The sequence below is a fragment of the Antennarius striatus genome, chromosome 2 (assembly GCF_040054535.1).
Source record: "Antennarius striatus isolate MH-2024 chromosome 2, ASM4005453v1, whole genome shotgun sequence".
NCBI lineage: Eukaryota > Metazoa > Chordata > Actinopteri > Lophiiformes > Antennariidae > Antennarius > Antennarius striatus.
Window position 1 is genome coordinate 20,511,850 of NC_090777.1, and position 571,921 is coordinate 21,083,770.

General features: G+C 41.2%; 31 protein-coding genes and 3 long non-coding RNA genes across 54 annotated transcripts; 21 read left to right on the plus strand and 13 right to left on the minus strand.

Annotated features, from left to right (window-relative positions):
• The first annotated feature begins 6,226 nt into the window (after positions 1-6,226).
• On the plus strand, positions 6,227-7,931 carry sp5l (Sp5 transcription factor-like). Its single transcript, XM_068342759.1, has 2 exons — positions 6,227-6,540; positions 6,882-7,931. The coding sequence occupies exons 1-2, from the start codon at positions 6,487-6,489 to the stop codon at positions 7,929-7,931; spliced, it is 1,104 nt and encodes a 367-aa protein (XP_068198860.1). The 5' UTR covers positions 6,227-6,486.
• Positions 7,932-9,500: 1,569 nt separating this feature from the next.
• arhgef25a (Rho guanine nucleotide exchange factor (GEF) 25a) lies at positions 9,501-53,474 on the minus strand. 3 transcript variants are annotated; one of them, XM_068331783.1, is made up of 17 exons: positions 52,883-53,474; positions 52,075-52,213; positions 22,962-23,269; positions 22,366-22,476; positions 18,782-18,906; positions 17,771-17,837; positions 17,323-17,426; positions 16,895-16,964; positions 15,452-15,541; positions 14,919-15,011; positions 14,360-14,410; positions 14,137-14,214; positions 13,815-14,006; positions 13,370-13,550; positions 12,445-12,674; positions 12,209-12,328; positions 9,501-11,370 (listed from the first exon to the last, which is right to left on the minus strand). In XM_068331783.1, the coding sequence occupies exons 1-17, from the start codon at positions 52,976-52,978 to the stop codon at positions 11,248-11,250; spliced, it is 2,178 nt and encodes a 725-aa protein (XP_068187884.1). In that variant the 5' UTR covers positions 52,979-53,474; the 3' UTR covers positions 9,501-11,247. The 3 variants fall into 3 exon arrangements, with proteins under 3 accessions (XP_068187884.1, XP_068187877.1, XP_068187893.1); XM_068331776.1 differs by having other exon boundaries at positions 9,501-11,373; XM_068331792.1 differs by lacking the exons at positions 52,075-52,213; positions 52,883-53,474 and adding an exon at positions 40,803-40,954 and having other exon boundaries at positions 9,501-11,373.
• A 256-nt stretch (positions 53,475-53,730) lies between these two features.
• ankrd33aa (ankyrin repeat domain 33Aa) lies at positions 53,731-63,019 on the plus strand. Of its 2 annotated transcripts, XM_068340352.1 has the most exons (6): positions 53,731-53,821; positions 54,051-54,235; positions 59,835-60,119; positions 60,207-60,336; positions 60,430-60,570; positions 61,051-63,019. In XM_068340352.1, the coding sequence occupies exons 3-6, from the start codon at positions 59,862-59,864 to the stop codon at positions 61,875-61,877; spliced, it is 1,356 nt and encodes a 451-aa protein (XP_068196453.1). In that variant the 5' UTR covers positions 53,731-53,821; positions 54,051-54,235; positions 59,835-59,861; the 3' UTR covers positions 61,878-63,019. The 2 variants fall into 2 exon arrangements, with proteins under 2 accessions (XP_068196453.1, XP_068196462.1); XM_068340361.1 differs by lacking the exons at positions 53,731-53,821; positions 54,051-54,235 and adding an exon at positions 58,617-58,712.
• Positions 63,020-65,051: 2,032 nt separating this feature from the next.
• acvrl1 (activin A receptor like type 1) lies at positions 65,052-76,413 on the plus strand. 5 transcript variants are annotated; one of them, XM_068328085.1, is made up of 11 exons: positions 65,052-65,286; positions 65,385-65,629; positions 71,039-71,110; positions 72,385-72,621; positions 72,996-73,201; positions 73,295-73,394; positions 73,474-73,620; positions 73,728-74,003; positions 74,108-74,305; positions 75,096-75,226; positions 76,149-76,413. In XM_068328085.1, exons 3-11 carry the CDS (start codon positions 71,041-71,043, stop codon positions 76,293-76,295), a joined length of 1,512 nt encoding a protein of 503 aa, XP_068184186.1. In that variant the 5' UTR covers positions 65,052-65,286; positions 65,385-65,629; positions 71,039-71,040; the 3' UTR covers positions 76,296-76,413. The 5 variants fall into 5 exon arrangements, with proteins under 5 accessions (XP_068184186.1, XP_068184194.1, XP_068184176.1 ...); XM_068328093.1 differs by having other exon boundaries at positions 65,401-65,629; XM_068328075.1 differs by having other exon boundaries at positions 65,052-65,629.
• Positions 66,687-70,616, minus strand: LOC137604158 (uncharacterized). Its single transcript, XR_011037388.1, has 2 exons — positions 70,435-70,616; positions 66,687-66,861 (listed from the first exon to the last, which is right to left on the minus strand). It is a non-coding gene; the product is annotated as an uncharacterized lncRNA (long non-coding RNA).
• Positions 76,414-86,807: 10,394 nt separating the features above from the next.
• On the plus strand, positions 86,808-92,831 carry acvr1ba (activin A receptor type 1Ba). The gene is made up of 9 exons (XM_068338898.1): positions 86,808-87,178; positions 88,211-88,447; positions 88,560-88,820; positions 89,439-89,669; positions 89,901-90,068; positions 90,214-90,370; positions 91,000-91,124; positions 91,217-91,347; positions 91,725-92,831. The coding sequence occupies exons 1-9, from the start codon at positions 87,010-87,012 to the stop codon at positions 91,848-91,850; spliced, it is 1,605 nt and encodes a 534-aa protein (XP_068194999.1). The 5' UTR covers positions 86,808-87,009; the 3' UTR covers positions 91,851-92,831.
• A 1,862-nt stretch (positions 92,832-94,693) lies between these two features.
• kmt2d (lysine (K)-specific methyltransferase 2D) lies at positions 94,694-124,344 on the minus strand. The gene is made up of 55 exons (XM_068326804.1): positions 124,227-124,344; positions 121,904-121,986; positions 121,526-121,637; positions 121,204-121,403; positions 120,972-121,081; positions 120,700-120,862; positions 120,370-120,541; positions 120,094-120,208; positions 119,712-119,890; positions 119,330-119,616; positions 119,118-119,207; positions 118,173-118,966; positions 117,926-118,039; positions 117,701-117,814; positions 117,470-117,574; positions 117,202-117,383; positions 116,801-116,965; positions 116,544-116,653; positions 116,388-116,429; positions 116,089-116,277; positions 115,829-115,990; positions 115,625-115,747; positions 115,347-115,468; positions 115,117-115,252; positions 114,928-115,014; positions 114,766-114,843; positions 114,503-114,661; positions 113,975-114,044; positions 113,568-113,806; positions 113,383-113,456; positions 112,908-112,958; positions 111,213-112,805; positions 110,951-111,121; positions 110,551-110,672; positions 107,768-109,545; positions 107,562-107,685; positions 107,139-107,220; positions 106,984-107,050; positions 106,658-106,890; positions 103,626-106,571; positions 103,385-103,534; positions 102,699-102,863; positions 102,440-102,587; positions 102,286-102,355; positions 102,030-102,202; positions 101,812-101,936; positions 101,591-101,726; positions 101,275-101,396; positions 99,835-101,200; positions 99,598-99,734; positions 98,875-99,005; positions 98,144-98,429; positions 97,893-97,966; positions 97,680-97,788; positions 94,694-97,582 (listed from the first exon to the last, which is right to left on the minus strand). The coding sequence occupies exons 2-55, from the start codon at positions 121,950-121,952 to the stop codon at positions 97,490-97,492; spliced, it is 14,994 nt and encodes a 4,997-aa protein (XP_068182905.1). The 5' UTR covers positions 121,953-121,986; positions 124,227-124,344; the 3' UTR covers positions 94,694-97,489.
• Positions 124,345-128,237: 3,893 nt separating this feature from the next.
• dhh (desert hedgehog signaling molecule) lies at positions 128,238-133,369 on the minus strand. Its single transcript, XM_068331865.1, has 3 exons — positions 132,353-133,369; positions 129,483-129,744; positions 128,238-129,377 (listed from the first exon to the last, which is right to left on the minus strand). Exons 1-3 carry the CDS (start codon positions 132,659-132,661, stop codon positions 128,569-128,571), a joined length of 1,380 nt encoding a protein of 459 aa, XP_068187966.1. The 5' UTR covers positions 132,662-133,369; the 3' UTR covers positions 128,238-128,568.
• Positions 133,370-137,121: 3,752 nt separating this feature from the next.
• Positions 137,122-151,034, minus strand: lmbr1l (limb development membrane protein 1-like). Of its 3 annotated transcripts, none has more exons than XM_068331837.1 (17): positions 150,816-151,034; positions 146,475-146,559; positions 145,116-145,149; positions 144,653-144,792; positions 144,013-144,116; positions 143,763-143,886; positions 142,531-142,599; positions 142,382-142,446; positions 142,198-142,270; positions 141,649-141,735; positions 141,462-141,538; positions 141,200-141,277; positions 141,030-141,103; positions 140,755-140,845; positions 140,587-140,653; positions 139,398-139,559; positions 137,122-138,880 (listed from the first exon to the last, which is right to left on the minus strand). In XM_068331837.1, exons 1-17 carry the CDS (start codon positions 150,876-150,878, stop codon positions 138,795-138,797), a joined length of 1,479 nt encoding a protein of 492 aa, XP_068187938.1. In that variant the 5' UTR covers positions 150,879-151,034; the 3' UTR covers positions 137,122-138,794. The 3 variants fall into 3 exon arrangements, with proteins under 3 accessions (XP_068187938.1, XP_068187943.1, XP_068187952.1); XM_068331842.1 differs by lacking the exon at positions 150,816-151,034 and adding an exon at positions 149,742-149,780; XM_068331851.1 differs by lacking the exon at positions 140,587-140,653.
• Positions 151,035-152,589: 1,555 nt separating this feature from the next.
• On the plus strand, positions 152,590-154,917 carry dnajc22 (DnaJ (Hsp40) homolog, subfamily C, member 22). The gene is made up of 4 exons (XM_068304220.1): positions 152,590-152,647; positions 153,368-153,975; positions 154,066-154,358; positions 154,502-154,917. Exons 2-4 carry the CDS (start codon positions 153,426-153,428, stop codon positions 154,676-154,678), a joined length of 1,020 nt encoding a protein of 339 aa, XP_068160321.1. The 5' UTR covers positions 152,590-152,647; positions 153,368-153,425; the 3' UTR covers positions 154,679-154,917.
• A 664-nt stretch (positions 154,918-155,581) lies between these two features.
• ikzf4 (IKAROS family zinc finger 4) lies at positions 155,582-163,488 on the plus strand. Its single transcript, XM_068340628.1, is given in 9 exon segments — positions 155,582-155,934; positions 155,937-156,053; positions 158,438-158,492; positions 158,574-158,681; positions 160,525-160,827; positions 160,935-161,102; positions 161,764-161,907; positions 161,990-162,121; positions 162,390-163,488. Coding segments are annotated over 9 exon segments (1,881 nt in total). The 5' UTR covers positions 155,582-155,901; the 3' UTR covers positions 163,211-163,488.
• An 11,717-nt stretch (positions 163,489-175,205) lies between these two features.
• Positions 175,206-180,890, minus strand: wnt1 (wingless-type MMTV integration site family, member 1). 2 transcript variants are annotated; one of them, XM_068331486.1, is made up of 5 exons: positions 180,254-180,890; positions 179,871-179,976; positions 177,891-178,144; positions 177,441-177,706; positions 175,206-177,347 (listed from the first exon to the last, which is right to left on the minus strand). In XM_068331486.1, exons 2-5 carry the CDS (start codon positions 179,969-179,971, stop codon positions 176,856-176,858), a joined length of 1,113 nt encoding a protein of 370 aa, XP_068187587.1. In that variant the 5' UTR covers positions 179,972-179,976; positions 180,254-180,890; the 3' UTR covers positions 175,206-176,855. The 2 variants fall into 2 exon arrangements, with proteins under 2 accessions (XP_068187587.1, XP_068187590.1); XM_068331489.1 differs by lacking the exon at positions 180,254-180,890 and having other exon boundaries at positions 179,871-180,103.
• A 2,212-nt stretch (positions 180,891-183,102) lies between these two features.
• Positions 183,103-186,291, plus strand: wnt10b (wingless-type MMTV integration site family, member 10b). The gene is made up of 4 exons (XM_068306840.1): positions 183,103-183,276; positions 183,884-184,146; positions 184,311-184,762; positions 184,869-186,291. The coding sequence occupies exons 1-4, from the start codon at positions 183,203-183,205 to the stop codon at positions 185,367-185,369; spliced, it is 1,290 nt and encodes a 429-aa protein (XP_068162941.1). The 5' UTR covers positions 183,103-183,202; the 3' UTR covers positions 185,370-186,291.
• Positions 186,292-188,937: 2,646 nt separating this feature from the next.
• arf3a (ADP-ribosylation factor 3a) lies at positions 188,938-194,653 on the plus strand. Its single transcript, XM_068306849.1, has 5 exons — positions 188,938-188,999; positions 191,379-191,561; positions 191,638-191,748; positions 192,294-192,418; positions 192,516-194,653. Exons 2-5 carry the CDS (start codon positions 191,414-191,416, stop codon positions 192,675-192,677), a joined length of 546 nt encoding a protein of 181 aa, XP_068162950.1. The 5' UTR covers positions 188,938-188,999; positions 191,379-191,413; the 3' UTR covers positions 192,678-194,653.
• Positions 194,654-197,821: 3,168 nt separating this feature from the next.
• Positions 197,822-210,656, plus strand: erbb3b (erb-b2 receptor tyrosine kinase 3b). Of its 3 annotated transcripts, none has more exons than XM_068306817.1 (28): positions 197,822-198,136; positions 199,070-199,727; positions 199,823-200,009; positions 200,400-200,525; positions 200,620-200,682; positions 200,894-201,012; positions 201,889-202,030; positions 202,893-203,006; positions 203,084-203,201; positions 203,283-203,356; positions 203,511-203,601; positions 203,898-204,100; positions 204,241-204,373; positions 204,477-204,570; positions 204,938-205,095; positions 205,198-205,254; positions 206,038-206,179; positions 206,282-206,401; positions 206,547-206,645; positions 206,882-207,067; positions 207,176-207,331; positions 207,449-207,524; positions 207,615-207,761; positions 207,834-207,931; positions 208,017-208,181; positions 208,262-208,333; positions 208,613-208,904; positions 209,017-210,656. In XM_068306817.1, exons 2-28 carry the CDS (start codon positions 199,671-199,673, stop codon positions 209,907-209,909), a joined length of 4,182 nt encoding a protein of 1,393 aa, XP_068162918.1. In that variant the 5' UTR covers positions 197,822-198,136; positions 199,070-199,670; the 3' UTR covers positions 209,910-210,656. The 3 variants fall into 3 exon arrangements, with proteins under 3 accessions (XP_068162918.1, XP_068162910.1, XP_068162926.1); XM_068306809.1 differs by having other exon boundaries at positions 199,573-199,727; XM_068306825.1 differs by lacking the exon at positions 204,241-204,373 and having other exon boundaries at positions 199,573-199,727; positions 204,477-204,505.
• Positions 210,657-211,687: 1,031 nt separating this feature from the next.
• On the plus strand, positions 211,688-218,389 carry LOC137605871 (proliferation-associated protein 2G4-like). Its single transcript, XM_068330747.1, has 13 exons — positions 211,688-211,898; positions 212,964-213,092; positions 213,174-213,279; positions 213,385-213,454; positions 213,618-213,710; positions 213,792-213,855; positions 213,947-214,025; positions 214,111-214,189; positions 214,305-214,438; positions 214,535-214,629; positions 217,028-217,155; positions 217,331-217,384; positions 217,476-218,389. The coding sequence occupies exons 1-13, from the start codon at positions 211,811-211,813 to the stop codon at positions 217,611-217,613; spliced, it is 1,257 nt and encodes a 418-aa protein (XP_068186848.1). The 5' UTR covers positions 211,688-211,810; the 3' UTR covers positions 217,614-218,389.
• Positions 218,390-219,724: 1,335 nt separating this feature from the next.
• On the plus strand, positions 219,725-220,612 carry LOC137612117 (uncharacterized). The gene is made up of 4 exons (XR_011038822.1): positions 219,725-219,811; positions 219,912-219,938; positions 220,163-220,185; positions 220,284-220,612. It is a non-coding gene; the product is annotated as an uncharacterized lncRNA (long non-coding RNA).
• A 1,996-nt stretch (positions 220,613-222,608) lies between these two features.
• Positions 222,609-237,401, plus strand: esyt1a (extended synaptotagmin-like protein 1a). Its single transcript, XM_068337174.1, has 31 exons — positions 222,609-223,754; positions 224,846-224,887; positions 226,336-226,470; positions 226,695-226,768; positions 227,021-227,093; positions 227,173-227,262; positions 227,376-227,431; positions 228,013-228,133; positions 228,254-228,430; positions 229,606-229,688; positions 229,860-229,908; positions 230,174-230,263; positions 230,906-231,001; positions 231,085-231,156; positions 231,236-231,322; positions 231,584-231,733; positions 232,214-232,396; positions 232,478-232,654; positions 232,743-232,825; positions 232,950-232,998; positions 233,082-233,171; positions 234,124-234,219; positions 234,497-234,568; positions 234,665-234,751; positions 234,933-235,079; positions 235,244-235,365; positions 235,465-235,560; positions 235,661-235,792; positions 235,870-235,975; positions 236,094-236,143; positions 236,225-237,401. The coding sequence occupies exons 1-31, from the start codon at positions 223,437-223,439 to the stop codon at positions 236,250-236,252; spliced, it is 3,231 nt and encodes a 1,076-aa protein (XP_068193275.1). The 5' UTR covers positions 222,609-223,436; the 3' UTR covers positions 236,253-237,401.
• Positions 237,402-237,912: 511 nt separating this feature from the next.
• On the plus strand, positions 237,913-269,059 carry fmnl3 (formin-like 3). 3 transcript variants are annotated; one of them, XM_068325940.1, is made up of 26 exons: positions 237,913-238,462; positions 250,237-250,320; positions 250,463-250,543; positions 250,789-250,865; positions 253,199-253,282; positions 253,755-253,901; positions 254,606-254,714; positions 254,870-254,946; positions 255,367-255,460; positions 257,316-257,390; positions 257,482-257,592; positions 257,685-257,834; positions 258,822-258,923; positions 259,182-259,563; positions 260,011-260,103; positions 260,203-260,327; positions 260,722-260,924; positions 261,006-261,309; positions 261,388-261,468; positions 261,587-261,716; positions 261,805-261,965; positions 262,108-262,209; positions 263,031-263,123; positions 263,247-263,370; positions 264,711-264,824; positions 266,508-269,059. In XM_068325940.1, exons 1-25 carry the CDS (start codon positions 238,349-238,351, stop codon positions 264,800-264,802), a joined length of 3,195 nt encoding a protein of 1,064 aa, XP_068182041.1. In that variant the 5' UTR covers positions 237,913-238,348; the 3' UTR covers positions 264,803-264,824; positions 266,508-269,059. The 3 variants fall into 3 exon arrangements, with proteins under 3 accessions (XP_068182041.1, XP_068182050.1, XP_068182059.1); XM_068325949.1 differs by lacking the exon at positions 264,711-264,824; XM_068325958.1 differs by lacking the exon at positions 253,755-253,901.
• Positions 268,179-354,197, minus strand: lrp1ab (low density lipoprotein receptor-related protein 1Ab). 2 transcript variants are annotated; one of them, XM_068325929.1, is made up of 89 exons: positions 353,657-354,197; positions 342,821-342,961; positions 330,178-330,315; positions 323,114-323,233; positions 322,549-322,677; positions 321,987-322,247; positions 313,595-313,757; positions 313,025-313,247; positions 312,004-312,193; positions 310,845-310,988; positions 310,441-310,677; positions 310,069-310,249; positions 309,592-309,814; positions 309,266-309,455; positions 309,048-309,170; positions 308,653-308,793; positions 308,195-308,320; positions 307,002-307,118; positions 306,830-306,910; positions 306,590-306,757; positions 304,682-304,864; positions 302,857-303,054; positions 301,525-301,770; positions 301,021-301,218; positions 299,800-300,004; positions 299,446-299,610; positions 298,998-299,242; positions 298,221-298,352; positions 297,225-297,452; positions 296,906-297,080; positions 296,658-296,752; positions 296,375-296,524; positions 296,136-296,276; positions 295,871-295,999; positions 295,658-295,789; positions 295,402-295,536; positions 295,164-295,293; positions 294,934-295,060; positions 294,437-294,588; positions 293,993-294,117; positions 293,387-293,761; positions 288,991-289,180; positions 288,613-288,817; positions 288,342-288,534; positions 287,906-288,031; positions 287,687-287,815; positions 287,247-287,366; positions 286,401-286,514; positions 286,142-286,291; positions 285,911-286,033; positions 285,634-285,750; positions 285,376-285,504; positions 285,133-285,261; positions 284,848-284,988; positions 284,556-284,743; positions 283,549-283,732; positions 283,358-283,443; positions 283,151-283,270; positions 282,171-282,358; positions 281,800-282,005; positions 281,103-281,291; positions 279,169-279,317; positions 278,849-278,942; positions 278,608-278,724; positions 278,367-278,486; positions 278,160-278,282; positions 277,936-278,061; positions 277,729-277,845; positions 276,921-277,027; positions 276,677-276,809; positions 276,396-276,518; positions 276,168-276,290; positions 275,944-276,081; positions 275,669-275,806; positions 275,458-275,577; positions 275,070-275,353; positions 274,810-274,988; positions 274,619-274,725; positions 274,324-274,443; positions 274,049-274,225; positions 273,793-273,933; positions 273,520-273,693; positions 272,606-272,767; positions 272,332-272,503; positions 272,036-272,137; positions 271,782-271,855; positions 271,606-271,699; positions 270,669-270,813; positions 268,179-270,007 (listed from the first exon to the last, which is right to left on the minus strand). In XM_068325929.1, exons 1-89 carry the CDS (start codon positions 353,727-353,729, stop codon positions 269,870-269,872), a joined length of 13,659 nt encoding a protein of 4,552 aa, XP_068182030.1. In that variant the 5' UTR covers positions 353,730-354,197; the 3' UTR covers positions 268,179-269,869. The 2 variants fall into 2 exon arrangements, with proteins under 2 accessions (XP_068182030.1, XP_068182022.1); XM_068325921.1 differs by having other exon boundaries at positions 306,590-306,910.
• Positions 291,158-292,279, plus strand: LOC137602879 (galanin receptor type 1). The gene has a single exon (XM_068325970.1). It carries the CDS (start codon positions 291,242-291,244, stop codon positions 292,277-292,279), a length of 1,038 nt encoding a protein of 345 aa, XP_068182071.1. The 5' UTR covers positions 291,158-291,241.
• Positions 354,198-364,760: 10,563 nt separating the features above from the next.
• On the plus strand, positions 364,761-383,655 carry LOC137605773 (RNA-binding motif, single-stranded-interacting protein 2-like). 3 transcript variants are annotated; one of them, XM_068330505.1, is made up of 14 exons: positions 364,761-365,037; positions 371,072-371,265; positions 374,894-374,952; positions 375,770-375,861; positions 378,536-378,693; positions 378,981-379,060; positions 379,187-379,296; positions 379,425-379,471; positions 379,558-379,651; positions 379,854-379,904; positions 380,948-381,058; positions 381,266-381,346; positions 381,437-381,518; positions 381,681-383,655. In XM_068330505.1, exons 1-13 carry the CDS (start codon positions 364,966-364,968, stop codon positions 381,512-381,514), a joined length of 1,227 nt encoding a protein of 408 aa, XP_068186606.1. In that variant the 5' UTR covers positions 364,761-364,965; the 3' UTR covers positions 381,515-381,518; positions 381,681-383,655. The 3 variants fall into 3 exon arrangements, with proteins under 3 accessions (XP_068186606.1, XP_068186597.1, XP_068186614.1); XM_068330496.1 differs by having other exon boundaries at positions 364,762-365,037; positions 371,069-371,265; XM_068330513.1 differs by lacking the exon at positions 364,761-365,037 and adding an exon at positions 366,163-366,747.
• A 150-nt stretch (positions 383,656-383,805) lies between these two features.
• Positions 383,806-391,731, minus strand: senp1 (SUMO specific peptidase 1). Its single transcript, XM_068330483.1, has 18 exons — positions 391,130-391,731; positions 390,919-390,977; positions 390,614-390,795; positions 390,435-390,510; positions 390,126-390,318; positions 389,865-390,003; positions 389,650-389,768; positions 388,567-388,850; positions 388,399-388,462; positions 388,126-388,164; positions 387,948-388,032; positions 387,694-387,834; positions 387,370-387,501; positions 386,994-387,197; positions 386,831-386,910; positions 386,657-386,741; positions 385,585-385,680; positions 383,806-385,491 (listed from the first exon to the last, which is right to left on the minus strand). The coding sequence occupies exons 1-18, from the start codon at positions 391,264-391,266 to the stop codon at positions 385,429-385,431; spliced, it is 2,178 nt and encodes a 725-aa protein (XP_068186584.1). The 5' UTR covers positions 391,267-391,731; the 3' UTR covers positions 383,806-385,428.
• A 2,016-nt stretch (positions 391,732-393,747) lies between these two features.
• LOC137601749 (protein lifeguard 2-like) lies at positions 393,748-403,323 on the minus strand. Its single transcript, XM_068324128.1, is given in 12 exon segments — positions 393,748-394,102; positions 394,211-394,264; positions 397,177-397,272; positions 397,413-397,497; positions 399,342-399,382; positions 401,709-401,748; positions 401,847-401,909; positions 402,003-402,056; positions 402,133-402,197; positions 402,352-402,440; positions 402,587-402,682; positions 403,299-403,323. Coding segments are annotated over 12 exon segments (852 nt in total). The 3' UTR covers positions 393,748-393,958.
• A 690-nt stretch (positions 403,324-404,013) lies between these two features.
• On the minus strand, positions 404,014-406,454 carry mfsd5 (major facilitator superfamily domain containing 5). The gene is made up of 2 exons (XM_068339423.1): positions 406,355-406,454; positions 404,014-406,098 (listed from the first exon to the last, which is right to left on the minus strand). Exon 2 carries the CDS (start codon positions 406,016-406,018, stop codon positions 404,573-404,575), a length of 1,446 nt encoding a protein of 481 aa, XP_068195524.1. The 5' UTR covers positions 406,019-406,098; positions 406,355-406,454; the 3' UTR covers positions 404,014-404,572.
• A 631-nt stretch (positions 406,455-407,085) lies between these two features.
• Positions 407,086-420,733, minus strand: nr1d4a (nuclear receptor subfamily 1, group D, member 4a). The gene is made up of 8 exons (XM_068305357.1): positions 420,178-420,733; positions 412,418-412,723; positions 412,245-412,333; positions 412,002-412,146; positions 409,279-409,847; positions 409,005-409,190; positions 408,667-408,877; positions 407,086-408,554 (listed from the first exon to the last, which is right to left on the minus strand). The coding sequence occupies exons 1-8, from the start codon at positions 420,191-420,193 to the stop codon at positions 408,358-408,360; spliced, it is 1,719 nt and encodes a 572-aa protein (XP_068161458.1). The 5' UTR covers positions 420,194-420,733; the 3' UTR covers positions 407,086-408,357.
• A 3,074-nt stretch (positions 420,734-423,807) lies between these two features.
• Positions 423,808-466,404, plus strand: rarga (retinoic acid receptor gamma a). Of its 3 annotated transcripts, none has more exons than XM_068305371.1 (9): positions 423,808-424,511; positions 438,413-438,785; positions 460,570-460,718; positions 461,031-461,172; positions 462,203-462,366; positions 462,711-462,887; positions 463,182-463,386; positions 463,506-463,664; positions 463,834-466,404. In XM_068305371.1, exons 2-9 carry the CDS (start codon positions 438,617-438,619, stop codon positions 464,196-464,198), a joined length of 1,530 nt encoding a protein of 509 aa, XP_068161472.1. In that variant the 5' UTR covers positions 423,808-424,511; positions 438,413-438,616; the 3' UTR covers positions 464,199-466,404. The 3 variants fall into 3 exon arrangements, with proteins under 3 accessions (XP_068161472.1, XP_068161480.1, XP_068161487.1); XM_068305379.1 differs by lacking the exon at positions 423,808-424,511 and adding an exon at positions 431,298-431,424; XM_068305386.1 differs by lacking the exons at positions 423,808-424,511; positions 438,413-438,785 and adding an exon at positions 447,874-448,371.
• Positions 466,405-468,973: 2,569 nt separating this feature from the next.
• calcoco1a (calcium binding and coiled-coil domain 1a) lies at positions 468,974-481,079 on the minus strand. 2 transcript variants are annotated; one of them, XM_068340327.1, is made up of 16 exons: positions 480,916-481,079; positions 480,417-480,531; positions 479,763-479,903; positions 479,572-479,674; positions 477,153-477,355; positions 476,807-477,019; positions 476,402-476,550; positions 476,238-476,307; positions 475,964-476,119; positions 475,531-475,785; positions 475,001-475,126; positions 474,305-474,400; positions 473,415-473,502; positions 472,990-473,237; positions 472,645-472,736; positions 468,974-471,023 (listed from the first exon to the last, which is right to left on the minus strand). In XM_068340327.1, exons 3-16 carry the CDS (start codon positions 479,892-479,894, stop codon positions 470,996-470,998), a joined length of 1,959 nt encoding a protein of 652 aa, XP_068196428.1. In that variant the 5' UTR covers positions 479,895-479,903; positions 480,417-480,531; positions 480,916-481,079; the 3' UTR covers positions 468,974-470,995. The 2 variants fall into 2 exon arrangements, with proteins under 2 accessions (XP_068196428.1, XP_068196419.1); XM_068340318.1 differs by lacking the exon at positions 480,417-480,531.
• Positions 481,080-521,839: 40,760 nt separating this feature from the next.
• hoxc13a (homeobox C13a) lies at positions 521,840-525,052 on the plus strand. Its single transcript, XM_068340173.1, has 2 exons — positions 521,840-522,503; positions 524,796-525,052. Exons 1-2 carry the CDS (start codon positions 521,840-521,842, stop codon positions 525,050-525,052), a joined length of 921 nt encoding a protein of 306 aa, XP_068196274.1.
• Positions 525,053-532,958: 7,906 nt separating this feature from the next.
• hoxc12a (homeobox C12a) lies at positions 532,959-534,871 on the plus strand. The gene is made up of 2 exons (XM_068341589.1): positions 532,959-533,544; positions 534,633-534,871. Exons 1-2 carry the CDS (start codon positions 532,959-532,961, stop codon positions 534,869-534,871), a joined length of 825 nt encoding a protein of 274 aa, XP_068197690.1.
• A 10,739-nt stretch (positions 534,872-545,610) lies between these two features.
• hoxc11a (homeobox C11a) lies at positions 545,611-548,808 on the plus strand. The gene is made up of 2 exons (XM_068335100.1): positions 545,611-546,500; positions 547,831-548,808. Exons 1-2 carry the CDS (start codon positions 545,627-545,629, stop codon positions 548,061-548,063), a joined length of 1,107 nt encoding a protein of 368 aa, XP_068191201.1. The 5' UTR covers positions 545,611-545,626; the 3' UTR covers positions 548,064-548,808.
• Positions 548,809-552,225: 3,417 nt separating this feature from the next.
• LOC137608610 (uncharacterized) lies at positions 552,226-555,987 on the minus strand. Its single transcript, XR_011038209.1, has 3 exons — positions 555,325-555,987; positions 554,397-554,457; positions 552,226-552,506 (listed from the first exon to the last, which is right to left on the minus strand). It is a non-coding gene; the product is annotated as an uncharacterized lncRNA (long non-coding RNA).
• hoxc10a (homeobox C10a) lies at positions 555,848-558,834 on the plus strand. Its single transcript, XM_068335089.1, has 2 exons — positions 555,848-556,591; positions 558,547-558,834. Exons 1-2 carry the CDS (start codon positions 555,862-555,864, stop codon positions 558,822-558,824), a joined length of 1,008 nt encoding a protein of 335 aa, XP_068191190.1. The 5' UTR covers positions 555,848-555,861; the 3' UTR covers positions 558,825-558,834.
• A 7,755-nt stretch (positions 558,835-566,589) lies between these two features.
• hoxc9a (homeobox C9a) lies at positions 566,590-569,181 on the plus strand. The gene is made up of 2 exons (XM_068335211.1): positions 566,590-567,276; positions 568,401-569,181. Exons 1-2 carry the CDS (start codon positions 566,745-566,747, stop codon positions 568,643-568,645), a joined length of 777 nt encoding a protein of 258 aa, XP_068191312.1. The 5' UTR covers positions 566,590-566,744; the 3' UTR covers positions 568,646-569,181.
• Positions 569,182-571,921: the final 2,740 nt, after the last annotated feature.

Below are 571,921 nucleotides of genomic sequence, written 5' to 3' on the forward strand. Positions count from 1 at the left end.
TTGCTGCACAGATATGCGTCAGAATGGTTACAGTAAAAGGCCACATGTACCTCTACCACACAACACAATGACACAGGTGTGGCAAATTGTAAAGGAGGTTGTGTTCCCACAACCGCTAAACACAAAGAGACGTCCGTGATCCTCTCGACAGGTGTGACTCATCGAGGAGCCGATGAAACAGTCTTGGCCGGCAGACATCTTTCACCTCATCTCAAAATAAAAGTCTTACATTTATATTGTTTTCTTGAATATAATTTCAAATGTCCAAAATGCATATCTGATTTCTTAGAAAAATTAAAATAACCATAAATAGTACTCCACAGGTGTGTCTTAGGTCATGTAGCTTAATTTCAATTCTTCCTTATTGTATTCTTGAAAGTTCAATTTGCAGAACAAAAATAAATAAATACAATTCTTAAAATTTCCAAATTAGAAGAAGACAGTTCCTCAACATGGAAGGTATGCAGATGAAAAACAAAAACACTGAACAGTCTGAGTTATGACCCAGAAACCTTCATCTGGGCTGAATCCCAATTACAGAATGAGCCAAACTTCATATTGTAACCATAGAGACAAAACAAATAGAAACCACAATAGTTCCATAAAATGTGGCCTCACTTCAGTACTTGGCTGTTGTGTGTGGAAATTCTAGTGAAAAACAACAAAAACATCCATGTATTCCAAGCTTCACGATGGGGAGGGGGGGGAAATAAACAGAATGTTTATCATGTGTTGACACATATGAGAGTGGACCCATTAGCTATTTAGCTTAGCTGATCGTCACGACTACAAACAGGAAACAGCTATCCTGCCTCTGTCTAAAGGTGAAGGTTAAAAAAAAAAAAATCACCTCATGTCATTTCTCCATCTGAATAATTAACATATAAGTTGCTCCTGTTTTTTTTTTCATCTTATTTCAATTCTTCGTGCTATGCTAAGCAAAGTTCTTAGTTATCTCCTGTGAATGAGTGAATGAGCAAATTTCCTGTTCTAACTCCCAGCATGTCAGACACAAATGTGTGTTCAGCGGTGCTCCTCTTCAACAACGATACGGTAATTAGCTTTCCCCTGTAGCACCATTTCTGCAGGCAATAAATGTTGAAGGTGCTCCATTTAAATTATATAATCTGCAATTGTCCTCATTTCTACCCCGAGGGTGACCTTTTCCTGAACCTAAATAAGTAGCTTTTGCTGCTAAACCTCACCAAACTGCGAAAGTTCAGCACTTTACAAGTATCATATGGTCAACTACATATCATGTTTTAGAAAGCTTTCTTTTAAATTATTACTAACTTGAAGACAGAGTAAATGTCTTCAAGTTAGATGGAGTAAATAGGGAATAATATCAAGTTTTCTGCCATTGAAAAAAGGAAACTGAGTTTTATGAATGTGTTGTAAAAAATTATTCTTTAATTGACTGCCAATAAAATCATTTTAAATATTTTAATTTGCAAAACCAAGATTTTGGCTCCTCTCTCTAGCGGTGTCACTTTTATTACCTCTTGACTGATTACACATTTTCACGCTACTTCACCACAAACCTCGTTTCAGATCAAGCACATTTCATAGGTCGACACCTTCAAAGTACATCCTGTCAAGCTGATGAAATGATTATGAAGCAGCATGAAAGTGACGTTTGGCAGATAGACTGTACAGTATTCGTCTGTATCACTCCAGACTTCCTGTATTACTTTCCTTTGATAAAACATGAAACGCAGCCTCTGCTCACACTTCTCATTCTGTGACAAGTGTTTTAGCTTGTGAGCTGAAACATAAGTTAACTGAATCTATCAAGAAAGAAGTTTGTTGGATTGATGGATTGTAGCATAGTCAGCCAAGGCAACAGAACATTTAGGATCTTTGTTGACTAAACTCTATTGTACAGTAAAACCGACTCAGCTTAGGTTGCTGTTTATGATTTTAGTAGATTACATTTGCAATATGATGAGACTCTTGGATTATTTCATGTAACATCTCCATACAAAGGATGAAGGCAGTGATTTTTAAAAAAAAATTTGATTAATTTATATTGATTTTCCCAAAACCCATCCTGTGTTAGTGTTCTCTCTCTCTCTCTCTCTCTCTCTCTCTCTCTCTCTCTCTCTCTCTCTCTCTCTCTCTCTCTCTCTCTCTCTCTCTCTCTCTCTCTCTCTCTCTCTCTCTCTCTCTTTCTCTCTCTCTCTCTCTCCCTCTCTCGCTCTCTCTCTCTCTCTCTCTCTTTCTCTCTCTCTCTCTCCCTCTCTCGCTCTCTCTCTCTCTCTCTCTCTCTTTCTCTCTCTCTCTCTCTCTCTCGCTCTCTCTCTCTCTCTCGTCTTTCGTCTCTGAGAGTATGGGTGCATGTCAAGTGATTGTTCAATTGAAATATTGATGTGGAGTATCAAAGCGTGGCATAGCACTCCTGTGTTTCCAGAACTAACCACGAAGCGCTTTGATCAGGTACTCCTGTGATCTGACTTCTGAAGTTGTTAAGAGAGCTGGAAAACAAAATGCAAACAAACTTCAAGTGCTCTTGGTATTGATAAAAGTTTTCTTTGACAAGTGGAGATGTGTGCTCTCTGCCTGTGTCTGCCCAAGACTGGAGATTTTGGGGTTTTCTAACATGCTAATGGACAAGAGATGAGGGAATTGTGATTTTCTACTCCTCACACACCACAGCAACGTACACTGTATATAGCACCGGTGTGGGAATCATCACTCCATGCCTTTGTGATATCAAGGAATAATGGTAAAATACTCCAAGTCTGTGAATTATGCTTGTTTTTCATTTTTCCAATTATGTTCTGCAAGATCTATCATTTATTTGCTGACAAGGAAACTAAAATTTTGAATGAAACATATTTTAGCAGTTATTGCCCGACAATAACTGAAGCAAGACAGCTATTAAATGACAGTTAAATTATAAAATCTGAGACATATATAAAGGAATTCATCACAGATTAAATGGATAAGACAGGATAAGATAGCATGATAATTCATTCCACGCGGGGGGGGGGGGGGATTCCTTGGCAGCATAGAACACAAGTCAATATACAAAAATAAACAGTAATAATTATATGAAAAGATAAATGTGAACTCTTCTGATACTTAAAAGATCATTCTGACATGAAGTTAGAGACCAGATTAGCAGACTTTCATTTTGAAATGGCACATAAAAATTGTGCTCCTCAATGTATCCTCGCCGCAGCTTTCCCTGATGGAAGAAGGCATGCATCTGCACGGATGGAGATGACTGGAGTTTGAACATCACACCATGATTGAGGGGATTTTTGCGTATTTCCAAGTGCCCTTCCAAGCAAGGCACATCATAAGCTGCAAACATGAGTCATTTCAGTATTTGTGTGAATATCGATTTGTTTGTCGATGGGCCCTCTCCACATCCCCCTCTCAAATACTCACAGACTGGCATAAACATTTCCTTAGGAACCAGGGGGATTGATTGGGGGAATCTAATTGGTGCGCTGTAAAGTCCAGCTGTTGGCGACGCTCCTCATCCTAAAGCAACTGTGTGTCATGGTTATTATGGCCCAGATTGTCCTGCATGGATAGCTGAATGGTTTAAGAGTGAAGCCCTACAGTTAGCAGCAGGCTTTTACATGCTGTCTGTCTCAGCCATTAGGCCACATTTGTCAAATGAGGGCCATTGAGTCAATACAGTGCTGTAAAATTGGCTTTTTGACATGGCCACCAGTACAAAGGCTGCTCCTCCATTGCTGCCCCTTTTGAGTGCAGATGGTCAAGACAGCTGGGACAATTTAGTGATCTGAGACTTTTAAACTGCCCCCCACCCCACCCCCACCCCCCCAGGCATGATAATAACAGCTTGAACAGCCCTCTTCCATATTTTGTGCTCTATGAGGAACAAAAGCAAAAAAACAAAACAAAAAAAATCATACATGATTTGGAAATTTTCAGGATATTTACCATCACAAAAAGCTGGTTGAGTTTTAGCGCCTGTTATATCGGCGTTGATATCCCTGCTGTTTGTTGCTTATGACAGGTTTGAAGTTAAATTTGTTGGTAGGAACCCATTCAGAGCAGTCGGCAGTGAATGACAGAGCGGGCCTGATTACCAGCAATCTCACCAGCTGTTTAATGAACACAGGGACCTCTTTCTCTGGAAATGAGTTTTCCCTTGAAAACTGTGGAAGCCATATCCAGGTCTATTTAAATGAGGTAACATGGGGAAGGTAAGCACCACCACATGAGCATTGTTTTCACAGTTCAAAGTGAGGAGAGGGTACTTTGCACTTCAAAGCCACTCATCTGGGAGGCAGTACAGTGGGGGTGGGGTGGCGTGGGGGAGAGGGGACAGGAAATAAGAATCAGGGTAATTAACAAGTTCTGCTCTGTAATAAACCAGAGACGTAGTATACCTCAAGATGCGCTCTTATTTTCACATCCTCTGCGCTCCTTTTCTTTACTACTGTTTTATTTAATCCTAAATGATCACAATTTAAAATTACACTATTTGTCTCACTGCTTTTAGAATTATATCTTATTTTTTAGCATGTGGGATGTTTATCACAACACCATCTACTTATTTTATTTAGTTCTTTTTATAACTGCATCGATCTGCCGGGTTTTTCTTTTATCCTTTGGGGATTTTTGTATTTTGAGGTAGATGATAATCAACCAGGTTTTATATCATGTCAGCATTATTTATTGAGCAATATTAACATTGAAATTATTCTTAAACCAAATTAAAAATGAAATCAGGATCTGCACCTGCAGCTGCCATCTGTGTGTCATTAGAAGCCTGGGGATATTTCTCCATTTTGGTATCGTAACCTAAACTGTGAGCTTTACTTTTACACCTATAATTTAGTATAACAAAATATAAAAATGTTTTCTATTATTTCCATATATCACAATGTAAATGGGATATTAGAAATGGAATTGTTTAAATACTTTGGAAGGTTTAGAAATTTCGAATCTTAGCTGGCTCCTCCTTGGGGTGTTTATTTAAGGATCACAGTGTGTGAAACAATGGGAAGAATGTAAGTGAGGAACTAGGTATTTACATGAGAAACAGGTTCCCAGCCTGGATTTAAACTCTTAACATTGTAATGGTGAACAGATTTACAGAATGAGATTAAGCCCCAATCTGCATTTAATAGAGCAGATCTGAAGTGGCCTCTACTTGAACTCTGAAATGTGAGAATGTCACACAGGGTAGTCTATTTGGCATGTCACCTACTGGTGAGAACTCTGAGGCTTTGATTGAGCTTTATCAATTAGCTTTGTCAGGGAAATATTTTGATTGGTTTCATGAAGGGCGAGAAGGCTGTAGAGCTGCTGCTGCAGCTTCATGAAATAACCACAGAAAAGTGTTGAAAAAATGAATTAAATTTTACATCGAGTGCTGTATGTATTCATCTCTGCACAAAAATGTTTCATGTTCATCATCTGCAGGATCAAAATTATCAATATTAAATAAATGGAGCTATGAAACTGAATTCAGTAGTGAATATCTTAATCACTTCTTTAACATCTTTAACAAAAAATAAAATTATATTTAATCCAACTTTGTTACATAAAATGATGCCCAAATGTGTGATGCCGCAGAAATATTAACTTTTCAGATTTCCTTGAAGTGAGACTCAGTTATTCTTGGAAATCATGTTTTTGTCTGCATATTTGTTGACTAGAAACAAAAAGTTTGTCCATCTTTTCCTTTCACAGAGCATCCCTCATTGCTGCCAAAAATAAAAACCCATGTATTCACTTTATTTACTTATATTCCCACCGTGGCGGTGAAGCAGTATGCAAATGCTCCCAGAGTGAAACACATTTTGATAAGATGGCTTTTTATTTTAACAGACTAAGCATTTTGTTCTTTGATGGGATGCAGACCTAAATGTAGATGATGTAATTTGCTGAGACAATAAATGTCAACTTTCAGATGTTCCTAACCTCAAAGTCGTGGAAACACTTTAATCTCGTATACAATGCATGACTCTTATCGTTGATTTTTTTTTTTAATTAAATTTTTTTTCAGAACAATCAGAGGAGGAGTCAATTCTTGTGGTCAGCATTTGGTTGAAATTGAGTGAAATTATGAGTAGCCCACCCATTCACCTAACAACGCCTCCCCTTCTCCCGCCCTCACTCACTTCACCTCTCTATTGACTGGCTGCTGTGCATCATACTGGAGACCCCGTTGAGAGGATCTTTTCTCTCTATAAAGAGAAGATTCAGCCCAGGCGCATTTGAGATGATCGCAAGGATTACCGGCGCGCCTCCTTGCCTCTAACAGACTGACATTCTTCAGCACCAAATCACCTGGACTTGTTAGTGTACAAGTATCATATGCCTATAGTGGACTGAAACACATTTGAATGACACCGGATTCCCACAGTACCTGAGTCATCCGACACCCGATGTGAGCGTGCGTTTCGCTCTCCGAGCTGCGGGACAGACTTTGCGCGTCGACGCATCAAACGCAGATTGGTCACAAGTGCGTGGAGAGAAGGAGCGTGAGGACAGATGGCTGCTCTGGCTATTCAGAGGACTGACAACTTTTTGCACACCTTTCTACAGGTTGGTTGCTTTATTTTCTTTTTTAATTGATTTTTTTTTTTTTTTTTGGGACTTAGCGCGCGGAGTAATTTGTGATCGTTCAGCCAAACTTCGTGTGGAATTCTTCACGTGGAAGATTAGTGAATGTAATTTAACTTTTTGCAGTTGTTGATATGATATGCAAACTAACGGTAAATTTTAAAGTATATTTAAACAAATCGGGTAATTTAATGCTAAGAAACAAGTAATTATTTTCAGACTTTTTTGCGTTTCATTAAATTCTCTTTTTTTCTATTACTCTTGAGGTAATGAACTAAAACCAAGAACATTTAGTCATCAAATGTGTTTGTGTATCGCCTCAGGACCGGACCCCCAGCTCCTCTCCAGAGGGAGCCCCCAACGCCCTCTCTTTCCTGGCCACCACCTGTAGTCAGGCCTGGCAGGTTGGAGGAACTATGGGCTCAGAAGGCTCCCAGTTCCCCTATGAGGGCACCGTCAGCTCCACGTCAGGAATGTTTCAGCTCTGGAGCAATGATATGGCACCGAGCACAGCCCTCAGCACGCATCAGATGACCTTCACCGTGCCTAAGGTGCAGTTCCCTGGACACATGCAGTCTGGCTTGGGTCACCATCATCATCATCACCCCCATCACCACCATCACCACCACCACCACGAGCTGCCTCTCACTCCGCCTGCCGAAACTCCTTCATCCTACTCTTTTGAACTCTCTCCGGTCAAGGTGCTGTCCTCACAGCCTCAGGCCAACGGTTCCTACTATTCTCAGCACAATAATGTGGGACAAAACTTTCCCAGCTTCCTTCAGAGCTCCACGGCCAGGCATCACCTACCTACAGGCCACGTGGAGGACGGGCAGCAATGGTGGAGCCTACCCCAAACCAACGCCACCCCTTCCAACCACCCGTTCTCCCTAAGCAGGCAGCTTGTTCTGGGGCACCAACCACAGATAGCTGCTCTTCTCCAGGGCACCTCCAAGGGCCTGCTGAGCTCCACACGCCGCTGTCGACGCTGCAAATGCCCTAACTGTCAGGCGAACGGTGGAGGGTTGGAGTTGGGAAAGAAGAGATTGCATATATGCCACATCCCAGAATGTGGCAAAGTTTACAAGAAGACCTCTCACCTCAAGGCACATTTGCGGTGGCATGCAGGGGAGAGGCCCTTCATCTGTAACTGGCTCTTCTGCGGTAAAAGTTTCACTCGTTCAGATGAGCTGCAGCGGCACCTCCGTACGCACACCGGAGAGAAGCGCTTTGGGTGCCAGCAGTGTGGGAAGAGGTTCATGAGGAGTGACCACCTCTCCAAACACGTGAAGACTCATCAGACCAGAAAGAGCCGATCTGGGCAGCCATCACAAAGCATGGATTCACTGCTGACCAGCATCAAAAGAGAGTAACGTCTGTGATCCGCTACTGAAAAGCAATCAATGGACAGACTGCGTTACGTACACAAGCAACCGAAGGTTTGCACTAAAGGATATGAAGCTCCCACAGATATGTTGTCAAAGCCCTACTTTTAAGGTTAAAGTTTACTTTATATTTAGAATATATTTACTATCTGTGTTCAAATTGTGTGTTATTTGAGACAAGGCACCTTTAAGAATACTTGAAAGTTTTTTTGGTGACGTTGTGGGAGATTCAATTTAAGGACTTGTTTAAATTTCAACTGATCAATTAATCAAGTTTTCCTACTTTTGTTTTTTGTAAATATTTCGTCCATGTCAAGGAATCGGCTGAAAGGTTTCCATTTGAATGTGTTGTTCATGCTTTCACGTTCAAGAGAAATATTTGCCTTAAACAGCCAAAATTAGTTCTTGTTTTTGTGATTTTTATTCATATATATATATATATACACACACAGTGTATATGCTGATATGTCAACATGAAGAAAGATCTTTTTGAAATGTGAGCATTTGACTAACAAATATCTCATCTGCTTTAAAGAAGCAGTGTTAAGCATCTCTGCGGCAGAATAGCAAACGCTGTAATTGTTTTTTGTAAATAATGTATAAATATGGTGAAGTCATGGCCGCATGTTAATTTGAATAAACATTGCCATTGCTGAAACAATTGGAACTGTTTCTGTTAATGTTATTTCTTGCATTGTGACATCTGTCAGTGATCCTCAGTGGCTGAAAAAAATCTTAACTCATTCTGTGTATTAATGAATATCTGACACCCCGCTGCTCTGAAAGATCTAACATATTTAAATGATGATTTAACCACATTTAGAATACAAAGGCTGCTCGTTGTGCTGCTGGTCTAGGAGGAAGAAGACCCTAAAGAGAATCTGACATGGTGGGCTGTTGAAAGATTTTCACACCTCAAAGTAAATAGTCCGTCCATTGATGGGGCAGTTTGTCTCGCCTACTACAATCAAGTTCACAGTCATGTGGTTTTTAATGACTGTTTTCTTTCGGTGGAGAGAACTGAGTCAACAGATGCAACAGAAGGTACTGGAGAGGAATTCTGTGTGAATGGGACCCCTGTTGTTGAGACCCCCTCAGTGGTGACAGGAACTCCCTTTGATTTTGCAACCTTGTGAAAGTTAATACTCCCCCCCCCCCTCAGTCCTGGTCTCCATATATCACAGCCGTGTTACAATCAGCCCAGCTTTCCTGCCCAGAATAGGGCTTTATTCAGAGGCCGGCCAAACAGATGTCTGCTCATCCAGGGGTTTCTTCTTTGTTTTTGTCCCGTTTGAACTTTGTCCGAGGGACGTACCGAGGCAAGTAAAATGCATCTGATGCCCTCTGAAGGGTCCACAGTAAAATAATACGGGGGCTGGATTAATTAAATTAACAAGGAATGAACAAATCATGAGAAGAATAAAGATAACTAATATTGTGACAGGTTACAAACGACTTCCATCACATTAAATGCAGTACAGATTAGAAGACATTTATGATGAAAAGTTGCTTGAATCAAGCTGCAGAAAAGAGAAAAGAAAATGAAACAAAATCCGCTTCAGTTTTAAAAAGTCTCCTTTATTTGATATTATACATCAGTTTCTAATCAGGCAAACATGGCATTAACTAACCATCTCTTGGTTCGATGTCTTTGCTTTTGGTTCCCTGCAGTGGTTATTTTGTGTTAATAATTCCCATGAAAACATGCCAGTTCAAATTAAGTGCATTTGCATTCTGTGTGATGGTTCCACTCACTCAATGTCTCGCCTCTCAGTTTACTTTATTTAATTTATTATGTTACTTGGAATGATTGCTGAGCTCACTGCAAACAGAAATTTGAGGCCTATTGATCTTTGGTGCAGCTGGAAGTGAGTCTTGTGGCGACCTCTAGTGGTCACAAGAAAGACCTCACTGGACATTGACAGGTCGGCCTCTGGTAGCTCTTCTGTTTTGTCACTTATTGTTGGTGCTGCAGCAGACAGTAGTACAGATACCTACCATTGTTTTCTTGAAGTAGTACCGCCTATGTGGATGTTTAAATAGTGAGGTGCTGATTTTGGCACTGATGATTGATCAAGAGGGAGCATGCAGGTTCCTAACCATCACCCTGTTTATCCAGCAACATATCCTTCATTTTACCCAATTGGAACACTTTATCAACATACACAAGTCATTCTTCATCTTACAGTGGAAATGTATGACATGACATTTATGGTATAGTCTGTACAGTATTCGATCCATGAGGGCAAAAGCTAACAGAGATTATAGAGATGGTGCACAGCCTCGACATGACAATAGTGGACTAATAAAACAGTTCTTATTATAACCAACGCACTTTTAAGGGCTTGTGCCCCTAAGCTCCCAAACTCAGCTTGGAAAGAAAAATCTTTGCAAATTAGCAATTTGACAATCAGTCACTAATGTTTCATGCAACACTTTGGGTCAGCACAGCAGTCCCTTTGAATGCACCCACTATATCGAGCAACTCCTATGGAGCTACCAAAAGAGCAAAATGTATTCTGAAGTGACGTCAGTACCCACGGAGACCCTCCAGGGGGTTTCATCAAACATTTTTTTTGTCTAGATCAAACAGAGGGGCCAGTCAAACAGCATAGGAGAGCACACAAGAACTCCCAACACTGTGGCAAGGAAGAAAGTTTTCACTTTCATTTGAAATTCAAGTGAGCAAAGTCTTTGTGGCATGTTCACATCAAGTGCTTTTTTTTTCCATTCTCGTTGACAAAAACAGTAAACTCAGACGACAGCAGGGGAATGACAAAATGTTGCTGACTGTCAGGATGGGGCATCAGAGTTACCAGAGAGTACGAGGGGAGCTTCTGCCAATCCTTGTACACACTCACACGCTCAAATGCATCCACGCAAACGGACATTCATGCACACACACGTAACTCCAGTGGCCGCCCCAATTAGGAATGGATATTTCTTCATCACACAAATTCCTGTTGCCCTTTGAAAGGGAGGTACACGGCAGACAAACTCTCAATAATGCAAGAAGTAGACACTGTAACACCGAGTGTCCACTGAGTGTTTATGCACACTCAAAGTAGCAAAGGCTTGTCACCCCCCACTGAAAGACTCTCTAAAGACAGGAGCAAAGTCAGTTGTAGCTGCAGCCCATAATTCCTTCATATGTTCCTTCGGGTTCCTTTATTATCCTCCAAAAAGACAAAACCAACCCAGGTGAGACTCCTGCCTTGAATAAAGAGACAGCAGACAAGTCTTCTGGTCTCCACAGCTGTAGCATTAGCTGCTGTCCTCTAGACTCCGGAAACAGTATCAGAGTTCATAGGTCATCCTCAGCGAGCTGAGCCAGGTTACTGGGGCGGCGTCCAGCTAAAGGGCCCGATAATAGAGCCGGGACCCCAGCGTCTGCAGCTTGACCCCTTCGACAGCCCTCTCCTGTCCTCTGCTGGGGAGAAAGGGAACATTTGTTTCATAGGTAGATTAAATAGTCTCAATGTGCTACTGTCATAAAACAGTTATATATTTGAAAAGAACACATTTTTAAAAAAAACTGAAAATCATGATTTCTTTAAATTCATAGAATCAGTCTTAAAGTGAGTCAGCTTAAGTTACACCCATTTATCCAAGAGTAGGAAACAATTTTCAGCCCTGACAGGCATCCCTTGCTCTGATTTCCTCAGCCTTCTTCCTGTTTGTTTTGTGCCAACTTATCCAACCTGAACAAACACAGAATGAGGTAAAGAGCAACAGACATTGGGCTGTCTGACGTCAGAGAGAGGATTACTAATGGTAATTTTAAGCTCAACAATGGGACGCTCTTACTGCAGATTGGTCATGGACAAACTTCAAAGTAAGAATACACAGGCCTGAATAAAAGATAACTTGTGTAACTTGTACATTTTTTCCCTCCTTGTATTCAGCTGAGAGAAACAAAGAGAGCTTTAGAAATTCTGTCAGAAATATTTTGATTTCTGTTGGTTCCCTTTTAATCCAACAGGGGGAGAAATAACTCTTCCTATGACAAAACAATCCCTTCACTGTTCTCTAGACAAATGACTGCAGCTTATTAAAGGCTTACTTTTACATCATCATTAAGGAGAACTGTGGAATTATTATCAGGCAATGTACAAAGGCCTGTTATTGTACCTGTGTTTTCCTTCCTACTGTTTGTTATTTTATTAATGTTCCTGGTGTTGGCATTGAATAATAGCAGACTACCAGACTACACAGAAGCAAAGCTCAATCAGGGCTTTGTGTCTAAATGTGTTCACAGGCACTACCTGCGCAATTTGCTTGGTGGGTGTGTAGAGCCCATTTGACACAGCTTGACAGTTCGGCTGATCGCTGAAGCCCAGTTGGACGTGCGATGGAGACGCGGTGTGGGAGTCAGGGGGGTATGGCTGGACCACATGCAAACGACATGAGGGGCATCTATAAACACTTTAGGTGATGCACACAGAAGCACTATTTGACATGTTTCGGATTCATTGGAAGTTTGTCAACAAATCAAACCTACATCCTGCAGAGAGTATCCTTCCCCGGGTCCGTGCCCCTGGACTTGGCTGGACAGGTAGAGCGTGGGTAGGGATGTGTTGTGAGAGTGTAGGGAGGGCAGTTTATGCCTGTCGATAGAGGCAGACGAGTGGGGCCGAAGGGCAGTGGCAGCAGACAGGGGGGGCCTCATGCTGCGGCCCAGGCTATTAGACTTGCTCTCTCTCCGTTGGTATTCAATCGGCGACTGCAAGGCTAAAAGCCAAAGTAGAACACAGACAGTTCTCACACTGCTCCACACCTGATTTCAGGTGTATTACAAGATGTCACATCACTGAGTTTCAAGTAACTTTCTATTTAACATTTAACTGTTTATATTTAAGAAATTTAATGAATGACAATTTATCACAACCTGAAATACCTTTGAATGCAAAGAAGACATATACTAAATGGATTATTTATATACAGTATTCATATTCAATTTTGTCAAATTTCAGTGAGTTGTACACGCGTAAATTAAGTGTTACTCTAGCATTTTTGCTATACAAAAATCTACTATAAAATTTTTTTTAAAACTACAAAATAGAGCAAGATGGAAATCTAAGAATGACCATAATTCATCTATTCATGTAAACTGTGTATTTTTAAGATTACAAATCCAAAATCAAAATGGTAGTTGTTTTTATCGTTGATTTTAAGTAGTTTTTTAAACTTCTTTTTCCTACTGTAACTGTATTTGAAGTGAATGGACTTCACTAACAAACTTAACAAAACTATATTGTCAAAAAAAAAAAAATTCAACTCAATACATTGAATCAGCTGTTTAAAATGCATATGTACTTACACCATCAAATAACTTTAAAAAATGGCAGGCTGACATTTGATCTATATATAGAGTAAATCAAGGGTACATTATATGGGATCATCCTCAGAGCATGGCTGGGGCTCACCGTTGAGGAAGTTACGTTGGGATTCCAAGATCTGAACAACATCGTTGAACCAAGCCCTGCAGATCTCGGGGGAGGAAGCCTGCAACTGGTATCGCACCACATTCCCATCAGGGTTACGTGATGTCAGCACGAAGCGAGCATCATCTCCATCCACGCTGGGCTCCACCCCGAGGCAGCTCACCTGGAACATATCACATCTGACTCGCATCTGTGAGGAGTCCAGCCTGCTGAGCTGCTTGTTAAAGTCTTCACTGACATATGCAAACCCTCTAAAAACAAAATCCCTGCCGTGGGATTATGTAATACTATCTGATTTAGGCAGGAATTAGAGCAAATGACTCATAGCCTGAGATTAAAATGTACTTTCTCATTTTTTTGATGTTTTTATTTTGTAAAACATTATGTGTAAATGATCTGAGATCACTGAGGCTCAGCTGTCACCCACCTTGATGCTGGTCTTAAAGATATACCCAGGGAGTGAAAAGCCTTTCTTCCTGTCAATTGGCTCACTGAAGATGACAAGCTGCTCAAAAAGAAAGACCCGTCTCTCCTTCGCTCGTGACAGGAAGCTGCTCTCCTGCTCGGTGACAATGAAAGTGTCTTGCTGGAGCAGTTTGCCCTGGGCTGTGATCTTCCCCTGGTACCACAGTGAGGATAGACACAACAAACAGGAGGACGTTGGTACAGCGTAGCTTTCATGGGCTGACTATTTGGCATGAGAAATGTTTTGAAGGCTGTGAAGGATGGTCTAAATTCCTGAGACATACCTCAAAGCCTTGTAGTCTGCCCACATTCATCATGTCATTGCAACATTTTGGCACAAAGCACATCACTTCTACTGCTTTCTGTGAAAAAGAAAAAAAGTTGGCTTGTTCAAGAACTCTATTAAAACCCAAGGCCAGCACACACAAAACAAAGAAACAAAGAAACAAACAAAAACATGCATGAACCTGTGAACCACGTTCTGTGCATATGTATTATTGCACCAACCTCTAACTCATCTGTGTCCATCCCAGCTTTGGTGTAATACTTCAAGAAGTCCTGCTCAAATAAACACAGCATGGTCACCAAAGGAGTCCAGGTTTACTGCTCAGAGTAAGGTAAGGACATCTGGAGGAGTATTTATGAGTGCTGAACCCACCTTTCATTTCAATGCCAAAGGGCAAAGCTTTATTTTTAGCTAAAGTTTTATACCAGGGATGTCATTTTATGATTATCTTCAAAGACTTGATTGTTTCGTCCACTTGGTTAGCTGTCATTATGTAGTGTGCCTCATGCTCTCTGGCTTGAAAGTAGCCAGGGTACACGATACAGCCGGCGTGTCAGCAGTGTGTGTGTGTGTGTCTGTTTGTTTACAACCCTGTGACTGACCCTACTGTGCATCACACAGCTGCACAGTAAACACTGGCATGTGCATGAGTGTATGCGTGTGTGTGTGTGTGTGTGTGTGTGTGTGTGTGTGTGTGTGTGTGTGTGTGTGTGTGTGTGTGTGTGTGTGCGTGTAGGTGTTTATGTGTGATCAACAGCAGAGAGGAAATCTATGTCTCACCTTGAGCAGCAGCTGGTACTTCATGATCCTCTGGACAGGTTTGATGAGCAGGTCGTTGAGCTGCAACCTGTGGCCCAGCTGCTGCCGCAACTCCTGAACACAAACGCAGCAACACAACATCCCATCAACATGACATCAAACAGCTCCTAATGTAATTACTGCCTGATAAGGAAAAGGAATCGATAACCATGGGAATAATATATGGCAGTGGAAAAGACACAAACATGGTCTTGTATCACATAGATGTAGGGCGACAGTTCGTCATGCTATCTGGCTTATTAGCTACAGGCTAATAAGCCAGCAAACAGTGTGTCATGGCTTTAAAGTGTTTGTCCTGAGTCAAAAAGTAAATACAATCTAAAGAACCTTCAGAATTTGTTATTTACTAAATTTAAGCCTTAATTTTAAAGAAATTGTTCTCATTTGTGGGTAATTTTCCATATTTTCTGGGATTTTATGGGCTAAAGATAAAATGCATTAACTGATTGATTAGTTAAGAAAAAAACAACAACAAATGTCAATGAATTACTCACCTCAAAATAAGTCTCGATATATTCTGATACGATATGCTCCGACTTGGGCTTGTTCTGACAGTATACAACGTACATATGCAGACGCCTCTCCTGCATCACAAGTCAAACAGTCATCTCATTATAAAATAAACCTGAACCTTATAAATTAGCCACAACTTGAAAAGGCATTCATGTCTTAGAAAATTAGATTTTTATTACGCTGCATGTAAATTTAAATGCTTTGAAAATAACCTAAATCAATGCAGAGTTAACAAAATGAAACAATAATTTGTCTTGTCCTGTCTGTCCTTTGAAGACGCTCCTGTCTGGTTAGTGCCTATTCTTCTGTGACTAATTGGTACAGGAGTGCAGATGCGGTGATCCTTAGGGCCCTAATGGAGTTTCATGAGCATCAGGTAATGTATAATTTACCCAGTGTGTAACTAGAGCCTTTTAGAGCCTGCTGCTAGAAGTGTGCACCTAGCAACAGGCTGCAGCTTTGTAACCTGGAGACCAGTGTGCTGCTCCACCTGAATACGGACGTCATGTTACATCACTGAAGAAAGCTGCATCCATCTGTCTGCCAGCATTCAGTATTGTCAGTGTGCACTTACTGTGTTTACACTGTATGTTTCATGTGTGTAAGTGAGCACACATGTCACTGACACACCCCTTGTTGAAAAACTGACTGGGCCTTCTGCTTTTCATTAAGGCCATATTCCCAGTCTACTTGTTTTCACAGTTTGACACCAATGTTTAGATTAAGTTATGAATTTCTTTATTCCCCCACAGGCTTTTTAAGTTGATTATCCAATGGGCTGAGCCTTATTGAATTGTTTAAAGAGCTACAGACTGAGTATGTCTAAGTGAACAAGGCAAAAGAGAAACATAATCATCTTCAGACAAGAAGTAAATTGGAGGGGGTCGAATTACCCAGCCAATGTCTGCCCCGTCTGCATGTGACACCACTTTTCCAAATTACATAAATCTAATTTCAGCATAAGCACTGCGATCCTGTACCTATTATTTTCTATAATAATATACTAAACAGTGATTCTGTCTCTCATGTTTCACTTTGGTTTAATTCTTCAGCCAAGATGTGTAGGAAAGAAGTAGGTCAGAGTCTTCTTATACCCTGTTCAATTCTTATTGTCTTCTGTGAGTGTTGTTTCCCTGGTGTTTCCTCGCCCGTCCAGCTCAGTCTGGAAATTAGCCAACAGGTTGTTTGCATGCAGTGAGCGTTAGTATTGTTTGAACACAGCATGGACTGAGGCGTATCAGTAACAGGGAGGTGGAAGGAGGAACACTAGCACTTGAAAAAGACACACACACACACACACACACACACACACGGTGTGTGTGTGTGTGTGTGTGTGTGTGTGTGTGTGTGTGTGTGTGTGTGTGTGTGCGTGTGTGTGCGTGTGCGTGTGTCTGTGTGTTTGTCTATATGGTTGCCATACTCACATGTTTGATGAAGAGCTGAGCCAGCTTCTCTGGTTCCACCAAACACTTCTCTAGCTCTCCCAGGAAGTACCTACATACAGAGACCCCCCCCCCCAAACACACACACACATACATCCCCCCAAAATAAACACACACACATACACACACGCACACACACACACACACACACACACACACACACACACACACACACACACACACACACACACACACACACACACACACACACACACACACACACACACACACACACACCCATAACGCAAGGTCAGATTTATCTGGTGACCTTTTGTTCATTTGTCGTTTTCTCATCTGTGCACACAGGAGTCCACCAATCACTGCTCAACTTTTACTTGGAAGACAACAGGAGCAAACAAACAACTATCCACAAGCGGAAATCAAACACATTTGCAAAATAACAGTCTTACTCCTTATGCCAGTCAAATATTTGGTGAATGTTCCCAAAAACAATCTTGTCTTTTCCCTTCATGTCCTCCGGTATACCTCTGAAGTTCATCGTGCTCATGTAGCCCTGAAAGGAAATGACAGAGCTGCTCATCACACGTCGAAAAAGTACAGCACAGTACCGCAATCTCACCCCTGACAAGACTTTATTAACTGCCAGTTGGCAAGTATTCTTCTCAAGACCAAAATGTTGCCAGCTATTTAAGGCACAGGAAGATGGATTACCTCGCAACATTATACTCTTGAGGATAATAATTCACAAAGTCTGCTTAAGGCTTCAGACAGGGGGGCGGACCCTGACAAATGCATGGTGAGAGCAGATGGACCCTACAACTAAGGATTCAGAGCTCTCTGGGTGGATGAATGAGCTACCAGATCGAGTGTTGCTCCCCGCTAATCTGTGTATTTTACCTCTACTATGAGCCCCAGGTCTGCCACATAGTGCTTCTCCGTCTCAATAAGTTCCTTCAGTACATACCTGCAAAACATACCAATGAGGAAAATAAGCACCAATATGAGCAATCTTGGTAACATTTTTAAAAGTCCCATTTTCCTCACAGTCCCAGAATGATTCCAAATCGTAATTTTACTGAATGTTTCCAGGAAATTATCATCTGATTTAGCACAGGGAAAGTGGAGTCAGAGTATGACTGGTAGACTTTAAATTAAATCAATATAATTAATTAGCATAGCCCACTGAATCCAGTCAGCAGACAACAAGATTAGCTGAAATGCAACATGTGAGTGTAAAATACAAACAAACATAAAATTGTGCAAATTTGCAGACAAATGAATTCCTATAAAAATTGATTTCCATGAATGTGTTTAATCCCTATAAAGATAAGGATGATTAAACCTAGAAAAACACCAGGAAGAAATGCTCTCCATTCTAAATCAACATCCCAGTAAGATCATGCTCAGTCCCAGGACTGAAAGAGAAGCAGCAAAATTAAAATAATCAAACTTTAATCTTGTTATCCATTTGTGTGGATTTACCAAGAAAAGTAAAAATGACTTATGTTTCTGGGTAATTGTTGAATAGCTGATATCCACTGGAATGTGATAAAATACTGGCAGATATCCGAACGTCTTCAAAATTACATGAAAAATTCAGACATTTGTGCTTTGCAAATGATGAACTGAGGTGACTTTACTGATTGATCCTGTAACTTTTCATCTAACGTCACAATATAGATAATAATAGAAAGAAACCAACAGGATGCTAAACCAGGTGTGTTCATGTTAAAATAGTTAACATCAGCACAATAAAATATAGATTATTGTGTAAATATTCAAGGTTAAATGCCCTCATTTTTAGCTACGCTCTACTACAATGTTCTTTGGAAATTAAATGTAGGTATGTATTGACAGAATATTGGTAGCGTTATGCTGCAGTGAGACTGGATCTGTTCAAACACATACATGCTTTTCTCTAAGGCACTTCCCCTCTCCTCCTCTGAATCTGCCACAGTTGACCACTGGCTGGAGGTATCATCCATCAAGACAGATCCGCTATCATCTGGCACAATACTGGTGGACTGGGTGTCCTAACGGTACCGAAGCAGATGGAGAGACAGACAGACAGACAGACAAACCGTTTGTCAGAGGTCCATTTCCAGTAACGTGAATGATTCCAGGAATAAATGAGGGGTAAATAAAAAGCTGTGGAGGGATAAAAATGATGGAGGCTGTCAACAAGACCGGGGAGAGATTCAAGGAAAAAAGATAGAATGATAAGAGCAGATTCAGATAATGATCGTTAATGATCCATGCTGTATGCATGAGCCACAGATGGATGGAGAGAGAGAGACACTATAAGATGGAAAAAAAAGTGAAAGGGAGCAACAGGCAAAATAGGAAATGAAAAATAATGATCTGGATGTTCCAGAAGTTACAGAAAGAGGAACACAGCAATTGCAAAGAAGCTGGAAATGGCATAGCATTACTGATTCATATGTGAATAAAAGACATTTTTTTGTTTCACCACCTGCAGTTTGAAACAAACATGTAAAAACATCACATAACATCGTCTTCATATCTGCAGTGCCATCACAGCAATGTCGTGCAGCGTTGCCTACTGAAAAAAGAGCTACATTCAGGATCCAAGGTTAAACTCTTGTAATCGATTGTGTTCATGTGTTATATATATGACCTCCTTTTCATGCTTGTTCCTGGAATTGATATCATTTCCTGTGGGGGTCCTCGTGCAAATATGGAGACATTGTGCAAACTGCAACAAAGCCTGCAAATAACCAAATCCTCACCTCGCTAAGCCTTGTATCTGCACAAGACTTTCGTGATTGGACAATCTAGTTCTCGCCCACATTAAGTACTTTTATTACCTTTGTATGGTCGTAAAATGAGTCAGTGTAATCTCTTTGTCTGACTCTGTCTACTTTTCTCTATTTTTAGCCATCTTTTCATCCATTTCATTTAAAGACATTCAATCTTTTTTGCCTACTGTGTACACAAATAGGGCAGCTGTCTGTCCTCACTTAAGTCCCTGTGTTCCATTGTCTTAGTCAAGCAGAACATGTCCACCTTAAACATACACAAACCTGCACGCTCACCACAGACATATGCTAAACCTCCCAGACTCCCCTGGCAGGCAGCTGCCCAATAGGGAAATAAATAGATAGATCAGTTAGGTAGATAGGTATATAAATAAAGGGAAAGAGACATTATATTCTCATTTATTACTTCAACTTCTTCTCCTCCTATCCGCATGATTGTCACAGTGTTGTACGAAAGGGAGAGAAAAAGAACAAGAGACAAAGCTAAAGAGAGAGATGTGGATGCATGGAGAGACAGAGAGGCTCCACAAATACCCTCGCTCCCCCAACTCATCTACCCCACTAGGAGTCCTCAACCAGGCTGACAGGTCTCCCTAGCTCCCTGATCACTTCCAGATGTGCTGTGGCAAAGCCCACAGGAAAAATTCCCCATGTCTCCCCCTGTTGCAAGTTTTGTTTTTCCACTCAGAAGCTAAGAAAAAAAACTGACAACAGTTTGAGAAAAGCCTGGGATCGTACTGTTGTGCAGTGTACTTAAAAAGTTATATTGATCCCAACATCTGAGAAACTGTAGGGCTCAAAAATAGTCCTCAACATCCAGTTTGAAGCAAAAAGTTCTCAAACTTTAAAAAATCTTGGCTTTGAAATAAAAATGTGAACAAAACACTACAAGTGTTTACAAATAGGTTATCTACATTATTTTATTTAATAAAGGAGGAGCTGAATGCTCATCTGTGATTTAATTGGCACCTGTTTATTTTTTCTAACCAAGACACAGGTTTTGTCCTTATCATTTTGGGTGTTTGAACACATAACCACTGCACAGAATTTAAATGACTCTAATGAGCTTAAAACTCAAAAGTTAATGCTTCTTTGTATGGATGTAATATAATGCATTCAACATTGATTTTCAGACATGATAACTGTAACTGACAGTCCTTGGTGTTCCCGTACAACAAATGCTGACAGATGCAATTTAAAAGCATTGCTGCAAGTAAAGAGGAGACTTCAAAGCTCTAAAAAAAAAAAAAAAAAAAAAAAAAAAACAGCACAAAATTCTATTCCCGTATCATTTAGCTGCTCCTGGAACATTTGATTTTGTTTGATCTGAGTCAAAGTGACAGTCTGTGCAAACTGTTCCACAAGAAAAGCCATTTATGAACAACAATCTGTGTGGCGTTCTTCCTTGAGTCTGCTTGCTTGTTCAAAGGCTGAAACACAATCAAAAGAACTACACACTGACTGGGAAACAATAATTGTTGTGATAAATGTTTTATTGTGCTTCATTGTGAGTTTAGAGATGTCACTTTGAAGGGATGTGGGAATCATTAATGTATATGTGGGAGTGTGGCTACTGAAACAATGACAGCTTGGAGATGACTGACCTACATACTTTAATCTCTCTGCTTCTACCTCCATCAATCTCTCTCTCTCTCTGTCCAAAACACTGGCAGTGAAAACACCACAGCACTGACCTCATCCACATGATGTAATCATATTAATGGCTTTTGATCTGTTGTTGAGAATCAAATTCAGACTTAAGTGCTCTAACGGAATGCACTCTACTTTGTGCAAATGCTGAACTTATCATTATTGTTTTACTGTATGTTGATAGATCACTGTGCCCGTAATGCGTATCACATTTCTGTTGCTCCAGTGGATCACGTTTCCCGTCATGCTTCCCTCTCACAGGGAGCACGTACCCTCTGGACAGCTGACTTTAGACTATCTTTGCCATCAACATATGACTCAGAATGCGTGATGGAGAAACAAATGAGTACGTGAGAACATAGTTGTCTCTGTCACTTCGCAACGGTGGTGTCATCTTTCTCACATCTGGATCATTTCCTATATTTCTCGAGGCATGTTCTTTTGAAACCCACTAAATGTGAATCTTGAATCACAAATGTCATTATTATATACTGCCCTGTGGTTCTCTGGTGCATTGATCTGCTCTGAGAGGGCCTTGTATCCATTTACACTACTTATAATCCTACATAAAGAAGGGCCATATTTCTGGTGCTGCATATCTTTTCATCAAATGTCATGTCTGTGTAAACATGGTTGCACAACACAGTGCTCCTGTTTTCACTTTTGTGTTTATTTGCATGAATGTTGAGCTCCAGCAGCACCAGTACAGCTAGCCATTTCCAGATCTGGCTCGAGGGCCTTGGGGATAAACAGTACTGGTTACAGTTCCCTGGCAGTCCATGAATAATCCTGGGAGTCCTCTCACTGTCTTCAGTAAACTGTCTGCTGAAATTAACCATAAGTAGATTTACTACTGATTGTTTCTCATCATGGCAAATTTTTGGGGGGGCAAAAGTAGTAGGTACATTAAGTTGTATTCTGCATCCTGTTAAAAAAAAAAAAAGTAAATAAATACTATCTGTTTTCCAAACAACATCTGCTCTATCTCATTTCTATGTGAAAAAGCAATATATTCTGACAGATACAATAGGTTAGACTGATTGTTTGATCGTGCAAACTGACCTGAATGTTTGGCATTGACGTGCAGCCAATCAGCGAGTTAGTTATGTAGCTGGGGGACTGCAGCGTAGCTGGCGACAGGTCCTCGGGGCTGGCTAGACCATCTTTCCACTCCTATCACACAGAGACACATCCACAGATTCAGTATAACACAATAAATGCATGATACAAAATGTCTCCAGCCTGCCCTTGCATTCAAGTGCACAGCAGCAGCAAACAAGGACACAGATGACACGAGTTCCTGCATCCAGAGCCTGCAGTGCTGCTGTCATAACACTCTGTGCCCCATGGATCAAACCTGTGTTGTTTATGATACTCTTGATAGACCTAGTATAAATAAGCCACGGGCAGGATGTTGCCTTTAGTTTTTATTTTTATGATGATGAAGCCTTGAATGTTTAATTTAGAACCAGTTTATATGATGGCTGGTTAGCACCAATTCCATTTAATAAGTTTACTTAAGAGGTGGTTTCATCTCTTTTGTGTAAAGACAGAATTACAGTACAAAGAATCATGCAAGGTTTTGTTCAATTAGTTCATGTGATAAAAAACCCCATTAACCCATTAACAAACTTTAACTGCATTACTTTATATCTCACCAGTTCTCCGTGAGTGATAGGTAAAATAGTAAGACTCTCCTCAGGCCTGGGGGGGCTGCCCACATCCTGGCTATAGCTATAGGATGAAGGAGGTGCAGGCTTCCCCTCGAGTTTGCAGACCTGGCGCTCCCCTTTGGCCGTGCCCCCGGCGCTGAGTTTGCGGACAGGGTTTGTGAGCCACTTCTTTAAGGTGCTCACAGAGCGCCTGGAGCCGGGGGAGCTGGGAGCTGAACTGCCTGATGCCTGTGGGGGCAACGACACCACAGAGGTGGAGATGCTGCCCTCACTGCCGGCTGCCGAGTATGAATCTGAAGAGAGGAAACAGAGATGAATAGAGGGCGAAAGGTTAATGGTCAATAGTCTGAGGGTACAATATAATGGAGGGAGACAACTTATAAATAACAGTTCACAAGGATAAGTAAACTGACGATCCACATTCACATCTCTGTGGTCAACGAAGCCTTAATCTTGGGATAGAACAGAGCAAAAGGAACTTTTCTTTCTGAGGAAAAAGAACCCTTGATTGACAAGTGAATGAGGGCAATGAGTGGCGATGGAGTATTTGAGGTTAGGAGATATGTCAACACCAAGAGAGAAGTAAAGAGGGAAATAAAACAAAGACTGGATATATAAATAGCCTCCTTTTTCAAACACAGCTGTGCAGCTGTGGGTGGCACCATAAAGGACACACTGTTCTTTTTCTGTCAAGCAGACCACGATTTTCATATTAGAGCTGAGTATCCAATCACATGACCAACAGGTTGACCAACGGTCAATGTGAAAGAAAATACTCCAGACCACTTGCAGACTGACTACTGAACAGTGATGTCAGGAGGACATGGGAAGTAGGCTCTGAGGGGGGAGGGTAATTCTGACCTCGGACCGGACATCCACTTTAATCCTTTGTATAGAGTAAGATTGTTGCTTGGGACTGTTTGTTTTTTCTGTCTTGTCCTCTATTCACATCCTGCCTCATCCAGCAAATACTGCCACCCTTCCTTCTGCCCTTTCCAGTCCAGAGATAGCTCTTCCTCTAGATGTGTGTCTGGAGTGTTTTATCTGGTGTGTGCAAATGCAGTTAAGTCATGCTTCAAATCCAACCTTTGCCCAAGAACTCACCTCTGACCCTTGAGCACCACTCTGTTACAGATGGGAAACATTCTCTCGTGCTTCCAGCCTGTTTATGCTCTACGTTAAAGAAAGATATATGGAATGAATGCAGAAGACATCTGAAAGGTTCTGCATGTTTTCTGCATTTATTCCACATGTAAACGGATAAGTTTTTGTCCGACACAGTTTGCATACAGCTTTGAAGAAAAATTAGTTGGTGATTGAGATTTGCATCTGTTTACCATAGGACAATACACTATCCTCAGTTTGATGTTCTTAATGTGGACCGCAGAGGAAGCTATTAACACAGCAATCAGCAGTCGCTGACACAGCCTGGCTAATTTTGTGGGTGTACCTTCTTCAAAGGCAGAGCCAGAATAGATTCACAATCCCTTCCATTCGTCTTTAAAGCAATCCAACACACTACTCATTGAGATACTTTTACAATATTAACCACTGTGCTGCTCAGTGAAAATGACATTTGTAAAGTGTTGTCTTCTCTTTAGTCCACAAACCTGACCCTGTGGCAAACATCAAACCAAGGCAACATCATATTGCTACCAGTGCAAGCTTGGGTGAACAACTTTGTGGATATTAGTGCATGTTATCCCGTGACGACTGATGTCCTGACCCTCTCTTCTATCAATCTCACCTCTGCACTTGAAAGTATGGAAAGTGACCGAGAAGATGGGCGACACAGGGAGGGGACGAGAAGCAAAAAAAGAGGACATTTCTAAAAGATATCACGAAAACCTGAATGGTTCCATAGACATTTGTTGGAGGGTGCTGTTAAAATAGCACAGGCAGATCATGAGCCATTTATACAGGTCCCCAACGACAGAGAAGAGGGGAGATGTGAATATGATGCTGAGTTCATGTGATAATGCCAACCACTGTTTCTCTGACCTCTATCAAGGGCCAGGCCTGGGGGTTAGTGTTTCCCATTCTCTGGTCAGGTTCTGGTCAGACCAGGCTTTAGGGGTCACAGCACAGAGACACAGCCAGACACATCAGCTGAGGTAGCTAATAAAATAATGGGACAGAGAGACTGACATGTTCTCTGTGCCTGGTGGGAAATAAAAGTGGGCTGAGACAGCAGCAGAGCAGCATCAAAATGAACATATACTGTACTGAGTGTGCCTACTGGTTTCATAATGAGGATTATTGTTTCTGCCTCGGACCAGTCTCAGGAGTTCTCCAACTTCTTGTTGTGTAAATCAAAAGAATCAGTTTGACCCTGGAAGCGTTATGGACCCTACCTAACATTCATCACAGAGACTTGTTTTTCAAAATAACAGCAAGGAAACTACTTAATAACAAAGGAGTTTAAGAGCAACACACCTCCACTCTCCCCACGCAATATAAAATGCATGTTTTCGCATCATTATTTCCACAGAGGAAATCTGATTGAAACCAATGTTTCCCACTCTTCCTCTGTCTTGATGGATTCTAAGGGTGCCTGGTGATATTAAAGAAAAGGGTGTAGAGGTTGTCCATTCATTCATTTATTCATTGTCAAATACCCGCTTCATCCACTGTTGCGTAGTGCTGGAGCCTATCCCAGCCGACTAGTGGGCGTAAGGCAGGGTAAACTCCAGGCACGATGCCAGTGCACCATAGACTCACACATAAACAGACAAGCACACACATACACTCACACGTACTGGCAATTTGGTATCATCAATTCACCTAAGCTGCATGAGCTGCTGGAGAACCCGGAGAGAACTCACACAGACACGGGGAGAACATGCAAACTCTTCACAGAACGAGACCTGAACCAGGAACTGCCTTGCTGTGCGACAGGGCTACCCACTGCGCCAACGTGCCGCCCCTTGTGTAGAGGTCGAAAACAAGAAAAATATTAAAGCAACTTGACTATTCTTTTCTGTGCTTGTGATAAGTAACAATACAAGGCACAGGGAAACAGGCTTGAATTAGCTTTGAAAAGAGCCAATAAAAAACAGAAATAATGATCTAAAACATAGAAATACTCTCTGTCATGCAGTCTAAAATGGGGAAATACCTGGCCTCTTTGCTGAAGGTGGAGACGGAGGAGAAGTAGAAGAAAAAGAAGAATCAACCAAAATTGATCCCCTTGGAGGGAATTTTTCCCCCCACTCTTGTAGGTATGTTGTTGTTTATCACACGTGTGTATACATGTGTGTGTATAGGCCTGCAACACATACACACACACACACACACGCTTACGCACACACTCACACACACACACACACACACACACACACACACACACACACACACACACACACACACACACACACACACACACACAAGGGCCTGGAAGCATGCAAAATAATGAGTGGTAGAGTAGCGGGCAACTCCTTCATGGTGCTTCTAATCAGCAGTTGGTAGGGGGATTTTGCTTTGCTCAACGGCACCTCAGCAGTACTCAGGAGGTCAACTGGTACCTCTCACTGCCAATTCACACTCCAAACGTTTTGGTCCATGTGGGCCTTGAACCATTGTAAAGTGTATTGTACAATGAGCCATCTCTGCTCATGTTTGAAATTCTGTTACAGCGACAGTACATCAATTAATTCTAAAAACCATTTTGCATTTGACACAGGCTTTTCAATCATGTAAAACAGAAAAAGATTTCATGAAATATTGTTATTTTACAAAGATTTGGATAGATATGAGGTTGAATATGAATAAGTAATCAGTACATTTCTGAGCATTCAATGTTTGGAACTGAAAACCACAGAGCAAATACAGGTATGTTACATAAGAAAAGCACCTTCAACCTTTGAGATAGTGTCTTGATCCGCTGAAAAACTTCTGTCAAACTCCCCATTATTGATTTGTTAAGTGAGCGCTGCTGAGCCAACAAATCAGGCTGAAAGTGCTTGCTGTAATGGAGTGAACTTGTTCACAGCCGCTCTCTGGAGCTCCTTTTAAATCTTTCTGCCTCATGGGACCATATAGACGATTTGGGAATCGCTGAACTCCATACCAACAGACATCCAGATGCCAAGATGTTGTGGTAAAAACAAATGGCACAAACATATTATTTCCAGGTGTTTTCCCAGATGGGCGGATTTATGGCTGCTGGTCTGTAAGAGGCCTCCCAGTGTCATCTGTCAGAACAACTAACACAAAGTACATCAGAGGAAGGCAACCTGCTATGTAACCAGTGTCAAACATGTTAAATGTATGTGTGAGACTTGCCAATGCCAGCACCTCACAGATGACCACTCCAGGGCTTTGAGACATTGGTGGTCAACACACAGGCACCAGGTGCCTGGATGAATCATTGGAAACAACACCAAGCAAACCCTCCCTGAACTTCTTCTGCTTTTTATTGCAACCTCCACTGTACAATCTGCAGCCCAGGCTATGCATGTATATTGCATTTCACCTACTCAGAGGAAATGGACACTTCACATCAACTATCAGGACCTTGTCTGCACTCTGGCGTTCAGACATGCAGACTGAGAGACCTGAGATAATGAGGCACTTAGTACCTGAAGCCTATGACCGGAAAGCCGTTAATGTCCTCTGAAGGACCTCCGCAGGAATACTGTACAAAGCTGTGTGACATTAAATAGCTCACGATATATTTGTATGGCTCTCAATAAAAAGACAGTTGTCAGACCATTCGAAATACATTTACACATTATGTCTCATTTCTTCTGATAGTTTCTGACAAATCATATTATGTCTAATTTCTTGTGACAATTTCTGACAAATCCTTGCACTTTTCTGCTCTCTCCTTCTTCTGCCCTCCCTTGCCTCCTCCTCTTCAGCTTTACTCTTTCCCCACTGACAACATGCCAGCATCGCCACCCCACTCTGATTTTTGCTCTCTAATAAACTCTCCCTCTCTCTGAACTGCAGTGCTCCAAAAACTTTGGCTTGGTCCTGCTCTGGGATCAGGTCAAACAGCTCCCTACTCTGATGCAATGTCTTGTTCTGCCCCAAAGCTGCTGAGGCCAGCAAAGCTCAACATGAAAAACAAGAGGCAGAGAAGACAGTCAGAGAATGACTTATGCAACTTAACCAGCAACCTCAGAAATCCTCTAACACAAAGATTATTCATGGTTTAAAAAGCCGTAAACAAAGATTAAGCACAAATTCCATAAAGATTGAGGTGAAGAGATGAAGAACATGAAAAAGAAAAGGAACATGGGAAGGAAGAAGATTAGGTGTCAGTATTCTTAAATATCCTTGAGAGCACGTTAGGAGGATGTTATGCGTAGAGACCTTGACATGCTGTCCTTGTATCATATAAGAGTATACCTAAATGCAGTTCTTTGATGGGGATGCATTGCAATCTGATCTACAGTTGCAGAGTTAATGTCCTCCTAGTGACCTGGTTTTTGCAGACACACAGTCTTTTTGACTCCATGTGCAGAGAAAAAACATCCTTGGGATCCCACACAAACAAGTCATCACTATCACCTTCCCACCACCTACACTCTCATGCATACTGTTAGAGAGGTGACATACTTTTCTTCAATGTAAAGCATCAAATCAATGTCTGTCACAGAAAAACAGTCACGAGTAGATGACACTGGCGTTGATCTCATTGTTTGTGGAACAGTGAGGAAGAGTGATTCACACACTTCTGCTGATTAAAAGCTTATGAATTCTCCCTAAGTGATAGATGGATCTCAACAAATATTAGAGTAATTGTCAAAAATCAGGTCAACTTGAGTATCATGGTGTATTAGTAAAGTACAATAGTAAAGTAAAGTTGTGCCTTTATGTCAAGGTTCATGCCATCTGAGATATTGCAGCCCCAATCTTATCTGAGGTTTCAATCAACAGAAATCTCTTCTTTGCATTTGATTTGCATCCCAGTCCATCAAAAGTGTCAGCATGAGAAGGCAAGGGCAATCTGACTAAAGCTGCTGCTGTGGTATTCTGGCAGTCTCAGACTGGAACCATGTTTGTGGTTAGTTGGTCAGAAAACTCCAGACATTCCTTCAGAACCATTCAAAGAGAGATTTAGAAAGTTCCTGCACCATCTGCCTTTAATTTTGTTAATGTTGGAACCTGAAAATATAGATTGAGTCTAATTCAGGTTGTTAATGTTCCAGTGCAGTCGATGAACAAGCGGAAATACAAGTACATGTACTCCTCAACATATAAACATTCGACTTCCAAACATTGGGAAATACAATCAAATGCGTGCTGCCATATCAGACTGTTGTACTGCAGTTCCCCTTTCTGAATCAACCCCAACCGAGCAGGACCGCTGCGTTCAAGCATCTCGTCTCCCCCTCTTGTTGTTGTTTGTTGTCATCTCTGTGAGCCTCTCAGAGATCCAGGCTTTGTGCCTTGGATATTTCACTGTTTATCGTGGATTATAAAGCAAAGGGTAGTGCCGATAGTAGTAATGGTAATGACGTTACTGATGACAACTCCCCCCTTCTCCTGCTTTTCCTTTGGTAAGTTACATGCTACACGCTACAAGCTACATGCTACACTTCTATACAAGCTGATTCTGGCTGTTGTTGTTGGATGCGCTTAAAAAAACTGGTCATTAGTTCCATGAAGTGTCTTCTTCTTCTCCTCAAGGATTCAGTTATAAGGAGCAAGCTGGGGATGGAGCTCATTGTAGCTCAGCACACACTTTGCAGGTATGCTGCCCTGGGTTAAATCCCCATCATTTGCAGTCCTATGAGGGTGCAAGCCTGTGTCAACAGTAGGTCAGTTCCGAGCCTGAATGTGCAGAGGTTGCATCAGGAATAGCATCCAGTTTTAAAAAATTAAAAAAAATAAAAATTTGCCAAACAAATATGAGCATTAAGTAAAAGGAGCAAAAGCTTATCATAAACTAATCTGAATAATAAAACAATCATGTGAATTACAAGAGACACCTAACGGTAAATATTAGAACTATTTGTATGGGTTATTGTTTTTACTTGTATATGATTTTATTCTTATTTGTTATACAGTAACATGATATGTGTTTTCTAGTGATTTTAAGAGTCCAATTTGTGGTGGACAAACTTGCACTATATCTTAATTAATTATGTGTTGCTGTTATGTCTTGTTTTTGCTTCCAGTAAGTCTAAGGGAATAGTCCTTCCGTATTAGTAGTGATGGCATTTAAATGACCTCAAATGGTGATTTAAAATTGAAATTTAATAAATAATGACATACAAACAATTGTATTCGTATGCTGAGGACTGCCTGTATTGATTGACATTTAAGTAATTTACCTAATATTTTTCATTTTAATTAAGGAGCATTCCAACAGTATGGCATTGCAGTGAAAGGGAACAACAACTATAAAATTCACAGAAGCAGAAATATTTTTTACTCCTGACTCATCGAAAACCACAGGTGGGTTCGTTGTTGATGTTGTATTAATAATTGAAAAGTTAATGTTACATTAGGTTGACGCACAAAAACTACTTTATCTGATATGCTAAGATTTTTTTAAAATTTAAATTAAGAAAAGGCTAGCAGAGACCAGGACAATCTGACTTTTTAGAGTTTTGGATAAACAAGGCTGAGCCAAGCTTACAATAGCTGATCTATTATGTACCTCGATGTATCTTTCATTAGAAAGTCCTGCTTGCCTGGTAAATGCCCACAAGCCAAATAAATAACAGAGGTTTTCATTTAAATGCAATTATCAAGCCTTTTGAAAGCTCCATTCATACTGAAGAGGCAATAGATGAATATTTAATGCAGGAGATTATTGGTACAATTTAGTGGTATTTGGAGTTCAGCAGGAAGCATTTTATTTAGTTTAAAAGACTAATTTATTTAATGCCATTATTTACTTCATCATAGTCTACATGCAGACACACAGGGGACATTATTTCATGATAATGTTATGTTCTGCATCCTTCATGGTTAAGGCAACTGGGCTGAGCGGGAGGTCATGGAGCTTTGAAAACCCACAAAATTCGTACATCTTGATCAGAATTTAGTGTTGTCACTTCTTTCTTTAAAAAATCCTGGGGTAATAAGCAAGTGATGAAGGTAGCAAGAGCAACATAGCTCTTGCTACTTGAGCCACTAGCCACATATGTGCACTCAGACGGTCAGGATTGAAGCAACACCCCTGTTCAGGGACAGCACTGTTCCCCCCTTACAGGGAAAGGTCTAGAAAAAGTGACCTGAAGAAAGATTGCCCCACTTATCCAGCCAGTATACCGCAACTGACTGAACAACTAGATATGTGGTTGAGTTTGCAGAAAGTCTTCAGAGAAGAATGCAACACACTTCCACAAAAAGCATACCGTCTGTGTTGCAGCCTGGAATATCAGAACCTTAATGGACGAAACAATTGTGATAGTCCTGAATGTCAAATAGCCCATGTGGGACATGAACTACAGCAGTACTACAATGATATTGAGAAAAACGCCTGGCAGATACAAGGAAACTACTGAGGGTGGAGCTGGGTATACTTTTTTCTGGTCTGGAAAGGTACCGCAAAAGCCAAGGGAAGTAGGAGGGAAGTAGGAGCTGTAGGGAAGCAGGAGCTGGTTTTGCCATTAGCACCTCAATTTTCAACACATAACACTCTCTCCCAAGAGGTACTGATGGCCAACTGATGTTGCAGAACCTACCTCTGAAAGAGAAGATGCAATTATCTCTCATGAGTGCATCTGACCCCCACCATGACCTACACACAACAGCAAAAAGAACTTTTCTACTTGAACCTTACATATGTGCTACCATGAGGTCCAAAGACACTCAGCCATAACTGGGTGTCCCTACCCACAAATCTCCAATAGAAGTTGTTGTTGTTGTTGTTGTTGTTGTTGTTGTTGTTTTTTGGAACACGTGTGCTGCGTTATATTCCAAGAAGCAACAACTGCAATTGGAGATTTGTGGGCAGGGACACACAGTCATGGCCAAGTGTCATTGGACCCTCATGGTATTGGACAGGAGAACTCAGACGCTGCAAATGCTGCATTCAAGGGTCCATTTTTATAGCAAGACGCAGATGCCAAAAATGGGACTTTAAGAAGAAGCTGGATGTACAGAACTTCTCATCCTGAATCTAAACAGGTCCTCATGACAAACCAAACAGAAAAGACAGAGGTTGCCTACTGAAGCTGATCCAGTGATAGCATGGGACAGCTTTTGCAATGCTGTCTTTAACTCAGCCAAATTCACACCTGGGCACCCATAAAGCATACACCAGGATAGGTTTGACATCCATAACTTGGAGATTGCCAAGCTTCTGAAACAGAAACACCACCAGGCTAAGTGACAATGACTCATCCACCAAACAGGACCATCTGAAGTTCCTCAGGGGCAAAGTGCACAAATAAACCTAGGCTAAATGGTGGTAACCAACATCAGTATGCCCCTCTTCCAGTGCTATGGCACCTGTCAGATATGTTGATCGTAACTTGCTCACGGGGGGGTGACATAGCACAATATTGGAGAGAGAACTTCGGCCGCATTGACCAGCAGGCTATCCTGAACATGGCAGAACACTTTTTTTACAGCATTTGGTAGCAGTGGGTCAATGGTAGAGCGGGTGTCCCATGATCAGAAATCGGCGTTTCGATTCCCGCTCCAGCCCAGCCATCCTCGGAGTGTGAGCTGACAGAGGGAGGGACAGACGGTGCCTTGAGCAAGGCGCCATCCCCTTACAAGCTACTCAATTTGGGTGCACCATGAAGTCGCTGCCTGTCACTCTGCCTCCCCTATACTAATCGCGTCCTTACAGACCCCTAGTGTGTTGTGTGTTTGTTTCAGGAGCCTGAGTGTAAAAATAATTTCCCCATAGGGGATTTGTAAAGTTTAGTTTAATCCTTAATCTTTAGAAGAGTGTGGAATGTCAAAGAGTTTTTATAACCTTGCTGTGTCTACAGTATACAAAAGTTATTGTCAAGATAATCACTGAAGAACGCCATTCAGTCTCTTTCATAGCATCCAGCAAACACACACGAAGTATAGCTTATCATCACCATGATTAGCCACTCACTCACTCACACATTATAAGTAATTGAGATTCCATATGTCAGCTGTGGCAGTCAGGAGGCTGGTGAGGGACTCTGGGATGGAGCTGTGGTTCCTGTTGGGCTGAGGGGATGTGGAGGATCTCCTCCTGGACCCAGTCTGCCTGGCAGCTCCAGAGCTCTCAGCTCTGCCCTCTGGTTGGTTTTTCATGCTATATAGATGGTTGTTTCTGGAACCGTAAGTTGCCAAGGTTATTGTATATACCAAAGTGAGTCAGATGTGAATTGTCAGTAGGAATTTAACTACAGCAGACGCAGTCACAAAGAGAATCAGAATTCTACTCATTCTGATATGTTTCTCTGTTTTGATGAAGCATGAATGGTGCAATAAAACAGAATGAAGTAAAACAGAATCTGACACACGGTGATGATTAGAGATGTAAAGCTCTGCTGGTACATTTATTGTCAAAGAGACTTGATTGGCCTTTCAGACACATACTTTCATTCCTTTTCAATGCTCTCACCCCCCTCCCCTCCCCAGTCCAACTCCCCCGCACACTCCAATCACCATGGCAACTAAAGCCAGAATGAGAGACAGTAAAGGACACAAAAGATAAGGAAAACACAAATATAGCATACACACAGACAGACAGACAGACAGACAGTATATGTATAAAAGAGGTTTTTGAACAGCTGATTTCAAATTCAAGAAACCAACCGCACCTACTAGCTTTTTTTTCCCCCCCGATCAAATTGTACATTTGGAGCAAGAGTTCTCCGCCTGGCCATTGAGAGCCTGCTGTATAAATCCTCAAGATCCACCTGTGTTGTGTGAAGGCCTGGAGCTCTGCTCTACCTGCGAATCATTGGTCTATACTGTCAGAATAGGGTGTAAATACCCACTCCAGGCAAAGCTATAAAGAATAAAAATAAAAGTTACAGTATTTCCAAAATATAAAAAAAAACACTGACATCTCCAAAAACCATATCTTCATTGCCCACTGAAGTGCTTTGTTTTGTTCATGATTGTCATTTGAGTGTAAAAACATAATTCTGATGCAATACAAACACATTCATCACCTGGGTAATAGAGATCTATATTACAGAGAGTTGTCTCCAAAACTGGACCAATCAGAGCAGAGCTGATCACCACTGTCTGATGATATATCATGAGAGACAACAAGCTGCTATGCAAGGGTCAGGAACAGTCGAAACATATGACTACTGCGTATGGAGAAGGCCAGTGTGAGTAAGACCATAGATCAAAGCTAGTGCATAGATAGATCACAGCACTAGCTTTGATCTATGGTCTTGCTCACACTGGTCTTCTCCCTTGTCTTTCTATCTTATCCGGTTCCTGAGTGTACAAAGGTTGAAATTTGACCTTGATCTAGTTGTCTCAAGTTCAAGGTCAGCATCTCATTTTCATTTTGTTTCAACTTTCTATCTGCAACAGTTGCGTTGCGGACTTACGGACAAACACACGAACACTGACAATTTCAATACATCACCACTTTGAAGCGGGATGTAACAATACAGCTTCATGTATGTTCATTGCTCATCACTATTAGGTTAGACATCACCACTCCAACACTCTCAATGGTGAAAGACTGCCTTGAACATATGAATGGTTCTGAATGCAACCATTGCTTGAACTGTACATTTGATAAAGGAAGCATTTGTCAGACACAGGAGGTGCAGAATTGCCGTGTTCTGTTCATCTGAAATGAAATCACGTCTGCAGCGCTAAACCATGCTGCTTTCATTATTGTCACTTCCCATTGTTTGCTTTGCTTTGTCACTGTTTTGGAAACTTTCTCAGTGAGTTTTCTATCGTGTCCTCTGGGGAGAACTGGTAAGGAGAAGAGTAAAAATCAGACTTCTCTACTCTGTCAGCCTGAGGGGAAATTAAAGTCACTAATATTATATAATATAATATTATACTCAACCTCTTGCTACAGTTACCATTTCATACCCGGTTGAAATATGTAGAAAAAAGAAAGCTTTTACTTTTATTTTTGGATGAGGATGATTAAAACAATTATAAGAGTATAAACTAAGTTTAATGTATGGTAAGGACATATATCACTGAAACTCCATAAGAAGGCTGACAAAAGGTTCACATGGGCTAAAAGTGGACGTAGAATCACAATGGGAAGTGGTTCCTCTCCCCCTCTGCGCTGTAGGAAAATTCTTTCTAAACAAGGTATGGAATGCCTCCTGTGTTTCATAATTTGTTCCCTCATTCTTCTCCTTTGCACATTTACAAACAGGATGCTGAGGAAGAGGAAAAAGCAGGAAAAGACTGGGAGATAGAGGAAGAGAAATGTCATGAAAATATGTTGGGGCAGACCAGTTGGGTACAGGAAAAAAATATCTTTCTTTGTTTCTTTAACAAATGATTGTGACGTGAATGAAGTGGGGAAAAAGACATGGTTAAAATAGTAGAGTGGGAAAGGACATTAATAACTCTCTGACTGGCTGCATGGCCCAATCTCACAAAGAAAGAAGGAAGAGGAGGAAAAGAAGGAGGAGGAGGAGGAGGAGGAGGAGGAGGAGGAAGCAAATTGAGAATACCCCAGGAATTATATTAAGTCACATTCCAAACTTGAAAATCATGTAACATTTAGCCCAAGATTCCAATTATTTCTTTCTCCAGAGGGGGAAAGTGGGAGCACTGTAGGAACCTACATGTTTCTTCGTTCTTTCTTTCACTTCTCATCTGTCACTACTCTCTTTTCTCCCTGTCATTTTCCCAACATATGTGAAAGGGAAGCAATATGGAGGAAATCACTGGCACAGCAGAGGGGAGACAGAGGCTTGAGTGGGAGGGCCAGTGGAGAAGATGAGGTGGAGGGTGGGCTGGGGTGCAAAGTTTAAAAATATCTCAGACAGCCGAATGCAAGGCTGGGCCATAGCAGTCCAGCAGCATACCTTAAATTTAAGCTATTTTTGTTGCTTTTTCCATAATGTCTGAAGTCTGCCTTATAAGCTGATGCTAAAGAAGGTTCTGCAGCTGCAACATAAAAAGCCCAACTGTTTCTGTCACAGAAATTTTCCCATATGTGTGCCAGAGGGTTTTCTTTCTGTTAAAGCCACACTCGACTCGTCAGATTTATTCATAGGGCCTTAGGGTCATAGGCTAGTGAACCTTGTGCATGAGTGTGTGTGTGTGTGTGTGTGTGTGTGTGTGTGTGTGTGTGTGTGTGTGTGTGTGTGTGTGTGTGTGTGTGTGTGTGTGTGTGTGTGTGTGTGTGTGTGTGTGTGTGTGTGTGTGTGTGTGTGTGTGTGTGTGTGTGTGTGTGTGTGTGTGTGTGTGTGTGAATGGACCACTTTCACTAGTTAATGACAAAAACTGAAATAAAAGAAAATATTGGTTAGCACGAATTTATCAGCAACTTCAGAGCAGCTGTCTAAAATCCATCAACCAAAGTGTTAATGAGATACAAATTTTATGTGTGGTTTCATACAGGATTTAAAATGTATTACTGCCTCCACCAAAGACATAATGAAATGTTTGGTGTATGTTAATGTTAAAAGTAGAAAAAGGCCCATGTAACATTTCCTCAGGTTTGATGGTGATAGAGATTGCAGATTCATACTAGTGATTACAAAAGATTTGCATCTTCTGGATTTTTGATTCAGATTGTTTAAATGTGTCAGACTTGGAGAAAATTCATTACTATGAGATAACAAAAAATAATGCTGAGTCAGAGAGATATCAAATATTATACATGTATTCAAAATTCACTGAAGTACATCGTGAAGAAAGCAAGGTATTCGCGAAAAATCTTTGTTTTTGAATAACTATCAAGCTAATAATAAAACCAATGCATTCTAATTTCAAGATGAGAGATTTATGGTCAAAAGTCACGTTATGAGTGTTAAGCTGTCATGGGATCATGTAAACATGATCATTTAAGCATGTAAGCTTATTTAGATAAAAGCAAGAGTTTCTCTATTTGGTGGACACACTGAAAAACAGTGTAGAGTGAGGACGTCATAATACCACTAAAGTATTTTGCTCTGTGTTATCTGTGTGTGTTTGTTTGTGTGTGTGCGTGCGTGCGTGTGTGTGAGTGTGTGTGTATGTGTGTGTGAGAGTGTGTGTGCGCACACGTGCGTGTGTGCATGCAAGGTTGTGAGTGTGTGTGTGTGTTATTGCTGGTGGGAATCTTTGTCCTAACTCTGCATGGATGAGTTAACATTCACATTAAATAAACACACAGAAATACAACAGGGAAAACGTTTGCACAATGCATGCAAAAAGCAGCGTGTCATCGTTTCCCACTATAACTGGAGCATAAAGAACAGAATGCCAATAATAACACATTTAAGACAGTGAAGTAACATTATAGTTCATATCTGCAAATGCATAAAAATTGCGTGAAACGTTAATTATTTTGACCAGTATGATTTATTCTTATAATGTGTTTCCATTTTTCGACTGTAAAGCTGTTGAAAAACTCCTTTTGCAGCAGTTTGAAAAATCAAATGGAAATATATCGAATTCTAATAACTGTTATTTTGCATTTAAGCTGCTGAAATAGATATTTGAAACAGATTTTCATTCAGTTTCGGTGTTTTAGGTCACGGTTAGCCGTAGAAATACTGTACATACCTTATGTATTCTGATGAGTCAATTCAATGGAAGTCTGAAGCAAGCTGTACATCCAAAACATATTCATTTTCTTATGACCTGACTCTGCCTTGTGTGAATATGATCTCACCTCCATCCCACACTTTTATTACTTATGTCTCTCTGACGGTTTTAAATGCATGTCAGATTTACCTCCGGGTGAATCCCAAATACCACTACAGTATGTGTGTGGGAGGCACTGCTGCAGGAAAGATATGTGGAAATGTGGAAATGATTGTGTGTGCTGCAGTGCCATACATTATCATTTATATTTAGGAAAACACTGTTTATCATCATTATACAATTATATGAATTCCTTACTAATATTTGATGTTTAAAAATAGATGCTATCACGCACATTTTTAACATTTACACCTTTCTCTTACATTTCCCAAAATACAACCCTCCACTTACTGTAGATGTGACACAGTGAATCCACAGGTTATATTTCTACCCTCTGGCACTATAAGAGCAATTGACGGAGGACCATATAGTAGCACACTCTATTATTAAATGATTTGTCAGGAGCATGTGCCAGAAGCATCCCCCACTAATGACTCTCTGGACATCAAGCTGATAATTTGCCATGCAGAACAGTGAAGACATCAAAGCTAAAATGCTACATGCTACTGTCTTTCCATAATATTCACATGTCCATTTTTCCAAGCCTCTCCATCATGCTGAGGACAGCTGAATCAGTGATCCCACCAGTCCCCATTATACCACAGACGACAACAACACCTTACACACATTGACACATTATCATGCTTATGGATACTGCTTTTTATCTGCCTGCTTCATTACACATTGATTAAAGGGTGGAGAAAATGTGTGACAGGATATACAGTACATGTAGAAATCCATAAAAAAAACAATTGTTTGCTTCTGCAGGAAGGTTGTGTAACTATCATTTCGTAATCTAGTGTACAGGAGCATTACTTTCGATTTACTCATTTATTCACTCTGGTTCACGCGACTGGTCAGAGCGAGCATGTGAATGAGGGCATAAAGTGGGCACGCTTATGGTGTGACATAATGGCATACTGTAGTGTGTGACATCATCCAGCAAACAAGTTAGTGTTATTATGCCTAAGTAGGAAATGAATCATGCAGCACACTGTAATTTATTCTTGTGTCAGTGGAGTGGCTCTTTACAATCAATGAACACTGTGGATGCAGGCAGCCTGCAGCTGAGACCGACTGAAAAGAGGAAATTCTTTTCCTGCCGATGTCAAACCGCTACATCCAGTTCATCTCTCTGTTTGACCTTGATCACGTCAGTTTAGCAAAGGCAATCACAGTCCCTACATCTTTTATTGTCCAACATCAACATACAGTATTGGATTCTTTTCCATTCTGTTGCAAGAATATTGTCTCTGGGCCACCAAAAGTCTAAAACCAGCTGACACTTCCTTGTAGAAAAAAGGCAGAGGACTTCATAGTTATACTTTTTATGTTCTCCTTAATGTTCTAAAGGGACCAAACCAGTGGTAGCAATATGGAAATGTGCTTTTCATGTTGTATGAGAATGTTTAATAGAGCGCACTCCTTCAAATGAATAGTTAAGGCAGTCTAAGAGACTACTGCAGCTTTATAATATGGTATCCCCTGAGGGGCTAGAGTGCTTATATTTCCCTGCTCATATTGCAAACTGAGATCAAGAGGTTTTCCTCCTCTAACAGTACAGCATCAAGCATCTCATCTCACCATCTTGAACCTAAAGCATCCTACTGAAACAGATTGTTTAAAGAATTCCAGAAATTTTCAGTCTTTGGAATGATTGTCTTGTTTTTTAGCCTGAAATGTTTTATTCTCCAAATCCCCCCATATGTTTACACATTATGATCTAAGTGTGTGTGTATTTTGGTATGATAACATGGTAGAGGAGCAGAAGGGAGCTGCAGGCTACAGAAAGGGAGAATATCCATTACATAAGAGATTAAACTTGAGGAATCTGAGGTATGTATCCAACGACGCTGGTCAGGAATATGAAAGCCTACTTCATGGGCCCCCCTGTGAATGGAGCCTCAGTAGGTCGGTCCACTGTTTTTCCCTTTGATGTTGGCTTGCAAAACAGGCGCCCAGCTTGGCATTGTAGTACAAACTCATATTTTGCTGTTAGACACTTGTTATTTTGGCTCCACAGCGACGGAGTCGTGTGCACAGGACATAAACGGACAGAGAAGAAAGCAACTGGCCGACGACATGACGTACGACGTCTCAGGATCTCGTCTAGACTTGCGATGACACCTAGTTTTGATTACATTTCTAAAAAGCCAGAGCAACTGCCTGCTCACCAGGCACACGCTCTTACTCAACCACACTATTCGAATGTACCAATGCTATTCCTGCTGCACTTCATTACGCCAAGCTGGGTAGTTTGGGGAGGTGGGTGGGGGGGGGGGCAGATAGAAAGACAGAAGGGGGAGATTACTGTGTTGCTCATCTCTTCAGTTTGGGGTAGAGGAATTTTTCACAACTCTCCCTGTGAGGTTTATCCATCCACGTGGTGACGCACACTTATCATGATGATGAACACTTTTTCAAACACACTTTTTACACTAGTTACTTCTGGATCCTAATGGAGGAACATACGGTACATGTCCTTCTCTCCTCACTGTGGAGCCATGTCTAGGAATTATTTTTTTGTTCGCCCGCTCTGATGTGTGTGTGCGTGTGTGTGTGTGTGTGTGTGTGTGTGTGTGTGTGTGTGTGTGTGTGTGTGTGTTGTGTGTGTGTGTGTGTGTGTGTGTGTGTGTGTGTGTGTGTGTGTGTGTGTGTGTGTGTGTGTGTTTGTGTGTGTGTGCGTGGGACACACATCTGTTGCTTTAGCTGGAGACGGAGAAAGCAAAGAAGAGGATTCTGACACTAAAACCATCAGCATACGCTCACAGAGATAGAAAGGAAGATAGGGAAGAGGAAGGTGGCATGGAGATAAGGATTCAGTGAAGGTGGAGGTTTAAATAAGATGAAAAAAGTCGTTGTTTCATGTCCATGTACTGATCAAAAAACATGAAGCCAACAAACAGGGATTTCAGAAAGTACACTATCAACCTCAGGGAAAAGGTGAAAAATCGTGTGTGTTGTGTGTGTGTGTGTGTGTGTGTGTGTGTGTGTGTGTGTGTGTGTGTGTGTGTGTGTGTGTGTGTGTGTGTGTGTGTGTGTGTGTGTGTTTGTGTGTGTGTCACTGACCTCTGACTCGGGCATAGCAGCAGCCACACTTAGCCAGGACTTTGCGGAACAAGTGTTGGCAGCCACAGCCTCGGTGATGGCGATGATGGTGATGGTGGCCCCCTTTCATGCTGTTGAACCATGAGCAGAGGTGGGCATGGCCCGGCACTCGCCCTTCCTCCCCCCCTCCCGCCCCCCCACCCCCCCACCCCTGTCCCTTTCTGCTCCCCTCAAGTCACCCTCTTCCACCCTCACTAGTAGAGGTACTTGTCAACATATAAATCCTCAAGGAGTCAGATGATTCCCCCTCCTCGGTTGATTAGACACAGAGTTAAAGCCCATACATCCACACTGGGAAGAAGGGAAAGTGTCCACAAAAGCAGCTGCAGCAGCAAATAAAGAAATCCACTCGAGCCTGAGGGTTTTTTTTCATCCAGGATAACATCCCAGCAAGCTTATTGTGATACTGAATGTGTTGTCATCCCTGTCGCTCAGCTTTTCCTCTGTTTCCTTTCTGGTGCTAAGCGCTCTACCTTTGTGGACCGCCTGGTCAAATGACACACTATGGGAGACAGCTTAGAGGAGAGAGAGACAGAGTCAGGGAGAGAGAGAAAGAGAAGGAGAGAGAGCATAAGGGGAGGGGTGAGAAGGGTGGAGTTTGCAGCTCTCGTCGCTGGCTGTTCCAGGACAACATTCCCACTCCCCTAACGTTCTCTCTTCCTGTCTCTATTTCTTTCCTCTCAGCTGTTTTTCCTCTCGTTTGTTTTCTCATCCGTCTGCTCTCTCTCCAGCCCAGAGACCAGATGAAATGGCACGCTGGAAATAACACCCAGATCTGTAATGATACATGATGCTATTTAGAGAGGGGAGTCCATGTTGGGTTGAAGGTGTCGTGTTTTCCACAAACAGTGTCATCACCTCTGTCTGTAAGTGTGTTTCACTTTAAAGAGCACGTGTTCACTTTATAGATCACAGACCTTTTTCCAGGCAAGGCAGCTTCAGCTTTGACTTCTGTGCTCGTAATCATGAGGCCAACATCATGAGTGCATTTGTTCCCCCCTTGTGTTTCCATGGAGCACGCGTGTGGTCTCAAATTTCACAATGATGGCACAGTGGCATTCTTGTCGTGTGTGTGTGTGTGTGTAGCACCGGTCATCCAGCCAAATTATTTCTTGTAGCATGTCATGGCTCAGTCGAACTACTTTGGAATAAGTTGGACCAAACTCCTAAGAGAATAAATAAAGGGCAACTTAAGTTCTTATTCTTAGAATTATAGTTGTTGTTTTTTTATCTAACCTCTATATTATCATGACCCGAAGAGAATGATGAAACCATTTGATCCATTGAGTGATGGACAGATAACAGATAAAATTGTCAGTCTGTGTCTGTCTTTTCTGATATGGTTGTATGGTTGTGACTTATTACATTTGATCTTTTTTTTTCATTCTTGAAACTTTGAGAGATAAATGAATTACAGAAATAGCTAACAAAAAAATACACACATTCATCTGCACATTACACTAGATCACAACACTGAGGAAAATAATCTGCAATAAACTCAATAAAAAACGTTTGTGACGATGCTTTAAGTGTTCTATATATCATCTAATTGTCTGAGTGTAAAACAGAAAAACATACATGAAATAATGCAGTTGTGTTTGCTTGTTCAGATTATCAGATAGGTCATACATGAAAATGTATTAACGGAGACATGAGAGAACGTATCTCGAGGGTTTTTTTGTGCCACGGTGAAAACATAGTACCACATCCATGCTTGCAGATGTACAAAACCAGCTTCACGAAGCTTATGATCCTCACGGACATAACGGATATTTTTTTAAGTTTATGTTCTGCAGTTTAATGAACCTGTAAGATGCAGAGCTTGTGTAATCGGCAGTTCTGCAATTCAAACCAGGTTTGCATTTATTTAGAAGTGCATTTTTCACCAGAGCTGATTAAACTCAATCAATACATAATTATGACTCATCAGCCTTCATTTTAGATGCAATCAAATTCAGCATGTGATCCAGACATATTTCAGCAACACATGGGGTAAGCGACAGTTGCATGATATTTGGAAGGAAGGAGCGCAATTGTGAAATTCTGCACGTTTTTAGCCGTAAACAATAATTTTCTGACTAACAAGCAGCATTTCTCAGGCCTGACGCTGCTTAACCTATGACTCAGTACGTGATCTCATTTCACTTTTGCAGCACACATAGCACCATGTTCCATTTGCACAATCTTTGACTTTGACACACTGGAAATTACAAACTGATTACTGCAACAAAGACAAGGAGCTTGTCAGCACACTCAGGTTTTTCTTTGGGGACGTCTGTGAAAATGAGAGAAGGCAGAGTATCGTCTGGCGCTGAACCGATATCTGTGTGCATCTTCGAGCGCTGCATCCCTGAGGTGCGTTGTCAGGTGCTTCAATGGTTGTCAGGCCTGTCTCCAGCATCCACATCTGTGCAATGACAGGGCAGTGGCAAGCTGCTTTCAGGATGGAGGCAAAAGTCTGGATGTGAAGTTGCATTAGACTTTACTCTCTTATCGTCCCTGTTTCTTTTCCCTCTCTTACATACAGCAAAAACTGAAGAAGCCATGATATGAAAAGGTTTTTCAACCGAGGCAGAAAATCCTTCGTGACAGATACACTCTATTCTATAGGTTCAGACACCACACTGGTTTGCCACATACAATACTCACACTCACTGATACAGATAACAATCCTCCCATCTTTACAGTCACTTGCCATTTCCTCATCTTTTGTTCATAAAGGATGCCTTAAACGACTGATTGAATGGGCAATTCACCAGAGGAATATTAATCGGGGCTTCTGAATATCTCTACTTCTGATGTTGATATGCCTGCCAAAAAAGCTCCAAGTTTAAGAGCCAGAAGGATTTATAAGGAATAAGATAAAATACAGATGCCAAGACAAGAAACTGAAGACAAAGAACTGCTTGCAAGCACATGAAACACAAAAGAGATAATCGAGAAGACTCTGCTCTTTTGATACATTTAAAATTCAGAAAATCTTTTCATGAACTCTTAATAATTAGAGGATGCCAGAATGTGTTCTTCCAGTAGGGGGCATTTGTACTTGTTGCGTAAGGCTGATAGGTGCATTGAAGGTTGGCAACGCTGGTTGAAAGTAGAACAATTTTGTTTCATTGTGCTTTTATTGGTCAATACTTTATGCATTAACTAGAGTTTATGTTCAGAATATGAATATTTCATGTATTTTAAACATACATGTATGTTCTTGAACATACAGTATATGTTCAAGTTGATGATAGAGACTCATCACACTGACAGGTATTTGGTGCATATTCAAACCTTTAAGGGTTTGAATATACAGAATAAGTAAATAGTTTATCCCTGTTAGTAGTATCAGAGAGGAATTAAACACCTGAGTAACTAAACACTAAAACTAGCACAGGAGATATGTGCACAGTCCTGTCAACAGAAATATGAAAAAAATGTTCCTCCCCTGGCTTAAAGGGGAAAGCGGTCGATGTGAGGTGAGGCGTGTATTAACATCCATTTATCTTCTCCTCCTTTTCTCCACTCCCTCGCTCCTTCCCTCCTACCACGTCTCCCACACGAGACAGACACACACAAAGATGATTCATAGACACACATATGCTTGTGCAGATGTTAAAGAACAGGATCTCGGTGGTGAAAACGATGAGATGAATAGAAATCGATAGACGTATGCTCACACTGGCCTGGATTCAAATGTTTGTGTGAGGGTTAACGCAATATCAGACGGATTGTGTCTTTTGTCTAAGCCGAGCCAACCAAAGCAGCGACTTGTCTTTTTGCTCTGCACAGGAGACAGTCACACTGAAGAGTCATGCTGAGGGGGTCTAGTTTTGACTGGTTTTCATCAGAGTGGAGCCATCAAACAGGCACAATTCATCATGTTTTCTGTCGCAGACAGTCAGTTACACCAAAGAGGTGTATTCAAACAGTGCTTGGATTCATGAATGCACATCAGCTGATCCAAAAACAGAGACATTTCCACACAAAATACAGTCTTCATAATATACATCCCCTTAAACAATCCATGATACTGTATATACATATATACACTATATATATATGTGTGTGTGTGTGTGTGTGTGTGTGTGTGTATGTGTATGTATATATGTATGTATGTATGTATGTATATGCGCATAGCTAGAACCAGACAAGATGGACTCAGTTCAGTAGATATGCAGTTGGTTATTTGCAGTACATTGCCCAACCCCCTACTGATAGCCTCTCCTCACCCCATCAGCCAGCTGAAATCCTGCCAAAATATGTTCACTTAGATTCAATTTGTCTTCCTTCCTCTCCCTTGCTATTTCTCCCTTAGTTCCTCTCTTTCTCTTTTTCTTCCTCCCATCATCTCTGAGCTGAGCACCAATTAAGGAAAACCAGGATTCTGGACAAGGAGGTGTAAGGGGGAGGTTCTCGGTTTTGGCTGAGGTCCCATCATGGAGCAGAAGTCACAGAATTAATGTCTTGTTCTCTCCTATCCTGCTGGTCTGCAGAGAATGGCTGTTTTCATCCAATTAGACTAAACTACACTGCCGCCATATATCAGGAAGATAGACAGGTGTGTTGCTCTGTGTATGTCTATACAAGTGTGTGCACTTTTTGAGTACCACTCAGTGCCCCCCCACTGTTATTCCTCTTCACGCAGCACAGCTTTGAGGCATGAGGCGCTCTACCCTACAAACGAGGCCACGCGGCTCTAACAAAGAAGTGAAAATCCACAACTTGGTATGCAACACCTAAAGTTATGATCACACTTTTACTCTTTCCCCATCTATTTCCGACAAACTACAACAACTGTACAACGAAAGCTCCTCTATCCGTCCAGCAGGTTCTGTCCCTCTTCTTGTGTTCATTGAATCTTGCATAAAAAGCCACATATGAGCACAGAAACAGAGGGACTGTGTAAAACTTTAACTCCATCCTATTCAGAGCAGTAAATGTTAATTAACAAAACGGAATTCCCTGAAGCCACACAGTGAGTGACACTGCTTCTTTATCCTTATGAAATAATTACATCTCCTACTGGTTTTACTGTTTAAGGGGAAATTCTCTGCTGAATCATGCCATAAATTCTAAAATATGAGCTAATAAAAATGCAAATCAGTATCTCATTTTTTGATAGTTTCATGTTTCCGACTGTATGAGTACATTAACCATGAATCCATGTATGTGGTAAAATGTGTGACTGTAAGACTGTTTATGTGGCTCCATTTCGCTTCCTTCCTTCCAGGTCAGTGTGGATTCAATGCCATCTGTGTCATGGAGCATCGGCCTCTGAGCTGCCTGACCTAAGCCTTCCAGCTAGCTGTGACTTTGTTCAAATGCAACAAAAAATGCCTACAGTTTGACAAAAATCCAGAGCAAATCCTTCCGAGTTAAATTATTCATGCGAGAGGACTTCATTCACTCTTTCCAGATTTTATGGAGAGATTGTGAAGAGATTATCTGTGATAATGACAACCTACAAGGACACTGAATCTACACATTTGGTTAGAGGTATGGTCCTTAATTTCACAAAGATCATAAGAGTATTTTTGCAGTGAAAAACCTAGTTTTGTCTATACTGCCACCGCTCCAGCATGGAGGAAGATGGCGGTGGAGGAAGTGCGGCGTCGGGAAGAGGCGGCAAGATGGGCCAGAGCAGTCGCCCTCAGCAAACAGGGTCTGTGGACACGGTGGGATAGTGTTGAAAGGAGGAGGTTGAGCTGGAGGGATGTATGGGCCATGGAAGTGAGGAGCTTGAGTTTCGTGATTAGAGCCACCTATGACTTCCTCCCAACCCCGACTAATCTCCACCAGTGGTTTGGCGATGATCCTGGGTGCGTCCTGTGCGCCAAGCCAGCCTCCCTTCGGCACATACTCACCGGGTGTAAAACCAGCCTCACCCAAGGATGGTATACTTGGCGCCACAACCAAGTCTTGAAGAGCCTTGCTTCCACTCTGGAGGGAAAACAATCCAGCATCAATGCCCTACCACTACCAACATCTAACACCTCATGGGCAACTGACTTTGTCCGTGAAGGGGACACAGCTACTAGGAGCAATCCTACACCATCAGAGAGAAGCCAGCTATGCCCAGCTCGTGACTGGAAGATGCTGGCAGATATTGGCAAACAGCTGGTGTTCCCCTCAGAGATCGTCACCACCACCTTGAGGCCTGATTTAGTGCTCTGGTCCCCTTCCTTAAAAAAGGTATACATAGTCGAACTCACTGTACCCTGGGAGGATTCCATGGAGGAGCCATATGAGTGGAAACACCTGAGGTATTCCGAGCTAGCTGCTGAAGCTCGACACCGTGGCTGGAACGTGGAAGTCCGCCCAGTGGAAGTTGGGTGCAGAGGGTTTGTGGGAACATCTACCACAGGACTACTGAGGGACTTGGGAGTTAGTGGCAAGAACCAGCGCACAGCAATCAAAGCAGCTTCAGAGGCAGCAGGAAGAAGCAGCCAGTGGCTCTGGCTGAAGAGGAACGACCCAAGTTGGGCCCCCAAGTAGCGTGATCAGGAGGTATGCGGTCATTCTAGGCCTGAGTCAGGGAACAGGATGCCCCTGCCCTGCATAGTCACCTGAGATGTCCGCCACTTGACAACAAGGTGACTCTCATGGCTAATTGAGCTTGGGATGCAAGCTCAGGTCTGATCATCCTGTAGCTGGCCGCCTCTGGGGAGGGTGTATAGTGTAAAAGACCAAAACACCCCATGACCCAGAGGAACACTACTGATGATGCATTCCACAAATTCAATTCCTCAGGTCTCCCATCCACCATTCACCGACAAGTTAATTGTATGTGCTCACACAAGGATAGCAACATCTCATCCTGTGTTTTCTGGAATACTAAAAAGGTTATAGAGAATCAACAAGATTTGCTGCCTGCTTCGGTTGTACAAAGCTTTTAAGAGAGTCTCAGCTTCTTGTTGCTGTTGCATCAACTTCATCATTCAGTCATTGTTTTCAGTCACATCAGGTGGTAAAAAAAAACCTCTAAGCCCATTGTCCAGTAGCCTCTAAAAAAACTGAACAACTGGTGAACAATGTGGAATTTTTAATAGCTGAAGAGACCCAATGTCAGGCCATGGTGTCAATGAAACACAGGCAAAAGTGTTTTGGGCTGCAGTAAATCAGACTCTGAATTTCATCACAAGACAAAAAGCCAACACATACACAAAGCTATAAATCAGAGAAAGAGAAAGCTTCCATTAAAAAAAAATATACCAGACAGCCTTCATTCAAGAAGTGAAACATTGGAGCATAAGAGAAGGACCACACACACTATATACACTCAGGAAATAATGAGCTACAGGTGGAATCTAATCAGACAATCAACACTCAGAGGAGGTCTGAAAGCAGAAGACAAGTGGGTAAAAAAAGAAAAAGAAACTGGACCCACAGGTTCAGAAGGAGAGTGAAAGTGTACAAACCATGAGGACACAAAAACAGAGAAAGCAACTTAAAACAGAAAAGAACAAGCCCAGCAATATGACTGCATCAGTATAAAGAATGACATATTCATGTACACAACTTCCATCCTCTGCAAGATCCAAATAAAATTCATGTGAAATAATGTCCTCATGAGGTCAAGAATATGATGTCCTTCTTATCAGGGACTGATCACAATACAATAGAGCTCTCTAATATAAGTATCTGACACCATAAACCTCTTCAGTTTTCTGAAGGGTGATGCATAAGATGCTATAACTGCATAAATAAACACCTGTGAGTAGTAGTATCAGTTCTGGCTCTCGAAGCGCCACTTCATGTCTCAGGTTGAGCTCTGCCCATTTAAGGTCACACATACACATTTCAGTCCCAGGGTCCTCTGGGATCACCACTTGTCCTTGGATGGCACACTCTCACAGCCTCTCACAAACCCAATATGGGCTGAAGCATGCATTGTATTCATTCACCTCTCATCAACTCAAAAATATGGAGAGTGATTGTTTCATTTGTTTCATTTCATTGACATGAGGACCGACTTTCCATACATCAATGTTTTGATTTATGGTTTCCAAAAACAAGGATAAAGATTGTTCTTACTTCTATTTCTTCTTTTGGTCTTGAGTGTTTCATTTTCTGAGAAAATCAGAAAATCTGTTTTTCATAATGCAGTATTGGTAGTGGATACAATCAAAGGTAAAAACATGTGTCTTTAATATAATGTTGTGTAAGAAGTGTTCTTCCTCATCTTATGCTCCTGTACTTATTCATCTTTACTTTTGTCTTTCTAACCGGATATCATGTTTCCCACGAGCATAAACCTTCATTGACATGGCTTTCTCCACATTAAACACAAACATGTGTATTCATTTGCTACAGGTTTACAGATTTAAATACAGTAAAGACATGTATGGTGTGTTCAGACATGAGGAGCAAGTCTACTGTATGTATGCAGTGGTGGGTCAAATACAATTTTTTGACAGGGTCAGTGCAGCTTCCTGACATAGCTGCATGCATTTTACCTTGAAAAACGAGTGTGTAGCCATCAACCACTAATTAGTGAGGGGAGAGAGAGAGTATGAACTAGATGACTGGGAGTCTGAGGGGCCAAGAGGCAAAGAGAAAAAAAAACTGATAAGATTTGAGAGAAATACGATCAGCAGCTCTACATGCTTAGAGGAGAAGCCAGGTTTAAAATACCTCGGCTGGAGACATCGCTTTGAAGAATGTCAAAGGAAGAAATATGTTGAGGTTGTATGTAAAGATTGAAAAAGTCAACAGGGGAGACAAGAAGGAAAATGAGGTGAAGAAATCCAAGAAAAAGATGTCAAACAAGCATCAGTAAATGGGTCTGTAAAATGATGAGAGCTGGAATTGAAAAATGGGAATAACGGGGGGAAAAATGGGGTCTGAATTCCAGGAGGCTGGCACTGTCCTGTGATTCCTGGGAAGCCACTACAAGGCATCTTGTTTCTAACGTATAACAGATGGCTGTGTGCACCACATCTTTAAAGAAAGCAGGGGCCTCTCCTATTTCCCATCTCGTCCACTGACACAGCAAGAGATGGAAACAACACTATGACCTCTGCCAGTCATACCATGACAAAACACAATCACGTGTCTCCTGCTGGATGAACCTGAAATGAGATTCATCACAGACAAAAAAAAAACCTCTCAAAACTATTTAAATCATGAAAATTTTGGAAGAATCAGCATGAACTTATTCTGTGCTTTTAGTATATATAGTTGTACTCTTTGAACTACAAGCAGAACACGGGTAGCCCTCAACCCACAAACACAATTGGTTCAGAGAGGCTGGTCATAAGCTGAATGGTTTGTAAATCGTTATTTATTACCGTAAATGTTGAACTATAATCGCCATTTCAGGTCATTTAAATGCCATATTACTACTTTACAGTTTTATTCCCTAAGACTTACCAGAAACAATTACCGTATATAAAAACAACACACAATGAAATAAAATGCTGTTGTACTGTAATGTAACTTTTACATCTCTACCTCTGCATAGTCATTTTCACCTTGGGGTGTAGAGGCTAAGCCACGGTTTAAGCCACTGAGATATTCCACCACACTTACATGAATGAATGACGCGCTGATGCGCTTCCTTGTAGTCAAAAGTCTGACACTTCACTTTATGCTTTGTAATTGTTTTATTTCCAGTAAGTTTTTCCATTAACTCGACCAATATTTAACATCAAATAGCAAAACATTCGGTGGAATTTAATGGTCAAAAAACTGTTAATGCTTCTGGGCAGAAACCTAACCTGGCAAACTTTGGTTCCTAGATCATTTAGCTCCTATTGGGGAACACAAACGTTGCTCACAAAAGTCCCCATGCACATAAATACATTGTGCGTTCACTTCCTCTTCAGAAGTTCACAAAAATGTGGATAAAAGAAGGACAAAATAGTGAGGAAACTGTTCACTTGGTCTTTGCTGAGTTATGTGAAATCTTCATCTATGGAGTGTTAATGTTACGCTGCTCAACGGGGGTCTACAGCAGTCCGATATAGCGGCGCAAAGTTGTTTGTATCTACAAATGTTCATAAGTCAGATGTGTGTATTATGAGTACTTCCTGTATTTAATCAAAGTAACTCTAAAAAAATATCAATAGTTAATATTACTACTTGATATTTTGTAGTTCCTAATATTCTTAAGCGTTGATAAAAAAAAAAAAATTCATTTATATAATAAAATTATTTCTTATGATATTTTCTAAAGGGTGATTTCAATATAGTTGCGTCATACGGAGACAAGCTAAATTAAAATACTTCTCTTTCTTTTGTGCTCTGACCTACTACTGTACCTTGTTGATGTTGTGATTTACTTTTTTGGTCTTGTGTTTCAATGATTTTCCTTCCAATTTTACGTCCAGAGGAAATTAAGCTACACAAAAACAGGTGAGCAAAGAACCTCGCCTGGAAACAGAAAAAACAATGTTCCTTTTGATCATCACCTTCCTGGATATGCATTTCTCTGCCCTGATAAGCATCGCTAACTGCTTCCTCTGGCTTCACTCACATTTCTTATGTAGACCATGAAGAGTTGTACATGTCAGATAGCCTAGTGGTCCAGACACATAGTACATACTATCAAATCCCCATGTATACGCACACACTCTCTCTGTAACCCAAACCCAGATCCAACGACAAAGCTGCTTTTGTTTCATTCCACTCAAGTAAAATGTCCATGCACGCAATCCTTTCAAAGCAAAATCAGAATAAGTGTAACCAAACAGTGTTGGGGCAGGAAGGGAGGGAGGTATCCAAATATGTTTTCTAGGCCCATCTGGAAAGTGTTGTATGTGTATACACAAAACAGTCCACACAAGAACTCTTTCCCTCACACACATGCTTATGTATGGTACATTACAGTAAAGGAATTTTCTGCTATCAGTGCTAACAGAGGATACAGATGATGGAGTCTTATATGACAAAATTGCCATCATTTATTTCCAATCTGATGCTTTGAGGTTATTACCGCAAAATGACCATTATCAGATACGACACATGGGACTACAGCCTGCAGATGAGAAATCATCTCTGTAGATCAACAGTAGCACAGATTGGAGCAGAGAATTTCTCATAGACTTGAGCAGTGGGTGGCTGATTTAAACGCTGCTGGTTTGAAATGTGAGACAAGAGTAAAAACTGCGTCTGGAAGTTTGCGTTTCGGTGAGTCTTTAAGCTTTGACTGGTTTGGCGAGGACCGGTGTTTGGACTTGCATTGTAGATACGGGGTCATGAAATGGTCTGTCACGCTCAGTGCAGCCCTTTCAGGTTTTACCTGTTCTTTCTTTCCACTCTGGATTTTCTGTCACTGTGGCCTGCTGCTCCCAATCCAGACCCTCTGGCTCCCACTGGCTTTGCATTGGCCCCTTGTCCTCCTCGCTTGATAGGAGGTCCACATCATCCCCCTCCGAGACCTACACAAACAGATGCATTTGTCAGCAGCAGACCTGTGTTCTTGGAGGAAGTTTTGGTCAGATTGTACAGAATTAATCATAGTGCCATGGACTGACTCTTTTCTAGTCTCTACATTGGTTTTAGCTTTTTCCCCCACAATAAATGAAGTAAAAATGCAAAATAAATAATTTGCCACAAAGCTTTTGATAAGCATATCTGAGATTGCATATTTTAAAGTTTAAACTCAGCAACTCCAGTGTATAGGATAATAGAAGCAAGCGAAGTTACTAGTATAAAGGAAAAACGCAGGGGAGGAAAAAAAAACAGGAAAAGGGAGAAGGAAAAAAGTAAAGAAAATTGCCTGGTTGCGGTACATTGCATTAGAACTGCATGAGTTGTGATCTAATCACCACTAATCTGTTTCCTGTTTCTCTGACATATCCAACATTCTTTCCAAGCACTGTATAGACCGATTCCTCCATTCTGCTCGTCTGGCTTGGCTATTTTAGGTTAATAACTATAGAGATAACATAAAACAAACTTGGTATGTAACAGTGTCATAAGGTGGACATCGAGCCCTTCAACCACAGAAAACATTTCCATTTGTTTCCATGGCTTTCAATTCGAGTTTGTCCTCTTATGCTTTTAAATAAACTGCCAGTAAATACACAGACCAATCCACAACTTACCCACTGCTGATTGGGCATGGCCACAGAGGTAAGCACGTCAGCCATGGCCCCCAACATCTGGTCAGTACGTCCCTGATTCTTCTGCAGTGCCTTCATTCTTCCCCAGTGCCCAACAACTGTCTCAAAATGATTTTCTGTTGCGGTTGTGACCTTTGATCTCCAGCTCTGAAAGTCTTTCCCTCTGTGTCTTCAGCGTGTCCTGTCCGTCTGTTTTCTGCTCCTCCAGCTCCTCTTTCAGTCTGCACCGTGCCACCGTTTGGAGCTGAGCCACCACAGCTCGTCTTGGTCTACCCAGACACACAGGAAACCTCATGCATATGAATAATTAATCCCAGGGGGGAGGGGTGTCTCTGTTTGGACCTGGGAACATAATCTTGGACAGTAGCATGGGGTCTCTTCCCTTTTTGTCCCTCTGTTGGTTACCTCGATTCAGACACAGGTGAGCCGACTTGAGGCGTCTCCATCACTGGCTCTCCTCGGAATTTTTTGGGCCCTCCTGTTCAAAGTTATCGTCATCTTCTCTGTCATCCTCCTTCGTAAGGAGTCTCTTGTGGATGTTTATCTCTGTGTTGATCCTCTCCTGTCCTTCTGTCTGAGTATGGGACTGGTGAGACATGACTGAAGGACTGAACACATTGTTGAAATCCTCCTTTCTTGTTGCTCATTGGCTATGAAGGAGCCACCCCCTTGTCAAACCTCTCCTCCTTGGATTATTCTGTCTCCTCTGTCATTTTTTCCTTTTGTCTTTACTAGTTGGATTATAGTCCCATCTCAAACAATCCCCATCTCTTCTATCGCTCTCTCTCTCTCTCTTGCTCTCTCTCTTATGTGTTTTATTTTAATAAGGCAGCTGAAACAGTCTATTCATCTTTGCCCAAGTCTCAGGCAGTGACACATGGATTGTGTGAACTCGAGAGCGGCGGGGCAGCCCCAAATAAGGTATGAACACACAGCCCATGAGGCTCAACGGTTCCAAAAACTGTCATTGATGGCACACACATCTCACACTACTTCCAGCTGCGAATTAACTGAACAAGTATCCTTTGTTTTTGACTGTTTGAAAGATTATTAGCTAATAGTTGGACTGTTAATAACTCTGAGCCTCTCCCAAAATAACAGCAGTTTTGTGTACATGTGTGCTTCTTTTCCTTTCATCTTTTCCCTTCAGGGGTCGCCACAGCGAATCAATTGCCTCCATCTAACCCTGTCTTCTGCATCCCCTTCTCTCACACCAACTACCTTCATGTCCTCTTTCACAACATCTTCGACCAACAGTAGTCCAATTTCCACCGGCACCCTGTAGGTCAACAGCACCGATGGCAGTCATTGGTAACCCGGGCCTCAACAGATCCGGTATGGAAGTCATAGGTTTGATTCGGCAAAAGTTTTACGCTGGATGCCCTCATGATGCAACCCTCTGTATTTATCCGGGCTTGGGACCGGCACAATAATACACTGGCTCGTGTCCTCTTGCGGCTACATTTTTGTGTACATGTGTGCGTTATGCAAAAAATAGTTTTGACGCCAAATTTTAGTACTCATTTTAACAGCCAAAGTGAACATTCAGGCTTTAAGTCTGTGTGATCAGGTGCTTTTCAGTATAAATGTCAATACCATCCCATAAAGAAAATTAAGCAACTACTTTGTGACTATTTTTTATTTTTATGTAAATAAATTGTATGAATACTTTTTTAAACACAAGACAAACCTGATTCTGCAACATGATGATGAAGATGGAGAAGAAACAATAGGCATTTACAGTCGCCATACAAGAACAAATACAATAAACACATTTTAAAAAAAGCATTGGCCAACATGAATGCAAAATGTCCTCATCGGTGAGTTTGTGTTTAAGTCAAACTAACAATTGCACCTTTAACTATTTTACACAGGTATAGTTGGGAAGTCATTAGTTCCACTGTTATTTGGTCAAAAATCCAACAATTATGAGTGTATGACACATTACCCCATAATAAAAATCATCAAAATCATTGCAATTCATCCCAAGAGGAAGTTGAATTTCTGTACCAAATTCAATAATCATTTATGCAGTGGGAATCACAGTCTCTTAGGAATTCAAGACAACAAAGTCCAAAAATACAAATTTTAACCCATTTTTTATATTTAAACGTGATTAAAGGCAAACCTATTATCATCAGCTGGAATAGCATTACTGTACTATTGTTTTTATGAATGTGTGACTGCTTAAGATTTCTAATAGCAGAGACAATGAGAAACCTATTTTCATTAGAGTGCTTTTGGATGTGAAAAACTTAAGGTCCTCACTGTTTCTCTGTTCACAGACATAATTTTGAATGACTAAACATGTACGTTCGGTAGTGATAGAAAACCACTTTGTGTTCATTAAATCAAGAAGGAGTTTCTAATAAATGAAAACACAAATACTGTAGTGAGCTGGCATCTCGTCCGGGGTATACCCCGGCTCTCGTCTGTAGCAATCTCCAGATATGCTCCAGCAGACCCATGACCCACAAGGTGGATAAGCTGCTGAAGATGAGAACATGAATGGATTGATGGATGGATGGATGGATGGATGGGTGGATGGATGGATGGATGGATGGATGGAAAATACTGCTTTAGTAAAATACAGATCTTACAACACAAATTGTTGAATTAACAAAACACAATTTACTGAGAAAATGAACAATAAAATTGTTTCATTAAAAATAAGAAAGTAAGATCATACTTTTAAAGTGTATTAGATTACTTGCATGATTCAACATATTGTGTAGCAACTGTTCCATATGATTGTGACTGTTAATCTCCCTCTTTCAAATCCAGCATGCAGGATTTACACTTATTTACATTCCTCTCTGCAGCTTTCTCTTTTCCTAGATTATGTACTGTATTCGTAAGAAGCTCTTACAGTGAGGGAGTTCACAGGTACAGCTTTATATCAGGGCTTCATTCATGAAGCCATTGTTACCAGACAGAACAGATGCTGCAAATGCTAAATGTGGAGCTGAATATGCTGCTACTACTGTCAATAACCACAATGTTCAATCTCATCACTCACGCTGTGGACACATCAGAATGATTTCTGCTATACCAACACATCAGAAGGTGAAGAATATTAGCCTGTGAACACCCTCAATTGATTATAATGCACACAGCTGACCTGTAGTCACTTTTGCATTTTTAGATTTTAGCATTGTGGACACATTTACTGTCAGTAAAGTTCATTCGTTCATTCATCTTCTTCTTTCATCTTCTTCCGCTTTTGCTGGTCACGGTTTGCTGGATCATATCCCAGCGGACATACAGGTGAGAGGTGGGGTATACTTCGGGCGGTACGCTGGTGCACCGTAAAGCCACATGAAAGATGATATATTTGGTCTGTTTCACTGCTGGGACACCTGTCACATCTCTCTCTCTCCGTCTCATTCTCAGGCATCTCGCAGTTATAGATTTGTTTTGGTCCTTGTCCTCACCCAGCACTAACTGAAACCATAGGGATTTCCCTCTTGACACTCTGTAGAAAAGGTTGCACTATTTTACTGTTTACAATTTCTTCAAAGTGCACAATTTGAGTCAAAGTAAAAACACTATCCCATCGTAAAATTCTTTGCAAATCCTCTTCTTGCCTTTCATATACAGATCTAACAGTTTGGTTATTGCTTCCTTCCATTCACCTGCTTTCCTTGAGGTTTTCTGATGCTTTCCATTGACCGGCAGAGCAGGGTGGATTCTAACGTGTAGCCAAATAGCTGGAAATAATAAAACAGATGCTCTTAGAGTCTGGGCAAAGTGCTGGTAAGACCAGCCCTGGTGAGACGGCCAACAATCTAATATTAGTTGAGCACATGGCTGTCTTTAGAATCAGTCACTTAAGTGCTACGCTGAGTTCATTGCTTCCCAAGCTCCTTTCCAAGTCCTTTAGCTCTACCACTGACCTCTGCTGGGTACACTGGTGTCTGGGGAGAAGCTGGGCTGCCTTTTGCAGCGAAGAGCAAATGTCTGTGTGGAATTTGTAGGATAGGAGGAAAATAACCCTGACCCTAAAAGGACAGTTTAAGTACCATCAGGAGGTGGGAATCAGGGGAGAATTTACTTCAGCTCATACATCAGATTAGTAACCGTTTTTAAAATCTATTGGATTTACTTGGACATTGCAGCTAAGGCTTCACAGAAAAACACAGGCATGCTGTTAAGGGATGCTGTGCTGCCCTCATCTGGTAAAGCTATTAGACCATTCTTACATTTCTAAAAAGGATAGAGGAAAACACTCACACCACCACCCCACCCTGTTCAGCCAGACTAACTTCCCTTTCCTCTGTACTTCTTCCGATCAACCTCTTTTTGTTTTGACCTTTCACAGACTGTAAATATCTGGCCCTATCATTCCTTTTTACCCCCCACCTCTTCCTGTGCTTCATATCGGGACAGAGTCGAGGTCTACCCCAGGTTTTTGTGTCTAAACATAACGTTTTTTTCAAATAATGACTCAATGTGCTCTTATGGTTCTGTTCAGACGGCTAACATCCTAAGTGGCCGTTTCTGATAGGGAAGTGGGTTTAGTGTGACTGTTCTGTTGGAAACGTGTTTGTTTTAGTTGGGTGTGCCACCAACGCGTGTCTACAGGTTAACTCTTCAGGTTAACAGATATAATTCTCATAGTCTTTTTCAGTCAAGACAGGGCTCTACAATAATAAACATCTGAGATTTAAAAAAGAATTAACTGTTCTGATATAATGCATTAAATTAAAATTTAAGGTGTAGCTTATTGTAACTTGCAGGGGATGTGTCCTGATGAAGATGTAATGGCTATTTTAAACTTGAGCTGTCTGGATATATTCTTGAAATCTGCCACATGGGGCTTGTTTAGAAGCAGTGCATTACGCAGTCTCTCCCGAGGGGGGCAGTCTATACCCCTTAAAAAAAGGAAAAATGAAAACAGACCAACTGTTGCACAACAAAGGCTGCATTCAAACACACAACGTCACAGGTTGGTCCACCTGGATCGATTAATCCAGGTCTATTCATAGGCACCTTGAGACTGATACTGTTAATAAACCTGTCGTCATGTTATTTTTTTATCCCCATTTAAGCATCTGTATAGGTGTACAATAAGTTGTGTATGTGTGTGTGTGTGCTCGGGTCTTGAATTTGTGTGCACAAATTGTTCTTATGTTTTCATGTGTGCTAACGCTGTCATGGGAATAATAACCATCTTTTCCCTAGACAGACACCATGGTTATTTGGTGTCCCAGAAAACTGCATTTACATGGAAAAGCACACTCATTCTCCAGGGCACTCTGGAATTATTCAGACAAGGAGTAATACATCAGTAAATCAGATTTGAGAGACTTAGTCTTCATGATTATTTTGCAGTGTTGGTGTGGACAGCTCGAGAGGTTTGCTCTGACACAACACACAGACAGCAAAGAGCTGTGGATGGTCAGATACCAAGAAAGCTGTGGTTTACAAGTGATTGAGAAAGGAGAAAGAGAATAGGCTATTTTAGCAGACTGTAAGGAGAGACAGAATGGATATACATCCATTCTCCTAATCCTTAAATCTTCTTTAATCAGGATGAGAGGGAGACAGAGCATGTTGCCTGACTTAGAACAGGAGAGTCTATGTTGGAACCTTGATGGATGGGCATCTGATGAAGCAACCTAACTGGACAGCAGGAGAGATGGAGGCATGAAAGGCACTTAGCTGCCATCGGTTTGGGAAATTTAAAGTTACATATCCACCGACGGCCATCAGGAGGACTGGTATTCCAGTATATGAGAATGTAATAACCACTAAAGGCAAGACACTGAAAAAAAGGAGAGGTGTTAACCTATGGCTGGATTGTTTTAGGGTGAGACTTTGATCGTTATTATTTGCTATAGCAAAAATATACACACTTATCCTATTTAGTGTGTGTTATATATGAGTTCCCTTAAGGTCTACAGATCTATTTTATGCTAACTTGAAATGGTAGCAGCATTAGTATTTAAATTTGAATTGATGTAAAATTCAACATATGAGGACATCTAGGTGCCAAAAACAACATTCACTTTTAATATACCTACTGTAAACCAGGGCTTTGAACCGGTGCATGGAACGAAAACAAAAACCAGAAACTTTTTTGTATTTTGCCAGGAACGAAAACAAAACCAAAAACTTAATGTTTTCTAAAGTTATGGAACAAAAGCGGTTATTAAAAATAATGGTAACCTGTTAATAACGGTCTCTTTCATTATTTGAAGAAAATATCTGACCTCATGTTTCACTTCCTATCAGTCACTCAATGCTGAGTTCCCTGGACTCTGCTCTGAAACTTTGATACTTAAAAGCTTTGAAACTTTGTTGGCATTATAAGCTGCCGCAACTTCTCTGTCTCCCTCTGATTCTTCATCCTCTGAACTGTAACTGGATCAGTGCTGTTGTTCTGTTTACTGTAGGGACAAAGCTACATTATGTAAACTAATTGCCTTATTTGCCAATTTAAAGTCCTAAAGCTACAGTACCTACCTATTTATAGTTACAAGGAACGTTATTAACCAATTTGGGAAATATATCTTTTGTTCTGACCGGTGCAGGAACATCAATTGTTGGTTGTAACATAAAACCGGAAACGTTATAATACTGTTACTGTTCGGGAAGGAACCACGTGGCAAGAAATTCTGGTTCAAAGCCCTGCTGTAAACGCATATGTCCGCAAATTTCTTACATGTAACAAATACTTTTCACAAGCCGAACAATCTTCTGTTCTTTATTTTCTGGCTGAATGTCGGAGTTCATTGGGGACGTGTTTGGAAATATTGGTATTCAAATTAGAGGAACTGTCTGTTGTTTGTTTAATTTAAATAACCAGTAATGCAGGATTTGCCTCACTTCGTGTCCACAAGGTTTCATTATACTAAGCCAAGCCTTCAACTGCACTGTTTTTTGGTAAACAGCAACGCTTAACTTTTCCTTATTCCTGCTCAACTCTCAGGTTTGATCCCAGGCAGAAGGAGTTGCAATGGCCACTGCAGATTATGACCCCAACCTCGGCAGTGGCCCATCTGAGGACTCAGATATCCTCCTGGATGATTCCGACTGTGATAGTTTACATTCCGATGACTCAATGCTTCCTGAATATGAAAAACCTGAAAATAATTTGGAACCACCCAAAACGCTGTATGAGGCCTGTGCAAAGAATGACCCCACGTCCCTGAGGAAGATGCTGGAAAGAGGAGTCGATAAAGATGAGGCCATGGAGCTGGACATCAATGGCAGAGTGAGAAGGATTTATTGTTTCTTTTAACAGTCTCTGAAATACAAAAAACAACTTTTAAAAGACTTTTTTTAAACTTCTTTCTGTCAGAACGGGCTGATGGTGGCTGTGGGCAAGGGATTCATAGACATTGTCACAGTTTTGCATGTTTGTCCATTAATTGACATCAATCATCAAGATTTGGATGGCAACACTGCCCTGATGATCGCTGCTCAGGCAGGTAGGGCCAATAAATTTACAGCACTTTAAATCAGGGTCTGTGGTCTCATGTCAGTCTTGCCATATTAACATATTGTTGCTCTTTTCTAATCAGGCTTCATCACCATTCTTAACTACATAATCAACTACTACTCTGGTGTGGACACCGAGGTCAGGGATCCTCGTGGCTTCACAGCTCTCATCAAAGCAGGCCTGCAGGGCCGAGAAGAGTGTGTGTCTGCCTTGATTATGCATGGTATGTTGACTACATGAGACCATATGAACTCCTTACATCACCACAGACTCTCAACCATGGCACATTTTTTAGGATTTGTGAGGAAACCAAAATTTGCAGTTACAATCATTTGCTATAATGTTATCAGCTGAAAATTTACCAAAAACTATAAGTGTTGAAGGGACACCATTATAAGAATGTTACTAAAATCAACCACATGCTTTTCAACATTCAGTTATGTCAGAGGCAGATTCAAAAAGGCTGTTATCAAGAAATATCTACAGGTAATCATGTCATGAGTAGAAAACAAATACATCTCCAGGGTTTTTGAATTTCTTGGGAGTACCTACTTTGGCTGCTCGTCTACTTCTTAAGTGACCACATGATGGTGTTGTTTCATTATGTTGAAGGACCAAGGGATATCTTATACATCCCTCATCACCACATGATTATTAAGTTGTTCCCTTGACTTCAGAGTTTTCTCACATTTTCATGTTGCAGGTGCAGATATTAATGCAACAGATCTCGTCCAAAAGAGAGGTCTAAAGGATTGGATCCTCAGAACTGGAGGTTTTGAGACTCTCAAAAGACTACACCGCCTGCAGGCTCATGCAGTTCCTGAGCAGTTCTGTGAAAGCTACATTCCAGAGTGGCCTGAACTGAAACACTTGGTAGCAAAGGCCACCACCTCCAAAACAACCAGCCAGAAGTTGAGGGAGCGCTTAAGAGACAGTCTTTCATTCAGTTTCCCTCAAGACCCTCAAGACAATGGGGTTATGGACCATATGGTAAGGATGACCACAAGCATCCATAGCCCCCTAATAGCTACTGGTTGCCATCCTCTCTGTCCCAGCAGCCCACCAAAGATTGGAAAGCGAAGATTTGCTGTCCCTGAACTGATTGAAAAGTACGGCAACAAAATCTTGGAGGACAGCACAGTGTCCCACAGCAAAGACTCCACCGCCTCAGCTTCTCCCGCTTCTGCCTCAGTAGCCTCTGTTTTGCTGACCTCCCGCCGCCAGGATCCAGACCACAGAGAAAGCATGGCACCAGGTGGCACCAGGAGTGTTTTTCCTCGCGACTTCGCACATAGAAACAGCATTTTCCCCTCAGGCGGTATTCCTAAAATTGAAGTGACAAAATCTACAGAACCCACTCCAAAGAAGGAAAAGAAGAAGAAAAGGCAACAAGGCTACCTGGAGCCTCCGGTCTGGAAGTACAAGGAGGCAAGGGAAGAAAAAAAGAGAGAGAGGATAGAACAGCAGAAAAAAGAAAAACAGCGCCAGAAAAAATTTAAAGGGTCCAAACTTTCACTAAGCAAAAAATGAAACTATTATTCTCAGGACATTTCACTGTGACAGCATCATGCACGCAGAATAAGCTTTTTATTACCCTCCTAGGACCTGGCAGTATAATGTCCTTGTATTTGGTCACCAGGCCCCTGTAGAGAAAAATTTAGTATTGTGGTCTAGACTACCCAAAATGTGATGTCCACATATGTGGACGCCAGGTCTATAGTGATTCTGAAGCCAGCATTAATAGAATGAGTAGGAACACACATTTGGAAATGACAAAGTTGGAAGATTTTACCAGCCTGCAGAATATGAACAGCAATGGACCTGTGTGCCACTGTGGTATTCAACTTCCAGATAGCCAAAGAAAAAGCAAAGTGGAGTCAGCAACCTAACTCTTGTGGGATTAAATGTATTATTCTTTTTTTATTATAAATTTGTAATATTAAGCCTCAAGATTATAATTCTGAAAGTCAAAGGGAATTAATTGAACCAATCAAATTAGTTTCCTTGTAAAGCTTTAGACTTTTCTGAACACAACATGCAGCAGTTACCAGATACCACATAGAACTCCCTATTGTACACAATGTTATTCAGGAAGACTTTTGGGTGATAATAATTTGGATGATTTATTTTGTACATCTATCAGAAGAATTTAAATATGCTCTGTGTAGATTAAAATAATTGCTAAAACATCAACACAAACGTACTGATTCAAGATCTATAAATGTCGTGCTACACAACTAAATATAATGTGCAATATATGTATGTGTTGTATTATTTGTCTGAAATACCAGTTCATGTAATAATTGAGGGATCATTACATGCCGCTTCAAAGCGGTAATGTATTGTAATTGTCAGCGTTTGTGTATTTGTCCGTTCGTTCGTTTTTCTTTCGTCCGTTCGTATGTCCACCAAATGTCTTCGCAACCGTTGCAGATAGAAAGATGAAACAAAAACGCATTACTCGGGCAGCAAAGGGGATGATCTTACTCACACTGGCCTCCATTATGCACTAGTCTATGCACGAGTCAGGTACTACTTTCAGGGTACCCTGACCTACTTTCAGGGTAGGTCAGGGTAAGTCGCGGGATGTTGCAGTTTCTGACTGCCTTGTTTTTTGTTTGTTTTTCTGTCCTCACATTAAGGAAAGAGACTCAGGTTTTTTTATAGGTTGACAAAGTGTATGTTTGCATGCAAGTTTGGAATAAATTGAATTCATTCATTGATTCATTCATCTTCCAAACCACTTTACCCACTGTAGCGGTTCACGGGGAGCTGGAGCCTATCCCAACTGTCTTAGGGCATGAGGCGGGGCAAATTCCGGGCGCGACGCCAGTGCACCGCGGAGCCACACAAAGACAGACAACCATGCTTGCTCACACTCACACACTATGGTCAATTTGGAACCGGCCAATTAAGCTGAAGTGCATGTTTTTAGAGATGGGAGGAGCCTTATTGAAGTTAAGTTTTTCTTCACTGTACTGAAGATTTGAAGACTTTTAACCAATGTTAATATAACATTTCATTAGCTGGGATGCCTGTGACAGAAGAGTCTCTTGTTTGGCACGTTGCCTTGGTTAGTCCACAGTACATTTGCTTTGAGCTTCTTGGCTAAACCTATTATTTTCTGTCTGGAGTCGCTGGGGATGAATTTAGAACTCTGAATGTTATGTACGACATTGTGGCTATTAGCTTTTAATGACAGTAACATTACAGTGGCTGTTTTGATGCGTTTAAGAAAGTTCCTTTGACTGAAAACATGCTGCAGCTGGTCATTTCAGGACTGACATGTTGTTATTTTATATTTTCAGGATTGTGGTTCATTTCCTCCACAGAAAAAAATTTAAACCCTTCAGACGTCATTCAAACTGCAGACACATATTCTTATATGGTTGAAATGCTCTGAAACAACGAGAACAGCTTTTTAAAAAGGCCCCGCCACATGACCTTATGTGCCTTGCTTCATGTTGTACACCGCTAAAATATTCACAATTTAAGTACTGTCTGAGTGGGAGTAAAACAAGTCTCTTTATCACTGTTTTTCTTTTTGGAGAAACTGACATTATGGCAAAAAATCTGATGAAGCAATATCACATTTCCCACTCCTGCAGATTACACAATAAATGGCGGCTTCTAAGTAAATCCCTTAAGGGAGTAGAACTAAATGTATCTTTGAATCACCAGTAAAAAAAAAACCTAATTTATTTAAAAACAAAGAACAGTTTACTGTCTTCTGCATGACAGCTGATGTGAGCGATTCCAGCTGTTTACTCAGCCAAAGGCCAAAAAATTTGAGATTATAGAGCCTGAGAATGACAAGAGGAATTTATATTAGAGACATGAAGACATCCCTCTCTCTGGGCATGCTGAATGAACTCTTTTCACAGAGCAGAATCTGTTCAGCATCCAAGGGACAACTGGATTTTCCACCATTTCGACAACACATGGATTAGCATTTAGGCTTTTTCTTATTTATTGTCGCTTTCCGTGGATAAATCACCTTTTTTTGTTCACAATCCACCCAATAAGGAGAATTTATTTGTGTTTACTTCAAATTAAGATTTTATATTAATTTGAAGCCTGATTTTATGGCATTTAAATGGTTCATTATGCAACTTACACATGCAAAATCCATCAGTGTACACCAGTGCTGTAAGAAAGTAGGACACGTCCTCTATCTGTCAGGTAGAGGAGCTATAATTGATATATTAACAACAGTAGTTTATTAAATTATTTTGTCAGCTCATTTTTTAAACTTATTTGAATCCAACTTTTCTTTTTTGTTGACGGTCACTACTCTGTTTCCACAAATGGAAACTTATGGTATTCATCATGTTTAACTTTTGAAACAACATTATTCCATAGAGCAGATTTATTGTTACATTCAAAGGCACTTTTATATTGTACTTCTTAAAATGTCCAGAGAGAATGTTCAAGTTAATCATGGCTGATAATATTCAGCAAAAAGGAATCATTGGCCTCTGAAATGATGGAAGATAGAACTAAAGAATAAATTAGACATGCTTTTTTTCCCCTCGTTACTCAGTAGTGTTGTGGTATCATGGAGTCTTTGAAGTACATTCCTGTCAGTGCAGTGCAGACATCAGTCCACAAGGGAAAGGGGAAAATGAGAGATTTAGTGGGCAACAGGAAAACCGCTATGAGAGCACATTCCAGGCAGAGCGCAGTCTGTACGGGACATTTGGGCGTGGGACAAAACTGTAAACTTTTTTTAAAGTATGTAATCTCGTCTTTGGATCGGGAAAATTGACCACAAAAAAAAAAAAAGCATGCTCTTACTCAGATTAATGGGAGTGGACTAACACGGAGCATTGAGCTGGGAAGGAAGCGTCCTGCTGGATGGATCGTGTCGGTTTATCAGCGCTGATTTGGGCCAAGATGAGATAGAGAACAGCCCGCGGTTAGTTACTCGTTTTTGGAGGTGCTTTTTTTTTTTTATCTACTTGTTTTCACACTCACAGACATTCCCTCGTCATTCCAAGGAGGGAGTAGTTCATTTATTTTATTAACTTTTTTTAGTTTCTTTTTGGATCAGAGACAGCGAACGTTTCCAAAAAAAAAGGGACGGACGGTTGTCACCGCGGCAGGAGAGGATGTGAACTCCTTGGGTGACACATGAGCCTACGGTCAGTGACGACCTCCAGCCTTCAAATGGACCCACTGGTGTTTTAAACCCACGTCTATCCTACACGATAACATTTCACGCTACTTCTGATATGGGAGACAAGCGGCGACTGTTAAGTTAAGCGGCGATCAGAATACAGGTAAGAGAAACACAACTTTTTTATGCAACTCTTTGTGTTTTCATTGTAATCTAATATGTGATTGGAATTGACTCAGTTTAAACCGTGAGTGTCACGTGACCTTTGACCGCACATCACCACGTGTTTCCAGGTGTGAGGCAACAAGTGCAAGGAAGTCCTCTACCTGAGCCAGCTGGCAGAGCGGTAGTCCAAATTGAAAAGCATTTAGAAAAGGACATTGTGCAACTTTGTCGTCAAGGTGATGGTGATCATCTTCTGGGTCTGATCACCATGAATTAATGCCACATTTATTGAATCCTATATAATGAAAAAAAGAGGGATGTAAATAAATTTAAAGCATACTCATCAGGTACTTTACTATGTTTGAAGTGTTTAACTTGTGTGTGAATCTTCTCATTTCTGTTCCACTACATTCTCCAGGCAAATAGTGAGGGAGCTGGTTTTCAATTCCTCTCTGTTTTTATTTGGTACAAGTATAGATAGAAATGAATGGATGAAGCTAGGAAATAATGGTTAACAAGCAAAGAGCAATTTGAATGTGCTTGAAGTCATTAAGAAGCTCTGTTACTATTACAGACAGTACTGTAATCAGGTAACAAGGGAGCATTCACTTGTTTGCTTATTAACTCTAAAATTAATAAATATTCCCGTGAGAATTCTTAAATAGGAAGTAAAACATTCTTTTGGTTTATGTATCTAAGTAAAGTTTAAAAAGTTAAGAAATAATGCAGTGATGGAATACTTTAATGTTGTGGTAATAAATATTATTAATAATGACAACAGTTCTCTGTAAAGCACTTATTAAAGTCTATGCTGCAAAGTTCAAAAATAGACACAAGGTTTAAGTATACACAAATGTATAACTAAAAGGTTAGCATAAAGAATAATAGAGAAATAAAAAGTAAGAACCATGAACCATTAAAATACACTAAAAGACAAAGATAAAATCTTAAAACAACAGCTGCAAGAATTTAGACAATACAGTCCAATAAAAGTACAGGATAATCTAATAAAGGAAAGGAAAAGACCTGCAAACATGACATACAAACAAGTGAGCAAGTCTTTAAAGACATCTTTATTAGTGTTTTAAAAAATAACTGCTTCAAAATGCTGGAGATCTTCTGACAGCTGGTTCCACAGCTTCTAGGTTCCGCAGAATATCTTAACTCTAAAGACTCCATCCCTTTCAGTCTGCAAACATCAAATGGGAGCAGCCAGGTTCCTACCTGAAACTGCATAATTAAAACATTCAAATAAATATAAACATATAAATAGGCAGCAAGCTAGAGTCCTTGCAACTGGAGCATTATATTATCTTTCAAAGACGTGAATAATAGCTTGAGGGCCATTAGAAAATGAACATAGATAATAATAATAATCTGGTACCATCAATTTCTTTGCACCTGCTTCACTTTAACTGATAATTGTCCAGGTGAGAATTGATGTTTTGATAAATATGATCAGAAAAATTATTTAAAAAATCTCTGTTTTGTGTGAATGTAGTTTGGGAAAGCTTTAAGTCATCGATATTTTGATATCATTCCTCATCGAGGCACCTTGAGGATATAACTGTGTATCATTTTCATGGCAATGGAATATTAAGTCTCTATCATGTCTGGCCAAGAATATACTTATATATATATACCCAGCATTGATCCGTGGGATACTAATGAGAAAAGGAAGGCACGGTCACTAATAGACTTAATCATTCAGTGGTCTGAGCTGTGACTGATATCAAATATTTATTATCCAATTATTCAATATCTTATACAACAAACCCAATATTTAATGACCTTTGTCTCTTTTAAGGATTCATAAAGATATTTAGAAATGAGTCTTCAAATGGTTCCAACATTAACCTGCGGCGTAAACATCAAAGCATCAGTATAATAATTAATAATTTAACTATTCTGAAATAGTATCACTGATCTGGGGTAATCGGCTAAATAGGAGTAATGCTTCACACTTTAAGCAGTACATGTAGTACATGCTGTGTGTTTTTATGAAATATTTAAAATGCGGGGCTCTTAAGAGAAGGGAGTAAAGGATCTGAATGCCTCCTGCACTTTTGACCTGCACTGTGTGGCAAGATCTTTCATCACAATGAGGGGAAAAGTTCATTTCTCATAAAATTTTCCAGAAGTCGGACATTTCTGCTTGTTTCTGCTTTATGCGTCTACTGTAGTTCATGATGAAGTCACATGGGCTCATTCCTGATGGGTGTTGTTGGTCCATGATTGTGTGTCACTCATACATTCCCAAACCTTTTCCACTTTGATACATTTGTTCCTTAACTTGCATGTACGCAAAGACGAGAATACATGCACAAACCTGAGGTATATTTGTCCTTTTCTTTCATGCAGTCATCATTAGTTTGCATGTGAGAGCATGCTGACAGCAGCAGAGCTGTAAAGCCTACCAAACCAAGGTTTGCTTATGAAAAGATAGATCAGTCTGTCACAGCGACCAGCAGACTGTCGCAATCTGTGAGTCACGGATTTAGAGTTTTCCCACTTAAAACATACACAGAACAAAAGGCCTAAATGAGCAAGTCAGTTATTATAAGAGTTGAGTGGATTGTAGTTTTGCCATTTCAACTAAACGACAACTGCTTTCATTGTTAAACACTTAATGTTACTTTGCAAGAGACATAGTAATAGGGCTGTTCTGCACAGTGAGGCCCCAGTGGGGTGGCTGTAGGAGGTCTGTGTTTTGCTATGTCTCCGCCATCTACCACTGCAACCACACAGTCATCCAGATGGAATGAGAGATCTGCCTCCCTTAGTCAAAGCTCTGTAGATCAGAGGAAGAGATGACGATGGATCTTTTCCCCTTGGGTCACACGGGTGTAGTTTTGGACAAAATGGAAACGAACAGGAGAGGAAATGTTTGGAGTCTAAAGTCAGGATGCCCATGATGAAGGGTGTGATTACGGCTCTCTCCTGTGTTGGGACAAGTGGATGATAAAAAATAACTGAAGAATTTTGAAAAACTCCTTCAGAAGTTTATTCAGTTGGGGATATTTATTTTGGATATTCTTCCTCAGGACCCAAAGATTAGCAAACGCTGACTTGTAGGCTGCACGACACAGGAAGTTTTCTTTTCTTTTATGTGAAAAAGCACATTTGTGGTTTTTAGTGAATTATCGTTGTTAAGCTGGGGCATGGCAGCTAACCTACATGAGAGGAAGGTAGATATCTTATCAGACATCACTTTTTTCATGTAAACACAAAAACATAACATATCAGAGGTTTCATATTTGAAGTTTTAATCGACATGGAATATTCCACTAAAAACATGCTGTCATTTCTCATTTTCAAGACAAACAGCTATATTCTCGACATAGATGAAACTTTCGTTCCTGTGGTTTTTCTTCTGACATGTAGCATGAGTAATAAAATACATCTAGCCATGTGCATCATAACTGAAGGAGGATATCCGTAGTTTTGTGACGACAAGTTCAAGTTTTGCTGGCAGATGTGTGCTACTATTCTCACAAGGTTGACATAAGGTAGGTTAACCATTGCTGTTATTATAAGAAAATATTATGATGATATGACATTATTATACCCATTTTATAAAGCACCTTTCGATTTTATTTTGCTTGTGGATTGGTCTACATATACATAGAATTTCCATCTCATATTATTGTGGTATATAAATATTTGTTAAGTGTAAATTTGTAGAAATATCTGACTGGTGTGCTCCAGTTATTGGAATCCATTCATTTACATTACGATCCACATCAAGAACTACAAGAACTTGTAACAGGCAAGTAAATCATATTTTCAGATCCAGATTCCTTCAAGTCAGAGCCATTTATAATACACACAATCCAGCAGCCACTGGATTGGGGTGAAAGGGTTACATGCCAGACACCAGACTAACTGTCGGGTATGGGTATCATCCCAACATTGGCTAAAGAACAGCTACCACTGAGGATATTTTTCAAAATGATGAATACAAACTCACATTTTGACAATGATTTAAATGTACTGTATGCCAAAGTAAAAGTTGGACAGTCTGATTCTGTATTTTTCTTTGTCGTTCCAGCCATAGTAGGCTTAGTGCAGTTAGTTTACACTTTCAAAAAAGCTTGATTATGACAGGACAGCAAGCCAGTCAGAAGACTCTCAGTAAATCTCATTTGGTTGCATTTGGTTCACTTCCTGTGTCTTCCCCACCATGAATGACGACAGATGGATGTAAATAACATCATCTGTGTGTGTCCATCCATCCATCTGTCTTTACATCGCGTGTTACTAATTTTAAACCTTGTACAACCAAGGACTGAAGAATTGCCTTTTGCTTTTTGTTGAGTTTTAAAAAATGTATGATTTCATTACCGTGGTTACATTTTTATGATGATTTGTTCAAATAATAGTACATATTTTTCCACAAAGCACTCAATGTAGCAACCAAGTATGGAAGTGTTTTTACATTAATTAATTTGGGGGGGTTTTTTTCATTCTGTGTATGAGATTTTTTATAGATTAGAGACCTGCTCAATGCTTTTTTTCATGAAGATTTATGTGCATACCTCCCTACTGCCTTTTGCTTTTTGAAAAATATAATCAAATCTTTTATTACTGTCTTTGTTAAATAGTTTTTTAGAATATTTTTGATTGTATTATACTGTGTTGAGATGACTAATGGCAAAAAATTGTTTGGAATCTAAATCCTGCAGACAACGTAAGAAAATCAGGACTTAATGCTTATTTAAGGTTAAACAGCTGCATCTGTTTAGGATTCTTTAGTCATCTTTCAATAGTATTTTACCCTAAGTATAGCAACTTTACACTCACCTCAGTGCAGTTAACTTGCAGAATGTGCTTCAGTAATGAGAAAGACTGAATTGTGCATGACAGGCCTCCTGCTTGCGTGACCCTCAGCAATGTAGCTCCAAACAATGGGCAGACCTAAGTTCCGCCGGTCAGCCGGGTGGGGCCACTCAATAGCAGGAAGCGTAGCCATCAATATTTACTCTGTGAGCGGGGCAGTCGAGGAGTCGACAGGCTTGGAGCCAGGGTAACTCTAAAAGTCTCGGCACACATACACAAACACTCTGGAGTGCTGTTACAGCCTCCTTCCCCTCAGCCCCCATATTCCCACCCAATGCAATTATAACACAGCCAGACAGGCTGGGCCCTGGGACTGTTGTTTTTGACCTCATTGCTTCCTTTGCTAAAGAGCTTAGTCTTTAATCGCCGCTCAAATCCTTACAGACACCACTGTTATGTTAATGTCTGTACATGACAATCAATTCGTAGATAAAATGTCAGGAAAGTGGCTAATTTTTCCATAATGTCCCAAGGTAAGCATCATATTCCTCATTATGACAGCTCCTAATGAAGAGACAACACTAATCCTATCAGCATCATTTGGTGATCATTTCTTTCTATTTCACAGAGATGGGAAGCTCTGCTCTGATCACAGTGTTACTAGCCGGGGCGCTTCTGTCAGTCTCTGCTATCCAGGCAGGTGAGTTCATGATCAGATGAGGAAATATGTAAGGAGTACACTTTGATTGACATAATGAAAAGTCCATTAAAGGAATGTTGATGCTCACACTAAATCAGAAGACTTTGGTACAATGCAGTGACGAGTTTTCACCTTAGCACCTTTTTTCATTCTTCACCACCCCATAGACAGTGTGGATCAGTCTCACGGTTCTTACCAACCCTCCGGTGTAAAACAGTAGGCAGCTCTTACCGACAAGCTCAGACAGGCAGAGTGAATGCCACCTTGGAATGAAATGCACAGTCAAAGTAAATGTGTGAGTGGGGAAGTATCCATGGACCAAACCTCAGGTAGAAAAGACTCAACAAATAGTAGATTTTCATTTGATCAAAAACGTTTCTGTCTTCTGTCTGGGTCCTCCTGCCTTCCAGTGGTCAAAAATTACGTAATGCAATGTGATTTTGAATCTGTTGTGAATTTGTGATTTTCTTTCTGCAGAGTCTTGTTTCATATAGAAAGTGAATATTTAACACAGAACTTACATAACTCAGTCAAACACTCAGTAGTTTATAATTACAAATCAAAAATGTCTCCCCTGGTAAAACATTTAGCTTCTCTCATCAAAGTGATGCCTAGTGGCTGCCAGGAAATGCTGCTCACATGCAGTATGTCTCTGTATTACCACTAGAACTTCCTTTTTAGGAAAATAGGGTTTTACAGGCTGATAAACTATCATGAACGGTTTGTCTGTGGTTCATGGTTTTAACAATTATTTATAGTGTGATGTATTTAACATTCCCCAAACGAATCACACTTGATAGGTTCTTATGGGCAATTATATGAAAATGCGTTTATCTAATTTTGTCTCATTGTATGGGCGGCACGGTGGCGCAGTGGGTAGCGCTGTCGCTTCACAACACGGCGGACCCGGGTTCGAGTCCTGCTCTGTGTGGAGTTCGCATGCTCTCCCCGTGTCTGCGTGGGTTCTCTCCGGGTTCTCCAGCTTCCCCCCACCTCCAAAAGCATGCGCTTCAGGTTGATTGGCCGTTCCAAATTGCCCGTAGGAATGAGTGTGTGTGTGTGTGTGCATGATTGTATGTCTTTGTGTGTGGCTCTGCGGTGCACTGGTGTCATGCCCGGAGTGTCCCCCGCCTCACGCCCTATGCCGCCGAGATAGGCTCCGGCTCCCCGTGACCTGCTGCTGCGGATATAGCGGTGGTAATCTGAAGATGACTGACTGACTGTCTGATTGTATGCTCACACGTGTTACATTTGTGTCCTTCCTTGTACTTCAGACTCCAAAGATGATGAGAAGTTGCTGTGTACATGTGAGAATGACAAAGGCACATGTGTGAATCGAACTTGCAGAGGCGACATCTGTTTCTACACCTGGGTGCACGGCAGAGAGGAAAGGGGCTGTTTCTCCGCATCCTATTACAGGGAGCAGTGCTTCACCTCCTTTGAACGCTTCTTTGTCTCCTGCTGCAAAGAGAATTATTGCAATACCTTCACCACACCACCTACAAATATCAGTCAGTACCCAAAGCCTTTGTTTTATCTGTAGTTCTTTACATCACATCTGTCATTTTTAAGATTCACTCTGGTACAGAGTCTCTCTATTGCTATTTGGTCCTCTTAGGCCCAGCCGTCAGCGCAGATCCTACAAGATTTTGTGCTTTGTTCAGGTAGTAACTGCTTCCCCCCTGTGGTCACACAGAGTTAATACATGCTGTGTGGCTTCCCATTTTTGGATCTCATGATTCCACAGACAGTTGGGTTACTGAGAGTTTGCCTTAAACTAAAGGAAAGTAGAGTATAAATCTCTCCACCTCAGTGTATTGTAATGTTCTCAGGTGGTTTCACAAACATTAACATGTGTTGTGCCTCAATGTTTCTGTGTGTCCAGATGGAGAAACAACAACAACACCCCCAGAACCCAGCAGTCCAGAGCTGTGGATCACAGTTTCTCTGCTGCTGCTAATCACGACTGCCAGTGTGATTGGCTTGGGGCTGTTCCTACGCTTTCGACACACACAATGCAGACTGAGAAATGCTGAAGACCATGATGTCACCATGCTCAAGGTCCCTAATGAAGACGACCCCACATATGGTGTAAGATGCAATTGATATGTGACTCAGCGCTGTCATAATATGCCTGATATTTGCTTTTATAAAGGGTTTTCTTCATTTCCATCTCTTTTTCAGGATATCTTTGATGAGTTTTGTACATCAGGGAGTGGAACAGGGCTGCCATATCTTGTCCAAAGGACTATGGCAAGACAGATATCGCTTGTCGAATGTGTTGGTTAGTCTCCTTCCTCGCTTGAGCAGCTCTTCCTCCACAAGAGTAATTTTCTGGTGTGTAATTATGTTGCTATTTGCAGGTAAAGGCAGGTATGGGGAGGTGTGGAGGGGGACGTGGATGGGGGAGAGCGTAGCTGTCAAAATCTTCTCCTCTAGGGATGAGCAGTCCTGGTTCAGAGAAACAGAGATTTACAACACAGTGCAGCTGCGGCATGACAACATACTGGGTACGGCATCAGATTTTTCTTTATAAACCATTCAGCCAATGCAACTGGTGAAAGTGTAGCATCACTTCAAACAACAATGAAATAACATTCTTCTAATCTGATTTTAGGTTTCATAGCCTCGGATATGACATCAAAGAATTCCAGTACTCAGCTGTGGCTCGTCACCCACTTCCATGAGCTGGGCTCACTTTACGACTTCCTGCAGTACAACAGCTTGGAGCCTGAGGCGTGCTTGAGAATGTGCCTGTCTGTAGCCTGTGGCTTGGTTCATCTCCACACTGAGATAGTCAGCTCCCAGGAAAAGCCAGCTATTGCCCACCGAGATCTGAAGAGTCGAAACATTCTGGTTAAGCGGAACAGACAGTGCTGCATCGCTGACCTCGGTGAGGGCTTTCCGCTTCACTAGATGTTTCCACCCTCTGCTCACAGTTACAGTAATTGATATACTGAGACATTTTTGTATCTGTGCTCTATGTCTGATTTCAAGGTTTGGCTGTCATTCACTCCCAGTCCCACGACTATCTCGATGTGGGCAACAACCCTCGTGTGGGGACAAAACGCTACATGGCCCCTGAGGTGCTGGATGAGACTATTCGCATGGACATCTTTGAATCCTACAAGCAAACTGATATCTGGGCACTGGGTCTGGTCTTCTGGGAAATTACCCGTAGGACTATAGTCAATGGTAATATGACCACGTCCCATTTAAATGCAGTACCTTCACAGTCATTTGCAGAGATATTTTAGTTTTTAGCTCTTCAAATGAATCTGTGGATCTTTTATGAGTTGCTCTGGAACTCATCCACTCGAACACATCATGTTGAAATTAACTTTCTTTGTCCTGCATGCCTTGGCTCTGGTTGCGTATACAGTTGATCCCATGTCTCTCAGCACTCCAGTGTTTTTGCAGTCTGTGTCTGTCTCTCCTATCCTCTCTCATGATTAGCACCACAGTAATTATAAACAGTCTTATCTGGTGTCAGCACTCGCTCATGCATAGTCCAGATGCCTGTGTGCACACTCTGTAGCTGCAAGCACAGGCATCGAACTGCGCTCACACTCGTGCACAAACACATTTAGCTCAGATGGATAGACTTTCATAACTATGCCTTTGCATGTGTTCACACACCACGTACACATTCAGCAGGCCTTACAGAGCTCCATCCTCACACTGTCTTCTGGGAATTTTTATCTTTTTCTTGATTCATTGTTTAGTCATACATGCCTTACAAATCCTCAACTATAGTCTATCTCTCCATGGAGAAAAATGTGTTTTAAAATGTTTTCTGCCCATGAGGCTTAAAATAAGTTTGCTCATGATAATTAAATTAAACATTACAGATTTTCACTTGATCATAACACAGTTAACGTCAGGTGCTGGTTGGGGTTCTTCTGCTCAACTGGTGATGAACCGTCAGGTGGAAACTTGCTTGCTTTGTTTTGTTTTGTTTTACTTTGGGATTTCTTTTTTTTAGGAATCGTGGAAGAGTACCGTCCTCCCTTCTTTGACCTGGTGCCTTTAGATCCCAGCTTTGAGGAGATGAAGAAGGTGGTGTGTGTGGACCATCAGAGGCCTATTCTTCACAACAGGCTCCATTCCCATCCAGTAAGCCATTTGACAACACTGACCCACACAAAACACACAAAAACAAAAACACCAACACACACAAGCAGACACAATGTAATTATATTTCCCAGGGCTGCAAAAAAGATTTTCACAACTTCTGAAGATGAGTCCTACAGACGAGCTGAGACACATCATCTGTGACTTCTTCTGTTGTCATTGACTGTTGTTGTTCTTGCAACATATGATATTGTTTCTTGATCTAGTCAGACCCCAGTGTGTTTCCCAGTATCATTCTTCTTCTCGGTAGAGTGAACACCTTTGAGCAGTTACTTCCCTGTGAATGGTCAACATCCCATTTCCGAAGGCTCACTGTCAGTTTTGCCTGCCTTGCCCTTTGGACTCTCCCATGAACTCCTACTACTCACTTCCTTTTGGACTTTGGAGCAGTAATCATGTTTGGCCAAAGCAGAATAGATGTCATCCTGTCCGGAATGTGAAGCTCCTTGCCCAGTTCTTCTTCACGTTGCCAGCTGCTGGCAGTGGTGAGGATCCTGGATTGCTCAGGGTTGTAGGTGGGGCCTCTCTCCAAGAAAGTGAATTTCTATGGATTATGATAACCCTTACTGGAGTTAATGGACAAGGTTACACGCAACATCTGCCGTAAGAAATCAGTTATGGCTCCAGCAATGGGAACCATTCCAAAGCACTTTTATCCAGCTTCTTCCAGAGAAAGGAAAAAGGATATCTTACTTTATCTCCAAATGTACGGGTTAAATCTTTGGCCCCCCACCAAAATTCTTAAATTCACATCTTTTCATGATAACACATAAGCAATCAGATTTTATTGTGCCTATAAGGCACACTAAAACAAATGAATAAGTTCAGGGTCTATTGTTCATATTAAAAACTACAGCGATGTGTTGCCCATGTGGTGCTTGACATTGGTCCCCATCTGTTGTAGATCCTGTCAGCCATTGTGAAGATCATGAGAGAGTGTTGGTACCAGAGCCCACAAGCCCGCCTCACTGCCCTGCGGGTGAGGAAGACGCTTTCCAAACTGGACCATGACAGCGACATCAGCATTGAAAAACTCAAACAAGATGTCTAGGATGAGCACCACAATGAAACGTGGACAGAAGATTGAAAATACCAAAAGGGCTTTTATACCACTTTCCTGAGCGATGCAAATGATTAGTACATGTTTATTAACTCACACAGTCACTGCTTTATATTAAAATCATACATTTTTTTAGCAGTGGCTTCCCGCTCACATCCAAGACATTACCTGTTTATTGTAGCCTGATTTTCAACTGGTTCAGTCATAAACTGGTGTTTAAAACCACAAGTCCCCAAAAAGAAAGCTGTTAAGATTAAGGCTTGTTTGTTTGTTTGTTTGTTTTTTCTACAACCGATGAAGGCTTTCAGATGTTTCTACAGCAGGATAATGCACTGAACAATGAATTCATTGTTGTCTTTGTCTTCATCGCCACACAGAAAGAAAACACCTATAGCAAAATAGCTCATCCTATTGAGGATATCTTCATTCCTTTTCTGTGATATACATCACAGTTCGTGACCAAAGTTATAAAGAATACATTGGCTTTGATTTTACGATTAATACAAGAAATATGTATGTCCAAGCATGCTCTCACCAGTATTATATTTGTTTTGTAAACATATTTAACTTATATAGAATGATCATTTAGTATTTTGCACACAGATACATGGAGATATGTACTTGTAAATACTATTTTCTTAGTTCAGTATTGGGTTTATTGTAAATATATATTTTTCATTATTCAATGATGAAACACGTTATATAATTTTTTTAAAATGTTTTTTATGTAGCAACCTTTTCAAATTATTTTTTCACTTTTCTGTAGGTATAAATCTATTTCCATCAATAGTATGGTCAATAAATGAAACAGGCATGTACGTGTTATTGTATGTGTTGAATAAAGGATCGTACACTATTTTTCAACCTTGTGCCCTGCAATTCTCTCAAAGACCAGTAGATGGCAACAAATCCCCTGAAACGGTAGCTTGTTTATTGTAGCGTCGCTTTGGACGTGCTATTATTTGGATGGAACCATCTTAAAATTAATCAAATAAAAGTTGATGACGAATTTCCCAAAAACTTATTCCCACTCGCCTGCATGTGTTTTGGAGGGAGGGGTGGTCGTTTGTATGATAAGGCTTGTGTGTCATTAAAATAATGTATTAATATCAGATATTCACATGTTCAGAAGTCAGATGTTGAGAAAGGAATGTAAGAAATAGGAATAATGAAAGACAGGCCTGAGTGAAAGTTAGGTATGTACTGAGTACTTACCATGTAAAAGATTCTTTTATGTTATTTTCTTGACAATGTTCTTCTCAATTATTGTTGTGATCATCTCTTTGAAATTCAAACAACTTTCTATCTGATGTTTTATTTTGTACATACAGTGACATAAACATGCAGATCCATCCAAAGTCAAGAGTTCTATTTCTAAATCCAACATACAGCTGTTTCAAAAAAGTTCTCAATATCAAAACAGTATTTAAACATTTTTGTTTACTGTTATAATAACTTTAACCAAAACTAACTTGTTTTACCTTTAGTCCTAGTAGCGTTAGCTTAGGTTTAGGTGTCACGCATACTTTGCTTTATGAACATTATCAATTTACCAGTGTGTGTATGTTTTCTGTCTGCCCAGTTGTTGAACCAACTCCAGATAGATAATACTCCCTCAAAGCCCCAGTCTGTCTGGTCAGTCAGATGATGGTTATTTTTAACACTGCAAGGGGGTTGTTCAAGTATCAGAGAGGCCAAACTCCCTGTGTATGGGTACAGAAGCCCATCTTACTTCTCCCTCTGTTTCCTTCCTCTGCGTATTCTTTGTCACAGTGGGATCAGTCCAAATGGCTCTGTGAAGACAGATGGATTTGTACAACAGACAATGTGCAGTAAAGCCATGTGGAGATAAATTGGGTAGGGTCGCTAATGGACAGATACAAAGCCACAGAGGAGACTGTGCAGACACAATTAGGCTCGAGGGGAGATCAGTGAGAGTCCTAGAAAGAGGACAGGTGATAAAAGGAAGCACAGATCAAGTCCCCTGGTTCAAGTCCCAAATGCGCCAAGCTAAAATCTGACATGTCTCTTCCTGGTCTGCATTCTGAGGCGCTGGCAGCTGGATGCATTCATGGAGACACACTGCATCTGCAAACTGAACGAAAAACCTGAAACCCTCAAAATGATCTGTATCAAAATTTATTTGTGATCTTTAGGTCCATAAATGTTTTACATTCTGGCTGTATCCTCCTCATATGTGATTTGACACAAAATGTAACAAGATGTTCTTTGTTTGTTTTTGCAAAGAGCCCAGCGATAAACTAACAATTTATCAAGTGAGTACCTGTATAGGTTCCAGTTTAAACCTGCATCCCAGACCTAGATAAGCTGCTGTAGATGACAAGATTACTGAACGTCTCCTTCTTGAAGAAAAGGAAGGAATGAATGAATTAATGTTTTTCTAAAGACTCGAAGAAAATTGATCCCTGTTTTTAATGGAGGAACTACTGACAAATTTAGAGATCAGATAGCTGTGGTGCCCCAAAATGGATTTGTTTGGTAACTGATCAGTCACTGATTATACCACAGAAAACAGAAACCTCTGTCTCTTGGTCGAGACATTGACTCCCAAATGCACACACTCAATGCACTCAAAACAGCGTGAAGCAAAAACTCTTAACTACTGTTCCGCCATGACTCAGAAAAATGAAAGCAATAATAATAATCCTATAGAAGAATACCTGTAAAGTAAAATGTTCACTTTTGAAAATAACAAGGTGGAGCAGTTCTAATCTACGTTCCAACAGCAGTGACAAAGAACAGGTCCTGCAACAAAAAGACACAATGTACTGTTTATCTGCTGTTCGCAGATAAAATAGCTCAATGCAAGAGATTTTTATTTCACCACATATTGGTTTCAAAAACTGCATTTGGCTATACAGTATACACAAAGACAGACAGAAAGAAGTCAGAAGATTTGGGATGCTATTCTGTGGAGCTGTATCACCAATCTATCCTTTTGAGCCTCCCCCAGGAATGCTGCTAGAAGCTGGTTTTCAGATATGCATTGCTTTTACAGAGTAAGAAGTAAGAGTAAGAACATGCTCAACAAAACAATGTAGATTGACCTGAATTGTACTGAATCATTTAAACTGTTCATATCAATGACAATGAGCTGCAATGAGAGAGATGTTGTTGATCTAGGGGGCGAGAACCTTACAAGCCAATGGCTTCTGCCTGTCAACCCTTTTTTTTTTCTTTTCGGATGATGTTGCTGATGTCTCAACACTGATGAAAGTAAAATCTCTTGTAATAACATGTCTGGAAGGAAGAAAATTAACTGAATAAATAAATAAATAAATCTCTCTTTTTTTTTTTGCAAACAGCTGAAAAAAAAGCATAATATTGTTTGACTATCTTAAATAATGACCTCAGCGAGGTTAAAGGTTCTTATTGCTCCATAAAATGCAATACTGATTAAATAGCTCGTAAAAACTAACTGCAGATTAAAAACAGCCTAAAATGCGCCTTCAGCGTGCACGTCGCCAAATAATAAAAATAATAATAATTCTACAAACATAGAACGAAATGTTGTTGGTTTTTTTTCTGAAGTTAAATTTTTCATTATCAATATTTCATAGTAATAATAAAAGCCTCTCGGTGCCAACCGCTTCATTTCCAACAGACCTGACCTCAGTGGTCGGACAGGCCATCAGTCGCGGACCTCTCCCTTCGACGTGCACGCGCACACCCCTTTGAACACGTCACGCGCCAGGCTGGATGGTATCTGGCAGTGTGGCGCGTGCGGTCGGACTGTGGTTGTGTTCCAGGTCTGGTCACGTTGATAACGACACACTTCGGACGAAATTTCATCGCCGAGACATGGGAATTCAGGAAAAATGGCTCTAAAACAAATTGCCCCAGCGCTGTTGGCCCTGTTGGGGCTGGTAGCTGTCGGTAATGGTAAGTTTCAGCCCAGCACCTCTCCGGCTTTTGTTTCGGTATGTTTTCTTGGACAGGACATCGCCTGTTGTCGCTTATCGTCATGGCGCTCTGTATCGGGGATTTGGCTAACCGTACCTAGCTAGCGCTGACCTCAAAACGACGACTACTGTTTGCATGAACAATTGCTCATCTTGTTCATTTGTTTGTGGTCGACTGCGATTTTTACCGACCGACATAACCTGACATCTATATTGCTTATCGAGCTCTTGGAAAGTCGCTAAACCACAACAGCAACATGGTGGGACTGTTTGGATTCGAGGCGCCAGCTAACGTTGGCTAGCCAGGTGGATAATGAGACGCTTAAAGTTGAATATGATTGATATATGGGGAAGTTTAAGACTTTATTGATAATGTTAAATTGTGGCATGATGTTGTGGGCTGGGTGAGTGTTGGAATAATCTGCAATCTGCTGTTGACGCTGAAGTTATCTGTCGCTGTTCTGCTAACATATTTACAAAACATTCCTCTGTCGGCTTGTGACTGCTTATCGCTGTAGTGATAGCAGACTGGTTAAACGCGTACAGTGGTGTCAGTTACATTCTGTATGGACTGCTTTCGTGCTTAATAGAGAAGAAAGGACTCCCAACCCAGCCACAATGTCGGCCTAACCTACTTCGAGCACCAAATGTGTTTTTGAGTGTAAACACAGGCAGCTTCTCCATTGGTTTGCATTTGTAAAGATTGAAAAGGCTGCTCCGATGCCTCCAGCGGAAAGTGAATGCTGCCAACTGCCGTGAATGCAAACGTCCCAGACTGAAGTCAAAGTTTAAGTCTGGGTTCATTGTGATGGAAATGTGGCAAGTGGGGTCCATTGAGACACCGGTTGTGTCGCTGCGCCCGCCCGAGTCCCCAACCCCCCCCCCCTATTGCTGGGTCGGTTGATACCACAACACACGGTCAAAACATCTTAGTGCTTTCCCTGCAACATGCATGCACTTCTTTTACTGTGCTCCACCAAACCCACTTTTACATTTGGAGTACATAGACATTAATTTGAGCGACAAATGTTTTGCATTACGCTCATCCAAATGCATTGCCCTCGTGTGATGTCTGCATTTTAATGCTGTTTGACTTGTTATGTTTTGCCTTTCGGCAGATGTGCATTGAGACAAATTCAATTCCTTGCCAAACCAAATAACCTGTTTGTATTCTATTGCCATCATAACACAAAGTTACTCTTGCATATGTGTATTATATACTCTTAATGAATGTTTCCCACTCCCCCACAGGGGAGCAAACTCACACCTTATTGGTTGACAGAGTTACTCCAACATTCACAGCGAGGTTGGACAGGAGCATAGGGTTTATGTGTGACTCAAACAGACTGGGGATGTGGTTGTCCAGCTGGCAGGGTCTGTCGTGAAAGGGGCCCACAAGTCTGCCAGGAACCATGGTTTCACACCATGTAATGGATTACACCGTACAAGGAATGGAACCATACAAATCTCAAAGTAGCTTGGCGGGACTAGTTTCTAGGCCTGTGGCCAGTGTAGTTTGTTTTTGTGACGCTAGTGTTTTCTCTCAAGTTTGATGCCTTTCACGTTTTCCAACTTCATAAGGAATTGGAGTCACTGGTATTATAGTCATTCCAGGCCTGAGTGACGCAGTCTTCCTTCGTGCATTAAAAACAATTGCAATGTGATATGGGCTTGGGCACTGTCAACCACACAGCCGGGAGGTAGGGCGCGTCCCTCTCTTTCTGTCTTCTTCCCACCCCCTCCATTCTCTATCTCGATCATAAATGTCCTGGTACTTTATCAGAAATTAATCTGTACTTTGTTATTTGTGGTCACACTTCTGGGTTCTCCTACTCACTGACACGAGAAGCTCTAGAATGTGTTGTTTTCACCCTACTTTAAAACAAGGCCTTTCATTAAATGAAGTCCTTCCAGTACTGAATCTCTTGAATCCTGTACTCCCTTTTAGTAGCCAGTCTGCATACAATCAAGATTGTATCAGTCTCATCATTCCATGAGGCGCCTCCTGTGCAGAATCAAAGACAGGGCAGTCAACACTTTCAGGGAGATATCAAATGTGTCAAATGTCAAATGTGATATAAAGAACTCCAGGTAGAGGAAGCATGAGCGACTCAGATTCAAACATGTGTACGCTTGCCCATTAGATCGCAGACAAAGGGAATGCACAGATAAAGGTAAAAACTTATTGGGTTCAAAGGTGTGTATCTGTTAAGAGACAAGCATTAGGACATGGGTGGTAATATTTACAGCTGGCTTAAGGGAGGACATTTTGTTTTTCATCCCCTAAATTAAATGTTAAGACCTGGTTTTGATGTTTTAACTACTGGACTTCTGTAGATGAATTGTGGTGAAATGAACCTGCATGTAGGTTGTACACATTTTCTCCCTTATCCAGGCAATTCCTTACTATAGACATTTATTGTTTGTTTCCTAACATTTTCTACAATATGGCACTGAGCCAGTCAAGGTCAGGTCAAATCATGTCTGGGGTGGTCAAGTCCCCCCATAATAACCAGTGCTGTTAATGACCTCAGTTGGCCCAGAGGCACAGAGCCTTAATTGCTGCTGCAGACAGCGTAGCCTCTGAATGACCCAGCTCCACCATTACTGATGTTGGATCACAAGGGATTACAACCGCTTTAGAGCCAGCAATTTCACCTTTACTTTTCTACTTTATGTTGTGAAATTACTCTAAACACTTTTGTTTTTGTCTGTAGGGAATTTTTTCGTCTGTTACTATGTCCTGTACTGTTAGAGAAAAAATGATCCTATTCTGTATTGTACGTTTGGTTCGTTTATAAAATATTTTGCTGTATTAGCATCTTTTTGTAATAATCACAAATAGCTAAAATGATTCAGAACAACAGAAATTACAAGTGTTTGTCTTGATATAACTATAAAGGCCATATCTGCGGACTGCTGCAGTTCCCCCATAGAATAACAAGCATCTGTAGTTTCAAGGCACCATTTTGCTGCTATGAGCTGCTGTAAACATGATATATAAACAGAATGCCGTCTTCTGGCATTATTCCTGGGGAATATTTGTGCGTTCCTCATGGGCAAAGTCTACCAGTTTTACAATATCCCTGATTTAGCTTCCTTCTTTAAATTTTATACAGGATTTAAGTCTAGCAACTGCTGCTTGTCTAGAATATTCCAGGACTTCATCTGAATCGAATCTTTGGTGGATTGAGATATGCTTGGCGTCAGTGTCCTTTTGGAATGTCCAGTAATGCCCAAGCTTCAGCTTCCACACAAATGCAAAGATGTTTTTTCTTAAAGGATTTCCTGACACATTGGAAAACATTTGATCCTCTAGGTAGGTTCTCAGTGCAAGAGGAAGAAAATGAGCCCGGAGCATCACTGATACACCGCCACTTTTAAGTGTATGTGGGGTGCACTGCCTGTTTTATTTTCCTCCTACAGAAAATGCCCCATATTCAGAGCTGAAATCTTAATTTTGTTTCATAGATTCACAGAACGGCACCACTGAATGCATCAGTGTCATAAGTGTTCCTCCAGTAAGTGATGCTTGTTTCCATTATGGATTTATCCAGCATGGTGATCAGAGCTGGGTATTGGTCACAATTTTTTATATACTTATGCAGATAAAACCACAATTCAGTAATCATATATTTTTACCTTCTCATAGTACGTATGTATTGGAACAAATTAAAAAAGATCTGGTACTTTTGCCACAACTGTTGCCAGAATATAACCTTTTGAATGGCTGCAGACAGAAGGGGAGTACCTGTTAAGTGTGTGGTGGCTAATGATTGTTAGTGTATTGAAACTGTAGTTACATGCCAGATGGTGAGGCTCGTAGTACTCCAACCTACTTTTCCATAATGGAGGTGATGTGGCTAGTTTGGGAATTTGATCAGCAGTCTAAAGCGAACCTGTGCTCACATTTGTGTGCATTTGGACACATCCGTGGTGGTAGACGACCAGACAGACCGGATGAGATGTAGCCAAGAGGCTGGTGGTTGATACAGACAGAAGCAGCCTCAGCCCAAGAGACTTCACTTTAGAATCAGATCAGTAATCTGACCCTGAGATGCAGACAAAGGTAATGACTTTCCTCCTTCCCTGAGCATTGATTAGGACACAGTTGTGGTGTGTGTGTGTGTGTGTGTGTGTGTGTGTGTGTGTGTGTGTGTGTGTGTGTGTGTGTGTGTGTGTGTGTGTGTGTGTGTGTGTGTGTGTGTGTGTGTGTGTGTGTGTGTGTGTGTGTGTGTGTGTGTGTGTGTGTGTGTGTGTGTGTGTGTGTGTTTGCTTTCACTCTTTCTGTTGGCGTCTGTTTGTCTTGATCAGCCCTCAGCCGGGTATCTGTATGGATCTAATTTAAGCCAGTACATTTTGGTAATGGTGTTCTGCTACCCATGCACACACACAAATCGAGTGACTGTCTGCTTCATGTAGCCTTGTAGTTTGTGTAACCTTTCCCCCATTCTTCAAGTACACTTTATTTTATGTCTCCAACAGACTTCATTATTCTTGCAGGCCAAGAAAAGCCCACCCTGTTTTTACATGGCTCCACCATGAGTCTGTCAGGACAACAAATACTTGTGCTGTTATGCACAGAAAACATGGTCATCAATGTTAATGTGTGAAGGTGTTTGGAATAAGACTAGCAACAATGTTTTATTAAACCCTTTCTTACTGGCTGCCGTTTCCTGTCTCAACACGAACGGAATGGTAGGAACTTCACACACTAGATTCTCAAAGGAATCCGTGTGCACCTTTTATTCCCTGCTTTCTTCTGCAGTTCTCTTTTTCATGTTATTTACCCCCCTCCCCTAAGTCAAAGTCTAGACTGGGCTTTAATGATGGCTGCAGCTGGTCACTTAGGCAGAGCTTGTCACCCCCGATGCGTTGTCACCTTCTGTCCACCCCCTACGCGGCATATTGTCCTGCCCAGTTTGGGACAGGCCCCCATCCTGTCTGGTTGAGTGCAGCCCCCGGATTTTGAGGTTGTCTCACTGTGGGGTTGTCCCCTATGCCACCATCCCCCTCCACTCCATGCAGAAGTGCGCTCCCCCACTCCCCTCTGCTCTTTGTTCCTGCTGGGCCAGTCCAATCTGCCCTCATGTTGTCTTAATCTCCACACAAAGGACCAGTGTAAAGACCACCAATTATATGGATACAAGAGCACAGTTAACTGAAAACTACACAAGTTTTCTCAAGCGTCTGAGCAGTCTTTGCTCAGATGTTTGTGTATTTAGGCTTGATATTATTAAGTTTGGTTTTGTAACACTTGTACACTGATCACAATAAGATAAAGAGATGCAGACAAATTCTGGCAGGTCAAAAGTTCTTTCTTGGACATTATTTTTACTCAGTTATATAACAGCGCGCTGCCCCCTGTGACATGGATTTTACCATGGTGTGCCATCTCTAGAGAAACATTGTTGGAGTAGTTTTTGTCAAATAATATATTTTGATGTTGGAGACATTTGTGAGCTTGTAGAAATCTTTCCATTTTAATCCAGAGACTCCCTATTTGGATTCTACCCAAACTGGCATTGTTTTAAAATGTTTAAGTTCTAAAAAAATTGACCTCCAAATATATATACATGTATATATATATATATAAAACATGACATATTGTGTCAAGAGTTACTTTGAAAATGACCACTTGTAGTAATGATGTCTGTCAGTGTGGAAGAACGCTGCTTATGGTATCGTCACAAGGCGGTCTGTAATCAGAGGACTGACTTGCCACTGACCAAACTCTTGGTTGACCACAAAACCGTCCATGACAGACTTGAGAGGGAAATGCATGTGTTTTCAGCCATGTTTGCTTTCTTTCCTGAGTTTTTGTCGGTATGTCTGTGGACCATCTGTCTTGCCACACGCAGAGTCTCTGTGGGGGATGCGCCTGTTCATGTCAGGTCATGGTGTTCCTGTCAGATCACTGTTAATTTATGCTGTATATATTTTGTATGTGGGAAGATTCACAAAGAAGAAATAAATGTCCGCTATGGCATTTAACATTTGGCTGCGATGTGAGGAAGGTGTGAACTCACCATCTAGCGCATTTTTTTAAAGTCACTCTTCTGTTCAAAAGGCTTCTATCTGGACTGGATTTACTTGCTAAAAATTGACGTTTTCATTTTACTAAAAAATCAGCCACGTCTACTAAAGTGGAGCTGAATGAAAGCAGGATTGTCCAAATGTGATGACGTATTCCAAGTATTGTCCAGCTTTCTAACTTACAGCTGTTACTTCTATCATCTGTTTGTAATTTAGCTGAACTATTTTGCACCATTATGTTGCAGATTAGAATGCTCTTGCACAAAGCTTATTTTTCTCTCTTCATTTGGTCCAGCTGCTTCACCTCTGTGTAATCGGCAGGAAATTCCATCTACATGCAAAGTTAAAGGAATTGGGAGCACTCCACCAAGAGTTCCTGCCACTTTCCCGCTCACCTCCTGCAGAGTGACACATGCAAACACAAAACGGATAAGAAATGTTACTGAAAGTGCTTCACATTTCCAGTAACAGTCAGCAAACAAGCATAGCTATATTAGCATTCACGCTACGTGTGAAAAACATTTTCCCCACTCAACACTATGTCCGAGAATTTGTCTTTATCACTCCTGTGACACAGCTGCTTGCGGTTTTAACCATTCGGATGTTAAACGCTGATTAATTAACCCATCTGTAAGTGACAAGTTTATTCCTTCTTCTTTTATTAACTGTGCTGTTATGCACTAGAGTCTTATCTTATGATGACTTTGTTCAGGAATGGGCTAAAATATGCTGACACCTTATGATAGATGGTACACAAACAGGAAATATTAGTGAGCTCAACTTGTGAAAGAACCCCCCCCCCTCCCCGAGGTAAGACACAGAAAATTAGTGGAAGCTTGCCACCCTGGAATCTTCTTTCCTTTGGACCAGGCATTGTCAGTGGTCCAGCTGATCCTGAGCTGCTTCTATTTGAAGGTGAATTGAGATTTGAAATTCTTCTCTGCGGTGTGGCTGGTGGTATTGTGATGTTTTACTTTGTAAGTAAAGGATTAGCCTGTAGTGTCTAAGCCTTTGTTGTCCATTAAAGGTCGAGCTCTGGGCCACCACGACTCACTCTCAGTCCTGTTGTTAGTCAGTTTTGTCTTTTACCCGCAGGGGCTCGTTCAAATTTAGCTACTCTCGTCTTTTGGGGTTTTTTATTGTTGCTTTTTTTTTCAGTGTTAAATTTTATTTCACAGTTCCAGAATTATCAAGCCATGCCTAGCTCTGCTGTGCACTCTGGTCATAGAAAACCTTGGGAGAAGACTTGTGTGTTGACCTTCCTCTCAATGAGAAACATGTCTTATGACCCAAAATTACATTTCCCTCCAAATCTAATCAGGCTGCAGTTACTTTTTCTTGGTTGCTCAACCAACTGTGTTTCTCGTTCGGAATTGTTTGATTCCTGCACACTATTCGACTCTGGCCTCATTTTTGTGTATATAGATGGACCAGCATAGTTTTATTATGTAAGTGGCATTTGTTCCATTGTGTCGATAGACCTTTAATAGGTCCCCAAGCAGGATTGTGCTGCATTCAATGAAACTCTTGTCTCTTCAGGTTGAACAGTGACAGTTCTCTGTATCAGGGTGAGGTGTACAAAGGAAAGGAATGGAGCAAAATGCTGTGTTGGGCATTTATCAGGAGCCCTCTCCCCCCAATGGGTTTCACTTTGTCTCTCCCACTATGCAGGTCTGTCTCCACCCTGCATGTTTGGGTTCATCTGCAATGAGGGATCTGATTTCAGGGCCGCTGGGGCCGTCTGGCTGCTGCTGCTGCTCAACGCTGAGCTCTTTGTCTGCTTGTCACAAAATGCCCTCAACTGAAAGGGAAACGGTGCTCATTTCAGCTCATTGAAGCTGTTGTTAGGGTGCCACCTGCTGGGCAAAAGACAGAACTACAGTCAATAAGTTTAACCTTGTGTGTATCTGTTAAATTGTTATTTATTCACTCTCTTTTCTCCCCCAGCCCTACGTTGTAACTGCACAAACTGTGAGAAGACAGGCTATGAGTGCGAAACAGACGGTGCCTGCATGGCCTCCACATATTACGTCCAGGGGAAGGAGCAACATGTACGCATCTGTATAGACCAAGACAACTTGGTCCCTCCTGGACAACCCTTCTACTGCCTGAGTGCTGAAGGATTTCTCAACACTCACTGCTGCTATGAAGATTACTGCAACAGTATTGACCTGAAAGTTCCTGGTGAGGCTCAAGATTCAAATTCAACATGGATTCAAAGATTCTTTGATGTGTCTTTGTGTTAATTTCAAGATTCTAAATTGTATTTTCTACCTTTTTCCTTTTGCATTTGTAGTTCCTACAAAGGAGGGGGACTGGTCAGGCTCAGGCAGCTCTTGGGGACCAGTGGAGCTGGTGGCAGTCATCGCAGGCCCGGTCTTCCTTCTGTGTGTGCTGCTGATGGTCGGCGTGTTTCTATTCCAGTATCACCAGAGGTCATATGGCCACAGGCAGAGGCTGGAGGTCGAAGACCCCTCCTGCGACCATCTGTATCTGGCAAAGGACAAAACCCTGCAGGACCTCATCTACGACATGTCCACTTCTGGATCCGGCTCTGGTCAGTATGAGCTGCTAAACTGTGTGATGTGGTGTAACAAGAATATATGGTTTTGGAAAACACACTTTGTTAAATACCTCTATGAACTTATTTTTGTCAGCAAGACAAATTAACAGGACCTACTTTTATATGTTATTCTATAAATATGCAAAGAATTAATTATTCATCTAAAGCACTGACCTAGAATCTGCTGAGGATACTTACATCTTTCCACACCTGCACATGGGAGTTAGCCTTCAGGGTTTTCTGCCACAACGCTCCTCATATCGAGCTCAATGCTGTGAAAGGATTTCTTTTAGCCCAGACCATGATTTATGGTTCTTCTTTATAATCAAGGAGTTTTGGTGATTAAATTTATCCAAAATGTGACCAAAAAAACTTGTCTATATAGAAATGCAGACTTCAATCTCCTTGTTAAAGGGTTTAGCTTCAGACAGCCACTTACAATAGGGTGTGTGCATTGAAAATGTTGCCTCTTTATACGACCTGAGCTGACTTCATAAAGCGTCTTTTCCAGAAGGCTGCAGGATTTATATTAAGATGTTAATAGGACCTCTGCCACACACACACAAGTCTGTGGAAGATTCTTTTAAATTTTCTGTCAACTGGCCCCTGCAGGTTTGCCCTTGTTCGTGCAGCGGACGGTGGCTCGGACCATTGTGCTGCAGGAGATAATAGGAAAGGGCCGCTTTGGCGAGGTGTGGAGAGGAAAATGGAGGGGAGGAGACGTGGCAGTGAAAATCTTTTCGTCTAGAGAAGAGCGCTCCTGGTTCAGGGAAGCTGAAATCTACCAGACGATAATGCTGCGCCATGAAAATATCCTGGGATTCATTGCTGCAGACAATAAAGGTAAAAACATTTGAGAGGATCTGTTCACATAACATAAAAATTAGACGTTTGTCCAAAAGTTGCAACTGAAAAGAAAAGAAAGTCAAAGTAGTACTTTGAAAATGGAAGGAAAAATAAGTGCAGAAGTGGAAAAGGATCTATATGTTCCTAATTGACGTTAAGAAATTATTTCAGCTAATTGTCATTCAAATCCAATTGTCCATTGTGCAAAACGTGCTCCGTCTCTTTCAGACAATGGGACATGGACTCAGCTGTGGCTGGTGTCAGACTACCATGAGCACGGTTCTCTGTTCGACTACCTGAACAGATACTCTGTCACCATCGAGGGCATGATTAAACTGGCCCTGTCGGCTGCCAGTGGCCTGGCGCATCTACACATGGAGATCCTTGGCACTCAGGGTGAGAAATGTTTCGCCCAATTAAACGAACAAAGAAGCGCCGCAGTAACATACCAGGTCACATTCTGGTTGTTTACTTCTATCGGCAGCTGCTCCTGCTGAGTTCTCGGTGTTTTGTTGATGACGTGTTGTCCGTCCTCCTCCAGGTAAACCAGGCATCGCTCACCGTGACCTCAAGTCGAAAAATATCCTGGTTAAGAAAAATGGCATGTGTGCCATAGCCGACCTCGGCCTGGCAGTCCGCCACGAGTCCATCACAGACACGATCGACATTGCCCCGAACCAACGCGTGGGCACAAAGAGGTAAGAGTCCCCACACTCGTTCATACATTTTCACACAAGTGGGGCAGAGATCCAACAGGTCTTTGAAGGATGAAGCTGGATTTATGGTGAAGTGCTCTGCAGTGCTTCCTTCTGTGCACCTGGAGACATTGTGATATTCTGGGGATATTGGGTCATATTGCGTTGGGCAGTCTGATTCTGTAGTGCGCTAACTTCACTGCTGAAGAGACTAGGTTTCAATCCTCACCAAGTCCCACCTGGATACAGCCTGTGTGTGCAGCGATAGGCCTCAGATGTGTTGAGAGACTGGTCGTAAATCATCCACATGGCAAGCCGAGTGCTGTATTTTTCTTGTTAACTAACACCATGAACAAATCAAAGGTAGCAGAGTTTGTGTGCCATTAAAGGTTCAAACCATTGTAGTCATCAGATTTCAAACTAGACTGTGCCTTGAAACTTGTTATTGCTGCAGCCCTGGTGCGAACAGCATAAACGTGGTAGAACTCCAAGAATCGGCTCCATTTGACTGATGGCGTGTACTTTCCAAAAAACATCAGTCTTGAGTTTCCTTTATTCAATCGAAAAGCAAACAAATTGATTTTGAGCTCTTTTTATGTCACTGCAACTTTTTGTTGTGTCTCCCCCTCTAGGTATATGGCTCCAGAGGTCCTGGACGAAACCATCAACATGAAACATTTTGATTCCTTCAAGTGTGCTGATATTTACGCATTGGGCCTTGTGTACTGGGAGATCGCACGACGCTGCAACGCAGGAGGTGAGACCACAGATGGCGCCTGATTTTAATGACTCATTCTAAGGTGGGGGGTAGCATGAAACAAGACTTAGAGGGCTTCCTGTTGGCTGCAGGTATCCATGAGGAGTATCAGCTGCCCTACTACGACCTTGTGCCCTCTGACCCTTCCATAGAGGAGATGAGGAAGGTGGTGTGTGACCAGAAGCTGAGGCCCAATGTGCCCAACTGGTGGCAGAGCTACGAGGTATTTCTAAATATATACTCCGACTGGTGTTTTTCTAAAAATATTTTTTGCAGGGGAGCATTTTTAACATGTCTGGTGCAGGATGACCCACTTTGAGCAGTGGAGTACTGATATCACATTCATTTTGTTACCGTATTTTCTGCACTGTAAGTCACATCTAATAGCCTTTAATTTAAAAAAAAAAAAAATTGATTGTGCGCCTTATATATGAAAACAGTTTGGAAATAAGCCATTCATTGAAGGTGCGCCTTATAATCCAGTGCGCCGTGTAGTGCGAAAAACACTGTAATTGCGTTGCTTTAATTTATCCTATTAAATGTCCAAAGCGTTTGTTCCTCGGGTGCTTTGATTTTGACCTGCGTTTGTGTCCCATGCAGTCCCTGCGAGTGATGGGGAAGATCATGAGGGAGTGTTGGTATGCGAACGGCGCCGCCAGGCTGACAGCCCTGCGTATCAAGAAGACCTTGTCTCAACTCAGCGTGGAGGAGGACATCAAGATGTGAGCAGTCAAGCGGCATTTAAAAAAGCGCTGGAGACGCACAAAGAGACCACACTCGTATAGGAAACAAACTGTAACAGACTGCAACTGAAAACCCTGCCAGTTTTAACGCCACACTCCAAGTTGTGACGAGGCCTACCTCACCTTTTTAGCCAAAACTACTGAGTCTCCCTTTCCTTTCCAGACTTTTCTCTTCACCCAACTTCCCTTCGGTCCCCGTGTCTCTTCCCTGTTTTCTTCGACCCCATTTCTCCATGGGCCACAACACTACACTACTACCACTGTTAATATCACATTCAACCTTTTTTTCATGACCCATGGCAGGAATTATTACTGTTGTACAGTGACAGGATTTTTGTGTTTGATCTTTATTACCTCTCTCTCTAGCCAAGTCTACGAAAGGCGTCTGAATACTAGCATGTTTCTAAAAGCTGAAGATGTCGTCTGGTATAAGGCTGTAGTTTATTAGACAAAACCAGTAATGAGACATTTTAAGCATGAACTGACAGTTTCTGTTATTTAACCCCTAACTTGAATACCCTACGAACAGAAATTAGTTGCACTCAACTGTAGCTTCCTCATAATGTGTGAGACCTTCAGCTGTCACACAATAGATGTGCTCAAGTCCTCGTGTTAGTTGAAATGTGGCAGGGATAATGTCTGGAATGGTTTTACTTTTATTTATTTGTTGATAGTTTTTATTTCATGTTGTTGAACACTGTGGGATGAGATGTGACAATAAGCCAGAGTCTTGACAAAAAACAAAACCTCAACAGTAGTTCAGTTCAAGTCTTTTGTCATCTGAAGCTGTAAAAGGTGCATCCCAATATTTAACAATTACGATTCATCACCGCTTCCCGGGATGTAATGGGATGGTTGCAAATATAGATGTAGCCATAAACCTTTGGGCTGCAGGTGATAAGATCATGCTTACTGAGCAAATAAAAGGCTTATGGCAATGATTTCTTTTTAATTTATACACACACACACACTCTATATATATATATATATATATATATGTGTGTATATATATATATATATATATATATATATATATATATATATATATATATATATATATATATATATATATATATAATGTGTGTCTGTGTTTTGTTTTGTGTGTAGACATCATGATGGGTGTTTTCTTCTGACTGGCATTAGACACTACTGATGATGGGTACATGTGATTTGTACATAAAACATGAATTTTTTTTTCTTTTATGCCTCAAGTACCAGTGTAACATTAAAACTGATGTTTTTTGTTCTTTGTTTTTTGCTTGAATGGTACTTTTGAAGTCTGTTTTGTTTTATTTTTAATCTGTCTGCATGGATTCTAACTGTGCCAGGAAATAGACTGTGTCATCTGCTGGAATTTTTTTTTAACTCGCTCCTGTTATGACAGTTTGGTGGTACTACTGATCCCAAATAATGTTGCTGCAAATTCTTCTTTTTTTATGGATAATTATTGGATGATTTTGAGTTGTTTTCACAGATGTGTAATGCAAGTCTGTTTCTACATTTCCACTGGGGTAACAGACAAGTCTCTCTCTTTGACACTGGAATATTTAGGAGCGTCCTGCATCCTGGTTAAAAACTGCCAACAGCTATTTATTCAGATGTAATGGCAACTGCTGAGGGTTGGCACACAGGTATCATTCAGGTCGATGTTAAGCGGAGAGTTGAGGCATTTTACCTTCAAAGACTGACATGCTGTAACTGCATGTTTTCTTTTTACTGTCATCTGCAGGTTCAAGTCTGAAGACTAAACTCAGACAGTATTATATCTAGATATATCTACTTTTGTCACCATTTGGCTCTACACTGTTAACACTTGATCCCAAATCCATGGGTCTTGTCGGTGTGTGTTTTGCATGCTGTCACAAACACTGGGTCCTCGGCACTGAGGTAGATGAACTTATGGTGTGTCTTTCCCTTTTTCCTATTTGTTGCTTTTTCATTCTTCGTTTTTGTTTGAGTCTTGGTTATGTTCCCCAAAAACATTGCTGCTACTGATAACCTGGATAGAAGTAGAGCAGGCAGATTGGAGAAGATGGGGGGGGGGGGTTATGCTGTCAGTTGAACCAAAATTGTCAAAACACTCCTGTCCGTGTTTGGTTGTTGCCATGGGGATATGACCATCAGACATCCTGTTCATAAGTAATACTTCAAATCATGTTGTGGAAATCTTTTCAAAATGAATTGAAAAATGTATATAGGTGATATACAATAAAGACCTCTTTTTCTTATTGCTCCTTTTAATATTTTTTTGTCAACTTTCACTCATTCCAAATGTCAGCTCATTCAGAGGAAAATAAGACCAGTTATTAGGATTCAACAGTATATTCAAACCTGTCTGAAATCAAGTTTCTTCATTTGATCCTTCTGTGCAAACAAACCATTAAAACCACTTCAGCTTAGCTTCAGTCATGTTTTCAGCCTGAATTACGACTAGTCTAAAGAATACAACAGGATCGTTGTAGCCAACAGCGTTAAGCTTGTCGTCTACTACAATTATCCACTGACATCTTTTTGGGAAATTTCTACAACTTCGTGGAACAAAGTTCCACCAATTGCTTTGGTCCTTTTAATTAATTTCACGTCCTGTCTATCACCGGAAGGTAATCAGGATAAAAATCGGTCCTGTTTAACTTAGAAAAAAAAGTCAATGCTTCAATTAAATCTATTATTTATGGTCCACTCACGAGATGTTTTTATCTGATGCTCGTGATTCCATCCTTCTGTCCATGACCACCTATTATCACACATTTTAAAAATATTTCTAAGGGCAAGACTGAACCTTGGAGCTCTAGTTGAGGTGTATTAAAAAAACAACAACAAATGGTCTCATATTTAAAACGCATTTTATTTTCCTTTACAAGAAACAAAAGCTGACAAAGGAAAAAAGATGATGGGGAGAGGGAGCAGGAAAGCTGTATATAAAGAGATGCAATCTCTGGCGTACTGAAAAAAATATGTACAATTCAAAATAATATCCATACAAAACATGCCACATACAATAAAAATGATTATATTTATTCTTATTCCCTAAAGTATCTCTGCTGTACAGTTGCGACATCTTTTTAAAAAGGTGAGGTCCAAAAAAACCCTTCAATTTGAGCAAATTTTATTAAATTATAGGATATGCAGAGAGCTTAAATTAAGATTCAGAGGTTAAAAATTATTCAGGTTAAAATCCAGTGAGCGGCACAATGTCTTGTCATGATCTCCCTGTGACGTAGGAACAGATAATAGATCACTGCTTCAAATACTTGATCAATATCAACCACTTTAGAGACATTCTCTGTTATACAATGAGAGTGCAATTCAATACCAGGTTAAGTATGGGATTAAGTTTGAGTATTACATCATAACATACATTAGGCCAAGTAACCATTTCACAAGGTTTACCAACACATTCACTTCTATAGGGAAGATTTAAAAAAGCAAAACACTAACAATATTCTAGAAAATTCAAGATTTTCCATTCAGGAGTATATTAATCCAATTGCGACTGATAAAGGGATAAGTTTTGGTAATTAACAAGCAGTAGCATAAATAAAAATAAACACAAACAAAAATACATAAATACAAATGCTATGCACCATTGTACTGCTTTACGCAAGTGATTTCCATGTCTAATTAATGACCTCCACATGAATCCAAACGGGTTCAGAATCACGTCGGCTTCTCGTCGCCACTGATTGGAGAAAACCCAACATTTCCTTAAACCTATTTTAACAAACTCGTCTGAGAGCTTATAGCAAAAAACACTAATAGAAAAAACAGATAAATGCAAAACACTCTGGTTCATATACATTAAGATATTAGTTTGCCATTTTACATATATTTATATTTATATACAGCTTTATCTTTGTTAAAATGATATCCAGTGGTTGATTTTTTTTTCAATTTTATTTCTCTACACTTTTGACTTTGATTACAAAGGAGCTTGATAAAGAGTCGCTGTCCCCTAATGCATATACTATATATACATTTTGTACAACTTTGCATTTTTAAATCATGTGAGGTCTTAGGTTAGGGAGGAAACAAAATAGTATGGGAAGGTGGAGTTTTTATAAAGCTCCCTTTAAAGAGTTTTTCATTCATCTTACATAGAAAAGAAAACAAATGCCCTTTTATTCCCCCGTTAAGTCTTTCCCTGCCATCAGTTCAGCCTCGAGGACAGTACCAGCACTAGAAAAGCACACTACAGGGGAAGTAGAAACACTGCAGGCTGTACTCAGGCAGAGGAAGACTTAGTACAGTAAAAGTATCAACAGTCCACAAAATAATACAAAGAGGAAGAGGCATGATTCAAAGTTGTAAAATTGAGTTTGGAAAGATTGAGTTGTTGGGGGATTAAAAAACATTTAATGGGACAGTAGTCATGCATCCACCGGCTGCTTCTCAACAAGTGGAACTTTATTATGTCTGAAGCAGCGAGCATCGTGTACTGATTTTATCGTCTCCTCCGTCCTGGGATCCTAGAGCCATTCTTTACAACTGTCTCTCAGCAACTTATAGAGGTGGATGTTCTTGTGCTTTCACACAGCTGATAAAATGGTTCTGAGATACATAAATTAAGAAAAAAAAAAAAAAAAGCTACATTAATATTCCAAGATGATTTGGTGTCATACAGGACACCCGCTAAGCTTCTGATTGTGATTTTAATACAATATCTTATCAAAAAACTGTCATATATTTCCTCTGTATAAACAATTCATGAATAATAATTATGTTGGCTCATTATTGTAAATCATCACCAGCATAGAGTAGATAGAGCAAACCTGCTGCTTAAGGTTCCCTGCTTGTCCGAGAAGGCTAAGCCCATAAAAACACCCCCCCCCCTCCCCTTCCCTCCCCAATTCCACAGTAGCAGTTAACAGTTTTTATACAAAGCAGTCACTTCCCGTTAAATCAATGAGGTAGACTGGGTCCAACTAACCCACCTGGGGACTCCACACAGTCGCCACATCTGGTGCCTCTGGAGCCAGAGATCTTTTAGCTCTATGCTAAATTGCATCTTTTTCTTTCCATCAATCATAAGCAGTTCTTACTCAAAGCCACATCAGGATTGTCTAGCGAGCCAATAACCGTGTTGTCTTCATTGATGACTTGATGGGAAAGTGCCCTTCTTCTGAGAGGTGAGGGGGTCGGGGGGGGGGAGGTATGGTCAACATGGGACAGGAAATAGGTCCAAACGTAAAAATGCATCATTAGTTCATTCTTAGTATTTTAAAATGGCTTTTTTGTCAACGCTCCAGGTGAGCTCTGATATCAGAGGGTCAGAATCATTTGGTAGTTTTTGAGGATTGTTTTTCCAGCCACTTTAAGCTTGTTGAGAACAGTCTAAGGGGGGGGGGGGGGTTTGGCTGAGGAAAAGGAGACTTACTAGTCCAAACATGAAAGTTACTCCCATCACACTGCTGCTGACGGAGGTGCTTGGTTGCTTAAATTGATTAATGCTCTTCAAACCTTTGGCTACAGGTATCAACGGTTTTGTCTTTCAATGATGGAGGCCTGCCTTCCTCCACAACTTTCAGGACAGCTTATGCACTGGCTATGTAGGATTCAAAGGCTTTGGCGCAAGAGTGTTCTGGCACCAATGAGAGGGGAATTCTCCATTTTGCTTTCCTCTGGTTAGTTCATCCACTTTCGGCAATTCCAGGCTCCACAATGGCAAGGGATCTTGTGCTGATCGTCCTCGAAATCAAACTGGTAGTCATAAGTTAACTGTGTGAAAAATGAAGGCCGTTAATGGCTACTCAGGTTAAAACAGATGTAAACCTCTCATATTCTGAGCTCTGAACTGGGTTCTAAAGCACTGTACCTCTTCTCCTTTGGGGATTCTGCGGCTGGAAATGATGATAATCTTGTCTTCTTTGTCAAACGTCACAACTTCAGCAACACAGTTGGGGGCACAGGAATGGTTGACGTAGCTGGAGAGGAGACAAAAAGAAAGGTTACGTTAGAAACGTGACGAAGACAAAGATATCTAATGGGAGAAAAATTTTTTTTAAAAACTTTCTATGTCAAGACTCACCGAGCTGGGCCACCGGTCAGAGTGGCATCGATCACCTGCTCATTGTTGATCCGGAACATGTAGATACCGCGGTTCTAATTTAAAGAAACAAAACAGGACAAAGTAATAAGCGTCTTGGTTCTCAAGCGCTGTCCATCTGTAAAATGAAATGTTTTAAACTGGAAAACACAAACTTCAAATTTAAACCCAGACTTTTTTGCGCAATTATTATTATTATTATTATCCTCCAAGTCCCAGTGTTTAATGCATACCTGCAACTCATAGATCTTCTCACGGCGATTGGCCACTTCGTTGCGTATGACCGTACCGATGTACTCGATGACCATGGTGTGCTTCTCCAGATCCTTAGCAGCATAGAGACCCAGGCCCTGAATGCGAGATCTTGCCAGGTAGACATTATTCTTCCACTCAGTCTTCAAACGCCGATACTGGGATGACTTGGAGTGGACGAACTGCTTGCTGTACGGCGTGTTGAGTTCTCCGGTGAAAGTGCTCTGGTAGGCCTTTGACACGCTGGTGCTATTCAGAGTGTGAGGCCTTGAGATGGGAAAAAAAAAACAACAGCATAAATGAAGGAGTTTAAAAACGTAAACTATATAGATTGCATTTAGGGTGTTGAGAAAAAGCTACGTTGTGTCTGTTAGAGGCAGAAACTGTACATTTGTGCTGAAAATTGACCACACACATGACAACTGGATGACTTTTTTATTTCAGATTTTTAACAGTGTTAATTGATAGCAGAATTTGATTGCCTCCACACAATTTCAATCTATTTTGTATTTAGTGCGGCTAGAATTTTATGAACTTCCTGAAAATCAACCATAATCATTATTTAATACAATAAAAATAGATTCTCTTTTTTTAAAAACATCTATATCGTAAAATGAAAATAGAGACTCTCCAAACAGACATTGCACTTCAAATGATTTTAACTTGATCACTCTGGTTTTGCCGTTTAATAATGTGCCTAGCGCTGCTTTACCTCTTGCACTGTGTGGGAACCTTTGGCTCTGATCGAGCGGAGCCGGTGGGATTGATCATCAGAGGGAGCTCCATCAGAGGATGACGGCCGTATCTGAACTGGTAGTTCTGACAGTTTTCCACTCCAGGCAACTAAAACACAACAAAGTGGAATCAATTTTGATTAATCGTTGGAACCATTCTATTCGACTAGCTTTCAACTACTAGGATCAAATCCGAGTCAGACTTTCTCTACAGTGTCACGTCTGCTCTAACATTTCATCTTCATTTTTTTCCCCCATTTAATTAAAATTTTTCTTATCTTGTACAGAAACGTATTCTCATATGTACATGTACAGTGCGCCCTTGCACATCAACGCTCGCGACTCCATCTCATCGGTAGGCAGTCACATGAGACCGTGCGCATATTCTATTGGCTGACGGAATCCGGAAATGTGCTCGGTTCCGTGAGTCTCAGACTTAAGTGAGACACAAAAGTGCTTTGAACAGTCGATCAGAGTGTGGGAAAAGGTCATGCAGATAGAAGGTGGTTTAATATCAGTATGGGGAGGGTTCATAAACGTTTAAATTAGATAGTTTGACGCCCGATTGCGGATTCATCAATCGCGTGTGGTTCCTAGAACGCATTAACCGCAAAGATCGAAGGCGCACTGTATTCTCAAGTTCACACAGGAACATAGATAAACATACGTAGGAAACAACCTCGTACTTTTTGATTTCTTACCGACTCAGTGATTCTCATGACGGCGTGAACCGTGAGGCCATACATCTCCTCTCCCTTGAGATGCTCTGTGAACAGCTTCAACATGCAGGATTCATCTCTGAGTTTAGCAACCTGCTGGACGACTCGGTCCCAGATACCTAAAGAAAGATGGTGAAATATGTACAGTTCAAGGATTGTAACCGGCAGTAAAAACCCAGCCATGCTGTGTGACATGTAGTGGGTGTGATTCATTCTTACCATCTGGAGTCGTGTCAGAAAACTGCAAGTCCTCCATGCCGTGCTCCAAAACCCGCACCTCAAACAGGGGTCGTCCGTCCTCCTCGCTGATGCGGCAGCGGTAGCGACAACGTTTGTTGGGGAGACGAGTGCTCCAGTAGATGCGTGTGGCCTCGTATCCGACGGGGAAGATGGACGTGGGTGAATGGAAATTCGCCATCTGGGACGGGAGTAACTGACCGACGGCGTGAAAGATGAGACCGCCGACACGGAACAGGTGGACACGATCGCCTCGCTGCAAGATGCTGGCGATCTGTTTCACCTCATCGCGCTCGATGTAGACCCGCCGTAAGACGGCGAAGGCGCTGAGTTCGTCTTCGCTGGGGCCCTTCAGCTTGTGCTGCGTGCACAGCATGGTCTTGTCCTTGAAGAACATGCAACGGGCTCGGATGGCGCAGGCAAAGTGGTAGACGTTGGGACAGCGGAGTCTGTTGCAGCTGTTGGTGGCACCAGTTTTCTGACAGTACGCACACAGAGTCCGTAATCCGCGCCGCAGGGCTACCTCCACGTTGATGAGAGCGCCCCCTTGTGTCTCGTACACCTCGGTGGACCACAGGGCACAGTTCAAGTGTACCCACAGGTCCACGTCGATGTTAAGCAACCGCGCAGGACCGTCTGTGGCGCCGTCACCTTCCTCGTGGCAGAAGCAGCATTTACGTTTATCGCGAGGGAGCCTGTCCGGTCGGAGAGTGATTCGTAGCCGTTCCATTAATTCAGACACTTCACGGCTGTTCTCCTTTTTAGAGCCGCCCTTACGTATCGAGATGACGATCTGAAGACGTTTCCAGCGAATCCCTTTCCATTTTTTCATTTTAGGATGCACCACCTCATCAGGAGAGAGGGGTCTGCGTTGCTTGATAGTCTTAGGGGACTCCACATTGGTAGAAGCATCTTCGGGATGTTGAGCTAAATCCGCAACCATGTCCTCCTCCTTAGCAGGAGGACTCAGGTGAGCTTCAGTAACCGCAGCAGAATCTGGAACAGCAGCGGCCGAGGCTTGATCCACGACTGAATCTGGAGCAGCAACATCTGACTCTGTGACGTCCGTCAGGGGAGCAGCATCAGTCGGGTGACTAACATCTGGATCAGCCTCCACCTTGATCTGGACGCAGGCGGGGCTGGCCGGAGATGGAGATGGAGGAGAGGATTTTTTAGAAGGTTCGGCATCGCCAGATGACACCGGGGCGGAGATCTCAGGATGCGGAGGCGATGGAGACGGGGGTGGAGATTCCTCCACGGGTATACTGGGTAGGTGACGCACGTCCAAGTCGCTTACGTTGGTGGTGTAACAGTGCAGGACCGCCTTCTCCTCAGTTTCTGGGAATTCCTTGGAGACAAACACACACAGGTCAGACTGACGGCTTTAAGAAGTTCAGTTCTGGTGAGACAGTAAAGACTTACCTGTTTAATAAGTGCAAGAATGTCCACTTGTTTCTTCAAAGTACAGCCTGGTAGAGTCACATCAAATTGTTTTAGCCACTCGTCTTGACTGAGGGAAGCACCATCCTTTGCACACAGCGCCCCTGGAATACAAGACAACAACAGTCTGAATATACAGAGGAATAAACTTCAAATATCTGTTCCCTTCCATGGATATTCATTAAAAAGAAAATGCTTCAGCACAAATGTCACATTCTTTGATCTGACAAAGTGATTAAGTGAACATCCTAACCCATTACAACTGGTTTATAGACTGCACGAGTCTCTAACTGAATACCTGACTGGCCGGGTCCTTTCCCAGGAACATCAACTCCAGGCATCTCTGGGTTTTGGGGCGGGAAAGTGACTTCATAAGAACCTGGCATCCTGATGTTGAGCAGCTGGGCCATGGCCATCATCACGTGGTTTAGTTTCTGGACAAAATGTCAGTCCAACTTGTAATTAATTTTGCAGGAAGATCAGGAACGTTTAAACCGAGTGAGGCAGGATCATGGGTACCTTGGCTGCAGCAGAGGACAGCGTGAACGTAACGGACACCTCGTTGCTTCTGGTCTTGTCCCAATGGTTAGACGTGGACACTGCCTTCCCATCGTTGGCATCAAGTGGTTTGTTTTCTGGGAATGCTATGGGGGAAAAAAAGGTGTAAATTTTAATCTTGTGGGCGGTATTTCAAGACACAAAAATAGATGCAATTGTTAAAACTAAATGAAAACTACCTGGGATGGCAGTTCGAGGTATTAGAGGGATGATGGGGGATATTGCTCTCTCTGTCTCCTCCTCTTTAGGCTCCCGTAGGTGAGGGAAACGTGGCGTCTCCTCTCCCACATTACTCTCGGGGGACGAAGCTGGGATGATACTTTCTGGGGCATCTTCATCGTCACTCTCCATCCTGTTAAAAATACATTTCCGACAATTATAACCACTCAGTCACATATTCTGGTTGACAAACAACTCAGGAGGATTCTCTCATACCGAATGTCCTCATTCTGGTTATGTGGTGGGGTGGGGAGGGCTGCTAGAATGTCAACACTCTTCACCTCCTCTGTAACAGCATGTAAACCCAATGAATACACAGCTGCAGATTTAATACGACATTTTTCTTTGTGCCAAAGTCCAAAGGCTTTACCTATTGGCTCTTTTGCCGTTTCTGCATCTTTCTGACCCTCAGAGAGCTCCTCCCCAGGAGTCACTCCATTGAGCAACTTGTGCTGCACAGAAGGTGGAGGAGTGGGTGGCAGAGAGGATGGAGGTGTGGGCGGGTTGCTGAGGTTACTCTGTAAAGACACAAAATCATAAAACAATTTGTTGTAGAAACAGCCTTCTGTCACAGCTTGTTAAGCTAGCCAAAAAAAAAAAAAAAGAAACAGATTGCAATTTAGTAATACCTTGGTTAGCAATTGAGTGTAATAGTCTGGGATATTGTCCAGCACAGCGTTTCCAAAGGAGCCTTGGAGCTGGGCTTTGCCGTTGGCAGGGCTGCTTCCAAAAGGAGCAAACAGATCCAGACTGGCAGTGATTGACGGCTCCATCAGGGGAAGCAGAGAGAGGCCCTGGGGGGGGGGGGGGCAAATCTCCATTAGTCACAATTACAAAACAAGAACCAGAGACTGCAACATCCCGCGACACCCCTAAACTCACCATTTACCCTGACCTACTTGCATAAGTCAAATATCAAAGCTAGTGCTCTCATGCACTCACCTACTTTCATAGATCAAAGCTGGTGCTTTGATCTATGGTTTTACTCACACTGGCCTTTTCCCTCGTCTTTCTATCTTATCTGGTTCCTGAGTGTACAAAAGATTAAATTTGACCTTGACCTAGTTTTCTCGGGGTCAAGGACATCATCTCATTTTTATCCCATTTGCTGCCTGAGTAATGTGTTTTTGTTTCATCTTTCTATGTGCAACGGTTGCAAAGATATTTGGTGGACATATGAACGGACATACGGACATACGAACACTAACAATTACAATACATCATCGCTTTGGATGTGAAAATGGACTCCTCAGAACATCAATGGTAAAAAAAATAATGAAATTTTTTTTAAAATTACATTTTGCAATCCTCGTACCTGTTTGAGTTGCTTTATCAAGGCCTCTGCACCTTTCCCTACTTCTTCTTTCTTATTCTTCTTCCGTGCGTTTGGCCCCCGGTCTCCAGTGGCCTTGTTGGTACGCTTTGGCTTTTGTACAGGAGCCCTTTTTGTTATCGATTGCAAATCCTGTGAAAGTATTTGCAGGATGAATTAGAACGCACACACACACACAAAAAAATGAGGGTAAAAGAAGTAACAGCACTGAGGAACAGCCTACCTCCATATTGCGGGGAGTCCCTTGGAGCTTTTGTTCCAGCATTGCCAGTTTGGTGTTGATGTGACCGTTGATCTCACTGTGAATGCCTTCAGAAGGCCTCTGCGCGCCGAGCTGAAGGTTCTTGGTTCTGAGGAGTTTCTGAAGTAGCTGCTGTCCGGTCTCAGTCCGGGGGCTTTGAGTCTCAGGGTCTCCGGACACAATCCCAGCATTAATCCCGCCGGTGTTGTTTCCAGATGTAACCATGACTCCTGTCGCTTCGCGCTTTATGGAACCCTGATGAGCTGCTGTCGCACCGTCACACTGAACCTCTCCTGGTTCCTGTTTAATGTTCTGGAGGTTAATCTTACACAGCTCCCCGACTCTAGAACTATGCTGTGCGTGAGCAGCCTGGCTCCCAGCGCCTGCCTGTGACTGTTGTAGAATATTCGTGCTTTTCTGTGGACCGTTAGGGATAACTGACCCAGACTGAGATTTTTCAGTGCCCAATGTCTGAGTTTCTGTTTTCAGTCCCGGAGAATCAAGTGGGCTCTTGGCTCCAGGTGACCTGAGTGGAGATGCCTTTATTTGGCTGTATGGACTCTCCCCTCCAGCCCTACTATCAGCTATGGACGGTGAGGAGACGTGGGATGAATGGGGTGAGGCTGGGTGAGCAGGGTTAACGCCAAAGGGACCTCTTGGAGAGTATGCATGAGATGGAGAGCCCTGCATGCGACCTGCAGAGGCTACCATTAAAGCCTGCTGGTTTTGGTTGGGAGTGGGTGGACACATGACCATAGCTTGATTAAACGTGTGACGCTGCAGATCCCCAGGAGTGTTGCCAGAAGGTTGGCACGGAGATATCGGCTTCGCCAGGCGGCTGCTGTCCACGGGAGAGGGTGGCACTGCTGCCTGATCTCTTGTCATATGTTGAATCATCTCCCCTCCTTGTGTCTGTTGTTGGACCATCATTCCTTGCTGCATCTGAGGAGCCACATTGGGTTGCTGTCCCACAATCCCTGGCTGTTGCTGCACACCTACTGCCCCTTGCTTCCTCATCACCCCACATGGCATCTGCTGGCCTTCCATCCCTGGCATCTGCTGCCCGGCTTGTGGCGCCTGCCCTCCCGGCATGTGAGATCTTAGCTGACCTTGTTGACCTTGAGCCATCGACATCCGCAGCATCTGCCCCTGCTGGAGCTGCCTCTGGGTGATCATGGCCTGGATGTGCTGTATCTGCTGATTTGGCGGAAGGTTACGGAGTTGAGGGTGTTGAGCAATGATAGCCTGAATGTTGATGGGAGTGCGGATCGGTCCAGAGGGAAGTGCTGGCCTCTGTGCGATCATCCCTTGCTGGGCTCTAATCATACCCATCATGCTGTGCTGTTTTTGCTGCTGGGCCAGCAGAGCTTGCTGTTGGCTCATCAAAACGGGCTGTGGCTGGCCGGGATGGTTCTGGCCCAGAATCTGCTGCTGCATGTTGGGATCCTGCGGCTGCTGCATGGCGTTTTGAACCGTTTGCTGATGTTGGGGTTGAGCTAAGAAATCCACTGATTTCCCTTCTTCTTCTACCGTCATCAAACTGGGCTTGTCGACCCTGAGGGAACCTTGCCTCTGGAGTGGGACCTGCTGCTGCTGCTGAAACACAGCAGGTTGTTTGTTTCCGATCAAACCCGTTTGTTGCTCGGGTACAGACTGCGGATTTGACTGCTGCTGCTGGGAAAGATAACCCTGGTTTTGATGCTGTTGCTGCTGCTGTAATTGCTGCCTCCCCAAGTCAGCCTGATGATCATTTGTGGGACCTATTTGGGTCACCTGATTGGGAGTGGATGGTCCACTCTGTTGGGGTGGTGTTCTTGAATCAGGGCTGAGAATCCCACTCTCTTTGGGGCCCGAGATCTGACCTTCTGCAGGGCCCTGCGGCTGCGGCGTGACACTTCCGGTGGACGGTGAGGACCTCATCTGCGGGGTGGAGGGCTGGGAGAGCCCTCCTTGCTCTTGACAGGACTGACTGATCACCTGCGTTGGTTGTCTTTGTTGTGCCATCTGCTGCTGCTGCTGAAGGTGGACCAAATTCTTTGCGACGCTCTGCTGCTGCTGCTGCGATGCCAGCATCCGTTGGGCCAGAATGTTCTGTTGCTGTGGAGTCAATTGGATCTGGGAACCCCTGAGGCCAGGATGACCTGGAGATCCAACCATTCCCTGCTGACCCATCATCACCTGAGGCCTCTGTTGCTGCGATAGCGCAACTTGCTGGTTTCCCATAATCCCCGGCTGGGCTGCCATAATGGCTTGGGCGTGGTTAACGGGCTGTCCACCTGCTACGTTCTGAGGCAGTGAAGCTACGGTCTGAACTCCGACCATTCCTTGTGGAACTTGCACCATGCTGTGCTGATTGGTCTGGTTAGTGGGTATTGCCTGTTGGGTGTTGGCTTGTTGTTGGGCCAGAAGTGGATTCCCCATCATAGCGGGCTGCGGCTGAGCGATTAAGGCAGACTGTTGATTATTTGGGTGTGGCATCGGCTGCTGGCCCATCATCACCTGCTGCTGCTGCTGCTGTTGGAGCTTTGTCATTTGGATCCTATGCTGAAGCTGTCTCTCTTGGAGAATTCTGGGATCTGCACCTTGCATTCCAGGCCCCTGTGGGAAGAATCCTGCTGCAGCCCCAGGAGGCCCCGGGGCCCTCACACCACTGGCACCAAGCTGGGGTTGAGCTCCCCCGATAAAAGGCTGACCCTGGGGCATCCGGACGGGCATCCTGCTTTGGCGGATCATTCCTTGATGCTGTCCTATTCCCGGTGTTCCTTGTTGGCCCATCACGATTTGGCCGGGCATCTTGGGAAACATGTGTGGGCCGCCCCCCTGGGAAGAATGGCCCGGAGTAAGAAGACCCGAACCTTGCTGATGCTGCTGCTGTTTGCTTCTGTACTCTGCAATGAGATTGGTGTGTTCCTTCTGCTGCTTGCGCACCTATAAACAGAATGATTGTGAAGAAATGTGAATTACATCAGATGGAAAAGTTAGAAAAATAAAACGAAACAGGAAAACACACAGACCTGGTCAAGCTGCTTCTGAATTTTGCTCTGCTCTTCTGTAACCAGCTTCAGCTTCTCTGCGTCCGCCTCAGCGAACTCCCTGCCAGCTTTCTTAGCCGTGCGTTGCTTCGCACATAAAGCCTTGCGTGATTTGCGGTGAACTCCAATCTGTTCCTCCAAAAATTTCAACTGCATTTGAAGTAACTGCTGCGTGTGCAGAAGCCATTCCTCGTACTGATGCTGTTCTGCATCATCTGTAACAAAAAAAAAAAGGATGATTTAATACATCCTTTAAAGAGTATGGAGACAGAAATATACCTCCAAAAGACAGCATTTGTAGAACATACTGATGATTCCTTGCACAAACTGAGGAGGGTTGGGCCTTGACTGGGTTGGATCACTTGCTTCTCCCTCCTAAAGACAAAAAATATAGCATTCCAAACAAGTCTAGATATACAAAACACAAGTAAATCAGTTACTTTAGAAAAGCAGTGTTCACTACCTTCGGAGGTCCAGACGCAAGCTGACTGGAATCTGATCCTGGGGCAGAGGCCAGCCTCTGAGCAAGCAGAGAAACCTGTTGCCTGAAGAGAAAGTAAAACATAAAACATTGAACTATAATATAACTGCACTGAACTGAAAATGGTCCTAAAAGCTATGCTGTTTCCAAAGCATTGCGCCATTTCCACACTTGACTTCCCAGATAGTTTAATCAGCTCCTCAAAATGCTACCCCTTTCGAAAAATATAGTTAAATCTTTTAAGAACAGACAGAAAGCTGCAACCAAACAGACAAATAGGGATAAAAACATAACCTCCTTAGAAGCAGTAAAAATAGTTCCAATATTTGTTTAGAATTTCTCTTACTCATACATAAACTGATTGTGACAATCTATTTTGAATTTATTCACCCCCCACAATAGTACCTGTTAATGCCAGAAGGAGCAACCATTGGGTCCTGTGTCAACACTCTTTTGATACCCTTTAGTGCCATTATCTTTGCCTTAGCGATAGGATCCATGATGTCATCTGTTGCAAATTTGTCTAAATCTAAAACAAACAAACAAAACCTGATATTAGTCCATTAAAAGGACACAATTACATACCAATATTGAAAAGCCAACGCACTGACCTTTATCTGGAAAGAAATTGTTTGCCAGTGGTGACTGTTTAACCCCCGGCTGCGGCTGCTGTTGATGACTGAGACTTGTGTGGATTCCAGGCTGTCCCATCCTCATCATAGCTTGCTGCTGGGCCATGTTCATGTGAGGAGGAGGTGGCATTCCAGTTCCCATAAGTCTTTGCTGCTGCTGCTGTTGCAATATGTGTGGAGCACGAGGCACAATCCCCGGCTGAGCCATCATGGCTTGGGCTGGTGGACGATGGTGATGTGGAAGCATCAGCTGTCCAGACGCTTGTGGGTTTGGTTGTTGACTTGAGAGACCAGGAAAGTGTGACACCATCCCTCCCTGGTGGAGGGAACCCAGCTGTAACTGCTGCTGCTGCTGCTGTTGTTGCTTCTGTTGCTCTTTCTTCTCATGCTCCAACAGGTCTTGTATCAGAAGAGGCAGTTCACCGTCTAAAGAACTCTCTACCTTTGCTAAATCTACAGCGGGGGAGTGTTGTCCGCCTACATCAGGCAGCTCCAGTGAATCATCAACAATATTTGCATCTGGGGCAGCTGGGGGAAAAGAAAGTGGATCCGTTTGGCCTGGCAGGGGGTATTGGTGTCCCCCCAAACGAACAGAACTGAGTGAAGCTGCCTTGTTTTCTGGCTGCGCCGGCTTGGTTGATGCCGTGGTCCCACCGAGGAGCATCGATACAGCCTCTCCTATTTCATCCTTCACCACAGTCTGTCCACACTGCAGCTGAGACGTCTCCTCTGTTTTGATCTTGAAAGAATCAGCAGTCTTTACGGTAGGTTTGGCAGAAGATCCCCCAGGTGTGGAGGGGGCTATTGTGGCCGACTTGTACCCCGGTTCCACCTTGAGTTTCTCTTCCACTTTAACGAGCACAGATCCAGATGAAGATGACGGTGCTTCGCTTTCCGCCTCAACCAACCGCAGCTGGTCTGAGAAGACGTCTTTAGGGTCTCCTTGGTCCAGCTCAGGGTCGGTGTAAGCCAACAGGTCAAACTCATCGCTGTTAAGCAGGTCATCTAGATGTGGATCGTTGGTTTCAAGGTTGTCCAAGTTGCCCAAGTCATCATCTCCTTTGTCAGGATCCAAGTCTAGAGCCAAATCATCCTCATCGACACCTCCATCACCTGGGGCATCCCCAAGAGCCTCCAGGTCAGACTCTGGCAGATCCTCACTGTTTTCTACTGCTGCAGGCTGTGGCGGCATGACATTTTGTTGTGAAACGTGATGCTGCTCACCGCCAGCGAGGTTTGGAGTGGAACTGGTCGCCTCAGGTCGAATATGGGGCTGTTGTGACAAAGGCCCTGTGGACTGCTGAGGGATCCCAACCGCGAGTCCGCTCTGCTGTAACCCCAGCTGTGAGGCATCTGCTTGAAGACCACCAGGTTGAGCTATGGGATGCTGGACATCACAGGCTGCTGCCATCTCCTGCTGTGGGACAAAGAGACGTGGTCGAGGCTGGGGTCCACGAGGCATGAACTGGGGGCGTAGAGGTAGTCTCTGTGAGTTGTGTCTCAACTCAATGAATTGTGGTGGGGGTCCTTGGCCCATTGCCTGCATGGTCTCTCCTCCATGTCCTGGTGTCATGGAGTTAGGGCTAACCATGCCTTCTGTACCCTGGATGTTCACCGCAGGGTTAAGGTTGTGCCTTAGTCCCATCGCTTCCATGGCGGGCTGGGGGAACCTCCTTGAGCCTTGTGCTTGACTCTGCCACTGAGGTGGGAATGGTGGACGTGCAAACATGCCCTGAGGTCTGGGAGGCCCTGGTGGCCTAAAAATAAAAACAAAAGAGAACACATGCTTCCATTTTAACATTTTATAGTACTACAGATTTAAAGATGTACAGTATTTCCCACACTATAAGGCATACCTAAATGCCTATAATTTTCTCATAAACGTACAGTGCCTTATAATCCAATGCACCTTATATAATGAAATAAATTATAAAATAAACAGTTCATTAAAGGTGCACCTTATAGTGTAGAAAACACTAATGAATGCGACTCATGAGGGGAGATGAACAATTTTTGATCTTTATATTAAACTCAATATTATATAACAATATTAATATGCAATCAGTTTCAGTGACATTACTTGTTAACAACATATGCGTCTACAGACACAGCATCACTGTAACTAAACAAATGTCAAAATAATACCAATAGAGCTTATTTATATAGCACTTTTCCTAAATATCATCTTCAAAATACTTTATATTGTAAATACAGAATAAAACTGCAGTAAATTTAGGCAGTCAGAAGAATAAAAACTTAAGTAAAACGGATTAAAATGGAATAGCTCCCCTCTCAACAACAACTGTAAATAGATTTGTAAAGAAAAATAATAAAAGGACATGAATAAAATAAAATGGAGTACAGGAGTGAATAAAAGGCATTTTAAACAGGTAGATTTTTAGAAGTGCATTGAAAGAATTTACTCATCCAATCAGCCTCATTCCCTCAGGCTGGACATTCTAGAATTGAGGAGTCATATAGCCGTTTATTCTGAGCCTGAACTCAGGGATAGTCAGAAGAGCTCTGTCCAGTGATGAGAGGCCATACAGGAGCAACAACTCAAGTCTATAACTCATAGATAAACCATGGAGTGCTTTAAACGTGGGGGAAAAAAAAGAGTCTTAATTAAATAGTAAACACCGAAGAAAACCTAAAACAGGGCTGATGTGATCTTACATTTATGTTACGATTATTAAAATAGAAGGGGACCAACATCTTATTATCTAACAGCAAACATGAATATACTTTGATGAGGAACTTACCTTAGTGCACTGGGATCCATGACAGCAGGAGTTCCCATTGATGGTGGGCGAACGAGCTTGGTCTCCATGTCTCCAGCGGCTACAGAAGCTGGAGTTCCAGCAGCAGTAACAGCTACACGATCCTAAAGTACGTTAACACAAAAAAAAAGGGTAAGTGAATTCTTCCTTTTCTCTTTGATAAAGACTTTATTTTGCATCTGAGGTTGTGGCTGAGGGGCGCTACTCAGAACATCAGTGGTTGAAGCAAGATTATGAGCCTCACATTGCTCAATGGCTGTTGTGTTGATGTGTGAGTGATTGCATGAATGTGTTTAACACTCAACACAGAGGGCATTCTTTATTCATTTATTCATTCTCAGGTCTGGTATTTTACGTCAGCAGCATCGGGCTCAGCGTGTACCTGTGGGTATGGCGGTGGTGCTCTGTGGGCCTTGTCATGTTGAAAGGCCCCCATCTCTCCTGCAGACCAGCCAGGGGACGCACCTCCAGCAGCAGCAGCAGCCTCCTTCTCTTGCCGAATGGAATTTCTCTGCATCTGTTGTCTGATCAGGAATTCCCTCAGTCTCTGACGCTAAAATAAACAAAAAAAGAAAAAAGAAACGCTGATTAACAAAAGCCAAGGAGACGCACAGAATGATCTTTATTGACGAACAGTTAAGTACCTGTCGGTGCTTCTCCAGCTCAGGGGGACTGAGGCCTACTAATGCAGGATCCTGTACTGCTGAAATGTCAGGAATTTCTTGAGTGCCTGGCAAGGCTGCTTGAGGATTCGAATCCGGAGGACGGATAACTGCTTGTTCTTGAGCTCCAGAACGAGGTGGAACTCTGGAGGTGAAATTTTCAGCCGCAATGCTCTGCTGAGTTTGTGGCTGACCCTGCTGTTGGTTCAGCTGGAAGCCTCCTGCGGTGGGGCTGCGGTTAAAACTGGAAGGTGCTGACAGATTCCCAGAGAGCGGATCCACGACTGAACTGTTGTTGGGATGGGGTGGGGGTGGTTGGTTAGGTTGCGGTGAGCCTTTGTAGCTCGCAGTTCCCTCTGATGTTGGACGAGGGGGTTTGTGAATTGTAGCAAACGGGTCTCTAGATTGTGGCCTTGAGGGTGGCTGAGAACAAGGATCTGGGGATTGGAAACGAGGAGTAGCAGGAGAAAGAACAGAGTAAGCATCGTTGGACAGGCCACCAGGAGTGTGGGGCGACTGGGAGCTGCCCTGTGACTGTGGGCTGGAGGGAACTCTTGGACAAAGTTCCTGTTGGCCTACAGGGTGTCTCTGGGACCCGTGAGAACAGTTGTCCCCAGACTGCGTTCTAGGAGTCAGCTGTGGCTGACAGTGAGGGTCAGAGAAAGGGTGGGAGGGAGAATGCCTGTAGCCTTCAGACGGGTGGTTCGGGGATGCTCCAGGATGAAGGGCAACACCCTCCCCTTGGTGCATCCTTGGAGTCAAAGGTGCCTTGAATAAACCATCTCCAGACTCCAGCATTCCAGTGGGGGAGCCGGTGGATAGGTCGGGCCTTCCGACTGTGGAAGAGCGTGGAGACGCGACACTCCTATCAGTCCGGTACTGCCCTGCGCTCACTGGTGAGGAAGCCACCGCCGAGGGCGACGGAGAGCCGTATTCTGAACGTCCCATCCCTTGCTGGTTTCTGAAAGGGTCTCCATAATGGGTATTATGGGGTGGTGTGAAGATGGGCGACTCCCCGAGTCCAGCACCTCTGGAGTGAGGACTTTCTGGAGGTCCTAAGGACTCCTGAGAGCCTTGCTGTGAATGTGGGAGATGAGCTTGCTGTTGCTGCAGCTGTGATCTGAAGTATGGATCGACCTGCTGTGCCCGTCTGGGGGTTCCAGGAGTTCCTGGTTGCATGTCAAAGGGGCCAAGACTGGCTGGCCGTCCCTGAGGAGGACCCTGTGGGCCGGAAGCAGAATAACCTGAGGAAGAGACCTGTATGTGGCTGGCCCCGCCATGAGAAAAAGGTGTGTTTGGGTGGGAGTAAGACTGAGGTGACTGAGGAGGAAACTTGGCCAAAGGGTCAGTGCGGATTTCAGCTGACCCTGGAGTCTTTACAGGTCCGTCTGAGAAAAAGACGGAGGATGATCCTGAATCTGGAGGGAAGGGGAAGGGGCTTCCTGCAGAGCTAGGCTGGGAAGAGACTGATGTGGCTCCTGAAGGCGGAGGGATCTGGAGATGTAAACTTGGCCGTTCTGTCTTCACACGACCCGGCTCCGTCTTGACCGGCCTGCACACCTGACTCTCTGCCTGCTGTGGGAAAAAAAAAGAATGGAAAACTTAAACAATTTGAACTCCAAATGATGAGAGCCTTTCATTAACCTTTACAAAAAGAACACTAATGAGTTAACAAACCCTCTGTGCCTTGTTGATCCTCTGAGCTGCTCGGTTATCTTTGGCCTTTTGCTAAAAAAAAATAAAAAATGAAATGTTTAGACGTGGATATTAAAGAATTTAAAACTATACTTTATGGTATGCACACTTCACAATATGGATTCTTCTGAGCCAGAACAGACAACCGATTTGCAATATGAAAATGACAAACGTCCTATTTCACTGAAATAGGACAATCCCAGTGTCGGATTTCTCAATGAGGTTTTAATGACCAATAATCACTGGACATTTAAATCTGAACGACAACTTCCTGTATTCACGTTTTTACTTATTTTTCCCTTGAAATTCTCTGCATGGAAGTGAGGGTACCATTTGGTAGAAGAGAGTATATAATCAAATACAGAAAAACTAAAAAAACAACAACATGGCACTACTGACTAAATTTCAACTGTGGGGGCAAAATGTTAAATATAAATCAACTGAAAAAAAAACCTACCAGATATGGAACCTTGTCAGCAGCTGACACCTTCCTCCAGATTTTCATGATTTGCTTACAGCGACTAGCCCAATCTGTGACCAAGAAAATGTTAAACATCTGCTCAATATCTAATAATAACTTCATTTAATAACCTTTATTTAAAAAAACAAGATGTATATGTTCGTGTTGCTTTTCCCACTAACCTGGGTAGTCCTTCTTGAGAGTAGGAAAGTTTGTGTTGGCATAGAGAACAGGGGAAATGGTGGACAATTCTCCCAGCTCCTCATCTTTCTCCCAGCGTTGGAGGCTGCGCTGGTTGTAGGAGAGCCCATCACCCTCTGCCTCAGTGGGAGTCGGTGGGGAGGAAGGGGTTGCTGGCGTTGAGGGAGTTGCCCAAGGGCTCTCCTCGCCCCCGTCTGGACTGAACAATCCTCCTCGGTCCCTGTACATTAAATCAAGAGCGCTTCAATGCAAAAATTCATTTTAAAGTGGGAAAAACTAGCTTCGTTTCAGCATTAAAACTGTCAGCTACAATATAAATTGGTGCACAAATATGCAACAAAAATTTTTGGATAAGAAAATGCAGAAGAAAATCTGGTATAGGTCCTACCGCATTTCAAAAAAAGGCGACTGAGAAAGCCCAGGAAAGGGGTCCATCATTCCAGCAGAGGGCAGAGACCCTGAAAGACATTTTCCATGACTAAATAGAACTAAATTTGAAACATCTGAACTTGAGAATGTCACAGTTGGTTGTGGAAGTGCTGGTGTGTGGCAGGGAAAGGGGCCAAGCTTGTGGGTGGAGCCACGGCTCCACACCTGTTACTGATCGTCACACCTGAACTTGTTTTGGGCCAATGACCCTGAGGCTTTTTAAGCCTCGCTCAATGAGAGCTAGGTGCTGGTGCATTGCTCATGTTTGGTTCTGGTAGTCTTTCCTGATTTTGAGTTTCTTGTCTGTCTGGAGAATTTCTGAGTTTGTTAATAAATCATGGATGACAGTTTTGCCTTTGGTGTCCTGCATTTGGGTTCATACCCCGACATACGTGACAGAGAATTTCTTTTGTGAGACAAAACAAACATGGTTTTGACTTCTGAGAGGTAATGATATGATCATCTGCAAGTATCCAACTGTACACACCTGAAAGGAGAGCTCTCTGTGGCACAGTGCTATGACTGAGTTCTCCCTTACTGCCCTCTAAGATGGGCTTCATGCCACCCAAAGGGGAACCGTCTGACACCCCCAAAACCTTCCTGAAGAACTGCTCTGAGTCCTGACTCTCCAACCCCTGTGGAAGACCTGTGACACAGACATCATCATGTGAGACATGATGCTAATCTCACACACTGAATGTTTAAATGAAAAAAAAAGAGTGAGTGGTCTATATTAAAAACAGCATCCACCTTCACTTTTTTCTGCTTTAGGGTCATTAGGATCAGTTGAAGTCTGGTCTTTGAGTGATGAGGACGGTGCAGGAGTCCCTAAAAATTTGGAATTTTGAACAAAATTGCAATTACCTTCAGACCATAGCAATACACCAATACCATGACCGCAGAGACACCTACCTGCACCTTCTCCCTGAGCCTGAGGTTCCTCACCCCGTTCTTGTTTGAGAGGAAAATTTTCTTTCAACATATGATCCTTGGCATCAGCTATTAAGAGAAATATGAATGTAACACACCATGTGCTCGCACCCTTTGTCCCAAAATAACTTGTGAGCTTTCATGCGTCATTGATAAAGTCATTGTTCTTACTCTCTGGGGCAGCAGGTTTAGGTCCCGATGATGCTGGAAATGAAGGTCGTGAAAGGCATGTGCCTGGCTTCTGTCCTGGTGATATCATCACAGCTTTCTTGCTCAAGTCTATTAGAGTCTTCCCAAAAAAAGCCTCCTGCAGTGAATCACAAAAATATGAGATATTGACATAGACCGGATAACACACATTCATAAATGTTTAAAAAGTGAGACGTAGAGAGGAAACAAACCTGGAGATAAGCTGGAAACATGTCCTCAAGTTTACTCTTCTTACGGCCCCGACGTTTCTTAGCCTGCTCCTCACCCTCTACTGGTTTAGGGTCCATGATGTTATCCGTGTCAGGGTGGGGTCCTATGTATACACACACACAAACACAATTAAGGTTCACATACTTACAATATCCACAAAAAATTGCCACTGCTTTGGTGGCCTCTCCAATGATTCTACCTTTTCAGTCCCATTGCATCAAAATAAAAGACAGCTCAAATGGAAAAAAAATGGCCTTACCTTCATCAATAGTTCTTTCTATTGGCTGTCCATCTAATGTAGTCTCTCCAGCCAATTGGGCAAAAAACTCTTTCTTCAGTCGTGTATGACACTTTCTTTGTCGAACCATGAAGCCTCCGATTCCTAGTAAGATTAAAACATTTGTAGATATCACATCTATGTGTTAATGTTAAAAACCGGTTTGTAAAATTCAAGCAGACTTACCAGGTCTGTAAGGTTTACGCTTTCTTTTTTTGGAATCTTCTGTCTCCTCGGCGCTACCTTTGAGACCTTCACAGTCAGCCATGCCTTCAGTTCCCTCTGCGCCTGCATCCCTCTCAGGGCTCCCTGTGTTATCCATCTTAGGTTCACAATCCATGGGCTCCCCTAAAGATTCACAAAAATATGTACAAAATGCATTAAATGGAACCAAATACACCTAAAATTGGCTCATATTGTATTGGATAAGCCAAAGGTGTATCAACCTTTTCCCTCCTCTCCATCAACATCGCCCTCCCTAAGATCCATTCCGTCAGGACCTCCTTCACAACACAGAGTTCCAAGACGTGAGCGGCGTTGCCGTCTCTTGTGCAGAGGAGACATGGAGATGCTGCGAAGTAGGGTCATGCCCGACTCGGTCAACCACACACCCTCCAACCGGTAGAACTGGGGTTCTGTTAAATGACATTTGCAAATCTATTTAACTTCATGCAACACAATTTTAAGATGATTATACACAAAATATGTTCATGCTAACAAATGTTGATAAATAAACTCCACTAACCTGGCTCTTTGATCTTTATTGAAGCCATAATGGCCGACTCTACTACGTTGACCAATGAGAAAGATCAGATAAAGAAAACAAAAGACATCAGTTCAAAAAAAATATCAAATGAATCACAGAAATCATTCTATGCCTTTAGTGAGCTCAATGACTTACCCACAGGTTTTGGAACAAATGGAGTGCAAGATGTGCAGGCAAAGCCTTCGTCAGATGCTTGTTCCACCTCATCCTCTGTGTATAGGCTCTCACAGACAGCATGAACCCATCTGCACATGGAAATTTATAGTTAGACAAACTATTTTTTATCACAAATCACTTTGCAATCAAATTTATTATGCTATTATTAATGACACAAAGTATTTAAATAATCCATTCCCTGGTGTCTGCAAGTAGTTCTAAAGCGCTGCACCCACCGATCACAGTACTGACACTGCAGCAGCAGCTCCTCCTCCATGAAGTTCTCTTTGCACACTGGACAAGTGACGAGACTGGCACAGGGGCCACAGTGAGTGTAGTTATTTTGCCACTCACAGTGGAAACCTGGTGAGCCGGAGCCACACTGCACACAGCACACACACCTGCAAAAAGTGTAATATAAAACATTAGGAAAAAATACAGAGAAATATGAGAGCAATAAAACAATTCTTCATTTGCTGCATAACCAGGAAACGTTGAAGTGGGCCTCTCATTTGTGATTACAGGACTATGACATGAGTGTTTTCCATAGCATGCAAATCCACACGTGTTCATTTACATATGACCCCATTCAAACCGACAAGGCTGAACAAACCATTACACTCTTCATTTTCATTACCATTTGCACTTCCAGCCCCCCTTTGGAACATTGTGCAGGGGTGGGTCCAAGCAGTAAGTGTGATAGCTGACATCACAGTCGTCACACAGCAGCAAACGAGACGGGTCCGAGGCCTTTCCGCACACCTCGCATACAATACATTCCAGACAGCGCCAACCCTTACGGAGCATCGTCTTGGTGATCTGAAGATGATATTAGGTTTATTCGATCTGGATAAACACAATTTTGCGACAGTAAAAAAAGATCTAAAACAAAATTGTATCCTTACTTTGCTGTTGACACAGTAAGGATGGTAACACTGGGCACATTGAGCACAAGCCAACAACTGCCCTTCTGCACCCTTTCCAAAACTGCCACACACTACGCACATATCCTAAAACCAATGAGAGAAGGTGAGAAAGTAAAATATGAGAGGAAACGTCTGCTTGAATTGCGTTTGAATAGTCTGACTGTATTTCTTGAGAAACCAAATACTTCACGGTAAATACAATAGCTGTACCTGGAGCAGGACAAATTTATCCGTGTTTGAGAAAAGAACTACTGTGTTCTGCATAGTGTCGTCTTCCTCATCTTCTTCCTCCTTAGTTATTCCAGTGTCTGAGGTCATACTAAGCTGTGGAAAAAGGGAATTTATTAAATGGTTATTAAAACATGTCATTAAAGGACAAATAGTGATTGTGACCACATTAGAAATATCTTAATGGTATGTAAAATCAGAGCTTACCAAGAAGGCATCAATGCAGGAAGCCATGGCTTTTAGGCGTGACCTCCCACCTCGCCCTCTTCCTCCCCCTCCCCCACGAGGTCGACGCTTCCCAGGAAAACTATTGCTTCGCCCCTACAATCAGAAAAAAGCCTTACAATTACAATCATTTCACGTTATGAGAACATGACAACGGCACATTAAGATACATCTCAAGCAGTTGAAAATAAATTGCTTCCTTGGATCGACTTATTCGTGGTGACGTCACCTGTTTGATCCGTGAGCGACCTGGGGACCCTCTGCGTTTTACTTTCTCTCTGTCACTTCTGAGGGGTTCGAAGGGAAGCGAGTCATCTGTCTCTGTGAGCAGGTTGTCTGTGAGAGAGCGGCCAGCGGCTACTAAGTCCAGTTCCATGGAGAGCTGAGGATCGGCTTCTCCTGGAGAGCCCATAAAGCCGCTGCTGCTCTCGTCACCATGGCTCATATTGGACATCTCATCCAGGAGCAATTCCGGTTTAATTTCCTGCTCCTGCATTTCCTGCTTTATGTCGACTATGTGCTCTTCTTCTTTCAATGGCTCTTCATCCTCTTCCTCCTCATCTTCTTCAGAGTGAGGCAATAACCTCCCCTCCATGTCCTCGGCGGAGGGGGCCTCTTGTGTGTCTATTGATAAAGAATGAGGAAGGGGAGAATGACAGTCCTGGCATGGACTTTTCTGTTCATTATCCATGGATAAATGCTCCGTTGTGTCAACACAGGGAGGAGGCGATGATAACTTTGGTGGAACTTTATTGAATGGTTTGGTGATTGGCATGCCATAAGAGTCACTGGTTAATAACTTTGCCGACACTTCTTGTTCCAGTGAAGAAGTGATCTCCTTCTCGTCTTTGTCCACGTTGTTATTTTCAGGACACTGCGGTGACATTGGTGGTTCTAGTTTGGAGTTGTTAGACTTTTTGTCCGCCACGGGGTCCTGGGAGAGGGTGGCATGGTTCACCTGGCTGGCAGCTTTCTCTTCATGAGCCGGCAGACAAGAAGGCCCCTGTTCTGTTGTTGTACCATCTAAGTTTGAAATTAAGGAATGCGTGATTATTAGGGTGAAGGTTCACAAATAATTACCATCATTGTTAGTTATTGCAGACCATTATACAAATAATAAAGCACAACTTTGTGTTCCGCCTCAAATATGTATGTAAACATCTTCTGTGTTTACCTGTCGACTCAAGTGGAGCAGCAGGCACCTCGAAAGTATATATTAACCTCTCTCCAATGTCTGTTGTCTCAACAGCAGCAGACTCCTCCCCTGTATACAAAATAAATTAACTTAGAATTATCTTGGAAAAAAACAAGTTACATTCTTTTTCTACTCAAAACTCATGTGGTATATTTTGTCAGCTTGCGTCAGGCTATCTAAATAAGGCTCACCCAATTCCATGGGGGTTTCTTTGTCAGACGTGCCATCAACCTGACCTGCACACCTCTGTCCTGGTGTCACCACTGACAGGTCTGTGCACTCTTCAGTCACCATGTCGGCATCAGTTTGGATTGTCATCTCCACCAAATCCGTATGTCCTTCAGTCTCTTCTGATACCTCTCTGGTTTCTATACCTGCTGTGTAAGGTTGAGTGACAGGTTGCTGCTCCTTACAAAGCAAGCAAACGCACTTAGGTTCAGGAAGCTCCCCAGGTAAAGCACACTCACTGTGAACCCATCTGAGACAAGACAGAGATGATCAAGAATACCATTACAATATGAACTAGGACAGCTCATTCCAAACGCCAATATTGTGTTCATGTATGAAACTTGCCTTTGGCACAAACTGCAGCACTGCAGAGTGACAGATGGGTTGGCAGCCTCGTTGCAAACACCACACGTAGAGCTGCGATGGCGCTGACAGGCCTCACACACAGCATAGTTGTCAAACCACTGGGCCGAACCTGGCGTTACCAGTCCACGGACACCACACTCCGTACATATACGACACCTCTGATATAACATAGATTATGGGAAGAAATTATTAAAATGTATGGTCACTGAAGAAAATAGAAAAAAAATAGGCTATCTTTAAAATACATGAAAACAAGTTTTGACATGAAGATTTGGCCAAAATGTACATGACTTTGCTTTCACAACAGGTTACTAAAATAAAGGCATCAATCATAAATGGGAAAATGAGAAATGTGACTTACTCTACATTTCCATGGGTCGGAGGGAAGAGAATCCATGGCAGGCTGGAGACAAAAGGTATGGTAGCCCTTATCACAGGCATCACACACCAACATTTTTGAGTCTTCTCCAGGTTGTCTTAGAAAATTAAAAATAAAGACATAAATCTTTGGAAACAGGGAATTACAATCAATTACAACAGGAATATTGTCTTAATATTCTCTCATACACATTTTACTTTTTAATTGGAAGTACATAGTAACACATAGGCATATGTAGACTAACAACTTTGCACATACCTGCATGTCTGGCACACTTTACACTCTGGGCACTGCCATCCTGCCCGCTGGATGGGCGTGGCACCAATCTCCAGACAAGCCGCATGATAATGTTGGCCACAACCCGTACAGAATAGCAAATCTGTGAGCTCCCCTGCTGAGTCACACACTGCACACCAAGCTTCTTCACCTGCTGTGAAGAAAAAAACACAACACAATGACTATTAACCGGAAATAGAAAAAAAAACACACGAGCATTGTTACCTTAGTTCTTCCAAAAACAACATGATGGGAAAAAGTACAAGGCAAGAAGCAAGTAAGTTTTATTTTCCTTCATCAGGATTCTCTTACCCAACTCCTCTGCCTTGTCTATGTGCTCTGGACAGAGGAGGAACAACTGCTTCATGGACTGGAAGGATCCACTTGCTGCAGAGCAGGGGAAGTGGTAAAACCGTGAACAGCCCTCAGCATGGCATCGAATGGTTGCACCCAGCCTTTTGCAGTATTCGCAAAGCTGAAACAAATCATCGATAATAGGTAAGATTTTGTTTTCAAAAAATTATTTTGATCTCTTTATTTCCACTCAGTAGCTCCAAATCTAAATTTACAAGCACTGCACTTACCCGCTGTGTCCCTGAGATAACGGCCTTATCCACATTCTCCAGCTCCTCATTCTCCAATCGCTTCACTCCCTCCGACCAAACCGCACACCAGTGATGAACCCAACAACCCCCTATAAATTATAAAACGTATTTCAAACCAAAAATGTATTTCTACTGTATTTCTAGAAGGTGAAAGCAACGATTAATTTACTGAACATTAATGATATCTAATAATAGAGCATTTTAGTTCAACCTGAGTCGTCAAAGAGCGCTGCCAAACACGGAGAGTCAGAAAATCCAATGGAAGACAAGTCATCATTCCCAGGCTGAGGCAGTGAAGCTGATGGCTTGAGGATCTGCAGCTCAGAAGTTGGCCCTAAATGTCTCAGCTCCCTCTGCCCATGCAGACTCCGCTCCACACAGTTACAAAGCGCACAAGCTCTCTCTCTCTCTCTGTAGAGTAAGAAACAAACTTGATCAAACATAGAAATTCAGTTTTTGTATGAGCAGCTACTAAGGACGAGGACCACTAAAGTGAGCATAATATCATTCATGAATTACATGGGAAAACTTACACAGGTGTGCTGGAAGAGGCTGCAGTAGTACCAGACACATCCTCAGCAGCAGGAAGGGCCTTGGACTCCTCCTTGGAGGAGACAAGCTGCTTTGAAGGGGAATTGTCATCAGCTATGGAAGGAAGAATGAAAAGATGATAAGGTCAATTAACATAATATAGGCCATAAATATTTTGATTAGTTCCACGTCAATTTATTTGCTATGGCAAAACAAACAAAATTCTAGTAAGTACGCCTCTATCATTATCTTGAATAAATTGTGCTATACGCTATTCTCTTAAGCACGTGTTTTTTGATTCTAAGTAACAGAACATTGTGGTATTATTTTAAATGCTGTGACACCAGGTCATGGGGATATTTCTAATGAGAATGCAATACCTGTTGGTTCAGATTCATTCTCTTCGCAGTTTGATTTCTGCTCGTCCATCCCCTGTACTGATCTTGACCTCCTTGACAGAGATCTGAAAATAAAAACATGATCAGACACTTTTTTTTTAAATATTCCACATAAAATCTTTGAGCCTCATATCTGAAAACTATGCTTTTTAACATCACATACATTGTTATTACCACATAACAACAGAGCGGACATCTAACATAACAAATATAATAACTTTGTGTTATAATGCCCCCAACATACTAATTATCCATGAGGTAACATATGTTTGTCATCATAAAAATAATTTAAAAATCCCCATCCAAACGCATTTCTCCCAATACTAAATTTTTAACCACTTCATTATAACTATTCCGTCCTTGCTTTCTATGGTTTATTTAATCTGACAAATGTTCGCACTGACGTGATCGACCTTCTCGTAAACTCATAAAAACAGCGCGAGTGTAGCAGGAGACAGATACCTGGAAAATGCTTTCACAACTAAAGTTTATAATTACCAAGCAATACATAGTCAGAATCGATGAACCAGCTGCCCGAAAAACAACAAAATCATAAAACTAAAACGATGTTTCCTAAATAAAACAACCATAAATCGGGGTACACAAAGAAAACACAACTTCCGTATGTAGAACTTCCTGTTGCAGCAGGAAGGCTTTCGTGCAGAACCGTCGTCGCTCGCATCACAGTTCCGCTATAGGATACACTCTACTAGCAATCATAATGTAAATCAAACAACACAGGGATGGACGACTTCAGTTTTTGATCGACATGACAAACAACAGGAAGTAATACCGTTTAATGCTGAAAGGCCATTGAAAGCCAATTCATTAACACGAGCGGATAAGATTAGTTCCATACGGAATGCAATTAGAATTGTCTCGCCAATATTTATTCTCCTGATTGTTAAAAATAAACAGGATCGCACGTGATGAAATAATATATGTGGGCACTAAATAGGAAACAAGACACTGACGTTGAGATATGATTTATCCATAAGCCTCGATGTGATTTCATCAGTTCCAAAAGAGAAAAAATATATCATCGCCCCATCGAATGCTTTTCCAATTCTAACAGCATTTCTCACACTCACATACAGTATTCGGAAATGGTCATTATTTATTCTAACTGAGGCATTTGAAGGAGAAGACGCCAATGAGGAGGGCGCTTTCTGCTGTTCATAATTCACTGAGACGAAATTCATCATTACTTATTATGAGAAGTAATAATCATTGCATTTGACAGATTCCACTGTATAACGTTATGATCATTTGTCAAAACTATTACTAAGTGTTCTGTCTGCCTGATGAATTAATGTAATAACATTAGCATAATGCCACAACCAATACCGCAGATATTAAATTCAAAATACCCCCACTGTTAATCAAAAGTTACACCGTAAACAGCATTGCATTAAAACGCTGTCGATCAAATCGCATCAAAAGCTGTCAGCGGTAGAAAGTGACAGAGTTGACAAACGCATTTCTCTGACGCTACATCTTCCTAACAAGCCTATTTGGTGGCATCAACACTGGCAGCGAAGTCTCGTCTCGACAACAAAGTAGCGTCAAATCCAAATCATACCAAACCTGATATATTGAAACAAATAAAACTGCCGATTAGATTTGCTTTGTCTGTAAAATCAAGTTGGAAATGTTCAGAACAAAAGTGATGACATGAAGGTTTTAAGTGATCGTATTCACATTCTGGCTAGCTGAGTTATCATGAAAAGTGTTAACGTAACACATTAAACCCCCACAGTGAATATGTTTTCTCATAATTTGTAATTTTAGTCGGCATCGATATTGTTTGTGGCAGAGATAAAGTTAAAGCTATTTTATGGTTAGATAAATGCGGCGCTAAGCACTATTCCTCAATGTAAACACCGACTTCAAAGGGTTCGTTTACGTCCAGCAAATAGCCTCTTACATTCACTAACGAAAGGCTGATACGGAAAAGCTACTAAATACCAATGGTGGCGTAGCATCAAAGTGTCCAGGGGAGGAATATCAACGCGAGGTTTTCACAATCTTATTCACAGGCACTTGCAGTTCTACAATTCTCAAGTAGCTATTCTGCGAATCACACCTTAGACGCCGCCAACTTAGAGCATATTTCAATCTAAAGTTGGCACCCAGGTTACACAGCTTGTTCTCCAGCAAATAGACATCCCCATCTGGTTGAAGCTAGCAGCTAAATGTTACCGATAGCAGAGCTATCATTAACCGGTCTAAGGTCAGGGTTGGTGTGTCTTTCGGCATGCCTATTGCAAGAAGTTGAAAAAAGCAACAAAGAAAATCAGCTCACCTCACGAAAACAATATCTTCTCCTCATACATTAGCAAAATCCAAAAAGCCACACAGCTTCCCAAAATGCTGATGGTCGCTTCATTTTATGTACCGGACTAACGCTGCAGCTAGCCGGCTGGAGGGAGAGTGGGGGAAGTGCACGTCGGCGGAAGGCAGGCTGTGCGGTATTGCTAGCTAGCTGCTAGGCTAGGGTGGATCGTGCTATGGGTAGCTAGCTAACAGCGAGTTTAGCTTTGTGAGGAGTGGTCGTATGCTATCAGGGGTCTATTTAAGCACCGTGACAAGCCTCCAACAAACTCAAAGATTCCACAGTTTCATACAGTAAATGAAAAAAAAATTGCGGAACTGCCTATTCAGCCATGATTTATCTTGAAGACTAATAGTCTGATAGTTGCAAGCCTCTGCTCTGTTCTGGAATCTAGCTCTCGACGTGGTTAAGGCAAGTTTGGACGAAATAGTGCATCCGAAAGTTACAATCTCTAACTTTGTTGATACGATATTTAATACATTTTTCTTTCAGTTATACCCGGCTGCACACATTCATCTATCTATATTTGCAGCTCAGCTATGCATGAGTACCCTCACAAGCGCTCATTTGCTTCTAAGCTTGTTCGCTAAGTGGCTAACCAATTGCTAACCGTGTTAGCTGATAACTACGTCAAAAACTAATTTATGCAAAATAATGAACAAAATCATTCTTTATTGGCAGAGATAAGTAAAACAGGTTTATTACAACGATTAACAAATCATTCTAAGCTGATTATTAGAACAGAGAACACGATTTAAATGGGAGACGAGGATCGCGGTAACGTTAGATCCACATAAACGCTACAACATTAGATTTTCGCAACCCGGGAAGCCATTTTTCATTTTCATTATGTTATGATTATAAGATCAAAGCGTCTTTCTAATGCATGTGGATGAACACGTTTTTGTTTTTTTTTTAAAAGGGACGGCCATCACATCCAGAATTGTCTTTGCAAATTAATTATGCAATTAACGTGACCGATTATTAAGCACGTTACAATAGTTAAAGTGCTTTTCTCAGCTATGTTTGTGCACATTTTGAATAGAGATGCCGATCAGTTTGCAAGCCTGACGCTGTTATCTGCCATGATCTGACATACAGCGGACTTGAAGCCAGTTCATTGGAGATAAGCGCAATAAATTATCTCATTGAGCTGAGTGAGAAATGTTGATTTCTGGCTTTGTTTTGCTTCTACATTTTGGCCAGTGTCAGCACCTGAGGCGTGGTGAGCATTCGTTCGTTTTTTTCAAAATAATTATTACAAATAAATATTGATTTAAATATTAATATGATATTTTAAAAAGGTTAACAAGACTTGCAGCTGGGACTCGATATGCTTCAGTAATCCTTGGATCAGTTGATAATTGGGTTGCATGTGTTGATTTTTAAAACTATTAATAATTATATGTGTAACATGATGCTTATTTTCTCATTTCATGAATGATATTGTGGATGAGCATAAAATGGGCCTTATTGAGGGTAGGGTTTGAGAGATGGAATATTTTAATCTGCAAAGTCATGAGAATCACATTGATGACCCAGGCGTGATAAAATCTTTGTCACTTTTGAGTTTCACTATATTTTATATCTCTTTCAGATATTATACAAAGAAAGAAAAAGTATTCCAAAAGATGCATATTTTAAAAAGGTAGACCAGTCCAAAAGTAACTGTAATGGAAAACGTATTGTTCCATCGAAAAGTGTGCTTTGTTAGTAAGTAGAAGAAGTTTTGTACATATAACCACCACAACAATCCCATGCTAGGCATCGACAAGAGTCAATGTGAATGTGAATCCCTTGGAATGAACCTGCTAATGTAGAAGAATTGACTGAAACTTTCTATCCAATTAAGAAAAGTTCACCTGTTTAATCCACCCATATTAGCTATTGTAAATTTTCTGTCGTGCCTTGGAGTGTAACACTGAACTCTTATGGTAAGTTTTAATGTACTGTAGCTCAACACATATAACTGTGGAAACAAGCATCTGCTAAGTGTCTCATAATTAAAGGTGATGTTAGTGAATACGCACTTACCTAACCCTAACCCACTTATATACATTTTATCTGCTTTACATTATTTGCCACAAAATCAGTGACCAACCACCTGCTGTAATGGGGTGACTTAAGTTGTCCCTCTACTGTGAAGCATCAATGGTAGTCTGTGTGTCAGGCCTCAGATTAAATCTTGAGCTTTTATGGTAATTCATATGAACAATGCATGCTGCATGATGGCATATGACACTGCTGCCTCGCAGCAAGTGGATGGATTCTGGATTCAACTCCACCTTAAGCATGTCTGTGTGGAGTTCGCATGTTCTCCTCACATCTGTGAGGGTTCTCTCCAGATGCTCTGTTTCCTCCCACAGTCCAAAAACACTCTTAGGTGTTAGTCTTCCTGTGTCATCCTGTGATGAACTGGTATCTCGTCCAGAGTGTACACAGCCTCTCACCCAATGTCAGCTGGAATAGGCTCCAGCGCCCATGCAACCTTGCACGGGATAAGCGGATACACAAAAAAGAGGGGTGGAAGGTCAATGATGTTTGTTCCGTAGCGTAACTTAACAGAATTATCTATACATGTTCAGAAATTGTAAATGTTTTGGTGGATAAATAGTTGACAGCATTTTGTCATGATGGATTTGAACCATGCTTTTGAGAAGGTTATGCTTTTAAAGTCTTTTCGTTTAATTCATCTAATGACTTTGATCTGTATTTCATCTCATTGCCCGGATGTGTGCAGGTTCACATTGTGAAAATAGGTTATTTCTCGTTCCTCTTACAGGATTACTTAACTCCCCATTCAGCTTTAGCAAGATTGGATTAGAATTTTTTTTTGGAGGGGGGAGGGAGACAATGACTGATTGGCCAACAGGTGTAAATAGAGGGTGGTATTAAGAAACCAGGCTTTTCCTATTGGCCAGTCAACAGAGAGGGTGCTTTCCCATCTGCCTCTTGTATCTCAAGGATAATCCCCTAGAAATACCTCTATAGATGCTGACAACAGACAAAAAACACAGAGAAAGAGTACAGTGTTGGTGCAGAATTTTTTGTGTGTGTTTTTTTTACAGTTATGGCCTGTAAAGAGTACCAAATGGACTTTTGGTTTTCTTCGTTTCACACCAGTTGTGAGTCACAATTTTGATCTGATATGTATTATCAGTGCTATAAGATTGTAATAAAAGAAATAAAACAAAATTTAAGCTACAAATGATCATTTGCCTTTCACTGCATGCATTTGGCTACCGATAAACAAGTATGAAAAGACAACTCAAGGTTTGCAAAATATCATTTATTCTCCGGTGTGGTTACAGTATAAGTACAAGGACATTTACTCCACAAGGGGGTGTATAACCTTGCACTGTAAATTTCCTGAATACTACCTTACACTTACTTAACATTTGAAAACTAGTTAACCTTAAAAAGAAAATCTTACATGTTGCCACTTAAGTGCTCTTGTCAGATAATTGTATAGACTGGTGGAGGTGTGGTACACATGGGATACAGCAAAATACATTTTTGAAACAAATTTAATTGAAACTAACTGCAAATATCTAAAAATAAATTATTTGTGAGCTAAAAGAATCAATACTTACTGTAAAATTGTCTCCTCTCTGATCCTAAGAAGCATGACAACTCCCTCGAATTATCCATGTGATAAAGTCTGTGACTGATACAGTTAAGTGGTGGCACAGTGTAAGGAATATTAAGTACATCTGGGATTTTCATTAACTTCTCTGCCTGTTAGAATAGATTTCCAAAGCGGTCTTGAGTGCTGTTATACACATAATATACAACTACGACTCTGGAAATGATCTCTTGCATACATCTCAGGTATTTTGGCATGAAGCTGTTCAGTTATGCCATTCAAGCAAAATACAAATAAGCTTAACAGATATTAACTTCATAGGAATGGGTAAAGCAGCACTTGACTTAATAAAAATACATTTTAATATTTGTAGACATGACAAAGTGATGACATAGTATAGTAGAATAATAACATTTAATTATCATAGGACTAAGTAAAAAAATAAAGAATCTGTAGTGGAAAAAATAATTCCCATCCAATTAGAATAAAAAGGAAATAGCATCATTTTTAGAATATGACAGTCATTTTAGCTTCACCTGTTTTTTGCATTAGACTGCTCAGTATATTTATCCCGTCAAACTCACTGTCATTTTTATCACATCGGATTATAATGAAAACAATGGTGAAAAAAGCAAACCTTTGTTCCAGTGTTTTAATTTATTGAAGAACAGGAAATGTTAGTGTAGCAATGTGAAGTGAAATATGTAGGAAGTCTTCAGTTTTACATTAAGGGTGAAATGAGTTGGCATCTAAAAAGATAGATCCAAATCTGTAAAGTAGTCTAGCATACCAGTGTACAACTGATGTCTGTCTTTGCAGGGAGTACGTTTTCATTTCCCTCATCAGAGGTTCAACGTCTGTTTTGTCCAGAAGGTCATTTTTCATATATACACATGCTTTGTCCTTTGGGGCTGAAATGCTCCAGAACAATGGCTTCTTAGTACAAGAAGTTTCACTTTCATTTGACTGCTGTGCTTTTGTCAACCCCCAAAGTACCTGGTTGAATGAGGACAGGAGTCTCAAAGGTCCAAACGCCCAGTGCGCAAGTTTGTGGTCCTCGACAAGTGCGTAGCTGGATGCTAGCACTCCATCAACAAACACAGTTCCAGCTTCCGTCAAGGGTGCATACACTCCCACACTCTCCTCTACTGAAACTGAGATGATTCGAGATGGAAGGACTTGACCTTCTGTGGTATGGATAAAAACACAGTCTCCCGTTTTGGCTCTGCTAGCAAACCGAGCCTGGTAGTCACTGCCATTGAGTCTGCACCGGGGAGCTAAAAAGACCAAGTGATGTGGTGTAACAGCCAATTTTTGGCCATCTTCTGTCTCCAGAGACAGAAAAGTAGACCGACTTTCTTGGTCCCAATGGAGAAACGATATAACTTGGCTAAATACAACTTGGCCTGTCCCAGACAGGGCCATAACTCTTTCCCCAGGAGCTAGTGTCGACAAGCTCTTCTGCGCTCCTCCAGCAACAGTCACCTGGGACCAGCCAGGGAAACAGCCACCTTTTTCCACTGCAACAGAGTGATCTGCAGGAAGATCAACAGAATCAGATGACCAAGTGATTACACACCATCTCCTGCAGTGACTTGACAGTAACGGTACCTTTCAAAGAAAGCTCACTTTAAACTTACCAGCCTTTACTGAGCAGTGGATGTGATATTTGGATTCATAGTGGACCCAGTCAAAGCCAGCTTCCACTGCCAGCTGGGCTAGAAGTCCATACTTGTCTGTTTCTCTGTCATCGGTGGTTATATCCACGGCCCGGCCTTCATAGTGCAGAGAGCCAGCAGGATGGTGACCATCCTCATCCCAGGCCTCTGTCACACGTAAGTGCACCCCTGGCCATTGATTCATCACTGCGATAGCCAGTCTGTTCAAACAGTCCTTGCATCTCTAGAAATGAACAAGACAGAGGGAAAGTGTTCACTTAGGAAAAGTGACAATTAATACATCTTAAAATGCCTCACAAAATTTACTTTCAATTTATAATTTTAGACAGTTGATCACAGTACTCAACCTATTCAACCTGTTTTGTGGGATCTTGAGCAAAAATATTTATCTTAAATGTATTTGAATAATCAATATTGGATAATGTATCATTTTAAGATATTTAAACTAGTAAATGTAGTCACTTCGAAATCCAATTTGCTTCCAGTACATTTAAAAAAAAAAGAATCTCAACTCTTTAGTGACTCATTTACCCTTCTTTTTCAATGAAAAATCCATTAAGGTAGCCATACCTCTATACACTCTACCTCTCGTACAGTACATAAAATCTAATATATAACAGCAACTAAAAAAGAGAATCGGTGTTAAAAAAGATCAAAACTTGATCATTATCATTAGCAAACTGGAGTGATGATTGCATCTTTATGCATATGACTACAGTATAAGGTAATTGGAATAATATTTATACAAGCAACACACATTCCCATGTGTAATCTTGAATACATCTACTTTTATTGTCGTCTTACTTTTAGGAGAGATGGGTTGTTGGGTTTTGTGTATGATACTGGGAATTTCTCCATTGTTGTATTTCAATGCTAGAAAACTTCAATTGTGAAAGAGTACAATAAGGATCGCCACTTTATTTGTAAGACAAAAATTCTATCTTTAACCCCTCCATCTGCAGTGTGTGCCATGTACCGTCAGCCTGACTCAAGTGACACTATGTAATCATTGACAAGGGTACAGTTTAAGTGTGCAAAAAGCTTGGTGTATATAGTGTAGTATGGGTGCTGACCGTACACAATGGTGTAGAAACTGATTTTGCAGGAACTCACCTAAAAGAAATGAAAGTATTGAAACACTGTTGTCTGGCTCCCAGGATGTGTTTATCTGCTGGCATCAAAACACCATTCTGCCTCTACTCTGCAAAAGGCCATCTTAACTTTGCTCAAACAATCACTGTACAAAGCTCCAAAGCTACTGTAGCCAGTTTGGCACATTCCTTTGACTGTTTGACAGGGAGACAGAATAATCAAAGCCATTCTCTGCTTTTCCCGATTGTTCCATGCATACAAGTTTCTCACCTCAAAGACATTTGATAAAAAATGTGGACGGTGACTTTTACACCCCCACAGGCTGTGATGTTACAGACTGTGTCAGCATTGTCACAAAATATCAAGTCGAAATATGTTGACGTCAGCAACTGAGGTGATATACTCCTTGTCCTGGAAATGTATCCTCTTGTGACTTCTGGTGTGAGAGATATTAAGTCCTATAATTTTCTGAAAAAAAAAAGCTATTTTGCAACCGAATGAAAAGGGGGTTTGGAAAGCAAGTGAAGAAAAATAAGGTGGGTATGAGCGAGAAAGAAAAAGTTGAGTGAGATGGAAGTGTAGTGTAGGAGAGGAGAGGGCCAAGGTTGGTACTAAAGAGAGAGGGCAGAGGGCAAGAATGTATGGGCATGAACTTGGGAATGTGACAGCAAGAGTGAGAAAGCGAGATGAACTGAAAACAAACTGGGTACATTTTTCTCACAATGCCATTGAAGAGAGGCGTTATATTGTCAGAACTACAATAGTCGCTTTTCCTACGGTGCCATTACTTCAGCAGGCGGGAATTTTGTATAGGCGACCCCTCCAAGTCTCCAAATGACACACAAAGAGTGTCTTTCACATCTGGGCAAAAGGGGCACATGCACGCAATACACACACTCATACTGGGCATCAGCAGGGGCACACACACATCCAAGCACACATTTCCATCAAATACAATCACTCTGGGAAAGCAAGAAACAAAGATTCATATCCTGAATAAAAATGATAACCTCATTTGTACCCTATCCGAAGCCACCATTTCAAAACAGGGCGGCATCTGAATGTCAAAGAATGCTTGTGGTTATGTTCAGCAATATGACATTCAAAATGTTTGGTGGCTCGGATATTCATCTCCCTGCCTGAAGTCTAACATCCTCCTGGCCAATAATGTTCTCTTCTAGGTGTAAGATCTGAATTTGGATACATATCCTAAATAACCATTAAGGAATTCAAGTTCAAGTGCCATGCCTGGTTATTTCCCCTAGAAAGCACACAAGGGCCTGTCACAGGAATAGTTTTATTTCCAATAGCAAAGACTTTAGTTAAAGATTAAAAGAAAGTGTTCACGAAATGGAAAGTAGTCTCTAAAAGGGTAGTGTTGAATTACATCCTGATCTTCTTATCTTGAGAGAAGGGAGGGTAAGTTTGGTTAAAATGTACACACTCTAGAGGGGAACATTTGTTTGTGTGTTAAGAACCTGGCAAGAGCAGGTAGTGCAGAGTAAAACAAACAATGATTTAGGTTATATGATGGATTGGAAAGTGAAATGTTGCATTGCAGGATGTGAGCTATGAACTTGCTATCTACCCCCAGTTAATCAATTATCCAACCAGGGGAAAAAGTCCAAGAAACACCAGTGGAGGTATCATGTAGTAAAACATTTCATTGTCACCAGTAGATAGAAACAAGTGATTCAGCGCATCACCAGTAGTATAACCTAAAAACATACTTCTCTCACCTTAGTCATGAAGCGGTCTGCGTTGGTGTTCTCCTCATCCTTGAAGACAATGTCCGGGTTGTAGTTGCACACAAGTTCATTGAAGCGCTCAGAGTTGCGTGTGATCTTGCCCTCTGCTCTGCCACTGGCACCAAGGTTGTTTTCTGAGAAGTTGGGGAAGAACTGCTTGTAGTGCATGGCTGTGAGTTTCCTGTGCCTGGGACGGATGCCGTACCCCGGGCCTGGTCCGCATCCCTGGACCGGCCATAAGCAGGTCCACACAACAAGAAGGCTGAGCTGTGCCAGGCGGGCCCACCAGGACTGCTTCATTGGGGAGGGTTGGGGCTCCCAGTAGTCAATTGCTCAGAGTGTGTACTGTAATACCCAAGGTCCAGGTGTGTGACAGCATGTGATTGGATCAAATCGTGGCCCATTCCAAATCATGTGGTATTAAAGGTGATATTGATGAGAAAAACCTCTGAAATGTTAGAATATGTGGGAACTTGGTTTTTTTTTACCTCATGCACTGTAATCAAGAAAACTGACATTAGTGGTAAAAAGTCAATTATTCTGAGTCTTGGTTCGCAGCGTTTTTCTGGATAACTGGATCTGTCCAAAATATATGATCAAAATTGGATTAAATATGGTTCTGAAGTTTGGCAACAGCTTTTAAAAAATAAGTTGGCATAATAAATGAGTTTCCAAATATTTCACCGACAGTCAGCAGCTTGCGGTCCTCATTTGGAACGACAGTCATCCTCCTGCGTCCGTCGCAGGTACCCCCTTGACGCAGGTGTTTTTCATGGATCGCCGCTCACTTACCGCTTCTCTTTCCACGCAGACGCACACACAGACTCGCGTGCGCACACACACACACACACACACACACACACACACGCACAAAAGCCCCACTAATTCCCTGCAATTCCCACGGACGATCCCGGGGCGCTCTCGTCTCTTTGCTCATGCAGAAGTGTCACTCTGGAGATTTTTTTTTCCTTTTCTCCTTCGTCCACTGTCTTCTGTCCCGCTGCGGAGCTCCTGGCCACCTTACACCAGCCATTGGGTCTTATTAGCGTCCGGACAAGATTGCCCTCCCTTCCTCTGCGCGCTCCCTGCGCGCCAGCACACGCCTCCAATTCAACATTACAAGGAACATATGATTACCCTACTTATGTTAACACAAGGACCCCCACCTACTTCCATCCCCTTAAATATGACGTCTAAATAAAACCCTGATACTCTGGGCAACTTTTTTCCCCCCCCACTTTTAAAGTTAAATCACATGATCAGCACTCACTCTAAATGTTCTTTTAACAATCTAAATATGAACTGCAACTTTTATCAGACATATTTAGAGCATATGGAGTAGAATTATACGGGCTTGATGAAAAATAAATGTGTGTAAATGCTCAGATATTCAGTAACTGAGCAGTTGAATAACTTGAAACCATCTGCTCATCCCGCCCATCACCGAGGGTTAACTGACATGTTCAGAACTATTATTAGAGTTGAAAGTGATGGTTTGACAAGGAATACATGAGTCCAGCCTTGACACCCCTCTCTGTGACTGAGAGTGCTACCTTCCTGTGTTTGGGGAGCCAGCCTGACCCCCTTGACCTCAGTGCACCCAAGACCTCTCCGCTGGGAACACCCTCTGGCCACATCACAACACATTATTTTTATCCATTTCAGAACAATAGCTGGGAGAGTCATAAAATGTGTCAGATAATGCCACAGTGGGAGCAGAAAAGAGAGGAATCGTTGTGTCTCAGGGGTTTGACATCTGTAATCACATGCGGAAGCTTAAATAAATGGCGAGTTAAAGGCCAGAGTGTGTCACCATCCTATCTGTAGCTTCCTGGAACTCTTGAGGACTCGGTGTATCATGGCTTGTTTCTTAAAGTCCACTCATAACAAAGAAGCTCGGTAACATTCAGACAATTTGTTACATGGAAATTTAACATATTTAATTTGTTAAATAAATGAATTTGTTAAATGAAAATGTTAATTTTAAATTCTTTGCCTGAACAGAGCACCGCTTAACATTTGCTTTTGCATAGTGATTAGGCATTGAGCTCCACACTGACCATGGAAAGGCATCCTTGTTTGGGAAGTTTCTAGAAGATCCCAGGATGTTGTAGGGAGGGGTGGCAAGGCGAAGCCGCATCTTCCTGTCCTTATGATAAACATGGACAAAAGGCTCATGTCTGGCCCAAGCAACACAGATGAGAGATATCAGCCTTCATGACAAATGCAAAGAATGACTCAATCATAAAAAAGCAACAAACACTTTCATATCTACGATTACCCACACCAGTGTTTCTCTTCAAAGTCTCACATGAGCAGTGATTTACATCTTACATCAAAGGGTAAGGAAGGAAGCAAACATCTGCTGGCTGGAGATGGAAATAAAGTCATTATTATTAGTAAGTTTTTATTTTGGTGCCCCCGTCCTCCTGCCTCCTCCTGGCTCTTAGGATTTTACTCCCCCACTTCAGGATGGGAGTACATGAGTGGGTGAATGGTTGGGTTTCCTGCAAAGCCACAGCACCAAAAACGAGATCTTTCCTGCCCGAGGTCGTTTACTCTTCTTTGATCTTTCCAAATGGACTCTTGAGCTTGCACCTGGTGTCACGCTCCAACACAAGGGCATACTTGTATACAACGTTTCTCTTCTACCGTGGAGTTATCGCCAATTTAGAATATCACTAATAAAACATGCAATTAAAAAAAGAGGACAGAAATTAAGCTTTGGAACTATAGTGGCCTCTACATCTCAAGTGTGTCTTGTTTCTTGGAGCTGAATAGACACTCCGCAGGATCCACTTCCTCAGATGGAGGACACTAGAGGGTCAAGGAACTGACACCTAACAACCTCCCTCCCTTCTCCCAAAGACACACTCATAGACGCCACTGTCTTTCTGCTGGCTATCAGTGCAGGAAGAGGCAGGGGTGTGTATTCTGATGTGACTTCACACACTGGATGATTCTTGGCTTATGTATTAAGTGTGCACAAGCTCTTACTCGTCATGATTCTCATTTAAGAGTATGTCCATCTGTGCATGTCTGTTGAGATGACTTCAAGTAGTTTCACCCCCAAATTAGAAAACCGTCACCAGGCGGGCTTAGGTTCAGGCGATGCTGCTGTAATGTGGACAATAGGCCAAGAAGGGTGGGATTTCCTGGAACCATTCAAACAGGTCAAAAGGTCACATATAATGCTTGATCTTATGTGAGCCAGACTAAAAAATTTTAAATTCACACCGTTTTGTTTACATGCTGTATTCCCAAAGCATTAGAATTGAATTAAGTTGTAATATTACAGGTCTATCCCTAAGATTTAAGGTCACTCCATTCACCCAATAAAACAAAGGCTTGCGCCAGTCAACTGTGTGAAGCAAGTGTGCCGTGAGTGTGCATGCAGGATGGCGGGCGGCTATGGCAAATGGACAGTGTGTGACCCATTATCAGTTGATTAGCAAGCAAGTCTCGCCTTTTCCTGAGTGGTGCTGTATTTGAAAGTGCACAAAATGAGGGAATAACACCCCTAATGCTCTTTGGCAAGAACTTCAAACAAACGACTGTCAGGAAAGCTAATCTGTGTCTTTTTCCCCTCTTCATTCTTATGTTTTGACAATAAAGATAGCCTATCTCATCCCATTACAAGTCGCCCGTCTCCCGCCTTGTCCCCGATCTGCCCGACAGCCAGTCTAATAGTGTGTTCCTCAACGAGACTGCTGGGACACCTTGACTGCGCTATCAACCTTTATTTTTACTGTAAGGAGAGGCGATACCATAGTGTTTCTTCAACTAAACTGAAGGTTAAGTGACACGCAGGGTTGTTTCATAGTCTCTCTCTCTCTCTGTGGGTAATGTAACTTTAAAAAAATGTAAAAACAGGTTGTATAATAGGGCAGTGTTCAGACAAACCTCAATAAAAGTTTTGGAATTTCTTTACACTACTGTCTAACTGTGAAAGTCATGCCACAAGGAATACAGTTAAATAATGAGTACAAATAGTACTTCTTGAAACTTCTTTCCCCATCCAAATCACAGCAGCATCAGCTTTTTTCAAACATTATCACATTCAACATTGGCTGCAGTCTTTCCCCCAAAAAAACCAAAAAAACAACTGTGCTAACCTCTCCCTCACAGAACTTATATCTGGTGTTTATGTCACTTCCTCAGAGGGTAACCAGTTTCCAGATGTGCAAATAATATTACATCGACATTTCCTTTTAGCAAAGGAAATGTAGCTCAAAACAAAACCTAAAGCAAATAAGCTTAATTATAACATGCAACGAAACAAAACAAGAAATGCAAACAAAAATCAAGAAGGCAAAATTAATCAGGACTGGGGTTTTCTTAAACTGAGGAACTTAAGGAAAAGGGATGGAAGAGGTGGGTGGGTAGTGGGGATGTGAAGGAGTGAATGCAAGTGAACGTTGCTTCTCTTGATTTGCAGGGATTTTATCTGGCAGTTGCATCAAAGTAGGGAAAGCGTGGGCTAGGGCTGTAATGGCGTCGTGGCTGGACACTGCTGACAGATAGGACAAAATATGGCTTTCTTCTGCGTCTGATTAAAGAAGTGAAATGAGAGTGTGGGGGAACATAAAGGACACACGCCTCCGGCACTCACACACATCCACCCAAGGCGAGATCTGATCAGTCACATGTAGTTACATTTCATAAAGTGTAACAAGAATGTTAGCAGCATCAAAGTTTAGAATTAAAGTTACCTTGAAGTGTGTCCAGAAGGAGAGAACTGACTTAAAAACACAGGATGCTTTATTATTATTATTATTATTATTGGTTTCTTCTCATGAAACAATGATGGTTAAAAACTCACTTTAAAGGTGAACATACCTCATCAGGAGATTTCAAAGATAAACAATAACCACATTTTTTTTTAAACTTTGAGAATGACTCTAAAGATTTTATGTCTGAATAGGATCACATTCAACATTTTTAACAATTGTTAAAATCTTAAGAATATTTACATGAAGCGTAGATAACAAAATGCACATAAATAATGTAGAAAATATGACATCATATTACAAAAATGTGCTCCCAAAAAATAAAAGCAAACTCCCTAGTAAAGTGAATGGAGAAAGCCTCAGAGTGCTCAGATTTATAGTACAATATAATAACTAACTGACCAGCGTGAGGGTAGAACAGCTTTAAGACAGATGGTGTTGGCTCGACACTGCCCCCTGCTGCTCAAACAGATGATCTATAACCTGCTGACAACAGCGAAGTCAAACGGTAGAATAAGATCACCAGCATGTTGACGATGAGATACAGAGGGTACATTTTCAGGGATTTTATGTGCAAACAAATAGGAATGCACGGATTAATAGTCACATTTGGCTTCTGAAAACATTCAAGCTACATTCAGCATTCACTTAATGTCTAAGAAATAGGTCCTGGGAGAACAAAATACTTCATAGAAAATTACATGAAAGAATACAGTATATTTGGAAAGTATTTTTGGCAATATTTCAAGGTGCCTATTTGCTTACAAAAGTATTGCACTTCCCCACACAAACTCTTAATAATTCACAGTTTTGTCAAAGGCTGAAGTTCCTCATCCAAGACTTTGTCATGTGGAATTTAAAAATCTTGCATAAGACAAAGTGTAAAGGTTCATTTTTAACCCTACTACTCATTTTCAGTTTCAATAAGCTTACTGTCAGGTACTCAAATATAAACCCTGCTCAATGACATCACCAAAGAAAATGTCTTAATGCTCGTAAACTGAGTTTATAGGAGATCTCATATAAAGAGACTTGTACTTGACTGAAATATCCCGTGTGTATTCTGTAGATCTGTAGAGGTTATCTGTGCCCTCTTTGTTCAAAACACAGAAGTCCTCTCATTAGTTAACGCTAGTATGGTTTGAACCATCAAACATAACACATGGAAGCAAGATTCACAATCTTAAGATGATGATAAAACTTTGGAGAGTAAAGTGTGAGGAATCCACAGAGAAAGTTAGCACTCAATCAACCTGCAGCAGGAAGAGGAAGTTATGTCACAGTTGCAATTTGACATTTCAAAATAACTGCTGAATTTCACATGTGTCGAAAGAGTAATGGTTACTCTTGATCCTCCTTTATTGGGCTATCACTATCCACTATGGTAGGACTGCCCATATGGTTTAAATCCCTTTTTCCTTGATCCCGTTGTAGCCATGACTCGGCTCACCACTTGTAGCAGTGCTTGTCCTTGCGGTTAAATAACGTAACAAATTTGGACCCTGTTACGTAGGTCATTAAATGGCTTTACACAAAGTTTCAGGGACAGCAGACAGACTGTCACCTTTTCCACTCAATGCACATACTGCAACCCAACCCATGCGCTGACTAGCAAATGGAGTTAATTGCAAATGCTTTCAATCCAAGGAGCACACTTGAAGTAGTCAAGTTATAAAATAGGTAAGGCAGTGCCAAGGTGAAAGTCACTGGATTTTAGACAGTCCGCTGGCCAGCAGGAGTCTAAAGGGGACTGCAGAGCGTGACACGGTTAAAGGCAGCTTGTGGAGACCTGCAGAAAAAGAAAGAGAAAGAATCATAACATGATGCATAATTGCAAGGTGGAGCACTAAACTTAAAAAAGCTAAGCAAAATAATGATTTATGTGAGATCCAAGTCTATTAATAACAGAACAAAAGTGAGTTGGGAGGCAATGGAAAGTGCAGGAGAGCTGCCATGGTGCAGAGATGCTATCTGTACTGCAAGGAAGGGAACTGCGTGTATGTGTGTGTTATGCTCTTGTTTGTGTTGGGTGGAGGGCGGTGTGCTGCGAGGGGTCCAGGGCGGTGTGCATGAAGGTCCCCAAGGAGACTGAATCTCCTCTTGTCCCTATACACTTTCCTGAAAGAATTGTGTTCTTTCTATCTGAGGAAGAGAGACTAGCCCAGAGGGAAATGGGGCCAAATGTGGGAAACCTTAAGACACAGCTGACCAGAGTGAGATAAATCTCAGTACTACACTATCCCATTGACACACAATAACTGCACAGAGAAAGTTGTCCAATAAAACACAAACGAAGGTTGACTGACCAAAGGCACGAATGAGCTCTCTCTGTACTGCCCAGGTGACTGTCTTGATCAGGGAGGCAGAGGTGAGGCCAGCAAACAGCATGTTATACAGGAAGACAATGTAGAAATTTCCAAGCCAGTTATACCGTCCAAAATCTCCCAGCAGATCGAAGCGGGTGATTCCTGAATGATGGAGGAGAAGAGTTCGTTTTACTTAACACATAAGCTTCACCTGTTCGTGACATACAAACGCCACCTTGTGGACTTTACTCAAACTACATGTAAAAATGTTCATTACATACTGTGTTAAATACTGAAATATTTTAGATATCAACTTCCAATTTTATTGCAATAGTGCACATTTTAAATTACAATTGTCAAAATATACTCTTTTTGACATTCCTGTATAATAGATCTGTGTAGCTGCAGTGAGAAATAACTGTTGCTTTACAGATTTGGGGCAGCAGTAACTCAGTCCACAAGAATTGGCTTCAGGACCTGAAGGAGGCTGGTTCAAGAAAAGCGTGGACCAAAGTATGGAGAGTGAACTGGTAGCTGGAGAGGTGCCGGCTCACCTCCTGAGGGCAGCCGAGGTGCGTGTGTATGCGTGTGTGCTACTGTGAGATAATTCATGCCATAGACCTTTGAATAACAACAAGTTGGAGCTAAAACTAACCTGACAGGTGACAAATTTGGGAAATCCACAAAAGTTATTAAACTACATCCTGAAAAAAACAACAGTGAATTTACTTTTTCTTGAATTACAATCAAACTAATGACGCTATAATGACTCTATATTCTTATTCACTATTTTAACAACCAAATACATGAAAAACCATTCATGGAAAGTTGTGATGGTGGCTGTTTCATTTTATATTTAGACTATTGAATTATCAGGCGTAATTGACTTACATCAGATTGATTTTCTTCATGTTAACTCTAAAAGTGGCCCAGTCTTTTGTAGATATTTCTGTACGTTCCCCTCAGTGGAAAAGGTTTGGGAACTCTGCTGCAATGGCTACAATGGGACTATTGCTTTTAGGTGGAATTACAGGAAAAATAGTGGGACTGAGCTGCCTTAGTAGATGTTTGCACTCTGAATAGTGTCTAGCATTATAATCACAACACTAGTCATTGTCCCACTGTACACACACTGCAAACTGGGATCAGAAAATAGCATTAGTATTCAACATGTATGTGAGATTCTTACCAAGCGTGCGTGAAAATACTGGCAGTGCTGAGCTCAGGATAAGCAGTGACATGCAGTTTGCAATAATCTGCATTAACAAAAAAATTTAAAAAAGAAGGGTTATCATGAGGATGAGCACAGAACATGAGTTGTTCACTAGTAAACATGTAAAGGTTAGCTGTTAAATACTTGTGTGACGTTGGTGTCCTTTGCACGAGGGAGGAGGCCAGTGAAGACGGGGGAACTGTAAAAGCCCACCAATGAGGACACCATCAGGTAGCTGAAAGTCATCTTAAGGACAACACAGGAAGAAGAACAATGTACACACTAATCATGAATGACTAAATGAATGAATCAACGTCACACACACACAACAACTAGCTAGTAAGTGGATGTGCTACATTTGACTGGACGTGACAACTCTGTGTACACACAAACAGATAAATAGGATAAAACAAGGATACAGAATGAGGACGACTTGAACTGCAGCCCCCAGTGAGCCAAACATGGAAAAGGAAGCCATTCCCAGGTGAGGGTCCTGAAGTACATGAAAGGAGTTGTTATTAGTTGAGACCAATGACAGGGAAGCAACAGACATGAAATGTTCACAAGTTGGTTCTGGTTACATCCTCACCTCCATTCCCCTGGGCAAAGCAGCCTCATCCAGGAGAAGCTCCAACACATTGAAACAGACCATCAGGACACACATCACCTGAACAGGTTACCAAAATGATTACACAACCGTGTTAGTCAATGACAGTTGTACCAATTTGTAGGGGAATTTTTTTTACACACACACACACACACACACACACACACACACACACACACACACACACACACACACACACACACACACACACACACACACACACACTGTTAAACACATTGCGTACCGTCAGTGCAAGGAGCACGAGCATGACCAGTGGATATCCCAAGTTTCTCTGCCAGGCAGAGGCTTTCCTACGTGTTTCTGGAAGGAAATCCCAAGTAAAACAAATTTGAAAATGTAGCAGCAATAAATAAAAACATAAAGAACTCCGGCAAAAAAAAAGAAAAGCCCAGCAATGAACAACATCTCACCGAGAGCGATTCGCTTGCTCTGAACTGTTTGGTAATCTTTTTTCATCGCCTCCACATTCAGCTTGACCCAGCATGATGTCCTGCCAGCTACAATCAGACAACACAGGATAGAGATAAAAGGTCAGTCAGCTTCCAACTGAACAAGAACCAAGGTAGCCAGAGACTGCAACATCCTGCGACACCCCTGAATTAAAATTTTTACCCTGACCTACTTTCATTGATCCAAGCTTGTGCTTTGATCTATGGTATTACTCACACTGGCCTTCACCTTCGTTTTTCTATTTTATCCGATTCCTGAGTGTAAATAAAGCTGAAATTTGACCTTGACCTAGTTTTCTCAAGGTTAAGGTCATCATCTCATTTTCATCCCCTTTGCTGCCCGAGTAATGCGCTTTTTCTTACATCTTTCTTTCTACAACGGTTGTGATATTTGGTGGACGAATGGACGGACGGACGGACACACAAGCACTGACAATTACAATGCATCCCCTTTGCGGGATGTAATCATCAGAAAATAGCAAAAGAGGGTGTTTATGGTGTCACACTCACTGTTCAGTTTCCTGTAAAGTGAGTCTTCCTCAAATGAGGTGCAGCTTAAAATATCTTCTACATCTTCCAACAGCTGAAAAGGGATAAGAGGCATGAATCAGTTGAAAAAACATATTTCGCAGCCATTCCTGTTCATGTAAAGTCTAGTCTGTGTGTTATTCCAACCCCTGGGTCCATTACTCACCCGTGGTTTGACCAATAAACTGCCGGTTACACTAAACATTCGGGATAACCCAAAGGGAGTGCACACTGGAAGAAACACACAAATATGATATGCAAGTCATACGCTACACTTCAGAGCTGCTCAAGTCATTGTGACTACTTTAAACTTACATAAAAGCAGCACCGTTCCAAAGAGAGAAATGCCAGAGTACAAGTATGGAAGGTAATACTCCCACAGGTCTGAAATCCACAAGAGGGGAGTATAAGCAACTATTTTAAACAATCACAATCTGAAAATGATATTTCACCCTACCCTGACATAAAAAAATACAAAAAATGCATCAGTATGTGACATATCCTCCCTTCCTTGGTGAACCCAGACTACCGTTTATTGCTTCTGATATATGTTGAAAGACCAAATTTAAGGAACTTTTAAAAAACATGCTTTGATGAAAAACTCATGTAAGAACATTTGTACAAAAATCTACATATTAAAAGAAGTTAGTACTTGTGTTTATGAATAAAGGTCAGTAAAGCAAGAATATAAATATGATTTTATCCAGACCTAATCAACAACCTTCAGAGAAAGACTGGGTGATCATGATCTTTTTAAACTCTTACGGGACTAATGATAAATGAATTATTTGTCCCACTGCCTGTATAGTTCTCTGACAAGGTCCGTACTGTAAGCATGCCAAATGTGAGATGCTGTCATATAACCTTACTTTAAATTTCCTTACTTTTTGGTGTCATGCCTCACACATGTTGTACACCACAGTTTACAGTTAAAGGAAATAATCTTTTCTGAACTATTTTGATAAGCTATATGCCATTTCCCATGTAGTATGGGAAACCGTATTCTTTGTAATGTTGTATATTTGGCTTCTATTTCATTCCATCGTCTTGAATCCCTTGCATATTGTGTGACACTTATATACTGTGCGACAGCTGCATTTTTAAAGCACTTGGGTGCCTGTCAGTCTCTTTTTTTAAAGAAACACGCTTTCCATTCTCAATTACTTACTGCAAACAAACAAGCTGGTGAATTTGGGCATTCAAATTGTTTTTCCTGAAGTGTTTACATTTGACTTTCCGTTCTGCTCATCGTCACACGCACTGCGCAAAGTGTGCCAAATCGCCTTGAGCAAGATTACAGTTAGACCAGAGTGACGATTTTCAGAATAACGCATTTAGAAGAAACAAAAATAAAATTACTATAACTCCACAAAAATCAGAAGGCCCAACTACACATGATTATTAATATATGTGTGAAGCTTGGTGATATTAGTATGTATAGTTTGTGAAATGCTCCGGAGAAAGCATTATTTTGGATGTATGGACACACTGATGACTACAAATTAAAAACGGGCATAGCTGACAACTCTATAATTCAACTGACTCACCGTAGAGGCTCTTTCTGGCTACATTGTCGTGGAGGATAGCTGACGCCACCCACACAATGCCCAGAACAAGAAGCGCCAGCAGTAACAGCAGCACTACTGCTTCATATACTCGTGCCATAACCCCCTTCAAAAAAACAACACAGATCAACAGATCTAGTTCACCCACTGATGTTATGAATTTATATGCAAGTTTCTGTTGACTGGGTACCTAAAGCAATCATTCAGTAAGGGGTTAAAAAAAATCTGTTACCTTTTTTGACCCTGCAAAACCCTCTGACTCTGTGAAGAAGTAGGTGAACGGCATGAGGAAGACCAAGGACAGATTGGAGAAAAGGAAAACAAGATTCCACAGGCCTGATGAGAGTGAAAGAAAAATGTTTCAAAAAGAAGTTGACCTTGAAAATACACACACACACGTATGCACGCACACTCACACATACACACACACACACACACACACACACACACACACACACACACACACACACACACACACACACACACACACACGCAGTGAATGATTTGGCATTACCACTGTCTGCCACTAGGGGGTACAGTTATGACAAGCTGTGTAGAACGCAGAGACCAACAAACAAAAATGTGCAACAACTGGAATGAATTCAAGCCTTTGGTTTTTCTTTGGGGCTTCAAAAACTTTTGACTTCAAATTACATACTCAGCAGCACCATTAGAAAAAAAAAAATCAGAAACCATTGATGCACACAGCAACATCACAGTTAGCTATCCACAATAATGATGTGTTTGGACACAGGCCTGAATCATATTGATCAGGAGGTTATTACCAGTGACCCAAAACAGATTTAAATTGTTGTTCGACAGGTTCCTACAGCTGTTAGCTATTTGTTGTTGGAACTAATTAAAAGACATACCATGGATAAGAGATCCATTGAGCCACTGCATGTAGTAGCTCTGTGGGAAGGTGAGCAACACCTCATTGGACAGAATAGAGATTGGGAGAAGGAGCACAGCACACACTGCAACAGACAGGGTGAATGTACACAACCAGAGCCTGGAGGAAGAGAAAGAGAAGCAGTCAGTGAAGTCAGTTTTGTTTGTGTTTAGTCAGACAACAGTCTAGGTGAAAGGCTAGGATAAGGTAATGCAGTGCCAGCGTGTAGGGGCAAAGGGCACAGTGACACCAACCTGCCTCCATTCCTCCATGACATACTGCTAAGTAACAACAAACTTGTATAAAAAAAGGCCATAAAACGATAGCTTCTGGCCTGCTGACACTACAGGGTATATGGTAGACTAGCCACAAGAGTACTAATCAGACATCAGGACTGAGGAAGAAAGCTGCGGGTCAGTCAATCATTAAAGGCTATCACTTACGCAATTTTGTTGACTGTGGCATCTTCAATATCATCTGAAAGAGAGAAGAGAAAAAAGTATGATTATATGTTAAGTTGTGGAGAGTGTGGAGGAAGTTCATTTCAGGAGAACAGTTCAAACAAAGAAAAAGTGAAATCTTCTAGCTGTTATAACAACATAAACTGTGTGGAGTAAAAACCAGTTCTGAGTTTTAATGACAAAAATAACTGCTGTGAGTGTCATTGTGTAATCGTCTTTGTGCTATAGGGCACAACTGTTCCTCTGCTGTCGCTACACTGATGTTTATGAGAGTGAGATAATGCTTAACAGTCCCTCTCAAAAAAAAGGAGAAAAAAAAGAAAAAATAGACATCTGGTTTCAATAGTGACCGGTTATTGGATAGATTATGTAACTGCCAGACCAGCCCAGTCCTGCAGAAGGGTCTGCAGCACAAACACACTTTAGTCCACAGTTCATTTTGTTCTTGTTCTGTCCACATGTGGACATTAATCTGAAATGGTAAAAACCATCAGCACAGGAGGACCGCTTCCTCACAGTTTTCACTGTGTTTATCCAGTGTGTAACGGTAGAAACCGTGGTAATTTCTACAAAATCACATTCCTCTTTAAAATGTTTCCATTTTCAGGCCCACAACCACAACATAAGGTGTTGATCCATGTAATTTTACTTTATTTTGTTCCTCGTGTCAAAAACAAAAGGCAGTAACAAGAAAGAGTTCACCACAAATGAATCAACTTTCATGCACATAGTTTGGATTTGAGCACTGAAAAACGGATCTGATCAAAATGTTTTTGTCTGAACCGATGAGCTGTAAGCTACAACTCAAACACACAACTGTTTTTACAGCAGCAGTAACATTCCTCAATCCTTCTCCACCTCCCAATCCATAAGGACAGTGTTGAAGGAAATGGTTACATGTTACATAACACATTCCTCACCTATGGAATGCTTCACCGTAAATCGACAACTTCGGGTGACAATTTGCATGTAACCAGAGATAATATCTGCAATTCAGCAGACTAATGTCCTTTTATGTTATAAAAACAATAAATGGGTTGTTAAAAAAAATCTATTAAGTCTTTGAAAAGTTTCCTGTTAAGATCGGATGGTCTGTGTCGGATCTATCTAACCCTTTCTGACTCAAAATCAAATGATACTTTTAAAATAAACCCTGTGGTAAAAATGTGTCTGACATATTGTGTGGGAAGAAGTGAAAATTCTGATGTGATCATTGCCTGTCAGCACTACCGATTCTCCTCTTGGCATTTCTCCACAAATCTTTAATGGGATCCTTTCTCACAGAGCAGCCTTTGTGTGTGTGCTTATTAAAATGTAGGAAGGGGGTATTTTAAAACTCACCTGTGACAAACTCTGCTGCTTTCTTAAAATGGGTAAGTATGAGGTAGGACACGATGTAAAGGCATGTAAACAGGAGCACGCAAATCTGCAGTACAAAACAGAGTGAGAGGGCAATTATCACCTTGCACTACTAATGAAAGTATCTAAAATACACTTTGTATTATTTCTTTTACTTTTTTAGCAGCTAATCAGAAATAGATAGTACACACTTCTAAGCAAGACGTTCTGTCCACTTTAACTGATAAGCAACCCATTATTCCTCACAAAGCAATGCATTTTTTTCCCAGGGAAGATTTACTAGGAGAGAAGTCAAATTTGGTATGTTAAAATAAATGAGCACACTTTCAACTAAAATCTGATTGTAACTTCAAATCTTAACCACTGAAATGAATTCTCTGCAAGTAGTGAGCTTTGCACAACCCTTATAAATTTAAAACAGGGAGACAGATGGACAAACAAACCAATGAGTGCCAACATAAATCCTTGAATTAAACAGACAACAATGCTACAACGCAAAGAAGCAAAATCATTCACTGAGACAGATGGAGTTAAAAAATTATTTACTTTTCAAATATGGAGCGAAATTGGGGACAGTGATGACCTCAGAAGGATTAGGGTCATAGAAGAAAGAAGGGTTAATACCAGTGACAGACACCCCCATTTGCTTGAAAAGATTACTGCCTGGCATTAAACAAGTCTAGCAACAGCTTTAGGCTAAACCTGTGTTTGTCAAGGAATATATAGTCCTCAGTGTAGTCCCCCAAAGTAAATTACAAGTAAGATTATTTTATACAACAAGACGCTTGTATGAATCTTCAAAAGAAACCTAGTGACAATGTATGGACCCCCAGTCCAAAATGAACAGCCTGCAAACACATAATTACTTATTAGAAACACACTGAAAAGTCCTGTGTCTCATCACCGGAAAGAAACTGGTGGACACATCTGTTTACAATGCCAACTTTAAGCTTGAACAATGAAAAAAAGTTATAAAAAGTAAACATGTGAGTGAAAAGTACCACAAAAATGTTGATGACTCAACAGTAGAGATTTGATGCGCTCCTCTCTGCATGTCATACTGGGCGTTAAGGAACATTCCTTGGCAAGGTGGAAATTAAGACATCAAAAAAGGAACAGTGTTGAAGTCTAACGTCTGCTCTATCTCCAGTTACGTGTGCCAATATTAACTGAACAATCTCCTTACTAACTTTTTACATTCTGGACAGAAAATTAAACAAAAATTAGCTTTCTGGAGTCAGACATCAACTGCATGTGTTGGTATACTGGTCGTGGTTGTTTGAACGACATGTTATGGCACCACCAATATCGTGACTCATCATCTATGGGACAATGCTGCCGTCAATTTAAAATGATTCTCAAACAACAGAAGAGTGTACCTAACTGCTTGAGTGACAGGATGCAAGAATAGCCAACAGGTCGCAAGCTTTGAACATAGAAATTTCTGCACGGCAGCTCGGAGATCAGGAAAGTAGAAGCATGCAGGAGTTTCGCCCTGAGCTAGCAACCGCAATATTGAGCTCTTTAGAAAACAACAACATACTAAAGCAATGCAAAACCAAATAAGAAAGATACAGACATTGCTAGGCCCATAAATCTCAAAAAAAACTGAACATTCTAGTTTAACGTTCAGTCATAATATGCTTTCCCATACAAAGAGCTACATTATGACTACGATTATAAACAACTATAAAATATTTCAAATTAATATTCCAATTAAACTTTGAGAACCTGGAGTTTACTATCAAAGTTTGAATGATCATAGATAAGAACACCATCACATAAATGACAATGAAGTGTACATACAAACCTAATCAGCTCAGTCTGCAGAATTGTTCCATAATGCGCAAATTAGCAAGAAGATTTTTATGGTTAATCCAGCAAAATGAAAAGCAGGCAACAAGGGTGGATATGAGTCGTCCTACAGGATATGAGTTACGAGGACAGACTGGTTCAAGTTTTACTCAACAGCCAGAAAGACCTTCAAAAATATTACAAAGCCATATTTTTCTACAATAAACTAGATATTTTGGGTCCAGTTTATACCAGTTTGCTGGTTGAGTCATGAGGGAGGGGGAAATGAATGAATGAAAACATGAATGACTTTAAAAAACTAAATCAAGTGAGAAAAGTGTCACCGTCACCCTGTAACATATCCACGTGGCAGAACACACAGTGTTATGTAAGGACAATTAACAGTAACACAACATGTTGACATTTCGTGCTACTTGATACAAATGGAAAACTGACACATTTCTCATTTTCCAAGGTTGAAAAATGTATTATGCATGTAAAAAAAACTGCAACAAAAAGGTCATTTTGTTCAAGTTAAAAGAGAAATATGATTAATTCCCAGACACTTCTCTACCCTTTTCCAGTAGGGAGACACACTTCTCAGTTAGAAGGTGGAAAGGTGGTATAAGGTTGACCCAGCTGTGGTCATGAGGAAGGGGGACGGGGTCTTTCTGTTAACAGGGAGCAGACACTCAAAGGACCCAAAAGGATGAACATTACGCTTGAATGCAATGATCTACTGAAATGTCTTTTATTTCTTTTATGTAATAATGTATTGCAATAAGTTGTGTTGTATTCTCAGTTTGTAGCAATATATTACAACCCAGCTGTTTCCACAGTCACAAGCCATTTAATGTCTACCAGCAATATTCTAGTACCCTCACAACAAACCATAAACAAAGGAATTCCTACAATATATCCTCTTTTCATTTTCAGTTCTTAACTGTGTATTTGTCAGATAGTAGGATGTTAAAAACTATTTGTCCAACCATAACAAGATGATGTCATAATGCAATTTCCTCCGGGATTATTAAAGTATCTATCTATCTATCTACTCAACTTTTATGTAACAGAGAAATGCTCTTTGTCACTCTAACCTATGGGATATACAGTAGGTGTGTGCTCCGGGCTCTCATGTTAACACATCGCCTGTCAGTTTCTTTTGTATTCATTCTGAGATGATTTATGACGCCAGATCCGCTCAAGTGAAGTTATTTTGCTACAGTTAAATGTTTCCAGCTAGACCTGCTTATTGTGATTAGTCACTCATGTAAAAACACTCTGAGGGCAATATTTAGCCAAATTTATGAATTTTGAACTGCATGTAAGCTTGGTATCACTTCTGCCAAATTATTGCTATTATCTATTGCTGAAAGTTAATTAAAAACACTTGCATGGTGCTAACACCAGCTAGTACTGCTGTAACTTGAAACATGATGGATGATGTACACTTACCAAAAAAAGCATCTGTGTTTGACTAGTTCAGGTAGATCAGTATCCTGATATGTTTCCTTGGCAAGCGATCGCTTTAACTCTGTACAAATTTAGAACAGTTTGACTTTGATAAAGTGGTTGCTTTATTTTCTTAGACAGAATCTAATATAGAATCAGAAAACAGAATCTACTCATTTTAAAAAAACGTTTTACATTGAGAAAGCTCAAGAAGGAAATTACACATTATGCTAGTCGTTCAAAACTACCCATCCGCTCTGCTGTATGAAATAACACACCTATGTCACATATTTTTCTATTCACAATAAACTGATTGGCCATTTATGTCTAGATAAGGACATGTCAGTTAGTCAGTGGCTTAATTAAGAAAAAAATTTCAAGTAATTGCATTAGGTTTGCTGGTGAAAGGAAGAATGATGGAACAAGGGGTTATGACAAGTATAGGCTCTTCTTTAGTTGCTTGAGTTAAATCAATCAATATATTAATACTATACACTAAGCACCCATACACTTGCCTGATCTTCAGCTGCTGGGTTTTTGATCATCCTCTTATAACACTTGTACAACCTGAGTTAAAAGTTGTTTTCTGTCTTGTCTGTCTAAACTAGATCAAACCAATAGCAGTCGAGAATTCTGAGATATACTGCACCAAGAAATGTTATCAGTGATACTGTATATCCAATTAGGGAAAATGAACTACCCATGACATCTGATTGCACTTTTTAGGGGTTAAAGGTCAGTATAATGTGCCTTGCTGTACCTAATCTGCTCTTTATGGCCAGTCTGAAGTTCAACAGACTGAGTTACATAAAACTGTCAATTCCAGCGGCAGCGGAATATGTCACGTATAAGGCTAGTAGGAGTTGGAATGTCCTGATGTGTTCTCAAAAAAGTCGCAGACTATGGTGACTCTGGTGACTTTACACGAGGGTTAAACTATCCCTAAGTTACGCAAAAAAACCAAAAACATGGAACTAGCTAAACCAACGTATGCAAATCGGGCAACATAACGAACCGAGCCATCGTTACATCGATCTTCATTTGCATATTAAATGTCTGTTGCTCAACTCTACTCACGATTGTCTCCCTGACGCGGTTGTGGAAAAGTTGCTCTCTAACCGACACGTCGTCCGTTTCCATCCTCCGAAAGCATAGCAGGGTCCTCAGGCTTCGGGGCACCGGGGGGTCGGGGAGTTTAAACGTAAAACGCGCTTCATTTTTTCGTGCGTACGGCCGCTCTGCGCTGCTAAACCGGGCTGCAGGGAGACAGCTGAGACGGTCCGTCTGTTCACGCAGTTCTGACAAACCCACAGGGAGTGGTCGGCAGGGGGCGGGGCTACCGCTGCGTGACACGCAGGAGGCTGCACAGGTACATGACGGGCAAAGTAACATACACTGGACTGTATTCATCAAACCAATCAACCATGAACAATTTATATGTCTCAGTACAACAGATACTATATTTTAACCGTAATAAGAATGGTAATATAATAATAATGCTGCCGTAATAATAATAATAATAATACTGTAATAATAATAATAATAATAATAATAATAATAATAACAAGAACCAATGCAGTCACAGACTGCAACATCCCACGACATCCCTGAATTGAAAATTTTACCCTGACTTACTTGTATTGATCAAAGCTAGTGCTTGATTTTACCCTGACCTACTTACATAGGTCGAAGATCAAAGCTAGTGCTTTTCTTAGATCAAAGCCACTGCGGCTTTGATCTACGGTCTCCCTCACATTGGCTTTCTCCCTCATCTTTCTATGTTATCCGGTTCCTGAGTGTACAAAAGTTGAAATTTTACCTTAAACTACTTTTCTCAAGGTCAAGGTCATCATCTCATTTTCATCCCCTTTCCTGCCCGAGCAATGTGCTTTGCGTGTCATCTTTCTAGCTGCAACGGTTGCGAAGATATTTGGTGGACTAACTAACGGACGGACGCACAAACAGGCGGATGGATGAACGGATGAACACATGAACACTGACAATCACAATTACATCACCGCTTTGAAACGGGATGTAATATGCCTGGCACCTCTAAAGAAAAACAGCTTCACAAGTGCTTTAGATTAACGAATCTGTAAGAATAAAATATTAACAAAAAGGGCAGAAAACAAAAAAAACAACTGAAAAAGCACAATAATAATTGAGTTTTAGTTCAGAATAAAATACGCAGAAGTTGTGCAGAAGTTCAGATGTGAATGACAAAGTACAGGTCAATTTCATGTGTCCATAAGGAAATATAGTTAAACACATAAATGATGAGATATGTTCTAAGCTTTCATTTAAATATGTTCATTAAGCTGCCTTCTAGCTCAATGAACATATTTCATTATTGCATCAGTAACAGTAATTCAAAGGAAGACTTCCTTGTATATTGATGTCAGCAGCAGTAGCAGCTGCCTACATTTTGTCTGCATAATCTTGTGTGCTTTCAGACTTAATCCACAACTTCCTCGTAATGTTTACATTTTAAGTCAAATATGAAAGTGAATGTTCATTTGAAAAAGAACCTCTTTAAAATCTGAATTCTTGTTCTTCACCTTTTCTTTTTACAGGTAATTTGTTTGACGTCAATAGGTTTCCGTTATCGTGGCACACAGGAAATAAAGGGATTGGAGGATATTATTATTTGCTTACAGGTTACTGTGTTTTTACATTGGCCTCTAAACACAAGACAAAACAAATTAAGCCACTTTTTGAAAAATGTATGTCCTACAACTTCAAAACATCCTTTGGCATCATTTCCTCACTGTCTCAGTTCAGATGATCAAGGCAACTAAAAGTTGCTTTGCAGCCACAGCGTGATTTCACTGACATGATCCAAAGTCCAACTGTTGCAATAATATGCAGCAACTTCTTGTACGGAAAGGACTGGAAAGGATTGAAATAGCGTAAGTAGCAGTTATTATTTTACAAACTCAGACCGAAGCATAAAATAAATTTGATTAAGTGAATCTGTTGAAGTGTCAGTATCATACAGACTTTGGATTACATTTGGATTTGCCTAGTATATAACGAAAGATTAGCGTCTACCATTTCAATGTCTGACATTCTGTAGGACGACATGTTTCATGTTGTTTTATAGAACATCAGGCAAGTACAGGTTGACACAGCTCATTGTATTGCCTGTCATGATTTAAGTGACAATGTCCATTATGGGCTAAGACAAATCCTTTTTATGCAATATATTGCTTAACTCGTGGATTGGATGACAGAGATTAAAAATCACTCTGTGTGCTGACCAATAAACCAGCTGCATGTGGATTATACTGTCAGCTAGTGTAATGTGTGGCACAGGTATGCACTTAAATAGATAAAAAATGATAAAAGTTATAAAAATGGATTAACAAAATTAACAAAATAGCTGTACTAAATCATATGGCAAAGTACAAAGTTGTTTGGAAATATACGTCAATTTCAACCATTACAAACAGCAAAGATTGGTGTGGTAGAAAATTTATCCTAGAATTTAAACAGAATAAACTCTTTGAGAAGTAATGATGCCTATAAATTATTAGGATATTTTCAGAACATAGCACTGCCAAGAACTAATAATTTCTCATAATTCTGACTTGGGTATAATGCTAGACTCTTCTGTTCCCCCATTGTAGGTTCTCATCATAGGCAAACACTCATCTGTCAGAGGAAATGAACCACTGAGGCCAAAGGATGGCTAAAAGATTAATGGTAACATATGTCCTGTGGGCAGTAGGTGGGCCTTTGGGCCTTCATCATTTGTATTTAGGGAGAGACAGTCATGCTCTGTTGTGGATGGTAACCTTGGGTGGATTTGGGTTTGGCTGGGCCAGAGAGGTCTTACGTATTCCTGCATATGTTCGTGAGGCCAATCAAGATACAGAGAAAAGGAGAAAAAGATCTCCCTCGATGGTCCCACCACCTGTGAGTCCTGTCAGGTTCGCTGGACAGGTGTGTGTTGGAATCTACTTTGGCACCATTGCTCTGATTGGACTGAACTCTCTTAAGTTCTTCTATTTGATTGTTCTGCCTTTATCTGTGGGTGCAGGGGTACATCTGGTATCTATTGCTGGCCACCAGACATCAAATCTCCAAAAAACATTGACTACTTGTCTCTTAATTTCCCCATTATTTTACGGCAGTACATTATCTCCTCTGCCTATAAGCCTGGCTGCCAGCGTCACTGCTGCACAGTACCGTGGTTTCAAAACTCTAGAAACATTTGGTCACACGCAGGAACTAGGTGAGACTATCTGCACAAATTTGACAACTTACCTGGATAGCACCAATTTTAATTTTATTACAGTGACATTTATTTCTGTCTTTTGTCTAGGTCCACGGCTTTACAGGCTTGGTCTAGCCTGGCTAGCTTTCTCTGCTCCAGTGGGTTACTGTGTTTTCCATAACACAACAGCCACACTCTACTACCTGTCTGACTGTGTAGCAGCACTGCTGGATGTTTTCTGGTTTCTTCCTTGGCTCAGAAATGTGCTGGAGTACATTCTTTTAATACCATATCGGTTCTTCTGTTTTCTCACTGGAGGGGGTTATTATGAAGAGACTTGGAGAAGGGTGCTACAAATATTACTCCATGAGTACACTGAAAGAGAAATTGAGGCACTGCAGGTGAGCACACATGAATTAAAGACCACATTAATTGAAGACCATATTAGTAGCACATTGAGTTATAGTTCTGGGAGTCCTGTTTGTATTTATTCAGTACAGTAATAATTTATATGCTGAATCTGGATATTCCAAATGTGTTGTAGTTATTGTCACTGGAAGCAGAGGCCTCTCCTGAAGATATAACTCGCAGCTATAGGGAGCTGGCTAAGACATGGCATCCAGACCACAACCCCAGCAAGGATGCTGAGGCAATGTTCATGAAGATCCATGAGGCGTATGAGATCCTTCTCCAACGACACAGACCCAAGAGATTCAAATAGTTGCCCTTCACTTCTTAATGATTGGCCTGTGAAGTGCATCTGTGATACTTTTGATGGTGTTGTTTTATAGTCTAAATGTTGTACTAATGTTGGCTTATAAATCAAGAGCATCTCTGTCCATGTATCGTGTGGACGTCATGGTGCGTTAGTTGCCAGTGACAAACAGCAGCCTGCTGCCACCTTGTGGTGTGTTATCTGTTTTAGGCTATTACCATACATTAAAATCAACATCTATTTTACGTGTTTGGTTGTCATTCAGCGCTATTATACCATTCACATTTCCCTTTATTTTGATTTCTATATGAATAGTAAAATTAATTATTATTCATTATTCAGTTTATGCATGTATTTACTGTATATACAAGCACCAGTCCCGTGGTAATATGACTAAAGCCGAAGAAAACTTACCCCAATGATGTAGAATCACATACCTATCATTATTAGTCCGAAAGTTAATCAGGAAAAATGTAATTTCTTCATGTCACTCAGTAACCTTTGAAAACGAATCAACACACTTCCAGCTTCAGCTTGATTTTCACTGGAGGTCTGCAGCATTTTTATTTATCTCAGAGGAGAGAATTTTCCGTGCAATTTCATAAATTAAAAAACAAATTCCAAAATAGCACTTTGATACAGATATTTATGTGTGGAAGATCTTAATTCTGCCCATGTATTGTAGTCTCAATCCATAAAATCAAATTTAAGAAAAAAGCTTACTTATAAAAATATAAATGGGCGACATCAATATCTAATGGATTTGCCCCTTGTGTCATGAGCTCCATGAAAATAACTAAATAAAAGTAATCAAAATTAGATAATCTTTTTACAAATCCTACAAGTAATCAGACAAACTAACTGATAAAAACACAAGCTCTTTGGAGCAGGTAATGACTGTATAATAAATATACAGTATGTGCAACCTAGTCGCTAAACATAATTTAAAAATTATAATAATAAAAAATATAAATTTCTAATTAGCATGGGGGGAGGCTTTAATGACAAACTCTTCCTGAATTAAAACAATAATAATTTCAATAAGCTGACTCATCAACAAAAAAAAGGATAACCACCAGTCTGAAGTCTTCGTTCAGTCTGTGCGCGCTTATAAAGGCAGATAAGTGACATTATAACGCCACCTGTACTCGGAGCTAAAGCGCATCGATGCTTTCGACAATCACTGAATCAGGCGCTCTGTTGTACAATTATTCGGTCTGTATCCCAGCATGGGCCCGGAAGTTGTTTGGGATTCCCAGGTAAAAAAAAAAAAAAAAAAAAAAAAAATCCCGGAGATGCTGTCGTCGCTCGGGAAAACAAACAGCTATCCGTACAATTAGGGAGGAAAACAACAATCGGTCGCCAGGAAGGGAAGAGCTCCGTGGACTTCACCGCGACGTTTGGTGAGACCTTCGATCGGGTTTGAATCTGGAAGTACGGCGTGTTTTTGAATAGTTGGTGAGGTGAATGCCATTTGTCGTGTGGTCGGGTGCCATAGCAACGGCTCATGAGAAACATTGCATGGCTCAGGTCAGTCTGACGTGCTCGATGCTCGATGACAGCTGCGTTCATGTAGACAATTTGGACTGTGGCAACTCCTGCAACAAATTGCCGTTGTGTCTCGCCGCTGTCGCGACCGTCCACCAGCCCGTTGGTGCCGTAATGAACCAAAAATCCACCGAGCAGATAAAACAAATAGTCACGTATGGATGGAGATGCCATGACAGTAATTTGCAAATGTGTTTTTTAACATACAATCGTTCATATCGGACGGAAAGCGTTGTCAGACGGGGAATCTGCGCTTTTTTTTTTTTTTTGCGCGTCCCTTTTCATCCTAATCGCCGTGCCCTGGTGTGACTGGCGCGTCTCACGGCTGCATCACCGCCTGTTGCTCCCCATGCGCGTCCAATCCTCTATTCATTTTGCCCTGCTATGTGTTCTCTCCGCCCCCTCTATTACTCCACAGTCTCCCGACTGAAGTCATCCATTTGAGCTAAAAAGATGCGACGTTCTAGATGTAAGCGTTCATCTTTTTCCCCACCCACAGCATAAAATTCAATATAGCAATACCTGAAGTGTGATCATTTAAAATCGACATGTTGCAAACGTCGGAAAATGTTAACTCAGCAGCACCAGCATGGTAGTCTGCACGGTTCACTTCAACCTCTACTATTTATATGAGCAGTGAATGTGTAATATTAATATGCCGGGAAAATGTCAAGAAAAAACATAGATAATAAAAATGGGAAAATTACAATACATAAAAATAAAACACCACCTCGATTTTTTTGGGGTTTTTTTTTATGTTTTGAAGAAAATGAACTAATTTCCTGATGCGACTGTGCTGACATACGTACAGTTCACTAATATTCAGACTATGATGGCTCGTATAGTTCATACCTCCAACAAGAATCCCCCCTTTATTTCATCCAAGCCTCATCCAAAAATCAGTACAGTATTTCCCGCACTATGAGGCGCACCTAAAAGACTAATTTTCTCAAAAACCGACAGTGCACCTTATAATTCAGTGCGCCTTATATATGAAAACAGTTTTAAAATAGGCCATTTATTGAGTTCTCAGATGAGTTCTCAACTCTCAGCTGTAACTTCAATCCAGTGTGCCTTTCATGTGAATTTTTAAAAAATGTGTCATTCATTGAAGGTGCACTTTATAATCCAGTGCAATTTATAGTGCGGAACTACTGTAATCTTAATTCAGATTTTTCATTGACATTTACACCAAAATGCACACATTCAAGCCCCTACTTTTGTAACGCTATTTACATTCAGTATTCCCTGAGAAATGAAAATAAACACACCTTATTTCACTGTATTAAAGACAACCATAAATAAATAAGACAAAGTCCTGGATTCTTCCCTTTGTCAAGATCTGGAACACAATTTGATTGTTCTGTTCTGGCCCAAGACCATCATTTCCAATCCATTGTGTAGCTTTTGAGTAAACTTGCTGACAAACTATCTAACACAGGACATGGATGGAAAACCTAACCTCCTTGGCAGAGGTAATGAAATCATTTTTTATTAATGGCTTCCCCTATCATTATTAATGATTGATAAGAATTGTTGGGTGAACTTTTATGGCTTCTGAATGTAGGAAGAGAGCCTGACAGAAAAAAGTTTGAGAACTTCTGATATATTGTAACGTTCGAAATGGAGATTTTGATTTTGTTTTTACTCACATAATATTCCGTCCATCTCTACTTCTCTTCATTTTCTCCAGACTATGCATTTTCCTCCCGATTTTTTTTTTTTTTTATCTTGATGTTGAATTTTGTTGATATTATGTCAGATATTCCAATCAAGGGCAGTTTGTGGGAGTGTAGCACTCGATTGCAGCATAGTGCAAGGTCTTCTAGCTATTTTGTCCACCCACGGTAGTTTCAACTCCTCCTCCACACCCCATTAGCTTTCTATAAATGTGGAGCTGTTCATATTCATTTTCTGGCCACAGTACAGAAGAATCCTTATGATACAGAAATAGCAAGGCAGAACTCAAATTTACCAAATAAAGTTTATAAGATTGAACTTATCAGGAGACACTTGGAAGTGAAAACATAAAACTATTGATTACTTATTTACCCATCTTTACTTATTATTGTTCTAACAAACAGCTGGTAAGTAGGTTTTCTATAGTCAGAATTAAAAGATTGTATTAACGTTTTTTTGTGCTTGAGATTTGTTACATTCGGTCTCATTTGGATTCATATGAGGCGGGGAAATAATATATATAATCTGTTTTTTAAGGAATCTGGTGAGAGAATGAATTCTGATGACTGCAATGGTTCCTCATGTGCACAAGGTAAACTTAAATACAAAGGAAGAACTGGTGTACTTGTGTGTACAATGTCTTCACTGAATAAAGAGGGTCTACTTGTTTCAGGTAATGGAGGAGAGTCATCAGCAGAACAGGATTTTTATGGCGGGATGCAGGGCCCTTCAGTGAGATCACCAAACAGTCAGCAGTCTTCACCACATCGCTCCCTGAGTGGTCAGTTATCAAACTACTTTTGTATTTCATTGTGGCCATATGGTCTATATTGGAGGCTTCATTAAAGTTTTGCAATAATAGTAACATCAATCAATAAATAAATAAATAAATAAATAATAACAAGAACCAAGGCAATCAGAGACCCACTTACCCTGACCTACTTCCAGTGTAGGTCAGGGTACCCTGAAAGTGGTACCTGACAAGTGCATAGGTTTGACCTTTCAGGGCAGGTCAAAGCTATGCACTAGCTTTGACCATTGATCAAAGTTAGTACATAGGTAGATCAAAGCACTAGCTTTGATTTGTGGTCTTACTCACACTGGCCTTCTCCCTCGTCCTTCTATCTTATTCGGTTCCTGAGTGTACAAAAGTTGAAATTTTACCTTGACCTAGTTTTGTCAAGGTCAAGGTCATCATCTCAAGATGTGGATTTTCATCCGAGTAATGTGTTTTTTGTTTCATCTTTCTATCTGCAATGGTTGCATTACAATAAATCACCGCTTTCAAGAGGGATGTAATAATAGTAATAATAATAATAATACTAATAATAATACTACTACTACTACTACTACTACTACTACTAATAATAATAATAATAATAATAATAATAATAGTTATCATTACCTTCAGCTGTTATAGGTACTGGCACTGTTCCACAGTCTTGGAATGTGTATACATTTGTATATTAAAGCTTTCAAGTATATATTTAAGCTACTGAAGTGTTATAAAATGATTGAGAATCTGCTGGCTGGTGCCAAAACAGCAAGATAAACAATAAGAACCTTAAATTGTATTCTTAAATTTACTGAGAACCAACGGAATGCAAATAATCAAGATACAATTTTGTTTAGAGGGATGCACGGAATCATCTCCCCCCTCTGGTTTTTACATTTCTACCTCGGCTGAATGAATTTCATCCTCAGCAGGACAACCCCATCAAAATATGAAAGAACAGGCAGGTTGTGACAGAGTTTTCTTACAGGAAGCCTATAGTCTTCATTGCTGGCACTAACTTTCAACCTGACCCGGACTGTCAGAGGTCTTGATGCTCGTGAATGTCATCATGCACATAAATCCATTGTTAATGTTACGTTTTAGAGACTGTTCGCATCAGACTAAATCCTCTTGTTGACTGCTTATTTTCAATGATTACTCCTCTCCCTTTTTTTTTTTTTTTCAATTGACTGCTTTGGGAGAATGGTTAAATTTGACATGAAAGCTGGAAGAAATTCAATTGCATCTTGTTGGAAAAGGATTGGCCTATTTTGACATTATATTTTAGGTAATAAAAAAATCTGTTTTTAGTCATCTGCTTTATGTGTGGATTCCAGAAAGGTTTCGAGTTTACTGTTACTTCATATTTAAGCTCAAGAAGCAGATGTCCCATTATTTTAAGAGCATGGCTTTTTTAGCTGTCAAACAAACCAATATTTTTTCAGTTTTGTTATCATTTGGTTTCAAAACCAATTTTTTTCATTCCAGTTTTTTATTACTGTGGTAATAAAAAGTTTTTTTCACATTTCAACTTGAACATGTTGGAATAATAATAACTTTCCTTCCCAATCAGAACCATTCTAAATCAGAACTAGAGAGCCTGACCCTGTTCTCAAGGCAACCTAGGCAGGAACTTAGTGGTCAGTTGTGTCAGATGCAGACTAGATACCTTTGTATGAAGGAATCAGAGCTGATTCCCTCTTATATTCCTCTCTGTGTTAACTTGAGTCATTTCCACACAGCTTTTAGCCTTGAAAAGTAACTGAAACATTTCCAAAATGTAGTTTTCATTAATTTAATTAAAAACAGGTTATATATGAAAGGTTCCAATCCTTCCCTCTCTATACAGCAAACTCCATTAAGGTTGAGCTTTGCAGTGATGATGAGTCACCAGGTGCTCCGCAGCCAAACAACAGAGCGGCTGTGACGGACGAAAGCAGGAAGGATGATAGAGGGGAACCCGCGGAAGAAATCAGCACAGACTTCATTACCACTGGAACAGATGGAATGAGCATTTACAATGAGATGGCCAGTTCGAAAGCTGCTTCACCAGGACCTATCCGGCTGCCCAATGGGAAGCTCCAGTGTGAAGTGTGTGGGATGATCTGCATTGGACCTAATGTGCTGATGGTGCACAAGCGTAGCCACACAGGTAAAATACATTTAGGTTGTACTAAAAGCTAAATTTATGGACCACATGTATTACTGCAATAAATACTAAGATATAAAGGCAATGCAATGCTGTTCATGTATTTATAGGTGAAAGGCCATTCCAGTGTAACCAGTGTGGGGCTTCCTTTACCCAGAAGGGCAACTTATTGCGCCATATCAAGTTGCACTCAGGAGAGAAGCCTTTCAAATGCCCCATTTGTAATTACGCCTGTCGCCGGAGAGATGCCCTCGCTGGACATCTACGAACACATGCAGGTAAATTCTTAAGACTATGTGTGTATCAACATTGTCTCACACACCAAAGACATCATGAAGACATTTCACATTGTTAAAGCTGATGGATGAATCTGTTCCAAAACAATATTAATCCATACTGTGAAGGGGAATAGTGTACACCACTAAAGCAAGTGTGAAGAAGTGGTGCTACATTAGAGTGGCCCTCTTTTGAGGCACTTAAAGGAAATAGGCCTGAAGACAAAATATGACATTTAACAGTTTCTGAAAACAGGAAATCCTGTGAATGCTTTCAGTTTAACTGGGTTCACATAAATACTTTGTACAGCAGGTATGGTCATCTCAATGGGTGCCACAGGTTTTCACGAAGAAGCGATTCTCGTAAAATGGATTTCAGCATGTTGACGTCAGTTTTTTCCGACGGTCTTCTCAAATGAAATGTTGCGGTGAACGGTTAGACGTTCTGTCAAGATTGGCAAGCTTCACAGAGTAATTACCAATAAATGGGGGAATCCACTCTCTCAAACCTTTCTAACAAGAAATAAGTTTGTTTTTTTAAAATCCCCTCCCACAATGCCATATTACGTGTCATTTTTGTGTTCATTCAACAGTGTCTATTGTCTACATTTGACAATTTTTTCCGTGTCTTAAGAAAACAAATACTTGTTTCTCATAATTACAGTTTCCTCTCCAACTGTTGGGAAACCTTTCAAGTGCAGCTACTGCAGTCGCAGCTACAAACAGCAGAACACACTGGAGGAACATCTAGATCGCTGCCATGGTTGTCTGGACCGTCAGACTGCAGTCAGCACACAGACAGCACAAAGTAATATGTCACACAAAAAAAGCCTGTTGAACTCTACTGGAATGTTTATAAAGGTAATGACTTAGCCATTCTCTATTTACAGATGAAGAATCAGTAAATATGGAGATGATTACTAAACCCATGCTCCAGCCATCCTGTAAAAAAATCCAGTTTGTGGATAGGCTGACAAACAGCATCACCAAACGCAAGAGGTCAACGCCGCAGAAGTTTTTGGGTGAGTTGTCATTCATCCAGACTGCCTTTACTCAACTATTTTTAACTTAACATATACAATAATCATGATTCATCTTCAACTCAGTAAAGTGACTGATGAAGAGCAGCAATGTGATCTCCATTTGGCATCATAAAGACAAATCAGCCAAATATCAACTTGACGTTGTCAGTCATGTTGTTTGAGAAAATGGACCAGATGGAGAAATTCAATCAGTCAAGGAAAAATGACATTCTAATTGTTATTTATTGGTGATATGTCTGTTACATAGGTGAAAAGCACATGCATCTTGACCTGCCTGAAGCACCTTATGAATTGTCCTCTGGCTCTGAGAAAGAAGGGGACCTCATGATCTCTCAGCCTGCTGGGGACGCCATTGGGATGGCGGGATCGAACCTCAAAAGTGACCAAGGAAAAAAGGAGAACCACAAGCTACCTGCATTGTCTCAGCTTCATCCTGCCTTCCTGTCGGAGCTACGAATAGTTATGGGCTCCATCAACAGCCGCATGACTCCTCAGGGTCCCCAAGCCCATAGTGGAGGTTGGCCCAAAGCAATGCCACTAGGCTTGGGAGGACGGGAGGCAGGTGAAAGCCGCGACGACCAGCCTTCTGCTCATAGCCACACCACCTCACCCAACGGCTGCCCTGACTCTACAGACACAGAAAGCACAGCAGAAGAGCAGAGCACAAGGGTTACAGCCCCGACAAGTACCTCCAACAACCACCACCTCCACTTCCAACCCCTGGCAATGCCCCGCAGCCATCCCACTTCCAGCCCCAGCCAGGCCAAAGACTTGGACCCAGAGTGGGAGAGAGCATGTCCTGTTCCCCCTGTCATAGTAAAGAGGAGTCATGGCTCACTCCTCTCCACCGGGGAGACTATGCAGGTGTTAGACAGGGATGGTCGGCCTGTGCATTCCTTCCAATGCCGGCACTGTCGCATTCTCTTCCTGGACCACGTCATGTTCACCATCCATATGGGTTGTCACGGCTTCCACCAACCTTTCGAGTGCAACATCTGCGGCCACCACAGCCACGACCGGTACGAGTTCTTGTCTCACCTCAGCCGTGGAGAGCATCAGGTGGCCTGAGGATAGGGGGACTGGTGGATCGACGAGAAAAAGGGGTCTGCTGCTCTCTTAAGTTGTGGGCTCATGTTTGTTCTGCACCAGATGAGTTACTTTAAATCCCAAGTGCACGTAAAAAGATTTGTGTTTTTATTGTGAGATTATTTATTCAACTAAAGCAGACATACTTTAAGTATAGAGGAGGAAAATTACATTCTAAGATTGACTTCACTCCCATATCAATTCATCTGGCAAAACTACTGGTTTTGCTTCAAAAGTGCCTTCTTTAGGAATTTCCTCTTTAAAAAAAAAAAAAAAAAAACTAGAAGGGAACTGGTGCTCAAAAATCTTGACTAGCCATCTTTTGCTAAGTGATTTAGCTAGCACTTTTGAGAGATTTAGAAAAGCACGAGCATTTCAAATGTATTGTAGTATATAGTATGATTAGTGTGTGCTAAGAGCATTGTTTTTGTGGTCGCAAAGGTTGTTTTATGTAATGTGTCAGGTCAGCTTAATATGCATTGAGAGCTTTATGCCTCTGAGTTTGGGAGTTTTCATCACAGATGAAGCACAGAAAAGGATTGCCTTAACTCCTACAGTAGTGCACTGCTGTAGGAATACATTGTTTACAGCGTGGTTCAACAGTGTGTGAGGTCACCTCAGACAAGGGAATGTTTGCAGCTACACAGTGAGACTATCAGGGCAAAGCAAAATCATGAAGGAAGTGAACCTGAGCTTAAAAACTATCTTTTGGATTTTAAAGTAAGCCTTAGAACGCTGGTGCAGATCAGACCATGAGCTATGTGGTGTACAGTAAGAGCCTGACTGAGTTGCCCTGACGTGCCACGCCTATACAGGATCGCACTTTTAGGTTTCCTGCTTATATATAAACATCTTTGCCTAAGCAACCGATAAGCTTTCCACATTTTTTTTTTCTGCAATTGTACGACTGCACTGATAAATTGCATAATGCTAACAATAACCGATCATCTCAGTTGTGACACCGGTGCATTTTGAACGGAGCTGGCCTTCTATAGAATCCCACAGCTTTGCACTGGTTCTATGGTCTACACTGTAGTGTGCTGCAATTCTTTTTGTGGTTTTACATTCAGCAGTTGTGGCTGAGATTTTACACAATTTGCATAATGTAAGTAAATTAAAAAACAAATTATTTAAGAATGAATTGACAAATCAGTTTTGATCTGCTGAGTTATTGATCGTGATTATCTATTTATTGTTGTTTGTTTCAGCCTTGGTGTATTTAATCAGCTATATCCCAAATCTTATCCAGCATACTCCTCAAGTCCATGAAATGTTACCTCCTGCTTCTTTATAGCACCCAAAAACCTTATTGCTACAGTATGGTGTTATCTGATAATGTTAACGTTGGGAACATGAATGAGACCAAACTCAGTATTCTAATTTGTTGTTGTGGGTTTGCTGCTTCATAGTTTAACTGAATTTTCTGTTATCAAAGGCAAAAATATACTTGAAACTGTTGGAAAATGTAAATCTAAAAATGCACTTGGTTTGATAAGTAGAGAGATGTGTGTGAATGGACTATAGCATGTGTGCTTGTCATTTTCTGCTTTTCCCTAAATTGTGAATTATTTTGGAAATGTGAAGTAATTTCAAAATGTAAAAATGAGACATGGGTTTTGTCTCCTGTGTGGACTTTTCAATGTTATACGATATTTTGTGAGTGACATAACATGAAAAACACTTTACCTCAAAGTTCAAGATGTACAACTGCCTCATCACCGTATATAAAAAAAGAGACGTCACATTGCTTTCCGAGATGTTCTTGCATTTACAAATGCCTGCCCCTCAATATTCTCAAAATTTTTACTGTCAATAAAGTAAAGTTTATTGTAAAAGTGATCCTGCTAGTTTGACTATAATGGCATTTGCATTCATGTTCTTATGTACTTTATTTTAACTTTGCATAGATACATTTATACATTCTCAAAAAGTTTATCCCTGTAAAAAATAAGGCACATATTTTGGTCATTACAGTTCAAAATTATAGTAAATTATTCAAAAATTATCTATCTCAAAAATAACAAATATATTTGGATATTTCAATTGTAAGATAGGAATATGTTGAACGAAAAAAGGAACATAGACATCACGTTCTATTCACATTTTCAGGATGATGTCAAATTTATACAAATTTATATACAGTATATATTTGTGTGTGTGTGTGTGTGTGTGTGTGTGTGTGCGTGGTTATTGTGTGTGTTCGTATGTATATATATATATATATATATATATATATATATATATATATATATATATATACACACATACATATACATTTACATATACATATACACACACACACACACACACACACACACACAGATATAATTAACTTTTAATATGATAAATATTTCACAGTCCTCTCAGTTTATTACATTTCCATTTTCCTTGTTTTAAATAGTTCTATTTTTAATAAATAATGACAAATTGAAAATAAGATTAATATCAAAGTAGGCATTGTGCGGTGGAAGCCTCAGTTAGAAGACTAGAACTGACAGCAACAGTTTATTCAGTGTGACTACAATAAATCTGAAACAGAGTATAAGATTCTTGCTTGTATTATGTCTGCATTATGTTAAGACGTCAGTGTTACACAAAAGTGTCTTCATTCTGAGAAACACATCTGTAGTCAAATTGGAAACTTGGACACTACATTTCCTTGTGACCTTTTGGCCAATGGAATTGACCTTTACTGTATCTGTTTCACATTTTTACCTTGTAATGTTTTTCCTCTGTGGGGAAATCTGTCTTGCCTGCTCCCATATACAAATTTTAGGTACAGTTTCAAAACTACTTAAAGATGAATAGACAGAGTATTATTTCTGGTTTTGAATTTGCACAGATCAGTGTGACCTTCATCCATTCTGAGGAAGTGTCTCACGCTGTTATCAAACCGAGTGTTTTGACAGTTTTTAACTGATGTGATCTGCTATTCAAAACCGCGTCAACAACAGAATTTTTTTTTTTTAATTTTGCAGCCTTGATATAAACAATTCACAAGAATACCACATTTATGTCCCCACCCAAAGCACTGCTTGTATTTACCAGCTGTTAATGTGGCTGTCAAGGCCTTTAATATGCTAATAGGATGAAGTATTGTGCTGCAAGTCAATGCTCACAAAATTGACTGAATGAATTGGCACAATTTAAGAATGTGCATGTGTAATTGCAATTTATAAAGCTTCAACGATTCTAAACAGATCATCATTTCTATGTGTGAATATGCAGTTTTTGTTTTAATATACTGTCTACCATCTGTCTTCAACAGGAAACGTAGGTACAGTATAAACCTCTGCTTGGCTCAGCTCTCACATTTCTTTGCTTTTGCATGTTTTGAATGTCTCATACATCACCAACGCAATACAAGTGGCAGCTTTCAAATCACATTGTTTTTATTTTCAATGAGGCATACAGCAGCATGGTGGGACAGCACACAATCAAAACCAAGTGACTGGGACAAGTCACAAGGACAGCCATGGTGTCTATGTATAACTGTAAAAGTCTCCAAGTCCTGATAGACAGTGTTTGACAAAAGAGCAAAAAAAAAACAAAAAACTACAGGGTGTTTCAGAGTGAAATTACAATGCACAGAATGATAAATATTCAATTGAATTTTCAACATTTAAACAGGATAAGAATTTGCAGTAAAGGAAAAACAAGAGGAATTAATTCCTCCCACTTACTTTCAATGCAGTGTTTATTTTCTCTGTTTTCCTCTTCCTGCCACTTATTTTTCACTTTCTGATTTAATTAGGCTAAATTTTGGTCTTGCTATATTTTTAAAGCCATCCATATTCCCCATGCTCTCTTAAGATATCCAGATATTATATCCATCCAGATATTATTTCCAGCCTTTTATCTTATTGCATGTGTTTAATGCTTGTAATGATACACATAGAATCAACCCCTATCAGACCTATCGTTATGATAAAACTGATTTGTTCTCATTTCAAACAGCCATTTCCACCTGCCAGGTTTGTATTTTAACAAACGTTATGGCCCCACAGGACAACTTCATTCTGAACTTCATTCAATTCTTTTGATGATGCCTTTGAGTTCAATTCACCCATTTTTAAAAAATCCTTCACTGCTTTTCCTAAATCATCTTTTTCTTTTTGCTTTTAGTTTTGGAACATTTTTTTTCCACCCTCTTTAATCTTTTTTAATCATTATTTCATAGACTGTTTAGTCCTTGGGGTCTGCTCTAAAGTTTCCTGAACATTGTTGTACAGATCAATTTAGCTATTTTACCTTTATTTTGAATTCCTGTCGTGTAGCTGCATTGAGTGTTTATGTTGTACTAAAACCAGAAAAGAATACAGAAATATACGGCTACATCTAATATTACAACTACAGATCATTTATCAGGGGATTTTGAGCCATTGCTTTTAAGCCATTGTTTTTTGTCTCCTTTACCTGACCTCCTGTGTTGTAGTCAATCATCCATCTTCTGTCCTGTCATGCTCTGTCCTCTGTGGCACCATGAATTCAGTGGATGGTATCAACAGAACAAGAGGTAAAATGATGCTTAATGTGTGAGCAGAGAAAATCCTGAAAAGTAATATAACTTGCCCTATTATTGTCCCTTTTATTTTATTTTCCGGATTGTAGGTCGACTCTCAGTTGCTGTGTCTCGAGCAACTTACTGAATATTTTCTCTGTTTGGATATTTGGCTCTCTGCTCTTTCACAGGTCAACACTGTCTATTGAACACAAATGTATGAATCAGTTGACACATTTTTCATGCTAATTTAATTCACACTTTCTCATGATGAATTCAGTTGAAACTGATTGGAAAATAAATCACCAATGTCCAGAAAAACACACCTGGATCATTATTTGGAATGCAATGCTGGGTTTGTACAAATAATTACTGTACTTTTTTTTCTCGTTTCCACAGACCGGATGTTATTATCTGGTTACAAAACAAGATCTAATGTAATGTAGGACTGTCGGTGTAGAATATAACAGAATGTTCAGGGTTCCCATAGTGATCTGTGCCCCAGGTGTTCTACCACACCATGTTTGGTTCTCTTTCTTTGAAGTCAAGTGACAACATCCGGTCTCAGAAAAAAAAAAAGTATTCTTTTTTCATTTATTATTTCTCGTTATTTATTTTGTCTTGTTGAAAACAGAAATTGAAAGTCAAATCGTTTTTAAATGAAATTACAATTTCTCATTAACCCCTTCGTTTTTGACAAAAAGGAACACACGTTGTTGTTGTTGTTTTTGTTGTTGTTGTTGTTGTCGTTGTATTCTATACAAAAAAAACCCATTCTTTTTTTATACCCCTTTCTGAAACGAATATTAAATTACAATTACATGGTACACGGAACAGATTGCTTCGCATAGACATTTTTGACCCTAACTAAATGCTTGCAGTTCTAACTTTCTGTCAGTAGATGGCAGTCGTCACCAACATCAGTAAGACCCACAACGTGATTACCATTGAAGGCCACGTTTATAGTTGATCTGTACTTCACACACGTCTTTCACTCCACACAAGCCTTAATTTGGGAAATTGAAATGTGTTATTATTTTCAAAAAGAGGCCCATGTGACATTGTTTATATTATTGTTTCAAGATGGGTCATGATTAAAATCGAGTACAGCTCACGTTTAGATGTGCCAAAGTGGAGCATCCTTTCCTCAGAACTCATTCATAAAGTGTTGGAATATCTTCAGACCACCAGTGAAATTTTTCTACCAGAAATTTCTTATCTTTTTTTCTTATTAGTTCTCCATGGGTTTGAGGAGAAGTACCAGCTGCTGCACAACTTTAAAGTTGAAGACAAACAAAGAATGGCTGCAGGGAAAGAAATCCGCTATGATCCAGGCATAAGACCTAAGAAACCATCAGACCCTCGCAGTTCAAATACGGGTGAACATTGCCACACATTTACACCTGGACATTTTCCATTGTCATATAGCTTCCAAAAGCTGAATCAAGCTGTAATAAAAATGTCTATATCCCAGAGGATTTTTTAAGAAATCTGTCTGGATGGTTGACAAATGTGAAGCTGGTAGTATGTCAAAAAATCAGACCAAAATGCTGACACACCTACTTCTCTTTTAGATGAATCCAGATGTCTGAAAACTTAATGACTGGCAGGTAATCAAAAGAGGGATGTGTCTCAACAAGCTGACTGTTGGGATAATCTGTTCTCTGCAGCTGTAACTGAATGAAATACAACACGCACATGATATTAATCAAAGTATATTCACTTATGCAAAGGACATGTTGTTTTTTTTTGTGGCTATGTCAACCTCGGATAGATTCAGGTGGGCTTATTCCTCCAATAGTATCTTAAACAGGGGTGTGTTGAGGGTTCAGTGCCCTTGGAGAATCTGTTGACAACTGCTGCATCCTTACTGATGACACTCACACACCAGGTTTCATGATTTAAACATGATGCTGGACATCGTCCATTTCAAAAACCAGGCAGCATTTAATGTCCAAATTAAAAACATTTGTACATATAATCACAGCACTTAACAGCTTCTCCTGTGAAGTTCTCTGAGCTCATGTGTTATATTCACACAATATTCAATTGGGGGCCAGAAGGAAGCTTTTAGTGTGCAAACTGTACTGAAAGTCTACTGGCACAGTTTGTAGGACAGCTCTGGCTCTGGAAGTGATTAGCCCTCAAAGCTTGGTTAAGTATATTGCAGAGAGACAAGGGCGGGTGGGTGCATTATCGTGTGTGTGCAAGTGTGAGTGGGACATGGGGAAGAGACCGAGATTGGGGCGGTTCTGTTATGCGAGCAGTTCTCAGTATGCATGTAGATTGGAAGATGTGTGGCTCCTGTGGTTGGCTGTCCCCTGTGTCACTGCCTTTAAAAACAGTTGCCAAGAGAAATGTCTTCTTTACAGGCTTTGGCTGCCAGATGCAGGGGATAATGGACAGGACTGCAAAAGGAAATATGTTGAGGGAGAGGTGTGTGCCATGCAACTGAGCACACACACCTACTGACATGCATAGATATACACTTTGTGGTCATGGACCACCAGAACATTGAAGTAAGGTTTGAAAAATCTTTGAATCATCATTGTACAGCAGCCTCTTGCAGACGTTGACACACAAGGGAAGTATGTTGTGTCACTCTAAGTCGTCATGCATGAACATACAGATGCCAGAAGTGACAACATTTTGAGGATGTGTGCATAATGTGTTTTGGGGGAATCATATACAGTATGTCTGTGAACCGACACACGGGGCGCCAGTGTGTGAATGTGAAAGTATGTCTGAGCTGGAGAGCCAGTGACACAAGAATGTGTCATAGTTCCTGCAAGCCACTCAGCTCCTAAAATGCAGCAAATAAACATTCCTTCACTGCTGTGTCATTGCTGTGTCCTCGCCCACCGTAGCTGTAAAACACAGCTAGTAATTAAAACCAAAAACTGAGCATTTCTCCCTTTGTCTCCAGAAGAATTACAAGATTTAAGATGAAGACCTTGAGCCTGAAGCCATTTCTCAGTGCTATTTATTGACTCAAAGATGCCATGTAGAGGTTGAGATGATGTCTGACCGCTTAGTAAAATCAGAATCCTTTTTATCACTGTCATTTTATCTTGCTAAATATAAATATGAAGCCATATTTCACTGTATAGTACAAATGATCTCAGTAAAAGTAAAACAGTATGTAATACAATACATAAATATCATATATTTAACCTTAGACATACTTGGATAACGAGAAGCGTTCAATCTAACCAGGCACATATTGCTTCAATCTATCACTGAGTAGTCTGCTTGATGTGAAGAAACACAGACTTCATCCCCGCTGACAGGTGAAATAGTGCATTGACTCATTTTTTGTCGCATACATTCCACCACAGTTTGCACTCGTTTGATGACGACGTCGGAGCTGAAGCCTGTCTTTGCCGTACACATACACCGTCAGGGGTCCGCACACAAATTCTCCCTGTTATTACAGTCCAGCTCATCAGTCTAGCATATGATCTCCACTAGAATATCCAGTGGTTTTAACACATTGATGTACAGTTTTCCAATGAACACGCTCAATCCCAGGGGATCTGATAGTAACATGTCCTTTATCAGTTTGTTGTCTCTTGTCTGCTCCTGTCAGGTTAAATATTCACAGATGTGTAATTAGAGAGTTAGGTTTTTTATTTAGGATGGATTTTAGTCGTTCTCTTCCAACGTTGTCTGTAAAATTCTACTACAAGTTGAGCATTTGGGGTCTACGATGGATTCAAGATCACTTTAAATTATTTAGCAAGGTGATAATTCATGATGATTGGGTGCAGCAGATGATGAAAAAAGGATTTAATATCAACAGTCAATGGATAAAAGGGACATGACACCAAGACAATCAAGAGGTCAGTGTGTGTTTGTGCAGATGGGTGGCTGGAGAGGGGGGGGGTGTTGATACATCAAAATATATTACCACCTCATGCAGATTCACTTTTTCAAGTGTTCATATGCACAAGACTCAGCGATTAACATCGTTGTCAAGCTGGACTATCACAAACATGCACAAATACACACACACACACACACACACACACACATACACACACACATGCACACATACGCAAATGTATGTACCTCTCATAACTGTGAGGCTTTTTCTCCATCTCACTCCACAGAGGCGCAGAGCCTGACCACAGACATAATGCTGATTGCTCACCATGATCAAGTGGTCTGTCCACATTCCCACCCTGATTCAGTGTGTGCAGAAAACCCAACAGTGGAAAACAGAGTTTTGTAGAGAGCAGTGACTGTTTGTTCTGTTTCTGCAGCTCCATCCTCTTCACATCCCTTCCCACCATCCTGTTTCTCACCCCAGGAACATGGGAACAGTCAGACAGACCCAAAGTAGTGTGTGCGTGTGTGTGTGTGTGTGTGTTTGTGTGTGTGCGTGTGTGCGTGCGTGCGTGTGTGATGTGTTGGTCTTAACGTTCATGCAGATTAATTCAAACTTCCCTCTTTCCTGTGTGACAGGTTGTTGCAGGTCGGTAGATGATGAAGTGATGGAGATATTAGGAGGCCGTGGCCATTGTGATGCTGGCTGGTTGTTGCTGTGGAACTGCCATCTGCCGAAAAGGTCAGTTGCTAGGGGATGATTCTCCTGGACCGTGTCTGCCTCCCAGCTGCCATCCACACACCCACACACATACACTCAAACACACCGGCTTCAGTACGCACACACGTATGCAACACACTCTTTTCATTGTTTCCTTGAAATCTGAATACATTTCACCCAGTGTTTTGACAGCCATTAGTCCACTGGGTCATTTTTTTGTAACTTTATATTTCTTTATGTACTTGGTGTGTGTGTGTGTGTGTGTGTGTGTGTGTGTGTGTGTGTGTGTGTGTGTGTGTGTGTGTGTGTGTGTGTGTGTGTGTGTGTGTGTGTGTGTGTGTGTGTGTGTGTGTGTGTGTGTGTGTGTGTGTGTGTGTGTGTGTGTGTGTGTGTGTGTGTGTGATGAAATTGTAAATGCATATTTTGTTATGTAATAGTCTTGTGGTCAACTTAAAGGCACAAAATCAATGCTTCTTATGTTACAGCAGTGTAAGGGTGTACCTGTCATAACAGTGCCCCTAATTATTTGGAACTTCTCTTCACCCACAGGCGAGTGTTAGGATCAATAGAACGTTGGGGGAGACATGCTACATTATGAAACACACAACCTGTGGGTAGCCTATCATTCTGAATTATCATCCAAACCCCACTGCGTTTATTTGACTCACACATCCTTTAAATTCAAGTCAGGTCCACCCAGCAGTTAAAACATTTTTCCATTTTTCCTTTAGCAAGAATTCTCATTTGCAGCCACTTTATCTTTTTTTGCCATCTCATCTTCTCTGCATTCATAATAATGACTAATATTGTTAAATCATTTGTAAGGATCAGAAGTTGGAGGAAACTTCTAGTGTTAAATCATGGACAACCGTCAGTGTGGTTATGTTTCATATTGTCTGTATAATACATTTTAAAAACGGTTCCATTAACTTTGACCCTAGTAACCCTGTTCTATTGTTCATGAAGTTAAGCATCAGTTTACTGTATAGTTAATCTCAATCCAAATTAACCATTTAATGGTGAGTGATACCCAGAACTAAATCTTTGTTTGACATCGGATTAGAATTAGTAAAGCGTTGCTGCATGTAATGTAAATGCTGTCATGTGATCACAACTGGATGCCCACCTGTTATTATCTCCTGACACTGGATATTCAGGACCTGATGGGTTGTGATCCAGCTGTGCACATATTTTTTTTCTGTTTGTTTCTCTCTTTTACTTCCACGTCATACTTTCCTGCTCTCCTTCCGTTTTTTTTTTCTCACCTCCAACCTTTATCGTTTCCCCACCGGTCTTCCAAGAGACGGTGACTTCTGTGGAGTGGAGCAGTTGTTTTTGTTTGTGCCCTCCTCATCATGGCTGCCTGCTCGCCGCCTGGCAGCCCCGTGTGTCAAAGGTGGCTTCAGCAGAACAGACTGTGGGAACAGCCGGTTAGCCTCCCCTGGTCCCCTGCTCCCCAACCAGAGGGGCAGCCATCAATCCAGCACTCCCCCTGCTACTACACACACAAATGCCCAACCAAACACACACTCACAGCACTCACACCCACTCCCAATAATCCTCGGAAGCAATTTCATCTCGACTCGGGTGGCAGCCCATTGTCGCCAGCCCCTTCAATCTTTCCTTATTAACTCTCGCTTTGTCCCGCATCCGAGCTTCTGGACTCATCTCTCCTACATTCCGATCGATGCTGCTCCCAGCACTCCCAGGCAACCTCCATTCCCTAATCCCACTGCCTCCCCCACCAGCCACCCCACCCCAAGGAACTCTTACTGCTTTTTTTTCTCCAACCTGCCGATCACCTACTTACAGAGTAAGGTAGGGGCATTAACTCCATGGGTTTTCTGAAGGCAGAGCGTGAAGACAGGGTGGGTGAAGGAGGAGGCGGCCACAAAGTGACTCCAGCCCAGACAATTAGAACAATGAGCAGGGCCTGTAGGGGGCTAACTCGCTGCGTCACGCCTGGACGGTGGGGTATTTTGTCAGTTTAATGAATTGTCCGTCAGGCCAGGGCCACATCGCAGGCTGCGCAGGGAGAGGCCAGCAGGGACCCAGACACTAAGTCGGTATTTATTACACTGCCTTTGTCACTAATTGAGCTAATTATCACTGACTCCTCAGCACTCCCACAGGCAGTACCCCCTCCTCTCACTCTCACTACCGACACTCCGACTCTTACGCCTGGGATTTGAACTCTGCCTTCCCTCCTCTTTTCTTAAATCCGTCTGCCACTTCATCTTTTCACCTGCGGATGTAGGTGTTTGCTCTTCCTGATTTTTAAAAAAAATATGTTCATCAAATTCTTTCAACCAAATCATGCAGTCAGCTCATTGTCCAGTAATATATGATATATGATTCATGTTTTGAGCACATAGACATGTATGTAAATTTCAAGTTCTAATCTTTTAGTTTTTTATAGATTACCCACCCTCCTGTTTGCTCAGACATGCTCTATGTATCCTCTTATCTCCTTTTCATCTGCTAGGTGAGATGCCAATGAACCTTCACTCAATTTATTGATTTATTATTTAGCTGCTTGATCTCTGTTCATACCACGAGCAACGCAGCCCCAATTTAAGATATCTCATCTTTTCCCTCATCCCTGTGTCAGCCCATCTTTCCTTACAGGTATAACTCTGTTTCTCTGCTGCTTGAACCACTGGATGTTTGAATATACTGTATATCAGTGTCTTGATGCGTCTGCCTCCACTTCACTCTGTTAGGATGCCCCTGGCTGCTCCGATGCTGCGATTATAGTAAGTGTTAAGTTTATTAAACTACCATGGTTAATCAGGTTGCTATGGGTTGTAGGTGGTTTTCATTATTTTCACATTGATTCTTTATTGCTGCCCAACATTATGCCAATCAAGTAAAACATCCAATGCAGAAAAATCCGATACTGCATGAAAATAATTCATGTGGCTGGATAAGCTGAGGTTTTCTCTGTTGTTGGGACCACAAACATAAGGATGTTTTGTGAGCTGGAGAGAGAGGCTGCTTTGGTGGTGGTAATAGGATTAAGCAAAGAACACCCAGGGAAAGGCTTATATGGTCACTTGGATGATTGTCCAAACTTTTTCAAACACAGAAACTACAACAGACACATTAGCAGCTTTTGACACATTCAACTTAATTGAAAATATAGACTTTATTGTTCTATCTTACAACACAAACCCAACTGGAACCTAATATTTGGATCAAAATCTAAAGAATGTCTTTCCTGACAATTCTATAACAGTATAAAAATCCTCAGAAATAAATATTTTGTATTTACAGTTTTAAAAAAAGGTAAATATTCAGTGCATGAACACAACTATTTTACAGAAAACAAGGTAAACAACCAAAGAAGTGATAATATTCTGTTTCTAATAAGAGCCCGTTTGTGTCAGCTACATTACATCAAAGTAAAAAGTCATACGATCGATACATCTTCTCACTTGACACCACTGATAGCATTTTCTCCAGTCACTGACAGGTGCATAAATCATTTAGAAAAACAAATGATGTCATTATAAATATATTCATATATTTTAATATTTACACCATTTTGGTTCTCTTAGCTGATATACTGTACGATCTCGTCAGCAGAGGCAATTTGCTTCAAATAATAATGTTTATCCGTCACTTGGTTACTTTTCACAGCCAAGATTGAAGTTAGAGAGCATGGTGAGATCGTGATTATATTTCATCATTTTTCTCTAATACTGACCCTTCATGTTACATCAAGACATGCTATGATATTCAGTGTATAGATAATACATTCAATTTACATTGCCCAAGTAGAATTTGTTCAGTCAGTTTTTACTTTCTTTGGTGAGCACTGGTCCCTGTTATATAATATCTGAACCATCATATGTAAGTAAGGAAGTAAATTGAGGTTGAGGTGTATTCACCTCCAGAGAAAGTTAAGTACAGGGCCAGATTTGGTGAGAAAACTGTAAGCTGTTTGACTTCTTTCCGTGGCCTGAGTACTCGGGTTGGGGACACACAACCCATCCCTGGACATAATTTCACAGAATTTGTAGAGAAGCCAAAACGTTTTCAAATTATTTCCTTCTTGAAGTAAAGGTCTTCACCAGTTTATGAGAACATGTTTGTGGCTTTCTGGCCACAGAAACATCTGTGAAGCATTGTGTCCAGTTTCTGCCCTCAGTGGGAGGGAGACAAAGGGTCTTATAGTACCTACTTACAACAATCAGTTCTCCTCCATATCATTGTGTCACATCAGTTTTAATTCTACTTATCCGCAGCATAAACACTTGAGGGATGTGGACGATCCATTCTACATGGATGCCTGTTTCATTTAAATCCCCCTTGTGATACCGTAAAGCAAAGCAATGAGCAACAACTTTACCCTGTTCTCATATTTATGCTTTTCTGTTTGTCCCTATTAAAAAAACCCCCACTGATTAAAGGTTTTTGCGCTAAAGTTCCCTGTATCATTTTACCCGCCTTGAAGTTTCCTATAGATTCTACTTTCTTCTAATACCACCTGTGTGCTAGTGACATTCTTTGATAAGACGTTCTTCTTTGTCTTTCATTCAAGAAAAAATATTCATCTGGGCATCAAACTGTGATCATAGACACTGGTGTAGCGTTCGTGTACTGGTGCAGTTCAAGCAGCTGACATGACAGCACCAGTGGAACGTGCAGTGGCAACGTTCAGTCACGCTCTCTGTCCGTGTCGCGTACCCACGTCCACAGCACAGCAGCTCGCATCCATCCAGGCCTGGAGAGGAGCTGTTGCACGTTCTCCCGGAAGTTCCTAAAGTGCCAGTCTTGCCATTGTATGAGCAGAAGTTTGGTGATTTCTCATAATAAACCAGGTCCATGGCAGAGGGGGGTTTGTGAGCTGGGTTCTCAGGCTCCAAATGTCGGGGGTCGGCTCGGTGGGATGCACGGTTGCTGCCCTTGTTGGCGTAAATAACTCTGGATGCACCATCAAACCGGTCCTTTAGGAAGTCTCCTACTGCACGGAAGCTGGGAAGGCGCATCCAACAGGTTCGCACAGTGCAGGAGCCTGACATACCATGACACTTACACTCCTGACGCATCTCTGATGACACTGTCTACAAGAAAAGAGACGAAAGCCTGCTAGTTAAACTGCTACGTGGAAATTACAACTATATTGGAAATATGTTGGAACTGTGCAAAACACTTACCATTCTGCCAGCCTCATTGTTGTGTAGATTTGTGAGGTAGCGCAGATCTCTGCCCCTCTCACTCGAGTCCACAAACTCACGGCTGAACATCCGCCCAAAATCTACATTGTCACTGCAGCCACCCCAGTGCCAATCTGGACCACCAGGACCTCGACGACGATAGTCACATGTGCACGACTCGATGGACCCTTCTGAGCAGGATCGAGCCACAGCGTGGGTCACACCTGCGCTGGTAATGGCAAATACAAACGCCGACTCTCGGCATCCTGAAGAAACAACAAGGAAACTTCATTATCACATTTAACCTGTTAAACACGGCTGCGCCAGCTTTTTTTACTCCAAAGGTGGAACTATTTAGAAACAGCTTTTTCAATGCACACTTTAGATTCCACTACATCCTGCCCTAGAATGTCAAAGCTCGGCTGAGTTAGACGGACAAGAGAGACTCACCACGGTTGACAATTTTGCCAAAAACTGCTGGGCTGTGGGTGGTCGGGCAGTTCCAGCGGCGGTTGCGGAACTGCCACTTACACTCCTTTATGGCAGTGTGCAGCCCAGCGGTGATAGCATGCAAGATGCCAGGATTCTGCCTAATCAGCCGACGCTGGCGACGACTCAGCAGTGCGAGACTTGGATCCAGGACCAACTGCACGTTCTTGGAATTGGTGAGAAGGTTGGATGAAGAGGGCACATTGACAATACCCCTGACAAAACACAAAGACGCTGGAAATCAGGGTCAAGCAGCTGGTTCTCCCTTCTAGGACGCTCTAAATTCTTGAACTCATCTGTCCTGTCACTTTGTGGGTTTTTGTACCTGCAACAGTGATTTATGCTGTTCCAACATCATGAAGAAACAGTAAGTGTCCATCTTTGCCAACTATATTTTTACATCTTTATTATTAACTTGGATCTAAACCAGGTGCATGATTTTCATTACTGAACCGTTACCATCTAAGTTAAGTACTCAGCATCTGTCACACTGATCAGGATAGAGATGCTATCACATTTTGAGGTGCAAAAACCTGAAGGGGCTCACATCAGATCTCTCTTCATCTCTTCACCAGTGTCTTGTCCTTTAAATATATTTCTCTGCCCCATGTGATAAACCAGAAACTGACCAGGAGTGAACCACACCCTTTGGGTTTCCAAATATACCCATCCTGTCAAAATGTTCCAGATCATCAAAAAGAATACATTTATAAATTGGGTTAGTGTTTTCTAAAATATTCTGTTCTTTAACTCAGTAGAGTTGACTTTATCATGAGTAGGATAAAAAACATTTTAACAACCATATCTATACTTCAAGCAACTTTCTGCGTCTGCTGCATGATTTCAGGGAAGGTTCTGGCCATCAGGTCTGTCCATATTTATCGTACCATGTCATACCATGCCACCTACACTTGTTCTGTTTGATACACATTTTTTATTTCATTTTTCGTTCGGGTTTCAGTACAGTTTGAGTTCGTCAGTACAGCCTGTATAATTTTCAAACTCTACATGCTGGAGATTTCTGTGAGCTGTCTGTCAACACGTTTTTATTCACATGGACTGTAATGACTGTGTCTGCTGAGCAGTATCATCCGGAAAAGTGGGAGCTACTCTTGGCCTGTTGGAGGGCTGCCCCAGACGGTTGTGTGGTGAAACTTGGAATCATTAATAATCCAGTCATCATTTCACAACTCAGTGGTGCTTTTTTTTTTTCTTCAAAAAAAATGTAATTTGATATTGTAAATATTTGCATAATGCCTGGCCTCATGGGAAAATATTCTCCACCAAAAGCATTAAAAAATAATCTTCCATTAAATCTTTATCTCTGCAATGCCAGTCAACAGTTCATACATTTTTAATACGCATTTCATTATGTTCGCTGGCACAAAACGATACTGATCCAATTATGTATTTGTTTTCTTTGTGAAACTGTCAACTTGAGTTTAACTACGCCGTGGAGACAAGAATGTACAAATAAATCCATATTTAATTAATCCCACATTGGACTGAAAAATATTCTCTCGTGTTCAAACCACAAAGTCTAAATGACAGGGGATGGGGAGAGGAGAGAATAAATCAAATACACCCAGGCAAAAATGTCATTATTACAAATGTAATTCGTATATTGTTAAATAAATACACTGTTACGGCCGTTTTTACTGAAAAGAAAATAAACTTTAAAAGGTGTAATAGTTTACACCAGAACTCACGCTCAGCAATTTGAAATCGAAAGTTCCAAAACCCCCACGGGTTTATCATGCGGTTGCGCTTTTTTTTTTTCTTTTTTTTTTTCTATGACTGCACAGAAGTTGAGAACTGTGCCAAAACTAACACATTATTTCGGGCACGCAGCGTGGAATGTGGTGTCCCAGTCAAAAACGCTGTTCGTCCGAGTTTTCAGTGGCGGGATGCTGATAACGCACTGAACGCATCATCACTCACCACCACCGGCCGCTGTTGTTGACGGCCCCTGTGCCCGAGAGGGACGACACCAGCAGGATGCAGGCGGCTTTCACCCCCAACAGCAGCGCCAGGCTCCTCATCGCGTCTTCCGAGTCAAATAAAGAAGTAGCAGATTATCAATTTCGATTAAGGTTGTAGATTATTTCCACTTTCCAAACGTCACTGACAGGTATCACAAATATGCCATCAACTTTTTTTTTTTTTTGGGGAAAAAGTAGGAAGAAAATCATAGTAAAAAATTAATTGCAAATTTTCTTACATTGTGTTATGATAAAAGGAGACAAGGTGATGACATGTTTTAGAATCCATAATGTATTGAATAACGAACAAAATAAGCAATGGTGCAAGGTGGATATACTCACCACGCCACAGTCCGGAGAGTGGACTTTGAAAGGTGAGAGAAGCAGGCAATCCTAATTGACCTAAATTGATCTCGAACGGAGACAGGTTAAATGATATGAAGCATTAGGCAGGATGCTGCTGCTTCCACAGTCCTCTTCACTCTGTCTCTCTCAGTGATGCTCTGCACGGCGCATTGAACGCGTGGGACAGTCCCGAAGACTTGATCCCCTCGGTGACTGATAGGCAACACATTCTTCTCTTATTGAGCGCTACGAGGGGAATAAAAAAGGGATTTGCTGCTCTCATCTCCCTCTGTTTTTTTTTCAGAGCCTTTTCAATGGGATTGGAGGGAGGGATAGTTAATGCTCTTCATAGGGCGCACAATGAATGAGGAAACACAACTGGGCAGAAAAGAGAAAGGAAGAGAGAAAAAAAAGGGCAATCCACAAAGTTGCGCATATTACTTGTGGAATCTCACGGTCATCACAGAATCGATTCTCTGTGAAAAGCGTGCGTCTGAGTATTTCCCCCCTGGCTGTGTTTCCAATCCAGTCTTTGCAGACAGTAGAAGCGCTTCTGAAGATGTGCTGGTGCCGATGCTATGGGTGCGTCCGGTTTTGTGCTCCTCCGCTGCTCAAAGCTGGTGTCACGGTGCGATGCAGTTAGGCTACAGCAGAATATGAGCAATCTAAAATTGCCCTTTTTACCCGCTGGTTGGATTAGCCTACTCCCTAACCACATCTCCTCCTCCTTTCTCCAAATGTGCTCCGAAAATGAGCTGTAACTTTAAGGACATTTCTGTCCTTTTCCTTAACCTTTTACTCAAATCTATTTAAAAGCATGCTCTTGTTTTAATATTTATGTATTACTAAACAATCACCAACTAATTAAAAAGCTCTTACGGGGATATCCTAATATAATTAGATAGGGCCTGCTAAGTCAGATTTGGTCCATTATTCAAAAACTCGGCCTATTCTATTTTGCCCGCGACGCGCACACAGCGAAAAGTCGCATGTTTAAAAAAGTAAAAAATTCAATAATAAGATCTAAGTGGTCATATAACTCATGCTGCCTTACGGACTTAAATGTTTTTTTCTACAATCAGACGTTTGACGTATGATGAACCAGGAAAAGAGGGGGAAGAGGAATAAAAATCATTCCCAACATCTGGCCTGCAGACCTCCCTCGACGCACTGCAGCCCAGCATAATCACATCTTGGGCCACTTTGCGGCATCTCCATCGGACTGCGCGCATGGTTCAGTGTCCCCAAACTTCTCCACGTTTGTTCATGAGTGAATATTGCGTTATGTGACATTTATCTTCTAATTTGCATGTTCCACATTAGTCACTGTAGCTCCGTGAGTAATCTCTCTACCTCTCTCTCCTCACCCTCTCTTTCTCCCTCCCTCAGATGACAGTAAAAGGAAGTGGGCTTTTGTAAAACGGCTTTAATGACAGCCACCCTACGTTTATACTCCGTCTTATATGACGGTGCTCAAACGGGTTTCCTGGAGCAGTCATGCGACACCGAGCAGATTAGACCTTCAATCCGGATAAAGGGGACCTTTTATATACAAATCAACTTCAAATCACTTTTTAAGCCACTTAGATATACACGCCAAGGCAGAATGCTAATGCACTTTTCATTGCTGCAGCTTAGGGAATGGAAGGAGATTAGATGAATTGGTGTCACTATGCGAACCGTGTTCGAGGGGGGTTTTAACTTAATTTTATGAAAGTAGCCCACATGCACCTTCAGGGATCCAACAGCAGCCTGTGATTGCTTCAAATGTGGTAATTTTATAATTTTACGAGTTGATTAAATGTTTGGGTGTAAAATGTAAATAATAACAATAAATACGTATAGAAGATGCGTTTATTGTGCTAAATTTAGACCAACACGCTGATTGGAAACAGAACTGGCGAACGGTAATCCTAACAGAGGCCCATGCATCTGGTTTCCCACAGGCCCGGGTTTAACATGTATGCACAGAACATTTATTTAAATAGAAGATAGATGATTGTTATACTCTTTGGTAGTTTTCCAGAAGTACAATAATGTCTTAAAAAGACAGTCTGGTGACTGTAACGCATCCCATACTCATTTAAAGTGTGTCATTTGCCGTTAGATTTTTGTTTAAGTGTGACTTATGTGATAAATAATAACAGAATAATTCCCGGCAATTGCGTAATTTATCAAAAAAATTATCTTACAATATGAAATAAAGCCTTTGGAGTGATGAAGTGAAGTTGTTTCAGACGCAACAATGAGAAGCAGTCTCTGTGATTGAGGCTGGAGGAAGGGGGCATTGAACAGTATTGTTGAGGGGTCTGTCCGCGGAGCCGCCTGCCTGCTGCTGCCTCCCTGTCGTACAGTGCAACCAGCACCGCTCCCCTCCCCCAGACATCATTTAATTCACCCCTTTATGAACAAAAACCTATCCGACTCTCCATATTATTTTCAGTTTTTTGGGTTTCGGCTTTTTTTTTTTTTTAAAGATAATTTATGCTACACATTCTGCGACCCACTAACAAAACACAATACTAAATAAGTTAATTATTTCTGCGAAATATATTTCAGGATTCATTTTTTTCTTTCCTATTTTCCTATCTTTTCCTATCATGGAGCAAAAGTTGCACTGCTTCGAAGGTGGTTCTTGTGCGTAAACTTTTTGGGGAGCGTCATTTTACGCATGGAAGAACATGACTTCTCAAATGACAAAATGATCAACTGGTGATCTAACTACTATATTGGCCAACATTTTGCACACAGTCGCCTGTGGAGGCATCTCCCCCCCCCCTCTATTCCCCTCCCCTCCCGTGTACTGTCGCCCCCGAGCTCCTCTGTTCTCCTCTTCACTCTTCGGTTGTTTGGCGGTGCATCGATTATACTCCACTCTTCTTTCAAACATTCTTCCTCAACACGGGACTTCATTACCGGTGTTTTAATGTCACGCCAATTAACAACATGGAGCCACCAAACAGACTCCGTTGGGACCAATTCCTGATTTTGGCAGCGGCACTTCTGTCACCTGCGTTAACGTGAGTGCGCTTGGAGCGCCAGAGGAGTTGATGTTACATGCGGAGCTCTGGCTGCATGGGATTCGGCATGAGTTGAGGGAAGTTGTTACTGCGTGTTACTGCATGATTTAAACGAATATCCAACGTATGTAGTTAAAAAAAGAAACATCTGCATCTGATTTCACAGGCTGATTTAGTGGAATATTTAAACAATGGAATAATGTGTACTGATTTTTGCAGTCTTGGATATGTCTGACCAATTCCGGAAAGAATTCAATTTAAAGCGCAAAAGATGTATATATGGGAATTTATTGTTTGCTTGTATCACTTTTCAGCTAGGTGATCTGTTTAGAATTATAATTTTTCTCTGCCTTAAGCAATATCTATGGAAACACTATAGTGAGGGCCGGAGCGATGATCAATACAGTTTATAAGTCACTTAGAGATGAGATATATTTAATAGAATACAACCAATAAATCTGTCTTGGTTTTATATCTTTGTGAGCTGCTTTAACTATCAATAACATCTTTCCGTTGCCACATACTTCTCTGGAGTTGACTAATGAACTACTCACCAGCGCTGATGACCTCCTTGCCCCCCCAACTAACTCTCTTTCTGTCTCTGCAGGGTGCTGTGTAACGATATTCTAAGCCTGAAGGTGGCAGGAGACCCAGTGCTAACCCCTAACTCTGTGTGCCTGAGGCTGGCCGGCCTCAGCAAACGTCAAATGCGGATGTGTGTTCGGAGTCCCGATGTAACGGCCTCTGCTCTGCAGGGCATCCAGGTGGCCATCCATGAATGCCAGCACCAGCTCCGGGACCAGCGCTGGAACTGCTCTTCGCTGGAGGGTCTTGGCAAACTTCCTCAGCACAACACCATCCTCAATAGGGGTGAGAGAATGATGCAAGCTAATGACAGTCAAAAACAATTGGTTTTTTTTGGGAAGTGGAGGTGCAAGCAAGTATAGAAATTGCTCCGTTCACACATGCAGGACTACTTCAGAGCTACCAGTGGTCAATGTTTTCAACTGTCCAATTGTATCTCCTGTTACAAGGTTTTCGTGAGAGTGCCTTCTCCCTGGCCTTGTTGGCAGCGGGTGTGGCCCACTCTGTGGCCTCAGCCTGCAGTATGGGCAAGCTGCGGGGGTGTGGCTGTGAGGCCAAGCGTCGCCAGGACGATGACAAGATCCGGCTGAAACTCACACAGCTGCAGCTGCAGACCCTGCAGAAGGGCGGGGTAGGCCTCAGCATGACACGGTCATTACCCTCAGAGCTAAACGGTCATCATGGCAACCTGCCCACTAACCTGCGCTCGACCCACCCTTCTACCCTGCTCAAGCCTTTGCCTGATGAGCTGAGCTCCATGCAGGAGACTTGGGAGTGGGGGGGTTGTAGTCACGATGTCCGTTTTGGGGAGCGCTTTTCCAGGGATTGGCTGGACTCCCGGGGGTCTCCAAGAGACATCCATGCTCGCATGAGAATCCATAACAACCGAGTGGGAAGACAGGTAAATAACAGTCCCATCCACAGTGTGACTGTGTCTTAGAGAGTGCTCTTGAACCACTGTGACATAAATCATATTTTGCTTACATCATTTTCCTATCTCTCCATAGATAGTTACAGAGAACACAAAGAGGAAGTGCAAATGTCACGGCACCTCAGGGAGCTGTCAGTTTAAGACCTGCTGGCATGTGTCTCCAGAGTTTCGGATGGTGGGTTCTCTACTCAAGGAAAAGTTCCTTTCAGCTATCTTTGTCAACTCCCAGAACAAGAACAACGGGGTTTTTAACTCTCGAACTGGAAACGGCGCCAGCAGGAGCAAAGGGGCTCTTAACGGAGGTCACCGTCGAAGCATGTCCAAAGAGCTGGTGTACTTTGAGAAGTCTCCTGATTTCTGCGAGCATGACATATCCGTAGACTCTTTGGGTACACAAGGACGCGTATGCAACAAAACAAGTTACAGCACAGACAGCTGCGGCTCGCTGTGTTGCGGCCGTGGACACAATATCCTGAAACAGACACACAGCGAGCGCTGCAATTGTAGATTCCACTGGTGTTGCTATGTGTTGTGCGAGGAGTGTCGTCTCACAGAGTGGGTCAATGTGTGCAAGTAGATTGCATTTCTTCCAATCCCAGCAGCCTCTATCCACCCGCAAGTCAAACCAGGGGACCCTGCGCCTTCGCCCACTACTGTGGTTTTGTTTTGCTTCTTGTGTTGTACTCCCAGAGAATCTATTATCCCCTCTTTCTCTTTTGTTGGTCCATCATCTGGGATCTATTTTCTCTTTGTAGCTGCTGTTATTCTCAAAATGCCAAGTCAGAGATTGAAGAGGTGACTCATGTCATTTGTCTTGCTGCGGCCTGTTTAGACGCTGTCTTCTCAGCCATGAAAATGGCCTATACCCCATCTTTCTTATGCCACAAAACAAAGAGAGCAACCGCAGAATCCCATTCCTATTTTATTGTCTGCATGCTGATTCATCTCATCGTACAGTGGCTGTGTAGTTTATGTACATATTTGTAAATGTATTGTTATTAATATTATTATCATTCTGGAACCTGCTTATTTGGTTTGAGTTAAGGACAGATTTGTGCTGGTGGAACAGGCCAGTGATGTTTCACAATGTGTTTTTCTCAAGTTTTACCCAATGAAGAAACTCCAAGTTATCTACTACAATTGTATATTTTGCACAAGTGACACAGAGACCAGTCATAGTTATTCATGATTCAGACTTGAATCTTTTCTATAAATAGAAAATGAAACTTTTCCTTGCGGTGTTTTTAAAGGATTTATATCTGATGGAGAACATTTTCATAGAAGAAACACGATACAATGCAAATGGACTTATCAAAGCCTGCATACTTGTAAAAATCAAGAAGGAGAAGTTTTTTGGGGAGGAAGAAATCTCTACACTAAACTAATCAGTCATATTTATTTATGTCATTATGAAAATAGCAATAACATCCTGATGTTGGCCTCTAGTGGTCATGTTTTTCATTAATTCATCATTATTATACAATATAATGTCAAAAATACACTTCCTCTTGATATAACTGTGTCATTTTCCTATGAAATCACAACTGAGCTCTTGTTATTCCGTGCTTTCTTTTGTCTATTTCATCGCTGTGAGTGCTCCCTAGATTCTTCCCACATGCAGTACATGTCAGAGTGAGAGATGGTCCTGCTTTAGTACTGATGCTGAAGGGTGTGTGTGTGTGTGGGTGCGTGTGTGTGTGTGTGTGTGTGTGTGTGTGTGTGTGTGTGTGTGTGTGTGTCTTGCCGTGCAAATGAGGAAAAAGTTCTACACACTACAGATCTGGGAGGTGAGAGGCTTTTTTTACGGCCACGTCATGTTGAGAGAAGAACTTTTTATGGCTGCAAGATATTGTTTCCTTCAAGTATGAGTTTTATTACTGGAAAGAAGCATCAAGTGAGCAGAGAGTGGAGGTAATTATACCAACCTTGCTGCTTGAGCATCTGAGGGGATCATCTGTTGAGGGTTCATAGCCAAAGGAGGGACTCACTGAACCACGTGGAACGTGATGTCCCTGTTACCTGGGAGACAGAGGACACAAATATAAACAAAGGCACATATACACATGCATGCATTTATGTGCAAAGACACTTACATGTAAAAAAACAAAACTTGGCACTGAGGCACAATAAAAAACACGCATGCTGCTGCACACATATGAACTGACAGACAGCACTTGTGGTGACCCGAGTGACTTACATTTGGCTTCTATTTACGCCGCATATTTGTAAAAACGCTCACATCAACACCTAACTGAATACACCATAGCAGTATTCCTTGATAGCCTAGATGATTCAAAATATCTCCTCTTATTCTGTCGGGAAAACCTCCTTTCCACATAGGATTTAGTGTCCATTAAGTCTTGTTTGTTGGACTTTGGTAAAAAATCCCTTGACGCCGGTAGGATTGGCGGTGGCAGTGACTGAATTGTCCGTTCTGTCTGTTTAGTATTTAGTGAGGAAGACAGTGACTGGTAAGGAATGATAAGGGGAATGGATCTCTGGTTTGCATTTCTTCATTCCTTCAACATTTCACCCTGGAGCGGCTGCAAAAGGGAATTTCCTGTCACTGTTTCCCCCATGTGTGAGACAGAGGCTGGTGGACAGCCTGGGATTGCTTTCTCTGCTTCTCAGCACTCCTTTTTCTCTCTATTCCATTCTCCCCCTCATCGCTACAAACGTAGACACATGCACAGAAACACATTGACTGCCCCCTGAGTAATGACAACCAGACTGGGCTGAAATTAAAGAGAGGCAGGCAGAGAGAGGAAGTTAGGAGAGATAAAAGTTACCCGCTTTGATTGACAGGATGATTATATGTATAAAGTAAGGCGATTTGGAGTGTTTAGTTGGATATAAAGATAGGGAGATAGATCCTGTGTACGTACAGGAGAGTTGTAGAAGCAAAGGACAAATGGGGTATGAGATGGGGGTGAATAAAGTGTACTCTGTATAAATACATGCCTGGAAACATCTGCTTCTCAATTCCCCTTTCATTTTTGATGTGGGACAGGCCGAGAAGGAGAGCAGGAGAGAAAACTCAAGGAGCCAGCTACCCAGAACATCAAAGCCCCTGCCCTCAATGCGCAGGCCCTCATTAGTTCAGCTAGCAGAACCAACAAGACTTGTGATTGTGTTTGCTGGGGTGCACGCTGGCAGACACTTCAGAGGAAAGGTTCCTTTAAGTCATAACTCCCCACCCCACCTCTCTTGCCGCCACATGAGCCTGCTGTAACCCCCATGTAACCCTCTCCAAAACTCCCAGTGCACACAACTCAACAGGCTCCACTCCACCCCATAATCTGGTCTGCAGCTGCAAACATCTGCTGCGCTCTGCCTTCACCACTGGATTGATAAACACATCTATCACTGGACCGCTGACTGACACACAACACAGAGGAAGAAGGAGGCAAAAGTCGGATTCACCTGTGGCTGTTGGACTAGTTTTGGGCGTGACATTTTATGGCTCTGGTTTATTAGTCTGTTTTGTTTTGTTTTTTTATTCACGGGTTTAAAGTTTAAACCCAAATCTTGGAGTTCCTTCCCCATTCCTATAAGTGGAGCTATTGTCTTCCTTTAAAACCATATACAGTAAATATAAGTTCACCTTTTGAAACACGTAATACCTTTAAAAAAATCCCTATTGAGTGTTAGTAAGCTTCTTCAATATTGATCAGTCAGGTTTTTTATTTCCTCCTGTCACCTCATTATCTGTGTCACACAGTCATTGCCAGGAAGTATCACTTGGCATCCTATTACAGTCAGTCATTTACTTATTCATTAAGATGATTCCTGTTTTAATTATTTAAGCATGCATGTTTGCCTGCAGATTCTGTGCTGTGTTTTACATTATATCCCACCGCAGAAGCACGGGGAAAACATTTCAAAGCAAGCCGTTTCGATTTATTACAAAGAATATCGTGCAGAAATGATGTCTTGAAAGCTGTATTTGATCGATCAAAAATCAATTTCAGATTTTTATGCCTTTCGATAACCGACTTACAAAAAAAAAAAGTATTTATGATAACTTACAAATAAACAATTCAATTTCATGCCCTACCGCGGTTCTCCAGACTTTTTACGGTAATAGATGAGAATCGTGAGAGGCGCTCTGAGGACCCAACTATCGCGATATCTCATCCTGTCATCGCGAGACTATCATCCAGAACCTTTTGCCTGACTCCAGCTGGTAACCTGCCTGCTGTTGACGGTAAGTGTGACTGAGAAACCAATCGTGAAAAATTGTCCAGGATGAGTAGAAGTGACAAAACGCGTCTGTCTCCGTCCCGCCGCCTCCTGACTGTTCGCGCTTCATGTCAGGTTTTAACCGCGGACGTCAGGCCGATTGGCGCGCTGGTCGTGACCGCACGAACGGATTACAGCACATTATTTATTTTTTTTAAATTTATTATTATTATATATGTACATATATACTGATGACATTATTAAATGTAGTTGCCAGCAAACTCCACTCCAATGACTTTGGTTCCAGGCGGTGAACACCTCATTGGGCTCCTTCACACTGATCGTCTGCTCGGATTGCAGCATCAGCCGTCTTCCCCCAGCGCGTTATGACAGCTGATGTGCCGCCGCTGCAGCCGTGTGAACGGGCAATGCAGCTACATAGTGCTTCATATGACGGACGATTGTCCAAAAACACTCCACACAGAGGTGTCATTAGTTTATTCCTGTTAACGCGGTAACAGGCCTAGCTGGCCTTTTAAAGGAGCCACAGCCAGAATGTACAGGAAAGTAAGAGGCTCTGCTCCACACCCCCCCCCAGCCCCAGTTTATGTTTTCATGTATAGGATGATAGCTGTATTATTAAACCTGCTTTTTATATTAGCTTTAGTAGCATAATATACAATTTGTCAGATTGCAAATCCAACTCAATAATAATTTATATAGCTTTACATATTCAATACATATTCATTTATATAGCTATACATACTCAATACATATTAATTTATATAGCTATACATAATCAATACATATTGAAAGTATTTCCACCAGTTACAACACACGCTGCTTTAGTCGACTACTGTGGTTTCACACTTGTTAAAAGCGTAATTTGCAGGTACCTCTAGTACTACTTAGTGATGATTTTTGCTGCTATGAACTGCTGCACATGTGATGCATATCCGTAAATCAGCCTCTGGCAGTGCTGAGGAATCCTCACAGGCAAAAACCTTCCACTTCTGGTGTAATCCAAGATTTACATGCATCTTCCAATCCCACCTGAGGTTTTCTACAGGATGTCTCTGTTGAATAAAGTCAGTTGTTGACTTTATTCAACAGATAGCTCTGCTATGACCTGGATGATTGAGAATCTTCACAGACCTCTATGGGATCCTAGTGAGCTGCTGTGATGACTGCCCTAGAATCATCCAGGATGTCCTCTGAAATCAGTCCTTGGTGGACTTTGAGGCCTGCTTGGGATCATTGCGCTTTTGGAATGTCCAATATCACTCAAGCTTTGGTTTCCTCAGAGATGGAGAGATGTTTTCTTGGGGATGTCCTGTTACTGGAAGGAATCAGTTTTACCCTCTCTATGCTGCAGGGTTCCAATATATGAGGAAGCAAAGTCGCCCCAGAGGATTACTGACCACCATCATGCCTCGGTGTAGGTTGGGTGTTCTTTTAGGCATATGCTTCATTTTTCCCACAGACAAACCACTGGTAGGCCCATAAAGCTCTAGTTGTATTCAATCACTCCAAAGAACAGCTTCCAACAGATTTTTAATGAAATAAATAAAGTTTAATAATGTTTGTGACCATATAGCTGACTTTTCTTGTGTTTTTGGGTCAGCTGTGGCGTACATCTGTCAGCTCCAGCATGGATTCGGTTTGTAAATGTAAGAGTTAACAGCTGAAGGAGGTCTATGAGGGCTGGAACAGTTCAAAAACATCTGATTTGCAAATGTGTTCTCATGAGGGATACTATCCGGGGGGTCAATGATTTTGACTTTATAGTGGTAATGAAAACTAGCATTTTGTGTTGATTGTGGAATAGTAATTATATTAAAAGTCTTTATTTTGCTAACTGTAAATAGTAGGTAAAATGTATGTCGTTCCAATAAACCTCATGTGCAATGGTTTAATTATTTTACTTCTAATTGTACGTTCGTACCAGCTGACTGAGTCATCGCAAACAAGACTACAGGAAGTCTTTCTACAGGCTGGGTTCACCACACAGTTGCCCAATCTCAGGTTGTGTGTCATTTAATGTGGATTCAATTGACCGTTACACCGCAAAACAAGATGAATTGGTTTGATTTGTTTGCTGAAAGCTGATCCTCAAATTATAACAGAGGTCCAGTTTGGTGACGTTTCTGTCAAGCACCGCCTTTAGGTCAGGTCAGCGGCCTGCCGAAGTGTGAAGTGTGTTTTTACTGACTTTCCTCTAAGGCGACTTCCAGCTTTAATGAGGTGATAATGTTAAGAGCTCATTTTGAAGAGCTACTACGTCTCACCGCATGACTTGTGTGTGTGTATGTGTGTGTTTGTGGGGTTTTGGACTTTCTGTATGGGGTTTATGTTTTGTTTCTGTGTATGGAAAGTGTTTCTTTTTACTGCCCCTGTGTAACAGTTGCGTTGCAGTTGAGGTGAGCGCTGCCAGTCATCATGGGCAACATCTTTGGCAACCTGTTGAAGAGCCTGATAGGGAAGAAGGAGATGAGGATCCTCATGGTGGGGCTGGATGCTGCTGGAAAAACCACAATCCTCTACAAGCTGAAGCTGGGAGAGATAGTTACCACCATCCCCACCATTGGTTTGTGAGGAAAGAAGTAATCGATGACGCAAATTGCTCAGCTTGTTTAACTTACTTTAATTCACTCCTTATTCAGGATTCAATGTGGAGACAGTGGAGTACAAGAACATCAGCTTTACCGTGTGGGACGTCGGTGGCCAGGACAAGATCCGTCCCTTATGGAGGCACTATTTTCAGAACACCCAGGGTGGGTGCGCCAGACCACAAACCTGTTCAGGGTTCATTTATGCTCAGCATTAAATCAGTTCAATTCAATTCAAAAAACTTTATTTGTCTCCATGGGGCAATTGAAGGGCGTATAGTAAAGACGTGTACTGATACAAATGTGGACATCTGTTGGTAACCCGTATTAATTATGTCCGTATAATGCAGATGAAATGATTGGGGGAGGAGGGGGGTAGTGCAAACCGTGATTCAAGCAAGTGTAGAAACAAATGTGTAAAAAGTAAAGCTAATACAGCAAAAATGGACAAAAATAGTTTTAAAAAAAAAGACATGGAATTACATGGTCACTGGGGGGGCACTGTTTGAAACAGACATATGTATTTTATTATACAAATGGAGTATTAATGAGCCGAAACAACTGGTAAGGCCTTTAAATATGTCATGACAACATCCAAACTATTGTCTTAGTTATCCCTGAAGCCTCTAGATCCAACTTGAATTGAACATGGGATGGACTTGACAGTGGCATACTTGTTTTTAACTCATAACGGCCGTTCTATCCCTCAGGACTGATCTTTGTGGTGGACAGCAACGACCGTGAGCGGGTGAATGAAGCACGTGAGGAGCTGATGAGGATGCTGGCTGAAGATGAGCTGCGGGATGCTGTTCTCCTTGTGTTTGCCAATAAGCAGGTATAGGACGCTTATCCCTTTCTATTCGCTTCCGTACCTTTTTCTGTTTATTAACTGGAGCGTCCACATTGACACACTAATTGTGGTTTGTTTTCAGGACTTGCCTAACGCCATGAACGCCGCAGAGATAACAGACAAGCTGGGCCTGCACTCCCTACGCCACCGTAACTGGTACATTCAGGCCACCTGTGCCACCAGCGGAGACGGTCTCTACGAGGGTCTGGACTGGCTCGCCAATCAGCTGAAGAACAAAAAGTGAGGGTTATAGTCAGTAGAATGGGGAAGGGCCTGGGTTCCAGCTCCAGGTAGTGGAACCCATTGGGTTTACATGGAGAGGCTGTGATGAAAAGCTCCCAGGGGATGACTCTCGATGGCTACCTCCCCTGAAATACTTTCATTTCATCTCTTCTTTATCTTGATTGATTTTATGTTTGGATCTGCGGTGAGCATTTTAAAATATTTACAAAAGAAGTGTGTTGAAGTATACCAAAATGATTTCCATTCTCTCATGCTGAATAAATAAATAAATAAATACATATTGGGATGTTATAGCGTAACGTTACTGTAAAGGCATTCAACCCCTCTCCACCCCCACTTTTTAACTTATAAGTGATGATGTCAGAGCAACCTCTCCTCAGATACTTTAACAGTCATGTAAATTGTAAAGAATGTCATAATCTTAAAGAGCAGCTGTTCCTCAGATACGTTTGAGTTCGTGTAAATTGTAAAGAATGGCGTAATAGAATAGTGGAAGTACTAATACTGTCAGACTAGTGTCACATTGTTTAAATACAGTATACTCATACAGGCTTAGATAAACATAAAGATTTGTTTTATCCCTGCAAAATTCTTACTGTACATTTTATTTAAATGTATTTATTTACCTATTTTGCATAATTTAATATTTGCTTAATGAGATACAAATCCTGTTGATGCACTGGATGACATAAATAATTATTTTGTCAACATTTATTTATTGGTTTTTCATGGTTGTAATTTTAGTGTGTCTTACATTTTTCTTTGCCTTTATTGCACATTCACTATTATTGCCATTGTGGCAACCAGAAGCCTGTACATTACTGCCTCCTGATATGCATGGAGATCCACCGGAACTGGCTCACGGGCTTATAGGAGCTGTGAGCTGCTGCAGGCCTCTGCTGTAAGTAAAAGTTTGCTCATCAGCCCACTTGCCTGCCTCCGTTGTGCGGTGTGAGGGAGGTGTGGTAGCTGAACTCATTCAGAAGCACATTGTACCAGCTCCACAGCTGAGAAAACCTGCTGCTATTGGCCTCCCTGCATAATGAAGCTGTAGAGCAACTGATTTATATCAGAGATCTTACAGGATTTATTTTAAATTGTATTCAAGTCCTTTCATGTAAGAAGCTGCATATTGCTCTTAAGTCTAATTTATCCATACCTATTTAGCCTGACATTACATGTGTTTCTTCTGTTAACCGTATCTCTGTGTATTCTGTTGCACAAATAAATCAAGATGCATTATTGTAGAAAAGGTAAAGTCTGTTTTGGGTTTTTTTTGTATTTGTAAGTAGAGGGATTATTTTGGATCAAACGGACTGTTTTAATTTGAGTGATTTTAAATATTTGATGACTTTATTAGCTGGTTGGCTTTTGAGCATTCGTGCAAATCACATAATTTGAAAAGAAAATGTTGAGGATGCGCATCGTAAGGCGTGTTAATACTGGTCGAGATCTGCAATAAAAGTTGATAAAGGTTAGGGATTTAGTGGAAAGTTTACCAAATAACCTTCTAATATGCAAAAGTGTGCTTTTTGTGACTGTGTTTATGTGACATTAACAGTGTACCATGATGCTTGTGGTCAAGTTGAAATTGTTTTTGACTGATTGTAAATACTGGGGTGACTGTGTTGGCAGAAATGTATATACGACAGGAGGTTGTGTCTGTGTTCTGTTACCTTTAGTCTGGTGGGAAAATGGATTCAGTGATCTTAGATTGCCAGTTCTGAAGTTTAACAATAGATTTGTTTGAGCGAATGTGTGACATGCCAGTAACTCATTAAGATCTATAACACTCACAGCTCTGTTGTCACCACCTTTCACCGTCCGTGGGTTGAGGTAAAAATTTGCAAATATAGAAAAGTGAGAATACAGAGCGTTGCCAATGATTGTCAAAATAGAAACAACCTGAAATTAATTAGACAAATATGATTGAGAAGAGGAAATAAAACAATCTCCTGCTCAAGTCTTGAGGGATTTTAGGATTCCTGGCATTGCATCAGACAATAAAAATAAATAAATATTGATTTCTCCTTTTTTTACTCACACTTTCTCCTCTTGCATGGATGGCAGCAACTTGAAAGATTACTGAACCTACAAAATTATTAAGGCAAAGAAATCTTTCTATAAATAATGTGTTGCTGTTTGTAATTTAAAATAATTGTGAATATGTATGTGTGCAAAATATGCATTTTCAGCATGCTGGAACATCTTACTTATAGTCATATTTTGAACCAAGATTGACTTTCAAACTTTCCCTGATTTAATTAACTCCTAATATATATACACATTTAAACTATAATATAAGGTCAGAACATCCTGTAAATTAGCAACCATGTATAAAAAAAACAAATTAAGCTTGATTACTGAACATGTACTTCTGGATGTGGGTGGAGAAGGTGCTGGTCAAATACTGTAGGTGTTGAGGACATCATTGTGTCATCTTTCTCTTTTTTCTACCATCAAGAGATGTTTGGCACAATCAGGTAGTTTCCCTGCGGAATTGCAGCACTCAATAGAGAGTCATTTTGTCTGAGCCAATCATAAGTCAATGTAGACCAGAGTGCCGCTGTGTCTCCAGGGGTGTGACAGCAGTATGTGGGTCAGCACTGCGCCCAGGGCCACCAGCCCCCAGGGCCCCCTGCTGGATGGCCACAATAGTAGCCCCAGGGTGGATGCCATAGCTGGGATTCCCACCCGTAACCGGGATGCCTTCGTCCAGGGCACAGACACACTGGCAGCAGCCTCACAATCAATTCATCATTCTCTGAAGGGAGTGGCAATTGCAAAAGGCCACGGCAGTCACCCCCACAGCTTGCCTTTGGAAGGGACAGGGCCACCAGGGCTGACACTGAGGCTGACACCGCAGTGGTGTTGTGAAACCGCCAGACTACAGAAACCATGGAATCATTGGGCCTTTGTTGGAGTCCCTCTTCTCCACCTCACAGCAGAGACGCCCCCCTGAGAATATAAAAAATAATTACTGAGATATTTTGTCATTTGATACCGTTTTAGTTATTTGCTTTATTCTGTTTTATCAAGTAAGAACGAAAGAAAACCAACTTATTGCTGTTTATGTATTCAAGTAAACAAATATCAGTCGAGATGGGTCATGTATTTTCTAACTGAGGAATGGTGCTCTGTAACGTTTTCAGTAAATGGACAAATCTCAGCACATTGTTTCACTTAGACGGGCTCAGAGATTGCGTTAAAATTTATGAGTCAATAAATAGTATTGTAAAAACAGCCATTGGGGTGCAGATATTGCAGAGGGTCCACCTCCCACACTGCCCTGCAGCAGGTCGGCAGTGATGGAACCGGTTCTTGAGACTCTGGCTCCCCCTGCTGGTTAGAAAACTGCTGCTGGTTAGAAAACTGCTGCTGGTTGGTTGTAACGAACTCAAATTCAGCCACTATCTGGAACGACCCTGCAATCTGCAGAAATCCCGTTGACAAGAAAACAGGACATTGTTGAAAGCATCACTTCTTTGTCAGGGATGATAAACATGAGGGGGAATTCTGAAGAAATTCATCATAATCACATAGCACAGAATCAGACTTGTCTAATCTCCAGTCACCCAACATTTTACCATGCCCTATAAAAACAGGTTTGATCTAGATTCACCCCTGTTTACAAATGGGATACTTTTCCTTTTATTTTGTGGAAATTAATTTGATGTTTTTTGAGCAGATTATGCTTAATCTTGCTCTGAAATAAACAGATTAGAATGGCACCTGGTAGAATTTACATCTTTACCAACAAATAGCTCCGTGTAGCCCGTGTGGACCATGTACCATCCATGCAGACTGTAGTGTAGATCTATTCTCATCTCATAATATTATAGAAACATGGGGAAAAAACAACTTGTGGACCCCTCTTTCCGGATCTCAGTGGGAAAGTCTTCTTTCTCGATCAATGCTGCTAGCCTACACATTTGATGGAGTTTAAGCACTTTGGGTGACACTGGGAAACATTATGAACAATCTCAAAGAAAGTGGAAGAATACCCAAATCAACCCTTTTATTCCCATCTGTACCATCCCCAAGTAAAGGATGAGCATGACAAGAAAACATGACCTTGTCCTGACACCATATTAAATTGATAAGGCTTTATTTATAAGGCTTTGGATTAAGTATTATGCTTTTATTAGCAAATATATCAAATTGATTGAGACAAGAATATAATTTTTTTTATTTGATGATAGTGATTTCTCAGTTCAAAGTCCACACACCAATGCCACACCGAAGCAAACAGCAGGACTTCTCCCATCTTTTGGTGGGTTACTGCTGATGATGCGTTAGTGAACCATCCCATTTTCCAGGAATCTTGTTCAGGAATCTTGTCTGATTAAACGTCATTTTATCAAATTAAGCATGAACTTGTTTTGGGTTCAGGAGTCACTTGATGATGTGACAATGTGCCCATTGTGACGGGCTGCTCCATACGCATCAAAGAGGTGATTAACCAGTTGACAGGGCTGTAGGGACAATACATCCCTTCACAGGAGGAACAGTACAGCCACACACACACACACACACACACACACACACACACACACACACACACACACACACACACACACACACACACACACACACACACACACACACACACACATACACACACACACACACAGCTGTGCATTGAGAGTGGGAGCCCACAGCGCTGCTGCTGCACATGTAGCAGCTGACAGCATGAAACCAGAGTAACCTCACATAAAGGGACATACAGGGAACTTGGTGTTCACACTGGTGTAAAAAGATTAAATTGAGACTTAGATTGTGTTTAGCCTGTTTAAAGTAAGTTGTAGTTCTGATCTGTAAAAAAAAAAAAAAGTACCTGGTACCAGTATGTGTCATGACTGATTGATTTCTTTAGCTTTTCCACATAGGCCTAATTTAGATTTTATTTGTGTGCCAGTAGAAATAAGGAAAATTTACTAATGTTTCCTATATGACGTACAAGTATTTCTTTTTGGCCATTTGGATGCTCAGTGAATAAATAGGCGGCAGCTAATGAAAAAAATGACGGACCATCCTCTGATTGGTGGATAAATCCGGCTCCTGGCCAATCACTTGTCCATCTGGTTGGGAAAACCCAGCAAAAATAAACCGCCATTTGTTCTCCTTTATCAGAATTACAATTAATGTGTCTACACAAAGTTAAAAAGAAGAAGAAGCATTTCTCCATCACCCTGACCACCTGACATTGGAGTCTTTCTCTCATCTTCCAGATTGTGGAGCCTGAATTTTATTTTATTTTTTTGGTCTATAACATTTGTTTACATTTTTTCCCACACTTTCTGACACAACATTGACTGCTCGGATATCTACCCAAACCTGGAAGATATGATAAAGCCTAAGTGAAGAAATTCAACATCAACATGATCCAGTGGCGAGTCTTACTACTATGTGCAACTTTCATGTGGAAGCTACAAACAGCATCCTCCCAAACCCATGAAGGTAGGGGACTTTGTGATTCTATGTTTTAATTTTTATTGTTGCGTTCACAAGCTGGTAGATTGTCTTCAGCATCTGTCCACTTTGAAAGGTCATAGCTTATGGTATGCAACAGAATAGAATAGAATAGAATAAAATAAAATAGAATAAAATAAATATAAAATAGAACAGAATAGAATAGTTACCTTGCAAAGGGTTAAGTTTAACCTGCCCTCATTTTTCCTCTGTCTCAGATCACACAGTACTCACTGTGCTCTCTTCCTTGAGAGCTTTTTTACTGTTATAACTGGCCTCTTATCTGAGCCCTTAATGCATCATTATATGACCGGTGTATACTGTATACTGCAAGGGATGAATGGAAGGAGCACTATTGCCATAGTGGAGACAAATTGGCTCTATGGCATTTAGCCATGCTGTAAAATTTTACTTTGGACAGTTGGTCTTATCCATAGCATGTGCACTCTGCAGACTTTTGCTACTAGTCAGAATTATCATGCAACTCTGTCAGATGTAAGATCATGTTCCATCAAGTCCATACTTTTTAGTGCACTGAAGCTGTTGGTTATGCTGCAGCCATCTGTCCAATGTTTTCAAACACATGCTAAAAAAGCTGTGCAAAGTAATTTTAGTGCAGCTGAAAGATACATGTTGCCAAGAAAGCAGGCAGCAGGATGCAAGCTGACTGCTGAAAAGTGGCGGATTTTAGAACACAAATAGGAGGTGCCATCCTTGTTTGTCGGTATGAGCTGGTGTGTCTCCTTCATTCATGATATGTTCCCTCCTTGTACCACAATAGTCATCGTACACATGTCCTATTGTCTGCTGGTATGATCTCAGCATCACAGACCTCTCTGACACACACAAACACATGCACACACAGACGCACTGTCACTGCATTGCTCTTCACTCACTGAGACACACTGTCCACATTTATAGTTTCATCACAACGAAGTACTTTGTCTGGAAAGAAGCCCTGCTCTCCATGACCCTTGGCCTCCCCTCCTTCAGCCCCGGGCCTGGACCCCTCTGTGCACCAGTGTCATCGTCTGCCTCTTTCTCTCTGCTTCACATCAAAATGTCCAGCCAGAATAGCAGCAGACACAGCAACAGGAAGAGCCAGGAAACCCATAAATACTGAGGAAACAATTAAAGCTTACAGCACAAATATACACCCTGTTAATAATTGAAGGACCACATTAGTTGTTTATTGCCTTTTTAAGTACGAGTGATAAATAATTAGTGCATTTCATGTTTTTTAATACTGTATATTATTTCTTCTATCATCCTAACATAACTTTTGGTTTTTGCTTTCAGTACTGATTCTTAAAACAAATTAATCCTTGTCAGAATTATAGAAGAAGAAGTAGAAGAATTATACTGTATCTGTGAGCAAAAGTATTCCTTGTTTTGACCAGTGAATGGTGTCTTTCCTACATCAGTGGTGTGTCCCGGCACACAGAATGGACTGAGCTCCACCGGCTCCCAAGAAAATCAATACAACTTAACCAAGGACCGATACGATGGCTGTGAGATCATTATGGGAAACCTCGAGATCACTCAGATTGAGAGTGACTGGGATTTCTCATTTCTCAAGGTAAAACACAAAGACTCTTTCTCTTGCTCACTTATCTTTCAAATAAATTCATCACGTACAAAGATAGAAAGTGTTCTCTCATGTTTTCCATCCAGACAATCCGAGAGGTCACAGGGTACGTCCTCATTGCAATGAATCACTTTCAGAAGATACCTCTGGAGCAGCTGAGGGTCATCAGAGGAAACAGTCTTTATGAGAGACGCTTTGCTCTCTCTGTCTTATTTAACTACCCTAAGGACGGCACCAACGGCCTGCAGCAGCTGGGGCTCGCAAACCTGACAGGTAAAGAAGGTGAACAGGAGAACTCAAATCAATCAAAAATAGACAAAAGACTGCTTCTCATTAGAGGAGAAGATGCTTGACATGATACATTTTAAGGAGAATCAGTATTTTATGTCATTATGCAAATTGCACAATGAAATTGTAAGGTTGGAGTGGAGAGTTAGCACACCCCCACAGTGGTCCCACATACTCTGATGATGCATGTTTTTTCCAATGGTTGGGGATGAAACCGGAGTACCCACAGAAAGCCCATTCAGACATGGAATGAACATGCAAACTCTACACAGGAAGGCCTTGTTGGAAATGCTGGTATTTGAATCCATGACCTTCTAGCCGTGAGGCTACAGTGTTAACCACTACACCACTGTGTCCCCAATTACTATTACATAGAAATTCTGCAGGGAGGAGTTCAGATAATCAACAATAAGTACCTGAGATACGGTCCTTGGATCTTCTGGCAAGATATCATCAGGGACAACAATGCTCCAATTGACATCCAGTATAATGGAGAGAGAGGTGGGTGTTGGGACAGGTCTGTTGTACAGATCTCCACATTATCTCTGGATGGTCTCCTTCTTATAAGCGCCTTCTGTCTCTGTTTCTCTCTCAGGCCCATGCCACAAATCTTGTGGAGATTACTGCTGGGGGGCAGACAAGAGCCAGTGTCAGATCTGTGAGTGCCCAGTTGTTCTGTTCCCTGTTTTCTTTATTCTATTTCTCTTCTCTTCTCTTCTCTTCTCTTCTCTTCTCTTCTCTTCTCTTCTCTTCTCTTCTCTTCTCTTCTCTTCTCTTCTCTTCTCTTCTCTTCTCTTCTCTTCTCTTCTCTTCTCTTCTCTTCTCTTCTCTTCTCTTCTTCATCCCAACTCATCTGTTCTGTTTCTCAGTGACAAAGATGGTGTGCGCTCCTCAGTGTAACGGTCGCTGTTTTGGGACGAGCCCCAGGGACTGCTGTCACATAGAGTGTGCAGCAGGTTGTAAAGGGCCTCTGGACGTCGACTGTTTTGTAAGTGCTTCTGTTTTTCAGAAGTTTTTCACTCTTCAGTACAACATTAAAGAATAAAAGGCTTATTTCTGATCAGAAAATGTCTTGTTTACTATATTATTTTCTGTGATTCAAATCACTTTCAATTTTATTGTAATTAGCATTACCAAAAATATTACTGATGGATTTTACTTTTGTTTTATACCAGCAAGAATTATTTTTCTCATCATCTCAACACTCACATTTTGTTGTAATGATACTATTAAACAACTATGATTTGAAATACTCCTTGCAGACACATGAAACTTGCACAATGAGGATGCTCAGCCCGCTTGCCAGCATCTCTGATATCTGCGAACCAGCTGTTGAGCTGCAACAAATTCACATAATTTTTTATTATTATGCTTTTTTCTCTTAGCTTTGATTTTATAACAACAAAGCTTTTGACTTACAGTTCATGGAAGCCAACTTTAGACTCTCGGAGCCTGGAGGTGAATCTGCAGCAGTACGAGCAGCTGCGAGGCTGCATCGGTCCCATCTGTGCTCAGGGAACACAGTGTCAACCATGTTTTACACATTTGCGTGCCAGCATTTATTTATTATTGCTTAGCAGAGGTGGTGAAACCTAAATGGAATGGAATGAATCATTAATGACTGGTTCCTGATTAGTTGTGACTTGAGGACTGTGGGAAATGAATCCAGAAATCACTTCTCATGTATGAATGCTACCTCCACCGAGGATGTTGTGTATGTTTTTATTGATTAGTTATCATACAAATTATATCACAACTAATAGACATATTCTGGTGTTTAATCAGTGTGTGTGTGTGTATGTGTGTATGTGTGTGTGTGTGTGTGTGCGTGCGTGTGTGTGTGTGTGTGTGTGTGTGTCTGCAGGCCTGTCGTCATTTCAACGACTCTGGAGCGTGTGTCCCTCAGTGCCCCCAGACTTTGATCTACAACAAGCAGATGTTTAAGATGGAGACTAACCCCAATGCTAAATATCAGTATGGATCCATATGTGTCTCCCAGTGCCCCAGTGAGTGGCCTTGTTTTGTTGTTTTCTTTAGTGTTATGCAATGTGTTTTCTTGCTAGCATTTGTGCAACGTGACACATCTGCTAACCTTTGTTTTATTGTGTTAAACCTGTTTTAAATTAATCTGGTCTCTGTAACATCTGAAACAATGGCATCATTCTCAATGTGATCCCGGTTTTATAATAGCTCTAGATTCTTAATCCCTCCCGAAGTTAATCACCGGCTTTTTACGTCCCGCTAAGCGATGATGTATTGTAATTGTCAGTGTTTGCGTGTTCGTCTGTCCGTCCATCCACCAAATATCTTCAAAACTGTTGCAGATAGAAAGGTGAAACAAAAAGCACATTACTCAGGCAGTGAAGGGGATGAAAATGAGATGATGACTTTGACCTTGAGAAAACTAGGTCAAGGCCAAATTTAAAATTGTATACACTCAGAAACCAGATTAGAAAGACGAGGGAGAACGCCAGTGTGAGTAAGACCATAGATCAAATCACTACCTTTGATCTATGGTCTGAGATATTTTCTATCTTGAGATATTTTTGCACATATCTCAGGAACCGGATAAGTTAGACAGACGAAACAAAAGCCGTTATATTCAGAGAGGCAAGGGGATGAAAATTAGATCACAACCTTGGCCTTCAAAAACTAGGTTAAGGTCACATCGTCACTTGTATACTTTTTTAGGCACACATCTCTGAAACCTCATGACAAATAGAATGCACCAGTTACATGTTGTATCATGGGTCTTTTATTAAATGACCCTGACCTACTGTATGAAAGTAGGTCAGGGTACAATTTTGAATTCAGGGCTGTCGGGGGATGTTGCAGTCTCTGATTGCCTTGTTTTCTCTGTGTTTGTAGCTCATTTCGTGGTGGACGGCAGCTCCTGCGTGAGCGTCTGTCCCCCAGACAAGACCGAGGTGGAGAGAGAGGGCCAGAGGCAGTGTGAGCTCTGCAGTGGACTCTGTCCAAAAGGTGAATGAACACTTTAAACATCTAGGGTTTCTGTGTTAGTCATTAAAGCAAACAATGTTACTCGGTAATTCCTGCAGTGTGTGAAGGCACCGGTGCTGAACACAGACAGACCGTAGACTCCAGCAATATCGACAGCTTCATCAACTGCACCAAGATCCAGGGCAGCCTTCATTTCCTGGTCACAGGGATTCTTGGGTATTTGTCCCGCCTGAAGAATATTAGACAAAACACTCAAAATGCTTCAAATCGTGCTTTTTTTTTTTTAATTGACTGTAGAGATGACTTTAAAAACATCCCACCGCTGGATCCCAAAAGGTTGGAGGTGTTCCACACTGTCAGAGAAATTACAGGTTTGTACAAAGTTGGTTGATGTCGTAAATAAATGAAAATATCTGGTACTTCTATTTTTTTCCAACCGATATACAAGTGAGTCTAAAACTAATTTCCTGCTTCATGGTGATAACTAGGTGACAAAGTTTAATATCATCTGTCTTTGATTGCCAGATATTCTAAATATCCAGTCGTGGCCTAAAGAGCTGAATGATCTGTCTGTTTTTTCGAGTCTCACCACCATTCAGGGGAGATCACTCAACAAGTAAGGCCTGTTATTTGTGTGTTATAACCAGGCGCACTGACATGTTATTGTTACCTGATTTTCTGGGGTCTATAATGACAGCTCATAATGAGTCTCCTGTTTAATCTGCAGACTTGTCTAATGCTTTCTCAATGTTTCACAGTTGTGAGCAGATACAGAATGTGGATCAGTCTCTAAAGCTACACCTAATCCGCAGATCAAAGTTTTACTTTGACTGTCATGCATTTAAAATCTATCCCTCATTTCTAACTTCAGTGATATTTTCTTTCCTTCCCTCCAACCCTGTCTGAACCAAGACGTTTTTCTCTGATGGTGATGCACATCCCCACCCTCACCTCCCTGGGTTTGCGCTCTCTGCGGGAGATCAATGATGGCAGCGTGTACATCAGTCAGAATCCCAACCTCTGTTTCCAGCATACTGTAAACTGGACACAGCTTTTCAGAGGCAGCAGGGTTCGAGTCAACAACCTCAACAACAACAGGCCCCTAGCAGAGTGTGGTGAGAACACATCTATAAACTCTGATCCAAACAAACCTTCTTCCAATTTGTGGTTCAGCTGTTGTAGGAGAGTTGTAAACATGATTAACACATTTCTGCTGAAGCATGTGAATGCTTTTCTTACATTGTTGTGTGTACAGTTGCAGAGGGCCATGTATGTCATCCGCTGTGTTCGGATGCAGGGTGCTGGGGCCCAGGGGCCGACCAGTGCCTCTCTTGCAGGAACTACAGCCGAGGCAGCACATGTGTGGGAAGCTGTAATTTTTACATTGAGTCAGTATAAATTCACATGTTTGTTCTAGTTCTTGCAGATGTTGTTTGTATTTGAAATTAACTGATTTCATCTAACAATTTAATAATCATGTTATGTCCCCAGAACTCCCAGGGAATTTGCAGGGCCTGATGGTAAGTGTGTCCCCTGTCATCCGGAGTGCAAGCCTCGGACTGGTGAAGTCACTTGCACTGGACTGGTAATCACTTTGTTTGATTGATGATTGTACCGTCTCTCTGTAAGCAAACGTCACACTTTTGACATAATAATATACGTTTTTTCTTGATATATTGTGATTCTTCCAAGAGATTCCAATGAGACATAAAAATTTCTTGAAAAAACAACAACTGATAACCCTTTTATATAATAACTTGTGCACCCTACCTAATGGCCCTGAAGGAAAATTATAGTCAGTATTCCATTCCATTCCAGATAAGCTCCAGCAACCTCCATGACCTGCGAGAGCGGGAAAAGCAGTACAGAAAATGAATGAATAATATAAACAATGCTTCGTGATTCATTGAGTCCAATCTCTTTAGTTTCTGACACATTTCTGGCCTCCGTAGGGAGCAGACAGATGTACAGCATGTGCCAACCTTCGAGACGGTCCTTACTGCATGTCGTCTTGTCCCACTGGGGTGAATGATGGCCAGAAAGGGCTGATATTCAAATACCCCACCAGGGAGGGTCACTGCGAACCCTGTCATCAAAACTGCACACGGGGGTGAGACATGGCTTGAAGAGTGTGTTTGCATGTATCCATTCAGTTGTGTGTGACAGAAATGTAGCCAATGAATGCCGAAGATGACGTGTGGTTGTGCTGCAGATGTTCAGGCCCGGGCTTCAAGGAATGCTTGGAGGCACCCAGACTAGCTGTTAGCAGGTGAGTGTCTCCCCCTGCTGGTGATAATAACACAGCTGTCCAATACACAGCTGACAGTTGGTCATTTTCTCCTTAGAATACCAAACTATACATTAAACTCTATACTAACTAAATGAATCAAAAACTTCTGATCCTCTTTTAAATTGTATTTATCATTAAATTAATGTTTAATATTCACTGAGATGGCAATGCGGTATCATATATCTCAGTTATAGGCTTTCTGTTTTTTACATCCAGCGAAGCCGTGATGTATTGTTATTGTCAGTGTTTGTGTGTTCGTCCATCTGTCTGTCCGTCCGTCCATCCATCAAATATCTTCATAATCGTTGCAGATAGAAAGATGAAACAAAAAGCACATTACTCGAGTGGCAAAGGGGATGAAAATGAGATGACTTGACTTTGAAAAAGCTAGGTCAAGGTCAAATTTTGACTTTTGTACATTTTTTTGCACATATATCAGGAACTGGATAAGATAGAAAGATGAAACAAAAGGCGTTATATTCAGGAAGGCAAAGGGGATGAAAATTAAATCACAACTTTGACCTTGAAAAACTAGGTCAAGGTCAAATTTTCCCTTTGATACTCTTATAGGTACACGTCTGTGAAACATGATGAGATATAATCATTAAAAAAAAGCAACATTTTCAGGAAGCCGGGGGCACAGAAATGTGTAGGTCAGGGTAAAATTTTGAATTCAGGGGTTGCAGTCTGTTGCAGTCTCTGACTGCCTTGTCTGTTTTTATGTATCCAAACCCTTACATCTCACCCTGTTTAATGCTGCAGTGGACAGATTACAATCATAGCTTTAGGCGTCCCGGCTGGCTTGATCTTCTGCCTGGTTTTGTTTTTCCTGGGGGTACTGTACCACCGAGGCCTCGCCATCCGTCGCAAGAGAGCCATGAGAAGGTACCTCGAGAGCGGAGAGGTGAGACTTTAGAGACCATCTGATAACATGAGCTGCAGCAGGTAGTTGATTTCAAAGAGAGAACAAAAATGAATCTGGTTACTGTCGTTATTGTTTTGTCAGAGCTTTGAGCCGCTGGGACCTGGGGAGAAAGGTACCAAGGTTCATGCCCACATCCTCAAGCCCTCGGAGCTCAAGAAAATCAAGGCCATTGGCTCGGGGGTTTTTGGCACAGTCAACAAAGTATTTAACCTTTTTTTAAACCTGTATCAATTATCCACTAATTTGTGTGATGTTATAGTTACAGATTTGCAGCCTTACACAATTTTCACAAACTAATCAACTAATCAACTACTTCTGATGTTTATTTTATCTTTTCAAATGTAAGGGATTTTGGACTCCAGAAAGAGAAACAGTAAAGATTCCGGTGGCCATTAAGACAATCCAGGATAGCTCAGGCCGACAGACCTTCACTGAGATCACTGATGTGAGCATAATAGCCTCCTACACGTTTAAAAGAAGTTAAAATGTTGCAGAAATATCCGCTTATTGGAAAAAATTACATGCAATCTTTTCAGACAGATCAGTACATGTTTTGGTATTTGCAATGCCTGTACATCTATGAGAGGCTTAATAAACTACTAGATCAGTATTACAGATACTTTTATCTTTCCTTCAATGACAGAAAACTGTGCTATACTTGATGATCTGCTCTCTTTGTAGCATATGCTGTCCATGGGCAGCCTGGATCACCCCTATATTGTTAGGCTGCTGGGCATCTGTCCAGGTCCGTCTTTGCAACTGGTGACCCAGCTTAGTTCACAGGGGTCCTTACTAGAGCACATCAGGCATCACAAGAACACCCTGGACCCACAGCGCCTGCTCAACTGGTGTGTGCAGATTGCTAAAGTGAGTGCAGCTGGAAATTCATATTTTTATGCTGCCAAGAGAATATGTTTTCAGATAATTTATACAGTGTAGATACATTATATAAAAATATATTACAAATATCCTCAGGGTATGTACTACCTAGAGGAGCACTGCATGGTCCACAGGAACTTGGCTGCCCGGAATGTCCTGCTGAAAAATGATTACCAGGTCCAGATCTCTGACTACGGCATAGCGGACCTTCTTTATCCAGATGACAAGAAATACGTTTACACCGACACCAAGGTTGCGATGACTCACAGATTGAGATACACCTTGAAATATTACGCTCCATTTTTCACTTTCTCATCATTTAATGGAATCAATCTGCATAATTTGTCTGCAATGTTTTTCTTAATCCAGACACCCATAAAATGGATGGCCCTTGAGAGCATCTTGTTCCGGCGGTACACTCATCAAAGTGACGTTTGGAGTTATGGTGAGAGGTTGTGTGTTTGTGTGTCCTTTTGAAAGCTGGATATTTTGCCAGGGAGGTGATCTTAAAATTGGCGTCCCTCTATCTGGACAGGGGTGACAGTGTGGGAGATGATGTCATTTGGCGCGGAGCCATATGCCTCTGTTCATCCTCAGGAAGTACCGAGTCTGCTGGAGAAGGGCGAACGCCTGTCACAGCCACATATTTGTACCATAGACGTCTACATGGTCATGGTTAAATGTGAGTGTCATTGCATCAGTGCACACTACCACAAAGACATGATCTGAATATTTTTTTATTCTTTTCGTTTAGGCTGGATGATTGATGAAAACATCAGGCCAACCTTTAAGGAGTTGGCCAGTGACTTTACCCGCATGGCAAGAGACCCACCTAGATATCTTGTCATCACGGTACTGTGATCATTGATTATTAAAAAAATAAAAGCCCATTAGACCACTTAGACCTTACGTTCTGTGCGTCCGTGCTATCCTGTAGGTTGAAGGAACAGAAATAGCCTCAGGGGAGATGCATCGAAGGGAGTCAGAGCGAGGGCTTCTGGAGGCTGATTTTGAGGACCAGGACGAGGACGGTTTGGCTACGCCTCCCCTCCAGCACTCGCCATCGTGGAGTCTGTCTCGTTCACGAAATAATTCTTACAGGGTAATGAAATACAAATTTGATGCGATGCACTGTGACTGCAGGAATAAACACATATTGCTTTTTTCTTTGCTGATTATTAGAGTGGCACTTCTCAGGCCGGGCATATTGGATACCTGCCAATGACGCCCAGCCCTGTGGACAACATTAGACAGGTATGATAATCGTTCACATTCTCACAAAGCGAATTCAAATGAAATCATATCCACTCTGTATGGATAGTATTGTTTCCTGTTCATTTTGCACGGGTAGTAAAATGGATATATTTTCTGTAATAGCCTGGCTTTAATCTGTATTATTTTTATAATTTCCAATCGCTGTATTAAAATGTGGTTTATGACTTAACACTACGTGATTGCTTCAGCCATTCTGATCCCTGTGGCCTTGTTAAAAACAATTGCATTTGGATCAATGACTGCCATTACCCCCTGCAGCTCTGGCTCCAGAGGCCTTGGTTGAGCTCAGTGTGGACGCTACCTGAAAGGTCAGAGTTCAGGGTGAGTGGCCGAGAAGTGGAGCTGCGCGTTGAAGGTTTACAGAGTGGGAGTCTTCACAGGACCAGATTCAGCTCCGAGAGGGGTAATCCTCTAACATCCACCAGCTGGCACAGGAAACTGTCAACAGCATCGAGTCCATCTTCATATAAGGTGTGTACGGCATCGGAGGAGGAAGAGGTGGACCATTACGGCTACATCCTCGCTGGGTTACCTGTTACTCCAGACAGAGGTAAACTACCGACATGTGGTCAGAGGAATGCTGACACATATTATTTGCTTTCTGAAAAAAATTCTAAATGATAGAAGAAACGCTAAATAATACCTCATGATCTTCCATTCAGTCTGCAGAGTCCCTCAGTCTGGACGGAGAATCACGAGACTGAAGAGCAATCTGCCTCCTGTGGTGATAAATCCCTCCCAGGAGTATGAACTCATGGGAAAAATGTGTGGGACTCCTCCTTGTTCAATCAGTGGCATCGTATCACACGCTGATGATCCCTCTGTGGCACTTTGCCACAAAACATCACCGTTAGCCTCTCCATCCTCCATGGCTCCATTGGCTGTGGAGGACACAGAAACTCTGACAGGAATCTTAGCTGAAAGGAGAGAGCAGTTGGATGCAGAGAGTGAAAGAAAGGTTGCAGAACAAAGAAATTCCACAGACAAACATCAGCTCCCTGAGGACTCTGCTGATGAGCTCAGAGCTGTGGAGGACCAAGAAGGGCTAGGGGAAGGGGTAGGCAGGTATGAATACATGGATATCAGGAGATCGAACTCAACGGAAGATGAAGATCGACATCAGGAGAGATGTGGGAGTCAAATATCTGCAGAAACAGAGGAGACAGACAAAATCATGGAGGATCTAAGAAAACAGCATGAGGAGGAAAAGGAATTGGAGAAGCACCACAACACAAACAAACAACCTGCACTTCAGGGGAATCTGATCATGCCAAAGCCAGATGTGTTCACATCTGGGAGAGAAAAGATGGAGGAATATGAGGAGATGACCAAAGTTGGAGTGGTGCGCAATGGATGGCAGCTGGCAGACTACCAGAACATCCCAGCGAAGGGGAGGGCTGTACCTGAGGAGGCAGGCAGTGGCAGGTGTGCAGTGATCGGAACATACATCAAGGTGTGCAACGGCATAGGGGAGCCTGGCAGCAACACATCATTTGACAACCCGGACTACTGGCATAGCAGACTCTTTCTGAAGCCAGATGCTGTACGCACCTAATAATGTGGACTGGGAGACATGGAAACGGATGTCGTTATTTTACTTTCAAGTGTAAATGCATGTAGTTTGTTAGTATTTTCTACCCATTTCCTTTGAATCCATGTATTCACATGTCTTTGTAAGACAAAAATGATAAGAAATACACTTTTAAATCTTAGTTTATAATTTTTTGTATGTAAACAGATGTTAATAAAACTTGACAAGTTAACCTAAAGTGCCATGAAATGTTGTCACCATACGGTGTTTATCTGCAAACTTTAAGGAGTATGGTGGGCAGATCCTGGCTTAAAAACAGACATATAAATGTAACCTTAAAATTATGTAACAACGATTGCTTCATTAAGCAACAAATTCCAATCCAGAACGATGGGCATTCTGTGGGGATTCTGCATAGTGTGGCTACGTTCTGCTGTCCAGAGATGTAAAATAGATGAATTGGCAAATTGGTAAAGTGTGTGTGTAAGTGTGAATGTTTGTTTGTACAACTTGGGAATGAAGTGGCGACCTGTCCAGGGTGTACTCTACCTTTCATACATAACCAGCAAGGTTAGGTTCCAGCTCCCCTTTGACCCAGCAAAAGGAGAAAGACTTTATGGAGAATGGATGAATGTTTTCATTGTTACCACTACTTGTATGATACAGTATTAAATGACAATGGAGATCATTTCTTCTTCTTTTTTAATAAGAAAAGATGTTATTACGAATCCTATTTTAAACATTAATAAATATTATTTTGCTAATAATAAACCACTTGTGTTACTGATTTCTGCACATTATGGTTGCGTGCAGTAGTTTTCATGCTCTCCCAGCGTCTCTGTGGGGTTCCCTCCAGGTTCTCCGTTTTCCTCCCACTACGAAAACAATAACGGTATGTGAGCATGAATAGTTCTATATTTTTCCATGTGGCAAAGCGATAAACTTGTCCTAGGTGTAACGCCAAAAGCCACCCTCGGTGGGCTCCAGAACCCCCCCGTCCAACAAAATTACAAAAGAAAAGCGGTTATTAAAAACGAATGCACGAATGACTGATAGGATTGATGAATGGATGCGCTGTTTAAAAGTGTACTGATTATATGAAAGATAAAATATCGACATGAAAATGTTGCTTTATTTGTTTAAATGTGTCGGTAAAAATAGCTATTTTGCATTACGACCTCACATTCCATCAGAGGTTCTCTACAACCACGACAAAGTGAGATGGAGGCATGTGAACGCATCGGTGACGCATTGCGCGCGATTTGGTTGAAGACCTATCAGAGATGATACACAGGCGAGAGGTATCTTCACCGCGTTTCCGTTTTCGTTCAGATCCGGGTTGTAGTGTAAGTTATCTCTTCTGATTCAATTAGTTAAAACCTTAGAAACACTTGATAAATATCCTAAAAATGAGTGAAACTACATCGAAAAAAAGTCATGTGAACTTCATTTACAAAACTGACCTATGATAAATATGTAATTTTGTATACATTACTATAATTTCCAACACTCAGTGCACTTTTTTATTCTATTCTGTCTTGCAGAGCATCTCCACAGATGAAATCAGGGCTATAAGAATGCGTCCGCTCACGTCTTTAATTTTATCGACGCGCCGTAAAACTCTTGACTTGTGTTTTTTCTCTTAATCATCCATGTATTACAGATTTCCTGTGTAAAACCGAAGCCAACGATATCCTGTAGGCTAATGACTTCGTCGTGGTCTAATTTTAAATGCCCGCGTAGGATGATTTAAAATATCACCCAAGCCTTTTTCGGCAGCGGACCTCAGAGAATCGATGCGGGTGGGTAACTATCTTGACCGTGAGGTGCTGAAGTCGGGCGGGCCAGCAGCGAAAGCAGCGTGGTCTTCCTTCTGACACCCACCGGGGGAAAAGTTCGTCTGGGCTTACGAACACACTGTCAACATGTCTGGAGATGACGAGACGCAGGAGCAGACCATCGCCGATGACTTGGTGGTCACCAAGTACAAGATGGGAGCCGAGATCGCAAATCGTAAGTCTCATGCGTATTACATTTTTGAATGAACCGTCCACGCGTAACGCGGTGCGTCTAATGTTAGCTAGCTGTGTCAGCTAGTCTTTGGTAACAGATGTGCCATGTGGTGCAGTGCTTCCACCTTGACATCGTGTTAGAAAAACGACTTGTTTATTAAGAATGAGACATGTATAACCTAAATAACATCAGGCAGATGTTCTTTAGTTACACATTAGCCTGTATTTGTTGAACGTCACGTTGCTGCTACGTTAACCTGGTGTGCTACGTAACATTAGCTGTGTGCCAGAGCTACCCCGCTAGCAAGCTAGCAGCAGCCGCTAGCATCAGGATCACAGATAACAATGACAGGTGCAAGACTGAATGACAAATGGAGTTTCCAAAGAGTGCAAAACGAACTGGTCCATATTTGGCTACAGTTACTTCAAATCCAAACGAATACGATTGCTTTGCAAACTTTGCTCAAGACTATTTGTTTTAAATGTTTTCTTCTCTTTTTTTTTTCTAACCGGGAAATCATGCAGCGTAATTACCCAGTGAAATACAGTACATCAACGACTGCTTTATTATAATACATCAAACTGAAATTGTCATTATTATACTTTGAATACTGAAGCACACTCAGAAAATATGTGAAGTCAACATTTTGTTTCATAAATTTTCGGACTGCAGAGTTCAACCCCACGTAAACACATACAATAAAATGCACACACACATACATACACACTAATAAATCAGCATATATTATTTTTGTAATTTTAAAGAAGTCATCAACGTGACACAGAAAATGATAAACATATAAAAATGATAAACATATGAACGGCTGATGCTTAATGCAGGATTACTATTGTAACAACACATCATCAGTAAGGTAACTAACCGGTCTCACGACAATCAAAACCCAGCTCACGTTCCCTATTTGTGAAAAACCCAATGCTTGTTGAATTTTGCTTCACATGATAGGAAAAGCCGACATTGAAGGATTATAATGTTAAATACAGTAATGTTTCGTTTTAGTGCAGAACTAAAGTCACCTAACCGGACTTTTCATCTCTTGTATTGCAGAGGCCCTGAAGATGATCGTTGGGGCAGCTGTGGCTGGAGCCTCTGTGCTCAGCCTGTGTGAAAAGGGGGACACCTTCATTATGGCAGAAACCGGGAAGATCTACAAGAAGGAAAAAGACATGAAGAAAGGTAAGTCCTATAATGATGCATGTCTGTGGCAATAATAAAGTGTTTGAGCCAGTGTCTTATTCTTTTTTTTTCCTTTTGTAGGTATTGCTTTTCCTACTTGCGTTTCAGTTAACAACTGTGTATGCCATTACTCTCCTTTGAAGAGTGATCCTGATGTCCTACTGAAGGATGGGGACCTCGTCAAAATGTAAGCCGCTGAATGGATCGTGGATCTGTTAGCTCAGAAAGTCTATTTTATATTCCCAGGTTTGATTTTGCTTTCCTCATGTTTTCCTATTTTGTTTTTTCACAGTGATCTTGGCGTTCATGTTGATGGCTTTATCTCAAATGTGGCTCACAGCTTCATCATCGGTGTGACAAAGGTATTTCATCACCGGCTGAATAAATTACATCACTGTAGATTTCATTTTTTTATTTACCAGATCCGTGGCTTGTAGCATGAATTATTGGTTGTCATGGTATTAACAGCAAGTCGAGCTGTGTTACATTCCTGCAATCTTAACCTTTCCTTCTATCTCTCTTCAGGATAACCCACAGACAGGGAGGAAGGCTGATGTTATTAAAGCAGCTCACCTCTGTGCTGAGGCTGCTCTGCGTCTTGTTAAGCCAGGGAACCAGGTAAACCTGTCACCAGTCACGACTCGATGGCACTCCTTTCAAATTACATCAAAATTAACAGCATTCAATTTCTTGTATCAGAACACACAGGTCACAGAAGCCTGGAATAAGATTGCAAAGTCATTCAAGTGCAGTCCTATTGAGGGTGAGTGATTGTGCTTCTTTGAGCCTTTATTGCTGATGATGTACTTTCTCAAATGTGATTTCAACTCAGTTTATTCTTGAAATGTGTGCAGGCATGCTATCCCATCAACTCAAACAACATGTGATCGATGGGGAGAAAACTATCATCCAAAACCCGACAGACCAGCAAAAGTGAGTTCAGAAGAAATGCTTCAATGAAACAATGAATGCTTACATAGTAATTAATTTTGTCCCTCTTTTGCGTCTCTTATTGTAGAAAGGACCATGAAAAGGCTGAATTTGAGGTGTATGAGGTATATGCAGTGGATGTACTTCTCAGCACTGGAGAGGGGAAGGTGAGATTTGGACTGAGTGATGTTTTTTGGATTTTTGAAAGTTCAGAAATGTATACTCATGCACACACACACACACACATACACACACACACACACACACTGTTTTTCTTTACAGGCAAAGGATGGAGGTCAGAGGACCACTGTCTACAAACGAGATCCCAACAAAGTGTACGGCTTAAAGATGAAGGCGTCTCGGACCTTCTTCAGTGAGATGGAGAGACGATTTGATACAATGCCTTTTACTCTGAGGTTGCATAATTTATTCTTGTTTTAAATGTGACCAATCATTGGTGTTGTGACTTCCCTGCCTAATTTTCTTCGTCTTTTTTTAATTTATTTTTTCAGGGCATTTGGAGATGAAGGCAAGACTAGGTTGGGTGTGGTTGAGTGTGCCAAACATGAGCTATTGCAGCCATTCAGTGTGCTGCATGAAAAAGAAGGTAAGTGATTCAATTTGAGTTTTTGGTGAAAATAAAAATCTACATCCACAGCATCCAACATTAGTTTATTAGAGCCACATGTATGGTGGGTTGTTGATTGTTCTTGTGTAGACAAGAACCAAACCGTAAGTGTTCTCCAGCCCGTGGAGTCTTTTTCTGCTGTTCTGTTTTGTGTGACCAAAACCTCAATACAGTGATACCTCTACTTATGAAATTACTTGGTTCTGGAAGAAATTTCGTAAGTGGAGACGCGTTTTCCATGCAAATGCCCTAATCCGTTCCAAGCCCCCCAAAATTCAGACATAAATGTTTTATAAAGCAGAAAAATGCATCAAAACATGTAGCAAATACATGTTACAATTAGATTATTACTAGTGCTGTCAGGCGATTAAAAAAATTAATCTAATTACAGGATTTGTAATGAATTCATCTAATTAATCACATTTTAATCTCATACCTGCTAAAGGCCCCCAAATAAAGAATTTGAATTCTAGGACATTACAAAATTATAGTGCAAGACTAATCAATCGAATACACCAAGAAGAGAAGATTCGAAATCCACATTTTTATTGGTTAACTGTGCTTTATAAATTAAATTTTTAAAAAAAAAGGCCAAACACATCAGCAAACCAATTAGGTTAGGTGCATTTCTCAAAAATGCAGTACAAATACAGTTACATAAAATAAATACAGTTCAGAAATAAAATAAGGCTGAGTCTCAAATAGGCACATAAGCAGACTCTCAATCAAAATGAATACCAAAGCTGACTCAATACAGATTAATTGCGTTAATTTTTATAGCGCGTTAATTTGCAGTGTAATTAACACATTAAACTGACAGTCCTAATTATTACACAATAAATGAGAATTGTGCATAACGTGAAAAACAAAGAATAGAGTAAAGAATAAAAATGATGGTCAATTACCTTTTTAACTGCTGTCCTCATTGTTTTCTGCCCTCTTTGGTTCATGCGCTCTTGCCTCACCATACCGAACAACAGAGTGAATTCCAGTCCTCCTTCTGAACTTCTCCAACCACCCACGCGATGCCTTAAGCTCCCGGTGTTTTATGGTTTCCTTTTGTTTTAATAATGTGGCGATTGTAGATGCATTACAGCCATATTCTTTGGCGATATCAACCAAACGCATCCCTTTCTCATGCTTTTCTATTATCTCTTGCTTTGCTTGTATGGACAAAAAACTCTTTTCTTCATCTTTTCCTCTTTTCTCTGTCACTTTCTTGGGGTCCATAGTGAATACTCAAACAGTTAATATATTTGCGGTAAACTATCAGAACACCTCATGGGTCGAGGGCTGAATGACGAGGACGCTGCATAGACACCTATTTAGCTACACACAGAGGTCCCTCTTAGCCTAATGAGATGCCAGGAAGATGCTAGGTAATAGCCAATGGTAGAGCAGCTATAAGAATGTTGCGTTCAGGAACCTTTGAGAGCGGCGAGTATCAGCCCATACATTATTTTTACCTTTCATAACTCGAAATTTCTTTCCTAAATAGAGGCAATAGTTTCACATTGAGTCGTTTCGTAAGTAGAAAATCTAGTATGCAGAGACATTCGTAAGTAGAGGTACCACTGTATATATTTTTGTTACCACATATTACTAATAAAAGAACCCCTGTTGGACAACTTAAAGGTAATAGAACAAATAAATGTTGAACGAGACATAATGGAATAACACCACTCCTCTCTTGGATTCTAAAGCGGGAACTTATGTGATGTATAACACAGTAGCATCTTTGTGTAACGTATAGGTCAAACAGTGCTTTGGTGGAGTATGGGCAAAGGCATAGGTCAATGTCAGAATGCCATTTCCTGTGTTTCCACATTACATTTACACACACACACACACACACACACACACACACACACACAGGTGAGTCAGTGCTGCTGTTATTTCTACTGCTACCAGAGGTGGAACAAAACTGACATTATTCATCACTGGGTTTTGAGTTTATTGCACACTGGAGTTGAAGAAAGGTGCATCAGGCTCATGTTGACAAGTTTCTGTGGCAAAACATGATTTCCAGAGTTACAAATTTGTAATTATAATTTGTGGTTTAGTGTGTCTGATTAGCCTTTAGTCACTTCTGCTGTTCAAACCAAGCTTCCTGAATTGTATTTCATCTGTAGTCGTTAACCTAAAAGAATATAAACTTGTTTGTTTTTATGCTGTTTTCTGCTGACATTAAGAAAGAACCTGTGCCTTCTGTAAGTGGCAGTTCTTAGGGAAATCCTAATCTAATGACTTCTTGACTGCGTTGAGTTAATGGTAGTGTGACGTCCACATTTGGTTTGATCCTTAATATTTAAAAATGCAATCACCAGCTTGAACCAACTGTGACTTCAACTCAGTTTCCATCCTCAAATGTGTCCAGGTGAATATGTTGCCCAGTTCAAGTTCACTGTGCTGCTCATGGCCAACGGACCTCTTCGTATCACAAACAGCCTGTTTGAGCCTGAGCTATACAAGTCGGAGCATGAAGTGGAGGACCCAGAGCTGAAGGTAAATGTGTTTGTTTGGTGGGGGGGTGGGGGGGGTTGTCCCTCTTTCAGAGAAGACTAATGGGAACGTTAGCTGACTTGGCATTTTAAAAGCCATTACCTGTTAATGTATCGTGTTGCACTTAAATGAGGTTAAGTGTTAAAAGGTTAATGTTTGCCTTTTGTTCTGTTTAAAGGCTTTGCTTCAGAGCTCAGCCAGCCGTAAGACTCAGAAGAAGAAGAAAAAGAAGGTGAGTCCTGGACATGTGCAGTACCTAAAGAACTAAACAAGAACACTGTTTACAAATGTATGCTCTAATTTCAATGTTTTCTCTTTGATAGGCCTCAAAGACTGTTGAGAACGCAACAGGACAGGCGATGGAGACAGAAGCTGCTGAATCCAGTTCCCCAAGCAAAGCATCGACACAGACATCTGACGCCCCAAAGACCGCCACCAGTCCTTCGGTCCCAGCCGTTTGAGGCACTAGCAGGCATCGATGCTGTGAAAACCTCTGAATCTAACTGATATCAGTCTGGGATGACGCCGCTCCTAAATTCTGTCACTCTGCCTAAAACACACATGTGCACACCTAGTAAATATCACTGTTTTTCAGATGATCTTCGTGGACCCACTTAATCTACACAAAAAGATATTTTGTGCAGGGGGTGTATACCTACTGGAACATTTGATCATTCAACTGACTTTGAGCCTGCATCCCCTACAATGACTGTAATAAAAAATATGGAAAAGGAGTGGGACTGAGCGGCCAAGGATAATGGATGCACAATTCCTTGTCATTGTAATTGTGTGACATTTATAATTTCCTTCAGGTCATAAACTTCTAGCCATGCCTTTTTTGAAAGGAGCAGATGTGTAATTCCCTTTGTGAATATGACATTCACAGAAGTTGTAAGCATTACAGCAGACATAGCTTCAATCTAGTATAATTCAGTTATACTGCTGACCTAGGCCCATCTGCTCTTACTTGGTGCATACCTCTAGGCACTTATTGTAGTTTATTGTCTTCATCCTTTCTAAACTGACATTTTAAGACCACCATCAGTAATTTAATTGGTAAAAGAAATACTTTTCATCAGTCATGGATGGTCAAACTCCTGCCAACTGGAGCCACCAGGGGGTCTGACAGTGTGTTTACTCAAGAAGTCCAAATCTGTTAAATATGTCAATGCTTTTGTAAAACAAGTCCCAGTTTCAGAGACTATTTTTGGAAACATTAAAAAGCCACCTGACATCATTTGTGTTTTATGACTGTGTATTTAACTAATTTTTCCTATGTGTGATAGTGTTTTTCAAGAAGCCAAGCTGGAATTATTTTTTTCTCAAATGCCTCCCACAGGTTCAAACAAATGTACCTGAGAGAACAGCGGTCTGGATTCTTACCTTCTGTTAGAAAGGCTCATGAAAGAAATGATCGGAAATGGGAACGAGTTCAATCATGTTTGTTTCTGGAATATCACTGAAGCACAATTGCTTATTTGTGAAACGTTTTAAGTCATGAACAGGCCTTTTGCTATTTAGGGATTTATACAAAAAGTTGAGCTAAGTTCATTTTGGAAGTTTTTTTTATTTAGAGCACAACTTAAATACTAGTCAGCATTTTTTAACAAAACTTCCAATACAAATTAACCAATTACTGAAGTTGTACCTTTAGTTTGTGTATTTTTATTGTTTTTTGGGGGGGTTTTGTTTACAAGATGAAGGTAGACTTATGGAAATTGTGTCAGTTGAGGTTTTCTGGGGATTGGTTAAAAAGCATCTCAACAAACACACATCTGTGTACAACATAACTACCCTTTTTACATTTTGGAAGTTTAAAGCGTATATCAGTTCATTAATTTTTATTTATTTATTTTTTTGACTTTTAAAATTTTGACTATTTCTCTGAGTTCCAATACAAATAACTGCAACTAACAAGAATCACATCACCAGTCATGAAACATGAGGTGAGTTTTCAACTTGTAACTACACCGCAGGAAGTGGTATGAGTATTTAAAACTTGTTTTTCATGTTGACTGGATTAGGATTTTGACTCATGATAGTATCACTAAATACCTAAATCACAGTCTGGAAGGGACCACAGCTGTATGTTCCATCAATCATTCCTTCAGATCCCCATGGTGGGAATGCTGATCATTCCATGTTCTTTAGAATGGAGGTTTAAGGCCTATGTTAAGAATGCATTTATATAACATCGTATGTATATTCTTAGTTGACAGAAGGAAATACTGAAGTAAATGTACTGTTTTCTCTCGTAGAAGTGATAACATTTAAAATGTGCTTACATGGTCAACATGTGGATTTTGGATGGGGGTTGTAAAATATTGACCATGAAGATGCATTATATTTCGCTCACAGTAAAGACCCTCCATGAACCCAGAGTTCTGAAATGGAGTTTGGGCCTTGGATAGAGAGGAAGACCTGTCAAATAATGTAGTTAGTTTCACAAACTTCGTTCTGATTTTGTGTTAAAAGTCTATTTGAACATGATGTTACTGCTTCATAGAAACTAAGTACAAATAACAGCCTCCAAATTCTAATCTATTACGCTAATATTTTGTTTGGTTACTTCCGTCGCATATGATTGACGTAACAATCCGTACAAGTAACACGTCGCGCGAGAGTGACGTCCTTCCTGGAGACGATTCCTTAGCGGTTGGTATGTTAACCATTTTTACTGTTAATATCAGAATCCGAGTTAATCACCCTCTTTTACAATCAATCCATCTAATCCTTCGTATTTTCTCTCATACTTTCAGTCTCATCTCATCGACATGAGAGCTAAGGTTTGTTTTTTTTAATGCCTATTCGATTAAATTATGGTTTTTACTTGTGCTAGCATTTGTTCGGTAGCTAGTGCTACAAGAGAGCTTGCGATCGCACTGTTAGCATTTATCCAAACAAATGTGTTATTGTGTACATATTTAACTATATTTAACACGTTTAATCGACAATAGCTGTGTGTTGGAGAAATCCACGAGTTAATCAGAGTTTAATGTGTTTTTTTCAGTGGAGGAAGAAGCGCATGCGCAGGTAAGGAAGCGGGGGAATAGCACAAACATGAGGCTTCCTCGCCGCGTCCTGTCAGGATTAATGTTAAATGTTTCTTTGTCATTTAAAATATTTCATAGGCTGAAGCGGAAAAGGAGAAAGATGAGGCAGAGGTCTAAGTAAGCCTGTGTTTTCCACCATGGCTGTGACGACCGGAGAAAGACCCAACCAGAATTGTGACTCAGCTGGAGACCCAATACCCTTCCGGATTCACGTCTGAGGCCTGTGTTAACCTGAGGCAGTGGAGCCTGGAGAACCCGCTGCAGATTGATGCTCTGGAGCAGATCCAAGACCTGCAGGGAGACGGGGTTCTCCTCTGGGACATTCTGGACTCTTTGTTCTTCAGTTCCTCAACTTTCGTCATTTGTCGTTGTTTATACTGTGATTAAAGTTTTTGGGTTAAAAAGAATTTGCATCTGTTATTTTATTTGCTGTTTAACAATTCAAACTTGAAAGCCTGTTGCTATAATGAAGGTATTTTTGATTTCTGACATGTCAATATGTTTTAAATTAATACAGTATATACAGACACATATAGCAGATGAACACTGGTGTTTGAAAAGTCAAACGAGTTTATTGGATTTACAAAAACTGCAATTATTGCACACTTGAAATCCTATAAACATTTCACTTCTCAAATATTACTGTCTGCTGTATGATATATTTAACTGAAATTGTTTATCCAAACAACCATTAATTTATAAAAGAAAATCTGGCAAATTATCAGGGGTGCCTAAACATTTTCATAACAACTGTACTTTCATTTATCCTAATGGAAATTCCTTATAACTTGGTGCTCGATAATTAAACATGAATACAGATCCACAACAGGCCACGTCATTCTCAACAGACAGTGCTACCTGAATTCCATCTCCTATTCCACTTTTATCCACCCTGGATAGCATTTAGGTGTGACCCCTTTTTCATGAAGATTTACTAGGACACTTGAATGCTGTGAAAAGGGCCTGTTGTAGGCCAACCTGCACTGTCTACTTCTAGAGAATATCCAGTTCTGGGAAAAATTCAAATTCTGTTTAGTCTCAATCTTCAAATACTGTCGAGAGCACTCAAAGTTTTACTTGGGCCAGCAGGTCTCCCATATAAAAATGCCCAATACTGCATTAACGTGTAAATGTAAGTGCTGATGGACAAAATAATTTTAATGTCTGTACAGTCTGGTTAATTAAATATGCAACAATGCATTATATTACATATTTGATGACAGGCTTTGACTCAACCCAAAGTAAATAAGCTCTCGGTGTAATGGAGTTAAAGACTTTTCTAAACTGGTGCATTACAAGAATATAAATACTAAGGAATGGAACTATTTTCTTGTAAGATATGAAAATGTCTCATTGACTCCTGCAGTTCAAAAGCTATCTGGAAAACAATAAGCATCTCATTACCTATGTGCATGTGAATGCCCTTTATCATTTGCACATCATTTGACATAACTAATCATATTTGCACACTTCAAGGCAGTCAGACTCTGAGCCAAGATAATTTGGCTCTTATTGGAAAACCACTGAAGAGGAGAGTGTCGCTCTGTTGCTTTCTCTTACAACTTTCACTTCTTTTGTTTCGCTCTAGCCTCATTGTCATCTATCTATCTATCTATCTATCTATCTATCTATCTATCTATCTATCTATCTATCTATCTATCTATCTATCTATCTATCTATCTATCTATCTATCTATCTATCTATCTATCTATCTATCTATCATGTCTGTCTGACTGTCCATTTTTTTGTCGTCCATCTCAGTGAAATATTGCAATGAATACGAATGTACTAATTGTTGACTGATAATTATTTAAGTTGTTCATATTTATGAATTTTCTTCTTTGTTTTAATTTCCTTAGGCTATAACAACACCGATGATCGACACAAGATGATGTTTCCTTATTAAGAATTAAAATTTCAAAATTAAGGAATGCGTCTGACTTTAAAAAAAACAAGTGCAAAAAACACATGCATGTTTCTATTCAACATGATGATTTTTTAACAGAGGACACTACTGAATGTCTAATTGTAGCTTAACGTGGTATGAACAAAACCAGCTTGTCTGTCGCTTCTGGTAAACACAAACAATCTCTTAAGTTATCAGAATAAAGAAATCAATCACAAAAACAATAATATGAAAAACAACCAATACTGCTAATTAAATTATCATTTTATTACTCTATTAGAAACCTTGGTAAATAACCTACTGTCCTACTGTGTAACACTTGATTTCCAGATCTCTAGGATACCTTTATTTGAATACCAAAGATCCATATTTACACAGCACTCACAACACAGTTAAATCTTTCAGTGTCACCATCATAGTGTATGACAAACTGCTTATGCAGGGTTACAACCTGTTATAAGTGCTTCACTGCTTGTTTCCCGTATGCAAAGAGGATCAACAAACCTCTCACACCAAGTACAGATATAGCTCATTGGCTGTATCCAGGCAACAGGGAATGAATTTAAAGCTGCCCGGTTTTAGTTGGATGGCAGAAAACAAGCTCTTGATTAGAAGACGTGGGGAGGAAATGAACCTAAATGACAAATTCTTATTAAGCTGAGTTCAAACTCAAAAATGGTCATGATTTCACCTGTCTCTTTTTTTTTTTTAGTACATAAATTCGACAAACGCCATAAAGCACCAAAAGATCACTCTGATTCCTTTATTTCTCAATGAACCTGTTGGAGCTGCTGCAGTGGGGATGAGCGCTTGCGCACACGGGCAGCACCAAATCCGGTTATGTAAAAAAAGTTAACGGGTTGAGCAGCTTGTCTTCTGTACACAGTTTAGCACAACGATGACAAGTTCATTTTGAGTAAAAAACATGAAGCCTTAAATAAACACTGATTCGTCTGGTTGCTGCCGGTGCGCTCCACAACAGGCGCTGCCTTGAAGGCGCAGTAATTGTAGGGTTGAGCTTGGATCTTGATTTCGTATGAGGCAGTTCTCGGAGCAGAGCCCGCCCTCACTGGTCTCTACTTGCCCTTCTCTGAAAGAGAGGCTTCACACGTAGTTAAAACGCGGACGAGCCCATTTCTGTGCCCTGCGGAGCTGAGGCGCTGCGCAGCGGAGAAAAGCCCTGATCATGATCTAGACCACCGGGGGTTCATACATGGTTTCCACGGTACAACAGTGGCCGATCTTCCATGGCGATTGCCACTCATTTATAGAAGGAGAGAAGCCGAAGACCACGTCGTGCCATTGAAGTTAGACAAGATCTTGCGATGGATGCAGAGCCAGGTGTGGGCAGAGGGGCGACGATCGCAGCCCCGGACGTTCCGAACCAAGCCGCCGGAGAACGGGCAGTGAGTGTGCTCTGGTCGTTCGGGAAATGTCTGGGTGCGCTTCTGCCGGTGTACCTGGCCGGATATTTTGGTTTCAGCATCAGCATCGTCCTGTTTGGTTTGATGATTTACATGGGATGGAAACACAGTCGAGTGGAGAAGATGATGAGGCTCAAATCTGCAGTTTACCTGCTGGAGAACGAGAAGGGCTTCACCACCGAAAGCCTCTTCAGAGCTAAGAGGGACCTGCCTCCTTGGGTAAGGACCTGCCATAATCTCTCTCTCTCTCTCTCTCTCTCTCTCTCTGCAGTTTCCTGTCACATCTGCCACATCACACACATCCGACTGAATTTGTGCACAGCTCCCCATTTTAACAGACTCTTAGATAGAATTTACAAAATATTGACTTCTTGCATAAACACATTCAAAATAAATGAAATGGCAAAGATAAATATACACATGACACATTAGATGAGTCGCTTCTGAAGAAGAAGAAGAAGAAATGTACTTTATTAATCTCACTTGGGGAAATTATTTTTTCCACTCATTTACTGATTATTGACATACACACATACTGTACACATAAACACAAATTTGTGTGTGTGTGTGTGTGTGTGTGTGTGTGTGTGTGTGTGTAGTTTTACAGGCCCCTGAAACAGACCCAACCACACAAAAGGGGGCCTGTAAATATGCAGTATATACATTATGGTGGAAAGACTGTCATAATTATTGAGGAGTGCCCCCCCCCCCCACAACACATCACCTTTGTTGAGAAAAATATTTATCCAGTGTGTTTCACTTGACCCGAACTCCAAAAATCCAATGACTCATAAACATTCTTCAGTCCAGAGGCAGTAGCCGGGACCACCATATCTGGGTAGAGAGCAAGGGACAAGACTGTGTGTGTGTATGTTTGTGTATGTGTTGAAATGTCGTGCCTTAGTGGTTTGGTTTTTGAGGAAATTGCTGATGTGCTGTACATGTGATTGATGGTTTCCTGAATATTAAACTAAAATTAGTCTTCATTACTCTTTTGCTTTCACTCTACTATATTTAACCACACTTAGTTCTGTTAGCAGGATGACTCAAAAAGTCTTGGACAGATTTGACTGAGCTTTTGTGGAGGGGGGACAGTACGGTCCAAGTAACAGACATTTAGATTTTGAAATCTGGATCAACCTGGGCTACCTGGATGGAAGTTTTAGCGTTGTGAGATCTGTCTTGATTGGGAAATTTGTTTAATCCAACAGAAAACGCCTACTTAATGAGTGACAAAAGTATGGAGTGTGTCATTTCACACTCCTGTGTTGTATGTGAGCTTGTGGCTAACCAGTTTCACTCGTCCACAGATCAGCTTTCCAGATGTGGAAAAGGTGGAATGGCTTAACAAGGTATGTTGTTTTCCTATCAGACTTGGGATGCGTGCAGCTATGTGTCACACTTTGTATGACAATGTCGTGCTTTGGTCCCCTGGACTCTTAGAAAAGGAACAATAACTCCAAGATAAAGTGCTTCACTATAGTAACCCCAGCAGCTCCAGGGCCTTCCATTTAATATGAAGATAGAATGTAGACTCAAAATGACCCGGCTCCTGTTGCGTCCTCTCCATCAGAGGAGATAATATACTGGTGTAATTAAGAGGCAAGCAGAGCGGCTCATAACAGATCAGGAACTCTTTGTCTTTGCAGTACAGTAACCTGGCGTCAACACCGGGCAACAGTGGATGTGAATACTAATGCTAATATTATGAAGCGCCCTTCTGGAGAGAAAAATATAATGAACTCGTTGACAGAAGCCCAGATTGTTGAATGGGAATTTACTGGCCTCATCTTTCACCAGCCTACGTCTCTCCTAGAATATTCCTGGCATGTGATCACTCTCACACTGACCCCCCCCCCCTTCTAAGCCACAGTACATCAGCCCACCTTTTATTACTCGTATGTTGGACAATTCATGGAAAAGAATCAAACTAATCTTAGGTGATGTGAGTAACCATGAGAGGAGTTGCTCATGTATAGAATGCATTATTCATGACCGGATCTTTGTAGGTGATGTATAGGAGGGTTTGAAAGTCAGCTGATAGATATTAGCACCACGTTATTACTTCTCACACTTAAGTACTTAGGTTGACACTAGTGTGAGGATGTGTAGAATGACGAAGTTCATCACGTAAATTCAAGTGCGTTTTTTCTTCTTTTAACATCTATTAGTTTCATGTCAAATAGAATAATATATGCTTATGTAGAATATTTATAGGGTTAGGTCTTCCATGGTGGCTGCTATGGTGCACCACCATGTTTCCACAACCCTTTTTACACAGAGATCACATGATAAGCCCCACAATAGAGACCCTCCCTCTGCTTTTATTTACACTAGGCTCAGTGACACGGGAATTGAATAATGTCACTCACTATATCATACCAGCAGTATGACATGGTGACATAACTGGTTATATGATAATTAATTATATGATAGTTAAAATTAAAAATATGCCAGCAGTATGACATGGTTGCGTTATTCCTCTTACTTACTCTTTACATAAGTGAGGTGTGATGTATAATGAAGCATAGCTTTACATATGCCTTGAGTACAATTTTGTTTCAAAAAATAACATATTAGGACAATTACTTTATTCATTCCAAACTGACAAGTTTGGGAAATGGCAGCAGAAAACATTCAGAATAACCTTGATCAGTCTCGTCAGTCTAAAGACATTTTTGCTTGGATGTATTCATCATTTTATACTGTCCTATTTATCATATGAACAAGAAAAAACTGGCTCTCATCATTGATTTATTCGTCAGGAAAATGATTTATGATGACACACTCCATTGTGTAGATTGTGCAGCAAGCCTGGCCCTTTATTGGCCAGTATATGGAGAAGCTGCTGGTGGAAACCATCGCTCCAGCCATCCGTGCTTCAAGCATTCATCTGCAGACTCTCAGCTTCACCAAGGTCAACATCGGAGACAAGGTATCTGAAAGGCTCGCCGAACCAGCAGTAATGTATTCTGTAAATACTCAATAACCATGACAGCTCAGCCGAACTCAGTGCAGTAATGTGAACAATGTTTGTAACTCTGGTTAATGCAGGACTGGTATTACAAGTGCAAAGTTTCATTTCATGTGTGTTTTTGCTCATGTGACTTCATAGAGGCTCTTTCAGTCTTGTTTACTTTGTTGCTGTTGTGTTCACAGGCTGTGAAGGTAGTTGGAGTAAAGGCTCACACAGAACTAGACAGAAGACAAGTTATACTGGATTTGTATCTGAGGTAAAGCATCACAACCTTTGGTCCTTTATTGCTGGATACTGTATCCCAGTGTCAAGCCAGACACTGGGATATTAAGGGTACTAATTTTAAGGCTACTAAATGCTCTATGCAAGGATGGGTTTTGTTAATATCTTTTAAAACAGATTATTGCTTTTCTTAAAACAGCAAAATGAAAAGCATCTATATGACATATGATAAACCCTTGCTTGGTTAAATAAGCCTCTGGACTTGTCACTACTCCACTATTTGCAGCTATGCCGGTGATGTCGAGGTCAACGTTGAAATCAAAAAGTATTTCTGCAAAGCTGGAGTGAAAGGAGTCCAGGTACAAAAATAAAGATGAAGACAGGTTTATATTAATAGTCATTGTGGCCTGAAAACCGAAAGCCCTTTCCCTTTTGTAGCTTCATGGGAAGCTGCGTGTGATCCTTGAGCCTCTGATTGGAGACATCCCGCTAGTTGGAGCGATCACCATGTTCTTCATCTGCAGGCCTGTGAGTGCAGCGCTAATGACACCACACATTATTACTTCTCAGCCATACACTGCATTATTATTAGACGCCTACACATATGAACACATGCTCCTTTACTTTTATCTGTGCCGTAGAAGCTGGACATCCACTGGACTGGGCTGACAAACCTGTTAGATATCCCCGGGCTGAAGTGAGTTGATAACGCTCCATGTAGAAATATTTTTGGGTGTGGCACCTCTGATATGACTGCCTGATATTTGTTTTAATTTGTTTTTTAATGGTAAATGTTTGATTGGACTGATGGAGTTTTGAAGCAACTTTGAACACCTTTTTTCAGAAAACACTCAAATGCAGCAAAAAAGTTACAAGGCAAAAATAGAATGAAATTTTGTACTCTAAAAATATTAAAAGATACCTTCATGACAGAATGTAAATGCTAATGATGCAAGTGGTCTGATTTAATAACTCTTAGTGTAAAATTTCTATCATCACTTTTAATGAAAACTCCTTTACTTTAGACGAGAAGGACACAGGTTCTAATGATTTGTTTTAATGATCTGTATTTTTACATCTGTAGTGGTAAACTATGTTTTTGTTGTTGTGTGTCAAGACATCTAATCTAAACTAACCACGCAAATTTTTTACCTTTCGTGTTTTTCTGATGAGAACCTTTAACATCATGTTATTTATGCATGTGTGTATTCCCCACAGCAGCATATAACTTATGCCTCTTTGTCTGTGTGTTTCCAACATCCTGGCTTTCATTCTCAGTGCCATGTCAGATACTATGATAATGGATGCAATAGCCTCCTACCTGGTTCTCCCCAACCGTCTCACTGTTCCTCTGGTGGCTGACCTGCAGGTTGCACAACTCCGCTCCCCTCTACCTAGGGTAAATGTCTCCATGATGAATGGCCTGCACCCACATTGACTGAAGCATGTTTGTCTCAGCTTCTCTTTCTCTCTCTGTCCCTCATGTGTTTTGACCTTCATGTGTTTGTGCACCTGCCAGGGAGTCGTGCGGATCCACCTCGTGGAGGCGGAGGACCTGACTGCTAAGGATACAGTCATTAAGGGCTTAATAGATGGGAAGTCAGACCCATATGCCGTTCTGCGTGTGGGAACCCAAATCTTCACCTCTCATCATGTGGACAGCAACCTGAACCCACAGTGGCGGGAGATGTATGAGGTGAGTCGGGCTGGAAAGATAAAACAAATATGTGAAACTGAGCTGACAGATAATGTAAGTAGAAACGGGAGTCGATATGATTCAATAATGCTTCACTTTCCACCAGTTTGTGCGAAAAGTTATGGTAAAACTTTCTATGAAGGCTGCTTTCTATGATGTATACATAGTGGATTATGATACATTCATAATGCTTTATAGCTGCACTCATAAAATCTTTTATTATGCATGATTCAGCAGTTTTATGGATACTCTGAAAACATCTAAAGATCCAGGATGAGTAAACAAGATAATATTTTTTTAAAGACGCATTAATATGAGTTTCACTTTTTTTCACGTGTACATTGATGCATGCAGTAAATTATTTAGTTACGTATGTTGTATGCAATAATGTTTTGTGCAATAAAGGAGCAGCAGTGGCTCAGTGGTGGAGCCGGTGATAAAGAGGGTCGTCAATTCCCGCCCAAAAACACCCAGAGTGTGAGCTAACAGTATTTCCCACTTTTTTTCCACTGACATCTTTCATATTCTGGAGAGATGTATTTTGATATTTTTGTAATTTTTAAGCATTTTTTTAGTTTTGAAAATTTGAAAATGAAGTATTTTGTCGTATTGCAATTAATCAGGAACTTTTCTGGAAAAAAAAAAGTGCACCAGTGGACTGTTTTTTTGTGTCAGGAAGGCTTTTGTTTGTTTATGAATATAACCAGAAAGAAAAATGAATGCATTATAAAACATTATGAATGGCTCTATAATACAAATGTGGTCTTCATAGAAAGTGTTAGCAAAGTTATGGCTTGGTGTTTGTGTTGTTGCTTTTACAAACAGTGTGGCTAAGCCTTTTCCAGCAAATATATCATCGGCTCACAGATAAGAGATCTTATCTTCTTCTATGGTAGCAGTAAGCCTCTGTTGCCCAGATAAGCAGTTCTTGCAAAAACTGTCTACTCAGGGACATTTTTGTCTTTTTTGTGGGTGAAGAATTGTTACCCAACACTGAATGAATATTAAGTGAATATATAGAATACTTACAACACAATAGTGAAAAATTCTTGCTGTTGTGATTCTGTTTGCATGTCCTTGAGTTAATGTGTCCTGTGTGGCTGTATCTATATTTGTGTATTTGTTATGTGTATTTTGTATATGTCCCTTTATGTGTGTGTGTCTGCGTGTGTCAGGTGATTGTCCATGAAGTACCTGGTCAGGAGTTGGAAGTGGAAGTATTTGACAAAGACCCAGACCAGGATGACTTCCTGGGGAGGTAGCTTATTCATTCTCATCATGCTCTGTCTCTATGTGATTCTCATTGTCATTTCCATTTCTGCTATTGCCATGTTGGGCCATGATTTTATCAAGCTTTGACTGTTTTAGTCCTGATGATTCATGGCTTCATTGATTGTCTCTGCATTCTCTCTGTCTGCTTCTCTTTCAGGGTCAAGGTGGATCTAGATATTGTAAAGAAGGCCAGAGTTGTGGATGATGTAAGTGGTGATCCTTATGTTTTTGTCATTTTGAAGTTTTGAATGTATTATTGTATCCAGAGTAAATACAGCATCACATATTGTCTCCTTTTGGAAAATATGTGAGTAAGGCAGCAGTAATCCTTTGAGCATGTGATGTTGCGGACTCCATGTGCCTCCGCGTGATGTACTCTGATCCTAATCTGTCCTGCCGTCCTGCCTAACGTCAGAGAAATAAGTCAAATGTGGAAAATGGGTTAAATGAGAGACGTGTTTTTGTCAACAGTGGTTCAATCTGAAGGACGTTCCATCCGGCAGCGTTCATCTCCGGCTGGAGTGGCTCTCTCTGTTGTCCTCTGGAAACAGACTGAGTGAGGTGAGCCTGAATCACGGCCAGCATGGCCGGGGATTTGGGTAGTGATGTGGAAGAAATATCAGATTTAAGCAAAATTGTGTTTGTATTGTTCAGCAGTGCTATTTGTATATTTGTTGCATAGAGGAACAGGAAACATAAGAAGTTAAAATGATGCAATGTGAAAAAGATTCCAGGGAACATTGAGGCGACACTGTCCACAACCAGAACATCCGGTGCCTTGACAATTTATAATCCATAATCACACAAGATTATACACTTTATTTATTTTCATTTTTGTAAAATTTGATGAATTCTATTCATTTACATAACCTTGTTTTTCCCAGAGAAGATTAAACACCTTGTATCCTCAATGAAATGGGCTGTAATAATACATCATTAACATAAAACGCAATATACATTACAAGTTATATTCTTATAGTATAAAATGCTTTGTTTAGTATAATAGAATCAACTTTTGTCATATGATGAATTTCTGTTTTGAGAGCTTGTGTATTTATATACTCTTTAAAACAGTCAGGCAGTCATTCAGTAACACGTTCTTCACTTTGTTTGTGATACTATGGGTGACTATTTTGTGGCTACTTGTTTTGATTTTGTCTGAGTATTAACTTATAATATTCTTGTGCCCTTTGTTTATTGAAGGTGATCCAGAAGAACCAGAACCTGACCAGTAAGACAACTGATCCTCCCTCTGCTGCCATCCTAGCTGTCTATCTCGATCAAGCTCATGACCTACCTGTGAGATTATTGTTAACAGACTTTGCATGGAGTTTGTTGAATTCTTTCCTGTTTCTGCTACTGATGCATCTGATATGTTGTAGATGAGAAAAGGTAACAAGGACCCAAGCCCAATGGTGCAGGTTTCCATTCAGGATACGACTAAAGAGAGTAAAGTTAGTATTGGACTTTATTTTGTTTTAATGTGTTAGATCAGATTGTGGGGATAATTTGCTTTCCCCCCTCCTTCTGCAGACGTGCTACGGAACCAACAGCCCTGTGTGGGGGGATGCCTTTACTTTTTTTATTCAGGATCCTCGCAAACAAGAGATCGACATTCAAGTAAGTCATTATCACCAATGACTGAACACACCAATTAAACCATCTGATTCTACATACAAACAGTCCCAAAGTATTGAAGAACTGAGTTCACTTAATGCCTTATTGATGCTCCTTCTGACTTTAAGAAGTTTCTTCTCTGATTTGCACTCATTTATGGAAACCAGAAACTTTATTTTAACCAGTCTTCCTGTTCTCTTCTCTTCTTTCTCTTCCTGATGTTGTCCCATCTCTTCATATTCTGATCTTGGTTGTTTGAACCAGGTGAAAGACGATGACAGAGTTCTGTCCCTTGGCAGTCTGACCATCCCTCTGACCCGTTTTCTGTCCACCCCTGAACTCACCATGGATCAGTGGTTCCAGCTGGAGAATTCTGGTTCTGCCAGTCGCATCTACGTCAAAATTGTTCTTAGGGTTTGTATTTAGACGTTGATGACTTTTTGCGAAATCAAGTGTCTGAGAGTGTTATATAAAAGTAAGAAGTGAATTGAAACTCTGTTTTGGCACTACTCTGTGTTGAGGACTTTGAAATCCTACCCTTTCTCAAAAGGATTGTGTGGCCTCAGGCACATGCTTCAGTGTCACACCCACAAAGACTGTTTCAAGATCTCAGATTTAAATCTACCCATCTATGGAAGCCAGGTCTTGATGGGCATAACATCTGAGATTAACAGACACAAGATACTTACAAAATACTCTAGCTTGTGCACCCACCCATTTACATCACGACACACCACAGTTTGCAGCCCCTTGTCATGTCTGAACACGTTATAAAGTATACTGGAACTGGAAAACAGTCTCACTGAAACCTGCATGGTCTCTTCCATAAATAAGCATGAAAATGGTATTTACTGGTTTTGCTTGCTATAATTACTGTCATTTGTCTGCTATTAGATTCTGTGGCTGAGCGATGATGCTACTCCTACAACTCCGTCTCCTCGCCCATCAGCCTCTGGATCTGGAAAGGCTCAAGGTGGAATCATGTCAGAGTTGAACCCTATGGGGCCTGGCGGTTTAGCCAAACCTCAACCGACACGTCCACAACACACCACACCTGACCCAGAGTTTGCAACTGAGGTGAGGTTTCCTACAATCAAATTGTTGGACATCTTCTCACACACACAACTGTAACATTCCCTATTCTCGCTGTGACCACAGGGAGTGCTGCGCATCCATCTGATGGAGGCTCAAAACCTGATAGCAAAGGACAACTTCATGGGGGGAATGGTGAAGGGGAAGAGCGACCCCTATGTCAAAATCCGTGTGGCTGGGATTACTTATCGTAGCCACACCATCAAAGAAAACCTCAATCCCATCTGGAATGAACTTTATGAGGTCTGGTCTTTGTTTGATGCTCAAACTGTTTGTTCTTCCACTCCAAAGAAAATACTAAGTTCACCTTTACATTTATTCCTCTGTTTAGGTGATTTTGACTCAGCTTCCTGGTCAAGAGATTCAGTTTGAGTTGTTTGACAAGGATATCGATCAGGATGATTTCCTCGGGAGGTGATTTGTGACACAACTGATGCTTTGACATCTTATTTGGCTACATGGTTCTAATGATCTAAAGAAAACATGTCTTTGGAAGGAATTTTACTACTGACTGAATCTTGTTTTTTTTTTTTTACAGGTTCAAGCTTAGCCTACGAGACATCATCAGTGCACAATTCATCGATACGGTGTGTGTCAGACACTGAACTGGTCATTTAGGACACAATATTTTCTTTACTCAGATGTTTATGTTTCACCCTTCTTAAAACAGTGGTATACTCTAAATGATGTGAAGTCAGGTCGAGTTCATCTGTTGCTTGAGTGGCTGCCCAAAAGCTCAGAACTATCCAGACTGGATCAGGTAAGATACTGTATGTAGCACCTCCCTGACACCACCATAAATGACATTGGTATAACGCTCTGATGAAGGCACTAAACTAAATCTAATTAAAAACGTAGAAGTGATTTTTGTAACTGTAGGCCCTCAGCCAAAGAGGCTGCTAGAGCAAGTGGATCTGCTCTACAGGTCTGCATCCATCTGCATTTTCACTCCGTCTTTCCTTCTTTCTTTCTTTCTGTCTTTACTGTTTTTTGCTGTAACATCAGATGTCGCTTAAAACTAGAATTTGGTTTCTATAAAATGACAAAAGACCTAAATAACTTTAGGAACATCTGGTGTCACAAAAATGTCCTATGCACTTGAGTTGATAATCAAGTCACTTTTGGAAACTTCCTGATATAATGCACTAATTTTTAAATTGTATTTCCTTTCATTTATTGGTTTTTAGTGTTTCTGAAGCACTTTAGTACTTTCATCTAATGAAAAATTGTAAAGTTTCTGAATGTGATTGAAGTTTTTTGCAAAAAAATAATAATGATGATGATGATGATAATGACGATGATATGTAATAATAATAATAGCAATAAAAATAAATGATCTCTTGGAGAATTAAATTACATTAAAGCAAATGGTGGACAGGTTTAATGAGCAAGATCTAATTTTCCAGATTTTTTAAACTCTCCCTTTTCACAGATTTAGAAGCTTGTTCTTTCATAGATATAAATACATTTGTTGAAGTCATCACTTTGCCTTCTTTGCCTTCCATTTCAGCCAAAATTTAATGAACCTCTTATGTAAAAGATAATCATGATGGGCCAAATATTAACATGTTAATAGGGAGGGTGTCATTTTTAATTGCATGATTTGAGAAATATACCTGATTTTTTTTGTTTTGTTTTAATAAATACACCCTGTGGTTGTGAAGGAAACTCTTCAGGCCTGACAAAAGCTCACTGTCCTTCACTTTCTCCAGATCCTGCAGTACCAAACCCAGCAGTCATTCCAGAACAAGGTTGTGCCATCAACAGCGGTGCTCTTTGTGTATGTGGAGCGTGCCCATGGCCTGCCGGTGAGATCATAACTATGAGTCCTTGAGATGCTGTTTGTTGTTTTTTTGTTATCTGAGTCTTCATTCTAAGAAGTACATAAGTGCAAGAGTTGTTTTTTAAGGCAGTGTATCACGTGAAATACCATCATGTTCCCGTCACTGGTTTTGCTTAGTTCTTTAGATGCAGATGATTTTCTCTTTGTATCATTTAATTTTATCTTAACACATTTTTGCAGTTTGAAATTTTTTGAAAATGAAAAGAGCATTACAAAAACATGTATTATTATTTTTGTTTCAGTTGAAGAAGAATGGAAAGGAACCAAAAGCTGGGGTTGATGTTATCCTCAAAAGTGTTTCACAAAGAACTAAGGTAGGATTCTCAAATTTTAAATGAACCTCTGACTGCAACGAAAGAAAAGCTTCATTTAGAGTCACTCACAAATATTCTTGTTCTGTCCATTCCAAGGTTTGTGAGCGTTCCACATCCCCTCGGTGGGATGAAGCCTTCCACTTTTTGGTTCGCGACCCCAGAGATGAAGTTGTCACATTGAAGGTCATTAACACAAACCCTATTTCTATTTCTTACCCAAATTTTACTTAAACTGCTTCACACCAAGTAGCTGTCGAGGAGATCAAATAAAGTCATTCTTGGTGTTTGGTTATGACATTCATTTTGTTAGGGCTGACATTTCATACAAATTTAATAATAGAGGTTTTTTTTGAATGCATTTTAGCTATCCAACAACTGGGGCCAGGCCCTGGGGTCCTTGACACTTCCTCTCAGAGAGGTGCTGAATGTTCAAGGCTTGGTGCTGGACCACTGGTTCAATCTGGAGGGAGCGCTGCCAGAAAGCCAGATACTACTGAAGGTCATGCTCAAGGTACTGACAATAAATCCTCTGGCTTATTTCTCTTCACTATCAACATAATGCAGTATAAGCTGCAGGAGTCTGTTTTACAGTTTATAGGTGCCATTTATAACATTTTGTTATAAATTGTTATTCAGCAGTGATGTCATGTTAAGCCAGGGTTTCTTTTTCTGTAGCTCTTGGACACTCAGCTGGCTGTGTGTCGTCGGGATGCAGATGGTGATATTGCTGGAGACCACGTAATTCCGAGATGGGTTCCATCCCATCTTGACATCAGACAGAGAAATGCATTCTCCATGTAAGTTACTTTAAATACTGTAATATTCAGTGAACTATTTAATCCCGGTTTGCATCTGTTTTTGTCAAAGTATTCCAATATTCTCTACACTGTCTGCAGAGCTGGTGAAAACGCCAATACAGCAGGGCAGGTGAAGCTTACCATCGGCTACTCCATAGAGGAGAGCAGGCTTTTTATCACCGTCCACTCTTGCAGGTCTCTGTTTCACATAAACTTCCTCCATAGCATCACTTTTTTTTTTACTTGGAGATCTCTGCATTATAAACATTGTTACTGTGATTGCTAACAACTGCAGAGCACTTGCATCCTGCTCCAAGGATGGTGCAGACCCTTATGTCACCTTCATTCTGCTGCCTGATAAGAAGAGCACCACCAAGAGGAGAACTGCCACTAAGAAAAGAGACCTGAACCCAGAATTCAATGAGAGGTAGCAGAAACAAGGGAGACACCCAAGAAGGGAGTGTGAGGATATTAAATGACCACCCCCTCTCTGTTTGTCTCTAGATTTGATTTTGATTTTACTCTGGAAGAGTCCATACAGCGAAGATTGGACCTGTCTGTGAAGAACAGCGTCTCTTTCATGAGCCGAGAGAGGGAGCTTATTGGCAAGGTATTTATCATCACTGCTGTCCCACTGCACTTCTCTATCGTTGTGTAGTGATAATGATCAGAGACTAGATATTCATAAAGATGATACTTTATCTTTTGTTTTTCTCCATTATTCTCAGTTGCAGCTGGACTTGGACCAGATTGACCTCAAGGCTGCTGTCACACAATGGTAATAATTTGTTGATGTCAACAACTGTTTGTTCAAATAGTACTTTCTTTGTCTGTTTCATCATTTTTTCTGTTTTTCCAGGTACGATTTGGTAGCAGATACCAACTAGAAGAATCACTGCTTATTCAAAATAACATTAAGTGTTGCTTCTGTGATTAGAGTAGTTAAATATCCTGCTTAAATGAAAATTTTCACCATCACTGAAGAAAAATGTGTTAGCATATCTCTTTCACAAAAACAACATCCATGAGTATTTATTACAAGTAACTTAATATTAAACTTATCATCGGTAAAATGTTAACTGTGGTAAATCCATGCAACCTTGAAAGAGTCTTCAGTGGAATATTTTGGCTAGCTGGGTATTTGATAACCATGCAACTACATTGCACATCCTACCAAGTTTCTATGTTCAGAAGCATGTCAAAGTCCTCTTTGAATCTTATTCACAAAAGGGCTTCTACTGTGGTTAATGTCTGTCTGTTTTACGGATTAACAGCTGCCAACCCAACCCAAAGACAGCTTACTATACAGTATGTTTAATTTTTACAGTCCTCAAAAAAATTCCAAATACTTTGTTTATATATGTTTATATTATTGCCTTAAGTATTACAAAACTGTGCACAATTTGTTAGTGTTTCATTATTTTCTAAATGAAGTTTTATATGTTTTAACCAGTGCTCTCTTAAAAGTTTCAAGTATTACAAACCTGAATCCTCATATTTCTCACTGAAAACAGAGGTATGATGCTATATGCAGAGTCTAAATCACTGTGCTGTTATGAAGAAAAACATTTGTATTTAATGAAAACACATCGCTGATGCTTCTGCATGCATGCTTCCTTGTGTTTGCAAGCGCTCATGTAAAAAGCTGAAGCTTTCCACCATACGTATTTATGTTTTACTTTTCAAGCTAAAACAGGTGTGTCCTTTGGAGGAGCAAGCAAAAGTTGTACACCAGCATGAGGACAGCAGCAGTGTATCACCTCATCACAAAGGCTTTTACACTGATCTGTGGAAGTGGAAAGAAAACAGTGATGGAGTGTCAGAACTTAAGAAGAAAGCTGTAACTCTGACATTGTCTGTAGTGATGATCAGTCATCCAGGTCACGGTAGATCTCTGTGCTGAATAAAGTCACCTGGCCTGGAGATAAATCTTGCCCCAATTATTTAACACAGAGATCACCTTTGACCTTATTTGAAACACATCACCATGTATCTGCTGTAGTTATTGATTAAAGTTTGCACTCTCATGATTCAAATGGATTTGAGATTTTTTTGTTGTTTAGATTATAATACAGCACATCATGATAAAAATGTTTAGATCAATACTCACATTTTCCTTCAGGTGGCGCTAAAGGACTCCTAAATCCTACAACGCGTATTGGCGAAATCATAAAACCTACTATGGTGATGCCACCTTCCAGCCTATCTTAATTCTGATTGGCTCTCCGTAGTGTGTCTCAAAGTCTATCCAATAATATTATAAATTTAGGTGCCGTTGTAAGTTATGATAACCAATCAGAGACTGAGTTAGTGGGGCCCTGCCTTCACCGTGGTGGGGTTTGAAACTCCGCGTCTCGTCCAGCTGTAGTGCGTGGGCTCAGCGCCTACAGATGTGAGGGGCACCGCGTCGAGATGAGGTGATTGACTCTCCATCAGCCAATGAGAGCGCGAGGTCGCTCATTAAGAGGCGGGGCTTGAGAGCAAACCTGCCCTCTGAGTGGAGGTAACAGAAGAGTTTTAATCAGGGTCACACAACAACAATGAATGGAGACACGAACAGTCGAAGAATTTGAGCAGCACTTAGAGGAATAGTTTGAAAGTTAACTTTTAGAACATGAAATCTACTTTAAGAAATGGATTACCATAGGAAATCAGAAAGTAATGTCTGGAAGAAAAAGGAGATGACTTTAATTTTTAATTTTGAAAGTTAGGTTTTGAAGGGATACTACAGTGGGACACACTGTAAAGTAATAGATGTTAATTAGTGTAAATGGCGTTTTTGGGACATTCCAGACTTCTGCACGCTCATCTTTTTTTTCTCTCCATATTTCTATTTGAAGACATGGATTATTTGAATTAATCCGTGAAGGAAATCGGAATACCGCGGATGTTTTTTGATTAAAGATCGGAATTATCACTTTAAGAAAGAAGCTGAAGGACTGATTTTAAACCAAAAAGGATACAGCAAATCTGTATTTTAAAAATGGGTAATATAGAAAGTGTGGACGGCCAATCGGAGATGAAGCATCACATCATGCCTCTGAAGGTACCCATGCCTGACCCCACGGAGCTAGAGGAGAAATTCGCCATTGTTTTGGTAAGTTCTCTCTCTCATGGTCCAGATGTCTCTTAAATATCTTGAAATCTTCTTAAATGTGTAACCCTCTTATTTCTACCTTGTTTTGATGTATTTTCAAATTCAAAAGAGAGTCATAATCAAGTGTCTGTAATAAGGACCGGCTGAAAATACAGTTCTTCTATATATTTTACTCCCTTACATTAAAAAAGTAACGGTCTCGTCTATAAGGAGCTGCGGACATTCTAAATGAATCTTGCAGAGCTCTCCCCTCCTGTCCCCGTGGTTCTTTTGTCTCGGTTGAAGTGAGACAATTCCGCGTTTAACTGAAGTCTCAGGCTGAGCGCAGCATGGTGAGAGTTGGGGGGGGTGTTTTCCCAGAGACACGGGCATTAGACTGTATTTGAGTTATTTTCAGTTTTCACCGCCAGAAAATAGCATTTTCTGAATTCCCCTAAACTCCCACACCAGAGGAGCCATCCCCTCCACATGCGCACCACACTGGAGTTGGTATCTGTGCGCTTTGTAGTAATGAACACCAAGTCAACACCCACTTTTACCAACCATCAACACGGTCAAGTGACTGCATCATCCTTCAAGGAGACAGAGACAGGGGACTTCACAGATTTACTTCCTGTTTTTGATCAGTTCTGCTCTTATAAGAATAAATTCTCTGTCATGAAAAATGATCTGATCATCAAATGATCAGTTAGTCTGAAGTCAGTCCACACAAATAGGTTGTGGATAGTAAAAGCAAAGCCCTTAATACAGTACCCTACTTTATAGTAGCATCTCTCATTCCAGCTCCCATAATAAGAGGATTCTTTGGTGAGAATAAGACAGATGTTTTGGGGTTTTAGTACATTGGTTAGAAGACGACCTGAAGACATGTTGGGACGTATCCCTAAGGGGAGTTTGTTATCTCCTGAAGGGGTCCCATGATAAATCTGATGGGTCAATACTTGATTTAATTTTTCAAAACTCTACAGAAAATTAGATCACTTTTTACATTTCTCAGAATGCATCCCTTTTACAACGATGTCACTGCACACCAAATACTCTGACGTTTTACCAATGATTGTAACAGTTTAGTTGCGCACCGTTATTACTTTCAGGTACTTTTTCCACTTCTATATCCCAAAGAGAACAGAAAGCTCAGTGGTATCAGTCCAACCTGTCGCTCTGTTGTACATCTTGAGTCAAAGCAGCATCAAATCCATACAGGCAAAAATTCAACCTAGAGAATATGCTGCCTGTTTATTTTTCTCCTCACAGGTGCTTATTTTGTGCTCCCTGCTCCGTATTACACCATAACCACACCCAGCTTTGACTTCCAGCTGTTTAAGACCTTAATTACCACATCAAGCAGCCAAGAGCTGGGATCTCCACCAAACTATTCAGATCTCATAACTCCGACTCATTCTGGACCGCTTTGTGGACTCTCCATGATTCTGGAATGAAGCCATTATTTGCATGCCAGAGCTATCAACAGAGAAAAGCACAGCAAAATGCCATTCAAGGCCTGTTTGTATGACAGTTTATAAACTACACTACGCTCTAAGCGCTGCTATGACAGCTCCAGTCGTACTTTTGCTTTGGATATTTCAGATGAGAGTAAGTTTTTCCATGTGACTGATGAGTAACAATTTGTAGCCAACGCTTTTCCCATTTAAAAAAAAATCATATCACCGTTCCATTGGCTGGAACACTTTTTTTTTTTTTTTTGACTGGTCTGTGTCACAAAAACAATCCCTGTTATTATGCTCAGCCTTGCAGAGCAGATGATTTCTATGCAAGAGGCAGTAGACTCAACATTTTAGGTGTGTTTTTCAGTGGGAGATGGTTTGAAACTGTCTAACCCCACCCTCTCTACCCCATGGTAACTCCAGATTTCCTTTACTTTGTGGGAAAGGATAACGTGTGTATATTTTAGCGCTCTTATCGGGCAGTGGTTCCCTCTCCATGCTGCTTGTCCCTTGTTGAGAGATAAAGGTACATCAAGAGTTTCTGGCTTTGTTTTTGTGTTACTCAGGAAGACGAGGTCATGGATCTCCTGTCCTGTGGTGACTATTTATTTAGGTGTTCCTACTTTTTCATCATAAATGACTAAAATACTCACCTTTTGCTTTGCATTTTCCAAATTTAGCAGATTTTACCTCAGACATTATTGGCCTAAAAATAGCACACTGGATTATATTCAACAATGTCTCACGTTCTGGACCACTGTGCCTCTTACATGATAGCATTCTGGTGTGACCAGATGTGTCAGCATCTGCATAGTGGGACTGCCCTCTCCTCTCAGACGCAGCTTCAGACGTCCCACCGGACTGACAGCAGCCCATAATGATGTCATCGGCGCAGCAACCTTCGCCAATGTAGTAATGCCCCTGAGCTAATGACTTTAACAGGACAGCTTTACTGTAGATGATCGAGGAGAGTGGAGGAGGGGCGAGACCCCTGGGTTACTTCATGCGGTCTGCTAATAAAATGTCTGGGTCAGTTCCAGCCAGCAGCATGTGCTAAAAGCATCGAGTCTTTCGCATCTCCTTCATCCAGCGTCTTCAGGAACAACCACAGCTCTGTCTTCTGGGGCTGGAAACAGCTGTCTGACATTTTCCTTTCTTCAATTTACAAGAGAAATTACATTATAGCCAACAGTCGCTGTGGTCAGTTTGCTTTACAGTCAGAACTGTGTTCCTGTAGCCTGTTGCGGGATGCATAAAAATGGCATTAGTTCAGGTGGTGGTAGAGATGGAGATCCTCACAGAGGCTGTATTGGTAGCATTCTCCGTGTGATTTTCATCTCTTTGTCCATGACAAATCACACTTATCCTCGGTTTTAGATTCCATATGGAACAAGTTTCCTATCGTCCCATTTCCTGAATTCACTCTCACTGTGGGTCTGTCTTACGTTAAAAAAAAAGACTTTCTCCAAATGAGTCTGTCCTTTATAAAAATGATGTAAAATGAGTGAGTGGTATTTTCAAAGAATCACATCTGACCTTGGATCGTCTTTAAACGTGTCTATCCACCAATCGACCACTGGATTCCTGCGGTCTAGTCTTGGCTGATGCCACAGGAGAACTTGGATGGGGGGAAAATTTCCTTTGAACTGGCGGTCTGCCACTGTTCTCTGTTCGTAATGACTTTTCCAACATTTTTAAACAGAGCACACATATTTAACAGCGTCTACGGCAGCAGCAGGGGATTATTTTCACCACTTTGATTGCACTGAAAACCATCCTAACCAAGTTGTCTGATTCTGCTCCGCTCTCCACGTCTTCTGCCCTCTGTCGTGGAGTTGCATCATGTGTACATGTGGCGTTGCAGCTTTTCATTTGAGGTTTGATTGTTCAACAGTAGTGCTTTGCAAATCTTTGGGAAGTTGGAGAAGAAAAAGTCGAGTCGTAAAATTAGACGTGCTGACAATGCAAATGCAGCACCCTGTATGACATCACCGTTTCACGATGACTGACGTTTAAAGAAAGCTCCAGTGTCTCATAGACGCCATTAATGCAGAACTAATGGAGTCAAGCTGTGCGATTTGTTGATTGGACGTTAAAACCTAAATCATTTTCATTTGTTAAATGGCGCTTGCAGTTTATTTATGGGACTGTTATGTCTTCCTCAGCCTTTCCCACACATATCATCATCACCACTGTTCTTTTCTAAAAGGGGGGAAAATATGTGTGTTCTTTTGTAACAAACACATTTTCTTATATATCTGTCTCAGCCACCCTATGTCTAGGATGAGGGGGTTATGGGAGTTGAACACACACAGTTAACTCGTTTTAAGAGGAGCAGCGCGAGCAGGGTGGCATGTCAGCTTCAGCCAAGGCCGTCCACCTGCCTCTCTACACCCCTGGGCCACAATTCCCCCAATCTGGGCCGGGCTTTATGGGGCATTTTACTGCTTCCCGCTTTCTCTCCCCGCAGCTATTTTTGAAAGGAAAGGTCAAGTTAAGAGCAGCTGAGAAAGAGACAGAAAATTATATTGTTGGGATGGTTATCACTTTGTAGCAGACGGTTAGATTTGAAGATCAACATGTAGCTACAGGTATCGAGTTGGTTTAGTTTAAAATAAATACTAGGAGGAGGAGGAAACAGCAAGTCTCCTTTCATATGAATGAAAGACAATCCCACGTTATAGCTCACAGTATTTTTACATGTATTATTTGGTTTGTTTTAGAAAGTTAAGTATAAAAAGTTGAAGTGATTGGGCGGTTTATGGTTAGCCACTCCCAGTTTCCAAACTCCATTAACTAAGTTAACAGACCGTGGCTCCTGGTTAGCTTACATACAGCTGATGAGAACAGTTTGTCCCCGAACAAATAATTGTCTTTCCCAAACTGATGAGGCCAACCCAGATCGTTCACGTGTGTTTACTCTTCAGACATTGTTTCTGGTGACAAATTTGTGCTTTACCTGCAGCTCGCTTTGCAAAGAAGCTGCGTTGGTTTTTCGATGTTTGTGTGGATTAAAATATCAGTCTTAGCAAATGCGTGTGTGTCTTGTGTGTCATTGCAGCTTTGCATGCTGTTGTAATGCAGCTGCGCCGAGGCTGTAGGTTGGAGGTGGTTTCCTCCTTAACACAATGAAGACTCTGTCGGTTTGTGTTGTTTTAGAAGGGGGGGGGGCTCATCCCCTGGTGCCTTTTGTATCCCTGCACTCTTTACGCTGATGCTCACATCAACAAACTGTGAGCCAAATGGAAGAGCCGATGGATTATCGCTTCATGGTACCTTTTTCTTATGCCGTGGTGGCATGATGTAATTATTTCCCTTCTTAAATCACCTGTTTGCGTATTGGTTCTCATGGCTTACACTTCTGCCTTTTTGCAGTATTGTTTCCAGAGGATGAGGTCATCTTGAAATAGAGGAAATGATGTGATTTTTTACTGGTCTAGAATTTAAAAAAAAAAAATTGTTTCGTTTTTTGTTCCTCTTTATTGTATCATCAGTAATTCCCCATGCTTCCCACACAGACCTCCACCAACACAAATCCCTAAAAGCTTGGTTGATTCTGTATTTGCTTCTTCCTCTGCATATACACCAGCTTAGGTTTGTTGCCCTCTGTCTTTGGTTGACCTTCATCTTTTCACCAGGCAGTGTGTCAGAGGCCTGGCCAGCGTGAGTTATTGAGGCATTGAGGCATACCTGCATTCCTGACATTCTTTGTGTATATCATCTGTAGGCTGGGGCTTCCCTGGACCTTGTATGGACACTGAAGAGAACAAACAGGATATTCCAAGCTAGCACTGAATAAATACCTCCGTTTTCTGTTTATACCTCATTCATATCTGTTTGGGTTTGCATTTCCTAGACGCAGTGCATTAAAAAAAACACAATTTCAATAGTCTTTTGCAGGATCAAATTTATGTCCCCATTGTTTTGGAGCTTCCTCGATAAGTTGACGAATACAGCATTCAGAGGGACATTTAGGTCAGGACGTTTCCATCTTTATCTTTTGGTTAAAAGAACCCTACGATGTTAATGGTCTGTAGTTTGAGCCCTGCTATCACCACTGTCAATCACTGCTATGACATTAAGTAAATAAAGGGATTAGCAAATGGGTTCTGGGAGGTGGTTCTTGATTTATCAGCCCTGAGCGGCATTTCACCAACTTCCTGTTGCTTTGACTGGCCGTGGAATGCCCATTTGGTTGTGAAGAAGGAGCTGAAGGGAAAGTTATTTGTTTCAACAGTGACTCAGAGGTCCCGGACCAAAAGATGGAAGTTCATGGGAGATGAACGAAGGCTTCAGGGTACGATCAGGCTGGAGAAGGGAAAGTTGATGACTGGCAGGATGGCAGATATTACTAAAGGAGTCTGAAAGCTCCAGATGTACATAGTGTCACTTAAAGAGTCCCATCACATAATCCAAAATGTGATGTAAGAGAAAAATAATATGAGTGATTCTGACTCCCAAAAAAAAAAATCTAATTTGCTGCCACTGACTATTAGAACTTTCCTTTATATCATAGTCAATATCTTTTAATTCCAGATTTCGGGAAATAGCAAAAGGATCAAATTTCTTGATTTTAATAATTTTATTGGGGACAATCATTTACCATATACTGTATTGACAATTACAATGTCTGTTTTAGCCTTTAGACATAGCTATTCACTTAAGAAGTTGTTCATTTATGGAAAATGCAAAAAATTGCTCACTTTTAGTATTTGATTGCTTCACGCACCGAGAATGCAGTTCAGCCATGGACATTTTAATTACATATAAATAAGATATGTGTTCTGATGTGTTGATATCTTAATAAACAAGCTCTCAACTGTCTGTATGTTTTCTTAGTCAACACCTTGGGCCATCCCCGCTTGTTAGGAAAACATCACCAGCTCACCGCTTCTAGAACCCCTCCCTTTTTATTCCAAGCATCTTTGTGAGAGACTTATGCTTTGTTGTCACTGCCAGGTTCAGGTTACGTTATAAAAGACGACCAGGTGATCCTGTGTCATCTCAGAGAAAGAGGGGCAGTGTTTTCTCACACTCTGCTCTGTCGTTTTTTATTCAGCGAGGCTTACCTGGGAGCTGGAAAAACACCTGCAATTCATCCCCACACACGTAAACACATTATAAAAGTGTGGATGTGCAGAAACACACATGATCTAGCGTTACACCATGAGTGCTGCGGTACAAACCATCCATTAGTCGGTTTATGATCTCCTGAAGTTTAAAGGAAGTGACTGCGGCGCTTTGACGACAGCAGCTGAGCCTCTCATCCTGTCTCCTCATTGTGTTCAAAATCCAAGGAAAAGGACAAATACAAACAATAGCGCTGACGGGCATTCATGAAAAGCTAACGGCTTACAGTTTGGATTCTGTCATACATTGATTCACTGATACGTTTAGCCTGAATGATGTCATTTAATTAGATCATAGGTCTTGATGAGCCACACCTCATGGATGGAGTCACAGAACTGTGTGTGTGTGTGTGTGTGTGTGTGTGTGTGTGTGTGTGTGTGTGTGTGTGTGTGTGTGTGTGTGTGTGTGTGTGTGTGTGTGTGTGTGTTGTTCTGTTTTTACCCTTCCTGTCCTTCTCATCACCTGTGATTGTTGTAGTATTTGTGTTGCACAGCGTCGTTCATGAAAATAGCTACTGAAGCGTTTCCCCTTTTTTAACAGTTCAATCTCATTCAGAACCCTGCTTCTTTGTCACATAGCTGTTCTATTTTTACATTATAAATACCAAAGATTTCATTTCCAGAAGTAAAGAAACCCATGCAATATTGTTTGACATAAACAGGATGTAAGTTCAATCTTGGGAAGTAAGAAGTCAAGTCCTGCTTCTGAGCATTATGCTGAAATCAGACGTTTTAACGGCTGATGAAGTAATTTATTCTGTAAATCTCTTATTCTGTGGAATGTGACATCACAAATCATAGAATAGAAAATGTCGATCCATGCATTTATTCGTTGTTCATTGTTTTTATGTTGTTTTTTCCTTTATCCATTGTTACAATTGTAACAAAAGTAACCTGGATCCCATTGATCCTCACGTCTCTATGCTTATATCTAATAAGGTGCTGGTTTTAGAATAATAAAATCTGCCTGCAAATACCCAAGGTCTTTGTCGACACCCCTTTACTGTTATTTTTAGATTTACAGAATAATTTCTCATTTTAATTAAAATCCTTGTTGACTTTTTTTACTGAGATGAGAAGTTGACAAACCCATTATCACTGCTGTTAGATTTATATTGCTGTTATTCTCTGTTTATCTTCTTTGGGTTTTCTCGTACTAATTTGTGAAATACAGGAAATAATTCATACACAAGAAAATACAGTAATAAACGATCCCACAATGAGGACAATCATTGGGCGTTTTAAGCCCAGTTTTAAATTTTGTTTGACCGTGACCCTTGAGTCTGATTCTGGCTTACAGTTTAGTCATACCACAGGTTCCTTTTTCCTGGACCACACCCTGATGAGCAGACACTGCTGAAGGGGCCTGTCTGAACCAGAACCGGGACATGTCCTGTCCGGCAGTGATCTCTGTAGTCACCCACTCATTTCCCTCGGAGCTAATGACAACAAATCCTGGCTTCAATTAACCAAAATAAAAATAGTGCAGTGTCTATGCAGAAAAATCACAAAATCGGTGTCCAGACCACTGAGCACAAAGAGAAAGAATCACATTAGAGAGTACCAGCAGAGCCTTAACATTCAGAGCCTTCTAGTTTAGTCACTATCTTATCCTGACTGAAAGTGTGAAGCTGTGAGAAGAATCAGGGGGAGGAAGCATCCTGTCACTCTTTCCTATTTGTCTCCTAGGAGCCTCTGGAGTTTCAGGACTTCAGCTGGTGTCAATGTGACTTTTAAATTAGCTCGGTACAGGGAATTCATCCAGTTTAGGAAAGATGGAGTCGCCCTGTTGACTGAGTCATGTCTGTAGTGACCATGGGTTCTTCTCCATCCCCCCCGTCAGCCCTGGGCGTCTGTGCGTGACCAGAACGCTCTGCCAAGTCCCTGATGGCTCTTCTGGTCTCTCCATGGATGCTTAACCTGCAACCTGACCTCTCCACTGCTTTAACTGTTGAGTCTTAAAAAACTCCTGTCTGCCTTTGTTTGAGGCTCAAATATCTCCTTGTTTCAGGGGTTATGCCTTCACTTGGTCGGACTGGCTCCTGGGTTTAAATCTCCTCTACAACACCCTCTCACCTCAAATATTTGTCCTACTTTAGTCTTTAGAAATACTTTCTCTTTTTTTAGGCTATTTATCATGGGTTTGGTATGTAGCACTTCTTTTATTACCAGTTAGATGATTAATCTATTTCTTGCATAATGTCTGACTTTGCCATAAAGTCTAGAAAGAGGGGGGAAAAAAGTGAAAAGTGCCCCAAAATTCATTTCACGATGTAAAACTGGGGAAAATAAATTCACGTGTAAGATATTAGAACAAAAGTTAATGGTATTTTTAGATAGATTAACACTATATCTCTCACCGTCTTTATTCACCTCATAACTCCTTTACTTTGAGAGATATGAAAAAGCAAAAATAGTAATAGTAATATTATCCGTTAACAGATTTCACTTTGGTGTTTCGGGGTTTGATACAGTCGAGGTTTACACACTCCTCTCTGGCTCTGTTTGCTCCGACACAATGGGACAAATCATTTGAGAGATAGTGGCGATAATGGAACCAGTCCATCTGGTTGAGCAGAGTACTGGTGTTATGTTTTAGCTGTTTTTTGTCTCCACACAGCACCAGGGGCACACACTGACCCTGCCCACTAGAGACTGTTAGCAATTTTTAGTGAGGAAAGAAATAGCTCAAATGTCAAAGGATGGCAATGGCACAGCACCAAAGCAAAACAAAGCTCTGCATTGAATCCTTTGTCTCATGTTGAACAAGAAAGGCCTTGCTGTAGAAGGGAGTTCGTGGGCAACATGGCAACGTAACAAGTACTTAACATATTTTACATTTCGGAAGTTGTTTTTTTACCCAATAAGAAATGTCTGTAGAAGCTGCTGCTGCCTTTCCCCTATCTTCACTTTAGCTTTTTACAAACACAGGAAGTGTTAGATTATATCTCTGTGGGAGAAAGTGAAATGATGTTAGTTCAGTCGGGTTTGTTTCGTCAAATGAGTCAAATCTAGTGAGAAGGAAAGATTTCCTGTGACCTTCTCATGATTTCAGGAGGATCCTTGTCATTGGAGGCAGTCATTTTTATTCTGTCCAGACATCTGCTCACAGTCCCACCTGTATTTGTTTACATTCCCTGAGGCTCCCAACTGAAAAATAGCAAACCAGTATTAATCTTCATTGCTCATAAAGGATTTTACTTGCAGTTAGTTGGAGTTCTATTCTTTCTCATTTCTAATTTGTGCCCTTAGATCTGTCTCTAGACCAGTGGTAAATGGTTTGTCTTTGTCTCTTCTGTCTTTGCCTAATGGATAAGAATCTGTGTGTCTGGTCTGCATGCTCTCCAGCCGTTCAGAATTGCATTACCACAAATGGACCTTTGCTCTTTGCCTGGTTCTTCCTTAGGGCTACCTTAGTATGTATGACTGGCTGAGGAAACAGAGGGAGAAACACTTTGGGTATGGGCAGATGCTGGGGGAGATACCGGGGCTGTTTTGTTTGTTTTTTTTCCATTTAACATTCAGGTATTTCCATCAAGATTCAAGCACATGCAGCGCATTAAACAGATCCACAAAGTGTAATTGGTGCATATTTGTTTTTTCAGTATGGATTCCACAGTTTAATTAATTATTTCATATGAAAACTTTTTGAATTAATTTTTAATGGAAGATATTTGCGTACATTTCCATTCTTTTAAAAAATACGGCGGGTTGTGTCCAGTCTTTGTCAGACACGAGGCAGATAATCTTTAAGCGGCAGACAGGATGGGAAATCCTCCTCCTCACTTCCCAGAACGACTTTCCTAAAGTCGGCTCCCAGACGAGAGAGACGAGCAGAGGAAGCAGCTCAGGGGTTTGACGAGAGAGAAAATGTTGTACTTTAAACTACTATTATAAAAAAGACACATTCCTCCTTTAATTTGTGACATCTGGTATGCATGTGGCGTCCCTCTACTCTTCTGCAACGGATTAATAAAACAGGTTATATCAAAGGCTCCATATGTGCAGTTAGAGCCTGATCTAACTTTGCCAGACATTGCAGCTTTTTTTTGTTTTGTTTTTTCATATTTTTCTCTTTGGCATCTGGTGACTGTTTAAGGATGTGTGATTGAGTTTGCTTTGGAATTTCTGATTGCAAGAAAATGTGATTTTATGTGCAGCAATTAGTTAACTCAATAAAATTAATGTTTTCGTAAGTCAGTCCTCGGCACAAAGTATAATTCATAATGTGTTAATGGAGTAAGGGATGTGATTTAGATGTGGAAAATTAATTTTAAAGTAGACTTTTCCATCCATTTAACACTATTGGTAGCCAAATGTCAATGCTAACATTGGATCTTGCCTGGGACGGGTTAACAGGCTGTTGTTCTAGACGGAGGCTGAGTTATGGCTGCAGGTTAAATGTCAAGCTGGCGGGCCGTTTGTGGCCAGGCTTACGGGGTTCTGTTGGTGCTGGTGTAAATGAGGGTACCCAGTGCAAACAATCCCTCATGTCTCTTCAAAGAGAAATGCTGAGACCAACAGTTTCAGGGGCTGTCGCTCCCTCATTCTATTGTGCTCCCTCATTTTTTAAGATTTCCGTGTAGCCCCAGTGTGTGACCCAAGTTAGGAAGCAATTAGTCATGAACTTGTCACACAGGCAGTTTTTTTTTTTTTTTAAAGAAAAAACAAAACAAAACATAAAACACCAGAGTTGGTTGGTCTTTAAATGTACATTTAGGGGTTCATTTGAGCAACAATAAACATTTCACGTGATGTTCACGTGTTTGAGTTGGTGGATTACGTGACAGGTCTGGACCTTGACAGCGGTTTGTGTGGCCAATCGTCTCCTGTGACAGGAAGCTTTGAGTCAACACAGGAAGTGAGGTCGTGGTTTAAGTCACAATGCTATTATAACCATAACTATCTGTACTCATTTGAATGTTTTTGTATAATGTAATGTTACCGCTGGCACATCTATTATCTGATATTTGTTGTTTTACTTGTAAACTGATTTACTGTTTCTCTCCTGTTTTTTTTAAGTCCTTTTTAAAAAATAATCCCCAAAACTGTGATTGTGCATGGGTGTTAGCACAGATAGTTTTAAAGACCTGCCCACTGACTTGTTCTTGGTCTCAGCTGCTACAAATAGTCAATAAAAGGGAGATAAGGGGAAAATGTGGCTCTTGGTGAAACTAATGCTTTATTTTTTTATTCCCAGAACTCTATGAACCTCCCTCCAGACAAAGCCCGGCTTCTCAGACAGTACGACAACGAGAAGAAGTGGGACCTGATCTGCGACCAGGTGCATTCATAAACTTTTGTAGATAAATGACCAAACCACGGTGCCCCCCCCCCACACACACACCTGCCATTATTCTTCAACTCATTCTGCACCAACACAGTGATTCCAGCAGACCCACTCTACAACCCGTGCTCTGTTACAGGAGAGGTTCCAGGTGAAGAACCCACCCCACACCTACATCCAGAAGCTACGAGGATACTTAGACCCTCGAGTCACACGAAAGGTGGGACAGCATGAGACACCCGTTAAATATGGCATCCACTTAAAGGACAACAGAAGTCGAGTTGCATTCTGATTAATGTATACATTAATGAAAAATACTCTAGATGAATATTACTAGTTATATTCTCACTGTAACGTATCAATTGGTGGAGCAGTTCTTTAAAAGGAACATGCAAACTCTCAGTGTGTGCTAAATAACATTTATTCTGTGATATATTTACTGCACTGCAATAATTTCTGTTGCAGAAGTTTCGCAGGCGAGTGCAGGAATCTACAAAAGTCTTGAGGGAACTGGAGATCTCACTGAGGACCAACCACATCGGGTAATCAATTCTCCACCCTTTCATTTCTTTGGTGAATTACATAAATCTGTTTATTAGTGCACAAAGCTGAAGGAAACCAGAATAATACTACTTCTCTCTGTTCAGAGGTGGTTTGTTCTGTTCCCTCGCTGCTGCTGCTGCTGCTGCTGCTGCAGGGACCCAGAACTCTTTCTGGTGGCAAAATATCCTCCATTGTCATAACTTGCCAAGCTCTGCAGCTCCACAGCGTAGAGCTGGCCCCCATAATGCCCAGATGGTAGCCATTGTGCTGCCCCGTCCATTCCCCTTCAATGCCAAACAGGAAGCTTTGTCGTGTGCACCAGAGGGACAGGAAGCGTGACTGACCAATGTAAAAACCCAATGAAAAACACAAAAACGATGATATTTTTATTTTTCACATTTACGTTTGGAGACCCTTGTTTTATCGTCTGACCTCACAGACAGAGATACTCCCACATGTAAGATCTACTGCAGTGATGTGTCACTGAATATCCAAAGTAGGAGGTTCCTGTATAAAAAAAAAACCCCATCATTGTCATTTGGCTTCAATAATAAAATCCCACTTTCAAAAGGCTTTTTGTGTGTGAGGTTTAGTGTAACCGATGCAGGTCTGTGTGTGATCTTCTGATGTTTTACCTCTGATTCTCAAGTAAAAGAGACACAGCAGCTGTCCTGGAGAGAAGCAGAAGGAAGGAGAGGAGGAAAGACTGAAGGTTGAGAAGCAGGGAGAGAGAAAGGGGGAGGGGTGTAGGTAGACAGGAAGCTGGTGTTCAAGCCCGCCCCCTCATCCGCCCCCTTCTCCCCTTCCCTTCTGCTCCCAAAATCTTACTTCTTACTGCTTTGTTTGCTTTCCTCTGTTCTTCTCCTCACCTCTCCTCCCTGCCCCCTCTCTCCCGACGACACTTTTGAGGCTCTTGATTGCTTTCCTGCCTGATTCACCATTGGCTCACCAACAGTCTGTCATCATAAGCAGCACTTTAAGACTATTTTAAGAACCTTTTACCCCAATCCTGTCCCCCCCCCCCAACCGGAGTTCCCTGAAGATCCAGGGAGGAGGTGAAGGGGGTCATCAGGGGTGGTGGTCTAAATATTGTTGACTATCAGCCTGGCTCCTTACACCATATGCCCTCCACATTCTTTCTGTCATCGCATTGGGAATTCTTTTGTTTGGAGTTGTTTTTCTCCAAAAACCAGGAGTTAAATAGGGAGGAAATCTGAAGCCTTGCTCTAGTTTACTTTTCTTGACATTCCTGCCAAGTTCCTCCATTCAGGGGAGGAGAGACCCCCTTTAGAGTCGCCTTAAAGGATAATTCCGATTCATTACAACTTCAGTGCGTTTTTTTGTTGATGTTGTAATTTTGGCTGCAATTTCTATCAGTTGTACAAACTGTACAAAGGAAAAATCATCACTGAGATACAGGAACATGATTCTTCTCCAGTAGCGGTTCAAATGGGAGAAAAACTTTCATTTAGTCATTTTTATTTTTTAATGATTAATTCAATTATAAATTTACCTTTATTTTCTTTTTTTAAAAAATAAGGTTTGCTAACCTGGCCATTTATTTAAAACCTGTCCAGCAGCTTACAGGGTTTCTTCACCCTGTCTGACCTGTTTTAGTAGAGTTACTCTGTTCTCTGTTCTATTCTGAAGTTTAATGAAGGTTTTTATTTGTCATCATTAAATGAAGGTGAAAATTAAAAAAGAAAAATCATCATTGATGAAATGGAATTATTATTGTCATTGCAAACTTTTATCGTGATTATGGGAAGTCCCATCAAGACATGTACCAAAATACATAAGAATGACTACATAAATATAAGTATGTGTTCATAATGAAAAGAGGTAGGGTGCTGATGAGTCATGCCCTGAGTGATTCATGTGTTGATTTCCTCAAAGAGTCATTTAGTTTTTTAAACTTTAAGTATAATGTTCCATAAAAAGTCCCATCACATTATTATGACATCGGTAGAGGTCTTATTTTATTCAGGCATTTGTCCAAAATTACATTCCAATTACAAGCTAAGATTAAGCCAAGAAAAACAGCAGTTTTTCATCAACATCCACTGATGCAATTGACTTGTCCTTTGATCTTTAGTTGTCCTTCGGTTTATTGTAATTACATTTAAGGAAGTTAATATTTTTACCGTTTATCCATGATCTCACATGATATCAAAGCTAATAAATCTAATACCTGTAATTAGTTATTATCATGGCCCAAATAAGCATCCTGTAAATGTGTGTCTCCCTTTTTCTCCCGGTGTCCTCATCGCTGAGTACAATGGATCGGGGTGTGTTCTCATTCTGGTGCTCTGTCTGGTTGTTTGCGTCACAGGTGGGTCAGGGAGTTCCTCAATGATGAGAACAGAGGTCTGGACGTCCTGGTGGAGTACCTCTCCTTTGCCCAGTGTGCCGTCATGTGAGTAATTTTGAACACAGCCTTCGTACACACACACACACACACACACACACATGCACACGCACACACACACACATACACGCACGCACGCACACACACACACACACACACACTGTAATGACTATCTAAACCTCTCCTCAGGAACTGGGTTGGGTTGCATATTCAGTTGTTACCATGTTGTCTCCCATAGAGCCTGTAAAAAAAACAGCTTGTGCATCTAAAAATGTGCATAATCTTTCATTCTTTGGTTGTGTTTGTATGCCCTGTTGCATACTTGGCAAACTGAATGCTTTTTTGGATGCAACATGCACCAGGTCTCCGTGCTGAGCTCTTTCGTGCAGCTTGATGACAGTTCTTGTGATAACCCCTTGGCTCTCTACCAAGCTGCCTCGCTGACCTAACCTCCCCCGTGCTTCTCCTCTACACTCTCTGCCTCCATGTTGGCTTTTCTGTCTGTCTGTACGTGGCCCAGGTTGGATTTTGAGGGGTTGGAGAATGGGGAGGATGGCTTCTTGGATAAGACTAAATCTTGGAGCAGGTCCATAGAGGATCTGCACCACACAAGCACCCAACCCTTCTGCAACACACTGGTGCGCTCCGCCCGCCAGTCTGTCCTCCGGTACGTATGGCCTAGCTCGCTCCCCCGCTGTTACCTACCTCTGTTATTGCCTCTGCTAACCTCGAATGCTATCAACATGTATTAGCATGTGAATATTGGTTTCGGAACCTGAATGGCTTATGTTGGGTCTGCTGACCTCTCTGCTGACCTCAAGCAGCTGGATTAGAGACAGAAACTGAAGTCTTCAACCTTTAAAGGCCCTTCCTCATCTCTCCAGATGAGAGCCAGCTGTGAGCTGCAGCACATGTTGGATAATTGTGATTCTCTTCTTCACCACTGAGCCACACACAGACAGGAAATAATGAGACACAGTATTAAGTCTGAGACAAGTAAATATTTTTGTTTAGCTTCATGTATTGTGTTGTTTTACCTTGCAAATCAGAAATGTTGGATCATGAGACTCTATAAAAGCTGTCTCTATACGGGACATGAAAAGTAATATTTTGTGCACACGATGGCTGTGCCATAGTTACATAATGGCAGTTTGTGTGCCAAGACCTCAGCCTCAGAATCAAGGAAAACCAGGCTTCTCCCATGATGCATCTGTAACCTCAAAAGTTTTTTCTTTCAGACCTCGTTCTCTGTCATTTTCTTTCTTTGCCCTCAGTCAAATGAATACCAGATAAGTTTCAGAAATAAATGAAAGTCATGAGTCTGTATATTAGATCTATCTATCAGATATTAATGTCTCCCATCTTTTGCAGCTATGGCTCCGTTTCCAACAGCAAAACCATCAAGAACTCCCGCCTTGTGAGCCAAAAAGATGATGTGCACGTGTGCATCATGTGCTTGAGAGCAATCATGAACTATCAGGTAGCAAAAAAACCCCAAACAAACTAGTTGCTCTCAGTTTACTACACAGATATGTGATTGGAGTATTATGTATTTTTTGTGCAGGCAGGTCCTGAAAATACACTCAGTGTCCTCTAACCACACCATGTATCTGTCTCTGTGTCCTTTTTGTGCAGTATGGCTTCAATATGGTTATGTCTCACGCACACGCAGTCAATGAAATCGCTCTCAGCCTGAACAATAAGAACTCACGGTAAGAACAGAGGGCCCCACCTCTATAGATGCATGGCATGGTCAAACAATAGGAGAAACCCTGCAGCGAATTCATATGATATGCCCCCCATTCTTGGCGGGGCCCAGGTTCTCTCTGAAGTCAGGGATCAGAAGCGTAAATACAGGCTGTTGAAGGAATGTTTACCAGAGGAAGATTAGTGGTAAAGGCTGATCACTTCATAATGAAGTCTTGGCTGGGGAACACTCAAAAAGCTATTAAATCCTTCCTTTGCTCCAAACTCCATTGATGGTCACAGATTTCAACTCCTGCATGTTGACGTTTTATTTAGTATTGTATCTAAATGTGTTCTACCATATTTATTTCAAATGAGAGTTGGCGCTTACAGTTGAACTTCATCCAGTTATTTTTTTTTCTTACAAGTGTCTTGTGTATTTCTAGGACAAAAGCTTTGGTCCTTGAGCTGCTGGCTGCCGTTTGTCTGGTCCGAGGTGGACACGAGATCATCCTGTCAGCGTTTGATAACTTCAAAGAGGTGCCCGAAGCTACGATTTAATGACATTATTACTGCATAAATAAATAATGTGATCTAATGACATTATTACTACATAAGTAAATAATGTGATCTAATGACATTATTACTACACAAGTAAATAATGTGATCTAATGACATTATTACTACACAAGTAAATAATTTTGTCTCCCACAATATCATGGTTTTATCCCACAATCAACCAAGGCAAAAGTGCTACCAGAGCCAGTAGTAATAATATAATATAATATAATATAATATAATATAATATAATATAATATAATATAATATAATATAATATAATATAATATAATGGGCGGCACGGTGGCGCAGTGGTTAGCGCTGCTGCCTCACAACACGGCGGACCTGGGTTCGAGTCCCGCTCTGTGTGGAGTTCGCATGCTCTCCCCGTGTCTGCGTGGGTTCTCTCCGGGTTCTCCGGCTTCCTCCCACCTCCAAAAGCATGTGCTTCAGGTTAATTGGCCGGTCCCAAATTGACCATAGGAGTGAGTGTGTGTGTGAATGATTGTTTGTTTGTATGTGGCTCCGCGGTACACTGGCGTCGTGCCCGGAGTGTCCCCCGCCCCACGCCCTGTGACTGCCAGGATAGGCACTGGCTACCCCGCGACCTGCGTTAACGGATTAAGTGGGTTGGATAATGAATGACTGAATGAATGAATATAATATAATATAATATAATATAATATAATATAATATAATATAATATAATATAATATAATATAATATAATATAATATAATATAATACAGTATCATATAATATAATGGAATATGATAGAATAGAATAAATAAAATATATTATAATGTGTCTTATAATATTATAATATTATATTATATTACACTGTATTAATATTATATTGCATTACATTATATTATATTATATTATATTACTACACTGATGTACTGTATCCCGACATGCCCATTACCTGAGGTTGCAGTGTTAATTGCCCCAAAAAAAACATAATTAAAGTTCCACCCCTCCCCACATCAGTGTAGGTGTGCATGAGGGCATCAGGGGGGATGAGGTCATTAGTTTCAATTAGACACTAGATGTGAGCCAACCTTGAACAATGATAGAATCAACTCCCTGATGGGAGCCTTTTGACTTTTACCTCAACAGTCATCTCAACACTACAATATAATTACCTCACAGTTGGAAAGCTCCAACGAGAAGATATTTCTGTAGCTGTAGTTAAACGTTTGCATCATTACGAGGTGACACGTCTCTGAAATCTCCCAAGATGGCCACCTATGCCAAGCAACCACAGCTGTACCAGTAATCACGTGTTAGTTCCACCAACACGACTATTTCTAGTTTTGCTTGTCAGAAATGGGCATGGATTTCTGCAGCGCTGAAAAAAAAGTTGGAAACGATGTTTTTTTCCATTTCCCCTTTCCAGCATATTTTAGTGTAGGAAACTGACTAAAAATATCTGTTCCCGACTTTCCTTCCCATTAATTATGATAATAAGCAAAGTTGTTGTTTACTTTCAGCAAAATCTCATGGAGTGAAGTACAGTATGTTTGATCCTGGAATGTACTGTATTTATTCACCACGAATGATTGTATCAGGATGCAGTTTGTCACATGAATTATTATAAAACGGTAGACAGAGGGCCTCATCTGTATCTATCTATCTGTCTGTCTGTCCGTCCGTCCGTCCGTCCGTCCGTCTGTCATCTCAAAAAATTCCTTCAGTTCAATTGTCATATTTTCAAGTAAGTAATTGGACTTTGAAGTACCAGGATGTTGTTCTATGTCACATCAGTTTTCTTTCTTACTGTTTATTGTAAATCAGTCCTTTGAATTCAGTCTCTATCTCTGTGTGTGTGTTTGCAGGTGTGTAAGGAGAAGCATCGCTTTGAGAGACTGATGGATTACTTCCGCTGTGAGGAGGGAAACATTGACTACATGGTAAGATCAGACTGGTTTCCTACATATGAGTCCAACCGTAACATCCAATCAAATCCACGTGAACGTAATCCGTCTCCATCTCCTGCTTCAGGTTGCTTGCATGCAGTTCATCAACATTGTGGTTCACTCGGTGGAGGACATGAACTTCAGAGTCCACCTGCAGTATGAATTCACTAAGTTAGGCCTAGATGACTACCTGGAGGTAAAGTGACTATAAAGTGGTTCAAACAGTCCCCCATCTCCCGCAGAGATGCAGAGTTATGCTCATTCTGATTTATTCTTCCTCATGTAAAGAAATGTAAACACACAGAGAGCGACAAGCTGTCAGTTCAGATCCAAGCCTACCTGGATAACGTGTTTGACGTGGGTGGTCTGCTGGAGGATGCAGAGACAAAGAACGCAGCCCTGGAAAAGGTGGAGGAACTGGAAGATCACCTGTCTCATGTAAGTGCTCCACCTAGCCTGGACCACCAACACTTCTCTCTGGGCACGTTTTATGAGTTTGTTGTGGTTCAGCAGTTGTGTACTTAACTCAGCTGTTTCTACGCGGTGATTAGAAATTTAGTCGGTGTTTGCATTTTGCTCGTGGTTTGGGATAATGATGGGGTGGAGACCACTGGAAACCACCGCACATAAACAATCTTAATATTGTTCTTATGCTGGCTCATTTTGCATCCCACGCTGCTTTGCAAAGACCTTCTTCACATGGAAAGGTCGTAGGCAGCTCCTGACATCATTCTAAGAATTTCAAAACAAACTCGACGCTCATGGTTCTGGAATGATGGGGGAGGATGTGGGTGAATATTCCTCAAGAATTCCTATACAACATGTAAATATGTCCAAAACGAACACTGAACTAAAAGCTGTGTCATGCTCATGTCGCATCATCTTTTCCAGTATGGTCTCCTTACATCCCGCTTCAAAGCGGTGATGTATTGTCATTGTCAGTGTTCGTCCGTTCGTTTGTCCACCAAATGTCTTCGCAGATGTTGCAGATAGAAAGATGAAACAAAAACACATTACTCCGGGCAGCAAAGGGGATGAAAATGAGATGATGATCTTGACCTTGAGAAAACTAGGTCAAGGTCAAATTTAAACTTTTGTACACTCAGGAACCGGATAAGATAGAAAGATGAGGGAGAAGGCCAGTGTGAGTAAGACCATAGATCAAAGCTAGTACTTTGATCAATGACACTAGGTCAGAGCACTAGCTTTGATCTTGACCGATGCAAGTAGGTTCGGGCAAAATTTTGATTTCAGGCATGTCGCGGGATTTTGCAGTCTGGGACTGCATTGGTTCTTATAGATGATGCACTGCGTATAGGGGAGGGAGTGGGAGGGAGCGGAACTGGGGAAGATGTCAGTGCCGAGGATCAATTTCTGCAGTCACCGGCGCTCATTCCCTTTTGCTTTCTCTGTCTTCTCTCTCAGGTGACAGAGAAGCTCCTAGAAGTTGAGAATGAAACGATGATGAAAGTGGCTGATCTGGAGAAGCTGCTTCTTCAGAAAGATAAGGACCTGCAAGTCATACGGGTAAGATGGCAAATGAAGTGATGTCATAATACTTGCATGACTTGCATCAAAGAGATTTCACTTCACCTCAATGTGTGTGTGTGTGTGTGTGTGTGTGTGTGTGTGTGTGTGTGTGTGTGTGTGTGTGTGTGTGTGTTAACATTTTCAGAGGTAAAGCTAAATTGCTGTGAGAACAAATTAGGTCAGCAGGAAACGGCATGTTTTTGTAGCATGCACTCATCGTGTTGATCTCTCTGTCTCCCCCTGGCGACCGTTCAGGAGACCTTCGAGTCGACCAACACCCAGGTCAACACCCTGAGGAGGGTGATTAAAGAGAAGGATGCTGCTTTCCAGAGGCATTTCAACATCGAGAGGCGGCTGTTGGAGCTCGAACAGCAAGGCACCATCCGTTTACACAAGAAGCCCGACGGAGACATCGCCATCGAGCCTCTGGGTGTTGGGGTGGGAAGCGTGAGCGGTGTTGGGAGTGGCGGCCTTGGTATCCCACTGAGCGACTTCAGGCAGCTGTCTTTGGGTTCAACGCCTGGGTTAACAGAACCAGGAGGACCGGACACCAGTTTGCCACCAGCCAGCGAAGCTCCTCCTCCTCCTCCTCCTCCCCCACCTCCACCACCTCCTCCTCCTCTTCCTCCCACCTCAGGTGCTAGACCACAACACCCCATAATTGTGTCTAGTGATTCATATATGTGAAAGTTGATTGTGTTCAACTCTAGACCCTCAGAGGATGTCTATTTTCAGTTCTATTCTTTGTTCGTTTGTGCCAAGCCAGGTGTTGGGTCACATTAATGTTTTCTAACCCAGACAGGAAAAGAAACGCGAGGCTTGTTTCCTCTGAGTGCGAGTGTGCAGCAGACTCTGGCACAATGAAAAACAATACCAAACATTAGAGGCAGTTTCACGGGCCACACGGAACAGATGTTTCAGAGCATTTAATGCAGGCTGTGATGATGGAGCAAAAATCAAATGATCAAGAAACACATGATATTGTAGACGTGATAAGATCGATGTGTACAATGCATAACCAAATTCCCACTGTTGTAGTCTTTCTGTAGAAGTTTTTTTAAAAATTGTTACTTGAACATTGCAGGGCTGAATGTGCCAGTCCCTCCTCCCCCTCCTCCTCCTGCTCCACCTCTACCAGATGCATCTCCTTCCGTATTCCTGAGTTTGGGTCTCTCAGGTGAGAGACGATACAAAATGACACCGTTTTTTTGACACAGGTTTTTACTTTATCTTTTTAACTTCAGACATTTATATTCCATTTCATTTTTGACTAAAGCCATCAGAATTAAGAAGCCCATCAAGACCAAGTTCCGCCTGCCTGTGTTTAACTGGACGGCCTTGAAGCCCAATCAGATCAACGGCACAGTCTTCAATGAGATTGATGATGAACGTGTGCTAGAGGTAAGTCAAACTGATTGAACTGCCACAAAGACATTAGATAACCTGTAGATCACTAAATATAAATATGATTTGCTAAGACCTTAATGCTCAAAAGAGGTTAAAATGCTTCACCAGGACTTTGTGCGTTTGAGTTGATCTGGTTTTATTGACAGCGCCACCGACATAAACCACAAGTTATGTTCCATTTTGATTGTTATGTTCCTAAATCCACAAATGGAAAATTAAAACACGTGACATCTCATCTTTCCGTCTCACTCCCACCGACATCAAAATAATGAGAAATACAAAAATGCCTTTATCAAAACCGTTTGTAGTAAAGAGGTTGAATGAGAAAATGTTTTTCGGGTCTTGAATGTAAATTTAGAAGAATTACTTCAACTGTACTTGTGTACAGGAGCTGGATCTGGAGAGGTTTGAGGAGCTGTTTAAGACCAGAGCTCAGGGTCCCATCGTGGATTTCTCAGCATCAAAAAGCAAAGGAGCCCAGAAGGCAGCAAACAAAGTCACCCTCCTGGATGCCAATCGCTCAAAGAACTTGGCCATCACGCTGCGAAAGGCTAACAAGACCACGGAAGAGATCTGTAAAGCAATAGAGAAGTATGCATTTGAAAATCTTTTTAGAAAAATAATTTGTTTGTGTTCAACTAGAAATAATTACCATACATTATTTTTGCTCAGGTTTGACCTGAAAGCCCTGCCTGTCGACTTTGTGGAGTGTTTGATGCGTTTCCTGCCCACGGAGTCGGAGGTGAAGGTGCTGCGTCAATACGAGCGGGAGAGGCATTCTCTGGACCAACTAGCAGAGGAAGATCGTTTCATGCTGTTTTTCAGCAAAATTGAGAGACTCACACAGAGAATGAACATCATCACCTTTGTGGGGAACTTTTCGGACAATGTCAGCATGTTGACACCGCAACTCAATGCAATCATCGCTGCTTCCGCCTCGGTGAAATCTTCACCGAAGTTGAAAAGAATGCTCGAAGTAAGATGCTTGTATTTTTATACTAGCAGCATTCCTAGTGTTGTATGTTCATTCATCATTCACTTTTTTGACTTGTAGATTATTTTAGCCTTGGGAAACTACATGAACAGCAGCAAAAGAGGCTGTGTTTATGGCTTCAAATTACAAAGTCTTGATCTGGTGAGTTTTAAATTAGATACATTTTTCAAATGCTCAACAATTAGCACCAAAAAACATGCCATGCAGTTGTCATGTGAACATTTGCTGATATTGTGATTCCTTCTCTTTTGTTTCTCAGCTGTTGGATACTAAGTCTACGGACAGGAAGATGACGTTGCTCCATTACATAGCTGTCATTGTGAAAGAGAAATATCCTGAACTGGCCAACTTCTACAATGAACTGCACTTTGTGGATAAAGCTGCAGCAGGTGAGTTTGCACGTTACATAGATGTTGACAGAACCGTCAGCTGAAAAAATAAAATGAAACATATTCCCTCTTGACTGCCCTTTGAAAGTATCTCTGGAAAATGTGCTGCTGGACGTGCGAGAGCTCGGGAAAGGCATGGATCTGATCCGGAGGGAATGCAGTCTCCATGACCACTCGGTGCTGAAAGGCTTCATCCAGGCGAGCGACACGCAGCTGGACAAGCTGCAGAAGGATGCCAAGACAGCAGAGGTACCACCACACCGTCCTCACCCCCTGACACCGCGCTCGCAGCTCAGTGACCTCTAACACACAACCGTTCATGGCTCCCGGGCTTTGACGCTGTTTACATTCATTGCTTCCACTCTGGCTCTGTCTTCCTTCCCGCTTCTAGGAAGCCTTCAACAATGTGGTGAACTACTTTGGAGAGAGTGCCAAGACGGCTCCACCCTCAGTCTTCTTCCCAGTGTTTGTGCGCTTCATCAGGGCCTACAAGGTGAGGACTCGCGCATCGTCTCACGTCTAGAGTTCCCTGCTTTCAGACGACGGATGCCGTCCGTCTCAGTGAGAGCAGAGTAGGACAGAGCTTTGGCTGCGTCCGCGCCACAGGACACGTCGTGTAGTCCGAGGCCAAATAACAGGAAAGGCAAACTGAGTCTTGCTCTAGAGCTGCAGCTGTAGCATTTAGAACGGTCACCCCCCCTCTCACCCTTCCCTACTGCCAGTCAACCCCGGACACTTCACCCCGCCCCACCATGCAGGACACTTCCTGAGATTGTTCTCTGTCTGGATTTATGGGATGTGCTTGAGGAACTGTGTAATGTGTGTGGATCTCTGCGTATGTGTGTATCTGTCTGTGCGACTTTAAGGAATAGGTCAGTATTTAAAAAATAGGGTTTTTGTGAGTCAGAAGTGGTCAGGGAGAGAAGAGGATAAAACCCAATGGAAATAAGAAGTCAAGTTAAATCAGCTTCAGTGAGAGTCAATGTAAACTAAGAAAGGTTCTAAGAGATGGCAATTTAGAATAAATGACATGAAACTTGCTAAGTGAAGCAAATTAGCTGCTGGCCTCTGGTTTTTTGAAATTTCAAACTATTGCTTTTAAACAGGATAAGTGTGTTTACAATGGAACTGAGACTAATTGAAAGGTGAAAAACAAGGAAGTCAGAAAGAGAGTGAGATTACATTTTTGGTTTGTGTATGTGTGTGTGTGTGTGTGTGTTCCACTTCTGACCCGTTTTCTCTGTCATAACGGTGGACTGACGTTCAGCTTTAATACCACGTCACAGACCGGATCACCTTTTCTCTTTCCGACAGGATGCAGTGGAAGAAAACGAACAAAGGAAAAAGCAGGAGCAAGCAATGAAAGAGAAGTTACTGGCTGAGGAAGCTAAACAACACGACCCCAAGGTAGTCAAAGTTCATGTAAATGAATAAAGATTTATTTTTTTTACATGTGTACTCTTTGCTAAATAAAGCATTGCCATCAAAAACGCACTGCAAACTGTAGAAATATCCTCTCGTCTGGTTCAGGTCCAGGCTCAGAAGAAGAGGCAGCAGCAGCAGGAGCTGATTGCAGAGTTACGCAGGCGGCAAGCCAAAGACCACCGGCCTGTGTACGAGGGAAAAGACGGCACTATAGAAGACATCATCACAGGTGGGCCAGACAGCACCCTAGAAAGAAGCCACACGGGTGCCAGCAGCTCAGGTCATCCCAGGTCACGGATGACTGTGGTCATCCACTGCTCGGCTCCTTTGAAGTGCACCTTGTGCTACGTGGTTCAAACGCCGATGCGTCTGGAGAACAACACATAGCAGCGCAGCGGTCGCTAGTTATTCCATGACGTACTGTCTAGTTAGTTCACCACGATCACATGCTGCTGAGCCTCAAGGTGTAGTCAGTACAGCAGGCCGTCTGATTCCTGTCCTGTTTTAAAGCCACCATATGCAGCATATAGGATGATGCATTAATGATGGTAATGTGAAAGCGTCTGTATCATTCTGCCTTGAATCGACCACAAAGCCTCAGATTCAAACTTGACATAATTTGGCTTTAATGCGAGAAAAGAAACGTTATCTACAGCCTCCGGTTTGTGCTTCAGTTAACTGATGTTTATATGTCATGATGATTAACCGGCGTTAAACGTGAATTATATAAATGTTGCATTAATGTCAATTTAATGCTAACAATGTTCATGTTATTACTGTCAGAGTTGTTTGTTATGCTGCTGAAGCCCCTCAGTGATGTTCTCAGTGTGTTTTAATCGAATAATTCTTTAAATAATTTAATGCATTAAATTCCCTTATTTAGAATTTTTGAGCAGTATGATGTTTGTGCATGCATATTAGATGTATATATACATACATATATATGTATGTATATATACATACAGTATACATAAATGTGCATATTTATGCTGCTTTTGACAGTTAAGCCCCAGTTAGGAAATTTTTTTGAAAACGCAACTTTTTGAAAACGCATCGAAAACGATTCGCGTCCACATGACAGCGTTTTCAAAAATATCTCCGTCCACACGTGAACGCATCAGTGCGTTTTCAAAGACGGCTATAAGCATGCAGAACCATGTGGTGGCAGTATTGAGTCAAATTTTATCCAATAGGAGTCCTCCGTGTTTTCTTGTCACAAAACGCAACAAAAAAGTTGCGTTTTCAAAACGTTCCAGCATCGTGTGGACTGGGCCTGAATTTAAAAAGTTTCTAAGTTATAAGTAATTAATTATAATTTAATGTAGTTCATATAAATGAAAATATGGGGATTTATTGTACGTTGCTTCTATATATCCTGTTAAAAAGCCTATCCTGTTTTACACGGTTTGTCTCCGTAGAGCTACACAGCTTACGGAAACAGCTCCATTTTTTCCCAGGTTCATTTCAATCTCCTGAAAGGAATGTGTTTCAGCCCCCCCCACCTTTTAAAAAAAAAAAAGGCAGAGTCTCAGATGTGACATGTTTTCTCTCCCTCCCCCTCCCCCCCAGTACTGAAGAGCGTGCCCTTCACAGCCCGTACTGCTAAACGCGGCTCACGGTTCTTCTGTGAAGCCAACCTCTGTGACGACGCCAACTGCTAGCCCTTGCCCCCCTAATGCCAAGGTTGTCCAGGTGTCTCTTCTACGCCTCCTGACCCCACTGTGCATGCAAGCATGATCCCACTCACCCCCCCCAAACCCAGACCCCACCACCACAACTATTGTCCACTAACATGGGCCGCCATTGGTTGTTTCGTATGGACTCCTATCAGGCGTGTGATGATAGAAGTCAGCCAAACCTCTTTGCTTGATGCACATATTTCCATTGGCAACCAACTTGTACAGAGCATCAGCATATTTTTTTTTTGTGAAACATGCTGAAGCACTCAGTACAATCAGCCATGACTGTTTGAAATCGTAAAATGCATGACGTAAAAGGCTGTGCATTACATTTACAACGGTTTTCCTTTCATGAAGCTCATTCCAACAATCATAACTTGAAGAGGTTTGGCTACTTTTTTTTTCTTTTTTTTTAATACCTTGTTCCATGAAACTAACTTGTTTGGTGTTGGTTTCCGGCTAACATGTGACTCTTCTTTCCTCAACCACCACTGTTTGTTCCACCCTCTCCAGCTGAAAAGAAGATTAATGACAGTATTTCCCATTCCTAAGAGAGGGTAAGAAAGGCAGCCTGGCTGAGCCGCGGCCCGCTTGGCCCCCCACCCCCTCGGCTCCTGTGTGCTGCTACAGTGATGTCAGCTGCTTCAGCTAGCGCTTCCGAAAGAAAATGCTTCTCAATATAAAGAGTATCTTTAAAACACAAACGGAAGAAAGCAAAGTCACTAAAAATTGTATTTAAAAAAAAAAGAAGTGAAACATGAATTCATTTAATTTTCCACCTGAGAAGAAGCGTCTGGGATATTTTCAAAACATTTTTTAGGCTCACTTGCATACCTTTACCCTTAAGATCATCATCATCATCATCATCATCATCATCATCCCCACCTCCTCCTTCTATGTGTTGCATGTCGTCCAGTGTTCATTCACCTGTCAACAACGTCTGCCATGTTTTGTCTTTGTTAGCTGTCACCTGCAGTGTGCTGAACGGCTGTTTGGTCAACAGGCTCCATGAGATCACAAAGAATACACAAAGTCAATCTGCAGCAATTATATTGAACTAAAGGTTTTGCCTTCATTCAGCCAGTTTTAATGTTGTCGAACAGAACGAGAGCTTGTTGACCATTGTGGCGTAGCTGTGATCATGATGACCGGAGCGTCGTCAGCGTCACAGTCTTCATCAGTGCATTCCCAGACTGTTCCGTGTGTCACCACTACCAGTTCGAATGCATGTCAATGGGATTGTGTCGTTCAGTGCCGTCGTCACGTCTAATACCAGTTAACACAGTTGAATTATTGCAGATGTTATATAACTGATTGAAGTGAAATGTAGGCGCTACTGTTGCTAGAAAAGATAGCTAAAACAAATGCAGGCTAAACAAAGAGTGGTTGATGTTTTTCTTGATTTAATTCTAAGGAGGATTTTAGCTTTCTGTGTTGTTGAAGTGTACGGCATCACAAAGGGATGTTTTATTTATTTAGCATGGACAATCTTAGAGATATGCTAGTTTATTAGGTGTTTCCTAATAAACTGGAACATAAATGCTCTATAAGTATGTAATAAAAACACTCCTAGTACCACAATAGAAGTTTAGCTGAAGCACATTTGCTGATTGATCTCTGAGTCCTCTAACAGTTGTGCACCCCCCCCCCCCATGACTCTGACTCCTCTTTTCATGCCTACTCACAGATCTCAGAAGCCAGCCTTTCCTGCGAGCCGATGCGCTGATCCGGAGCGGTTGGAAGAGACCCTAAACTTATTGTCACTTATACTTCCCTTCCTACCATAACCTTCCTCTCTGTGTCCCAATGGTCTATCTCAACCCTGAGGCTGCAGATCACAAAGACTGAAAAAAAAAGGGACAGGACAGAGCCTCTGTTTTAGCTGGGTAATTTATTTATTTATGGAGGCCCTTTACAGCCACTTTAAGTGAGCAGGCATCATTACAGAAGCACAATGGGTCACTCTTGTCTCGCTGCAAACACAAGACTTTCCCCGCTCTGCTGCCTTCAAGAGGCAGACAAGTCCGAGGACAAAACACAAGACAGATGAGGTGAGTCGAGAACCGGCCGACCGCAAAGAAGGAAGAGCTGCGTTTTCACTATCAAGTGCCTGCCAACATGTGGATTTTATTCCTAGGACCGTTAATTTTCTCAGATTACAACGTCATAGCAGGACTTGGATTGGGAAGCAGCCAACGGAGGATGCCAGCTCAGCTACTGGGATGTTTGTCTCGCAAAACTTTCCTGTAAATCACAGAAAGTCTTCGATATCGGAATTAAGTGTTTCCTAACTCTAACCCTAAGACAAGTCAGCATATTCAATCATATCTTGATATTATTGCTTATCAAGACCTGAAAGACCATCAGTGCTCTTCTTCTTTTTTTTTGACAAGCTAGCCAAACCAAATGTTTCTCAAATGTCTAATTGTGTTTTGCTTAAGTGCCTTTTTTATGTGTAAACAGTGTTACTTATCACAAATCAGCCACGATTAGTATATTTTACATCTTTTGTTAAGGATTGTTACTTGTAATATAATATTATCCTTATAATCCTGACAATATGCAAGAGTTAGAATGTCCTGCTTCAAGGGAAGCTCAACCTAAGGGGAATACTGCCTTTAAAAAATGACTTATTTACCTCTCTAGTACATCAATGTCTTAAAACTCATTACTTGTCCAACTAGTTCTTAAATCTGAATGTTAGATGCTTTGACAACACTTTCTGTCACACTTAGTGATATTTGGGAAGTGACATGTATGAAGGAGATTCCATATGGATGGTCGTTTCCAAGGGCCCAGATGACATTGACCTGATGTTGATGTGATGTTGGATGAAGGATGCTTCCATACCTGAGGACTTAAGTTTGAAGTGCTGTTTAAAGAAAATAATCTCCTGTCTTATTAGAGATGATGCATTTTTTAAAATTTGCATTGGCACAAAGGGAGCTTTTTACACTACTGTACTTAATTTGGCTAGAAAGTGTATGAGGCACTAACGCTTATGTTGACATTTATATTGTACATTCAAATCAAGAATTTTACTTTTTAGAAGAAATGATCCATGATTTTTTTCTATTGACTCACAGATGATACTTCCTGTTAAATAAACAAGATGAATTATGTAGCTATAAAGCTCAAAGAGTGTCATTACGCCTCCGGAGACAAAGGCCTGTTTTTTTTTTTTTTCTTTGATGAAGGAACATTCAAAACAAGCAATTACTACATGTTCATGTTTTATTTCTTATTTTTCTATAAGGATACTTGTTCATTTCTGACGTACTCCAGCAGGAAATAACAAGCATTCATTTTCCTCTCCATTCCTCTCTTTTCAAATGACAAATGACAGACAGAGCCACCGTACATTTCTACTATAAAAATCCATTTAATTTCTGATATCAAAAAGAAATTGAATCATCACAAAACAATCGTAACCACAAATATCCGTGTGGGTTTTTGTCCCCCAAAAGAAAAATGATTATTCTAATTTACATGGTCAGATGAGAATCTAACAGAATGTTGTAAAAAAAAAAAGAAAAAAAAAGTGAATACTGTTAAAAAGTGACGAGCCGGAGACGGGATGTGTGTGTGTGTGTGTGTGTGTGTCATGTAGTGAGTGATATGGTAGGTGTGGCTGATAAGCTCAGTTAAAAGCAGTGAGACACAAAGTGAGCAAAACGTTTAAGACTAAAATCCTTTTTGACTGACAGATAGATGGTTAGCATTAGCAGCAAAGGAAAAAAAAAAAAAAAAAGGAATGCAAATCAGGAAGCTTATCAGTCCCCTTCCTGGGAATGCGCTCAACAATGAGCATTAACCTAAATCACATGTCCATGTAATCACATACAATTACAAAAAAGAAAAAAAAAAACCTCCCATATTAGTACATACCATCACACGGTCTTCCTTGGCCTTTCCTGAAAGTACATTTACAATCAAAAGACATGGAACAAAAGCTAAAACGACCGTTCTCAGCTAAAAACTCATCCCAGCTTGTTTTTCAGTGATGACTGGAAGATTCACAGAAACTCGCCTTCACTCTCTAAAACAAAATCCGCCTCCTCTCCAAAGTGTCCTACAAGTAGGCTAAACCAAGGCCACGGATATCCATCCCAGACTTCTCATCCTGGAATGTGATTATTACAATCGTCCTCATCTCGCACAACTTACACACTGCCATTGACTCATTCATTGCTGACATAAGCGTATCAATTATACAATGACTTAAAAAAAAAAAAAAGAAGAAGTTAAAAAGTAAAGACTGCTATTTTTACTGATGTTTGTATTCCTGGGTATACTTTCAAGACACTTTGTTAATAGGTTTATATATATATGCAAATATATAACTTTAGTCTGTGCAAGAAGGTAAAAGACAATCACTTGAACGCAGTTCTTTGAGACAACAGAACAGATGCCGTCTGCAATGTGGTGTCCTCCATTTGTACATGTGCAGAACAATTGTTTCCCAGCCTCAGTCTCCCTTTAGACCTCCAGCAGCAAACGTACATTTACACATAATATGAAAGACGGAGCAGAACCAGCGTCCAGGAAGCATCCACAGTGAGCGCTGACACTGGTCCTCTGGTTCACGGACAACAAAAGACTTGGCAACTCATCGAGGATGGAACAATATTCTTTTTCTCCCTATACAATTCGTACAAAAATAAAACAATTAAAATTGTTCCACTGCCATTTTGTAACTCTTATCTTTTACATTTGCACAGAGGTAGTGGCTATATGCGTGAGAGGGGAGGGGGAGTTGTGAGAAGGGGAGGAGGTGGTGAGCGAACTTGAAAAGAACTGAATAAATGTCTATAAAATGGTTTCTTTACATCACCAGAGGATTTTTTTCGTCAAAGAACAAAATATAATACTGCAATCACTTAAAAAAGTAGTCCTTCATTTTATACATTTTTATACAGTGTTCTCGCTTTTCCTTTTTTTTTTTGTTGCTTTTCTTTTCAGTTGATAAAGGCATAGGATGAGAGAGCTGGTCGGCTCAGCACTGGGTTGGGCAGGGCAGTGTTGAAAGAGTTCAGTCCATGCAAAGCTCTACGCCAGTGGGTCGCTCATGTCCTCGTCGCCCTGGGAGAGAAGCTCTTTCTTTTCGTCCGTGCTGGCCAGAGAGTTGCGGCTGTTGTGGGCGCCCATATACAGGGTGGCATACACCGGGTTGGTGAAGTTGGTGGGCTGCAAATCAGAGAAGATCACATGGAGATTCTGGATTTCATTCTTTTTTGTGCTTCAGAAAGTCTTAAGTCTTGTTTTTTAATGTTTTTTGTTGGGGGTTTTTTTTTGTGAAGCTTTGCAGTGTCACTGCCAGCTGTGGTTCTGTGGGTTAACCCATAGTCAGTGGCTCCAGGAAAACTTCTGTAGAACAAGGCTTTAAAAGTCCTTCAGCTCCCTCTGCTGCTTCTGCAGGAGCAGAACCCCCCCCCCAAACCATGTGGCTTCTTCCTTCCTCCTTTTCTTAATCCACATATCTGTGGTTTCTCTGTTATGTTGCTTCACCTCAAACTGGTCATTGACACTGGTTCTACTAGCCCTGTTAACGTTTGACATATTTTTGCCTGAGACTTCTACCAATGAGACCAATGAGAGTTGTTTTCAGAAACAACGTCCCAGTTGTTCTAAATAAAACCTCTTTGATTGGAACTACTTTCTACCAAAGACATGGAGGCGTTAATAGTGCTCCATTCCTCTCATGCACTGATGACAGAAGTTTCAGTAGACATGTTTAAAATTAGGTCCATAAAATCACACTACTAACACCACTAGGAGTAAATGAATTTGTTTTTTTGTGATATGGGTGAATAGTCCCTTCACATAAGGATGTTTTCAGCTGTTTTACCTTGTCTGGGTCCAAAGCAAAGTCTGAATCCAGGAGATCCCCATCGTCATCCTCAGGCTCGCCTTCATAGATCTTATAAGCTGGGTTACCGATCTCGACATTCATGGCTCCATTTGTCATTCGGTGGTGCTGGAAGCCCTTTGCACTACAGACAGATTAAAGAACCCATTAACCATATCAGCAGCAGGTTGAAACCTTTGCTAGAATTATTTAAGGAGATCCCTTAAACAGTTGACAGGGGCTGGAAAAGCATCCTAATTTATTATATAAGGTAGGTACTGATGCAGCACCAGCAACATACAGTACAACCAACACAATCATGACGACATATATTGAAGGTTGTCAAATGAACTTCTGTCAAAAGGCCATTTGATTCAACCCAGAGAATGCACTGCAGCATGTCTGCTGTGGAGAATGCTGGATTTACACTTTGCAAATATTCACTTGTTTGCAAGCATATAAACATTTCTCATAGATGCACAGTGGTAGAATTCAATACGCAAGCACACAGTGTAAGCCCTACATGTACACATGTAAACAAGAAAGGGAAGGACAAAACAGTTCGACTGTTTGTGCATCAGTAGCAAGGCTACGTCAGACCAAAGTCAGGAGGTCCCTGTGTTGTTGGGTGGGAAACCCCATGGGAGATGGCAGGCAAAGACAAACAAACAGATTTCTGCACTGACTGACAGAATGGACAATGGATTGACAAAAAGCATCAATCTGATTGGATATCAGGTAAGGGAGGGACAAGATGAATCATGTAACCCTATCAAGTTACCGCGAGCACTGAGAACGAGATTTGCCCGGCCATAGAGACCTGGGAGACAGGAAATAGGTGGTTATCAAAAGGAAAGTGAGTACCTAGATAACACAGGTATGGGGATAAGATGAGAAATGGGTGTTTGGATCAGAGATGTGTGAAAGCAGGACTCACCCGCTCATTCTCCGCTTGTACCACAAGATGGCACCGACCACCAGCAGGGCCAGCAGCAGGAGCAGGAGCACTGGGACGACAATGGAGGCAGTGCCTGCAAGCGAATCGGTAAACATGAGCAAACAGGACCAGAGTGAATGTTTTCCTCACAAGATGTTCTCGCCAGCGTGACTCACTTCCACTGGAAGCAGAAGTATCCACAGCAGCCGCTGCAATTTCACATCTGTATCCCATCCATCCCACAGGACACCTGGACACAAGCCATAGTTAGAAAAGGGAGGACATGAGGCTGGAAAGTTCACTAATTAACTCAATGCTTTCTGATCCACCATTATGAGAGTCTGATCTCTGTCATGAGCGAGAATTAACAAGATAATATGAAAAAATAGATGAAGGTGTGTATGATTAGTTGGTGGGTGTCATCTCTTACTTGCACTGAGGCAGTAGTGTGTGAGTGTCCACTGAACATTGTCCGTTTAAGCAGTAGTCCAAACAGGTGTAACAGCTGGGTTGGGTCTCACCATTTGGACAGCTACACACACACACACACACAAACACACACAAACATATAATATAATGGATAAATCAGCAATTTCTTCTGCCCGGCCCTCACGCCCATATATTTTTGGCCATGAGGCACCGATTCATCAATGTCACCCGCAAGACGCATTGACTGATGTCCGATCTTGCTCACCAGATATGTCATAAATATTCATGTGCACCTACCTGCAGGAAACCTTGCTGGAGGGTGACGTCAAACATCTGCCTGTCCCACAGAACTGACACTTGTCCAGATCACACAGGTGTCCAAGGTACTGAGAGGAACACTGACAGAGTTTGGTGCCGTTGGAGGTTTGTAAGCAGGTTCCTCCGTTGTGGCAGAAACCCTCACATATACCTGAGGATAATATAATATTTAAGGTTTGTTTACATCGGTACTATCTGACTGTCAGGGACATTGACAACAACACGTTAGGGTATTGACGGCGTTGCTCCTTACTGTACTGGCACTGGTCTCCCTGGTATGCTGGCGGGCAGCTGCAGGTGGGCTGGTTGCCCATGTTGACGGAGCAGTTTCCTCCGTTCAGGCAGTGGTCCTGACAGGTGTGGCGGTTACAGTTGGGTCCTGTGAAGCCCTTTGGGCATCTGCAGGTTGGAGCACCTAGAACATAATAAATATTTAAACTAACTGCTTTCATAAAACGTGCATCAATTCATCACCACCACTCATGTCCCTTCAGAAATATAGGATCTAAATTCATCCCAAATTCATTACTGCGTGTGTTCAGCTTCCATAAGTGGCCAGAATTACTTTCTACAAAAACAATTCTGCTTTTATTCCACTTTATTAAAGTATGTTTCATAACGTAGATGTTTCTACTCACGCAGATGTAAGAAAATAATTTTAACTCGCTTAGCTTTCGTTTTTTTCCGCATTTACGATGATGCCATTGTTAAACCACAGTGCGCCCTCGTGCATTCGCGCATCAACGCTCGCGACTTCACCACATCGCAGATTTTTGTTAGGTAGTCACGTGATACCGTACGCGCATTCTATTGGCTGACGGCATCCGGAAGTGCGCTCGGTTCTGTGAGTCTCGGACCTCAGTGAGACACAAAAGTGCTTTAAACAGTCGATAAGAGTGTGGGAAAAGGTAATACAGATAGAAGGTGGTTTAATATTAGTATTGGGAGGGTTCACAAACGTTTAAATTACTTTAAATAACAAGATAAATAAATTCTCGCTTTATCGCGGAATTCGTCAATTGCGTGTGGCACGAGGGCGCACTGTAATTATAACAATTTTTTCAAGGAATGTACAAGATTGAAGTCATAAATAATTGTAACGACATTATAATATATGGGAGCATGGGGTTGTATCTGTAAGAGCTGTTGTGTACGCTGGACTCTTACCTGTTCGTGAAGCAGTGCATGTGCCTCCGTTCTCGCAGAAGTCCCTGCACTGGTTGATCTCACACCTCTCTCCGGTGTAGCTGGGCTGGCAGCGACACTTGGCCACCTGACGGGCATTGAGGAAGCAGCTCCCGCCGTTCTGACACTGAATATCACAGGGCCCAGTGGGGGGAGCTATGGAAGGGTGATTTCGTGATGAGGCAACATGTCGGAATACCGCGTCACACACGAGTTTGATTAAATAGAAGTAGTTTGTCGTTCCTGCACACTTACAGAATGGCGACTGGGTGGGGGCGGGCCTCTCCACGCATGTGCCGTTGTCAGCCACATAGTTGTTGGGGCATGTACACACTGGTCCACTGGGACTAAGCAGACATAGCCACTCACACTTCTTCCTGTCACATGGGTTAGTCACTGGTGCAGAGACAGATAAAGGATCAGTTTAGAAAAACTGATATTTTTTTAAACTAATGCAGAGATTTACATTTGCTTAAATTAAATCTGGCGTGTTTCATGACCAAACACTCACTCTCCGGCTGCTTGTAGCGGTGGTAGAGGACTATGTCTGTGGCATGGTTGATGCCTGTGGTCAGATTCTCCATCGGACCTTTACCAAACTTATTCACCCGGAAGACAATATTATTGATGTAAGTGACTCCGTATATGTAGTCCTCAAAGATATCTATGCTGAACGGATGGAGCAAATCTGGGAGAAAAAAAAGAGAAAAGAAAAACAGTTTAAAAAAAATCCACAAATCAAAACCACACTTCACACTTTTGTTCGGAGTTTACAAAGAACTCAACTGTTTTTAATGCCAGCGACTGCAATGACAGGATCAGAACCATCCAGACGAACGCTGCCAATCACGGACAGTTTAGCATCCGCCCAGTAAAGACGCTCATTGAAGTAATCCACTGATAAACCTGCCGAGAGAGAGAATGGAAAAGTCTTACAGATAGACACGATGACTTCTAGGAGATGAAAAGCTGGTATTCTTGGTGGATATTAGGCTGTGAATGCGTCACGCGGAGCAGCACAGAAAGAACATGCGTGCTTTCATTTCATTGAGATACATCTAAATGTTAACGCAGGACCAACCTGTGGGCCACTGGATGTTTTCATGAACTATAGTTTGTCTCAGAGTGCCGTCCATGGCGGCTGTCTCAATTTTAGGATGGTTCCCCCAGTCGGCCCAGTACATGGTGCTGAAGGGAAACACACAGTTACGAACCAGTCAGCATCAGAAGAAGCCATTAACCTTGATAGAGTTCAGTTCTCCTTTTTTTTACCCTCGATGTGGATCCACCACAATGGCGTAAGGCTCGTCTATCATGCCAGAGATGAGGGTCTTGCAGTGCTGGCCGGACATCTGAGCCACTTCGATGACATCACGGCCGGAGTCGGTCCAGTACAGGTTTCCAGCCACCCAGTCCACAGCTATACCGCGAGGCATCTTCAGCTCTTTGATCTGGATAGGAACAGAAAGAAAGATGTCATCCATCTGTCTGCTTCGGTGTTCATCCTTCCACACGTATTCGACCGGTTTTACCTGCAGATTGGTGATCCTGCCCTCACTCTGACGGCGGTTGCGGTGGGAGTTGGGGGAAGATGCCGATGAGGACGGTCCAGGGAGCTCGTAGGAAGAGATGCGACCGGTGTGCCAGTTGGTCCAGAAGATACGGTTGGTTTTGACATGTAAGTCCATGGCATCAATACGCACGCTGGCATCGCCCTGGAAGGTCTGCTCATACCGCCAGTTGGGCATTCCGGGGTCCAGGCTGCGGATTTCGTTGTCGTCTGCGATGTAGAGAATCTGTCGACTGCTATTCATGCCTGGGGCAAAAAGAAACCAAGTTACAAGGGTTGATGTGAAATGAAAATTCAGAATATTCATGACTAGGAGTAAAAGACGGAAAGCAGGCAGCGCTGGTTCTCACTGTCAGCTTTGCAAGTGTCATGGATCCTTGTGAAGAACTTGTGGCAGCTGCACTTATAGGAGCCTTTGGTGTTGTTACAGATGTGGGAGCACACTCCGAACTGCAGACACTCATTCTTATCTATAAAATAATGAGCCAGTGGATCATATTTAATCACCTCAAACGTTTAAGTGTATTTATCGTAAGGGGTGCAGTGTTTGTGAACGTGTACCTCCACAGGTGCGGTGTCCTATCTTCTGGAAGCCAGGTTTGCAAGAGCAGAAGGAGTCTGTACCGTTGGTGACACAATGGGCCTCGTCTCCATCTCCACACTGAGTCCTGTTACTCCTGCAGTCGGTTAGCTTAGTGTCTGAAAGAGAAAACATGAACAAACCATGCTTGAGTTTGTCGATTCAGAATCCAGTTATATTTGGCGGAGCTTAATATTTAGAAAAGACACATCTGTGATCAGCTGAAGCATTTAGAAATCGGTTTCAACGCAGCCACCTGTCTTGCAGCCGATCTCGTCAGAGCCTTCGTCCTCACAGTCGTTGAAGAAGTTACAGCGCAGCGTGGAGCTGATGCATCTGTGGTTGGAGCAAAGGAATTCATCCTTCTCGCATGTGGGAATAGCTGGAGTGGTCTCTGTTGGCAAAACACAAAACCAACACAAGTCAGAGATTTTCTCAGTTAAAGCTGAGTAAGGGACAATTTCACAACCAAAAACTTACGGCAGTTGAGTTCATCAGAGTTGTCGCCGCAATTATTGACTCCATCGCACCTCTTTGACAATTGTAAACACACACGGTCGTTCTGGCAACGGAACACCCTGGTGGGGGGACACTGGAAGTTCCCTAACAGCCAGACAGAAAGAGGACACGAGTGATTTTAAAGAGGGCAGAGGAAATGAAAGCAGGTGATAAAACAGACATCTACATGACAAGAAAGGCTGTCCTTACTGCACTGCTCAGGATTCTCATCAGAGTTGTCGCCGCAGTCGTCCTCTCCGTCACACTTCCAGGCGAGGGGTTTACACAAAGTGTTGTTACACTGGAACTCATCCATGGGGCAAAGACGGCCAGCTGAAAAGACCAGGGAGACACAGGAAAAGCTTTTTACTACTCGTGTTGTTTGATAGATCACTTGAGGATCATTTGACTTGAAATACTCATTCATGGCCAGGTTATATAAACAAATAAATAACAGCATTTAAAAAAAAAAAGCAATGACATTAACATACCAGTACTATGACAGTTCTCCTCATCACTGCCGTCCATGCAGTCGGGATCGGCATCACACCACCAGCGGATGGGGATACAGTGTCTGTTCTTACACTGGAACTGGTCGTTGTCACAATTCAGATCACAGCCATTCTACAGAAGCATCATAGATACACAGTCGAGGGTCAGCTTATTAACAGACTGCTATTGAACACATAAAGGTCTCACTTAATGTCCAAATTAATAGAATTAAATTTATTTCACCTCATCAGATCCATCTGCACAGTCATGGTCTCCATCGCACTTCCACCTCCCGGCAATACAGCGGCCATTTGTGCAAGCAAACTCACTTTCTGAACACTGTCGAGGCACTGCAGGAGAGGAGGACCGGGTTCATGTCACACACACACACACACACACACACACCAGTAAACACCATCAGCAGGTAGGATTTAGGGTTTTAATACAGGACAAGGGTTGGAAAAAGACACACAGGAAGACTGCAGGAGGCAATGCTACAGGTCGAATCTTACTTTCATGCTACTGATTTAAATGGACTGATCACCCATTTTATATTTATGGATTTCCTCAAATATAAAATGGGTGAACATTTTGTCTAAAAAACAAAAAAAAACAAATAAAGCCTCATACGGCGACATCTAGTGGCAAAAAAGAAACAATACAGACATGTTCGAAAACATTAAGAGCTTAGGTTTGCAGACCGTCGCGGGTGAGAGGGGATCACAGAAAGACAGAAGCATGAAAGCAAAGACGTAGCAGGGAGGTAGCAGAGTAGGGGAGCGCTTCACAGGTGAGGGCGGAGTGACTTACCTCTGGCTCACGCCAACGGGACAGTATGAAATGAAATGAACATCACATGAGGCGAGGTGCATCAGAAACGACAGTGAATGGATGTTAATGTTGACCAAGTGACTCAGTATGCGCAAGTAAGTATGCGAGTATTGCAGAGGACAAGGCGGCGGGGGTGGAGGGGGGAGCATGTGTGTGAGTGACACTGGATGAGTTGAGACGACTGATGTTGACAGTGTCAAGTAAGAAAGGGGAAACCTACTACACTTGTCTTCATCCGAGTTGTCCCCACAGTCGTTGTCATAGTCGCACTGCCAGCGGCCCGGCACGCAGCGGTTGTTCTTACATCTGAACTGGTAGGGCTCACACGTCCGCTCGGCTGTGTGGGTCACAGAAAATGTGACCGTCAGTCAAATAAAGGGGAAAAGACCAACTTAATCCTCACATTGGGAATAAAGAATGTTCTTACCGCACTCCTCTTTCGGTTCGTCCGATGCGTCTCCACAGTCATCCTCGCCGTCACACTTCCAGCGAGCAGGGATGCAGCGTCCAGAGTCCTTACAGCGGAACTCATCCACGCCACAGGTCATCTGGGCTGGAGGGAGGATTGATCGGGTTATTTAAACATCAATTGAAGTGATCGAGTAAAATAAACACCAAAAAAAAAAAAAAAAAAAAAAAAGAGAATCTTACTGCAGTTTGCTGGTTCATCTGATCCATCCACACAGTCGTTGTCACGGTCACACACCCAGACTCTAGGGATACAGCGTTTGGTGATGGCACACTGGAACTGAGTGGGTGCGCACGTGACCTCAGCTAGGATTGGAAACGACACATTTGGAATCAAAAGTGAAACAACGGAACATGTAGTAGAATTTAAATGGAAAAGCTTCTACTCACGGCAGTCCTTCTCATCCTCTCCTTCTCCACAGTTATCCTGGCCGTTACAGCGGAAGATGCCCGGGATGCAGCGGCTCGGGTGGGAACATTTGAACTGGCTGGGCAAGCAAACGTGAATATCTGATGAGAAGGGAGAGAAGCAGGAAAAGTTATATGGTGATGGGAGGATACAAGAAATACAAGAAATAAAATGTGTGTGGTAATAATTGTGGGTGAAATGCATTGAAAAGAAAAAAAATACCGCAGTTGGCCTCATCAGAGTTGTCCTGGCAGTCGTTGTCTCCATCACAAATGTAGGCAGGGTTGGTGCAAATGCCCGTGCCACACTGAAACTGCCCCGGTCTGCACTTAAACTCAGCTATCATGGGGGAAAAATAGGAGTCACAGTTTGTGAGGATCACACTGAATTTAACCAACTCAATTTCATTTGAAGTTCCAGGAATGTGACACAAAGGTCTAATTATCTCTCTCAAAACACTCACGGCAGTCTGCTGGTTCATCTGACCGATCACCGCAATCATCCTCCGTGTCACATTTCCACCAGAAAGGAATGCATTTGTCGTTCTTGCACACAAACTGCAACAGGCAGAGGAAGAGTCTTCAGTTTGTCAGTGATGCAAGAAAATATATAACGTGTGACGCCAGGCCTCGCGTCAGCGACACTGACAAAACCAGAAGCTAACCAATTTAGCATCGGGCTGCCAGCCAGCTTTCATTACACAGTCAGCTTGTGTAAGAATAAACAAGCCTCACAGGTCATTCAGTCATATTCACACAGATGATGTCCCCTCGGCCTCTTTACCTGGCTGGCTGTACAGTTGGACATGCAGGTGCGCTGATCACTGGCCAGGTAGAAGTTGGTGGGACAGGCACACTTGTAACCTCCTCCAGGAGAGAGGAGGCAGAGGTTGCTGCAGCCGCCATTGTTGGTCTGACAGGGGTGGTTGAGTACTGGGCAAAGAGATGGAGAGAGGTGAAAGTTCAATCTCTGATGGCACCAACGAGTTTCTCAGCTAAGATTTTATATTATCTGGAAAAGAATAAGTAAAAAAATACGTAAGAGTGTCTCTTGGAAACTTTACTTTGCAATACTTGTAAGGAATTCATGGGTAAACCCTGGAGAAATTTTCTCATATCAGAACTACGGCTGTCAGATTAGAAAAAAATTATCCCTGATGGACAATTAGGAGCAAAACACAGCTTATATCTTGGATTTTTGCTTGTATGACAAACGACAATATAGACGGAGCCACAGCTCATATCTAAAATAACTCGGAAGTCGAGCAGCTTGTATCTGAAGGTGCTGCTGTATATGGAATTATGTTGCAAACAAAAAAAGTTGTGCTAGAACTCTAAATGTTTTATATTTTAGATTCCTCAGAGTAGCCACCCTTTGCTTTGATCCCAGCTTTGCGAATCCTTTGCCTCTCAATAAGCTTTAAAAGATAATTTTCATTTCACTGGTGTGACTTGTCAAGGTCCTTTTGTGGATTTTCTTATTTTCTTAATGGGATCGAGACCATCCCTTGTGTAAAAGTCAGGTTAGTTACACAGTTGACAGCCCTATTTGTCAGAAGTTAGAATTCATATTATGACAAGACCTAGTCAGCTAAGTAAAGAGAAACGACCGTCTTTCATCACTTGAAGAACAGAAGGTCAGTCAGACAGAAAATTGCAAAAACTGTCAATATATTTCCCTAACATGCACTCACAGAAACCAACAGGCGCTACACTGAAACTGGCACACATGAGGACCGCCCAGGAAGGGGAGACCAAGAGTCCCCTCTGCTGCTGAGGATGAGTTAGCCTCAGAAATCAACAGCTAACAGAACCTCACATTAGAGCCCAGATAAAAGCCACACAGAGTTCTAGGAGCAGACACATCTCTACATCAGCTGTTCAGAGGAGACTGCATGAATCAGGCCTCTATGGTCAAACAGCTGCTAAGAAACCAACACTTAGGAAAAAGTAACAAGCAGAAGAAATTTATTTGGACCATGAAACACAAGGAATGAACCTAAGACCAGTGGAAATCTGTGCTTTGGTCTGAGGAGTCCAAATTTTAGAAGTTTGGTTCCAACTATGGTGTCTTTGTACAACGCACCATGTGATGATAGTATGTCTGTGTGTGTGTGTGTGTGTGTGTGTGTGTGTGGGCTTTGGTGCCGACACCCTGAACCAGCATGGCTACCACAGTACAGCAGAGTTGGACCATCATTTGTTTCCAACAGGACAATGACTCCAAACACACCTTTAAAATGTGTCGAGGTAACCTGACCAAGAAGGTGAGTGATTGGATTGCTGAGTCAGGTGACCTGGCCTCTGCAGTCACCTGACCTAAACCCCATGGAGATGTTTAGGATGAGATGGACCACAGAGTGAAGGCGAACTAACCAACAGGTGCTCAGCACCTCATGAAGCTCATTGAGAGAATACCAAGAGTGTGCAAAGCAGTCATCAAGGCAATGGGTGACTACTTTGAACAAACATAAAACATATAAAATATAAAACATATTTTTAATTATTTCACTTTTTTTTGTTAACTATATAAATCCATGTGTTTTCATTCATAATTTTGATGCCTAAATAGACATGAAAATAAAGAAAACCATTCGATGGAAAGGTGTGTCCAAACTCTTGACTGGTAGGGTGTGTACAGATCAGTTGTGTGAGGCTGTGCACCAACATCCATTCTCCTCCAGAACCACGCCGTTCAAACACGACTCATGCTCTCACCCTCAGGCTGGCGATACGGATGGTAGATGTGGATGTCCATGGGCCGATGCAAGGTGCTGATAAGGGTGGTCTTGTTGGTGCCCAGAGTCTTATGAGCTCTGTTGATGGACTTAGTCTCCCAGTCGGTCCAGTAGATGTATTCCTCAAACAAAGTCATGGCGAAGATGTGGGGGATGTCCTTAGTGAGAACTGTGAAGCATCAGAAACAACCAAACACTTTCCATGAGATAAAGGACATTTGGGGATTATCATATCCTAATTTGTTTGACCAAGTGGAGCCCTAATAGCAATGAAATGAAATGATTATGTTAACTGTATAGAAATTAAACTAGACTTGTTGCTGAGGTGTCATTGTGTCTGATTGTTGTAATTGTAAAACAGAGGCAGGGTGGGTGTGCAGCAACAGTGGCTCCACTATATCTCTGTTATGTAAGGGACTCGATGCCTCATTAGCCTTTACACATTAATGGCTCTTTTTCTCCTCCTATATAACTCATTTCATGTGTTTGCATTCAGCATGCGGGCCTGTTGCTTCAGGGAACACCCCATTAAGTTGCGTTGTAAAACACAGCAATCCAAACACATCACACACGCATGGGTCGGCACACGTGAGAGGAAAGCACACGTGAGGCTCACATGACGGGGGCAAAGGTCCCGTATCTGTGTGTCCAGGTGGGAGGTGTGTGTTGGTTCTTACCCGTGTGTCTGCTGGTGCCGTCTAGACTGGCGAACTCAATGTAGTCTTCTCTGGCGTCGGCCCAGTAAATACGATCGTTGATGAAGTCCAGCGTCAGACCGTTGGGCCACGTGATCTTATCCTCCACAATGATTGTTCTGTTAGTGCCGTCCATCCCAATTCTCCCAATGTGAGGGTTGTCTCCCCAGTCCGACCAGTACAGGTACCTGAACAGGCAGTGGAGAGAGCATTAGGTCTACATTTCAGAAATGTAGTTGGAAAAAAAATCTTGATTGATCATCATCGGCAAACACTTAAACGTTTAGTGATATTAAATAAAGAAAACAACAGTAGAACTCCGACCTGTGAAATACATAAACTGTGTTTCTCACCCATAGCGCACATCCACAGCCACGGCACGAGGTTCTTTCAGACCACTGTTCACCAGCATAGTCCTGTAAGCCCCGTTCAGTTTTGACACCTCGATGGTGTCCCTGCCTTTGTCACACCAGTACAAGTTCCCACCAACCCAATCCACGGCCAGTCCATCTGGGTTACTCAGGGAGGTCCGGTGCAAAACCTGGCGGGTCAAATTTTACACAGCATTAGCTGATGCTTTAGCTTTTAAGAAGACACTCAGACAACTTTAACAAAAATATACAAATTATTCACGTATGCCAAAAGCTCACTACCACAAAGGTAAATATTCTTATCTTTATTGTTCTTATGCTTCAACTGTAAAGTGCTTTTTATTTGAGTTTACTGTATTCGATAATTTCTCACTTAATTTGCGTTCCATTGCCTATGGTACGAGTTACGGTACCGTAAACTTCTGTCCAAAAGACGACGGTAACTCGTACCTTAGGCTAACCTGATTACGTTGGCGTTTTTTTTTTTTCTTTTTCTCTAGTTTGCTTCTTTCTTTTACATTTCTTTGATATGTTTCATTACTATACAATTTGATATATAAATGACATTATGAAATAACCTATTATGTTGAAAAAGTTACTTTTGTAGCGTTTTGGAACGGATGAAGACCATTTACATTATTTGTAATGAGAAAAGTATATTTGGAATTCGAACAAATCGATATTCGGACAGCCTTCCGGAACGAATTGTGGTCGGAAACCGAGGTTTGCCTGTACCTTCCTGAGCATCACTGGTACCAATAAATTAAGAGATCATTAGTGATGCTGATGAGGGTGATATTCTTCATCCTCGACCCATCTAGTTATATACACAGAAGTATTTGCTGATGAACCAAAGGCAAAGTACAAACCTCTGATGCCCAATGAGTTTAGTTAATCATGACACCTAAAACTCTCTGGTATAAGTCGTGGTGATACACAGGATATCTGATTTCTCTACTGACCTCCATGTTGCTGCCATTCATACGCATGCGACGGATCATGCTGCCCTGAGTGGTCACGTCTGTCCAGTAGATCATCTGCTCTGCGTAGTGGAAGTCCAGCGCCACTGCATTATTCAGACCCTGAGTAAGAGGACGGTCTAGCATTAATATGTGTAACTACGCCTTCTTGAGCTTCACCATGTCGAACAAAGAGCCAGCACGTATCACCTGTTTGATGAGAGTGTAGTTGGATCCATCCAGGTTAAGTTTTCTCAGGTAGTACCGGTTAGCGAAGATCAGGTAGGGCTCCTCTTCTAAACACATGTACCAGACGGAAAACACATGGATTGGGAGTTAACTGGTGATATATTACCACTAACATCCAAACACACACACACACACACACACACGCGCTTTACCTGATGTAGATTTGCAGATGGTGGGATCATTGGGGCTGAGCTCAAAGCCATCGACACAGAGGCAGTGGAAGCTGCCGTGTGTGTTGATGCAGCGCTGAGAACACGGGTAGGTGGTTGTGCACTCGTCTATATCCACACACGTCTTCCCATCGCGCTTCAGCTGGAAACCTGAATGACACCTGCACTGAAGGGGCCGACAGCACAGGAGAAATGTTAACACCTCACACTGCAGGGTTCAAAACTTCACACATGTGTGTCTGGACCTGCTGTGAGAACCCACCACAGCCGGTCCAAAACCTCAACCCCGATACATTTTTTAATGCTTCACTTTCCAAATCCTGGAATGGCGTTTAAATTTCGGCACGCTTGTGAAATTTGTTGTCAAATACGTTTCAGAACTTCAACCCACACAGGGCATGGTAAAAAAACACACATTTATTAATCATCAAAATCAACATTGAAGTGTTGATAGAAACACCAACACACACTGAGACTTCCAAACTCCACTCCTTCGCTCTTATGTGGGAATTCAAAGAGTACTGATCTGGAATAGAGACATCCCACACCAGCGAGAGTGTGTGATAATGAAGCTATGCAACATTAAATGCTACACAAACACTGATAGTGATTCAATCTGATAGCATCCACATCAGTGTTAAGTGAATTCTTTTGGTGTACAATTTGTTCTTATCATTTTTAAATGAAACTCTGACCAAAGCCTAAACCACAAATATTCACAGGGTTCACGCAGAGTTCATGCTGTTCCAAGACTGCCCCCCCCCCCCCTACTTTCAACAAAAAGAACCAAAACATGTTTTGGTCTTACATAACTGCATGCCTGGAGCGAGTAGTTCCCAAACTTTTCACTTGAGGTCCTCCCTAATCACTTTCAGTAGTATACATCCGTTTGGTTAGCTGTATTGCTATTAGACAAACTACTTTGTTGGTTTGCTTGAGTCCCAAATGACAGAGGGATGACATGAAAACCCACCGATTAGCCGTCTTACCTTAAAGCCAATCTTGAGGTCGTCGCAAAGCTGCGAACAGCCGCTCATCTTGCTGTTCAGACACTCGTTGATGAAGCAGTTGAGTTCGTCCGAGCCGTCGCCGCAGTCGTCGTTACGGTCACACAGCAGAGTTTCGTTCAAGCATTTGCCATTACGGCATGTGAACGCCGACTCGTTGCACGTCCTCTCTGAAATCATAGCGTGTCGCTTCGCTGTCAGCTTGAAACGGTGCATCAGATATGAATTCTCACACCATCGTTAACGGTGATCAATCGGTGAATGTGAACCTCACCTGAGTCGGTGCAGCGGGGGTTCTTGGGAGCCTCGTCGGAGCGATCCTGACAGTCAAACTCTCCATCACATTCCCACTTTTTCTGGTTGAGGCAGCGGCCATTGGCGCAGCGGAACTCATCGGGACCACACGTTGGGTATTCTACACCAGAAGATGTTTATCGTTAGTCTGGACCTCACACTGAGGTACAACAAAAAACAAGCAAGGTTCACATTCTCTCCAAAACTATTTTTTAATCTACTTGCACTTGCAAGTAATCTGAGGTTCACATTAACAGAAACATACCACATTCCGGGGATTCGTCCGATCCATCCGAGCAGTCTATGTCATGGTCGCACACGAAGTGCTTGGGGATACACTGTCTGTTTTGGCACATGAACTCGTTCTCCACATCACAAGTGCTGTTTGTGTACACTGGAAACAGAGAAGAACACGCTGTGATTGCTGGAAGTGGAACCATGTTGGGAGTGTTTATTTGTTTTATCATAAAGTAGATTTTCCATGGGATTACGTTAGTATCCCACTTACAGCAACCAGCCTTGACACTCTCATCTGCTCCATCAGGACAGTCCTTGTCTCCATCACACTTCCAGCGTTGAGGCACGCACATGTGGGAACCAGGGCACTGGAAAGCTTCAGGACTGCAGGTCTTGGATTCTGCGACAACATTAGGGTAACGTTATGGGTGGTGCAACTGTGGAAATCTTACACTCATCATCAAAAGCCTCATTTTAGTAAGTGAGTAAATATTTTCAAATTGGTAATAGTTAGTGAAATGTCACTTACTGCATTTCTGGTCCTCATCAGAACCATCACCGCAGTCATCAGAGCCATCACACACCCAGTGGGTGGAGATGCAGCGATGGTTCCCACATTCAAACTGGGTGGATGTACAAAATTTGTCTGCAAATGTTTGATAAAGAGGGTTCAGCAACTGGAGAAATGTTTTCATCCACCTCAAGTACAAATCATGTTTTTACACTAGTCTGTAGAAAACAGCCTGGTATGCGTTGTTCTCCAGACAAAATAAAGCTATTAGAGCACAGCTTAGTATCAGACTGACCACAGTGTGTCTCATCAGCTCCGTTCTCACAGTCATTCTCCTTATCACAGGTCCAGCTCATAGGAATGCAGCGACCACTGGGGCAAGCAAAAAAGTTGACCGGGCATTTAAGTTTCCTTTTATCTGCAAAAGATATTAGAAAAGAAAAACAAAAAACAAACCATAATGTACAATCTTTGACAGTTTCAGAGGGACAAATGGAATTTTAAAGATGAAACAAAAGAACCGAACCTGGGCAGTTTCTCTCATCTGAAAAGTCTCCACAGTCGTTGTTGCCGTCACAAACCCAGGACGACAGATAACACAAAGTCGTTTTCTCACAGCTCTGAAAAGATGCTCCTTTCACTCCCAGGCGGAAGAATCGAGAGCAATCCGTGGGTTCTGTGAATAATGGATATAGACTGAATGTTAACTAATCCATTCAACTCATTTTTTTAATAAACTTCCCCTCTTAATTATGATTGTCAAATCATTTTGTTAGATTGCTTACGGCAGTTCATTTCATCACCGGCATCCTCGCAATTTACCACCTGGTCACAGCGGCTGTAGTTGGAGATGCAGCTCCCATCTTTGCACTGAAACTCTCCTGGTTTGCACAGGGTCACTGCAGGACGTCAATTTTATTATAGGTTTAATGTGCGCCTCTGGGAGAGAATTTCATTTGCTCAACAAAAACATCAATAACAAACAGGCTAAAGGGATAAAATCTAAAAACCTGAACCCAACATCTCTAAGCAGTCACCTTTTGAACTACTTTTTTTTCTCTGGACAAACTAATCCATTTAGAATGTTATAAAAACGTGCAGATTAGGCAATTTGAACAGATGAACAGAAAGTGTGGTGAGGGCAAATCAGTTGAAGTTGCACCGTATACTGTTATCTGTTAACCCATTTGGTTTCTACGCATCAGTCAAACGATCAACGATTTACCTATTACTTGCGGCTTTACAATGAGTATAGATAGATAGATAGATAGATAGATAGATAGATAGATAGATAGATAGATAGATAGATAGATAGATAGATAGATAGATAGATAGATAGATAGATAGATAGATAGATAGATAGATAGATAGATAGATAGATAGATACTTTAATGATCCCAAGGGAAATTCAGGTGACATCTGCTCGCAAGAGATGCAATAAATACACATAACAATGACAGAAAGTAATGGCACAGCCAAAAGACGCTGTATAAGTTGCATTATTTACATGCATTTACATAATTATAACAACAGGAAACAGAAGAGCCTAGAATAAAAGGAAGGAAGCATAGGGACATGGGAGAAGAAGAGAAGAAAGAGCATTGGGTGTAGATGAAGATGACATGACTTACTGTTGCAGGGCAATTCATCCGAGTGATCACCACAATCATCGGTGCCGTCACACCAAAATTGGTGGCCAATACAGCGGCCGTTCACACATCGTCTATATCCTTTCTTACAAATTCTGTTGGCTGTGGGTAAACAGAAGTTAAACAGGGTTAGCTGGGGTACAGAGAGGCTGTTGCATAATCAAAAAATGGTCCAAACATCAATTAAATAGCTGCAAAACACCAATCATTTTGGTTCAAATATCTCTCTTAGGTTAAAAATGTTCTTGCTTCTATGATACTTTATTGATCTCCTAACAATCTAATATTATTTCATTCTAGTTGTGTATTTTGTTTAAATTGTTTTGAATATTATCTTTCACTGACTACCTGCGAATGAAGATTAGAATATAAATGATGACCTTTTGCATTTCATTATTGAATAACTAATTAACTAAACTCACCACAGTAGGACTGCTTCTCATCAGACTTGTCCTTGCAGTGGGCCATACCATCACAGGTCAGGCTGTAATTGATACAGTCACCGTTTCCACACTCAAAGTCATCCACGCTTCCACAGGACATGTTGAGTGCTGTGAGGGTAGAAACATTTGGGATTCAGCCATTTTTTTAGTCAAAAGTAAAAGCCTCTTGAGAAATAATCAAAAGTTTGTTTCTCTTACAAGAGCAGGTGCTGTCTTCCAAAAGTTGTCTGTCTCCACGGCAACTACAGTTGACCCGGCCATCAGATGTAGGCAGACATAGATCCTGGCAACCACCGTTGTTTGTTCGGCAAGGAGAAAATTCACCTGGGAGTGTACGACACAGGAAGTTTTATTTGCAAACCAGGTGACTGACAGAATACACTGTGATAAACCAAATTATATTATAGACAGAGACCATGTGATTAACAATTTTACACTGTTTAGGTTTCACCGTGTACGAAATAAGACCAAGAATCAACAGTCAAATACATTTGGAGGACAAATGCTAACACCAGCAAGAAACTAAAAATGAGCCTTTTTGACAGACGGTAAAGACGCTTGTTTGATTTATTTAATTTACAGGAAGACACTATGCATTACAACCTTCAAGGTAACTTCATTGGATAATACTTACAACTGTTGGTGTCATTAGCAACAGCGACGATGCCCATTGGCTGCTGAGGGATGTCAGCACGCAGCACTTTCATGTCTCCTCCTGTGTATTTGTCAGCTCTGAGGACGGCCCTCCTCACCCAGTCGGTCCAGAAGATGTTGTCTCCGTACACAGCCAGGCCAAATGGATGGACAGGCTCGTTCTTCAACAAAACCTGCAGGAGAAAATGTTGCCATAAATCCACACAAGTCGACATCTTTGCGCGATGAACAGGACAAATTAAAGAGCTTACATAACGACTGCTCCCGTCGTATTCGCAACGTTCAATCTTGTCGAGCGTGGCATCGGAGAAGTAGAGTTTCTCAGCGCGATGATCGATGGCCAGGCCATTGGGGGTTTTGATGTCACTGCCGATGATCACCAGCACATTGGCTCCATTCAGAGAAGCCCTCATGATGCTGGGAGCCTGCTCGTTCCAGTTGGTCCAGAACATGAGACTGTGGTGAAAAAACACAAGTCAATACTAATGTGTGCAATGGGACGTCCCAAATGTCCGGTAGCAATGGATAATATGTTCTAGAGGGGGGGGGGGGGAGCAACAACAAACAATAGCATTGGAACTTGACCTCCACTCTGTCCAGAACTTCCAGTTTCAATATTAACAACTCACTCCTGACACTCATCCAACACAAAGGCTCTGGGGTGGTCTTCTCCAGACATCGTGACCACAGTGTTGCGGTTATGGGCCATAGGGCGGCTCTGGTCCACAGTATGGCGAGTGATGGTGGAGGTTGTGTAACTAGTCCAGTAGAGTGTATCCCAACCGTGGTGGTACGCCAGGCCCTCGACCGACCCGACATCTATGGGGGGAAAGAAAGAAGAAGTAAGACCTCGAGAAATATTTCACAGCCATGACAATACCTTTAAGACATGTATTTCTTTTGTTGTTGTCTGGCCAAAACTTCAAGGACAAAGCTCAAGAAGAGCAACTATTAATTTCTCAGTAAGAAAATATCTCTCTGTGGTGGAAGGAGGGGCTTTAATGAGGACCTTCAGTGAGAATTCAACAGATCGTTAATCACTGTAATAGTTTAACAAGTTGCCCCCACGGTTAATGCTGTGAGACTTCATTAAAGAGGCAGTGGAAAATGTGTTTAAGGTCAGCCCTATCCTCCCACATTAGTTCACGAGTGGTGAAACACCACAAGGACGAAAGAAAAAGGTTATAAAGAAAGGGAAAAAAAAAAGGAATGGAAGCCTCGCCACAAAGAAATAAGTCTGAGCCAGGCCTGCTGTTCCTGTAGGGAATTTAAAGAGTCTGTCTCATCCTATCGTTCAATGGCTGGCTGCCTGCACATACAAATACAACTCCCTGTGGATACTGTCATTCATGGTGACTTCTTGTACTTGGTAGAAAACTACCATTGGAACAGCGTCAAGCCACTTCAGGGACACAATTCAGGGAGAAGAAGTCTGATATCTGCTCTCCTGCCCAACGAGCCATGAGACATGGAACATTTATCAGTGGTAATATTTTTTATCTAAAATGCCTACATCACATATCACATCATGGAAAATGCACTGCGCAGCAGCCTTATGGGCTCATCTGCTCTCCGTGACTCTGGCAACCACATTTATGACTACTTACAACTAACAATAAAGACTGAAATACTCCACGCAAATGTTTGCTCTTGGCTAAAAGTCAATAATCGTCTTTTAATACATCTTTTAAATGAGTAACAAAAGCACCATAATCAACCTTAATGTAGACAATTTCAAGGCTGAAGATCACGTTAACCACTCAGTGAAACTAACAGACCAGTTTCCCACAGAGTCATGCAAGTAAGTCTCATTGTGTGTCACTCATTCTCAACTTTCAGGCAACACAAAACAGAGAGAAAAGGTGCACTTGAGGAATTAATTGCTTGGAATGAAGGAGGTTGATGCACTGAACAGGGAGGAATAAATTAAGTTCAAGCTATATTATGTAATGACACAGTCCCCCCTCCCCTTGCAATCAGTACAACCCCTGGTCACTGTGCAAACAGTGGTGAAAGTCTGTCAGGAAACCCAGTAGCACAAAGACTACACTCTTTCTAACGATCACAGGAATCGGAATTGTAATGACACCAGAGAATTACTGAGCTTTCATTGTTGATTTTTTTTTTTGCTAACCTGATTGTTAATAACCTTTTCTTTTTCGACACTGGAGGTCGTGGTATTTGTACAGTAACTCCTCTGCCGGTGAAGTCTACAGGTTGCACGTCTCTGGAGAGCCTTTGAGTGGATAAGATGCCTCCTACCGTGATGACCACTTAGCATCAAGTAGCATTGACTGCTTTTAAAGTGGAATATCTGACAACCATGAGGATAAATTTGTTCTTTGTTGCCTGGTTTCGAGAGTCAATACGTCCACAGAGCAACTGTTGAGCAGAAACCCCCCCACCCACCCCCCAGATTGGAATGATGCAGCCAAGGAAAAGCCAAGGAAAAGCTTTTCATTGACTTTCTGATGAGTCGAGTGTAATATCAAAAACTTTTGAAGATGTTACTTCAACAATTGGAAGACAGCCACGCGAAGAGACATGTTTTTAAAGGGATTCGGTGAGAAAAGAACGAGATTACATGTGCCTCAAAAAGTTAAGAGGTCTGAATGCTTCATCTTTAGGTCTTGATAACCAATTCTAACTGCTAAAAATACTGGAAACTGGAATATACTTATCTTTTCCTGCGACAGAAAAAAATCAGTTATCAATGAAGAAATCGACTGACCAGCGTGTAACCAGTGTGGTAATACCTGTGATTAACACTGTACAAATTAAAACTGAGCTGGAGAAGAAGATGCTTCACCTGGACACTAATTGGCGTGTGGAAATGTTTAACATCAACATGTCATTCATCTCATAACTGACTTTGAATGCATGGAGTCTTTGGGGCAGCAGGTCAACAGCAGTAGTCTAGACTACACCAATAAGGCAAACGAGTCCATGATGAAGACCTTAGTGCCCATTCTGGACGGGCTAATTCTGGTGACTGGCCTGGTGGGCCAAACACTGGTCATCATTATCCTCACTTGCAGGAGAAGGAAAGAATGCCAACCCCCGCACGGCACGGACACCCTGCTGCTGGCTCTGAGTGCTGCTGACCTGCTGCTGCTGTTGTGCCTCCCCTTCCACACGTCCGCCATCACCCTGGGCTTCTGGCCTTTTGGGAGCTTCCTGTGCAAAGCCATCAGTTTCCTGGGTGTGGCCTGCTCAGCTGCCTCGGTTTATACCTTGTCAGCTTTGGCTGTGACTCGCTACCTGACAGTCGTACACCCCACCTGGGCGTACCGCTCAAGAATGCACCGACGGATAAAGCTGACGGTAGCTCTGCTCTGGGTCGCTGCCGCTGGCTTGGCAGCGCCACAATTTGCCATACGCACCGTTACGGAGTCCACAGCGGCGTACTGCTTCGCCTTCCTGTCTGACTTCAGTCAGCTGGTCTACAGTATCGGTCTGTTCCTGTTTGGCTTCGCTCTACCACTGGGCATCATTGTACTGATGTACGCCAAGATCTACTGTTTCCTCCGACACGCACGGCTGCTGGGGAACGCTCCCCAGCTGGAGCGCTACCAGAGCCAGGTCACTCACACTTCAGCTCTTCTTGTCCTGGTCTTCACACTCCTTTGGCTGCCCTCCTACGCCCTAATGTTCTCCTTCATAGGAGGAACCATAACAGGCTCACCTGGATACAACACCATTGCCATCCTGGCAAGACTGTTGGCATCCTCAGTAGCAGTGGTAAACCCTGTGCTGTACGGGTTAATGTCTCAGAAGTTTAGACGAGAATTACAAGAGCTGGGGAGAGAACGCTGGGTGGGCTGCAAGAGCTGTCTGATTTGCTGCTCTTGTGTGTCGAGCAGCGACATAGTGCAGCCCTTTGAGCTGGATACAACCTCAGAAAGAGGCCAAAACTGACTCATTAGCAAGAACTAGGACTACGTAATAGGTCTTAAAGAAATATCATTATATTAATACAAATATTCCTCTAAGTCTACATATGTAGATATTTTACTGTGTAAAAATATATTCAAGATTATATATGCAATACCCTCTTTGCTCCTTATTCAAAAGTTGTTTGTTGTTTAAACTCATTTTGTTTGGACTTATTTATAAGGACATCACTGATATTGTTGAGGAGAGGTGGGTGCCCAGATCCCAAAGGATATTAAAAACGAAGCCTATCCCAGGGCGCAGCCTGCTTACCCTGCTGATGTTTTGGCAAATGATAAAGAATCTGCTGCAATACCGCCAGCGTAGGGAGCATCTTCTTTCCTCTTTACTCCATCTCCACAATAAATAGAGTATTTGTTTTGAATGTAATATAAACGGGAGTGAAACTCCCAAGGTATTATGCAACGCTGTGTTATAGAACGATAAATCAATGAACCTTGAGAATGTAATAAAACATTGAAGCAATATGATCACGTAATCATGTTTTTGTACTTTACCACTACAAGATGATGTATCTTATTTAATGATCATCTGAAACTGATGTTCCTCTAATCTCAGCTGTGTTCAATTAGTCCTGAATAGAAATATAATCATAAATAAAAATTGGCTTCATATGAACCGTTTTTCTTCCTCCAAGTTTTTAAATGTGATGCTGGAATAGGTTCAACATCATACTTATGAATCATTGAAAAAGAGTGGGATTTAATACATATTAAAACAAGCGAAAAAGCACAGTGTGTGTGCGTGTGTGTGTGTGTGTGTGTGTGTGTGTGTGTGTGTGTGTCTTTTTGAAGTGCCGCTCTTAAGTGATGTCAATCTTCTGGTTGAGAAGCTGCAGCTGTGTATAAATTAGCACGGATCCTCCTGGGTGCTTGTGTTTGTCAAAGTGTGTGATGATGACTGTTTTGCAGTAGCAACATTCAATTAATAATTGAGTGGATGAAAGAAAAAGACAACACAGCTGAAAATGTGTAGAAACAAAGCCGAGGGCAAAGGTTTTGTAGACATTTGTGGGTTTCCTGAGGCGCTGAAAAGAAATACAAGACATACAACTGTCGACTCCATACTTACTGTCCACCACAATTTTGCGATCGGTGCCGTCGTCGTTGATCTGCTGGATGTTGCCAAAGTGGATGTCACTGAAGAAGATCCGGTTCGCTCCCTTGCCTCCACCTCCGTGGTAGTCGAAGCTGAGGGCGATGACATTCTTCATGTGGTCAGGATCCTCGAACGGCTTTATCGGTGCATTGAGGTTGGTCTCGTCAGACAGGTGGATGCTCTTCAGTATGGTTCGCTCCGAATACAACAGGTAGCCGTCGTAGTCACGGCAACTGCGGTTATCCTCTGCAAGCATGCCGTGAGCGCAGGCACAGGTACGATCGCTGTTGCCTCGGAAAAGACACAGCTGCTCACAGCCGCCGTTGTTGACTTTGCAAACGTTGGTGCCTGGGGAAAGTGTGACATTTCTATGAGTTGTGTTGTTAAACGAATAACAAGCCTGGTGAAACACAACAGCTTATGCTTTCATGAGAGATGTTGATTAAACTGGGTGGTAAACACTATTAGCATAGTGTGTAGGGGCTTATTTATATACATTAGATATGGCAGCCTGCTATTCCTGTGGGGAACAGTTTGTGCTTACGTCTAGTCATGCGTATGTCATGTGAGTTTCTCTACCTTGCTGTCTGGCCCTATTGAAAACCTTGATGTCTTTTAGCTGCACACCAATACCAGTCCTCAGCTGAACAGCATCGGTAGCGTTGTCTTTGCTCCCTCTTTTGATGGAGCCATTGGCATGAGTCCTAAACCAAAGACAACAAAACCATTGGGGTAAAATCTTCTCCAAAAGATCATAAAAGATCAATAAACACATTAATTGGCCACTGTCAAATGTTAAGATGCGATATGTGTGATGTCTTATTGTCTTTTAATGGTACAGTAAGTGTTTGAATATGTATTTTTTAAATTATATTGTATATGTATTTTACTTATTATAAATCATGGCCAGGGGACTACAGATGAAAACTAGCCGTCTGGCTAATTCTGTTTTTTTTAAACCATGTGTAATCATGTGTTTTATGAACTTGTATTGTTCCCTTTCAAATACTAAACTGAGCTGACCTGTCACTCCAATAGATGTATTCCTCAAACACAGACACGGCAAACATGTCCATGTTGTTATTAGCCAGCACCAACTCCCTGTTCTCTCCGGTCTCCAGGTTGATCCGCTCGATCTTATCCGTCCGCGCATCGCACCAATAGAGCAGATTCTCCTGCAGGAACAAAGCGGAAATGTAATAATATTAATTATTAAAATAACAAATTTATATTTAAAAAAATAAGAGGAATTCAGGAGATTCAAAAATGCATAGAAACAAATTATCTCCCAATTTCCTTTCCTTGCCAGAGCACCTACTGACTTAGTGCACTTGGCTGTTTTGACTTAAAATATTCAAAAATAATTATTTAAAATAGATTTCCATTTATATTAAATCTGCTTACTATAAACAGAATGTAATGAGCGCAAAAATATTGAAATCAGTAGAATTGACGAGAAAATCAGCGATGATAAAAAAATAAAATGGGATTCATGATGTCTGAAGTGCTTTGATCCACACCTTGTAGTCAATGGAGATTCCATTGGGCCAGCTAATGCTTGAATTGACCAGGACCAGCCTCTGGGTACCATCCAACCGAGAGCGCTCAATCCGAGGGTACTGACCCCACTCGGTCCAAAACAGATACCTTCGCACACGGATGAACAAAAAATGATTATAGGGTGAATGTTATGTAATAAAGTAACGCAGTTGAAAGGATCAATATTCATAGGCATAAATAATAACCGTACCCTTTAACTGGGTGGACAGTGATGGCTCTAGGTTTGTCCAGGCCCTGGGAAATGACTACATAGCGGAAGGAGCCGTTCAGCCTGGCTACCTCGATCACGTCAAAGCCCTGGTCAGTCCAGTAAATATTTCCTATAGAAGCAAAAGGTTGCAATTCAGAAATGCGGAGCTTCATCCATGCTTGTGTAATAGTGCTTCATGCACAAGTGAGTTAATACAGGACAGCTGTGATGATGAGACCTGCAATCCAGTCAACGGTGATGCCCTCCACCCTGCCAATGCCGTTGGTGACCACATCCTCTCTCCACGTCTGGTCTCTCTTGGCTCTGCTGATGGTGCTCAGGCCCATGTCCACCCAGTAGATCGTATCATTCTCTGGAAAACAGGAGGCCTTTTGTTTCAGGCTTTAAATGTCTACCTCACTGACCTTATGACAGCTTTAAATTGCCACTAAAGTCAGGCTACCCGGATACAAATGTCCGAAAGCGTTACTCACCAGCATGGAAGTCGATTCCAACAGCCAGAGAAGTGCCAGACACTGGCACCAAGGCGTCAGATTTGTCTGCCGGGTCGAGTGGAATTCCTCTGATTCCCTCGTGAACAGAGTAAAGCAGGAAGGAGCCCATACCTGCTCAGAAGCAACACAATAACATTTTTGTTTCTCCACTCCCACAGTGTGCTTGACTGTAGCTGTGAAGAAAAGTCTGACCTTCACAAGATTGCTGTCCTGATTTTAAGCTGTATCCAGCAGTGCACATGCAGGCCCTGGTTGTTGGAGATGTGGGCAGACACAGCTGGGAGCAGTCTCCATTATTGTTGCTACAGAGGTTGGTACCAACTAAAGACAAAGACGAGATCAGTGGAATAAAAGAATAATATTATTCTTAGAGACTTATCGACAGTTTCTGACTCCTCCAAATGATGGAGAATAATTTTTTAACCCAGTGATGACAAAAAGTGAAGGTAGTTCTTACCTTTTTGCACATCCTCATCATAGATCCTCATGTGCATCATTGGTGAGGTGTTGTTTCGGAGAACCTTCCAGGTTCCTCCATCCTTCTTATCACATGTTCCGATCTGATCGGTTCCCTGGTCTGCCCACCACAGCTTGTCTCCTATAGTGATGGAAATTCAATCATAAGTTGATGCCTCATCACTGTTAGCATATATGCAATGATATGAATATTTTATTATGTAATCCTTCTAGTCTTACCCATAATAGCTAAAGCTGTAGCCTTGGTAAGTTTGCCTTTAGCACCTTCCAGGATCTCCAGTTTGCTTCCATCCAGCTGACATCGATTAATGGTGCTGTTCCCTGAGCTGATCCAGTACAGCTGCTCCTTTTCATAATCAATAGAGAGACCTGAGCAGGAAAAAGTAATGCAATAAGGATAATTAGATACAACTGCCTCACATTAGTACACTTCATATGTTCTTGCTCCATGAGGTTTAAGAGAGACAGAGGATTTTTTTTGTAGTCAGTTATTTTTGCGCACCTACAGGTCCTTTCTGATTGGTGAAAAGTGTGGTGAAGTTGCTACCGTCCATGTTAGCCATGCTGATGTTGTCACCATCAGTCCAGTACAGCTTTCTGAGGAGACATATTCACATTAAATAAGTGAAGAGGGGCTGAAATCCCTTAGAGATCAGAACCTGATTGTGGTGATTGGGTAATTGAACGAAACAGAAAATGAAAGAGACAATAATCAGATCTGAAACTTCCCACAGGCCTGACTGGACTCACCCTAGTAAAGGATGCAGAACGAGACAGTGGGGCTTGTCTAAGCCCTGTATGACAGCATTTTTGAAAGATCCATCCAGTCGGGCCACATTGATCTGCTTCTTGTTGGCATCATAACTGGTCCAGAAAAGGTTTCTGGACACCCAATCGACGGCCAGCCCGTGAGCATTAGGAAGGTCTAAGAAGTGATAGAAACAAAACAAAAAACTGCAGGATTCAAATCTAATTTTCAGATAGATTCAGTACATATGAACTACAATTATTATCTACATATAAAGAATTAAAAGAATGGAAGGAAAAATATTCCTGTAATCATCCTCACCAGCTGACACGACCGTCTCCACCCCGGTGCCATTGATGAAAGCTCTCTTGATTGTCTGTGTTCGGACGTCTGACCAGTAGATGCGATGCTCCACAGCATCATAGTCCACCACGGTCACGTTGTCTATGTCTGGCACGGTGAAGGAGATGATGTAGTTGTAGTAGGGGTTGTCTATGTCTACACCTCGGATCTCGATCTGACGAGCATACAGAAGAAATTTGCGGGACTCTGCGAAAAAAGAAAAAGAGCCGAATATGAAAAATTTGAAATCACATTTACAGCTTATGACACAATTTTTTTTAAAAGACTGACACCAGCGACAAATGAAGTAAAGGATGAAAATAGAGAGAAAACAAGAAGTTTGTTGCTTCAATATGTTTTTACCATTGTAAGTACAACCTCTATGAATATACTTCTCTATGAAGAACAACCAATTTTTTCATGCTAATCTGTCCAAATTTACATTGTTCTGTTTCCTAAGTTAATGGACAATGCACCACCCCCAATCAACCGCCTTAATATAATCAATTAAATCTATACTGCAGGAGGATTGTTGATAAAATGCTTAACATTTACACCAGATAAATTTCCACAGCCACCACTAAAAACAATCACGAGCCTCAGTCATGAAATCACAGTGCAAGAAATGAAGTGCTCATTGCATCACCGTTGACAGCCCTTTGTAGTTAATGAAGTGGAAATGAGAGTGACGAAGGCTGTGTCATGTGGTGCAAGCAGAGGAGAGGTAATCAGATCTTCTGTCATAAGAGATGACAACTAATGACGCTGATGTGAAGTTTGGAGGCTGAGTGTAAAATAACAAGGGATGAGAGCTGTGAGCAACAAGACTCCCGTAAACAAAGCTCTGGTTACTTGTTCCGAGATGACAAGCGCTGCAAATACACCCAAAGTCTGAGTGTCTCTTCAGAGATCAGAGGGGGGGGGGGGGGGGGAGTGTGCAAATGCATTTGACTGTGTGAGTTTATCTGTCCTCACCTCTGCAGGTGCGTTTGTCAGGCTGGAGCTTCATGAGATGAGGGCAAGCACAGGAGAATGTCTGGTTGAAGTTGATGAGACAGAGATGGGAGCAGGGGCTTCTCCCATCGGTGGTGGCACACGGGTTTGGAGCTGAGAGGGAAAGAAAGAAAGACTTTCAGAAAAACCCTACGCATCTTAACAGTGACTTAATGCGTGAAGTCAAGCAGAGAGTCATCTCAATTAATCTATCAATCAATGGAACATCAAGAACAGCGTCTGCTGGACCCGTCAGTACTGCTTTTGCTCATCACTGTCATAGGTGTTGGATGCAAGTGTCAATCATCAATTCTGTAACCTCGTTCTTTTCCAGCCTTCAATAAGTGGACAAATTCGTCCCTCCGCAACCCATACACACCCTCGACATCAACGCAATGCCAGGCTACTAAACATCAAAGCGACGGTTCAATGTGTCAATCATGTGTGTGCCTCTGAGATCAACCGGTGACATTTAAGTCACAAGAGGAGGGTTCTATTGCCTACCCGGCCGATGGGAAATGTCAAACACTGAGGTGGCTTTTTGATCAATCAGCCAGCAGGAGGTGTCAAAATTGCTGCTGGTGCAAGAAGACAACTTGTCTCACAGACCAGAAAGGTCAAATGTCTTTGAGGGCTCAGAGTTGTGGATCAACACGGTGTGCAGTGAACCGTGAGCTGATGGCTAGGGGTATATGAGTAGATTGTGGGGCTCTCTCTCTCTCCTGGTGTTTATGCTCATGTATCTGGTGGGAAACCTACCCTGAGGTTGTCTGGATGGATGATAGACCTGCAAGTCAAAGGGCTGTGTGTTGGTGCGCTGGACGACAGTGACATTGTGTCCTGTCCATTTGTTGGCTTTTGCTAGAGTGTTAGTCCTCCAGTCCGTCCAGTAGACCTCGCCTCCATACATGGTGACAGCAAAGGGGTGGGACAAATACTCGTGACCCCGCAACACTTCAATCAGCCCAGAGCCGTCGTACATAGCGGAGTAGATAGCATCTGACCTGGGGAGGAATTAAAACAAAGATTAATGTGGGGATCATGTCTTAAATTCATCTGTATGTTCATTTGAAAAGACAGCAACGGTCAAAATGGAAAGACAAGAGAAAAAAAAGAAGACTGGGTGAATTGTGATGTAATGAGTGAGTGGGTGGAAGCAGTGCAATGAGAACATTCTGCGTACTCGGAGACTACAAGCAAATGCTACCTGGCATCAATCCAAACAATGCGTCTCTCCATGTAGTCCACAGTGAGTCCGTTGGGCCAGCCACCGCTGCCCGTCTCCCTGTGAATGGTCCGTCTGCCCTCACCGCTCATCGATGCCGCCTCAATCCTGGGAAGGCTAGCGTCCCAGTCTGTCCAGAACAGAATTCTGCCAAAAGAAAATAAATCAACATAAAGAGTGATCTTTGTCGACACGTTCAAGGGAGCATGTCATTCTACACCGAGTATACCGAGGGAATAAGCCCAAAAGCTGAAAGATATGGGAAATTCAACTGCTACGAATTTTCTTAAGGGTTGATTAAAGCTTCAGACTGTGTAGATTTGGGGGTTTTTTTACCCATCACGAGGATCTAAGGCAATTGCCCTTGGGTGCTCCACCTCCCCAGCCAGCAGCGTGGTCCTCATGCTCCCGTTCAGCTTGGCCACCTCGATCTGGTCCAGGTTGCTCTCCACCCAGTAGATGTTTCCTGCTATCCAGTCCACCGCTAGGCCCTCTGGTGTCGCCAGTCCGTACTGGATCACCACCTCAAAACTGGTCAGTGCTGCAGGCACACACAGAGAAAGAGAGACTTAGTTTCTGTTTCTTTATTGTTATTACGAATAGTGCGCCGAGGAGAAAGGTTGATGATTTGTAGCATGTTAATATTTGAATTAATCTGCCTTTAAGGAGACAAACATCAGCCCTGACTGACTAAATTCAGTGTAATAGTTCACTTTCACCCGGGAGAAAACAAATGTAAAGGTTAAAGAAATGAGCTCTCTTCTCTCTCTCTCTTCACAATCTCTCCTGCTGTGTTTGCCAGCGTAGGCCCAAACAGCAGAATCTCTCCAAACCCAAGTGGAAGAAAACAGACATCCCAAAACATGTCGTCTAAATCATTGTATTGCTTCCTAGAGAAAACAAAACCTTATTCTGACTCAGTGCAGACTGAACTGTGTGATCTCTGGCCAAGGATGATAAGACAACTTCTTGACAACTTCTTCCGGTAGAACTCTGAGGGAGGATGACGGGCCCTTTTGTCAGTATGCTTAAAAGAATGCTGGACTCATTCTGAACACAAGCGAGGGAAGTATGCCAAAGGCTTCAGAGATTCTGAAGCAGCTTTAATAAAAAACAGAAAAAGTTCAACTAAAAATTGCTCTGGGAAGCTAACTACAGCATTTTGCCTCCTATGTTACGTCAATGTTCTGGCTGCAGTCACGCAAATCAAGTAGTGAGACAAATGGGAAGAGACAAAGCCTTCTGCGTGCCCCTTAAGTGTTTTGCTGGGAACACAACCTTGATTGGAAAGGAGACCTGGGGTTTTGGAACAGGGAAGGCCGGCCATGACCTGGGAGATTTATCCAGGGTCACATACCATCTCTTCTGACCACAAACATCTGGTTCTGAGAAATAACAGTGAGTTTTCTAAGCAGAAATTAATATCTGAGAGATGCTCTGTCGTAAGCAAAAATTGAGTAAACCTCAGAATCAGGAAAATTAGTTTTTGCCCATGTTGTTTGTGAGCATATACACCCCCCCCCCCACATCTGAATGTAGAGTTGTTGGTAATCCTACCTCCATTTTCAGACAGCTTCCCACGGTAGATCTTGTCCTCCACGACATCCGTCCAGTACAGGGTGCTCTCATTGAGGTGGAAGTCCAGTGCGATGGTGTTCCTCAAGCCCGGCACCAGCACATTGAACTCACCTTTGTGAAGCTCAATCCTTCTGATCTCATGGCGATTGGAGAAGATGATGAAAGGCTTGAAGGGATCTGAGAGTAAAGAAAGTTTACCCGGAAAAAAAAAACAGTTTTAGTGTATCAACACAACGCACCTCACCCCCAAAAGTCATGGATCTGACACTTTTCAAAGCAAAGAATGAATAAATGATGGATTTACTGTTCACATGTTTCTGAATAAACAATAACAATAACCTTCATTATATGCTTCATAACGTAATAATATAACTAACATATTCTGTAACCATTAGACTGCCTCTTTGGCAATAGAAGGAAACAACAGTAATAAATTCTTCAGTCTGCAGGGAACAAGTACTGTAAACTTTTCTTTATCATTACCAGTGCTTTTGCAGCTCTCCATGTCAGACTCCAGCTCCCAGCCCTCATAGCAGGAGCACTTGACACTGGACTTCTCCTGCTCACACTTTTGACTGCATTTCAAGTGTTTGGCACAGAAGCTCTGAATCTGGCAGGTTTTGTTGTCGGTTCCGAGCTCCATTCCCAGAGGACAGGAGCACATGAAGCCCTCTCCAGGGATGATGCTGCAGTTGTGGCTACAGCCACCATTGTCCAGCGCACACAAGTCTAAAACATAGGAACAGAGATCATATTACTGGATATGTCAAACTACATCTGAAGCAGAATTGTATTCTTGTTCGTCTTTTTCGAAAAGAAAAAAGGAAAAAGAAAAAAAATTACAGGTAGTCTTCAACCTACAAACACAATTGGTTCCACGAGACTGTTCATAAGATGAATGGTTCATAAGTCATTATTTAATAAATTTCAAACTATAATTGCCGTTTGAGGAGATTTAAATGCTATTACTACTCTAAATATGGGAATACTATTCCATAAGACTCACCAGAAACAATAAAAGGACATAAAAACAACACACAAATGAAATAAAGTAGTACCGTGATGTAACTTTTTAATCTTTAGCTCTGCTGAATTAATTTTATCGTCAGCGGGTGTAGAGGCTAAGCCAAGCTTTAATCCACTGAGGTATTCCATCAAACTTGCATGAATGACACGCTGATGCGCTTCCTTGTAATCATTAATCCAGCACGCCACTTTATGTTTAATTACTCTGTTTTATTTCCATTAAGTTTCTCAGTTATCGTGACTTGGTTAACATCAAATAGCAAAACATTCAGAGTTCAGGGTTCAGCGGTTAATGCTTCTGGGCAGAAACCTAACTCAGCCAACATTGGTCTCTTCATCATTTAGTTCCTACAGGTGGACAACCCTGTCAATAACCTAAAACAGGAACTACAGCAGTCGGATATGGTGGCGCACGGTTGTTCGTATCTATGAATGTTCATGAGAGGGATGTTTGTATCTTGAGGACTGACTGTATCTATTTTGTTTTATTCCCTTTCTTCTTCTTTTAAAGACACTATTGTGTCCCTCACAGAAGAGTCGCATCATCAAGCCCCACATTGCATTTTACCGTCTGAAATTTGAAGATTTAATTTTACAATGTTAAGAATTGGGCATCTTAATGTTTTCTTTAAGACCAGAGGTGAAATGTCCTTATTTTACAACTTTTTTAAATATCAAGTCGAAAGGAAAATTGTTCCTGACATAAGAACTGATCCGATTTGAAGCCAGAGATTAGTGATATGTCACCTCTCTAGTTCATAAAGTAATAAAAGTACGTAAAAGTATTACCACACAGTTTCTCGTCAGAACCATCCGGACAGTCGTCGGTGCCGTCACACAGCTTCTCGGCGGGCAGACAGATGGAATCGTTGGTAGCACACATGTGGTGAGACAACTTGCACACCAACGCCTCACAGTTGTCTTCATCTGAGTTGTCCTCACAGTCACTGTCACCATCACACACCCAAGTCTTGCTGATGCAGCGAGCTGTCCAGAACACAAATACCCGTTTGCTGTTTGTGTGCTTTTAAAAAAATGTAAGACATCGATAGTCTTTTTTTTCAGTTAACGACAGAAACATTCAGACCAAAACTCAAATCATCCATCCAACCACTTCCGCTTATCGGGGGTCGAGTCGCGGGGGCAGCAGCTTAAGCAGGGAAGCCCAGACTTCCCTCTCCCTAGCCACTTCGTCCAGCTCCTCCGGGAGAATCCCAAGGCGTTCCCAGGCCAGCCGGGAGACATAATCTCTCCAGCGAGTCCTGGGTCGTCCCCGGGGCCTCCTCCCGGTAGGACGTGCCCGAAACACCTCACCAGGGAGGCGTCCAGGAGACATCCTAACCAGATGCCCGAGCCACCTCATCTGGCTCCTCTCGATGCGGAGGAGCAGCGGCTCGACTCTGAGTCCCTCCCGGATGACTGAACTTCTCACCATATCTCTAAGGGAGAGCCCGGACACCCTGTGGAGGAAACTCATTTCGGCCGCTTGTATCCGGGATCTCGTTCTTTCGGTCACGACCCACAGCTCATGACCATAGGTGAGGGCAGGAACGTAGATCGACCGGTAAATCGAGAGCTTTGCCTTTCGGCTCAGCTCCTTCTTCACCACGACTGACCGATACAGTCCGCATCACTGCAGACGCCTGTCGATCTCCCGTTCTATTGTACCCTCACTCGTGAACGAGACCCCGAGATACATGAACTCCTCCACTTGGGGCAGGATCTCATCCCCAACCTGGAGAGGGCACTCCACCCTTTTCCGACTGAGCACCATGGTCTCAGATTTAGAGGTGCTGATTCTCATCCCAACCGCTTCACACTTGGCTGCGAACCGTTCCAGTGAGAGTTGGAGATCACGGCTTGATGAAGCCAACAGCACCACGTCGTCTGCAAAAAGCAGAGACGCGATACTGAGGCCACCAAACTGGACACCCTCAACGCCTTGGCTGCGCCTAGAAATTCTGTCCATAAAAGTTATGAACAGAATCGGTGACAAAGGGCAGCCTTGGCGGAGTCCAACCCTCACTGGAAACGAATCCGACTTACTGCCGGCAATGCGGACCAAACTCTGACATCGGTCGTACAGGGACCGAACAGCCCTTATCAAGGGGTTCGGTACCCCATACTCCCGAAGCAACCCCCACAGAACCCCGCGAGGAACACGGTCGAACGCCTTCTCCAAGTCCACTAAACACATGTAGACTGGTTGGGCGAACTCCCACGCCCCCTCAAGGACTCTGCGGAGGGTATAGAGCTGGTCCACTGTTCCACGGCCAGGACGAAAACCACACTGCTCCTCCTGAATCCGAACTCAAATCATTTCGATGAAAAGTGCTGCAATCATTGGACTTACGCGGGAAAGCGAAGTGGATTCAAAATTTGGAGAATTGACAATCAGATCAAGACTGTTGGAAAATCATCTTGATGTTGCTGATCCTTGAGAATCAAACTGGAGAATCCCAAAAAGGATGAGCATCTAATTTAAACAAATCACTAGTCCGGAGCCATTTCCTGTGAGGAAACAGTCTTAGTAGAAAATGTGCAAAACTGCATCTCTGACTGAGATCGCAAAAAAAGCCTCATCGCCCATAACCTCTGTAAACCCCATCCTTACCGGAGTCCCTACAGCTGAACTTGACTGCGGGGTCACACATGTGGGTCACACCCTCACAGTTGCTCTCATCACTGAGGTCCATACAGTCTGTGTCCCCATCACAGCGCCAGCGCATGGGAATGCACAAGCCATCCATTCGACACTGGAACTCATCCACATGGCAGCCGCCTGGAGGACGAGTCGCTGCAGAGGACGAAGATCAGGAGGATGAAGTGCGACGGTTAAGTGATGTGAACTTTGGGTGAGTGTGAACGATGCAATAAGACCAGTTGAAGTCAGATATTAAAACAGAAATCTGGCAAAAAAATAACTACCGAGCAAACAGGCCAGTGATTAATGCGTCAGCACACTGGGATATTAGGTTAACATGCTGAGAGTCAGCCAAGTCAAACAACGACACAAACACACAGCTCACTGACTGATGTCACCAGAACAGTAAAGACATCCGTGGGGAGGTGGCACCATCACATCCACTCACAGTAAAGATCAACTCTTGGCTCAGCTAGACCAGCAAATGGATCCAGGGAAGATTAAGGACTGCACTACAAAATACGTGAGGGGAAGCCAATCGAACCGTTCTACAACCTCAGTGAATAGACAGCAGCACAGGTCCACCATCACACAGGAAAAACCAGACACACACGCAGAGCATAGATCGCTCATTAGACCATCAGGTCATGCTGGGCCCCAGTTCTGCCTGCTGAGACTCGACAGCAGAGTCTTCCTCACAGATGTAAAGAGTAAGTGGGGGTTTTTTCTTCTCTTTTTTGTCTATTGAAAACACATCAAGTACACAGTTTAACATTATCCTTGTTTACAGTAAACATTTTATTACCCAACTTATTTTGGAATTTACTTTAACCTGCTCAACTTGTTTTTGTATTCTGATCACAGAAACCTCTCCTTCCACCATCGAGCCTCTCGCTGTCTTCTCTTTTCCCTGCATCTGCTCTTTTGACTTTCTTCATCAGCAGGATGTATTACAAGGAAAACACAACTCGATTTTTTGGATAGCAGTCAAAAGAAAGGAAACCAGTGAAATGAAATCCCACCCACCAGACTTCAAACAACGGCACAAGAACAGCCTACATTAAACAGTAAAGTTTTTTCCACCAACAGAGTTTTAATATCAGGGACGCCTTCGTTGTTTTCTGCGGAGGGTTTGCCATTGTTAGTGATGGCCGCGGTACAGCAGGGGGGAAATTATTAATCATTAATCAATCGTGGATGCACGGTTCTTTCAGACATAAAAGAGACACACATAAAAGGAACTATAAAATCATTTGCCAAACTTATTTTGGCAGCTACAAGCATACCTAAGATCTGCCAAAGGAAAATCTGAGTGCAGGAAAACAAGTGATGTGTCTGTGACATGCCACCGTGTATAAAAGTATACATGATAGAACGGTGCACATAATATCAGAAAACACACAAATCAAGGCTGACAGACAGCTGCAGAATGAGTGTGTCTCTTAAAAAGGGGGATTAATCTGCCAAACTGTTCCATATTATGGCCACAGGCTATCTTTACCTCTTAGCATGTAAATTCATCTCACACTGAGTTAAAACATCTGTGCCATTTTCATCGGACAAAGGAAGAATTTAATTATTATCTACCCACAAACCATAATCACATCCTGAACAGAACAACAGGGGATTTGCTGGAATTGATAAGTGGAGGCCAGAAGGCAGGCAGGGGCATGCAGAGCAGAGCAAAACAGAACATTTAAGAGTCGAAGCTGTCTTCATTAAGTCTCTATAGCTGCAAACAGCAACATGGAGATATACGATTCACAATGGGATAAGACCTTGACTCAGGTTCAGCTGGCAGGAGTACAAACAAAAAAGCCACAAAAGAGCAGCGCTAACTCTTCCTTTATAAGTTTGGTACACGATGTTCTTCCTTACCCTGATTGGTGCAGTTAGCGTGAGTCTCATCACTGTAATCTCCGCAGTCGTTGTCACCATCACAGGTCCAGTATTCTGGGATGCATCGGCCACTGTTACATTTGAATTGGACGCTGGAACAGGAATGGCTGCAGCCGGCTTCGTCGCTGTTATCGCCACAGTCGTTGTCTGTCATACATGTTATTGCTTGTGAGTGGATTGCATTGAAACGCAGCTTTGTGACGGCTGAAGGAGGATTACCGTTATCACAGCGCCAGTTGATGTTGATGCAGCGGCCATTCGCACAAGTGAACTGGGTCAAAGGGAAGCAGGTTGGGTAGGCTGAGGGTAGTCCATGAGACAATTTGTGAAAAAATAAATATATAGATATATCTGTGTTTCAAAAACAAAAATATTAGTAAAAGCAACTAACCGCAGGAATCTGGTTCATCTGAGCGATCTCCACAGTCGTCATCCAGGTCACACGTCCAGGAGATGGGAATGCAGCGTCCGCTGGCACAGGGGTACTGGTTTGGCGGGCATGTGCGAGCTGGCAGGGGGAAAAGGTGCAAAATGGTTAAGTTGAATATTCACTCCTGGTGTAAAAATGACTCAATATTCAGCCTCATCGTTGTTGATTTTGAAAAAGGTGCGAGAGCTATGAAGTCTTCAGAACAGGCAAGAATGAATAAGGAGCGGGAGTTTCACATCCTCCTCGTTGTAGCCCTTTGTGTGTGTGTTCTGTTTGGACTGACAGGATTAACAGTAACACCATCGCTGTTAAAGACATGGGTCTGCTACAAAAACTTAATTGAAAACAGTTCTGATCCCCAAACAGCACACCAACTTTATTGTAATTAAATTAGAAGAAATTCACAACTTTGTTCCTTTTCTTTGACATACTGAGGCAGCTATTTTAAAAGCACAAAATATTGTTAGCCAGTTAGCAGAGGATCACCACTTTGTTTTAACCACTTATCAGGAATATACATCTATGCGTGGACTGGACAGTCTTTAGTTTCTGCAGGCATCTGCCACATTAATCATAACAGAATGAAAGCAGATTCCAATGTGTCTGCTTTAGATGCAAATTGTCTGCTTCCCAAAGTTTCGCTTTTCACATTTAATTTCTTTCATAACCTCAACAGCGATCCTTATTTCCACAAGTGCCATTTTTAATTACCTCAGTCAATGAGTTCTGTCCATTGAGTGGCATGTTGTGAATGTGATGATTGGATTTTAGAAATAGAAAGTATCTCATAATATATGAAAGATTTCAGTGCATTTTTTCAAGTGGTAGTAGCCTTATAGTATATTCAGTTGAAAATGGTATAAACTGGTAATTTTGCAATATCACATGATGCAAAATTACTTACAGTATAGCTTCATATCAGTTAAACTGAGGACCTTGTAGTGAACGAATGCCATTTGATGATTCGTGTGCACGTTCATAGAGATAAACACACTCCAATTGTTTCTATGTGTTCCCAAATTTGAAGGAATCCCCGGAAAGTCATCCTGTGATGTCATACTTATAAGAATGAGATGGGTAAGTGGATGGCATGAAAATATTAAATCAACTCCAGTGTTCACTAAAACAATAAAATTCTTTAGTTTTGGATGTACCAGAGCAGGTGGTGTTGGATTCATCCTCATCATTCCCACAGTCATTATCACCGTCACACAACCATCGCAGCGGGATACAGCGGTTGTTCTGGCATTTGAATCTGTCAGCTGGGCATGTGTGCTGATCTGGTAGAAGAAAACAAAATTGCAAAAATATATTTAATGAAAAGTTTTTAAGCCAATAGATTACTAAATCTACAACAATTCAAAGTATATCATTCAAAATGTGTAAAAAAAAACAAAAAAAAAGCTCCAAAATAATAAGACCAGCAATTCATTGGTGGTTTTCCCCATTGCCTGATGAAGAGAAAGTTGGCTAGTGACATTACGACCCCATTACACTGCTTGGAAAAGAGAGGCTTGGAAAATGAAGTTTGTCGATTTGTGTTAAAAACCGTAAAAGGACTTGTTTGTCTATGTGTTGCAGTGTAACCATGACAATGACGCCACGGACTTACGGCAGAGCTCAGGGGCCTCATCGCTGTTGTCTAGACAATCATTGTCCCCGTCACACTTCCAGCGCTCTTGGATGCAGCGGTTGTTCTTGCAGGCAAACTCCCCGGGCTGGCACTGGGGCGGGGGCACATAGGAGGGGTTGGCTGGAAATGATCATGGGTGGGAGCAGAAACAGATGGACCATTGAGACAAGGACCAAGAACCTACAACAACCTTTTAGTATAGTTCAGATTGAATCCCTTTTAAGGTTTAAGGCTTCTCTTCAGCGTTGGCTGAGATAGTGTGTCGTATGCAAATACAAAGTACAGCCCAGAATCCTTTGTGGTATAACTCAGACTAATGAATTTTCCTGCCTTCCACATGGTAAAACTTTTCTAGTGGTAAAGTTTCTAAGTACCTCTGCAGGTGACATTATCAACATCCAGGATTTGATCGTCAGCACATCCACAGGACCTGCCATCCGGAATAGCCAGACAGAGACTGCTACAGCCACCATTGTTAACTCGACAAGCGTTGGAACCTACACAACAAGAAAGAAAAAAAAAAAAGCAGATTTAGAATATCATCGTCATATAGGTCATGAAATGCAAATGAATGAGTAGAAAAGAGCGGTACCTTGCTGCTGGTGCGCATCATACACTCTGATCTCAAAGATCGGTGGCCTCTCATTTCGAAGGAGGGTAACCGTCTTTGTGACCTGATCCAGCTTGTATATGCTGCCACCACGGTATTCATTCCAAAAAAGAAATTGTTTGTAATGACATAGACCAAATGCATGGTTGAGCTCTTGCCCCTCATAAACCACCTGTTAAATCAAGTGAGAGAGACTGGGGTTATATCTCCAAATATTACTTTTTTTTTTTCTTCAAAAAAGTATTTATTTTGATGTGTTGTAGTATCGATTTCACTGCGCATAGCTACGTAAATAGAGAAATGCCAACCTTTCGCTCAGTGGTGTTGAGGTAAACCAACTCAATACGGTCATAGTAAGCATCCACCCAGTACAGGATACCCTGGGGAATGTCCAGACTCAAGCCGTTGGGCCACAGCACCGTCTTGCTGGTCAGGAACACTTGATGATGAGAGCCGTCCATCCAAGCTTTCTTGATCTTCCCTCTGTTGCTCTCTGTGGGGTCCTCTTCCCAGTCAGTCCAGTACATCCATCTAAGGGGACAAGATAAGGGGTCACCACATTCAGAAACCAGGTGAAATAAGCCTTTTCTCTGAGAGAGAAGCGTGTCCTCAATGTTCAGAGATGAGATTTGAAAGAAAAGGGGAAAGAAAGGATCGAAGGAGGATCAAAAAATTTCTGTAAAATTCACCAAATTCACTTAATTGTTAACTTTTAACATAAAAATCTTTGGAAAAGGAAAACCAGAAATAAAGTAGCAACTCCCCTCCCCCCTCCAGTATCTTACCCGTGCTGGGGGTCCACCACAATCGCCCGAGGGTGGCTCATCTTGCCTTCAATGAGAGTCTTGCGGGTCTGAGAAGCCTTCTCCAGCCTGGCAACACTGATGGTCTTTTTGGGTCCATCATCTGTCCAGTAGAGATTACCCCCCATCCAGTCCACTGCTATTCCCTCAACTGTGTGAATTCCTGAGATATGAAAAATAAACCATTTCAAAAAAAGACCCAAGCAACCCAAGCCAGGATGAATATCAGAGCAATTAATATTGAATGACAAGACAGAATTATTTTATTTTGTAGTTTCTCTGCAGACGCTGAATTGGGTTAGATAGCAAAAGTAATTCCCAGAGCCCTGAGCGAAGGAATGTTATCATTCTTACCCTCTTTTAGTATAGTGTCTCTCTCTGTGCCATCAATCTTCTGTCGGCCGATAATGTAGCTGGTGGCATCAGCAAAATAAATGAATTCACTCGCTGCATGAAAATCCAGAGCTCGGGGGTTCATCAGGTTTTCAATGGGGATCATGTATTCATCAGGCACCTTGGCATTCATGTCCATGCCTCTTATAATTCCAGGTCGACCCTTACCATACACCAAAAACAACTCATGGTCTGGTTCTGCAGAAAAGGTCAAAAGAAAAAAGACGCAATAAGGAAAAAGAAGTAATTACTTTCTGTCAGCAATTTGTAGCCAACATTACTTTATTGCCATCATCAATCACCAAGGTTGTAGCAAACAGTTCATCTTTATTTAATTAAACGTTTCCTTCAGTTTCAATACTCACTTTTGCAGGACTTGCCGTCACTACCAAGGCTGAATCCGGAGCGGCAGCGGCAAGTACGGGTCTTGTGACTGTTGCTAAGCAGACAGATATCAGAGCAACCTCCAGCCTTCCCAAACTGATCCAGGGCACACGCATGGCTGCGCACTAAGTCATGAAGGAAACACACAAACACACACAGGTTAAGCAGCGTTCTCGTTTGCGTGCGTCCTTGCGTCTGACACACATTTTCTGACCGGGACGCAAGCTTTAAATGTATTTCCATTCTACAAAAATATTCACAATTTTTTCCACTTCTCCACTTAAAATTTCGAACCTGGAAATCACCATTATGTTTTGATCCTGCGGGAGTTTCTCGTCACAAGACTCACCTGCGTGATTCTGCCTTATTAAAATCATTTTACACGCCGCAGTGAGAGCGGGGAATTAGTGAGACCCTCCAGAGCAAGCATAAACTGTCGCTTATGCTTGGAGAGTCCTGTTGGGTTTCTGTTTGTTAAAGCGCTTTGAAACATCTGCTGACGTGATTAAGTGCTATATAAATAAAGGTTCATTGATTTATTGATTATGCCCATGCCTCTGAAAAAGATGCAAAAGTTGGAGAAAAAGCAAGTGACACTGAGTGCTTTCTTGCATTAAAAACAATCAAAAATTAATGAAGAAAAAAAATGTGTGTGGAGAAGGCTCTGTCAGCTTGGCGCTGTGTCCGCAGGAGAATACTGTATATGAATTAAAGGCAAAGAAAACTATTGAGTGAAAAGAAAATGAAAAAATAAAACTATACTACATCTTTCTTTGTTTCTAAAACTGTTTTTTAAATGAGTACCAGTCCTTAACATTTTGATAGAATATATAATTTTATAGGGCTTTTTTCTCTTTAATTAAACAATTATATTATTAATAAAAGCATTCAAATTAACAGTTTGTTTAGTTTTTTTATTGTAATATTGGCAAAACTCAATCCTTGGGTATGTTTCTACCGTATAATTCTGTTATTACTTTTTGGATACATAAATGTCATGTTGGGATGCACAAATTTTTCTTGAAGCGCATCCCAGGGATGCACTACTTTCTTGAGGTAAAATGAACTCTGGTTAAGCAAAAGTAACTTGAGTCGATGGACATGGATCAAACAAGTTAGCTCTTAAACTCAAGTGCGTACCTTGAGGTTGGCGCCTCTGGTGATACACGTGCAGCGCAGCTCCACGGTCCACCCGTGTCACCACCTGGAAGTCGGAGCTGTTGAAGCGGTTCACCCGGATTACACTTGTCTTGGGGTTGAGGTTGCCTTCGTCCGAGTTGGTGGCATAAAGATAGTTCTCGAAGACAGTCAACCCATACAAGTGCTCAATCTGTGAGACAAAAACAACAGAGGAACAGAAATTTTTAGAGTTGTCTTGAGTTTGCTTCTGGAAATTCTGATGTTTCTTGTTAAACAGCTCATGGTGCATTTTTGTAGTTATTATCTTGAACATACCCTCATTACAAATAAGCTTCCTGAACAAATAATTTTATCTCGAAAAAATGTATTTAGACAAGGTCTAAAATTGTTACAAACCTCTTAAAGGCAGAGGTAGACAAACACAGACATGGATAGAATTAAAGAGATAGTGTTTGTGTAAACTTGGCACAAAGCAACACAATGGCTCCAATTTAATCTGCTGTTAAAGAGAGATTTTACTTGCAATCGTCTATTCTGTGCTGCTCTCCTCTCCTGTCAGAAAGATGTATGGTCCATTTACCTCCCCTATCTCTCACAGGCACACCACCACAATCACAACCACTGTCCTCCCACCCATGTGGTCTTGATATTACTCCACTTAAAGTTGGAGCCGAGCTTCGCTCGAGCCAGACTAATATGTCTAGAGAGACACGAGCCAGGAAAATCACACACTTTAACTAATATCAATCAAGAAAATGAAACGGCCTTATCCCCTTGAGAGGCAGAATCTCTTCCCCTCAATAAATTAAAACAGCACTGAAGTTAAATAAATGATGAATAAAAAATAACAACAAAAAAGCCCTGAAAGGTTAATCAGGACTCTACTGCCATTTTCAGGTGTAAATAATAAAGAGAAGCCCAACACTTTAGAAAAAATATAGTTGAGTCCATCCTTGTGCATATCTGGGTGTATTCTGTACTTTTGGTGTTTATACCCATCTAACCATCTATCAAACCTCACCAGCAGGCCCTGGATGATGGTGTGTCTGTTCTTGCCCTCATAAGTGACCACTTCGATGTAGTCCAGGTAGGCATCAGCCCAGTAAACCATGCGGTTGACTAGGTCAAGGGTGATGCCATGAGGAAAGACGATCTTACTATCCACCAGCTTGGTTCGGTTCTGACCATCCATGTCACAGCGCTCCACCCTCGGTGTGGAACCATAGTCTGTGAAGAACACTTTGCTGTTGTAGAAGAGGAGGAACAAAAGAGGAGCTCAAGGTCAGAAGTTAAAGCAAACTGGTAACAAAAAAATTAAGTTGTAAAAGTAGATGACAATACACAATTTCCCTCTGAAGGGATGTCGGTACTAATCATGGACTTCAAATTATTCCAGAATAAAATAGGGAAACGATACTTCTAAAAAAGTAACAAGTGTCGGTCTAGATTTCTACTTTTACGGAAGTACTTTAGTTTATGTCTGCCTGCCGTCAGCATGTAGACTTATCCTAAGATAGCATTTTGCTTTTAGGTCTTTTAAAAAGTCCTGACACTAGCATTAATTCAAAAAAGAGAAGTGGGCAGTACAGACCCCATGGCTGGGTCTAAGGCGATGCCTTTCGGGTTGTACAGCTCTTGATCCAGCAAGGTCACACATGTATGGCCATTCTTGTTGCACACAAACACCCTGTCGTCCACATCGTCCACAAAGTAGAAGTTTCCCGTCAGCCAGTCGATGGCCATCTGTTCCACATCTGAGGGACACAAGGGGAAGGACAGTGAATTTGTGTTAAGAGACGGGTATTATCATATAACAACTAAACTAGCTTTAATTTAAAAAGCCTCTTGTTTATATGTCATGGTATGACTGACCTAAAGCATGATTCTTGAAAAACAAGTAAATAGCACTGATTTAATGAGCTTCTGACATCTTACAGCATGACTGGGTCAGACAGGTTGCATATTTACTCTTGCAGGAGGGAAAGAATGTTACAGTTAAAGAGTGAGGTGCAGACTTTCACTCCCTAAGCTCCCGTCAGTGGATTTCTTCCAGGACTTGCATAAGAGAAAAACTCAAGCATTTACCTTCATATACATTTTCAAATTAACTGTACTGAGACATTCTCGAGAACGCAGGATTAAGTTAATGCAAGTACAAAAATTCCAGGATGTCCGTATGCACAGCTATGAAGACGACATACTGCTGTACATTTCAGCTCAACCAAATAATACTGCAGCATTCTCTATTACCACATGTCTCTGGGGAATTCAAAAGTGGATGAATGGTAATGTCTAAACAGGTAAATGAGGACAAAACAAATTCTGTTAGTTGGACTAAAAGAAAAACAAAGAGCTGTTTGATAATGAGGTGAAATGAACTCTGGATTAAATCAGAGTTCATGGTCTTGTTGGTGTCTCAGTTGAAGTCTCACATTGACAAAGCAACAAAAAACATTTTCATTTTCGCCTGCGAAATACATCTAGAACCCTGAACATTTATAAATCAGAGAAAATGATTCTTACTTTTATATCAAGAAGGCTGCATTACTCTAAAAAAAACTTTAACTCACAAATAACAGAACCAATCAGAGCACCTTAATCTACTTTGCTGCCCTGTATTCGGTCACTGTGTGCAGAACTGACTTAATACAGGCTAGAACAAGGATGCAATGTTAAAGGTCTACTTCAATATTTACCTTAAAGAACACTCTTATGGTTTGTTTGGGGTTTTCTACAGTCAACAGAAAATGCCACTTTTCTCAACTACAGTCCAAACCTTCACCCAGAAGTATCTGGGAAGCAGCTTACTCGGTTTCTCAAAGAAAACTAAAACCATTTCACTTCTCCTTAGCATTTAACCACCTATCAGGTTGCATGAAGCTCATGGAGAATTTCCTTTGACATCTACAATACGATGAAGATAATCTTACTGATTTGACTATGCTGTATTTATTAATATTCCCAGTGTGTCTTATTATAATCATCCCTATTTTTACTTCATTATCTTCAAGTCTACACATCTTTTTCTTACTTTTTTTGTCATTGTTAGCATTTTGTGCACCTAAACTCTTTGATTAAAGCCCTTTGAAAAATGTTTCATTCACAAAATAAGTTATTATTAAATATTACTGAAGCCCAGGGCTCATTATTGTTCACACAGTTAAAAATCTATGCTACGTGAGGATGGGTGAATGAACTCCAGACCAAAGGGAGACCCAGCTGTGAAGAGAGGTGGTCTTGAAAATTCATATAGCCTCATGTTTTTACAGCTGCCACCACACTTTTCAAAGCAGAACACTACATTAAAAATGCACATCACACAAGCTCTCTATTCACAAATTCACCATCAAAGTGACCGGACCTGCTTCACCAGTTCATCCCAGGAACAACTTTGATGTTGGGGTTCACCAGTGGGGTACAACACTACAGATAGTGAGACCATCACAAGGCTTACACCATTTCTAAAGAAAACATCTGCGCTGGAGCACCAAACAACAACAGCAGTGCTGTTCAAAGACGGAGCCCAACAAAGTTCCCCAACACATCTGGACTCAATATATAATACCCCCCGTCCCCCCCGCCGAAAAAAAATAACATACCTATCAAACACACGCAGCGCTTCAAAAGGCCTGCCACACATGGCATTTACAATATGCTTAGTAGTACAATAAAAAGAGCTGAGGAGGATGGATGACGGAGGAAGGGAAAGAAAGAGAATGACACTGATACCAAAATTAATTTATATCAGAACATAAAAAGTGCTGGAGGACCTTCAAGTTGGAAAAAAATCAGCAAAGGTAGTGGCCACTTTGGATCTAACAACTAAAAAATGCTTATGGGTCCATTTCATTATAAAATATTAAACAGAAGTTATTTAAAGTCAAAGTCAACTTTATTGTCAAATGTACCATATATGCGAGATATACAGCACAGACCAAAGTTGTAGCTATCAAATTCAATCCTTTTAAATTGCACATTTGAGAAAATGTTTACATTAAGATTTGTGTGAGCACATCAATATGAGGCCACATTCACATCCCTCTACATACGAAAAAGTCACTAAAATGGTGTACCAGTCAACAAACACATCCACACAGCTTTTACGTTGGTTTAGATACATCCACTAGATGGCAGTGAGGAGGCAAAATGTCATGGCTGAGGTTGTGATCATGTTCCTAATAAATAAAAAGAAGCAACAGTAGTGAGAACAAGACACTCGGCGCTGGTCTGTAAGGCCATCAAATACACAGACACATGGGTTCAGAAGGTTGGGGGTTCTTTTTGTTAAATCTTTTGCTGTTCAGACTATTGTCGCTTGATTTGTTGAGTCTTGTCACTGAATTTCCAAAATCGATTAACAGTGATGCTGCTACATTGCATCTGAATCTATACGGAAATGTCAACAAATGAGAATAAAATTTATGGGAGTAAAGCTCGATCGATAAAGAAAAAACTCCATCGAATCAGTCATCACATAATTCGAGGTAAAACAAAAATTACCATTCTGTCACCACTGATTCAGAAAGAAATACACGACAAAAAACAGTTTTATGGAAAAAAAGTCCAAAAACGTTATATAAGACTGTTGTTTTTTTGAATTAAAAAAAAAAATCATATATTGAAGTAATGGGGTTAGGTTCGGGAATGAAACATGACTGACGGAACCCATTTCAAAATCCCTTCCTTGCATGGTCCATGGAGGGGGGATAAAACAAAAAAAAGGAGGCTACCTCAATGCATAAGAGGGGGAAAAAAAGTAAGAAGAACAGTGAGATTAAAAAACAAGTCTGAGATCTTACATAAATATGAGAAACAACCAGGCAAAGTCTGTCATGACGAGAGTGATACTCCCATTGGTATCAGCTCTAAAACAATACTCCAAAGAAATTCAGCTGGAAGCCTCGCAGCACAAGGCACTGAATAGACCATTACGGAGGACAGAGTCAGTTGTGCAATACAGGCTATTGCGTCGTGTGAAAGCCTACAACCAGTCAACTCCCTCACTGCACACGGCAAGACGGTCTGTCGACGCCCTCACCCATTTAGCTTCTGGTAAGTGGAAAAGTTTGCTGGGAAGCTGAATGAAGCCGGCCCTCTCTCTACATGCAACCACCCTACCTTGAAACTCCGCTTCACTTCCTGCCCGTTAACACCTACCAGCTCACACTGCTCTGAGGAATCATTTCAGGAGCCGAGGGGGTCTTGGTTACAGGCAATAACAAACATTTCTGCCCAAATAGCAAGAGTATGTACATACAGAGCCTATTTACTACTTCAAACCGGTCACACACTGGTGTCTAGATTCAGGAATAGCACCACAAAATTTGAACTGGAATGTTATTTCCTCTCTTTGCACACTGGTGCAAGTATTATTTTATTTACACATTGGTGGAAGATGGAAAATAATCATCATAATCCTGCTTCGATTAAACTCCCAGCACCAAGAAGATCTAATTAATCTGTGCAAATCCTGCTTTGACCTCCTGAGAATGCAGCTTGGGAGTTTCGTGTTTAGGCCTTTCCATATGGATCTGGCATATGACCTCTACTTAACAGGCTTTACTTCCTGACAGCGATGCCACCAGCAAATCCTCATCCGTGGCAAGCGATTGGCTAGGTAGAAAGACATAATGTCTAAACCACATTTATGAACTAAAGGATGGTAAAAATAAGAATACAGCTGAGAGTTTTATTTGAAACATTTATTTAATTTGCGTTAACATTTAGTGAAAAATGTTTTGCAGTGGGACAGGATGCTTTTATCCATGAACTACATTATGATTAGATCTTCAGATATATTTACAATTCATCTTATTCTGAAAGAAGAACAGAAAGTAAGAAGATGGAGGAGCAAATGATGGTCAGAAGGGCTTGGAGAGAAGGCGGTCCTGACTGTGGAGTGATACTATGACGGGAGTAAAGAAGAGTTGCTCCCCTTTTATTTTCCTAGGCAGCGAATCCCACATACAGACACAGCAGGCCACATCTGGAACCCTCGTCTATTTATCTGGCCTGCTCTCTCATGCTTCCAGAGGTTATAAATCACCCTGTTTGTGCGGACCCCACCCCCTCCATCTCCAGCAGCTCCATCTAAGGTCAGTTCTCAATACAGCTAGTAGAACACCTGAGTCCTACTCATTATAAAACACTGACTGGAGATAACAAAGAGCCCATGTTTGCACCTAATGTCTGACCAGAAACAGTTTTATTTTGGTAAATGTGAATCAAAGTTTGCACAAGTCAAGATTGAATAGTACATTTGAGAAAATGACCCCCAAGGGAAACCATGTGGTAAATACAGCAAACAACCTTTTGACTCGGCTCAGACCTATAAAATGAACAGTGGGTATTTGGTCTCATCTCTGGAAGCAGCTCGGACTGAAGTAACAGAAAAATGCAAAAACAGCACGTTCCCCATTTGTTTGCTCCCACAGTGACTTTGAACAGCTCAAACCCTCCAACAGACATGATTAGACCACTTTGCCATGGTTTTGAAGCGGAGGTTGAGCCCCCTTACTGGAAAATGAAGACTGATTCTGTGAATATCCTGGAGGATTTCTATTAAAAAAACAAAACAAAAAAAACATTCAACCTCAAGAGAAGAGAAATTGTGGCATTCTGAACAGAAAATATTTTATTTTTAATAAATGTACCTATAAAACATTAAAAGAGAAGCAACCAACTACCTTCCTGGGGAAGGATAAGGTGTCTCACTTTAATTTGCTCATTGTGTGGATACTAGGGGCATTTTCCAAAAAGAAAATCAATCACCTGCTGTCTTATTACACTTTCTAATACAGTTAGAATATATTAAGGGTAAAACAACTGGAAATACATTATTGCTGCATAAAAGTGAAAGAGATGAGACATAAAGAGTAATTAATATAATAAACCACTTGAGGGCCACAAAGGTCTCTCACTTAAGTAAAAGTATGTAATTATGAACAGAAAACTTAAAGTACCACAAGAATATATACAAACACTGTAGTATAATGGTTACCGTGCTAATTTAATTACTATAAACATTGTTGGGACAGTTCTTTTAGAGCATGACATCATACTCCTAGGAATCCAATACAGTTTTAACATTCTTTCTGGAGCCAGAGGAACAGGAGATTTTGTGTCTGGCCATCAAAATGTATTTATCAGTTTACCAGAAGAAATGACCAAGAAGAAGAAAAGAAGAAGAAAAGAAATCACCTAAACTAAAAATGAAGGTTTTCACTAAGCAAGACAGGCTGGAAAAATGTTCTGGAAAGTAAAAACAATTCATGTTAAGAAAGATAATTACAGCGCCAGACTAAATGATTTGGTTTCGTAATGTTACTGGCTCCATTCCATCACTTCTAGATGGATGGCAGGCAGAGATGTGAAGAATGTGAAGCAAACAGAAATGTGTTAAAAGTCACAATTCATAAATGGTAAAGTGTCACTAGGTAACAGGTGCATGATTCAAAGGTATTTGGGTCGCGAGTGTGTGTGTGTGTGTGTGTGTGTGTGTGTGTGTGTGTGTGTGTGTGTGTGTGTGTGTGTGTGTGTGTGTGTGTGTGTGTGTGTGTGCTCATAAGCTATGAGCATGTTAAAGTGACCTGAATGGGGAGGACATTAGTGGGCCAGTGGAATGTAGTTACTCACACTGTTATAACCCAGCAGAGGAATGTAAATACCATCTGCATGACCACTAACATACTGTACACACACACACACACACACACACGCACACACTCCAAGGTACAACAAGCAATAATCTCCTTCCTCTCATTCCATCATTCCCTCACTTCCACCTCTTTCTCAGGGGACCTGCACACCTCTATTCCTCTCTCCAATTTACGTCTGAGACCACTTCACCAAAAAGTGGACACAGTCACGGTGAGGGGAGGGGTGGAGGGTATGGGAACCTTGTGACGGTGCAGCGAATCGAATGGGAAAGAAAACAGTTGGGGATGTTGGGGTTCACTGAGCCCCCGAGCCTTATTGGCTCCGGTCTGGCTCAGTTACACAAGCGTCAGCGGAGGTGGATGTGAGCCCGAGAGCTCCCAATCACGACGTTTGTTTCTCATCTCACATTTCAGGGTCCACACAACCGGCTCCTCCACTTGTTTTCTTCATGTCTGCCATTTCATGCCTGGGGACAATTCTCAAGGGAACGACTTCCCACATGCACGAACACATGCACGCATGCAGAAAGCCCACACCTTCTGTTTTTTTAATATGTTTTGTCTACATTTCTTTCCAAACCCTTAGAAAGAAATGGCTGTGTAAGAGAGAGAGGAGTAAACAAACCCTGTCAGACCTGTAATCAGAGTTAAATCATGTCAGCAACCAGCAACCAAGTCTCTATTGATGGGAAATGTTTTCACATGCGTTTGTCAGTCTGCTTGTCAGAGCCTGGGTGTTACAAGGGACAGGACGGTCGCTGAGAAACCTATGACATACTGCTTTTCATTGTTGATCTGTTTAGATCCTCCTAAACAAAAATAACTTGGTGTGGCAATGGAAAATAAAGCTTGACGTAAAAAGTTGCCTCTTGTTCGATCCACCCGTCAACAGCACTGATCTCTCTATCAGCCTGGACACAGCAGAAACACACAGTGGTCTTCTTCCCCAGACAGTCCTTGGCTTTCTTCTGCTTTGTGCCACAGGTCAGAGATCACATGAGCACAGAAATCTGATTCTAAGTCAGTCTACTATGTTTATAAAAGCTTTACAGAATGTTACGAGGACATATAAGATACGGAAAAGATCAGACGGCAGCCTGATGACTGACAGGAGTAGGGAAATTAAAGCTGTCTGGAGCATTTTGGTCTTTGGTCCTGATTGTGGAGTAATCATAACATTTGTATTGAAGAGATATATTCTTAGATATATTCTTTGTTTATTTGGTTACTGGCACGACTTTGACATATTTAGAATAAAAACATGACTGCAAGAAGGATTTCAGGTTGTGTTATAGGATAACGTGTGACATAATCTGATACTTTCCATGCCAGACATCATATCCTCACATACAAAGAGTTAGTCTGATAATCTTGAAGATTTCTCTCTAAGAAAATTCAGAAGTAAAAATAAATAGAAAAGTTTTAATTAATCCTCAAAAACTTTCACATTTTTGAATTTTTGTTTTTGTCAGAACAGTTTAATTTCCCCATAAGAAACCCAGTGGACTTCTGTAGGAACTATGAAATGCAAACAACTCATAAGACGAAAGGGTTTTAAGTCAGCATGCGTGATTCTGGTAAGAGGTGCCTCTAGTGTCCAGTTTACCGCCCCTCCCCCAAAAAAAACTATATAGAAATGAAATCACACCATCTAGAATGAAATGTGCAGTACCTTAAAGGCTTCCATGGGGAAATCTAAAGCCAAATGTAATTTCTTCTCCAACTGACCCAATGTGAGATACACTTGCAGTCAAATACTTCAAACAAGCGACATGAACAAAAACTTCTGAATAAAAACACAGTCCCTACATAAATCAACCTATACGATGGATTCTGATTTGCCTGTCAAGTACGGTGAAAACCAACGCCTGGGGGCCTGTTGGCAGCCTTATAAATATCCTATCAGTGTAAGTACGCTACACGCAGTTTGCCCCGGTGGGATGATTTAGCAGAGTGTCAGGGTGCCCCTGTTCTTCAAAGATAAACCTTTAGATAAGTGAAACGGGAGTCAGCATTTACACTTGGCACCTTTTTGCTGTTAAGAGCAGCTTTCTGAGATCAGGCCATATTGCTTCACAGTTTACATTTGTCTTAGTGAGGACATGCAAAGTTCACCGTCTGAAAAATGCCACACGAGGTGATTTGGTTATTCAAACCGATAAACTGAGCACTGCTCCCATGTCATTGTGTTGCAAGGCAATCAACCACAAATTTGTCATGGCCTGAGATTTTTAGTGGAAATACTGTCGGCGATAAATACAAATATATTAATTTACTCTACATTCAATTGAATTTTAACTAATTTTTGTCAGCAAAAATACTCACGGTGGAGGCTGAGGGATATGTTGATCGTGCGGACGTCGGTGACGGTCTTGAGGTCTGAGATGCTGGCACACTTCAGATGGGTGGCGGTGGGGGTTTCACCCACATCTATCCAGCAGACAGTCTCCTCAGCGTAGATGAAATCCATAGCCATGGTCTGCTTGGTGGCAATGAAAGGCAGCCGGGATGTGGAGCCACTGAGGGACGTGCAGCGGATGTCATGGAGGTTTGCGATCAACAGCATAGGAAGACGATCCACTGGCTCTGGGAAGGGTTAACATAAGAGAGGATGGGGTTGGGTGTGGGGGGGGGGGGCAAGGGAAGGATAAGTATAGAATGAGAGAAAGGGGAATAAGGGAGAAGAAATATGCAGAGGAGATGCAGAGGAATAAAAAGTCATACATTATTTGCAGAGCTAATAGAAGTCAGAAGTCTCTCCAGCAGACACGCTGACACACTGTGCAGATGTGTGTCTGATACAACACAGCAGGAAGCCATTTCCAAAGGTAACACAAATCAAATGCATACTTGGTCTGTCTTACACTTCTCCTGCACATGTTCTCACCATTTTTGGCTTTACAGGACCGGTTGTCAGGCTGCAGCAGATAGCCCTCAACACAGCTGCAGCTGTGGGAGCCCTCAGTGTTTGTGCAGATCTGGCTGCACGTCCCGTACACATTGCACTCATTGAAATCTACAGAAGAATAAAAAGCGTCATTACTTCATCGCAACTTACTGCAAAGGTTGCATTAAGATATAACACATTTCTCTGCTAGGTTAAAAAAAGAAAACTACTACAACATCCTGATATATAAAAAAAAATCAAGTTCTCCTGTAGGACCTTCTCCAGTAGATGACACATGAATATAGATAGGACAAAACGTAATGGTTTTCCATGAGAAGCAAAAAGAAAAAGTTTAATTGATTTATGAAAAATTTGAAAGACACAGCTACGTATTAATGCATATTTTACAGACAGACCTATAAACCAATGACTATAAGGTACCATGCCTTAAATTTGTGTAGGTGGGATTATGTGGGGTTTTTTTAATCTGTATGCATGTAAATTGAAACAGTGAATAGAAAGTCTTTGGCCCTACCAGAATAAATATGCCAAATCACCCACTCACCTTTACACGCCTTCCCATCCGCAGCGACCTCGTAGCCGTTGCTACAGTAGCACCGAGGCCCATCATGAGTCACGGCACAGTTGAACTGACACCCATGAGAGGAGCAGGCTGGTGCTTGATCTGAAGCAAAGAAGCACAGAGAGACAGAGAACATGAAATCCTGTGGAGGGGCAGCAAACATGTCAGTAGGTCTTTGCTTTAGAGGCCAGACGGACTTTTCATTTTGATACTAATCTGAATTTGTTATTGTTAATATGATCGTGGGTGTATGTGAGGGTTGCACAGAAAGCGCGTGTATGTGATATGATTGTGATAAAGTGATTTGAAAGTCCGCGTGTGAGATGGGCCTCTGAGGAAACTCACAATATGTTCACTTGGCAGAAAATAAGAGGAGCTTTAATCCATCTCCTCATTGTCCGTGTTGACAATAAACGTCTGTCTACGCTCAAGTAGGATGTCATGGACGGAGATGTTTATGTGTCCGATCGTGGCACATATGAGATACTGCAACCCAAAAAAAGCCCAACCACAGCGTCTGTCAGCCTGAACCTCCAACAAAGACAGTTGTGACACTCGGCCATAAAATATTTCATTACTTAGATCTTCTACTAGGACAGGCCTGTGACACCCCCCCCCCCCACTGGGTGGGTCATGACCCAGAGTTCAATTACTAGTGTATGAAGCCAGAGATGAGGGACTCGCACACGAGAGGAACTTCCTCTTTCTCTATTTCTGCAGACTTTTATCAATGAATCATGAACGGAATGGCTTGTTATGCAGAAGTCCTGTAGCGTAACAATCCCCCACCACCGTCTGAAACTCAACCATAGAGGCTGAAGCAACATTTTGGATCATCGCATACAGCCAGAGCTCTCCCATTAGTTGACTACACTCACAAACCTCCTGATCTAAAGCCAAACATTACACAAGACTTGAGAAACACTATAATTTAATATACTATGAATTGTAAATAAGAACTGAGAGAAGAGGCTTCCACCAGCAACTTGGCATTGAATAAAAATAAGAGTAAACACTGTAATTGGTCACGGACACACTAGACTTACAGTAGGTAGTCATAGTATAGCTGTGAAGAGTGGACACGGACCAATGACGGGCTCTTATTATATAAAGCCAGTGGCACTCTGGGCCACAATGGCTCTTTTGTTGTAGCCCAGCTGAAAGGAAGAGTAGCCCAGCAAACACTGTGGCCCATATCAAATCCATTCAGCAAAGCCTCACACTGTGTGAGATCCCAGACGACATGAGCACCACAAAACACCCACACGTACCTCTGTCCAGGGTGATTTTGTTCATTTTGTGCATCAAGCTACGGGTGGGCGATATGGACAAATTTAAATTTTTAATTACTATATTTATCACAGCGGGAAAACGTATTCAAATCAAGCATGGATTCAAATTAATTTATTCAAATTGACTGTTAAATTCAAGAAATCTTATTTTGACAAATTTGGCTTCAATTTCATTCAACGGTACTAAAAGTTCTAGAATGTTTCTATGTGTTGACCTAAAAAAATGTATCATTTGTGAGAGTCAGGAATGTTTCTGGATTGCTGCGCTCCTTCTTTTATCACAACCTATAAGATATGATAGTAGGGAGAGCAGAAAGGTGTAGACGGAAAACAAGACGGGACGACGGATGAATGGACAGGAAGGGGGAGAGATTGGGGAGAGAAGGGTGGGGGCAGGGCAAACAGAGGTGGTCTTAAGGATATGGAGTGGTAAGAAAGTTCCAGCTCCATGCAAACAACCGACAGCAGCGTGTCAGACGTTTGACCAGGGGTTAATGAATGAAGCAAACAAATCACACAGGGACACACTGGAGGCCTTCAGCTCTAAACAAGCAAACCGAAGCCATTGATCCTGCTGGAGCACGGATGGCAGCCCTCAATTTCACTTACCTATAGCTCTTTAAAGTAGGGGCCTGCTGATGTACACATCTGTTTAGCTCACCCCTGCACCAGCTCTCTGCTAAGCTTTGTTTAAATCAATTGAGTGGCAATAAATATAGAACTTGTCAAATTAACCACATGAGAACACTTTAAAAAACTATTGGAAGGCTCTGCGGCCATCGGGCACCAACGACGTGAAATTCTGCCGATACTGATAGTTTGTTAAACGTCCTGTTGGCACAGATTAACCGAGCGAACCAATCAATCAGCCTCCCTGCCTTAAAACGAAGCAAGCATCAAGACTTAAGGGCTGTTTTCCAAAAAGGCCCAGGAGATTAAGCTTCATCAGAAGACTTTGCACATCTCTACACTTTTGAAAAGATATTAATGACTCAGGGTAGCAGAGTAGAGCTGATGGAAATGCAGGCCGTGTGCAATATCGTAATGACAGCATAAGATGTAGATGAATCCTCATGAGGCTGCAGTCTCCTCCAGGGAGAGATGTAACAAGACCCTGCTGACACCGAGTGTGAAAATTTGTTTGGAAGCTGTCCAGACCTACGGTAGAAACAAATCAAAGGCAAAGGAGTGTTTGATGAGAAGAAGCACTATGGGGAGGGAAAGAAAGGGGGGAAAGAAGATGAAAAATTGCTCTTGGAATGTGTCCAGAGTCAGTCTGTGACATAAGATATTAAAGATGATACTTTATTCTAAAATCTAATCATGGGGCAGACAAGCTGGGAGCAAAGGGGTGATGCAGGGTGAGTGAATCCTCGAGTCACATGGTGCCCTGGTCATGGCCAAGGTTATGAAACAAAACTGTCACTGTTGAATTATTGTGCAAACGTCATTCTCTGAAATGATCAACTCATCTATTGATCAGCTGGCAAAGGAATTCCACTCCTTACCTGAAAATGCAACTTAAACTAGGACCAAGGTAGTCAGACCCTGCAACATCCCGTGACACCCCTGAATTCAAAATTTTACCCCAACCTACTCTGTAGGTCAGGGTAAATCAAAGCATGGGTAGATCAAAGCACTAGCTTTCCTTTCACCGTTCTATCTGCAACAGTTGTGAAGATATTTGGTGGACATGCGAACGGACGAACAAACACTGACAATTACAATACATCCCCGTTTGCAGGATGTAATCAAATGTGTTTCTGTGCTCCTCAGTAATAACATACAGGATAAACCAAAAGGATAAAAGAGGATACATAAGAGTGTGACATTTTAATGAGAGGCAGTTCCTTGGGCATTCCTAACTTTGTGCTGTCCCTGTCTGGACACAAGTCTGCACACGTCTCTGGTCCTCGCTCTCCCTGCAGCTGACAGGAAGTTTTCCGACCAGGGTCCATCAGATCGCCTCATTCACACTTCTTCAGCTGAATGACTCGGAAATATTTCTGCTATTTTGCTTTGTATATACATATCTTTGTCATAATTCAAACCCCAAGATAGTCATGATGTTGAAGAAACTTATTTTTCCACTAAAACTTGTTGAGTGCAACAAATTTAGCACATGAAAATGATCAGTTAAGGATAATAAAGCAGCCTCACAGTTTCTGCTTCCTACTTAACTATTATTGGTGTTTGTGCGGCAATACGTCACAAATGTAAGTTGGTAATAAATACTGCATTTCAGTAAAGTAAATCAGCTTTACTTAGAAGATAACGATCAAGAATCAGGAAGGCTGCACAATCTCAAGTATGAAAGAACATTTACAGGAGCTGTGCAATCAAAGAGCGCTACGTAACCATATGCAAACAGGAGCAGGGCAGCAGCTTGAGTATTGAGCAAACATCAGCTATCATGGTCCCAAACAGTGGCGGTGTGCTGCACCAGACGCAAACACTCATACACAAATGTACAAACACACAAAGTAAATGTAATGTGGAGCAAAACAGATGATGGTTCAGCTCGCCTCATAAAATTAATTCTTTCATTTTTAAAAAAAATCTGTATCCCATTAGGAGTCAAGAAATACATTACAATAATACATAGTGATGGGCAAAGATCGGCAATAAAACAGGTCTTGTCATGCAAGGCAACTCTGACTGCAGTCAATAAACCCGTTTGGGTCAAGCTCCACTCATGAATAAAGATGAGCACACGGTCTGTCCACAGGCCGCCTCAAGAAGCGTTTGACTGATTCTCATTCCTCAGTTAGTGGGACATGAAGGACAATGAAACCCACTGCATGCATAAACAATAGCCTTGGTCCATTACAATGATCAAGCTGGGTTCTCTCCGAGATGGCAAGGAAATGGGGAAAGCTCTCCAGAATGCTGCCATGACCCTGTTTTATCTTCCCCATCAATCAGTGACGCAGATCCAAGGTCTTATTCCCGAAGAGATGCCTCATCTCCCAAAAAAACCACAGAGAAAAGGCAAACGAAGTGTGCAGATTGATGAATAGACTCAAACTGACATAGAAACAGTATCACCAATTTTCTAAGAGATACATTTTCAAAAAATGCCACTTAAATATACAATAGGTCAGGAACTTTGATGAAAGGACAGAAAAAAGAGCCATAGTTAAGACTCCAACTTCATTACTTTGATTCCCTGACAGAGGTTGGGAAACGTTCCATAATTTTCCTCTAAAAGTTCCTAGGAAGTTATATTTTTATTTTTATTTTTAGTTTGAACATTTATTGCTCCTCTCTATGGACAATGGAAGCTATTAAAAGTCAACAGCATACTAAAATTCAGCTTCTCCTCTGCCTTAAAGAATAAGTTAAGAAGGTGTCTAACAGATAATTCCTCCTCACACAACCATAAAGTTTTTTTTGCATTTAAGTCAAACAGTAAATTTTATGAAAGGCAATCAAATCATTTAACTGAATTAGAGATTAAACTAAAACCGGTTATCATATTTAATCAGAAATGTAAAGAAGTGGTTTGATCAGATGTAATAACAGTTGCACCTTAGAGTCAGTGGTTCACATCAATTCATTCATTATTCATTATTTTACTCTTCTTCTCTTTTGCGGCACAAATAAACCCAAATAAGGTATCAAATGAAGTCCTCTACCAGAACCTGATACCACATTCAACCAAACCAACCATTACAGCACCACTGGTTCCACCTCCCTTGATATCATTCCGGCACATAATCACACAGCAACTAATCCCACACAGCAGGAAATTTAATTCAGCCAGATAAAAGTTCCAGCCTGACCCACCTCGCTGCACTCCCCTTTCTGAACACGCGTGTCAACAAGTTTGGTCGAATTACCCTGAAACATTTGGTGACAAAGTGTCCTTTCAGACATCAGTGCCCAGGTACGTTTTGCTCAACCCCGCAGTTTGTACAAGTAAACACTCGAACGCCTGTGAAAGGCCAGGCCTTTCCCTGAAAAGAGGGGATCTTGCGTACGGCAATGCCAAAAGTTCTGGACACACTGCTGGTGTGTTTGTGCGTGAGGTGATGGGTGTGCATTTGCAAAAATGTTACTATGTCAGTATGTGTGTGTGCACATGTGAGTGCATAAAGGTGTGTGTGTGTGTGTGTCTATAAGTGTAGGCGTGTGTTGACACATGTTTTTCTGTGGACAGCTGGACTCGAGTCCTCTGGGACTGGCGGTAAATGTTGTGACTGGGTGATCGCCGGGTTGTGTCAAGGCTTGTCTGGAGAGCGATGACCAATCGGTGAGATCTCAACACTCTCCGATGTGTACAACTGACCACTGCGTCCTACCTTATCCCTGATGGTTTTAATCTAATAAATCAACTCCACTCAGAGGAGTTATTCATTCACTTCATCTTTATCTAAAGGGCATAATACAATAAAAAAAAATCCTTTGGATGATTATACTAGGTACAGAGGGAAGTAAGGGGTGAGTATGATAAGAGTATGATAAATATCTCAAAAGAACTGACATTAAACCACAAAAATGCAACCGATATAAATAAAACCACACATCAAATCCACAACAAATTAATCAAGTAAAAAAAGTTGATAAAGATCAAATTTATCAGTGTAAATACTAAGATTACTGATAGCAGCTGTTTGGAAGTGAGGCAGAACAACCTTTGTCCCAGGACTTTGCTCCAGTGAGACTTGAGCGTTGATTGTAAATATTTGAGTAAGTGACTTCACATTTCAACAATGCGTTAATGATACTAAGCAGCTCAGAGTATAACTAACCATGAAAATATTGGGGAGACAACAAACGGGTGCATAGCAGAAACAAAAACCATACATTTACCCTAATGTGATTCTTTTTTTGTCAACTATTGTCAGAACTGTAGACTAGAGCAGCACTTCCAAGAACTGTAATAACTGCTTTTTTAAATGTGCAAACTCCGCTGCAGACAGCTAGCAACCGCTGCAATACCAAGGATCTGACACATTCCATCATTGACCCTTCTATTGTCAAAAACATCAAATTGAAAGTAATAAAATTACCTTTTTAAAACAGTAAAACATTATCCAAAAAAAAAAAAAAAAAAGGTTTCCAATTGAATTTCTGAATAAACTGAACCAAGTCAGATTAGTCCAGACTGTTTCTCAGCTGCATGGAGGCTAAGTGCTCATCATTCCCACAGGTATTTGTGAAGCTGCCTCATTGCAGAGCTGATTGATAAATTAATGACTCTTCTCCTCAGCAAGAGAAATTCAATTATAATTGCGGAAGCCAGCTGAATCATTAAAAAGGCCTAATAGAGATTACTTGATGGAGTTCAGAGTTTGGATGGAAAGACAACGAGATAGCAGCTGCTGATTCCTGACCCGTGACAAAGGCCAACTCTACCGTTCACATCCCAACACCGTAGATGATGATGCGATCCATTCTGAATGTGATGGAAGGTAGCACACATGTGGGTTCATTATATCCCGCTTCAAAGCGGTGACGTATTGTGACTGTCAGTGTTCGTCCGTTTATTCGTATTTCCACCAAATGTCTTCGCAACCGTTGCAGATTGAAAGATGAAACAAAAAGCACATTACTCGGGCAGCAAAGGGGATAAAAATTAGATGATGACCTTGACCATAAGAAGGTCAAGGTCAAATTTCAACTTTGAACTTTTCAATTTCAACTACCCTGAAAGGTCAAAACTAGGCACTTGTCAGGTACTACTTCCAGGGTACCCTGACTGACCCTTCGCGGGATGTTGCAGTCTCTAACTGCCTTGGTTCTTGTTACCTCTGCAATGAGGACCCTCGTCCCAGCCATCGGTGCAGTCAGGAACTCCATCGCACACTTTGCTCATGTGGATGCACACATCTGGGTCCAGGCACCCTTGTTCATTGACGGGACACTGGTTCACCCTGTTGTGGGAACCTAGAAAGAAAAAAAGACAAAAACGTTAAGGAACATCCAACAAACAAGCGATAAAAACAGACTTGTACATGCAACATGGACATTGACCACCTGTTTAAATTACTGGATGTATTCTAAATTCAGATTTGATGAATTTGAATCAGGCTTTTATTAGGCTGTGGGCCCTATAGCTTCTACTGTACATATCAACACACCATGAGAGATCTCTGGCAAGATCAAAAGGAGGAACATCCTCCTTTAGAAAATGTTAGATGTTTTCAGTCTAATCTCTAACCTTCATTAAAAGAGGCTCGGTCTCAGAGAAAGAAAGCAGCTAAGATAGACCGTCTCACGAAAGCACATACAAGCAGCACCAGGAACACATCCCTCCTTCCTCAGAAAGAACATCATGTAATAATTTGTCAGATATTGAAGGAATATCACCATAAAACTGAGACTGTCATGAATATTATAACACTGGAAACGATGGATTGAATCTTCAGGGGTGTGGAGCAAATGGGACAGAACATGATCTCATCTGGGCCAGAATTCTCCACCAGCATCAGATCAGAACATACAGTCGATGTGGTCTCTTCCCATCACTCTCTCCCACTCTTCTCTCTATCGCTCCTATCAGCCCACATTGTGGAGCAAACAGTTTGCTTTGGCTGTTTGTTTTTTTCTTCCTCCTCCTCCTCCTCCTCCTCCTCCACCTCTCTCTAACATCTGCTGACCCATTTTAGTAAAACACAGAAGAGAAAAAAAGTTTACCTCCTTCACGAAAGGATCTGTGGGTTCTGGGGGCTATGTAGAGCGTTTTGAGAGGATGAAATCTGAATATGTGCAGCCAGAGCTGCAAACTGGTTTCAGATGGCTCAGTTCAGAAACTGGCATGCAGCCTACAAAGTGTTCAAGCCTCCTAATATTAAGCAGAAAAACTTTACCAGATCCTTATTTCAGTAAGGACTCAGGTGTGATCAAAATGAATACTGTTATTTTTAGGAACACAGTTATAACAGACTTGACATGACATTCAACATGTCTCAGGCTCATGCCAGTCCAGTCAGATTGAGGTCATTTCTTAAGGAGGAAATAGTTCATATTGTAGAATTGCTTCCCCCTCGATAGCAACAACAAATGTCCATAGTTATTCTGAAGAAATGTGTCCTTCGATGAGTCAGACTGTCAATGTGTATAAAGACTGAGGTAGGAGAACATTTGCCTGCATGTCATCAACCTCTGAGGGAAACCACAAGTATTCCCACAGAATCCTCTCTATCCATTCCAGAGATTAGTAACCGCACACAGATCATAAAATGTAGCTCGGTTAAAACAAGTTCCTAAAAGTGACAAGACTTTCCATAATAATCTCACCACAACAGCCAGTGCAGTAAAACCTACAACATCTGAACAGAGAATTAGCCTCTAATACATCAAGCTTAAGGAGAGGGGGAGCAGCTCTCCCATTTGGGGGATGCTAGCATATTAGCAGCCCTCCTACAGCCTCTGCCTCTAAGCCAGCCTGATTTACATTCAATAAACTGCCAACATGGGGATTTCTACATAAACTGCTGTGCCAGGAATAAACTGCCATGCACACAGGAAATGAAACCCCTGCCAAGGATTTAGCAGTCGTCAACCGTTTATAAAAGACAAGTCATAGTGAAAGTCATCTGGATGATACCTGCTGCACAAATCTGTGTTACACATGAAAGCATATTTGGCAACGAGAGACTTGCTGTTGAAGGAGATCCATGTATATATGCACACACACACACACACACACACACACACACACACACACACACACACACACACACACACACACACACACACACACCTATATACACACACACACACACAGTAAATTCACAGTCTTTTTGCCTGATACTGGTAAATGTATGCAATCAGTTATCTGCCAAAAAAATAAATAACAGAAACTCATATTGCAGTTATGTATGAAGCACAGCTGCCACACACTCTGATCAATTAGGTGATGATGTCCATTGAAAAATTGACTGTAATTTGCTATTGGGCTCAAAACTAGGTAGAGAGTCATCACGCAAATAAGTGATCCAAAAATTAGTGATCCAAAAACTCTAAGAGCACATTCACAATTGTAGAATACAGTACGTGCTGCACAAGGGTTCAGAGAGAAGAGTAAAAACAAATCTTCCCTAAGCTGTGCAACATTAAAACATCCATGTTAGCACACTGCATCTAAATCCTTCTCAGAACTACAAAAAATTCAAGTAATAAAATCTGCAAAATACAAAAAAATTGATTTTAACCCACTTCAGCTGTGAGAGGAAACTCATTTTAGTCATCAATATTGGCTAAAAACATACAGATGGTTGAGCGGACACGCAGATAAACCTACTGGCACATACAGCAACATCTCATACTCGCTTCTAACTTTACAACACATTGACATAACAAGAACATGATTTTTTTTTTTTTTTTGGGACCTGCACTAACAACTGCCAGAAATGCATACCAAATAGGAAAAACTGAGTTCCACATAACAGTAATATTTTCCAGAAGTTGAACAGGGCCAAGCAACAGAGAACTAAATAGAAAGGACAATATAGAGGATTAAATAACTTTGCAGGAGGCACACTGGGGGCGAACTCTATGCTCTGTTCCAGTTTGGGATGTTGTTGGCACTGCATTACAGTAAGCTCCCCTTATACCGACAGTGGCCATTTCCTGTGTCATTTGTCAATAGAGACGGGGTATTACTGGGCAAATCTGTCCTCTATATATGCACATACATCAAACACATGCTCTGTAGCTAATGGTTTGCAGGCAGGCAGTCATTTCTCTAAGTGTAGTAGTTGGTGCTGGGATGAATTTGCTTTCACATATGTGGATGTTGATTTTTGGAAGGAATGGAATGACGATTTGGACAAAATCTCCTGCATGTCCGGTTTCACTCCATTCTTAAGAAACTGTTTTAGATTTCAAAAACTACCGTTTCCAAAAAAATCAATCCAAAGTTTTTGAGAAAGATGCCATGAAACTAATTTCGTATAATTATTCCTTTTAAAAAAGGACATTAGGTCTAGTTTCCAAGATATAACTCAGAGGCTTTTCCTCTCAAAGCATATTAATTCAAAAGGGTTCAGTGGATCATGGTTCAGAACACCCATCTTCTGCATATTTTGACTGTTCCTGTGAAACCGTTCTGACAGATCTTACATTATAGGTTATTACATCCCACTTCAAAGCTGTGATGTACTGTGATTGTCAGTGTTCGTTCGTCTGTCCGTTCGTTAGTACGTCCACCAAATATCTTTAAAACCGTTGCAGATAGAAAGATGAAACAAAAAGCAGATTACTCGGGTTGCAAAGGGGATGAAAATGAGATGATGACCTTGAGAAAACAAGGTCAAGGTCAAATTTAAACTTTTTTACACTCAGGAACCAGATAAGATAGAAAGACAAGAAAGAAGGCCAGTGTAAGACCATAGATCAAAGCTAGTGCTTTGATGTACCTATGCACTAGCTTTGATCTATGGTCAAAGCTAGTGCATAACTTTGACCTACCCTGAAGCTTTGACCCTGACTTACCCTGAAAGTAGGCCAGCCTAAGCCACGGGATGTTGAAGTCTCTGACTGCCTTGGTTCTTATTATAAGAAATGCAGGTGAGCTCATATTACTTCTGGTGCCCAGAATTCAATTGCTCTCACAAACAAGAGGGCCTTCACTCCTTTCAGTCCAAACGCTTATCACATTAAAAGGTCTTTGGCATCCGGTAGATCTTCCAATGTCAGTTTGAAGATTTATGCGGTGCCAGTGATTCAACCGTCTGCAATTTAGGTCATCAGGTGGGCAGCTTCGTCTGAACTGAAAGAACAGTCAGAACTCTTGTACTATTGTACAGATTGTGGATGTTTTCAAATCCAAACCTGCTCTGTCACAGATGACGGGAAGTACAAATTTAAATTAAGTTAGTTATATATTCATGTTAAGGGAGTATATAGTGCATATGTTTTTATAGTTCCGGTGCAACTCCTGATCTTTTCCATTCTTTATTTGCCGAGCTTTAAAAGTGAGATCATAGTCGCAGAGGTACCGGTGAGTTACACATTAATGCAGCATGTAATTATTTCCAGAGCATAGAGAGAACAAATCAAGATGACGCCTGATTATCAACAACCGGTTGGTCAAATTTTGTTTTTTTTTGTATTTCTATAAGTGACATTTTGAGACTTTTCTCAAATATTTGATTTTACATAACAAATAGATTAACACAATCTGGTTGATATGTTATTAGCCGCTGCTTAAGTATTTGCTATTGAAGCAAAGGGACACAATAATCACATAGAAAGGTTTAACAGTAATCTAACTTGTCACTTCACTGGGACAGGATTGTAGTTCACAGAGTTTAACAGTATAGGAGGGACAGAACTGCAGGGAGAACAATGCAAGATGTTTAGCACCACGGTGGGTAACACACAAAGGAAAATGTGGGAAATTACAACCTTCAAACCCTTTAGAGAGTAGATGGGGATAATTACATCATTGCATGTGATCTACTAATGGAGATATCAGTATGTCTTCAAAGTGTCCTCAGAGATTTTCATTGTTAAAATCTTCCAGCTTCACACATGAATGAAATGAGTGCCGTTTAATCATTATGATTCCAACAAATCATGAAACAAAACTAATTTTCATCTTTATAATCTTTCGAGTTCAAAGATGACAGTACACATTACCCTAGAGCTCAGTCCTTGTTTAATCCCCCCCCCCAGCGAAGAGGTTCTGGATTCCTCTAGCTTGTCTAACCAGGACTTTTGACATGAAAAAAACTGGCTTTCCCATATGTGCCTCCCTCCAACACCTCAACCTCTGGACCCCACCATCCCCCATCCCTCAGTTCCCATACTTGTGCAATGACATTAAATTTGGATCCCCTGTTGATCTTTTGTCTTGATCATAAAAGCCTGCTTTATTTTCTGCTCTTTGGGCTCTATGGCAGCCTCTGACTGACTGTCAGCTCAGATAAATAAGTTGTGCAGGGTGACATGAAGGCCTGCCTTTTGACTGACCCTAACCCTTTTGACTAACTCGCTCCTCCATGGGATCACACTTTAAACCAGCATGGACAACAAGGATATGGCTGTGCTGGGCCCTAATGAGGAGACCAAGGCACAAACAACTTACATTAGTGAATATACAGTAGAACCCCTATTTGAAGATCAGACCAAGTCTGTTAATAATAATGAAAGTATGAGTAGGAACAACACGAAAAAAAAAATGCATTGAACTAAAACGTTTTAAAGTGAATAGTATGGTGTGTATTTTTGCTATTTTTAGTTAGTTCCTTAATGTGGAAATAAATCCCAATTGTGTCAAAGTGATACATTCAGGGCTGGAAAAGTGGCTGTAAATTGTCAATTTTATCAATCCCCAAAAAACACAACTTGTATGCAGTAATCCACTTCACCAACTGTGCAGAAAATCACCAACAGTGTGTTGATTATGACAGATATTGCTACCTTGTGATGAGGGTCTCAGGTTTAATGGTATATGTCTGAATTTTCATTCAAAAAGGCAAAAAATAATGATAATGTGTTGTTTTGGCACTTTTTGCTCAAATCTATACAAGCACATATGTTTCCTTCCCTCTGGAGTATTTAACTTTTATAAGAAGCGACTTTCAACATAAAACACGGAGCAGATTTTTCATGAAACTTCACAGAAACTTATTTTAAATCACACAAAACCTTCATCATCCACCATCTTCAATTTGTTCTGACTAAATCCAGAGTTTATAACAACCTACAAAGACTTTACACCCACGTTTGAAGCCCACAGCGGGTGAGTGTTTGACATTAGAAAGATAGAGCTTGGGTGGAGTATCACTTAAAGCTGGATTCTTACAGTAAAACAGCACTGTGAACCTATTAAATCTGCCTGTTCAAACATTAACATCTGTTAAATTTGTTGCCACAGTATGGTCTCTGGCTTAGAATAAAAGTCTGTCACTGTATGAAATGCACCACAGAATATTTCCCCAACGTAACATACAAAGAGGCCATTAGAGACGAAGCGAGACGTCATCTACGACCAGAGGGGGAAACTGTGGAAGGTTACATCAGAGGAAAGGCTGGAGATGAAGATATGAGGGAAGGGGAACAGAGATGGCAAGAGTCTGGTGTCTCCACCCGCTGTCACAGATGGAGTGGAGAGCAGAAGACGGGGCGTGGAGGAGAAACGAAGTGGTGCCTGAGTGGCGTGAGAAAGCCTTGTGTTGTCTGTCTGCTGACAGCCTGGTGCAGCTGAGGAGGGCTCAGGCCCACAGACCAGAGGGATTTACAGGGCTTTGCTCCTTCCTCTGTGGAAGCGGTGTGTCAACCGCTGCCACTGCAGACCATCCTGCCCCCGCCTGGTGCCCCCCTGTGAGTAGAGCTACATGACTGATTACAGACTATGAAAGGACCCCCTCACAATATTACTGTAAAAGGCTGCTTCTATAGAAAATGGATTAGAGGTTTACAAAGCCATTTCCATTTTCCTCCTCAGCCTAAATACTAATCTTCTCATTTTCTCCTATTCAAAAGGCTTTTCTCTGTAGGATCATCCCTTTTCCCCCATCGCTCCATGCCTCCATTCCATCCCACCACCTCAGCATTAGGCTCTTCCTTGTTGTCTTGGAGAAGCTGCTGAGGCATGACAGTCAGACGGACCGGACAAAGGACGAGGCTGGCGAGCGTCCAGAGGGGCTCGAGGGCGAACGATGGACAGATAACCTCGTTGTGTGGCCCGCCGTCGCCTTGGGCAGCTGGACAGACGTGATAACTCAATCTTCCCATCTGACCTCCTGACCAGCTCGGCCTCTGGCGATGGCATCCACTGACATGTGCCAGAGTGGACGTGTGCCAGGAGATGTGGCATTGGTTATGTGATGGAAGGTGCAATTACAGTATCATTAAACTAACTAGACAAGAACTTTACAGTGTTGTAGTTCAAACTGTTCCGTTGAGCAAAATGTCTCGGTATCATTATGAAACTGCATTCCAAGATGTATCTCCTCAAAATGAGTTTGGAGCACCAACAAGAAAAAATGTTGACGCACAAGTTGTACCAACTTTAAATGACAGCTTGACATGATTAAAGAGAGGTGCAGGTCATTTTCAAATGTTAACTATTTTGAGCTAACAGCTCCTTTTCTCTCTGATTGAAAGAGGATGGCACTGCATGGAGAAAAATAAAGCAATAATTTGTTTGGTTGAAATGCATTTCGCCCACAGTTCAAACATCCCAGTTTGGACTTTTTCATGTTAAATTAGGGTTTTATAAAAAATAAAAATAAAAAACTACAAGGGAATTACAAGCAGACAGCTGACAAGTTGCATATGTTTATTTTTTTGAACATGTTTAAGGATGAAAGGGATTCCTTCATGGCAACTATTTCTCATGACGGAGAAAGTGCTTACATGCTAAGGCTTATTCATACATCTGTTCCTATTCACTGGCTCAACCATAATGAATGAAGTTCACGCAAGAATCATAATTGCATACAGACATGAAAAGCAGAAAGCAAGCGGCGGTCCATTGATGGTGTACTTTTACTGAATCAGTACTTATACTGATTTAATAAACACAATTTGGTGAAAGAAAAGACCAATAATTGACTGATCATTTGACACCCCTGATCCTGCTGTTGAAGACAGACAGTAAAGTGGACCAAATGACAGACACTTGCGCTCTGAAAAGACTGCCATAAATTTACAATCTACATTTACAATTTACAACCGTTCACAATCCGGTCAATTGTGAATGGCAAGTGTAACCAGTATTACTAAGTGGTTGCAGGATTGTGACTTTCACTGTGGTTCTACGGTGTACCGATAAAGTAAAATAAGGTCCAGTATGCCACGCAGAAAGTTCAAAATTTAAAAAAAAATGGCATAACAGAAGCTCGTTTTACACTTTGTGTAAATGTTAGGAAGACATTTTTGGGGTGGGGGGGTTGTATCTTCTCTGTGATGGCTGCAGAGGGAATAACAGCCAAATCAGACACCAGGGCAAACGTTCCAATTGAAAGGAAGTAGAGATGGGAAGTGATTTTCAAATATTCAAAAAGGCGTTAATTAAAAATTGATTTGTATTTATGATTTTTCTTTTGTTTTTACCCACACCTGGTGCCAGAAAGTGGGGGTAATACCTCATAGGCGATTTGTAACTGCTATTACCAAAAGAATAATAACACACTATTATATAAAGGTAAAAGTGTCTGATTAAAGCTCCAAAGTACCGACACATATTGATGAGTACTTTTTCTTGAAATGCCCAACCCAGTAGGACAGGAGAGGGGTAACATTTTGATAATACAGAATTTAATTTAGCAGCTAACTCAAAGAACAGGAAAAATAGGAAACGTCTTCAGATAGAGGCCTGGGAGCGCCGCCTTCTGTGAGCAGAGGACATCTACCATCTTCTGACTGAGAAGGTAAATTGCATTTGCTGTGCTATTTCATGAAACTCAGCTCGACAGATATAGGAAACGGCACATGAGACACCACCGCAGTGCTGTTAAGGGTACCGGGAAAAACCATAACTTTAACCTCCTTTGACTGTGGTACAGACAGCACTTTCAATTTTAACAGCAGCATTGTTAAAACTAATGTTTGTTGCAATGCTACTATTTATAGATGCTCACTAACCTCAACTTTGATGAACCAAAAGTGAATGTTTCGATCAGGAAGTACAGTATAACTGTGTGCCAAATCTTTTAACGTCTTTTCTGTCTCTGCCGGGTTTTAAAATGCTATGATATAACAGTAACTCAACAATCTGCATGATTAAGCAGATTGAGAATTATTGAGATGATTAAGAATAAATAAAAGACATTTTGATAATGACAGTCCAACACAAAAAACTTTGTTTTGACTCGAGTCATTTCTGAACCTGATGATGATAAACTTTACCTTATGCTCTTATATGGAGAAGAGCAGCACACACACACACAACCCAACAGGATGCTTTATTTAAAAAATTACCTGTTAGATGACGAGGCTTTAATAATACACCACAACTAAAAAGATAAATACCACACTACCACTGAGACACACGGGGTATAAACTCCTGCTCTGAGGGCATTTGTCATCCACTTCCTGAGTCCTAAAACTGTGTGCAATTGAGGTGAAGTGGTTCGTCTGAAATCCACTGAAGTCCTACAGGGAGGGTGAGCCGGTGCAGTCCTACCAGTCCTAACAGGGTCACACCTTCAGACAGGAGCCTATGCAGACAGCCTTCTGATGGCTATCCAAGTGTCTACTGGGGGCTGGGGGGGGGGGATATGAAGGCCCAAGATCTGGCAATCTACCAAGTCCCCACCGATCCATTTAAGATGATAAGTCATGCAGATCCAACTGAAAAAACAGGCAACCCGACACGCATCTCCCCATCATCTGCTTCAGTTCACCTCAAATAAACAAGCTCACAGGCTAAGGATGGTGACACGCAACATCAACCCCTAGCATCAATTGCTACCTCAGCTACAGAATGTCAATGCCTCATTGGATCCGACGTTTCAACCCTACCACTGTGGCAGAAGTCTGTCTTTAGCTCCTCAGCATAATTACAGCCCAGATGAACGGTTTGGAAACAACAGGCAATTAGAGCTCCAGACAGACTGATACTGAATGGTGCACTTTCTTCCTGCATGATCAAAGATCCACCCCAGACAAAAGCTCACATTTAACAACACCCACCACTCTGGAGGGAGTTAATTCATGATCATTGTAAACAAAACAGGTGGCATTTACCAAAAAAAAGCCCCAAAACTTTAAATTCAGCCAATTTAGCAATTGCCTGGTTTTTGTCCAAATATATCTTGAGTTTGAATATAGGTGGAATTATAAAAAGGTCGTTTTTATTTTCACTGCACACAAGTGCACTTTTGAAATGATACACATCTGTCCATGAAACAATAGCTCCACATATTTTCCGGTTTTGCGGTCACTGATTTATACTCTGGTCATACTGTGGCGTTATTCTGCTAAAGACGGATGTACAACTAAAAAGGAAAGAGGAAGAAGAGGAGAAAAGAAAGGGGAAGACAAGAAGACAAAAATTGTTCTGCCTTGCAAAATCTCTTTGTAAGTTCTCTTTGTAAACCAAGCCTGTAGTTAGTAATTAACTCAAACTGGAGATAAAGTAAGTACAGCAGCTTGCACCACTCTAATTCCTGTCAACATTAACAGACAAAACTAGACTGTGGTTGGGGAACATGTTGGAACAAAATCCTAAAGTGCAAGGAATTGTCTTGGAATCCTCAGACTTTCATAAACTAAGTTTGAAAGAGAAAGCCGAGGTAAAGTCCATGGTGGATAAAAGAGCTGTGAATTAACAAAAATGACACCCAGTCAATCCAGATTCCAGTATTATCTGAGGAGAATCAATGTTTATCAAAGACTCCCATTAACTCTGCTATTCCCATAAGACTGGAGGACTGCCTTGTTTACAAAATGCTGGTCAGATTGCCCCTTTCCATCCTAGAGAACGGGCTGATGACCTGCAAGCCAACACCCTTTGAATTGAAAGAGTTTAAAGAACAACATTCAACATTCTTCTGAGTCAGATGGATTTTACAAACAACCTTCAGAGTCAAACTCCCCCATATTTACTGACTCAGGCCAATTCACTTTTTAGCTTTATCTGCAGCACTCCCTTCCAAGCACGACTTCCATTAAATGGATTGCTGGACTAAGTGACTGGATAGGAGCACAGTCTGGCTGTCGATCACAGCAATACTTAAAAGATACCTTTGACTGTGCTTGTTAGACCGCAAACAGAGCCAAAGGTAGAGAAGGTGCATTAATTGCAGAGAGGGATGTATGTGATTGGTGCCTCTGCAACTTAAATAAACAGATAAGTGGGTTAACTGCAGATACAGTGACAGGCAGATTAGGAGCCATGTGAAGCAGGTAATTGAGCAGAACATGTCTTAATGTTCTGTGAAACACCACCCTCCATTTCACCAGGCAGAAAACAATTCAAGCATTGTCTGTGTCATTAAATTGTATCAGCGCTATGAAATAACAAAATCACTCAATTCAATTACTTAATAAGAACAATCAGAAGTTGACATCTCCCTCAACACAAACCCAATAAAACATGTTTGCTCGAGGATGCATTAGGATATGACAGCCTTCATTTCTTCACTGAACAGATAAGTGTTGGTTTTGTCTTTTTTATTTCCCTGGAAAAGATGCCAGACCTTCAAAGTCACCTTGAATTAAACTTTCAGAGGAAAATCTCAGAACTAAGATTTGTGAAACTAGAACGTATAGTCTACAGCATATGCTCCAGACAACATTTAATCAAGGTTCAGAGAGATGAATGGACAATGACTATGTCCCCGCTCATCTCAAGGTTAGGGGGAATAAAAAGGGTAGAAGTTATATGGCTGCACCTTGAGCAAATTGAACATGACATTACTGATCATAATTGACAATTTTCTGTTCACTCTGAAGACGACTGAGCAAAATAGAACTAAATTCTCACTGTAAAGTTTTGTGAATCATGAAGTATGGGCCCGATGAAGCAGGCCGGAGAACTCTTTTCTCAACAGAATCCAAATTGTATTTTGGCCGTGAATAAGTCTTGCAGTTCATTTCCAGATGGATTCATTTCTAAGATTAGATATTTAACAATGTCACAACTCAAGAAGATAAAGTGATAAAGTGGCCCGTCCATCGGAGTGAATCCAACTAATTCCTCCATTTCAATAAAGAGTTAATGGTCCAAAGCAACGTGACACAATACACCCCTTCAGGAAAATCACACACTTTCAATCTCTCGCCATACATGTTGATGCTGTATTGTGTTTTTACACATAGTAACAAGTCTCCTAATGCCGTTTGTCAGCTGCTTGTCCCTGCCTGTCAAACTATTGGGAGAATTCTTGTGACATTACAGATGTAAAGGTGTGGCACACAAAGACAATATCACCTCAAGCGACCACATGTAAACAGAGGGATGGGGAGGTGGCGGTGGCGGGGGACAGGGGGTTAATCGGGGACAGTTTACAGATGAAACAGGATGGAGAGGCTGACAGAAGTGAGTGGCTGGGACAAGACTCTAAGGGACTGTGCAGATCTGGCAAGAGTCTGGACAAGAGCAGACACATCCCTGAATGTTCAGACTAAACATGGCTGCATAATTAGAGCCATAATTCAGAAGAGCAGCCGGAGCACACACTGTGAGCCTGTGCCCCGTGTAGACAGGGCACAACCTACCTTCTTATGCAGCACTAAAGGAAATGTTCTGAACACTGCGCTGCTCTCTCTTCAAAGGTATTGATGTGCTGGTACATCAGGTGCAGCGACAGCATTGTAATGAGAAGACGCTCAATTTGCAAAATAGCAAGACCAAGAAAACAAAGCCAACTTAAAGCAGAAATATAAATTAGCCAGAAGAACAGCTTGGAAAGGACATGAGAGCCTAAGGACGCTCGTCCGTCTGCTGGGAGACCATTTTAGCAGCCGCTTTTTGTGAAGCCGTACTTACAGATATCTGGAGATTCATCCGAGCCATCTGGACAGTCTTTCTCCCCGTCGCAGCGCCAGCCTTTGGAGATACAGGTCACTTGGTCTTTACATACAAACTGCTTTGAGCTGCAAGTCTTGGGGTGGTCATCCGCTTTGGGAGCTAGAAAAATGAAAGGGGAGAAAGATGATGAAAATCTACTGTGGCTGGATATGCTAGTCAATCACAAAGTCATTTAGTGAGTTTTAAGGACCTATTCTAAGAAATACCAGCATGAGATCGAATTCTTTAATGTCATTTAATGTAGTTTCTTTCCTCAACAATTACCTCTCCTGTACTGCAAACTACATGGGATATTTCCAGGGCAAAGCAACATACAAGGGTCAATCCAAGTTTACAATGAAGTTTTTGTATCAAAAGACCAACAGCCATGCTCTATTCAGAAAAAAAAAACTCCCCTGCAAGTTTACAACCGACACTGGTTCCTTTTAGCTCTGGGTTTGTTTGTCGTTTCCTCTCTTCTTACGGACATCTCATTTCTTTCTGCTTTTTTTTTTTATTTTTATTACTCCTAAGGTGTTTTTTAAACTTCTACCACAGAGGCTCTTTCATGTGTCCCAGAGCAGACATAGCTGGGCATTCAATCACCATGTGAGCCATGGGAAACTGCAGAGCGCTGTAGTTCTGGGCAGTAAGTCAGCGCAGATTGTTGAGGTGCACCGCAGACGAGCAGCACCACAGCAACGCTCACGACCCATCAGCAGTCTGACACTGCTGGCATGCTTTAACCCAGCCACACTGCAAATCCATGGTCAGACAGAGGCCTGCAGACACAGCGCTGCCTTAAAATGACAACATTACATGTGTCACTTACTAAGAAATGTATTCAAAATGACATCTTCACCCAAATTACAAACATTTCTCACACAGAATTTGTGGTATGCTGCAATGATAGTTCCACTTTTATGATTAGATGCATTGGTTTCCTGAGAATTATAATGCTTGAACATTTCTGCAGTGCAGCTACCACAGGTGCATGACAATGAAGAGCAGTTGAAGAAAGGTTATTTAAGTGGCCACTAAAATAAATTATTTCTTAAACTTTGCATCTGAGAAAAATAGCTCTCACAGTAAAAAGGTTGAATAAATCTGTACTTATAACACTAAAATACTAAAAAAAAGAAAAAAAGCGTAGAAGTAAAACGTTGAAATAAAATTTTCTAGATTCCCAAAAGATTTAAATACTCTTCTTCTGGAAAAACATTGAATATTTTTCAAGCTACAGTGCAGAAACCCTCATCTGAGACAAATCCCACTCACTGAGGAGTGTAAATTCGACTTGTAACCGTGGAAACAAAATAAAGTGCGCATGATAAAGGTTCTTAAAAAATAGGATCTGCTCCAGAAATTAAACCAACCACCAGAAGGAGCCTACCCTACTTGTAACCAAGGAAAAGGAAAAAAATAAAACCTATAAAAACTCTTTAATAGCAAAATGCCTGGATTCGTTACTTGGCTTGTCTCATTTTGTGACAAAATAATGAAAAAGTTTTGAGTAATGCAACAGAATTCAAACATAATGTCTGGAACTTACCCTGCGTCTCCATGTGGATGTTGGGATGATAAAACCAAAACTATGTGTGTAGTTACGCACAATTAGCCTTGATTTACGTGAATAGACCCTTTAAATGAAACACAATATTGAATTATATTGTATGACTGGATGCAATCAAGGAGTCCATTTCAGAGAAAGTTGCCGTTACTGTACTGTTGTGCAGCAACATCCTGGGCATAACGGCACCGAAGGCCTCATTGTGATTCTCTGCAGGGCCTGAGCCCTCTCTCACCCTGGATGACTTGCCTGCCCCATGTACTTGGCAGGCAGAGAGGTGTTTGAGGGTGGGCTGTAAAGGGGGTGCACCGCAAGGGGGCTGAGATGTGACTGAAATCACAACAGAGCAAGAGGCTAGTGTATCATGGCAAACACGTTCCCTTTGAGTATTGGGCTAAAAGGGGTTTAGGTCCTGTTTTTTCATGTGACAGTAAAAAAAAGTCAAACACAAAGACTTCTGAGTGTCGTACTTTTGTAAATACAATTAGAGGTTGAAGGGTTTTGGGGATCAGATCACAGCTCTTCCTTATTTCGCCAACACCTTGATATTTGAGGAGATTGGAAGAAAGAGAGCACTAGAGTTTAAAATGCAAAGTGTTCACCCCATTCTTCTCTTTGCACAATGGCAGAAGCACGGCTTAGAAAAACAGAATTCAAGTAATTCAAGAGGAAATTCTGCCATGAAATGCCAGAACACAGAGTGTGTGTATGTAATGTTGTAAGAATACGAGCAGAGGGAGAGTAACAGCTGCAAAAGAATTAATTCGTCCAGCTTTCCAGTGTCCCTTTACATTTTTATAGTGAATACACTCGATTTACATCTGCTGACATGTTTCCATCTAATCTAGCCAAAGAACCAACAATCAAACGAGCAAACAGGCCGACTGAACTCTGAGCTGAAATGAGTAAAAGCATTGATATGCCCAACAGGCTGCTCTGTGAGGGCCTCTCTCCGGAACTCTCTCTGGTCCCCGAGTCAAGCAGCTGGGTTGAACCAGTTGTTCCCTTCGAGTTGGTATAAAACTGGAAATAAAACATTGTGGGTTCTAATTTTATCATGGCTTTACACACCAGCATGAAATAACCGCAGAGGAGAGAATCTCTGAGTCTAATTGGAGGTTATGGTAGAGGAGGGGTTGGAGAGAGGGGGAAAGACTGGCAGCCTTCCACCTCAGCAGTCCTCTTTAAAAGCCCACTGAAATATCTCAAACAGAGATGTGAATTGTTAATTCAGCCTGCACACACCCCCCACCCCCACCAAAGTTACAGCCAAAATTCTAACATATTTTAGAGTGCAAAAATACGGCTGTGCTCTTGAACCATTTAAGTCCACTTTACCTACAAATGTAAATGAGGCAGGCCTTTATCCCAACAGCAAATCAATACCATTGAATGTTTTTTGCCTCCTCATTGTGCCTTTCGACAACTTAAATATTTCCTGTTGCAACAAAAACACAACTTTTTCACACTGACTAAAAAAGGTGGAAAAATAAAAACTAAATCATCCGAAAGCATCAGAATGGTCACAAATAATAACCTCAGTCATGGTTTCTGATCAATAGTGAATGTATGATGAGCATATGAGTATCAGAGAACTGGAAAATAAGAACTTTCACACAAGGTGAGGGTAAACGGTCACCAAAACATGACACCATGTATGAATTTATGCATTTGTCTCATCTGAGACATGATAAAAAGACAGGGCCTCTCACTTCCCCTCTTAATAGTCAAAATATGATATACGGTCCTTCTTTTATTTCAAATGGAGTTGAGAATGTTGAGTCTTCTCAGTTGGAAGCCAACGAATGCCTGAAGGCCAGCGATCTGTGAAAATTTTGAGGATATATTTGTCCATTAGACATGGGATTAGTGTTTCTACCCAACTAAACATCTAATTCTCAACACTCAGCCAAACGGATCATTTCACTTTTCCGGCATTTTCAAGATCTAAGTTGGATAAGGAGACGTTCAAGGACACAAAAATCAGATATTTGATGTTAAAATCAGCAACCAGCAACTATAATTCTTTTTTCCCCCCTTATTATCTTGTCATATTAGGAATAGCATGATGAATTGGCATTTAAGAATGAACAAACTAAGGATCCTCCACCCCTTTTAACCACTAGCTTTTAATTGATATAATTCAGAGAAGAATGTGAAATCGAGAGTCTTAGTTGCCCTGAAGAAAAAAAAGCATGAACCATAAGCAAATGAGAAAACCTGAGAACTATTTAAAGTCCAGTCTTTCATTTGTAGTAGGAAATCATTTTTATACAACCCAAAAAACTTGATATCAAGCCTCCAGTGGAATTCTGTGGGACGAAACAGGATGGGATGGTGAGTAAATAGTGTTATGACACCAATTCAGCTGCCAAGTGATGGAGGCCATCACCAGCTGGGACACCACACTGACCCACTTCCCCCACCCTCATCTGTCTCTCTGAATGTAGCCGTCCCCGCTCCACAAATCAACTCCAGATCCACGCAGCGCATTCCAGCACCTTCTAATTGATTGCATATGTTTGGCTTTGCCTCCAAAAGACAAACCGTTAAAGACACACCGTTGGATTCAAAGATACCAAACGGCCTCAGTCGTGAATTGGAGGGGAAATTACATGTTGCTTGTTTATCTTTGTTAGAATAGCCTGGAGTGCTTATTAAGTGTCTGAAAGGACGAAGTTCATTTAAAAAGTTCTATGTGCCTGGACTGTTTATCACAAGTTGGATCTAGTTAAACACACACAGACTGTGTTGAAATGATCAAACAAATTTATTTGTAAAAATTACTTTTGTTTCACACCATCGTCACTCCGGCACTTGGTATTCAACTGAGCAAACCCCTTCGTGGATAATTTCTAGGCTGGGCAATGGAGCGTGGATTCTATTAAATGTGGTTAAAAGAATGTGAAATGGCTTGAATGAATGAATAAATAAATGGAGCTCTGGGCTCCTGATGGTCTTGCTGCCTATAATGACAAAGCCAGGAGAAAGTGTAAATAAAGCCAGGACTGCCTCTCATCACAGATCACCTCACGCCTTCCCGCTCCTCCGCTGTGAAACTTCGGTATTCTTGGGGGTGAAAAAGCAAAGTGTCTAAAGCATGTAATTAGACCCCTAAGGTCAAATTTGAAGTGATTCCTCTGAGCTCAGTTTGGGATGGTGAGGGAGGGTATTAGTTTAATTTTGTTCTGTATTAATCCTTCAGATGGAAGAGAGATCATGTTGACAAGCTTCCAAATGCAACATGTTAAAAAGTGCATGTTTGACAAACACCATTTAGTAGTCTCTGAATTCTGACATTGAATAGTCATTTCATCCAGTGTCCAGTCATGGGAAACAACCACATAGATCTGTGTCTAATCAAGCACTGGTGCACTTAAATCAGTGCTGTGTAAGTTCTAATATACCTCAGTCATTTGAAAGAGGGTGAACATGTATAAGCAATACAAGACTAAGTCTTAGTTAGGATCTAGTCCAGGCCTGACAGCCTGGTTTTGTGTAATGACAAGACAAAAGGGTGCAGCTCTGACCTCAGGACTAACCTGATGAGGCTCTGTAGGACTTCACAGGCCAGAGCAGTAAAAGACATACAATGAGGGAGTGTGATTGATGGATATAAGGATAAATGTAAATAGGCACAGAGTTCCTCTACACCCACCCTGTAGTCTCTGCACAGCTCAGCTCAATGCACCCACAGGGAGAAAAACAGAATCAGCTGTTAACACAATATAAACGACTTTAACAGCAGCTTTCCTCGCATCAAAGAGAATTGTAAATCCTCCACACCCTTTGCCTGTGGAAGCTACCAGGAAAATCTCAAGCATTAAAAGGATAAGGTATAGAAAGAGCTGATTGCTACAAAAAATATATGAACTTACTCAAGGGATGAGATGTTTCTGTGATTTAATGACAGTCGATATGTTTGAATCCCCTCACTAAATTACTCCTAAAAAAAAAGGGAGGAGGGAGAAATATGGCTGGATCAATAAATATGAGGAATGACTCACAACCAATGTCAAAATGAGTTGTCATCTACTTCACATCTTGACAGATGACTTCATATTTAAGCAGCGGGAGCCAAAAACTTCTCTGCATGATGCATCAAAAGGCCTCACGAAACAAGCTGCCACCCCAAATCCAAAAAAAGTTGTGGCGCCATGTTTATAAAAACAGCGGAACCACTTTCACAAGCTTTATTACCTATGATCCCAAGAAGCACCCATTAGGAACGTTCCACAGGTAAACAGGATGACTGGTAGTAGCTGATAGTGTTGTGGTTGGGTAAGAAACGAGCATCCCTGACTCATTCATAAGCTCAGGGCGTGGTTCACTTTGTGAACAACTGTGTGGGAAAATGCTCCAACAGTTCAAGAACAATGTTTCTCGACATATCGTCCAACTGGAAGGGATTTAGGGATTTAACTATTTACTATCATGATATAATAAAAAGTTTCTTGGAGTCTTGAGAAATGTCTGCCTGTCCACGACACGGCCAAAAACGATGAATGCATGTAACCTTGGATTCCTCGGGCTGCACTGCATTAAAAGCAGCTGTAATTGTATGAAAGGATGTTATATAATAGAAGCCGATGCCATCCAACAAGCTCATCTGAAATGGACTGTCACAAAGTGGAAAAAGTGTCCTTTGGTTTGAAGTTTTTGGAATATAAACATTTTGTTATCCAGGCTTAAGAGGGAAAAAGACACTGATTTTACCAGAGCAGAGATCTAAAGCCTCCATCTGTGGCAGGGCTGTGTAAGAGCCCATGGCTTGGGTAACATGCACATGTGTGAAGGCACCATTAATGCTGAGAGGCAGGTTCAGGACTTAGAACAACAACATGTTGCCATACATGACTTTTTTCCAGGGACATCCCCATGTATTCCAACAAGAAAATGCAAAACCATGTTCTGCTTATGCTACAACAGCCTGGCTTTGAAGTAAAAGCGTGCAAGCATTACACTGGCCTGCCTCCCACTGGAAACCTGTCACACATTATGAAGCACACAATCCCTTTCACTTTGCTCAACTCAAGCTGTATATCAATTATTACTGCAATATATTACACAGCCTTAGCTTTTCAAGCTGAGGTTGTATAATTCCACCATGAGTGATTTAACACAAAGTACAACCCCCTACATATGACAGCATATCAAGATAGACTGGAAAACTTCAGCCATGCTGAAACCAAAAACTGCATGCACCATTCTGTCCTCATAGATCAGACTGTTGAGAACCATAGAATGTCTGGTCGCATCCAGAGGTTAAAGGTGAGAATAGTATCACAAACTCTAATAGCTATATAGAAAAGTTTTCTGCACTATATGGCGCACTGGATTATAAAGCACAATGTCAGTTTTTGAGAAAATTAAAGGCTTTTAGGTGCACCTTATAGTGTGGAAAATACTGTAAATGTAATTTTTATTTCCAAATATATGTACAAGTTGTAAAGATGACATATGGTTACAGAAGAGGATTATGCTGTGTTTAAGTAATCTGACCAAAGAGATGATCATCAGATTGTAAATTAGTTAAAGTAAAAATGATGCCGTTAGACAGGTGAAGATTGTGATTTTGGCACAAGAAAAATCCATCATAGCATATCTGAGTCTTTCAAACCAACTGAGAAAATAATAATGCTTAAATCCCCGACGTATCGTTTTGTTTATTTTTTTATACAACACTTTGCTTTAGATATTACTTTCATTTATGTCCCACATCTCAATAAAACAATCTGTTTCTTCGTATCAGGTCCCCTACTCACAATCAATGTAAACGCCACCAAGGGTCTCTGCATACGCTCTCAAATCGATTCTCCTATCAAGTGCAAAGGCAGCAAAACCACTAACATCACAAGTGTTCGTGAACATGAAACGCACGGAGCAGCGGCTGAAAGAACATCTGTGTGGTCGCATCGAAGCATCGGGTGGGAGTTCACCGATAATGATGTCCAAACGCCACTATTCTCATATTGGTACCAGGCGTCAGGCGAACTCTACAGCCCTCTGCAACATGCATGTGTCCATCTAGAGATGTCTTACATGTACCAGTTCAAAATTCATTTTTACAAACAGGAAAGCAGTAACACACAATCAGTGTGATCCTATCAGCGACTGAACCCCGGTGGATCTTACAGAGCTGCACTAATACACAACCACGCTAACTGTTTCGTTAAAGAAGCCGATCTGTTCCTTTTTTTTAGTGTGCGGTGCTAAATGGGGTAAACTGATGTAGCTGGATGAAAACAACAATTACATCACACCCCTGCTATTCACTGTAAACAATCTCTTATTTGTGGACTCGCACCTTCAAAACACAGGGAACAAATCCGAGACGTTCATGTTAATCAGGTTTTAGCTTCCAGTCACAGTTGATTGCGACGTTTTGTGCAGGAATGAGAAGAGGGGATTGTTTCTCCAGCAATAGTTGAGAATGTCACATTCTAGGGACTGTCACGATTTTTACAATTAATGAATTGACCTTTTTTTGAATGTTTCATTCTGCTGTTTCCTGTCAGAGTGGCATTTATATTCAAGCTCTGCTCCGAATGTTTCAATAGATGCAAGGAAGGATCTGCGACTGGGTCGGTGTTTGTTCGACCTGAGGCGTTTGCAATTTGGACCACAATCTTCTTGATTCAAATTTCAAGTTATCAGACTCTTCTTTTTAATTTGGCTTAAAACAAAATGTGCTACAATCTCCTACATAATTTAAAAGGTGCTTGTTAAAAATTGTGCATCTCAGGAGACAAGAGTTAATGTTCTAAAAGCCACATAAATTCTCTACTCATAACACACCAGATGATGTCCTTAACACACGCCTGTAAAAAAATCAAATGGTAATGTCACATCGCTGTGACATACAGATGGAGACAATTTCAACTTATTAAAGTTAGCTATTCCATCAGACGATGTCATATCTGCAACATGTCCACCACTCACTGCTATTATTTTTACTGAAAACATCAGTATAACAATGATAGAACTAATTTTCACTCCAAATACTTTAGTTTTTTGATGTGGTGCTTTCATGTTAGACGTTTTTGCATTCTGGCGGACCATCTGTGCCACTTGTACAGAGTTCATCCACAGTTACAATAACCATGACCTCAGAAAATCCAAACAGCGCAATCCAAGCTCCATTACCTGTTACGTCAGCATGAAGGACTCTGAATTTTTCCAGCAGATATTTCCAGTGACAGTTCTGAGGAAAAGGTGAGCCGCATTAAAGAGGTCAGGCAAACAAAGTGTAGGCTCCTCAGGAATTCAACCTCTTTAGCCTCTGACCCAGATTTGCACTTTTCACCAACAGAACTTCGCTTCCACTAAATGCAAACTTGGGATTTATAAAATTGTCAAAGACGAACATCTTGATATTATTCCAAATAATATGAAACTATTTCGCAGTGTCATCTTTGCTCTGTTTCAGAGCAGTTAATCAGAGAACTACAAATAATGTCGGCAGATTAAATCGCAAAAAAATAAAAATTCATGAAGATAACTGCTGCTGCGACCCAAATGTCACAAATCATACATGAAGATCCGAGAATAATTTGGATCAGTGGAGATTGTGTTTGCATGTCATCAATTTACCTAAAAGAACCAAGGACTCACAAGAACTGTTGCAGCACAGGACTGAAATTTATCAGTGTAAATGGGTGAATATGTTAAAGACATAATATTATCATATTATCTAATCAGCGCCAACGATCAATAACAAAGGGGTCTGAATATTTTTCATTAATAGTGGCCTTTGCCTGTCCTCATGAGTCATCTGTAAGTTTGTGTTGTGGGTGATGGAGAGAAGTTCAAGAGGTTGGATTTATGGACACAGTATATGACTGACACACACACACACACACACACACACACACACACACACGGATTAATGATCTCCTGTGTCCAGATGTTCCACGCTGATGGAGGAGGTGGGAGGAACTTGACCACTCCTGTAACCTCAGCTCCATCAAGATCTAATGAAACTTATATAACCCAAAGAAAGGCAGGAACATTTCTGGAACGACATCAGCTAAATTTAGTGGAAACACTGAGGGTTTCACATCCTGCGTTTTCTTGGTACTAAGCTAAACTTTTTCATCTAAAATTTCCCAGTTTGGGATAAATAAAGTATATCTTATCTTAAACGTGGATTCAAAGATTGGGTTCAATTGCTAGATTGATATTTTATGTATTAGTTCATGAACACAACACACAGTGGATGACATTAGACTCCAGAATAGGTAGCAATCTGGGTGTAGCATCATTTATAAAATTAAATATATTTATGTAATTTAAATATAGTCAAATATGGACAGATATATTTGTGTTTAGGGGAGAAAACTAATGCATATTCCCTTTCAAGCGCCGGTGAAAGCCACAGCAAACTGTTCGCTCAACAGGTCTGCGATGCACGGTCTCAACGGGGTGTTGCGTTCACTGACTCATTATTACCATCTGTGGGGAAGAGGATAACCGCACGACGATTCATTCCACCGTCAGACGGAACCGGGCTGTCAGTAATCATCTGTGCTTCCCAGACAGATACCGACGCTACATGTCGGGACAAGCTACGCCATTAAAATGACACTTTTACGAGCCAAAAATAATAATAATAATAAAAAAGAAAAAACCCGGTGCGTTCAAGTGACTGAAAGCAGACATGACAACTAACCTGACCAATGACTCCCACAGGTTTGATGAGAATCCGAAGCGTCACTTCGTTTTGTTTTTTCTGGTTTTGTTTTTTTTGTCTTTCTTTTTTTTTTTTTTTTTTTAATGGGGGGGGGGAGAGGAGGTGGTTGAATTGTAGCTATCAGCAGCAGCAGAGGATATTTTGATAAACTGCAAATGAATTAAATGTATTTGGAGGTTATAAATGAGGTCGTTTGGTAGAAAATGGCTCGTTTTCTTTCCTGCTCCATATTCCTATAGAGCGAATAAATAACCTGACTGTCTGCCATCCTAGCGGGCAGACAGGCCTGATCTGTCTGCTCAGACGGGAGCGCTGCTGCTAAAAGCGCAGAAAATTTTTACGCCAACATGAATTTCTCTTGATTTTTTTTTTTTTTTTTTTTTTTAAAAAGACATTCCCAACTACGGATCATCTTCCTCTGAGGAGACGCACTGTGCTCTTACAATCTGCCCCAGCTCTGGAGAACACAGGCCTGTGGGTAGATGCTTAGCAGGGGGGGGAGAAACAAAGTGCTCATGCTTTCATAAGACAAATAACATAACAGGCTTCTTACCTACGGTGGCACCGTTAGGAGATGTGATCTCCAAACTGAGTATTAATCCCAAGTAAAATAATCTCATCGCCATCTCCTGAGCAATGCTCGATGGCACCGCTGTTAGAAACGAATAGAGGAAAAGTTGGCTGGATTTCTAAAATCTAACAACCCGATCAGCCACCTCATCCGAACCCTTTCAATGGTCCGGTGCGATTGTCCGTTCGGCTGCACCCTCAGTCCCGCACTGTGTGGCCGATCCAATCGGGCTTCTGCAATTTGGGACTCACTGCAACCCGGTGAGGCTATTGGCAACGCAACAGCAGTCTTTCAATTTTCTAATTGATTATCGGCATTCAAACATGATGCACATAGGGTAACCTCTGTCTCTGTGCTCGCTGGGGTCTCTTCTTTTCACCACACCATGCCACCAACTAATCGTCCACAAGTCGAGAAGCACTGCAAGCCGCCGGACCCGCTCAGCTCATTCTGGGCCCAAAAACTGAACAGAAAAATTTAAAAAGTAAAAGCGTTTCCTCGCAGCGCCAATTCCTCCCCGTGCTTGTGGTTGCATGAGTGGATGGTGGCTCTCCAAGCTCCCAGCACTATAGACGAGCCCGTGACGTCAGTTCGAATCCCTGGAAAAAAATGGGATAAAGTAAGCGGCGAGCGCCGACTGCGCATGCGCAAACACACCTCCTTTTCTCCGATTTCATGCGCTTTTTCATCAACCTTGGAGGTGGGAGAGAGAGAGAGAGGCGGCGCGGCCTGCAACTGGCGCTCTGGAATCAGCCATGTTGGCTCTAAATCCCCCACAGAACCCTGACTTTTGTTTATCTCCCTATAGAATGCAAGGATGAAGAGCTGATCATCAGGATAACATTCTAATCTGCTACTACTTGTCTAGTTGACATGAGTTGTTCAATGTGATGTTACAGTTCAAGTGCTTTCATTATAAATAAGTTATTTTTCGGTTGGCCGCACTTCCTTTGTTCTTCTTTCCATCACTTCGTTCAGGAATCCAATCTAAATCACAGAGTCTAGTTACAAATCATTATTAATCATTTTAAACAGAAACCTTTTTTTTTTTTTTTTACATAAGATAGTGTCATGTAATTAAATTATTAGGAACCGACTCATCTGATGTGCAACATTCACAACCACCTCTATGATGGGACACACGAGGTGAGACAGTTTCATGAGAGGTACATTACGCAGGACCCGAGCCTCCGCATCCTTCACTAACGTCGGCCCCTAGCGGTGACCGGTGAGAACTGCATCATTGTGTCCATGTTCAAAATAACAGTTGTTCCACCTTCAAGTAATTCGAACGAACATAATCACTCTCATTGATATCGATTACTATTGATTGCTACTGATTAATTTATACTTTCTCGTATTTATTACATCCCGCGAAGCGGTGATGTATTGTAATTGTCAGTGTTTGGGTGGTCATTCATCCGTTCGTCCGTCCACCAAGTATGCAGATAGAAAGATGAAACAAAAAGCACATTATTCGGGCAGCAAAGGGGATAAAAAGGAAATGATGACTTTGAGAAAACTAGGTCAAGGTCAAATTTCAACTTTTGTACAGTCAGGAACCGGATAAGATAGAAAGACGAGGGAGAAGGCCAGTGTAAGACCATAGATCAAGCACTAGCTTTGATCTATGGTCTGTGATATTTTCTATCCTGAGATATTTTTGCACATATCTCAAGAATAGAAAGACAAAACAAAAGCCGTTATATTCAGGGAGGCAAAGGACTGAAAATTAGATCAGAACCTTGACCTTGAAAAACATGGTGGTCAAGGCCACATTTTAATTTTTATACCTTTTTAGGCACACATCTCTGAAACCTCATGACAAATAGAATGCACCAGTTACATGTTGGCTCATGGGTCTTTTATTAAATGACCCTGACCTATGAAAGTAGGTCAGGGTAAAATTTTGAATTCAGGGTTGTCGCGGGATGTTGCAGTCTCTGACTGCCTAGTTGTTATTGCTTGGTTTCGAAAGCTCAAAGGAATGAAAAACCCAAATAAAAAGTAAAACAGCTAAAAATCAACAACAGAATTATGCCAATACTTTTTTTTTTAAATTTTCAGTAATAAAGTAATGATCTTCCCACTAATTCTGGGATTTTTGAAAATTATAAATTGATTTGTTTCCTATTATGTTTTTGTTAAGTAATATCTAGATTTTATTTCTGTAATTGTTTCATTTGATGTTGAGTTGCAAAGTTGACTGTGGTAAGATGGATGCCAATTTAACTTATTCTAAATACCATTACATCATTGTCATTATATTACACATACCAGTGTCATCATAAGGATCTGGCCAATCAAGACATTTAATGGTCTTCTACAAGATAAAATATCATTTCTTCATGCTCCTAGCTGCATTACGGCTGGCTTCTGAAGTCCGTAAATTAATCACATCTATTACTGAAAAGGATTTTTTCAGTTTTCACCCATTTTGATTTGACTATTGGCAGAGTTACACAAATCCTATGAAATGAATATCATTTAATCACATGGCACTGGTTATGGAACCAAATTTCTGGAAGAGTTATGGATAATTGTCCTCAGAAAACCCCACCTTCATGTGATTGACTGCACATAATTTAGGGGAAGACTAGTAAAATATTAGTTGCTCAAATATCCCAGAAGGTTTTATAAAATTGCAGTGGTCAGGCAATCGATGCCAGGAGCCTGCTGTCCCTGTTCGCTTCGCTGAGCAACCTGGTGGTCCTCCACCCGCAGTGGTCGGTCCAGCTGTGAATTCATCTCTGCAGTGCATTGAGGTAGTTCTCCACAGAACTAATCAAACAGCGGTTCTTCTCCAGAGAAAAAGCCAGATGTGATTTTTGGACCCTGCAATGGTCCAGTGCACCCTGTACTTTGGTATCTAGCAGGTTGGCTGAAGCCATATTTTTGGACTTGAGGATTTCTAAATAGCCCTGATTTCCTGTGGAAGCACTTGTTTCTAAGTCCACAATGTCAACGTAAAGGTCCATCATTTGTTGTCAGGTGTCACGTGTGATGTTGAATGTATACTGCACAAGAGTTTTATCTCAGTTTTGCCATGGTCCCACTACTGCCTATGACATGAAAATCATGTAAAAAAGTTTTAAAATACAATACCACCAAAATAACAAAGTTTCAGTAAATCCATTCTGAAATCTTAAGGTTGAATTAAAATGCCAGTATGTACTCTCAAGGAAAATATTTTTATAGCAATGACATAAAAACCAAAGAATGATGAGGAAAACCCGCTGGCATCATTTTAACCACTTAAAAACATGGAACATGTGTTCATAACAATAAAAAAGATTGAGCCTGGCTAAAGAAACCCTTTCCTCTATCAGGTGGGACCAAGGATGCTGTCTGCAGTCTATATGCATCCTAATCCACACATCCACCAGGACATGAGAATAGACCAGCTGTTTCAGAGTGTGTTGGGAAGCTGGGTGAGGCTCTGCATAATTATAATCTAATATTTATTCTCAGTACAGTTAGTACCTATACTATCTGCTAGATCTAAGAGATTTTGGATTAAAATTTCTGGAGAGCAGGAAGCCCACTCCACCACTGAATGTGGCGTTATGGCTCAGGACCACCTGTTCTTCCCATTCCTTGATCCAGTCCACCTCTTTGCTCTCATTGCTGTGCATTTCTTGTAAAAACAGAAGAATATACTGTACTGTGTTTCTTGCTAGCTGTGTCAGACACCAGCGCACTTTTCTTCTCTTAAAGCCCCCACTCTAAAAGAATCCATGGTGAAGGTGAGGCTAAAAGCAAGAACCTGAAAATGAATAAATAAAAATGAAACTGTCAATCTCATCGTCATTAAAAGCTCAGTTGTTTTCTTAATCTGAACTCTTTTGTTTTCTTAGTTTGAATATTTCTTGATCAGTGAGTTCTGACATAGCTCTGTTTTTAGCAAGAGGTTTGGCTGAGTTATAAAAGTAGTTTGTCTGGAAACTGTTCTAGATTAAGGCCCAATGATGAAGTCATGTTGGCCATGATCCACCAGGAAAAGAACCAGGCAGAGGCAGAGATGGAGATCAAACACAAAGACAGTTAGATTGCCGATCTCCAGCAGAGTGTTTACTTCCAGACCCAACAGTGTGAGGAAATCATGCAGAAAGAGGAAGTCACCCAGTTCAATTACCGCCTTGTGACAAAGAAGCAGAGGGTCACCAAGGGCAACCTGACTTTGCACAACCTGAATGCAAAGTCTGTCCTTTGAGCTGTCAAAGACAAGTATGGCACTATTTTGGGAGGCCAAGCATCTTCTGATGTCAGCAGTTGAGTGTCACCAGGAAGAGGGTTCCAAAATGTAGGAGCGTTTCAAAGATGCTCACAGAGACAGAGGAGGCCTTTGAGAGGCAGGTGACCAAGCAGAGGCAGCAACGTGAGAAAGAGCTCACTGGTAGGACGGAGGAGACGCAGAGAAACAAGGAGATCCAGTGCCTCAAACAGGAAGATGCTCAGTCACAGGTGAGCGGCTCATATTTTCAGTCTACAAGTCTTCAAATCATACCGGCAGTTTTAAATTGAAGGTTGGACCTTCAGACTGACATCAGGATTAGTTTCAATGTGTCATTTTCAAAAAGCTCTGCGGTGCACTGGCGTTGCGCCCAGAGTTTGCCCCGCCTCACGCTCTATGCCACCTGGGATAGACTCCACCTCCCCGTGACCCGCACAAGCGAGATGAAGTGGTCGGGAAAATGAATGAATGAATGAACTTTCAAACAGGTTATACGTACAATTCATGATACCAGCCAGTGTCCTACATAAAATAATAAACGAAGATGGACTCTTAGGGGTGCAGCAAGCAGCCACCCTCCCCCTCCCCAAGACCCACAACAAGGCCTTTGGAAGTGAAATCAAATATGCCATCTTTTCCTTTTAAGGAGCTACAAAAAAAAAGAAAGAAAAACAAGGCAAAGCAATTCTGGTCTCATCTGTTTCCCTCCCGCAAGCGAAGATTCCTCTGGAACTGGACCACGGTGACCAGGGTCCCCCTATTCTTTTCCCTTGGGTGGTTCAGATTGAGCTCTAGTTGCGGTCATGCTGACCTTTTGAGTGTCACTCATCAGTACCTCCCGCACCCTCGCATTTTTAAGATTTTTTTTTTTAGAAATGTACTGTGGGACCTGAATCTCTCTGGACCTGGACCTATATACCAAACCTTAAAAATTCTGTTTGTTTGTGAAGTAATATATTTACTGTTGTAAATAAATAAAATAAATAAATTAAAAAAACAGATACCATTTGCCAGAACCACACAATAGCAAAAATAAATTCACATGTTGGATCCAGCAGCACATCACTTTAGAACTCTGTCTGTTACTGAAGCATTATCAGGAGCACCGTTCTTCAGCACAATACATACAGTATATGCTGCTACTTGCAAGACTCACCATTTATAAGCAAACTGGAAATGACACATGATTAATTTTAACCAATGCAAAACCAGATGTATACAGGTTAGATGTAGATACAAAGGAATTTGTGTGAAGTGAAGCAGCTTTCTGTACGTACAATATACAATGCTACAACGCTCTTATTACATGTTTCATGTTCCAAAACTTTTTAAGAAGCATTTTCTAGCAAAAAAAAAAAAAATCATCTATGGGAATCATTAGAGTACATGGTAAAAGTTGAAGATGTAATCACTTACAGAGTTCTGTCTGTTCCAGTACTTCCATTTTCATATTCCCTCTGTCTCGGGATGAGGTGTTGGTGTCACACACCAACACCTCATACGTTTTGTAACCTGTTGCACGACCTGTTTCAGCTATGAGATCTTGAGGTCCCATGGAGGGCATCGTACAGCATCTCATCTTTATAAATGATTCTTCAGATATTACTGTAACAACTCGGCAGTCTCATTAACCATCTCCACCTGTAGGGGGCACTAATCACTCACATTAAAAGAAGACATGCATCATTAACTGATGCAACAAAAAAATAGAACGGAGAGACTGCAACATCCCGCGACTTACCCTGACCTACTTTCAGGGTAGGTCAGGGTACACTTGCTTTGATCTAAGACCATAGATCAAAGCTAGTGCACAGGTAGATCAAAGCACTACCTTTGATCTACGGTCTTACACTGGCCTTCTCCCTTGTCTTTCTATCTTATCCCGTAATGGGCTTTTTGTTTCTCTCTATCTGCAACGGTTGTGAAGACATTTGGCGGACAAACGAACACACGAACGCTGACAATTACAATACATCCCCACTGTTAAGCGGAATGTAATAATCAATTTACTGTAATGATGAGGAAAATGAACATACCGTGTCCTCCTAAGAGGCTTTGACCAAAGCGTTAGCTGGGGAAATTGAAAACACGCCTCAGCTGTGTTCTAACTTCAATGTACATAAATTACTCTCTCTGTGCCCCCCCCCCCCCCCCCCCGCTTCGTTGCATTTAATCATGGCTACTAAAAACAATGAGCGTGTATAGTATTTCATGGAGTTCACAATCTGACAGTAACCTTGCAGTTGCTGATGTTAATAATAAGCATGGCTTTCAGGGCTAAGCAGCTTACAGATGTTTACCCAGAGCCTAAATCACAGGGGAGAATGTGAAATATGCTGAAAATCTGCAGCAAGAATGACTTAAGTGACTTCAGTCTGTTGAATCTGAGCATATGTTCCAACTATCAACTGTTAATTAACTATCAAAATAGATTTTAATCATAGTTGACAAGAGGAAAAAAAGTATAGACATATAATAAATGTTGCTTCATGTATTCAGCAAAGGCCCTGATTAGGTTTACTGGAAAACACAACTTTTATGATGTCAGTAAATCCGTTACGTTTTATTTACATAGCTGTCTTTCCTGTAACTCATCACCATCTCTGGTGTCACCTCAACCTTAGAATGCCCCCTTTGTGGAAGGACGGTTGAGTATTGTCATCCATGGGAGACAGACGCCAGCATGCTGTGTGGGAGACAGCTTGAAAGAGCGCCAGCGTAAACACTCCCAGACCACATGTTCTCCCAGGGCAGAGAAGGCTGGCCTCTCTCCAGGCACATCTGCACACGATCCCTCACTTTTTTAGCAAGCTAGCCAAGGATACAGAGTAGGGCAGAGGAAGGCGGGAAGAAGAAGGAGAGAACAGTTCCCAGACAGAGGGAACCTGTTTTCTCTGTGATGATGGTGTCAGCAAAGATGTCAGAGAGAAGCAATGTGAAGCAGCATGAAAGGGGAGGATCAGAAGTGTCCACTCCCTGTATGTAGAAAGCATTGAAATTCTGTATGAGAAGACTGACCGCCATCTTTTCCATCATACATCTGTATCACAGCACTAGATTAAAGTGCCACGACATGCTTGGTTACATTCATTACCCGACTTACCCACATCCTTGAGAAGATGACTCGCTGTATTATTCAAGATCCCCACTCTAAAAAAGCTCTGCATTTGTAGCTGCAGTGCATGCACTAATAAAACCAGTCCTGTGATTTTTCAACAAATGTTTCTCACTCATTATTTTGCAAAATAAGCAAAATCAGCTCATAAAAGTGCCTGAATATAAATATACATCTACCGCCATCTGTCTTCAATATTTTCCTGAACAACTTTTCTTGCTTGTGAGTTTTGAGTTTGCCAGCTTAGAATTCCTTTCACCATGTTTTCACAAAGAGGTAATTACTGACAAAGCTATGCTGACAACACCTGAGGAATGTGAAGCATGCACCGGCAGCCCGCCACTCACCCCCAACTCACTTCTTCCACATCTGTAACGCTCCCCCAAGTAACCTAACAACAAGGATTCCAGTCCAACACAAAGTACAGGATGACATTTTTATAGGATTTATTGACATCCAGATGTTATTTCATGTAACAGTCCTACCAGGAAGGACACTTATATTCTAGATAAAACTAGATTACAATCATTGATCAACAAAATAGTATTGTGGGACATGGTTACAATCACATCAGGTTTTGTTTTTTTTGTTTTTTAAATCTGAAACCCACAAACCTAACTATTACCGTTACTGGGGAGTTCACAGTATTTGCAGGCTGGCTTTAGCATTCTGCTGACTGAGTCACTCCCAAACTGTCCTTGAGCTCTGCTGAACTCAGAGCCCATCTGGTTGAACACTTGCACACACATAACAAAACACTGCATAGATTAAAACTGGGGGAGTGAACAACTCTGGGTGACCCAATCACAGCCTGCAAAACAGTTCACTTGTAAAAGCATCAAAATCAGGCTGGAGAGAAAGATAGTGATATAGAATATTATTCTCATGTGAATTAAAATAATGGCCATTGTGAGAATGGATGTGAAAAAGACAGAAAGATCTTACATTCATCTGAGCCTCTCCTGTCTGTCTGACTAGACTGTCATGATGAAATCAGGATGAAATCCCTTGTGCATCTAGATCAACATAATATGGGGGTGCGTTCTGTCTTCCTGTACTGCAGTTTTGCATCTGTAGTTGTTTTATGCAAATATCATTGCTGTAAAAAGATAATTTGTATAGTAAGTGCATATGTTTTGCCCACACTTGAGGTTTAATCAGTGTGGGTACGTAATAAAAGGCAAAGGGTCAGGGGATTCAGTTGCCAGGCAACTTCTGTACATATACACCCTTTTTTTTTTAACACTGATACTGATGCAATGACAGAAAGACACAAAATAAGGTTTGACTTCAACATTAAACCAATTTATTAAGAGGTATTCAGATCTGTTAAAAAGACATTCTAGCTGAAGTTTAGTCATACCCTCAAGTGCTAACAAGCATTATGGTCTGGAAACAGTAATTAAGAAGTCAGTAGAGACATTAGTGAAATTTGAGCTACAGTATCAAAGGCACATAAAATACCAAAATTAACAATTCTGGATCAGGATATTACCTGGATCCATGTCATTACATTATTGGTAATTACAATACAATACGCATAATCTCTAGGTAGAAAATTTGAACACCATCACCTGATTTGTTAATATTTTCTTCATCTGTTATTACAATTAGGTTTAGGCCTAGAAAGAAGCACTGTCACCTAAAACAGGAATGTTCTGGGTTCAAATCCACCTGTGTGCATGTTCCCCCCATGTCTGCATGTTCCTTCTGGATACTCCAGCTTCCTCCTCCAGGTGAATAATGTGCAGTACAACTGAATCTGTGACTTTGAATTGTCTGGAGGTGTGAATGTGAGAGTGAATAATTTTTTATCTTTTTACATTGCTCTGTGATGAACTGGTGACTGGTTCAGGGTGTTTGCCACTCACACCAAAAGTCAGCTGGAATTGGCTCCAGCCCCTTCGTGACACCACACCAGATAAATGGCTACAGAAATGGATCATTGAACTTCCCCGTGGCTAATGCTTAGCCAGCCATAAGGAGTTGCTAATTATGGATCAATGTAATGTGTGCAGTGTACCACAATGGTGTAAATGCTGTTTTAAAGCTTTTCCATCCGGAGAACCACATACAGTACATACTGTACATCTGTGAGACTCATTACCAGATGAAAAGGTCAAATCCAAAAACCAGAGCATCAATTTAACATTTTTTAAAACAATTTTAGCTGCCTTGTTTCACCTTTAAAACAAAACTACAGAGATGATCCAGGGGAGACATAAAGGATACAACAAAATATATTATGGTAAGTATTATCATGTTAGTATGAGGTTATGTTGGGGCCAGCTACTTTGGATGTCTGCCCATACACATATACACAACCATCTTTAAGTATAAATGGCCTTAACGACAAAAGCAGAGAATCGATGGAGTGATTATCTTTCATGGCAGATTTAATAAAAACTAATCTTTAAAAAAATCAGGTAATATTCCATAATCTTATTGTGGAGAATGTAGAATTACCTTATGAATTTACATTTGTATTAAATATACCAGGAATACAATGGTCCACATATTTTATCAGCTGATTCAGCCCTTGATGCAGGACTGGTTTTTGAAAACGACTAAGGACAAGTTTCTATGCCGCCATAAAACAAAATAATGACTAGAAAAATAATACCCCATACACAGACAAAAGCACTTTTATATACAGTACAGTATTTTCTTTCAGTTTTGGAAATCGAAAGTGGCTATTTCTTTTCACTACTGGTACATTATTGCCCCTTGAACTGAATCTTATCCAGCCTGACACTAAAATCAGCTGCTAAAAAAATTCACTGCAAGGATGGGAAGAGTTAGAAGGCCAACATGCACTGTTTCAAGATGACAATTTCCACACTTGATTCGGGTGGAAACTGCTTTTCTTCAATGAATCCTAAACCCAATGGAAGAGTCTTGATTAGACCCAGTTTACCAAAGGGATCTGCCCCACCCTTCAACTGCTGCACTGTAACAGCTGTGGTTATTAATGTAGAATGTGTCCTCAAATATGAAGCTCCATCATGAGCGTTAGTGCTGTCTGTTTATGAGAGATTGTAATATAATAATCTCACAGAGCTAAACAAGATAACATTTGCTAGTATATTTGATGGTATTAGCTATGTTGCCATCTAATTACACACATTTATGGTTCTTCGCCTCTTGCTGGATGGTTAGCTGTAAATTTGTGTCTAAAGCAAACAGTATGGGTCTAGTTCACTCATTTATTCACAACTCAAGATAAGTAGCTAACAAGAAAAAAAAAAAGGAAGGTTTGTTTTAATTAGACCAGACTATTACAGCAAACTATTAGTGCAGTTACACTGATGGATGAACAAAAATGCTTAGCTACCAGTACATAAAAGCTACATAAAAGTCAGTGCCTTTTCAAAAGTGACTTTTGGATGGAAGTGTGGGGGGGATGCAGGGAACCCATTTGGGAATCCATCATGCTGTCCATCAAAAATCAACAGTGAAAGGTCATGATGTGTCTGCACAAACTGATACTGAAATGAATGAATTAAAAATACGAAATGAATTAAAAATATTCCATTTAAATAACCCATACTAAAACAGTGGATCTTGGTTCGGGGGGGGGGGGGGGGGGGGCAGAACGCGTTGGTTTTAGCAGCGGCCCAGCGCCGGGCGGTACTTTGATTACTTGTTAACGCTTACGATGCAATTTACATATCAGGATAAATCCCCTCTATATCAGCAGATTGGAGCAAACTGTTAAGGGTTTGAAAAGCAGGCTTGTTGGGCATGCGATAAAATCGGGTAAAAAAAAAAAAAGAAAAAAGCGACGAGCACCCAGCCGGAGCGCTGGAGCAACGTCACGGCCGCGGAAAGAGCGACTCCAATCAGTCCCGCTGCGTGAGGCTGAGTCTCCCCGGCTGACGTCAGCTGACTGCCTCGGCTCTCCTCTCTCCGCTTCTCGGACACGGCGCTGTGGAAAAAAAAATGCTGCTCTCTGTGCCGCCAAGGACAGGAATCAACCCATACAACGGCTACGCCGGTAAAAACAGCAGGAAGGTAAGGAACTACAGCCCGAGAACACTTCTGTCCCCTGTCGGAGAACCACTGACTAATTTCCTCGAAGCGGCGTTTGTTCGAGGCTCTTCATTAAGAAGCTGCTCGGCTGTTTAAGCTGCAGTGTCCTTGAAAAGTGGCTCACAGGCGACGTTTAAACTCTCTTATCGGCTGTTACAGCGTTTGCCTTGGGCTTTTTTTTGTCGTGTTGTTGTCAGATTGTTTCAAAGTAAGGGGCCCGTGGGGCAACGTGGACATGACTACCGCGGATCTCTTTTCGCTTCTTTCCGCCGCCGCCGCCGCCGCGGCCGCCGTCCCCTTCCTCTCCCCCGGCCCGATGAGCGGACGGAGCCGCTCAGAAGTGATCCGGAGATGCTCGAGCGGCCAGCATGCTTCGACTTATGTATGAATTCATGGTGGATCTGTGAGCTGGGTCTTCTTCTCGGGCAATGCTTTCAGTGAATTAACCTGAAGTTTGTAAAGTTTTTGTTGGTTTTTTTTTTTTTTTTCCTCTTTTACGCGGAGCGATTTGCCCCACCCCTTCTGCCCCACCGACACGACGGAGGGTTTGCGTGACACAAACGAGGAAAGGTGGAGAACCCGGGAGATTAGTTGGGAGTTGGAAGTGCGTGGATGTGGCTGCATGTGCACGTTTATTCTGGAAAATATGTTTGATTATTGATTACATTGTTGGATTGCTAATTTTGTGATGTTTGGATTGTGGCAAATGCAAAAAAAAACCCCCAACATGTAGAATCAATTAATAAGTAATGGTCTTGATGAGGTAAACTCAATTTTTTTTTGTTCTTGGGGGTAACATTTTAGATTACATGCAAAAATGTGTCTAAAAATGTTGTGGCACTAGAAATCTGCTGATGCTTGACTCTACGTTTCTTGAATAATGCTGGAGGAAAGCTGAAATCAAATACCTTCCTCCTCCTCCTCCTGTGTTATTCCCTTCCCTGCCTCACAGCTGGCAGGAATACAGATTGCTCAGATTAATGACCTGGAATTCCTGGAATCCTGGATACAGACAATGTGCTCATTTCAAGAGGGGCTCTGCAAACTCCAACTCTTTCCTACAGGGAGGATGTGCACACACTTCTTTTTTTTTGTGCACATTTTTCATTGTTAGAGCGCCAAAGTCACACAGAGAGGAGACTTGTAAATCCAGTGTCAAGTGGTAACCCCTGGTTTGTGTCTTTTTACTACGGGAAAAGGGGCGGAGAAAAAATAGGATTAAGAGATCTCCCCCCCTTCCCCTGCTTTCGATTAACTCTTTTTCTTTCTCCCTTGTGTGTTTCTCATACCTTGATTTCTTGCCTGTCAGTGGTTCAGTTCACATGGAGACCGGAGCCTTAATATCTCTCCTTACTAATGAATTCCTTGTCTCAGTACGTTACTTTTTCTCTCCTGGGTCTTCTGTACCTGCTGGATTATTGTAAAGCATCTGTTAAGATTTTTCTGGTGTTTTTCCAAATGATTGGATTTAGTCCAAAGACGGAGAGCTAAAGGAAAGTCTCACCTTTTAGCCACGGGACATTGAGGATTTTCATCACTTTCATCATTTGGCTCTTCCCACATTGCAGTATTTTTTCTTTCTTTCTTTCTATCTTTTTTGACCACTGTTGCTGAAAAATAATATAAGGAATTTGTTTCTGTCGCGCCATGATCTCCTCCTTGGTGCCTTTTAAAGATTCTTTTGCCAGTCAGGTAGGACTCCACCTTTTATGAGTTTTCTCTCTCCATCAATACTGTATGCCCTGTCATGTATTCTTTAACATATTCTTGTTACAGAGCATGAAGGATTCTTTTTGTCTTGTGCATTATTGAAATACTAATGCTTGGATTTTGGCTGTAGTTCAGGAGGTAAAGCAGTTGTCCACTTAAAAGAAGGTGGACAATTCGATCCCTATCTCCTACATCTAGATGGCTAAGAATCTTTAGTAAGATATTGAACCCCGTTTTGCTTCATGGGTGCTGTTAGGGCTGTCCACAGCGCCTCAGGAATGTGTCACACGCAGGGAAAGTTTCCCCGTGGAGACATGGTAAAGCAAAGCAGCAGCATTCGGATATCACAGTCACGCATTTATTGAGTGACACTTTTAAAAATATAATGATTTAATCCACACAAGACCTACCAGCAAACTCTATGCTTCTAATACGGTTATTTAATTGAAGAAATAATGAGATGGCCTCATTACGAAGAAGATTGTCTAAGCTTGTGTCGTCGTCATTGTTGGTCAAACAAAAAGGTTTGCTCTGTCAGAAATGTGGCATTTCAAGCCGTATACTGTCTGATGTGTGTGTTGTCGCCGTGTGTGTCGTAAAAGACACACATCCTGCTTCGCTTGGCACTGGATGAAAAGTCCTTCAGTCACCTGTGCTCCCTACAGGCATCATCTCTGCTCCCTCCATCTGTAATCACCTCATCAGCTTTCAGCTGCTGATTAGAACACACTCCTTTCTCTGTGCCACGTTTGCTGGCCGCTCACTGCAGCTACACAATAATACTACATGATAATAAAGCAACAACAAGGACTATACTTCTAACTAGAGTGTAATAGTAATGTCAGTATTTGTAGTAATATACTGGAATTAACTATTCTGAAACATTTGTCATTGTACATACTAAAAAAAATGCACTGCATGTCAAATTTAAATGTACTGTATTCCCATCTTTTGCAGTCGATTAAAAGTATGTTCAGGATGTACATGTAAGGAACATTTATCAATAAAAAGATATGTGGATGTTGTTGATCAAAAAGTTTTAAAAAAAAAAAAAACAGGAAGGAAATCAGTAACATGAAGGTCAAGGACTGAGCAAGGATGAACGGAGGATACGCACCATTATAAGCTGAAGAAAAAAAAAAGAACTGTGGATCTCAGTCCTGGCACGCTTAAGACTCCTGTCATCCTCCCCGACCCTCCCTTTAACTTTCGTTGCGTATTTGCCTGCGTTAGAAGCAGAACACGAGGCTCTACCTTACATCGGTTGCAAAACACCTGGAGCCGGAGCTGGGGCAGATGGGAAGTAGGTGTGGATCTGATTCACTGCCTTCTTTTTCTCACAAGGAGCCTAGCAGAGCGGCCTTAATGAGACACTACCTTCTGACTCCAGAGCACATGAGAGGGATTAGCACTTTCCGCTAACAAGCTCAGATCCCAATTAGACAGGCCTCAGTAGCTAGGCTCAGGCTTCAACTCGGTCTCCCGTCAGATCCTATCTCCCCAGGCCTCCGCAGGTGCATCTCTCCTGTGTGGGCCGCCTGCAGCGAGGGCGAGGGAGAGAAACCGTGATTGTGGAAAAACAAACACTCTACAATTGATGGCAGAGAAGAGAGAGTGATTGGTGAAGAAGACTAAGATAAATGGGATTCACTGTGATTCTACTCAGGTTGATCCTTTTAGAAGCATTTATGGAAACATGGAGTTGCTGGGTTGGGTGGATGTATGGATTTTGTTTTATTACACACACCAGTGCACAAGTTTTTATCAGAGGACAAATTGTCTTGTGTTTTTGAGTATTCCATTCAAGTTCCACTCAAGCATCTTTAATAAAAAATTTTTTTAACATTCCTAGTTGTCCTTCCTGTAGATATTTAGCTTTGAGTCTGATGATGTCATCAGCCGGTGATGAAGAGGCCACACAATACGGAAACTCACATCAAATATAAAGGTTTCACAAACTCTCAAAACACAAGTTTCAGTTTGACTCAGGCTTCCTTTAACTTTACCACAAATCCATGTTAAAAGTTTTGCGGATCCAATGTCTGAGCGAGGGTTTGAGTTTCATTAGTGTACCGGTAATCTTCTCCAAATGGAACTATTTTGATGTTGCAGTTGAAGAACTTTGTCAACCAGACATGACAGCGTTATATTGTTGCAGTGATGAAGTGTTCAAATGAAGCTTTTACCATTGTTGTTTATCGATCTACCTAGTTAAGCTAACCCCTCGTCTTCTCCCGTTGGCTGACACATTAAAACGATCAACTCAAGGTAATAAAAGCATCATCGTTTCCAACTGAATGTAGATTCACCCCACTTTCTCCTTCGCTAGTGATCCGGAGCTTATTGAAATTCTAAGCTGACCGACATTTTGACATTTGGCCAATGAAATGACGCTTAAGAAGAACTTTCTCAACTGATTGGTTGTGGTTTGTAAGTGCGTACACGATTGGTTTATTTTTCTTCCTTCCTACCCAAGAAGGTTGGACTGCTGTGAGTGTTTAATTTCTTTTTCTGCCAATTTTTGACATGTTCCTCATGTTAAGTCATTCAGACAAGAGCTGGATTTCTGAATTTGCTACAATGCAGACTTTAGACTTCAAGATTTAAGAGTATGTAACAACTACTGATGCTAGTAAAATATGTTGAAATTATTTTACATCTACATGTTAAGAGCTTGGCTTTAAATTTGAAAGCTTTGAAGCATGTGAGATGTGGTGTTCCCTCATAGTTGGTGTGTCTGGTATTTGGATCAGTCGTGTTCTGCAGCTGCTTCGAGCAGACACGCAACAGAGAGAAAAAGAACAGTCAAAATTAGCTTGATACTAGCAGCCCTTTCACAAATCCCTCTCTATTAATAAGCTTTCACCCCAATGCTGACCTTGTGGTGTCCAACAAGCCATCCCATTGTTCCCTGGGGCCCGGCCTGCCGACCCTAGCTAATCAAACAGTTCCTCCTCCTGCACTGAGAAGAAGTCAGCACTATAGCTGACATTTGAGTTCAGTGGTAGTTTGATTTAGTTTGCTGCGGACCTTTGATGCTTCGTGTTACGAGATTTTAAAAAATATAAGCATTGAAATCAGCATTACATCAATTTGTGTATACATCTGCACATGCATTTAAGATTCTTTCATTCCCTATAATGAATATTTATGAAGATAAATAGAATAAATAATATGACAATTGCGTTGAAGTGAGTAAAATCACTGCATTCTGATGCTTTCATGGTTTGATTGTGGTTTGTGGTAAAGATTAATACATAGGATGAGTAATGTTTAGGCTTAGATCGAAAAAAATAGTCAGTTACTGTAATATGAAAGACATGTAGGAGGTTTAACATATATATATATATATATATATATATATATATATATATATATATATATATATAGTACTGTAAGTATACTGAATTTCATGACAGCCATAGTGATTTGAGCATCATCAGTGATAGATAAACTCACACTGTGGTGAAACTGATTAATTGTTCTGGAATTGGATGTAAAATAAGTTTACAGGTAACAGCTTTAACGTTACAGAGTGAGGTCAGTATGTCTACAGAATATTTTCTTGCAGATGAGACTGAGATGAGAAAAACCTGCGGTCGATTCTCTGATGACATTGAGACAGGGTGTATTAATGTCTCAGTGAATGAGTCACCGGCCAAACAGTGAAGAGCTTCAGTCTGACGTGATTAAATTCTGGGTCATACTATATATTCCAGAATATTGTTAGCCACCCATTTTGACTGTGATTGGTGTTGGACCACCATTCATTTATCTCCTGGCCTGGGAGAGTGAACTGTTCTGTGTTATTGCTGGCTCCTTGTAGAACAGTTTGATTTATTTTAACAGTAAATACTAAATGTCAGTAGAGCCTTGTAGATAGTTACTTTGAACCTGCACCACGTTGACTCCACATCACTTACAAAGATACTTTCTGGAAGACCTTTTTTTTATTTATGTGTGTTCTGTTTATGATCCATCTTTCAACATTTCACATTATTGTTTCTCAGTTTTCTCCATGTATGCGTGTATTGCATGTGACTATTTGTATTTTATAAATCAGAGATTCTTTATTTCACACAGCTTCTTTGGGTTTACCAGTCATTGTTTTCAAGGTATTTACCTTTTCCTCATCAGCCTGTAGTTTGAGCAGGCTAGTTAGTACACCGATAAATCGTTGTTACTTAAATCCAGTGAACAAATTTGTCGATGTACACCCATAATTAAAATTCTTGAATTCGTCTGGGCTTTGTGTTTTGATTGCTCCATCCCGGATCTGACCATTCCCTCTGTTTGTTCGCAGCAGACGTATGTGTCCCCGTCCAACCATCAGATGACTCCCCCAAGCCCCAACAACAACAGCAACAACAGCAGCTACTCCACCACCAACTCCATCAGCAATGGCAGCAGTGGAGGAGAGCAGCTGAGCAAAACCAACTTGTACATCCGTGGCCTCCACCCAGGAACCACAGACCAGGATCTGGTCAAACTATGTCAACCGTAAGTCATTCAAATAAACAGTTTCCCTAACCTCTACATGCGCAGCCAATAAATCTCTTTCTGGCCGCTTCAACCATAAAACAGATTATAGTTTCAGAGGAGATTAAGATGGAACAGAGAGACAAATGGATGGATGGGCAAAGGCTCGCTGGTTGAATGCATCATGGGTTGCAGGACTACACACAGTGCATGCATGACTTCTTTCCACTTGAGACACACATGCGTGCCGAAGCATACCTTAACCGGCTATTCAAAGGAGAAAACTACATTTTATTCCTGAAGTTTTCAAGGCCTATCATTTTGCGGCTTTGTGGAAAACCCAATAATCATCTGGACGACAAACGAAGACCTTTCAGTTTTACTTAGCTAAGCACAGACTTTCCAACAACTAGGTGCAAAAATGTTTGGTCTGCCTTCTCTCACATTTATCCTTTTTTATATCTCTCAACTTTGTCCTTGTTTGGCTTTTTGGCTAATTTGTCCTCTGTGCTTGAGTCTTGTAAAATGAGCAGCATACGGTTTCATGACAAGACTGCCATCCCAATTCAAAGTCAAATTCTGTCCTAAAAATGCCACAAAATGTTGCTTTTAGTGAGTGTGAGTCTTTAAAAGCTCCATTGTGGGGCAGAATGTAGCCGGAGATCAAACAACAACAGCATCATCCAATGCGTCCGATATGTTTGTTGGGTCTTTGGTGGAAAACATCAATAAATGTGAGGCAGAAATGAATGATCTGGGTTCATTTAATTGAGTTCTGGGGCCTGGTGATGAGGACCAGAAGAGCAGAGCAGAGGAGTGAGAGAAAACAAGGAGACTGAAAGGAGAGGGAGGGAGAGGACTGCTATTTTACAGCTGTCTGGAAGATATGGCTCACATGAGGCTGCCCAACCCAACAGGAAATGGCGAGACCGGGGGAAAGGGAAAGACAAACAAGGGCAATGGTAATGGGAAGGGGGGGGGTGTAAAGAGGGTGGATGGAGAGAATCAGCAGAGGAGGAATGGAGCTCAAAGTTCAGGTGGTGTCCTGTAGGGGTTGTTCACTTGTTTCTACCGTTACCAAGCCGAAAATTGCCTTTTAGCAGCGCCCATTCAGCCCAACACTGGTATGGTTTCTAGTAATGATTAGTCAGGGAAATACTTGCAGATTGTGATGTAACACAGCAGGAAAGACAAGTTGAGATCTAATTTGTCTTGCCTAACTCATGTTTGAACAGCAAATGTGTGCATTGTATAAGGCCACAACACTCCCACAGCTCCCCTCCCCCACGCCCACAGTTGTATGCATGCCCTGAGATGTACTGAGTTAGGAGTGAGGGATGAGAGGAGGGGATGAGGGGGGGGTTGGTTCTCCACCAGCCCCTGCAGTAGCGTCTCTCTGGGTGCCTCGCCACCACTCTGGTTCTCAGCCGTCTCGTCTCTGGCGGTCGACCATGGATGGACGCTGGACCGGACGATGTTGTCTCACACATGGCTGAGTCTCCAGCCCCCTCGCCTCGCTTGGCATCCATGGAGTCTGAGTTCCTGAGTGCAATTAAGTGAACGGGCATCTCAACTGTGGAAGAAGCCGAGTGCATCAGGGCAGCTCACAGCAAAAATGTTGGTCATGATTTGAAGTCCGAGACGAGTGGGATTGTTGTGTTGCCAAAGTAGAAGAGGATTGTTTGCATATCTCTCCAGTCCAGTTGGTGGCTTCTGTTAGCTTTGAATCTGATATGCATCACGAAATAGTAAAGTATATGTGATGCCAAATACATAATACGTCAGACTTTAAGTTACCTGATAATGGATGTAGAGAATTTGGATAATTATATTGCAAAGTCTGTCTCGCAACTTGAATGGCTGAAAAAAGTACTTTTACTTTCATGTCTTGAAGCATTTTATGTGCAACATAAGCACAAAAGAGACCTAAGAGTTAAGTGAAAAATCAGAAAAAGTTAGAGAAGCTGCTACACAGATAATTTAAATCTATTTAATTATAGGATCAAACCAGGGAGGATTTGATTTCTTTGTTATGCTCTGCATTTAGAGTGGGTAAATAGAATTCTAGCAGTATATTAACTACTCAAAATAGATATTTAGAAAATGTGTTGAAGTATTTTAATGTTTCCGAACCTAGCTAAGAGTTTGAATAAGATTTTGATTGTAGATTTGGAAAGAAAGAGTTTGGCCCCGCAAAAAATCCATCAGATTTTGGTGGTGGTCTGAATCATCTAGAATCTGGAGGCTGGATCTGAATCTAGATTTTAGATTCAGAATGTTTGAATTTTTACCATTGTGAGATGAGAGCAGCAACAAGGTTTTAAAAACCAACCTCATGGATAATTCCTCCAATGCTTAGGGTCATGAGATGACGTCCCCATGTGTACAAGTCAAAATCTGAACTGCATCAAAGTCATATTCAAGATCTGAAGCCCCAGAATGTTTAAGGGTTAACAAAAAAAATACTAATTCAACCAATGTGGTTTGAAATTCTAGGGGTCAGTTTTCATGGTCATGGAGTCATATTGTGAGGATGAGGGGAACTGTTGCTTTTATATGTGGTGCTTCATGGCGAGACTGAGCTGCGTAGGCAGACGTTTGTGTTCTCTGACAACCGTCTGGTGGGGAATACTTTGATATCGGAGTAGAAACATAAACATGTACAGAGCTGACCGTAAGCCACCTTGATGAAGGAATTAAGATCTGCAGATTTCTCTTTTTAAGGGAAAAGTAATCCTATTTTCGAATCCGAAATCTAAATTAAGTTATAAGAAAGAAAAAAAATCCTTCCGATTGAGAGGAAAGCAATAAATCAGCTGTAAGATTACAATCATAGCAGAGCGTGCTAAATCCCATTTAACTGTGTTTATTTAAAACTGACTCGTCTTGCCTCGGTGAAATGTGGCGATGGTGCAGTGTCACCGGATTAAAGTGCGATGCATTAGAGAGGCACTAAGACCCAGTGGAAGGTTGAGCCAGAGGGTCACTACTGAGAGAGGCTGGTTAGTGGAATGGGCGTATGGCGGGGAGCCAGCATTGGACAGGACAGCCAAGGAGAGGCATATCAGATTACACTGCATACACATGCCTGGAGAGATGGGAACCGATAGACACCGCGCCACAAAGAATCTGCTCCAGCCTGGCCCGGTGCTTTGCATCTGCAGAATCTATATCCATCCAGCTGGATAGATAATGCGGGGTTTTTCTATTGATAGTACAGCGTGAAGCGATCACAAAATGCAGCAGAGACATTTATTTTTACCACATTGCCACATGATGTAGAATTTCCCTTGATTTATAATCCCCACTGACGTCCAAATGTGAGCTCGAATGGATAAATTATTGGAAATCTATAGTTGTTAGAATCCCATGGGACGTGACTAATTTCATTTAGTTTATGTTGCACCCCCCCCCTCTCTTAAGAGTCCCCTTATGCACGTCATTTATTATGAGATGGTGTAATCGTATTTGGTGTCATTGCACTGGAGCTTTAAGGTTAATTATAATTCAGTCAATGTGGAGCCCAATTTCCTGGAGTCTTTTTTTAAGCTAAGAGAAATGTCACATTTCATCCACAATGTTGAAAAAGTGATATTGATTGTGAAGAAGTTGAGGGTCCTCCATCTTACCATCTCTTTTTTTTTTTCAGGTATGGGAAAATCGTATCTACCAAGGCCATCCTGGACAAGACGACCAACAAGTGCAAAGGTGAGGTGTGAAGGCGTGGGTGAAGGTAGCTGAGGTAGGCTGGGTCGTAGGCTAAAGTGTGTGACTTCTGTCATTAATATTAACATTTTCTCATTGTTTTTTGTAGAAAACAAACTCATTGTTTTGTGTTGTCAGACTCATGGAGATACAGTGTGTCCTCATTACTCACGGTTAATGCGTTCCAGAAACCACACTTGAAAAAACGAATTCCGCGATAGAGCGACAAACTATTTATATTATTATTTACGGTAATTTAAACGTTTATTAACCTACCCCATATTAAACCACCTTCTATCTGTAGTACCTTTTCCCACACTCTTATAGACTGTTTAAAGCATTTTTGTGTCTCATGTAAGTCCGAGACTCACGGAACGTAGCGCACTTTCGTATGCCGTCAGCCAATAGAATGCGCGTACGGTATCATGTGACTGCCTAAACTGGAAAATTATCACATTTAAGAAGGGTTCCCAAAAAAAAAAGCATTTAAAAAGGATTGCAATATTGGCACATTAATTTTGACTAAATAGACTCATCATTGCAGCACTGATGCCGTTCTTATTGTATATTTCAATTGTTTACCTTGTGACCATCTGGAGTCAAAAATTGGGATTCAGTAATCAATAATATTTTCACATTAATGTAAATTGATTTTCACAGCGTTTATGACTGATTGCATCCAAAAACTATTAATTTTTCATGGTCAAAGATGCACTTCTTGCACAAATTTGTCGCTAACTACGAGTGCCTCATGAGGTTAGATTAAAAGTTAGATTATAGATTATAACTTGTATGTCTTGCTGTGTTTTGGTCCCTGCAGGCTACGGCTTTGTCGACTTTGACAGTCCGGCCTCGGCTCAAAAGGCAGTGACGGCGCTGAAGGCGGGTGGAGTGCAGGCTCAGATGGCCAAGGTAGAGATCTGTTTCAGATGTCAATGTTTAGTGAGTTTGTTTCTTATAGTAACTTGTCGGGTGAACACAGTCAGCTAAGAACTTATTGCTTATTACATTTTTGTATATAATTATATTAACATTCACTCCAGAGACCATCAGAGGAATCGCAGGTCATGTGCTTTCAGTGTTGGTTTCGGTCCGTGCCCCTTAAGGACAGAAATTTATCTGGATCCTCTTGGAAAATGTTGAAATTCATAAAATTATTTGCAGTTGTGTAAAGAAGGGCTCTCAAAATGTTGCAGGAGTTGCCCACTCAGCGTTTCACAGAGCGGTAAACATTTCCTCATCCTTTTGAATGATGCCTCTTTCATACCAATCATGAAAGTCACCCTCTCATCAAATAAACATGTTTACCAGTGGAATGTTGCAGCAACCTGTATTTGTACTCTCCCAGCCGTTTGTGTCGCCCTCGTTCCCACTCAAGATATTTAGGAGCATGAATGAGGTCGATGAGTTGAAATATTAAATATATTGTCAATACTTTTCTTTTTTTTTTTAAACTGGCTTTTGCAATGATTGAAAAATGAGCTGAATTCATTTTTTCGTGAACCATGGGATCCTTCCAGACAGACACATTAAAACTTTTTACAGTGACTCAACAAAAACTAGATGAATAATAGCAGGGTGACATATTTACTACAGATTTCATTGTGATTTATTAACTTTGGAGAAAAAGGGGTTATTCTTTGGTTTTTCCTGCTTCTTTTGTGGAAACTGTCTCGTTTTCTGACATGATGCTGTATTTTTCTTGCTGTATGATCCTTGGATCAGCAATAAGCCAGTTAAGCCAGTTTCTTTGCTGCATGGTGCACTACATGTGGGTGTACGCGTAAGTTAATGGTGAAAAAACACGCTGTAGATGTGCATGCACAAACAACACGGCACAGATGCGCTCAGGTACGTGTTTTTATACATGTACGCGGCACGATGTGCATGTGTGCGTGCGTGTGTGTGTGTGTGTGTGTGTGTGTGTGTGTGTGTTTGTATTGCGCATCATAGTGGGGACGGCGTTGAGGGAATGTGTCCCAGAGCCCGATCTCTGAGCTCCTCGTACAAAGGACCTGTCTGTTCTCCCTGGTGGCATCTGACTCAGTGTCTAAGCAGCTCCACAGTCAGTACGGCCCTCTGCCCAGCTACTCACCCTGCTACGCACACACACACACACACACATCACAAATGCACTTACACAACATACACAAACCTCAACCAGATTATGACACACATTCACAAACACACACACACCACTAACACCCTGGGAAAGCTGATCTCTGGTTAAGCTGGATCACTGACATTCATACGGCTCCTTGCTCACAAAATAACTTGATTCCCCTCTCCCCTTCACTCCGAGTTTACAGCGCGGCTGGTTTGAGTCAGATGTCTCTCTCTGACTCAGTCTGACTCACCCGTGGTTGAAACCAGCAGCAGGTCTCCTCTCCTTACTCTCGTGGGTTTTTAGATTCATCGCTAATTCATTGCTGCTGTGAAGGATGAAGAGGAGGAGGAGGAGGAGGTGAAGTAGAAATCACCTTCAGCACAGGTCGTGATTGCTCATGCATTATTCATAGAAAAGAGAATAATTCACTTTGCATTAACAGTTTTTAATCACATCTGCACTCTGAGATAATGAGTATGCATAATGGTTGGAGGGTGATACAGAGTGACGGTCTTATACGTCGCTTGTGGTCAAATGAAATGTGTTTGAGTAGAAAAAGACGAAAGCGGACTAGAAAACCTACAGAATCTCTCCAAAGCATCAAATTAAACGGCGAGAAGAGTTTCTTTCAAGTTGTTGTTTTTTTTTATATATATAATTTCCAATTCAGATTTGGAAAACCGTATAAGTTGTCTGATTTATGCCACCCGACAAAGCAGGCCTCTGTGTCTGCATTCAAGGTCGGGATTACCACATGAATATAACTGCTTGAATGCAAGCGACATATTATTACCATGACCTAGGAAAAGTGGATGATAGTGTTTGCCTTGGGGGAGATGATAGCACAATGCCTTAGATGTCCTCCAGATCAGTTCCAATGATCTGTCCAAAGCCTCTCTGCTGTTATTCTCCACTGAGCATAATCATTTTAGACTCTCCATGGATGGAGAGCCATTTGAAATCTAATTATGCTTTGATATCACATTACCTGGACCTTTCATCCTCTTAAGAGGACAGTCACACACAAAGAGCCTCTCTTCTACCCTTGTGGTGATAACATATGAGAGAAGAGTGTGAAGACAAAGAGTTGGATGAATGAAAGTATTACAGACAAAGTATTACAGAAATACAGAGAGGAAATGAGAGAGAAGTTCAGCTGAAGTCCAGCCAGAGTACTATCTTTGTCATCTCTATCTGTTTCCATGCAACTCACTTCCTCATGGAGGGCCAAAAATTAACTCCTTCGACTTCAAACTTTCTTTCAGCTCTCTGATGTCTTGCATTTGCTGACCATCAAAACATCAAGCGTCTCACGGACTTCCTGTGAAAAGCTTTTAGGGATTCTTTCACGCCGTCGATGGCAGCTTTTTGTGCGGCTTTTGATATTTGATCCTGTTTTGATTCTCCCACAAGAACTTTAAAAGGTTCTACGCTCTACATCCTCATTATTTCCTCTTCTGTCAACTTCTATCTATTCAGCAACAGGAGCAGGACCCCACCAACTTGTACATTTCCAATCTGCCCTTGTCCATGGATGAGCAGGAGCTGGAGAACATGCTTAAACCCTTCAGTCAGGCCATTTCAACTCGCATCCTCCGTGACGCCAATGGGACCAGCCGGGGTGTGGGCTTTGCCAGGTATAAACTTGGGTAACTTTGAACATGTATGTTGGGGACAGACTGTTAAAGCTGAGTGGTGATGGCACTGCTGCAAATCTTTGAATAAAACATTCATTTACACAGGAAAAACAGAACAAAAATTAATGTCAATCAATAGTCATCATGGTGAGTTTGCCCTCTGGTGGCCAATACAGGTAGAAAACCTCCAACGGCATGAACTTTTAAGCCTGTTTACCCTTAATTGTTTTTAATATCCATCTATACATGGATGGATTGTTTTTAATAAGTACTTGAAATTCCAATAGGATGGAGTCAACAGAGAAATGTGAAGCCATCATCCAACATTTTAACGGAAAATACATCAAGACTCCACCGGGAGTACCAGGTAAGGCTCGTTGTTGTTGGGTTTTTTTTGGGTTTTATTCTTAACTGCATGCCTTTGAGATTAAATCTTGTGTGGATGTGGCGTCTTCAAAGATTTCGTCTGATGGATATTTTCTGTCTGATCTAGTGCCATCAGAGCCACTTCTTTGTAAATTTGCTGATGGGGGCCAGAAGAAACGTCAGAGCCAAGGAAAGTACCTGCAGAACGGCCGGCCTTGGACAAGGGACGGGGACACTGTAGGTTTAACACCTGTCTTCACATCCACATAACTTCTTCCTCAATGCTTTATTGTTCTTGTGATATAGTACATCAGTGAGGCGTATAATGACACGGGCTTCCAACTCTTTTTTTTTTCTTTCTCCAGGGAGGAATGACCCTGACCTATGACCCCACCACAGCCTTACAGAACGGGTCAGTGCTGCGAGTTCGATAAATCCTCTGTATCCCCACAGGGGGGGGTTGGGATCACGTTTTAATGACTGACTGCTTCTCCGCAGGTTTTACTCTTCTCCCTACAGCATTGCCCCCAACCGGATAATTGGACCAACCTCCCTCTCTCCATACATGCATTCACCTGTGTCCACCTACCAGGTACTTTCAAACCATCAAAGATGCTGATCTGCAACATCCTAATCAAACACAAGCCTTTGGTCACTTAAGTAGAAATCCCATTATTTTGAAACGGAAGTTGTTTTATTTCTAAAAACAATGGAGATACATTTCTTGGAATTTTGTTTCCTAAGTTGATTGAATATTGTGTAAACTAATCCGTGTATGTCTCTTATTCTGGCAGGTACACAACCCATCCTGGTTACATCATCAGTCATACATCATGCCACCCACAGTGAGTACCTTCAGGTTTAACACTGGGAGTCTTCCTCCCTGTCTTTGTTTCCAGAGAAGCCATTTAAAATTATGCTTCCTTCACAGTTTGTCTCTTAGAGATTTGTTTTGTGGTCAAAATAGCACAAAGCTCAGCCCGAGTGTCGTCGCTAGTGTCTGATGTTTATTATGCGTACCTTGTTTTAAGTGCTTGTGTCCGTCCAAGTGCCTGTGACAGTGCAGGTCTTACAATGAGGTGTGATCAGGTACATTGTTGGTGCAATGCTATTTTGGGGCACCACCAAAGAAACCCTGGCACCGATCGACAAAATTCTGCTTAGCGGTCAATAGCACAGTATTGTTCTTCCTATTTAAAGGTCTTATCGAACACTAAAGATCACCATATACAGTACATCGCTTTGCAAGGACTTCACATGGAGATCCATAGATGCCGTCATCCTCTCGACACACACACACATACACACACATTTTCACTCACCTCGACAAATAATCTTCTCTGATTTTTTTTAAATAAATTCACAGCTGCATCATTTCACCACTTCTTTCAGTGGTATCACGGGAACAGCTGCTTTAATCCCAGAAATGCACCAATGACGCATGAATAAAATGAGATCTTCTCAGCGTATCTGAAAAACCAACTAAAGAACAACTGATGTCCTTTAAAACATCACCGACAGCAGACGCCACTTCTGGTTTTGTTTGATCAGTGCGGGTATAATGGCATTTATGATGCCTTATTAATACTATTATTTCACTGTCCCATATGCCACCCACTGTTAGTCAGAAGGATTTAAATCTTACACAGCAGCTTTCCTCCTCCTCATCAGGTAAACATTAGTCCAGTTCCTCACATATACAAGAGAGGTGGATGTTTTAAAAATCCTCGTGCAGAGATCCCAACCAGACGATGAGCTGTCTTACAAGTAAAAGGGAATTGAACACATCCTAAAAGCTCTTGCACAGTTGACTAATACAGTGCACCATGTGATTTAAATAGGGACATAGGATGTGAACGTCACAAATGGATATTATATTTTTTCATAGGGAGCAGTCCTGACTCCAGGAATGGACCACACCATGTCCATCCAGCCGACCTCAATGATGGGGCCCCTAGCGCAGCAGCTTAGCCACCTCTCCATGGGCAGCAGTGGCACAGTCAGTATTTAGTATTTTATTATACTTAGATTATTTAGTAGTGAAAAATCTTTGATATTTAGCTGTTAAAAGTGGTGATACATTGTTGACTGAAACTGCGAGATTAAAAAAAAGAGAAGGTAATTATATGTGTTGTAAAAGTCATTTGAGGTGCTGTCAGAAACTTGCAACTGTCGTGTCTCACCTGTCAGCTCTGTCCTCCTGCAGTATATGCCTGCGAACACATCTATGCAGGGGACCTACATCCCCCCGTACACCCAAGTGCCTTCCACCAACATTTCAGTTGAGGTAGACGTTATTTTCTTTAAGTGACACATTTCAGTACCGAAACGTTAAGTCAGACAATCACTCATAGATTGAATGTTGTGTCGTTCTCAGGAAAGTGCCGTCCAACAGCCTGTTTCCATAGAGACACCAACAGAACACACAACCTACCCTTATCAACACAATAAATGAAGAGGTGAGTGACCTCCTGGTGTCGTGTGTGTGTGTGACTGTTTTCTCTGCATGTGCATACCCAATTCCCAAAATGGAAAATTTCTTTGTGTAGCATTACTGCAAGTGGAGACGGTGTGATGGTCCTCTTGTTTCTGATTGGTCATCTTTTTTTGCCTTGTGTCAGATCTTCTTCTGGCCACTGGAGCGACTCTCAAGAGACTGGAGTGGTGAAACTTGGTGTTGGGACTCAACTTGTGATGCGTGTGGCTATTGGGAGGGAAAAAACGGACTGTTAGGCAGAAACAAGATATTTTCTACAAACTCATGTTTTAAAAGAAACTCTTTTACTCCAAGCAAACAAGGCTGGAGGGCGGCAGGCAAGGAGGAATGGAAGAACGAGGAACATCTATTTTGATAACAGTCAAGGAAACAAGTCACACACTAAACATGCTTAAAATCCCGTTCAAGCATTTTTCATGTTCTGTTCTGATGCTACTCCAGAGGATGAGGATGAAACCAGGAAAACAACATTTCAACGCAATGTTTTATTGTACCATGTTTTGTTTTGACCTTTTTTGTAAGATACTGTGTTTTTATTTCACTCTTTTCTCTACTTCCAGGCTTTGAACCTGCCTTTTTTTTGTACATAAGTGTTTGCTTTTGGTGTGCTTTTATTCTAGCCTTACGTGTCCTACTTGGAATGATGTGGTGCAAATATCCGAAATACGAAGAAAAAAAAAGACTGAGGTCATTCAAAAAGCTGATGACTCATAATTCAAACAGGTGTGGTGCTGATATGGATAAGTTTCCGTCAAGGTTGCAGCAAGTTTTCATGCCGGAAATGGTTCCTTTTTTTTTTTTGGCACTCGAATCTCAAATAATTTATACTTCCATCAATCTCAACAAAGCTTCAGACAATCAGATTAGAAATCAGAAGAACTAGACGATCATTGATGACAGACTTCAAAGAGAAGAATTCCTTAAAGAAGCTAAGTAGAAGCATTCCAGAGATTGTTATCAGAAAGGTATAAATATTTTTCTCTTTGAGCTGCTCGACTTGATGAGATCCAAAGTTGCTTAACGGGGATAACGTTTCACATAGATCTACCTGAAGAAGAGATTTAGCTGTTGCAGCTGATGTAGTGACAATATTTCATCAAAATTTACCAAACAGGGCAGCTCCTGTATCCCTGTGTTTTATCCTTGTGTCCTTTTTGTAAAAAGGGAAGCTGATCTCAACCGAAATCCCCCAAAATATCATCTGAAACCAGAAGTAGAAGTTACTGAAAATAAAATAGTTTTTACATAATGTGGAGATCAGCAGATAAATCTTGGCTCTGTCCTGTTAAGTCTTCATAAAACACTATGGAGGTGGGTTATTAAGCCAGTGTTACACTGGCCATCACTGTGTGTTTGCATCTATTTCTCCTTCTCTTCACCATCATGTTTTTTTTTAACACTTATTTAATTTTTTTTATTTTTAAAGTTCAGTTTTAAAACTTTTAAAATTGATCCTATTTTACAAAGAAACTTTGATTTTATTTTTATAGTGTCGTGTGCTATAAATGGTGAGGAATAGACATTTTAAAACTTTTTTTTTTAAATAGTGAGTTGTATTTTTGCATGTTATCTCATTCTGGTTTCAGTGTTGCTCTCAAAGAGACTTTAATGACATTTCAGTTCTATATATGTCCAAAATGTTGGCACTTTGTGAGCAAGACTCCTGGTCTTTATGAATTTTGTGTGCTAGGTTCAGATTGTTACAGAGTTGTGCCCCAAACCTTTGGGAATTAATGTTCAAGAAATATATATTCAAAACCGTGACTTACCTCATCCTGCCAGAGCAATGTAGATTCAGTTTGTGTACTGGGCTCACAGGCAATAAGCGACTACAGTAGGTCTCATGGTTGTTCACAGCTGGTTCTGTGTCCACATCCTTTAACTCTTCCATCCAAAGTTTGGAAATCATGCCCAAGGTCAGAAGATCTATGCAATTAATTTATTGTCCTTAGAAATGCAATACTACAAATATCCAAGAGAAACTGCTCATTATGACATTAGTGCATCACCTCACAGTGTAACTTCACATTCTGGCTCACAGCCACACATTTAGATGTTTGTTTTCATCTTTGTTGCATTAAAAGGGAACCATTTCATACCATAATGTGGTAAATGACTGTAGGAACTGTAGAAATTCTAAAGAATAGAATTATGACATGTGTGCTTAATGTGAATGTGGACAGATGCACATTTGTTTGGACACCACAGGGTTGTGTTAAATGTAATTATCCATTCCATCCATTTTTAAAAAAAATGAATTTGTGTCATCTTTGTCATGTTTGTTATCCTTCTTTCTTGCTGAGTAATTGATACAATTTTTTTTTCTTTCACTTAATAGTTCATTTCCAGGATAAACTTTTAACTTCACAGAAATGCCTTAGATTTCACTGGAAGGGTTTAGTGAAGTGCTACTCAGATTTGGTTTGCTTAACCTCTGACTGGAATGTTTTTTTCATGCACTGCTTAAGTTGAAAGATTTTTTTGTTACATTAAACTACTCTGAACAGAGATCTATGAAGCAAGGAAACATTTACATTTTTTTTAAATTTACAATTGTGTCCCAAATTTTGAAGAAAAACTAAAGGTAGCTTGTTGAGTCTAAAGAACTATTGCTGCTAATTTTGGATTTTTAAGTATATAAAAATCTTTGAGCTGAAGGTCATTGGTTTTATCAAGTCACACACGGGGTCAGTTTCTAACATGTACGATAATATTCAGTCTTGTTTTGTGCATCAAACAACCTCAGTAAAATTTGTTTGTGCCATGATCCAGGTCTTTGTCTTGACAGAAAAACCCCCAACAGCTATTAATCTTTTAACTGGGTTTGATTTTGAACTTTTTAATAAATTTTTTTTTTTCACAATGGTTTTCATGCATGTTTTATTACAAAAGGGCACTTTATATCTTAGATAATGCAATGAAAAAAAGCCAACACACATGTCCATGTTCTCTCATGTTTATCAAATTAATATTTCTTTATATTAACCCCAGCTGACGATGGGGTAATACACAGAACAGTCACAATACATGAGAATTTATTACTAAAACTGACTTCAGTCTAGATAAAAATATAGGAAATACATAAGGAAAAAGTATATTACACTTTGAGAAGATGTACGTTTTTTTATGTACAAAATTGAAAATACACTGAATTGTCCAAAAGTTGCTGTTAAATGAAAACTCTGAAATACATAAAATAGACTAAAATAGACATTAATTTACATTCTTTCATCAACCCTGATGAGTGAAACTGAAATAGTGAACCATTTACCCAGCATTTTAAGGGTGCAACAAAAAAAAGTCTTTTTGTAATGATTGGAAAGGTAAGACAACTGTTTCCTTTATTAATCATACTCTGAGGCAATGTCATATTTGAAAATGTCTGTGCATTTTAATCAAATTACAAAAATAATCTGGTTTCAGTTCAAATTTTCCTTTGTGAAAAAAAAAAGTCAGTTTTGTTGGCATTTTGATTTTCTTGATGAAATCAACATTCCTTTGCATATACCTCAAGTATCAAACACTGGCACAAACCAGGCTGTAGTACATGGCTGCTGCATGTGCTCATCTGAAAAACATTTCAAAAAATGTTCTAGCCAGGAAAACACGCAGTGTTTCAGCTGCTATACTGATGCTCCGGGGGTGCACTACAAATGTCAAGGTGGAGTCCAAGTACAGTGAGGCAGTGCTTGACGCTCCCGCATCAGACCACCAGCTGAGATCAGCGGAGGGATCTGATGCAGAGCAGCAGAGATGGTTCCTGATATGATACGCTGGTGTTTATCCCAGAACAGGACGACAGGACGTGGATCCTGCTGTTGAACCCAGCTCAGTCACCGGTACAAATCCTCTGTATATTTCTCCTTCTAACGTCACAAAAGTGTATGGTTCACAATCTCCCAAACCATCCTCCTCCTGAAGTAGGGCATGTGTTCCTAAAAATTAAAAGAGAAAACAACACTCATTTGTGTACCGCCATCATGAGGATAATGACAACATACATCTCCTTTGCTGATGTTTGTGATTACCTGTGTGAATGTGATCGGTTTGTCTTTGGTAATGTAATCTGCATATTTGCACGTGAACATTCCGCAGTCGCTGCCATTCATCTGCTGAGGAATTTCCTGAGCGAAAAAAGAATAAAGCTGTTACATAACGCAAAATTAACGGCAGAATTCCAATGGGATATTTTCCAGTAATGATGATTAATTATCTAACAAACTGAAAATGTGTTTGACATTTACTATTTACCATAAACTCAACTCAGCATTGGGACCTTTTGTTTTTCTCATGCAAGTATAATTTCAAACTTTCAGATGTACCCCTGGTCCAATGACTCAGTGACATAAAGCTACATTTCAAAGAACACAAACACAATAAAATTCTAAATCAAAACTGAGATATATCAAAACTTGAGGTATGGTTTCCATCCAACATTCTTTCTCTTAGCGCGTGGGAAGCATTCAGAAATTGTCGAGTTCTGAGCAACAAATGAAACAGTCACCAGCCAGCAAGAGTGCAGAGCATTTTATTTACTTGTACTCTTGCAAAAGTCAAGGGAAACTGATGAGCTGGCATATTAAAAATAAAATTACATGACAAAGCTTTGGAGAAATTTAGGTTTTATCTGAGAGTGGGTTCAAGCAGCACCAATGTAAGATCTTAAACTGGGATGACTTCAGACTTTGATTACTTTGAAAGGCAACATGACTGTCAAAAAGTTGAGAAACACTCCTAGAGGATGAATGACGGCTTTCTGTTTGCTGTGCTTCTAAACCACAGAACTTCTCTGAAAAACATCTGCAGACGTCACTTTGAAACTATCAATAAGTTTTAGAATTTAGTAAACTTAATAAGGAATACAATGTAACTTAATTATGTACAAACTATATAATTACTGCGAAAAAGTTCTGTAAACAATATTATGAATGTTAAAATGAATTAACAATGCCGCTGTGCAGCATGCAACAGAACATGATGTCTTTAGATGGAGGCACTTAGTAGTTCAAAAATAATAGTCTGGAAACATCTAACAACAATTGAATTAATCAAATATAAGTAAATAGAGGAAAGAGGTTTATTAATAATCTCTACACTTACATTGCGTTTTTTGCTGTGCAGAGTCCAACCTGAGGTATCCAGTTGTTTGCCCTTCTTGTCTTTACTTTCCTGTTGCAGGTAATCACTGTGGAAACAAAAAAATAATCAATTAATGGAAATCAATTTTCAGTTACTACACACTTAAAAATAAATAAATCCCAAACTGTAACTTACAATAATATTCTGCATGCTTCATCATTGTTTCTGCCCATTGAATCAAAGTACATGATTGATTTTTTGCGGAAATCCACCACCTGGGAGAAAGAGTTTTGCAATCAGAAATGGAAATCACCACATGTTACATTGTTGCTTCAGATAGAATAACATTCAGACTTACAGAGAGGCACCAGTGCACCCCTAGGTGGACAGGAACCAAGAGGATGTCTTTTGAAAAGATGTCCATCCTTTTGGTCCAGCGACGGACACCAGAGTACCCACTGCTGCACAGCTTGGGGTAGAAAAAAGTGTTGAACGTATTCACTGATGGCAGGCCGGGGTCCTTGCTGCGCTCAACCAGCAGGTTCATGTAAAAATTGATCACCTAAAAGATTAAATTTTAATTGATTAGAGCTGTGAAACTATTACTATGTGCACAATAAAGCTTTGCCTGTGATGTGTCAATTACAAGAACAGAGTGATTATCTGGTACAAAATGGCCAAACTTTAAAAATGTACAGCATACATCTCTGGCCTTGAGGATAATGAGGACTTACTTCATCATTCAGCCAGTTGAGGTTGCTGAGAGTCTGTAGATCTTTGCGTTTCAGGCTGAGACCAAAACCTTCACTTAAGACGTCATGAGAGCTACCTCCTCGCAGCACCTTGTTCACCTCAGTCGCCATGTCCTTCATGGAAACACGGAAAAACAAAGATATTTGACTGTCCAACCCACCAACCTTGAAGGGTTCCCAATAGTTGTAAGACCTGGTTTCACTTGGGAATGGGTGAAATGGAAACAAATGTCATCCTAACTGTTTTGCTACATTGATTAATATTGTTATTCACCATCAATACGCATGAAGACACAATGAACACACCTCTGTAAATTCAGGAAATTCTGGTTTCTCTTCCAGAGGCTTTGTTTCTTCTATCACAAGAGTCAGAGGAACTTCCTTCTCCAAAGGAACACGAACATAGAGCTCCACATGTGGACTGCGTTGACCCTCTTCTGACAGCCGCTGGGGACCAATCAACATATGACATGTATTAGTGTGGGAAATGGGAGATTTAAGGAAGGAAAAACCAACACAAATTTATGATGACAAAAATGAAATAAGTGCTGCAAACTCACCTGTCGCAGCAGCTGGGCAGTCAGGGCTTCCTTCTCTTCTATCTGTCTCCGTCTTTCCCTCGCTCGAAAGTCGTACATACTTGTCCTGCAGCGACAACAAATATATTTGTTTTCCTCTACTTAAACATGTTAGTGAACAGTGGGCATCGAAAATTTAAATAAATTGGAGTGTACTTACAATTCTTTGATCCATAGCTCAGCTTGGAAACATGGCACACTGTAAGGACAGAAAGAATTACAGAGGAAACCCATGTTGACTCACCTTTATCAAGACCTAACTTTTACTTTTAGCTTCACACACATATCACACAAATAATACTGAAATCATTAATTATATCCATGACATCAAAATTACACTTTTAGACTTCTAATTCTTTGACCATAAAAATAAACAATATCAATGACAGCAAAATATATATTGTTATAAGATAAACTTCATATGAATACTAACCTTGAACTTTCTTGTTTTTTACCCTTTTGCTCATTTATAATAATTACAGAGTCCCCATCATGAGCTGCAAAAAAAAAGCAAATGATTACAACATGAGAAGAAGTACAAAAACAAATAATCCATTCATCTATATTTCTATGATGTGTACACACAAGATAAAAAATTCACCTGACAATTGTGTGTCCTGAGAGGAATTATCCTGCAAAGCAGATGGGGATGGAACTGAGGTGATTGTAGCTGCTCTACTGGAGCTGAGGTCCGTGTCCAGAGACCATGTCTGGGTTCCTGACCTGTTAGAGGCCCCCACTGGACTGGGGAGATTGCTGGAATTCTGGCTAGACATGCCCCTTGGACTTGGGGGGCAGCTATTTGCCTCTGAAGTTCCTCCCAATGCTGACCCAGTGGGAGAAGAGAATTGTAACAGTCTGCGGCTGGTGGTCAGAAAGCTGGTGCTGAGGAGAGAGTGAAAGGAGTAAGCCCAGCACAGCAGTAAATCCATATGATTCAAAACAGTCTATTCTTTTGAAATCCCTCTGCAGAAGCTTCGACAACTGATGATTATCTAAGGCTGAATGCTGACGAAGCAGATTTCTTATTTCTGCCTCAGACAGACATGTCCCAAAGGCGACAGAAAGTCTCTGTTCTCAAACTACCACTGTTAAGCCTGACTTTAGTGAACCAAGTGTTTCTAAGGCCCATTCTTACCATTCACTGAATAAACTCCGACTCAGTTTGAAAGCAGCCCCGTTGGAGTTTCCTTCCATCTTAACTACGTTAGCTCCCTTTCGTCATCAGACATCCATAAAGCATTTACTGTAGTGATCTAAAATACTCCTGCCCAGCATCTGATCCAGTACATGACACCCTGTTATGGCAATTACTGGGATTTCATGTGGTTGGGTATCAAAAATTATATTAGGCTTTAAGATCTGTTAATTGTCATCACTTTGAGCAAGAAAAGGTAGCTCCTTGTACTATTTATAACTGTTTATTACAGAGGGTAATTAATTATGCTTCGTTATCACTCACGTTACAGAAAAATTAGGAAATGAAAATATTATTTCTGTCCAAACATAACAGAAGGCTAGTGTTTTGGACATAACTGTTCGTTAAATTCAAGCTCAAGTTGATTTGCTTCACACCCAACCCCCAAGAACTGTGATTAAATAAAGGCAGTATTATTTATCCATCATTATTTATCCTTAACATTTTTAAAATTGTTTGTCTACTGCATTTTGTATAGATGCTTACAAATCTCTGTGTGACCTCACGATGCCGTGTGAGCTGCCGTTGTGAAGAAAAGACGATTGACCACCAGAGACCATCGTCAGAAGCTGCCTGTAGACCTCCTTCTCGTCTTCACGAACAGACTGGACAAACACAAGGGAAAACTTCGACATTAACAAACAAACAAAACTACTAATCCTGTAGAAATTGTTTTGTAGTTTATTTTCTTGACATCTTACTTCCTGGGCTGTACGGCAGGGTCTGTTTCTGTGTATGCGCCCAGATGAGGTGCTGTGAGTTGGGCTCTGCACCACTTTAATTGGAAAGGTCTTCTCATACATAGTACTGCAGGAGCTCCTCGACAGACCACTGGACAAACTGTTAATTTAAAAGCGACAGTGTGGTAATCAAACAACTTATGCACTAAAGTTATGAAACAAAATCATTTGAAATGGGTGATTTTTTTTTTTTACATACAAAGACCAAGACGTAAAGAATACCTTGGCGCTCCGTATGGTCTGAGGTTTAGGGGCCTGCCTAACCGTGGAGAGGGTTGCAATTCTGGGGTGATGGAGGCAGGCAAGGTCAGTGAGTGCCCATTTGCCTTTGGCACTTCACGATGTGTAGGACTCATGCATACTTGTCTCCTATAGACTTTCGAACCCATAGTCAACTTCTCATTACGGCAGTATTCTAGATTAGGAGGGGGAAAAAAAACTTAATAACTTTCTCTTCAAGATCCTGAAGCATTAACTAACATCAACCTTAATGGAGATACACATGCTCTATGTATTATGAGCTAATCTTACCTGATTTTGATGTTTTCCATGCAAAAGTGGTGGAAGGAGCAGCAAATGTTTCATCAAGGGAGTTCCTTTCAACATTCTTTAAAACGAAACAAACATGTGACATTTTTAAATGAAGATAAAAGTAAAATTTCATTGCACTGACATTGTCATGAATAAGGCTCTTAATACTAATTATTTACCGGCCTTCCCGACCATATGGCTGTTGATGTGGAGGGCTGAGATTCTTGTGGTGAAGAACCAGGGGATGCAGGCAATATATTCTTCAAACTAGGACTTACATTATTCTTCATCCAAGCAGCAACATTGGTGCTGTGATTCCTAACCCCTTCAGCAGCAGTCTTCACCGTGTCAATCAGATCTCCTAAAGATCAACAGACAATGGCCATGACTGTAAAGCGTAGCTTAATACTGATTACCTTAATCCTCAGTCATTTTCACTTCATTATTCACACTATATTCTGCAGCACAGTTAGTTCTTATTTACCCATTCTTGATTTCTTCATTATTAAACCATCTTGGTCCACTGTGTGTCCATCTTCCAAACTGAAATGTTTTTAAAAAGATTGACGATAGTTATAACAGTTTCGATTCGTACACAAAGGGTGTTTATTCTGCCTGAATCAGGAAAAAGTTACATCCCGTGTCTTTTTAAACAGACCTCTACATACATACATGCATGTAACACCGTTACTTACCATTCATCAGGTCTTTTCCTTTTCCTCTTATGACCATCTCCCGCTGCCCGGTTTTTATCGGAGTGATCCGCGGCTGGTACGCCGTTGCGAAGATTGGCAACGCTGGTTTCTATCCATTCGTAGATTTTATTCAACATGGCTCAGAAGTTTAGGAAACAACCTCGCTGGATTACCGTAAATAGATCGCTAGAGCAGTTGTAGTCTAGCTATCAATATAATCAAACCAAATGAAGCTCATGTGCTTCATTCGACTGACGCATGACAGCTAACACTGTTTTAAAAATGAACACTCCACAGAATTACCATTTTACTTGCCCACGAAGCAAGCCAAACATTAGCTAGTTAGCTGCGAATTAGCTGGCAGCCTAGCTAGCACACAAGGCTAGCTACCAGTACCTTGCTAGTTAACGTTGCTAGCTACAGGCTAATTTACAGAAGTATACTTAAATGCCAACAGGTATGTGATAAGTCACAACCAAAGCACCAGAAAAGAAGATTACCATTCCGACTCACACACTAACACATTTAAATATCCTCAGCGTGACTTTAAATCGTATATAAACTCGTTGAAGAATGTTATCTCCCGCTTCTTCCTCATTCAAAACCACAACATGGCTGAACATGGCTCTCGACTACCGCAGTTTGTGATTGGTTGAGTGGATGACGTAGGACCCAGTTTTCTCGAGAGTCAGTGGTTGGTCGCAGAGCAAAGGAGCTCATTTAAATATGACGTCACACTCATTGGAATAAACTTCTCATTCAGTATGTGGGAAATGTTGTATTTTGCTTTTTAGAAAACAAAAACCTTTTAATTGTTTCAGTAAATTTTTATATTAATAAGTGTAAATATGGTGAGCAAAAACTTGTTTTCAGACACTTCTATAATGATACGTTGGGATATATGAAGTTAATTAGTGGTTCACAGAACAAAAAGGCGTTACAAACACTAAATATTTGTAGTACTAACAAATTGTTTGATACTATTTGTTTTGTTTACTACCACTACTGATATCAGCAACATTTCAATATATTGTTGGTGCAGAGCAACTACTTCCAATCTGGTTGCAAATTGGTATCTTGAGATACCAATATTCATATTTTGGACAGGGAAGACAGATGGTTTGAGAGAGGAGTGAAAGAAGCCATCTCTGCACAGGGTGTGGGGGTTGTTTGGAACATCACATTTCACCTATTTGCATTCAGGTCTTAATGAAACTCTCTAAAAGAACGACTCACCAGATTAACCCAGGTGAGGTGTCTCATGCTGATGACACCCATTAGCAAACAAAGGCTTGGTGAAACTCACGTTCAACGACACCGCCTGGCACCCCTCAACTATTGTTGAGGAGCCAGATGGGTTTCGACTGTGGTCGTTGGAATGTGAATAGCACTGAATTCTGAGTTCTTTTTGAATTGAACACATCTTACAGGGTTAAGGAGCTAGGACAGGACCAAACACCACTAGAACTGAAGAAGACTCTTGGATGAAAGGTGGAACGTCTTCAAGAAACTTTCTTAAATTTCAGTGGATTGACTTAAACAGCTTGATGTCACAATTTTACAGTAATGAGTTAGATGTGTTACAGAAAATATTTTTTGAATTAGAGAACACCAAAGAGAGTGTATTTATATACTGTACATTCATCATTTAATAAATCAAAGCTGCAACACCAATGCTACAGTAAGATACAGATGCTCTTAAAATACCATGCTGTATCTCTATCATAATAAGGCAATCAAATCCAAGGGCATGTTAACAATTTCATACATTAATGTCAAGCATCAAACTCATCATTTTACATCAGACAATTTTTCGATGGGCCACTTTCTCATAAAAATTAATTAAACAAGGATTCCATGAAATAAACAACTCACTTTAGAAAATGACATACTAAAAATACATATTAGAACAACGTCGAAACAATTAATTATAGTGAGTTGAGCATACATTACACAATTAATTTGAGTAATAAATAAAGCAGAACATCCCATGTCTAAGGAAATTTTCAGATAGTCGTTCAAAACTTGAAAAACAGGTCACTATCTCTAGAGTATCTAATGGATTTTTCAGATTAAAAAAAACAGGGAACATATTCTTGTTTTGCCTCTTACAACGAAGTTGTTTGTTTGTTTGTTTGTTTGTTTGTTTGTTTTTAACTGTCTGATCTCTGACAAGAACAAAAAACAAAAACTAGTTTATATATTTTGACCAAACTTGGGGGCACAGTTGGGCATACAACAAGAAACAAACTGGAATTTTACAAAAGATGTCACAAAAGGCATGAATCCACAAGCCAGACGGTTGTGCTCGAGCTATGTCCTCATTGTAAATGCTGCCGGTCACTAAATCCAAGTCAGCTCCCACAGTAACAGTCAAATGATGGGATGTCTACAAATGATACAGTCAAGGCTTTTTAATGCATGCGTATGTTCAAGATTAAATGAAAGAAATTGACATGCACTGTTTGAAGGAGTTTTGTAATATTTGTGCAAGCATGAATACAAAGACATTCAACAAGTGTACCACTAACACAGATATCCTTTATTTAGGTTAAAGGGAAGATAATCTCTTGAAGTTTCTGGTTGCTAAAACTTTTGAGCAAATCCTGAGACTGGATCACTACATGCTAGAGAGGAAGGGAACATTACTGACATTTTGGATGTGAAAACTGACATACATCTACTTACAAGAAAAAAGGAACAAAATATAAAACTATCAGCATCAGGCAAAAAAAGCTGTTAAAATTAGAAGCATTGTCATCACAAACACTAAAATATATGCCATAATGGTGCACAGATTGTCTGTAGTTGAAAAAGGTTGAGCAATGTTTACTCTTGTTTAGTTCCAAAGATCTGGAGAAAGAAGATGTAGACGATATCTAGGTAGATGTTGAGGGTGGCAAAGACGTACTCTTCTGGACTGATGGTGTAGCACTTTTGACCCATGAGGAGCTGGGTATCAAATGCTAAAAACTTGAAAAAAAAACAGAAAAATATATTTTTGTGTAATTTGATGTACACATTTCACAGTACAGTATGTCATACTTTTAAATTATGACATAGAAGTGTTCGTACTCTTACCATCATAAACAATATGGCCCCCAAGACCGCATAGATAACATCCAGCCAGGGTACCTAGATGATCGAAAATTATTCAATCAGATGTGATTCCAGTAAATAGATCACCACATAAAAGATTCACTGTTTGACATCTGAATACATAGAATAACTAGAACCAAGGCAGTCAGAGACTGCAACATCCTACTTTCAGAGTAGGTAAGGGTACCCTGAAATTAGTACCTGACTAGTGCATAGCTTTGACTTTTCCATAGATCAAAGCTAGTGCATAGGTAGATCAAAGCTAGTGCTTTGATCTAAGGTCTTACTCACACTGGCTTTCTCCCTTGTCTTCCTATCTTATCCGGTTCCTGAGTGTACAAAAGTTGAAATTTGACCTTGACCTACTTTTGTGCTTTTTGTGTCATCTTTCTGTCTGCAACAGTTGCAAACATATTTAGTGGACATACTAATGGACTAGGGCGGCACTGTGGCGCAGTGGTTAGCGGTGCCGCCTAACAACACGGCGGACCCGGGTTCGAGTCCTGCTCTGTGCGGGACCCTGTGTCTACGTGGGTTCTCTCCGGGTTCTCCGGCTTCCTCCCACCTCCAAATAGCATGCGCTTCAGGTTAATTGACCATTCCAAATTGCCCGTAGGAATGAGTGTGTGTGCATGGTTGTACGTCTTTGTGTGTGGCTCCGCGGTGCACTGGCGTCGTGTCCGGAGTGTCCCCCGCCTCACGCCCTATGATGCCGAGATAGGCTCCAACTCCCCGTGACCCGCTGCGGTGGTAATCTGAAAATGACTGACTAACGGACGAACGCACGAACGCTGATAGTTACAATACATAACCGCTTTGTAGCGGAATGTAATAATAACTAGTCGAATCCATGTAAATTACACAAGTAGCTTAAAGCCATTCTGTCTGTGCCTTCTCATTTGATACAGAATCCCCAGTTATACATAAAGACTTTGGTATGTCAGCCACTGTTCCAAACTGGTATCTTGAAATACCATTATTCATATTTTGGACAGGGAGGACAGATGGTTTGAGAAAGGAGTGAAAGAAGACATCCATATCAAAGTGGAGAAGCCATTTCTGACCGGGGTGGGGGGTTTGTTTGGAACATCATCTTTCAGCTATTTACATTCAGGTCTCTCGAAAAGAACGACTCACCAGATTAACCCAGGTGAGGGGTCTCATGCTGATGACACCCATTAGCAAACAAAGGTTCGGTGAAACGAGCGTTCAATGACACCCTTTGACACCCCCTGGCAGCCCCATCAACCATTGTTGAGGAGCCACATGAGTTTCGACTATGGTCGTTGGAATGTGAATAGCACTGAATTCTGAATTCTTTCTGAATTTGTGTCTCATGGTAACAACCCTCAGGAGTATACAAAGCTCGGTGAAACTGGCATTTCAACGACCCTATTTGACCCATCAACCATTGTTGCAAATGGCTTTGATTTAAACAGCTCTGGATTACCCTGACCTGGATAACTGAGAACTTTCACAGGAGTTGGGACCAATGATGACGAACTCTGATTTTTTTTTTCAGTTGAGTTTGAGGAAGTTGGTGGTCATCATGATTTTATTGCAGAAGCAGTTTTGTGAGGGTTGAGACTGTGGCAGCTGTGAACATTTTTGGTGACAGGTAGGCCCCGTCCACACGATGACAGACTTTTTGAAAATGCAACTTTTCTGTTGCGTTTACGCCTTCCGTCCACACGACAACACAGATATCCGGAACCAAAACGCAACTTTTTAAAAACGCTGGCCGAGGTGGATTTTTTTTAAAACGCTGGGTCTGCCTTGTCGTGTGGACGGTGTATCCGCAACTTTTTAAAAACACAGACGTCTTGCCTGCGACAAAAACCGCTGTGACATCATATTTATGGGCCCATGTGTTGTGACAACAAAACACGGAGGATTCCTATCGGATAAAATTCGACTCAATACTGCCACCACATGGTTTGGCATGCTTATAGCTGTCTTCGCACTGCTGCATTTACGTGTGGACGGAGATTTTTTTGAAAACGCTGTCGTGTGGATGCGAATCGTTTTCAATGCGTTTTTAAAAAGTTGCGTTTTTTAAAAAATCCATCATCGTGTGGACGGGGCCTAATAGAGCTGCATGTCATTTTTTCTTTTTTAATTTATTTAGTCACTTTATTTTTTTTGTTTCCAGACATTTTATTTAAGCAGACTTCACTTTCATCAGTTTTGGAACATCAACAACATCCGAAAAGGATAAAAAAGGGTTGACCGGTAGAAGCCATTGGCTTGTAAAATTCCTGTCCCCTGAATCAACAACATCTCTCTCATTGCAACACATCATCAACCAAATTCATTGACATAGCCGTGAAAGTATAATTATAGAATATTATTATCTTACTGTTATTTAATGTAGCCGCAAGAGGGCACAAGCCAGAGTCTTATTGTGCCGGTCCCAAGTGTTATTTATTGGGGCGGCAGTGACTCAGTGGTATAGCGGGCGGTAGAGCAAACTGCTCCAAGACTGGCAGTTCGATTTCTGCTCCCGCCCCAAAACACCCAGAGCGTGAGCTGACAGTGGGAGTTGTCAGCTCACCTCTGGAGCACTGCCGAGGCGCCTTTGAGCAAGGCATCGTCCCCCTTACAAGTTGCTCATTTGAGGCGCACCAAGATGGAGCTGCCTGCCACTTTATCTCCCACTGCATGCTTACAGGCCCCCCTGTGTGTGTTGTGTGTATTACAGGGGCCTTTACACACTAATATACTGTATATATGTATGCGTTTGATTGACAAAAAATACTAGAGTGTGCTGTTTTAATTTCCCTTTGGTAATGGTAATAGTACTTAAAATTAAAAATTAAAAAAATATATTTAGAGTTGAGCCTGTAGGTTTGTGTCAAATATACTGTATGTCAAGATGTTAATTTGCATTCCTTTTAAATGTAATTATGTCCTGTTCATCTAGAGTTCTACATGAAACGTGAACTTACATATTGAAAAGGAAGGATGAGTGCCAGCACCAGTCTCGAGATAAACATGACCATGCAAAGTACAAAAAGGACGCCCTGGTATGAGGTACTGTCAAACTGTAACGAAAAAGCAAAATAAAACTCCAACTTAAATGTGTTAATCCAACAGCAAAATACATGAGAGTTGCACTCTCTGTGATATACACAATAAATCAGCTAATACAGAACAGAGTAAAGTAAAACATCTTTATTCTCACCTTAGTGTGGAAGCTGAACAGAGTGACCAGGAGACAGACTGCAGCTGTGACGCCCAGACAGATCATCACTGATCTGGTGTTATAGACGCATAATGTTGTTGATATAAAGCAGAAAAGCACATTAAAGTAGGAGTAATACAAATTCCATCCATCCATCTTCCACCCCTTATCCAGAATCGGGTCACGGGGGCAGCAGCTTCAACAGGGAGCCCAAAACTTCCCTTTCCCCGGCCACATCCACCAGCTCTGACTGGGGGATCCCAAGGCGTTCCCAGGCCAGTGTTGAGATATAATCTCTCCACCTGGTCCTGGGTCTGCCCCGAGGTCTCCTCCCAGCTGGACGTGCCAGAAACACCTCCCTAGGGAGGCGTCCCGAGGGCATCCACACCAGATGCCCAAACCACCTCAACTGACTCCTTTCCACACGAAGGAGCAGCGGCTCTACTCTGAGCCCCTCGCAAACAGCAGTGTTTCTCACCTTATCTCTAAGGGAGACACCAGCTATCCGCCTGAGAAAGCCCATTTCAGCCGCTTGTATCCGCGATCTCGTTCTTTCGGTCATGACCCATCGCTCCTGACCATAGTTGAGGGTAAGAACGAAGATTGAACGGTAGATGGAGAGCTTTGCCTCTCGGCTTAGCTCCCTCTTTGTGACAAAAGTGCGGTAAAGCAACTGCAATACCGCTCCTGCTACCCCAGTTCTCCGTCCAATCTCACGCTCCATTGTTCCTTCACTCGGGAACAGGACCCCATGATACTTAAACTCCTTCACTTGTGGAAGGACCTCATCCCCCACTCGGAGAAGGCAGTCCACCGGTTTCCTGCTGAGGACCATGGCCTCAGATTTGGAGGTGCTAATCCTTATCCCCGCCGCTTCACACTCGGCTGCAAATCGGACCAGTGAGTGCTGCAGGTCACAGGCAAATGACGCAAACAGGACCACATCATCTGCAAATAGCAGCGATGCAATCCTCAGGCCACCAAACTGTAACCCCTCCTCACCATGACTACACCTCGATATCCTGTCGGTGAAAATCACAAACAGAATTGGTGATAAAGCGCAGCCCTGGCGAAGGCCAACAGCTACTCGGAACAAGTCCGACTTACTGCCGAGAACCCGAACGTAGCTCTCACTTTGGGCATACAGGGATTGGATGGCCCTGAGGAGGGGCCTACTCGCCCCAGGGGACCCGATTGTACGCCTTCTCCAAGTCCACAAAACACATGTAGACTGGATGGGCATACTCCCAAGCCCCCTCTAAGATCACTGCGAGAGTAAAAAGCTGGTCTGTTGTTCCACGACCAGGACGGAACCCACATTGTTCCTCCTCAATCTGAGATTCGACAATCGGCCGGACCCTCCTTTCCAGCACCTTGGAGTAAACTTTCCCAGGGAGGCTGAGGAGTGTGATGCCCCTGTAGTTGGCACACACCCTCTGGTCCCCCTTTTTAAAAAGAGGAACCACCACCCCAGTCTGCCACTCTTTCGGCACTGTCCCAGACTTCCATGCAATGTTAAAGAAGCGTGTCATCTATGACAGCCCCTCAACACCCAGAGCCTTCAGCATGAATTCGAGATTGACTCGAATCCCCCACCATCCTCCAGCTCTGCCTCTGCAACAGAGGACGGGTCAGTTGGGGTAGTTGGATTCAGGAGTTCCTCAAAGTGTTCCTTCCACCGACCGACAACCTCCTCAGTCGAGGTCAACACTGTCCCATCCTTGCCGTATACAGCTTGGATGGTCCCCCGTTTCCCTCGGACAGTCCTCCAGAACAACTTTGGTGCCATCCGATAGTCCTTCTCCATGGCCTCTCCGAACTCCTCCCACACCCTCTCTTTTGCCTCCATCACAGCCGAGGCTGAAGTCCTTTTGGCCCGTCGGTACCCTGCAACTGTTTCAGGAGTCCCCAGGGACATGGACAGGGATGTACCTGGACAGCATTCCTGTCATGTAGGACAGTGACAGCGTCTATAATGAGATATATGAAATGTCATATGAGAATACAGACACTTGGGGAATTCTTATAAGACAAGACACGACTTCAGTGCTGTAAAGCCTTAAATGTAAATTTGTTTCAGCATTCCAGTCATGTAAGACAGTGACAGTGTCTATAATGAGATATATGAAATGTAATATGAGAATACAGACACTTATGGAATTCTTAAGAGACAAGACATGACTTTGGCGCTTTAAAAATATTAATAATAATGTAAATATGTTTCAGATCATCATGATGGAAACTTACTATAAACTTACTATAAATTTTGGGTTAGGCCGAAAAAAAGATTAGTACTGTAATTTGAATTTAACTCAAAATAAAGAACACTGAAAATGACAAATCAACCAAATGTTTTGTTTTCAGGACAGATACCGATACAGATTATTGGTAATCAAGGTGCATCCAATTGCAATTTCCTTGACATGTATACTATCTGGCGGCACAGTGGCGCAGTGGTGCCGCCTCACAACACGGTGGACCTGGGTTCGAGTCCCGCTCTGTGGGGAGTTCACATGCTCTCCCCATGTCTGCGTGGGTTCTCTCCGGGTTCTCCGGCTTCCTCCCACCTCCAAAAGCATGTGCTTCAGGCTGATCGGCCGTTCCAAATTGCCCGTAGGAATGAGTGTGTGTGTGCATGGTTGTATGTCTTTGTGTGTGGCTCTGCGGTGCACTGTCGTCGTGCCCTGAGTGCAAAGAGTACTTGACCCCACTACTTGAGTAAGAGTACAAATACTTCTGGTCAAAATTTACTCCGCTACAAGTAAGAGTAGCCCAGTCGATACATTACTTGAGTAAGAGTAAAAAAGTACTTGCTTTTAAATGTACTTAAGTATTCAAGAGTGAATGCTTTTAAAAATTCTTAAAGTAAAAGTAAGAGTAAGACTAAGAGTACATTCCTAATTTTCTTTTATCTTTGATGAGAGTGGACCTGACTGAATTACTGTCATTTTGCAATTTTATATATAGTACCTTGTATCTCGTTTCAGAGAAAACTCTTTGAAACCACCTGCACTGATGTGCTTGCCTGTAGAACCATTATGTTATACTGTACCAAGCCTTCCCCAACATCTATAAAAATGGAAATAAAATTAATGGAATCATCAAAGAGGACAATTATGTCATTTTCACATTTTATTAAACAATTCCCCCCTTCCATACACACACGAGACCAAATGGAGCTATACAGGCCCAACCAACTCGGGGACCAACTGGAACCCCTAAAGGACACCCTGGTGGACTGCTGGTTGAGAACCACTGCTTTACAACAAACTAAATCTCTGCTTTCAACAACTCAATGTTTACAGGAAGGACATATCCCAGTACCACAATATTTGTCTCCCCCAGACTGTCTGTCTCCCCCCACCTGTCTGTCTGTCTGTCTGTCTGTCTGTCTGTCTGTCTGTCTGTCTGTCTGTCTGTCTGTCTGTCTGTCTCCTCCCCCAGTCTGTGTGTCTCTGTAGCCCTGTGTCCGCCAGTCTCTGTCAGTCTGTAGTACTGTAAAATTAAGTGACAAGAGGTCTCTAGGTGTGTCTTGTCAGTTTTTCTTCGGCAAACACAATAAGCATTTGAAAATTTACATTTTCTTGTCTGAGTCCGCGTTGTCCTTTTTCACTTCTACAAACTCGAACATATCTTTAAGATAAGGCCATGGGTTTTCTTCCTCTGCCTCATAAAACTCCGGCTCATCATGTTTATCTGATTCAATGGATACTTCTTCGGCAGTTGCCATTGCCACCGCGGTCTTGTTTTGAGCTGATTGGGTAGGGGATGACCTATTTCCGATTTTACGTAAATCCCAGTTGAGAACGTGTACTGTGATAGGTTTCCTTCTTTGACGAACACGGCATCACTGCGTGTGGCCAATTGCATTTTGGGGGGGCAAAAAAACAACAACAGGCAAACCTAAAAGTAACGAGTATTTATGGGCCTTCTCAGAAATTAACTCGAGTAAGAGTAAAAATCTTTGCCTCAGTATTCGAGTAAGAGTAATAAGTATGAAAGAATTCTAGTATTTGAGTAAAGTAAAAATCCTCAGAATCTGTACTTAAGTACAGTACTTAAGTAAATTTTCTCTGTTACTGTCCATCCCTGTCGGAGTATCCCCCGCCTCAGCTCTATGCCGCCGAGATAGGCTCCGGCTCCCCGTGACCCTCTGCGGCGGATATAGTGGTGGTAATCTGAACATGACTGACTTGACTGACTGACTGTACAGTATACTATCCAAGATTCTGCAAAAAGAAGAATGAATAATGAGAAAGGTTATTATCAGCCTCTAATTATCCACCTTGTACTTACAAAGATGGCAAGCAGAATCAGATTCCATGGAAAATGTCTCCTGTAAGTGTGAGTAAACAATTAGAGGACTATATACTGAATATGACATACAGATTTTTGTTTGTTACTTTTTGATGTTGTACGTTTGTCTTTGAAAACTTATTAACTCATCTTGGTCCAGAGCAGCAAGATAGAATTAGATACATGATGAAGAACACGGCACTGATAAACAAAACAAATATTGTTATATATTTAGTTTGACAGACAAACAAACCCTGCATCACTGATCCAAGACTTCATGAACGTGTTACTCACTGCGATGCCCAGTACCAGCGAGGGTTTGTTTGAATGTAGCTCTTCACAGGATCACTAGAAGTTACAGGGACTGAAATGAATGCTATTGAGTTTACCTGACTGAAATGGAAAAACATAGAGTAACACTCACCTGAATGTGAAAGGAGACACAATAGCAAGAGTAACCAAAAGTCGGACCATCAAGATGGCGTACACCTAACAGAAACCAAGTAAGAATATTAGAATATTGCATAATTGTACATGTTGGAATTGACTTTAGATCTTTGGAGCAAAATTCCTCAAAAGTAATTTTACCAACATTCAGCTTTCTGAATGGAGCTAATATTGCGATCAATTTTTTTTTGGATACCTTACGGATGAAGACCCTCCTGACCCTGCCATCATCCCAGGTGAACTCATTGAGCATCTCAACATCATCGTAGGAAGGAACACTGGTGCCTGGAGAAGAATTTACGGAAAACATTGTGGTAAATAAGATTTATGCTAAAGTTTCACCTAACATGTAGTCATATAATCATACTACTACTGTGCCAAAATGTGAAATACTTTCTAATTCAATACAGAAGAATGTGGTCTTTTCACACCTGCGGCGGCTTTCTCATAGCTGGGAGGAGCAACTGACACCAAGGCTTGTCCACCGGAAGAACCATTACAGTAATGGTCTTGTTTGCAACCAACAGCTGATAGCACAAAACATGAACAATTTGTTTTCGTCAATTTTTGTGTGACTCATTTTGCAGTAGAGTAAACCAAATCAGGAAAAAAAATAAACACACGCATTCAAGTTCAGTTTTAAAAATAATTCTATGTGTATGATGTCACCTTTGATACCATCTGAAATGCTCAGAAGAAAGAATGATAGTTTGTCCTATCTCAACTACTGTAAAGAAGACTGAAACCTCTTTCTGAAATCATCCAGTTTCTTTCCCATGTCTGGAATTGGATCACACTGACTTAAGTTCAAGACGGGTATTTTTAAATGTCCCTCTCATCAGCAACGCTTTCCAGCTCCTGCTGGTGATCCAGTAAACTCTGGATCTAGCTTCATAGTTAGATGTGATCATCCAATCGCCAGGGGCACCAGGACAGCATTATGTCATTTATCTTCTTCTTTTCCTTTCGGCTTTTCCCTTCAGGGGTCGCCACAGCAAATCGGTTGCCTCCATCTAACCCTGTCTTCTGCATCCTCTTCTCTCACACCAACTACCTTCATGTCCTCTTTCACTACATCCATAAACCTTCTCTTTGGTCTTCCTCTAGGCCTCCTGCCTGGCAGTTCAAAACTACTGTATGCACCTTTGCCTCTCGCCAAAACCCTCATGGTTGAGATCATCAAGTACCAACCTCTCCTAAATATAATGTTACAACTTGGTTATCGTCATGGGATCCTGGTTTTAATATGCTTAAGCCTAGGAGACTGGTGTAAAGAGGGCTTCATTAACTTGAGCTGCCCAGACTAACAAACCGTACATGCTGTCCTTATTCATACTTGATGATGATTAAATATGACACTTAAATGAAATGTTCAATAAAAATAACTGATGTTTACTGTTTTAATATGCATAATCTTACAACATACACCTAAAATCTCCAGTGCTTCAACTACTTCAAACCAATCTGTTGCAATTTTATCCATTTATCCAACAGAACATCCAACCGAGTGTGAGTCGACAGTGGGAGGTGTCGGCTCACCTCCCAGGCACTGCCGAGGTGCCCTTGAGCGAGGCGCCCGTGAGCAAGGCACCGTCCCCCCTAGAAGATGTTCATTGGGGCGCGACCCTTGTGCGCGACCCGTCACTCCACCTCCTCTGTGCTCTGTATGTCCTCTCTTTACTAATTGCATTCCTACAGGCACCTAGTGTGTGCTGTGTTCAGGGGCCTGTAACCTGTAACCCCGTGTGGGTAATTAACACATACCTGTATGTGTGAAGTGTGAGTGTAAGAAGAATTTCCCCAAGAGGGATGATTAAAGTATAGATTATTATTATGTCCAAGACTTGAGATGATTTTTTAAAACTTTTATTTAAAAAATATACAGCTGCTGGCAAATTAACAAGTAAAATTGTGTAGGAATTGTTGTTAGGACTTACATTCATATACTGGTCTACAGAGGAGTCTCTTGATATTCTCTGAGTTCACCGAAATCTTTTATCTCTTGTTACACAAGAAACATCTACATTATTTTCATTGAAATTTTGTCAAAGAAAAAGAATTGACAAAATGGAATGATAAATGAATTTTGGATATCTGGTGAAACTTCCATTCAACTTATTTGGTAAGAAAATATGTATAAGGCTGGGTTCCAAAAGCATGAACACCGACACATATAAGATTAATAAAAGACTCCACATAAAAAAAGAAAATAAAGCAGTAACACTTCACTTCATTAGAATTCAGTTAAGTTCAGTAGCATTTAAAAATACTGAAACAACTTTTAACTTTTATTTATTTCCCTGACTGATAATGTAGCCTTTTGACAGATGGTCACATGGAGGTTTACAAAAAAATTCAAATGTATTGGAAGCAAGTTGGAAATGTGTGTTTTCAAATGGATTGCAGCTCCTAGTCCCTCAGAACATTTCCCCCTCTGCTCGGGTTCCTTCCATTCTCAGGTCTGAGTCATTTCTGCCAAGAGTAAAGAGACTGACTGCAGCCATCAGCGCTGCCAGCATCATGATGGCACAGCCTCCAAACATGTGTCTGGTGCCACTGCCACTCTCCCCACCACCTGTTCCTGATACCTCGCCATGGAGTGCCAGCAGCCCTAAACAAGCAAGCAGGTGCAGAGGAAGCCGAAACCAGGTCAGCACACCAGCCCGCTTCTCATCTGGAATCACTCTGCCCTGGAGGAAGCTGACTGCAGGGAAGTAGAGGCCACAGGCTAGTTCCAGCAACAGGAAGGCTAAAAAGGATTCATGAGGTCTAGGATGGCCAGGGGTAGTAGAGAAGGTCAACATGAAGAAGGAGAAAAAGGCCATCAATACAGCCAGGCAGAGAACATGACCAGGCTGTAGACGGTAGCGTGCGGAGGTGCCTAGCCGGTACAGTATGGAGCCAGCCATGCTGGCAGCCATCAGGCAAGAAAACACTATTCCCAAAGGAGGTCCATGAGGGTCCAGTACTGGGGTCCACAAGAAAACAAAAATATAGAGGACACTTTCGAACAGAGCCTGCACTGCACCCAAAATGAAGACTCTTCTGTCTGACATCAGACAGCGCAAACCATCATTGCAGCTCCTTAAGAACCGGGATCTTGCAGTCAAACGAGTCAAACCTCCATTTGTGGTCCCGAGCAGAGGCATTTGTTTTTCTGATTCGGTTCCTTCTTTGCTCTCTTCCTTGCTCCACACTGTTAGCACAATCCAGCCACAGCATACAAGACTGGGGACAGCAAAGACAAAGGGAGCTACTGGACCTAGGTGGAGCCACTCCGCCAGCATGTTTGCCACCAGCCCTGCTCCTACAGCAAGCCCATGGTTCCACACAGCAGCTTTCGAGAAAGTACTGGGAATCCACTCTTTTGGAAAATCGTGAACATTTACGTGATGATGCACGTACCACGCTTCAAATGTGGTGGTGAGTAAGGATGTGGACAAACCCCCCAGAACTCGGCCCACAATCAAAACAAAGTAGTCTGTGGACAGTTTAGTGAAACAACAAATAGAGTAAGACAAACAGAAGAGGAGACATGTTCGTCTGCGTCCAAAAGCCTGAAGGAGCCAGCCTGAAAACGGTGCAAACAACACACAAGAAGCCAGGCCACACACATATAAAATGGCTATTTGTGATTCCAGGAAGCTGTAGTGGCGGTACAGTTTGTACAGGTAGGGACCTTGGAGCCAGTCTGCCCACAAAGCCAACAGGTACGCCCGGAGGAACACAGTCTGGAAGCGACGGAAGGCTGGGTTGGCAGCAGCAACTGGAGACTGGGGCGGCGTCAGGCGGCGTGATGTGAACTCCAGGCAAACACACAGGGCAAGCAGGAAGATGAAGGCAATATATGATGTCAGCAACATGATGTCACGTGGTGAACTGCAAGGACGTGACGTCAAACCACGGGTCAGGGTAGGGATTCACACCTTTTATTCCTCAGCTCCTGTGGAGAAACAATGAAGATGTACAATATAGAAGTGAAAATACTTCACATTTCCTCTTAGTAAGTCCCGGGTTCCCCAATAAGCGTTTACTCTCAAAAACAGACAGATTGCTGATATTTTTCTAAAGAAATTTTAACATGAGATAATGGCACAATGTTAGCATAGATGCTAACTTGCTCGTATGATTATGGTAAAATAATTTCAAAGTGCGTAACTGTCACAATGTGTTATATCGTCTACTGTGTTGCCACTGACCGTATAAAAGTGGTCCCACGCTGATAACATGACGGACATCGGCGAAAAATGTTTCCCCCATGGCTCAAGAGCATCTGAATATCCGGGAACTGGGATGCCAATATCCGGAATCTACTATGGCCACGTCAGTCTCCACCCTCCTCTGCCTCTGATTGGCTTAATGTGATATGAACGTGGCCAACGTCGTCCCTTGGTGAAAAAGTTTCGCGAACGTAATAACGTCATTGTCACACTGAGCCAATCAAGTGTAGGGTGGTGTGGCCATAGTAGGAGTTCTATATTCGGCAACTAATTGCTTCACCACTAGGCAGTGTCCTTGTGTTACTTTTTGATTTCCCCGGGTTTCCAGACAAACTGCAACGATTTACTAGATTCGATTAAATGTAACTTTTTTAGTACCAGTAAGATGCTCCTGAAAATAACCTCTTCGGTTGTCTGCTGTGTTCTGATGAAATAGGTGCACTTGCTCAAATACAGTAGAGTTGTGTACAGAATGGACTGAAATGGTAATAGATTATGCTGTTGTGATTTGTTCAACTCATAGGCGAGTCACACATGCACACCCTGTTACACACAAACATGAACCTATGTTTGAATGTACACTTTCAGCAACATTTCTTATTTCTGACATCATACAGTCGAAGTTACTTCACACACTGTCCTTAACCATATTGGGTCTAAACGGACACAGAAGAATGACATACAAAATGAATAATACATAATTCAAACTTTATATCATTTCTACTTAAGAATTACAATTTACAAAATATACAACACATCCTCAAACAGCCAAAATCAAACAAGCAAATGGTGAGAGGACCAATCAAAAAGGAGCTCTCACCCAAAAATATCTCTTTTGTTTGTATGACAAACATTGGGGTTATAGGAAGGGTGCATTTGGAGTGCATGCTGGTGTTCTTAGGGATTATGATGGTAGGTTACATCATTTAACAGCTGGAAGTTTATCTGAATCATTTGAGAATCCCGACTCCATATCCTTTTGTGCAAAGCCCCCTTGGCATAGCAAAACCCCCACCTCATGAAGGAAGGTCAGTACATTCTTCATTATACCAAACTCATCTGTCTGACAAATCATATCAACTCAATCTCTGAAATCTAACATTGGATTAACATTATATTTACAGTAACAAAAATAAACAAAGGAGCTACAAAACCAAACATGCATGAAGTGTCTCCACCAATCCTGATGATGTGGATGAATCGTTTTTGTGACTAATACAAAATGCTATTGACTTTTGAGGATGGCATATAAAAAAACCCAAGACGTGCCAAATGCTTTCTTAATAAACAGTCCAAAATACTAACAGACAGAATGCATCTAATGTATGAGTGACCCATATAAATAGTGGTCTCATGTCCGGAACTGATACAGATGGTATGCTTGTGAGACAGTGATACACAATCACCTTAATATTTTAAATTTACAATATATTATTTACAGGTTCCCTTTCTCACTAACAAAACCTGCCAGTCAGTCATCACATGTGGTCCCAGTACAATAAGGATTAGGAGCAATTAAAGCTGTCTTTCAGCTGCTGCTTACTGATGGCCTGCTGAAACTATGTACTGTTGGGTACGTCATTGCCAGAAGTGGACACTTACTCTTAAAGAAATTATATGAAATGAGGAATACACAAATAGGTCATCCAAAAAGGGTAACAGTACCATTACATGATTATTAATTACTTTACTGGAACTATATCTGAGGTTCATGTATGTAAATGATTTATCTACACTGTAGGTGTTGTTTCATCCCTAAACATTGCAGTAAGATCAGCAATGACTCAAAAAAACATGTTTGCTATTGCCCTTACTTATCCTTTCGAGAAGTCCTCATCAAACTGCACATTTCATTGTCTCTCCATTTTCAAGGCGGTCCTGCCTTTGGAAGATAATATTTATTTGTGTGTGTATTTGTGTCTGAGTGGTGTACTGTTTATTTCTGTCTGACATGTTTCTGTGTCTGTTAGCAAGAGGATCACTCAAGGGTCAATGCGAAAGGCCAGGAGTTTGTCAGAGTGAAGATTGTTGAGGGTACGCAGGTCCGGCAAGCGCAGGAGGAGTTTGGGGAAGAGGGTGGTGTCATCTGGACGATGGCGAGTGATCAGAGACCTTAGTCCACGGATCAGACCTTCTTGTAGCTGCTCGACAGCCCGCACGTCTGAAATGCCAGAACGGTCTGCAAAGGAAAGAAAATACCAACATGAGTGTCAGACTCAGACAGGCAGACATTAATATTAACAGTGTGACTTCTGAACAGCTTTTGTCACAACATTGTACTTCTCCCTCACCTGCAGAAACCAGCACCACAGCCATAAAGAGGGCCATTTCATCAGGCTCCAGCCCCAAGGAACCCAATTTCTCACTGAACTCGAACATTGCATCCAGCAAGGAGCCCATGCCCAAGGCTCGCAGGGTGGACAAAGAGTAAGTCTGGCCATTCAGGAAGGTCACGGTACGCTCCCCAGCATTGAACAAACTACAGAACCTCACCATCAAAACCTAAACACACGCAATAAAAGACAAATACAAAAGCAAATCTTAAACAAGTATTTACAACGCACAAACACAGAATCCCATCTTTTACAGTTATGAGCAAAGCAAATGTTTTGAAAATGTGTGTAACTACCTGGAAGGTGCCTGATTTCAGCAGCATGACCTGGTCGTGTTGGCTAAGCTCTTGAAATCCTGGGATGCCCTTTGCAAACTCTACCACCTCCTTGACGGCTGGAGTGAAACACTGAGAGAAGGATTCCCATATCTCCTGGCTTGTGCGCTCAGGTCCTGATACCGGCCAGGCATTCAGAGGGCAGGCCTTAGAGAGAGACGGAAGACAAAGAATCATTATTTTTTGCTCAGAAAAGAGAGCCTTAAAAATCATTTATTAGATGTCCTGTTCTTACCAGCACTTTAGCTCCAGGGGCCAATTTCTGTGGACATGAGGGTTGATTTTGTTTACTTCCTGCATTGTACTTGGCAGAAAGACCCACTTGATGGACTGTGTTGTTAGACTGATTGTGATTCTGATTAGCTGACGTCAAGAAGGAGTAGCGACTGTTGTCCATATTGTGGAACGCATGTTGGGTGTCGTCAGAGGCAACTGGGCATAAAAGGGCAGGGGCAACAGGGCAAGACTGATAACTTTTGCAAGATTTAGGGTTAGACGGGAGTTGTGGACAATTGGCATTCTGGGAGAAGAGAGCTGTGTTTCTGTTGATAGTGGTGATGTTAGCTTTCTTGGTTGCTCTCTCCTGGCCATTGCTGTTGGTGGTACTGAAGATGTCACGGTAGGCTCCAGAGATCACTCCAACAGCCTCTTTTGAGTTGCCGTCTTCTGGACTGAGAACAGTGTCCCTCACTGAAGAGGAGTCAATTTCCATGGCTGCTGACTCGTTTAGGCTGTTCATGTAGCTCTGCATCTCATCCAGGAGTCGCTGCTTTTCCCTTTTAGGGATCCGGCCAAAACGCACAGCTACAGAGAAAATAAAAACAGAAAGGTTAGATTTAGGTTTTAGTTTTCTGTTATGTTTAACTTGTTGCCCCTCCATTTTTTGCCTAATTAGGATGCTAGTTGCAAGATAAAACAAGGAAAAACAAAGAAAATGAATGAAATCAAATAGCCACAAATAAAAGAGTAAATTAAGCTGCCTATATACTGAAGCTAAATTTATTGAAACAAACACTCATTCAACCTCTTTTAAACAGACAATTTTTTTCATTAACGCTCGAAAGTATTGAATGAGTTCAAAGAGAATGAGATAAGTTGTGAGATGAAAACTTCACTCTCCTCACCCAAACCCCCCATCCCCATTTCCACAGTAACCATCAGCTGAAGAGGCTATTTATAGACTCCCTGGTACCATCTGCCTCATCCTCTCCTCTATCCATCCCTGTCTCCTTCCTCTCCTGCTCCCTCCCCCATTTGTAAGTAGGGCAGTGGGGCAACGTGAGCGTGATGCCACTACCTCAGATAGTGTGTGGAGTTAGATGAGAAGGTGCAGGAATTAGTTTAGAGGATAGCAGCGAGGACATGAAGAGGACTGATGTGAGAGACTGCAGCACAGGGAGAGTGAGCGTTTATGTCTTTCACTTCAAGGTAGAGTAAATAAGGTGCTGGTTCAGCTACATTTTTCAAGATTTTCAAAGTGTAGCAGAAAGAAAAGGAACAGTAATATTCTTGAAGCACTTCAACTTAGTTCCAATATGTTAATCATCTTCATCATCATCAATTCACATTCAAACATAATGATATTTTTTGGATTAGGTGAGGTCATTTTCTTACCCATCTATATGAATAGTCGATATTGTGTTGTATGGCAAATATTACAAAATCTGCTCACTACTTTAGGTATCAGACAATGACGATGGGGTCAATAATGTGGCATGAGAATAATCCCAGCAGCACTGTTAAAATGCAGACTACTCTAAAAATCATGCAAAGGTAAGAGGAGGAAAAGTGTGCCATCATACCAACGGAATTAAATATTTGCCTACATTGCAGAGCAAACGTTACACGGCTCTTTGATGTGAAATCAGGGTGTACGATTTATTGTGGTTGCCGGCAGTTGCTTGCGGTCTTCCTGTTTTCGTAATAGCCGAAATGGAACAAAAAGGGGTTTCTAGGTTGTGGTCCTCAACTTTTTTTGAAATTAACCTCAAAAAGGGTCGACCTTACTCTTTTTCTCTAAGATGCATTTTGCCACCCTATTTCTCTGTGCACCAGCAGTGTCAAGCACATGCAGAAATAACACTAACCTCTTTACTGGATTAGACAAAGCAGGGTACTGGAGGTAAGCAGAAACCGTACTGAAAGGAAGAGGAAAGGCAAACTATACCAAGTAGGTCATGATATATGAGCAGACTATTGCAGCCCAAATCTGAATTGTTTTTCTAGGTCAACCCAGCTGTTCTCTTAAACTGTGATTATAGGTGATCAATCAATGCTCAGCTATCAGTGCTAACACAAACTGATGTGCGGATCATCCCTGATTAATCCTGTCAAAAAGACAGGCTGTCTTCTGCATCTCTTGCTTAATTGTTACACTATCCTTCATTAAGTGCAGTAAGATGTTCTCTGGGCATACATAAGGTAATCAAGTTGACCCTGTTCCATTTTCCTAAAATAATTCTTGTGTTGGCTGCAGTTTTCTAGATGATAGATAGCTTTGGGGACTTTAAGACTCATCTTCTCATAAATCATTGTCTGGGAGTGGATGTAAGAGAGCTGAGGGAACATGGAGAGTACGTGGAGGGGGAGGAGTGGCACTGAGCACGAACATTCAGGTAAGGGTGTTGCAGGAGGAAGATGCCAAGGGCGAGAGAAAGGCACTTCAAAACTTAAGAGAGCGATACGAGAAGGCCAAACGATATTCTTTGGCACTGCAGTGACAGTACAGAAGGGCAAGGCATGTGCAGGTCTGCTGATAAAGTGAGTGACTGAGCTACTGGCACGATGACCTCAAAAGACTTTTTGCTTTACATTTTTTTCACACAGACCTACATAACAGTGCTTCACCTCTCGCGGGCTGCCCATGTCCTCGCTGCCTCTGCTAATAAGAGCGTTGTGGCTTTCTGGCAGAAGCGCACAAGGATTTGTCTCATTAAAAAATGTGTCAGCATGTCTCACCATCTCTTGACATGCCAACTGAGAGGCATTTTTTGAAGCGGCAGTGCTGGCACCGGTTTCGGTTCATACGCATGATCAGACAGTTCTCGTTCTTCACACACATCTTGTAGTTGATGTTCTGCTGGATGCTACGGCGGAAAAACCCCTGAAAAAAAAAAGATCAATACAAAAACAATTAATTGGTTCACAAAACAATGCAAAGGGGATTCACATCTACACTTGACTACATAACCAAGGGCTTACTTTGCATCCTTCACATGCGTGCACGCCATAGTGGAAACCAGATGCAATGTCTCCACAGACTTTGCAAAGCAGGACCATTCCGCCTGTCTCTGAGGAAGGGAAAGAAATAGTTAGATGGAAACCCTTATATCACACCGTTGTCTTTAAGCATATTGACCTGAGGAAACACTAACTTGTGAAAGTTCCTGGGAAGCCGCATGGCCTCTTTCCTATGATCGGGCTTGCATAGGTGTGCTGTGGAGTGGCTACAGCGGAGGGGCTGCTGTAGACCTCTGGGAACTGGAACACCAGCTTTGAGGATGGAGTGTTACATCCACCTGCCTTCTGCTTGAAGGCCCCGATCTCTGTGAAGGTCACCTCCTCTGGAGAAGAGGGCTGGGAGTGTGAAGAAGGTGACTGCGTCTGATACCCACTGGAAGGGCTTCCAGGGCTGGGGCTGGAGCTGCCTGATGAGCCCGCATAGAGGATGACTCCACCTCCTGCAAGCAGGACAAAGAAGAGACCATCTGAACTGAGAATGTGGGTTATTTGATTAAAACTTAAGCTAAGAAAGAATAAAATTAAAGTCAAGTATTGATATAAGTGCATAATGGTTTGTTTGTGTATTTATTTGTGTATTTGCTTCACACAGATGTACCCTATTGTGAGTTGTCGATGTCTTCAATGAGTTTAAAAGGTTGAACTTTAAGTTGCCCATCCTTAGTCTGACAGACCACCGTTCTGCTCCTCAGCAACTCTGGGTGTGATGTGATGATATGCTGCACAATCTCTCAGCAGCAGAGAGCTGCTCTTACAGTGCGCAACGTGCAGCGACCTTGTTTATAAGCGGTGGTGCGCTCATGCACAAAAAAGGGCGCTAAATATACCGCTGGAAGCACAGCAACAACTCATGCAGGCTTCCACGTGAAGCCCAAGCTAATCACTGTTTTTTTGTTAATAATTCCTTTGCCGTGGTTAATAAGTAATTTATTAGCAACGTGGAATTTTATGGAATTGTTGTACCAGAGGTAGTATACCCCCCCCTCTCTCTTCCTCTCTCCCTCTCTTTTGAATCTCTAGTCAGGCGTTGACTGGATGAGCTGAGACACTGCCTCACGTGTCTGCTGGTTCAGCTGCCTCCTCCGCTCCAATAATATCCTCGTTCCCCTGGCACCACGTCCAACGCCAGCAAACAACACGACACCTGACCGCCGCCTCACATGCACGGACTCCTGACACGGTCACTGGTGCCCAAACCGAATCTGCAGTCTCGTGTTGACGTGGACAACAATCCGAAGCCAGATCGGTGTTCACAAACACGCGCGGACAGTGGCTCTCCCCGGGGGCGAGGTGGAACCAAGTCCCCCGCTGTTCACGAGTCACCAGCTGTCGGGGAATGCGAGTCACGTTTTTGCAAAGTTAAAGCTTCCGGTGTGAATAAGAGAATCCAACAGAATAGATTCACTGCAAATAACAAGCGACATTTCAAATATGGATCTGCTTTAAAGCACCACACTGTACCAAAAAGAGAACACTTGTATGTGTAACATTGCCCCATGCAGAAGTCGTGTGTTGTTACAATTTGCCCTTTGCTGCATAAGGTATTTGTTTTGGCTCAAGCGCTGCGTTAATCCCTCGGAGAGCACGTGTTGTTGGTGCGGTGACTCATGCCAGAGCTAAACAGACCCAGCAGATACAGAACTGAGCCTCACCCCTTCCTGAGTTTACATGCAGACAGTAAGCGGCCCAAGACACCCAAACACATTGCATGTGCACCTGAACGCTCACATGTACCGTTGAGTCTTGAGCCACCAGGTTGTAAACACTGTCAATTAGTAACAATTCGTTTTACAGCCTGTCATTGAGGGTTTATACTTTGAATATAAACACTGCAGACTTCCTGTAGTGGTTTACGCAGCATGTATTTTATTGTTATTTATCCTATATTGTTCTGGTTTTTATCACAACACGAATGCTAGTTATGGACTAAGAAGACATTAATTATAAGTCCACAGTATGGTGGAGGAAAACATCACATATTGCAGTTGTCATTGTTTATTAGCATATTGCAGAGCCACACAGGCTACAGCTGGTCATGTGACAGGCACTCTGTGACACCAACTTTTAAAATGAACAGTCGAACTTAAGATTTGTTGATTCATTTCTTTTTCTAGGCCATAAAATTGCTTCCTCTTCGTCCCGTTTTAATCATGTTTCCTCGTGCGAACGCTAATCTGAGGAACATGTGCGCTTCACGGGCAGATGTTCTCTGTTTTTATCTGGTCTTTATCTCTTACTTTCACCTGTTCACCTCATTATAAAGGGAGTGGAGCCACGGATTGCTTCCAGGTGAGGTGGTCACCTTAGCCCATGTGGCACAGTTACATTGCAGTTGTAATTGAGCTGCAAACAGCAAACTACCAAGGCTGTGGCTGACAAAACAAAAAAAAAGATGAATTGTATGCTACCGGGCAGTGCTTGGGCGTTTGCAGGCAAACTTGTGTAAGTAGGTCACAGGAGCTTGTTAGAATGTAATTTGTAATCAGTGATAGTTTTATAATCGTGGCTAAAATTGCTTCACTATTTGACGTGGGCTCAATAAAACAACCCCCCCAGAAAGCAGCTCTCCATGTTTTTAATCCGTTATCTATTTCAGCAGCGGATGAAGGAGAGATGTCATGTTTGACAGCAGCCACGTTCCAGCTGTAACACACCCAAAGCGGCTGTGGGGGCCCTGGGGCGGTGGGGTGGGGGGGTAGTTGCAGAGTCAAGATAGCGTCAGCTTCAATCGCATTGCGTGCCTGGGATTCGAACGACAGAAGAACGCGCTCCGTGCAACAAGAGGCGCATGAACCTGGAAAACGTGACGAGAGAGGAGGGGGGGGGGTAAGTTGCGTGGAATCGCTGACCCACTGACCAGGCTCTCCCTCACCGTCACCGCAGGCGGCAGAGGAGCGTCCGCGAGAGCGACTGAGGCGGTGGGAGGGGCGGGCACGGTCAGAGCTCACGCGCCGCACGCGGCTCTGGAAGGGAAGCCACGTGAGGAGCCCAGGAGCCGCGAGCCGCCTGGAGTCCGAACTCAAATAGTCCGCTAGGGGCGTCACATGACGTGGGGGGTGGGGGGGGAGGAGTCACTCAGTCACTGCACCGAGTTTGTGGTCTGTAGTGCAGACCCGAGTTTCGACCTATATGATGATGGTGATGATAGCATCTTTACATTCTGGTCAAATATACTTAAAGTATTAATGTACATATTTTGTATTTCTCTTTAAAATCTTAGTTTTATTATGTAATAATTTATGGATCACCGAGGAAAAGACAGGAGACAGAGCTGGAGGTAGCAGAGATGAAGATGCTGAGGTTCTCTCTAGGAGTGACCAGGATGGATAGGATCAGGAATGAGTACATCAGAGGGACAGCACATGTTAGAGGTTTTGGAGATAAAGTCAGAGAGGCCAGACTGAGATGGTTTGGACATGTCCAGAGGAGAGATAGTGAATATATTGGTAGAAGGATGCTGAGTTTTGAACTGACAGGCAGGAGGCCTAGAGGAAGACCAAAGAGGAGGTTTATGGATGTAGTGAAAGAGGACATGAAGGTAGTTGGTGTGAGAGAAGAAGATGCAGAAGTATAAATTCAACAGTCTTGAGATACAAAGAGTGTATCCGTTCCAAAGATTGTGAGAAATTCTTGTGAGAGATGAAACACTCAAAATTAAAGGTGAAAAAAAAAAGTAGATGTGCCAGTGCCTCCAATCTGTTGAATGTTGACTTAACCGACTCAAGCCGAACGTCCATCTTTTGAACTGCAACTTTGAAGACTTTAGCTGTGAGCACTCAAACATCTTATAGTTCCAAGTCTGTCAAGGGTACACACAAATGCCTATGGCTCCAATGAAAAACAAAGTCAGAGAAACTCACAGAAACGCTGGTTACAAAAGTCCACATTCTCCTATTCTTTCAAAAACAGCTTCAATAGTAACACCTTTATTTCCCGTATGGGAAATTATTTATCCACTCTTGTTAGTATCATTATACAGACGTATATATAGGGTACAGGCCACGCACACGCACACACACACACACACACACACACACACACACACACACACACACACACACACACACACACACATAGGGGACTTGTTGGACATGCAAATGATGGGGAGAGACAGGCAGCTCCCTCATGGGGCACCCCAATGAGTAACTTATAAGGGGATGATGCCTTACTCAAGGTCATCTCAGTAGTCTTGAACAGGCCACCCTCTGGTCCCCAGCCCAAGACTTGGTGGACTGAACTACTGCCACCTTCTTGTCACATTGTCTGTAGGTAGGTTACTGTGCTATTGTTCAAAGGTAAAAAACCCCCAACTGTATCTCATTATTTAGCTTCAGATGTTGTTTTTGTTGTGGTTGTTAGCCAGTCCAAGGAGTTCATGTTGTGTCGAACTTGTGGACTGTACATGTTCCCCCTGCACAAGGGAATGTAGTGTTGGACTCTTGGGCTATATTTTGTTTTCATTCAACTGTTGACTTAGTTTTTGGTATTCTTGTTAATTACACTACTGATAGCAATAGTAAGCACTATACTGTTATAGTTGGTTCAGATGGTTAGGTCTTGGAGTATTCCCTTGTGTGTCTAATCAAGCACTATACCTTTCCTTCAATAAGAGTACCATGCGCCCTCGCGCATTCGTGCATCAACGCTTGCAATTCCATCTCATCACGGATTTTTGGTAAGCAGTCACTTGAGACCGTACGCGCATTTTATTGGCTGACGGTATCCGGAAGTGTGCTTGGTTCCGTCAGTCTCAGACTTACGTAAGACACAAAAGTGCTTTAAGCAGTCTATCAGAGTGTGGGGAAAAGTAATACAGACAGAATGTGGTTTAATATCAGTATGGGGAGGGTTCATAAATTTTTTAATTACCGTAAATAATAAGATAAATAGTTTGTCACTATATCGCGGAATTCATTTTTTCACGTGTGGTTCCAGGAACACATTAACAGCAAAGAACGAGGGCACACTGTACTTGTGTTCTGTCAGTGCTAAAGTAACTTCTGTTACTTTATAATGAGCCATAGCAATCATGATGTTGATGAATACAATTTGTGGCCTACATTATTCAAGTTAATTGTAAGAGTCAGTTTATTAGCGACATAAAATTTAATATTAGCTTCACAAATCATTCAAATTATCTTAAAACTGTCAGACAGATATTGTCTGGATAGACTCATGTTTTGAATATTGCTCAGATAAGTCAAACAAATGGTCGGAAATTACTTGGTGTAATTAAACTAGTAAAGTATGTGTATATGCATAACATTTCTGTTTCACCACTTTTTTGATCAAACATCATAGAAGTATGTCATGAGACACCTGAAATCAGCAGAAAAGACTGTAAGACTTTTTAGAATTAAATTACTTTGATGGTGGTGATTGTTTTAAGTTTAAATTTATAAAAATGCCCCAGTTTTTGTCTGAACGTGTCTTGTATCCGGCAATTTGTGCATGTGTTTTTCCACATTATCAATTCCATTTTGATAGTGCTATAGCCCATTTATTTGGGGTGGGTGACAAGGTAGACCTGATCCAATCTTTTTTGTGATACTCAAGGCTCAGTTGAGAAGGAAAGCAGAAGCTTTTGGATCCTTATAATTACATCTCTGCTCTGTGCAGATGATGATTTTCATCATAAATTTTCGATGTTTGCAGCTGATTGTGAAGCAGTTGGCACGAGTGTCAACCCCTTCAAGTCTGAGTTTGGTTCTCCTGCAGAAAGAGTTGGATTTATCCCTCCCAGATGGAAATAAGTTGTTGCCACATGTCAAAGAATTTCAGTATCTCAAGGTCTTGTTCACAGACATCAGAGGGAAAATTGGACATGTGCTGAATGTGGTAGTTTTGTGGGGCATCAGCAGTAATACATGGGGTTGTGTGGTAGTGAAGAAGGAGCTAAGCCAGGGGTCTATGCTCTTAATTTATGAGTCGATCCAATGCCACAAATAAACAGCAAAATTAAGGATATATGCGACTGGTGCAAGTTTCCTTTGCAGAGTGACTAGCCTCAGCCTCATAAGAAGGGTGAAGAGCTCAGACATCTCAAGGGAATTTTAGGAGTAGCCACCTTTGAATAAAAATGAGCCAGTTGAAGAGACTTTACATATACTTAAGAGACCATCTCTGCACCTCCCTTTGAAGAAATCCAGGGCACATATGACCGGAAGGAGACCCTGATGCGGACCAAGAACTGGAGAGACTCCATATCTCATCTACCTGAGACCCAAAGGGTATTATCTTATTATTACAGCAGCATTTGTACACCACACGGAAGCTAGTTATAATGCAACGAAGCAAATTCATATTGGTGTCATTAAAGAATGAATATTAATAAACCTGACTATACTGTTAGTATGCAATATGTACAGTTGTTCATTCTATTGGCATTTTTCCTTTGCACAATCTTTCTATTAATAAAAACATCATGTCAACAGCTTGATATTAAGGTGATAAAAATATTTATGTTCAAAAATGGATACAAAGCTATGTTTAATTATACTATAATAAGGATGTAGAGTTGCACTTGGATTACTTTTTTTAAATCAAACATTCTTATAACATGCCATATAAAACTTGCTCCTTTATCAATAAATTATGACATTATCTTTCAGACAAATTGTGCATCATTTGTATATCAACTCTCGAGGCTACATCTTTCGCCAAAAATAAAACCAGGCATCCCTGATGACCTGGTTTAGTATTTCTAATAAGGTCAATAAAAGATGAAAAGCCAAGTTCAAGGCACTCACATTTAGAGAGAAAGACAACGTTACAAAAGACTTAATCGGTGCACCTCAACTTAAATAACAAATGAATAATTAATACGCTGAAACAGGCTGTATAACATGTACAGAAATACCTGAACAGCACGCAGACGTCATAAGTACCTTGTAGTTACTAATACTACAGCTATTACCTATTTAATCCCTTGTTTGATTAACAGAAAGTGAACTTTATAACCCAGTGAGTGGTTTTTGTGTTGCTGTTCCATGACCGTCTCATGTTGCTGCAGCACAGGGTGCATCCATCACCCGTCCTGGAACGTGACCGTCACTGTTGTAAATGATTCACCTCCAACTAAGAGAGCAGAATCCTTGTGCCTATTTGGCTGACCTCCATGAAACCCTGCTTACTACCGCTGATCGGATGGAGGTCCTGAGGTTATCAACTTCTATAGGAGGCACTTAAGCAATAGCCCCAATAATAAAACTCATCATGAACTTCATGTCAAAGTTTATGTTTCCCTCTGAGATAATAACGCGATGTTAACGTGCAGCCTTTGACAGATTAGGATTAAAGTGACAGAGGACTGAAGCTCCACGTGAGTTTGTTTCCATGGTGAGAAAACAGGAAGTGACCAGACTCTACAACCGTACGGCGTGACTCAAACGTCACATTTCACCGAGGTGCTGCGACTTGTCACGGTTAAAGTGATGCCATTATGCAGTTTTATCCTGGAAACTTCATCTTTGAAAAACTTTGCAGTGACTGATCGTCTCTGGAGTGATCTAGTGCAAATATCCAAAAGTCACCAACACGTGGTAATCTAATGTAAACTCAGTCAAGCACTTGCTCGTAAAAATGAAATTCATTTAGCTGCTAATGTTTAACCTGTGATAACACACAAAGCACAATGCATTTGTAATCGTCAGTGGAAGGTCTTTAAAGGTTTTACATAATCGGTATGAGGGGAAAAAATACACCATAATAATAAAAAAAAAGCCACATGTGTATGCTATAATATATATATTTCATTTACAGTCATGTTTTAGTTTGGATGTAGGTTGGGACAGAAAGACAGAAGCTTAATTGTTGGCAACAAAACTAAAGAATCTCCCTGTAATCAGCACTGCTGTCATAATAGAACCTTTTTTAAACTTAAATTCAATCTTACCAGGGCTGTTATCCATTTCTCTGGTTGATGATGAAGAATTCAAATTGTTATGTAGGTAGACGTTCTTCTCTGTCGTTAGTTTTAGATATAGACTGGAGCAAAAGTCTTTCGAAGACAGCCGAAAAAGTCAAAAAAACAGGTCTGCCTGAAATATCTGCTCCATGGAGCGCCAAAAAAACTGGAAGCAATGAAGGAAATGTGTCCAGTGCGCGTTAAGTTTTGCCAGTATATAGCGGACCAGTGTCTCCCGCAGTGCGCAAGTCTGGTATGAGGTGAGTTTGAGAAGGTGGTCTCCTTGAAGATATCCAGATGCCTTCTGGGCTCTGGATATTGCGCCTCGGCTGGACCGTGCGCGTTGTTGCACGAGTGACGATTAAAACGCTTCTCTTGAATTCTAGGAAAGTACAGTCAGCATATCCTAGAGCCAGGTGTGACATACACACCCACTTAGACAAACACCTATATCAATCACGTTTGCAGGTGAGTAGGAAATGTGACCAGTTTCCCCGTTCACCCAACTTGTGTTGTGTCTGATTATAAGTGATTTGGTTCAGTCTTTGTATCTCACGCTGCTCTTTCTCTCCCCCTCACGTTTTTGTGCCTTTTCATTGGCGGGGATCTGGGGCTAAGGGGAGTTTGATGCGCTTATTCGACTGTGGTATGCGTTCACTTAAGCCAGGCTACATGTGCGCTCTGCATGTGCAAGGGAGAGCGCTGCCCTACTGATACACATTTTATGCAAAATACAGAGCGTGTGGTGTGGAGGGATGGAGAGATTGGGATGAAGCACATGGACAGAAGGCGTGGCTCACCGTGACTGTTTGCTGAAAACGGACAGCATACGTGCGAAGGCATACCCAACAATGACTGCAGAACTGATAACAAGTGCCAAGTTTAAGGCCCATGTGTCCACGTATCTGTGACACACTAACATCATGCTGTTGGAGCTACAGTCTTATGCATTTGCAGTCGATTGTTTGAAAGGAAAATATGTTGACATGATTTTTGCCATTTTTAAAGTGTATCAGATATGATACATTTCTATCTGTCTATCTATCTATCTATCTATCTATCTATCTATCTATCTATCTATCTATCTATCTATCTATCTATCTATCTATCTATCTATCTATCTATCTATCTATCTATCTATCCCCATAAATAGGTTTATTGTTAGTTTTTCAGGTTTTTAATTGGTAAGGATTATTGTCAAATTAGAAAACGTAAACGAAGACATTTACTTGGAGTAAGTGATTTTCTTAAATAGACTTTTTTTTATTTCGCGCTATTTTAGTTAATTTGTTGTGCTTTCAGCTCATTAGCAGGAAGTGTGCTGCAGTCCTCTTTAAAGTCACTAGAGGGAGACATAGTAACACAAATAGCCCCATCAGAGCCTCTCCATGCCCCGCGATGGGCGCTGCTTCGATTTTCGTGCGTGAGACAGATGTTTTGTAGGCGTGGCTTTTAAGGACCCATAGTGAATTTACGAGGAAGTAGACTTTTGATTGGCTCCAATCTCATTCATTTGGCAATGATTGTTCTATTCTATTTTAACTTGAGTTTATGTGTTACATTGTAAGAGAAACAACGGTTTCAATTAAAATTGAAATTTCTTTTTAGGATCAAGGAAAGAAATTACAAAACTTGATGTGCGGTTGTCTGCCCCCTAACAAAGACCAGTTATTAATACTCTCCATTTTAGAAAATGCCATGAAATTATTGAAGCATAACATTTACCTTTGAAAACACTTTTTCATAACCAAATAAGAATGCACCCAAAGCACAAACAACAAAGTACTGCATCTTTACATATGTCACTATTCGTAATAAGGTTTTAAAGGACATACCTTAATCTCCTATAACATGTAAGTCTTAATTCTATACTGCAGAAATCAAGTCAAGCATCATGCAAAAACGTATTCAAGCTAATATTAACTATTCTTGTGTCGGTTGTTACAAAAAATACAATTGCTGGGACATAAAATAGACAACAACAATAATTGTTGTTTTGTATTTTTTAAGTCGTGCAGTGAAAAGGTTGTCCAAATATGTCTAGATAAGAGTACAGTTCTTTACCTCATGCTGAAAGAACAACAAAACAAAGAAAAACAAGCAGTCTTTATGCTATTGTCAAAATGAAAATATTAACATGTTACTTAAAGAGAATGGGATTTATGGAACAGCAACAGTTTACTGGGCATTGTCATGTTATGGAATTTAAATTTGTGTCATATATGAATATTAACTGGTTACTTGAAATCAGAGCATTCTCATGTTCCTTTAGCTACCCCAATATTAGCCGCAATGGATGGAATGAAACATGTCAGATATTTTAGCTATTACCAAACTGAACAGCTTTCGTGAGTTGCAAATTTTTTATTTTGTGATTTCAGATATGGTTACAGGTCTATTTTAGATTAATTGATTTATTTATAATCATTATTTTTCATTTAGGCTCCAAATTGATTTTTTCCAAATGCACTTTTCATCTTATGACGCCCTTTTGGTGACATCCTGGACGTTTACATAGATCTTTTTTCATTTTAACCATTTTTATTTGCTGTTGACTCATGAAGATACTGTAAGAATTGATTGAGAAACATCCATATCTGTCTTCTTCTCAACTACCTCCACCTATCTCACTACAACATGCCCTCATTCTAGTCTGTGTAACTACTTGTCCTTACCTGTTAAACTCTTCACTTCCATTCTAATAACCAAACAAGGCAATCAGAGACTGCAACATCCCGCGACACCCCCTGTATTCATTCATTCACTGACTTGATCTTTCTGCAGTTTATGTATTTATAATGATTTGCTTTGTTTTGATCCATTTTTGATCTACCTCCTTTAATCCTTTGTTCATTCTCCTTGTGCACAAGGTGACATTCTTTGTTATATCATTCAGCTAGTGCTATGGTCTTTGCTACATGTATGCATACTAACTAACTAACTAACTAACTAACTAACTAACTAACTAACTAACTAACTAACTAACTAACTAACTAACTAACTAACTAACTAACTAACTTATTTGTTACAGAAAAACATTGAATGTGCAAGAGTTATTAAACCACGTGCTCAAGCTACTATTAATAGACAATCTTTCAAGTTTTTCCAAGGTCAAGGTCATAATTTCATTTTTGCTTTCTTGACCCCTGATTATTTTCAAAGTTTTTATTGTCTGTCTCCAGAATGTTGCACCCTAAAAGATACAAAAGTGGTAAGTTGACATTGACCTAGTTTTCCAAAGGTGAAGGCCACCGTCATTTTTGTGCCTCTGGCTTCCTGAAAATGTTACTTTTTGTTTTGTGATTATATCTCAGCAGGTCTCCGAGATGTGTGCCTATAAAGGTATAAAAGTGAAAATTTGAACTTGATCTAATTTTTCAAGGACTAGGTTGTGATTTAATTATCATCCCCTTGCCTCCCTGAATAACACCTTTTGTTTCGTCTTTCTGTCTTATCCTGTTCCCAAGATATGTGCAAAAAAAATATTTAAAAAAGTTGAAATATGACCTTGACCTAGCTTTCTGGAGGTCAAGGTCATCTCATTTCCATCCCCTTTGCCGCCGGAGTAATGTGCTTTTTGTTTCATCTTTCAATCTGCAACGGTTGCGAAGAATTTTGGTGGACGAACACACAAACACTGATATTTACAATACATCACCTCTTTAAAGCAGGATGTAAAAAAAAAAAGTTTTTTCAAAATGTACAGATAGGGTATGTTCCTCATACAAGACTAGACTCATCATTCGCACGCCATTTACAATTACTGTACTATTTCTTACTAGCGCAGCCCAATTGACAACCACGCAAAGTTCTGCCGTGTCAAACTCTCACAACAATACCTCTGTTATGAAAGTTTTGTAATTATTCCAAAAGCATGTTGCCACAGCCAAGTTTATTAGCTTTTGCGCCATTAAAGTTAACAACTGTTTCTGATGCGGGTTAAGTGCGTGTGTGTGATATATTATGCTGACGAGACGCATCAACATCTGTAGCCTTTAATATAAAACATGATGGATGGTAGAGACATGCTTTCTATGACATTTATGCACAGTCAGCACCTTCTTCTACATTATTGAGGTAGTACATGCCGTCAAACTGGTAAAAAAGCCAAACGAATTGAATAACTGTGAAGTCCTACAACAGTACTTTGTTAACCCGTTCAGAATTTCCAGCAGGCATCGCCGCGGCCACCTACTGTGTCATTCCCTAGCCTCCGCTCCAAGCGTCCTGAAATCGCCGTCGCAACCGCAGCCTCACGCACGCGGACATCGGCAGCTAACGCAGCAGCAGCGGGACTCAGACGCGGTGGGCAGCGGACCAAGGTAACGTGATAAGTGAGCGAAATGTCATTTAGAAGCTAAAATACCCAATGACGCTGTCTTTACAAGCTGCCGTGTTATAAACATGGAAGGTTTCCTCAGAAGCCTGTCCGTGACTTTAGTTTTGTGGTCTTCACACAAAACTTAAGTGCGCGTACGCGCTTGGTTTAGCCACTTATATACACACACACATATATGTATAGATATATAACAGTACATTCAGATGTTTAGTGGAACGAATGCGTTTGTTTGTGAAGCCGAAGCCTTTATAGACCAACAAGGGAAGGGAGACGTACTTTAACACGGATCATCTCCCGCCACTATGGATGTCAGGGCGAACGTAGCTCAGGCTGCGTCGGTCCTGGTGTGTCTGACTGGCTGTGTGTGTCTCATCATGAAAACACGCCATGACAGGGCACCAGGTAATTACAGGCTGTTGAAACTGTTGTGGAGACCGAGCTGAACAGAAGTCGCTGCCAACATACACACCTGCAAAACAGTGCTTTGCTTGAGGCTGAAAAGACCGTCGTCAGTCTGCCTGTGTGTCTATCACTCTGTGTGACCGCCCCTCCCACACACACACGTGTGTGTGTGTGTGTGTGTGTGTGTGTGTGTGTGTGTGTGTGTGTGTGTGTGTGTGTGTGTGTGTGTGTGTGTGAAGCCTGTTAGGCGTCTTCCTGATGAGAGGCTCAACTTTGAATCCAAAGCTTTCAGATTGCTTTGGTTTCCAGGTGGATTGAAATGAATTCAGGAAATATAGCTAATAAAATAATATAGAACATTTTCCAGGAGTAGACTGTGTGGAATTCATTATGGGGTTTTTTTTTCCCCAGTGAAAACTCAACCTATATGCGTATATATGTATTTAAAAAAAAAGTGTGTGTATGTGTTTGTGTGTACAACCTCCTTATGCTGAACACTTTTTTCAAAGTTTCCTGCTCAGTATTTAGTGGCCAACTTTCTCACAAGGGCAGTTTTATGTGCAGGGAAGGAGGTATGGAAAAGAAGACCTTTCCTTTTGCGCTCACAGATTTGCAGTAATTACAGAATCACTTCCATATGTGGTTCTCTGGCTGCCTTCTCGCTGCCCCCACCACCTCTCTCTTTCCCAGTGTTCTCTCTCTCTTTTTCCCTCTCCCCTCTTTCATTTGCATTCTCCTCTATTCCCCATTTTTTCCTCTTTTTATTTTTTTGGCTTTCCCACATGCACTCCCGCATTTTCTTTGTAAAAACCACAGCTTAAACAAAGTTTATAGTAATCAGAACATCCTGGCATTTTTGGCAAAGGACTGCAGTTTTTGGTGATTCAATAAGACTACGCTTTCAAAAAAAAAAAAAGAGTTGCTTCAGTGAGGGAGAGAAGGGTGGACATAGATGGGACAGGGAAAATGTCGAAGAAAACAGAAATATGAAGAAGAGGAGGGCGAAAGAACGGGTCCTCAGTGAAAAATTTTCGCGGCAGGAATGGAGCGTGAAGGATGGAGAGGTGGAAGAGAAAATGAGGCAGAGAGAGGGAGGGCTGGAGTAATACTTTTTGACAGACGTGGGTTCAAGATGGGTTCATGGGTGACATCATGGCTGATTTTTGAGGAAAGTATAGACCGTAGAGCTGTTCACCTTTCATTGGACACACATGTTGGGGAACAGGCAGAGAGCTCATGTGTTGGCACACTCGGTGCTAACCGTGTCAACAGCCTCTGAATGCACCCCAAAATGTGCACAGAAGGCGTACACACTTCTTTCTTTTATTTTCTCTTTCCCCCCTTCTATTTCCCTTATTTTCTTCTGCAGTAAAAAAGCATTTGGCTCGCTCTCTCTGTTTTAAGCTTTGTGCTCATTTGTTTTTGTTAGAGGAGTACATAGTGGTATATGCCCTTCAGTCTCTTACACATACATGCCATGAGTAACTCATTTTCCTGCAAGAAGTATTCCTCTGTGTATGTTTTTACTTCAAGGCGGTTGGACTCTAAATGAGCGCGCTTTGCCAGGCTGGATGAATGAGCTCCTTATTTCTCAGGATGTGTGTTTAAGTCGGCAACGAAGAAAGTGTAGCCATTTGTATATTTGTGTGTGTGTGCATAAATGTGTTTCTGCAAATGACTGCTGAGTGGGGTGTGTGTTTGCCCCGCGTCCCCTGCCTGTCTCCATGTGGCACCAAACTTTACATGACATCAATCTAAATGTTGGGAAATAGTGATCTCATTACAGGCATCTTGTTACTGATTAAAACCTGCCGCCACAGGCACCAACTCCCTGCGTCTCTTCTAATTTCCCCACCGCTAATCCCATTTCTCCCTCTACAATTCATCCCTCTCTCTATCTCAACCTGCAGTTTTCTTTTCCTACCCCTTTCCATTTCGCACCCCTTTTTCTCACATTCCCTATACCAGTGATCATTTTGTCTCCCCTTCCTCCCCCTCACCCCATCTCTCTGTAACCCCTCTAACCCCACTTCCTCCCTCTCTTGCTCCCTCCATCATCCCCCTTTCCTCTTTCCTTAATGCTTTTGCTGCTGTCCTCCTCCAGAGAGAACCAGGCCTCTTGTGAATGCAAATAGTTTGAATCCAAAGTGGAAACACACGACTGAGTTCAATCTTTCTATGAATATTTCATATCTTTATAAACAGACCTAGAGAAGCTGCAGAGCTTTGTACTGAACAATGCCTGTGTTTGCCGGATGGCTTCCTGTGAGGAATGGTCACTCTGAATTCGACTTTTTGTCAGAGCACACTGTGATAGGATTGATGTCAGTGCAGTGTGCTATGATGTCACAGGCAGAAGTTAATGATACAAGAACGGAGGGGGCCATAGGCCATGTTTCCAGTGGTGCCCTGAGAGAGAGATAGCACCCTGATCTATCTTCATTATCCCCCACTCCTCAGCCTCCCAGACACAATGATCATAAATCTCTGCCTGGAGCACACTTCACTGACACTGAAACACAAACACTAGTAACCTCTGACCTTCTCGCTGCTACTGCCTATGCATACTCATCCATGCACACAGACACAAGCCCATTCAGTTATTTGCAAGTACAGACGTGCATGCTGAAGGAGTGCACTGACACACACACACACACACACACACACACACACACACACACACACACACACACACACACACACACACACACACACACACACACACACACACAAAACCATCATCATGGTCTTCACATTTTGACACAAATGCAGGATCAGTGTGATGTCATCACTTGAAATTAACACTTTGTAATTTAGTGTCACTATGAAAGCTAATGAGGAGTTTTTTCAACATCTTTCTGCTATATTTATCCTCGTAGCTTCATTTTACACAATTGCTAAATTTGCACTGCTATGTTAACAGATTTTTGAGACCCTGTGGCCTTTAAAGCAACACATAAATCAAATGTAAGCAAGATAAAGATCAGCTGAAGTGCTTTTTTTGCAGTATGGCTTAGATCTGTGCTTCCTGAATATAAGGTTTCCGTAGGCAACAGTGCCTCTCACTGCTTATCCATTCATTCACCCTGATTATGTACAAGCAAATCCACACTGGAAAATGTATGAAAGAACGTTTCACTCAGCGTCTGTAGACCATATGTGACTATAAAGATTGGAAGCGTAATGAGAGTGAGGCTGGGTACAAGAGTTTTTCCTATTATGATGGCTTGACTTTATCCTGCAGTCATTTTATCTGAGGATAAGATCTCCGCTTGTGTCAGACTAGTTACTATGATTTACGAACAAATTAGGCTACATTTAAAGCACGTTGGAAATATGTAACTGGGAGTACCATAGTAGGGTTTGAATGCTACATCGAGTGGTGAGATTTGAGAACTGATGCATGGCCAGGAACAAAATTCTTGAAGTGCATCATGTCAGGTAATGTTTCAGAACAAATATTGCAACTGCTGTTTAGACTTTTGTTAGTTGTCTTATTGAATAGTAATAAGCATCCACGGATTTAACTTGTTGCATTCTCTGTGTGGTGTGTAGTTTATTTATGGTCTTCTGCAGGGGTGAAAGTGTCTGTTGGGGGCCAGTTAAGGTGTGCCTTCTCCTCCCAGTCCTGAGGTTTGAGGTCCTCCTCACAACCAAAACAACTTGAGAAACATTACATTCAGAAAAACAGGGCACACACCCAGAACCACAAACACATAAACACAGATCTGAAACATATGATCTCATATGGAGAGAGGGGCACGCTCTCGGGCACACCCAAATCTGTCGCTGCAGCTGCTGCACAGTTCCACCATCTCACAAGGGACTTCTTACTATTTTCATTTTTAGACACTGAAGTGAATTATACACACAGAATAAGGATTTTCTCCTCAGTAATCTCAATTTAATCCCCAAAATATTTAATTTGGGATTTGAATATAAAAAAATTCAGGCTTTTTTTAGATGTGCAATAACTTTTCAGCAAAACTTTTTAGTTTCATAGAGGTGCTCATTCCTTCTTTTGTTTTTAACATCAAGCTATTGCAGGCATTCTAAATCAATAAAAGTTACCAGCCAACCGGATAGTTAGTCGTCATCCTCTGATGAGGCGCCGACAGTCAGATACCTAAAAATATGGCCATTTGCTTTATGCACACTACTTTTTGACTGTTGAAATTGATTTTGTCCCTAACAAACACTTTATAAATATGTCAGACTCCTCGTGTTTTTGCATTTGATTAATTGTCTTCATTCCACAATAAATAGAACATTTTCAAACTGGACCAAAGTAAAGTGCTGTAATAGGCTAAAGTCAAATTAAAAATCACTTATAGATTGAGGCGCAAATGTTTTTAGCTTGAAAAAAAAAATCAAATGTCATGCATGGTGGTCAGCTGTTTATTCCCCTGCATTGTTTTTCCCTTCAAAGTTAAGATGACGAGAATTGGCATTAGTCTTTACTGCTGGATGAGGATGCCCTGAGAAAGTAGTCTGCTAACTCCTTATGAACCTGAATGCGTTCATTAAAGTTGGGTAGGGTTTTGCTGTCTGAGCTGAAATATAGAGAAGAAGAAGTTTCCATGACAACAGCATTTTCAGTGGAATATCTTGAAAAGAGAAATGAGACATTTACTTAGAAACTGTTAAATACAACTTGTCTAAACATTAAATTACGTCATCACCCCCCTTCACACGTTCTTATTCCACACAGACAGATTCAGATTATAACGGGCATAAAATAATACAATACCACCTGCTTTTGTTTGGGAAGAAAACTGCTGACTTCATTAATGCTCTTTCAGTCTGGAGTTGCTGCACTGAGTTCTGATTCTGTGGTGTTTATTTTAAAAGGATACACCACCAGCCACTGCTCTGGCAGTCACACTGCAGAGTTTTCCATCTTTTTTGCATATCTGTGTGTGGGGGGATCATTTTGAAAAGGTTGACATGTGAATGCAGAAGTTTTTCTAAGATGCCAAAGAAAAACATTTCACTTTTGAAGTGTAACAGTGTCCTTCTGTAAGTCGCTTCTTGAAACTTTTTTAAATTGAATATCTATTTATCTGATGCATTAAAAAAATGAAAAGATTTTTTTGTTTGCTTTTAACATTGAATATTTTTTCATGTGTAGCACAATTATTATTTTTTTAAGTTCAAGTTGTATGTTTAAAATCCTTATTGTTATTATTGTTGTTCTTTCCAGTGGTAATGGTAAGAACAGTTTAGTTTCAGGTTTTTAAATTTTTTTTACATACATATACGTTTTCCGCTCTGCTTTGTGTCCTAAGTGGTCACAAAAATTTTTCCTCTCTGCATGGTCAAATGTGACGTAAACCTAAATCTGTGTTTTGTCACTGGTGATGGTTGGTTTGTTGGCTGCTAAAGCAATTCAAGGTGCAATCTGAATAGCAGCACAATGCATCCTTCCCTGATGCTTCAGCTCTTCTTATGTCTGAAAAGGCGATTTGTATAATATTTTCACAAAGTTTTTTCTTTTCCATAGTGGAACCTTGGTTGCTCAATATTGTGTTCTGAAGGAATTAGTGAAGACCAGTGTCGATAGCTCATACTGTGCTTTTAGGTAACTTATTTCTTGCAACCTTACTTCCCATATCTGCTGTTGGGTGTCTTCAATGTGTGAATGTCTTGTGTCGTTGATGCCATTTGGCTTTTGGCCATTGTGACAGATTCCATGCAGGACTAATAAACGCTTGCTTTTTCATCCAGTCATCTTGGAAGACTTGGTTTTCAATGTCACTATGCAACTTTTGACAATGCCAATCTTTCATGCATGTTATGTACCTCCATACTCAGTTCACTAACTGTAGAATGTGATGTGGCATCTGTTCACCCTTGCATCTTGGCTGTGTTGATTTGAAATCTTTTTGATGACAAAAGTTGTGACTTGGCTACATTTTGTCCCTTTATGTTAAAAAGCTTTGCTTTGGGTATAGAAGTTTCGTCTGGTTCGGATTTGCCTGCAGTCGGCTAATTGGTGACGGGTGATGTAATGTAATCATCTCTGCATTTCCACATGCGTAAACAGTTTGTAGGTAAACCAATGGATTGGCCAAGAAGGAAAAGAAGGAGAATTCAAAGAAGGGATAGTGAATTAAAACAGAAACCTCAGCTTTTTAGGCCATTTTCTTCCCCCAGGGCATTTTGTGGTTTGTTAAAAAATGTGCTGTATATTTGAAGTGTTGGGTCATGTGACAAAGGAAGGCTTTATGAATCAAGGAGTATAATTATTTCTTAGTGAGGGGAGAGTGAGTGTGTGCCTGTTTAGAAACTGAGAGGGAGGAGGAGGAGGAGGAAGAAGACAGAGTGGGAGAGGGGGAGTGAGAGAGAGAGGGAGGCTCACTGCTACCCTGTCTTTGCTGTCAGAAGGATCTGATGAACGTACACACGTCTTCTCTCCTTCTCTCTGACTTGCTCCACACATCAGTCCATTCCATCAACTGCTTGATCTCTGTAACTTATCCACGGCAAAGCTGGTAAGTACCCAACTGGTCTTTGTAGAAACTTTTCTTTTTATTTTCTGAAGTCATTGCCAGTGTTTGCTTTCTTTTTCTTATTCTTTCTTTGTTGACACTGAGAAAGAATGAGAGGCTGCATTTGTTGGGAGACGGGTTAACATTTTAATTGAAGACAGAGACCAAATGTGCACTTGAGAGCTTCGGACCAATTAATCATTGTTTTGACCAGATCTGACCAGATTTTCATGTGTAAACACTAAAACATCCCAACTCATGTTTGTTTATGAGCGGTTCTTAGTCTATTTGTTTCTTTCTGCTTTATTACTGTGAGTGTGACACTAAGTTTACATGAAAACATACTGAAGTGTTTTGTGTCGGTTCCTGCATGCGCATATGTGCTTATTAGCGACTGTTTCAAGTGTTACCCGGTGCCTGTGGACCTCTTTATTATTAGCATGTGTGTGTTTCTGTGTACAGGCATGCATGTGCTTGATGCATATGAATGTAGATTCACCACAGGACCCACCAGGCCTTGGTCTGGTTTTTTTTTTATAACCAACAAATGAGCACTTGGAAAAGAGATGCGTTGTTTTCTCCTTTTTTAAACAGCAGATGCTTGTTTCTGTGCAGGGACGTGAGTTTGAACGTGACTTTGAATGGCAGTAAATATTACATGTGTTCTAGGTTAGCAGGTCCCACTTGTTACAGCCATGCATAGCGTGGTGCATTTAGTGTTGTGTGATTTGGATATCAGATGGAGATCAGTGGGAGCGTAGTTTTCCACACATCTTTAGTTTATTGCTCAAGCAGTGATTGGTCAGTAGACAAACCGCTGCAGCTGGACTGTCTTGGCTTTGCACCTGCTTTTATCCCCTGGTGGGCCTGACATAAGTGTGAGGGATAGTTTGATTGAAGTTAAAAAAAAAAAACCTTAATGGTTGAGTGAGGGATCCCTGCTTGAAGGCCAGTGATGTCTGTGTCACCCTCCCTCATCATCTGGCCTATTATTTGGAGTTGGTCACATCTGGAGCAAAAGAAAAAACTAATCTCAGAGGCAGGGAAACATTGCTACACTCCTCCGCCACACGAGTCTCCTTCAAGGAGAAGCTGTTCATGAAAAGCAGCTGTATCTTTATAATGTTCAATCAAATATTATTTGTGTTTTTTGCATTTTATCCAGGTATCAAGATTCTTGATCTCTTCATATCAGCTGTGATGGCCTAATCAGAACGTTTTTCCATTTTTATTGTTTTGAATATTTATGCATAAACTGACAAGGTTCAAAAGTCTATACTGACTTTTCTGTGGGGTTAGATGATTGATACTAGTCAAATGTTCTGTTTCCATGCAAATGGCAGACAAATCGCAGCATATTTGATTATAATTCTTTTGAATGTGATGTACGTGCGCTTTAATCATGACTGGTGTGTCGCCAAAGATTAAATATCATCCCAAAAAAATTTTAATTGGAGAGGCACTGCTTTTGATAAAATATTAACACTGAAAAATTACAATCAGTTTAGTGAGAACAGATTTGCAATGAAAACCTCAAAACTTAAATGTATAAACTGTGTTTTTTACATTGATTTGTAAATCCAAACAACAAAACCTGCTGTATTATGTTGTAATACTTCTACAGAATCTAAGGGTTTATAACGCTGAAGCAACTGTTACTCTTTACCAGCTTCTGTATTTAAAACAGTCTGTCTTTTTGACGTGACTTGGAGCAGTAAATCTGGGAGTTGTTGATACCTGTCTTCTTCTGGAATTCCTGTAACCATTAAGGCGAAGTAATCGGGAGGGGTATAACAGGTGGTTTTAGGGGAATCGAGGGGCTCTCCACCAACACTCTGTAATTAACAAGGAAACTATCCCAACACCATTTCCTATGTCTATTTTTGCAGGTGTGCTGCTCTGATTGTCAGCATTTTCATTTTCAAGTTGTCCCCATACCCTTGATCTAAAACCTTTTCTGGCACAAAGTTCAACTTTTATAGATACAGTGTATGGTCGCGTGTGTGTGTTTGGGCCTGTTTGTGAGACTGTTTCTTTGGCTCCTGCAGGCAAAAAGCACCGGTGGTGAAATCCATCCATCACACATCTTCTTGTCACTTTCCGAGACAGGATTGCTCTTTCTGCAAGTCAAAAAACAGAAACATGTCCATTGACACTTATATCAGTCTTCTCTTAGCAAGTACAAACCCAGATCTATTAATTAATGTCACCAGCTTTATCAATCAGATCTATTGAAGAAGCTGTCTTGGAACATTTTATTTGTCTTTTTGACTCTCTTGTAAAAAAATTCTCTGTATTGACTTTTCCTGTGGTTTTCTTGTTTGGCTGGATATGCTGTTGGAGTCTCCATATTGAGTCCTCCAAACAGCTCTACTTCATCATGGAAACAGCAACTTGTCAGGATGACTTCATCATGTCACAAAGTGTTTTATGTCTTACTGACTTCTCACTCTTTCCATACTTCATTCCACCACTGCAAGTCCAAACAGCCTCTTTTGTGACATTACGTTTAAATTTAACAAAATGAATACTTAGTAAAAAAAAACCCCAAAAGATTAAGGAAGTAATTTTTAATGGTGAACAGACAAAAGGAATGAATAGTAACACGACCCAGTGGGATCGAAGAAAACCTATACTTTTTTAAGTGACGTACGATTACACAGATCTGCTACTTTGTATTGTCGCTGTAAGCAAATACTTGTTTGTCTGATGCCCAGAGCACATAGATGTCAAACGAGTTTGAGTTGTTGGAATGCAGCCGTGTTTGGAGACACTAGCTATCTGTCACCAGTTGTTTCTTTCTGAACCATTAACCAGCCACTTGTTGAAAGACTGGAAGCTGTCAGCTTTTACCATCAGATAATAGCATTGAAGCTATTGTTTCACTGCCAAAATACTGAAGATCAGATAACGCCATCAGGATCCAGTTCCATTGGGGACATTCTAATTTGTGACAGCTCTAAATCCTTCAAGAATTGCTGTATTCTTGTATAAGCATGTGTAGCAGTGACAATTAGAATAAATATTTTTTTGCTTCAATCATTTTGGAAACACCAGTGTTGCCAACTCAGGACACGGGACGATAAAGTTATGTTTAACGGTTTCAGTAAAATAACTTCACTCACGTCCCAAAACATTTCTGCTTCAAGTCGTTTCCTTTCCCATAATGTTGACATTTTGAGAATCCACCCTGAAAAACTACCATAGATTTCTGTCAAGAAATAAAGCAGGGGATCAAGTCAGTTAGAAAAAGAATCAAAGGACTGGCGATTCTATAGGCTTTTCTTGCTTACTACAGTTCATTACTTGAAGCTGTAAATTCACAGCTCGGTCATTCTGAACAGTCTTGGCTTTCTGCTTTACCTCAAATCGTTGTAAAATTTCATATTACCTTGTAGTAAAAATTGTTTAAAAATCACATAGTACAGTATGGCCTTTTGTTGAGTTCAAATAACCCAAAGAAATGGAAAGTCATTCAATCTTAGAAATACATCTTAGAAAGATGAAAACAAAAAACTTTCCCACCAGAGTCAGAGAGTGACAAGAGAACACAAAAAGACACAGATTTACAAGATTAATGTGATTTATTAGCACTTTCTGACTTTAGAAAGAAACGATCACCAGTCAGCCCCCCGGGGCAGCAACTGAACTTTGTATCCTGTTCAGAAATGCAAATTAATTACTGTTGTTTCTTGTCCTGGTGAAAATTAAACACTGTCTAGCTTGTTTGGTGCAGAACTTCCTGACATGCAGTGTTTATTTACCTTTGAATGCAGTTCTTATTACCTCAGGGGCGTCTGTGCATCAACAAGGTTAAAACACAATTGTTGTTTTGCTCACATAGGATTTGATGCCTTTTGTCTGACAGACATTCGATCTGTTAGAACTCTTCTGTCTCTCTCGCTTTCCATTTTCTCAATCCTACATTCCATGCCATCCTTTTGTTGAAATCCAAATACTTCAACAAACAACGCAATCCCATTGTCTTTACACGCTCTGGCTTTTATTTCATTCTCAAACTGGTGTTTTATTGTGATAAAGTCAATGGATTGTCTCAAGTGTAGCCAATGAGTCTGCCCAAACACGATGAAATACTGTGAGGTCTGACACTCCACTATTTACAGAAACAACCAAAGTAAATTTAAACTGCTACAGTGCACCTCTTTGGGAATGATGGAAAGTCCCAGCAGCAGCCGTGAACCCACCCATAGCTGGGCCTGGTGCTCCTCGCCTGCCTGGCCGCCTGCTGCCTCCTGTGTGCCCCCCAGGCTCAGGGGAAGTGGGGAGGCCCTGCATGCCCATTTGGCCCTTGCTAACAGGGGATGAGGTCACTCCAAATTCCCCTTATCCCCTTATAGCCCCAGACGGGCTGGCAAAGTGAGCCTACCACAGGACCCGACATAAAACATAAATGGCTCTGTAAAAAGCTGCTGGGCTGATGTGACTCATTAAAAAACCCTGGCGCCAACTCTTTTATTAATTCATTATTGTGTTTGGGGAGAGTAAAGTTACGAGGTTCTATTTTAAAAGGCTGCGTATCTCTCCGTTGTCTTAAGTTCTGTGTTTTTACATTTTCTTTGTCTCTGTGTGGTTTTTTTCTCATTGTACTGTTGTCGTTTCATACCGTGAATGTGTGAGTGTAGTCCATTATTCTTAGCTGGGATTGTCTGCGAGGCTTTTGTGACTTTGGGATTATCGTTCTGTTGTTTCCTCCTGAGGGAATGAAAAGGTCCTATCTTCCTTTTTTCTCATAGCTTTTCTTTTTTTTATCTTTCTTTTTTCCTTTTCTCCTACTCTTGCAGACAGCTTGCGCTGCTTTTATGGGGCCTGGGTTGAGTTCATAAGGCAGATACCCAAACAGGCTAAACACTGGCCAAGGACATACTCATAACACACATACATATGCACTAACACATTGTGTCTGTGTGTGTGTGTGTGTGTGTGTGTGTGTGTGTGTGTGTGTGTGTGTGTGTGTGTGTGTGTGTGTGTGTGTGTGTGTGTGTGTGTGTGTGTGTGTGTGTGTGTGTGTGTGTGTGTGTGTGACTGGCAGCTATGTTTTTCTAGGCTGTACCTCTTCTCTCATTAGGCCCGCTTTGAAATCTTTAGTGATGTTTTCGTGTCAGCCACACAGGCGAACTGCTGCACAGGGTCATGGTACAAGTTGTATAAGCAGTGGTGGAGAAGGAGATGGGGTGTAAGTGGCGGAGGCGGGGGAGAAGATCGGGTGGAAGGAGATGATTATAGAGATCTGGGGTGGGTCAGAAAAGGGAGAAAAGACTCAAAGGTAGAGTGATTGAGGGAGTGAAATAACTGAATAAAGGAAAGCAAGAAACGGAGAGAAGGGAGGAAAGAGAAAGATGGCAATATGGTTGTGTTGGCAGGATGGAGGTGGCTGCCTATTGGCGGCTGCTCCTTCCTGAAACGTGGCCACCCGAGCCTGCCTTGGTCCTGGAAGCACATGTGGAACAGTTTACTGTAATGGAACTCTAAATTAGTGGTGGTTTGAAGCTGCCTGCAGCAGTAGGGTGTAATTAACTGGCTCTGTTGAAAGAAAAAGAGCCAGAAAGAGGTAGGGAGGGAGCCAGAGCCCTGGAAAAGGCAAAGGGTGAGAGGTGTGTGTTGGTGGGTGCTCTCTCACACATGTGTAGATTTTTTTTTTCGGGGGTTGATACCATGTGTATGTGTTCAGACTGTGTGACTCATTTTCTTTGCATGTCTTTTTCCTGGGCACTGTGTCACCTTTTAGTGCCCCCCAGTGCCCACATCCCATCACTGTCCCTGCATGCGTTTTCACACAGTTCAGCAGTTCAGCCTCAGAACCCCCCATCATTCCCATTTCTTTGTTTATTCCGAATTCATTACCAAGATTTTTTCCCCTGTCTTTTCTCCTGGATTCACAAGCCACAGCAGTTCCAAATTCCTTGGCTCTGCTCTTTTTCAAAGCCACATAAAAAAAATAAAAAAACAAGTTGATCACACCACCCACTCATGAAATCATGCTAGGGAAGTGAAAGGAAAAACAAAACACATAAGAGAAAATGGAAGACTTTTGCAGGATTTTATTTTTTTTTGTAGTTGTATTAACCATCAACAGTCGGGCACAAACACAGCCTTGTCTGAGCCCGACTCGTCTGTGCCTACTGTGTAGAGTCAAAGTGACGAGGAGACTGCGGGAGGTTAGAGCCAAAATGACTCAGTGGGATGAGAGCCTGACCTCAAGAGAAGATAGTTGGAAGTGACAGCAACAGTTAGCAATCAGTGGATCTCATTTTCCTTACCCTCTACCCCCATCGCCCCCCTCCCCTCCACCCTCTCTCCCTCCCCTCATGATTTGGACCCCGTGTCTGGGCCTCTGGTCCTAGGGGAAAGAGGCAGAGAGGCAGGCTGCTGTGCTAGGCTGGCAGCAGGAACAGAGGAGCTCTTTATAGTAGAGTTCTGGTGATTTAAATCATATGGCATAGCCTGGAATCACTGTAGAAGTCTGGAAGCTCTTCAAAACTGCAGGAACAAGAACTCTCTCTCTTTTTCTCTCTCTCTTTTTCCCCTACTTCCCTCACGCCCTCCCTCCCTTCTGCTCTTCCCTGTTATAACTTTTTCCAAACTTCTTTCTTATTTTCTTTTCCCCTCGCCCAGTCCCAGTTTTTCTGGCTTTTCCTCTCACAGCTCACTCATTCTTTTTCTCTCACGTCTTTATCTGTTTTGGCTCTTGCCGGCCTTCCTTTCCTCATATTTCCTTCCCATTCTCTCAAACCGGTTGGTATGAAGTTTGCACATCCCTTTTACATTAGAACAGTGGATAAACTATTCTCTGACACATGGTGCTAATGTATGATGGTCTCTGTGTTGATGTGAGGGTTGTCATGTTGGTGGATTCAGAGAGGATCTCCGTACAACTGACTTGACACTATATCAACATATTCATGCCATTCAAGAACATTAAATCTGAAGTTGGGTATAGAACTAACGTATTTCTCTGCCTTCTCTTCCACAGAAATTTGTATTGGATGACTCATCTTAACTGAAGTCCACCTACCCTCAGTAAACCAGAGGCCCCATCATTCCTCATCCATCTCCTGCATACAGAAACTCTTCGAAAAAGACACGGATTTAAACTTTTGGCGGGAGTTTTGAGGTGTTCTGACGTCCAAAGCCTTCACCCAGCAGCCTGCTGCAGACTCCTGGGTGTGTTCCACCCATGGCTACCAACAGGGAACAGCAGGTGGGTCACATGACCGGCTTCCCACCTGCTGTCTACCCCTTTGCCTTCAACTCGATGAGAAGCCACTCCCCCTTTGACCTGCTGGCCAACAGTAGCCTGTTTGGGAGATTTGGTGCTGACCTGCCCAAAGAGATGGCCGCTCTCTGTAAGTCATTTTTATTGCTGTGTGTTTTAATTTTCCACCTCCTCACCGACAGTTTTCCATTTCAGCTCCAGCTCTATATATGACCCATAGATAGCTTCATTTTAATAAAGTCATATGAAACAACTTTATTGGGCACAGGAAGGGAAAAAAATATGGCTATTTAAAATTGCTTGTCATTATGTACAATTTTATAGAGACGGAAAACTTCAGGATCTGCTTGTGATATAGGAGGAGTAGTGTTTAAACCCCCCCAAAGAAATCATCTGGAAAAAGTCCGCTTTCATCAATACAATGATTACCCTGGTCCTGTGGTTTCCCTATAGATGCTTGAAGATGGTGTGGTTGTAACCACAAACTCTGGCTCTGGCTTCACTAGTTTTTGTGTATGAGTGTGTATGTGTAGGTGTGTGTGGGTGTCTGTGTGTTGGGGGTGGTGGGGGGTTTCGACCTCTCACAGAGCTTTTGTGAGGCAGACAAACCCACAAGTCTGCAATTAGAGACAAAACAACATTCTTTTAGTGTGAGGTGGTGAGTGCTAGGAGCATCAACAAATATTTGAAAATGCACACAATTGTTATTCAAAGACTTGTCTGACTGTTTATTCAGAATGAACCTACCACACACTTTTTTTTGTAGAAAGAAAGGTGAGCTGAAGGGGGCATTCTCAACCAGACTGACCACAAACAGATGCATGTTATATTTGAGTTGTAGTTTTAAACGTAGCCACTGGGGGCACTGTTGTATGCTGAAGCACAAGGACTAAGTGATGCATGGCGCTCAGAGCACCAAGAGGAGGAAACTTGGTAATCCGGAGTTCTTCGCTGAATTAGAAAACTAGACAGCTTTATACATATGATGCAGACATTGATCAAAACACCTGCTTATTTCCAAACATAGATTTTCAGCATAAAGATTCCAGGTCAAGATTTGTCCTTGGATAAAACAGCTCCATAATTTGCCAAGAACGATGGTGAGAGTGAAAATGTGAAAGAAATACAGAAAGAAAACAAGCACTTTCTCTGGGATTAAGGCAAGAGGTAAAGGTAAACAGAAGTTATTTGAAATCTTATCTGGGCGCAGCGCAAAGGGGGCAGCAGGTGGTGGGTAGTAGGTGGTGGTGGGGGGGCTATAATGGGTGTGGGTGGCAACAGCTGAGTGCAGAGAGCCTGAGAGCCCCCTGCCTGTGTGTGCAGTCCCCCTCTTTCCCCTACCACAGCATGCCTGAGCGCCTCTCCAGCCTTTCAGCCGTCAATCACTACTTCACACCCCCCTCTTCCTCTTAGCTGCTGCTGCCCACCTAATCCTCAAGGTATTTTCACAGAACGAGAGAGAGAGAGAGCGAGAGAGAGCAAGCACCTGGGGGTAATGTCCTACTGTGGTGGAATCCAAGAACACACCCTGCTAGGAAAACACACATACAAACTCACCACCAGAGACACTCTTCCCACTCTCTGTCTATGACACATAGAGCACTTCTTTCATCTAAAAACTGGAAACATAACCCTGATGCAGACTGAAATCCCGCAGCACTGACAGATGGATTCTTTGTTTTTTTTCCTGTTTTTTTTTTTTTTTTACACTGGCATAAGTTAAAACAAAAACAAGAATCGAAGCACATACAGGCACAGGCAACCACATGCACTGGCCTTCATACATGACTGCTTGTACTGACACATCCACTTTGGCACTAGTATCATTCACAAGGGTTAAGGACTCCCGTTACTAGGTTTAAGCTCTGTGTCAGAGCTACAACAAGGCCAGGGTCAGAGATTAAATCGGGATCATCGTAACAATTAGCTTCAACCCCTTGATATGAAAAGAATGACTTTTTTCATTCCGTGTCACCTTTTAAATATTTCATCTTGACAATCAATGTCAGTCTTGGTCTGATATTACTTATTATAAATATTAGGATCAGCAGTATTTTAGTTGTTTTCTGGGACTCAAATCAGAAAACTCATTAATTTCAGAAGCTATTATTGGGAAAATTTCAGCTAATTTTTTTAGTACATATCTTAAATAACCAGTTACATTTTTGCCATTCATTTATTTTCCATCTTTTTCCACCCTCGACATATCTATAACTTCCTGGTGCTAAAGCACATACAAAAAGTATCAGTTCATGTTGTAGCCAGTGAATGGAAAACTCTCAGCTGTTTGAACCAACTTTTAAAACCTCTCTTTGTTGTCTTCCCTGATAAAGAATGTTACAAGTCATTTTACTGACAGCAGTCTCATTCCCCAGTCTCTTAGACAAAAGGCCTTGGTTAGGACATTCCCCAGACCTAGTTTTTTTCCTTCTCCTTCTACAGGAGTTGGCTTAACAGGCCTGTTCATTGTTGTCAGGGGTTTCTGTAAGTCAGACTAAGAAAATACCTTCAACATGAAGGGAGCAGCACTGCAGACAGTCTTGTGTGTGTGTTTTGTGTGCAATAAATAGCACTGCATTCTTGCCCAGCCGGGGTGACACCTACCTTTGTTGGGTGTGCATGCTGTGCCGACAGGTTGGAGCACCTCCCATGGCGGCACTCAGTTTTGGCACCAGTTTGTCTTTGGAAATACCTGTTTTGCACAAATGTGGAAAGAGTTAGGAGAGGGCAGGGATGGGATACGAAGACTATGTTTGCACATGTAACGACAATAGGTGGTTCTTCTTTCCTAATGCACACATGGAGTCAGTGGACCCAGAAACCCTTAGTGCTTCATCTCCACCAACGAATCATGTGTGAATGAGGTTAACTGTCCATACAAGTGTGCTACCAGACTCCCTTCTTCACCACCCGTGTCTTTATAAAGGCGCAAAGACATTTGTTCATCCATGAGAAGGTCTGACAGCAGTGTGCAGTAGAGGCCATTATCAGTTGATCCCTGTCATTATGAGAGCCCTCAAACAAAACAGTTGGAAGCCCATTAAGGCCACTTACTATGTGATAACATCACCACTGAGCCCTGAAACACCTCTCTAAGCATGCACCAATCAGGGCTGGAGCCCTGGCCCCAAAGCCAGCTACGGGGATGTTTTGAAAAGCAAGCAGGTCATTTCCTTCAGGCCACATGGCTCAGACAAAAATCTGATGTCCTCTTCCGGCCTCAGACTTTAAACCCAAACCATAATTTTTAAATTTCTGTTGGGTGAGACAGCTCATGAGAGGCTCAGCATTTTCAGTCTCACAGTTTGATGAAAATGAAGAATTAATAGAGATGAATGTCAAAATGTAGAAAAGCTGCTCAGTTGCACCTCCGATGGACACAAGATGAAATTATGTAGAGTGTGTGTAGGGTGCTTACAAATGGAAAATACTGTACTTTTATGTGCTATTACACTAATATTAGTATATTGGCTGCCCAGGAAATATGCTTGCATCTGTTTGTGTGTATGTGAATAGTGACACACACATGTGTACACACACACACACACACACACACACACACCATTAAGTCAGGCAGATAGAGAGAGGATCCAAATGTTCCAACAGAAAAAAAAATCCTCATTCAGTGACATAATTAAAACCAGTCATTGCATTCCTATAAACACTCACACATACAAACACACAAGGAGGTCAGGGAGCTTGGGGAGTTGTGTAAAGGAGCCATTTTGTTGAAAAGTATGGTATGAGAAGGAATTTTGAAGCAAATCTTTAAATGGGGAAGAGGAACAGCAGGGTAATATGTTTGTCAGTGAAGCTTTCACCGATGCAAGTGAACATTTATTTTCATAAACGTTCAAGTGCCGAGTTTCCATCCTAGGTGGAGGTGGGCAGGTTTGTGGCTGGCCGTGATGGTTTGGATTTGTCTCGGTGCATATGCGTATACTGATATGGGTATACTATTTATGTGAGTGAAGGATGGGAGGGAGACAAAGAGAAATGGAGCTATGTATGGATATGAAAAGGATGAGCTCTGATCTCCTTTCAAGCAGAAGCTGCACTACAGACACTAAACTAAAACTCTCATTTCCATTTTCTTGTTCTTGCGTATCCTCTTAGCTCTATCCAGCAGTAGTTTTCAGATCATGTATAAGACACAAATAATTATTATTCACAGTAGTAGTATTCATGGTCCCATTCAGACAGCATTTTCATTCCATGTCTGTTGCACATTTATTCCACTCTGTGTGAATGCAATGTAGACGTAATAGGGTATCAGTTTGTGCCACCTCTGTGACGTCAAAGCTGCTGTATGTATGAATGAAGTGCACTGGCAGTGTGGAATGCTGGCATACACTGAACACACACTGAGGTGGCGTTGTGAAGTTCAGGCTGGTCCAGTTTGAACGCACCAAAGAGGTCACAGGGAAGGGAATTTGTTTCGGCGCTGTTGTGCAATGCCTGTCTGAAAGTGGCTCGTGTCAACACCTAACCAGAGAAAAGCTCTTTAATAGAGCCATCTGCCTGCTGGCACCTCTGCTCCTGTTGCCATGATATACATAGCAAATTATCAATGCCGGGACAAACATTTGTGTGTGTGATGACAGCATGTGTAAGTGCTGTTGGGCTGTGCCCTTGATCCATCAGTGAGACTGGAGCCTCTTTTGCTTAAATTAACCTCTCTGCATCTTCCAACATTCATGCTCTCATCGCTCTGGATGACCATAAGTCTCAAGTCTGAGACCTTCCCTGACTTTCTGGAAATTGATTTTTTGCTCGCAGTGCTACCTTAATGGGCGGCACGGTGGTGCAGTGGTTAGCGCTGTTGCCTCACAACTCTGCGGAGTTTGCATGCTCTCCCCGTGTCTGCATGGGTTCTCACCGGGTTCTCCGGCTTCTTCCCACCCCCAAAAGCATGCGCTTCAGGTTGATTGGCCGTTCCAAATTGCCCGTAGGAGTAGTGTGTGTGCGCATGGTTGTATGTCTTTGTGTGTGGCTCCGCGGTGCACTGGCGTCGTGCCCGGAGTGTCTCACGCCCTATGCCGTCGAGATAGGCTCCGGCTCCCCGTGACCCGCTGTGGCGGATACAGCGGTGGTAATCTGAAGATGACTGACTGACTGCTACCTTTATTTTTCAAAACCTGGCCAACACTCTGCAGATGACAGTTAAAATGGAGAAAAAGGTCCACTATGGCACTTTAAACACCACTCTGAATAAGTTTTTGTGAAACTGAGTGGAAGATCAGCGCCTCCAATGAGGTCCACCTGTCAACTCATGCTCTCTTGAGTTTGCTCACTCTTTTCTCTCTTTCCTCTCAGCTTTCACCTTGGATTTCCGCTGATTATCCCTCTTTGCAAGTTGGAACCAATTTTTCCTAAAGTCCTGGAAACTTTGAAACTTTGTGTGTTTATGTTTTAAGTCTGTGTGTGTTTATGAGTGCTCAAATGCTTGCATGTATGGAAAGTCTGCAAAGGTCAGTGGTAAGGGAGAGGCCACAGAGTTTACTACAGCTCTGACTTGATGACAGATGAGGATAAAGAGCCTGCTATTAAAAAATGGTAAGGTCTGTTTTCAGATGGGCCTTTTTGAACACATGGTAGACAAAGAGTTGCAATGGAAAGAAAGGCGGGCTGGTCCATCAGAAGACATGGGGAGGGTACATAGGCACCCACGAGAACAAGACAGGGAATGTTTTTATTTGAGGCAGCACAACTAAAAGATCTTTTGTTTTTCCTCCAGCAAAACACGGTTAGCAAAATGCCATGACAGTTCAGTGAGCGGGAGGAAAAAGACAAAAAGCAAAAAAGTCTGACAGATTGCCAAGAATGATAATGATCGGAAAAGTAGCCCTTCTAGGACTTTGCTGAGACAAGCATGTGACTGATATGGCCACGATTAAAAAACAGGCTTCCTATGAAGTCTTACCTCATTTTTCCCCGCTTCCCTTCTCAGTGACATTTGAGGTACCTTCCAGAGATATATTGTGAGAGTGAGATAGATGAGTGGATAATGTTACATGTCTTGTCAGAGCTGAACATGTGTAAAACTTACTACTGGTGGAGAAATTGATGGATGTTAACACTCTTGTGTTCACTGAATTAAACCAAGCAACATGTCACCACTCATAACGGACACATAAATGAAAAGGACAAAAGAATGTCATGTGCTCAGATCATGTTTTCAATCTCCTACATTAAGCTAATTTATCAATAAAAAGATTGTGTCTACATGCAGGATGTCTGTGTGTTTTTCTTACTGGGAGTGCGTTGTGAACTTGTGTTCAGTGTCTCTATGATCATTGGCAATCTGTTTCAGCACGTCCACACGCTGCACACATGCTCACATCAGCTATGGAAAAGCTCCACATTCCTTTCAAAATCACCATGCTGTGTTTAGCACATAGGCATTTTTAAAAAGCTGGACTTTATTGCCTCACAAACCACTGTGTTGTTGACTGCTTGGCTGGAACCTGAATGCCTGTACACAGAGGAAGTGGCAACAATGTGTTGTATATGTTTTATCTGTAATTGGCATCAGAGTGTCAGACAGTAGTAAAGCCTGATTTTCCTGGGCTCCAGCCCACGTGGAGATAGAAGCTGACGTAGCGTCCTGCTCTGCTGTGCAGATAAATAGGTAGAGCATGAGACATAAAATATTGTCAAAAACATCTAAAACAGGCGTTTAATTATTCTGTTTATCTGTTATATATCTAAAAGTCTAACTAGTCTGACAATTTGGCAAAAGTGAAAACAACAGTCACACAAAATGAGCAGCGAGTTGGCAGCAATGGAAATTGAAATATTTGGAGCCAGAAACAAAAGCAGAGAACTTTGTCAACCAAAACAAATCATGCAGTCAGGAAAAAAAACGGCCATAGGGAACTTGATGAAATGGAGAGAGTATTTGCAGAAACGGAGTCGGGTTGGAGGGGTGGAGGTAAGGAAAGCGATGGAGACTTGTGAGCCAGAGACCGAAGGAGAGAAGGAGGGAGGGCAGGATAAGTTTGGGGGGAAAGTTAGTGGCCCAGTGGGGGTTTCTTCTGGAGTTCAACCTCTCTGGCTGGGGAAGGAAAGGGAGGAGGGAGGGGAGGCAGGGAATGGCCTGGGTCAGCAGCAGTATGTATAGTATGGAGTATGTGTAGATAAGATGTCTAAACTCTCTCTGCAAACCCTGTGAAGCGCTGGAAGCCTCGTAGTCACAGCTCAGTGTGCCAGTAAGTGGAGAACCTGAGGTTAGTGGTTTGAATTATAGTCTCAAACACAGTAAAGAGAAATGTCAGAACTAGGAGAGAGTTGGATGGGGCCCATAAATCTTCAGAATCAAAAGAGCTGCAAGTATGAGCACATGGTATTATGAATTGATTATTTGATGGCTTGCTGGTCCAGAGAGCCGCTCTGGCACACAACACTGTTATTACGTAGAGCTTGTGAACACAGGGGGATTATCCAGTTTTTAGTTTCCAGAACGGCGTATAAAACTAGCCACGAGGAAAATAAGGACAGGAAGGAGACAAGAGACATGTTGTGGATCACAAAAATGTGACTCGGGGCAGTGATGATTTAATCTGCAATGCATCCAGATGAGATGTTTTTTTTTCATTACTTCGTAAATGGGTAGGGGCTTTTAACAACAAGATGTTAATGAGGGTAAGTTTGAGCTAAAAGTTTCTTATCAAGCCTCGCTGTTCTTTCCATGCTGTCATAAAGCTTCCTTCTTATGACGTGACAGCTTTATGAAGAAGCATTAAAACCACTGATGTTCCGTTTTATTGCACCAAAAGTGTTGCTAAAAGTGTGTCTATTTACGTCCATGAGTGTGTGTCTGAGGATTATCGACCCACATGTGTATATGACTTACATGACTTTTTCCAGCTAAAGAAAATAAACAAAAGGCCTCACCTGAAGCAATAGCTTTTAGATCAATAAACATTTTCATCCACATCATTCAGACTGGCCCAAAATGTGAATGCATGGTTTCTTTCATGAGACAGGAAAGAGACTGAAGTGTTAGACAGGAGACGGGGGTGGGGGGGCACTGTGTGTTTATGGAGACCGTAGCTAGCAGCACAGATTGACAGGAAATGTTGTCTTTTTTGCCAGCTGGGCTGTACCACTTGTATTGGTCTGACGGGGGGGGGGGGTGAATTTAATGTTTCGGGCACACAGACACAAACCATTTTACTATCATATATATCTCATTGTGTGAGGCTCTTTGCTGTAGCCTGGTCTATTTATCTGCTGAGCAACAGTTAGGACCAGTGACAGGCTGTTTTGCTGACCGTAGATCACCTATTGATTTTTTTTTAATTCACTGTCACTGCGAGGGCACTGTAAACTTGTAAATGTAATTGTTTTAGCTTTATATAGAACGGCGTGTGATTAAAAAAAGACTCCATGAGGAAGGCAGATTTTTATTTGTTTATTTTTATTTTTGCAGTGTTTCAATTAATCCACATCTGCATCTGTATTTATTTCTGTGCAGTTCCCTTATTTCTCAGGAATAAATCACAAACAAGGTCAAGTGAACCTGTGAGAAGTGTGTCCAGCACATGGTGTGTTTGTATATTGAGGGCATTTGTCTTTGTAAAAGCAAGGCGAGGATTGAGCAAGGCAGCCCTCATTCATCACTGTTAAAGCACTTCCAGAGGGACAGACAGAAAGAACTGCCCATCTTCTGTTCCCTCAAACAGACAGAGAGGAGGGAGGGATTTACTCTGGCATCTGGTATCTGGATTCAACCAAAGCACAATGTTCTTTCTCTGGCCTTTCTGGCTCTCTTTCTCTCGGAGAAAAACTCTCTCGGCCAGTGGCTGGACTTTAATATGGTTATGATTAGGGACGGGGCTCAGAGGAGGGAGGGGAAGGGGCTCGTATTTACTGCAGGGGAATTGGGGGAGGTGCAATGTAAAGACAGGCAGGGACAGGGACCAGATCTGAATGGGACATGAATGGAGGGGGGGGGCTGTTTGTTTGCATTCTGAACTGAAATATGAAACCCAAAAGCAGCGCAGACAGAAAAACAAGAGCGGAAGAGTTTTGTCCCATAACCAGACCAGTTCTTCCTCCAGCGCTGGACAACCACCCCCCCTCCTTCCTCTTTCTCTTCTCTGCCCCCCCACTGCTTGGATGCCTCTCTCTATCCCTCCCTCTCTGGCATTCTCTCTCTCTCTCTCTCTCCGCCCCCTCTCAGAGCGTCATGCCGAAGCAGTTGGTTCGCTCCGCCGTGTCTGGGACTCAGCAAGAGCCGTGAGAGGCTGTTATTTAGGTCTGTTACAGCAGACAGTGAGCAGCTCACCCAAGGGCAGGGGGAGAGGAGAAAGTCAGCTCAGCCAGGCAGGAACCAGATCTGAATTCCAGCTGATAGGACAAGAGGGAAACTTCAGCATCGAGAGGAAAGAATAGCAGAGAGGGTGACAACAAGAGATAAGTGAAGGAAGGGAAGCAGAAGATCCAGCTAGCTGTTGCTACAGTTTGTTGTCACTGCCTCGTTGGGTGACTGAGCTGTGGAAGCAGGGCAGGACGTAGGAAGGACTGAGGGCTCATAGTGATTTCTGCTGAGGGTGGGGGGGTTGCCATGTTTGACTGTATGGAGGCTCTGGGAATGGGCCCCCGTCAGCTCTATGATGTCACCAGTCGTGGTGCATGCATGCTGCGGAAGGCGAGCCCCTTCTTTGCGGGGTTGGACCCCTTCACTTGGACGGGCAGTGCCAGCGTTCAGTGTAAGTGGCATCCTGTTTGGCTATTCATGTATGACACGATTGTGATTCTTTTTTCCATTCTCGTTGTCTCTTTCTCTCTGTCTCTCTATTCATCCCCTCTCTCTGATTGCTGACTTTCATATCCCATTGTGGGGGCTACTGTCAGTGGTTTCAGAGCAACACAGGAAAAGACCAGGACAGACAGTCCCCTCTTGTCTTCTGTCCCCTCCCCTCACATCCCACAGCCAGTTTGAGCTGCTCAGACATCTGAAAGATACTCTGCTATGATATATTAAATGTGTCTGTGTTTCTGTGAATTGGCATGTATGTCCATGATGGAGCAGTGAGTCTGTGCACATGGAGTCAAGTTTCAGTGAGTGTGATAGCTACCTGGGGTTTGACCTTGCCAAATGTTGTGTACTAAAAACAAAGCTGTCAGTAGACATAGATGAGGGAAGAAAGAGGAAAGATGTTGATGAGGAAGAGAAACAGAAATCCCTGATGCTTTGGATACTCATGCATGTGTGGGTTGTCTTTCATTCATAGTGTGTGTTTTAATCTCCAGGTTAGATTCTAATGTATGTCTCATGTAAAGTTATTAATAACTGTGTTCTGTTTGATATTTATGAAGTTCAAAGTTCTCGTTCTCGTCATAAGTTTGTTTACGCTCCTGGATACTGGATGCATAAGTTGTTTGAGCCAAATAGACATGAATTAATAAGTAGATTAATTATTTAATGGAAGAGTGGATATGAATAAATTAAAATGTGGAATGCATACACAGCCTTTGAAGAGCTTAGGGGACTTTATAACGGGCTTTCTTTTCTCCCTATTTTTTCTGTCAGACTCTCATTTTTCCTCTTCTCCTTCCGCCTCTGACTTTAGACAAGGCTCGGACTCCAACAACAGACCTGTGTCTGGACAAACAAAACTGTGGTCCATTTCCATGCACTTGCAGGGGGCTGCTACCGCTGTGAGAGAGTATGTCAGAGTGGAAAAGAGTGGGGGTGTAATCCACTGTATGGTAGGAGAAGTATGGAGAGCACAAACCATATATGACTGGGAAAACAAGCAAAGAATCCAAGAAGAGATAGAGCAGTGGGATACACGGTGTTCTTTTTTTTGTGATGCTTTTGGAATTTTTTTTGTTGTTTTTTGTTTGTTCATCCTCCTTCTTTTTGTTCCTTTTTACTGCCTCTCGGGGGGAGTCATCTGTCTTCATTAATCGTGAAGACACCAGCATTTCAGTGGCTGTCATGCACACTGGCTGAGCTTTAATGAAGACAGATGCCCTGTCAGAGGAGGCCGAGGCCAGGGGGGACTCCAGCCAACCCAGCCTGCTCTGCTTAGAAAGGGGAGCCTTGATGATAACAAGATGAGATTTGTTTATTTAATCAATCAGGCCTCCATGGCCTCTCCTTTAAAGCAGTTCACACACATGCTCATGTAAATTAGGCCTCCAGATTCTAGGAGTACATTTTTCTTTTGGATCTTTGTTCCAGATAATCAAAGAGATAAAAAACTGCCTTGAGGGTGAGGGAGCTTAGATCAGCAGAGCGGAGCAGAGTGGAGGCTGGTGAGGTGTACTGTTTCAAGCCCTCTGTGCTCAATAACCTTTGTAAACATGGCTGCCCGATCCTCACGTGAGGAACCATAATGGTTCTCTTTGCTCAAGCAGTTGCCCCTCATTGTCCTCATCAGTGAGGCTAATGAATTGATGTTTGAGTCTGAAATCTCATGAAGCTGGACCAGCTGCGCAACAGAGGGACCTATCTGCCTTCCAGTGTCTGGGTTTGTAAAGAGACTTGCCTGGCCCTGGCATGATTCTCCACAACATATTAACTACTCTCAACCTGTGGTGTGTTTCTTACTAAAAGAAATTCAGCAAAAATTTCAACATACACTTTAAATTGAATTTCATGAAAACATTGTCAGGAAACATCTGCTTTCTTTGACAACCTGTGGAAAACACAATTAAAATTGCTGCCCCCCACCACCACCACCAATCAGTGTATCCTATTGCTGTGGCAATAAATTTCCTGTGGTGATTAGTGTCACTGTTGTTGGCTGCTACCCCGGGACAGTCAAAGGACTAAAGAGTGTGGTCAGTTTTCCAGTGTTTTTGTTCACCAGTGGAAGACCTCAATGTCAGAGGTTAGTCAGAGGCTATGGCCTGGCCAATGTCAGATCTACATCATGTGTGGTGGCCTTGTCAATTTGCTGAAAAGGAGACCCTTTCAACCCTCTTGCCTGGTGTCGTGCGCCTAAGTGCCTCCTACCGTGGAGCTACTACTACATCTGAGCTGCCTTGCGCGTCAGGATAATGGACACAGATTCAGTCGTACGTCAATGTGAACTGAATTAGTCAACTGCTGGGGAAGCCATTTAAGAGAGAGCCTATACGGACCAATCCCCTCTGTGTCAATGTTCATTTGCGTAGAAGAATGAGGCAATTACACTTAACAGTTCTCAAGGGTCAGAGGCATTGGAAGTGTGTTTTTCCCACCAAAACAGACTGGTAGTTCAATCGTTTTGAACGCTGTTCGGACATCCATTGTGAAGATTACAGTCAATATATTAAAGAGAGTGACACAACAGTAATAGATTGCTACTGCAATACATCACAATGTGTGCAGTCTCACTCACAAACAGATGTGTGCAAAATCCCAAGCCTCTTTGTTTTCCTTTAATGTGTTGTTAAAATGTGAGCTAATTGAAATGGGGGTATACCCTGGCAGCAGTGGCAGAGAAATAAGAGCTTCCTACGACTGCTGCCACATTCTGGCCCAAATCATTTTCTCACTGATGGAGGTCTGCAGTTATTTCATTATAATTACAAAAGATTCAATTAAAAGATTAGAATGCCCAAAGGGGCAGGACTCGTAATAGATAGTGGTACCTTGGTTTGAGAGTTTGATGTGTGTGTGTGTGTGTGTGTGTGTGTGTGTGTGTGTGCGTGCGCGCGTGTGTGCGTGTGCGTGCGTGCGTGCATGTAAGCGAGGAAACGAAGGACACTTATAATAGCCTGGTTTCAGCTCTAATGAAGACTTGCCAGTGCTGTTATATATACATAAACCTTGTTGATCCTTTCAAGATAATGTCAAATGAATGTGCTGAAGTTAAAACGGCTTAAGTACTCAACTGGTCCAAGGTCACTGGTTTGTAATTGATAGGCCTGATAGAGATGACTTTACCTGTCTCTGAAAACTGTTATGCAAATGCAACAATACAACTTTTAAGTACAAAGTTAAATCTAGTCACTACTGATGGAAGTGTGAAACCTGTTTCTCCTGTAATTTAAAACCCACAATAAATTTTAGAATGCAATTGGTAGATAGTAACCCCGCTTGACTAAATTGCTAATTGTGTGTTTGTGGTTGTGTGTGTGGTTATGTGTGTGGTTGTGTGTGTGCATGTAAGAGCATATGTATTCATACATAAAGACACTATGAATTTTATCAACAACATATTGATTCTAATTTACATTATCCTAACCATTTGATACTTCATATTTTACTTCACAAGATTACTTTACGGAATGGAAATATTTAGTTGGCACTAAACCATTTCCAGTATAAGGATTACTTGTGTTGCAACAGCACACTGCCACGTTGCTAAGAGATATATCTCAGGCTTGCAGTAATATCTGAGCCCATTAATAGGTGACGCTGTCTATAAATAAACAGATTCAATTCTTGTAGTTGCTTTTAAGGTTTTTCCACGAGCCTCCGTCATGTGTTGTTTTACTGTTCCTTAAATATGAGTGTCTGCCAGCTTTTGTGTGTCAGCAGTCTTTCTGTGAACGGCTCTATGTCACTGTATGTTGTATATACTGTACATGCCTTTTTGGCTGACACTCAGACTGCTGTCAAATCTAGAGACAGACAATGTGCCAGGCTGGATTCCTCAGGCCTGTGTTGGAATCCAGCTCTGTTCTAATAGCAGCTTATAGCCCGTCATTGGTGTCAGTCACACTGCTGTAAATAAACTTCATCAACTGTCATGTGGAGCATGGATCTGTCACCTCACCTTGGACCCTATGTATTTATATGTCTGTCCAAGTGAATCATTTAAAATTTAAGTCACAACTCAGTAGGAACTTTAACATTATGTTACTTTTTTTGGGCACATATTTCAGACCAGGTTGTTAGGAGTCAATTATACTAGCAGTCTGTCCATTTGTATTAGCTGAGCACAGAATGTTGACTTGTGAAAGTTCTTTCACAATAGTTTGCTGGCCAGGGAAGTATTGTGGTTGCCCACTGTAACACCCCTGTCTGGCTGCTGCTATTGTAGCTGTTTACTGAGAACAGTGTTTTGCCTGACAGGCACATTTTATCCTGCACAAAGGCAGGGGCATTGGCAGGCAGTTTGTATATGAGTATACACCTTGGCGCATGTCTGTGCGAGTTGTACTTGTGCAAGCACCCGTGTGAGTTTTTCACTGGTGAGCACGCAATGTACTGTTGAGTATACGTGTTTGTGTGTATGTCAGCTCGGGGCCATTTGAGAGCCAAGTGTGAAGAACGCAGCACTGCCACCACCGTGTTATTGACAGTTTGGCTGGAGCGTTGCTAGGGGCTTTCTGTTATGAGAAATGAGGGGCTCTGAGAGCCAAGTCGGGAATCGAAGTCCAGATGAGCCTGGATGTCCTTCTGTGTGAATGGGCTGTATTTATGCACCCAACAGTGTTTGGCAGGGAGTGTTGTGCGACTGGTGTAGTATAGCCATTATCTGAGTTCAGCATTTGGAGAGTGATGGAAAGGAGTTGGCTGAAGGAGAGGGAAGCCTGTTCACTGTGTTTTCACCTGAAACTTAGTCAAATTCTGCCACAATGTGTAGGTGCAACTGCCATGACCAGTATTCCATAAATGGTGCATGAACTCATTTTGTGTATACTTGCATCTGTTTGTGGGTATATTTTGACTGTCTAATCATCAGGGAGGGGGAGCTGACATGAATTCTGATACTTGTTTTTTATGTTCTGCGTCTGATACATCGGTACTACAGGGAAAGCATGAATGTAAATGGGGAGCTTCTCAAAACATGTGAATGGGGGCGTGTGTGTGTGTGTGTGTGTGTGTGTGTGTGTGTGTGTGTGTGTGTGTGTGTGTGTGTGTGTGTGTGTGTGTGTGTGTAATCAGTTACTGTAATATGTTAACATGGAATCTCAAGAGCAGTCTTTTTGGAGAAATCAGGTTTCAAATGAGTCATAAATTTTGTTATAAACAGCTTGTATAATATCTGTTTAACCTAAGTCATATTTTTTAAGACTCAAGAGTTTTTACTTTCTGTAGAAACTGCCAACTGAGTTATTTTTTTTAGAGTTTTTTGTTGACTCTTGTTTTTATGTATTTTGAATACAGGGTAGTAATTATCTTTCCTTTTAGTCTCTGGATTGCTTTGAGAACGTTGCAGTTGATATACTGGTTCTCTGTGTGTGATGTTCCTGCTGTAAACCTGTCAATAGGGCTACAAAATCTGGCTTGTACATATCTTATTTACCACCTATTTTACAAGGGAATCAGAAGCATGCAAACAGTCATGCATGGACACAGTGAAAGCACATGCTGTTTGACTAGATATGAGCTGATTTTACAGTATGTCTTCATTGTTGTGTGACCAGTGACTGAAACTGAAGGAGAACCAGCTGTAGACACTCTTAGTTGGCCTGCATTTATCATCTCCAGCTCTTCTGTGCACCTTGTATTTGCCAGAAAACATTGAGCAAAAACCAGCCAGCCAGACAGCCAGTGAGACAGGAAGTGATCCAGCAAAGGAGTTAAGGGCTGCTCGTGATGATTTATGCCTTGTTCAGGAATGTTGAAAAAGTTCAGTGTACACTGCTGCTTATGGGAACTGACTGAATGGACGTGGCTTTCTTTCTTATTGGCACATTCATGTTCTCAGAAAAGTGATAGTTAGAATGTCATATTTGAAGTTATTGCCCTACATTGATTTCACATGAAACTTCCAGCCCATGTGAGACAGAGATAGGAGGAAATGAATCACTGTGTGGCCCAGTCTGAATGTCTTGTCAGCGCTCCGACAGCCTCCGCCCAGAGACAGAGTTGGGTAACCTGTTAGCAGTCGTTTGCCAAGTAAAAAGTAAAAACTTTGATAAGCATTACTGCTACCCTGATCTACTCAAAGCAGCAGTTTCTTCTTCATCTGATAAGACTCAGAGTTCTTGTACCTGAGGTAAAGATGACTGTGTGCCAGTGTTGCTATACCATATACTATATGCCCATAAATCTGGACTCCCTGAAAACAAGAGGCTTTAGATGGTTTTGACTTAACATGAATTTGTAAAACAGTAAAGGAGCTGAAGAATACGCAAAACCTAGAAGAAAAATAAGAGGAAACTGTTGTTTGTGCAAACAGAAGCCCATTTACATGAGATCAGTTCTAGTGAAGTTTGTACTGTTGCTGGTGGATGTGTGTGTTCAAATGCACACTTTGGTCTGCTCTGAATACGACCGTTGTTGTTTACATTATCCTCCTTTCTCCTACTTCCTCTGACTGAGCGAGGTGGGAGCTACAGCTGGGCTACTTCTACTTTTGTAGGTTTCAATTGTTGTTGAGAGGAAGCAATAGCAATTGAACGAGCGCTAGCGGCCTTGCCAGAGACAGACAGGTGAGAGCCAGGGCTACAGATGGTGAGAGGAAGTCTGGGAGAACGAGAAACAACATGAGGATCAAAGACTCAGGGTTTGTTTCGATGACACGCCTCTCTTCTCTCCTCACCTCGCCCGTCTGCCTGTGTCCACTGACTGTCTGCTTCTTTGGTTGAATGCCTATAAGTTGTCATGTCTTCCTTACACGATCAATGGTCCAAGACCGCACCAGGTTGCCAGGTCTGGGTTCACTCTCCAGTCACTTGAGGAAAGCTGTATTTCTCCCCACTTCACGATGGACAGATGAAGTGTCTGCTGGAGCTCGCCACAGGGATAAGGTGCAGATTTTTCCGCAGATTTTCACTTGACTGTTCGCTTTTTCCTGCTCGACCCGTGAAAGCCCACTGACTAAAATCCTTTCATTGAAATTATGTTTCCTTGAATTTACCCTACCTCTTTAATACCTCCTTCATCAGCTTTTGTACATGAATATTTGGAGGAAACTTTTTTGCTGGGTTCATGGGGGACAGGCAGCTTAGTGGGCAAGTTTGTTTGAAGCAAATTGTGTGTTTCTTGACAAGGTTGTGTGGTGCAGGAAAAGGGGGGTGCTGGCTGCCAAATGTTGGCTTGGCCAACTCCGTCAAGAAAATATCAAAAGGCCCTTTATGAGGTGCTGTAAAGAAGAAAGGATGTTTTGAGAGCAGCACCAGACTGCAAGGGTAATTCCACTTTATAAAATGTGCCCCAAGGATACAGGCTTATCCCACCTGCTGCCTTTCCTGTTCTGCTCCACTTGTGCGCTCACCATTGTGGAGCTCTAGGTAAAGAGGTGTGAAGAGTACGTGCCACGACACATTGTGTCCCACTCAAAAGTCCAGAGTTTGTCATTAAAACACACTGGAATCTATAAAGACATGCCCAGAGGTTCTAGTCCACATATATGGTACATCTGTTTTTAGATTATGAATATGCATAATGTGCACTCACATGTGTCCATCCCTCTTGCCTCATGAGTTTATGCGGCTTCTGACAGAAGGGTGTAAATTCCCAGAGGGTTGTGTTTGTGTGTTAATGTCTGGTTTCACACAATTCCCAGCCAGCTTGGTGCATTTTCACAACTCCTACCTGAGCCATCTCCTGGTCGGCAGCCTAGTTTTATCATAGGCCCTGTTTTAAAAGGGCCTAGCAGGGCCTCTTTATAGGCATGTGTGTGCGTGAATGTGTGCGTCTGTGGAGCCCAGGTAATGAGCTTTCTGACAGCTGTTGAAAGGCTTTGCCACCGCTCAGGACCCTTAATGAACGTATCCCCCCTTCCTTGTCAACACACACACATTCCTGCAACCCTCCCTCCCCCCAGCTTTCGACTTCTCTACCATATACAGTTTCTTTCTCAATTACAGTCAGGTGGCACTTGTGTAACTCACACAATGGAGACTTGATAGACCTCCCACCTAAGAGCTCACAGGTGACTCAACTGTGTGCAGCAGAGCTTGAACAAAGCAGCAGTATATTTCAACCTGTGGGAAACGAGAACACGAATAAGAGGGTAAAACATCAAGGGACGCAGAAGTGGCTGCAAAAGCAGTGACGGAGATCCTCCGGAAAGAGTGATACTGACAAGAGGAAGGAAACAAGCCTGCTGTGTGGGACCTTGTAGCAGAAGCCTCAGAGGGATGGCAGGAAGACGTGGGCAGAGAAACAGAGAAGGAGAGTGAAGCATGCTGGCACCAGTGACAAGGGTGTGGTACTTTCTTTTCCTCTTTCATAAAGACCAGTTCTCCATGGAAATCTTCAGTGAGCACTCTGTGGTGCTTTTGGGTAGATGGCCAAAGACGCCATCAACAGCACCCACAGAGGGTGCCAACAAGTCTTCTAGCCCACTGCTCACCATCCTCTCTCAATCTGCTCCCCTTCTGCCACCACTATCTGCCCCATCTTTTCACAGTTGGTCATATGATGTGCTACCGTTACACACTGCATCAGTCTTGCACACTCTGACCGCTAAGTATGTTTGACAAGAACGAACTTTGCAGGATACATTGTGAAATTAGAGATGGCGACAAAGACCCTACATGCCTGTGCTTGCATTTAGGAGATTTGGGAATAAAAAGCACAGTTAAACACACACATGAGGTTATTTGACTCAGAAAAATGCTGTGTGTGCAGTAGTGGACAACACCCATAGCTGAAGAGGCGTTCGAGCACATGGGGCACGTGCTTCTAGATTTCTGAAACAGCATCTTATTGAAGATTCAATCACACCAGTAAGTCACGTAGACCAAATCTGAAGGCCTGTTGTGAAACAGCACTTGTTACATTGCCAGAATGTCATATGCTGCTTCACTAAAAGAAGTGTGTTGCAACATGAAACACAAGCAGCACAGTCATGCCTTTGCTCACATACATTAGAAACACTCCCCATTCCACTTAAGTGAACAACAAGCATCTTCGGTCTTACCAGTTCCCTTGCCTTCATGCGTACGATCGAACCTCTTTTTCACTCATATCTGCTGAGTCTAAAGGGACGTTGGTTGGCCCAACAGACTTGACCTAGAATTCAATGTAATTGACCTAGTTGAAGTAACCTTTCAGTTAGACAGCTATTTCTGTTGTCATGTGCAGTTACATTTCACATCGAATGAGGTTGTAGAGAAAAATGCACAGTGCATTCCTCTCCAGCTGAAGCACTTTAGTAAAATGTCGTGGGGGTGCAGATTATTGTATGTTGTTCATAGGTAGTGAATATTATCCTCCTGTTTGCATGTGTGCATATTTTGTAGCCATTGAATAGTGTCTCTGTGTGTGACCTGGGGATTAGGCCTAGTCAGTGCAGCTGGGCCACTTGTGCATGGAGAGAGGGGATTAGAGGGTAAACTGATACTGACTAGGAAACTAACAGTGGCCTCCACTAACTCAACTATCCCTCCATCTTGCTTCTCTTATCCTCTTCTCCTCCCCCAACAACAACAGCAGCCACCCACCTATCCTGCTCGTCTCATCTCATCTGTCCGTCATCAGCTCACAGGCTTTTGCGGGGCAATTGTCATGCAAATAGTGCCCCAACCCTCGGAGCGCTGATAAGAAGGGCCTCTCATTTCACAGGGCTTTGTTTTCTAAACAGTGATGAGCTGAGTTGAGGAGACCGGGTAAAGGGGCTCAGGGCGGCTGCCTGAATGGGCCCTCTCACTGTGGCGCCCTAGGGTAAGTGGAGCGGTAGATTTGAATGAGGCGAAGGCCTCGAAGAGAGGTAGGGGTACAGGAGTCATGTTCTCCAGCAGGGACCAGGTTCAATGTGATGACGGAGCCTGGTGTATTTTCCCTCCCTGTGCTGTTCGAGGTTTGTCCAGGATGGCGTTTCTCCGCTTGGCTCGCTTTCTTTAGACAGCGTCAGTCAGTGTTCGTTACTTGACGCCACATATGGTTTGTCCTTTTCTGAAGGGTTGTCAGCGCTTGGTCTGGAGCCTCATTTGCCGCTGTTATTATTGCATAAACACAGAGGTTCATGGCACGTTCAACGGGGTTCTGTTCTCCCATTGACCCTGCTGCTTTGTTACATTCTGGTCACGGAGATACAAGAACTGCTGTAGAAACATTCAAGCAGGCGTAAACTTTGGGTTTTAGATTGATTTGCAGATTTGGCTTTGGGTACTCTAAAAACTAATGGAAAACATATTTGCATCCAACAAGTTATAAGGCCAAAATGAGAAATTTGAATGTGGATTCCGAATTGCCAAATATTAAAACACATATGAAAAGCAGATGTCTGTGCAGCAGGCAACAAATGAAAATGTCTGACATATTTCTGTTACTGTCATTAATGAGGTAGTATCTGGCCGGTCACAGCTGTAGCAGGTAGTAATGGTCAGCTTGGTCTTGAACAAGACTTGCCCTCAGGAGCAACTCTTCCTCCCCCTTCCCCCATCTGCCCCTTTCTCAAATTCCTTTTTTATGCTCTCTTTTTTTCTTCTTTTTGAAGTCTCCCTTCTCTTGTAAAAAGCCAAGCTGGTGGTTTTTTTGCCCCAGCCCTGGGTGTGAGAGAGAAGGGGAGGGGGCCCATAGGTTAAGTTTAGGCTAGCTCTCTGTGCTTTCCATTGAAGGTGCTGGGGGCAGTAAAAGTTTGAATTTTAGAGCCTCCCTGTTTTTTATTTTATGATTGCCTTTTTTTATGGGCTGGGAGCTACAGCTGGTGGTGTGAATAGCTGCCCAAGGTGACCGAGTCCCAATAAAGTTTAGGCCAGCCGAGCTGGGGCCTCCATCCAGCCATGGGACCGCCTTTATAGGCCGCCTTACGAGCCTAGGCCTCTATTAAAACCTGGCAGGGCTGCACTGTGGAATTTAGGGCCAGGAAACAAGAGAAAAATAGGGTTTGTGTGTCAGGGGGTTGTGGGACGCAGAGATGGGGGATGAAGTTTGAGGGTAACCAAGGGTGAAAGTTAAAAGAGATGCTGTTGGGTAAGTGTATGTGCAGCATATGGATTCCATACTTCCCCTGATCAGCATGTGTGTCTGAGTTTCTACAGGCTACCATGTGTGGCAGCAGCCTTTGTTTCTTATGAGTATAGAATCCCTATGATCTGAACTTGAACAGCCAAAAAAATCCTAAATCTATTCCACTTTGGAATATTTAAAGTGAGCAACCAAAGAGAGCTTCACGTCAGGATTACATAAATGTAAGTTTGAGATGTGTGTAGTCTGCTGTTTGTCATCATGGGCTGTTGACAGTTTGTGGAATGAGGAAGACCCAACTTTGACTCTCGTAGTTACCTGGCTTTATCAGAGAAGCTGTCATTCAACAATGCTCTTTCTTACAAAAAAAAAGTTCAGTCTCCACTCAGGTATTCGTCCTTTTGTTATTTCTGTATGTTCACATGAAAAAATTACTTCCCCACTTATACCTGAGTGCTGCCTCTTAGCTTAGGGTAGGCAGTTGGGAGGGTTGGGGTTCCTCTTGTCTTCTCACTAACCTAATCCCACAGAAAGACATGTTAAATAATAATACAGTGCGCCCTCGTTACTCACTGTTTATGCGTTCCAGGAACCACACGAAAATAACGAATTCCGTGATAGAGCGACAAACTATCTTATTATTTATGGTAATTTAAACATTTATTAACCCTCCCCATACTGATATTAAACCACCTTCTATCTGTATTACCTTTTCCCACACTGTCATCGATTGTTTAAAACACTTTTGTGTCTCACGGAAGTGCGCCTCATTCCGAGACTCACGGCTCGTAGGGCACTTCAGATGGCGTCAGCCAATAGAATGCGCGTACGGTATCACATGACTACCTACTAAAAATCCGCGATGAGATGAATTTGCGTGTGTTGATGCGCGAATGCGCGAAGGATTACTGTAATACATGCAATGTACCTCAGACCACCTTCAGTTGAAATGCTACCTGAATGAACCATCACACATCTTTGCAAATCAAATGGGATTGAAGTGCTGTTGTCCACTACCATGCTGTAGTGGACTAAACACACTCCACCATCTGCATCGGTGACATTTGACTTTCTAGACAGTAAAGTATTTGTTGTACAGTGATCTGTAACAAATAATTTTCTCATGTGCTGTTGTTTCTCTTTTTTTTGTCCATAGCGGTGGAGACCCAGAGCACCAGCTCAGAGGAGATGGTACCCAGTTCTCCATCTCCGCCTCCCCCACCTCGTGTCTACAAACCATGCTTTGTGTGCCAGGACAAGTCCTCAGGATACCACTATGGTGTCAGTTCATGTGAGGGCTGCAAGGTGAGAAGAACCTGCCAGATGCTTTTGAGTTCTGGTTTGTCTGGATTTATGAAAGACTTTTAGTTCCAGGAATTGTTTTCTACTTTTACCTTCATGAAGTTCAGATATTTGTAGCATGAATATTGAAATCTCTTTGATGAAATTAAGAGGTATTAAAAGGTCTCATCATGACAGCGGAAAGAATTGCGATGCAAAAAATTGCTTTCTCCAATAAGAAAAGACTTAATGAGATGATTTGATACTGAAACACAGCATCCCCCTCTCTTTTTCCCTTTCCTGTTGTCTCTAATTATTCTTATATTGATGCTTCAGGGTTTCTTCCGCCGTAGTATCCAGAAGAACATGGTGTATACCTGCCACAGAGACAAGAACTGTCAGATTAACAAGGTCACACGCAATCGCTGCCAGTACTGCAGGCTGCAGAAGTGCTTTGAGGTCGGCATGTCCAAGGAAGGTGAGCATCCCAGGACTGGACACCAAAAATAAAAAAGTCGGGGGGCCAACACTTCCAAAACAAGGATATTAATTTTCATATTATGAATACATGTAGCCACACACAAATGCAAGGCTGTACGTGGATTAAGGCACAGCATGATACAAACTGGTTCGAAGACCTTGAGAATCAGTTGATATTTGAGTTGAAGCTAATCATCTGACCTGATTCACACAGTTTACTTATTGATCCTTCAGACCTCAGTCAGAGACTCTGGGAAACTATGCAGCAGAGAGATAGTAGATGAGCATACCAGGGGTGGTGATCAGGGCGAGGCTGGGCATTGTACCAATCATATGACTAATAGCTTTATAAAATGTTTCTGACTTCCTGTTTCGCCACAAAATCCTCAAGCCTCTGGCATGTACAAACACTACGTTCATTCATAAGGGCAGCACAGCATAAAATTACATCTTCAGTGTTAACAAAAAATAATAATTGCAGTATTCACACTGTTAACTGAGTCAAAGACACAGTTTTGTGCCCGTGCTCGTCACAGAGCCTGTGGGATATGTATGTGAGTATAATGTTTGTATAGGATGTGTTTTAAGACCGGGATCGCATTGTGCCTCTGCTATTACTGGATATCCTGAGAGGAAGGAAAGTAGGGGAGGAGGAGGGAGAGGAGACAGAGGGAACGGGTAGAGGACTGGCTTATGTACACTGGTCAAATGGATAGAGAGATGGACAAGGAAGAGGGCAGGTGATAAGACGGCCATAGTCAATGTCTGTGCCCTGCTAAAGGAAAGACTCAGGAGCTACCTATATAGCTATCTCTATATCAAGTTCTGTTTTCCACCTGCATGATTTCTTTGATGTTGGTGAAAAACTTAGACCACGAGTGTTACAGATGTTTCTGCATGTGACAAAGAAAATTCAAAGACACAAGTAGAACATTCACTACCTGACTTCTCCCATTGCATGAAACACAGATTTTGCATGCAGAAGTCTGTTTTCTAACTGTGTTGTTTTCTCGTCTTTCTTCACATAGCTGTGCGTAATGACCGAAACAAGAAAAAGAAGGATGTGAAGGAGGAGGTGGTGCTTCCAGAGAGCTATGAGCTAAGTGGAGAGCTCGAGGAGTTAGTCAACAAAGTCAGCAAAGCCCATCAAGAAACTTTCCCGTCACTTTGCCAATTGGGCAAATACACCACCGTAAGACATACACACATACACACACACACGCCTTATGATATTGTTCATTCATACTGTGTTTTGCAATAACCTATGTCATCACTGAGGGCTCGAAAATTACATGGAAAGACGTAAATCCACCGTAGCTTTCTCAACTTAGGGGAGGTTTAACTAATTCAGTTCCCCATTAGGCCATCTGTGTGGCCTCTGAATGATTGATGCAACATGTAAATGGATTTTTTTCTCTTGATTGATGCAAAATGTAAATGTGTTGCGAGGCTCCATCACGCTCAGCCTTGATGAAAACAGGATCTTACACCACCTCTGTAATAACACAATGATTGTCTATTCCTTTGTGTCCTCAGAACTCCAGTTCAGACCACCGTGTCCAGCTGGATTTGGGTTTATGGGACAAGTTTAGTGAGCTCTCTACCAAATGTATCATCAAGATTGTGGAATTTGCCAAGAGGCTGCCAGGTTTCACAACCCTCACCATCGCAGACCAGATCACTCTGCTGAAGTCAGCCTGCCTGGACATACTGGTGAGGAACAGAGATTTTGTTTTTCCCTTCACTTATCCTGTCAGCGGAGACATTTTCTTACAAATAGTGCAAATAACAAATGAGGGAATACTGGTATCTGCTGGTGAAAAATGGTATTGCAGATTGGTTTGATCAAATTATACTCAAACCACTGTATGTCAAAAAAATTACATGGCCCCTGTCATGATGATAGTCACTGCAGCTATGTTGTTGTTCAAGAACGTTTTTCTATATCATATTCACACAATATTTTGCTCAACATTTACAAGATTTCCAACTTTTTTTTGCTCACAGATGCTGAGGATCTGCACACGCTACACCCCAGAACAGGACACTATGACATTCTCAGATGGCTTGACTCTGAACCGGACTCAGATGCACAATGCCGGCTTCGGACCACTCACAGACCTGGTGTTCGCCTTTGCTGGTCAGCTTCTACCCCTGGAGATGGACGACACAGAAACTGGTCTCCTCAGCGCCATCTGCCTCATCTGTGGAGGTACTGCAGCATTCACATCACCATGGAAATTAGTTTCAAACAATAACACTTTTTAAAAAAAAATGTAATCCTCTTTAATAATAAAGAACATGATGTACTACCTGTTTTATCCTTCTCAGACCGTATGGATCTAGAGGAGCCCCAGAAAGTGGATAAGCTGCAAGAGCCTCTACTTGAGGCTCTGAAGATATATGCCCGCCGCCGGCGCCCCAACAAGCCTCACATGTTCCCCCGAATGCTGATGAAGATCACTGACCTCAGGGGCATCAGCACAAAGGGTTAGGACTTTTAGTAATTTTTTTTTTTAAAGGCCTGACTTCTGCCACAGATATCCTGTCCTAATATACTATTCTTGATACATTGGATTTAGACATTATTTGGAGTTTTTAGTCTATAAGTACTGTATAAGTACTGTATTGTGTAAATCACTGTGCTTTCTGCCACCAGGTGCAGAGAGAGCCATAACTCTGAAGATGGAGATCCCAGGGCCAATGCCTCCACTGATCAGGGAGATGCTGGAAAACCCAGAGGCCTTTGAGGATCAAACAGAAAACAACGAGAGTCCGCCACCTCCCCCACCCCCACCACCCCCTCCACCAGCCCTGGTGGTGAAGCAGGAGGCTGAAGATGAGGAGGACAGTTGGGCCACAGAAAATGGGAGTGAGCCGTCGCCAGAGGAGGAGGATGAAGACGATGATGACGATGGGGGGGAGGAAGAGCGAGACAGGGGTTCGGACAGTGAAGGGGAGTCCTGGGGGGCTCTGGATGCTATAGATGGGTCAAGGAAAGGCCTTGCGGGGAGGGCGCAGTGAACACATTTCATAACCACACACACACACACATACACACACACATACACACACACACACACACACACTCTCTCTCTCTCTCTCTCTCTCTCTCTCTCATTCATACACACAGACACACAACCAAAAATCACCTCCTCTTCAAGAAAATGCTGGCCTTCCCTCGCTCCTTCTCTCTCCTTCCTGCAAACGGTTGTGTCCTCCACAGCGGGGCACAGCAGAGCCTTATGTGTACAAACACTTTCTAACTCAGGCCAAATGGTCCATGAAAAGTGAATTACAGAAAAATAAAGGGGAGACAGCAGCAAAACATATGGACTCCTGTCACTGCCGAGAGGAAAGTTAACACGACAAAAAGAACATAACCTCTTTGAGAAAGCTAAATGTCTCCCCCCCCAACACACACTATTTTTTGTTTATATCTAAATAGTGAATCGGCCAAACCAGACACCAGAACTGAGTAGATGATTCTGATGTATTACAAAAAGCACATTTCTCAAAAATGAAACAAACATACAGGGCAAAACCAAATTGAGTATGCTTTTGTTTTTGTGGTTGTTGCTTTTGAGTATTGTTTTCAATTTTACTTTTTTTCCCCATTTTATTAATAAGTCCATACATATCTATATACAATTATATTTTTGTCTTTATTTGTTATTCTGGTTTTATATATGAATTCTGTAGATGTGTTATTTTCTTTGAAAAGCTTTCCTGAGAAGATATTCAGAGGGAAAGAAGGGTATTCAGAACTGGCTGGGTCTTCCTTAGCAGCTACTTAGCTGGGGCTTTTTGGGCACTTTGCTCACTGTGGATGTCATTGATAATCAACCCAGAGGACTATTATGTTGCAGTGACTTAATCCGTTTCTGTTATCAGGGATTGGCATTATCCTATTTTGCTCTTGTTGCAGCCAACTAATACTGTCATGTGGACAGTAAGTATCTTTGTGCCAAAGGTAGGAGAAGTCATCGTTGGGGTTTGAGCTGAACTACTGGCAGGGACGTCAGTCACACTCCAGTAGACCTCACAACCTAGCGCTCACACACATGCACTAACACACCTACTCTTAAGCACACATACACACACACACACAAAAACACACGTTCACTCCATTCGGTTTAACGTCAGCTGTAGCAGATGTGCCGACCCGGCATCAAGTGCCCGGACAAACATTTACACTTTACACTGTATATGTAGCACTTAAATCAAATAAGGCACATCCTGCTTCTGAGGCTCCAGTTTACCGTCTGTTAGCTTATATCATTGTTAGCATGTCCAAACAACATGACATCAGAACACAATCACGAAAGCACTCCGGGACAAAAAAAACAACTGCACCCAGCAGCAACATTATGCATCAACAGAACGATCAAAGACATATGCAAAAAGCAGGAATCCTCATGGAAGACATTTTGAATCAGACTCAGGGCTTTTCAGTAAGGACCAAACCCTAGCTGCTCTCAGGCACGCTAGAAACAGGCAATATTTATGTGTGTATTCTTGACTCCGTTTCGATCAGCTCCACCCCTCTGAGTGTACATAGAAGGTGACAAGTCTGCAAAACAGCATGGATGCCAGTTTGACTCTCCTAAAGGGGGACAGCTCATCTTCATCACCACATCCATCATCATCGCTGCCCTGCCCTCGTGCTGGCATCCATGCAGCAAACTGCCTTTTCATCCCAAAATCGATTATATCATTTTGTCTTTTTGTGTATATCCCCACATCTTCTTAAAGGAGGTAAAAGGTTTATATGTTTTTGTGTATCATTTCTTTGTTGCCAAAATGTCTCTGTTGGCGTTCTATGGGACAGGAGTTTTATATACTGTCTGTCTTTGAAGCAATATGAACACTCTGTAGCAGTGTAGAGGACCCATCTTCTGAAAATGGGCAGGTCTCCTCATTTTGAGTTGTCTGTGCACGTGCGCGAGCACGTGTGTGTTCCTTAACATGTTTTCAGTTATTGGGTGAATGTACTTGGCATGGTGCTATCATACAAAACACTTGTGTGATGACCTCATCCCCTTTATCTGCAGGGCTGTCATGATGTAAATGATGGTAACGCAGCCAGAACATTGAGATTATGTTGTTTTATGTTTTGTTCTTCAACAAGGCCAAGGTTTTGTCTACCCTCTGTTTATGTCTAATGTTGTCATACAAAGAAAAGCCATATAAACAATAAGAGGCACAATAAACTACTTTTGTGAGATGACCGGGGTTTTCTTTCGTTTTGTTTTGTTTTTTCTTTAATGTAAAAATGTCTTCAATGATCAGATATTTCACTCACATAGATGACCGACACGCGTCAATAGAGGGCGCCCGTGAGCCGCAACAGCGGGGAGGGTTCTCCCTGCGTGGAGTCGGTGTGGGAGGCAGTGGAGAGCTGTGGTTGCAGGGGCTAATAAATCACAACCGCCTGGTAAACAAGGACATCAGATAAAGCTCTACAAAGCATTTTTCACTGGGCTGTCGGCGATAACGTAAAAAACATCAGAAAAACTAGAGAAAAAAAGATGATATATTTAGTTATGGAATGATTTTATAGTTTAAATCACAGTAAAAATTAGTAAATTTTAAGTTTGTCACAAATTTGAAATGCCTGAAAATTTTACATTTTTTAAATACATTTTAAATTTGTGGCTTTTTCATAAATAGAACATTGAATTATTGCTTGGAATTATTACTTTGTTATATTGGAAATATTGGTTATTTGTAGCCCATGCGAACAGAGAGAAGTAGATGATCTCCGTCTTTCATCCTAAACTGAGTCTGGTTTCTTAATAGTCTTTGAAATCTAAAATGTAAACAGTGTCAGAACGTCTCACAAACTCAATCGTTGCACTGGGAACCACATTAGAGACGAGCTAAATGAAACCTTGTGATAGCCTTGAACGTGTTCGGATTTGTCACATAAAATTAAGACTTATACATTGATTACAGATTTTAAAGCACCTACATCGAGCACATCACTGTCACTGGTCACTCTCTTGATATCCTGATAAAGAACGGCAATCCTCTTATTAAAATGCCTACTCATTGTAAACACCTCTTTTTTAGTGATGGGATACTAATGCTTAACCTTGAGAAAGACAAATCAGGCGTGGGTGATAAACAGAGATGAGATTCTATCAATTATATGATTGCTTTAATTAACTATCATTAAAGACAGATCAATAGCACCAGACTGGATTTGAAATAAGACCCATACATTATACACTATTTTACAAGGAACAATTAAATGGCCTCATATACTGATCCTGGAAGATGTTACCATGGAAACCTATGGGTGGGTTTGGGCTTGCTTGAGGGAATTTAAAGGAGCCAGGCAACTTTTCTATATACTCATCCTTCCACATCAGCAATGCTTGATTAGACCATTACTTGAAGTGTAAAGGAAGAAATGATGGGAGATATGTAACGCAGAGCCCCTGGAAAAATGTATAATCTTAAAATGAATTAATAAAGGGTAAAAATCTCCTTTTTAATACTCTTGCTGCATAGAATCAATTATTCATAGCAGATAGGAACAAATCCATAAAAGTAGGTCACGAGCGCGGAATGCAAGAGGAATCCATTTAAATATTCAAAGTTGGAGTGACGCATACTGGATTCAACGTACACAAACTGCAGCAGCACCCCAGCCAACATATTACCCCAGGAGGGTAATACAGCCAGAGGTGCCGGCTCCTCTGTGGCTGAACAGGAGGATAAACCTGGCAGCAGTTAGAGAGGAAGGGTCAGGGGTCCGAGTGTGTTGAAGGCAGAGGTATATGTGACCCGGGTTTTGATGCAATAAAAGAAAAAGCTAGAGGTTCTTCTTACCTCCAGCTAGAGGCTATACAGGACAGAGAGGTGTCTATGTCATATAGTGGATGCATGGAGCTGGAAACAGGGTCATAATATGTAACAGCACATCAATTACAGTGTGTCTCATGTATGGGTCACAACAGACAAAAAGGACATGTTCCTCATTTGCTAAATATGCAGGGAATCCACAGAGGGTTGGGAATCAGTCAAGGGAAGAGAAGAGAGGAGAGGTGAGGCGAAGGTGAGAAACCTTTTTAAGTGTAAAGACCATAAATTAAAAACCTTTCCCCCATGCAAGTGAAGAGGAAGAGACGTGATCTAAAGAATGGGTAATAGAGAAAGTGATGAAGGAACGAGTGAAGGTTTCTGTGACAAGAGTAAGAATGGAGGGTGTGCCAGCAGGGAGGCAGAGGAAATAAACAAGGCCAGGTAGAGGAAGGGGTGGTTTGGGGAAGGGGAGAGCGAGCTGGGGAAGGCAAGCGTCCGGGTCATAAAAACTAGGAGATGTGTTCTGGCCTCTGGGTCTTCATATCTTTTACATTTCTAATTAAAAGAGATAAAGAGTGAGGGAGTCATCAATCCCACAGTGATTTCCCAGTTAAGGTTTTAGAGGGGGCTGTAAACTAGGCAGCCCGGCATCATTGATTTTATAATTAGCTATCGTCACCCCAGACTTCAAGATGGAGGGAGTGCGTAGGAGAGGGAACGGGAGAGCGCCCGGAGGCGTGGGGAGGCAAGAGGATGAGGATGATGAGAAGGTGAGGCCTGAGCAGACTGCCAGAGAGGCAAAGGTGAGTGGAGAGAAAATCCAAATTGAGAAATGTATCTGAAGTAGGCAATGAGCCAAGAGGGAATATACGTAGGTTATATAGCTGTGTGAAAAAGAAATGGTATAGTTAATTACCAGTGAAATGTCATGTGAGGATCAAAATATTACTATGATCTTTGGCCAGAAAAAGACACATTAGACTCAATAATGGATACATAAACCTTTTTTTATTAAGCAGAACCCCACCCCAAACCCTGTTACATGACTGATAAGAAAATACATGATGATGCGCATAACTATCACACACAAAGTTTCAAAACAAACCATAACCACCGGAGCTTTATTGCAATGGGAGCCTGTCCTGATGAGGAGTACTCGTATTGAAGCTCTCTGTGGAACAACGGAAACATAACTTCCCCAAGACATAAAGTCAGTTTACAACCACAAACGGAGACTACGGAGAGCACATGGGCTGTGCTATCTTCTGGGAAAAGAAAACCAGGCTCCTCCAAACATTCCTTCTTGTACATAGAATCAACATTTATCACACCTGAAAATATCTACTGACACAAGGCAAACCATGAGTTGGATATTTACTCCTTTCACAACTCCTTAATAACCATTTTTCTATTCAATCATTAAATTATTTGCAGATTTTTAGCTCTGGTTTAAACTCAACACACTGGTATAATTTCCATTATAAGTAATAAAGTCTTGCAACAATATAACTCAAATATCAGAGTATTTGAAAGCAGATAAACAAGACAGTAAAAAAAACAAAAAAACAGTGAAGATACAAGACGAATAAACACGACACGGCGGTGATAATTAAGAGGAAAACACATAAATGACATGTTGTTATGTATTCATAGATCAACTTTTCATCTAAAAACTCTATAGTAAAAATAGGGTGCAAATACGGCAGATAAAATCAAGCATCAAAGTGTCTCACAAATGTTAGCCAAGCCCGGAAAATTTTGTCACCCGTTGCATAAAGCAGTTGTGCGGAAAAAAAAGACAAACTAAATGCACAACTATTTCAAACGAAACCCAAATACAGTTTAATTTCAACGTAAATCAAGTTAATTCTAAATAGAAAACCATGAAAAATGCATACAGCATTGATTAAAAGGTATGCAGCAGGTTTTAGTCAGCAGTGTGTTGCCATGGGTTTGGGGATAAATAGGACGCCGTGTCATAATGTCAGAATCCATAAGTTTCCGTCAGTCTCTTTGTTATTTTAGGCACTAATTTAGAAAAGCATGGGTGTGAAATAGAATTTCTATACAATACAAATTGTAACAAAGACCAACACCAAATATCCAAAAGACTAGCTAGTAAATTTCATCTCAATAGCTATGAAAGTAAAATCCAGGATCGTTACCGAGTAAGAACTGCAACTGATCTATAGTGAAAAGACTACGAGCATTAATTTAACAATAATGATGATGTGAAGGTATTAAGGTAGAATGTTACACCTGGCATCTATCTTAATCGGTTTTATGCACAATCTGTTCGATAAACTTTCTATTTATATGCTTGTCTGTCTCAAGGCGTATCTGCATCGCTAAATCTCCTTAACAGCATTCGCATGACAACAATCACCCGCTAATGCGTACAAGAAAGTGCATATCAAATCTTAGCTCAGAGTAAATGGGGGAGAAATATGCTGTCATGGCCCTCCACTGCTGCAGTATAATTTTAGCATGATGCTGTATCATTACTCCATCCTGTCATGAATAGTGTTTGAAGACGGTCTAGAGAATTTAATGCTGGAAGGTAGTTCTGCTGTGATTTCCAGCAGAGGTGGGCCGACACAAAAAATCATAATTACAATGCCTGTCGTGACTCCTAATCACAATTGTCATAAAAACAAGAAAACCTCCGTCGTAAAGCTCTTGACATAAAACCGAGATTCAAACAGGAACCATTCCGCTGCTGTCTGCAAACCCTCAAATGTAGGCTTGTGCTTCAAACTGTGCAACAGTCGTAAAGACGGTGTCGACCTGCCACCTGAAATATTCTGACATTCCTAACAACTTAAACAGCTACGCTAGTAACACGACAGTCTGGAGGGAAAATGAAGGTTCACTGCAAAAGGGAAGTAAATTGCATATTAACACTTTGTCATTGTAGTGAGTGTGCTGTAATGTGGAACCATATGAACTTCGACAAAAGTCTCTTTCTCCTTTCCTTTTGATCGCTGGCCGTGGCTGGACGTTCACCGCTACCACAATGAGGTGTCTGCCAGATCACTGGAGGACACAAAGAAGAGTGTGTGTGTGCGTGTGAGGAGAAGTGAAAGAAACACACAGTGTGGTTGACGGAAGAGGTGAGACGGAGGGAGTAGATGAGTGGGGGGGAGAGAGAGAGAGAGAAGGCTTTAATGATGCTGAAAATTGGCCCGTGACTGTGGTACACCCCTCAGGTAAATCATTGCTACAGCCTGCTGTCAGCTTATCTGTCCTCTTGTCCTCCCATCTTGCCCCTCCCACGCCCCGTCTCCCCCCACCACCACCACCTCACCCCGACTCAACTTCTTTTATGAGCACCTATTCAAAACTTCAATCTTCCAGCCATACTCACCCTGTCGCCATAAATAAATGGCTGCATGTGTCTCGGTGCATTAGCAACCTTTTAATTCATGGTGCACACTTGAAAAACGTTTCCAAGTGAGACCAGAGAGTAGACTCCTTCAAGTACGGCACTTAAGTACAAAACAAAGTGCGTCACTCTTCTATTTTCAGATGATTCTCACTCTGCTTGGCGTATCGAGTCATGAGTGTCATAAAGAGTGACACATTGCTGGAGATTAGAACTTGCCAGCGTGACAGGAGGAAACATGTTGGCTTGGTTGGCCTGACAAACTTTTTTAAAATTGTAATCCAGTTCTGCATTACTGACTGCTCCGTTTTGTTCTGATCTTCTTAACATCACTTGCTTTAGCCTTCAGCAGAGCCAATACTAGCTTCAAGTTTGTAAATATCTTATTCTGATTTTCCTCCATGAATAAAAATACATGGGCACATCAGTAATGTGCACTTAAAGTATGAAGAGTAAAAGTATAAGACAGTACAATGACCCTCGTGTAATTGATTTCTTATTAGTAGATTGGCAATATTGGTTCAAGTTGTGCATGAAGACCTTTCAAGCTTGTGGTGTACATGAGGAGACACAAGATGATCCAAGTAAATGAGAGACTCAACTCAACAACTTTGCATCAATTTTTTTCTCATCCTTGTTATTATGGAACAATTTATCCTCTGAATCTTCAACAATTCTTCCTATGAAGATAATATTGATAATATATACTGTATATAATAAGACAAGAGGCTTCAGTGAGACTGAGCTGTTTGTGTCACATGGGGTAAAGCAGCCACTGCTTGACTCATTCGTGGAGAATTGGTTTTTTATGAGAAGTATAAAAAGAGAATATTTCTCCCTCTGAAAAGGGGACAGAGGTATAAAGTAGCATAACATGGAAAATCAACTCTAAGTCCAAACTGTTACCATGGAAATAGAAAAGAAAACATTACAAATAACCCTCAATAACAAAAAGTTCACTGTCGGTACTTACAGATCTGAATTGTGCTCTGGAAAAAAAAAAAAACACGGCAGGCTGATGGAACTTTTTTCCTTCTCTTCACTTTGTCAGTGACAAATGTTTCTCTTGATATTTAAATGTTTTACTAGTTAACCTCTGAATCTACTTCTGTGATACCTGGGGGTCAGCAGTATGATCGATTTCTCCATCTCCTGCGGGTTTGTGTTTCAATCTGCTATATCCGATCATGTGTTTAGATGATCTGTGTATGATCACGTGTGTGTTTTAGTGTTCTGTATATGATCATGTGTGTTTGAGGAGGAGTTTTCTACCTGAGAACGGTGTCCATGTGCTCTGGAAGCAGGAGTGCCATTTCCTCTTCGGAGCTTTGCCTTCCACACTGAAGTGGATCAGAGTCCTCCTCCTTAACACACACACACACACACACACACACACGCACGCGCACACACACACAAACCCACAATGAACCAACTGTCCAGCAGCTATTATAGTCTAATAACTTGCTGATTAACAGCCTAATTGCTTCAGGAAGACATTGTCTGTATCAAACGATCCGCTGCTCGTGTCTAACTGGTGCACACAGCTATTAGCATGTAGACAGCTCGTTTTCGCTTTAATGGTGATGCTGAGAGTCGAAGATAGACGACAAGTCTCACCGAATCTGAGCTGTGTGCCAGAGTGTCGGTACTAGACTGGTGTGGTGAGGAGAGCGGGGCTGGCTGGTTGATGACCACCGTGCTCCTTTCCACCTCCCTTGGGGAGGAAGGAGGAGTGGCGAGGACCAAAGAATCGGGCTCGCCCTGCTCACACAGGCTGTAGTGTCCCAGAGCTCTCGGGTGGCGGAGGGGCTGCAGAGCCTCTGGGCTTTCGTCCTCAGAGTCAGACGACGCGCCGCCATGCATCCCTGTCAGATAGACACATTAAGCAAAAGAGAAGCGGTCACTTTTCCTCAGAGCACTGCTCCTGTCGCCACCACGCAGGCCACTGAACCATATTTAGTGTTTCCGTTAAATGATAGTTGGGGTTTTTTATCGCTCCCGTCTCCAGGGCGTACAGTCGATTAATGTGTGTCTCCATTCACCTGTAGAGACAATCGGGGCAGAGCTCCACTTGACACTGGACACTGTTCCCATGTTCTGCTCCAGCTGACAGATGTACTCCATCAATTCCTGCGGCAGAAAACACAGCCATCAAATCTAACGTCACGACAGGACCTTCATCACGGCTTCAGTGGCGATCGCCTCGTAATGTCAGACTCCTTCAAAGCACATAAAGCGGTTATAAAGCAAATACACAAAAGCCATCATTTGCTATTCTGCAAATATTATTATGGCTGTTCAGTAAACATTTAAACATTTGTCTAATTTATGACGTGCCTCAGACGTGCGGCTACGCTCTCACACAGCAGATGTTAAAATTAAGCCCAACGCTGATTTTAAAAACATTGATCATCTACTCAGCCAGCAGCGGGCGAATGTGACGGTGGGAAAGCCAACAAAAACTCTGCAGGCAGTTTAAGAGCGGCGGCGCCGACCGCCCTGAAATCCACTGATTTATATTACACTATAAACAAATTATATTGCACAATAACAACTAAGAAGACAACAACATAGAGAACAATCCCAACACCTGGAACATTCACGATGCCGGTGTACTTGCGTATATGTTTGATCAATAGGAATTCATGAACGTACTTAGTCGATATATAGAGATAGAAAAAACTTATCATCAGTTATAGGCAATCAGGAGCTTTAGGGATGAAGAGATTGTAAATACATTTCGACTACATTCTAAAAGATAAGGGAAGTAGCTCTGAGCTGATAAAAGTTAAACAGTTGCGATTTACTCCTTAATCCATACATTAGTCATTCATTAGCCTTCAGACGTCAGCTGATAATGAGAAAGGCACAAAGTCATTTCCCTCAACACATGGACCTCAAAACATTCACGTGTTCTCAAACGTGGTTCCACCTGTTTCTCAGAACGGAGCTGCTCCTTCTCCTTCTGGGCGACCCTCAGACTGGCCTTCAGCTCCTGGAGCTCCCTGCGGGTTTCACACAGCTGAACCTTCAGGGCGACAGGATGCATCATTTACACCTCACAGATGGAGAACGTAAGTGAATAGAATACAGAGGAGGTCTGAGAGGACGTAAAGGAACCGCTTAAAATTTTAGGAATTTGCCTTTTTTCTAGAGAGTTATGTGTGAAGAGCAACACTGTTCTTACTTCTATAAGACACACATGAAGTTAGAGTCGGGTGGAAAATAGCTTAGCTTTGTTTAGCATAAGGACTGGAAACAATCATGACAAGGACCGGACTAGGATATCGATATGCCGACCTCAGTAACCGGTTCAGCAAACAAATCACTATAATACTAGTTTTTAGTCATGTTTATTTTTACGTTTAAAAAACAAGGTACGATGTGGGAAATAAAGAGACTTTAGAGCTTCTGGCAGGTTTTACATTTTTAGAACTTGACAGTCAGACCAAGTGTTTCTCCTCATTCATTTCTAAATCTCCTTTGGATCTGGAATAATTCATGAACATTAATGTGCATTTGAACATGTATAAATGTACATTTAGCTACTCAAAACACTCTAACTGAAATTCCAAAGACTTTATTAAAGGAAAAAGTGACAACAGTAAGTTCCTGGTTCATTTCTTACCCGGTTGCAATCCTTTTCTCTACCAAGCTCAACCTCCAGCTTCACTCTCTCCGTCCTCTCTTCCTGCAGCTTCTCCTCCATCCTCTGCATCTCCGTCTTGAGTGTCTCCAGATGCTCGTGGTCCTTCTGTCCGGGTGACACACATAAAGACATTCACACCATGTATTTCACATTTACCACAGGCAGTAAGGTAACTCAACCATGCTTAAAAAAAAAACTTGACTTCACATCTGCAATGTATGACCATACGCAGTACATATGACACTCAGGAGAGCCGTGGGATGAGATATGGGATGCGGTTAGACAGGTTATCAGTTCATCACAGCTAAAATTCAAATAGAGATAAAGAACCAACATCCCTCACAGGTTTAGGTTTACCAAATATGCTTAGCTTTAGCTAATCAAATAATTCTCCAGGAGAATGTGCACCACATGCCATTTATAATCCAGATTCTACATTTGAGCCCTGAACCTTCTAACAGCGAGGAAACAATTCATTACAGATTCTACATCGTGTGGGGATACAACACCTCAGCGGTACGCTGCAGACTCTGCCTCTCCTGGGCCCACTGGGCTCTTTCCTCTCTCAGGGCCAGACTGGAATCTGCCAGCTGCAGGGTGAGCTGAGCCGCCTGCAGACGGGCCTGGTGCAGCTCAGCCTGTCTGTGATCCCTCTGGGTGACCATGGCACTGAGATCGCTCTTCAAGCCTTCTGCAGACCGCTCACTCACGTTCAGTCGTTCCCGCAGGCTGCGCATCTCCTTCAGAGTTTCCTCGCCTTCCGCCTGGACATACAGGGGAAAATAAACAACCACATGTTGGCTACATTTATGGTGCAGTATATCAGTCCTGCAAACAAAGTTACATTTTTAATGCTAAACTCATGTTTTAAGACAAGTCTTGCTGACAGAAGGAAGAAATACAATTTCTACAGCTGTACCATAATCAAAGAAAATGTCTGACCTCTTTCCGGTGGGCAGCGGTGAGTTTCTGTGTGAGGGTGGTGATGGTGCTCTGGAGCAGCAGGACACTAGTGTCTCTCTGGGCCAGCGAAGTCCTCAGGCCCTGGAACTCCTTAGACAGACTTCGGAGTTCACTCTCCGTTTGTTCCAGCTTCGTCTGACAGCCATAAATAAATGATGCGGATTGTAAGAGAGAAGACAAAAAGTAGTAAGTAGTAGAAAAGAAAAACAGAGATGTTGGGATATGATCTACAGCAAGTTTGAGTAATAACTACCTGCAGGTGCTTCCTTTCACCTTCATCATCTTTTTTCTGTGCGCCAGCCCTCTTTGCTCTTTCCTTCATCCTAAACACACAGATACTGTCACTCGCAAGCAATGGAAGTGAAAAAAAGTGAAAAAGTAAAAATTAAATAAAAAAGGGAATTAAACAAGTCATACCTTTCCAACTCTGTCTCTTTTTCCAATATTCTCAGAGTCAGGGCTTTGATATCGTCCTCCAGCTCTTGGATATGCACTTTGCTCTCCTCTCTTGCATCCAATAAAGCACTTTTCTCCTGGGCTAGTAATTCTCCTAACGCCTGCTCATCCTAAGAGGCCAGATACATTTTTAATTTTAAGAGGAATTCTGATTTATCATGACACAGACACGGTTAACCGTGTATAAATATTTTACATTTAACGTTTTAATAAAACAAGCCAGACATTTTATTGAATTACTACACAGATTTTCATATCTAACTTAAGCAGAGAGGACAAAGATATAAAGAAAAGTATGGAAACGATAACAAAAAGGGTCTAAATTGAATAACCGAACCCCGTCTTGCGCCTAGAACCACGCATCACCTTCTGCTTCCTCTCCATCATCTTGAGCTTCTCTTGACTCTGCTTCAGACCTTCCTGCAGCCTGCTGATTTCACTTTCCAACTGTTTGGCTTGTCTGTCCCAGGCCTCCCTTGCCTTTTTGTACTCCAGCTTCTCTTTTTGTCTTTGCCTGTTTGCTGCCTCTTGCATCTGCAGCAGCTCAGCACGCTCTTGTAAGCATTCCTGCAGCCGAGTCTGACAAGAGAGAGAAGGGAGTAGGCAGAGTTCGGGGGATCATCAGTGTGTGCCAGCAGTAAACAGCACTATTGATTCCCCGGTGTTTACTCATTATTTCCTCTACTACGGTATCCATATCTTCTATACTCACCTGGAGCAGTTCAGCCCTGGGCACCACCACCAACATGTCGATGCCATCTTCCTCTCCGTGAGGTTCCTCCTCCAGGGTCACAAGATCTTCAAGTGGTCGAGGAGCGCAAAAAGTGAATTTGGAGCTCCGGGAGCACACTTCCCCTTTGGCATCGATATATACAAACTCATACTCCTGGGAGCTCGTTTTGGGTAGGTAGGAAGCTGCCGATCATTAGAAAAACAGATGGAGTTTTGTTATGTTTGAATTTGTCTCAAAGTAGCATAAAACATGAACAGTCACACCTGCAGCAGGTATTCAGGCAAAGCAAGAATTCAAATTATATCCAAAATCATTTGAATTTATATGTGATTTTTACTTGCATATAGAACATTGGGATATTAATCACCAGTACTGCAAATGACGCAACAGAAATATTTTTTTTAAAATAATTGTTACTTGTCATGGGCTTAAACAGATTTTGTGTCATGATATATATTCTACAAGTCTGTCATACCTTGAGTAAATTCCACTTTTTATTATTTCCCATGAAAGTACTTTTAACGACAGAATACCTGAGAAAGGCAGGTCATTATAATCATCCTGTACAAGTACTGCCTAACTAAGTGTTGTGCCCCGAAACACCAGACAGTGAGGGCCAGCGGTAATTAAAACGACTTTAAAAAGGTGTTAACAATTTGTTTAATATTCTATTATATCAGCATTAGTTGACATGAATATTAATGGCTGCGGTTATGACCAATCATCAGGGGCTGTGAATACGTTTTTCAGAGACTGGGAATTCCCTAATGACACGTCCCGGTTCACAGCTGTCTTGTACGCAGCAGCGGTGTTTCCTTTGGACTCATAAAGTCAGTCAGAAGCTTCAGGAGCTCCCGTGATGCTCAAACAAATAAAGACATTCTTTGAAATCACTTTGTTTGCAGTCTTACTACGAGATGAACGAGAAAATCGAGTTCTGTCTGTCTGTTCAGGTGACAGAGTTACCCGACCGGAAGCAGGTGAGCTCTTGCATTATCCTTTAATTTAAATATAAATGTAGATACTATCTTCCAAAGGCGGAGTACTGGAGTATGGAGTACTTCCCTTAACAAACAGTCCATCCACCAACCCACTGCATCTCGATTAAAGATGAGTGGAATGTCTACACTGCTCTAACCGGGGGACCTCTGGGGTGCAGCTGGGGGCCCTGCTGTTCTGTATCAGGAACTGTTAACGAACATCATCAGCATTTCTCTGACGATTAGCAATCTGCTGTAGACGTTAAACACATTATACTGTATATCTTAATAAAACAGTTTCAGCAGCTGCTCCCACTGTTTGTGCTAGGCTAAACTCATTAGACAGCTAAGAGGGTAACGGTAAAACACCAAAGCTTAAATTATAAAAAAATTAATTTAGAATTTATGTCATTACATTTAAAAAAACAAATACCAGCATCCTTTTATGACTGTTATCTATAGTTTTTTTTTTGTACATGTGTTAGCAATGACAATGATCTATGAACTGACTTTAATTTAATCTCAGTTAGCATAGTCTATGTGTGTATATGTTCTTCTTTATTCACCCTTAAACACACAGAAAGGTCCTGACTTCTCCTTCCCACCAGAGAGCAGCTGCAGCTGGTGATTTCATCCGGCCCATAAAGTAAGGTGATCTAACATTATCCTTATCTCACACAGGCTATAGCTTTAGGTTAAGAATGATTTACCTGGAATTCCTGTTTCACAACACACATACACTAAGGAGGTCAGATGGGGGGAAAAAGGAAGAATGACATACAGCAAAGTTTACGAGCTATATTGTAACTTACAGCGCCAGCCGGGGTCACCGAGCACGTAACCTTCTTTTTAAATCACAGCATCGCTGTTGATAAGAAACCATCAGCAGTTCCTTTAGACTTTCCTTCCTCTGCTCTTCTCCCAATGAAGAATGACACAGACCGCATGTTTAAGTCACTAATAAGTCACTACATTAGAGGTCAGCGCCATACCTCCTACCCTCACACTGTATCACCCGTATCGTTCGCTGCTGACGGGACAAAATGAAAAGTCCACTTGCTACTGAGCGGTCGGAGCTGGCTTTGAGCCACTGACTCATCTTCATTGTCTCACCTGCACCCAAAATAAATGTGTTGTCATGACATAGATTGTGTTTCTCATTGGAAACCATGATAAACTATAATATTCTTTTATGTTCAGAATAAATATTATCCTTTACTTATTGCAGTTTGTAAAACCTTTTGAATGCAGTGATGCAAACAGAAACATGATTCTCCTCTTGAGGGGGTTTTTTTGTGTGTGTGTGTGTGTGTGTGTGTGTGTGTGTGTGTGTGTGTGTTTGCAGATTTCATCACTGTACTCATGTGGACTAGGCTAATGATGGGAATAAATAAAATCAAACATAATAACAGGAGTACCATGGAAATGCACGCAGCAGTTCACGTCTATGCCCTGGTGATAGTCAGCTGGGGCTAGTGACCAAACAAATGTGTAGTAGTCCTTCACTGATGACCATCCCACCTGAGGATGACAATAAGCACAAACTGTTACTGGCAGCTTAACACATACACTCTGTAATAATTTGATTTCTGTGACAGATTAACAATACCTTGAAGAGCCCTATCCAGTCATTGCTAGCCCAGTTGTGCTGTGAGCTCAATGTGTAGTGGCAATCCACTCTGCTCTGAGGGAAGTAGCTGCAGCCCACGTTCCTAAACTCTACCGTCCAAGTCTTCTCCATGGCCAGCACCTACGAGTAAAAGCACTATATTCAAACTTGATTTTTTTTTTTTTTTTTTAATCTTGAAATTATTTACTACAAGTGTTATAAACACAGCACATTGCAGAACATGACATGCTTAGATGAGCAGACTGTGAAATAGGTAAAAAGGTGAGAACAACCCTGAAAGGACTCCAGAATAAACCTGGGGGACAGTGTGATCTCTGACTGACGGGACAAATGACATGTTTGCCACCGGGGCTATTTCTGTCATTGCCAACCACATGTGCCATTGAACACCATCACGTGTGAGCCTGCACATGCCATTAATGTTCTACTACAGCTAACAGGGGGTTGCGGGTTGATTGGTTGAATTAGATGTATTCTCTTTTAAGGAATTCCTCTCTGCAGACACCCACACCACGTGGACACCAGTGTGCCTTACAGGAAGCATTATTTATTTAACATGGTGCAGACTGCTGACAACACTGTAGGTTATATGTGTCCTGTAGAAGTGGACATTTGGAGACAAATAAAACTTACAATGAAATACAACAGCACGATGGTATGCTGATGGATTGATTCTCCAGATATCGATCACCAGTCCAGTGGAACCAGTATTACCCGATCTTATCTAACTCCTCCGATTTTTCCATTTCTGTAAAATCAACATTATTTTAAACTTAAGAACATTGGATAAACAAAAGAAAAACAAAAAAAAACATGTGCAGATGCCGTCGAATAAACTGAAACCCCACAGAAGCCTTCGGAGGGTTCACGTTCCACCACTGGAGGCTGGAGGCCCCGAAGTCACACATGTTAGAGAAAAACAGCGTGGCGAGCAAGTCGAGGGAGGCTGAAGGAGACAGACGTTCTGACAAAGTTCTAAGAAGCGGATCCGAGCCTTTTCTCCTCATTGATCATCCATCCACACGGTTAACGCGCTGCGCGTCGCGTCAGACAGAAGCCATAACAGGCTTTGTTAACTACTAATGACATCTGCGCACAACGTCTCTCCTCCGTCTCGGTCGTCCCGTCTTACCTTTATGTCCCTCACGTGTCTGTGAAGACTTAACAAACAGGTGGATCTCTGCTTGCTAACGGTTACAGTCCGAGCGAAAACTACAAAAACATGAGCGATGAGGTCGTCTTCCTCTCCTCCTCTGTGTCAGTCGCTACACAAGCAACAAACCATAACAAAAAACAAAAGCAAAACACAAGCATGACAGCCTCGCATCCGCAGCGGAATTATGGGGGTTGTTGTTCATCGCGCGCTTGTAGCAACGCAAGCTAGGTCGTTGAAAACTACAACTCCCAAGCACCGTGTCAGGCACAGGACGTAATCTGATGCTTCACAGTTGCCGACGTTATTTTTCCCCGAGAGTGTGGAGGCGCTTGAAGGCTATTGGCTGTCCTCTCGAGCTGTGGAAATTGACCAATAGAAACGCACTATTTACCTACGGTGAGAAAAACAACGCTTTGATGGCCTCGATCCCAATAGATGCGTGTCGTGCCGGACGCATGAGTTGAACACGTGACGACCTTCTTAAATTGGGGTTTAGAAAACGTCCCGGACGTGTGTGATTAGAGACCGCCCTGTGTTTGTTACATTTCTACCAATTATTGTCCCTGACGTCAGAAGGTACATTATGTACACTATGACTTTAATTTATATTCAATGACATCACGGTAGAAGAGTCTTCATTTATAAATTCTTCTTAATTCCGTCATCAAAGCTTTTGCCGGTGCTTGTTTATGTGCGCTTTTTATTAACCATATTACTCAAAATTATTAATTACAAATAGATTTATCTTAATTCAAAGAAAAAGCAGAAGTGAATGTTTCCAGAAACTACCTTTTAAGTTTTTTGACTGCAATCTTTTGTTATTGTGGGATTAGAACAATTAACAGTAAATTCCTTCTGACGTCATGGAAACGACATACAATGGGTTGAGGGATCCCCATAAGAGGTATCGCAGATCAAACTGCGACTCTGAAGAACTATGTACATCCAGCGAAGGGGATGTATTGTAATTGTCAGTGTTTGTGTGTTTGTCAAAGATCTGCGCAACCGTTGCAGCTAGAAAAATAAAACAAAAAACACATTACTCGGGCGGCAAAGGGGATGAAAATGAAATGATGACCTTGACCTTGAAAAAAACTGGGTCAAGGACAAATTTAAATTTTTGTACACTCAGGAACTGGATAAGATAGAAAGACGAGGGAGAAGGCCAGTATGCATAATAGGACCATAGATCAAAGTGTTATGAAATATGAAAGTAGGTCAGAACACTAGCTTTGATCTTTGATCTATGCAAGTAAGTCAGGGTAGAGTTTTTAATTCAGGGGTGTCGCGGGATGTTGCAGTCTGTGACTGCCTTGGTTTTAGATGCATCTTGCATTTGATTTTATGTATTCCTACTGTATGTGTCGGTTTCCATGGTTACAGAGTCATGAGAGTAAAAGTTATCCTGCCCCATTTTTTTCCTGTGTTGACAGGTTTTCAGCATTATGCGCAATGATAGAAGTAGTACTCAGGGTTTTTTTTAAAAAGAATATGAGTCAAAGTCAAACAAAAACTCCGTTTACAAATTCTGTGTATATTCAAAGGTGTACCTGAGTGTACCTAATTAAAGGGTGTGAGCATTAAAATACACGAAGTTTGCAGTTTCCCTGCAATGTATATTAATTATGTTTTAGTTTCAAACTGCAAAGTAGAAATAACTGAAGCTGTCGAATCAAGCTTTATAAAATATCATAAAATTGAGCTACTTAAAAATATACCAAGTACAGAACGAGAGCAAATGTATGTGGTTATACTGTCTTGGTCAAGTTTGGGTGATTTTGAAACGTCTCGTCTCGTAATGCTTCTCGTTCTGAGGGAATACACATGACCAACATGATGATGTTCCTGCACCGGGCAGCAGATGGCAGTATACCATCTGGAAACCACAGTGGCTTGAATCCCGGCTGACAAATGCACACCGTTCTCTTAACCCTTTATAATGAACAGTGCATGCTCCTTCTTCCTCTAGCGCCTAATCGAGAATTTTTTGTCCACAGTGTTGGTCCATTTTCATAAACCAGGAGAAACATTAGGTGAGATTAATCAACTGTTTGATTAGATCCTGCACAAGAGCCTAAATAATAAAAAAAGGGACATGCTTAAAGGCAATTTCCCTAACTTTGCATTAATTAAACTTGGTGCAGTAAGGATATGCATAGTTATTGCAGCAGAACAGAATAGTATGTGACTGGCCAAGTAAATGTTTCATAATAGAAATTATCAGTCATTTAGTTGGAGCTATGTGTAAGATTGAACTTAAAAACCATTTTGTGACTTTAAAACAAAATACATTTAAATGTTGGCTTTGTAATTAAATACTAGCTTGGATCTAAATTGACTATAAATTTAAATCAGGACTAAAAAAATAGCGATTTAAGGAACTTAAAAAAACTATGCATCATTGTGTAGTCACGTAAATTAAAGTTAGTGTTTAAGATTTATGGTTATCACTCCATAGCAACTGCAGCTTCAATGATGCTCATACTGTGTAATTATAGTTATTGATGTTCTAACCATAGGCTGCTTATTTATCTCATTCATTGACGAGTCAGTCCAGTCACACAGTGCTTTACTCCTCCTCAATTAGTAAGTCCAGTTCGGCTAATTTAGTTTGTTGGAGACACTATAAGGACGCTTCATGTAATTTTATGCCAATGGACAGTCAATGTTGAGACCCTATAAATTGTGTTAAGTGGATTAATAGTGTGCTGAGCTTGTGTGAGCAAAGTGGTGCTGCAATAGTGGCTCTCTATGCAGTTGGATAATTAAATAGATTGTTCTGGAAAGACTGGCTCATTCAGTTGGCATTGTTTACATGTTTGTTTTAGGACAGGGTGTTAAGAAATTAAGGTATGAAAAATATTCCTTCATTTTAATTTGGTGCAACTACACTATTTCAAAAAAAATTAATGAAGATCAACAACATCTTATGTCAGCTTTTCTTACCAGCTTTGCATATTTTTTGAAGTTCACCTTTTTATTGTATTTGCTAACAACATAATGCCCAATTAAATGTTTTACATAAAACTTCACTGCATAATTTGAATGATCTGGAAACTCACACACCAGTTTGTCCTAGAGATATGTACTAAGATCAATGACATCACATTACATGTGAATCTTCGTTGTATATGTGTAAAAGAAAAATTAATATGACTGCTGGGGTTTTTTTTTTTTCTTTCAAGCTAAAGATTTATAGACAGACTGAAAGAAAATCAGAGGCTGCTGCAGAATTTCTGACGGTGATGAGTCCTGGCAGCTGAGACTCCTCCATGAAAGTTAACATAGGACTTCATTATAATGACCAAACTCACTGAGGGTTTTCTTTCCATTTCTCTGTCTTTCCATTAACCCCACCCCTGACACACACACACACACACACACACACACACACACACACACACACACACACACACACACACACACACACACACACACACACACACACACACACACACACACACACACAATCAGCAGTTCACACCTCAGGCTCTGACGCTTCTCTTGTTTCCTGTTCGCTGCCAAATCTCTCCCTTTTCCCATTTCAGAACTTTACACTAGAACAGAAATTTACAACAATCTTATGTTCAGCAGTAAATCACGCTCACATGAATACTTGAAATTCCACAAATGGTTTTCATCCTCATCTCAGCTTTACAGAACATTATGACGAAAAAGTGAAACTCTAGAACATATCCATTCAAATAGACACTGCTGTGGAAGTAAACCTCGCTCCTAGGCAAATAACATTTACACAGCCCAAAGCTCTACACGTTCAGACCAGTTTGTCAAACAGATTTCATGACCGTTCATATGCAAATAAAATATTTGTCCTCTGTGCAGAAGTGGTATTTAGCCAACATAGGTACTTCTGTTAGTTTTAAATCTTCAGTTGTTCAAACGTTTGTGATTGCAACTTATCAGGTGACGGATTAGTCCTTGATGATAACCATCATGGAAATGTGCCTCCATCTCCTTGGACCTCATAAGCCTATGCTAAGAGATTCAGTTGATCACAATGGAAAGCCAGATATGCGAGATTTGGAAATACCTTTAATCGCATACTCACACTCTTACTGGTTTCAATCTGTTTCAGTATTTGTCTGCTCTTTGGTGACACTGCTATGTCAGAAGCCATTATGTCTGACTCCAGACGGGCCTGACTTTGAAGTGCCACTGTTGTAGTTAAATGATGGCTGTGCAGTAGGAATGTGAGGAGTCACCCTAATGGAGACTAGACTGAAAGCAGATTGTCCATGAAACTGCTTGATCTTGACCTGGATGTCTGCTGTCATGGTGCTTGTTTGTGTCATAACAAACCCAACACATACACATCACTGAATTTATTCACATTTGTTTGTTAAGTGTCAAATGAATGAACTCATGTCAACATTTCTGAGTAGTAGGTAGAAAAATCCGATCAACTGCTTTGGCTGAAAATCCTCTGCGTGCTGTTTATTTATTGCTTGTAATACTATTCCACACAAATTTAATCCCTGTCATCTGCTGATTTCTAGCTGCCTGGTTTGGAATTCCTCTCAATATAAGAAAACGGTATAGCCCCTGAGTGCTACTGCAGTTTTATTACCTGAGGTGGTCTGTCTGAATATAGCATACCACATGTCTCATTCAAAGGGAATGGCAGGTATGTGTCACTAGTCATAAATTGTAATTTGCCTTCAGCTGTAATCAGTTGCCAAGGAAACCTCAAATGAGATTATGACCTGCTGTTGTGTATAAGCAAATAAACTGTCAGCATTGTCAACATCCAATATAGAAACATTAAGGATTTATGTCAGCAAACAATTTATTTTCTCATCATAGTAAATTAAGGTGTGATGTGTCTCAAGAGACTGAAGCTTTTAGAAATGAAATGCAATGCATATATATATATATATATATATATATATATATATATATATATAATTTTTTTTTTTTAAGGGTTGAAAAATTACTTAAGGAATTATACGCATTTTTGATTGAGGGAACAGCTCTCGCTGTGGGTTGAGTGATGTAATGATGGAGCGCCGTGTGACCATATCGTCAAGGAAAGGCATTAGAAGGGTAGAAAACAAAGAAAGAGGGAGTGGGTGCAGAGCGCCTGGAAGGAGGGAGGAGATAGAGAACTGGGGGGGCGGTGGTATTTAGTATGCACGGCCAAGCTGCCCCATCTGCTTAGCGCAGCAGTCCTTGTCGTATAACTGTCTACAGGCCGTGGGCCACATAAAGAATGTCTCGGATTTGATGTAATTCCACAAAATTAATGACAGCTTTACTCGGTATGGGCCGTGAGGGAATGATTAGTGTTTGATCGTCCATCTGATCAGTTCCCTTGTCTGGCTGCAGGAGAGATGCTCCACTATATGCCGGCATGCTGATTATTGCAAGCACACTAATGGATATACCTATCCCAAAATCATTCCGGGGTGCCTACACTCTTATTTTAGGGTTGAATTCTGGTTCCTGTTTCCCTCAACACAGACAAGCAATATCTTGTTAAACTCTGTGCTGTGATACTGCACATCAAAATGATGTGCAGGTCCCACTGGTGGTGTGATTGTGTACAGGGGCTGTTTTTATTCTGGCCTGTGCAGTATTTCAAAGAAAAGTGGGGCAACCAGCATCCAATTTAGAGAACTCCGAGGTCACACTATGACCTTTTACAAGATATGCTTTACTGCACTTGTGATTGGAATTAGGTATTAGTTTTTAAAAGAGATTGGGAATGGATTAGGAATATGGGAGAAAAAATTGATCCACTAGATGGATTGCGGGAGTTAGACAAGTGGAATTCCTTTCCCACCTTTTAATTCAGCCCCACATCAGCGGCCCAACCCCCCCAACCCCGTTCTTTTCCTTTGGACTGCTGCATTTACAAGCAAAGAGGGCATTCTGTTTTACAAGTGCGCCTGGTGCGTCTCGGTGTGCTAGCGACATTAAAATTGAACTTGTCTTATCTGTGCAAAGCGTGCAGCTTTACATCAGAGGCTGTCATGCTATTGTCACGAGGCTCCTGTGCACTTTTTTATGTAATGTGGTGCAGTCAAAAACCCAGCGGACAATTAAGCGAGTCGATACACAAACAAGTGATTGAAAACAGGGATGTTAGTTTGCGGAATGTTTGCTGGACTTGGGGGGGTGGGTTGGATTCATTGCCAAACAGTTTAGTTTTGTTAACAAGGCCAACTTCCAAAACATGACATGCATATCTCAGCCAAATCAAATGTCAGCATCTCCTATAACCAAACCGATCTGGGGTAAAATTGTTGTTTTTCCTCAAATTTCTACATTTTCTGTTTGAAGTTGCATATGGCAAAGTTAATTTCCCATCTGACCATTAGTACTCTGGTCCAGCACCAAGCGCAGGAAGCTTAATTCAGTAAAGGCTTGGGGAGGGTTTGTTTCTGCCAACACAGATTGTTGGACAGATTGGCAATCTTTCACTCTGTTTTGATGCAGTGTTTTTCCCTAAAATGTCGGCCAGTATAACAAATTACTTGCAAGAACCTCATTAAAGCAAACAAAAATCCTCTTGTATCTGTTTTTATGTTTGGTCGGCTCCAGTTCAATTGTAATTCTGTTCATTACCCTCTCAGTTTTACTCATTCCTCAGTATTTTTCCATTTTAGTTTTTTTTTTTACTCTCTCCCATAATGCTGTCTTTCTAAATTTCTTGAACGTGTTCCGTCCCGCCTGGGTCACCCCTTTCCAATCGGCGTCCTCTGATCTCCTTTCATTCTGCTTTCTTTCTTGGCCCACTCCTACTCCCCCACTGCTTTCTCTTTCTCTTCCTCATTTTATATTTTTGGCTGAGCTGAAGACCTTTCTTAGCACAGTGACCTTTCTGGTTTTAAATTAAGCCCCACTGCGGCATGTCTCTCTTCATAGACCGCCAGTTACGAGCCTTCAGAGAACCGCAAAAAATAACGATTCTGATGAAATGGACCCTTTAAAAAGCTCTTCCAAATTCCTTTTACATTTTTTCTTCTCCCTCTTCCCCCCTTTCTGGTCACATTAATATTCACACTAATGAGGAACATCCTACAGAGGCGATCATGGAAAATCTGAGATGAGATGCTTATACTCACCACATGTACACATGCCTACCCATATGCGCGCGCGCACACACACACACACACACACACACACACACACACACACACACACACACACACACACACACACACACACACACACACACACACACACTGTTGCTCATTGCTAATGGGTTCTAATCAAATGCCATGTATGTTTGAAGTGATTTATTGAAATTGGGTCGCCTGTGCTTCCAGTGGCACGGCCTGATCAGATGGAGATCATTTTTCAATTGGTAACCCAGTTTGTGGCTTTTTAGAAGTGACCATGTTTTATATTATGTGATTGATAGGCTTCTATTAAAGTGGGCTCAGATGAAGAGGGGTTTGCTACTGCGCTGAGGTCACGTTATTATTCGATAGTTCTGCATTTGTTTCAGCACTTCACATATGTCCAGAATTTCTCAGTTTAATGTCAACGGGGCTGTTTAAGAGAACAAGGTAATGAAAAACCTCGGTGCACCATAATCATAGAGAGTCTCCCAGTTGCTGAGTAAGGCTGTAATGGCCTCTATCACAGTCATCATTCCCTGGTCTCCAGTATAATAATACCGTCTTGTATTTAGAAAATGGAAATGAGACATCTGACTTGATCAACAAAAGTGTCATGCAGAAGTGCTTCAAACTCGATATGTGTCTGCTTTCCAGATCAAAAATGTAAACATTAAATTAAATACAGCCTTGCTAAACTCAAGGAATAAACAGAGTTTTGTTTTGGGTGTCAGATAAAGGCCTCCGATTTATTCTTTACTGTGACTTTATATCAGGAACGCCAAAAAAAAAAGCATTGACGTTGCACAACAGTCATATTGTAGAACAAGCTGTTTTAACCAAACTAACCCAGACAGCTAATGCAACAACTTTTTTGCTTCTGTGGAGGGTGGGGGCCAACCAACAGGGGTAGAAGTTGAACAGAGGAACTTATTTTGTTGGGAGAGGATAAATTAATCCAAAACTTTGTATCTGCACATGAATATCATGCTGCTTGTGTTTCCTGTGTGCTTTTCATATCATAATACAGTATATGTTGCACAGTGTTATTTATATACAGGTACCGGCAGGTGATTGGTTTACAGGGTCACATGAGAATACAATAAGAAAGAAAAATAACGATCAACAGATTCAAGAGAGAAATAAGGAAAAAGTATCAGAAACACTTTTAAAAAAGCCTTAAATCAGATGTAAACAATCCTATATTGGGATTAGACAGAAAGTTTAAAATGCTTTACAGGCCTTATGTATTAATGGATGGAGAGTATAATACTGTATATTGAGGCAGTTAAGTCAGTGTTTACCTATGGGTAGTTTTAATTAATGTAGTCCTTAGATGTGGTCCGGTAGTTTAAACGTTTGAATAATATGTGAAATAATAAGGCAAAAAAATTAAAAAAGGGATAAATACATAAAGAGTACAGGGTTTTAATTCTCTTCTGCATGCTGGTAGGGACCAATCTGTTTTTAGTGCACAGTGGTTGCATTTAAAAAAAAAAAAATCTCCAGTAAGCACAAGGCACAATGGAACTTGGAATGTAGATGATTTTTTTTCTGGAAGAAGTTGGGTACATACTGGGTTTATTGCCTGGACAACAGCAGCATTTAAGTGCATTAGAGCTGCACTTTTTTCCAGTTGCATATAAATTCCTTTTGACACCATCGAACAGAAAAACTGCACCTAGGAAAAATAAGTGTGGTTAAAATTAGAGCAACCTGAGAATTAATGTGGAATTATGCAGACGTGGACTGTGCTGCTTTCCACTACTGAACAGATTGGTCTCCACTAAATGTGAACATGCAGGAGCCTTGAATATTAATTCCTCCTTTCATATATGGATTGGATCTAACCACATGCAGAGATAAGGTGCTCCTGGTAGCCTTGGTAACCCTCATAAATTATGGGCCAGCCCAGTTAAAGCATGTTTGGTATTAACGCCTTCCAGGGTGTGTCCTCCTGGGTGTATATGAATCACTGATCTCATCAGATGGAGTCTCTCTCTCTCTCCCTCCCTCTCTCTCCTCCCTGCTCTCCACACACACACTCGTTCCTTCTCATTGCTCCCCTCCCCCATCCTCTGCCACACTCCAGCCCCCCAGGGCGTCTGTCTGGGATCTGCCAGGCTCATCAGCACAGGAGAGGAGAGGGCTAACTGGGAGCCTGTACTGGCTGTAAATCTGAGCAGGGTGGGAGGGGAACCTGCAGTGGCCACACTTCCACTGCAGCCCAGTAAGTCCAGCAGTCCCCATGGGCTGAAACTATCTTACTTGCATCAACATGTGCAGACGCGCATGCACACAAATACTCGACAGGGCAATGTGCTCAGGTGTTCACCACCAAAGCGACTTGTCTTCACCTGAGAATGATGATTTGTTTTCCTGCTGCATGTGTTCTGTTTTTGACAGATTCATAAAAACAGACATTTACTTGGCACCAGTGGAAAAACTCAGATTCATGTGTGTCATATGGTGAGGGTGTTTTATCATTGATTTTTATTTATTTAAATTTTTTTTATCATCATCATCATCATTATTATTATTCATCCATTCATTCATTCATTTTCCTGACTGCTACATCCACTTGCGCGGGTCACAGGGAGCTGGAGCCTATCCCGGCTGGCAAAGGGCATGAGGCGGGGAAATTCCAGTACACATTTTATTATTATTATTATTATTATTATTATTATTATTATTATTATTATTATTATTATTATTATTATTATTATTATTATTATTGTGGTTTTATTTGTAATAAAAAACAACTAATAAATGACAATTGATTGCATTTTACCTTGGATGGATCATTCCATGAATTAATAAACCAACAATATTCACAGATATGTCTTTTTGTGTTTAAGTGCAAATGTGTTCTTCTAACAACCAGACCAAAATCAGGATGCAAAGAAGCGAGAAGCATCATTTACTCCATGATGCTCTACAGAGGTGAATTCATTCTCTGTAAGGCCCTGGAAGCTCAGCACTCATCTGGACTGCAATGCAGTGAGATGGACCAATTCTCTCTCTCATACATACATGTAGCTGGGTGTGATCCCATTCCATACACAGACACATACCCTCCCTCTCCTTATCTGAGAAATAAGCATTTTTACAGAGTTTGAGCTGTAAAAGGAGAGGAGCAGATAGCCCATAAATCTAGCCATAAAAATGTTAAGTTGTCAGAGGTGCCATCAGCTATCAATCGTGTGCGGCAAGCTGATGAAGGGGAAATAGGTGATAAAAAACAGCATTTTAGGGAAATTATGTCCAGTCTTCCATTTGCGAAGTGCTGCAGTCGCATCACGCCGGAATCTTAATCACTGGCTGGTGTGGTCAGGGACGGTTCCTCGGTGAGGAGGAGCACACCCTGGTGGGAGGGCTGGATATTGAGGAGGAATACAGAACTGTAGAGGAAGAGGGGGTGGAAGCAGCATTGTAGAAAATTATACAACTAGCATAAATCACTACTATACTACCGTTTTTCTCTCTCCCTCATTTTCTCACTTCCCCCATTTCCCTGACACGCTCTTAGTTTCTCTCCTTCATGGTCGTGCATCTCCCTCTCCTCATTTGCACTCCCACTGCTCCTCACACTTACGGTCCCCCCTGGCTTTCTGCCCTTTATTCTTATTTCGTTTCCTGGTCATGTGCTTTATTTGAAACAGTGCTGGTCACCAGCTCCACCTCACTCTCCATCCGTCTCAACTTCATTTCCTCTGTGGTTTGTTTACATGCTTTCTTTATTGATCTGCTTTTTGTTGCCTACCAGGGATTCATCCCCTGCCCATGTGACTGTATTAGTGAACCTTCAGATTGACTTTTTTTCTCTGAGATGGTTCAGATATAGTTTGTTCTTTAAATAAAAGAAAATTCCCTCTGGACCAGTGGATCTTGTACTTTGCCAGACATCAATGGGACAGGATTTCTTGATGGTTATTTCATGTGGACATTTTCTCTCCAAATAGAAAAAAAGACTGATGACTTAATCGCAAATACAGTTTAATTCAAGAATATTATTTAAAACATCTGTGGATATTATGAATATTAACTCAAGTATAATACAATATTAAGTAGTGTGGACACAGAAAATAGATACATCGGCATTATTCGAGGGCACCCTTGTCTATTGAATTGATGAACGACTTCATTGTCTGATCTGCGACTCTTCCTTTAATCTAAGGTCATTTGCTAATTAATTTGAACGGCCTTACAGGCTGTGATTCTGCACCAGTGATCTCGGTTGAGTGATGTCATCCTGCACTGAGCAGACTTTAAGAACTGCAAAATGGATGATGCATGTTCATCTGCATTGGCCCTTCTAGTAGTCGTTAACCTGCATCCATTTAGGGAAGGTTAAGTGTTAATGATCACCAAATTGCCTTTAAAGATTGAAAACTGACAAAGGTATGTTTTCACCTACAGAAGGCAATGAAGACAGTGCAGACTATTGATTAGTTTTACACAGCAAACAGTTCTGGTTAATAAAGTTATAATGTTCACATAAGTCTACCATCATGACCACTTCCTTTACTCAAGTTGCTGGTGACCAGTAAGTCTTTCCCCGTGGTCCTGGTTCATGTATGGATATTAAAGATGATCTGTGGCAGTGATCAGTCAGCTCCTCCTTGTGTCAGGGACTCTGCTGCCACCCTTAGGCAGACCGAGGTACTGTAATGCAGCATCCTGTCCTGCAGCTTGATTTTGTGAGCTACTCTGCAGTTCAGTCACACAGCATGTGTTTGTGACAGAGGGTAGTTTAACAACACATCTAACATTACTGAATTACAACTAGCGTACCAGTGAAAAGGCAAGCTTTATGTAAAATAACCTGACACAAAGAAATACCTTCCAACATACTTTTCAGCTGCGTTTCAGCTTTCCACTCTGTGACAAGAGGTAATATTTAGAAAGAAAGAGGAACATTTGTAATTTTCTTTATACCCATACATACTGCTGCACTGAATGTTGTACCTCCAGTGATCAAGTCGGATCCCTCCTGTCCATTTCTTTATACTTAGTACTGGTTGCTTGTCATTTTGCTTTAATACTGATGTTATTCAAGAAGACATTTTCCCTGGTACACAATTTAAACACAAATGATCCTTTTTCAGACTAGCCAGTTCTATAGCTACATGTATTTTTGACCATTAATTGAGAATGTGAACGAAAAGGAAACATTCTGATCTTATCTCAATATTTTATTGCTCAATGCCAAAAGACGTGCAGAAGTTCTAAGACTCTAAGAGTTTTAAATGGCGCATTTCCTTCCCTGAACCTCGTATCAGGTTTCATATTAGCTGCCAACACTACAGGCGGTAAAAACAGTGGATGAATAATGCAAAGATTTGAAAGATATCACACCGGTTTCCTGGGGTATCCGTTGTAGGGAGTGGTTCTTATTTCCAATGAAATATTAGTGCAGTGACAGCTGCGTCTGCCAGGGGGCAGTCAAGCACACAAATCAAGGCAGCAGAGCGCCTCACACAATCCTGTCTGCAGAGCTCCATGTCTCCGTTTGAGGTGATACTGCTGTTTCTTTTTCCTCTGACAGAAAAATAAAATAAAAATTTGCAAATTAAGCAACTTTTTTTTTAATGTTTTACGAATAAATCTTGAGATTAGTACTACTAAATATATATGAATCATTTAAAGTCAAGGATTTAAGTTCTGCTGTAATTATAAGCACCCACTGGTTTATATCCTCTATTAATGCTCTCTTCATTTGCATTAAATCATGTTAGTCGTTTCCCATTTGAAGGTCAGAGGAGGAAAAATGAGGGATGGAGCGAAGATAGTGTTATCTTCAGTATGATGTCCAGGAAAAAAAAGCACTGTTAAGACTATAACATTTTAATGTTAAAGTGTTCAAAAAGTTTAAACAACGTACATAAAAAGAACATTTATTCAGTCTCCAAAGTAAGCTTACCAGTTACAGTTCAATGAATTCAAATGTGGAGTTGTAATTTTGGACCCATAAAACTGTTGCAAGAATTTCATTCATTTCACTACTTCTCATTTCACTACTCGGCCCATTTATGAGCAGTAAGAAATGGATACATTAATATTACTGCACATTTGAAAAATAGTGCTGCAGTAAACCTCTTTCTATACATTCACCAAATTGTTTTTTCTACATTACTTATTGTATTCTAAAAGAGAAAATCAAGACATAATCCAGAACACTAATGATAACTGTTCAGAAGCAGCTTCATTTATTGATTATTAATATTCATATTGCAAGAGTGACATATTGTTATTCTCTTTTATTTGCTGAATGGATATGATACATTTAAATATTGCTGTTTGCTTTCATTGACAAGCAATTTGTTTCCCCAGTACTTCGGCTGTCGTTGTAATTGAAGATTTGCTGCTGTTGCTCAGTGGGTGTTAGAAGAAAACTATGTTGATTGCAGAAATATGGTTGTATAGCATGCCGGTGTGGGTCTCTGGTACTATAAAGGTGATTACATCCTAAGTTTAAACTTGTTTTTAAGCCCAATGTCACTTCTGTTTCCTCAGCCCGCCGTAGAAGAAAAGTCATAAACCTTTTTTTTTTTTTTTTCAAGCGACCGTGTTAAAAAGAACACCTGTAACTCGACACACAGACCTCTCTGCTCAAATACCAGGAGCAGCTTTATGACTCATGGGAATGGGGACACACAACTAAATAGATAGTTTTGTGCACTAGCCCATTCTCCAGTCAAGCATTCTCGTCGTTTCAAACAAAACCGTGCATTTGGACAACATCTGAATGGAGGCCATTTTGGTTTGGCTGTATGTTTGCACAGTCCTGGGATTGTGCAGTCTCTGGTGGGGGATGGGTGGGCTGCTGCCACCACCCCTTAAGACTCCTGTTAATGTTTTAGTCATTCTGGAGCCGCTGGGCTGGGAGACAGATTCAGTCAAAAAGCATTTGAGCACCCTCAGGTCCTCAGAGTGATTTACTGCGCATTTGGACATCTGCAAAGAGCTGCTACACCTTGAAATTCTCTCTCTCTCTCTTTCTCTCCGTGACTCTTTCTTCTCTTTCTCTCTGTCCATCCTGGGAATGTTCTGCAATACTTGAGTCACCTTGAAGGTATCCAAGCTATAGAGTCACTTCCTGTCACCTTCTCCCTCTGTGATCCACCCCTTCTTCTCTTCCTCCCCTACATCTTACCTCATCGTTCTATCACCTTCAAACCTTCTACTCGGGCCTCCACCACACCCCTCTCATTTTGGCCATCAGATTTAATGTTTGTTGCTCCTGCTCTTGCTCACCAGCTGGACACATCAATCTATATGACAGGTGCTTGTCAGTCTGCTCCTCACTGGGCAGCCCAAAAAGGAAAGGAAAAGTCTTAGACAGCCCCACTAAAAGAAAATATGTCAGCATCATAGGGAGACATCATAGGTTGTCTATCGTCACTAACAAGACAAGTGAAGGTAACTGGAAAGCAGTTATGAGTATGTTACATTACCTAGACAAGATGTATTTATTGCCCTGTTGCCGATGGCGTCCACCCTGACTCAAGTGAAGGAGAGAGCCCTCAGTGGTCATCAATAACATGTCTGTGTGGTGTGGGTGGTGCAGGCTGTGTGGCATGTGTTTTAGAGGTGATGGCCAGAGGCCCTCTGTCTCTACAGCTCTGAAAATATGGTGTCATTAGCATCTGCGTCTCCATAACTGGGACTGCTGGTGAAGAGGCCCAAACATATCTGGTATGCAGTGTTTAGAAGGCACGCAGACAGGATAATTGCTGGGCAGAATACGTCCGCAGCTCCAGACTTTCAAGTGCTCATTGCCTTTGAGCGTTTTACACCCCAAGTGGCTGAATAGCCCATGGGAGACAAGGTCTGCATTGATTTATTGCTCACTCTTAAGTCTTTTGTTTCTCAAGACCAAGGATGACTCAATCAGCCACCAGGGAAGAAGTCTCAAAAATGAGTTTGTAATTCCCCTTTATTTCTGATTGGTTATTTCTTAGATAGAAATCAGAATGCCGTAGAAGTAAACGGAGCTAAGCATTTCTCCCTTGCTGGTGTAATCCCTGAATGTTTGGCTGTCAGTACCAGCGCTTGCATAAGAGAACAAAATGTTCTAATTGAAGGAGGGTGATAGTTTGAATGTTCTCAGAGTAAAAATGAAAGTCTTAATACACAATATATAAGGTTTGTAAGCAAATTGGCTTTTGTATTCAAAATTTAGTGATACATGACTGTAATGATGAAGAGTTCTCGATTGTGGTTTGTTTGTTTGTTTTTTGCTTATTTTTTTCATTGTGCAGACTAAACACTGCTAAGTAAAAGTACACCATAAGATTAAGTGTTGTGCCTCCCTCTGTCTCTCCTCTCCGCCCTTACTTTCTTGTTAAAACACATAAAAAAGCGCTCCTAATTAGCTGCATATGGTGCTCAACTGGCATACCCATTTATTTGTGTGTTTGCCAGGATATATTTACAGTCAAATGTTATGTCTTGCTATAAACGTATTTATTGTTATATTACATACTTGTGGGTATGAAGGGTGATTGACACCAAAATGAGGAAAAGAGTAAAGTCATACAGGGGAGGCTCTTAAGACTGCTTTTATACTCACCCAGCAAACAGGGAACATAAAGTAAACTACATCTTTGTTACCATTATTGCCTTGTCTATGTCAAAACTCAACATTTAGCATTTATTTCCTTGATGGGATGAAAGACAGAAGCTGGACACAATAAAAAAGAAAGACGTTTTGTCATTTATTGTTGATTTTCTTCCCCCCAAATGTGATAGAATGATGTTAAATCAACATTATTGAAAATCCACCATTTTGTCCCGACATTCCCAAATGCATAGTGATCAATATATCTTGAGAATGCCAACATATAAACAATGGATAATGTCTTTTGAAAATATTATATACATGATGATGTAATGAACTACATATGCAGCAGATCTGTTGTATAGTCCTAGTATGAAATTAAACAGTATAGCTGGCGATGCATCATACTCAGCAGTACAAGGGTTAAATTTACATAAGAGCATTTTTAAATTATGAGCAAGATAAGGTGGTTGGTTTTAGTTTGATGTTATTATCACATTATTATTATTATCACATCACATATCACATTAGATAGAATTTAACTGCCTCTGCTCTACTTTTCAGGAAAGCTTTGTTTGTGTAGCATTGCTAACTCATAGCAATAACTATGAACATAACTGTGGCTACCATTCAAAACTAACAGAGCCATCACTCTTATGAGTGTGCCGCATTCTGAAATGAGTCTATGCAACATTGTCTTCTATGAGCAAGACATGTACACTTTGTACTATGAGTATCATGACAACATCTTGACCACATACACTCCAACATGAAGAAGTGTGCTAATCCACAAAGGGACATGAAAATAAAAGGATCTCCACTGTGCCAGACTTTGCTACTCACATATCGACTTTTGTTGTTAACTTGCTGATTAAATGTTAGTTTTATTACACTACTGCCATTAAAAATCCACTATTGGTCGACCTTTAGTTCAATCAAATTATCTATGCAGAATAAAATGTATCTTTGTTGGCTCTGCCAGCCTATGTCAAAATGGGAGATGTTAAGCTCGTTTAAAGATGCAGATTAAGTCAGAGCTGGAATATCTCTCCATTTGCACAACCCCTGCTTAGCCCTTTAAGTGTTGCTTAAAGTATGCTAAACCTCAGCCAGCAGCCATGACTTGCCAGCACTATAAATTCCCAGATGTCAGAACAGAAGCAATGCTTGGCATGAGGTAAAATGATTAAGATAAGCAGAATCTCATACACACAAAACACGCCAACAGCTTTTGAGAAATATTTGCTGGAGGGTATCACATCAATCAAATTAATCAAACCTGATAAGGCAAGGAATATATTTTCAAACTGTAGTTTTAAAGCCACTGTGAATATGTACAATTCACAGGGGGGTCGAACGTACTATAGTATGCCGTTGGTAGCTTACGGCACATAAAAGTAGAGTAACATCTCAGCATATGTAACTGGAAACACTTGAAGCTCCATGCAGTGATGGAACAAATAGTTCCATCCAAAAGTACGAAGCAAGGACAGGATCATTGCATTCTAATTGAAATGAAAAAGTTAAGCCATGATATAGAGAGGTATATTTTCTTCATTTAGTCAGAAGATGAATAGAAAAAATTTGTATATACAGTGTATGTACGTATACTGTACATAAATATATATATTCAAAGATTGAAACCCACCCCACAAAGGAGAGTTTGGCGGTCTAATTATAAATAATACTACTTTTTCCCATTTGCATGGATTTTATGACAATGGCATATGCATACATTTTTGTAATTAGGTTCCAGACATGGGTGTGTGCTCATACAGACATGGAAAACCCCGTGAAGTCAAGGGAAAATTGCATAGATGAAGGAAATTAAAGACCTTGTCCAATGATCATTAGTGGTTAACCTTCCATATGTACAGCAGTGGTTGTGGAAAGTGATGCACCACAGACAGTGACTTTTGATTCTCAGTCTTTGCAGTGGAAGACTATAAGAATTTGTGCCAAATTCAGTCATAAATAAACAGATCGCCACCCACAGAAAATTAAAACAAGCCATTCGAGTACATCTGATTCCTGAATTTATAACCTTTATAGAAGTCTTTTATACAAAAACTGACAGTAAGTGACTGTTAAACAAGATTAAAACAACAGTTTACTGATTGTAAAAGGTCTAGTAAAGAAGGCCTTTATTTTTGAGTTACGATGTGATGAAAAACCTGTGAAAAGCTATGGCTCGTGAAATTTCTATAAATACACATAATTTAGCCAAACACTACAGTCTAAACTTTGCATAATAGTTTTTTTGCACTTAATATGACATGGGAACACACACCAAAACATATATGTTACTTTATGTTTATTCTTTGTTTTTTCCTGCCATGACATTTTTCTACATACAAGTCTATTTATTAATATTTGATCATTTTCATAATGTATAGAACTTGAGGAGAAGTCATCCAGTAGTAACTGCACTGTTTAAGAGATACTGTAGTTGGAAGGGTTGTGTTTTAGTTGCATGCTGGCCATCATGTAATTGCAGAGCCAGATATAATAGTGTACAGAGGATAAATAAAGTATAGTCTACATAGTGCCAGAAGGGATGTATTTATATTAGATTAAGAATCTCAACTTTTGATTTCACTTCAGAAATTAACCTCTTAAGATTAACTATCCTCTTCAATACAGACAGTATTTTTAATGGAGTTTCTGTATTTGCTTTATGCTTTGTTATTAAAATGCTTTCATTTTGTTTATCTTGCACCAGACAATAAAGCACTTTTCAATTTGGGCAAGATAGTTTCAGCATTTTGGCTTTTTAACTGCATTTCAAGTAAATTATTACTGCTTTGGAAATTTTTAGAATTGCCCACCCACTGCACAACTTCATAGGAGAGAGAGTTGACAACTTCTAAATTTCAGTGATGAAATGGCAAAGCCACCCAGCCAGTATGTTTAGCACATTGGACTTAAAAATGGAATTTCTACTAATCCATCCAAACTATTTCTGTCATTTTTATCTCTGCACGTCTGTTTATCTGCAGTGAGAATCAATCAAACAATTTTTATTGCAACTTGGTTGAGTGCTCTTAGGGCTATTTATAGCCATTTTGCTCTTGTGTGTATTTTTGTGCCTGACTTTGTTGGGAAGAATGTGATTGGTTTCTATATAATTTAGTATGGCTCTGATGGATAAATGCATTTGAAAGAATGCTGTTATCTGGCCTGCATGGTGATCGTTGTTGTTGTTTTTCTCTATGCATTTGAGAGCATCTCCTAAAAAATACTGACTTTAAAGATACAACACAGCTCACAACTGGCTCCCTGCAATACACTACACCCTTTAAAGATTAAATCAGCACAATAAGGATAAAAGGCATCAAAATCAATAGTGTTGGCTTTTGTCTACTTGACATTTCCATACTTTATGACATTTTAGTCAAAAAAAGAAAATAAATGACTCAGATAATATGTCGTCATCTCTGCTACACTCCAGAAATGTACAAGCAAATAACTTGATTACCATAAAGTTTATGAAGAGATAAATTAAATCAGACATAGTTTCTATAAATTGACTAAATCAGGAACATAACCCAATTCTCACTGAGGACCTTTGCAAAGTCACTGCCATATTTGCAGTAACACGATGGTGGATATATTCAATACGGATGTGACATGTCAACAACATTCAACAACATTTAAATGTCATCATTGCCAGTTACGAGCTACAAGATTTTCAACATTTGTGTCGTGGCGTTACATCACCAAATGCCAATGTTGAGAACAAGCAATAAATATTACAAATCAAACATTTTAGTAAAATCAGAAATGTTTATTTTAACTGTAATTATTTCTTCATTTTTACCTTAGTATCTGTAGAAATTATTGTTTGAAAGCATTCCACTTTGAAAACATGCATGTTTATAACAGTTATAGTAATAGTACCATTGGATATCAAAAGGAAGTCTGTGTCGAACAACAAAAGGCAAAATTCAGTTTTGATCACAGGCCAGTGCAACCAGCAGATATTGCTGAACAAGAATTCCATAAACTAAAGTGCATTGAGCCATCTTTTTGAATATTACTTGTTGCCGATAAGCCACACAGAGATATGGCGAGATATCCAGTTGTGATAGCTCTGACGCCTCTTTGGTGCCAAAGCTTCTTTGACATTTCTGACAAGCCAGCTATTACCCAAGCTCCTACCTCACTTCTTATTTCAGTGTCGTAGTTTTTCAGGTCTACGTCTACATCTGACATGGGTGAAGAGTCTCTGGGGCTTCAAAGGTCCTCAAGAGTCTTGCCGCATTTCTGTCTCCCAGTTGGTTGACTTCTACCCAATTACTTTATTGGATACTGTTTTGGACAATGAATTGGAGCCCCATCTGACTCCAGTTTTGAACCATTTTATGGACTCGGAGTCAGCAGTCTCAAAGACTCATGCTCCTTACATCCAGTACTATGGTTTCTGTTCTCCAATCAAGGGTGGACGTGCCGACAATGGTCTTTGTATTCCATTTGGTGTGACTACTCTTGTTGTTGTCCAGTGGTGGTAGATCCACAAACTACTCCTGTTCATGATCTTCAGTTTTGGGCAGACTCATCAACAACTCTAGTTCCTGTTGTCCAGAAGTGGGTGGACACTGTGACTACTCCTGTTTATGCTGTCTAACTAGGGTCAGACCTTCCAACTACTCCAGTGCCTGTTCTCCAATTGGGGGGTGAACCGACCAAATCATTTAGTTTCTGATCTCCAGTCAAGAATAAATCTGCCAACCACTCCAGGCCCTGTCTTCCAGATGGAGGAAGTCCTGCCAATCCCTGATTCAGTCCTCCAACTTTGCTGTCAGCCCCATGGAACTGTCCAGTTTTCTCCCGAATCCTTTGCAGGATTTATCTTCAGTGTCAGCCTTCCAGCCTGTCCCCTGAGAGATCCTGTTCTTTCTACAGCTCCCCTGACAGATTGCACTTTCATTACAGGCCTCTTGCCTAGCCAATGGGTTTCATTCATTTTCATTGTAGGTGTGTGTATTTGCATTGTTTACCTTCTTGCCCGAAGGTGTTGTCTGCATTTGATCCTGTTCCTTCAGTAAGATAGTACATGGTCTGTAATTATTTAGTGCCTTTCTATTCTAATCCTTCACCTGCTCTTCAGAAGTGGCAATCATTATTGAACTAATGGAACAGCACCAAGGTTCTGGCTTTGAGTCTTTTCTGTGCTGAATTTGCATGTCCTCCCTGCATCTGCCTGGGTTCTCTCTGAGTTCTTCGGCTTCCACCAACCATTCAATTTAACGAGGTGGTCACTCTAAATTGTCCGTAGATGTGAGTGTGTTTATCTTTCGTGTGGCCACATGATATGCCGGTGATGCATCCGAGGCGTACCTCACTTCCTTCCTTTAGTCAGCTGGGATAGGCTCCAGCTACACCCGTGACCTGCAATGCGGAAAAGCCGCTGAAGGTAGGATAACTACAGTTGGGGTGGCAGTGTCTCAGTAAACTAAGTCTTGGACTCGGGATCAGAAGTCACCGGTTCGAGACCAGGGTATACCAAAACATTTGAAGTGTTATCTGGTAGTGGGAGGTATCAGTTCACACCCTGAGCACTGCCACGGTGCTCTTGAGCAAGGCAATCCCTCACACACAAGCTTCACACTCAGGGTGCACCAAGAAGGCGCTGCCTACATTTGTATATCCTGCACGCCTACAGGCCCCTGATCTCTGTTGGTGATGCATGGACTGTGTGTGTGTGTGTGTGTGTGTGTGTGTGTGTGTGTGTGTGTGTGTGTGTGTGTGTGTGTGTGTGTGTGTGTGTGTGTGTGTGTGTGTGTGTGTGTGTGTGTGTGTGTGTGTGCTTCAAAGACCAAGTAAATGAATGTCAGAAAAGTGCACTCTCTAATGCTATATGTTGCTTTATGCTATATATTGTAACAAATGTTATCTCTGATTTGAGTCGTTCAAAACAACTAAAATATTTACGTGGATTTCTGCTTCAGACTGTCTCTGAGTAAATTGTTCTCATGTGGGGCACTGATGGCGATGTTGGATTGCCTGAGCACTTTCAACCAGACCTAATTATCTCATCAAGTATCCAGGGGATTGCTGTGAAATTTTAAACAGGCATTCTACGTCCCTAGAGAGTGCCTTCTGTCCATGGTGATCTCAGTGGCCAGTTTTTCAAATATTCAAGTTCGATATACAGTATATTATATAATTGCTATAAAGTTCCCTTTTTCTCAGGCAATGTTCAAAATAATCTCAGTTACTATTCTTACCTGAAAATATTTGCTTGTTGGATTATGGTGATCAAAATATGACAAGATAATATTTTCCAAATCATATAGTTGTTACTACGATTTCCACCTAGCAGGAATACCACTGGTAAGATGAGAGCTAAAACACAAACTGTTACTAATAACAACTATGTCATTTTATACTGTAAATAAGACATAAACTGTTTTTAAATTGTCAATGGGTTAGAATGTTCTAAATGTAGTACATGTTCTATAATAAGTCTTTAACCAGTCTATTTTGAAAAGAACTAATTGTCCCTTATCTAAAGAAGTAGTTGCACAGCAGATACAGAATGCCTTAGGTAAACCACTTTAACTATTTGTTCATTTTATGTTCAGGAGGCCCTGCTGTTGTTTGCAGAGGCCTACTGTTAATATTCTGGAACCCTTAATGTAACTAGGCCAACATTACTGTACTGTTTTTAAGTCCAGCTATGTATTTCCTGTTATGACTTGTCGAAATATCTGTTGTGCAATCCATCCAGTGGTTTGTACATACATACATACATACATACATACATACATACATACATACATACATACATACATACATACATACATACATACATACATACATACATACATACATACATACATACATACATACAGTACATACATACATACATACATACATACATACATACATACATACAGTACATACATACTGTGTGTGTGTGTGTGTGTGTGTGGGTGGGTGAATGTGTGTGTGTGTGTGTGTGTGTGGGTATACGTATGTGTGTATATATATAGTGTGTTAATGTTATACGTAGTTGAAAAAACATAACAAACATACTGCACAATATATCATATACAAGACTGTAACACAGTCCTCAAGGAGTCCTCAAGAAACAAACACCTGATTTGCAAAAATCAGCAGATACAAACAACCACGAACCGTCATACAGTAGTTCTTCTTTCTGCTCCAACCCCCACCAAGCAGCACCGCTCTCTATGCGCATGCATCTCCCACACTCAGCTCTCCCAAGTTGTTCTTGTACTTTTCTCTGTGAGCATCTCAATGCATCAGGCTTTGTATCTTGGATAGTTTACCGTTTGTCATGGTTGATAAGGCAAAGGCTAGTGGTGTGGGTAAAAAGCACAAGGCAAGTGATGATAGTGGTAGTGGTCAAGAAACACTCTTAGGGGTTTCAATTTTCAGTAATATACTCTGTGTTACCGGGCGGAGCAGACCCTTTATGAAGGTAGCCATGTGACCGAGGCAAACATCTTGTGTCATAGACGGATATGGTGGATAGACAAACATTGTTCAGAATCAGATAATAGATAAAACAGAAAAAATGTAAGTTATGTTTCCTTTCTGTGCGACCTGACAACCAATTGAACCAAAGACCAGTAGTGGTCCAAGGCCAGGGACCACTGGTCTAAAGGTAAGTTACATTACAGTACTATTAATTTTAAATTAATTTTTGTGTTGTTTTTATGTACTGTAATTGTTTCTGTTGTAGTACTTTCGTATTTAGAGTAGTAATGGCATTTAAATCATGTCAAATGGTGATTATAGAATAAAATTTAAACAATAACGACTTACAAACAATTCAGTTTACAAACAAACCCTTGGAATCAATTGTGCTTGCAGCTTTAAGACTACCTGTAAGTAATTTAACACAATACTAATTAATTTAATAAAAAGAAAATATTTACAAGTATTTTGTCTCAGAGTAATCACGTTACTAATGTGTTATCTGATGATGCTGTTGTTTTGTTTTAAATAGTGTGGTATACTGATGCCTACAAAGCAAATGTTTTTTTCCACAGAATACAAAACAGCAAATGCAATTGTGGCTGAATTTTAATTATATGAATGGGGTTGAAAGTTTATTTTACTAGAACACATTGATCGGGTGAAGAGTCAAGAACAATCTTCAGTCTTGAAACGGATATGGTAAAACATTAATTGGTAACCGAAGGTAGTCTTCCTTATATAACAAGCTCTTAAAAATCTCAGACCAAGCTACATCGCCAACGTCTTTGCTCAGCATCTGCTGCTGGTTTATTAGACATTCCAAGAAACAACCAAAAGAAAATCAAGGATTCAGCTTTCGTCAATTAAGACCCATAGCTATGAAACACACTTCTATAGATTTCAGAGAATGCTAGCATGCTGATTATTTTAAAAAAGAAATCTAGAAAAATATTTCTTTAATTTAGCATTATTTTGTTCTTACTTTACAGAGACAATGCTCATTCACACCTTGAGCTTCTGTACTGCTGCACGACTTTTGTGTTACATTTTAATGTTTTGTCTTAATTGATTTTGCCTATGATATGTGCTATTTCTGATTTGAATTTTAATTCAATTTAAACTTGTTGTCCTTTCAATTGTTTTTTAAATTGCTGTTTATATACACCTTTATCATATTTTTTACATCATTGTTTTCTTTGATTCTTTTTTTTTTACCTTTGATGTTTTCATGCAAATCACCTAATGTGTGAGGTTTTGTTATTTTTTTTTTAGGAGATGGCCACTCAAATAAGTACTATTAATACTATTACTATTGTTGTTGTCTGTTTAGATCGCCCTCCTGCTGAGCGAGAAAAAAAAGAAAAGAAGAGAAAGAACAGCAGGATCAGCACCCCGGAGAGCGGCGTGGCACTTTGCTTTGTCTTCATACGCTACAATTGTGCTTAAATAATGCATAAAGTTGTTTGTTTTGGTTTGGTTTTTTTGGGGGGAGTCCAATTTTGGTGGTTGATTAGCATGAACATCTTTGCTGGATGGATGGTGTGGATTGGCTCTTCTATACCAGCCCAGGTATTAGATCATTTCTACCTTAAGCTAGGTTAATTAGAATGTTCGATTAGTCCTGGCCACAATGCACCTGCATTGTCCAGCTTGAAATCTCTGTTTCAAGCAGTCACATTTTCTTCCAGAGAACTGGCTATTTCCCACCACTATCTTATATAATATCCTCCCTCAGGGAGGATCTTTTGAAAAGAAAATAACCGTAAGTTCAAATACATTTAAACTGTCTATTTGCATAAATCACAAAGTTTTACACTTTCAGTTCATTCAAAAACAAACTTCCCTTGTACATACACACTTCCAAGTTCTTCTTTTCATTTGCTGAATACACCAAAACTTTTGTTTTCTCAGACTACGGCTCATAAAAATTAATATTAATGCTCGCCTTCAGAAGTTTAATACACAGACTTTAAGTACTAGGATATTTTTTGTACCGAACTGTTAAATTGCCTACATGTTTGACTGCACACACAATAAATTTATATTTTGGTTTTACTTGTAGAAATGTAGAAATCAAAACATGTTTGCTGTTAAATGTGTGGCAAGTAGGCCTCCTACGAAGTCCACAAAATAACCACAATGGCAGGTTCCTCAACACGTTGCCCCAAAGATAACATTATAGCCTTGTGTGATCAAACAGTCAAATTTCATGAATTCATTTGCTTAGCGATGTTGTGTATCTTTGATTTGGACCTACCTGCTAGCTTGTTAATACCATAAAAATATATTTACAAAGCAATGAGACCAAAGCTAGCTCTCACAAGCACACAGTAATGTGCGGTGGTGAAGTCTTTGGTTTTATATGAAGTTGTTGTAGTGATGTTCACAATAAAAGTACAACACCTGCAGAGCTGAGTGGAAACACAGTGTTGCTGACTACAGGAGCCTGAAGAAGGACAGGGCTCAAATGGAACATTCCAGACAGAGGCTTAATGTCAATGGAAAGTATGACAAAATAAAACTGTCAGTAGACACCTAAAACAAATACTTGAACCTTAAAATTAACACAGCTTAGCCAAGTATGTGGATGGTCTAAGAAATATTTCCTCTTTGTGCGTAAAGCATGATCATCGTGTTTTGTAACTGAATGCCTGACATGTTTTGCAAAAGAATTACTAATATAATACAAATATATGACTCAGTAGACTATTATTTTACCTATTTATTTTTTGGGACTTTTTCATTCATTTTGTACAGTGTTAGAAAATTGAAAGTGACTGGCGTTGGGTTGACCTTCAAATATTTGCTTTGCTTCCTCACTAGATTCAGCATATTTTTAGTACTTTACTTTTATGACTCGAATCATGAACAGATTCTTATCGTGGTTCTAAAATAAAGTATTGAGAAAAGACTGGTATCGTCAAAACACTTATTTTCGTAATAGATTTATCTTGTATTGCAAATTGATTCTTATAAGTTTAACATTAAAAAATCCTATAGAGGAAAAGGTTCGGATTGATGCGTGGTTTCTTTATTTGGTCATCATTTCTTTGTATACGAAAGATACCTTAACCGTAGTGGGGCAATGGTTTTGAACACTAAACAGTGTTGCTTTCTTCATAAAAATGTGTTCATAAATGAAGTGTAACAAAAAAGCCGTGCAGCACATACAATGGAGTGCATACCTCTCTCAAGGCTCAACAGTCGAGACATGTGCACCATCAAAATAGTTGCCCTCAGGGTTCTGGCGATGTTAACCAAAGTAACCAAATAGTAAAATATGATGGTTTTGTGACTAACCGTAGGAACACCTTTAAAAAAATTACAAATACTGTCCAAAAAAAAAGCTTTATCTTGCAAATAAATCTAAATAATTACTGTTTAAAAAAATATATATATTTATAAATCTCACATTTTTTCCTGGATTCCTTCTGAATGTAATGAGTTCCCTTCTGCTGCATGTCCAATCTTAATGTCTTATCAATGGACAGACAAACCGCCAAACTGGACAAACTTCACCTCTTCGGTGGAAGTAACAGGCTCATCATTCACCAGGCTGACCGGCAGATGTGATGTTAGCCACTGAGTCTTATTTGCTTAGTTTAGTAGAAAGCTGATATCTGACAGTTAAAGCTGAAAGGCTGTTTGTAAACTACTTTGTAAAAAATTTAAATTTATGTACCAAATTATTAATATGCACCCCCCCCCCCCCACACACACACACACACACAAAATAACATGAAGACACTGCCAAAGTGTTTAATAATAATTTTGGGGGATTAGGAAGAATGTCTTTACTGAATTGTGTGTCAATCAGCTCAGCATGATGTTGTTTCAAAGGACAAATAAATCAATTTTTTTATCTACAGATGAAAATTCAGGATCATCGAAGTTGCTTAGCAATTTCTTCTTGGGGCTATAAAAGTTTGCAGAAATGTCATGGAACTCCATGCCTGTCTGCTACGACTGAATATTTCCATCCCCAAAGCCATGCCCCATTGTGACTATAAACATAATAAGCAGTTGGAAAATTCTGCAATTGAGGATTGTTTCCTGTTGCTGCCTCACAGAAACACATTCCGGTGCTCTTGTGGCACAAAAGAAACAAGAAATAATGGTAGAGAGGTGAATGCTCCTTGTTAAATTTACTGCTGAAATCAAAATGTGTCAAACTTTTTGAAAACGACTCTTCCTTCTGGTGGCCCGTTTCTGTTTTTCTGTTCTGGGTATTCAGGACGTGGTCTAGCAAAACCTTACGTTTTTTTGGATAATGTTTTTTTACACTTGATGTGACATAGAGGAAAAATGCACATGATCACACCCCTGTGATAGAGTTTACCAGACTGCACGAGTAGAAAGGGAAAAAGAGTGTCTTATTTTCTGTTGTGACGATGCTACACCTTTACTATCATCTTTTGAGTATTTCTTTTGTAATACTATAAACTGACTTATGGTATTTTATGTTCCTGAATACACATCACTGATGAGTACTGGTATATTATGTGTCCATTACTTATTTCAACTGAACAAAATTAGGTTTTTTCTGTCGGTTTGGTATTGGGCTCCAGTTTCCTGCATCATTCTTCTCTGCATGATTACTGTTGCACCAAATAAACAACAGACTTCACATTGTGCCCCATGCCTTACCTTTTCAATCAATCAAATTCAACAAATCAGGAGCTCCTCCTCATATTTTTGCTAGATTGTGTTTCTGGCTGCTACTGTCGGTGCTTGAGACCTGCACCGGTAATGAGCCTCTGGAAGCCCATGTGCGTGCACCGCCTCAGTTCCTCTATACATATGTTGACCGACAACCAGCAAATACCTGTAATATAATCTAATTAACTTTTAGCCACATTTCTAGGTGTGTGTGTGCGTGCGTGCGTGCGTGCGTGCGTGCGTGTGCGTGTGTGTTTGTGTGTGTGTAACCTGGTTAACCTTAAAAGTTTTGCGTGGATATTAATGCAGTGCTGTGGAATGGTGGGCTGTGTGGAGATGTACGGGTGACGTTATGAGACTTGTCCAAAAGAAAGCCTGGATCAAGGATCATTTATACTTATTTATATGTGTGGCAATCTCAACAAGTCAAATCAAGTCATTAAGATTCTCATTGTAGTCCTCTTATGGTATTTGACATATTTTGACGAAATATGATGAAAATGATGACTTGCTTTATTAAAGGAATACAGATTCAAAAGTTTGTCCACTCCATGTTGGATGGATCATTGATGATTTCTAAGGAATTGGAAAATTATTGCTTATCTTACAATCTCACAATAAAATTCATTTGAATTCAGTTAAACATCTAATTAAAAACTGTTTTCATTTAAAAAAATGCATTTTTTTATTTTAAAAAAACTGTAGTTTACTCTTTAGAAATTTGCTGTTTTTCTGTGTTGTTTCATAAACTGAGAGCAAAAGACATCAACAGCAAAGGCTTAAATCTTCTGGTACAGGAGAGAAGAACCAACAGAAGTAAGAATTTAAAGGTGATGTTCAGGAAGGGAGAAGGCTCAGTCACAAGTTATTTGCTTTCAACCCATAAAATAAGGGAAAACTTGATGTAGCCACTTGGAAGTTGTTATTGACAAGGCAGACTCAGCTGAACACTCCCTTTTCTAAAGTGTGACTGTCTGGTGGAAAATAACTCTCTTGAATTGAAAATGATTTTTCCTGGAAATATATTTAGTATGTATCCATAAAAAGTTTCCATCCATCCATTCATCCATCCATCTATCCATCCATCCATTTTTTTTTGTAGACAAGACAATCTCAATCATCTGGATGGATTTAATCAGTTTCTTCTAAGTTAATTCATAAAACAATAACGACAGTACAATCGCGCATTTAAAGGAATGCACTGATTAAGATTACAATGATAATTATTGAAAGAAATGTTGAAAATTCTTCAACACCATTGTTGTTCGTGCGATTCATGCATCAGAGGGTTGTTCACAAGACAAAAATAATTGTACTGTTCCTGTACAAACACTTAAATTGAGTTAAGGAAAACATGATAGTGAAAATGTGTTGTTTTTCTCCTCACGGTTGCTTCCAACATGTAATTTGGATAGCTTGACTTTACAAAATTATACAGATGCAGATATTTACAGAATCGTACTAACGGTCCACAAAATTGTGATTTTTTTTTCATGAAAGAAAATGTTCAGGAGTTTCTTTTTCATGCCATCATTATGTGAGACTTTTTTCCAGACTATATATGGTTTTGGAAAAGCTACTCTCTTGTGGTCCTTATACCCCAAAAGCACTATGGGAGCAACTTGTAAAAAAGTATTTCCTCACTCAGCTGACTAGTTGTGCATAAAGAAACACAAACACACACACACACACACACACACACACACACACACACACACACACACACACACACACTAACACACACACACAAATCTGCCTGCCAGGAGCCATCGATCACTCTATGTCAAACTGTAGAGTCAAATCCATATGTTGATGACTTCTAGCTCTACAAAAATGACAGATATAATCCTAAATAACTGAGCACTCAAGATGTTCTGAATGTAGTGTTTGTGCAACGCATTAAATCAATAAGATGAATTTTTAAAAAATAATGCAGTGTATTTTAATGAACTACTGCAGATATTTGTATTTTTTGGTATTGTGTTGAATTATACCAAGATTTATACAATCAAAGTGAAATATCCAATGTGTGAGCTAGCTTTACATTTTCCGAAGCTATGCTGTTTTGTTAAAAATATACCTCTGGACAAAATATGCATAAATGTCATGAAACCTGTGCTAGTCTACATGAGCTTATATCAACACCACAACACCCATGTAATACATATTACTGTACTACATACAGTTGTGATGCTGGTTAATTTATGCTCAAATCATATGAAGATTAATTCAGTCATTCAATTATATCTGACATACACACTTTGACCTACTAGAGTAGATACTTTGGTTTGTTTGCTTGTTTGTTTGTTTGTTTGTTTGTTTGTTTTGTTTTGTTTTTTGAGGATTCACAATCCAGTGTAATTTATCTAAAAGCACAACCTCACAGATGTAAAGAAAAGACAGATTTGATCTGCAACACAAAACCGTGATTTTCTCCCTACAGAGGCAATGAGGGAATTAAAAATGCACACATTTTTAATAGTACCACATGACCTTTTTTATGAGTTTGGCATTCTGCATTGACAATAGACATAAAATTTTATATTAAAAAATGCACCACATGCTGTAATTCCAGTGAGCCTGAAGCCAAAACGAGCTGATTGTTTGAGTGAGACATGTTCAGGGACAGTGTTACTCTGCCATCACATTTTTAGATCACATAGGTGAGTCAGCATATGGTAATTAGTGATCAATAAAAGTTTTTTTTTTTAAACTCGACCATTTGCATTAATCTTATTGGTATTTACCATGACTAGACATGACTGATAAATTATTATACAATGTAAGTACAATGCATACAAGATCCATGTAAACAAGATCCATTAAAAGACGAATGACAAAAGTATTATTTTCAATATGCCTGAAAGACTTAAAATAAAAAAATACAACTTTGAAACTGCTGCAGTCACGAAGTTCCCTGAATTCACTCTGTAAACCTAATATTAAAAAAATATTATAGCATTCTCATATTCTCAGGCCCACAGGAATAACTTTTGGTGATGCCCGCAAGAAGTTTGAACATACAGTGAATCTACTGCAGCAATTCCTAATTTCTTTCAAACTGATGCCCATCATGGCTGCTGCTTAAAACTGGTCGCACAAGATCCTCGCAGTCTGTTCAATCTGCGCTCCCAGAAACACAATTTAATTGTAGTTGCAACTTTCATATCGGTCAGATAAACATTGCATTACTTGTGCTTCATCGCTATCAGCTCTATGGAATAGGTTTCCTTGTGAGGTTGGTTTGAATTAAGTTTAATGATGCTTTTTTTTTTTTTGAATGTGTGCTCTTACCTTACTCAAGGTCATTTACAAATGTCTTTAATTGGGGGGGGGTTCATGATTGCGCAAAACACGCTGAGAAAATCGTTTTTATATTGTGAGCCATCCGTATTCGTTCAAAGAAAAATCATGAATAAATAAAGGTCTTTTAAGGTTTTCCGTTTACACAACATGGCGTGTGAATGATTAAATTCCTTAATGTAAATTGCGTGACCTCTGATGCTCTTATTATTTTGTTTGCTGTAGGAATCCTAAAATATTATATTAAGTACAGTTTTCTCTGCCAAGAACATGTTCAGTCTGAAAACCAGAAGAAAGAGCTGCTCAAATAAAGGCTGAAAGATATTATACGGAAAAACACTGGCTGCAGATGAAAAAAATCTGACCTCAACAGCCTACAATTCAAAATTTTATAATTCCTTAATTATTACTACAGACACTTTTTCTGGACTGCAAAGTCTATTGTTGGATAAAGATAAGTTACAAATGGAATAATAGTTCGTCTTTTTATACGTTTTTATTTGCATTGTTCCACCAATAAACTTTTTTCAATGGAATGCTTCTCAAACAGATTTAATATGTCCTTATTTAATAAATAAGAAAGGCATTGTTTTTCATTGACACCATTGTCTACATTATCAGTTCAAACCAGTCAAGGCCTGACGTCGCGCATTAATTTGTACCCTGTATCTTTGTCTCGAAATTATTACCATGCAACTACATGTAAAACCCTCTCATGCATTTAATATCTTACCGATGTGGATTATTTTACAGCCACTTCAATCGGTAATTATACAATTAAATACAAAATTAATTAAAGCTCTGCAACACAACTTCACTTTTCTGGTTATACAGTGGCATATTTTAAAGTCGGGAGTTTTGGAGTTTGGTTGACTTCACCATAAAATCCCACGCAGGAAGAAGAAGTGAGAGAATGTGGTTTTTCATCATCTCATTACTCCTGAATGTGTTCACTGAGGAGCTGCAGCTTCTCACTATCGGCTTGTTGGAATTAATTCAGGGACAAAAACAGTGTAGACGGTTTTTAAAGGGGAAACAAACGGAATCTGGATAAGGAATCGATCAGAGACACCTTTCGCGCGGGTCTGTATTTGAAATATTACCATTAAGTCAATACTTATTAGAATTAAACACAGGATCACATAAGGATTTGAACCGACGACCGATGCTGTGTTGCTTCATTTGAGGCCGATTAATAGGATGCGCAGAGCCCTGGATGATTTGTGATTATTCCAAATCCGCTGCTGCTTTAAACTTTAGATAAGATCAGAGCAGATCCGTATCGATCCAGAGAAGTCCATTTATTCACATCCATCTGTCAGTACTGTAATTGGAATCCGCTGAGATAGATTGATAAGATGTTTTTTTTCCTGTATGGCTTTAGGCTGAATAAATCAGGGGTGTTATCGGATTTGTACCCCGTCTGTGTCAGTGGCTACTGTTGTGGTTTATGAGGGAGGTGAGGGGTGTCCTGTCCTGCGCGCCCAGCTCTGTCTGAGCACGGCGCCTTTGAACTTGAACTTCCTGCTCATCTTCATAATGTGTGTATGCAATCCACGGATGTGAACCACGCCGGTAGTCAGAGGATCAATTTACCTCGTTGACCTCACAATCATTTCAATTAGAGCTCTGTCCCCGTGCAGTCGTCGAAATGAATAAATCCAAAGCAGAATGAACTGCTGTATATAGTGACTCATGCCTCAGACGACAGCACAACCTCCACCTCATCTCCAATCTGGTTCTGTCATCATTTTTCTCCACTGGTTCATCCTCCGCTTCCTTTGTCTACAGCAAACAAAACACAAACCTGATGACGAGAATACAAACAAAATGATGTCTATTCTCAAATATTTGAAAGTTTTTAAAAGACAAACGCTTGTCATCCTTTGATTTATAGTTAAAATCTCACACATCTTTTTTTTTTTTTTTAGTCTAATGAATTCATCGCTGGCATGTGAGGCGTCCTTGAACACTTTTCATGCCATGCGTTTTGAAATGTCTTCTCTAAAATAAATGAAGTTAATTAACTTCAACTTGTTCCATTCTTCTGGAGAAAATCTCTGTATAAATATTAAAAACATGTCAGTGTGTTCAGTGTGGATTCACGTCAGTATTCTTGCGGTGAAATAACCTGACATCACCGGGTTGATTTGGGGATAGAAGCTGACATATGGTTGTAAATGCATGTATTCAAAAAAACGTGATTTTATCTGGAGGATAAAACTTTGTAACATGAAGAACAGGCGCCATGTAGTTGCGCAAGGATCTCGTTTGCCATCGGGCGTACTCAGAGAGATCTAATTAAGCACTATAATAAAAAAAGAAAAGAAAACCCTTGCTAATTTCAAGTAAAACCCGCTTCAGGTGATGTTTTTGTCCGTCGGCTAATTCAAATTTGCTTTCAGTGAATTTCAGTCAGCAGTGAAATCGGCATCAGTTTTCAAAGTCCAAAATGCCATACAAATGACATTTTACACGTCACCTCGGTTATACTTATTGGTCCAGGTGCTGTATGTTCCTTCAGCTCCTTGGTTCTGTTGGACTAGATTAACTTCTGACAAAATTTGTCCAGAAGACACGTCAGTTTGTACTGTACATCCCCTATGAAAGGGATGGAGGCTTCAAATTTCTACATGTTTGTGTATTAATAGACTAAAAAACAGGTCACTTTTACTTTTACTCAGAATTCTGCATCACAAGCAGTTTATAATCAACAAACAGGTGCAGACGTAATTTGCAGCTCCCAGTTCTTCCACTCCAACAACCCTTTAGGATAGTCAGTGTTGTCCTGCAGTATACTAGACGAGAAAGTTGCTTTTAAACTCGTTTACTGTAAACTTGCCGGACTTTTATTTGGTGCCTTCAAGCAAAATGAACTAAACAGCTCGAGCTATAAGATATTTACTTATACCCTAGAAAAAGATGGGTTCATGTGTTACATTAAGTCCAGCTATAGAATCTATCTACATGCATAATACTTCTTTTATTCCATAAGCTTTTTGATGACATAAGCTAAATGGAACATGTTTTACGCAATTCATAGGAAGTAAAGCGATTAGAACGAAATAAGAATTTTAAAGAAATCGTTTAATAATAGAAAAATGCACAAGACAGAGCAAGTTAATCTGCAAGATAACTAAATGTTAGTAAAAATATAGATGTCGAGGAACAAACTAAGTTTTAAATCGCGCATAAACAATACAGTATATATAAACCATATTAATTCTGCAGAAGCTATCGGCTTACAAAAAAGGTTTTGTCTGAAGTGCATCGAGGCGCGTTAAGTTCACAGACATTCCTAACACGTGTGTTTGGAACACTGTCACCATCCTGGCACATTTTCCACGTTATGAAATCTGCACGTTGTTAGAAGATGTAATGCGCGTCTGAATGATCTCACCTGATGTGGAAATATGATTTAGTGGGACCTTCTTCAACAAACTTATTTAGATGTTTCCAAACAAATCCGCTGATCTTCATGAATAAGTCATTTGGATCAAGCAGATAAAACGACGGGCTGATATATTATCTTATCAATGTGATCAATTTGTTTCTGGTTATCACTTAATACATCACAAGCCTTTAAGAGATTTAATTTCTTTTACTTATTTTAGGGGAATGAAGTCATTAAAGTTCAATAAAAAAAAATATGTAAGTGAGTAACAAAAGATGTCGTTTTGAAACAGTGACACTTGATCAGAGCTATGACCAAAAAGTTTAAAGGGTTTTATTCTTTCAGAGGAGAAGTGAGATGATTGATGATCAACGTGTGTGTCTTTTGTTTTGCAGTCTGGACGGATGGAGCGACCGCCTCTCTTAACTTGAACTTGGACTTCCGACGCGACGCGTCCGACTGTGGATTTATTCTGTCTGCTTTCTCGCTGGTTTATCCTCTGAACTCCAGCAGGAAGAGAAAAACTCCTGCAGGACTGATTTTAGACCAAGATAAACCAAAAAATATCGACCACATTTTAAAAAAGATAATTAGTTGGAAAAAAAACACATTAAGTTTGGACAGGAAAAAGCAAAGCAATGTTGATGAGATGTGAACTGATAGAGTAACTGATGTGAATCCACTTATATCTTAAATTCTGCTCGACAAAAGGTCGAATTAGAAGTATATTCTCATGCATTCAGTGAGCAACAAAATTTTTATAATCTTGTTTAGTTTCGTCCCTTTCAATAGAACATAAAAATAGAATTGCCACCACCCATACGGCAATGGATGAGTCAATGTAATTTATATATTTTGCTTTTCTGTTTTCTAATTTAACGGAAGTTCTATACCTTTTCTGAAATTCTGAACTAAATGTTCTATTGAAATGGCGCCAAAATAAACTCATAAACGAGATAAAATCATGTCGCTTGAATCTGAAATTCTAATAACAATATAATATTAAGTACGCTTAAGGCTGTAAAGCCGGTGTTGTACTTTGTAAATCCACTTTGTCCTGGTTTAGCGCTGGTCTACCCGCCTGCTGTGTGTCCTCTGGGCGCGGCTCCGACCGGCCTTCTTTATTTTAACCCACAGCTATCCACTACCATACACCTACTCTGGATTGACGGAGTACAACGAGCAAAATCCCAGTTTAAGTGGGCCTAAAATAGTCTGTATTTGTGTTTTTTTGGTGTGGTATATGTCGTACTTGTCATGTATTCCTCATCCTAGCCGCACACAGATATTGTAATGTAGTCATGACTATCATCATAATAAACAGGCGATCATCTCATGATGCAAAAATACAGAAATCAACTGAATATCATAGATCTCCTTCCTGCTGTGGTTGTGTTAGTTTGTATAGATTTCACACATATAGTGGGTTTGTTTGGTGGGTAAAATGAGTCCGTGGCGGGGTTCTCCTCCACTCCTCCGTTATAATCTAACCTGAACACTGTCTGACCACACACCACTGTTTGACGAATACTCAGTACACATGTAATGTAAACAGTAAACATGGATTATTACACTATCATAAGAAGTAGAAGACATACTAAAACATGACGTACAATACAACAACAGTAATTTATTTTTTTAGTAGATGACTTTGCTCGTTAAGCATACAGAAATCCTTCGTACTTGTGTCAGACCTGTATTTTTTAAATGCCTTTATTTATGCGACAGAATCCCGTCAGGATTGCGGCATGTAGAAACATGTGAATACTGTTGTGGAATTGGAAAGAAAATACTCACTCATAGTTATTTTCGCATGCCGTTGTAAGGCCTTTTTTTTTTAATTACCCACCAACACTGCACCAGATTAGACCCCAGAATTTTCTTGACAAGTCATGTGTCTTCATGTACTCCGACTATTGGCACAGAGTCCCGCTGGTCCTGGCTTTTGACGCTATGATCGTTTTTGATCATAAATTAAAGCCATTCTGAAAGGAGAGGCTTCCAATCGAAGTTAATTTTGTAAGACTGTTTTCATGGCATGAATCCGTTCTGCTCGTCCGCCTCCAGCTCACTTTCTCTCTATCTCTGTCTCCCTCACTCTCTTTCTGTCATACATTATCCGCCTTGACTCATTTCAGGAACATTTTTCTTGCATTAGTACAAAACTAATGTAAAGACAAAGAGAAGCGCAATTTTCAGATTGATATCGGTTATACCTTGACATTTCATTATTGTGTTGCAGTCAAAGTTATTTTCATCCAGTTAGTTGAGACACTTAGTTGTCCAAAACGTGATCGCTTACTGCAGTCTCCCTATTTTGAAAATACACTAACACTACTAGCATTATTTGGTGCAGACAGTTCCTTTTTTTTTCTTTTTTTTTTGTAAAATATTTACCCACTCTGATTTTTGAAGTGTCTTGCCTCATAGGTGAGACTGAAACTGAATGCAAACTCATAAACGTGATGAAATCATGATTTGTGCATGCTTGGCAAGCTATGCCTTCAAACTGTCACACATTCTTGGATCACGCGTCTCCTCATGCAAAGAACTGTTGTTCCCAGAGATCTCATCACTCTGAGGACCAGTGAGGTAATGTTTCAGATGTAACAGTATTGATTATTATTCTCATTTTACTGGCACTGAACCTATTGTAACATATATGACAGATGCACTGAGAGATCGGTCACAAAGAAATGTTTAATAGAACTGATCTGCAAAAAAAAAGAAAAGAAAAAGAAAGTGGAAAGATCTGAACTAAATGAAAACAAAATAAAACTGTGACAAATGTGATGATTTCACAATCCAGTTGATTTTTTTTTTTTTCCTGGTCGCTGCATCTTTTTTGTATTAGATGCGATTAGAAATATTTTAAAAAGAAACAGCCTAAGGGAGATTTTACTAGATTTTACTCGTTGGCTCTGTAATCAAAATAGCATGCAGCGTGCACACAGCGTGTACATATTCACTCTGTGAATGTTTTGCTGACATGTCATATATACTGAGTCAGTCATGTGCTGCTGCAGTCAGTTCCTGGGAGCGGAAGCCGCAGGTAGGCTGCATTCTGCTGGGCTGGATCCCGCCCCTCCCCCACAACCCCCAGCATCAGACCGGCTCTCCAGCCTGACAAGGACGTGATGTGTGCTTGTGAACATATTTACAGCAACACGTCTGCTTGTCAAGATATTGATGGTTGTTGATGTTAACAAATTCTTTAAAAAAAAATTTTTTTAAATAGTCAGAACAGAAATACTTTTCTGATCATGTGAGATGGCTTCAATGGGTTTTAGAAACAAATCAAAAACAATCGAAACGAACAAACATTTTGAAATGAAAAAGTGACCAAACTTATTTGATCCTCTATGGTTAATTTTAAAAAAAACCCAACACTTTAAATTATTTAAAATTGACGCAGCGGTCTTCTGTGATTCTTGCTGATGTTGAAGTATTTTCACTCTGACAGTTTTTCATGTTTAGCTTCTGACCCGCTGGATTTTAATTAACTTGGAGGATTTGGGTAAATATGGGGCCACGCTGACAACCACACCACCGTTGTTGATCTACAGTTTTCCCTGTCGCCCATGGCTACGCGTCACTGGTGGAGTTGCAGATGACACAATCTATAACAGCTAAATGGAGCTAAGTCCCATTTCAGGTTTCTCTTTCTCGCCCGATTGAAAATGGACGAGTGTAAATAACAGCATATTACTCCAAAGCATCGTCGTGGCATAACGCACAAGTTCAGGTCGGGTTTTTAATGAGAAACTTTAACATATCCCTATTTTCTACTAGCTATCGTAAATTCATAATCATTTATTTATTTAAAATATCACGTTGATGATAGTTTGAATGATAATATTGCATATGAAGCAAGAAACGTGAAATATGAATCCGCTTGTGTGTTTTCGACCCCTGCGCCATTGATGAAAATAACTGGATGACTAAACAATTAAAGTTTGGGATCGCTTAGAATTCATTTTCAGGCATTTCTCGCACAGTGCTTTGAAATCGATTGAAGCGTCGCTGGTGTGTTTGACATTTAAAAGAGAGCTGCTGGTGTCTCAGGCCTTTGCACTCTTTACTGTGGTGGAATGAGCAAAATGCGTAAAAGTTCAATTAATAATCAGATAATCTTTTTCGTCAATATGAAAGTTTTTACAAAAGTAATAAAAGATGCATACCAAAATAATAGATTCTGTCTTTGTCCCAATATTTCAGTTTTCAGGCTAGTTTATTATGTCAATTTCTTTATCATCCCCCCCCCCCTCCCCCGTCCATTTTTTTTTTAATTTAATTTTAGAATATGACAAACATTCCATGTACGTATGTCAGTCTTCAGTCAAGTTAATGACTAATTTCTGGTTGTTGCAACATAAAATCTTACTTACAAATAATACATTATTTTTTTGTCTAAATTGCACAACTTGCATTATTGCGTGAGAGGTTTTTTTGCCGTTTTACGCACGGCAAAACTGTAATAGCGTAAAGTCATTTGTAGACAAGACATGGAAGTTGGTGTGAAGGAACCGGTCGCACCAACATCAGTGAAGGATTTAATCCCCCAGTTGAGGAATTTCTTAAAGTCAAAGACTTTCAATCCAAAACGAGGGCTCCTGTTTTCAAATTCCTGAAAACAGCGGATTCTTTTGACTTCAGCCCTCTTCAAACTCTGCAAACATTTTAGAGCAGTGGTCTCTAAATAACTGCTAGTTTGCAGGCATACTCTAGTATGAAGTTCATTCTTGTCTGTCTAGACTCTGATTACGACCCTGTTTGTCTGCGTTTTTTTACCTTGACCTTGGACTTCCGTGCAGCTGCCGTGTGGATGAGCCCTTCGTGGTTGTAATATCCTCGAGACAAAAGAGGTAAATAGCCTCTGTCCAAGGAGGGACAGGGGTCCACCTTCCTTACTATACAAATAGGCAAACACAACCGTGGTCTGATTATTTCTAAGGCAACTCAGCAGTGGAAAAATGTTGATAAAGCTGGTCACCCGTGAGGCAGCTCGTCTGAGTGACTCACGGCTGAAGCATCACAACTCTGCGTTATGGATACTTTGTGGACATATCTTTATTCCAACTTATTACAAAATGAAATAAAGTTAAAAAAGTTAATATAGAGGTAATATTGCACAAACTGATGGAGATTTGCAAGATTTCCTCAACTGACCACAGGGTGTTGTCATTTTTCATTTGAAAAGCGCTTTCGCCAGTGGTCACTTATTTGAATCTGAAGATGTGTGGAAAATAGTTTCAGAAAATGGTTTCCGAGGACATAGTTCTGTATTTCTATACCATTAAATGATGTCCTGCAATCTGCACACTGCTTGTAGTCTGCACACAGTCCAGCTGAAAGCCGGCTCTTGTTCCTATTTTCGCCTGCAAACAAGTGAATCAACATTCACTTGGATGGTGTTCATGAAGAGCCTGTGAAAGTAAAAACTCACAGGGATTCTCTTCCGGTGATTTTAATTCTCCGACAAAGATTTGAACCCAACCCAAATAATTTTGTGACGACAGATATCTTGTTTTATGCTAATGCCTGAAGGCAGATATTCATTTCGGATGATGACTATAATCACATCTTCAGATTAGATGTGCGCCATTTACTGAAATGTGATTGAGGCTATCTTACCGGGAGAAGCTTGCAGCCGACCTGTGGCTGTTGGTGTTGAAGTCGTTGCACTTCAACAGTTATTCAACACATTTAAGTTCTCAGTGTCTTTTTCTGTCTGACTGATGGAGCTAAACAAAAAGCAATCACGTCATGCAGGAAAGAAATAAAGAAAAGAAAAAGTGGGATATGACATATCCTGGTTCCACAATAATAATAAAAATAATAATAATAATAATAAAAGAAACCTGGAAGGTAATATGCGTAAAGGTAATTACTGTGCCCTTCCGGTACAGTAATAGCGCACAGCCGGGTTTGGTTTCAATATCTGATCTCAGCATGATAGCTGACCCGGTTAACAGACACATTGTGCTTTGGCAAATAATAATTAGCCTCAGTTTTTTCAATGCAAGACAATCGATTGACCACACACACACACACATATATGTATAAATATATATTCATATTTATATGTATGTAGTTTGACTTATATGTCCAAATTCCTGTTTTGTTTTGTTTTTTGTTTACCACAGCGTTGAAGCATCTAAACTCCCCTTTAAGGGTGTGGATCTTGGTGATCTAAGCCAATGATGTGACTCGATATTCTGCAGGAAAAAACTGTGACATGCAAGTCAGTGGGTCTTTAAAGGGTTGCTTTGCCACAACTCAAACCCAATCTCGTAGGACTTGTTAGCGTATCACGTGCCAGATTCTTAATGAAGTGGACGCACGAGGGGCCCGTGTGCGCATGCGCATGGTGTAAAATGTAGTTGGAAATGAGGTGTCTCTCTTGGACTAGTCGACTTTTAAAAAGCATCGGCAGCTCCTGATATGACGACTTCGCTGGTTCTGCATCCACGCTGGGCGGACACCTTGATGTACGTTTATGAAAAAAGCCCGAATGAAAACAACCAGAATAAAAGCCAAACAATGGAGGGACTGAGCGGTAATTGCCCAGCGACCCACTGCAGGGACCTGATGTCGCACCCCGCGCTGGGACGACATTCTGGCACCATAGCGACCCACCAGGGCTCCGTCTACTCGGATATTTCTTCTCCAGATACTGGCCGGCAGTGTCCCGCTCCTCAGACATCATCCAGTGCGTCTTTGAGCTACGGTTATCCATTTGGAAACCCTTATTATGGCTGTAGATTATCTCATTCTCACAACGTGAACTTGCAGCAGAAGCCTTGCTCGTACCATCCCGCAGAGAAATACGCCGAGCCCAGCACAGCGCTGCCCACGGAAGAACTGTCCTCTAGGGCGAAAGAGTTTGCCTTCTACCCGAGTTTTGCCAGCTCGTATCAAGCCGTTCCTGGATATCTGGACGTGTCGGTGGTGCCCAGTATCAGTGCCCATCCCGAACCGCGGCACGACGCACTGATCCCCATGGAGGGCTATCAGCACTGGGCTCTCTCAAATGGCTGGGATGGGCAGGTGTACTGCTCCAAAGATCAGACGCAGTCAACTCATCTTTGGAAATCACCATTTCCAGGTAAGGAATTTTTATTTTATTTAAAAAATTTTTTTTTAATTTTTTTTAAGGCGTCACCAACAGCCGAAAAAATTCGGTCAGTTTTGGCGGCTTATAGGCTTTTAATAGCCGTGTCATCACATTAAGAAAGCTATTTAAATGTCAGATATTTTTTTTACCCTGCTGAGATGTTATTGCTTAGTATGAATTTTATTGTGCTGAAGTGTCAATATCAACTTACAAAGAAGTCCAGGCTAACTCCAAATCTGCTGAATGAACGTTCTACTGTCAATCCCCGTGCAGTTGTCATATGGTTTTTATGGACTCTTAAGAGTGTAGTCAGTGATATGCATTTTGACATTAAATAATTCATCATGCATTTAGTTAGAATGAAAAATGACAAGGAGAATTATGAGTTCAATGAGTGCTTCAGTTGCATTAGCCTTAAATTATTTTAATGAATTCAGGAAGGGTGCATTTACATTTAGATTATTTTTTTACCCCTTTTTTATTTGCAGTAATATGATGTTTAAAGTTCATTGCCAGTCACGTACAAGAGAAAGAAACACCAGCACGTACCTTTGCTCCCTGTTTGACAGTATGGTGACTAAGTTGGCCTACTGTTTGGATTGTACCAATAAATCTCAGCGCCATGCGACGTGTCCACTCTTATGCCTGCATCACGATTCATTTGTCTGTTACATGCAAACCTCAGCAACACAAATGGACAAATGCCTCACAGCTTACTGATCAGTTCACATTTTAACACACAGCAGCCTTTTGTCGTGCCCACTTGCACACACAACTTGCATGATATTTGATAATGGACACTGGGGCCCGAACAGAATGCAGTTTACAGAGTGTTTACTGGACTCCTTCTTTTACCACAACCGTTTATTATCTTTGTGAAATCTGTGGGTATTTTAATCTCACGTGTTGGTTGCTCTCGGACCTCGACTGTGCTTCCTACACCGTCTATTTTGGACACGCACAAGCATGAGGCACGCAAGCGCCGTCACGCCGTCAAATGCGCGCGTCACAGATCCACCAAACACACAAGAGCGCGGTTGTGTGTGTCCTCCTGTCTCGTTTCATATGACTTAAAATGTTCACACATAAACACAAATTAACAGACACTCAACTATTTGTCATATAGGAGCATCGTAAGCTCCATTCATTTCTCCTCCGTGTATTTATGGCTGAATATTAAACATATAATAATGATAATATTTGAAATGCCACTGGCCTCAGGTAGGATCTGCTTCAATGTCATGCGCACTATTATAAAATATGCTCATCCACGGACTGCAGATTTATATGGAGGTTAAAAAAAAAAAAGCTTCATGTCTCACAGCTTCTCAAGTGTTGCTCCATATTGTCCTGTCATGTTTCTCATTGGCTGTTTTATACTCAGCTCTAGCCATGGAGAAAGGGTGTAATCCCACAAATTTTCTTTCTTGTAGGTTTCCTCTGCAATATAGGTTTTGCAGTAAAATTATTTTGAAGCAACAAGTTAAAAATGGAAAATAAAACACGGGTTTATTATGAACATTTAAACTATGTGTGGCACATGTAATTTTTGGTTTGGGAAAAAAAAAATCAGTTGACAGATTCCTGCCAGGTCATGTTTCAGCTATGCACTTTACATTCAGATTTATTGTGGGATACTGACACAGTCTCTCCGCAATTTAATTAACGTCTCCATGAGAGATGTACTTGATATTAGGTGGGCTGAGCTCTCCTCGTCATCAGGTTGCAGATAAGGGAGAACACATCCATCACTCGTCACTGGAAGGAATACATTTCCACAATCAAAACATTTCCAAGTTGATCGTGATTGATAAATTACAGTGACAAGGAGCTTTCATCGTGTAACACAAGCGGAGTGTATTCCACAGTAATATGGTCTTACAGGCGCTTTTAAATATGTCAGGTGCAGAACACCTGAAATTTTTTCCGCTGCATTCCAATCTGATCAGTGTTATTCCATCCATCCACTCTCTCTCTATCTCTCTCTCTCTCTCTCTCTCTCTCTCTCTCTCTCTCTCTCTCTCTCTCTCACACACACACACACACACACACACACACACACACACACACACACACACACACACACACACACACACACACACACACACACACACACACACAACACAGAATGTGACATTATTTTGTTATTGGGTTCTTTTAACATCAATATTTAAATCATACTCGTTTGCCGCTGAAATACATCACGCATGTCCGCCGCAGTGCTGCTGATTCCGTCACGTTTTGACGCATAGTCTAATATTTTCATTGCATTTTTCTCTACAGATGTCGTGCCATTGCAGCCTGAAGTAAGCAGTTATCGTCGTGGGCGTAAAAAACGTGTCCCTTATACCAAGATCCAGCTGAAGGAGCTGGAGAAAGAGTATGCAGCCAGCAAGTTCATTACCAAAGACAAGAGAAGACGCATCTCGGCCGCCACCAACCTCTCAGAGCGTCAAGTCACCATCTGGTTCCAAAACCGACGAGTCAAGGAGAAAAAATTTGTCAGTAAATCCAAGAGCAATCACATGCACACTACTTGATAAGACACGCCATTTCCTTTTAAACTGTAACTCATACCTACCAAAACATCACGCCATATATTTACCTCTTGCATCGAAAATCATGTCTGAAGAACATTTTGACTGAGTGTTTTTACTTTTAATTTAAGTGCCATCAAACCCATCGAACATGCAGCGACGACGCCTGTTTTCATTTCAGACATAATGCTCTAAAAAACTGTGAAAATAAAAAAATCACTTCACCAATTGTTTTATATGAATGTACATATCTAAATATATAATATTTAAAACGATATCTGTATTTCGAAGACAAGTATTGCGAGTTTTTTTTTTCTTTACTTTCAAGCCATATCTCGAAAAGACTGGTGACATTTCTGAGACTTGCATCGAGGATCTCGAAATGGAAGAGACGTCTGGTTTGATGCCATTTTTAAAAAGATAATCGCCATACGGACATGAATTGTGGCGTGATAACACGTGACTTAAATATCTTCAACCAAAATCTCACCGAGGATGTATGACAGAAAAAAAAAAGAGATTCAAAATGTCAAAAACGACGTTCCTCTGTGAGCTGTGTTCCCTTAAGCCTTGGGTAAAACAACGGCCGCTATGTTGGTAATCTGTATAGTGCAATGCCTTTTTTATTTAATTCATATCATCTAGTATGGCGGAACTGTTAACTGGAATATCCCAAGACCAGTGTATGTTTTCCTTTGTCAGTGAAGGACTCTGTCATGCAAATGGAATGATTGTAAACCATTAAAGTCAGTAAGTATTACACATAAATGCACATTTTTGTCTTTGTTTGTTAGTGTTGCAGCTGATAACACACCTTGTACGGAGCTTGTAATTTCTACTTTTCGTGCAGTAGCTATGTGTACTGTATTGTGGTGTTGAATTACGTACTGGTCACGTGTTTCATGAATAAATGATGCATTTGAAAAATGCTTAAATACTCATGTCAATTAACTATTAGCAATTTCAGCATCTCAAATGAAGATTTTTTTTATTTTCCTGAGCAAAGTGTTCCATTAAGACTTATCGGGCATCACGGTTCTAAAGAAGACACCCTTTTTGCGCATGGTGAGCACCAACATGCCTTTTCTGTTACCTTTATATAAACATATCATATTGGACTATAATGTTTGCTAAGGATCTTAAAACTTGTATTAACTAATATCCTAGATGGATCAGTTTAAAGATAGCCTGCGCAAGAGATTTAAGTCAGTTTAATTCTACCCCGCCCTCTCCTCCAACTTCTACCTCATATTCAATTAAAATTAACACTGAAAAAAATATGATTACGTGTTGACTCGGCTGAAAAGGGAATAAAGCCTCGGCTCTCTTCTGTACAGGGTTAACACAAATTATTGTTTTCGGCCTTTCCCATACAATCCGCAAAATACAGAGTAGTCGGTGTTGCTCACATTCAATATGGTTTTCTTCCCCCAAACCACCCAGTGTATTATTAAGAGCATTTTTCTCAACTGTGTTTAACTGATTATTTTTTCTGTGAAGCATTAGATTACAGACTTCCTAATCAAAATAGCAAAATATGCGGTGCGTAAACAAACTTCTGCTATACGCTTGATGTCCCGATATATAACTGCTCTATTTAAAGTCTCGTATCTTGTTTGTATTTTCGTGAGATCCTGCTTTAAAACGAGTCTTAGAAATGTACAGGAGAATTTAACAGAGAACCTTATAGTGGTAATTCCAGTTTGTGTGAAAACACATCGTTTCATTGTTCTAAACATGGATAACACGCAACCTCACAGTCTGAGCGCGAAATGCAGCCTAAGTCTATATGGAGTCTTTATAATTTTGGTCAGCCTGTACTAGTTACATGTTCACTATCGCTTTTATACCACATGTATAAATGTGGGAGTCGTTATTGTTCAAGCACAATGTGTCACAAGTTTTAAGGTCTGACAGCTTCGGAAAAGTGAAACTACTTCAACAATTTCTTTTACGAACGACGGCAAGGAATCAAAGTAGAATAAATAAGCCATTTTTCAGAAGAATTCAATTTCATCTCTGGGAATATGAAGTTTTTTTACTTAGAAATTCATAGTATACATGTTATAATTCAATAAAAAAATAAATGCTGCTTCTGTTAGTTGGCCACAATAGCTCCCGTCTGAGTATTGAACACTCTCATATCTTCACACAACAAGGGTTTTTTATTTTCTATTTTGGTGTCTCTGGTCTCTTTTTCCAGCTCGTCAATTCTTTTGAACTTTATGATTAGAATCCAAAACTTCCAGGTTTTGTTTTTTTCCAGCGTGTTTCCTGGACTTCCAACAGACCTCCATGTTGAAAGTTGTGGCCCTCTTGATTTACCCTTGACCATGACTATGCAGTCACTTTGACCTTGACATCACAGCGGATTGTGAATAATAAATAGGGGGCTGGACACCAATGCTGGCGGTTTGTTTGTAGGCAAACAAGGTGCTATTTCCCTGTCTAGACAGCTAGTCTTAATGGTAGCCATAAATACATAAAAAAGGGGAAGTGTAGTGATATCCCCCGACCCGCTTTTCTTAGAATCTCCCAGAGCTTTTCATTAACATCTGGGCTCTGATCTGTTGTGTTTTGCACAACTCCTCCAAAAGTTGTTGTTCTGACTCACGCCACTCGAACCAATGGGTTCTTTCACTCGTCATGAGGTGTGTTATTGACCACGAAGGACAGGTAGGACTTTTGACGTCTCACACCAACACCATCAGTAATCTGTAGCAAGCGGCCATGCTGTCCACACACAGAGAGGAAGTGATGAGACCCCGCCGCTCTCACTATAACGATAAAGGTAGGGCCGTTTTCTTCCTCATATGGCAGTAGGCCTAAGTGGACTTTGTTTTATGGCTTTTGTCACAAAACAGACAAAACTAACTTTCTAAAACTTGATGGAGATAATGCAGTGACGGACATTTATTTAAAGTGTTATTTCCATAAAGTTAAAAAGTGCCAAGCAGCGATGATGTTAAGCGAAATATGCCTGATTTGAATAGAGTTATATATGTTTACTTTCCAATATTTAAGAAGAATATAAAATTAATTATAGTTTTTACCTTAAAATGTTTAATCTAAGATTGAATATCTGAGCCGGTGTGTAATCCTAAATAATAACCGAGATTGGAAGACTGTCTAATTAAAAGTTCTTATTTGAATAATTTATCAGAATTTAAGAATAAAAAAACGACAAATTGTTCTTTGAACCAATATTTAACATATTTATGTTTCTTTTTTCTGTTTTGAAATACACCACATCTAAACACACATAAATACTTACATGTGTACATAGAGATATGCACATATACAAAATAGGTTTTGTATATTTGGAATAATATAAGAAAATTTGTAGTTAAATGTCGTTATCCGAGCACTGCAAAATACCACAGAGTACATTTTTTAATCGTGGTAGTGGTCACCAGGAGTTGGTTTGATCCGACAGTCTGCGCGACCGAGACGAACTTTTTTCCGGACACAATAACACCACAATAAACTTACTAACAGACATAATATACAACCCGAAAATAAATAAGTGTGCTTTAAAGCTCCTGTGTGCTTTAATTCCCGATCCTCCACCGATTCACCTGGAAAACACAAGTTGCATTGTTGTTGGTTCGCAGCCGCAGGCCGCGTCTGTCAGCCATGAGACAGGGGGCTGATAACCTCTACTGGTGACCAGAGGAAAATGTCCGGAAGTGTTTTCACCAGATCCCATTCAGGGAAATTCTACTTCGACTTCCCTTTTCCTTCTTTGACTCGTTTAACTCCGTGTTGTTGTAGTCTGATGAACAGAATTCATAAAATATGGAGTTGACGATTGAATTATTATTATTATTTTCTCTCTCTCTCTCTCTTAGAGAGTAATGAATAAAAATTACGGGTGATTCAGAAGAAATGCATCTGAACGCATCTGAAGTGTTCCTACATGTTTCCATTGGATTGTTGCTTATCCTAAATTTTAATCCTACCTTGAAGGCATTGTGTGAAGCGTCTCCTTTTAAAATAGATGCGGTTTGGTAGATATGTCCCTGAGCCCCAGAGGGTCACTGAGGTAACCTGATACTTGCCAGAAGAGTTTCTAATTTATGTTTCTTTGATAAGAACAATGCACTGCATTTTTAAACAGTTATGAGAAAGAGTCACACTCACACCGATCCTTCACTGATTCACCCGAATATATATATATATATATATATATATATATATATATATATATATATATATATATATATATATATATATATATATATATATATATATATATATATATATATATATATATATATATAAATAAAATGGATAGATGTATATGTGTATATATGTGTATGGGTGTATGTGTGTGTATAGCGCTCTTGCATTTCCATATAAATTATATATATATATATATATATATATATATATATATATATATATATATATATAGTTTATATAGTATTTATATGAAAATGCAAGAGCACTTATGTACTGTATATTTGTATATTTGAATCTCACGTGACTGACGACAAGAGCTACTGTTGGTTTGAAATGAATTATTGAACTTATCGATCATGGATACACTTCTAATAGATGCGCAGTTTACGTTTGGATTCCTTGATTAGATATTGATAAGTGTTCACGCACGCACGTAATCTCGGAAGCGCACGCACCAACATACACACACGCACACACACGCACACACCCGCACAAACACACACACACACACACACACACACACACACACACACACACACACACACAACAGAGTTAATTAATGAATACATACAATTGAATATCTCTTTAATTAAAGACGTTTCCATGCAGCTTATGCCATAATAAATTTTACAAATTTATAAACCTGCTTTGATAAAAGTGTTAATAATTTTTTTGTATCTACATTGGAATCACAAACACCGAGCGGCCAATCAAGTATTTTATTCATTTTCAAATATTTTTTATTCCACTTTTAATTGAAATAATGTGATTATTGGCAATCTTTAATAAACCAAAATAGCAACTATTTCTCTGCAACCTTAAACAGTAAGAATAATGTAGGAAAACAGCTTTCAATGTTGTCTGTTGTAAATAATTTTTTTTTTAAAAACCCATCTAATTCCTTCAGCTGCAACGTTCCCATTTTGTTGCTTCTGTTAACTTCCTTTGGTAGTTTGTTGTCCTTGGAGGACGCTTTAAAAGGGTTGCACAAAGCTATAACTGTGACAACCTGTCTGCAGAGAATCAAAGAGAAAAGGGGAAGAAAAGCCCTTTGTTAAGGCTATTGCCCTGTCTGGACAGGACCAGTGGATTCCAGGAGGGGGAATTTCAATATGTCGCAGACGGTGGACTCGACAGTGACCTTGACAGTGCTTATATACTCTGGAGCAGGATCTTAACTAACAAAACAAAACACAAGAACGCAACCCAGTGTGATCCGTAGATGAGAGCACAAAACTTCTAGACCATGCAGGGCCAGATATGATCTCATCGCTGATCTGAAGATGGATCGAACAGACGCGCAGATGTTTGTGTGTGAAATGCGGATCTGTGGGTGAATTGGATCGGAGGCGTGGGGAGGCGAGTCGTGGAGGCCCAGCACATGGCCTGTTTTACCGAGGTACTCACTGGACTGACCATCCAGGCCATTTTGTTTTATTAAACATTACGCTGCTATGATTTGATTTTTTTTTTGTCGCTGTTGTAATCACACCACTGACGGTTTTGTTTTTTTTTTTTTTGTGTTACCAAGTCACCTCTAACAGTTCCTCAGACTGAACATAGCATTATTTAGGATCGATATTGTTGTGCTACATTGCGAGACGCACTAACAAGATGGAAGAATGTGAATGTGTGTGACATGAGAGGCAATGAGTTCAAGAGACAGAATGGACACCCAGGAGCTTCTCCACTTTAAACATTTGATATTTGTCTTTCTATTTAAGGCTAGAGCCTTTTGGTTAGGTGGGCTTCATGGGCATAAGTGACGGATACAGATATCATATATCGGTTGCCTTGCAAATCGTTCTCAAACCTATGTTGAGATGAATGGACGCTAATGTTCTCACATAACACTTCATTGGCATTTTTGTGCCACACAACTAGCGCCTTCCTGCATGAATGCGTAAAGCAGCTGGAATCCTGCACAGTTTTTGTTGGCTTTTAACTTCCCATATCTGAATTATTAATTAATGGAGTCACTTTGTGTATTTTTAAAAAATTATTATTATTTGATTCTCATCGGGGATCTTATTCTTACATTTCTCATGAAGATGACAAATTACTTTTTATATCAGTGACAAAGCGGTCTTAGAATATACACATATTATTATTACACATATTATTTTGTGACTTGGGCTTGTGACTTGTGATCTTTCCCTTTTTAGCTGTTGTGAACTTTCATATTTATTTGTACATTTAGTCTTTTTAAAAATTGCCTCTCCTTATTTTGCTCGTTTAACTGGAACATTTGAGTTCAATATCAAGTTCAAAGCACCATATTTCTTCTTCGTGAACTTGAGTGGATTGACGGGTTAGACTTCTGCGCCCTTTTATATGTAGGCTTTTCTTTACTCCTTCTAAAAATAATCATGCAACCAAACTGTATTTTCTTGAAGTACAAAAACTTTTTAATCATTATAAAACGTACACTTTTTCTAATGATTAAAAAAGTTCATATATGAACTCCAAAAGTTGGCCACTCTCCCCCGACTATATGATATAGTCGGGGGAGAATGGCCAAGTTATGAATTAATAATGATAATTCTGATTACTGAAGATATTTAATGTATTTTATAGTGTAATATTCAAAGCTTTAAAGGAGGTGAAAGTTTGCTTGGATTTATTTCTCAATTAATGAGTAGTCTGTCGACATAGGAAAAAGAAAACACAAAAAGCCAGCAACAAACAAGGGCTTTATTCGTTTGGTTTGATAACCACATTGCATATTTGCACCAGCTGTTTGCAAAATGGAATCATGTGCAATTTGTGGCGAAGTCTTCTGCGGAAAAATTGGACTTTGGGGATCTCTCTAAAGAAAGCATTTTCTAAGAAAAAAATTGTGTTTTTTTACTAAAAGGCGTAACTGCCTACAGTATGACATAACAGACTTGTTTGTGGTCCTCAGAGCTGAATCTACAAATCAACTAATTAGCGAGAGATAAAGTAGAGACAGTCTCGGCTGCTTGATTCAGTTAAGTGTCCTCTGATATCTTGTAAAACTCATATAAAAGAATTGTGAGTGGTCTAACAATCCCACCAGAGTTTGGCTGCAAACGTTTATTGGAGGTATCTGTTAAAGTTGCTCATGTGAGGTGTACTAGAGAATATTAGTCTATGTGAAATATACCCTCTTAAAGTAACATTGTAGAATATCGTCCTCTTTTAGAGAGTCAGTGGCTTCAACCTGCTGACCCCGTTACTGTAAATATGAGGAGAGTGCGGCAATGAGCATCAGTCTTTTCTTAAAACAAGCTTGTAAAATAGGGACATCACAGCTTTATGTGACACGGAATTCAACCATAATTTGCTAGAAAACAAGATGTCATATGCACCCTCTCCTTCAAGAAAATTGTTTTCGCAAGGAATAGCATTAAAAAACTTTTGCCAGCTTATAAAGACATTAAACGAGGCCATGGACAGTTCCACAAGTGTAAAAGGAGAAGCAGCCCTGCACTCCTTTTGGACTCAGCATGACTCGAGTGAAGAAAAACAAGATTCTACATTTTAATAAAAGGTTTATAGTATTTTTAAAAAGCATATAAACCTCTAATACAGAAGTTAATGCTTTGTTTTGTCTGTGAAGCACCGAGTGGGTGGTACCGTGTGTAGCAGGACTTTGCTTGGCCACGTGGTTTGGAGATGTCCAATCAGGCGCCCCTCCAGGTTTAACTATGTTAAATGTCAGATTGCAATAAACTAGAAGCTGTTGGTCGGGCCCGCGGAAATGGGCGAGCATAATCTCCTTAATCCAGGGTTTGTGGGACCTTTGGTAAACATCCACACTGGAGACACGTTTTACTTTCCGAATTTTAGAGCCTCGGGGGGACAACTGGCGGGGCTGCCGTCTCTCTCCTACCCGAGAAGGGACAATGTTTGCTCCCTCCCGTGGAATCCTTCGGAGCCGTGCAATGGATACTCTCAATCCTACTTTAGCAGCCCCGTGTCTATTAACCCCTCTTTCAATAGATCGTGTGAAATAACCAGACCAGAAGACGGTAAATGTTATTATAACAACGGCAACGGGAACAGAGAGACATGTTCAGGTGGCAGCAGCCTGAAACGGGAGGATAGGGCGAGAGACTCATCATCATTGACATCCGATCTCGGGATGCACACTGGAATTGGCAGCAATGTCGCCTTTTCCAAATATGAATACGGGACCGAACAGCTAACGCAAGACCCACCATCCTGTCAGTCGATGGAGTCCGACTCTAGCTCCTCTCTGCTCAACGAAGGCAAGCCTTCATCCAGCGACGCACAGACCCTGGTGTCACCGGGAAACCAATCAAGTAACATAGCCGCAGGCGGAGGTGAGTGTTTCTTTTCTTTTTTTAAATCATTCTGAAACCGTTATTTAAAACGTTTACGCATGGGCTACCATTGAAATAACACGCAGGCAGCAGTGGTTGTTATATTGATGAACAACTTGCAGCTCGCTTTAGCCTGCAGGGGACTTGCGTGGTGCGTAAACGCCGCTAGGGGTTGCCCTAAAATACCTCAGTCGCCATGTGGCGTCCACAGTTACAGAGAATCTCTCCGAGCTGCGTCGTCATCCAGGTTTTTCAGTGATAAAGCAGCTCTGACATTTCATTCCCATGCCAGTTTTCGAGTGGTTAGTTTTGGAATCTCGTTGCACTTTGTGAAAACAAATTAGGCAGTAATTAAAATAAGCGAGCCGATTTGGATGACTGCATCTAATAGAGACGGAGTTTTCATTTTAATGACTCGTAAACAGAATTAATATCTGTCACCGTGCGCTCAAGACTCGTTTAATATGCTCCGAAACTGGCAAATAAGTAGGGGTATTTGTAAGCACGTCTTAATTATCACAGTAATGCTACTTTAACTGCAACAATAAAACTTGTGACAAAAACCCGCTGTTACAGGAGGTCCCTGTGGAGGCAGGGTGGGGGTGGGGGAATGGGGGTAGGGGTGGGGTGAAAATTGGGAAAGAATCGTGATTGATATATCGGAACCTGGGGGTGCAGAGATTTAACTAGAGGTCAGATATGATCGGGTGTCGTCCACATAGAGAACCAACCATTTGATTATTTTTGGTGTGTGTGCGTGTGTGTGTGTGTGTGTGTGTGTGTGTGTGTGTGTGTGTGTGTGTGTGTGTGTGTGTGTGTGTGTGTGTGTGTGTGTGTGTGTGTGTGTGTGTGAGAGAGAGATTTTTGACAAACCACAAAACTCACCTGGAATCTGGTAGCATTGTTCTTTTGTCTCCAGGATAAATAGTAATTGTTCTATTAAACCCATTTAGTCTATACGACAGGCCAGTTACCTCTAAGCTTGCCTGGGACGACTGAAGCCCCTGAGGGCTCATAACCTTGGAGATGACCGTGATTTTGCCCCTGTGATGACTAACGCCATGCATGCCATTCTCCCTCTCCTCCAGGTGCCCCGTGGTACCCGATGCACACCCGGACCAGAAAGAAGCGCAAACCTTATTCCAAACTGCAGCTAGCTGAGCTAGAAGGTGAATTCATGATGAACGAGTTCATCACCAGACAGCGGCGGAGGGAGCTCTCCGACCGTCTGAACCTCAGCGACCAACAAGTCAAGATCTGGTTCCAGAACCGCAGGATGAAGAAGAAGAGACTCATGCTGAGGGAGCAAGCTCTGGCCTACTTTTAGAGATGCGGCAGAAGGTGAATCGATAGGCAGTAAAAGCCAAGCCTTCTATACTCCCTTAGGTATCCTTTCAATGCATGTACTCATCTAGCCATTTTTAACGTTGCAGGCAATTATTGAAATATTTTTTATGGGGTTTATTTTTTCCCCTCACACGTGCGGCCTACACATGATAAAAAAGTCAAAACTATTTTCAACCTGTCGAGACTGCCTTCATGTTTGGTGTAATCGCACAAAAAAAATGTGGAAATGTTTTGTTGTTGTTGTTTTTAGGTGGGTTTTTTTTAGGGGGGGGGGTTGCTGATTTTTCAAGAAATCGGTACACGCCCTAAATTTAAACCACGTGAAATATTTATATATATTTTTAAATCTATCTATCTAGATGAGTCATAATGACAGCACCTCTGTTGTTCCTGTATAATGGGTCTAAAATGAGGTGGGGAGGGAGAGAGGGGGGCCAGCTGGTAAACTCACAAAATAGACCTCAAAATAAGAGTGAAGTCAGAGACAGGGACTGGTAGAGGCTGGATCCACATCCTCCCATTCATTGACGGTATAAACTGATCTAGAAAAATCGAACTCCATAAATACCTCCTGCTTCAGATGAAGGAAGATGATCGTATCTCCTTTCTTTAGTCGACTATTCACCGCGCGTTCTTGGCACGTTCACGGTCACGGGCAGGAAGTCTGGGCGTCTGCAGGAGAGGAAGACTGCAGCCTATAATCCATATCGATCCCGTGAAGACTCCGCGTTGAAAAATAATTTGCTGTGACGATGTGCTAACGAGTTTCTAAGGGTATTTTCTTAATTTTATGACCGCTCAACTTGTCAACAACAACCATAGAAGCCTCTGTGAGTTTATTGTTTGTAGCTGAGAGAGATGACCTTTTAAACACGGTTTTGAGCTGCTATTTAAAGTTCAAGTCCAGATTGTACCAGGTAAAAACTGTATTCTGCAGTAAATAATATTCACCACTACAAAAACATTTGTATACCAACTTGGTAAAAATGTTTAAGTTCTTTTTTTTTTTTCTTTATCTGAAAGAGCATTTAAGAAAATTGTGTTCCCAAATGGAAGTACATAAGTAGAAATGTAGGAAAGTTACTCATAGGCCTGTTTGTGCTCCCGTCATTCGGGGAGAATGCGGTAAATCATTTTGTCGTGTATAACGAGTAAGCTATAGCAGTGAAAATGTATTTGCAGCATGTTGTTGATGTGAAATTGCTTTAAATAATTTTGGGGGACACTTGACTTTTTATACATTTTGTCTGAGCAAATTCAAAGCAAACAACTAAAAGACATTTTGAAACAAACTCCAACTTCTTTTATTATTATTATTATTATTATTATTATTATTATTATTATTATTATTATTATTATGAGAAAGAACAGAGGGCCTTCCAGGCCTGATTGATGTTATTTCTCCCCGTACTCAGTGTTGTCCCTAACCTTATCTTGTACTCGTGTATAACTTTGTAAAATGAAATGTCACATGTTACTATATACATCCTATTTGAGGATCTCCTATCGCTATGTAATAGTGCTTTATTTTGTTGATCGTCTTGTACAATATCGCATTCCATATGGTTGTGAAGTTGGAAATGTATTATTGTATTATACTGCCAAGAATGGACTTTAAGAAATGATATTTCAGACACGCTACCACCCGACATTTAAAAAAAAAACCAACAACCCTGTTTCTGTGTAATAGTTGTTCGTTTTATCGTTCTTATATTTCGTCACTCATTGCATTCCTTTCCTTCTATGCGCTTGTAAGGATTGCTACGTTGTCTTGTTAAAGTAATAATAATATGAATGTATATGCGTAAAGTCTTCAATAAACAGAATATTGAAACGTTTATTGGTGTTACCTGAGTTTGTCCCATGAAGGGTTGCTTCTTGAATCTTCTGCTTCCTTGGGGTTTTCTGCCTGCTGGATTATTTTATTATAGATGTGACCTCTAACACAACTTAAAAATCCATGTGCGCGCGGTTCTTTACTCCTGCGTATTGGAGTGCAACATTTGGAAGCATTTGAGGGGTGTAATGTTGGCACATAATTGTTCATGCTGTGAACTATAATCAATAGGAGCCCACACAGGTTGGCCCTGCTTTAGTATGGCCGCTCAGAGACGATAGGTATAACTATGAGAGCTTTCCTTGCAAAATGGCGGCTAGACGCATATTCTATATCCCATTTTACATCCATTAATACTCATAATTTTGCAGCCGGCTGCAACAGTCAGCCACCACGTTATTTTAGATATAGAACACCTTTCATTTTAATTTTTGGAGTTTTGCAGGTTCCCTTTATATTCAACTTCATCAATTTCTGATGATTAACGCACATAAATAGCTCAGGAGTTATAGGGTTATACCCCTGAGCTTCATACACTCCAGCCTTCACCTTAAAGTCTTATTATCTGCTATGCATTGAAGATTTAAATACTAATAATAAAGAGAATATAAATATTCGTACACAAGAAAAATACATGTGAATTACATTTTTATTTTTTTTGTGAGATGTGAAAGGTAAAAATACTGGTGCGTAAATGAGAACAGCAAAGATAAATGCATTTATTAATATAAAAATATAAACATATAAAAAAATTAACTAAATCAGAAATTCAGGAGTAAAACAGACACTTAACCGAAAGTGCGTGTATTCTGTGTTACACTGATCAATAGTGGAAGACAGCGGGCCGTGATAAACTTTCTAAAACACAGGAACCCTTAGGGAATGGGGGTGAGTCTGAACACCCATGTTAGGTGTGTGCCTGTTGTGAGGTGATTCAGTGCTCTGGTATGAATGAAGAGGGCGTGGTGTTTTGTTCCCACATTGAGGTGAGAAGGAAATGTTATATTAATATATAAACACAGATCGTGTCACAAATCATGATGGTATCCTTATCAAATAGCACAAACCTTAAAAAGACACATGAACATCACTGCAATAATCTCATACTCAGAATATCATATCCACAAAGCTCTCCCTACTGGTAGAAAAGTGTAAAGCAATGCAGTGTTATGCAGAGTTCTTGATCAGCTTAATTCCTCCAGTTTCAGTGATCTACCTGTTCAGGGCTGGTCCTGTGCGTTACAGGATAATTTTCCTAATTTATTCGTCACTTTGCAAATATATATAAGATTATTATTGCTCATTATTGAACTATCAGCTTGCATTTCAAGTATCAATCACATAGCTTTAAATGTGTGTAGCTTCGACTCTTACACACAAAGCCTCTGAAATTTGGGTCCATTCACCTCAAACTCCCACTTTACTCCAAATGCTTTCATTTGTTTGCATCAGCTTAATGCGTCATGGTTCTCAACATATATAGATTCAAGTGCTGCTGGAAAACCTAAGAAAATTGTGAAATTCCTATATACCTGTATTGTCTTTGGGTATACAGGAAATATAGTCAAACACAGGCTGGATGTCCAGTGTGTGGATTTGGGTTCTGAAACGTGTACAGTACATTTTCACTTTTCGTTAAGGAGATTTGATCCTCTCAGTTGGATACCCGCCTGGAATTTTCGCATGTTTTTCAGAGGATGTTCATGTGTTTATGCAGGTGTAATGTTTTCATATTCACCCTATGGCCACTGATGACAGCCTCCATACGCCCTTCTATGTTTTAAATCAAAGGGACGCACATGAAAAGCACGACAGTGTACCAAGTGTTTGCTGCAGTGTGATAATAACAAAGACGGTGAAGTAATGGTGTATGCCTGTATAGGATCTGCTCATCAAGAGGACATCATTCATAACAACTCCAGTCTTTTTCGCCTATCAAACGCGCCGTTGACCATGAAGAGAGATAAAATATCTTATGTTTTGTTTTGTTGCTTTGATAAACGATTTAGATGAGAATAATAAATGCAAAAATGCGCCAGGATGCCTCAGATTGTCCGGTGGAATCTCAGCTATACTGTCTGTGGCAATATTATTAAGAAAACTTCAGAAAGATGTCGGTAGGTCTTGTTCGTTAGTGCGCTTTTTTAAAACACAAACATAATCAGATGTAATAATCTAACGATTATATGTTTTTGCTTTATACCCATCTGGTGTGGTGGGAAAAGGGCAATAGGGACTGGATATTATTAAGTTAAATGATTTTTCATGCAAACGGATCATCGTTATGTGAATTAAAACAAATTCGATCCGATCCCGCAACAGGGAGGGGGGGAAAAAAGACAATTTGTTAATTCAGAAGGAAACTGGTTTAAGCACTGGGGGAGCAGACGTGAATCAGATGTGTTACTAAGATGAAATGATGTGAGCAGAGGTTTGTGTCTGCGGGCTAGTGAAGTGATTACTGTAGAAACCCTAGACATTATTTGTTGTGCAATAACGTGTGCCTTTGCGCAGTGCCTCGATTTCTGAACATGCAGAGGCAACTTGAACTTTAAACCAGGATCTGTTGGTGCCTTGTGTGCAGACATGCCTGCGCCTATTCGTTCCTGCATGTTCCATCCATAATTTAATTCATCCTTGTAACGAACATGTCTGTGGAGATTCTCGCCCCTCCACGTCACGGTAAACATCTTGGTGAATTAATCCCAAGTGGGTTTGTAGGAACTGGACAATCTGCAACGTTTTTAGGGGCTGCAACCTCCTGCAAAATCACTAAAGATAGCATGTAGTTTGACCCCATATGGAACAGCTTGGTTTGCATTTGCAGAAATCACAACATATGAGAGGGAGAAAGGAAGGAAAGTTGTCGTCATTCTACGGAAGCCCGACTTATTCAGATTGTAAAACATGATGAAATCTCATTTGGCTCCGTGGGCCTTTACAATGGGTCTTTCACTGCTCTTGAACACTTTTGACTTTGAGACTGACTAAATCTGTTTATGGCGGCCTGTCTCCGTTTCCCAAAGGTCACCGAGCTGCTCAGTGCCCTTCGCAGAGAACTTGTGTGGCATGTAGTCTGCATCCCCCGCCACCCCTCTGCCGTTTATGGTACGAAGCTGGCCGGAGAAATAGAAAACAGTGTTATTCCTACTGAAGTGTGAGGTGTGTGTGTGTGTGTGTGGGGGGGGGGGTGTCGAGTCAGTGTGTGTGACTGAGAGTGCAGGGAGAGTGTGTCAATGTGATAAGAGAAAGAGAAGATAGGTAGAACGGTTCACATGAAAGATCTATATCGTTTCGCTCCTTTCAGAACTCTTATATATTATTATTGATTTTGACATGATTTGAAACGAGTTCTTTATGGCCTATGTTTTCTAAAATGTGCTATCTTATCAATTTGTTTTTCAGTGCATCCCACGTTCAACATCCCTTAATGTGGTGGAGTAAGGTTTCATTGCTGCCTTGGAACAACCTGAATGCTTTAGAACAGCTGCCTCTAATGGCAAGAAATGAGAGACATCTTTCGATTTCAAAATTAATAGAAAATTAAATTGCATTTCTCTATCCAATCATTTTTTTTAATACTTTTTTTTTTTTTGCTTGTTCTTTTCCGCTTCATAGTTTGCGTGTTTTGAAACGCGCAATTACCTAGTGACAGTGTATGGAGCGTGGATGGAATCTGTGAGTGTCCACAGTGATATTTAGCTTTTATTCTATGTTTGTATTTATGTCGCTCAGCGCAAACAGGTATAAGTGGGTCTTTGATGGTGTTTCACACACAAGATAATTTACTCGAATGTTTCGTATGGGGGGAGGATTGTCCTTAGGGCAAAGCTTAGGCCACAACACACTCAGTGAAGGTCAAGTATGCATAGAACTGCACCACCGGCGGTACCTGCACTAAAAATATTCTACAAGCTGGGAATATTCTCTTTTCTTTTTTTTTTGTTGGCCAGTCTAAAACTGACCATCATCAGTTCGGATGATTGTTATGAGCTCTTTCTATCGCAGCGCCGTTTCCTGGATGTGTTTAGAGGACCTGCCTCTGTATTTGAAACCTTTAAAAATCTAAGTTAAACAAACATTTCAACGATTTTATAATCTGGTGCGTAAACATTCCATTGAACATATAGATCAAATCCTGTGCGTGTCCCAGGTAAAATAAAACGTGAAAAAAAACCCTGTCGTGTGCGTTTCTTCTAATTCAAAATACACACTTTATGCGCAGTTAATTTTTACCTCTAAAAGTCTCTAACGCAAACTGGTGTTATTAAATGTCAGATTTTTAATGATTATACAATCATTAATGTGTTATTTTATTTTCTACAAGAGTTTTCTGTTTTATTATTGCTCGGTAGAACACCGCTGCAACCAAAGTCAGAGTTTATGTGGTTGCAGGTGGAAAATCAGACGGAGAACGGGATCATTGTTGAAAAATAAGTAGAATACAGCATATGAAAGCCAAAAGTCAATCAAACAATTGGATAACTGCTAGTTTACTTTTGCTATCTTGTGCACAACTTGTAAAAAAACAAAACAAAACCACACACACACACACACACACACACACACCAAAAACTAACTTCATTCAGTTTGTGATCCAGTCTGATCTGCTTTTAAAATCTTTCACATTTTATCCCTTTTATAATTTTACTACTTTCAAATATATATAGACCTTTGAAATAGTTAAACTGACCGCGCCTAAAAATATCTTTCAAATTTCCAATGCAGTCTGTCACATTTAGTGCGTGTGTTAGGCCAAACCCTTAAGACCTTTGGACACATAAAACCCTCTTTATTTAACGTTTAGTAATTGCATTAAGACTAAAGCTACAGCCTGGCAGAAAAAATAAATAAATTAAATTAAATTAAATACCAAATCCATGCTTATTTTTAAATTCGAAGAATTCGCTCAATGGTGGACGCACTTCAGAATTGGTTTTTCCCCTCCTCAAGGCTGTTCCAGATTTCCGTTGTTATTGGGAGATTTCTAGGGATCTGAAATCATTTAATAGCCTCCTTCTAATAAAAAAAGGTAACACGTTGCTGTGAAAGCTTTATATCCTGGTGGTTGAAAGAGAAATACACTCTGGAGATTGCTAACAGCAGCACACATCCTTATCTTGTTGGCTAGGCCATTGTTGTCACCACAAACGCTTCACGCTATGGTGCATTCAGTGGGACCTCAGTAAAAAAAAAAGAAAAAGACAGAAAAAAGGAAAGGGGGTCTTAAGTGTTGCTTGAAACTGTTCACAGCTCATACAGCCAAGTTTAACTACCCGACTTACATCCAATTAAAGTTATCTGGGCCATGGGGGGACAGTAATATGATTACAAAGGCTTCCCACACTTCGCCTTGACTCCAAATAAGTGCGCATTGTGCGCGTCTGTCTGTCTTTTGGGCTGCCTTGAGTGTTGTTTCATTTGGCGCAGGATTTATCGTCTAGATCCAAAACAATATTTAGGAGCGCCAGTTTCAAACAGTCTCTTAAACAAGAGCTTGACACCTAGGTTAACCATTATAATTATGGTGCTAGGTACAAATAGATAACTTAAATTCCACAGAAGACGTCGTAAAGTTGGTGCTGCACCAGAGATATTTAAGCGACGAACGGCAAATGTTTTTGTCAGTTTTGTCCTCGGGTACATTCGACTGAACATTTTGAGCGTTACTTAAAAATACCTCCTGCGTTTGTTTGCATTATTAGTTGACTCGATGTGATCGGTTTCGCGATACAATAAGTGGGGGCCTGGAAACTCCTATACAAACCGTGTGCGTGCAAACTCTGCATATACATAGCCTGCTGCTTTGGTGCAACCGAATAAAACTTTCCTGGGTCCTACTGCTAGTGGAATAGTCGTCCATGCAGGGAATTAAACACATTATAAACCTTATTCTTTGACTGATGGCCCGAGCGAAACAAAACGAAGATAGACAGTGTTTAAACCACTGGAATGCGATTTATTCACAATAGATTAATGTGGACTAGTCATATTTGACCACATCATGACAAATACAGACTTAGTACGAAGGATGATTCCTCGTTTTCAACTCTCAAGTCGCTTCTGTGCAGCATGTAGCCTCTGGAACCTCCGTTCTTCCGCTGTCTTATTGAGAAGTTCTCGCTTTGGAATTTTTATTAGTGCATTTTTTATTGTCATCTATTAATACCATCACATTACGTATTAATATTGCACTAATACGCATCATTGAAAATGTAATGAAGAGGGGTGACTTGACAATATTGTTTTGGACTGTGCGTCGGTTCTATTTTTACCCGCAGGAATCAATACTATTCCTTTATTTATTGCTCTGTAACATCTTTTTATATTTTATAGTTTACATTAGGCCTGCAAAAAAAAGTTTTGACCGAAAAAAACAACAGAAATTCAACTTTATATTCAATATATGCGTTTTAATTTTACGGTAATAATAATAACGCATGTATTTATTGTATTTCATTCTTTAAAATGAGCAATGATGATTTGATGTTCGAAGTATTTTTACTCTTATGCAATAGCAGAACACTAATGCTGAATCATGCGTCGAGTTCTGTGTCGACAACAATTACAAATGCGGTTTCTCAATCACATCAATTTCATTAAGGAAAAAAGTTAACTTCTAAATTCTTGTGGGTTTTTTTCCCCGTGCAGGTTGTAATTTTATTATTTGGATGGATTTCAAACACTGAAGCTAACACATTCAGTTGTAGATTTAATAAATATACAGTCGAGCATTAGTTGCTGAAAATGCACTGTTGTTGTGTCTTTTTTTAAAGTTGCATCATATCAACTAACTGCAACCCAAATTCCTCTCATTCTCAAATGGTTTTGTATAGAACAAAGGCCTTTAGCGTTACCACAGACATTCTGAGTTTTATGGTGGACGTAGAGAGGATTTTAGTGGTCAAATTCAAGTGCTGTGTCTGGACAGCTGTCTGCTTTCTTTGTACTTGGATGCAGGATGCATCATGTGAGGCAACCTTTTGTCTGTAGGGTAGTAAACAAGCTAATGCCAATGCCACCTTTTTTTCCCCACAAATACCCCTGCATTGGACTCTCAGTTCCAGCGCTGAGATCTGATGATGATGCTGTTTTTGTTCTTGCTGGTAGAAATCACCAAAGACGCTAACTTTATTTTCAATTATTTGAAAACAACACACATGTCCCATAAGTGACTGTGATTGTGTTATTGGTATATTGGATAATAATTCAAGAGCCTTTTGCAACATTTAGGACCTAGTCTAATCATAAACAATGGCCCATCATATTTATTTCACCTTGTGATAGTATCAGTCTATAAAGGTTCGAAGTGGGCCTCAATAGCACAATTAAAAGTTTACAATATCGCAGGGAAGCGCACACAGGCGCATCTTTTCTCTAAACCATTCATTTATTACAGTTTATTAAAAAAGATGGAAGGATATGTCTGTTTTAGCAGACAACCACAGATAAATGTTGCCATTCCAGTGGGAAATGAAATGATCATTGCAGCCCGGAACATCAGCTATGGGAGTTATTTAATTTTAGAGGGAGAACCAGGATATTCATCCCGCTTGGTCAATAGGCCCCACTCTGAGTGGCCTCTTACAGGAAGACTAATTGTTGCATCGCTCTATAGCTTATAACCCAAACCTTTTAATTTGATCGACTAGCGAGTCCAAGGAGACACTGTATCCCAACATATCAATGAGCATTTGCAGAGAAGAGCTTGCACACTTGATGTCATTAACCACTCCAACGTGGAAGAATACGGAATCCAAAAATTTGAGGAGAAACGTTTTCAGAATTAAAAATTGGCATCATAAGTCGCTTTTTTCTCACAATGAGAGACGCAAAGTTCAAAGGTTGTTTACTACTACAGGAGCTCCATCATCCTTGAATTGCGCGGCGGTCCTCTGTGGACATTGTCATGGTCCAAAGTCAAAGGGACTAAGAGTTGGCCGACACTGACACGCAGTGCGCTCTGCAATTCATATCCAGTGGTTCAGGTTCATTACAGTCGACAACTAGTTGATGCGGTGGTGTCCATTTAGTAAAATAAATTAAATGAAAATTGAACAATCAATAACCTCGTTGTTGCAGTGTGTGCAGCAGATTCGTGCTGCTGCTGTGAAAGAAAATCATATAACTGTTCAGAAACAAGTCTCCACGCATATTCAGGAAAACAAGGGCTCATTGATTTGCAGACGAACACGAGTCATTCACTTCGGAATGTTAAAGTTTTATTAAATAGTGAAACGACACATGGAACAGCGTTTTAAACGACCCATACCTTATTTGGGCCACACACTCATTACTGACCTAATGCGCATTCCTAATGCTGATCTGTTGGGCTGCTGGATCCCAATTCCTCATTCTATTATTCAAATATGACAACAACCAGACCATCGGTATTTCGTGATAGGAATAGTAGTTAGTATGTAATGCTTTATAACAGTACTTAATAATCTACAATATATATAATATTAGAACAACAGTTTGCGCTAATAATAATGGGTAGAATCTTATATGTAAAACTCGATAATACTATGAAATACATGTAAGTGAAAGCAAACAGGAGTTTGTGCTGCGCCTGTTTAAGGATCTGTGGCTGTTTAGCCAACCTACCACCAGCCCATAAACAAACACACACACACACACACACACACACACACACACACACACACACACACACACACACACACACACACACACACACACACACACACACACACACACACACACACACACACACACACACACACATACAGCACATATCTCAGTAATTGTCATAAGCATGCAAACAGGAATCTGTTGCTGGTTTCGCTGTGCCGGTGGTGTTTGAGAAATGTTCTCTTGAACCTGGGATATCTTACCTAACCAACCACTCCTACACATGCAACTCTTCCAAATTGATATATGACAATATCTACTTTCGATCACGTGTCTGCGGGGCGACTTAGACGGATTGCGCGTCATCTCGCCTTCCCAAATTTTCCCCTTCTGCTGCAGCTCGTATCCAAAACATCTATCTATAGACGGAGTACCGTAGAGAGAAAGATGTTTAACTCGGTGAATTTGGGGAACTTCTGCTCACAGACGCGTAAAGACAGGACATCCGAGTTTGGGGACAGAACGGGCTGCGCGTCCAACATCTACCTCCCTAGCTGCACCTACTACGTCCCCGAGTTTTCTGCGGTCTCTTCGTTTCTTCCACAGGCCCCGTCCCGGCAAATCAGCTACCCTTATTCCACAAATCTGTCTCAAGTACAGCCGGTACGCGAAGTTTCATACGGCTTGGACCCAGCGAGTAAATGGCACCACAGAAGCAATTACGCATCGTGCTACTCGGGAGAAGATCTGGTGCATAGAGACTGTCTTCCTCCATCCACCATGACAGAAATGCTTATGAAGAACGAAAGTGTATACAGCCACCACCACCACCATCACACCCATCCGGGCTCCAATCATCCTTCCACAGGTTTTTACTCCGGTGTGGGGAAAAACAACGTCCTCCCTCAAGGTTTCGACCGCTTTTTCGAGAGCGCGTACTGCAGCAGCACGGACAATCAGTCAGACAATTGTTTACAAAAGGGCGAGGGGGGAAAGCAGGAAAGCGAGTCCCAGCAGCAGCAGGATCAGCAGCAGAGACAGCAGTCCACAGCCTCTGGAGCCGGAGCTCCGGAGCAGGAAAAAGACGGAGACGACGAGGAGGAACACACAAATTCAGGCTCCTGCACGTCTTCCTCCGCAACAACCAAGGACGGCAACGCCAGCAAAAGCAACCACTCCAGTAGGTATACCGACGCTGTAAAATGGGGGAAGGTTAAGGGGACCAGCCCGGTGTTTGTCGGTCAGATTTTATGTGGAGTTTTATAAGCATTCAAAGGATTTTATTATAACCCTACAAAGCTCTTTCTTGCAACGAGAAGAATTTTTACGATGGGAAAGCGCTTTGGAAAAAAAAAGGGATGTTATACACAGACGCCTCGATGGTGAGAGTCTGTGAATTTTTTTAAGAGAGAGCTATTGTGACAAATGTTAACTTTGATCATGAACTTGCGTGGGGGCATTTTAAGAGATTTTCTTGTAGGGTTGTCGAGAGTAAAAACCAATTGAGCAGAACATTGCTTTTGGCGTCTTGTGAATTTTCTTTTTAGCACTGGTTTGCTCGCAAACGACATCTTGCGCAGAATATTACACACTTTACGGTTAATGACAGTAGCCGTCTATCTATCTATCTATCTATCTATCTATCTATCTATCTATCTATCTATCTATCTATCTATCTATCTATCTATCTATCTATCTATCTATCTATCTATCTATCTATCTATCTATCTATCTATCTATCTATCTATCTATCTATCTATCCATCCATCCATCCATCCATCCATCCATCTATCTATCCACCCATCTATGTTATTTCCTTAAAAATAATCTAAAATTCGTAGCTTTTCTGATATTTTCTGCTGCTTTGCATGCAGTCTGACATCAGTGTTAACTTGAGGGCTATGGCTATGAAATGTCTGTTATTATAACACACAGGTCCTCGTGGTGTTGAGCCTTGTTCACATTATATTTTCCCAGCAAAGCTGCAGGTACAAGACAGCTGAGGATGACTTTTGCCCCTATCGCAGAAAAAAAAACCCATAAAAGAATATATTTCCCATGTCACCTGTTTGATAAGACGTTATAAGACCACAGTGGTCAGCCCAGGCTGTTACAGACATTTCAAGTCAATGCCAAAAGACAGTGTAAATAGTTAGTTCAGCCCCAGAGGAATGTGACGCACAGAATGTGCCCAAATACTTCTCTTGTTTTATTTTCGTATAGCAGATAAACACGTTCTTAGATGTTGTAAATTGATATTTTTCGCTCCAAGGGATTTGATTATTTACAACCTATATATAAGACAACATATATGTTATGAATATTTATATTAAGAATCTTTATGGCGGGTTAATCTGGTTCAGCAGCTAATATTCGTCATGGTTATTGACTGAAAAGTTATTACTAATACAACAAAACGATTTTTTTTAAACATCTTTTGGTACTGTCAAATTATCTTAGGTAGTCTGTGTTTTTGGCTATTTATCAATATAATTTTATTTTTTTTCCAGGCACCCCTCGTACAAGGAAGAAGAGGTGTCCTTATTCCAAGTTTCAGATTCGGGAGCTGGAGCGGGAATTCTTCTTTAACGTTTACATCAACAAAGAAAAAAGGCTTCAGCTCTCCCGAATGTTAAACCTCACCGACCGTCAGGTTAAAATTTGGTTTCAGAATAGAAGAATGAAAGAGAAGAAGCTGAGCAGGGATCGCCTCCAGTACTTCTCTGGAAACCCCTTATTGTGAGCAGAAAGTGTCACAGCGTTGGTCAGTGACATTAAGGCCTACTCTAATTGTAATCATGGGCATAAACCACATTCGAAAGGAGCCCATCCCACCAACGGTGCAATGTTAAAGTGGACAGTGGGAGTCGTGGGCCTGCACGGGATAAAGTCGCCATTTTCTTATTGCCCTGCGGGCGGCGGTGAATTTCTAGCTGATCTCCAGGAAGGTCTACATGGTCAGAATAATCATTTATGCTGTTCTTGATAATGTCCTCTATTTATCACGATTCCCCCATTGTGTTTATTATATTGTTCATATCTAAACATATTTGTTGTTAAAATGTCAAATGTAACAATTTGAACCATTGTTGCGTGCATAGCCCCCCCTCCCCCCTCTGGTCTGTGTATATACCATATCATTCTCTAATTATTTCTCGACCAGTATGAACAAAGTTTAGCAAATGTATAGGCTACATTTTTTCGCCATTCAGAACTGTGACGTCCAATCTGTGAAAGTATTACCCCCACCCTGTACAGAGTAGCCTATATGCAATGGGTATTCGTAAATGTAAATAGGCGTATATTGAATTTCCTTTCCCCTATCCCTGCTGCTATTTTTTAGTATACTGCCCATCCAACTTTAACAGCTTTAATGCCAACACTCGTTAAATTATTTGCTTGAAACATTGGTGCTTTGGATTCCAGAGGAGGAAAAGATTGTTGGCTTGTGTATCATTAATATAATACATATAAAATAAACAGAAACATATAGGCAAATCTCAACGGCTTTGTGCTTTTTGTGTTGTCTTTGCACCTTTGCCAGTGCGCATTTATTTTTCACAGGCGCAGTATTCTCTTAATCCTCATTAGGTGGATTTTAGAGGTAGAATTTAAGAAGTAGAATTTTATAAACTGATGGTGTGCAAGGACGATATAGCACAGTTTTAACATGTCGGTGTTGTTCAGGACATTTTGCTGTGGAGCTTCGAAGGATCCAAAATTAGGTGATTTCCGTGTTTGGATTTTGGGAAGCGTTTCAAACAAAGATAGAGTCTAGATCTTACAAATGTAGGAAAGAGTGGAATGATAAGGTCTTTTAGTGGCCACTAAATGGAATCCCTACTCTTGTAGTCTAGACACTGCCATAAAGACAGAGGCACTAAATGGCTATTTTTTTCCTCTTAATTGCACCGTCTGTTCGGGGGGAATGGCCTTCACTTCCGCAGTAAATAGTAAACAAGCAAGACTGGACGTCCGATAGGAGAGGAAAAAAACTTGCCAAGAGGTTTCGACATGAACTCGGTCTTTGCAGTCTGCAACGTCAAACCAAGCCCCGACCCCCTTAGCGCGCAGCCGTCATGTCCACCACCTCCACCGTGAACGCTGGAAATCCGCGGCGAATCCGGTCTCTGCAGAGTAGAGCTTCCTAACGACATGTAAGTTTCATTTTGATATACTTTGACTTATTCTAACATCTTACGCAGGTTGCTAATGTTTTATATATTTTATATTTGTCTGAGCTGATCGCTCGTTTACACGTTTCAACATGTAAATAAATAGTTGTTGACTAATTGGACCACGTGTTGAGAGTTAAAAGATGAGACAGCAACGGGAGATGAAATTATACTTGGCAGGCTCCATGTGTATGTGTGCGCGCCCGTATGTGTGTGTGTGTGTGTGTGTGTGTGTTTGTGTGTGTGTGTGAGAGAGAGAGAGCATGTGCGTTCTCGTGCACCCCAACATATGTACATGATGATTGCACATGTGCATTAACTACAATTTATAATTAAATGTAGTCTTTGAACTTCAATAATGTCAAGGCCTTCACCTTTAACCTGCTGCAATAAAGTGGAATCAAGGAGCCCCTTTAGCCCGGAAATGTGTGCCGCGGCGGAGCGGGCCAATGAGAGAGAGTGGGAACACAAAGTGGAATGTGTACAGAGACCAACTTTGACCCCTCGCATTAAACTACAGCAGGTAACTTTGCCAGCTTTAGCACGCCCAGTAAATACACTTTATTGTCCTTGTAAAATGTGTACGTTTTCACGCATGAGACCTTTGAAACAATGTTGATATAAACTTTATGCCCATATCTATATCATCTAAAACCTCCCCCAAAAAAACAAACAAACAAGAGTGTATGTGTGTGTGTGTGTGTGTGTGTGTGCGTGCGTGCGCGTGTGTGTGCATCATTAACTCCTGATTATATCTACTCTTCTTCTTCATGGACAAAATATAGTTTGCAGTGCGCGCTCACCCACACAGACCCACACACAGTGCTTAGTCAGAGTGGGTTCTAATTGTGACAGAGGTTAAAAAGTTTTTTTTGTCAGGGCTTAAATCACTTGAATGTCAGTGAAGAAAAAAAAGGTATTTTTCTTAGTCACTCCGTATTTGTCAGTGTGAGCTCAGGAAGGGCAGGGGTTGATCTAACAAAGGAAAGGCGATGCTGGCTGGCGGAGATCAAGGCTGAAGGAGCTCCTCTCTCGCCACACCCACCAACCTTGGCCCTGGGACTGTGACGTGGGTAATTTGTTAGTTTCTCCAACACACAACGTCACTAACAGCCTTCTGTAAGTGTTGCGCATCAACCACACGGGGGCAAGGATCCTCCTGGTATAGAGACAGGATTGCCTCATCTGGATTTCTCAAATGGACGCCCCGTTATCAGACGGGCATCCCTCCGCCACGTCTCAGTCCGGCTGTGCGTATCGGTCATGTGGCGCAGGAAAGTGGCGGCAGATTAAAACAGGAGGGGAGAAGATATGATGGATTCATTAAATCGTAATTAATGAATTAATTACCAGGCACATAAAATCTGAGGAATTTGGTTAAGCTTTTTTTTTTTCCAATCCAGTTTTTCGATCTTTTGGTCTATTTTTTTATTTTTATTTGGGGGATGCATGTAGTCTATAAATAAAGAGTGATACACGAGGAATAGATCTAAGCTTGTATTTTTACTAAATGCTGGATCCTATCCTTTTCCCGTCGACTGGTCGATATAAGTATAGTGATTTTATATAAATATACGGAAAAGGAGTTCATTATTTAGGCCTGCGGAATAAGATTAAACGTATTTTTACTTTATCACAATATTAAACGGGTAACGAATAATTAGGGTAAAGTGTTCTACAAGATATTTTACTTGTCTCATTTACATGTTGTCACGGATTTAATGTTAAATAGTCATTTATTATAATTTGTTAATTATTTTGTGTTTCTTTGCGGAATAAATTTGGTTGTTTTTTTATTTTTTTTTTCAGTTTCCTTCTCTGCAGTAATCAGTGGGTTATAGGCTATTGAATGCATTATACTGCATTGTACTACTCGCATCTCACCACCTATCCACTTCTATGGGGCCATAAAACAGTTCGACGCTGTAAAACGAGCTCCAGTTATTTGCTGCAACCAAATAACTTTCAAAACGCTTGAATTTACATTAGCGCATTTGTGGGACCTTTGTTTATTGTTATCACCAAGATGTAATTTATGGGAAGTTTTACGTTGGATATAGCGGCTGGTTTCTATTCGTTGTGGTCGTCGGTGGTAATAATTTCGACATAATACTTTCATTCTAGTTCCCACTTTTAATTAATAACTTACATGATTCTGACACCGTAAATTCTAGCGTACATTCACTGCACAGCAGCATGAAGGAGGACACAAAGCAGAACCTTCTCACATCCAAATGGAAAGATATTTCAACGTAGCTGCCAAGAGGAAATTAGTCTCAGTGTCAACTGATTTGTGCAATAAGGAAACCCGATCTAATGCCTCCTGTCTCCAACTATTCAACACCCATACCTGTTTATAATATAAATACAGCCTCCTAGTTTCCTATCAAATAAATGAAAATTTAATGACCTTGGTAAAATACAGCCGGAGTCGACTCCGTGTGGGTTGTGTGTTACCGACCAAGGAAAAAAGGTTTAGTGCGTAAAAACTTTTTTTTCCCCGAGTGCAGTTCCATTCATCCTGCACTCCAGCATGGGAGCTTTATCTTTACCTTGGTGATAGTACAGAGTTGTTGGTATGCACGTAAAAAAAAAAAAAGAAGTTTCCAAAAGAGGAAGGTTTTATAAGATTGTACGTTTGTTTTTCTTTTTTTCTGTGACAAATCGAAGGAGTATAAATTTGTAAGAGAATGCACATATCTATGAAAACAGATGCATGTCATATGAAAATCTTGTTGTTCTTCATCAGCATTTATTATAAAGAAAATAATAAAATATTCTTTGTGTGCAACACAGTATTTCTGATTCAGTTGCTGTCAGCTTCCCGATCGGTTGGAACACGTTCAAATCAGCGAACAATGACATTGCATGGAGTAACAGACCAGCTCTCAAACTATAGTGATACTAAATCCATCACAGATCAGGTTTATTTCCACGCTGCTCCTTGTGAAACATCGACGCAGTCTTTCTGTGGGCCTGTCTCCGACTGTCTTGTGGCCGAACTCTCAGGTCTGCAGCAAAAAAATAAATAAAAGATATGTGACATTTAGAGAAATTTACTGCTCCTGCTAACATTTCAGGTAAATGACATCATAATAGATGGGCTGCTGCATCGTGAGTTCTTTTGGGTCATAACTCCGGTTCTGCGACATCTTTTCTGTCTGCCTTAATTTAAAGCTGCTCCTTCAAATTTTGCGCTATTATGTGCGTGGCATTTTGTGTTGGGCTGCGTGGAAGTTATCCTCGAGATTAAGTGTGAAAGTATCATATATGAGAGGGGTGTGTGTGTGTGTGTGTGTGTGTGTGTGTGTGTGTGTGTGTGTGTGTGTGTGTGTGTGTGTGTGTGTGTGTGTGTGTGTGTGTGTGTGTGTGTGTGCACTGTATACGTGTGCAAGCATATGGTGTTAAACAAAAGTAATTCTCTATAGGCGAATTATTAATAGATTTATTTATTTGATTTCTTTTTATTTATACACATTTTTATTCACAGGCTTCCTGCTAGAAGCTTCGAACTGCAGTGAACCGATTGGGATGAAAAGCTTCAATGCTTCATGGGGCTTCATCTGGCCATTACTAACTATATATGTCTCAGTTGTGTGAATTTGTGAGCTGTGCTGTGTGGTTAATCGTCTGTGCGCCTCCACCGTACAGATTGTGTGAGAGGAATAAATAAAGATGTAATATATATTAATGAGCATCGCTGTGATTCTGACATCTTTCTGTGGAAAAAAAAGGGTCATTTTTAGGAATTACACTAATTCCATGACCAAGTGAAACATTTGCAACAGACATTATTTTCATGTTTAAAATAGTCCGTTCCATTTCCCTACAATGGATTTACATTAACTTGCATGTCATTGTTTTGCAGCAGCATTACAAGACAAATTCTTCAGCCTGGGCTGTATAGGTGTAAACTCGCTTGTCAGTGTAAACGTTTCTGATTTCTGATCCTCAATTAGCCTAATAGCAGATAAAAGCCACATATATATCTGAATAGGCAGGTTTCCCGTCCAACATTTAACGATCTGTGCCTTTGATTGATCTCAGTTGTTTAATAAATGTACAGAATAAAAGTGGATAGCAGTTATTTTGAATATTTATTCTACTTATATTCAGATGCAGTCAGCTGACCGTTCGTGCACAAACGCAGACGCGTCGGTGGTTGCATCTTGCCCTTGTCTTTGATAATGAGTCTGAACTGAACGCACAGACAGACGCAGGCGTGTGCGCGTCTGGATATAACCAACCTGGATGACGCGAGCACGCCCGCGTGCACGCAAACGCGCACGTCCACGCAGACGTGAGTAACGAGCACAGCGAGCATTCTGAAGCGGCCAAACTCATTTCCGTGTGTGTGTGGAGGTCTGAGCTGATTGAGATGTGTTTGGATCGCTGACGAGATGACAAAGTCATTTTTTGCTTACATCACTTCAATTATTTAAATAGGCAGATCAAACGGCTGAGTCTGACTAAATTACAAAATCAGTTTAAAAAAATAAAAATAACTGTTGAAGTTTATTCAATTCCTATAACAATAAGTTTCGTTTTTTGATGATGATTAACCAGCAGCATTATGACATTATTAAGTATAATTCTTTCTGATTTATTTGGACCGGAGGAATGTAGTGAAGTGTCGTGAAGTGACTGCAGCACAGAAAACATGGACGTAAACATTCGACACAAAAAAATTCCACAGGAAAAATAATGACATGTGAGACAGAAACAAACTAGAGTGTTTTAACATTAATACTCACACAGATAATATATTACAGCAACATGTAGACCATACTGTCTGTAATGCGTAATCTATAATCCTTTTTTTATTTAGTTATTTGTAGACATGTTTTCATGAGGAACGGGATGTTCTCTTGTTTTTCACAATAGCAGGCCCACCTTATTACCTCAGTATGATGAGGTGGTTTCGGCTGTGTCACAGTACGTCGTTGTTTTCGACTAAGATTTCTGAAATAAATAAAAAAATACAAAACGTAATGATCTTCATAAATGTAAACTCTAGCAACAAAGCAGGGTGGAAAATTGAAATAGGATAAAATTAAATTACAATTTGTTTTATTAAATAAAGCACATATCTGCATCATTTCCTGCAGATTATGTTGACACCAGTTAATTCCCATTCCAGCTTGTGTGGCCCACATCCCATCTACTTAAACCAGGAGTATGTTTATTCAGATTTCTACCGTGTTAAACGACATTTACAGAAATAAGACAGAATCCGAATCGAATAGAGGATTCTCCACAAAAGCCCAGACATGCAGTCATTTCTTTATTTGGTTGTACGATGCGTTTTGTGAACAACATGTAAAAGAAGAAACATTACGCGTTACGCAGTGCTTTAAAGTCGTCCTTTATATCTCAACATTGAATAATAAAAACCCTTCAAGGCCCATGAACCGTCTTGCATACCAATTCCATATTCTGGAGATTATTTAGAGTCCATCGAACAGCCAAATGCGTCATGAGTCAGTCTAGTCTTAATTAATTAGTTTATACATTTGTCATTTTAACGAGTGTTCTTGCATTATTGGTGAAGTCAAATCAAGAAACATTTCAATTAAATACCACGAAATTCAAAACAAAACAAGCAGACAGAATAAAGGGTTTTCGTGATAAATGCATGGAATGTGTTACAGTAAACACAGAAAAGAGAAAACAATCTTAACTTTAGCAGCAACTTTAAGGCTCAATAGCTTTAAGGCTTCATGTCGTAAAAGGTTCAAACCCGCCGTTTGACGGCTTTTCGGATGAAGTTCATTGAAAAATCTGCTCGTCTCCACTGAAATTTTTCCACCACACACCTGTGTACCTTACCTCTTCCTAAATCGGTAGCAACAATTGCATAAAAACGATGAAAACAAACAAAAAATAAACGTGACTTTGTTGAATGAAGAATCCACGATGGGTTCATCCCCGCAGCGCTGGAGCCAAGAAGAATACATCACTCACTGATCACATTAGTTGCTTTTGAATAGTAGAAAGTAAACTGAATTAGAATGCACTAAAGCCACGGTAAGAAGTGCATTCAAAAATCCCTGCTGCTCCTCGGCCGTCCTTTGTTCCTTCTGGTGCGGGCCCTGCTGTCCTGACCAGCTGTGGCCACTAGGTGACGCTCTTGCTCCACCAAAAAGCCTCCTTGCTTCCCAACTTGACCGTCCTGACGTCACGTCGGTCTGGAGCATCAAGGCCACTTCCACGTCGCTATTGGTCTGAAAATCACATGACATGTCTCCCGGCATCCATAATTATGTTGGTGATATTTTTGCACCCCCTTCCAAAAGATGTCAGCATCATACTGTCCTTACGCTCCTAGAGAGACCCCGTAGTCCAGTCCAGTGGGTCACACCACTTATGCAAATGAAAATGTCATGTCCGAATAACATTACGCCTGGTAGCTTCCTGATGGATTCTTTAATGGGAGGATCATCTTCCTTCAGGGATGACAGTTATTCCAGCAACCCTAGAATGTACATCCACACAGCTGCAGACTACGGATACTCTGTGATGAGGAACGGTGGGAAGGTTCGACCATCTTCACTCTCCAAAACAGACGAGGTTCCAGGCGGTTTTCAGCTGAGCGGCTTCCAGGATGCGCCCTACCTGTCTACACATCTGTCCGCATGGACTCCAGGCTCCAAAGCCAGTAGACTCGAACAACCTGTTGCTCAGTATTTACAACCCTGTCCGTATCCAGCGGGTAACGTCAAAGAGGAGGCGTTTTGTTGCCTCTATCAGGATCAGGAAGGCGGCAATAAGGGGAAACAGACAACAGAGGCGGTGTCTTACATCCGGCTGGGCGACAATAACTCCAGGCCTGAGCAACCCGCAGCCTCGTCCAGGCGCCGTATCCAGGTGTTCAACGGGGGGAGGCCTCAACAGGACGACCAGCATTTCCCCTCCAGCTTCTCCCTGACCCACTTATCGACATCTGCTGAGTCAGCTTCAGAATCCACAAAAAGTTGCTCCACATCTGCGCAGGAGACGGAGAGAGAGTTCCCAAAGAAAGATGAGAGTCAGAGCAGGAAGGACGAGAAGGCCAGGAGTGACAGCTGCTCAGAAAACTCAGACGAGGAGTGTAAAGGTATGAAAGCCTCATACCCCACCCTCCTCCTTCCCCCACAAGGATCCTAACACACACACACACACGCACACACACACACACACACACACACACACACACACACACACACACACACACACACACACACACACACACACACACACACACACACACACACACACACACACACACAGCATTTGTGTCTGTGTTCGTATAATTTGTGTTGCGCCACGGCCCACTAGCGCAGTTACGTTTTGTAAGAGTCACGTGGTCTTTATGAGAATTTGCCAGCACAGCAGGGGTTGTGGTGCCCGTGGCATTTAACACCTTTCCATAAATGCGAGATGGGTAGTTTTCATTGATATATACTCTCTCTCTCTCTCTTCCCCTTCTCCCTTGCGCTCTCTCTCTCTCTCTCTCTTTCTCACTCTCTCCCTCTTTCTCTCTCGCTTACACACTCACACACACACTGTTTCCGTTTCTCCTCTTCTCTTTCTTACGTGGCTCATTTGCAGTGTGAGACCTAACCGGTTTTAAGCTGCATCGTTGCACCCCGAAATTCAAATACAAAGCGAACATAAAACCGGTGCGCTTTGCTGTGTAGTCCAGTCTCATTGGAGACTGTGGGTTCTTACTGTTACATTTCAAAGTCGTTATTTCCACATACATTTGCCTATAACTCAATTTATTATAACACAGTATAATACAGGCATTTGTACTACGTATTTTACGGTGATAATCCGAGTCTGGGCATATTTATATATGTTTTCTATTGTATAAAATAATGTCATCCTGATTTGAATAAAACAGAACTAAAACATGGTGTATTTAAAATAGTTCAAATCAACTGTTTAAAATAAATTTACATTTTTTAAATTGATCATAAAAAACATTTAATAAGAATAATTGTTGCCGTTATTATTATTGTCATTATCTTAATTAATTTGGGCACTCTAATCTGCACGTCCCTCTGCAATTTTTTTCATCTTATATTTGTTGTGTTATTTATGGATTTAGCAGCTAATGGTGACCGAGAAGCTCTTGTAATTTTATTCTAATTTAATTGAAGGAGGCGTTTCTTTGTTGCTGTGTTCATGTGTGTGTTAACATGTCCCTGTGCTTGTGTGTCGTGTTCACCCCTCACTACTGGATTAAATGTTTTTGTAATTATTTAAATGCGGGCCACACACTGAGCATTCACATTAAGATAATTATTACAGTAACCCGCATGTCGTTAGTTGGTGTGTGTGTGAGTGTGTGTGTGTGTGTGTGTGTGTGTGTGTGTGTGTGTGTGTGTGTGTGTGTGTGTGTGTGTGTGTGTGTGTGTGTGTGTGTGTGTGTGTGTGTGTGTGTGTGTGTCTGCGTGTGTTCGTGTGGCAGAAGCTTTATTCCCCAGAGCCCACAACCTAATCAAGAAATTAGTTTAACTGGATGTGCGGCAGTGTGATTTGCGCTGCCATCCCAGACATGTCTTCTCTCTTTGTCTTTATTTTGTTTTCTACATCTACTATTATGCTACGGAGACTCTTTTCGATTCGGAATGATTCTTCGAATTTTTTTTATTTTTTTTTTGCATTTGGCTCCGGTGTGCAGAGGTAATAAACTTTTATGGGAGTCTGAGGTCCAACATAGACAAAAGAAGTGCTTACACCCTAGTTTGATTTGATCTAATTATAGCCCCGCTGTACATCATACACAAAAGCAATTTGCGAGCAGTAGGAGTTGTAGCAGAAGGTGGGTTCCTTCATTTTTGTTGAAGGAAGAGACGAAGAGGGTCCACGACGAGGTAAAGCTCCTTTATCACACACTAATTTTTATTCAGATTAACGATGTTGCACGTGTATTTAAATATGGGTGTGTTCCTTCCATTCATTGCATTGATGGATGTTATAAAGGTGCATATGATCTCTGCGCAACTCCGGTTTTTTTTTTTCTCATCACAATTGCTCATTGTTGTCCTTCTCTTTCCCTGGTAGATGAATTATCCGTGGAAAAGACAACTGGAAATTGGTTGAACGCCAAAAGTGGAAGGAAGAAACGGTGTCCTTACACAAAGCACCAGACGCTGGAGCTGGAGAAGGAGTTCTTGTTCAACATGTATCTTTCTCGGGAGCGCCGCCTGGAGATCAGTCGGAGTATCAACCTGACCGACAGACAGGTCAAGATCTGGTTCCAGAACCGACGCATGAAGCTCAAGAAGCTGAACAGGGAGAACCGAGAGAGGGAGCGGAGTGGCGCTTATAACTATTCGTGATATTTTTTAAACCCGCATCAACATTCACACACACACACACACACACACACACACACACACACACACACACACACACACACACACACACACACACACACACACACACACACACACACACACACACACACACACACATACATATGCATTAGGCACTACATCCGGACCGATCATCCATGTGTCATCTTATAACGCATTTAATTATCATTTATCAAATTCTTTTTACGCACACACACCCACCCACACGCGCACCCACACACACACACACACACACACACACACACACACACACACACACACACACACACACACACACACACACACACACACACACACGCAGTGCCTTCCTCTATGAACTATAAAACGCAGCGACCTGCAGACTAGACTTGGTTTCCAGGTGAACGTTGGAACAGTGAGAGGTTATTACCTTACAATAATAATTATAATAAGAACAAAACGAAAGAGCAGTCCATAAATAACGCCTGGCATGTAAGCAGTTCCACTTTGCCGAGCTATAATGAATGTTGTGCCACTCGTGCCGCTCCTCGTTGGTGTGTGTTGCTGTGGCATATTAGTGCAGCGGGATGTGCACGGACGAGACGATATTAAGCTTCACGGCAAACGATTCCAAAACAATAAAAGGAGGGGGGAAACGGAAAGATATTACCAACTTCGTCCTTCTCCCGCTATAATGGTGCAAATGAGAGGGAGGGAGAGACACTGCGGATGAGAGAAGGAGATCATGGCACTTTTAATAGAAGTGAGAGACCGTAACGTTGATTTAAATATTATCCAGGTGACCACAGTAAGTCAAGGTCATAAAATTCTAATGTCAGGTTCGCCCTGGAAAGCGTTGGGGGAGGATTTTATGATCTGCAAATATAATGTGCTGCAGCAGTAAAGATGCGTTTAAAGGTGTGTGTGGAGGAGGGCTAATCCACACAGCAGAGACTGCAATGTGCCGGATCCAGCCGAGGCGCTGGGCTGTGGAAGGAGCCGCCCGCCTCCACCACCGGATATAATCGGAACCTAAATGGCAGCTGGGAGATAAGGAAGATGGTGGATAAAAAAAAAGCAAAAAAAAAAGCACCGCGACCGCGATGGCTGCAAGAACACTTCATAACAACAAGCATCCCTGCAAACACGTGGATATCTAAAACACACCGGGAAGGCGTCTCTGCAAGGAGACAATCTGAAGGTAGGATGAACATTTTTATTTTTTTTTAACATCATATTTTTTTGTTTCCTGTTTTGGAAAGTATGCCACATCTGTCAGATGTGGAACACGCTTGACAGCTCCCGGTGACACGCGTGGTGCGCGCTCACACACACACACATACACACTCACACACACACACACACACATACACACACACATACACACACACACACGCCGATGTGTTTATATGAAGCCGACACTATTCATCAGCCTGCTGCTGCTTTCTGCTTTCGTTTTCGCTGGGATGTAAATGTCGATTGTTGAATTATTATTTTTTTTTAAATTCATTTTGTTGCTGGATTTTTGTATTTTTTATTTTCTTGTTCGGTTGTTTCGTGCAGCTCAGCAGCCGGCTGAGGCATTACAGTGCTATTTATTGGATTTTTACATTAGCATCACACTGCTCTGGCTCTTGGCATCCGTGGCTCTAGTTGTCTACAGGCTGTGTTATAACGAATCAGCTCGTTTGAACTGATTGGTGTGTTTTATTGTGCGGGGTACTCGCCTTTTTTCTTTCTTTCTTTCTTTTTTTGTTTTTTGCTGCGGTAATCCTCTCTTGGCTTTTTGCATGCATTGTCCGTTCCATGGATTTTAAACCCCCTTTTGCGCGAAGCTGAAGCGTGGTTTAGGTAGTTTCATGTTGTTGGGGTTGGCTTCCTGGCTCGGCAACAAGAAACTGCCTTGATTACGTCAGTTCGTCTTCATCAAGGGCACAATTTCCGCTGAATTACCCCCCTATAGTCACCCAGGTCCCCCGCAAATGGCATTGTAAATGAACTGGGATGCAATACCTTGGACAGAGACGTTTTCTTTCTTTGCTGTTAGTTTGTGGTGGGCTGTAAAACCTTCTGAGGCTCCCAGAGGGAGAATAGGTTGTAAACAACATGGGGTAAAGTTTTAGACTGCGTCGTATTGCATCTGTCAGCTGCTTTATGATGCTTCTGCATGGATTGATGGAAAGATGGCTACAGCTCGCATATTTGACTCATTAATTTATCTGATGCATCAATCTGCGTCCATATATGAATGAGGATTGACGCATATTGACAATTCCGTTGTCGTTTTAACACTTCGGTTTACTTATTTCCAAAGCTTTTTGGGTGTTGTTGTTGTTGTTGTTGCTGTTTTCTTATAAATGTCAACCTTTTCCAAATTGTAGATTCTAGGTTGATTAGTGGGCTATATTGAAATTGATTTAGTTCTATCCTGAAAATAAATCGTATCCACTTCAGTTTACCAGTTTACAACATGCGGCAACCATTTCGTTAGAATTTTACTCATTTGAAATTAATGCAAGCATTTTATGCATGAAGCATCGAACTAGTTCATGCTGTCCTGTCTTATTTTTGTTGTGCATCATTTTTTAAAGTTAAGTGCTACAATTTTGTCTTTTTCCGGCCCGTTGACAAACTGATCTTTTGGGCTATTAAATCTTATTAAATATTCATCTTATTAAATATTTATCACCCAAATTTACTCACCCAATAAAAGACGTTTTTAAGAGACAGACCTATCATACAGACAAACGGTTCTATCTTCCCTGCGACAGAGTCAGCTTTAAATGATATTGTAGCTCCGCGTTGAATTATTTATCTGATTGCTGGCTCTTGTATCTCTTCGTTATGGCAGTTCGATCACGCCCATTTTTCTGATTTGATGTCTCAACTAATCAATCCTTTCTTTTAATAACTAAAACTATTGTACAAAAATGTTATTTTTACGTGAAATTAACCACATATCGTAATGTTTATTGAAGAAATAAAAGTATTCAGACAAGCGGATGAGCTCGTCTGTAAAGAAGAGCACACAATAACTTATTTATAGTCTGCTCTTGGGGCGCAGTCTGCATCTTTCCTGCAACAGATTCCAGTGTTTATACTGGTCACCATTTCCCCGTGTTTTCTCAGCCCCCCTCCGTTTGGCGGTAGTGCAACTGGAAGAGACAGTCTGGAATCCAAAGTCACTTTCATTCAGCTCATTGAATGAGTGTCTCCCTTGGAATGCATCACTGACAAAGACTTTACAGCGCTGGAAACAGCCCCGAGAGCTGCACAGTTTCACCCTAAAACCATATAGACATAAAGCAATTTATTCACTTTGTAGTGGCGCACAGGAACTGGAAGCTTTAGACAGACTCTTTCCTGGGCAGCTCAAGATGTGTGATTGCCACTGGCATGATCAGACATGAACGCCCTGATGTGTTTTACCTATTTCTTTTTCCTTCTTCTTTCTGACAAAACCTATATCGTTAAGTTTTATTGTGAAATATTGGGATCAATAAAATATTGTAGAATTATTGAGGATTTTTTTGTAGAATTAAGTCTGTAGATGATTGAATTTAAAGACGTGGCACATCAATTTTATTTCTTTCACTGGACCGCTTTTTTGACGGATTTTTTTTTTTTTGAGCGTCAAATAACAAATATTTTCTTTCTACCGGCGTTGTATGGTTTGGAGTTTGTAATCAGCTAAACTGCAGCAACATCAAAGCTACAAAAATGTCACAAGCTATGCGGCTTTATTTTATTTTAAGGATTTTATTTTAAGGATTATGTGGATTGCCCGGATTGCTGCACAAAAATCGCTTTTCTTTATATCATTAAGAAAAATCCTTCTTCTGAAGGACAAGAATGAGAATATTTCATCACTACGGCAGGATGGATGCGAGACAGAGAACAGACCCCTGTATTAATCAGCAGTGGGGTGTCAGAGGTTATTCTGAAAGATGGGAGGGGGAATTTTATGTTTTTTGATCCTGTTTCGTTCCATGCTTGACTGACTTCGATTTAGGAACGTTTCTAATTGAGAAGAGTGTTTGGATGCGCCAATAAACTGCACAGCGGAGCAAACTATCTCCCGGAGCTTTATGTTCTGCTCATGGGACCTAATAAATAGCTTCACGTTTATTCACTTTAAGTAAACTTTAGAGGCTGATAATTGTCCAAATGTTGCTTCTGGATAAAATCTAAACAACGAGATAGGTTAAACTATGTTTTGTGATTTTTAGAGGGAGACAGACTTGTTTGACTTGTTTGATATAGGGGGAAAAACCCACCAGAATAATTTGTTAAAATGACCTCTTTGGGAAAAACAAATCTGTGTGGTGGAACCATGAGACAATCTGCCTTCATCTTGTCATCGGATGCCAGAAAATGGGATCGAGCGATGAAAAAAAGTCTTTTTACACCACATGACTTGAATGTTTCGCTCATCAATCATCCGCAGCAATGACACGTCCCTGACTGTCTGCATGGAGACAGAAACAAATTTCAATCTTTGACAAAGAATATTCATCTCATCATGTACAGGACATTATCTGCGCTTAACAATCATCCTGTCGAGTTCTGTCCTCCTGTGATTTATCATAATGTTTAGAAATGAAGTGATGTCCGACCTGTCATTACCGCCCACGTTTATTCTCTGCTTCTTGTTCGATGTTCTTGATTTTTTTTACATTTTTTTTTACATCATAATCCACCGTCCTCAATATTTCCTTTTAAATGTATCTGAATCCCAGCATTACGAATAAGTGCTCAATGTGCGCTGTAGAACGAAGGTGTCGATCGAGGAAAAGCTGTTTTTTAAAGTTATTTTTCAGGATGTGAGACGCTAAAAAAATTGCTTTTAAAATTGTGACTCACTTTAATCTGAATCCTTTGGTGTTCTCTTGAAATGTATCTGGGCCTATCTTTTCATTCAAGCTGCCCTGCATCTGTTTATTGAATGTTGCGTTTTTATTCATCGTTTTAGAATGTGATGCTTTATGTTTTAATCAAGAAATATCCAGGACTGACTCATCGGTTTGACATCTGAATTGAGTATTGTTGTGCTTATTGATCAGTCATTATAAACATTTAAGAACTTGGCATTTGAGATGATTGCATTCAGTTTGTCAGTGAATTAAGGTTGAATACACCAAGCTCTAGTCTAACGATGGTCTGAGTTGTGTCCTATGTTACACATTGTACATTATTTCCAGGTGTATTTGCACTTGTAGACTTTATACCAACAAAATGAAGATTAACGAACACAAAAATATTAAAGGAAACCAAACTATCTCCTTCTGTTTTTTGCTTTCATACACCTTTTAAACTTACATCTTCCGTTCGCATTCATGTTTAAGCCAAAACTGTGGGGCCAGGGTTTTGTTTTGTCGTATCAGGCTGTGTTCCTCAATATAACATTAGAGAAGAGATGAAAAATTTATAACACAAAAGAATCCGTGGTGCAACAAAGAGGAATGTGTTCAGCAGTCTGCTCTTCAGCGGTGTTGTTAACTATGTGGCGTGAAAAAGCAAAAGCAAAGGACATAAACAACAACATCAGCAAGGAATGATATATATTTTTTATTATTATAAAACAGCAAATATGAATACACGTTAGAGGAGATATACAGGTACACTTCTCATTAGTGGCCACAAACACATATTACCACAAATACACTCAACAATTATTGACGTCTACGCTCACACCTTTCAACAAATGAACAAGAATGACTATTTATTATATTAGACATAAATGTGTATATAATGTCTTCGAACAGCCATGCGTTATGATAATAAATGGTCACTGAACACTTTTTCATTCTGTTGTAATGGCAGCAGGAGAATAAACGGACACAGCTTCAACCTACAGAAAGCGCACAGCTTTAACACGACCTAATCTAAGATTTAAGATTGAGGGGTTCTAAATGTCTTTATTTGTGTAAACATGTAGGTAAATATTTGACTCGTCCTGACTGGTGCATTCATCAGCACACACTCCAGGACACCGCTTTGCTGGGTTAAGGTCTGACGTCTGGCCTTTTAAATTTCATGGTTGAATCTGAACTCATCAGCCATGACAATCATCGCCCTTCCTAATACCAACTATACTTTTTAAGTCCTGGGGTTCACTTAATGAACATTAAGTCCGTTTATTTTCCACAGGAAAGAATGAATTTTAATCCAATTAAGCGTCAGTGTGAAGGTTAATAAATGAAGTCCTCTGATAGCTTGGAGATGACAAATGCAAGATTACGCTTCCACGTCTGAAACTTTACGGTTCGTCGTGCGTCAAGTGAAATTTATTTTGAAATTTGTCCCCCTGGTTCAACTGTTATGTTATATTTGGAAAGGTAAGTAACTTATTACAGTCACATTGGTTTGATATAAGTATAAATATAGTTTGTTCGGTTGCGATACTCGAATGAGGCTTTTATGTGTACTTCAGGTTCAACACATCCTTATATTTAGTTCCTCGTGTTAAGTCTTGCAGAAACCTAACACACATATAACTTTTCACATTCTACCGGTCAACAAAACAGATATCAAAACAGCAGGGAGATTATATTCGCAGAAAAATAGCCTCCAGCAGAAGAAACAACGCACGCATTTAAGCACGCACAAGATTACAACTCATTCATCAAAGTCAGAACTTTATTTAAAAAAAACCGACGTGTGCAGCTTTTATGATTTACTACGTTGTTATCCTGTATACACAACAAACAGTTAGTATTTATGCCACCGTTGGTTTAATATGTTCCTTGTGGCACTCCGGGTGCTCATGCGTAATCGTTTATATCTTATTTTCCGTGTCTCTGAAAATAAGACCTGCAGAGGAGCTCATGATCGCCCCACTGCCTATTGTGACAAGTCACACCACTGTACTCAAGGCAAACCCTGAGACTCCTGTCATTATAGAGCAGTAACATTACCCTGGTTATGAAAGCTTCATGTAGTTAGCGCTCTAACGAACCTTTTTACCTCCTCTCCTCTGCTGTCTCTCTTTTTCTTTTCATCTCTCCAGCTTCTCATTCTTATAAAAAAAAGTGTTTTGCGTGCGTATACCTTGGTGGCGCTTTTACGCATTCTTAATAACGACACGTTTATGAACAATCAAATGATCCTCGTTAAAATTTATTGTTGGGCATAAAATCATGAACGGTCACCAGCTGAATATAGTCCGCTGGAGTGGGCTGTTTGTCAAGAATCTCAATCTCCTCCTCTCGTATTTCCACAGATCCCGTTTTGGAAATGTTTGGTTTGTGCGTCCTCGTTAAAACAGCGCTAACTTTATTGTTGGTGTATCCTTCATCCTGTGGTTTGTGTCCCTCTGCCGTCTCTCTAGGCTGCGTGTAGCTGCTGCAGATTTCTCTCTCTCTCTGTGTATGTAGAAATAAGCACAATTCAACGGGGAGTTATAAACCCCGTCTTTATTAAATGTGCTGCTGGTTTGATAAAGATAAAAAGCATCAGTGCCTCAATAAACACCTTAATGCTGTAACACTATCCATGGCAGTAACGTGAGGTTACGGTAGATTCTGCTCGACAGAGATTGATTACACCATCAAATAGTGCCTTGCTCGGTTATGACGCTATCTGCGCAGGTCTGTGCTGCGCCCAGAGAGCATAAAATAGCGCTATGAATGCGCGATATTTCAATAAAGGAACATAGTTGTTAACGTTACCTCACCGTCCGGGGATGTGAGTACATTCTTTAATCCGTTTTATGTGCATTGGGATCCCAGGATAAGTGGCGCATTGATCCACTGTACAATTTTTGTGGGGGTAAATATGTCACGTGTCCGTGAGGCAGCCAATAGCAGCCAGGGAAGCGTTGAGAAGTAATTACCTGCCTTGATTGTTCCATGGCTAGATAAAAAAAGTACACATACACTCCATATAATAATCGGATGCATGTAAAAGAGTCGGGGAAGCTTCGACATGTCGACCACGGGTCCCATAAGTAATTATTATGTGGACTCCTTGATCAACCATGAGAACGAGGATGTCCTTGCAGCAAGTCGGTTTTCGTCTCCCGGTTCGCACCCAGCCGGCCCTCGACCGACGTCCCTAGTACCGGACTGTGCTGACTACCCTTCCTGCAGCTTCGCACCCAAGCCACCCGTCTTCTCCACCTCCTGGGCCCCTGTACACTCCCAGTCATCAGTGGGTTACCATCCATACAGTCACCAAGCTCACTTAGGCACAGACTCGAGGTATATGCGCTCATGGCTGGAGCCGATAACAGGCGCAGTGCCTTTCCATGGCTACCCGGGGAACGGCAGGCACTACGGGCTTAAGCCTGACGCCTACCAGGAGCACAGAGCCGGGGAGTGTCTCGGCTCCAGCGGACGGACCTACACGGATTATCTGTACTGCTCATCCACTGATATCCGAGACAAGACGCACCAGAATATCCACTCTCCCGAAGAGAAAGGAAAGCATAAAGACGAGAAGCCGGAGCTAGACCCGAGTAAGTTCAAGCTCCTAGTCTTTTACAGTCGGGTGGGAGTTTTGCTTTGGGATTGTGTTAAAACAGCTTTTGCTTAGAGGCTTTTCAACGCCCTTCGTAAAATTGATATCATAAAACCTGTTCCATCCTCCCTTTTTCGGCCCGGCTATGGGGAACCTGCGTTTAGAGGAAAGCTTTAGACACCATAAAAGACAAACGCTACTTGGCTAATATTGGGGCTATAAAACCAGACGGGGTTGTAAACATGGACTCAATCCTACAAGAAGACGTTGAATTTGGAATATACGAGGATTTAAAAAAAAAAAAAGTGAATACCCTGAACCTGCGTATGATTCAGTATTCATTAGTAAATTCTTAATGATGCGTGTTTACGACCATGTTCTGACCCTTTACCTTTTACATTAACAAACCCTATAATCGACTATAAGATCTGTTTTCAGGCCCATCACGGAGGAAGGGTCAGGTTTTGTGTCTTATTTTATCCCTAATGGTTAAACACATCATTTACTTACACTTGAAGAAGCTATACATAGAGGGAATTGGCATGTTATATATGAAAATGTGCTCTACCCTTCGGGTCCAAAACAAATTCACATGACTGTTCCAGCCAACTTGAGGAATGTAGGCATATAGTGAGGGACTTTCACCACGGACCTGTAAAGGCTTGAACCCCGGGCCATTTTATGGGCCAATAAACTGAATAAGCGCATTGAGTATTTTACGAGGGTGCTACTCACACATTAAGGGGACAAGGAGGCAAATCAGTGTAAGGTTGGATAGATAGACTTTGTGGGTCTTTCTACAAAATGTTCACTATCATCTTAGCTTTTACTAGTGAATGGTAAAATGTGTGATTTGACATAGTTTTCATTTGGACATGTGATGAGCAAACACAACTGGTGAAACACTTTTTAAAAAAATTAACATTCTGTGTTGTAAATGTCATGCATATTAGCCCCATATATTATTATTATTATTATTATTATTATTATTATTATTATTATTATTATTATTATTATTATTATTATTATTATTATTATTATTATTATTATTATTATTATTATTATTATTATTATTATTATTATTATTATTATTATTATTGCTACTATGGTTCTTGTTTGCAGATAACCCAGTGGCAAACTGGATACACGCCCGCTCCACAAGGAAGAAGCGATGTCCTTACACAAAGTACCAGACTCTCGAACTGGAAAAGGAGTTTTTGTTCAATATGTACCTTACAAGAGACCGCCGATTCGAGGTCGCTAGGGTCCTGAATCTGACCGAGAGGCAGGTCAAAATCTGGTTTCAAAACCGGCGTATGAAGATGAAGAAAATGAACAAAGAAAAGACCGACAGCAAAGAACAATAATGTGGACTGCAGTCAGAAAACAAGCATAATTACCACTCGTCACATGGACAGCACAGATGTATCAAAACACAACATGGACTCCCTCTCCTCTTCATATTTATCACTTTATTTGGATTTTGTATTAACTTCAAGACTGTTTAATGTTGATTGTTGTTTTCCAGTACACATTAATGTCAAGCGTGAAAGACAAAAAAAGAAAAAGAAAACGTCTAAGGAGAGAACTACTTTCACTAAAAGTATTTCACAAAAATACTTTTTGTTTTTTGTATAAGATATTATACACGTGCAGTTTGGACACGTTATGACTGTCTGAAGAAACAGAATACTTGAATTTCTTTGACCTTCAGCCCATAATTTATAATGTGAATGTTTTCTTTCATGTTAATTTTCTTTCTACGTTGCTGTGCAGGTGAGGTATTTTGTACAGAAAGGACATCTGCAGTTTGACTTGCCTGGCTTGTATTTTTTGTGATAGTTTTTTCTTGTATTTGTGTATTTCTTCTTTTGACTGTATAGTCCACAAGTGTAGATTTAGATATCAGCAAATATAAACATAATCACAAAGTGCTCGCATTCTGTGTTCATTCTGACTCCATGTGGATATTGTGTTTGTGACCATGAGGTGATCAGCACATGGCTGGAGAGAAGTTCTAACAAACAGCATCAATATCACCACACACTCCTGTTGGCTTAAACACTGCAGGGAAATTCACTTACCAATCTGAGGTTGAGTACATGATGCAACCACATGGGTATTTTTTTTGTGAGTGTGTCCGTTTACAATGTGTTGGGTCGGGAAGCATCTCTGGAAACCCAGCGAGGCCTCAGCAGATCAGCGGCGTCAGGAACTTCACGTTGATGCTTTCTCCAAGTCAAAGGTTCTTCTTTTAATTAAAAAAAATGAATAATAATTTTTGCTTTGGGTTTTAATACATAGATAGATATGTCCTTTATTAATCCCGGAGGAAATTGCACAAAAACTCAGTCATGTAAATTTCCAGTAATGTGTGAATTTAAAGACACACATCAGAGATCATTTTAATAGTTTTGCTTGTTGGGCAAAATTCTTCAAATAAATAAACACCTTGTTTTTTTTGCGGCAGTCACTTCACTTATTGTGTTGGTATATCCAATTAGGTGACATCTCGTTTTAACAAAACGTTAGTTGTAGAATTGAAATGTTGTACAAATAACTGCACACCGCACATTAATTTTATTGATCCATACCCTAAATATTTTCACCAGGCCTAAACAACGCTTGAGCAGTTTTCCTAATTCCAAGTGACTGTTTTTTTTAGTCATTATCAAGCTGGTACAAGCTGTTTTTCTAAATGAATTAGCTTCTGGACTATTCTTGCGTTTACATCTTTAAAATAATTGTCTGGAGTTTAGGATTAGTCAGGACCAGAGGTGATCCAAAAATTTCAACACCAAATTTGAACATTTGAGCGTTTCGCCATTTCCCATGTCTCGCGTTTGTTTCCCGGGATCAGACTAAATTGCCTTTTTGTGATGGAAAACAATACAGACAGGATGCTGTATTTTAAAAGCCCAATCCAGCGCATTTCCGCTCAACTCTGACAAAAAATGCCAGTTTTACAGCCCCTGTTGGAGCTCGGATGTTTGTCTCAAATGCAGACGAACAAAGCAAACTCGACTAACTGGCTAGACGTCTGGGCTAAATTACTTTATGGTTTAAATGGACGGTGGTGGTGGACTCGTTCAAAGGAGAGTCATGCGCAACGTTCAGGAGAACTTTGCCTGATGGGCCTGCCGCAACCCCCCTGTACTTCATGAGTGGTCTATTAGCATACAATTAGATTGGGAAACGTCAATAGTTATTGCACATAAATATGAGAGCTGCTGAAAATGTCTTACACGAGAACAGGTACCGACCAGGACCAGAAAATATTCAGCCTAACTGTATCTGGGCTGCTGGACACAGATGGTATTTAGTTTCAGACTTAATGGTCAAACATTCCTTTTTCTTTTTGGTAGTATTTAAGAAAAATGACAGGATATAAAGGTTTGGACATATGGAGAGACCCCTTCTGTGTACATCGCAGCTGCTCCTGATTGGTGGATTCATTCGCGTTCAGTAACTCATTTGGACACTAGATGACGCTGTTGGTCCATGCCTTGAGCGCAGGCACCGAGTTGAAGGGCTATTTTACAGCTGTGGCTTGGCTGAAAAATGAAGAGCAACCTATCGATGACAAAATGACAGATATGGTCACTCACCGCATTTTGTGTAACAGGCCACAGGGCAGCCGTCCGGAAGGCTGCGAACAGGTTCTGGATGCATAAAGAGGATAGTTTTGTTTGTATATTTGCTCGCTGAAATTCTATTTTATTATTATTTTAAATACATCCACGTTTTGTGAGGAATGTATGGTTTAGTTTTTGTCATTTTTCCCAGTTTGAAGGAAGTCCGCAATACCCGTGAATTAATGACTTATTTGAAGTGTATTTTTTGATCGCTATCTATTTATATTAGATAATATTTCCCAGACAGGTTTTAGTTTTGACAAACTCACACATTGCTCTCAGAATATCAATTTCATGGGCCTGTCTGTTTTGTGTATGCTATTTGTTGTTTTTATTTCAATGGTGTAAATTAAAAACAAATACCTCAATTAAATTGTGTGAATAACAAACATATACGATTAATTAAATAATTAGACAAACAAAGGATGAAAGCCAGCAACAATCTTTATTTAAATATATAAAGCCTATAAGAGCAGTTCGTGAATAATTACACAGGGTAACATCAATATCATAAATTGCAATGATGAAACCTCCAAACAGGAGCACAATGATACACAATGCTTTAATGATACAATAACATGAATACTTTTTAATAATTTCAGTGTCACTTCAAAATTCACTCAAACAGCTTCTATCTCATTATAACATTAATATCTGATGTCTGTACCGGTGTTTCAAAATCCACAAGAAGTACGCAACAGTGATTGGCAATATGCATATTTATAGACTGTGAAAGGTCTATAAATTCGCCCAATGCGCCTTTCATATTTTACGATTATGTGTATAATACGTCAGTGGCCCCACAAAACCCACACTGGCATATTTGGAGAGAGAAGCCATACAAACTATTGAGCTGAGAATAGTGCGTGTGCTCATTGTAGCTAAACATCCGATGTAAAATTTTATTAACTGCATGTAGAAGATTTACTGCGTATCTCCGTCGGTTTTACGGGGTCACTAAGTGGCACCTAGTATTCATAGGTCGTGTTTATTTTTGCGCGTGTCGGG

What these genes read in the sequence shown, in the direction of transcription:
- sp5l (XM_068342759.1), top strand. Translation starts at nt 6,487, where the DNA reads ATGGCTGCTCTGGCTATTCAGAGGACTGACAACTTTTTGCACACCTTT. An exon ending in TTTTGCACACCTTTCTACAG is followed by an intron (nt 6,541 to 6,881) that starts GTTGGTTGCTTT and finishes GTATCGCCTCAG; the next exon opens with GACCGGACCCCCAGCTCCTC.
- arhgef25a (XM_068331776.1), bottom strand. Translation starts at nt 52,978, where the DNA reads ATGAAGGCACTGCAGAAGAATCAGGGACGTACTGACCAGATGTTGGGG. An exon ending in AGTGCCTTAGAGAAAAGCAT is followed by an intron (nt 17,838 to 18,781) that starts GTATGTGTTTGA and finishes TATGTTTTGCAG; the next exon opens with GTATGTACTGAAGGAACTTA. An exon ending in CTCAGCTCTTCATCAAACAT is followed by an intron (nt 15,542 to 16,894) that starts GTGAGTATGGCA and finishes CTTGTGATGCAG; the next exon opens with GAGAGGCGTCTGCATATGTA.
- ankrd33aa (XM_068340352.1), top strand. Translation starts at nt 59,862, where the DNA reads ATGGCCACTGCAGATTATGACCCCAACCTCGGCAGTGGCCCATCTGAG. An exon ending in AGCTGGACATCAATGGCAGA is followed by an intron (nt 60,120 to 60,206) that starts GTGAGAAGGATT and finishes TCTTTCTGTCAG; the next exon opens with AACGGGCTGATGGTGGCTGT. An exon ending in GATGATCGCTGCTCAGGCAG is followed by an intron (nt 60,337 to 60,429) that starts GTAGGGCCAATA and finishes TTTTCTAATCAG; the next exon opens with GCTTCATCACCATTCTTAAC.
- acvrl1 (XM_068328068.1), top strand. An exon ending in CACACCACCTACAAATATCA is followed by an intron (nt 72,622 to 72,995) that starts GTCAGTACCCAA and finishes CTGTGTGTCCAG; the next exon opens with ATGGAGAAACAACAACAACA. An exon ending in ATCGCTTGTCGAATGTGTTG is followed by an intron (nt 73,395 to 73,473) that starts GTTAGTCTCCTT and finishes TGCTATTTGCAG; the next exon opens with GTAAAGGCAGGTATGGGGAG.
- acvr1ba (XM_068338898.1), top strand. Translation starts at nt 87,010, where the DNA reads ATGGTACACAAACAGGAAATATTAGTGAGCTCAACTTGTGAAAGAACC. An exon ending in TATTGACCTGAAAGTTCCTG is followed by an intron (nt 88,448 to 88,559) that starts GTGAGGCTCAAG and finishes TTGCATTTGTAG; the next exon opens with TTCCTACAAAGGAGGGGGAC. An exon ending in CACTTCTGGATCCGGCTCTG is followed by an intron (nt 88,821 to 89,438) that starts GTCAGTATGAGC and finishes TGGCCCCTGCAG; the next exon opens with GTTTGCCCTTGTTCGTGCAG.
- kmt2d (XM_068326804.1), bottom strand. Translation starts at nt 121,952, where the DNA reads ATGGACGAGCAGAAATCAAACTGCGAAGAGAATGAATCTGAACCAACA. An exon ending in TTCAGAAGCAGCTTGACCAG is followed by an intron (nt 106,572 to 106,657) that starts GTCTGTGTGTTT and finishes TTCTGTTTATAG; the next exon opens with GTGCGCAAGCAGCAGAAGGA. An exon ending in ACACTCAATTGCTAACCAAG is followed by an intron (nt 102,588 to 102,698) that starts GTATTACTAAAT and finishes GTGTCTTTACAG; the next exon opens with AGTAACCTCAGCAACCCGCC.
- dhh (XM_068331865.1), bottom strand. Translation starts at nt 132,661, where the DNA reads ATGAAGCAGTCCTGGTGGGCCCGCCTGGCACAGCTCAGCCTTCTTGTT. An exon ending in CAGACCGCTTCATGACTAAG is followed by an intron (nt 129,745 to 132,352) that starts GTGAGAGAAGTA and finishes GTTCATTTCTAG; the next exon opens with AGATGCAAGGACTGTTTGAA. An exon ending in CCACTGCTCAGTAAAGGCTG is followed by an intron (nt 129,378 to 129,482) that starts GTAAGTTTAAAG and finishes ATCTTCCTGCAG; the next exon opens with ATCACTCTGTTGCAGTGGAA.
- lmbr1l (XM_068331837.1), bottom strand. Translation starts at nt 150,878, where the DNA reads ATGGAAACGGACGACGTGTCGGTTAGAGAGCAACTTTTCCACAACCGC. An exon ending in ACCGCGTCAGGGAGACAATC is followed by an intron (nt 146,560 to 150,815) that starts GTGAGTAGAGTT and finishes TTTGTACTGCAG; the next exon opens with ATTTGCGTGCTCCTGTTTAC. An exon ending in AGTATTTTCACGCACGCTTG is followed by an intron (nt 139,560 to 140,586) that starts GTAAGAATCTCA and finishes TCCATCATTCAG; the next exon opens with GAATCACCCGCTTCGATCTG.
- dnajc22 (XM_068304220.1), top strand. Translation starts at nt 153,426, where the DNA reads ATGGCTAAAAGATTAATGGTAACATATGTCCTGTGGGCAGTAGGTGGG. An exon ending in TGGTCACACGCAGGAACTAG is followed by an intron (nt 153,976 to 154,065) that starts GTGAGACTATCT and finishes TCTTTTGTCTAG; the next exon opens with GTCCACGGCTTTACAGGCTT. An exon ending in GAGAAATTGAGGCACTGCAG is followed by an intron (nt 154,359 to 154,501) that starts GTGAGCACACAT and finishes AATGTGTTGTAG; the next exon opens with TTATTGTCACTGGAAGCAGA.
- wnt1 (XM_068331486.1), bottom strand. Translation starts at nt 179,971, where the DNA reads ATGAGGAGCCTGGCGCTGCTGTTGGGGGTGAAAGCCGCCTGCATCCTG. An exon ending in TGGCAAAATTGTCAACCGTG is followed by an intron (nt 177,707 to 177,890) that starts GTGAGTCTCTCT and finishes TTGTTTCTTCAG; the next exon opens with GATGCCGAGAGTCGGCGTTT. An exon ending in ACAATGAGGCTGGCAGAATG is followed by an intron (nt 177,348 to 177,440) that starts GTAAGTGTTTTG and finishes CTTTTCTTGTAG; the next exon opens with ACAGTGTCATCAGAGATGCG.
- wnt10b (XM_068306840.1), top strand. Translation starts at nt 183,203, where the DNA reads ATGGAGCCACCAAACAGACTCCGTTGGGACCAATTCCTGATTTTGGCA. An exon ending in CAACACCATCCTCAATAGGG is followed by an intron (nt 184,147 to 184,310) that starts GTGAGAGAATGA and finishes TCCTGTTACAAG; the next exon opens with GTTTTCGTGAGAGTGCCTTC. An exon ending in ACAACCGAGTGGGAAGACAG is followed by an intron (nt 184,763 to 184,868) that starts GTAAATAACAGT and finishes ATCTCTCCATAG; the next exon opens with ATAGTTACAGAGAACACAAA.
- arf3a (XM_068306849.1), top strand. Translation starts at nt 191,414, where the DNA reads ATGGGCAACATCTTTGGCAACCTGTTGAAGAGCCTGATAGGGAAGAAG. An exon ending in TACCACCATCCCCACCATTG is followed by an intron (nt 191,562 to 191,637) that starts GTTTGTGAGGAA and finishes CTCCTTATTCAG; the next exon opens with GATTCAATGTGGAGACAGTG. An exon ending in TTGTGTTTGCCAATAAGCAG is followed by an intron (nt 192,419 to 192,515) that starts GTATAGGACGCT and finishes GTTTGTTTTCAG; the next exon opens with GACTTGCCTAACGCCATGAA.
- erbb3b (XM_068306809.1), top strand. Translation starts at nt 198,058, where the DNA reads ATGATCCAGTGGCGAGTCTTACTACTATGTGCAACTTTCATGTGGAAG. An exon ending in CTACATGGTCATGGTTAAAT is followed by an intron (nt 207,762 to 207,833) that starts GTGAGTGTCATT and finishes CTTTTCGTTTAG; the next exon opens with GCTGGATGATTGATGAAAAC. An exon ending in CTGTGGACAACATTAGACAG is followed by an intron (nt 208,334 to 208,612) that starts GTATGATAATCG and finishes TACCCCCTGCAG; the next exon opens with CTCTGGCTCCAGAGGCCTTG.
- LOC137605871 (XM_068330747.1), top strand. Translation starts at nt 211,811, where the DNA reads ATGTCTGGAGATGACGAGACGCAGGAGCAGACCATCGCCGATGACTTG. An exon ending in TGTGCTGCATGAAAAAGAAG is followed by an intron (nt 214,630 to 217,027) that starts GTAAGTGATTCA and finishes AAATGTGTCCAG; the next exon opens with GTGAATATGTTGCCCAGTTC. An exon ending in AGAAGAAGAAGAAAAAGAAG is followed by an intron (nt 217,385 to 217,475) that starts GTGAGTCCTGGA and finishes TCTCTTTGATAG; the next exon opens with GCCTCAAAGACTGTTGAGAA.
- esyt1a (XM_068337174.1), top strand. Translation starts at nt 223,437, where the DNA reads ATGGATGCAGAGCCAGGTGTGGGCAGAGGGGCGACGATCGCAGCCCCG. An exon ending in ACCCAGAGTTTGCAACTGAG is followed by an intron (nt 232,397 to 232,477) that starts GTGAGGTTTCCT and finishes CTGTGACCACAG; the next exon opens with GGAGTGCTGCGCATCCATCT. An exon ending in AACCCAGAATTCAATGAGAG is followed by an intron (nt 235,793 to 235,869) that starts GTAGCAGAAACA and finishes GTTTGTCTCTAG; the next exon opens with ATTTGATTTTGATTTTACTC.
- fmnl3 (XM_068325940.1), top strand. Translation starts at nt 238,349, where the DNA reads ATGGGTAATATAGAAAGTGTGGACGGCCAATCGGAGATGAAGCATCAC. An exon ending in CGTTTGATAACTTCAAAGAG is followed by an intron (nt 255,461 to 257,315) that starts GTGCCCGAAGCT and finishes GTGTGTTTGCAG; the next exon opens with GTGTGTAAGGAGAAGCATCG. An exon ending in AATTACAAAGTCTTGATCTG is followed by an intron (nt 261,469 to 261,586) that starts GTGAGTTTTAAA and finishes TTTGTTTCTCAG; the next exon opens with CTGTTGGATACTAAGTCTAC.
- LOC137602879 (XM_068325970.1), top strand. Translation starts at nt 291,242, where the DNA reads ATGGAGTCTTTGGGGCAGCAGGTCAACAGCAGTAGTCTAGACTACACC.
- lrp1ab (XM_068325921.1), bottom strand. Translation starts at nt 353,729, where the DNA reads ATGGCGATGAGATTATTTTACTTGGGATTAATACTCAGTTTGGAGATC. An exon ending in ACTGTCCACCCAGTTAAAGG is followed by an intron (nt 295,061 to 295,163) that starts GTACGGTTATTA and finishes CCGTGTGCGAAG; the next exon opens with GTATCTGTTTTGGACCGAGT. An exon ending in TACTTCTGCTTCCAGTGGAA is followed by an intron (nt 271,700 to 271,781) that starts GTGAGTCACGCT and finishes ATTCGCTTGCAG; the next exon opens with GCACTGCCTCCATTGTCGTC.
- LOC137605773 (XM_068330496.1), top strand. Translation starts at nt 364,966, where the DNA reads ATGCTGCTCTCTGTGCCGCCAAGGACAGGAATCAACCCATACAACGGC. An exon ending in ACCACAGCCTTACAGAACGG is followed by an intron (nt 379,472 to 379,557) that starts GTCAGTGCTGCG and finishes GCTTCTCCGCAG; the next exon opens with GTTTTACTCTTCTCCCTACA. An exon ending in CCACCAACATTTCAGTTGAG is followed by an intron (nt 381,347 to 381,436) that starts GTAGACGTTATT and finishes TGTCGTTCTCAG; the next exon opens with GAAAGTGCCGTCCAACAGCC.
- senp1 (XM_068330483.1), bottom strand. Translation starts at nt 391,266, where the DNA reads ATGTTGAATAAAATCTACGAATGGATAGAAACCAGCGTTGCCAATCTT. An exon ending in AATGAAGAAATCAAGAATGG is followed by an intron (nt 390,796 to 390,918) that starts GTAAATAAGAAC and finishes GTTGATCTTTAG; the next exon opens with GAGATCTGATTGACACGGTG. An exon ending in ATGGAAAACATCAAAATCAG is followed by an intron (nt 390,319 to 390,434) that starts GTAAGATTAGCT and finishes CTCCTAATCTAG; the next exon opens with AATACTGCCGTAATGAGAAG.
- mfsd5 (XM_068339423.1), bottom strand. Translation starts at nt 406,018, where the DNA reads ATGTTGCTGACATCATATATTGCCTTCATCTTCCTGCTTGCCCTGTGT.
- nr1d4a (XM_068305357.1), bottom strand. An exon ending in ACGCATGTGAAGGATGCAAA is followed by an intron (nt 412,147 to 412,244) that starts GTAAGCCCTTGG and finishes TTTTTTTTTCAG; the next exon opens with GGGTTTTTCCGCCGTAGCAT. An exon ending in AGTTGGCATGTCAAGAGATG is followed by an intron (nt 409,848 to 412,001) that starts GTGAGACATGCT and finishes TTTTCTCTGTAG; the next exon opens with CTGTGCGTTTTGGCCGGATC.
- rarga (XM_068305371.1), top strand. Translation starts at nt 438,617, where the DNA reads ATGGCTACCAACAGGGAACAGCAGGTGGGTCACATGACCGGCTTCCCA. An exon ending in CATCTGCCTCATCTGTGGAG is followed by an intron (nt 463,387 to 463,505) that starts GTACTGCAGCAT and finishes TATCCTTCTCAG; the next exon opens with ACCGTATGGATCTAGAGGAG. An exon ending in CAGGGGCATCAGCACAAAGG is followed by an intron (nt 463,665 to 463,833) that starts GTTAGGACTTTT and finishes TTCTGCCACCAG; the next exon opens with GTGCAGAGAGAGCCATAACT.
- calcoco1a (XM_068340318.1), bottom strand. Translation starts at nt 479,894, where the DNA reads ATGGAGAAGACTTGGACGGTAGAGTTTAGGAACGTGGGCTGCAGCTAC. An exon ending in TGGCACACAGCTCAGATTCG is followed by an intron (nt 472,737 to 472,989) that starts GTGAGACTTGTC and finishes GTGTGTGTTAAG; the next exon opens with GAGGAGGACTCTGATCCACT. An exon ending in CACATGGACACCGTTCTCAG is followed by an intron (nt 471,024 to 472,644) that starts GTAGAAAACTCC and finishes TGTGTCCTCCAG; the next exon opens with TGATCTGGCAGACACCTCAT.
- hoxc13a (XM_068340173.1), top strand. Translation starts at nt 521,840, where the DNA reads ATGACGACTTCGCTGGTTCTGCATCCACGCTGGGCGGACACCTTGATG. An exon ending in TTGGAAATCACCATTTCCAG is followed by an intron (nt 522,504 to 524,795) that starts GTAAGGAATTTT and finishes TTTTCTCTACAG; the next exon opens with ATGTCGTGCCATTGCAGCCT.
- hoxc12a (XM_068341589.1), top strand. Translation starts at nt 532,959, where the DNA reads ATGGGCGAGCATAATCTCCTTAATCCAGGGTTTGTGGGACCTTTGGTA. An exon ending in TAACATAGCCGCAGGCGGAG is followed by an intron (nt 533,545 to 534,632) that starts GTGAGTGTTTCT and finishes CCTCTCCTCCAG; the next exon opens with GTGCCCCGTGGTACCCGATG.
- hoxc11a (XM_068335100.1), top strand. Translation starts at nt 545,627, where the DNA reads ATGACAATATCTACTTTCGATCACGTGTCTGCGGGGCGACTTAGACGG. An exon ending in CAGCAAAAGCAACCACTCCA is followed by an intron (nt 546,501 to 547,830) that starts GTAGGTATACCG and finishes TTTTTTTTCCAG; the next exon opens with GCACCCCTCGTACAAGGAAG.
- hoxc10a (XM_068335089.1), top strand. Translation starts at nt 555,862, where the DNA reads ATGCAAATGAAAATGTCATGTCCGAATAACATTACGCCTGGTAGCTTC. An exon ending in CTCAGACGAGGAGTGTAAAG is followed by an intron (nt 556,592 to 558,546) that starts GTATGAAAGCCT and finishes TTTCCCTGGTAG; the next exon opens with ATGAATTATCCGTGGAAAAG.
- hoxc9a (XM_068335211.1), top strand. Translation starts at nt 566,745, where the DNA reads ATGTCGACCACGGGTCCCATAAGTAATTATTATGTGGACTCCTTGATC. An exon ending in GAAGCCGGAGCTAGACCCGA is followed by an intron (nt 567,277 to 568,400) that starts GTAAGTTCAAGC and finishes TCTTGTTTGCAG; the next exon opens with ATAACCCAGTGGCAAACTGG.